The sequence below is a fragment of the Macaca mulatta genome, chromosome 5 (assembly GCF_049350105.2).
Source record: "Macaca mulatta isolate MMU2019108-1 chromosome 5, T2T-MMU8v2.0, whole genome shotgun sequence".
In the NCBI taxonomy this organism is placed as follows: Eukaryota; Metazoa; Chordata; class Mammalia; order Primates; family Cercopithecidae; genus Macaca; species Macaca mulatta.
The window spans coordinates 47,987,051-48,563,766 of NC_133410.1; the positions used below are offsets into that span (position 1 = coordinate 47,987,051).

A 576,716-nucleotide genomic window follows, 5' to 3' on the forward strand; every position below is an offset into this window, starting at 1 on the left:
CCCATAGGCATGAGCTCCGTGCCTGGCCATATTTTCTAAGTACTATGTTATCTCTCCCTTTTACATATGCTTTCCCCTGTGGGAAAAGAACACTTCACCAGTGTCACCACACCAGTGTCATCACACTGTGTCATCACACCTGGAGATTGGGCTTAATCCTAATCCTAGCGTGTTCTCATACATAGCGAGGAAGATGAGAAAGAAGGGGAGGCCAGAACACCTGTTTTCTTCACATTGACAATCACCCCATCAGCAGGAGTGACATCAGGTCTGTAGGTCCCAAGAAGCCCCCAAGATTGCAGGTGCAGCATGCGTCATGATTTACAATCCCAGCCCATCATCCCCTTCTGTTTATTTTTTCAGATGGAGTCTCAGTCTGTCACCCAGGCTGGACTGCAGTGTCACCATCTTGGCTCTCTGCAACCTCCACCTCCCAGGTTCAAGCAATTCTGCCTCAACCTCCTGAGTAGCTGGGACTACAGGTGCGCACCACCACACACAGCTAATTTTTGTCTTTTTAGTCCAGATGGGGTTTCACCATGTTGGCCAGGCTGGTCTCAAATTCCTGTCCTCAAGTGATCCGTCTGCCTCAGCCTCCCAAATTGCTGGGATTGCAGACAAGAGCCACGTGCCAGGCCCCTTTCTCTTTTCAGTCTTCGCCCATTGCACAAGTTGCCTCCCAGGTCCCTCCCTAAACCCTGAGAGGAGGTAGTTGGATGAGTTGAGTTGGTCTGCCTCTAATTACTGCTTATTTAATGTGATTGTGAATTTTAATATCATTAACACAACAAGGGGTTCTGAGGCAAATAGGAGTGGTGCCTGCACAGTTGGCTTCAGCTGTATCCCTTGCCATTTGTATTCTTGGCTTATCTCATCCTGTGGTTTCAAGACTGTGAAAGCTCAGCAGTGCCTTCCCTCCTTATCTTGTCTGTTTCTCCACACACCTTCCCTGGGGTCTACTAGCGTGAAGTCGGGTAGCATGGATCGTCGTATATCTGAATATCTTTCTTTTTACCTGCATAAGCTGACATGTAAGCTTAAAATATTTTTGGTCACAAATATATTTGTGCTGACATGTAAGCTTAAAATATTTTTGGTCCCTTAAAGCTCTACAGAGCTCACTGAAGTTTTTCTTGTTCTGGGTTTAGTGTTTCGGAAAAGTGTAAGGGTACGTTATCCTCCTAAATGCTTGTAAAAGCTCTGCCCTCATGGAATTTACAGTCCAATGAAGAAAAATAAATTATTTGTGATGAAGAGTGCAATATGCTTTGCATTTAGTCTTACTTTTCATAGTCTCTGTCATCTTTCTGAGATTTGGGGAGGAGGAAAGGCTCAGTCCACCCTTGGGTAATAGAAGTCACTCTGTGCCAGGACAGGAATTAGGGAAAAGTTCCTGGATAGAAGAATTCACTGTGTCTTGGCTCCTTGTGAAAGCAACCCTGGGCTGACTGAGCCTTGATTTCACTCTAGAAATTCCTGTTGGTTTTCACAACTAAGTGACTATCACTTTATGGTCACCCCCAGGGAGCTAGATGCCTCCTCAAGAGACCCCACCTGGTTGGTAAGCAGAGAAATTCTTTTCCTTTCTACATGCCATCTAGTGACTAACTTAAACGTTGTTGCATCTCCATTCATAAGAGCTCTGCTTTTGATTTGTTTTGGGATAAACCTGTCTCAAGCAGGGAATCTCAGCACTTTATTTCTTTTCAGTCCTTTAATCCTAATGCCAGGGCTTTACTCACAAAGCTTCGTAAATCTGTGACCACTGAAATATCCTCTCTCTACCTGCCAATACCTTCTTAAATACACATTTTTCATGGAGACTGTTATTAACCAAGCTCTTCTCTGCCCTCTTTAAGGACACATCACCGTGCAGATTCAGCCAGGTATTTGTGGGTTCGGTTGACAAGACTGACACTTCCCCGTGCCTCAGTTTCTTCGTTTGTAAAAATCGAGCTTGTAAAAATTGTATCTGTCTCACGGCTTTGCTGTAAGAATCGAATGAAATAATGCACACGCACTTGCCAAAACTCGCTATATTATTACATTCTACTTTAAGACTGAACATGAAAATCATGCAAAAAATTGTTTGCAAATTCAAGCCAGATATCGTGTCATGCTTACCAGAGAAACGATGGTATTAAGTCAAGCACCCCTTTTAGGGCTGCAGGCTATAGGAACAGTTTCTATGGTCTATGCGCGTGCATCGATGAGGTTATCCACCCACCCCCTCCACTTTGTGTGTCTGGGTCTCCAGATTTCATTATAAAGAGGCAGAGCCCATCAGAGAACTTGATCGGCAGCCAGGAACGGTTTTTTCTTGCTCCGGTCCTTTGTCAGGTCTTTGTTCCGCCCCTGGCTACACTCTAACAGAACCACTTACTGGCGATTCACAGGAGGGGACCGGGTGGCGGGGCGGGGCGGGGCCTGCGGGGCGCGGGGCCGGAACGCGGACCCTGCGCAGCGATTGGGTTCACCCGGGGGGCCGTGCTGCGCAGAGTGCCAGGCTGCGGGCGGCGGCAGACCCGGGAGCGGAGACAGGCCCGCCGTCCCCGACGCCGCCGAGCAAGTCAGCTGCGCGCAGCCGCGGCTCGGAGACCGACGGGCAGAACGACGGGCGGCGGCTGCGGCGACCGCGGGACGGAGAGAGTCACGCGGCGGAAGGGGACCGGAATCCGCAGCTCGGGCCGCGCCATGGACGGCACCGACAACGCGACCCTGCTTTTCGCCCCTCTGCTGCGGGACAACTTCACCCTGGCGCCCAACTCCAGCAGCCCGGGCCCTGGCACGGACCTCGCCCTCGCCCCTGCCTCCAGCGCCGGCCCCGGCCCCGGGCTCAGCCTCGGGCCGGGTTCGAGCCTCGGCTTCAGCCCCGGTCCCACTCCGACCCCGGAGCCCACGACCAGCGGCCTCGCGGGCGGCGCGGCGAGCCACGGCCCTTCCCCGTTCCCTCGGCCCTGGGCGCCCCACGCGCCCCCGTTCTGGGACACGCCGCTGAACCACGGGCTGAACGTGTTCGTGGGCGCCGCCCTGTGTATCACCATGCTGGGCCTGGGCTGCACGGTGGACGTAAACCACTTCGGGGCGCACGTCCGCCGGCCCGTGGGCGCGCTGCTGGCCGCGCTCTGTCAGTTCGGCCTCCTGCCGCTGCTGGCCTTCCTGCTGGCCCTCGCCTTCAAGCTGGACGAGGTGGCTGCCGTGGCGGTGCTCCTGTGTGGCTGCTGTCCCGGCGGCAATCTCTCAAATCTTATGTCCCTGCTGGTTGACGGCGACATGAACCTCAGGTACGGATCTGTCTATTCCTTGGGCATCTGTCTCATTCCAGCCCACGCGTTTACGGCCGTGGGCTCAGGACGAAGGACAGAGGCAGTGGAGGGGTTGGAATCAGGCGTGGAGGAAGGAGGAGGAAAGGAGAGGAAGATGATGACCCCCAGGCTTTAGAAGTCAAGGCCGACCCGCAGATTGTGCTGCTGGGGGAGCTAGCTAGACGGCGAGGGGCTGCTCCAAGGCCGGGATTCCATGCGCAGCGCGGCCCTTCAGCAGGGTCCCTCGCCGTCCTCTCCTAGCATCGGGCTGGCAGCGCAGGTCGTTGTCCAGTGGAAGACAAAGAGAAGGGGAAGGCTGAACTAGAACTCGCCGGCAACGTAAAAGTAAAATGGGGCTACTGGCCCGTCGGAGAAACTAATCTCACATAGAGGGCAGGATTGTTGAGTTGAGCCAAAAGTAGCAGTCAGCAGCTTTACCATGGCTTTCCTTGCCGCAGGCTTGCAAGGAAGAACGTTCCTTCCCCTCAGAATCATCCAGGCTCAATAGACTTTATAAAGCCGAGGGCAGCAGTACTGAGACAGGGGGCTTATTTCTCCCCCCTGCCTTGGGTTCATAATTCCACTGGTCTTAAACGTGCTGCTCTCTTGGCACTCTCCTTGGATGATGTAGGTTCTGCCCAGACTTCAACCCTGGGACTCCTTTCACCTTCTCAACATACAATAAAAAGGTTGGCTGGCTGTTTGACTCAAAGCTCGTTCTGATTTCTGCTCATTCCCTTTTCTGCAGCATCATCATGACCATCTCCTCCACGCTTCTGGCCCTTGTCTTGATGCCCCTGTGCCTGTGGATCTACAGCTGGGCTTGGATCAACACCCCTATCGTGCAGTTACTACCCCTAGGGACCGTGACCCTGACACTCTGTAGCACTCTCATCCCTATCGGGTTGGGCGTCTTCATTCGCTACAAATACAGCCGGGTGGCTGACTACATTGTGAAGGTAAGGCCCCTCTTCCCTTTCCATACTAGCTTGGAGAGCCCTTGATCTCTGACCCACAGCAGAAATGTGAGGAAGTTTGGAGAAGGGGGAAAGGAAGAAAAGGACTTGGAAGTAGTTGCATGGATAAAATTTTTTAAAAAAGGTTTATGCTACGAAGATAACTTCCAGTTTTGGGATTCCTAGGATAATAGCTTTAATTAAGACACAGCTTAATCAAAACCAGCATAAAAGAACTATCAGTACTCATCGGGAGGAAACAGATCATAGAGGGGTGGGGAAGATGACAGTGTAATTAAATGGCAACATATTTTCCACTAATTGTATATAATTAAAAATCAAAGCAGATTAAATATAATTACTTTAATAGAATTGGTGCACTATTTTAGAAATGCATGGCTATCTTTCAAAAATGGAACTGGAATTCTGAGAAACTCCATAGTAGGTTCCTTTAACATTTTATTAAATTTTTAAAAGTAAGTTGATACTAATAGGACAAAAGTAATGGAAAAGTGACATTGTAGTAATAGAACACACAAAATATTCACTTTAAAGCACAAAATAAAATTGGGTCCTGGATAAATAATGGAGATTATATTGCCCTCACTAAATGTGTTTCTTTTTCTTTCTCCATTGCAATATTTATGGCTTCTAAAGCTAGTGAAAAGATGGGGGATTTCTATAATTTGTGCAATATTTCTCCGAAGGCTTTGATTTTTTAAAAAATTAATGCTTTCTGTAGCAGTAGAGATTTTAGTAGTTTAGTAGTAGTTTAGTAGATTCTAGTAGTGGACTGGAGGAAAAAAAATCTTTGTAAAATTAAGCTGTCTTTGAAAATTCAAAAATAGTAGTGAAAAAGAATAAACCATGACCAGGATGCTGACTTCAGGTAATTAATCAAATAAAATACGTAACTATTACTGCAAAATGCACAGGCAAATTCGTTTGGACAAATGAAGAGAAAAAGAGCCACCTTAATGTTTCAATTATGTAGATTCAAGAAGACATAATCTTTTGTTTTACTTATTTTCTAAAGTAATCTGATTATATAGTCAGCTTTTATTAATATGAAAAGTAGAGAGTTCTTTTCTGTGCATATATCCAGCCCTGAGTAAAAGAAATCCTGCTCCATAATAAACATGTATATGTGAATGTAAAAATATATGTGTACATGTAAATACGCATATATTAATACCTGTTATGTATACTCATACTCTTGAGATGCATTAAGAACTTGTTAATCTTAATCATTAAGCTAATGCTATTAACGTGATGGCATTTACTATAAAACCTTAGGAAGTCTAAGAGAAAGTCAGTCAAATGACCTACACACCAAAAACAGAAGTATATTTAATATAAATATATTAATAAATTAATGTATTTAATATTCAAATATAATAGATCAATAAGATTAGCTACCTTTGAATTTAAGGTTAACCTCGCCCTATTCTTTAACACACTATTAAGAAACGGTTTATATAATTGTTACACCTTTGCAAATACTTCAAAATGAGCATTCAATGTCAATGCTTGCCCAAATGATTTAAAAGTTCTAAGGGATTTTGGAGCCAATATTTCAAAATGAAGAAATCAGATTGTCAATGCTTTTAATGTGACATACTTTGAAATGGTATGCTTTTACATGTAATAGCTTGGTTTCTGCCAATTGTACATCTGTAGTATCTGTACCTTATATAATAATTATTGCGGCATCCTCTAGGGTAGAATTTGTGACCAGCTGATAAATTTTAAATAACTTTTTAAGAGTGTAGAGTCATGCCAGTCCCAAAGACTGCAAAAGGGATATCACAGCTATCCAGGGAACCAGAAGCAACATTTAAACTGTTCTCTCTGGATCGAGTTTCCTTCCCCTGCCCACTCCTCATTAAAAATAATAAGTTAACTACCAATAAGAAGGAGGAGTAGGAGAGGAATTTTTAGGTTTCCACCTTACTATTCATACAGCCTGTTTTATTTGAATGAGTGAAATGTACCAGTCAGAACATCAAGATTACATGTTTTATACAGATGTCAATTGTAGTGTATCTAAAATTCATCTATTGTAATAATACCTAAGCATCATTAGAGACTTACAGATGGGAGGTTTCTCATGAACAAATGAAAAAGGGGAAAGTTGCCAAATTGCAAAGAATTCTTCACATCTTTATTTACATTTTTTTCTCTTACATAATCTAAGAATAGGTAATTGTTTCAATATTGCAAGCAATCCTCTGCAATATATTTTCAGGGTTAAAAAAATCACACACTGAGCTTCAGACATTTTAATCAAGTTTCACAAGTTTTAACTCACGTAAAATGAGAACCAATTTCTTATGGAAAACATGGGGTTCAGTTCAGGGAAAGTAAATATACACTTGTCTGCTCTAATGATCAGACCATACCTGGGGTATTAGGCTCAGTGCTAAATGCCCTGTTTTTAAGAGGCACATTCACAAACGAAACACATGTTCAGAACAGTCAGGATACCAAAACAAAGTTAGGTGATGGAGGCTTTAATCTGGGGACTATCTGCCTGGAGAAGAGTAGCCTTCCCTGATAACCGGTTTTAAAGCTTTTGAAGAGCTGTTTTTCAGAAAAGCTTTTTTTTTTTTTTAAGAGCTGGTCTTTGTTGCTCCTGACAGCCTATATCCAAGTCAATGGCTAGAGGTTATAGAAGGCAAATTGTCCCTCAACATAAGGACAGGCCTCCAAACAATCAGAGCTGCCCAATGTGGCTCTGGATGCTTCCTGAAGAGGTGGCCTGCCCGTCTTCAGAAATATTCTATCAAAGGTCCTCCATTTTGTGTTGGAGATCATACTAGATTGGTGTTTTCTTCCCTGAGCTTAGGATTCTCTCGCCTGAATTCATCTACAACCATCTCATTGTAATTTTCTATTACTAGGTTTCCCTGTGGTCTCTGCTGGTGACTCTGGTGGTACTTTTCATAATGACCGGCACTATGTTAGGACCTCAACTGTTGGCAAGTATTCCCGCAGCTGTTTATGTGATAGCAATTTTTATGCCTTTGGCAGGCTACGCCTCAGGCTATGGTTTAGCTACTCTCTTCCATCTTCCACCCAACTGCAAGAGGACTGTATGTCTGGAAACAGGTAGTCAGAATGTGCAGCTTTGTACAGCCATTCTAAAACTGGCCTTTCCGCCGCAATTCATAGGAAGCATGTACATGTTTCCTTTGCTCTATGCGCTTTTCCAGTCTGCAGAAGCAGGGATTTTTGTTTTAATCTATAAAATGTATGGAAGTGAAATGTTGCACAAGCGAGATCCTCTAGATGAAGATGAAGATACAGATATTTCTTATAAAAAACTAAAAGAAGAGGAAATGGCAGACACTTCCTATGGCACAGTGAAAGCAGAAAATATAATGATGGAAACCACTCAGACTTCTCTCTAAATGTGGAGATACACGGGAGCTTCGTCTTGCTGAAATAGTGCTTCATATTTATGGCGTGTGGTAGTGCACATGGTTAACATAAAAGATGACACTGGTTCACATCATACATGTCACAATTCTGATCTTTTCATTTTAAGGTTTGCTGGTGTATTAACCAAACGTTGTCACAAATTACAAATCAATGCTGTAATATAATTTGCACCTGGGATGGCTAACCTGAAGTCTGAATTAAATGTGCTTTTTAGTTTTTACCATCACCAATTTCTATGACTGTTGCAAATTCAGAAACTTTTAGAAAACAGAGTCTTGGAAATGTAGAATTTTGGCGCACTATCTTATGAGTAAAACCAAGCTATCTTTGTTAAGCATAATTGAGTTTAGTGTAATTGTTGTTTAAAAAAAAAAGTGTGCTTGCTCTACTTAAAATTCCTGACAATGTTGAATTTTAACCTGTATTCAGAAAAATTCCAAAACGGGTCAGTTAAATAAGGAAATATACTATTTGTCAAACCAGTATCAGAGAAAAGTTACATTAATGTATTTGATTATTTGATCTGGTATCTACTTAGTAATGAATAATCAACATTTTTTCTAGTGGACAGGCCATGTTCTTTTCGATTGGTCTTCTGCATTTATGTAAACACACCCCAAATCAATTTATCTTTTGGAGGAATGATTTGGTTGGGAAATTTTGCAGAACCACTCTGGAGCAGAGCAAAATGGTACCTCGGGTCATCACTGGGACTGGGGGAAAGGACACGCTCCAGGGGAGAAAACAATTCGCCTGGACGAAGATCCCTGGGTGGTTCTCCATGAACTCGCCGAGGGGGCTTAGTGGGTAGTCTCTCGAGCAGCTCTGAGACTAAACTATCATCTGAGTCAATGAGTAATAACAGACCCAGAACAGTTCCCAAACCTTGGCACTTTCGCTCATTTAGCCAGAGGCACCCGGCCTAGCCTTGGCTTTCTGGTGCGGGGAATGTGGGAGAGCGGGGAGCGAGGGGAAGGGGGAGCGGGGGGAGGGGGGCGGTGCGCAGGCACCTGGAACAATCAGGGCACCGGGAGTAGCCGACTCAGCTGATGCCGGTGATGAATTTCTCTCATTGAAATCCTACCCATCTCGGGCGCCTTGGTTCCCTTACGAATCAGCCCTTTCATCACAAAGAAAGCCCTCTTTCCAGATAATCTAAGGGTCATTGTGCCAACATCCGGGCGTGGAGAGTTTCCGTAGGGAGAAGGACGGAGAGGGGCCCCCTCGGCGGGGACGCGGGCCGATGGCTGGAAGGGCGTGGAGGGCGGTGCAGCGTGCGAGCCCCAGCCGAGGGCCGTCCCCGCCTCCGCTCGGCTGCCCCGGCGAGTCGCCTATTTAGGGTGCGGCGGCGGGCGGCAGCGGTGCGCCCATGGCGGCCCTGGGGGACGAGGTGCTGGACGGTTACGTGTTCCCGGCGTGCCCCCCCTGCTCGTACCCTTACCCGGCGGCCACCAAGGGCAAGGGCGCGGCGGGCGGTAACTGGCAGCACCGCGGCGGGGGCTGCCTTCCCGCCGCCTCCCCATCCTCGGTGGGCGCGGCCTCGTCGTCCTTCCCGGGCCGAGGGAGGCTGACAGCCGCCGAGTACTTCGACAGCTACCAGCGGGCGCAGCTCATGGCTCTCCTGGCGCAGGTGGGGCCGGGTCTCGGGCCGCGCGCCCGGAGGGCCGGCAGCTGCGACGTGGCGGTGCAGGTGAGCCCGCGCATCGACGCCGCGGTACAGTGCTCGCTGGGGAGGCGCACGCTGCAGCGCCGGGCCCGCGACCCCGAGTCCCCGGCCGGCCCCATGGCCGAGGGCACCACGGGCGGCGGCTCTAACTCCCAGCAGCCAGCCTGTCGAGGCCTGGAGCAGGGCGGCCCCCAGAACGGCGCCCCGCGGCCCTTGCGCTTCCCGCGCACAGTCGCCGTGTACTCGCCCGTGGCCTCGCGCCGTCTCACCACCTTCCTGGAGGGACCCGGGGCTGCGGCGGGCGAGCAGAGGTCCGGGGCGTCGAATGGAGAGCGGGGGCCGCCGCCCGCGAGGGTTCAAGACCCAGAGGAGGGGGAGGTGTGGACGAGGAAGGCGCCCCGGCGGCCGCAGTCCGATGACGACGACGACGGCGAGGCCCAGGCCGCTGTCCGAGCGAGCTGGGAGCAGCCGACCGACGGTCCCGAGCTGCCGCCGCGAGAGGCCCAGGAGGGGGAGGCGGCTCCGCGGTCGGCGCTAAGGAGCCCGGGGCAACCTCCGCCGGCAGGGAGGGCCCGAGACGGCGGCGACGGACGGGAGGCGGCCGCCGCGGGAGAGAGGCCATCGCCACGGAGCCCGGAGCCGGGCAAGGAGCGGCTGCGCTTCCAAGTAAGGCCTGGGGCGGTGAGGGCACAGGAGAGCCCGGGGATGCGGGTGTCTTCCTGGGGCCGGGCCCTGTGACTGCTTCGGGTACACTTGAAGGTGTGGCGCTTCCTTAAGCGTGGCCACTTCCGTGTTTCCGAAACAGCCAATGCCCGCGACAGGTGTCTTCCCCCACAGCAGTCTCTTGTCCCGACAGCCTGACTTACTCGCCGCGGCTGCTCCACAGGCTGGCCAGGGCAACGCCCTTGGGACATTCACAACCCTCATATTTGCACTGTAAACCTTGGGCAGTGGGCGTGTAGGCCAGTCCTGACCGCGTGGTTGGATGACCTATGAGTACGCACAACTGAACTTCAGGAGCACTTGCAGGCAGGAGAGTCGATTCCGAAGAATCCCCCTCTCCCATTTCTGCACTAGATGTGGCAAAAACCCTTCAACTGCTGAGATTCTGGTTAGCAATTCTGACTTCTCCTTTACAAGCTTCCAGGCTATTGGAAAGCTGGAGCTCCTAAAATGCCCCTTCCTAGGAATTTGCTTTGCTTTTAAAAAGCACCCCCACCTCAGAAATCCAATACTGTGAAAGCATTTGGACTGCTCAGTACTGCCGCCCAAGAGCAGCAGGCCGAACCTTTAAAGGGCTGGGGCACGCAGAGGGCAGTTGTGACCTAGCAGAAGTGGAAAGGCACAAGAGGTGGTAAGAAGCCCGAGGGAGTCCTTCGCGGTCTCTTCCACGGCCATCACAGGCTGGTATTCCTTTTGAGGGGCGGTGTTGGTGGCGGTAGGCTGATTGTGTGAGGAGTGACTCGAGAGGCCAGGGCTTTCCAGCGTGGCCATGCACGAGCTGTGTGTGATCTTAGGCCAGTCATAACCTTCCTGGACTTAACAGTCAGTCTCACAGGTGAGCAGACTGAATTAAGTGCTCCCCAGAGTTCCTTCCAATTCTAAAAGCCTAACTCTAAAAACGTGTGTATAACTGGTTACTCACTGGGAGGGAAGAAGGGAAGTTTAGATAACACTACTTTTGTTCATATTGAATATGAATTATGGCTTACGTACAATTTCGGTTCCTGGCACTACTGTTTGGGAATTAACTAGCAGCATGAAGAATGTGATCTTGGTGAACCCCTTAAAGTTCCTTGGATGTGGAGTCTTATTTTTCTTCAGCTTAATACCTTTCACGTGTGCATAGTCTAAGATCAGGCTTCATCTTAAAAGGCCTCCCCGAAGAATCCCAAACTTCAGAGAACTGTTTAACTATTATGTCCCTAATTATTCATTTATCAGCCAGCCTTGTGAACTGAGTGAATCTGGTATATGAACTTTAAGGCCCATGCTTGCTTAATTGTTTGACTAGGCTATTAGCTCACTCCATTACTGTATTGAAGAGGCATACCCAAACCTGACCCTGCTTTCTTTCCTGATCTGGAGTGAAGTTGACAGTTTCAGATATCAAGTAGATCCTTCCCAATGTCTGGAAATGAAGGATAATTCAGGTCTTATGTTGGTTAAACTGACATATCCTGTTGTTCAGTTCTTAGAGCAGAAATATGGCTATTACCACTGCAAGGACTGCAACATCCGCTGGGAGAGTGCTTATGTGTGGTGTGTACAGGGAACTAACAAGGTAAGAAATACCAGGTGACTGGCATCTTCTTGCTAAAAGTGTCAAGGCAATTTTGTTTTATTTTCTTTCTCATCACAGGTTTACTTCAAACAGTTTTGCAGAACTTGTCAGAAGTCTTATAACCCTTACCGAGTGGAGGATATCACCTGTCAAGTAAGTCAGATGTTTTGCATTTTGTCTGACCTGGGCTGTCGTAGAGGTTTTTAGTGTAGTTTGAGTATACTTCCAAAAAGAGGCCAGGTCCCCAGACCTTAGGTTTCAACTGGCTTTTGTTAGGAGTGGTAGAAACAATACTCACCTGGGAAACGGGGCCTTGGTGTTAGCTTCTTTCTGCCCTTGCAAATCTTGCTCTTGTTAACCTCTTCTAAAACTGTTAACCTCACTTGCAATATGGAAGAATACTTGCCTTACTTGCTACTTAGTCAGATATATAAGAAAATTAACAAAAACATGCTTGTCAGCTAACATGAAGTAGTCAAGGTTGACTGTTTTACCGAAATGCCTCTTAGGAAGCACAACCTCAAGGTATTGAGTCTAAGCACATGGGGTTAGTTTGTCTTGCCTGAAAGCTCACAAAGGGGGACAGTTTAAGATAAATCTAAGTTGTCTAGCTTTATGGGGAGTTGACTGTAACGGTAAGCAAGCAATATGTTAATTAAGCATTGCTTAAGTACTTGCTTGCTATTAACTGTGCTAAGGGGCTTAGGTAATCTTTAAGAGGAAAGTGTCTAAATTCGCCTCTTATCACACAGCTAATGGAGTCTGAATTGCCAATTGAGACAGGCTAATCAATACACTTGACCCACGTTGGATATTTAGAAGCATTAACACCCTGGGGTGGTGGAGAGAAACTAAGTATGGCAAGCCACTTAGAATCACTTAGATCAGGGCCGGGCATGTTTGTAAAGGGGGATGCCTTAACCACTCTGCTCTTGGTGTTCGTTGTCAAATTCATCCCTGACTTGTTCTCTACCCTTCCTCTTAAAAAGTTGCAAAAGAAACTTCACAACTCATAATTGGATCTGATGCAATATTAGCAGCACTACAGCATGGTTAAACACTCACTATTCCTAGCCCTGTCATTGCTAGGTAGGTAGGGATGTAGAGGGAAAACAAGATTACTACGGGACCTTGCTTAGAGTGCATTCAATAAGTACTTGAATGGACTAGAGAAATGTTGAAGTCCTAGGAAATCACTAAGGGTTTATCTTCTGTACGCCCTTCTGTATTTTTTTTCCCCCAGAGTTGTAAACAAACTAGATGTTCCTGCCCAGTAAAACTTCGCCACGTGGACCCTAAACGGCCCCACCGTCAAGATTTGTGTGGTAGATGCAAAGGCAAACGCCTGTCCTGTGACAGCACTTTCAGCTTCAAATACATCATTTAGGTGAAAGTCAGTGTTGCTGTGCATGCACTGATGGAGTAGATGAGTGAGCTTTTCCGTGCCTCTCCTCTCCACCTCTCCCTTCTCAAAATACTTCATGAAAGGCAGTGTATTCTGAAAAAGCCTTCAAATAAAGGTATTGCAACACAATTTATATATTGCATAAAATCTGTCTTTGAAAATAAAGTTTCAAGAGCGCTTGTCTTGTGCTAACAGTCTGGGCCTGTCACTTCACCTTTATGAATGCTTGCTGATGGCAGAGAGTGGGCCAGGCTCTGAGTTAGGCTGTGGCTACTTGGAAAACAATTTAGTGGGGGCTCGTAGACGAGGTCTACTATTTAGGCAGCTCTGGAAGACTGAAGCTTAGAAGGGAGTTAACTGAATAAAAAGCCACCTAGAGATTGTGCCACTGCATTCCAGCCTGGGCGACAGAGCGAGACTCCGTCTCAAAAAGAAAAAAAAAAGCTGCCTAGCTGTAACATTAAGGCATTCTTTTGGGAGAGGTGGAGGCAGAGCCATTTCTTGGTTGCATGAGACTGTTGGGAGGTTAACGGTAGAGTAAGAATGCTGAATGGCGGTGATGGGGTAGGTAAAGGCTTTAGTGTCCGGGTGACTTTAGGAGGTAAGCTACTAGGTAGAGGAAGGCTGGGAAAACTAACCTGACTGACTAGTCAGTTTCACAAATGTGGCAAAAGTGGGGCTTGGAACAGGGTGGCTGTGGGCAAATGGCTGCTTTAAGACACTGAATAACCCATCAAGTAGACTTTGTGTTTCTTCAAAGCTTTTTTTTTTTTTTTTTCTTAAAGTAGGCCTCCTAAATGTACTTATAAGATGTCAAGTTAGAGGCGTAGGCCTTAGCCTTTGTCTTCACTGACTTGGTGCTAGTTGGGATGCCAGACTCTTAACTGCATCTAGTAGCTTCTCATGACAACACTGAGGCCCCACTGCCAGAATGCTCCTAGTTGAGGATGGGACTGAGTTTAGAGCCTCAAGTGCATCTGATGAAATTAAAGTTGTAGTATTGGTTTAATTAGAGAAACCATATAATTGGAACCATGTGCTAATTATGCCTCCAATTGTCTAACATCCCACTTAAGTGAACTCCTTACTACCTTAGGCCATAGCACTAAGTCTTAACATTCTTGGACACTTGTTAAAAGGGGCCAAAGTGGGTTTGAGGTCTCCATAGAATCTGTATCTCGAGGGGAAAGGCCCACCTGCATCGATGTGGACGGAGATGGTGCGTGTAAAATGCAGATTACTGGATACCTGTCCTACCTACATTTAACAGGCACCCCCAGCTGTTACTAATGGAATTGAAGCATGAGAACTTGTGCTCAGCAGAGAAGAGGTGGCATCTCATGGAGCTTCTAGTACAGCAGGCAGATAGCCACTAGTTTTTACATCAATGTAAAACCGAGGTTCTGACCTGTGATAAGGACAATCTGCTAAAGTGCCTCTGCAGTAAGGGACCTGACTTAGGTCAGGGAAACCCTGCCTAAAAGAATGACACCTCAGCTGAACTCCATTTCAAATAAGTTGAATGAGGCAAAAATGGCGAGGGGAAAATTTCCAGATTAGGGCAACAATCTGCAAAAGCCCTGTGGTAGAAAACCACCAGGAGGAGGCCACAGTGGGAGAATACTCTGGAGGACATGCCAGGTGAATCTAGCAGTGCCAGACTGGAGGGGTGTTTTAGGCCTTCATTAGGAGGATGGTCTCTACTGGAGTGCAGGGGCTACTCACAGGCATTATCAGGGTACACCACAGCCTCAAGCTCCTGGGCTCAAGTGATCCATCCTCCTGGCTCAGCCTCTCAAGTGGCTGGGACTACAGGCACTTTGTCAGGCTGCACTAAAAAGTTTTAAAGGTATGCTGGAGATAGTAGGGCATGGTGACATATAGACTCACTTTAAAAAAATCACTCCAGCTATACAGTGGATACCTGTAGATAAGGAGACTTGCAGGGACCAGATAAAGTGGTGGCAAGGCTAAAGAGAAATGACAAGAACTGGTGTGGGTAAAGGCGATGTGTTTTTTACTGGTTCTAACATGTTCCTGTTGTTTGGTTGGGGGTAGGTACAGGGGTAGGAAACCCATTTGTACTGTGGCATGCAAGTGATACATAATGTGATCAATAGCATTTGCTCAATGAATGAATTACATAAAAGGTACCTGCATTGAGTCCTAAGAAATTTCCACTGGCTATTAATATGGTTACATTGTTCTTTAATATTGCTTGCTATTAATTTTCCTAACATAGCAGCTAACCCTATTTTTCAGCTGAGGAAAGTAAGGATCAGACTGTTTTACTTAGGGTGGGTGGGCATGCAGATATTCAACAAAGTGGCACAAAAACATGCCATTCAGATTATGGTGATTACATTCGAGCAATGAAAAGGCACTGCCAAACTCTTTATGTGTACAATCCAAAAACTTACAAGATGTGAATGGATTTTAAGACAGGTTGAGAGAGGTTAGAGGGAGATACTCCAGGATGTCTCTGGGTATCAAGAGAAGTAACTGTAGTTTTCTTCAAATGTCCTTTATTTTCTAAAGGAACCATGGATTACTTTGAAAAATTAGGGAAGAAAATGCTATACAATACCAATAAATGGATTTTAATACTGTCTCTCTCCTTTTGTTTAGGTTATCCTGGTGTTTTATGTGAGCAGTATTTACTCATAGGCCTGAATGAGGATCCTTACTCTTCTCTTGAGTCTTTTTCTAAGAACGCATGTAATGATTTCCTAAATGTAAGGGAGGTTATGTGTTTTGCCACACCCTCTATTTTACATCACTAAAAGTAGAAAATATATTTTAAAATAAGAAATCCTGTGGTTTTGTTTTAGAAGCAGCATGAAGAAACTGCCAGATTGCTGCTTTTACTGTTGTCTTGTAAGTATACTATTTAAAAATGATAACTGTAGTGTGCAAAAGAAAAAGGTTGTATGTAGCAAAAACTGGGCTCCAAATAGAACTAAATCAGGTAATAAATTAAGCACTGGATATATTTAATAAATACTAACTTGGGATTCAGAGGCTGAGGAGCAGAGAAGTGTAGGTTGGAGGAAAATGCTGTTGCAGAAGGCCATCCTCATGAATTTGTTTGCATCTTGATTGCTGGAGGTATATTCACTTTTATTAATAGACTTAGTTACATATAAATAAACGCAAAAAGCAAGTATCAACTGAAAGATCTGGTTGGGTAGTCAACTGATTTTGTTCTTTTTTAAGGCAATTCAACGGGGTAACATTTGAAAGGTTTCTAAATGATGCACACTCTAATCATTCATTCTTTGTTAAAATACAACACAAACCAACAGCTACAATGCTTTTTATTTTTAACAAAAAGGATGTAAGGAGGGTGAGAAAAACAGGGGAGAGTAAGATAGGATGTAAAGTGTAATGTATCTCTGGACACCATCCCTCTCTGCCTGCCCCACACCCAAAAGTTTTAAATAATTTAAAGGATACCACTTACAGTACCAGAACACCATCAAAATAATTGTCTTTATCAGGGTCCAAAAATACAGTGATTATGAATGAGCCGTGACCAGATATGGAATTTTACTGGATATGTAACTGTGGTCAGCAGTCCAATGGTGTGCACAGTGCCTTCAGTTAATGCACTTGAGCATACGTAATTACATTTCTGGCAGGGTCCACACCCCCAAGAAAAGGTAAAGCTAAGCATTTCATTTCTACATTCTAAACTCTGGAATCACAGAGCCCAGTTTAAAAGAAAAGTCACAGTGGATCACAGTGGATAAGAGATGTATATAAAAAATACAAGGTGTTTCTTTCAAATCAGGAGTTGTGGGACTACATTCTTTTTTTTTTTTTTTCTTTTCTTACAAAATGCGATTTAAAAAAGGGTAGAGACTCCAGTTCATGTTATACTACAGAGTTACACAGTGAATAAGTATACTGCATGTTTTGGTAGTCAGTCTTCAGGCTTGCTTTCATTTCCCCTAGCCCTAGGTTTCTTTCTTTAGGGTAAAACATGTGAGTCCTGAATAAACATATAAAAAATGCATTTGCAGCTCTTTTCTTGAATTCTGCAGACTTCAAAGCCTGCAAGTCATATATTTCATCATCAGTGACCACATTTTTTTCTTTAGCTTTGTACACCTATTCTTATATAACAGTGCATGGCACAAATGTACAAGAAAATACTGGTTTTAGTCTCTACAGTTTCTATATGGAGTAAAATAAGTTAACTTTTCTAATGAGAATAGCTGACAGGCAGCATACATCTTTATTTTACATTTTAAAGTCTCTGCAGGCATCTACTTTGGTTAGTTATCAACAATCGTAACATAAGCACTGATCAGAGAACTGAGCAGCATTCCAATAACGTTAACAGATATATTATTTCTTTTTGAAATACTGGGAAAGCCCAGTTTTAAAATATTATTAAAATGTTCTAACATTTACATACTATGAAGAGTTAGATCTAATAAAATAACATTTCTTCAAAAATAATCTTGCAGTGCTCTTTTAGGCATGCTCTGAGACGTTATAACCAAACATCCATACCTTGAAAATATCACATATCCACACATCCCAACTCACACACACATAATTCCTTATACAGACCAAAAAACCAAAAAAAACCCAAACCCTTATCCCACATACTGAAAAATCAATGGTTTTTGTAAATGAGTCTTGATGTGTATAGCTGACTGCATGTTCATCTGGATGATTAAGCATCAATTGCAGGTTAGGTTTTCGACTGCTAGAAATTCAAGCAGCTTTGCAGGTCTTCAGCTAAAATGAAACAGCCTTGATTTCAGCCTCATTTCACCCGCTTTTGGATGTTTCAGTATTGGAGGCCATTATTGCAAACATTCTTGGAATTCTTTTCTTTCCCCAGAAAGTAATGTATTTGTAGGCATCACTTTTAGCCCTTTTCTTTTCACGTAGGTTAAGTAATTAAAAAATTCCTTCTTCATACAGTTATTGTGGGAGATGTTGGCAGCTGTTAAAATACCAGATTTTTTTTCTTTCAGATCTTTGTTTTTGATACAGTTTGACATTAGTTAAACTAAAAAGTAGATGCTGCCAGAAAGTTATCAGTGAATGCAAGGGTCCATAAAAGGTGCTTGGTTTAATATTCTTCATCATCTTCAGTTTAGTTTCTTTCCTAAAGGCCTGAAGTGTCTCAGAATCCAGTGCTCACCATATTTCCCATTGGTTTGGGCTGTGCTAGAAGTTGGTATGATTGCACCATGCGTAGAGATTCTCTTATTTCCAGATTAAGTTCCATCAGTTTGTAGTTGGCTTCTGACATGTCCAGGTTAGAGCCTATAACTGCAAAGCTTCCTGTCTGGCCCAGCGTCTGATGATGGAAATATATATGTAACAGTGTCTGCACAGGGTCATCTTCACAACTGCCAAAGATATCACTGGGCCAGAGAGATCTGAAAATACACAATAGTTTTTCAGTTCTGAGACTTAGGCAATTATTAGTTAAGACTAACTCAATTTAAGTTAAATACCTATAACAACATTTCCTTGTGAATAACATGATCTGTTTTAATATTTGAGCAAATATTACTCAAAGTACCACCTGAAAGTGAAAAGAAATCTAAAATTGGTATCATTTCAATGGCAACTGTTAAAGATACTCATGTTTTCCTTTCATAAAGACATGATATGGAAACAGCAAATTGAAAATGAAAACCTAGTATTACTAAACTTCCTGTCTAATTTAAAGGCATCACCTTTAAATCCTGTCACGTTTTACCTGAAAGCTTTGACTTGTACTACAGCTGATATAAATTCCTTATTTTTCAAAGTTTCAATTAAAGAATGAATGGCAGTTTCTATAGTAGTTTGTGCAGCTTTGGAAATGTCAATTTCTTCATTTTCGGAAACGGACTCAGCTTCTTTGAGGATACTTTCCAGTTGGGCAAGTTCCTCTGACATGTTGATGACCTAAAACAAATACATCTTTAAGGATCTATTCGTATGTTTGGTAACAAAAACATTTAGTTGGCTACAAGAATATACCTGATGGTAGTACCATTGTTGCTCTTATTTTAAAGAGTATTTAAAAATGTTTGCCTTGGAAGAAAGGGCAGTTAATATTTCAAGTACTCCATTCTGTAGGAGCAAATAAATTCCACCAAATAGTAGTCTTGAAATTAAATGTTCTTGATAAAGCAACAAGTTGTAATAAACAGATGTCTATATTGGTTTTAATATTACTACATTTTGGATAGTAAAAGTACATTTACTGTTATGGGGGATCATGAAAACTATGTGACAGTAAAGTCTTTAGATTTTAAAAGATGATTTACCCCAGGGTATTTATATAAATATAAATATAAATATATATATATATGTTTACAGATTTAATGACTAAGAAATTAAATCATTTCCCCAGTGATAGTTTTATTACCAGCAGATGACAAGGGGGGAAAAAGACTAAAGTTAGCATCTTTGAGGCTATATTTTTTAACATGTTTATTCTTGTGTGCATTAATAAAACTATAACAATATGGGCTGGGTGTCGTGGCTTATGCCTGTAATCCCAGCACTTTGGGACGCCCGGGCAGTGGATCACCTGAGGTCAGGAGATTGAGACCAGCCTGGCCCACATGGTGAAACCCTGTCTCTACTAAAAATACAAAAAAGTTAGCTGGACGTGGTGGTGCACACTGGTAGTCCAAGCTGCCCGGGAGGCTGAGGCAGGAGAATTGCTTGAACCCAGGAGGTGGAAGTTGCAGTGAGTTGAGATCATGCCATTGCACTGTAGCCTGGGCAAAAGAGGGAGACTCTGCCTCAAAAAACAAACAAACAAACAAAAACTATAGAAATATGAACAACATGTTGGGGGAGGTGGGTTGATGATACAGTTTTATGTCTGTATTGAACTGATGTGCTTTATTTGACTATTTTGATTTTCTGAGACAGGGTCTTGCTCTGTCACCTGTGCTGGAGTGCAGTGCTACATTCACAGCTCACTGCAGCTTCTAACTCCTGGGCTCAAGTCATTGTCCCAGCTCAGCCTCCCAAGTAACTAGGACTACAGGTATGTGCCACCATCCCTGGCTTTTACTTGACTTTTGATTATAGATGATCTGTTTCTGCTATGGAAGCCTTTAAGGTCTGGAACCTTTTACAACTGCTGGGTAGCTGCTGTCTTATTTACTCATAGGTCCTGACATAGCACATCATTAAAAAACAAATTATTCCTTAACTGAAGAAAAAAAAAGACCACTCTAAGTGACTTTTGACTTAAGCTATTCTAACAACTAATAAATGTATATTTTAAAAATTTTCTAGAATCAGTTACTGATGCCTAATACAACTGAATATTTACCTCTGCTTCATTTTTTATTGTATTTACTTGGTTGATAAGTTTACAGTAGGCCTGGAACAGAAGCAGCAATTGAAAATGCAATTTGTATAATCTTCGGCAGAGCTCCAATTCCTAGAAATAAATAACATTACATTAAATTTAGGTGTTGTTTTCTAGACAGCATATTTCCAATGAAAATTTATAGTTAAAATTGTCTTGTCATTTATTTTTCTGCAGTAAGCAAGTTAATATGGTGTGAAGCTGATGAAAGGCAGGCGAAATATGCTTTAACGACTAAGATTAAAACGAAAACAAGTATCACTGCTGGTTACATAATTCAGTTTTAATGTTAAGCACATTTTCACATTCTACAAATAGACTGTTTCAGCAGGCAATTAATAGGATACTTTAAAAAGGATTCATTAGAATTTAAAACTTTAAATTCATAATTAAAATAATCTACAAATGCAAAGACTTTTGCCCTCATTGAGATGTAGATCTCACTGCATTTATCAACAAATGCTTGATAAAGCAAAGTGAAACCGGATAACCGCTTACCTAAAAAGTAAGAAAAGCTGTCTTTTAAAGTGAGATCAGTTTTCTAAAGAAAACTACTTGGTAATCTCATTGAAATGAAACTATGAAATTAACACGTGGGCTGAGCATGGTGGCTCACGCCTGTAATCCTAGCACTTTGGGAGGCCAAGGCGGGCAGATCACTTGAGCTCAGGAGTTTGAAACCAGCCTGGCCAATGTGGTGAAACCCTGTCTCGACTAAAAATACAAAAAAAATTAGCGGGGCATGGTGGTGGGTGTATGTAATCTCAGCTACTGGGGAGGCTGAGGCAGGAGAATCGCTTGAACCCAGGAGGCAGAGGTTGCAGTGAGTCAAGATCATGTCACTGCCCTCCAGCCTGGGCAACAGAGCAAGATTCCATCTCAAAAAAAAAAAAAAAGGTACTTTTTTAAAATTAAGAAATTTAAAAGGAGATATGTTTAAGAAAAAGGTGACTGCTAATTTTATGTATTTTAACATCTATTTTAATAGAACCAACATTTCATGGATTAGGGCTTTGCAAAACTGAAGCACATACTACTTGTAAAGTAGTCCATGACAAAACATTGCTAGGTCACAAATGGACAAATGGCAGATGAAAACCAGTTTGTCTGGCAAGGGTGAGTGGTCTATAAATCAAGACAGGTCACTTACTGCTAGTATTTCCATTTGCTAAGCAAGAAGGTGATCAGGTCACAAAAAATACAAAGAAAGAAAAAGACCAAGAATTAGTGTAAGAAATCATTTTAACTAGGGTCATAGATGTTCCAGGTAAACTGAAGAACATATATTTATACCCCAAAGAAAACTATATGAAGTTATGTCCAGAATAAAACTTTTTAGACATTTACTGCAACAATTCAGGGTGTTTTTAAACACTGCCAAATAATAAATTACATTTAGGCTATGACTTATTTCTGTGTAAAAGCTACAATGTATAAAACTGAACTATTGTGATCTTGGCAAATTTGGCTATCCAGGTTAAAAAAAAACAAAACAAAACCCAACTGTAATAAAACTTACATTTGTAAACTGGAAAACTTATGATTAGAAAATAAGAAACAAATTAATTACTATTACTTCTCAGAAAAGAATTGGCTTATAATCGTACATAATAAATACTTATCCATCACCATCAAAAGATTATCTCTGGGGTGGCTCATTCCAGGCTTCCTATCCTTTATGGTCTAATTAGGTCCTACTTTGCCATAATTGGTGCTGAGCCACAGGGTGAAATATCAAAAGCAGATGCGTGTTCTAAATTGCATTCCAAAGGTACTTCAGTAGGTTTCAGAAACTTAACCCGACTAGGTTTGAATCAACATAATGTATGTAAAACACAGTAAAAATTTATGAACCATCTTAAAAACTATATGAACACATGTACAGCAACTGATCTGGTCTCATTACGAGGAGAATGACTTCTAATTAAAACAGCAATTGTTATACTGTAAATGTACCTTCTAAAAGTCATTCTTAAGCCTGCTTTTCTAAATACTTTCCTGTGAAGGGCTGTTTTTCATAAAGTGTATTCCTATCAGTTTAGAAGGGATTTGCTAAATAAGCAAAGGTGAACTTTAGCTCCACGCTGCTTACCATAAATTACGTGGATGCTCATCCAGTAAACATCGGTTGAGCACAATCCAAGGTCAAGCATATTCCGTATCTAAATTTCTGAGGGTTTAGTTCATACAGTTTATTTCATATGGAAATTAACAATTTGAATTGTAAATACCTTTCCTCACTTCTATTAGCACAAATAAAGTAGAACTGATTCTACAAGCATATATGCATAGCCTCTACTTTGGGATGTAATGGAACATAAACTGCTGATAAAGTTTATGATCATAATTATAGGAAATAACACAAATGTAATGAATTTTACAGCTCTGAATTACCAGCAATTACTCTAAATATGCTAACAGGGCAGTTTTTGTGGATGAATGTGTGTGTATATATATATGCACATTTTAAAGTATATTAAAATTTGCACATTCTCTTTTATTCATCTAACAAATATTTGACTGCTTATTATGCAAAAGACAAGACTGGTACACAAGGACAGATCGAGTTGCATAAAAAGGATCTTCCACCCTCAAAAAAGTTGAATATGAAAGGTGAGCTGAAATATAAATGAAAGTGTTAAATGTTCAGTTTCCACTTAGTAGAAAATCTCAAGCTATGTTAACTGACTTGGTCTTAAGATGGATATAATTTTCTTCAAGGTAGAGGGGATATAAAAAAAATCACTTAATATAAACACCTAGTTTTTGTAGGAAAAAAGGTTGCATTACTTGCTGAAGCGATGCAGTTAAACAGTGGCAAAGACAGAATTAGAACCAAAGGATCTAATTCTGGTCTAGAATTCCTTATCTTCATTTCTTTACATAGATGACTTTGCGGTTTCTTTTTATCATTAGTGCAGGATTTGGAGTCAGCCTGCCTAGGTTTCAATCTTGGTTTCACTATTTGCTGATTTTAGATAAATCAGCTTCTCTGAGCCTCAGTTTCCTCATCTTCAAAACCGGGATAATTAAAGCAACTACTTGACTGAGTTGTAAGGATAAAGATAACGATAGAGGCTGGCAAATAGTTAACACTTAGCGAGTATACTGTTATTTTCTCAACACTGCAGTTTTTGCAAAACTTCAACTTTTTACTATAATAGTATAACCTAATAATAGTATAACCTTTACAGAGACTAGAAATCTGTAATAATATAACCAAAGGTAGAATATAAAAGACTGGAATTCTGATGTCAAATGGAAATAATTTTCAGTTGATGAATGTATTTTCCCCTATGAAGCTGCACTACCATTAGAATAATTTGTAGGCCCTAACTTATCCTCACTTCAATGTATGTGTTTTTGTATGTGCACCTTTCTAAGAAAATATAATGCTTTATTTTCACTCAGTCTTATATTAGAGAAAAACATTATAATTTATCCAAATCTAATTTTACCTTTAGTATGGATGTATTATATCACGTTATTCTTAGGGTTGCTTTCTTGACCAATTTATCTAACAGAATAGCAGAATACTAACATGGAACAAATTTTTCTTTAAGAGGCACATGCAACTAAAAGCTGACCTGGGCTTTCCAGATATCCATCAAGCTTATCTATTGAATGTTATTAAGCTTCAGTCACAACCTGGTCGTTCATTTTTATTAAAGTGAATTTTTCATTACGAAACCAGTATTTCACTGAGCTTTTACAAAGATTGTTTGATAACCAAAATGAAAAGTTTTACAAATATTCTTTATTTTTAGAAATAATCAAATAAGGATATTTGAACATATGCATTGTTTTACCTGATACAGAAATACAGCAAAAACAAGAACAAGAAACTTACTTGTGCATCTGTGTTTATCCTATACATGTCTTCTTTGGCACCAAATGTCCTCTTACAATCATCTAGCCACTAAAAATAAGTAACAGTAACATTTAATATGCACAATGAAATGGGTAATGTAACAGCCCGTCCATATACAACACCAAACTTAAAGCTAACTTGAAGTTCTAGGATTGGTTGCAGACCTAGAATTTTATCCCCATTCAAGCCAAATCATTTACATGGAACTAACAAAAGCAGGGATAGCGTTAATATAACAAGAGGCACACACTTGTGACAGCTATACTAACAAAACCCATTCCATTCTAGGGACCTGTGATGTTCCATTTCAGTAAAGGATATTCTTCATTTTGCAGGTTTTATGAAAATCTTCACAACCTTTGCCTGACCTTTGTGTAACATAAGACAGGGAAATGAAAGGTGTGCTTCCCCTCTAGTCAATATAATAAAGGCAACTTAGAATTAAGCAGGTCTGTTGCTTATGAGAAGTATAATTCTCAGAAGACTAGTGTCAGTTTTAAATTTGTGAACTGGCAATCAAGATCCATTTTAAATCTTGTTTTTCTTTTCTTTCTTTTTGGACAGTAATGAATGACAAACATGTTATTTCCAAACAATACTGGATGTAGAAGCCAAATGTGGTTTTTCCTTCTCTGGGGGTATTCCTAATGTTGATATAAAAGTACAGGCTGGGTGTGGTGGCTCCTGCCTGTAATCCCAGAGCTTTGGGAGGCTGAGCGGGGAGGACTGCTTGAGGGCAGGAGTTCAAGACCATCCTGGGCAACATAGGGAGACCCTGTCTCTAAAAAAATAGTTACAAAAAGGAATACTTTAAAAATAACTTAAAGTACATTTTCTTCAGCAAAATATAAATAAAACAATAGCACTGTGGTATAGTAGAAAAGAACGCTGGACTCTCAGAATTTCCAGGCTGAAGTAAAAGTTAAGTGTGTTCAAGGTAAGCTCCTAGCTTTGGACAGTTTGATATTATCAGTTGTTTTGACTTCTAAGTTCTTTTTTTTAATTATACTATTAAACAATACAACTAATATATATATAGATATATGAAATCATTAGGACTTTGAGAAACTCAAACTAGCTGCATTAAGCAGCTACTCTGAAAGTATTTTAGTATTCGACATTTAACATTCTCTATTGTAGCTTATATTGTACCCACAAAGAATTAAAATTAGACATTTCAGTTATTTCAAAAATGATCTCTTTGACCTTATTTTCCTTTTATTTCAGTCTCTCAGGTTTCACCGGCCCTTAGGCTATTTGCTTGACAGCATCTCTGAAGGAAAACATGTTAAGCTTTTCTAGTGAGATACAGCTGATGGCAGCCATTGTCAAAAGCTATCAGTGGATTTCTTTGTATTAGTAAAATGCAGTTGACATCTTACATGGAACCTGTGCATTAATCTTTATTCATACAAAATGTTAAAATCTTAATTATCCCTTATCTTGTCCAGTTTGTCCAAGTATACTAATAAATTTGAAAATAATAATTTCAGTTGACTAATGGCTTATTTTTGTACTGTGTACTTAATGATACAGCCTTTTGGGGGGTACTATTCAATATAATTATTGCTGATTTTTATTCTGTTAAAAGACAAACCCCAACCATATAGTCCTGTGGCTGCACAATGGCTTGAGAGATACAGGTCCACACCTTTCCAGCCAGAGCATACAAAACACGGTAGTTTGTGCACAGAGCACCCTCCAGTTCACATCTAATCAGTTTTCCTGTCACGGCATTTTCTTTATTCAAGGTTCAAACGAAGGTTAAAATTTAACTGTCGAGGTTCTACTTCTGGGTGTGATGGAGTAGCCTATATAAGAACAATCCTGCAAGGACAACTATGGAAGCTGAATCCTATCAGCGAAAACTCAAACAGTTAGAGAAAAGTACCGAAGTGAGCCCAATACCCGCCCCAGTGCTTACTCTAGGTGTATTCATATTCACGTCCCTGCGCATAGAGGCTGAACAGAAAGCAGTGGCCTAGAGTTTCTGCCCTACAGTTTCACTGGGCTGGGAAAACAGTTTTCAAAGATAGATAGTGAGATATTGAGGGCCAATATCCTGGAGAAAAGAGAACTGCAGAGAAGTGACCCCAATAGTCTCTGTGCAGTTTCCCCTTGGGACATTTGCTGTTCCTGTTTATTATCTGCAGGGGGAGAGGCTACGAAATCACACACTAGCCCCTGGGAGACTGAGAAGGTTGGCAGAGACTGCTGCTCTCTCAGTGCTGGAGAGAGAAAAATCATTCAATTCACTTGTGAGCCTTAGAAGTCTTGAAGAATAATAAAAAGAATGTATAACTCAAAAACATAGGAAAATTAAATAGGGCAGACAGTAAATATTTTAGGCTTTGCAAACCATATAGTGTTTGTTGTAACTATTGAACTATTACAGTGCAAACATAGCCATGGACAATATGTAAGTAAACCAGATAGCTGTTTTCTACTAATTTTATTTACAAAACCAGGCAGTGGGCCAGATATGACTTGATGGCTGTAGTTTGCTAACCTGTGTTCAAGAAGTTTGTATGCACTATTAGTTGTTTGAATTTCCTAAAAATTTTAGAATCAGCCTGTCAATTTCCGTTAATATGCCATCTGAGATTTTGAATGAGACTGCATTAAACCTATAGACCGTTTTGGGGGAAAATGACATCTTTACCATATTGAGTCTTCTAATTGATAAACATGGTATATAGTCCTCCATTTAGGTGGTCTTTCATTTTTTTCAATATTTGCAGTTTTCTGTATAGAGGTACAGCATATCTTTAGATATATTTGTAGGTATTTGATATTTTCCTATTATAAATTGTATCTATTGCTTTAAAACCAACCACCCTGAAACTTAATGGCTTCAAACCACCAAAATGAATCTATGTGCTGGCTGGGAGTTTTCTTCTGGCCTTGCCTAGGGTCACTCATGAGTCTATAGTCATTTGATGGCTTGACTGGGGAAGTGGCAGGGTTGAAGTTCCAAGTTGGCTTCACTCATGTCTTGCACACTGGCTGTCAACTGGAATGCCTCTGTTCTCCCCTACATGGCCTCATCTTCCAGCAGGCTAGAGGTCAAATAGTTTCCCAGAGTTTATCCCAGTTTGCACTCTGACCAGTATGATGGCAAAAGCAGAAGCCACAAAAGACCACTTCAGGACTAGTCTTGGAAGTTACACAGCATTGCTTCTGAACTTGATTGGTTAGAGCAAATCACAAGGCCATCCCAATTTAAGAGATGGTGAAATGGTGGACTCTGTCTCTTCATGGGAAGAACAGGAAAGTCACATTGCAAAGGGGTGTGGCCACAGAGAAGCATGATTCATTGGGACCAGTATTTTAACAATCTACCTTTGCTTCTAGTAGGCAATGATTTCTGAAGATACAAAAACCGTAACCATGATGGAAAAGGCCAATAACCTGGACTTATTAAAATTAAAAACTTCTGTTCATCAAAAAATGCTACTAAGATAGCAAAACTGCTAGCCACAGAGAAGGAATAATCTTTGCAATACATATATCCAAAAGAGGATATATCCATTTAGGATAAAAAGCCCCTACAAATCAATAAGAAAAACCCAACCCATTTACAAAAATGAACAACGTACTTGAAGCCACAATTCACAAAACATCTTAAATGAGATCCATTTGAAAAGGAGCTCAAACATTAGTCATCAGGGAAATGCAAAATAGTACCATGAGATACCACCACACACTTCATTTTTCATAGGCCTATACATGTCATAGATATTTACTACTTATTAATGAAAGACCCATCTCCTAGAAAAATAATTGCCTACTGTATGCAGTTTGTGTGAAAGAGAGAAACTATTTTTTGTTCTTCTGCCCCTCCCAATTGAAAACGTGCTGGATTTACTCTTAGGGAAGGAACAGAGCTACTCTGTTTTCAATGCCAGATTGGACTTGAAGAGGCCTTTCTTAGGAGGTGATTATCTAATGCTTTTTTCTCCCATTGCTTGCCCATGTACATGTACACATCATGGGAAAAAGATCATAGCTTTGTCAGAGGTTGTGGATTTCCTAGACCACAATTCTCTAATGCACTGAGAAATACTGCTTCAATTTCCCCACTTGGAATGTTGACAGCAGCAATATAGTCTCCACAGAGCTTTTTACAAAGCTATGGTTTTCCATTGTGCTGTTAGAGAGCTGATTTTTAAAAGCCAAAGGTAGGAATTCGCTGGATAGAGAGCTCAAAGAACCTGCTGCTCTCAGGAAAACCCTGAGGCAGGTGCTAAGAAGTCTTCTTTTCTGTCTGGGCTATTCTGCTGCCAGGATTACCCTTCCAGTGTCAAGAGCAAACCACTTTTCACATATGGTAAAAAGAGACTGACCTGCTCAGTGGCTTCTCTTTTGGCATTGTATGTATCCAGGTGTTCTTGCAACTCCAAAACACCAAACTTGAGGGTTTCCAGCAAACCACATGACATCAGCTGTGAAATCAGAAATATTGACCCAGGTTACCATTTCTGATTGAAATCACGAGACTCACAAAATCATGAGACTTTTCAGTTATGGAATACCTATTAGTTGGTTTTTGGATATTCTCTTACTCTACTCTGTCCCCTACTAAGAGCTGAGCTCTCACTGGAACAGAGTAGGAGTGCAGTGGGACTTCAGAAGTCTCAGGAAGGACATCCTCAAGTGTTTTCAAAGACGTCAGGCAAGACCAGTACACACCTCAACCTTGAAGATTTTTAAACCTTAGTTCTTTAAATACCTTAATATATAATCTAGAAGTGTGCTTGGAAATAAATCAGGAAATGAACCAGGAGGCCTGAGTATTTCACGGGGGGAGGTTTAGGTATCTCCTACGCATTTTTATTTAAGAATAAAAAAATTACCCATCTCTAGAGCATGACTTTTTAGCTTTCCCATCTAGGACTCTGTGGAGGGTAAGGGCAGGAAGGAGTCAGAATCAGAAATAGTCACAAGTTGCTGCATCTAATATACCAGAATTGTACTTTGCCAAATATTTATAATCCTGTTGAAAATCTGAACCTTTATACCATAAAATTCAGAATTACTTAGAAAAAAAAGACGACTTACTGAATGATGCCATTCAAATGTAGTCTTTATAATAAATGTGCATGTAAAAACTTACTGTTTCAGCATCCACAAAGACTGTTGGGCATTCTGAACATATCATCATCACTTCCAAGGAGCTTTTAAATTTGGTACCAATGCGTTGCAGACTCTCACCAAGAAAGCTGACTGCCTCATTAGTTATTTCTCCAAACTTTCTTTGAATTGTCTATGGGGAAAAGCAAAAGAGTTTGGTGTTTCATAAGAAAGCCTTTTTTTTTTTTTTTTTTTTTTTTTTTGAGATGGAGTCTTGCTCTGCCGCCCAGGCTGGAGTGCAGTGGCCGGATCTCAGCTCACTGCAAGCTCCGCCTCCCGGGTTCCCGCCATTCTCCTGCCTCAGCCTCCCGAGTAGCTGGGATTACAGGCGCCCGCCACCTCGCCCGGCTAGTTTTTTGTATTTTTTTAGTAGAGACGGGGTTTCACCGTGTCAGCCAGGATGGTCTCGATCTCCTGACCTCGTGATCCGCCCGTCTCGGCCTCCCAAAGTGCTGGGATTACAGGCTTGAGCCACCGCGCCCGGCCAGAAAGCCTTTTTTTACCTTTAAAAGTAAAGAAGCATAATAGGGTAGACTTTTATTTTAAAATTATAATGATATATAGAATTTTAACCATTGATCTGTAAATCCATATTTTTAGGTATTTCCTTAGGAAACATATTAATTTCTAAAAAGAAACAAAAATTTACAAAATAATATTACTGAAAAAATTAATGCTATATGCCAGTCATCTCCCTATTCCTGAGATTTTTTCATCAGAGGCAGACAGATGGATGCATGCTGTACATTCTTAGCAATCAAAGTCCTTGCCTGTCTTGAGGAAGTTGTTCATCAAAAGTTATTACCTGAAAGAAACTTTCAGTAAATGTAGTTTACTATTCTTGACTATGGGCTGCCATCTGGCTTAACTTTAGGTAAAGTCATAAAAAATGTATTAAGAGTAATATTTTCTCCAAGTCCAAGAATATTCATTTCCATAAAACAGACAATGCCTGACTCACAGTAAGTCAATCAATTAGACTACATTATCAGTAGTATCAATGGTTAAAGTATACCTACTTATATATGTGTTGCACTGTTAGGTGGCATTATGATTAAAATAAAAAGCATAAATCCACACTTTCAGCCATCATGAAACTTACAACATCAGTAAGAATATGAGTAGAAAAACCAAGTAGTGATGCAGTAAGTACAGAATTAAATAAGCGCTCCCGTTAATGAGTGCTAAAGAACTTCCAGGAGAGAGAGACTGGAGGTTGGAGTGGTTGGGAAAGCTTTGGTAAGAAAATGTATTTAGCTGAGTCTTCCAAGATGGGCAAAATTTGGGAGGAGAAAAGGGAGGAAAGGTAGTAGATAGTTCAGAGGATATAACTTAAATGGTGGCATTTTTCTGTACCTTAGTTTCCCTCTCCACTGAATGCTAAAAATCAAATCTACATTCGATAGTTGTGGTGTGAGAACACTTACTATAAAGCCATTTAGCACAGTGCCTAGCACGTAGTGGGTAGTCAATAAATTTTAGCTTATATTATCGTTATTGTTGGGGAGGAAGCAACCTTAACAGCTAAAACTTTTAAGGTCCTCACAGAGTCATAAAAGTGTCCATTACTTTAACCCTTGATTATAAACTGATTTATGATATATTAACTGTAAGCTCCCTGAAGGCAGAGCTTAGGCCTTTATTTCTTTGGTATCCTGATAGTGCCTAAGCATACTGCAGAAAACATATCAGATGTTGTTTTCAAGTTTTATTCTAATTGCCTTAAGGGAGAAATCTGTACCAGTCATTGTATAATGTACCAGCAGTACCACAATGTCACAGTGTCAATGTAAGTAATACTACTAGCTTAGAAAAAAAAATTATTAAAGAAAACTGGTAGGAATATTAAAATTGGAGATGCTGATTTTAGAAGAAAAACTGTAACTTGAATAGGTAACTATAATATAAATTCAGAAACCCTGAACCTCACTGACCTGAAAAAGCCTAGAAAACACATGAAAAGTAAACACTGCAGAGGACCCGTCGGTGTCAGACAGCATCTGATTGACGTGGCAGCGCCAGGCTTCCTCTTCATCCTCATATGCCACGGGCTGAAAGGCGGCTATGATGGCAGAAAGAAATGGTGATGGCAGAGGCGACGTCTGTACTTCTGGAAAACCATCTTGCTCTTCTTCGTCTTGACTGTTAACACAGATATCACAAATATCATAACACTATCTCAGAAAAAAAGAATAGGCTCAATCACGTAAGACAGCTTAAGTCATTTGACAGGTTATTTTTATTCATATATACACACTGATTTAGAAAATGTACAACCACCTAAATCTTGTAAGAAAGTGTGAATAAGTGAATTCCTGTTCTTTCTAGTTAGCATTTTTAGAATTAGAACTCTAATTTCAAGCAACTACCTTAAAATAACCCAAGTCCTATAATGTGCCACCACTATGGATTAATTTTAGTAACTTCTATGAATAATACCAATGAGAATGTTTTCATTTTCAATGGTCAATTTTGGAGGCTTTTATTTGAACAGCCTCACATTGGTGATAATATTTTTAAAGTTTTGATCATGATCTTTTGTGTTAAGGGCTATGTTAGGTGCCTTATATGGATAATTTCATTCAGTCTTTGCAACTACATGAGGATTAGGTTCTATTATTATCTTGATTTTAAAGATGAAACAAAAAGTTCAGTAAGGTTAAATAATATGTCTAGTTACTGGGTAAGAAATGACAGGGCCAGAATTTGAACCCAGGACTACGGGTCCAATTACTATTAGCCAGGAAACACATAGCTAGCTCAGTTATTTCATAAGCACATACTATGTTCCTAGCAATATGGCCAATAATAGATTGGAATCCAAAGAAACATAAGACCTGGCCATTTCCTTCAAATAATTTATAATCCCAAAAGTCAGATTATACAAACCAAAACGGAACAATGGAAAAAGATGAAGATATATTTGGGTTGGACATTCTACAACTCTCGGCCATAAATATGAAGAAATATTTGAGTCTGACACTCCATAAAAAAGACATGTGTTATTCAAGGTCTTAAGATTGAATGTTTTGCATTACAAGCTGGTTCTATAAGGCTTTATCGAAATTTTGGAGCAATGCATATGGAAGAGAGGGACCCAAGTAAAGACTGGAGAAAACCATCAAAATAAAGCAGACATCTGAAGTGAAAACAAATGAGACCTCAAAAAGGTTAATTTTAAAACTGTCACTGTGGTGACTGATTTTAACACGTATACTATAAGCTAGAGTAGATAACCTGTTTGCTTAGTAGGAATGCTCCATTCTATTTCAGCTGCAGTAGTTGGCCAAAGTCGACTGTTTGGCTTCAGCCTCTTAGAAAGCCAACTAGCTGAATAGCATCGTTTCTGGCATTCCTGAACTTGTGCATGATTAATGATTGAATGGTTGCATGGGCTACTGCCATATTCAAATCAGTAATATGAAAAAGGTGTATCACTAAGATTTATTGTTAATATCTGATTATATATTTTCAAATATAGGTAAGTATTCTTCATATGTTGACGGTAAAAAAAAATCTCCAATGTGTTGTATATGTTAAAACTCTATTATCACATGAAGTATAAAGGTGTAATTTTTATTGTAAAAGTAAAATTCTGAAATACTTGCTGATTATTAAATATTAATTTTATATAAAAACATTTATCCAGGAGCTCAAATTGTTGAATGGGGAAATAGATACACGCACAGAGTGCATGAAGTTAGATACCTTTATAAAAAACATAATATTGAACCACAAATATTTATGAAATTTAAATAGTGGATATTCTAATTCTATGTGTTACAGAATTATTTGGTATATGAGTTTCATAACAGCCACCAAAATTTCCCTTAAAAACTATAAATAATTGATTATTCAAGTTAGTCCATGAGTAAAGAAAAAGTTCCATTTGAGAATTCTCCATACTTTTTGGTAATACGTTTTTAATGTATGGAGCATAAACATTTAAAAGGAGCAATCTAGCATCTAAGAAATAATCTGCCTATAATAGAAATAAAACTTAAAAAATATGACCACTGATCATGAAACTGTAAAAACAACTTTTTGGATATATTTTAGATTTAAATTCTGGTATCACAGAAGTTCATTCCAATATTGATTTTAACATTTGGCCATCTAGCATGCCAAAATAGATATTTGGTGTGCTTCTAAATGTGGAATACCACTTACTATGCTTTGAAAATGGCCTAATTGTTTTTCTTTATGGGAATGTCCATAATCGAAGAAATATCCCATTAGAGTAAGGCATTCATTCTATCTTTAAAAATGAAGATAGTATGATTCTAGACTAAAACACACAAAGTATGATTACAGACTGAAACGCACAAAGAAATGAAAGTAAGTAAACTGGAATACAGGGGCACTCTTTGGAAGGAATGGGGGAGAGATTATCACCTCACTATGGTGTTTATGATACTGTATTCTCACCTAGACAGTCCGGAGAAATCTGCTTCTTCTTCTTCACATCTTTCATCTAGCTCTTTCAGAGCTAAGGTAACATCCTCTTCGCAGATTGACTCAGGGTAGCTTTCAGGAGCTAGAGGCTCCGGCATTTCAGTTTCTTCTAAATCAAGAATTCCTTGACACACAAGAGAATCCTGCTGTTCTTGAATTATATAGGACCCTTCATCTTCAAAGGTTGTAACATGTTCTTCCTTTAATACTGAACTTGTATCCTACAAAACAATCATATTTTTAGTGAACTATAAAAACATAAAAAAGAATTTTACAACACAATAAATAAGTATTGCCATCCATCTAAGTCTGTTTTATTAAGTGGTGTTCATTTATACAGTCTAACTATATGTATAAATACATATATGTATATGTATTTTTTTGAAACAGAGTCTTGCTCTGTCACTCCCGCTGGAGTGCAATGGCGTGATCTCGGCTCACTGCAATCTCTGCCTCTCAGGTTCAAGCGATTCTCCTGCCTCAGCCACCCAAGCAGTAAGGACTACAGGCACATGACACCACACCCAGCTAATTTTTTTTTTTGTATTTTTTAGTAGAGATAGGGTTTCACCATGTTAGCCAGGATGGTCTCGATCTCTTCACCTCATGATTCACCCGCCTTGGCCTCCCAAAGTGCTGGGATTACAGGTGTGACCCACTGTACCCGGCCACTTTTACAGTTTTTGAACCAGTTATAAACTTTTTTAACGGTCATAGGTTTAAAATATTTTGAAATTAAAATATATCACCTATTATTGTATAGAAATATTGAAGACTTTTTCTTTTCTCTTCAGTAATAGGATTTAGGTGTTTACTTAGAAATACGCACTTTGGTCCAAGATGGCCAAATAGGAACAGCTCCAGGCTACAGCTCCCAACGTGAGCGACACAGAAGATGGGTGATTTCTGCATTTCCAACTGAGGTACCGGGTTCATCTCACTAGGGTGTGTTGGACAGTGGGTGCAGGACAGTGGATACAGCCCGCCAAGTGAGAGCCGAAGCAGGGCGAGGCATTGCCTCACCCAGGAAGCACAAGGGGTAAGGGAATTCCCTTTTCCAGCCAAGGGAAACTATGATACACAGCACCTGGAAAATTGGGTCACTCCCACCCTAATACTGCACTCTTCAAGGGACTTAGCAAACGGCACACCAGGAGATTATATCCCGTGCCTGGCTCAGAGGGTCCCATGCCCATGGGGCCTCCCTCAGTGCTAGCACAGCAGTCTGAGATCTAACTGCAAGGTGGCAGCGAGGCTGGGGGAGGGGCGCCCACCATTGCTGAGGCTTGAGTAGGTAAACAAAGCAGTCTCCAAGCTCAAATGGGTGGAGCCCACTGCAGCTCAAGGAGGCCTGCCTGCCTCTGTAGACTCCACCTCTGTGGACAGGGCATACCCAAACAAAAGGCAGCAGAAACCTCTGCAGATTTAAATGTCCCTGTCTGACAGCTTTGAAGAGAGTAGTGGTTCTCCCAGCATGGAGTTTGAGATCTGAGAACGGACAGACTGCCTCCTCAAGTGGGTCCCTGACCCCCGAGTAGCCTAACCAGGAGGCACCCCCTAGTAGGCGCAGACTGACACCTCACACGGCTGGGTACCCCTCTGAGACGAAGCTTTCAGAGGAAGGATCAGGCAGCAACATTTGCTGTTCAGTAATATTCACTATTCTGCAGTCTCCCCTGCTGGATACCCAGGCAAATAGGGTCTGGAGTGGACCTCCAGCAAACTCCACCAGACCTGCAGCTGAGGGTCCTGACTGTTAGAAGGAAAACTAACAAACAGAAAGGACATCCACACCAAAACCCCATCTGTACGTCACCATCATCAAAGACCAAAGGTAGATAAAACCACAAAGATGGGAAAAAAACAGAGCAGAAAAGCTGAAAATTCTAAAAATCAGAGCACCTCTCTCCCTCCAAAGGAACACAGCTCCTCCCCGGCAATGGATCAAAGCTGGATGGAGAATGACTTTGACGAGTTGAGAGAAGAAGGCTTCAGATGATCAAACTTCTCCGAGGTAAAGAAGGAAGTTCGAACCCATCACAAAGAAGCTAAAAACCTTGAAAAAAGATTAGACGAATGGCTAACTAGAATAACCAATGTAAAGAAGTCCTTAAATGACCTGATAAGAGCTGAAAACCATGGCACAAGAACTATGTGACAAATGCACAAGCTTCAGTAACCGACATGATCAACTGGAAGAAAGGGTATCAGCGATTGAAGATCAAATGAATGAAATGAAGCGAGAAGTGTAGAGAAAAAAGAGTAAAAAGAAATGAACAAAGCCTTCAAGAAATATGGGACCATGTGAAAAGACCAAATCTACGTCTGACTGGTGTGCCTGAAAGTGACGGGGAAAATAGAACCAAGTTGGAAAACACTGTGCAGGATATCATCCAGGAGAACTTCCCCAACCTAGTAAGGCAGGCCAACATTCAAATTCAGGAAATACAGAGAACGCCACAAAGATAATCCTCGAGAAGAGCAACTCCAAGACACATAATTGTCAGATTCACCAAAGTTGAAATGAAGGAAAAAATTTTAAGGGCAGCCAGAGAGAAAGGTCGGGTTACCCACAAAGGGAAGCCCATCAGACTAACAGCAGATCTCATGGCAGAAACTCTACAAGACAGAAGAGAGTGGGGAGTCAATATTCAACATTATTAAAGAAAAGAATTTTCACCCAGAATATCATATCCAGCCAAACTAAGTTTCACAAGTGAAGGAGAAATAAAATCCTTTACAGACAAACAAATGCTTAGAGATTTTGTCACCACTAGGCCTGCCCTACAAGAGATCCTGAAGGAAGCACTAAACATGGAAAGGAACAACAGGTACCAGCCATTGCAAAAACATGTCAAAATGTAAAGTCCATTGAGGCTAGGAAGAAACTGCATCAACTAGTTAGCAAAATAACCAGCTAACATCATAATGACAGGATCAACTTCACACATAACAATATTAACCTTAAATGTAAATGGACTAAGTGGTCCAATTAAAAGACATAGACTGGCAAATTGGATAAAGAGTCAAGACCCATCAGTTTGCTGTATTCAGGAGACCCATCTCACATGCAGAGACACACATAGGCTCAAAATAAAGGGATGGCGGAAGATCTACCAAGCAAATGGGAAACAAAAAAAAGCAGGGGTTGCAATCCTAGTCTCTGATAAAACAGACTTTAAACCATCAAAGATCAAAAGAGACAAAGAAGGCCATTACATAATGGTAAAGGGATCAATTCATCAGGAAGAGCTAACTATCCTGAATATATATGCACCCAACACAGGAGCACCCAGATTCATAAAGCAAGTCCTTAGAGACTTACAAAGAGACTTCGACTCCCATACAGTAATAATGGGAAACTTTAACACCCCACTGTCAACATTAGACAGATCAATGAGACAGAAAGTTAACAAGGATGTCCAGGAATTGAACTCAACTCTGTACCACATGGACCTAATGGACATCTACAGAACTCTCCACCCCAAATCAACAGAATATACATTCTTCTCAGCACCACATCACACTTATTCCAAAATTGACCACATAGTTGGAAGTAAAGCACTCCTCAGCAAATGTAAAAGAACAGAAATTATAACCAAGTGTCTCTCTGACCACAGTGCAATCAAACTAGAACTCAGGACTAAGAAACTCAATCAAAACTGCTCAACTACATGGAAACAGAACAACCTGCTCCTGAATGACTACTGGGTACATAATGAAATGAAGGCAGAAATAAAGATGTTCTTTGAAACCAATGAGAACAAAGATACAACATACCAGAATCTCTGGGACACATTTAAAGCAGTACACACTGTGCTTTAAATGTGAGGGAAATTTATAGCACTAAATGCCCACAAGAGAAAGCAGGAAAGATCTAAAATTGACACCCTAACATCACAATTAAAAGAACTAGAGAAGCAAGAGCAAACACATTCCAAAGCTAGCAGAAAGCAAGAAATAACTAAGATCAGAGCAGAACTGAAGGAGATAGAGACACAAAAAACCCTCCAAAAAATCAATGAATCCAGGAGCTGGTTTTTTGAAAAGATCAACAAAATTGATAGACCGCTAGCAAGACTAATAAAAAAGAAAAGAGAGAAGAATGAAATAGACGCAACAAAAAATGATAAAGGGGATATCACCACCGACCCCACAGAAATACAAACTACCATCAGAGAATACTATAAACACCTCTATGCCAATAAACTAGAAAAGCTAGAAGAAATGGATAATTTCCTGGACACTTACACTCTCTCAAGATTAAACCAAGAAGAGGTTGAATCCCTGAAGAGACAAATAGGAGGGTCTGAAATTGAGGCAATAATTAATAGCCTACCCACCAAAAAGAGTTCAGGACCAGATGGATTCACAGCTGAATTCTACTGGAGGTACAAGGAGGAGCTGGTACCATTCCTTCTGAAACTATTCCCATCAATAGAAAAAGAGGGAATCCTCCCTTACTCATTATATCAGGCCAGCATCATCCTGATACCAAAGCCTGGCAGAGACACAACAAAGAAAGAGAATTTTAGACCAACATCCTTGATGAACATTAATGCAAAAATCCTCAATAAAATACTGGCAAACCGAATCCAGCAGCACATCAAAAAGCTTATCCACCATGATCAAGTGGGCTTCATCCCTGCGATGCAAGGCTGGTTCAACATATGCAAATCAATAAATGTAATCCAGCATATAAACAGAATCAAAGACAAAAACCACATGATTCTCTCAATACATGCAGAAAATGCAAATTTTGCCTTTGACAAAATTCAACAGCCCTTCATGCTAAAAACTCTCAATAAATTTGGTATTGATGGAATGTATGTCAAAATAATAAGAGCTTTTTATGACAAACCCACTGCCAATATCATACTGAATGGGCATAAATTGGAAGCATTCCCTTTGAAAACTGGCACAAGCCAGGGATGCCCTCTCTCACCACTCCTATTCAACATAGTGTTGGAAGTTCTGGCCAGAGCAATCAGGCAGGAGAAAGAAATAGAGGGTATTCAATTAGGAAAAGAGGAAGTCAAATTGTCCCTGTTTGCAATGACAGGATTGTATATTTAGAAAACCCCATTGTCTCAGCCCAAAATCTCCTTAAGCTGATAAGCAACTTCAGTAAAGTCTCAGCATAGAAAATTAATGTGCAAAAATCACAAGCATTCTTATACACCAGTAACAGACAGAGAGCCACATCATGACTGAACTTCCATTCACAACTGCTTCAAAGAGAATAAAATACCTAGGAATCCAACTTACAAGGGATGTGAAAGACCTCTTCAAGGAGCACTACAAACCACTGCTCAATGAAATAAAGGAGGACACAAACAAATGGAACAACATTCCATTCTCATGGATAGGAAGAATCAGTATCATGAAAATGGCCATACCGCCCAAGGTAATTTATAGATTCAATGCCATCCTCATTAAGCTACCAATTACTTTCTTCACAGAATTGGAAAAAACTGCTTTAAAGTTCATATGGAACCAAAAAAGAGCCCGCAGTGCCAAGACAACCCTAAGCCAAAAGAACAAAGCTGGAGGCATCACGCTAACTGACTTCAAACTATACCACAAGGCTACAGTAACCAAAACAGCATGGTACTGCTACCAAAACAGAGATATAGACCAATGGAACAGAACAGAACCCTCAGAAATAATACCACACATCTACAACCATCTGATCTTTGACAAACCTGAGAAAATCAAGAAATGGGGAAAGGATTCCCTATTTAATAAATGGTGCTGGGAAAACTGGCTAGCCACATGTAGAAAGCTGAAACTGGATCCCCTCCTTACACCTTATACAAAAATTAATTCAAGATGGATTAGAGACTTAAATGTTAAACCTAAAACCATAAAAACCCTAGAAGAAAACCTAGGCAATACCATTCAGGACATAGGTACGGGCAAGGACTTCCTGTCTAAAACACCAAAAGCAATGGCAACAGAAGCCAAAATTGACAAATGGGATCTAATCAAACTAAAGAGCTTCTGCACAGCAAAAGAAACTACCATCAGAGTGAACAGGCAACCTACAGAATGGGAGAAAATTTTTGCAATCTACTCATCTGACAAAAGGCTAATATCCAGAACCTACAAAGAACTCAAACAAATTTACAAGAAAAAAAATCAAACAACTCCATCAAAAAGTGGGCAAAGGATATGAACAGACACTTCTCAAAAGAAGACATTTATGCAGCCCACAGACACATGAAAAAATGCTCATCATCACTTGCCATCAGAGAAATGTAAATCAAAACCACAATGAGATACCATCTCACACCAGTTAGAATGGCAATCATTAAAAAGTCAGGAAACAACAGGTGTTGGAGAGGATGTGGAGAAATAGGAACACCTTTACACTGTTGGTGTGATTGTAAACTAGTTCAACCATTGTGGAAGACAGTGTGGCGATTCCTCAAGGATCTAGAACTATAAATACCATATGACCCAGCCATTCCATTACTGGGTATATACCCAAAGGGGTATAAATCATGCTGTCACAAAGATGCATGCACAGGTATGTTTCTTGTGGCACTATTCACAATAGCAAAGACTTGGAACCAACCCAAATGTCCATCAATGACAGACTGGATTAAGAAAATGTGGCACATATACATCATGGAATACAATGCAGCCATAAAAAAGGATGAGTTCATGTCCTTTGTAGGGACATCGATGCAGCTGGAAACCATCATTCTCGGCAAACTATTGCAAGAACAGAAAACTAAACACCGCATATTCTCACTCATAGGTGAGAACTGAACAATGAGAACACTTGGACACAGGAAGGGGAACCTCACACACTGGGGCCTTTTGCGGGGTGGGGTGGGGGGAGGGATAGCATTAGGAGATATACCTAATGTAAATGATGAGTTAATGGATGTAGCATGCCAACATGGCACATGTATACATATGTAACAAACCTGCACGTTGTGCACATGTACCCTAGAATTTAAAGTATAATAAAAAATAAATAAATTTAAAAAAAAAGAAGTATGTGCTTTGGTACAATATCTTCTCTCATATATGCTCTAACTCTACACAAGTAAAACGTTGTATTGTTAGTATAAATTGTCTCCTGTTTGAAATGTCATTTCTTTCATTACACTGGAACACATTATATTCTGGATATAAGTAGGGGAGATGACTCAAAGTAATTAACCCACTGGTCTGTGGGGCTGCCATACAGCAGGAATAGGTACTGACCAATCAGAAGGATGCCGAACCCAGACAACTAGGGTGGCTTTACTATAAGACCTCATTTTGGCTTTGAGTATTGATAAAGTTTCATCACTGAGCTACAGTTCAGAAGACATTAGGACATTTTAGATAATTATACTTTTGAAAATTAAACTATTACAAGCTCATTATCAAAAAAGAGTATATTCTCCTAATTTGAAGTAAACAATAACGAAAATATGTTATAAAGCATACCTGTGGTGTGCCCTTTCTATCTACTGTAATATTACTGAAACAATGTTGCTATGTGATACAGAAGTGGTAGAGGCTCAATGAGCTGCTACTATTAAAAAATGAAAACACCTTCAAAGCATATATAATGATAGTATCAACACTAGTTTTTAGTTTATTAATCAATTAGAAAATAAGTACTAATGGTCATAGTTTTAGGAATAAAGATCAGCTTCTTTTGAGTATTTGGACCTATGTTACTTCTCAGCTGTAGAGTAGCTTCTTATCTCTTTTTCATGGATAAAAATAGAATTTCCTTCCAAAATAAGAAAAGTAAGAGAAAGTCAGAGTCTATGACCCTACACTAGCCTGGGCCTTATTCATATGTAAAACTCATCTATAAAATGAAGGATTTTGACTAGATTCTGGGCTGAGTGCTCTGGTATAAATAATTCCTAACTGCAATTAGTTTATAATCTGATAACCGGGTTAGGCTAATAAGTGAATGACAATAACATATACCAGAGTAATGGTAAATGTAAGGCAAATACTATCAGCAACATACAAATGGGTGCTGGTACTCAATGATGGGAAAGCTCACATCTGGTTGAGGCAACTGAGGTGAGTCTCCTTGGAGGAAACAGCATGTTTTGACAAATATGAGGTAGGGATGGTATTGCAGGGAAAGTGATTAGAAGATATCAAAGGCATAGAAATATGCCATAAAAACACAAAGTGGTCTGGATTTAGTTAAGCATGGAAAGCAGCAAACTCTGAGTCTTTACTTTAGCATTGAATATAATATAGTACAATTATTTCTTAATTCTTCCACCAGTTTATATTCAATATACCCTAAGGTTTCCAGATGAATTTTCTAAAAAAAATTTGTCATTATTTGGGAAGATAATTTATGTGACAGTATTAGAGACACTTCTATACCTAGAATATTTATTGGCATGAATTTTTCCTTCTACATCAACACGAACATACTGTTATCTCAACCTAAACTTAGTTCGATGCCCTCACTTTTCATTAGTTCACACTTGCAGTGGATTGTCATTTTTTCTTGAATAATAATTTCAAGATGATATTTTATCTGTAGTTAGTATCATATAATATACAATGAAATTTTCTAGTAATGCCTACATCTAATGAAGAAAGTGCTTTTGGGGCTGATAAAATGGATTCCATTGTTTATATGTAGATTATGAGAAATCAAATTTTCTTGTACTTCACCTTATTAGACAATGACACATGCACACATGCTTTGTTACAGAGATTTCTTTCCTATAAGGAATAATTTGTCATCCATGAGTTGGATTCGAAGCTATCATAAATAATAAAAGAAACCCTCTGTGAGTAAATACAAGTGAAGAACTTAATCCCCTCTTGAGATCAGAGTGTAACATGTGTATATTACGGAGAAGAAAGGGACACCCAGCTCTAAAGTTTGTCATGACAAGAGATGCTTTAGTCTACTCCATTTTATCTTTCCAATATTAAAATGATTTAAGGGAAGAAATTCAAATAAACATTTTTAGGAGTGGATTTATTCCTTTAATTCACAAAACATTTCACCCATTAAAATTAATTATATTCTTTGTCTTAAGAATTTGCTTTAAAAATAATTATGGTTTTACTTAAATATCTTGGTGCTTTTCTACTTTTTTTTTTTTTTTGGTACAAGAGGCAATTTTGGGTCATTTGACACTATTTGGCAAAACAGAGAAAAACAAATTAGGCCAATATATCCAACAGATATAAGGCTGTCATATTCCCTGTGGATAGCCATTCTTTTGGTGATAATTTTAGTATCAGTAGAACTGTTTCTAAATGAAATACCATGCTTTCAAAATATCCCTTTCATTCTCATCCACTGGTGTTACGGTGTATGGTGTGATCCAAACTAGGCACTGTAGTTTGGCTTAATAACTAATAAACCTCCCAACAACTGAAAGGAATATAGTCTATTTAAAATGCATCTCTAAATTCTGTCAGTTCTCTCCTGTAAACATTTCTCATGTTTGTGCCCTTAGTCAGGCCCTGCTAAATTCTTGCTAATATTCTTCCAGCTCAGCTCCTTCATCTCCTCCAATCCACCCTCAATGCCTGTGCCTTAGAGACTTCAATAACAACAATGAGGCTGCAACCCTTCTGTGATTATCCCTAACTGCAAGCTTTATTTGTCAGGGACTAGAACCTACTTTCCATTTTTGACAAAAAAGGCCAAAGTTTTAAGAAATAATCAGATCATGTTCTTCTTCGATGGTTACCTGCTGTGTGGCCTGTGACACATGTCATGACAGCGCCTTGGCCCACCCCTCTCCTTGTTCACTGCATTCCAGCCTCATTGGCCAGTTTTCTGTACTTCAGATGTATCAGGGCCTTTTAAACTGCTGCTTCCCCTGCCTGGAACCTTCTCCCTCCAAAGCTTCAAGGGGTGGGCTGGTTTTTGTCATTTAGGTTTCACCTTAAATGCTACCCCTAACTTTCTCCTTCACTCAAGTCCACATTACTGTTAAGACTTTTTTAGTACGATGAAAAAGATAAGCACTTTCTGACATATTATTTATATTTTGTTTTACTTGCTTATTATCTGTCTCTCCTACTAGAATGAAGCTCCATAAAACCAAAAGCCTTTGTTTGTGTCACAGTTGCCATGGGCCCCATGCCTAGCCTAGTGCCTAGCACAAGGTAGCGGCTCAGTAGATATTGGTCACATAAATGAATGCTCACATGCCATGTGGGTCCATCTTGGTATCTGGTACAGTGCTTGTTACTTAATAGGTATCTCTTGAAATAATAAAAATTTGAATGTCTTTCTGTTATCTCCAGATAAAGTCTTAAGTCTTTAGTGTGGCATATAGGACTTCTCCTGTCTATTACCTCAAGATAAAGTCTAAGTCTGTAGTGTGGCATATAGGACTTCTCCTGTCTTGGATCCCATTCATTGCTCCTATTGCTCTTCCTCTTCCTCCTCCCATTTTATTCTCTGGAAATACTCAATTTCCTGCTTTTAGCTAGACATACCATGCTATTTCACACTGCCATCCCTTTCTACATTGTGTTCCTCTGCCTGGAATGTCCCAGTTGCCATGAAACCTGTCCTTTCTTACCATCACCCCCAGTGCAGAGCTGATCAGTTTTCTCTCAGTTTTCATAAAGCCTTGAACCTATTATTGAATTTTCCATACTGAAATGTAATTTCTTTTTTTCTTTTTTTTTAATTTTTGAGACGGAGTCTCATTCTGTCGCCAGGCTGGAGTGCAGTGGTGTGATCTCAGCTCACTGCAACCTCTGCCTCCCACATTCAAGCGATACAGGTGCATGCCACCATGCCCAGCTAATTTTTTGTATTTTTAGTAAAGACGGGGTTTCACCATGTTCGCCAGGATGGTCTTGATCTCTCTATTTTGTTTTTGTTTGTTTTTTTTTTTTTTTGGGACACAGTCTCGCACTGTTGCCAGGCTGGAGTGCAATGGTGACATCTCAGCTCACTGCAACCTCTGCCTTCTGGGTTCAAGCGATTTTCCTGTCTCAGTCTTCCGAGTAGCTGGGACAACAGGTACACATCACCACACCCAGCTAATTTTTGTATTTTTAGTAGAGATGGAGTTTCACCATGCTGGCCAGATGGTCTCGATCTCCTGACCTCGTGATCTACCCGCCTCGGCCTCCCAAAGTGCTGGGATTACAGGAGTGAGCCACAGTGCCTGACTTGAAATGCAATTTTTTTTAAAAGCCTTCTCTGTCTTCCTTAATAGACAGCAAGAGAATGTTCTCTGACAACAGGGCCATCCATGCCCTATTCTTTCTGGCACCTAGTTGAATGCCTGGCATCTACTGAAACCACAATTAATATCTGTTGAATTGAATTATCTAAACCTTAGCCATATGAGTATGAGCATTTTAAAGATGGCTTGCTAATAAGGAAGCCAAAATGCCTTCATTTCAAAATACGTCTGGTTACTGTTAAAGTTGAAATATGTACAAGAGTCAGCCTAACAAGAACATGACAGTGTTTTATCACCTTACAAAAATAGTAAGATGTTACCTAGATTAGATTTAATAACTACATTAATTTGATGGACAGTGACAAAATATAGCATTTCCTAATATTTACCAAGGAATAAAAAAAGCACATATGACAGAGCTATAGCAATTACATTTTTTTAAAGTATAATAATCTTAAAAAAAAAACACTAATACTTACTTATTTTTGGTCAGTCATTAGCTTCAAATCTGGCTTACTTCTCATAGGCCTTTCCAAAAAACACAATACTAGTGGTTCCAAAGTCTTTTTAAAAGATTTCATTTAACAACTGCTAACACAGCTGGCCTGAGGTTTTAATCCCAATCATAGCACCAATCACATAAACCCAACACAAAGCAGAAAGAGAAAAAAAACCCAAAGTGGTCCTTCTAAGAAAATACAGAGCAATAGATGATGCTCGCCAACCCCATAGAAGCGTCTGTACATTACCTCACCACGTTTTGCAATGCAAACTGCTCGTTAAAAACATTCAAGATTATTTTTAACCTGTAGGTCATTTCCTTCATCTATCAACTTAAGAAAAAATCAGATTTGACTATTTCATTTAAAATAACTCAACAGGTTAGAAATACTGGAAACAAATCAATTTCAAAACTCTTTTGAAAGAAAAGTGGGAGCTATAAAAGAGTGCTAAAAAGAGCCCAGATTGGCCATGCACCAGCCCGCATTTCTCCCCACCTCAGGCAGCTGGCTGTTAGCATTATCTAGAGAAGCCTCCAAAGTTGGGGTCTCATCCCTGATTTGAAGCATTTCTTCTGTTGTGATGCTGCCAATGGAATCTTGAGACTGGAGAAGTAAGTCAGGATGGTCTGGCATTGTTTCATCAGTGGCAGAATCACTGTTTAACTAAAAAGAGAAACAGTAAAGTGAGGAATTCATTTATGAGTCAGTGATGGTCACAAAAGCCACAAGAAACATTCTCTATCATAAAATATTTTAGGGGCTTCGTTATAAAGAGTTTCTGAGATTCTTAAAATCATCTTTCTTTCCTTCCAGTCTATACCAGAATGGGTGTTGTTAGGGTAAGCAGCTAACCCCTCGGTAGAACTAAGTACGCATTAATACGGGCTAAATTTTGCTACACAAAAACTATCAAAGTGGAAGAACTCTATGTAACTATGATAACCTTGAGCTGAAATTCATATTAGAGCTGAATTCAAATTCATTCATGGAGGACCAAGCTTTATGTGGAACAGTTAAGTGAATGGGCACTAGAGATAGACTGCTTGATTCAAATCTACTTACTAGCTATGTGTCCTGAGACATGTAATCTGCAGATGTGCAATAACCATACTTGCCTTGTGCTGGGAGGAGAGTTATGGTGACTAATACATGTACAATACCTTGAACAGGGCCAGGTGCATCGTAGACAGTCAGTAAGTGGTAACATATTATTGCTGCTGTTAGCAGCAGTTGGTCATTGAACACTTAAATGGGAGAGGGGCAGTTAGTGGAAAGACAAACGGGACACCAATGAGATGTAAAAAAAACGAGAGATGACTGGACGCCAACCACAAACCGACAACTTGACATTGTGCCTAAAGCAGCTCAGGCCCTGCCATTCAACATCACTGTCAGCACTTTGCCAGCAGGTCGAGTGGAACAAATGGATCTAAATTAAAGGTAGGTGGCTGAGTGCGGTGGCTCATGCCTGTGATCCCGCCACTTTGGGAGGCCGAGGCGGGAGGATCACTTGAGGCCAGGAGTTCAAGACTAACCTGGGCAACATAGCAAGACCCCATCTCTACAAAAAATTTTTAAAAATTAGCTGTGCCTATGTGGTGTGCACCTGTAGTCCTAGCTACTTGAGAAGCTGAGGCAGGAGGATCACTTGAGACCGGGAGTTTAAGAATGCAGTGAGCTATGGTTGCGCCACTGCACTCCAGCCTGGGTGATGGTGCGAGACCCTGTCCCTAAAGAATAAAAAAAGGAGGCATTCATGTAAGAGCTGTGTAACCATAGCTGGTGCCTGGTCTCCACTGGTTGCTTCCTTATTACATGTACCAGGGTAGCTATTCCATGTGCCTTCTCCTTCTTTACAGTGCCATCTTCAAGTTCCAACCCTACCCCTGGCTTTCTTGCACCCTGACTCTTCTGAAATAACAGCCTACTCTTGCAGCTTTCATTTTCCACTCACTGTTTACTTGATCTTGAAAGGGACCAAACTTGTGCTCTGTCTTTCCACACTACACTAACTAGGAAAGAAAAGCAGGCAGTGAATTAAACGGTGTTAGTGCTCACACTGATACCAAAAGTATGTTATCACTGAAGGCCTCTAATAGGGCCTAAAACAACTCACTGTGATTAGGAAAGAAGCAAGAGAAATTACGTTTTAGCAGCTAACAGGTGTGCAGTATCAACCTAGTAAGTTTAGTGCTGTCACGAATAACAACACGGTACTCCATTACTGCTGCAATCTTGTAGATTCATTTCAGTGTGTGCATTTCACCCACACTGAAATGAAAACTGGAAAATCAAGAAATAATCATTATGAAGTTGGAAGTTAAGAGGAAAATGAGACCAACTGTCACTGTAAGAAAAGTGAATTGTATACCATCTGTGTGCGTGAGAGTATCTGGCTTGCTGTAAGTGCCGCTTCTTCTTCTGAGGACTCATCCGTATCCTCCTGATTGGTGAGGTTCAGGCTGGGGGTGCTACTAGAGCACTGGTACTCTTGGAGGGATGGAGTGTCCCCTTTGTCAATACTGTCTAGTGAGCGCCTGCGAACTCCCCAGTTGAAATTGTCCATACTTTCACCCTGGAAAAGCAAGACACGATTTCTAAAACCTTAAATACATGCTTCTAAATGTACTAAATGTAATATACCAGAAAAACATATACCAAGATGAAAAATACTTAATGCATCATTAAAAGCAGAGATTCAATCAGCCCTTCAATTTCTTTAAACTGTTAACATACCATCAAATATTTATATTTAAAAAGATCAAAATTATTTGGTTGATAACGTGTTTTAACTAAATAATTTTCTTGACTTTCTATCTTGTATTACTGGGGACCAATTAAATCTACTATCTAAGTCATTTCTATTCTAATATACAAACATGAATGAGACCACAAAGAAGACAAATACATCACAGATGACAACAAATAAACAATACACAACACCAGGCTGCAACTTACCTGCAGCTCCTGGTTAGCAAAAAGGAAAACACACAGAATTAGAAAAAAACGAAGACAAACATTTAAATATACACTACACTTTCGGGGCAAACTCTTTGTGATTTCTCAAACCCAAAGACTGATTCAAGCTCTGGATTAAGCTTTGTGCAGAAAGTCAACATGTGATTCAAACCTTTTTTTATGCAAAATATGCTATGAAAAAGTCAGAGACAGACACTTAAAACAACATTTCTATGATACACTTTGGCAACACAAACTTTAAGAAAATCTTCAAGATTTACAAAGGTTTAATACTTAGTACAATGCAAAAACTGACTTCAAATACCCACATGCAGTTGACAACATACAAGGTCACAAATTATTTTAGTTGGTAGGATGGCTCTGGCTAAATTCAATGGTCATTTTTTGCTATAAAATATAATTTAAAATCAAGATCACAGCCAACAAAACATAACTGTTGCCAATTTCAAAAGGTCAAGAGGAAATATGACAAATTTCAATTTCTCCCACTTAAGGATTTATATAAGTTATGTTTCTGTTATTCTAAGCTGCTCCTCCTTTTGTAAGGATATAATCCTTACAATTTTTCTTAGGCCCTGATAAAACAAACCATATTGAGCTGGCTAGCAAAATATGTTTTTTTTTCTGTATGCCTTTACACAGGAATTGTCCAGATTAGAAGTTTTCAAATCTTTTTTTTTTTTTTTTTTTTTTTTTTAAGCAGAAGAATACTTATTTCAAATGAAATTTTAGATGGAATTCAATGGTGCAAAACTAAGAAAACCAGAGCTCCTCTGGTTGAAGTTGTACAGGAGGTTGGTCCATTGGGTCTCTGAATCCGTCCCTGCTGTTTCTGAAGATATCTTGGAAGCCCTAGGGCTCTGCATGTCAGAGTTTGAAAACCACCTTCCTTAGAACATATCATTTCAAATATTATTATGTATCAAAACACATAATGGCAATGGCCCTCAATATATATTTGGTGAGTGAACGAATATGCACTGTGGGCTTTCAAAATGAGGAGATATTTTACTATAATTTTCATTAGTGGTTAAGTTTGTTTTGTAGCAATCAAAGTATTTCCTGTTACCATGTTTTAAACAAGACTACATCCAGGTTTTAGAAAATTTGTATCACTGATTTGGCCTAATTATGGGGATACATTAGCATGCTCCACCCCAGCCCTGATTACTGTGACTTGAATTAAAGACAGAACTACAATGAACACCCTTAGTTCGTTCTGACTAAGGTTCTATTAAAAGCCTTATTTATTACCACTGACATTTTAGAGCACTGATTGAACTTGAAAGCATTTACAGTTCTCTTTAAACAAAAAAGAGGCAAACAAAAAGAAAAATAACCTTACCATTACAAAAATGTCAAGAGCCTGCCTTTAGAAATCTAAATTCTGGACTGAAAAAAGCAAAGAACTACAGAAGAGTTTAGAAGCTGCTCCTGGTCTTAGGTAGGGCAGCAGGTCTCTTTAACCTATTCCACTCTGTTACTTGGTTGTGCAAGTCTGTTCTATTTCCTACCATATATTTTTTCAAATGATGAGTGTGAAACTAATTTTAGGGTGGTAACATACACTTTTTGAAAAAAAAAAAAAGAATGGAAAGGAAGAGAATAGAAAATATCAGTATGCATAGCAGTGAGTTTGGATGCATATTCTTGAAACTTTTATTTTTTATTTTTTTTTATTTTTATTTTTTTTTTTTGAGACGGAGTCTCACGCTGTTGCCCAGGCTGGAGTGCAGTGGCGCGATCTCGGCTCACTGCAAGCTCCGCCTCCCGGGTTCCCGCCATTCTCCTGCCTCAGCCTCCTGAGTAGCTGGGACTACAGGCGCCCGCCACCGCGCCCGGCTAATTTTTTGTAATTTTAGTAGAGACGGGGTTTCACTGTGGTCTCGATCTCCTGACCTTGTGATCCGCCCGCCTCGGCCTCCCAAAGTGCTGGGATTACAGGCTTGAGCCACCGCGCCCGGCCTGAAACTTTTATTTTTAAAGATATATATACTTGGATGTGATACAAAATATATTAACTGTGGATTAGTGTCAAAAAAAGTTTAAAGGCTTCTGCTCTGAAAGGTGCTGAATAATACTTGTTCTTGAGTTCCTGTGAACCTATACAATTGTGTCTTTGGGAAAATGTAAATGGTGGAGTATTCCATAGGAGCCTACACAGCTCCTAAGCTGACATGAAGGCATTTGCATTACTTAGAGGCACCATGGTCACATCCTCACATCTGCAGGGGGTACTGAGGCATGTTGAGGAGGGGAAACTTTACTTCCTTAAACTGGTCTTCCATGGACAATGAACAGTGTGATATGGGAGAGTGCATTACATTTCATTCCTCCACCTCACCTATTACAGCCAAAGGAAACACCCCTACAAGAAGAGCTGATGAATGTGTATGAGCTGTATATGAGTTGCATATATATATATATGAGAGTAGATGAATGTGTATGAGTTGTATACGTATATGTACATGAGAGTTGATAAATGTGTATGAGCTGTATGAGTTGTATATGTATATGTACATGAGAGTTGATAAATGTGTATGAGCTGTATATGAGTTGTATATGTGTATGTATATGAGAGTTGATGATGTGTATCAGCTGTATATGAGTAGTATATGTATATGAAAGCTGAATGTATTTGAGCTATATGAATGAGTTTTGATTCTTCAGAAAAAGATACATCAATATATGGTACATAGATACTTGGTATTAAAGCATTTTGGTCTTCTTGCATACAGATATTTGTAGCAATTTTAAAATGAAGAATTTAAAAAAAAATCTATTTGATATAAAGTTTCAGGGTTAAGAGACTGTGGTTTAGGGAACTGAGCTCAGCTACAGGAATGGATCTCTAATAGCCTAAGACAATCAGGGCAATCCTATTCTACTTACCAGAGTGGTTGTTTCAGAAAGTAGCATGTGTCCTAACTTGGGCCAATGACATGTGACAAGAAGTTTGCTAAGAGCATTTACGAAAGCAACTTCTTTACTTTTCTGAGAGCATTTCTGGATGTGACCCTCACTTCCTTCAAACACTGCTGTTTGTGGGGCTAAGATTACCCAGCAATGATGACTGTTTTGCTGCTGTCTGAGGTCAAGCTCACTTGCAGAGAAGCAGAGAGCCTAGAGAACTGCAGATAAACAGCCAGAAACTTCATTGAACCATATCTATTAAATATAAGCTCTAATTCTGAACTAGTTTTGTGGGCTAATAAATCTACTTTTTGAGTTATAAATTCCATTTAGAAAGCATCCAAATTGACATAACTACCAATATAATATAATCCAGACCAATCAATTTAGAAGAGAAATGCTTTGAGTATTAAATGAAATCAGGCATTTGAGAGAGTTACCTACATCATAAAGAAGAAAGTGATTCAGAATGTCAAAGAAGGAATCTCAGTCATTTGCCAAAGGGAAGAGTTCTAGAAAGCCAAACCCTTTGTGATAGTCAATTTAGTGGTAAGTGCAACTTTCTTTAAAGTTGTCCTTAATCAATTTTCATATAAATTTTTACCATTTGGCTGCATATTAGTTTATAAGACAAATTATGCAAAACATTTAAGTCTAAGCATACCCTGAAAATGATTTTGAAGAAATCCATTTTTTAATTTTATATTTTTAAAGATAAAGATGAAAAATGGAATGTTTCTCTTTTATCTCAGACTTATTCTGCTGTTGACTAATTGTGGTAATCAAATTTAGTTCCTAATTGAGATTTTTACCTTTTTGACCTTACACTGACCTCAATAAGATCCTCTGATCAAATCCTTAATTCTCATACAACTGTTCTATAAATATTAACAGAGAAAGCCCACATCCTTACCTCTGCATCTTCCAGTTCAACATCTAAAAAGTCAAAATCCTTAAAAACACCAAACTGTTGTTCACTGCTATTATCTTCCACAGCTACTTCTTCCTCTTGAATTATGTCTTCTGTTGTAGAAATTAGGCTAGTCTGTTGGTCACCGACTTCTAAATCCTCATTAGAAGAAAATACAACCTGATGAACGATTAAAAAAAAAAAAAAAAAGTCCATCCATCAGCTTTGTCACTCTGCATATGAGATATCAGTACCCCAAAGCCACTGCAGACCTCATTTTTCAATGCATTCAGAGCTTAAATTTGGTCTTCATGTTTAACTAGTTGAACACCCAGTTAGCAACACTAGTTGCTACACTAGTTGGTTGCCAGGTGTCACAAGAGACAAGAAATCTTTTTTTCATTCTGAGTTAATACCGTAAGTAAGGTAAATTAGAAAAGGCAAGAAAGGAGACAGATCAGTTCTTCATGGAATAACATGATATTTAAGACCTTGACACAAGCCTTCAGGATTACTCACTGATGGGTTCTTTGGAAGGCCAGATTCTGGACCACAGAGAGAAAGCACATTCATTAGCTTTTCTCTTGTTCTTCGCTAAAGAAAAAAAAAATTAAAATGTTAGGACTACTGATAAAATAAGACAAATTCTCAAGTTTTCATATATATAACAAAACTGATTCTTCTATGAAGGTTCCATTTTGATATTCTTTATGTACCTGTGATAACTGTGGCCTTTTCCAACTAACAGGAACCAAGGCGTTAGAATTAGAACCAGAAGAAGTTGAGGAAGTACTCCTAGTGACAGCAATAACTTTTGGTTTCCCATTTCTTCCAGCTGCACTGTGCTGATCACCGTATTTGTTTCCAATAATTGGTGTCTACACAGAAACAAAATGTCAGTGTTTGGCTCAAATATTTCAACATAAAAGAAACTTAAAAGGGTTAACAGTGCACCTATAATATTTTTTACAAACAAAAAAACAACATGAGGAGAGAAATTACTTTGCATGAGGTAGATGTTAACAAAGATCAAAGGTAATGATATATACATTTTTAATCAAGAGGCTTTATTAGAAATAATAATTTTACACCTGAGGTTATCAGAAAGCTTATTCCTATTTTAAATATAATCTGCATTCTTTAAAAACCACCACCTCCACCTTTCCCCATCATGATTATAAAATATACCCAAGACTCAGAAAATATAAAAAAGATTTATATTTTAAATATAAAATCATCTGTTTTCTTACCACTCAGACTTAATATTTGTTAAATTTTGGCGCTTTTTCAATGCATATTGTTAAGTATGCCTCAGCAATGTGGTTTAGCAAATACTGAAGATAAGTAACAAAAGAGGAACATTTCCATGTAGATTCTTACTACAAATCTGATGTGTAATACTTCCAAAATTTATTTCAGTAAAAATTCTATGATAATCAAAAACTCATTTATATTTGACTTTGTAAAGTGTTTTAAATTTGCATTTGAAAATAAAATTCAAGTTCATCTGCATGTCATACGAGTCCCTTTATACTCAACTGATCATCCTTCTTCTCCCTAGCCTCAAATACGACCACTTCCCCCTCTCTGAACTTCACACAGCAGCAAAACTGAGCTTGCTCTTGTTTTCCAAACATACCATGCTCTTTTATAGACTCATGTTTTAGCTTATGTTGCTCCTTTGCATGGAATATCCACTAAGTAAACTTCTAATCATCTTTTAGTGATGACTCCAGACTTCTAAGGAGGCCTTCTCTTCTACCACCACCTCTGTGTAATCAAACTTGGACAGTTAACATGCTGACTGACTTCCCTACTACACATGTATCCATTGGACCATGTGTGATTGCCTCTATACCTCTGGTATATCTCCAGTGCCTATGCATGGCAGGTACCGAGGAATTTTTGATGAAACAAACTGAAATTAAGTATACAAAATGTTTTGAGAATTTGCATCACTGCTTCAAATAACATAATTAAGTTATACGATCAATTTCTGAATCAGAAGGAAAAGAAAAGCCAAGCTTCTCTATCATATTCCCATGCTATTATACATACATCTTGCTAGAAATTCTCAGATATTATTAACTAAAAAATTAGTAACAAATATGCTTTCTATATAAAAAAATAAAGTTTAGGATAAATTCTAATGCCAAGATTAAACTGCAATAAAACATTTATCTATATAATTCTAATCAACAAAAAAGTAAGTAGAGCTTCAATTTTTAATCTTTCTCAACCTTACAATACTTGATCGATAACTTCCTTCTTGAAAAGCTCCTCCCTTGGTTTCTGAAAGACCGTTTCAATGGCACCAAGGCACCAAGAGTGGGCTCAGGTGTCAGAGGGAAAAAAAATTGGGACTCTCAGCAACGATGAAAAATCTTTAAATGAGATTTTTATTAATATGCAGCATAGCCAGGCTCCAGGGTTCCTTCCAGACTGGTGGCCCCTGCTTCTGTCTAGTCCTGAAATATCCAGTTTCTCAGGTTTCCTTTAGTTGTTGCCTTCTGTTCTTTTTAGTTTTCCTTCCATGGTTTCAGCCATCCACTTACACAAGACTGAAACCCTTAATTTGTTACTTCCACCCAAGTTTTCCTCTAAAACTTCAGATCCCAAAATTTAATTGACCACCAGGCACCTCCTTTAGTATGTCTCTGGGTCACTTCTGAGTCAACATGTCCAAGACGGAACTCATTGCCCTCTCCTTCCTTGCTATAAGATCTGTTCCTGCAATTCCACTCTCTTGAATGGTGCAACATTCATCTACCTGTCAAGGCCATTCATCAAATCCTTGATACCTCTTCCCCACTTTCCCATTAAATCCCATCAGTTACTTCCTTGGTCTTTTTGTAAACCATCTCTCTTCCTTCTTCATTATCCCTGCAATTGTCTTGGGACAGTCCCACATTATCTTTTGCCCAAATTCTTCTAACAGATTCCTTACCAACTGTCCTCTCCTCCTCCCTGCTCTATTTTCTATGCTATGGCTAGAGTGATCCTCCTAAAACACAAACCCTAACATGCCAACTAAAAATCCTTTAAGAGCTCCTGCTGGTTTAGATAAAACCAGCTTGTTACTATGAAATGCAAGATCCCCATGAGCTTGCCCCTTCCTATGCCTTCAGCCTCATCTCTCATCACACTCTAGTTGCATTTTTTTGAACTCTGTGACCAAGGTATGCTGTAATACTTGGAAGTGTCCAGAACACCACTCTTTCTCATACTTACAAGCCTTCATTCACACATTCTCCATTTCTTTGCATTTAACCTACCCTCCCCAAACTGCCATAGGTGCCTGTCTAGGATTACTTGTCTTTCAACATTCAGCTCAGATGTTGACTCCTTTCTGAAACCACTCCTTTAGATGGATGCTACATATTCCCCGAGCACTTTTAATTTATTCCAGCCGAGTGTTGATCACAATGTTTAGTTGTTAAGCTAAACACTGTTGGGAAGCTAAGTTGTGACGTTTCTTTTAGATGGGGAATATACAGTCTGTTTCCCTAACAGACAGTAAGCTTTCTAACAGTAGGCCTTCCCCCAAACCCCACTTTGTTGTTCATAACAGCTATCATATTGTCTAACACTGGGTATGAGCTCAATCAATGTTTGTTAAATGAAAGAATGAATAAATAAAAGAAAATTCCTAGTAGAGTACCTTCATCAATTTCTAAGCATCTTACCTCAGATATATCAAAATGAAAATCTAAGGTCTTCCCAGGCAACTCCTTAGAAACATTATTAAAAATTTTAGTGAAGGATATTTCAGGAGAACCTGTATCTCCTCCATAGGTCTTGGGGATATCACTGGGTACGACAAGACTCGCAGAGCGTGACACCACCAGCTTTAATATGTTAAGGGCTTCCTTCCAGTAAGGACTCTGGTTTAAAAAATAATTGACACGTAAAAGTTACAAATGCACATTCAACTAATAACAATTTACTGTACACCATGAAAATATTATTTCTACAAAAATGCTTGTAAAAATTACTCATTTTTAAGATCCTTAATGAAAGGTCTGAGTTACAAAAGGAAAGAAAACACAAGTTATTATTTGTACTGTTAGATTTATCAGATACCGTACGTGTAATAATGCTACCCAACTGAAATATCTTGCTTTTCTCCCAATAAGTGCTTTGTAGTTATCATTAATTTGGACAGACTAATATAGTAACTTGGCAGTAGTAGTAAACAAAAGATTTGTATATACATCAACTTTTAGGTGAATGAAGTTTATAGCTTTGAGACTCTAAAATTTAAGTATTTTAAGACTTTGCAGATAAAAATTTTTTAACAAATACCTTCCTTTTTAGACATAAAGATATTAAAATACTAAAATACAGTTAAGACTTTTTTTCTTGATGGCCCAGGCCCCAAATACTGACAGTAGATACCATGCTAAAGTGATGTTCTCAGGGATTACTGAGTTGTGTAGGGTGAGGTTTTTTTCCCTACATATTTTGGCTATTTAAAAAAAAATTTTCTGCTTGACTTAGTTTTGTATATTCCTACCAATAAAATCTAGGGATGATCTATGAGATAGATGTACATGTAGAGAAGAGTCAATGTTGATAAAGAATTTATGGTATCTTTCTTTTACCACCCACTGAAAAGGATACATAGAAAAAACTACTTCTTATTTAGGATACCAAAAATCACATCTCAACCTTGTATTATATTATACATATTCTTTCACAGCTGATATCTGAGGAAAGAAAAATAACCATTAAGACACCAAAAAAAAGGAAGTGAAAAATCTCTGGCAGAACTGGGCTATCCAACTGAGTTCGTAACATCTTGCTATGAAGACACCTAAAACACAAAATACTTGATAATAAAAAGGTCTACATGACACTGTGACATTTTAAGAACAGCACTGTAAAAAGTAGTTTAAAGGCCAGAAGCAGTGGCTCACACCTGTAATCCCAGTACTTTGGGAGGTCAATGCGGCAGATCACCTGAGGTCAAGAGTTTGAGACCGGCCTGGCCAATGTGGTAAAACCCCATCTCCCCTAAAAATACAAAAATCAGCTAGGCATGGTGGCATGTGCCTCTAATTCCAGCTACTTGGGAGGCTAAGGCAGGACAATCCTTGAACCCAGGAGGCGGAGGTTGGAGTGAGCCAAGATCACACCTCGGCACTTTAGCCTGGGCAACAGAGTGAGACTCCATCTCAAAAAAAAAACAAAACAAAAATAAAAAAAAGTTTATATTTAACATAATCATGACCAAGTAGAAATAATGATCACTTTTTTCTGACAGAAATAATTACTATCTCTGGGCATCATGAAATGCTAAACTTTAGGATGTTTTCATAAATTATATTGCTGGTTGTGTTTAAACGTAAAAGATTATCAATAATTCAATTCTGTGAAATATTCAGTTGTTTAATAGAGCACAAGCCAGCCGCTGTGATGAGCCATCAGCTAAACATGATCTTGATTCACACATTTACAAGGAAATCTGGAAAAAAAATTAAGTCAACATTTTAAAATCAGGAGATTTTACAGAAAAATGTAGATTTCCAGCTTCTCTTAAAATGAGAAGTCTGGCCACACTGGACCCATATTCTAACATGAAAACCACCAGGGGAAGCTAAGTTGTGTTGCTTCTTTGAGATGGAGAGTGTGCAGTTCACTTAGCCACAAATCTATGCTCCTTCTGGTTACCTGCTTGTCCACTGGCAAGTTGAGCTTGTGGTTCTGAACATAATAAATGTACCTATGGTTCATAAGGTAGTAAATTCAATGTGGTATATGTTTCTATGTGAAATATAGCAAATATTTTATAAGTTTTTTTCTTTAAGGTTTAAGAAGAAAAGAAATCTGCTTTAGAAAGAGATATAATTGCTATCTGGTAAAGCCTCACTCATTGAAGCCACAAGATAAACAGGGCCACCAGAAAATCTTCCGTTTTTTGGATATCGGCCATCACTGATTTTCAAGGGAATGTTAGAGGTAATCTGGATTACATAACTGAATCACTGAAAACATTTTAATACAGTTTTATTGCTTTCAGATATGAACTAGAATAAATTCCTTGCCAGCTAAGTATATCCCATTCTAAGTTTTACTCTAGTGAATGCAAACATAACTGGAGTATAAACACAACATATTAATCTATTAAGGTTGTTAATGAGCTTGTTCTCTTTGGTGAGTTGTATCCATCCTACTGATCTGCTCAGCAATGACTTTCTTAACTGCTAGCTCAAACTGCTAGCTCAAATTTCACCTTTGAAATTCAGTTAAGACCAGGCCGACTTGTCATCATTTACATTTAAATCAAGTTTAATTTTCCACTTTTTAAATATCTGGCACTTTTTATCAGACACACAAAAAAATCTTTAAAATGCAAACTCTTCAAGGAGGTTTTCTGTTTCTAAAAGTAGTGTATACCTACTATGTAGAATCTCGTTAAAACAGAAAGGTGTGAAGAAAGAAAGAACAATGAGGCCAGGTGCAGTGGCTCATGCCTGTAATCCCAGCACTTTGGGAGGCTGAGGTGGGCAGATTACCTGAGGTCAGGAGTTCGAGACCAGCCTGGCCAACATGGCGAAGCCTATCTCTACTAAAAATACAAAAATTAGCTGGGTGTGGTGGTACACGCCTGTAATCCCAGCTACTTGGGAAGCTGAGGCAGGAGACTCGCTTGAATCCAGGAGGCAAAGGCTGCAGTGAGCCAAGACTGCGCCACTGCACTCCAGCCTGCGCAACAGAGCAAGACTCCATCTCAAAACAAAAACAAGAACAACCAATGAGTCACAGTCCTAATTGCCAGAGTTTTGACTGCTGCAATGTGAATATGCATTCCTTCCAGTCATTACAGAACATTATAGAAATTGTTAATATGAAAACTAGAAATCATACTAATTCAGATTCTGGTTTTTGTCACTTATATTGAGAACATTTTGCATACTACAAATATCCTGAAAACATTATTTATGGTTGAACCACTTCCCTATTCTTCAACACTTAAGGCATTTCTAATATTGTGTGATTATAAATCATTTTGAGATGAACAATGTTATATGTAAGTTTTGTGGTCACTCACCTGTACGTATTTGCCAATAATCTTTATGATCTCCAGATTAAACTGCTTGGCTGGGGCTGCAGACAGGTCAATATGACTCAATAGACTATAAATAATCTGTAGTAATGACTGCTGCATACTGGACAATCCTTTTTCTAATAGCTAAAAATAATATTAAAAGTAATATTAAAGTATACTTTAATCAGGTTGAATAAAAACTCAATATTTACATTTAAGAGGCAGAAAAACATAGACTTAGTCTATGAGTTTACAGTTAGGTGAATTAGAAATCTAGAGACTAATAAAGTGAAAGGCAGTGTCTATTACTGTTATTTTTCCTTGGTTCAGAAAGCAGAATTAGACCATAACTTTTCATCTAAATCATGGTGTTTTATTTCCTTAACTAATTTAATAGGTATTACTTTATTATAAACTGACAAACATTTTCAGTGACTAGGAATCTCTTGCTTTTAACTTTTTCTTTGTGCCTATCTACTTAGTAATTTACTTTTCTGGGCATAAAGATACTTCTTAGGCATCAAATAAATATTAACTTTTTGTGCTATTCTAGGGTTACTTTATCATCCATTTTTTGCTTCCTATTTTAGATAGGAAGCAAATATATCATAAAAGTTAAAACTTTTCGAGAAGAAATACTTTTGTATGCTATAATTATTATTCTAGAAAAGATTTCTAAGCTAGAACCTAATTTTGTAAAACTAAAAATTATAACCATTCTCTATGATCAGGACCACTAAAAACTCATTTTCCATTTTTAATTAGGTAAAGTGTATATTATTTTGAGTTTCATGTGACTTAAGGACAGTAAATAAGGATATAAACACTGGACATGGAAAAAAAACCCACCTTTATAAAAACTTCTTTTACACTTGAAAGTACTTACATTTTTATCTTAAAAAATTGTTAACTATATTGACTCTCAGACAATTTGAGTATCAGTTAATACCACTGCTGCTTCTGCAAATAAATCCACTTGATAAGGTGCCACAGAGTAGTTAAAAAAAATTTATATATATATATATATATATATATAGTAAATAAGAAAATATTTTAGGTAAATTTACCTCTGCAAGATAAGTCACAAGATTAAACGTTGTATCTGAGAAGGAGTCATGCAGGTATCTGCACACGACATTGATCCAGTTAGAACAGTCTCTGGAATATGTGTGTGTACTGTACAAACTCATCATGTGTGCCAGATTGACAAGTGTTGGGCATTTTTCTTCTGCACAAACCTAGAAAACAAATAAAATTATTTCATTCACCTAAAATAAAGACACAAGTTTAACTTGATTTTATGCTAAATGTATTTGCTTAATGAAATAATTTAGATGTATGTTGGTTTTAATGCATTTTACTTCAATACGTTAGAAAAGTGAAATGAGAAAAAAGCACAAGGCATTCTTCAGAGACTAGTAAGAGATAATATAGAAAGAGGATTAATGTCTTTGTGGGTACTAAATAGTATGGCCTTCTTCAGTCTGAAGATCTGTAAACTGTCTCTGGCAGAAACCATGTACGGTTTCTGTGAACTCGGGACATCATTTTGGAATTGTTTTGTCAAATCCAGGATGGATCAGTGCACAAGCACCTACACAGGCAGACACAACTAGGGAATTCTCAGGGAGGTTCCGAACTGCTGTGACTGGGAGGAAATGCTTCAGCCTCCAGCTGTGTCTGGGGTGTCTCAGTAAAGCAGTCAGTTGCAAACAGCCTCAACATGTGTGACATAGTCACAGGACATCATTGGGGCTCTGATAAAATTTGGAGTCCAGAATTTCCAATGGATGACTATCTGCATGGTGGACCCCAAACTGCTTTTCAGGAAATCACCTAAAGCTGCTCTAAGATCCTGGGTCAATCTTTTAGAGGCTACTCCAAAATGTACTGACTCTCAAGTTTGTTTGATACAATGTTAAAGAATCTGAACCAACTAATGTTTGGGGGGAATTTTACTGACCTAATGCACTTCTTAGTCTGTTTGTTTCCTGGGTTATTGGTGAGGATGTTCCCTGGCCTCTCCCAGGGGATACCTGAGCTGTGCAGAACTGGAAAAGGGCCATGCTACTCTTACATACCAATCTGTCATAAAAGGCTAGCCTCCTTGCCATTTCTGCTTTTAGTTTGCCTTCTCCTTGTTCTTCTATCTTATTGATGTTTTGTATGTGTTTTTACAACTACCTACAGCATTTGGTAAGGAAGCTGTCCTTTTAAATATATACATCTTCAACTTTCAAATGAATATCACTAATTTTGGTAATTCAGAAGATGTTTAATAGGCTTGGAGTGCCTCAAATTCATCATTTGGACACTACCATAGAACAAACACAAAATATAAAGGTTATGCAACGTCATGCATAGACTATTAACCCAGTAGTACCTGGGAAGTTATTTTATAAAATCATTAAAACCAGCTGATTTCATGCAGTAGTCTTTTACCCATAAAACAGACACCAGAAAGAAAAAGAAAAAATGGGTTAGTATTTCTTATTTGCATTTCAAAATATAATAATTTAACATATTATTAAAAATCACATAATTTTATAACTTCACAATTTGTTAAATTCTTTAAAACATAAAACACTTTCCTGAAGAATAAAACATTCTTAGAGAATTCTTATATTCTTAAATAATTGTTTTAAGGAATGAGTTTAAAAAACCTATTTTTTGAAAAGGGAGAAAATTCCTTGGAATATATACTGTGGAATTTAATAATAGAACAAGTGACAGATTTAATTTTGGAATTTTTGAAATGCCAGGTTAAAATATGATCCAAAAAGAGTGTTTTATAACTAACTTTTTTAGCATACTATTTTTGCCATAATGAATCACTAAAGAGAAAAATATTTGTCCTAAGTGTTGCCTCATTTTGAAATTCTGTGCTCTCCAAAGGCACAAACAGTAGAACTAGGGATATTTGCATAACGAAGGAGCACATAATGGCAGAAAATTACTCTTGACAGTTATAAGTGAGAGAGTAATTAAGGAACCAATTTAATTCACATCCTGCAGGTTGCTAAAAGCATACAGAGAGGGAACCTTTGTGTGCTGTCCAACAGGAAGAAAACAGACTTAAAAACAATTTATGAATCACAGAAGACCATATCTGATTTCTTAAAAACATAAAAGAAATTTGGGAATTTCCATGGCCCTACTGTGGTCATGATATCAGCAGCTCGATATTCAAGGAGCTATAACATCCTTTAGGCTAGGAGGCGACACTCCTTAGTTATCCCAGCATTTAGCAGGCAGTAATCATTTAACGCATTCCAGTTGCTACTTTTAAATGCTTCTACTTTCCTTTTTAGGGGATTTATGCCTTTTGTTTTCTTGAAACCCCCAAGTAAACCAATATACATTTCCCCCCTTATATTTGCTTTCCAACCCCTCATATAGGGCAAAAAACTTCGTTTACACAAATTTTCTAATCATGTGTCATTAAAATATTAAAATGAAAGTTTCTTTAATAAATTCTGTATTACTATTAGACTTTATTAATGCAAATACAAGCAGTTGGTTTTAGATGAGTAATCATTTCCAAAAGGCAATATTTCTAATAGTCATAATTTTCACCCTCTCTTGATATTTAATGTTCTATTGGATTAGTTTAATAAAAACCAAGAATAAAAGACAACTTTTGGCTTATTTCCTCCCACCACCATTTCTATTAAAGAAATGAAGATGTTTCCATTAGCTAAAATAATAGCTCTTCTAAAATATATGCTTTTAGAATAATTGTATTAAGAACTTTTCCCTATCTAATTTTTTTAGAAATTTAATTGGGGATGGTGTTAAGGGCATATTTTATTAAATATTTTCATATCATTTATTAAATGTTATTTATCAAGATGTGAAAAGGTTCTTACTCTTACTACTGCTAATGGGATTCACTGGGTTGCCAGTATTTTCTTTCTTTACTATGCTGGCACCTGGAGATAAATGTGCACTTAGCAGTGCTGCAACCTGGGCCATGGAAAGGTGGGGGTTTTATTTGGCTTCCTGCACGCTTGCTCTTTCTCCTTGCTGTGCTACTTGTTAATCAAATCTCAGCTTTTTTTAAAAAAATTGCTTACATAAAAAGCTTTTTCTGGGGATTTTATTTGCTTGTTCTCTTCTGTAGAAAACTTCCTTTTTTTTTTTTTTCCTCCCAGTACTTTAGCCAAGTTCTCTTACTTATCGTCCTATTCACTCACCTCCCCAAGTTCACCAGATTTCCTATTATATGTATGCTACCTGTAAATTTATATAACTCCCTCTTAGAACTGTTCGTATTTTCAGTCTGAAAAGCCTTTTTTCCTCCAGACTCAATGACTGACCGAAAAAAGTTATGAATTATATTTAAGCAAAAGGCAGGCTGTTTGAAAGTTCCTTATTGTTCTTGAGAGGGGACTACTAAAAATATAAAATGTCAAAATCACAGTCTTTTAACATTAAAGTTAAGAGCTATAATACTTTTAAGCAGATGTGAACAGATGATTTACAAAAAAAAAATAAAATGTCAAAATCACATTCTTCTAACATTAAAGTTAAGAGTCATAATACTTTTAAACAAATGTTAACAGATGATTTACAAATAGCTACATTACTGCTTCTAAAACAGCATGATTTTTGAAGGTAAAAGAGCCAAATAAGGAAGAAAAAAAGAATGGAGTAGAGAAAGATGAAGAGAAAGAGTGTTAAAAGGAAAAAAGGCAAACAAAAAGGGACAGAGAACTTCCCAAATCCTAAAATATATTATGCCCTCTTCTTCCTCAGAACCTCTGCATCTATAATTTCTTCTGCCTAGAAAACTTCAAACCCTGAACCCCACTCTTTGCCTCTCATCCAGGGATCTTACTTTGGTTATTCCTATCCATTCTTTGATAGTGATCTAAGTCAGCTTAGATATCACTTCCTCTAGCAAGACTTCTGTTTTGTGTGCTCCTTGAGTATTCTGCCCCCCATACTCCCCCCGCCCTGATAAAATACCAAATCAGACTCTCTGGTTACTGTCTACTTACTTGACTGCATTCCCCATGATAAAGTACACTATCTACTTTGTTTAACATGTATTTGTAGCATCTAACCCAGTGCTTAGTAAATATTTATTTGGTAATGAATAAACGAATGAATGAGAGACAGACAGAGAGGCAAAAGTAGGGAAAAAGAGCAGAAAAAGACTCAGACTCAGAGGAGTGTTACTCTAATTAAATAATTTTATTTACTGTCATTTGAGCAGTTGTAACTTACACCATTACTATGCAAGTCCTTTATGTGCATAAAAATAAAAATTTAAATGCAAAATTCATATGGGCAGTGACATTAAAAGGATTTTTAAGAGATTTCCCCCTTCTTTAACATAGACTACAAAATAATTTCCCTATAGTGTTATCTTTCAGCATAACATTTGCTTACCTTTGCTATTCGACTAGCTGTTTCTTTGCAAAACTGAGTTGGGCTGTCAAAATGCTGGATTAAGTGAGGCAATAAGCAAAGGATGTTAAGAGGAAAGCCTATCAAAACAAAAAAAAAGCAAACAATAACCAATTTTATTGCACATTATTTTAAAAGTTAAAGTTTTTTTTAGATGGTTCACAGAAACCATTTTCTTTTCATTTCCTGGGATACTCAATCTTCTAATTCTTTTTTGGCATTCACCAAATAATTTAAGCTACCTAGCGTATAAAAACTATGACTATTTGCAGAAAAGCAGAAATTAGTAGATTTCAAAACAAATGATTAGTTTACATTTCACTACATAAAATGCAAAGTGCTGATGCAATTATATTAACATCACCTGACAATTGGGAAGGATCCACCAATGTATGTTTGGAGACAGAAATGAGTTTACTGAGGAGGTGCACGGTCATTTCTTGTGTAGATGCTGAGGTAAAACCCTTAAGGAAGAGCTGCTGAAGTCCTGGAAAATTAGTCCATTTCAATTTGCTTTGTACATTTTCAATCTTCTCTCGACTCTCTGATTTATCCAAAGGCAAATGGATAAGCAGTTTGTTGAGAAGCCTGAGAGCCAGGAGGTATTCATATTCATAATCTGATTCTAATAAAGATGCTGCTATCCAAAAAATGGTGGCCATCAAGTTGGTAGGCTCAGTAGTGGACTGCACATCATACATTCCTTTCTCTCTTAGAGAGGAAAGGCTTCTAGTCCTTGCTAAACTACTGTTATGGTTTATCCGTCCATCCATTATATCCAGTGTGTTACTCCGCCGCCGGTCACCTCGTCGGTCACCAATCAAACTTAATCTCAAAGAGTTACTTCTTGCATTACTGTTATATCCCAAATAACTGCTATTATTAATGGGACTTGTGCTTAGATTGAGTTGTCCAGTGCTTTTCCTGTTAGCTGCATACTTGTTTCCCATTATAAGATCATGATATGAGGTTCTTAAAAAAGAAAGAAAAATAGATGAATGCATACCCAGTCACTTCTTTTGCTAAATTAATTTTACTTCTGAAAACACTGAAAAATAGTAACTGGTACCAGAAAAATCATTTTTCAGTATACCTGACTTTGTTGAATCAAATTTCAGTTTTGCCTCCAAATTCAAACAAAATGTACAACAGTACCTTTTCTCCTGTGGCTAACAGTTTCCTTTGAGGTGAGATGAGGCTCTATTTGCTGAGAAAATTCTGCTACAGAATTCAACGTTAACAACATTCAGCTCTGAGATTTAGGCATACATTAAGTTCAAAGCTGACTTCATTTGTCTTATCCTCAAACATGATGGTCCTCATGTCCCTATTTCTGTCAATGATACTCTCTTTTCAAAAGAACTAAGCTCAAAAATTTTTGATTTCTCCTCCTCCCTCACATCCAATTTTTATTAAGAAAATATTGACTGAATGCTTTTTATGTTTGCCAGCTGTACAGAAAAGGAAGGAATGTTAGACAAGTCTTTTGAAAGAGGAGATAGATATGTAAATGGATAAATTTATAGCTCGCTAATTGCTATTATTAAAATATGAAAAAATCACTGTGAGAACCCAAAGGATGGAATAATCAGCACTATCCTGAGGGAGTTAGAAATGCTTAGCTAGGAAGTGACATTTGGGACGGGACTTGAAGGACTAATCAATTCTGGGCTTGCAAGGCAGAGAAACTGGGGAGAGAGGCTGCTGCAGGGAGAAGGAACAATATGTGAAAGGTGGGAGAGCCCTAAGGCTCCCAGGCAGCTGGGGAAGCAATAGGATGCTGAATGTGGCAGGAATGAAGTGGCGCAGCAGAAAAATCTCTAACCAGCACATTAGAAGAAGAACAGCACTGCTAAAATCAGCACTTGGATTTTTCACAAGTCCTCACTGTCTGTGGCCCATCTCCCACAGAATGGTAATCCATATAATTTGGGTGGTATTGTGCTTACTAACAATATTAGAATTTAAAAAGTTAGAGCTATATGTAGTTAACTATTCAAGTTCTCTATATATTAGGTTGCCTGGTTTAAATTCTTACTGAGAAAGGGCAGAAAGAAGATCATAATGCTTCATGGTTTCAGCCAAAGTATCAATTGCAGATTCCAATGTGAGAAGAAGCTCAATCACAAATCCCTGGAGGGAAAAAGGCAGATTTTAATTAATTATGCTCTGGAATAAAGAAACTGCAATGGACTTCCTAATGGGATTTTAAAATAGAACAAACTCTATGTTACGTTACAAAATGATTAAACTCTTGACAACATGATCTTGCTGATTGATGCAAACTCATCAAATTAATAGTGTATAAATTGATTGTAATGGTGCCACAATTTACTCAAAATTGCTCAGGTCAGAAACCTAGGAACCATACTTGTTTCTTTCACATCTAAACTGAATCCTTCAGCAAGTCTTGAAAATATTACTTTTGTTTGTTTGTTTGTTATTTGAGACATAGTCGTGCTCTATTGCCCAGGCTGGAGTGCAGTGGTGCAATCTTGGCTCACTGCAACCTCTGCCTGCCGGATTCAAGTGATTCTCCTGCCTCAGCCTCCCAAGCAGCTGGGACTACAGGTATGTGCCTGCACACCTAGCTAATTTTTGTATTTTTAGTAGAGACAGGTTTCGCCATGTTGGCCAGGGTGGTCTCGAACTCTTGACCTCAGGTCCACTGGTTTCAGCCTCCCAAAGTGCTGGGATGATAGGTGTGAGCCACTGTGCCTGACCGAAAATATCACTTTTAAAATACACACTAAAAATCTGACCACTTTCCTTTACCTCCATAACTTCCCTTAATCTAAGCTACCACCATTTCAGCTGGACTCTTAACCTCCTAACCTCTCTTGCCTCCACTCTTGCCCTCCCTACAGATTTCACCCCAATGTCAGAATGAGTTTTTTAAAAAACAAATCACACCCATCACCTTCCTTCCCTCAAAATGTCTGAGTAGTTTCCCATCAATTCAGAGTGAAGTCCTGCCTCTCACCAGGGCTTACTAGGCCTTACATGATTTGAGCCTTCCTACCTCATCAATTTCCTGCTACATATCCTGCAATGTATTCTAGCGACACTGATTTTCTTGACGTTCCTCAGAAAAGCCCTACTGCTTCTGCTTCAGGGTCTTTGCACTTGTTAGTCCTATCTTCCTATGCCTGAAATGTTCTTCCCCAGATCATAACAGAAACTACTTCATTTCAGTATCTCTTCAAAAATCACCTTCTCAGATGGACTATCATATGTAAAACAATTCCTTCTCCTTTAATCTTATGATCTTACTATTTTCACAACATTATCAGTAGGATAAATTATGTTATGTATAATTGGAAGACTAAAGGTTTGTTTCCTTCAATAGAATATGAGCTCTAGAATGTCACGAACTTTGTCTCATTCATCACTGTATCCCTGATATTTATAACAGTGTTAATAAAACCATTTGTCTGTACAAACTGAAGTTCTCTAGTTCAATAGTTCACTTATCTTAAAAAATAAAATTCAATGTTCCACTTTACATTTAAATTTAACTTCCTATCATTTTTACCTTGTGATCATCCCAGGTTAATATCTGGAGGGGGGGCGCTGTGTGAGTGGGTGAGTGTAAAGCTTTTTCTGATAGGCACTAGAACAGTCGATTTAATTAGTAGGTTATTAGATATAAATTATAAAATTAGCTTTGGCTCTTAATTCTTTGCCTGCTCAACATCTGACTATAATTCTAGATGCCCATTATCTTGCTCTAGCTATAGCAATCTATATTGACAATAAATCCTTGACAACTAGTAGCTGCTCAATAACTGCTGAAAGAATATAAGGAAATACCTGTGCATCTTCTCCTGGATCCCCTACAGTTTCTACAAGTCTGGAGAGAACATCAGAAAGTGTAGTTGCAGTCAGAGGCTGCTTTAGGGCCCTGAAAATCTGAAAGGATCTCCCAGCATAGTGTCGAGAAGAACAGGAAAGTGCTGTTTGCAGAGCAACTTCACTAAGATGATGTTCCAAATGAATTGCTTCTGTGAATGCGAAGGAAACAAGTAGGTTGTTCTTGTTCTTTAGAATACTATTGGGGTTATAATCAGAAGTGAATCATTTTAAAGCTAGTAGCTAGCACACTACCTGGCAAACCAGACTGGCACTCACATTTTATAAGTCAATGCTTTTTCTTTGATTAAACTCCATTTGCATTTCAGATGACCCTTTAATCTTTACAGAAGCAATGCTTGAGACCAGGGTTTCTCAATCTTGGCACTACTGACCTTATAAGCCAGAAAATTCTTTGTTGGAAGGGCTGCCCTGAGCAGGGTATGATATTTAGCAGTGTCTCTGGCCTCAACCCACCATATACCAGTAGTAACCCCTTGCTCCTAACCCATAATTGTGACATTGTCTCTAGACATTGCCAAATGTCCCCTAGTTGAGAACCACTGCTCTAGATAAATACAATTTGACTATGATTTTCAGAATGTGTTAATTTTACATTACTGAAGACTATACCAGCACAAAATTTTTTTAAGTTTCCCATTTCTATATATGTCCGTTTAATGTAATTTTTTCATAATACACAATTGTATTGTAATTTTATGATGCCATCAAACACAAAACTAAGGAGCCCAGCATTTCATAGACTGCATTCTCATTTTTAAGTAGTAACTTAATTTTTCTTCAGTGAAAACAGATCTGTTATCATTAAAAAATTTAAAAAGAAAACTTGTCTAAAACTTTTAGACGTATCACAATATCAACTATTAACTTTTTGCAAAGCATTATCAGAAACTGGCATCACATTAAAATGTCACTAACATTAAATATTATTTAAAATATTTCTTAAAAGATACCTGAGCTCGACTGCTTAAAAACAGAAACCACATGTTTCAAAAATGTAGTTAACTGTTCAGCACTCTTTATGCTAGGATTCTTGGCAGAAACATCCTCATGGTTCCAAAGGGGCCCTCTTTTTCTGAAAACAGAGAACAGATGTAATTTCCTTGGATTTTCACTTGTGATTAACAGTTGTACTCACACTTGCCTAAATTACGCCTTCACAATTAGAAAGGATGGTAGTTGAATAAATAGGTCACAGTCTACTACTACTGCTTAGGCACATGAATATGTAATGATCTACAGCAAGGAGAGAAAGATCTCATTTCAGTGTCTACCATCACACCAGTCAAATTCTCTCAGACGTAGTAGAAAAAGAGGTCAACTTTTGCCAAGTGAGAAGCATATTGGTTACTGCTTATGTGTTCCAGGTCAAAATATAATCTGTATTTACATTGTAATGCAAAGAAAATAATTTGCTGGTGAAATGCAATGAGAATAATTTACTAGCTAAAACTATAGGGAAAGTTTAGGACAGAATAAGGTCCACTTGATACTTTCTTTAAAATGACTTTGTGTTCTCGGCCACCACCTCGGTTAAGCTCTTTATTAACACAGGCCCAAAGTGCCCTGAGAACCTGCTACACACTGCTTCTGGTTCCTTCCTCCTCTAATGCATCCTCCACACTGTTATGGGGCTGATTTTCTCCACATATTTATAAAATGCTGCCTCCCACTGTCCCCCCAGCTTAATGAGTTTCTATATAATCTACAACTTTATGGCCTGGGCTTCATGGCCCTCCAGTTTGAACTCTCCCAAGCTTTCCAGAATTGTCTAGAACAACTCTCTTTTCTCTGCATTACAGTCAGAGTGGATTCCTCACTATTTCCAAACACACGGTTTTCTTGTGCTCCTGTGATTTTGTTCTTGCAATGGAATATCATGCCCTTTCTCCCACCTATATTCCTTCTCTATTTATTGCGCCTTGCAAAGAGTAGACCATAAATAAATATTTGATGATTGAATGATAATGTAGCTAATAAAAGTTAAATATATATTCAGATAATACTGCATTCTTTTTGGGCATAAAATAGCCAGATATGATTAAAGTCCTTCTGAGGTATAACTGCACTGGCACAAAAGAAGTCTTTGATTGCATCCTAATTTTCAAAATACTGTGCAATACAAACCTGTGTATTTCACATCAATGGCATTTCAGAAAACAAAAATATGGCTCATAATACCCGACCAATGAAAGAATGACTTAACACATACACTGCTGGGATGCTAAGGGCTGCCAATGTTACCTTGAGGTAATGAATTCCATGAGGGTTTTGACTTTTCCATCCTGCTCCACTGAGATGTCAACCTCATTGAGGATAGTGGTGTGCAGATGTGAAATGGCAGCACTGTTATTTCCTAAGCTGATACTAGAAGAGGTAGAACTTGAGCTAAGCCCTGAGTCAGTCATAGGGGAGGGCTGGTAATCAGGTATAAAATCGTTAATGCCTGCTGAAAGAGAAAGATCGTCATGAATACCTAAAACATGAAAGAATCTCACAAAATACCTATAGAATTAAACTGTCATTCCTTATAGACTCTATGGGACACATGAGGAAATCTGTCAGTGCAAGGTGATATGAATCTGTGCTCCTGCTGATCCTCATAAACATCAAATTACAGCAAGTAAGTTTTCGGGCAAACATCGTTTCACAGCTTGAAAACTTAGCAATTTGGAAGTACTGTGCAGTCCTCTGCCGCCATCTGCTGAAGAAACTTGCAAGTGGCAGTTTCCTAATATTTTGGCATATTTTGTCAACATTGCTTGTCGGTTACATTTCTATAACATGAACTGATTTTTAACTTTTTATGGAAAATTTTCTAGAATTTTTGATCCATTTTCATTGCAGAAAGACTCATCTATCTGAAATACACATAGCGCGTCAATTATTTTTTAAAAAACTGTTAAAAGGTTATTACTAATGCCCATATTTACAAATTGGTAAGAGAAGCCTTAAAAACAAACAAGCTATGGAATTTTGAAGAATGGCACCTTAATATAAAAAGGCAGTAAACTTCATTCCATTTTTCTTTCAATCATAGTTTTAAAAGGCTAATAAGTTTCCTAATAACTGTTTCCTAACTATAGGATTTTAAACAAGTAACAGGGTTTTAACTAGCTTTAAAATTCATGACCCTGTATCTGATACTGTATGATTAGAACAAAAAAAGGTAGTTTTATTTCAATTTCAAAAAAAGTTTCTAGATCACCTGTCACTAGCCTGATGGTACTGATGAAAGAAATAAGTTAGAGTTACAGGATATAGGAAAATATACCTTAAAAGTAAAAAAGAAAAATTAGCATTGACAGTAAAATAAACCAAATTAAGTCTCATTAATTTGGACTTCACTACTTCAAAATGTATGTTTTTAATGCAGTAAATATAATCACGTGAATAACAAAATTTAAAATGCCTTACTTTATCAGTTTTCAGATCCTGCAAATAAGAGGAATCTAATACAAGCTCAATATCTTTTTTGTAATTCGTCCTCAATATTAAGCACTGTTTCATTATGTCTTCAACTTCATATTCATAACTTAACTCTTGTGTGATAAAGATCCTTCAAGGTAATGCAGATTCAATTATTTCAGATTTGCTCCCTTCTTTTATTAGTAAATAATTTAAATGGTACTTAAAATAATACAACTACATTTTAAAAATGTTCTCTAGTATTTCAACTTTTATGACTTTCTCTAATGCAGGATTCCAAATTAATAAAGTATAATTCTAATTTCAAATTGTACTTTTAAGGCAAATACCTGTGAAATTATAATCTAAGTGTGCAACTTGTTTGACTGTAAGCACCCTGGGCTCATTAAACTCCTTGTTCCTGAGAAGGACAGAAGCAACAGTTCGGATGTTACTTTTGGGTCCCATTACTATTAATAAGTGCAGAAGCAGACGTTTACAATGTTCATACACCTCAGGGTGGCAGTGGTCAAACCCTAAAAAGGACGGTAGAAAAACATTATCAATAAAGAGAAATAATGAGTATTCTTACTATCAAACTCACATTTTGAAGAAAAGGAAGGATTATATGAAAGATTTCAAGGAAGGTGACATATTATATGGTTTTTTATTGTGCTAGAGTTCTTATATACTTTTACAATAGCTTATTGTCTTATAGTACTAGGGAGACTCAAGATAAGTTAAATGTGTTTTCATGTCTAAAATTTAGTGATCTCCTAAAAATTATTACTGTTACATAACACAAAAAATTCATGGAAATGAAATTTTTTTAAAAGGCAGGCTTTTTTGTGTACTTAGCACGTAACAGAAAGTACATGATTAACTAAAGGAATGATGTAACACACCAACAGTAAGTGTGCACATCAGGAAAATTTATAAGGAGATGGCTATTTGGACTTGCTTCAGGAAGCCAATCCTATAAGCATCAAATGTATTATAGATATGACAGATTCCTCATGTTTGCTACAGAAGGCACGATGGAGTTTCAGCTGTAATAATCAGGCTATCCAACAATCCAATTCTTTTGGGAAATACTTAGAACCTATTTCAACTTTTCATTCACTCTGAAAGTTCCCAATCCCCAGAGGTAAGTTAATTTGACTCTTGCCACAGCCACAGAATTTTTCCTCAGTACAGTTTATGTGTGTTTGTGTGTGGGCAGGCGAGGCCATAAGATAGGAATAGGAATGGGGGGGAATAGACATGTTTGTTTGTAGTTAGAAGAGGTGCCACAAATAACTCCCCAAGAGACCAGAGGAATCATAATGAAAAGTGTCATGGAAATAATATAAAAATAACAGGAAACAGAAACACATAAAAACTGTCATAAAACCATACTGCTTTTAAATTATCATAAAAATATAAAATGAAAGAATTAGAACCAAATATTTATTACCTATAAAAATTGCATGAAGAAGAAGATGCAGGTAGCTTCCCCATTCCACCTTCACACTATGATCAATGATCAGATCAGTCAAAAGGATCACTGCTATGTTACACCTATGACAAGAGGTGTTAATAAGAGTTTCATTAACGTTTTACTAGATCTTGGTAAACCTAGAGAGAATCTGGTACAAAATTACTTGAAGATTTTAATATCACATTTCATGGAAAAATACAACTTATCCAGGAAAAAGGAGGAAAAACAAATACAGCTGAAGAAAACATTAACCATTAAGTTAAAGAGATGGAACAGAACATAAGGGCTAAGGGCTCCTTGAACTCAGGAGCCACATTTTCTTCATCTTTCAACCTTGAGACTTAGCACACTGCTTGCCACAGTAGGTGTTCAATATATGTTTGGTGCATTAATACATTTTGAAAGAATGCAGTAATTGCTCTATTGTGATTTTGCTAAGTAGAATTCAACTCGATGCAAAATAATAGTGCCTACCATAGGAAAGCCATATTTTTTAGATGTAGTAACTGGGTCCCAGAAAGGTCAAGTAACTATGCCAGACACCCAGAAAAGCAGCAGCATAATTAGATTTAATAATATTAATTTTATAAAGTTAGAACTCTGAGTTTTTCAGATTTCTTAGAACACACTGATCTACGGTGCAGTATCTCCATAAAGAAGACTGCTTTTATTCTGTGTTGTCAGATAGCACAAAGAAAGCCGAGAGTGTTCAGCAGCAACTTGGTGCATATGTAAAAGGAATGACGCTGTAGTCCACCTGTGAAGAGGTAATCCAGGTGATGACGTTTCAGGCACGTAATCCACCAGTGGTGACCAGCAGCCTCCAGCTGGTGGGAAGGGCAGTGGCTCTCCTTGGTTATGCTCCATCACTTTCAGTCGCCAATTAGAATAAAGTGGCATTGAATCACCTATCAAGATAAAATGATCTCATTTTCTACACCATCTAATTTCTGCCAATATAAGCAAACTCTAGTAAGATCCCGACTATTTATATAGTATTAGAAAGTGATAAAAAAAAAAATTTCCCACTATTTCAACATATGTTTGCTAGGAAAATCTAGGCACAAATATTATCAAATTAAGCAAACCAGGGAGAGGGAGAGAGAGAGAGATCAATTTAGGTTCCACCCTGTATGTCAAAGCAAAATTATATTAGCTCTTCATCATGATTCCATCAGTGATGTCCAAGCCAGGAGATCACATTATTGGAGAAGCTGCCTTGTAACAAAGGGCCTTCTGGTAAATTAATTCAGTTCTAAATATCCTGAGATAGGGCCAACACAGCTCCATCTTGAAAGGAACTCTGCTCTACCACAGTGGGGCTGCGGGGTGCAATAAAAAATGTCAGGAAATGTGAATTCTGTGTGACGTGGGTAAGTCACTTAACCTCTCTGGACCTCAGTTCCATCATGTGCAAAATGAGGAGATTGGACCAGATCATCTTCAGTGTCCCTTCCCAGTCTGAAAGCCTGTGCTTCTATGACACCCTACCTTAACGTTATAGTGAAACTTGGGTAGATTATTCACTTTGCAATTGCCAAGGGACAGTCTTTTTAGGAAAATGTGAATCCATGCAGAAGGAGCAATCCTGCTAAAAAAAAATCAGCCTGTTTCCAGTATTTGTTCTATGATGCTTCCTGAGAACCAGTTCTTATGTTCCTTGTGATTTATCTATAGGAAACCTGTGCTTTAAAAAAATTTTACCCAAATATGTTGCTTCTTAAAATCAAGATGTTTCAGATTATGTTGGAACACCACTAGTGGCAGTTAAATACGCTTTTTAAAAACAATTTACTGAAAAAATATATATTTATTAACGTTAATGTAATTAACAATACACCTCACCCTTATATTTATATTGAAAACGTTTGGAATTTATTACTTTTTTCTTCTTCATAAGATCCTCCAGAGCTGCTACTGTATCGGGATTCTAGTCTGTGATGTTGCCGATTCAAATGACTGTTTAGTCCACTGTAAATGTCCAGGTGCACATAGCTATGGGAATGATCACTGAAGTTAGTCACAGTTGACGGTGCAATGGTATTTATACTTTATGTTTCACTTTCCATGTTTAAAAAAGGAGGCCAGATGCCATGGTTCAAGCCTGTAATCCCAGCACTTTGGGAGGCCAAGGCAGGCAGATCACGAGGTCAGGAGATCGAGACGATCCTGGCTAACATGGTGAAAGCCCGTCTCTACTAAAATACAAAAAATTAGCCGAGCGTGGTGACGTGCGCCTGTAGTCCCAGCTACTCGGAAGGCTGAGGCAGGAGAATTGCTTGAACCTGGGAGGCAGAGGTTGAGCTGAGATCGTACCACTGCACTCCAGTCTGGCAACAGAGTGAGACTTCGTCTCAAAAAAAAAAAAAAAAAAAAGGACACAGTACACAAAATATTAACAAAAGTTTACTATGATATGTATTAATTTCCACCTTATCCAAAAGCTTAAACTTTTAATCAGCTATTTCTACCTAAAATAATATTCTGGCATATAAAACAGGTGGAGTAAATACATTCATATAGGTCTAAAACTTTAAGCAATACAAAAAGTGACTTACCATATACCACCTATTCATACATTAGAGCATATAAAAAAATCTAGCAGGATAGCATCTTTAATGTTGAAACTCTCAATGTTGAAAGTTTCCAGCATGGAATTACATTTTTTTCACTTGAATTTTAACACAGCAACATCCACATTTCAATGCAGAAAATATCATTTATTCTGATGACAACCAGTATCTGTCAAACTGAACAGCTAATAAAGAACAGAGAAGTACTTACCTCTCTTCAATATTCTCTTTAATGGGCTTATTATCAGGATTGCCATCTGTGGGAGCTACCATTGTATTGCTACTGGAAGTAGTTCCTGTAATCAAAGACAAAGCAGTACTTGTGAATCTACAAACCTGGAATAACCCAATAAGAACAAAAGATCTCAAATTATAGATATCAAAACTGAACTAAAATGAGAGCAAAGTCATTTTAAAAAAGGAATGTACTCATAATTACCAAAAGGGAAAGGAGACACGACGAACAAATTTTTGGATGCTAGAATACAAATGGACAATAAGTAATTAAGTGTTAAGAAGGCTGAATCCAAAGGTGGTGGTGGGGGAAAATCAAGAAACTGCCATATTTATACTGCTGAACTTCCGAAAGTCTCAGGGATGAGTAGCATCAAGAACCTCAGGAAACAGAGGTTAAAGGTGGTGCTAAAAAATAGGAAACCTGGCTGAAAGTCAATCTATTTTAGAAGTAACTGGTTCCCCAAATCTACTTTCTTGCCTCTTGCAGCTGGGTGGCTGTCTTTCTCTACTTCTAGAAGTCTTTTCTGATGAAAATCAGAAGATTCCTGAACTAGGGCACGCCACATACTCCTGAAAGAGGAGGCACCTTACAAAGAACAGGGGCATTAAATGAAATGAAAATGTACAGGCTAAAATTTGAGACTGCACCCCCAGCTACATCCTTCTCACCCCACTGGGCTTCCAGAAAGTTTGAAGACTATGTATATGTGTGTGTATAAATATATACAATCCAAAGGGGTGTGTGTGTATATGTTCACAGACACACCCTCTGTTGGCAAATGACTAGAAAGAATTTTCTCTGGGGAATCTGATAAATCTAGGAGAAAATACCTACAGACATTGGCTTCACTGAAATCACGGTACAACAAAGGATACAGTCAACAAGTTCCATATATGCTTATAGAACTTATTTTTTTTTTAAATATTCTACTCTTTATGAAAAGACAGATCTAGAATTGGTAGGCTTTCAAGAAAAGTTGTATCAAGACAAAAACAACAATGTAGAGAAAATGAAGACTTCTGCTGGGAGAAGAAAACTTTATAACTGTATCAGATACGAAACAACAGGCCAACCATGAAACAAGAATAGGATGCTACTTTAAAAAATTATAATTAAATGAAACTTTGGAATTAAAAACATTCTAGCAGATGTGAAAAATTCAATAGAAGCATTATTAGACATCTCCTAGAAAATAAAACAAAAGGACTAAGTGATGAAAATGGATGGTAAAAAATAAATTATAAAGAGATAATTTAAAATATTTCTAGTTTTACAATGTTGTTATTAGCATGCTGAAAACATTTAAACTGAGTAACAAAGGGTTTAATAGAAATTTCATCTACAATAGCCTTTTTACTATTTTGAATTTCATTGGAGGTTCTTCTATTAGGAACATAGTTTCTTCAAACTCAAAATACTATAATAATTTTAATATATGCACATACATATAAGTATATATATATACACACACACACACACACTCAGTTGATTGGATATGATGTATAATATATACTCAAATAATTATAATGTGAAATTACACAAATAATTTCAACATATAAGCATTTTCTAAATTTAACATGGTAATTATACCCATTAAAAAATGCATGTGTTGGACGGGCGCGGTGGCTCACGCCTGTAACCCCAGCACTTTGGGAGGCCAAAGGGGGTGGATCATGAGGTCAAGAGATTGAGACCATCCTGGCCAACATGGTGAAACCCCATCTCGACTAAAAATACAAAAATTAGCTGGGCATGGTGGCGCACACCTGTAATCCCAGCTACTTGGGAAGCTAAGGCAGGAGAATCACTTGAACCCGGGAGATGGAGGCTGCAGTGAGCCGAGATCACGCCACTGCACTCCAGCCTGGTGACAAAGCAAGACTCTGCCTCAAAAAAAAAAAGAAAAAAAAAAGAAAAAAAAGGTATATGTTATGTAGGGAATAAATTTATATTCCATCTCTGAATAAGTATGTAAATATTGCTTTTCTGTATATTAATACTTACATTGTCGAATTGCTTTCTCATGAGGATTTACAAAGTCTTATCAAATTAATTACCATACATGACTCACATTTGCTTTTGTTTTCTCAACAATAATATTTAAAGACACAATAAACTCTTGTTTAACAACTATGTTAAGCTTCTCTTTCAATACTGAGGAAGATGTGTTTTTTTCAATAAATTTTATTGCATATATCTGAGATTTGTAACAAGATGTTATGGGACACAGAGACCCTAAAATGGTTACCACAGTGAAGCATATGAAGACACCTATCATCTCACGCAGCAGTGTTAACAAATTTCTCACCTGAGGTGACAGAAGGGATTTTATAGCTGGAAGTGATGCGATAATACGGGGGATTATCCATGTGAGTGACCCCTGAACTGACAGGATCGGTCAGCTGAAGCTCACTCACCAGCTCTTCTAGCAACTGCATTGTTTTATCTCTACCTAAATATACAATGACCTTCTTTACCTGTCACAAAAGAAATCATTCAGAAAAGAAAAAGCAAAGTTTTTATCTCATTAATTTCTCCTGAGACAAATTTTATCAGAGTAAGTTCAACTTTAAGTGCTAGATGAATAAACACAATCTAAATCAAAACTGGCACTGATCAACAATAAGACATTAATCAGCTTTATCAATACTGTCCTCCCTCTAACTCTCAACATTAGATCTAATTAGGATGAACTGAACATGTTTAGTGGTTTCCACTTTATGCACTTTCTTTATTTTTGCTTTTTTTTTTTTTTAAAAAAAAAAGCAAAAAAAATACTTTTCTGTAAAAATTTCTCTTTTAATCGAAACACTTCCAGGTAATAACATCCTAAGATTTTCCTCTGATTTTTAGTTAGCCTCCAAACCCAGGGTTTATCTTTTATTCTGCCTTCCCCATTCCCTATAGTCAAACCGAGTAGTCATTAAGAGCAAGGAACTAGAACTAAACTAGAACTCAAACTACATTGCCTGGTTTGGAATGTGTATATACCACTCACTAACTCTATCATTGAGTTGAAGCTATACTTCATATAGCTGTTAGGAAGATTAAAAGAGTTAAGGTTTACAGTGCACTTTACAAATGGCTAGTAACACAGTATAAGTAAGTAGAAAAACTTTTCAGTAGTATATATTATATATATGTTTTGGTAATGTATATTACTGAAATAACTTCATAACTGACCAGCCTATCTCTTTTTCTCCCTACTTTAATCCTTACTACTCAAAATGTGATCCTAGCAAGACAGGCATCATCATCTGCAGTTTGCTAGAAATAGAAAATCTTAGGCCCACTCCACCTCCAGAATCAGAATGATTCATATTTTTACAGACATATGAAAAGCCCTGCTTTATATGACCCCTGGATTAATCTTAAAACATGATTTATTATATCCCAACTAAATTCCTTTTTTTTTTTTTTTTTTTTTTTTTTTTTGGAGATGGAGTCTCGCTCTGTCACCCAGGCTAGAGTACAATGGGGTGATCTTGGCTCACTGCAACCTCTGTCGCCCTGGTTCAAGCAATTCTCCCTGCCTCAGCCTCTCAAGTAGCTGGCATTACAGGTGCCTGCTGCCACACCCGGCTAATTTTTGTGGTTTTAGTAGAGATGGGGTTTTGTCATCTTGGCCAGGCTGGTCTCGAACTCCTGACCTCAGGTGATCCTCCTGCCTCGGCCTCCCAAAGTGCTGGGATTACAGGTGTGAGCCACAGCACCCGGCCAAAACTCTTATTATGGTTACCCAATGATACCATTCTATGTATGGCTCTTTACTCCATCCAATGGGCGCTACTTGTTAATTCTCTCTGCTTTCAGGTTTGATCTCCTCTGAGCATGCTGTGTGCATTCCTGCCTCTGTGGCTTCCTTCTGCCAAACTGGGGATCTCCGAGTTGACACTCCCAACCCTAATCCTTTCAAGTCTTCGAGCCCCATCCCCTACCTTAACTCTACTCCCTTCTCCAAGAAGCTTTTACTGACTTCACAACCAGATCTGGGTTGGAATTCTAGAACTATTAAGTGACAGAGTGAGACCTTGAGGAAATTACCATTCTCTCTGCCTTGTTTTTTCATCTGTAAAACTGCAGTGATCTCACCAAACTCATAGATTTATTCTGAGAATTAAATAATGTGGATGAAGTGCTTTTACCATGCCTAAAATAAGCACCCATAAGTGCTTAAAAAATAATAACCAATACATTATTATTATTGACATTAAAAAATGGCTCCTTTTAAATTCCTGGAAAATGGCTATTCCCCAAATTTCCATTTGGCCTCTTAAAAGTATAATCTCATGCTTTTTCTGGTTCCAGCTCTAACTCCCCCATTCATTCATCCAATTAATGGGCATCTTCTATGTGCCAGGCACTACTAAATGAGAACTTAGCGGTGAATCAAATAGACAAAAACTACCATTCTTAAGGAGCTTACAATCTACTGGTTGATGCAAAACTAAAGAGGTAAATAGGTAAAATATATCACGTGTTTGGTGATGATTAAGTGCCAGAAAGATCAATAAAGCAGGGAAAGGAAATGGAGTGTGTGTGTGGAGGTAGGGCATTTGCAGTTCTATACAGGATGGGCAGCAGAAGTCCCAGTGGGCACTGACACCTGAAGGAGGACCTGAAAGAGACGAGGAGTGAGTAACGTGGCTAACTGGGGAAAGAGAAGGCAAGTGAGTGTGAGGGCACCGAGGAGGGAATGCCTGGTGAGAGGGCTAGAAGCAAAGGGGGGCCAGTACAGCTGAAGGGTGGGAGCACCAGAGAGAATATAGGAGACACAGCCAGAGAGGTGACGTGGGGTAACGTTGTCTTGTACTATACACCTACAGTTCTCTAAGCACTCCTCAAAGGCACTACGCCTGTGGTACACCTTGGCAATGATGCTTTCAGTGACCAAGTGAACTTGGGGAACGCTGGGTAAAGCAAAGCTATTAAGTGGTTTGTTTAAAATAGAATCTGCAGAACTTTTATTTATTTATTTATTTAATTTTTTTATTTTTTATTTTTTTTTGAGATGGAGTCTCGCTCTGTCGCCCAGGCTGGAGTGCAGTGGCCAGATCTCAGCTCACTGCAACCTCTGCCTCCTGGGCTCACGCAATTCTCCTGTCTCAGCCTCCTAAGTAGCTGGGATTACAGGCATGAGCCACCACACCTGGCTAATTTTTGGATTTTTAGTAGAGATGGGGTTTTACCATGTTGGCAAGGCTGGCCTCTGACTCCTGATCTCAGGTGATCTGCCCACCTCGGCCTCCCAAGGTGCTAGGACTAAAGGCATGAGCCACCGTGCCTGGCCTGTAAGAACTTTTAGATAACGTTCTGTAGAACTAGTCTTCCGTTGACCACACTTTTGGGGGATGCTGCCACGGGATGGATATCTACATCTGCATCTAAAAAGACGTATGCACGTGTGAACATTTAACCCTCACGTTTGACAGTTTCATATCAAACGTGTCGTCTTGACTTGGGCAGATCTGGATGTTGCTTTCTCCCCTGGAAGGCAAAGATGTTATCTTCTTCGTTTCATATCTCTTACCATGCTTTCCCTTGCTTCCAGCAGCCTGAAGGGCAATCCTATAAGCACTGAGCTCTCACTCACCATCCTGTTCTCGTATCTAAATGCCAGCTCTGCCTAGCAGAAACCAGAAACATCCGCAATGTGTGGTTTCAGCTTCAATATCACTTTCTCTCAAGTGTCATCTTGAATCCTTCCAGACAGCTGTGGTTCCTAAGTTTTACTCTCAGAACTCTGCAATTTTTTAATAGCCTTTATCACACTATACTTTATTAACTTACTGATTTATTCATTAAATAAATCAGATGTAGGTTCAACAAATAAATTCTGTATTATGCATCAGATTGTAATGCCCAGAAGAGCACCTGGTCTGTCATAATGATGGAAAACATTTGCTGACTGAATCAGTGAATAAATCCATGTGCTATTTTCCTGACTGTCTTCATCCTGGCCCTTGCCTTGCCTCTCCTGGGCAACTGCTGCCCATACTCTGACATCATAAGATACTAGTAAATATATATATATATATATTTTTTAAGTTAAATGAACTTGAATACATACGTAAGGCAAGAGGCTTGGTTCGCTATTCACCCCACAAATGCTGATCAAAAAGTGCAAAATTATTTTCAGGTTTTTGGGCCAGCCATCTGCAAGTGTGGTCCACACGTTCTCCACCTCCGACCAGGCCAGTTCATCGCCATACTAGATGCAATACGCACAAAAGATACTTCAGTCATGACTGCCTATTATAAAAACCAAACTTGTCATACCATGAAATATTAAAAAACAATGTTTTCCACAGATAGCTTTAATCATTTCCACACTTTACAGAAACAATAATTTCTTTCAACAAATCTAAACATAAATATCATTAATCATATATGGTTTTAGTAAAAAAAATTCATATATCATCAGTCTTTTTTAAAGAAAGAAATTTATAATGCATTTTGCTTGGTTATCACAGGATTATGGAGCCTCTTCATCTGTTTCTAACCACATCTACTTACTCAATAATTCTGTGCAGCAATTATAAATACAAAACTCATTTTACCTTTGCTGTCATATACATCAGATTGTTCAAAACCATTGCAGTGGCTTGTGGAGATCCCCATCCTTCTCCCCGTAACCAGCGCCTACTAGTCACCATAAGTTCTCGGTCTTTCAAGGAATCATCTTCATCTTCATCATGTCGCCTTGCTGTGGGGAGAGGTTTTAAGTCCACCAGCTCGATGTTGTTCATCCATGGTAGCAGGTAGTGCAGCATCACCTGCCGTCCAGCAGGGTGAGCTGTCTGGATTCTCTGGCTTATCTCTGAAATTGAAAACAAGTCAAAGAGAACTGATGTAATTTCGGCTTCCTCTGACTGGTAATTAATTCCAACAGATTTCAGAAGCTGGATTTTATTCATTTTACTCATTACACTTAACAATTATATGTACTGTTTTTTCTTTTAGTAACTTTCACCTCAATGACATCATAATATTAACAGCTAACATAAATCACAAGACGGAGAGAGGAAGAGGGAGAGGGAGAGGAAGGGAGAAAGGGAGAGAGGGAGACGGGGAGAGGGAGAGAGACAGAGAGAGAGAGACTGTGTCTCAAAAAGAAAAAAAAGAAAAAAGGGACGGAAGGTAAGAATCTACCAAAAGAGACAGAAAAGGAATACTCAATGGTAGAAGAAAAAGCAAGAAATACTAAGTTTTTGGAAATTAAGTGAGGTTAGAGCTTAAAAATATATAAGATGGCTAACACCAATTGCTGTGGAAAGTAGCAAACAGACCGAAGACTATTAGCCAGTGACTAGACTGAGCAGTTGGAAGGTACCTGGTGAGGCTACAGAAAGGAATTTGACACTAGTGGACTGTGAAGGCCATCTGTGAAGATCTAAGGCATGCATGAAGACTGAGAATACGGAATAGTGAGTGTATACACTCGAGGCAAGGCATAGGGGTGAGGAAGGGGTTAGGAGCAGGTGTGAAGGAGGGAAAGGATGTGAGGAGCAAGAATGGGAAGGGCCTCAGAGCTGACAACATTTAAGACCACTGCATTGAATCTGGAGAAAGAAAGGATCAGGACCCTCAAATTTTAAAGTGGCAAAGTTTATGCTGATATCTGTATCTGTGCAGTAAAATTCTGAATGAATATTGTGTTTGTCTCGCCTTGGAAACAGTGAAAGTGAAAATGTAGGTTAGCTATGGAATTTGTCAGGTTGAGAGGCTATGTTTTGGTTTAGAATGAACTACCTTAAGCAAAGGAGTTAAAATTAGCTGATGCTAAGGACAAGAGTGTCTGAAGATAGAACTGAAGGAAGAATGACAAGGTGGTGGTGGTGGAGGCGTGGGCACGGTCGACACCTGTACCAGCCGACATCCTAGGCGATGACATGGCATTCTAAACAGTTACATGATCTCTGAGACCTAGCTGGACTCCCCTGCTTTCTGCGCAGAAGCCTCTAGCAGCAGCTCAGCAGCCACAAAATCTGTGTTCATGGTGGCTGCTATTTTGTGTTGATGACCACTCATATCCATCTTGGAGGGCCTGTCAGGGATGCGGGGGTTGGGAAAAAGGAAGGGGCATAATTGCTACCAACTACTAGGGCAAACCAAACAGGTCTACTGCTTTCAAGAACTAAATGTTAGGAGAATTTAAGTTGTTGTTGTTGCTTTTTTCTCCCACTCAGGTAAATTAGGGAGGGAAATAAACTATTTCTATTGCTAAAATAGGTGCTATGCAAAGATCCCAAGCAGGCTAAGGCCACTAACTCTTGAGCCCAAATGAAAGAAAGGACCCACAGCAGAACTCCACAATCTCCCAGATCCTAGTGTTGGTGCATGTCCAGTATTTACACTGGAACAAGATCTTGATGTAGGTGACAGGCAACATGTGGGAGACTAGAAAGAGTTTTGCTCAAGGCACTGTACCACCTGCTCCTATGGTTAGGGGTTTCACTCACGGAAAACTGCCTACAACTTATTCCTGCCTATTTTTATTATTAAAGATATGCCAATACACAAAATACGATGTATTCAAGAAGTTCTATGTCTACTAAGAAATACTTTTAAGTCACATATGGAAAGTCCTCCCTCTTGTATTTTTTTCTTTTTGATGGAGTAGGGAGCAAGGGAAGGTAAGGTGTAAAACCCTACAAGGACGCCGCTGATAGAAAAACCTAAATACTGTGACAGATCAGAATTAAGAGTTCTTATTGAAGAAAAAATATTCTATGTAAAGACATGTCTGGTTTTGATTTAACCTGTAATTTAATAAATTTATAATTTTCTAAAAATTGTTTTTGAAGAAATGATTGACAAAGAGAAACTACTAACCAGTTCATTGATCATACCTGAGAATATAGCGAGAGTTAGCTCAGGATACGCCCTTGCTAGTTCCTCGGACAACTGATAATATGAAACAGAATAGAGATGTGGTAGAGGAGACAGCTGGCTGAGTACTCCATCTGTTCTCTGAACCTCCAATTTGTGAGCATAGCGAAACATCTTCGGTTCCAGAATCTATAGGAATGTGATTCCATCAACTTAGGTTAAGATTTTATGGGTTCTCTAAAGTTTAACTATAATTTTATATTAAAAAAAAAACTCTTCTCCCAGGCTGAGTGGAGTGGCTTCTGCCTGTAATCTCAATACTTTGGAAGGCAGAGGTGGGAGAATCACTTGAGGCCAGGAGTTCGAGACTAGCCTGGCCAACACAGCAGGACCTCATCTCTACAAAAAATTAAAAAATTAGCCAGGTGTGGTGGTGTGTGCCTGTGGTCCCAGCTACTCAGGAGGCTGAGGTTGGAGGATCACTTGAGCTCAGGAGGTAGAGGCTGCAGTGAGCCATGACCGTGCCACTGTACTCTAGCCTGAGCGACAGAGTGAGACCCTATCTCAAAAACAAAAAGAAACAAAACAAACAAAAACCCTTTCTCACTAAAAGAACTTACATTCCTCATATTTAATGTCAATGATCCAGGTTAATAATACAGTCTGAAAATAACTCCAGCAACTTAATATACAATTACTTGAAAAAGATTTACCACTTTTCTCACTCAAAAATACGATAGTACAATATATGTATAAGTGAAAAAAAAATCCTTCAAGGAGAACCTTTTGACATTACACTATTTAGAGCTGTACTGCTGAACTTTCCTCTTAATTAACAAAGGCATTAGGGTATAATTCCTAAGATGGATCTACTGGCATCAGAACCACTTTAGAGCCTTCGAAAAAAGCATCTGCTTGAATCCTATTCTTAGCCCTTGGTTAAGATGGAAGAATCTTGCCCTATTATGAATTAAATACTGTATACTAATAATATATCCGTGTTTGCTAAGTTTCTAAGTTATTTCTCCTCAATCAAATAAAGAAAATTTACATGAGAATATGATAAAAAGAGCTAATTATTTTTCATATGGCTCTCCAAAAAAACTGGGACACACATTGTTCTCATCTGCTGAACAGAAATACTTACATGGACACATATTTTAAGTACCTTCATATACATACACACGTGTTACTATAAATAACGCTTCTACAATACACTTAGGAATAGTTTGCATTATTTATAAATTTAAATATCTATATTATCTTGGTCTTATATTTCTAATAATAATTAGGACTTAATACCATAACTTCATTATTATAAATAAAGCTAAATACTATTATCAGTGTGCTTTAATGGCAAGACTAAATTATTGGGTTTCATTAAATCCTGAGTAAAAAAATATTTAAATTCACATGTTTACAAACCTGTAAAAGTTGCATAGCAACTTCATAGATACTTCTAGAAGAATCAGCTGCTTTAAACAGTATCAGATTTAGAAGCATCACTGTGTCAAACTGATAATCCCTAGGAATAAATTTTACATATTAGGTAAATAACAATGTTTAGAGACTTTTGCACCATTTAATAAATATGATATGCAAAGGGCAAGGCTTGTAGGCACCTATCTTCTAAGTCTATGAGGGGACTTGGTTTTTTCAAGGCAATAGGTACAACAACAGATGCATGGTGATAATTGTCCTTATTTTGGTTAAATTCCATTAGAGCACAAGTGTTCAACCTTTTGGCTTCCCTGTGCCACATCAGAAGAAGAAGAATTGTCTTGTGCCACACATAAAACACACTAAAAAATGCTGATGAAAAATAAAAAATCCATGCATAATTTTTGTAATATCCACCACCACAGATAAGCAAAAAAGTCCTCACATTCAAAGGGTTAGACACAGCTGCATTAGAGCTTAAGAAAAGAAAATACAGTCAACCCTCTGTGGATCAAAAATATGTGGGAAAGGCCAGGCACAGCAGGTCATGCCTGAAATCCCAGCACTTTGGGAAGCCAAGGTGAGAGGCCAGGAGTTCAAGACCATCCTGGGCAACATACATAGTGAGACCTCGTCTCTACAAAGAATTTAAAAATTAGCCAGGCATGGTAGTGGGAGTCTACAGTCCTGGCTACTCGGGAGGTTGAGGTGTGGAGGATCGCTTGAGCCTAGGAGTTTGAGGTTACAGTGAACTATGATCATGCCACTGCACTCTAGCCTGGGTGACAGCGAGACCATGTCAAAAAAAAAAAAAAAAAGAAAGTATATGGGAGGATTTGCATAGAGTAAATACAAATTCTACAGCATTTTATATAGAAGGCTTGAGCATCCACGGATTTTGGGATCTGAGAGGGGTCCTGGAACCAATCCTCTACAGATACTGAAGGACAACTATACTGGTGTCTTCATATTTTTAAATTCAAAGAAAAACTTTTCTTTAAGCAAACAAAACAAGAAACCCGTATCTAAAGTACCTGTTCTGGAAAACATTAGCAATGGCTTTAAAGCAGCCGGCCGCCACCCTCCTGGAGCCCGTGTAGCAGCGGTCCACAGCCCAGTACATCAGGTTGCTCTGATCAGGGTTCAGCTCCAGCAACAACGTAACTGCTTCACAGCCCAGCTGGTGAACCTAGGCAAAGATTGTGAAATTGCTCAATAGACACAGAACATTACATATTTTTTGTCTGTTTCCCTACAGTTCTTACTAAGGTAATATGGTGCATATATTCATTGTAATTAATAGGAAAATTCCATCTCCTTTTGTTCACCTCCCTCTCATTTTACTCAGCCAGCAGAAAAAAACCACACAGATGAATTGAATTTGGCCTCTTGCTTTTTACACGAGCCTCTCTAGTATGATTCTGTCTTCCAACAGAGCCCTGAAGGCGGTTAATGAATATGAATAGTGATTAAGTGCTTTCAGAAAAATGAGTCATTAAGCTCTCTATTTTTATCAAGCTTTATTCTTGTTTTTGATAACCCAATACAAAAATTGTTGTGAGGGGAAAAAGATGTAAGTCCTATGTTAAATTGTGAAATCTGTAAATGTACAATATGAGAGTAAGGAAAGCAAAGGGTGTGGAGGGCAAGGAAGAATGATTAAATGGAAAGTGGTTAAAAAAAATGAAATGAAACATAGCAAATAACATATTTCTCCCATGCAGCTCAATATGTTCTATGTTAGTATTTTATTTATTGACTTAGAACCCTGTTGAGAGACATACACCACTGTATTAATCCTATAATATTAAAAGGGAAATTAAAATTATTCAAATTAGTGATACGTAAGAATTGGAACATTTTTACATTATGAGATCCTATTTAACTTTATATAATATGCTTTTTGCATATGATCCTAACCTATCTTATTTTTTAAAAAAGACTTGTTTTTAGTGCAACATACATGAACTGCTAATAATACAATGAGAATTTATTATGAACCTTTAAGGAAACTGTCATAATTACCTTTTTGTCCAGAGAATCCAAAATGTTATCCAACCATTTGTATAAATAGCCATCTGATGAAAGTCCTACATTATCTGCAACAGGGCCACAACATAGTACAGCAGACATAGCCTTCAAATAATAATATTAGAATTATATTTAACAAATTTAAGAGGTTAAATGTTGGTTGCTTAATGAGAAGAGGCAAAATACTTATCTAGTATCTAGTCACAATACTTTAATTTTTTTCTTTACAAATTATTTTTTAAAACTAAGAAATTTATTATGAGTAAGTAAATATGACACCAAATTAGACATGGAGTTTGAACAATACTGGAAAGGAAGATAAAAAGACCAAGAAAAAGTACTTAAGTAACGGAAAAAAAGGCATTCCTTTCAAGTAATACTCAGTTATTTAAGATAATAGTGATCAAATTTGAGTAGATTCTGGAAGTGTTTTTCATTGTATTTTATGTATTTAAATATAACTTTTGGTATAAATTTTGAATACGGCAGAAAAACATATATTCTAATACTCTCAGATACTGTGAAGAAATTCTTATCCTCTTTAAAATACTAGTGACTGAGAGACATAAAAATATTCATCTCTGCTCTTAAAAAAAAAGAAATCAGGTTTCTAAGTAAATACCTTTAATGCACAGTATTGATGTCTATTAATTTGCATATTTCTATCACTGTATCTGTCCAAGGGCGTAAACATGATGCTAAAAGGACCTGCCCAGTGACTGAACAGCATAAATAGACTGTGACGAAGGCTCTGCTGAGGAAAAATACTTCTTCTCTGGTGCACTGCAAATAAGAAAAGATAGAAAACATTTATTTCCATTTCTTTTTGCTTTAACTTTTATACCGACATGTTACTGAATGTGTAACAGTGTAAAAAAGAAAGCAAAATTTTTCATTTTAAACTATCAAAAACCTCCACAGTAGCAGGGATCACTTATATATATGCAAATCGCAGAAACAAAGTTGCAGTCTGTGTCACTCTGTGGCAGCATTACATGACATACAGCATCTCTGCAAGCAGAAATTCCATGACAGGCTCAATGGCACATGAAAGCTGGCACAGAGGTGGGGCCAGGAGCCCATTTCTCCCTGGGCTATCACTGGCTATATGGTGAGACTGGCCAAGATTTTAACACAGACACACCTCTGTATCTTGGTTCACTGGTAAGTAAGGGCTTTGGACAAGATACATGTTTTCAAACTTTGTACTTTTTTTTTTTCAGCAGGAAAGCTGCCTTTTCCTGCTAAAGGAAGCTTACATGTAATCTCAATACATAAAACAGATAAAAGCGGAGTTGAGGCCTAGCGTCCAAACACATTCTGCTGCTTTCTGCTGATGGCGCTGGACAACCTCAGGGCTTTGAGAAACAGCAAAGTTTGAAAACCACTGGTTTAAATGATCTCCAAGGATTTTTTCCCCCATTTTGAAATTCTACTATATAATTTCTCTATATCTTCTCTATATCTATCCTTCTTGAAGAAACTCAGCAGTATCACAATAAACCAATTTGGAAGTTGTAAAAAAGTGTTTAGTAATAGACTAAACCACATCTTTACATTAGTGAGCTTCAGATCAGAAAATTTTGAAAAAAAAATGCTCTTTTCCTTTGACAGTATCATTTTCCTTTCAAAGATGAAAACAAGGCTCCTACAGTTGAAACTGACATATGAAATTAAGTGCTTAATGACCCTGTTATAAAATACAACCCATGTTCTTCAGGCATCAACTGTCTGTATATACTGTATACTATTCAAAGCAACAATGTGACTTTAATTTTTCAGAGAGAAAAAGAAACATTTGTATTTATACTGTATGCCAAAGGCTAGAGTCACATTACTTCTTACAGTTGTCAAGAATTTAACTTTTAAAAATGTAATTGTGTATATTAATCTTCCTACTATCTAAACCAATATCTGTCAATATAGAACCTACTCAATAATTAGAACATATCTGGTAAACCAATAACATGGAATCCTTGTTACATTTTGTATTTATGGCCTATATTCTTTTCCCATTCCCATTATTCAAAAGTATCTTCTTAATTTTATTCTCAATTATCATTTGAAACACTGCACTCTGCTTATTGCATCTAAAACAAGGTTGTCTAAAGAGCTTATTCTATTGATTTCTCTAGGTTCTTGTGTCAGTATCCTGATCATTATTGAAATTCCATGCTGGGTTGCTTTTTTATTTCTAATCACTGACATGTTTTCAAAGGGAAAACAAACTCCAGCCATCCAGGTTATGCTGACATATTTTTCCAGTATGTTCATACGTTACTTTATCAACTTAGATTATTAAACCTCAAGGAAAGAAAAAATATGACGGTTCCTTAATACTCAATAATGCTTTAAGAAATTGAAAATAATACCTGGAACATTCTGAATAATATTCGCCACTAAGGCACTAAAATGGCATCGTATATCCTTCAGTGTGTCAGAGTCTTTTTCATTTTCTGCTTCCAGGAGTTGTCTAGTTAAATCTACATACTCCAATAAAGTGTTGTTGAGAAAATGTGTTTCATTATCAAGGCCACCACTTGCACTGAAAATATTGAAGAAAACAAATGATGAAGCAAATGGGACTTTAAATTATAATTTAAATAAAAAATTCTTAATACTCAAAATGAGAATAATACATGTTAATTTTGCATGCTCATGGCAGCATGCAACTTAATATATGAAAATTAAATGAATACGATTTTGCTTACTTTAATACGAAAATAGATGGTGCTTCTTAATCTAGGAACTGCTATTGCAATTTATATTATTCAACTCCATATCTAACTTAAATCAACTCAGTGCTAAATGTTGTTTCCTCTCTGTGAAACACATGGATTTCTAAACAAAGAGACAGGAGGCATATGAAATGGGGAGGATCAGTTTAGAAAAGTTGAAAAAGACTAGTTCTATTTATTCATAGCTGCCATGTCTATTCATATTATGCCTTCAGCATAATCAAATATCTATTAGTCACTTATTCTCAGTAAGATTCTGGGATAGGTATTATCAGGGATGCAAAAATCTGAGAGAATTCTGGTAAGAATAGGGTAGAGTACTGGGTTTCAAAACCTCTTTCTAGACCTGTGGAACTGCCTTTAAGAGTATCTGCAATGCACTAGGTACGGTGGCTCACACCTGTAATGCCAGCACTTTGGGAACCCAAGGTGGGTGGATCACTGAGTTCAAGAGATCGACACCAGCCTGTGCAACATGATGAAACCCCGTCTCTACAAAATACACAAAAATTTGCCAGGCATAGTGGTGCACGCCTGTAGTCCCAGCTACTCAGGAGGCTAAGGTGGGAGGATTGTTTGAGCCTTGTGATCTAGTCACTGCATTCCCGCCTCGGTGACAGAGTAAGAGCCTGTCTCAAGGAGGAAAGATATATCTGCAATGAGGTTTTCTTTCAGGCAGGGATCTATGTCTGTGCCTGGAAACCACTGACTGACTGATAGGGGAGTATTTGGTTAGAGTCAGAAGTCCTGGATTCCTGTCTTGTTTCATCAATCATTAAGCATATACCCCGTATCTACCTCAGAGTGTTTTAGAAGGATGTAAATGAACTGCTATATATGAAAAGGCCTAGCAAACAATAAGTGCTATATAAATGATTAGCTATTACATATGCATTTATTTAGGTCAGCTTTTTCTTATTATGTTTGAAAAGTACTTCTAATATATATTATTTTAAAGGTAATTTTTTTTTAATAGTTAGTAACTTTGGAATAAATATCCTAAACCTATGAAAATAAGAGTTAGGAGTTGCAATGATACTATAGTATATTGACTATATCAGTCTACAACAATAAATATGTATTGAATGAATCAATGTATGACCTTTATTCCTTAAATAAGTGTTTTTCAGGTGCTTTTCATATTTTTTCCTTTATTCCTTAAATGAGTGTTTTTCAAGCTCTGGATCATGACCTATTAGTGGATAGGAAACTGATTTAGTGGACTACAACCTGCACCAGAATAAAATCTTCATTAATCTAACAAATATTCATTATCTCCTATGTGTCAGGTACATGAAATCCACTAGGTGAACAAAACAAAGTTCCCTGTCTTCTTGGCATTCAGAACTCATTATTTTCCTTAGCCATGGAAATTTAAAAATCTAGAATAGCAATAACTTTCTATCAATAACTCTTTTTAAAAATACTTCAAAACAAAACACACAACTGGCTTCAAAGATCATTATCGCTTAATAGTCATAAGTTTTTGGTAGTTAACTTTAAATAGAGCAACATTTTGCATTCCCTAAAATAGAACCATTTAAAGGTTCTTCTACTAACGCTACAATTAAAGCAACCAAAAAAAAAGATTCAGATGTGTATCAGGTTGTTAATTTTTTGCATCAAGCCAGCAAGTTTCAATTTTACTTTTCCTAACTCTTATTTTTTGTGAAAGAAAAAAAGAGAATGGCATTTCTTTTCTTTTTTTTTGATACAGAGTTTCGCTCTTCTCACCCAGGCTGGAGTGCAATGGCACTATCTTGGCTCACAGCAACCTCTGCCTCCTGGTTTTGAACGATTCTCCTGCCTTAGCCTCCCGAGTAGCTGAGACTACAGGCATGCACCACCATGCCCAGCTAATTTTTGTATTTTTAGTAGAGATGGGGTTTCACCATGTTGGTCAGGATGGTCTCGAAGTCCTGACCTCAGGTGATCTGCCCTCCTCGGCCTCCCAAAGTGCTAGGATTACAGGTGTGAGCCACTGCACCCGGCCAATATTTCTTTATTTGCTTTTTACTAGGAAAGAAAAGTAAATCAATAGTTTAAATAATACTCTGATTAAAAATCTATTTTGAAAGCATTTGTCAAAAGCATTCAATGCTACATATGAAAGGTGTTAGGTAAAACAAATAATCGGGAGAAATGCTAAAGGAATAATGCCATGCAGTTACCATAGTTACTACACTTGTTGTATTATTAATACTTCTTTTTCTCCTTTTTGTTTCAAGACAGAGTCTCGCTCTTTTCCCAGGCTGGAGTGCAGTGGCATGGTCAAGGCTCACTGCAACCTCAATGTCCTGGGCTCAGGTGATCCTTCCACCTCAGCCTTCCAGGTATCTGGGACTATTGGTCTGCCACTATTCCCGCCTGATTGTTTGCATTTTTTATAGAGAGGGGATTTTGCTATGTTGCCTAGGCTGGTCTCCAACCCCTGGGCTCAAGCGATCCACCCGTCTCAGCCTCCCAAAATGTTGGTATTACAGGCGTAAGCCACTGCACCTGGTCCATTTTTTTTTTTTCCTTAAGATATCTTTTCAGTGACCTTTTTTGGATATGGTCAGATCTATTATTTTTCTCCTTCAATGGTCAGGTAACACCATTATCCTCCTAAGGAAATAGTTATTTTTCAACATTCGGCTGATGGAATTTTCCTCAAGGGGCTAGGCTTAGTGTGAAGATGCCTTTACTGCGGCAATATCTCCAGGTTTCATGGTTTTGTCTGTGAAGGGTGGAAAACTGTTATGAATTATAGTTGTAGATTTCATAATTTTTCCTGGCAGGATTAACAAGTTCATTGGAATAAATTTGTAAGCCTTATAATGTTTAACCTGTGAATATATTATTTTTTCAAGCTCAGAAGAAAAAATCTTTAAAATGAGGTAAAAAACAGGAAAATCTGTGAAGAAAAAGCTACTACCATCCACTTGCCAAGATAACTAGCTTCCAACAAATATCAAAATCATAGGAACATTATATCCATTTTTTGCCAGAAGCAATCCAATTCTGGTGGTAGATTTTTCAATACATTTTTAGCTATTGGTTAGTGTATCGAATATTTGTTAAATAATTTTCATAGTGATACATACAGGTTTTCTTGTTGCAATGGTGCTTTTCTGTTTTTATACATTTCATGAGTGAAAAGAGATTACGTTCTCTAGGATCATTCCAAAGTTTTAACAATCTGAATCCAATACTGACCTGTGACTAATGACACCAGCATCTGCCAGCAGTTCAAATATTCGTACCAGTTGTACTCGTAAAATGTCTCGACGCCTGCGCCGTTTCATATTCTATTCCAAAGATACAAACATATTAATTAAAATCTTGCGGGTGTAACTTGGAAAGAATAATGTGAATGTCTCAGAGAGAGGTTCTGGGCTCACTGAAGTTATTTTGCTTGTACAATGTAGACTGTAGGTACTCTGGTAGCTACTGCCTCAAAGAGATATGTGTGAACAGTCTGAAATGAATGAGTCAAATAAAGTCACATGACATCTTACATGGTGACAACCCCTGTGTGTCAGGGGAAGTAAAATACTACATTTTTAGGTTATTTGCTAATCAGACAGTTTTAGAATCGAAGTAATTAGTAAACCGTTATCATGGACTAATAAAGAATCCCTAATACCCTCCCAAAAATATGACATAAGTGTAGGGAAAACAATCCTAAAAAGAACTTAAGATTTTGCTCATGCCACAGTTTTCTACACAACGATTAATTTTGGCACAAAAAAATAAACAAATATGAGAAAAACTCCCTTACTCATTACGATATGAATAAATATGTTTGTATTATTAGGTCCAAAGAACTAGAATAATGCCTAGAATAATAGTTGTAACATTTCAACTTGATTCTGCTTCTAGCAGAAAGTCATGTAAGAGATATCGATCACCTATATCACCTTCTACTAATAATAGCTCATTATTTCATTTGTGATGTAATTTTCAAATTACAGAGCAATTAAAAACATATTTACTAGTCTTTCACTTTCTCGTCCATGACCCAATTTTTCTGCCTTCCAGGTGCGTGACATTTTACTAATGACTAATCAATTACATTTACTCTTCTCTGGGCTCTTTCTAAAGTTGACAGTAATTCATTTGGGACAGGATGATTTCTTATCAGTCTTTGAAGATTACTGCAACTCGTTTTTGCAGTTTGGTTGGCCTGTTTTCATTTTGTCTTCAGAGAAACAGTGTGAGTCTAAAGCTCTTAAACTATAACTCATATTCAAGGCACATCACCGTATGTGTTTAATAGCTTTCCTTCTGAAATTCAGAAAAATAAATACTGCTATTTCGTTTTGTTTCAAGCTTACATTTCTCTAATAAGTCATCCAGCACTGTAACCAAACTGATCATTCTGAAACAAAAATCAAATCAATGACAAAATGGGAATACTATCATGACCCTACAGTGCTGAATTAAAGGAGAGTGAGGAATTGCAGATGATGTTTCAAAGTCCCTAAACTGCAGGGATTATCACCATCTCCCTCTCCTGCTTAAATTCCTCAGGGGATCCCTGACATTAACAGCACTGATTCCTAAACAATGTTCTACAGCAGACTCATCTAAGATGCTTTACAAAAATAGACTTCTGGACCCTATTCCAGGGATTCTCATTCAATAGGCCCAGGAGTCTAAAATTTTTAGCAAGATCCCCAGGTAATTCTCAGATGCCACAGGCATAGGAACTACTGGTCTATTGGTTAAAACTAAAACTAGTAGCTTTTCATGAGATATTTCTCATCCTGCTATTCAGCCTAATATTCAATCACTTCCCCCATAATATAATTATACAGAAAAATTTGCCATTTCAAAATTCTTTGTAAAGTTTGCAAATGCTGTTCTTCACCTAGAATACTTTTCCCTTGCTTGTCCACTGGGAAACATGCTTCAAAATTCATCTCAAATATCAGCACTTCATCTATAATGCCTTCCTTACCCTGCAACCAGAGTCCCAGGCTTTTCTCTCTGTAGTTCTTAGAATCCCTTCTCTATGATTTTATTTGAGTACGTAATAAATTGCTAGAATTAAGGTTATGCAACCATCTGTCCCACTGGACCTATAGTTTCTGAAAGTTGCTCAGAACTGAAACTATAGCCCATGGGCCAAATCTGGCCCACGGCTACCTGTTACTGCAAATAAGGTTTTACTGGAAAATAGCCACACTCCTTTTTTTAATGTAGTCTATGAATGCTTTCATGCTACAAAGGCAAGGTTGAGTAGAGGCCTGTAAAGCCGAAAATATTTATCTGCAGAAAAAGTTTGCCACCTCCAACCTAGACCCTATTTTCTGCCCTTACTTAAGTTAAAGCAATTGTTCATTCATTTTACATAATGGGTTTCTGCATAAGATCTTCTGGGGGGAGGGGAAGTGTCTGCATCTTAAAAAGAATACACTAGATAATCGTCTTAATTTCTAACTTTTGATATAACATGTAAATATGGCAGAAAAATAAATGTTCACTAATAGAAGGCTGCAGAACACAGCTCACCTCCGGCCTTCTTTCGAGTGCTTCTTTAATTATGGGATGTAATTCCTCTATTAGTTCCCTAGAAGAAAAATGGTACATACTCTATTAATAGCTACACAGATATAATTTGACACATGTAAATATGTAAAGATATGATGTAAACTGACAAGTGTTAATTCGAATCCTCCGTTTTAAATGCAATGTCTATTGTTTTATTTTGTTTATAAAATAACACATTATATTATAGATTATTTGGAAACCAGGAAAAAAATGGTATAGGCCCCTTATTTTAATTTATAGAGGGAATACTACCAATACTTTTATTCAATCAGTTTGCAAGTGACATACATTTTACTTAGTTCAAACTATTTTATATAAAATGGTATCCTTTTTTCTTTTTTTGAGACAGAGTTTCACTCTCGTTGCCCAGGCTGGAGTGCAATGGCGTGATCTTGGCTCACTGCCACTTATGCCTCCCAGATTCAAGTGATTCTCCTGCCTCGGCCTCCCGAGTAACTGGGATTACAGGCATGCACCACTATGTCTGGCTAATTTTTTGTATTTTTAGTAGAGACGGGGTTTCTCCATGTTGGTCAGGCTGGTCTCAAACTCCCGACCTCAGGCGATTTGCCTGCCTCAGCCTCCCAAAGTGCTAGGATTACAGGTGTGAGCCATCGTGCCCAGCCTCCTTTTTTCTTTTCTTACACTAACATAGTTAATTTTATATGACAATAACTAATTCATGATATTCAAACACAGAGTGGGGTACCATAATTTTCCTAGACATTTTCATTTATTAATGAATCATTATATTTTATCTAATTTTCTCTTACTAAAAATATTGCCTCTGTGAACAACTTTGTATATTTATCATTGTTTTCTATCTCCTTAGGATTAATTTTACAAATTAAATTAACGGGTCAAAGGGTATGAACTTTGTAAAAATGATAAATTTATCTTTATTTATATTTTGATTTTAAATTGAAAATGTGCTTATTTTAAGATTGGGAAAATCTGAAAGTTTTTCCAAAACTTCATTTATAAGAAATGCTATCCCACACCTATAGATATATTACAATTTATTAACCTATTCTTTTTTACTTAAATGTTCCTTTCCATGGAAATCTTTAGCAAAAGGCAGAAGATTTATACAATCTGAAGATAAACCAGGGTATTAACCTATTTCCTGGTTGTACAGATTATCTTGGAGACAAAACATCAGATACCATTCTCACATTAATTGAGGAAATTCTCAAAAGAATAAATTCCATGCCCAGGAGACAACAAGGCAGAACTTCAGGCAAAACTGAAGAATTTGCTTCATTAATATAAAAAAATCACGAATGATATCAAACATCTATGTAAATACTTTTTGAAAGATATTCTAATTCTCTTGGATAAGCAGGGGGAAAACTGGATTTTTAACTACTAGACCAAGATTACACATTAAAAGAATGACTACATAAATAAATATAGTAGGAAAATATTAAATATTTATACGGCATTTCATTATTCCTAGAATACATAGATAAGTTTTAATCTGCTCAGTCAAAATGAGGAAATAAAACTTCCAATAAATGACTTGCTAAATGTTACATGGCTAGTTAATTGGTGAAAGTCAGGCCTGGTATGTGACCATCCCAATAAGCATTCTGCTTGACCCTACCACACCTTCTAAGTAGCACATTTATTCTTTTAGTGCTTAAAAAAAAAAAAAGTATGAACATAGTTACCTAAAAGCTCCTGGGTTGGTCCTGCCAAGACCTAGAACAAGGGATTCTGTGATTTCCATGCTCTCAGAGCGCATCATTGGAACTATGTGCTTAAACAAGGATGAAGGGGATGGGATGCCAATAATCTGGAAAAAAAAATACTATATTTATAACAGCCACTAATGATACTATGTCCAATTAGATAATCTGAGATTTCAGTAGTCGTAGGTCAAGGATAAATGGACAGATGAAACTTTACTATGAATGATACCTCAAATTTCACCTGTGGTGTACATAATTTAAAAGGTTAAATAACTTATCCAATGGCTTAATGCAAGCTCATTAACAAAACTTGGGGCTCCTAATTTCTTACCCTCACTCACGATCATATAATAGGCTGACTCCCTTCATCAGATACTCTGTACCTTTTGATCCATGAACATGAAGAAAACAAAATGACTTCTAAAATAGTCATCAGTGTTAAAATCAGATACTCTGGTCTTAAGTTTTGTCATTTTCATGAAAACAAAACCACTGCTCCTATCCAGTACCCTTTAGATCACTACATGATTTAGGGAAATTCTAGAAAGGCATTTAATTATGTAAATGATTCCTTTTGGGTTCTCAGAAGTGTGAGAACTACAAAAACTGGAATATGGGAAAATAGGTATGACAATTTCTTTTAAAATAACGAGTATGATAAACTGAGTGGGCATGGGTCTTTCTTTCCAATGGAAAACTATGTACGTATTATTGATTCCGACTAGGAATCCATAAAAACAATGATGGGCTTTCTTGAGGTATTTTCCTTTTTGCAAGTAAGTAATATACTTTCAACTGAGTTACTTTATTGTCCATAAAAAGAAATTTTAAAATCTTATTTTTATGGGGCCATTCAGATTTCACAGATCCAACAGTGGATCTGAGAAACTTACTTTGGAATCAATGCTATAGCCGCTATCTGGGGTAGACGCCAGCGTCTCAGGAGGAGAGCATCTCACAGAACCTGCAGATGTGGAAGATGACGATGTTGCTGCACTGCAGCAAAGGATCAGATAGTTTCTCCACAGGCCAATGTATGAGTCACTGCTTGTGGTGGTATTTACTTTCTTAGCATTGATGGGGCTACTAAGGAAAAAAAAAGAAAAATGGGCAGATATGAATAACACAACACATTTTTAAAAGTTTATTTTAACTAATGCTGTATTTCTTTCTTTCTTTTTCTGAGACAGAGTCTTTCTCTGTCACCCAGGCCAGAGTGCAAGTGGCACAATCTTGGCTCACTGCAATCTCCACCTCTTAGGCTCAAGTGACCCTCCCACCTCAGCCTCCAGAGTAGCTAGGACTATAGGTGTGCGCCACCACGCCCAGCAAATTTTTTGTATTTTTGGTAGAGATGAGGTTTCATCACGTTGCCCAGGATAGTCTCTAACTCCTGAGCTCAGATGATCCACCTGCCTCGGCTTTCCAAAGTGCTGGTGCTGGGATTACAGGGGTGAGCCACCATTCCTGGCCTAATGCTAATTAGAGAGATGGTTAGCATAAGGTTTTTATTACTAGTACTGTTTTTGTGGACTGATATCAATGAATAAAGTACTGGATTAAAAATTAAAATATATTACCAGATCATTTTAACATTATTATTCCTGTGATAAAAGTTAATATTTTATTGGGCCGTATTTTATAACTTATTATGTATCCTCAATGTAGAAAGAAAATAAAACAAAAATCAAAATCATCTTTAATCCCACATGAAAATAAACACTGCATATTCTATATATCTTTAATTCATATACATGAACCGTAAATGCATGAATACATCTTTTAATTTATACAAATTAAATGTTTATTTTATTTTGTATCAACTTTTTAGACTTATGTATTTTCACCTCTCTATGTAAATATTCTGTGACATTATTTTGATTTATCATATGCTATATAAATATAAAGTATCATATTTTATATAACCAAGCTTTTGTTGACATTTTAGCTAATAGCAATTTTTCCCTATTATACACAATACTATACATTTGAATATATGGTTAATTATTTTCTTAGGTAATTCTTGAAAATGAAATCACAGAGTCAAAGAAGATACATATTTTCAAGGTTTCTGCCAAATTTCTGTCTTGAAAGGTTACACCAATAAAATATTTTGAAACAATTCCATAAATCTTTCCAAATACCAAAATTATGTAAGAATTAAGGACTGAAAGCAAAGCGAAAGAGGAAAAATACAAATATATAATCTTTGCCTTCAACAAGTTTTGTAATATGCTAAGGTAAGTAATGCAAACACACCACTTCATTAATTCAGTAAGAGTATCATAGAACAATGTCCTAGTATGTTAACATACTAGGTATGGTAACATATCAGTTTAAAAAAACTGTCAAAAATATCACTGCCCCCATGTGGGCTATGGGAGACATACAATAAAGAAATAAATAAAACAATGTCAGATGGTGTTAAGTTTGATGAAGAAAAATAGAGCAGAAAGGGGAGATAAAGAATGCTGCTAGGAGATGGGGTTATAATTTAAAATATGGTAATTAGAGAAGGCTACTTAAGATAAGGTCATAAATGGTATGCAAGGTGGCAAATGTCAATCTTTATTAAAAAAGTAACAACTAGACCAGGTGTGGTGGCTCACAACTGTAATCCCAGCACTTTGGGAGGCTGAAGTGGGAGGACTGCTTGAGCCCAGAAGTTTGAGATTGCAATCAGCTATGATTACACCTCTGCATTCCAGCCTAAGCAACACAGCGAGACCTTGTCTCTTTAAAAAAAGAAAAAAAAGAAAGAAAAACAACACAAAACAAAAAAGAAATCCAATACACAATACCTGAGACCATATATATACAATTAGTAGAAATACTATTTCTACTAATTGTATATATATTCAAATCCAAAAGTAAGAATGACTATTCTGGGTAGGAAGTTTAAGAGATTTTAAAAAATAAGATTGAATTTGAACTATATCAGACATAGATACGCAAAAATTAAAAAAAAAAAAAAGGTATCCTATGCTCATGTGAACAAAAGCTCACAAAATGGAAACTGTCAACCACATGTAATGAACTTTGAGGGGATAATTTGGTTCCAACATTGAAGGTATTGATAGAAAGTAAGAAAAAAAGTACAGAGTGAAGTCAGATTTGAAGAGCCTTTAATGTAGGCCTCAAGTGATAGGTCAGTACAGATGCTGGGTTTGCAGGGGCAAGTTACATGCTGAGAGGACTCATTCCATTCAGTGTGATCTATGTAAGGGGAAATCAGGAACCCAAACCCAGATTCAAAAATTCTCCTCTGTATTTAAGAGCAAAAAAAAAAAAAAATTAACTAAAATTTATAATGGCCTTGGTCAACTCTCCATTTCATAATCAGTTACTCCAAAACTTTACCAACATCCTCACATCCACTACTCAGTGTGTTACTACCACTCCCCACCAGAAGGTGGCCTTCCTTATACTGTCATCAGGAAAAGTAAGGCCACTGAGCTGTTTCGCTCTGCTTCTCACCCTTTATCTACAAACTTCTGTATCTACATCCATACTCATCTTCAGATCCTTTCCTAATTTTTTCCCTTAACACAGATTCAATGGACACAACTATGTACCAAGTACAGTGTTATTAAGTAAACAATTAAAATTTGGTGAGACTGTATTACATGAAAAGGATGAAGAAGTTATGACACTATGTCCTTGACAACATTCTTCTCCCTCCTTAAGACATCAATACAGTATCACATATTATTTATGGGCCTTCCAATCTGTAATACTTTTGTATTTTTCAAATAAATACATACGAAAGCTGACAGTCTACACATTTTTAAATTTACACTAGGAAAATAACTTACTTTATATCGACCTGAGGGGACAACAACTGAAGTCTTGTGTATGCAAACATCCAAGCATAGCTCACAGCTGTAGAGCAGTGTTTAGGAAGATTTTCTTGCTTTAAAAAACTGGAGAGACTTATAATCCATGGGTCTTGGCCTTGGGTCACATGTGCAAATATCCATATGTGTGATGGACTAATCACATCAAACTGGTGGCTAATGGGAGAAGAGTTCCATTCTGCTAATGTTTGTAAATCTATCGAGCTAGGGCAATAGAGCAAAGTAGTCTATATGGAGAGGAAAAAATGGATTATTACACATTTCAATAACTTTGAAAATTTTACCATATAAATTGCTTTAAACTGAAAGTGGTCTATTAGTAGTTTCCAAAACAAGATAATATAAAGTCCATGGTAGGTTGAGGGGAGTAGAGAATTCCTCAAACTGCATGTTTGTGTATGTGCATTCATGTCTTTTTTTGGGAGAGGGATTCCACGTTTTCATTGTTCTCAAAAGGATCTATAAACCAAATACGTTCAGGACCACTATTTAAGTAACTCTTAAATAAATATCCAAATTTCATGGTATACCAAAAGCTGCTTTTTAGTTCTCTAAGAAGTGAACCATTAACTTTCATGTTGACCTGTATCTATGTATGTGTGGAACAGACCCAAAAATGAGCTCTTTGCTCCAGAGGTATATATTCTTAAATACTTGTTCAATATTTGAACTCTTCCACTAAAGAGATAAACATTTATGTTCAAAGAAAAGTATATTAAGCACTGCTTTAGGCACTAGAAACAAGTAATCCATTACTCTCTTTTTGGAATAATTCATAATTTATAGTTAATATCTAAAACAAAATGTTTTGAATTGCATAGATCCTTTCATAAAATAACCAGAAGAGAGGCTTTTAAATGTTCTTACCACAAATAAATGATAAACACATGAGATGATAGATACACTAACTAGCCTGATTGGGTCATTATACAATATAGACATGTATCGAAACATCAAATTGCACCACATAAATATGTACAATTATGTCTATTTAAAAATAAATAAAAATTAAAAATTTAATTTTTAAAAAGTTTAGCATCATGGTAGCGTCATGGGGGGGAACTGTACAGATTTCTAATAATCTCCTAGGCTTATAATATCTTATTACCTCCCTTGGCTACATAAAACTCATGAATTATAAGAATCAGGTGTTATGCAGAAAGCTCTTAATGTTATGCATTAACCTCTTGTCCATGTATTCTAAAATAGAAGGAAATAATTTTTAAATAGTAAGGTTTTATAGCTATTCTTACATCAACTTTGGAATCTTAATATATGACCTTTAACCCTGTGAAGACCAAGTAAGAAAGTTTGCATAAACTTTCTTAGTAATGTGTTTGTGGACAAAGTGTTTCTCTCCATTTTAATGAGTCAAATTACATATGACATTGGTATAAAACACTATGCACTTAACCCACTATACTTAAACTCATGTGATACACAAAAAATAGCTGCCAAAAAAGCAGGGTTTAAGTTTTTGCTTTGAGTATCACTATTTTTTTTCCCATAGCATTTTAACAAGTATTTCTATCTCAAGAATCTTATACGCCATAATGAACAGCAAACAGTAGCATAAAGTAAGATTCAATTTAACAGAAACTTCTTAGATTGGAAGGATTATAATTTTACAAACATAAAATTATTTTTATTTCTATGTGGAAGAGTACTTAACCAAGTATAAATAAATGTCACTTTTTAAGTACTATTCTTAAGCATTTTCTAATTTTCAAAAATACTTTCTAACACATTACATTGGTTAAGGAAGTTCTTTTATGTATGCATGTATACATGTACATATATGTGTGTCTGTCTTAAGTCTCAAAACAAGACTGGGTAGAATGAAGTCACTATAGTTACCTGATCAGCTCCAGTGAGATGTATGAAGCTCTCAAGAATGGATGGGCTTAGCCTGTCCATCACATCTATGGCTAATTCATCATCACCCTGTAAAAAAGACATCATATGTCTAAAAAAATTAGGAATGTTTAAGCAAAGTAGCCAAACCCAAGTAAACACCGAAAATTCACTTCAGTGCTATTTTATTTATTTATTTATTTATTTTGAGACAGAGTCTCACTCTATCACCCAGGATGGAGTGCAGTGGCGCGATCTCGGCTCACTGCAAACTCCGCCTCCTGGGTTCACGCCACTCTCCTGCCTCAGCCTCCTGAGTAGCTGGGACTACAGGCACCCGCAACCACATCTGGCTAATTTTTTTTTTTTTTTTTTTTTGTATTTTTAGTAGAGACGGGGTTTCACTGTGTTAGCCAGGATGGTCTCCATCTCCCGACCTGTGATCCGCCTGCCTCAGCCTCTCAATTGAGAACAGTAAGTTAGTTTAGACCCATGGTAGTAACCTACCTATATGGGATAAGGACGGACAAAGAGATGGTTTTTAAGTACTTTCATTAGATAACTGAATGAAATACCTAAATCTTACCTTAGGTATTTCCAAAAGTGCAAATAAAGCCCGTATTTCTCTAAGGACACTGACGGCTAGTTTCCTAGTGGCAGGTCGACTGCTACAGAGAATGACAAGTGCAAAGCCTTCGACCACATGGAATACGTTGGAATATGGGCTCCTTTCCAGAGGAGGGGGATGAGAAGCTCCATTAGCTACACCATGCTTGAAAAACAGAAGTTAAAAATAAAATAAAAAATATGTATGTACAGACATTCCAGAAAAACAATTAATAAAGAATAAAGCAAATCATAGTGATTATGACTACAGGTCTGCCTTGGCTCAAGCAACTTAAATAGTATGTAATTTATAAAAATGGAATAGTGTGCACAGTGAAAAAAGCATTTCACTGGCAGTCTAAATATGAATTCTGTATCTAACTTCTATCATTCTCTATTTTGTAACCTTGGAACTGATAATCGGTCTTCACCTAATTTCTATGTGGGAAATGAGGGGATTGTAGTGTATCTTTCACACCCGGAGTGTGGACCAGCAGCCTGGCAACACCTGAGAGCTTCTAAGAAACTCTTTCTTGGGGGGCGCAGCAAGATGTCCGAATAGGAACAGCTCCAGTCTCCAACTCCCAGCGCAAGCGACACAGAAGACTGGTGATTTCTGCATTTTCAACTGAGGTACTGGGTTCATCTCACCAGGGAGTGCCGGACAATCGGTGCTGGTCAGCTGCTGCAGCCCGACCAGCGAGAGCTGAAGCAGGGCGAGGCATTGCCTCACCTGGGAAGCGCAAGGGGGAAGGGAATCCCTTTTCCTAGCCAGGGGAACTGAGACACACAACACCTGGAAAATCCGGTAACTCCCACCCCAATACTGCGCTTTAAGCAAACGGGCACATCAGGAGATTATATCCCACACCTGGCCGGGAGGGTCCCACGCCCACGGAGCCTCCCTCATTGCTAGCACAGCAGTCTGCGATCTACCGGCAAGGCAGCAGCGAGATGGGGGGCGGGGCGCCCACCATTGCTGAGGCTTAAGTAGGTAAATAAAGCCCTGGGAAGCTTGAACTGGGTGGAGCTCATAGAAGCTCAAGGAAACCTGCCTGTCTCTGTAGACTCCACCTCTGGGGACAGGGCACAGTAAACAACAACAAAAGCAGCAGAAAACTCTGCAGACGCAAACAACTCTGTCTGACAGCTTTGAAGAGAGCAGTGGATTTCCCAACACGGAGGTTGAGATCTGAGAATGGACAGACTGCCTGCTCAAGTGGGTCCCTGACCCCTGAGTAGCCTAACTGGGAGACATCCCCCACTAGGGGCAGTCTGACACCCCACACCTCACAGGGTGGAGTACACCCCTGAGAGGAAGCTTCCAAAGCAAGAATCAGACAGGTACACTCGCTGTTCAGCAATATTCTATCTTCTGCAGCCTCTGCTGCTGATACCCAGGCAAACAGGGTCTGGAGTGGACCTCAAGCAATCTCCAACAGACCTACAGCTGAGGGTCCTGACTGTTAGAAGGAAAACTATCAAACAGGAAGGACACCTACACCAAAACCCCATCAGTACATCACCATCATCAAAGACCAGAGGCAGATAAAACCACAAAGATGGGGAAAAAGCAGGGCACAAAAGCTGGAAATTCAAAAAATAAGAGCACATCTCCCCTGGAAAACGAGCGCAGCTCATCGCGAGCAACGGATCAAAGCTGGACAGAGAATGACTTTGATGAGATGAGAGAAGAAGGCTTCAGTCCATCAAACTTCTCAGAGCTAAAGGAGGAATTACGTACCCAGCGCAAAGAAACTAAAAATCTTGAAAAAAAAGTGGAAGAATTGATAGCTAGAGTAATTAATGCAGAGAAGGTCATAAACGAAATGAAAGACATTAAAACCATGACACAAGAAATACGTGACAAACGCACAAGCTTCAGTAACCGACTCGATCAACTGGAAGAAAGAGTGTCAGCGATTGAGGATCAAATGAATGAAATGAAGCGAGAAGAGAAACCAAAAGAAAAAAGAACAAAAAGAAATGAACAAAGCCTGCAAGAAGTATGGGATTATGTAAAAAGACCAAATCTAGGTCTGATTGGGGTGCCTGAAAGTGACGGGGAAAATGGAACCAAGTTGGAAAACACTCTGCAGGATATCATCCAGGAGAACTTCCCCAACCTAGTAGGGCAGGCCAACATTCAAATCCAGGAAATACAGAGAACGCCACAAAGATACTCCTCGAGAAGAGCAACTCCAAGACACATAATTGCCAGATTCACCAAAGTTGAAATGAAGGAAAAAATCTTAAGGGCAGCCAGAGAGAAAGGTCGGGTTACCCACAAAGGGAAGCCCATCAGACTAACAGCAGATCTCTCAGCAGAAACTCTACAAGCCAGAAGAGAGTGGGGGCCAATATTCAACATTCTTAAAGAAAAGAATTTTCAACCCAGAATTTCATATCCGGCCAAACTAAGTTTCATAAGTGAAGGAGAAATAAAATCATTTACAGATAAGCAAATGCTTAGAGATTTTGTCACCACTAGGCCTGCCTTACAAGAGACCCTGAAGGAAGCACTAAACATGGAAAGGAACAACCGGTACCAGCCATTGCAAAAACATGCCAAAATGTAAAGACCATCGAGGCTAGGAAGAAACTGCATCAACTAACGAGCAAAATAACCAGTTAATATCATAATGGCAGAATCAAGTTCACACATAACAATATTAACCTTAAATGTAAATGGACTAAATGCTCCAATTAAAAGACACAGACTGGCAAACTGGATAAAGAGTCAAGACCCATCAGTCTGCTGTATTCAGGAGACACATCTCACATGCAGAGACATACATAGGCTCAAAATAAAGGGATGGAGGAAGATCTACCAAGCAAAAGGAGAACAAAAAAAAGCAGGGGTTGCAATCCTAGTCTCTGATAAAACAGACTTTAAACCATCAAAGATCAAAAGAGACAAAGAAGGCCATTACATAATGGTAAAGGGATCAATTCAACAGGAAGAGCTAACTATCCTAAATATATATGCACCCAATACAGGAGCACCCAGATTCATAAAGCAAGTCCTTAGAGACTTACAAAGAGACTTAGACTCCCATACAATAATAATGGGAGACTTCAACACTCCACTGTCAACATTAGACAGATCAACGAGAAAGAAAGTTAACAAGGATATCCAGGAATTGAACTCTGCAGCAAGCAGACCTAATAGACATCTACAGAACTCTCCACCCCAAATCAACAGAATATACATTCTTCTCAGCACCACATCGCACTTACTCCAAAATTGACCACATAATTGGAAGTAAAGCACTCCTCAGCAAATGTACAAGAACAGAAATTATAACAAACTGTCTCTCAGACCATAGTGCAATCAAACTAGAACTCAGGACTAAGAAACTCAATCAAAACCGCTCAACTACATGGAAACTGAACAACCTGCTCCTGAATGACTACTGGGTACATAACGAAATGAAGGCAGAAATAAAGATGTTCTTTGAAACCAATGAGAACAAAGATACAACATACCAGAATCTCTGGGACACATTTAAAGCAGTACACACTGTGCTTTAAATGTGAGGGAAATTTATAGCACTAAATGCCGACAAGAGAAAGCAAGAAAGATCTAAAATTGACACTCTAACATCACAATTAAAAGAACTAGAGAAGCAAGAGCAAACACATTCAAAAGCAAGCAGAAGGCAAGAAATAACTAAGATCAGAGCAGAACTGAAGGAGATAGAGACACAAAAAACCCTCCAAAAAATCAATGAATCCAGGAGTTGGTTTTTTGAAAAGATCAACAAAATTGACAGACCGCTAGCAAGACTAATAAAGAAAAAAAGAGAAAAGAATCAAATAGATGCAATAAAAAAATGATAAAGGGGATATCACCACCGACTCCACAGAAATACAAACTACCATCAGAGAATACTATAAACACCTCTACGCAAATAAACTGGAAAATCTAGAAGAAATGGATAATTTCCTGGACACTTACACTCTTCCAAGAATAAACCAGGAAGAAGTTGAATCTCTGAATAGACCAATAGCAGGCTCTGAAATTGAGGCAATAATTAATAGCCTACCAACCAAAAAAAGTCCAGGACCAGATGGATTCACAGCTGAATTCTACCAGAGGTACAAGGAGGAGCTGGTACCATTCCTTCTGAAACTATTCCCATCAATAGAAAAAGAGGAATCCTCCCTAACTCATTTTATGAGGCCAACATCATCCTGATACCAAAGCCTGGCAGAGACACAACAAAAAAAGGGAATTGTAGACCAATATCCCTGATGAACATCGATGCAAAAATCCTCAATAAAATACTGGCAAACCAGATTCAGCAGCACATCAAAAAGCTTATCCACCATGATCAAGTGGGCTTCATCCCTGGGATGCAAGGCTGGTTCAACATACGCAAATCAATAAACATAATCCAGCATATAAACAGAACGAAAGACAAAAACCACATGATTATCTCAATAGATGCAGAAAAGGCTTTTGACAAAATTCAACAGCCCTTCATGCTAAAAACGCTCAATAAATTCACTATTGACGGAACGTACCTCAAAATAATAAGAGCTATTTATGACAAACCCACAGCCAATATCATACTGAATGGGCAAAAACTGGAAAAATTCCCTTTGAAAACTGGCACAAGACAGGGATGCCCTCTCTCACCACTCCTATTCAACATAGTGTTGGAAGTTCTGGCTAGGGCAATCAGGCAAGAGAACGAAATCAAGGGTATTCAGTTAGGAAAAGAAGAAGTCAAATTGTCCCTCTTTGCAGATGACATGACTGTATATTTAGAAAACTCCATTGTCTCAGCCCAAAATCTCCTTAAGCTGATAAGCAACTTCAGCAAAGTCTCAGGATACAAAATTAATGTGCAAAAATCACAAGCATTCTTATACACCAGTAACAGACAAACAGAGAGACAAATCATGAATGAACTTCCATTCACAATTGCTTCAAAGAGAATAAAATACCTAGGAATCCAACTTACAAGGGATGTAAAGGACCTCTTCAAGGAGAACTACAAACCATTGCTCAGTGAAATAAAAGAGGACACAAACAAATGGAAGAACATACCATGCTCATGGATAGGAAGAATCAATATCGTGACAATGGCCATACTGCCCAAGGTAATTTATAGATTCAATGCCATCCCCATCAAGCTACCAACGAGTTTCTTCACAGAATTGGAAAAAACTGCTTTAAAGTTCATATGGAACCAAAAAAGAGCCCGCATGTCCAAGACAATCCTAAGTCAAAAGAACAAAGCTGGAGGCATCACGCTACCTGACTTCAAACTATACTACAAGGCTACAGTAACCAAAACAGCATGGTACTTGTACCAAAACAGAGATATAGACCAATGGAACAGAACAGAGTCCTCAGAAATAATACCACACGTCTACAACCATCTGATCTTTGACAAACCTGAGTGAAACAAGAAATGGGGAAAGGATTCCCTATTTAATAAATGGTGCTGGGAAAATTGGCTAGCCATAAGTAGAAAGCTGAAACTGGATCCTTTCCTTACTCCTTATATGAAAATTAATTCAAGATGGATTACAGACTTAAATGCTAGACCTAACATCATAAAAACCCTAGAGGAAAACCTAGGTAGTACCATTCAGGACATAGGCATGGGCAAAAACTTCATGTCTAAAACACCAAAAGCAATGGCAGCAAAAGCCAAAATTGACAAATGGGATCTCATTAAACTAAAGAGCTTCTGCACAGCAAAAGAAACTACCATCAGAGTGAACAGGCAACCTACAGAATGGGAGAACATTTTTGCAATCTACTCATCTGACAAAGGGCTAATATCCAGAACCTACAAAGAACTCAAACAAATTTACAAGAAAAAAACAAACAACCCCATCAAAAAGTGGGCAAAGGATATGAACAGACATTTCTCAAAAGAAGACATTCATACAGCCAACAGACACATGAAAAAATGCTCATCATCACTGGCCATCAGAGAAATGCAAATCAAAACCACAATGAGATACCATCTCACACCAGTTAGAATGGCGATCATTAAAAAGTCAGGAAACAACAGGTGCTGGAGACGATGTGGAGAAATAGGAACACTTTTACACTGTTGGTGGGACTGTAAACTAGTTCAACCATTATGGAAAACAGTATGGCGATTCCTCAAGGATCTAGAACTAGATGTATCATATGACCCAGCCATCCCATTACTGGGTATATACCCAAAGGATTATAAATCATGCTGCTATAAAGACACATGCACACATATGTTTATTGCGACACTATTCACAATAGCAAAGACTTGGAATCAACCCAAATGTCCATCAGTGACAGACTGGATTAAGAAAATGTGGCACATATACACCTTGGAATACTATGCAGCCATAAAAACGGATGAGTTTGTGTCCTTTGTAGGGACATGGATGCAGCTGGAAATCATCATTCTTAGCAAACTATCACAAGAACAGAAAACCAAACACCGCATGTTCTCACTCATAGGTGGGAACTGAACAATGAGATCACTTAGACTCTGGAAGGGGAACATCACACACCAGGGCCTATCACGGGGAGTGGGGAGGGATTGCATTGGGAGTTATAACTGATGTAAATGACGAGTTGATGGGTGCTGACGAGTTGATGGGTGCAGCACACCAACATGGCACAAGTATACATATGTAACAAACCTGCACGTTATGCACATGTACCCTAGAACTTAAAGTATAATAATAATAAAAAAAAAAACAAAAAAAAGAAACTCTTTCTTAGGGCCCTGCTGATTTGTATGGTCATTATAGGTTGAGAAGCTAGTTTAACTTCAATGGCTTGGGTCTAAAATTCCAAGGTTCTATGATTTATACGTTATCACAAATCAATGATTTGAGCATCTTTTATGGTTAAGGAGCACAGTTACTGTCTTACGTGAAACAGGGACTGGTGACATGGATAAAACAATCAAATGACCCAAATGGAAGACTACCAAAAATTTATTGTATTGGCTTTAAATATACTGGAAACAACCTAAAAGTGAGCTGGAATTATCTCTAATTTCCATGCTCATTAAAAACTAATTGTTACCCAAAGAAGAAGATTAGAAAAGTTAGATGCATAAACACTATATATTTACTACATGAACTATGGGAATGTTCAGTTTAAGGGATTAGGAACACATTGAGAGTGAATAGAACTAATAATAGTGTTAGTGTTTGATAAAGTAAATCTGTATTAAAATCATTATTGGTCATTTAGCACTGACCACATACAAAGGGACAATAGAAAAGAATCTGGTACCTGAGTGTCCTGGTTTTTATTATGCATTTGGGCTGCTTGTTTCCACTGATTTATTAATTGTACCAACATCTTTACGGCATTATCAAGAAGCGTGGGATGGATATCAGTCACTTCACGAACAATAAAATAAACAAATCCTGAAAGAACATCCTCCCGCCAATCTGGAAAATCAAGCATTAGTGCCTGCAGAGTATTGAAAGCCAGAGCACGCAGTTCTTCATCCATATGAATTGTGAGCCTACCAAGAACAAAATTCCATTAGCAAACTTCAATACCTTTCAATTAGTTTTATCATCTAAAACTTAAAACTATGACATTAAAATATATGTCCTCTAGTTGTTTTGTAAGAAATATGAAGATAACAACCAATGTTCACTTTTTCATGCTATATTTAACTTTATGCTAGCTTATAATCTCATTTGTTTAAATTCACATATGAATCTATTCCTATTATTGGTGTTTTTACTATAATCTGAATAAGTTTGATACAAATGACATTAGAATTCCATTTAAAATCCTTTAATCCTTAAAATACTGTATGGTTATCCTATAATCAATCAAAAATTGTATCTAATCATATGATATCTTAGCACTATCTTCACATTTATTTAATCTTTGCTATCACTGGTAAGGACACGATTTATCTCAAATCATTTTTTTTTTTTGAGACGGAGTCTCGTTCTGCCACCCAGGCTGGAGTGCAGTGGCGTGATCTCAGCTCACTGCAAGGGCTGTCTCCTGGGTTCACGTCATTCTCCTGCCTCAGCCTCCCAAGTAGCTGGGAATACAGGTGCCCGCCACCACACCCAGCTAATTTTTTGTATTTTTAGTAGAGATGGAGTTTCACTGTGTTCGCCAGGATGGTCTGGATCTCCTGACCTCATGATCTGTCCGCCTCAGCCTCCCAGAGTGCTGGGATTACAGGCATGAGCCACTGCTCAATCATTCTTTATATGCACTGAAGTTACAGTTAAATATAAGATGGCTGATTGTGAAGAAGAATATACAACAAATGAAGATGGAATCAATGTAATAGAATAATTATTGAAGGTAAGAATGAGAGTAAATTTAGGAGTAATATCATAAATGGTACATGCCTAGAAAAAAAAATAAGGCTGGGCTCAGTGACTCACACCTATAATCCCAGTACTGTGGGAGGCCGGGGCGGGTGGATCACTTGAACCCGGAAGGCAGAGGTTGCCGTGAGCCAAGATTGCACCACTGCACTCCAGCCTGGGCAACAGAGCAGGGCACTATCTCAAAAAAAAAAAAAAAAAAAAAAAAAAGGAAAAAAAAAAAAAGGGTTGACTCAGCATATAAGGTCCTAAAGAGAGTTTAAACAAATTAGGAGACGCTATATACAGTTTGCTTTTAAATACATCAAAATGGGGCTTTGAATATAATTTTAGTTAAGAAGTTTACCAGAACATAAAAGAGAATGATAAATAAGAAATTAAAAAAAAAATGGCTACAGTAGTGGGAGCCACCATTATATAATAATATTATATGAATAAAGAGTTTCTGATTTGGGTCTGAAGAGAATTATGTTAGTAATTGACTACAAAGACAGATGTATCAGAATTAGAAATAGTCTGAATGAATAAGGTAAGTACATAATATTAAATATACAATTACATGCTTGGGAAGCTGGAAAAATGGAGTTATCCAAGACAGAGGTGGAAAGTTGTGCAGTTTAGGAGAAAGGAGATATAAGTATTCACCCTGCTGAACTTAGTTCTAGTCATCACTAAGCCAACTTTCAACTGACAATGAGACTAACGAGATGTATTATAGCTAGACAGACTGAGGAGTAAGCAACAAAGCAGCAGCAGTTCCATCAGCACTTGAGAAATAAACAGGGTCAAATTAAGCATGTCTAGCCCAGTATTCTGTCTCCAATAGTGACATCAGGAGACACAATATGGGAGAAGAGAGTGACAGTCCTCAGTGATGCTGACTTTAAAGGTTATTTCAACATTCCTTAAATCCATGAATATGTAAATATCTATGTTAAACTCCTATCTGTGTGATACAGGGTATACATGTGTGACTTAACTGCTCATTGTACAGAGCAGAATAACAGTAAAGCTTGGTTAATTAAAGGCAGGGGAATTAATTAACTTTCCTTAGGGACAGGATACAGGTCTGCAAATTTACAAAGCATCTTTGTTTTGTTTGCTTGCTTCCTTTATGGTAAAGTAAGTAAGATTTAGACAGCACAATTCCAAATGATATGAAGAAAGGAGAGAACAGAACAGACCCTGGGATCTTCCTTTCCACTGAGGTAAACTATTAGTAAACAAATATCATAGGAGAAAGAAGCGAAGTGAACAGCAAAGCAAATTGTCATTCACTGTTCAGCTGTCTGCTCTTTTACTAAGCTGTCCCATCCCTGGCCCTCATAGTTGCAGTTTCATTCTCGTGGAAAAGATGGGAGATCTACTCTTGTGGATCAACACCCACAAAGATGTAGATGAGTTATGTTGAAATAGGAGGAGTAAGAGCAGAACTGAACAGTAGTTGTTTACTGCTCTCTCAAGGAATAGTGCTATACATAATTAATGTTTCTTATTTCCAATGCTGGCATGAACTCTGTAACTCTGCAATCTAATTCACAAAAAAATTAGGAGACTGTGGGAAGGGAACAAATTTATATAATGCAAAGTAACCCATTTCTTTCACAATCATCACAGGAGACATAAAATCTCTGATCACAACAGGTAATAGTTGAGGATAAGGTAGTGCCAGGGTGTGTGAAAAGCTTCGGAAGTGGAGAAAGGATTGCTGGAACAGTCTATTAATTGTTTATTTATTATGAATTTAACTTACACCGAAGTGATAAATGCCCAGCAACAAGTAAACACCTTTCAACATAGTCAAGTATCGCTGCTCTGCTATAGTCATTGTATTTGTTTTGTCCATCTAGGACAGGGGCTGGCAAACTGTGGCTCAAGGGCTAAATCCAGCCAGATGCTTATTGGAATGCAGTCATGCACACTCTATTGTCTATGGCTGCTTCTGTACTATAATGGCAGAGATGAGTATGTGTTTGCTTGTTTTACTGATACCCAATAGTTGTTCATGCTTTCGTGGTAGATGTGATAATTTAATGCATTCATATAATTTGTAAAGATCAAATAAGTGTAACGAGGATATCTATCACCATAAATACTTGTCTTCTCTTTATGTTAGAAACCTTTACTCTTTTCTAGTTATTTTGAAATGTACAACAGATTATTGTAAACTACAGTCACTGTACTGATCTACTGAACACTAGGTCTTACTTCTATCAAACTGTATAATTGGACCCAGTACAAAGATCATAATGATCTGCAAAACCCTAAAATACTATCTGGTACTTTACAGAAAAATGTGCTGATCTCTTATGTAGGGAATCCCTAACTACATCAGCAAAGCAGGTTTTCAACAGGCTATTGCCTCAACTTAGAATCAGGAGCTAGTATTTAAGTTTGGTTGTCAGGTTATGTACTCATTTTACAGAGCTATGACATGCCTAATAGAAGAGAGAGAGAAACTTGAATGCCACAGTTCTGCCATGGGGGGAAAAAAGCACAAATGAGACCTAATTACCACCAGAGATACTAAAGAAATGACTGTAAGAGTAAACACAATAATTAATTGCCTAACTGGGAATTACCATACACTGATAATGCCCATATGTTAAGGGATAATGTGTTACAGAAATCCCAGGAAAGAATACTACATGGAAAAATAGGGAACTGAAAGATAGGATTTGTGGGGGGAATCTAGAAGAACTTGAGAAGTTAAAAATTAGTGAGGAAAATGTGTTTAATAACAACAAAAAAAGACAAAATAGAAATTTAGAAAGTAAATCAGATAAAGGATTAGAAATGTCTTTATCATCGCCTTTTTAGTGATAACAGTAACAAAGGTATATTAGAAATATAAAGGAGCAGAAGACATAAAACTTAACATAGCAAACAGTAATCCTCATTTACCTTGCTAACAATTCAATGAGGTCAGTTCTGCTCATACCATCAGGAATCAACCTTGGAATTGCAGCAATACAAGTTCTAAACAAATCAATCTTGGGTTTTCTTTCCCCCCTGAAAAATACAATAGGATTTAATAAGAAACATAATACATATGCTAGACAATGAAATCAAACTTGGAAAAATAGCTACAGAAAGTGGGAGCCCTCCCCCAAAGGTTAATGTATTTAATATTAAAAAAATACATATAAATCCTGTAGATAATTATTAGTCTATATATGGACAAAAGAATACAGAAATAATTCAAAAGAAAGCCAGCAAACAAAAAGGTTTTCAGTAACTAGACAAGAAGCATTACAACCATTATTACATAACAAATAGCTAAACAGATTATTTATAATTAATCTTAATATTTAAGATGATTATTTAATATTTAGCCTCCCATAAATATTAAAATAATAAATAATAACATTGATATCATTAAATAACTAAATACTGGTTATTTTGGGGGGCCTACAAAATTAGCCACATCGTTTTTCACTTAATATCCTCCACTAACAAAGGTCTTAGAAACATTCATCTCATATATAGGTGTTTATATTGTTTGTCCTTGTCTTGCATGTGATATATACACATAAATACACATACTTAAAATTTATATGAAATAAAATAAGCCAGGTTTTTGAAAATCCTGGTACCTCTAGAGGCTTAATACAATTTAATTTTACTATATTTTCTTCTAGTTATTCAATACTTTCATTTATTTTAAATGTCTAACCTCTTAATATACTGGTTTTTATTTTGGTCTGTATTTGAAGGTGAGGCCTTTTAAATTTCTTTCATCTAAATTGTTCTTCAGTTGGCCTAATAAAATAATCCTTATGTAGAAAAGAATTTGGATATTCTCAGTGTTCTGGGTTTTATTTTATTTTATTTTATTTTTATTTTTTGAGATGGAGTTTTGCTCTTGTTGCCCAGACTGGAGTGCAACAATGGTGTGATCTCAGCTCACTGTAACCTCCGCCTCCCGGGTTCAGGCGATTCTCCTGCCTCAGCCTCCTGAGTAGCCGGGATTACAGGCACCTGCCACCACGCCCAGCTAATTTTTTGTATTTTTAGTAGAGATGGGGTTTCACCATGTTGGTCAGGCTGGTTTTGAACTCCTGACCTCAGGTGATACATCTGCCTCAGCCTCCCAAATTACTGGGATTACAGGCATGAGTCACCACACGCAGCCTTGGGTATTTGTTATAGTGGCAATGGACTCACTAATCCTTTTAGAGATTTCATATGGCCAGTCCTCTTTTTACATGGTTTCAAAATGCAAGAATTTCAGTTACCATACTTTAGGTAAATAATACCAGTCCCCAAAAAGGCAGCTGAAATTTAAGCTACCATATGTTAAGTAATGGCATAAATAAACTTTGCTTTGGCTCTTTGGTCCATAAAGCACACTGCACATCATAATCACTGTCATTTCCATCAAGGCTGTCGGTGATTGGTCAAGGTGCATCTGTTATTCAGTTCATACACAGACAGCAAAGTGTGCAATGGTGTTGCCTCCTGGTCTCCCAGGATAACTCACATGACATGTTACAAAAATAGATAATCAAAAGAGGGTATTGGCTAACAAAGAGGAAGTACCACAAAGAAAGAAAAAGTAACATCACTGTGTAGTGTGTTCTTATAATTTTATGTTGCTTTGGCACCCATTTTAAATGTTTGATTTTCTCATACCAGAAAAAGGGTGCAGTCACCCTTGAAACAGTTTCCAGTTCTACATCCCACTCCATCCCCCAGTTCTTTAATGTGGTTGATTCAGGTATCTGTCTTACACAACTTCTTCCTGGTAATCACCTCCCTATGGATACTTAGATGCAGCCTACTTGACTGGCCCCACTGACCTGCGTACCCCACATGGACTATGCAGATGTGCTCCAGTGACCACCTCTCAGGTACAGCATGACCTCCTGAACTCATGCCTGCTTGCTTTCAATCCACCAATTAGAATTACCCCTAGGTAACTGTTTGGATAACACGCTCAACCCAAAAAAGTCATCGGCCCATGGGCCTCTTTCTCTCTCTCTACATATGCTTCCTGACCTCCGTGAGCGTGGCCTCCACATGTGCAGTGTCCCCCACCCACGTGTAAGTAATAAAATCCTTATTGCTATCTTGTTTTTCTCCTAGTCACTGAGAGGGTGCTCTCTATCTCAAAGATCCTAAATTAAAGCACACTGAAATAGAAGAGAAAGTTAATGGAGTTACAGAAGAAATATGCTATATAGGTATCAGAGGAACTGGGTGAAAGCACACTAACTGACTAAATGAGGGAAGTGGTTGTGATGAAAAACAAGATTTCCCACAGGAAGTAACATTGGCAAAAAAATTCACATTAAAGAAACTCTCAGAGATATTAGCATATAGTAGTACATAATAATTGTATATTAAATAAATTTAGAGATTAAATATCAAATTTGGTATTCTAAGACCTATAATGCAAACATTAATATCCAAAAGAATCTCCTCCCTTACAGAGAATATGTAGATGTTTTCTAGCAAATAAAATAAGTTACTGCCATAACATACAGTTTCCTGAGGAGGAAGTCCCTAACAAGAAAAAAAGATGCTGAGATGACAAATAATGACAAGGCCCTAGGGGTGGGGTGGGATGAGGTACTGTTTCTAAAAAAACTACTCATGCTATTCCTCTCTATATCACCCCTTAGTTCCTAGGAGTCAAAAATAATCAGAGTTCAGATTTTCAGGATTTTTTTTTTTTTTTAACTAGGGCTTTGGCAGTAAAAGTATTTATTTGATGTAATAAACCAATCACGCCCACATACATCCGGGGTACCTAGGATTCATATTTGCTCACGGAGTAAGTGTAGGGCCTTGTCATTGACAACACACCAGACTGGGATCCAGAGTGAGTTTTGCTATCTATACCAGTTTGACAGCACTTTAAAGAATAAAACTGAGTGCATGGAAGGAATCACTGTATTGAAAACTGCAGCAGATGGAAACATGGAAGAACTCCAAAGACAAAGTAAGGAGACAGGTAAGCAAGAACCACCCGTACTGTCTTAGAAAAACTGAAATAGCAATGAAGGCAAATAATTTACTACATACGTAATCATGTCTTCAGGCTCCTTGTTAGACATCTGCACACTGGTCATACACATTGGTCTCCCAACTTCTTTGTCCAAATGTCTGAGGATGCTATCTAATGCTTTTCTTACTTGAGGATAGTAAACTGACATTCCTAGGGGAAAAAACTTCACAGTTATAAAATATCTGAAATTAGATAAAGAATACTTACTTTCTATAGTAAAAGCCTAATAATCTTTAAGTGATAGCTTACTGTTGCCACAAAACGGGTTTCAACTGTGACATATCTCCCTGATGATCAGCTTCAGCATATTTGACTAATTGGAGAAAGTATGTGAAAATTATGCAGGGGACTAAAATTAAGTTGAAGAAAGGACAGAATGCAGTGAATAGGATCCTGTGATAAAATAAAGATTTAACTGGAAAACTCTTAACATGAAGACTCATGACTATTATTAAAAAAACGTATTCACTGTGGGCTGAATGTAGTGACTCACATCTCTAATCCCAGCACTTTGGGAGGTTGAGGCAAGTGGAATCACTTGGGGTCAGAAGTTCAAGACCAGCCTGGCCAATGTGGCAAAACCCCATCTCTACTAAAAATACAAAAATTAGCCAGGCGTGGCGGTGCACGCCTGTGGTCCCAGCTATTCGGGAGGCTGAGGCATGAGAATCACTTGTACTTGGGAGGTGGAGCTTACAGTGAGCCAAGATTGTGCCAATGCCCTCCGGCCAGGGCAACACAGTGAGACTCTATCTCAAAAAAGTAAATAAACAAATAAAAGAAGTATTCATTTTGTACAGCTGTATATACTGGAAAAACTGTATTAGGCAAATTTATATACATTTTAGATTTGATCAGACTTTTATAAAAGAATATGAAACTGTATTACAAAGCAACTTATTTAACTTCAGTTAAACTAACCTATGACTTTTGCTTCTTCATCTGTCAAGGTTTTATTGAGAAAAATTTTCTTTACACGAAGAGTATTTCCTGAGGGAAGAATAACTCCTGTTGTTGGCATGGGTGGTTCGCCATCTTTCTGCTGCAAACTGTCTGCTATTACAAGGAAGACTCTGAGGCCTATGTTCATTCTCTTCAAAGGAAAAAAAATTCAAAAGGAAGAGATGAGTGTCATAAATTACCCTTTTTGCATGTTAGAAATATTTCATCAGTAACATCAGAGTGCGGGGGGCTGGAAGGAAGGAAGATAGAAGGAACACTAACCTTTCTGTCCAACATTTTTAACCAGCCGAAGCATTAGAGTTTGCTTTAATATCAAATCCCCAAATGCCACTCACTTACTTCTGAGGATAACTGGCTTCCTTACTGTCTCTAAGGCTTATAGCAATCCTCTTCCTCAACTCTCCTATCCTCTTATGGTCCCGTCCCCTCCCCTTTCTAGGAAAATGACTTGTCTTCTACTTCACGGAAAGAAAAAAAAAATCATCAACTTTCTTCAATCTCTCTTTACAAATCACACTAATTTACTTATACCTGGACCTCTTCTCCCTCCCTTTTGCTCTTGGTATAGTGAGGGAGTGACAGTCTTCCTAGTTGTTGGAATCTCATCTGTTCTTGCATGTTTGGAAACATTATAGCACCAATTACATCTTTTCTTTCTTGCATCTTCAACATTTTCCTTTCAACTGAGTATATCCCATTTCTCTTAAGTATACTTGCTATCTTAATGGAATAAACTTTCCCCAAATACTTCCCTGAAGCCATTCTCACTCATCAGTGACCATATTGCTGAAAACAGCAGGCCTATTTATAGCATGCTAGTTGATTTTCCAGCAACATGGACAAGGTCAAGTACCCATTCTCTCCTGAAACACTCCCTTCCTTTGGTATCTACGTTCCACTGCTGGCTGTGTCATCTTTATCTGCATTTCAGGTTTGGCCTCCTTTACCTGGGTATTAAATGTTAGACTGCTTCAAGGCAAGGTTCTCCTAGGCTGCCTTCTCCTATCATTATTTATTACCTCCCAAAGCAACTGCATATACTTACATGACTTCAATTACCACCCATACCAGATCACCCACAAATTCTAAGCCTGGCCTCTCTCTGAACTCAGATCCTCAGACCCATCTGACATCTCTTACTTGCATGCCTCTACCTGGATGCCTCAGATTAGACATGTTCAAACCAAATGCATGACTTTGCCCCAGATTTGATTCCTTCTCAATGTTTCTTTTCTCAGTGAATGCTCCTCTATCTGCACCACTACGATCTAAGCCCGAGCTGTCATTATCTTTGATCTACACCAGTGGTCTCTCAAGTGGGGTACACATATCCCAGTGGGTGTGCAAGGTAGCTCAATGGAATATGGGAAGAAAATAAAGCTCTTATTTATATATATTTTTTATCTAAGTAAGATTAAAATTTTAAGCTTCACTCATCTTTATATACGACATAGTACTGGTGCCCTCCCTTGGTCTAAGTATCACAAAGTCAGTCACATGTCACATAGTCAAAGATGACACCTTGAAAGCAGCAGAAAAACTCCACAATGTAGTCGAGTTGACAGAGGTAGCTTCACTTATACATTCTTTCAGTGTCTTGCAATTTGCATGTATTTGATTAAATGGGCTAATGGATAATTTTATCTATGTTTAACTAAACTAGCTCTTACAAAAGTTCTTGAAAAGAAAATACGGATTTAAGATAATCCTAACAAAGTAAACCTAATAAATAACAATCACCACGCCCACACACACAAAAAAACCCAGAACTGATTTTTTTTTTACTCCTAGTATGAGAACTTCAGTAAGAAAAAAAACTTACTTTCAGAAATAAATTTATTCAATGGGGTGAATATTTTCTTAAAATGGATGTTCAAGAAAATATCTTTTGTTTCATAATTTTTGTTGCTGGAAACCATTTTTGTTGGTAGAAACCAAAAAAATATATAAATAAAAGCTTTATTTTCTTCCCGAATTCCAGTGAACTACCTTCTACACCCACTGGGATACATGTACCCCCAACATGTTAAGTATGTCAGCTATACAAACAATTGTGTTTGCTCACTTTCAAAATCTGGAAATAGTTATTAAACTATCTTAAAAATATTACAAATGAAAAGCTGCATTATCTTTCCAACTCATTGTTAACTACATAAACACATATCTTAGGATTTGACTACACATATCTAGGATCAAGATCATAATTTAAAATAAATAAGAAAAAAGAAAACAGATAACACCTATTTTGCCTTTTTATATTCTCAAATGTAATTAGATTCCAATAAAGAATTTATGAAATATTTTGAAAAACCCTGAAAATCTAACGTCTAAAGAATGAATTAGAGTTTACTATGAATAATGAGACCATGGAAGCAGGATATAACAATCACTTTTTTAATGTTGACTTTTTTTTGGCAGGGGGGGGAACAAATTTTTGCTTTTTCTATAACACCTAGAACATTGCCTGGCACATTTCAGGTGCTCAATAAATGTTGAATGAATGAGATTTATTGAAGAACACATTAAATACAAACAATGTGAAGCAAAACAAACAAACAAACAAAAAAAACCTAAGCACGTTATAACTACCAGGAGCCAGCTGAGCTGACTAACCTGACAAAATTTTCCTTTATTTATTTTTATTTTTATTTTTTGAGACAGAGTTTTGCTCTTGTTGCCCAGGCTGGAGTGCAATGGCACAATCTTGGCTCACTGCAACCTCCACCTCCCAGCTTCAAGCGATTCTCCTGCCTCAGCCTCCCTAGTAGCTGGGATTGCAGGCATGTACCACCATGCCCGGCTAATTTTGTATTTTAGTAGAGACGGGGTTGATCAGGCTGGTCTCGAACTCCCGACCTCAGGTGATCCGCCTGTCTCGGCCTCCCAAAGTGCTGGGATTACAGGCATAAGCCACCACGTCCGGCCTCTTTATTTTCTACCACACTTAAACACTATTATTTGCACTCCAGCCTGGGCGACAAGAGCAAAACTCTGTCTCAAAAAAAAAAAAACCTATTATTAAATCATTTGGCCAGCTATTAGAAAGGTTAAGTAACTTGTCCTGAATCACAGCTACTATTAGAAGTAGAGTTGGGATTTGAATCTAAGAGTTCTGATTCCAGAAATCATGCTCTTAAAAAAAAAAAAGTATAGGATTTTACATTATTACATTATAATTTTTTTTTACCTCTGGATTAATGGTGAAAGTTTTAGTAGATTTTCCAACACTGAGAAGATCAAATATTATTTCTTTCATTGCAAAATCCAAGCGTTCCTTAAAAAAAAAAAAAAAAAAATCCTTATAACTTTCCACTATGTGTTAGGCATCACGCTAAGAATTATAAATATAACATACAATGACAACAACACAGGTTTGTGCCCTAAAAAAGTTCATACTTGAACAGAAGAAAAATACACTGAATTAAGGTCAAAATACATGATTATATTATTTAATTACCAAATAATTTGTTTAATACCCAAACCAACAGAATAAAAGTTTTAAACATTCATTCACCAAAATCATATTAAATTCAGAGTGAAAGAATTCCTAGGATGACAATGAAAGGAAGTCCCAAGACAATAGCCACGCAGCAGGCCTAGAGAGCAGTGAGTTCATATTGGGTCAGGAAGAATGGGGCTCTAGGAAGGAAATCTCCCAGGGGGTAAAAAAGTTAACTAACAAGATTAACCGATGTTTGAAAGGAGTTTTATAATTCTGGTGGAGTGCTGGAGGAAGGTAACTAATTCAAGGGAGTGGGTACAATTCTGGAAAAAAAGAACAGATGCAACCTAATGTCGCAAGTTTTCTGAACACTTGATCTAAAGCACAATTTGCTTTTATCAATCTTACTGATACTGTTATACTTATCCGATTATCATTACTTTTGTACTCTAGTAAATAACAATGTACTAATTGTTTAAATATTCTTTATTTCCTCACTGTCAAAAACAATTGTATTATGGATCATCTAGATTGCTACAGTTTCAGTTGAAAGGGAATAAAATTAATATTCTGGAATCATAGCATTTTCCCATGTTGAGGAGGTAACCTTACCTATGTTTCTCCAAGGTGGATGTCCCAAAAGGAAATGTAACCAAAACCTTGTATTGGCTCATTAACACTCATTTAATCCCCCTCTAATAATCCTTCCTTTACTGCAAAGGCTAGAAAGCTAAACTTGTACTTCTCAGGATCCCATATAACAAAAAACTTGAGGATATAATTCAAACCCTGCCAAGTGATATAATCATGTGAGTCTGTTTGGGAACTGGGATATGTAAAGAGGAGGAGGAAGACAGGGAGAAATGAATCTATTTTACTGGTGAGGACCTTAGCAGATGCTGCATGATTCTGAAGCATACCCACATGTGGTGACTTCCTTGTCTGGTGGCTGTTTCATTTTGGCCAAGGTGGCAGCTTCCTCTTTGTCGTTCAGACTAGAATTCGTTTCTTCAGCCCTACTATAAATTCTCTGAGCTATCTATATTCCTTTCAAGATCCCTTTGGGTTTAACTACCTACAGTGGATTCTATTATCAGTACCTAAGAACTGAGATTAATGTAGACTATGAAAATAGTTTTCTAAGAAATCCTTCAAGATACTCAGGAAGTAATTAGTAAATGCACTAAGATTAGGATTATGAGATATGTTGTTTATCCCTCTTCAATTAAAAGTGCTTCCACCTTGCAAGGCTGGTTCAACACACGCAAATCAATAAACGTAATCCAGCATATAAACAGAACGAAAGACAAAAACCACATGATTATCTCAATAGATGCAGAAAAGGCTTTTGACAAAATTCAACAGCCCTTCATGCTAAAAACTCTCAACAAATTCACTATTGATGGAATGCATCTCAAAATAGTAAGAGCTATTTATGACAAACCCACAGCCAATATCATACTGAATGGGCAAAAACTGGAAAAATTCCCTTTGAAAACTGGCACAAGACAGGGATGCTGTCTCTCACCATTCCTATTCAACATAGTGTTGGAAGTTCTGGCTAGGGCAATCAGGCAAGAGAACGAAATCAAGGGTATTCAGTTAGGAAAAGAAGTCAAATTGTCCCTGTTTGCAGATGACATGACTGTATATTTAGAAAACCCCATTGTCTCAGCCCAAAATCTCCTTAAGCTGATAAGCAACTTCAGCAAAGTCTCAGGATACAAAATTAATGTGCAAAAATCACAAGCATTCTTATACACCAGTAACAGACAAACACAGAGCCAAATCATGAATGAACTTCCATTCACAATTGCTTCAAACAGAATAAAATACCTAGGAATCCAACTTACAAGGGATGTAAAGGACCTCTTCAAGGAGAACTACAAACCACTGCTCAGTGAAATCAAAGAGGACACAAACAAATGGAAGAACATACCATGCTCATGGATAGGAAGAATCAATATCGTGAAAATGGCCATACTGCCCAAGGTTATTTATAGATTCAATGCCATCCCCATTAAGCTACCAATTACTTTCTTTACAGAATTGGAAAAATCTGCTTTAAAGTTCATATGGAACCAAAAAAGAGCCTGCATTGCCAAGAGAAACCTAAGTCAAAAGCACAAAGCTGGAGGCATCATGCTACCTGACTTCAAACTATACTATAAGGCTACAGTAACCAAAATAGCATGGTACTGGTATCAAAACAGAGATATAGACCAATGGAACAGAACAGAGCCCTAAGAAATAATACCACAGATCTACAGCCATCTGATCTTTGACAAACCTGAGAGAAACAAGAAATGGGGAAAGGATTCCCTATTTAATAAATGGTGCTGGGAAATTTGGCTAGCCATAAGTAGAAAGTTGAAACTGGATCCTTTCCTTACTCCTTATATGAAAATTAATTCAAGATGGATTGGTGACTTAAATGTTAGACCTAAAACCATAAAATCCCTAGAAGAAAACCTAGGTAATACCATTCAGGACATAGGCATGGGCAAGGACTTCATGTCTAAAACACCAAAAGCAATGGCAGCAAAAGCCAAAATTGACAAATGGGATCTCATTAAACTAAAGAGCTTCTGCACAGCAAAAGAAACTACCATCAGAGTGAACAGGCAACCTACAGAATGGGAGAAAATTTTTGCAATCTACTCATCTGACAAAGGGCTAATATCCAGAACCTACAAAGAACTCAAACAAATTTACAAGAAAAAAACGAACAACCCCATCAAAAAGTGGGCAAAGGATATGAACAGACATTTCTCAAAAGAAGACATTCATACAGCCAACAGACACATGAAAAAATGCTCATCGTCACTGGCCATCAGAGAAATGCAAATCAAAACCACAATGAGATACCATCTCACACCAGTTAGAATGGCGATCATTAAAAAGTCAGGAAACAACAGGTGCTGGAGAGGATGTGGAGAAATAGGAACACTTTTACACTGTTGGTGGGATTGTAAACTAGTTCAACCATTATGGAAAACAGTATGGCGATTCCTTAAGGATCTAGAACTAGAAAAACCATACGACCCAGCCATCCCATTACTGGGTATATACCCAAAGGATTATAAATCATGCTGCTATAAAGACACATGCACACATATGTTTATTGCGACACTATTCACAATAGCAAAGACTTGGAATCAACCCAAATGTCCATCAGTGACAGACTGGATTAAGAAAATGTGGCATATATACACCATGGAATACTATGCAGCCATAAAAAAGGATGAGTTCGTGTCCTTTGTAGGGACATGGATGCAGCTGGAAACCATCATTCTCAGCAAACTTTCACAAGAACAGAAAACCAAACACCGCATGTTCTCACTCATAGGTGGGAACTGAACAATGAGATCACTTAGACATGGGAAGGGGAACATCACACACCAGGGCCTATTATGGGGAGGGGGGGAGGGGGGAGGGATGGCATTGGGAGTTATACCTGATGTAAATGACGAGTTGGTGGGTGCGGCACACCAACATGGCACATGTATACGTAACAAACCTGCACGTTGTGCACATGTACCCTAGAACTTAAAGGATAATAATAAAAGAAAAAAAAAAGTGCTTCCACTTGTGGGTTTTCTTTCTATCTACAAGTGTGTAGATTAATGAAATAAACTTATTCAATGTTGTGTTATGTTTTTAGATGCACAAAAAATTTCAAAGCTCCAAGTGATTACAATAGATTACTCTAACAATTTACATACATACATACTATGAGGTGAAGCACTCACCTGAGCAATGAACTGAATAATCTTCACAAATATGTTGAGAGGTGTGTCACGAGGAACCACACTTCGTGAGCCTTTTGGAAAAAGTGCTGACACTATGCTCATAAGACGACTACAGGGAAAAAGATCTAGTCATAATGAGATCACGACATCAACAGCATATTAGCAAAAAGTTCTTCCTATTCTTCATAATATATTGACAGAATTCATATTTCACCCACAAAGTATAATGTTTACTAAAATTCCCAATAGTGTGTTTTTTTAAAAACAAGAATTTATTTTTAATGCACTTTAAAGCAAAGATGCTCACCTTTGAGTTACAGTGTTGCTTTCACATTTTATTCTAATTACATAAACCCACAATAATCTATACAAAGATTCCAGTGCAACTCGAGACATTTTAGGATCTTTATTCTGTTTGAAAACAAAAGAGAATAAAAATAAATTTATTAAAATATTTGCAATCACTTAAGAGTAAACATATTCTCTGCCAACAACTAAAAGCCCATCTTTTTTGTATTCAGTCTAAAATAGGTTTAAATACACAGGTACGTATTTGGCACAGGGTAAGTATATGGCTCGAAAGTAACCATAAATGTGGAAATTGAGTCATTTCTTATACTTTCAAAAGAAAATACTAAAATTTTATTTACTAAATTTTACTTAGTAAATAAAATTATAGTAGTATTTCTAAGAATTCTAAAATTATACACACAAACTTACTTGATGATAAACAGTTCACACTCCAATACTGACATAACGACTGAAAAAGGATCATTCATTTTTGGCATAATTCATTTGTAGCCCATATACAGTTAAAATTTGGAACACCAAATGGTATTATAGTCATTTGCATTTACGAAATAATGCAGAATATTATGAAGTGTATATCCTTACGAGTGAATAGTGAGTTAAGAGCACGAACTCTAAAACTGGGAAAAACAGGGACTAAATCCAAGCTCCATCCTTGGGCATTGTTATATTATTCGGAGTCACAATTTCCTCATCTCTAAAATGGAGAAAATAGGGTACCTACCTCAGAGGTAAAGTTAGTATCTGTAAAGCACTTGGAAGAGTACCTGGCATGTATTAAACGTTCATTGACTATTAAGTGTTATAATTTTTATTTAGAATGAGGACATTATTTAAATTATTATTATTTAGAATCAGTCATTCCATTTCAATTACAATTTGATCAGCGAACTCTTTCTTCATTCTAGCTGTTGTAAGAAATAAAGTCCTCAAATGACCAATAAAGCAATGAGATTTAATTGTAAATTTTGAAATGTAGCTAATAATCTCCTTTTGTCACAGAGAAACTATACATCCATTGATTAGTTTTAGATGTACTAATTGTTGTGAATTTACATTTTAGATTTTCACATCTATTTGGATAAAGATTTGACATAATTAAAAATGGAGAATCAGTTACTGTGCTGATTAGACTCTCAGTATCAATCCCTCTCTCCACTGCCAGATCCATAATGATCCCAAATTTCCAATATACTCCCCCAGTAATTTCCAATTATGTTTGCTACTAATGTAACTAAAGTAACATATAATGTATACTACAAATATAACAACCAAGCATTCTGTAGTAATGTCTTTAAGAAAACATAATTTTCTTTTCTATCATTTAAATCTAAGATATCACATGTCAAAATAGTTCAGCCAGGAGTTAGGAAGGTAGAGAGAAATGAATAGGCAGAGCATGAAGGATTTTTAGGGCAGCGAAAATACGCTGCATGATACTATAATGGTAGATACATGTCATTATACATTTGTCCAAACCCATAAATGTACAACACACCAAGAGCAAACTCTAATGTAAGCTGTGGGCTTTGTGTGATAAAGATGTGTCAATGTATGTTTACCAGTTTTAACAAATGTATCACTCTGAAGGGGGATGCTGCTTATGGGGGAAGCTAGGTATGAGGTGGGTAGGGAAATTTACCCACGGGAAATCTCGGTACCCTCCTCTCAATTTTTCTGTGAACCTAAAACTGCTCTAAAAAAATAAAGTCTTAAATAAGTCCCATTAGTTTTTAGGTACACATGACATAACACTTTCATACTGTTAAACTGTAATTTCAAAATATTATTAAAAATAATACATTAAAAATATTTAAGTCCTATTCTACATAAAAACTGTTACCATATGAATTATTAAATATAAAAGTATTTGGATTATCTTAAGTGATGAGGTCTCTGGCATGAAAAAACTTGATTTTCAAACAAAGCTGGCATTCACACAATGATAAAACAGCAAGGTGAGAAGTGATAAAAATCAATTATTATTTTTTCAGCTGCTACAATGCTGCTATATGTCTGAATAATAAAATCATCCTAAATTTATCTGAGCTTTAAACAAAGATATTCAATCTAATTTGAATAATTATACAAATAAAAATCTAATGAACTTAATATAAAACAAAATTTTGGTATGTCAGTAATATATAGTCTTTGACCACCATCATTTTAATGTTTCTTCCTTTTTTTCTACTGTGAACTAAAAAAATGATTTGTTTAAAACCCAAACCAGTAAAGCCACACATGGTGGTGCAAGCCTGTAGTCTCAGCTTGAACCCAGGAGTTGGGAGTGTAGCCTGGGTTAGTAAGCCTCTCTCTCTGAAAAAATTAAAACAAACAAACAAAAAAAACCCCAAATCAATAGGATAAAGTTTTAAAAATTAATTTGTCAATATTGTATTCCATTAACTTAAAGAGTATACTTGGTTTGTAACACAAAGGATAAATGCGCGAGGGGATGAATACCCATTCTCCATGATGTGCTTACTTCACATTGCATGCCTGTATCAAAACATCTCATGTATTCCATAAATATAAATACCTACTATGTACCCACAAAAATTAAAAATAAAAACAACAACAAACTACATTCAAAAATCTGAGCTACTATCCCTTAATTTCACTGGAAATTTTTAAAACATTTTCATTTATAGCAGCTAGAAAATGTTTGTTAAATAGAATATTTTAAAATTAGGAATTTTGGTGAAGAATCAGCATTCAGTATCAGTTCTATTTCTTAAATTCAACTTCTTGAGGCTACACTGATATTAAACCCTCTGAAGAATATTTCTGCTGTGTGCTACTCTTCTCTTAAAATATTAGAAGCAGGTTGGAATAAATACATTAGACATGCAATGCAACGATGGGAAAAGGAAAAACAAATGCCACGCTTAAAGGAAATAAAGCAGTATTTTACTTTGTAATGTTTACACAACTCACCTGGAGTGTTTCTATTTGTTTTCTGATACTGTTGTTAGATGGCATCTAAATAAAGCAATGTGAGACAGCAAACATAAACATGAGATGCAGCACATGCATGTTAGATGAAAATAAGCACAAAACAAGATAGCTCTTCACCAAGGTCTCTATTTAGAAGAAATTTGAAATGTCCAAGACAGTGGCCAAAAACACTAAGTAAAAAAAATTTCACGATTTGGGCATCATGTGAGATACACCTATAATATTCCAACTAAGAGAAAACAAAGTTTTAACTCCCTAATTTTTCTTAGAATTTTTCTTAAAGCACTGTATTTCAGTTCAAACAACTTTAAATTTTTAAATGAAAATAAGTATAGATTGTTGAAAAAAACTCCAAATTATTTTCCTATGATATCTACTCTTATTATTTACCTATCTCTCTTAATAATTCTCCAGAAACTTTAAACAATCACTTTTCACACAAGCACCTAAATTGATATAGATATGGGAATGGGAGACTACCAAATTCTGCTTGGGACAAAAATTAAAGATTTAACTTTTCAGTGAAAATAATGTTGACACTGTGTCACAAGCTATTTATGGGCATATAGGGATAAAGCTCATTTTTCATGGTCATCAACTTTAAAACCTGGTATGATAATTTTTTAAAACTGTGTAATATCATAAGGTGTCTTGAACTTCATCATATTTATTCTTATGATTCTAGAGAATAATGCCTTTTTAATATCCTCAAATTATTGCTAACATGTTTTCTTAAAATATTCAGTGCTTATATCCAACAACATTCCTTATACTACATTCAGAAGTAACATGGTGGACCAGAAGAGCAAGAGCTATGGAACTATGTGAATATGGACACAAATCCATGCTGGCTCCCGAAACATGGGTTACTTGTTTGTCTTCTTTCAGCCTCATGTACAGTAAAAATCAAATGAGATTCTGTACTTAGAGGATGCAGCATCCTAAAAAGTAATAAAAACCAGTCATAAGAAGTATTGGTCTAGGCTGGGCACAGTGGTTCACACCTGTAATCCTAGCACTTTGGGAGGCTGAGGCAGGGGGATAACTTGAGGTCAGGAGTTTGAGACCAGCCTGGCCAATATGGTGAAATCTCATCTCTACTAAAAATACAAAAATCAGCAGGGGGTGGTGGCAGACGCCTGTAATCCCAGCTACTCAGCAGGGTGAGGCAGGAGAATTAATTGAGTCCAGGAGGTGAAGGTTGCAGTGAGCCGAGATTATGCCACTGCACTACTGCCTGGGTAACAGAGTGAGACTTCATCTCAAAAAGAAAAAAAAAAAAAAAAGGTATAGATCTAATAAAAGGAAATTGTTTTAGGCTTTTAGTATCAAGAGATTAAATGGATCTCAAAATAATTTAGGTAACGCCTTTATCTTGGATCAATTTTCCCTATACATAAAATAAATAACTGTTACAACAGATAACTAGCATAGCTTTTCCTTCAAGGCTCAACTCCTTACCTCAACTACGCAGAGCAGCCACATTATCTAAGACTTAATAAACATGAGCCAATTCATAAAATTTCTGCTGAATAGAGCCTTAATGTAAGTTAAGGGTTAATGGCCAAGACAATTATATTCAAATCCTCATGCTAAGTGGTTCTTATCTCCTTTAGCCTGGCAGATTGACATAGCCATTAATGAAAATGAACAATATGCCAGAAATATTTAACAGGAGGTAAGGGTTCAAAGAAAACAGAGCATTTAAATGAAAGCCTTAAGACAAAAAAAGTTAAGGTACTGTGAAGTATTGCAAATATGTTAGGTGAAACGTATATATATAAAAATTCCAACAAGCAACAGAAAAGTATGAACTGTCATGAAACAAAGCAGTCTTCCAGAAACATTTTAATGTGTATCTTAAAAATATTTTAATGAATGTATGAAAAATCATACTATTCAGAAAAATGATCAATTCTCTTTTAGTCCCTATACCTGTACAAATTACCAAAACTAAGAACAGAAACAAGTATAATGTAATTAATTAAATAAAATTTATTTCCTGGTTGCATGACATAAAGAGTTTTTAATCAATTTGATTTGGCCCTGGAAATTTTCATAAATAGTCAAAGAAGGTATATAAATTCTCATCCAAACATGAGTAATATCAATGTTTATCTAGAAGGAAAATAGACAAAAACATTTCTCAAAGTAGCATATATCCCATATACCTAAGAAACTGAGGCAGTTTTGAAAATGATACATAAAATCATGAAAAAGACGTACAGGATAACATCCAGTGGATCATTCCTGAAGTATGAAAGAAGAGCCAGTCCTATTTCTACAATAGCACAACAAGCTGCATAGCCAGAGACAAATCACTTACTCTATCTGCCTTGGTTCCGTTATCTTCAAAGTATAAGGTTTTCAGTCTCAAATCTAACTTAGAGGAATGCCAGGAAATGGAATGTCATGTCTGCAATATTTCTATAACTTGCAAGCAAATACTCAAATAGGCTCATCTAAGTATATATCAAAAGAATATTCAAATCAAGCATTCACACGACATGCAGCTGAAGAATATTCCCACACTTTGTCAGAATTGTGTTCCTACCCAGAGAAGAAAAGAGGATCCTGCCAGCAGAGCATCCTGGGAAGAAAATGATCCTTCTATCTCTCACAGTTTTGTTTTCAGGACTAAGAAAGGCTGAATATGGATGTGCCAAATAATGTTAGTGACAAGTACCCTTTCATTCAAGTCAGAATCATTTCAGGAGCTTTTACATCTGTGCGGATCCAGTACCAACTTTTAGATATGGCTGGGCATATTTAAATGTGAATTTACTGATATTATCAAAGCTTTTTCTCATATCGCTCAGACTTAAACCAACATTACTGATTTTCTCAAAAGACAAAATAAGTATCTAGAAGGTTTTGTGAGATTAATACTCTATAATTCTAAAAGAATTAACAAATATTCCTAGATTTAAGATAAATATCACTAAAAAATGTACAATTTTGCATTCATTAGGACAAACTAAATTTTCAATCAAAAGTTTACTCATATCTATACACGATTCCCTACAGAAGAAATAAAGTATGTATAAGAAAAGGAATGTGGCAAAGTGTTACTATTCAAGTATACCAATAGTAACAAAAGTTTCATTATGCACTGTTTATAACCAATTTATTGCATAAACAAAATATACCAGTCAGTATTTACACATCAGAAGTGTGATTACATCTTACCTTTAAATGTGACAAACAGTTCTGTAGGAAAATATGCCAGTTATTTAAAAAAAATTGTTTCTGACTGACACATAAAAGGCAGGTAATTAGCGGATATAAAGCCTATAGGAGACAGGGAAAAGACAGAATTAACATTTTTCATCGAAAAGCACTGGACTTTTAAATTTTATATTTCATTTATTCTCATAAGCAAGGAAACAAATCTTTTAAGCAGTTTTCCAATTTGTAATAAGAAATATAATCTCATAGAATAATCTAACACAGAAAGATAAAGGGTAAATTTTCTGAGGAAAATTCCTTGACTGAGCATACCTCTCTGAGTTAGAACATGCTATTAGTTCTCCCTCAACCCATTAGTCCCTCATCCATTTTGTGGTTATGACTAGTCCCTGGGATCAGATAACAGACAGCATTAAAGGTTTAGCTTTCTGTTTGTCAAATATGTAACTTCCCGATGGCTACATTAAGTACTCTAAGCCTCACTTTCCAAACACATAAAGTGAAGGACAATAATCACAAATATTTTACAGGGTTGTGAAGCTTAAAGTAAGACAAAAAAAGTACAAAGTACTTAGTTCAATGCCTGGCACAATCCATGTTTACTATTACTGTATCTCTAGTTTAGATGGTCAAATATTTGACCAATTCTCCTAACCTTCTCCAAGCTACATAAAAGTTATGTGAAACAGACAGGTAGAAAAAAATGCCTTTACTCTCTGAATAGAAAAGATGTAAACAGACAGAAAACAGCTGCTAAAATCACTTTATGACAGTGATCCCCTGAGGTTACAACATATTTTTACTGTACCTTCGCTGTGTTTAGATACACAAATATTATTCTGTTACAACTGCCCACAATAATCAGTACAGTAACATGCTGTACAGGTTTGCAGCCTGGGAGCAATAGGCTATACCATATAACTTAGGTGTGTAGTAGGCTATACTATTTAGGTTTGTGTAAGTACATTTAACGATGTTTGCACAATGAAATAGCCTAACGACACATTTCTTAGAACATATTTCTATTATTAAGCAATGCATGACTACCTAGAAGGAAGTCTGAACAACTCAACAAACGCAGAGCTAGTAAAATTCAGAACAGAACATTTAAATAGAGCAATGCAAAAAATATGTATGTAAAACTTGCCCTTGTATTGCACTTCAGGGATTTTATAATTTCAGATTTTACCATTCTCTTTAATCTCCACTGAATTCATAAATCAATTATAAAAATCCCAATTAAATATGAAAAGGTTTGAAATGTTTCTTAATACCAATGAATGCTTCTTTCTTGAGCTCAGTTCAAAAGTAGTCTGATAAAGCATCTCCACAAAATTTTTCAAACAGGGAACATTCACTTCATTTTTAACAGTCTAGTAAAAAGATAATGCAAACAAAGAAAATGATTACAGACGTTAGATTAAACTATACAAAGATTACAAGAACTTTCTGTAAGGTTTGAAATTGGTTAATAATTCACTGAGACTCTCACTAAAGTATTACAATGTGCCAAGTGACCAAATGGTAAGTACATAAGATAAACCTGGTCCCAGCCCTGAGTGCACAAAGTGGGAATACAAGCTAAGAGGACACAGTATAACAGGTCCACTGAGGGCAAATTCTCTGCGCTCCTGGAGCACTCAAAAGGGGCCCCTATGGAAAAACTCAACAAGGAAGTAACATCTAAGCTGCATCCAACATCTCTTACCAGAAATACTGCTAAAGCCTCCCATTTAACCTTGCTGGCCTTATCTCCCACCCTCTGCCCATGTGCATGGGGACCCAGCTTTAGGAGCTTCCTTGCTGTTCCTAAAACGCAACAAAGCATTTCTTGCCTTAGGATGTCTATGCTGGGGCCTGCTGCCCGAGAAGCTCCTCCCACAGACACAGGAAGTCTTACTGTCTCATTCCTTTAGTTTTTGCTCAATTGCTACCAACTCTTTTGAGGTGGTAGTCTTTCCTAATCATACTCTTTTTAAAATTTCAACTCCCTCACCCCTTTGGCAATCCTATGCCCCCTACCCTGTTTATATTTCTTCACATTACTCTCCACAATCTGACATACTACCTATTTTATACACTAGTTTATTTTCTATTCCTGCAATATACGGTACTAGGGAGTCTTTCCTATCATATTCATTGTTGTGTTCCCTTGTGCATAGATGAAGACCTGACAAACAGAATGCACTCAATACATAAATAAGTAAAGAAAGAGAAGCCAGCTAGAGAAAGAGGGGAGGGAGGTTACCAGAGAGGCATGAATGTTCCAGGCAGGAGCTGTATGTGCAGAGGCCTAGTATTATGGGTTGAATCATATCCCCCAAAATTCATGTTGAAGTCCTAACCCCACACACATCAGAAGGTGACTTCATTAGGAAATAAGTCATTGCAGATCACATTAATTAAGTTAGGATCGGGAAGACCCTAATCCACATAACTGGTGTCCTTTTAAAAAGGGGAAATTTGAACAGAGACATACACTCAAGGAGAATGCCATGTGACAATGAAGGCAGGGAGCAGAACCATGCTTCTACAAGCCAAGAAACACAAAAGATTTTCAGTACACACGAGAGGCTAAGCGAGGGGCATGGAGCAGGTTCTTCCTCACAGCCCTTAGAAGGAACCAACCTGCTGGCACTTTGATTTCACATGCTAGCCTCCATAAATATGAGACAATATACATTTCTGTTGTTAAGCTATCCAGTTTGTAGTACTTTATTACGGCTGCCCTAGCAGGCTAATAAACCTGGACACAAAAGCAAATATGATATAAAAGAATCAGGCAACATGAAGATAATGGACCATTGTCAAGAGCCTCTCTTCCTATAACCTGCTCCTTTTGATGAACTGCCTTAAAAACTAAAACCTAATCTCAGCCATCTGGGAGAAAAAAAAAAGGATGATCAAACAAAGGAGGAAGTGCAAATGATCATTTGGAAGGAATAAGCAGTAATTCAAACAACTTACAGGAAAAGAAATCAAAGTGCATATCTAATAAAAGACTAAAACTGACATGACTTATACATGATAGCCTGTTTTCTTTTTTATAAAATGAGCCCAATTCATATGGCTAAAAACTGGGTGGGAGGAAACGGGAGCTGTGTAACTCAAATAAACCACTTGTAAACCGTTAACTTATGAGTTTTGTGTGTCACCATTTTTTAAAATCTTCAATGCAAAACAAGTTTTAAAAAAACATGTCAGTCACTCCCATTAATATTTTAAATTCTTAACTTTTAAAACAATTCTCTGTTCACCTTTTCTAAACATGCTTTAAAGGCAGGATCTGAATACTATAAACCAATTCATATAAGTCCATAGGTCACAAGTCAGTGAATTCAATGTTTAAAAGTGAAAGCCAAAACAGTTCAATTTTTCAATATGTAATACATTTCTTCATTTTTTGAGATTTTAACTAGAATAAAATCTGAACAAAACTAATGTAATTAATTTCCATTTCCAGCCAAGATGGAGTGAAGGGAGCTGGATTTCCCCTACCATCTGAAACAACCAAAAAAACAAAATACATGAAATGATATCTAAAACACTGTATGATCAACAAAAGGAAGAGACCTCTGAGCAACAGGAAGCAAATGAGATGAGTCCTCCCATGGCCATAGCTTACTGTCATGTAAGTATTTTTAGGAAAAAAATGAAAGTATGAGGTTGATAAGGTTCTTGTATAACATACAAATTGTACGAAAATAAAAAAACATACTTACAGCAGCTACAGGGATAAGAATCTCCACAAATAAACCAGCAAGTGCATGTTTTATGTCTTTATCTTTCACTTCTAAGAAATACTGAGCACATTCCTTAAAGGGAAAGAGGGTATATACTTAGATTAACAAAAGAGGAAAGGTTAAAGAATTTGTAATATCACAATAATTTTGTGAACACTCTACCATTTTACCAAAAAACTAAGGTCAATGCATCTTCAAGTCAAAAAACAAAGTTTGCCAGGCGTGGTGGCTCAAACCTGTAATCCCAGCACTTTGGGAGGCTGAGGCGGGCAGATTACCTGAGGTCAGGAGTTTGAGACCAGCCTGGCCAGTGTGGTGAAATCCCATCTCTATTTAAAAAAAAAAAAAAAAATTAGCCAGGCCTGGTGGCAGGCACCTGTAATCCCAACTACTTGGGAGGCTGAGGCAGGAGAATCGCTTCAATCAGGAAGGTGGAGGCTGCAGTAAGCCGAGATCATGCCACTGCACCCCAGCCTGAGTGACAGAGTGAGACTCTGTCTCAAGGAAAAACAAACAAAAAAAATAATTTACACTTATGACAACTTAACACATGGAATGAGACTAAAATTGATGCCATTCATTTACGTATATTTTGTTTCTTTTAAAAAGTCATGAAGAGCAAGAACTGTAGGCTTGCTCTATTTAGTGTCATTTAGAAGGTATATCACCTGCATAAATTGAAATGATGCTTCAAAATCTTCTACAGGATACATTTTTACTCGAAAAAATTTCATTCCCATTATTAAGCTGATGACACTTTGTACCACATGTGGGCTTTGTTCCTTTTGTCGCAGTTCTTTTAATTCTGTCACAAACTTCTTCCTTACAGCCTGAAACCTTTAATATACATGGAGACAGCATTTGATTTGAATTAAAAACACTAATTTCCACATGATATTTAAGGGTAAAAATCAAAAGGTATGCTACCTAAATATCATCTCCTTTCTCTACCTTCATTACAATTGCCAGAAAGGCACACAGAGGAAAATAAAAATTGCTACTATAAATTTGCTGTTCATTTATTTTAAAATTAAATTAAAAGTTCCTGAAGGAGAAATAATAGGATTTCGTTATTCCTATATTAACAATATACCACCATTACCATTTAATTAATAACCACAAAAAAAAATCAAAAAATCCACCCATAAAACATCACCATGTAAATCAGTGTCTCCAACTTTTAAGGCTCTTTTTACATAAAATCTGCAATTAGTTATATGGAGAGCATATTGAAGACTATAAAGTTTTTCACAGAGATAAGCCAATCAATCCTACAGTACTAATTATCACTTAAAATCAATACATCACTACACTGGCAAAAGGCTTTTGAAATGTGAGTATCATCCTGGATTCAAATCACAATTGTTAAAGCTAGTAAGCTTTTCTTAGCTTACATTTGAAAAGGACATCTAATAGTTTATTAATCAATAATACTTAATTATCCACCTCCCCCCTATATATTATGAAACAACTAAAGATTTTATTGATAATGTTACTTGGGGAAGCCAGTTTCTTAAAGTTAAAAAAACTTCAAAGCATGCTTTCCAATGGTCACTGACTACAGTGAGAAGAACAACAACAACAAAAAAAATTAACAAAATATGGATACATGATTGAAATATAACATCTATTTTGATTTTAATCTTGGAGACTATGATACCATTTTTCATGATTGTATTCTTTAGCACTTCATTAAGAAAATTTTTATAAAATGGATAAACTCTTTCCATTGAAATATTAGAATCTAAGGATTTTTTCCTTTTGTTAAACTACTTATAAAAATTATTAGTCACTACAAACCAAGAAAACACATACACCAAGATTCAAATACACCCCCAACCTTTATCTCCTTCTCTTCCCCACTCCCACTCAACCCCACCACCTGCCCCCTTAGGTGCTATCAGCCTAACTCAAAGTGGATCCTTTCACATTTTCTCCCATGCTTATTACACGCATGAGCAGAAAACACCTTAACATTGCTCTAAAGTGGCATTTCTCCTACCACTAGCCAGGTGAGGCTGAGTACCATTTCATACATTTATTTACTGGCTGTTTGGACTTACTATCCTTGCCATCTAGAGTTAACTTAGCCATGATGGAGTGTCTCCTGGATCCAACTTGCTAATATATTATTTAGAATTTCTGGTCTATATTCCTGAGATAGAAACTCAGTTTTGACAAAAATAAAAATAACATAAACAAACTGACATAAAGAGAAATACATCACTGCTCATATCTATGTTTTTGTGTCAATCTAATTACATGTGAGATATTAATATGATACTGTCGATGTCTAAATCATTTGAAATACTAAAACCATAAGATATTAAAAAATTATCATCTATCTCTAAATTACTTAAAATACTCAAACCATATTCTAAGTTCTATAGTATTGGCTATACAAGGGTTCCTAGTATATTAAAAAATTTAAAAATATGCTAAATAAAATATTTCACTTAATATTAAAATGCAAACTACTTAAACATTAATAATAATTTTACCTGCCTTCTTAGAATTTAGAAAGGTTGTTTGTTATATGATGATTTCAGGGCCAAAGACTCTTTAAAACACATCCAAGAAAATACCATTTGATACTTTTTTCCTTATAAATTTCCCAGTAGTAACAAAGGAAATCCAAAATCTCCCATAATTGTTACAGCAACCACAAGTTGCTAATGACAAATATATTTTACTGTTTACTAAAGTGATGGCTCAGTACAACTCAGTGTGTATAACTCCTAATGAATAACACTTTTAACTGAGTAATCTGGTATCTTTCATCTTTCCTTTTTGGTGTCTCTTTTACCAGTTCAAACTCTGTTTAGCATTAAAACAAATATGATTAGAAAACACTGCATTGCTATCTGAGGAATAAAAGTTCTCACCTGGAAAATAATTATTAGCTCTGTAAAGAGTCTCTAAAAAAAGCTTCTAACAGAATTGTTAAAAATAGGGAAAAAGACAGTGTCCTAACTATGGTTGGCAATTTCTGATTTGTTCGATTCAGACATTTATAGAAAACCCCAAATAAAATTAAAACAAGTGGTGAAATTGAGATATGACTATTAAAGAGTTTCTGAGAAACAGAGCAGTAAAGTAATAAAAGGTGGGGCTGACTTAGTGCTATGATGAAAATGGTGGATTTAGAACTATCAGTATCTACTGTATTCATTGGTAATGAAGCATTCTAAAATGCAAAGAAAATCTAAATGGGTGATTTATAAAACTTACTTTGATTGGGCAAGAACCCCTATCACCTCTGCATATAAATCCGCAATAATATGCACATTCCCAGTGTTGGTTCCTGAATATCTAAAATAATAAAAGAACAAACATAACATTTCATTAAATTTTTCTACAACCTCTCTTTCCTAATACATTTGAAAATTCATATCAGAGTGTTGCATAATTTTCTCTGAATATTCATTTATATGATAAAAGCAATACTAGTTGTATTCTACCTTCAATTTTACTTTACTATGATATTTAACCTTCTGGTTCTTACATATCCAATCTATAGTACTAAGAAATATTTTTACAAAATCTTTCTAATCAGCATTTTTTGTAGATTTAAAAGAGATGGGGGCTGGGTGCAGTGGCTCACACCTATAATCCCAGCACTTTGGGAGGCCAAGCTGGGTCGATCGCTTGGAGCCCAGGAGTTCAAGTCCAGTCTGGGCAACATGGCAAAACTCTGTTTCTACAAAAAATACAAAAATTAGCTGAGTGTGGTGGCATGCACCTGTAGTCCCAGCTACTCAGGAGGCTGAGTTGGGAGGATCACTTGAGCCCAGGAGGTCAAGGCTGTAGTGAGCCATGATCTCATCTCTGCACTCCAGGCTGGATGAAAGTGAGACCTTGTCTCAAGAAAGAAGAAAAAAAAAAAGGAAGATAATAATTGCCTTGAACTCTCAAAACAAATCATCAATAAGAATTCAAATAGCTCAGACCTGGATTGCAAAAAAAGGCAACAATCCCAAGTTAGTATTTTACTTACCCTTCCTTATGTTTAAAGTGCTTAAAAGCTAAGTTTAGAACTTCATGAACTAAGGGATCGGGTACAGGATGAACAGGAATCTAGAATTTAAAAACATTATCAAGTAAGTAAGAGTTAAATAAGTTATTGGTTTTTCATGAGTATTCTCATCAATTCAACTAATTAAATCAATAATCAATCTTACTTTTCATGGGATTATTACTAATCTGTCAATCTTTCTTCTGAGAATCTCATTTTCTCTAAGAATTTGGTTACTCATCAAATTTCACAAGTTCTAAATTTAAGAATACTAGTTTTATAATCACAAATCACTAAACTATGGACTATGCAGTGGGAAAAGCAATAGTTGTTACTGCTTAATAGTTACTGTCAGAAAGCTAAAGAGATACGTACACCTCCCTGTAACACTTACAGAAAAGCACCTTTGTAATGAGTCAGCCCTACATTTCATATAGCCCAATTTTGAACTATCATGAAAATGGCCACAAGGGACACTATCTTTTCTAACAATCTTAAACTATTTATAGACTTATTATTAAAAACCTGACATTTAAATATTCTCATTTCAACTCAAAAAAAGTATATGCTAGTTCCTATTATGTAAAACAAATTTTAAAAATTTAAACCAGTAATAAAAGCCCTACTCCTCCAACACACATAATCACTATTAACAACTTCATGTACATCCTTCCAGACTTTTTCCTACACATCCTCACACACAGGCATGCGTGCATTCCTTAGTTTTACTTAACCGAATAATGTATCTTTCCATGTCAGTATTTAGAGCTCCTCCTTATACTTTCTAACAACCACATAATATTCAATATGTATATATCACAATTTGAGAAGCCCCCTATTAATGAACATTTCAATCCAGATTTTCAATATTCAAGTAGTACTACAATAAACATCTTGTGCATTTAACATTATATACTTGTAGAGTTCCATGGGAAAGACTCCGAAAGAAGGAACTGCTGGGTTAAAGAGTTTACAAGTCATTGCTAACACATATTCTAGTTCTACACAGTTCTACATATCCTTCAGTATACATGGTGCACTGGTTCCAGGACCCCCGTGATAGCAAAATCTGCAGATGTTCAAGTTCCTGATATAAAATGGTGTAGTATTTGCATATAACCCTATGTACATCCTCCCATACACTTTAAATTATCTCTATCTAGATTACTTACAGTATGTAACCCAATGTAAATGTTACATAAGTAGTTGTTATACTGTATTTTCCATTATTTATTATTGTATTATTATTTTTATTTATATATATTGTTTTAATTTTTACTTTTTGTGGGTACCTACCAGGTGTATATATTTATGGGGCATTTTTATATTTTTGATCCAAGGTTGGCTGAATCCATGGATGTGGAACTTACAGAGATATGAAGGCCCTGACTATGTGGGTCTATTTTTGAGCTCTCCATTATGTTCTATCAATCAATTTGTATGTGTCTATACCAAAACCACACCATCTTATTAATTACTAGAGTTTAATAATAAGTTCTCATATCTAGTAGTGCAGGTCCTCTCCTTTTCTTCAGAGATGGCTTGGCTATTCTTGGCCATTATTCTTCCATATTCCATTTACAGTCACCTTTTCAAGTTCCATAAAAACTGTTAGGATTTTTATTAGAGCTGCAATGCATCTATAAAACAATTTGAAGTAACTATATTTGTATATATTTACGTGAAATAACTTTTAGTATATTTTCTAATTTTCTGGTTTTGTGCTTTGACAGAGGTGCTTGATTTCACTAACCGTAAGGAGAATGAAAATCTGCAAGACATCATTTTATACCTAATTGATGGGAAAAAAATTAAGTCTGAAAATACCAAATAGTAGAGATAACGTAAAAAAAAGTGAGGTTTTGTATATATTGTTGCAAAGGAGCATGCAATCTAGTGAAGGAGATCAGGTATGTCACCCTACAATATATAATTTGGCATGCAGATTATTTTGAGCTAAAGGCAATTGAGAAAGAGCAGATCAGGAAAAGTTTCCTCTACAATCCTTACTAAATAACTATTACATTTCATTAGTTTTCTGCATATATTTACCTTCCCACAATTTTACTGTTTCTAGAAGCCCAAACCTTTTTCCTTTGTCTTATCACTACTCTACAACTTATCACTCTTTGTTAAAATGGTATATATTCCAGTCTGTACCTGGATCTTTGAAAAAAAAAAGTGTATTAATTTTTGGATCTTCACATATTTACTACGAGGCATCCATGTGCATTCGTAATAAACCTTTTGACCCTGGTAATCCTTCTCTTGTCAGTTTAGTTTGTAGGGCCCCAGGCACTAAATCTAAGAAGGTAGAGCAAAAAGTTTTTTCTTCCCCTATACAGTAGTTCTTCTGTATCTACAGTTTTGCTTTCTGTGGCTTACCCAAGGTCAACCATGGTTTGAAAATACTGTGTGTGCATGTGTGTGTGTGTGTGTGTGTGTGTGTGTATGTGTTACCACATGCATACACTTTTATTATAGTATATTGTTATAACTGTTCTATTTTATTATTAGTTATTGTTGTAAATCTTCTACTGTGCCTGGTTTATGATTTCAACTTTATTGTGAGTATGTATGTACACAAAGAAACATAATACAGGCTTAATATCCCCTATCTGAAATGCTTGGGACCAGAAGGGTTTTGGATTTCTGATTTTCTTAAATTTTGGAATATTTACATATTCATAATGAGCTATCTTGGGGATAAGACCCAAATCTAATCACAAAATATGTTTGTTTCATATACAATTTATACACATAGCTTGAAGGTTATTTTATAAAATATGTTAAATAATTTTGTTCATGAAACCAAGTTTTGACTGTGTTTGACTGCAACCCATCACATGAGGTGAGGTGTATAATTTTCCACTTGCAGTGTCATATTGGTGCTCAAAAAGTTTTGGATTTTGGGACATTTCAGATTAGGGATGCTCAACCTGTATATACAGGGTTTGATATTATCCATAATTTCAGGCACCAACTAGGAGTGCTGGAACATATTCCCTGAGAATAAAGGGAGACTACTATATTTGCTCCAGTTATGACTGAAGTTTAACAATGACGGCCAAAGACAACACTCAGCCATGCTATGTGTTCTTTATTGCCACCCTACTACCACCATCTACACTTTCTGTGTTTATAACACTTGTAGCAGTCTTACAAGATACAGGTATACCTCCTATTTAACAGATGAGGGAAATGAAGTTAAGAGGTTGCTGTGTACTTCTCTAGAATATACTATGTCCCTAGATCCTGATATATGAAAATGCATTTGAGGCTGGGCACAGTGGCTCACACCTGTAATCTCAGCATTCTGGGAGGTCGAGGTGGGTGGATCACCTGAGGTCAGGAGTTCGAGACCAGCCTGGCCAACATGGCAAAACCTTGTCTCTACTAAAAAATATAAAAATTAGCCGCGTATGGTAGCACGTGCCTGTAATCACAGCTACTCAGAAGGCTGAGGCAGGAGAATCGTTTAAACCCAAGAGGTGGAGGTTGCAATGAGCCGAGACTGCACCACTGTACTCCTGCATGGGCGACAGAGAGTGACTCCATCCAAAAAAAAAAGAAAAAGAAAAAAGGCATTTGAATAAATAAAACAAATGAGCAAGAAAACTTTGGTCTTATCATATTACTGCCAGGAAAGAAAGAGAAACACAGAGAAGTAAAAGAAGAAATACATCTCATCTTTAATTTTAATTAAAAATACATAAGTTCTGCTGAGACAGAGTTCGAGGTGTGATAAAAAATACATAAGTTCTAAAAATTTTCCTTTAAGAATGAACATTATCAGAACACAGACATCCTGAAAGTCCCTATTTCTTCTCTTATTTTCAGTGTCACACACACAAAAAAAAATTCTCAAACTGAATCTCCTAAGAAGAAAGAGAAAAGAATCTCATTTCAGCTCACAAAGAAAAAGTTCTACTTTCACGGAGTAGTATCTCCATCTTGAGTATCAAGAATTTCTAAGATCTTGTCACTGGTGTGATTTTAGACGCAGCTCTAATTCAACTTCAACATGCAAGAAAATCTAGTAGAAACTATAGTAACAGGCTGGGTGCGATGGCTCATGCCTGTAATCCCAGCACTTTGAGAGGCCGAGGCAGGCGGATCACCTGAGGTCAGGAGTTCGAGACCAGCCTGACCAATATGGTGAAACCCTATCTCTTCTAAAAATACAAAAATTAGCCAGGTGTAGTGGCGCGCACCCGTAATCTCAGCTACTCGGGAGGTTGAGGCAAGAGAACTGCTTGAATCAGGGAAGCAGAGGTTGCAGTGAGCCAAGATCACACCATTGCACTCCAGTCTGGGCGACAGAGTGAGACTCCATCTCAAAAAAGAAACAAAGAAAGAAAGAAACTATAATAACAAATATTCAGGTTTATTCTAAGGCTATTTCCACTACCACTGCCAAAAATTTAATGCTTTTATCACATTATGAAAGTAAAGAACAAAAAAAAAGAGCTTAAGATAGTGGGAAGTTAGACTAGTCCATTCATTAGCTAAATGACCAATTCTCAGCACCAAGGAGTGTAAACAACATCACACATTAGCAGAATGACAAATCCCCTCCCATGTGTACCTTTGGGACTGCTCATCAATATCTAAAATGCTATTAAGTCTGAAAATGCAAACAATCTACTCTGTAGACATAGAAGATTGATCACCACCTTCTGACACTTCAAAATAGTATGAATAAAACCAAGAGCTTGAAAGGGCTCACAAACTACGTTTCTCAACTTCTTGTTTGTTTGAAAGAATGAACATATGACTAAAATTCAATATTAAAAAGAGTATTGCTTCAAACTTTATAAATGTGATACTGCTGTTTAAACATGCTTTTATCATGGATCTAAGTCCTTTGGTACTAACATACTACTTTTAGTTCTAACATACTACTTTTAGTTAGGCACTACCCCAAATTTATTCTAATGACTTTTTTAGAAAAGTAAAATTAGTCCTCTATTATCTGGAATTAATTCTGTTTCCAAGGTGAATTCCACTACTTAATTTCATGATATTTACATTAGCTCTTTGTCTAACTTGTTACAATAAAAACTTTCATTCAATTTTATAAAATACTGGCCATTTCCACTATTCACAATAGCAAAGACTTGGAACCAATCCAAATGTCCATCAATGATAAACTGGAGAAAGAAAATGTGGCACATACACACCATGGAATACTCTGCAGCCGTAAAAAAAGGATGAGTTCATGTCCTTTGCACGGACATGGATAAAGCTGGAAAACATCATTCTCAGCAAACTAACACAAGAACAGAAAACCAAACACTGCATGTTCTCATTCATAAATGGGAGTTGAACAATGAGAATACATGGACACAGGGAGCGGAACATCACACACTGGGGCCTGTTGGGGGGTCGGGGGCTAGGGGAGGGACAGTATTAGGAGAAATACCTAATGTAGATGACGGGTTGATGGGTGCAGCAAACCAACATGGCATGTGTATACCTATGTAACAAACCTGCATGTTCTGCACATGTACCCCAGAAATATTATTATTTTATTATAAATATAATAATATATTTAATAATATATTATTAAAGTATAATAATAATTTAAAATACTGACCATTTCAACCTAATGTATCACATATTTTACCAATGAGAATTAAGTTTATTTTTATCATTAAAGAGAGAAAATTTGGAGTAAAATAAATGAATTTGCTTTATAATCTTCAGAAAATCACTACAATTAAGAACATTTCTTCACCCGTAAAATGAAAATAACAGATAATATGTATTGAGGACTTTTCATGCATCAGACATTATTGTATTTAATTCTTATGATTCTACAAAAATGATATTATACATTTTTATAGAGGAAGGGAGAGTCAGGGATAGTAACTTGCCCCAAGTTACAAAGCAAGCAAGAGAGCTGGCATATTAATAGTACTTGCCATGGCCATCTCCCAGGGTTTATTACGATGATGAGTTGGTGCAAAGGATATAGAGTCCTTCATACATTTTGAAGAGATCCAAATGTGTGATTATTAGAGACAAAACAAATTATTCAAGAAACAAATAATTTCTAGTACATGAGGTCAAGGTCTAACCTATAAGGAATATTTACTCCTCAAGACTGAAACAACCATGTATCAACAGTTCAATCCTCTGGAGACTGTGCGCCTCATCACAATAATCCTGAACCACATTTTAATATAGGTGTATTATATGTGGCAAAAGTTAAAGTCCTATTAAATTCTAGATATATTACATTGTTTACTCTCCGGATCTATTAAACCTCACGTTATTCTGACAGAAGAAAATTGGGTTAGTCAGCGGTGATGTTTCAGAAAGCTCTATTGATTTTTACGTCATTTTCTCTAGTTTTATTAGAGAAGCTACAAAGACTTGCCTTTTACCAGGGGGAATAATCCCTATATTGGATTTCAGATGAATAAAGTGTATCTATGTTCTTGGTGAGATACATATAAACATATATATTTTTTCGATGAGTGCATTTAAATTAGCGTATGGGGATAATAGTAACAGAGGGGAAGAAGTAAGTACAAAGGATGCTATAGGTTGGAATAATATGGTGACAGATCCAAAGACAAAGTTAGCTATCAAGGCCACTGTATTTCTTTTTCACTTTGAGTCCATGTCAACCATGGGTCAGAAATGATTTTGTGCAGTGCAGTGAATGTGAACAATGTGTCCACCAAAGAAAAAAAAAATTTTTTTTTTTTTTAAGAGACAGGGTCTTGCACTATTGCCCAGGCTGGAGTACAGTGGTGCAATCATACGTCACCATAACCTCAAATCCCTAGGCTGAGGTGATCCTCCTGCCTCAGCCTCCAGAGTAGCTATGCCTATAGGCGCATACCACCACACTCGGATAATTTTTTTAAAAAATATTTTGTAGAGATGGGGTCCCGCTACTAAAAAAAAGTGTTATGTTTATAGATTTTTTTTCCCCACATGAAGACTTATCTGTACTGTGTTAAAAGAGGAGGAGGAGGGCTACAAAGGCAACAAGGAGGGGAAGAGGATAGGGAGGATGAGGGGGAAGAGACAGGAAAAATGCCTCCACAGGGTTGCCTGTGAATTGAAGTTCCGAAGCCAGTGCAATTGGGCAACTTTAGGATGAGGAGTGAGACGGACATCTAAGAAAAGGATGCCATGGGAAATGAACGAAGGAGGAAGGCACAATGGGGCCAGGTCACTGGGGTTCCTGAATGCCAGTGTAGGGAGTCTGCCATTTCTCTGGCTGGAGGAAGAAACTCTATACTGTTTAAGCAAAAAAGTACAAATACTGGTTACCAATCCACTTAAATGACCTACATTTAGCACACAAGATACACCAGGGATAAGTCGCAATGAGCAGCAGTCAGAGTCCATTGCTGGGCTGTGGCCATTTCCAGTCCTTAGCTCTTCCTACCCTAGTTACTGCTGCCTTAAAGTCTTAGTAACTCAGTTAAACCAAGAGATCACAGATGTCAAATTTGGCTTGTTAGCACAACTCCCAGAGGAGATTTCTTTCCTATCTCTACTAAAAAATTTTTATGAAATGCATACATTTAAGTGATTTAACCTTTAATTAACTCATTTGTCTATTTTACATATTTAAAATGTTTATTTGCAGATTTCAGAGTACCAAATAACTGTCTTTTCATATTCCTTATAAAAACACAAGCTAAATAAAACTGATTATACAATTCATTTATTTTTATACTATGAGAAAAATAGACTGTCAATTAATTTTATATCTTACATTTGCTGTTTGTCACATATTGCTATGATTCTGACCTTTAGGCTTCCTAACTTGTTTTAAAATAATACAGTGTTCATGCCTGGAAATATATGGATCATCCTTGAATGATATAATTTCAAAGACCATGATCTTTAAAAAAAAAAAAAAAAAAAGCTTTCAAATTCAGCACAGGCATTTATACTGATCTAGAGTAGTAAAACTACTAAGACCATACCTGACATTATATTATATATTCATATCTTTACTGTGTATCTATCCCATTGAAGTGTAAGCTCATGAGTTTAGTGCCTAAAGCAGTTCCAGCACACAGTAGGCATTCTAATATTCTTTGAATGAGTAAACATTCATAACTTATTATCTGAGGTATTCTCACTTGACTGAAAACCCTTTGCACATGACAATTCAGTACCCTTATCAAATCACCCCATTCCTCTATTAAAAGTGCACAATTATTACATGTTGGAATGCAGCCTTGGGGGCTTAGAGGAGAAATAAAGTGGAATAATGGATTGAAGTAGCTGAATGGCAGGCAAATACATTTACAGCTAAAAGCCAGTATTAACACAATTTCCATTCAGCTCCATTTTGCTAACAAGATTTTATATCTTAGATAGCATATAACAGTGAAAAAAAGAGAGGATGACAGCTAGGTACAGGGCAGGAAAGCCCCGGGCAACTGAAAGAAGTATAATTAAATTACAGGAATTTAGTTTATGTGGACTAAAATTCTAGACACAGCATCTTAAAGTAACTGAAACATGAAGGCACAGTAAGCAAAGAATAAGGAATACAGACTTAGCAGAAATAAAAGAGCTTACCTGCTTTAGAACTTCAACTAAAACTAAACAAAAAATGAAGTCTACTGCTAAGTCCCTCCTTTCAAGAAGATAATCTCTTTCACGTTGCTGTTCATCCCTGAAACAAGAACCCAAAATTAGTACTGCATTAAGATTATAACTTTAAAAATACCTATTAGTTAATAGCTCATGTTGCTTACTGTTTTCCTACTATGTAAAATGTGCTACAGCAATTGTTAATTAGAAGCTTTTTGTTTTTTATTTTTGTCTTTTTGGTTTGAGACAGGGGTCTCCTTCTGTCACCCAGGCTGGAGTGCAATGCTGCAAACATGGCCCACCGCAGTTTCAACTTCCTGAGTTCATGTGATACTCCCACCTCAAGTAGCTAGACTACAGGCAAATGCCACCATGCCCAGCTAATTTTATTTATTTTTTTTAGAGAAGGGATCTCCCTATATTGCCCAGACTGGTTTCAAATTCCTAGGCTCAAGCGATCCTCCTGCCTGAGCCTCCCAAAGCAAATTACAAGCATGAGTCACAATACCCGGCCTAAAGCTTTTTAATAATCCAACATATGCATTAACATGTTTTTATGTTCTTTCCCTTTTTATATACTGGGTGTTTATTCAAAATTCACTATTGTATCTGTTAGCATTTAAACCTAACCTAAAAGAATTAGTAAGAAGAAGAAAAGTATTTTAAATTTCATTTAGAAAACCTAGCATTGTTCCATATTTGATTACTAATTTTTTTTGTTAAGAACTGAAACAAAAGTATTAACTTTTCAACATGAAAATACAGTACAAGGTATCCTTCTCACAAATTTAAGTTGAAAAATCGCAAGTGGCATCTACTGAAGTCCAACACTAAACCATGGACAATCACCTGAACACAGGTGGCTCTTACATGCATGACAAGATTATCCTGGGAAATTTGAAGGAGGAGAAAACAAGTTCTAGGAATTGAGCTCCAAGAAGAGTATCATAGTACTATTATAACACAGGGTTTTGGCAGTCTTCCTGTATTATAATAACTGCCTCCCTTCATAAGCCATATGAACAGGAACTTCTTTGAATATTTTCTTAACTTTATGACTATTAAAAGCTCCTCACTGAACTGCTGAAATGGCACTCCTAAATAGGTTTTTGTATTACTAATTTTTGCATGATACCCAGTATGAGTACTGTACGGCTACACCTAGTTTAACTGGTACCTTCTCTTGATTTATAGTTTATGTGTGAACTATCCTTCTCCCTTACTACCATCTTTGTAACAAAAGGAATCAACGCATTTGGCTTAGCAATCAAACAATAACAACCTTCAGTTGATAACAATATCACCCCTTCATTGGAAGTGTGTTAATTTCAGGTAAAACAGTGTAAAATAAACCACTTACCCCTTAGACTTTGTGCTAGACCGAGGCCTATATTCATAAGATTCATCTTCCGTTCCATTTTGGCGTCTGTACCAGTCAAACAAGGTGCGAAGTAAGGAAGGGAGACAGTGCTCTGCTACTGAGCTCATAGAGCTTATCAACTGAAAACACAAGATATTACCAGAAAATAAAGTGTAACACTGAATGTACCACACTCTTAGTTCTATTAGCTATCATTTAGAAATGAAAAAACACAGTAACTCAATGCAATAAATGTGCTTTAAAATTAAAATAACGGTCAAGGGTTTAGCCAAGTAATAAAGTTGGCTAAGTTTCACCCACTATTAAATTTTATCCAAATCCACACGGTTTAGCTTAATGGCTTTCAACCTTTTCCCTGCCTCCATATGCCACTCACATCTGTGAAAACATGCCCATTAGTAACATCCCTGATTAAATACACAGATATCTTAGGGGGAAGCATTACAAATAACATGTACTTCCTGCCCCGGCAACTCCTATGTGTTCATGTGAACAAATGATTCTAAAATGTTGGTACTACATCCACTACATGGATGAAAAGACAGAAACAAAGACTACATTATATAAGAGCTGTGGGGAAAGCTCCAATTTACTATGCTATGACAAAGAGGAGAATTATAATTACTTTGCTATCTGCAAATTAGCATGTTAGAAACATGTAAACAAGTGTGTAAGGCTTAGACTACATAAAAGTACAACATAAATGGTAAGTGTACTGTGATGAACAAATGTTACTAAATTTGGGGCATCCTTGAAACAGTCTGAATTCTAGGTGAACATCACAGATTCATTTCATGAATGAATCCAACTTGTCTGGACAGGCTACCATCAGCAGTCCCTAAGGTCACTCTTCATCTTGAGGATCCCAAGAAAATTTTTCTCTCTTCACAAAAATTTCTGCATGTAATTCAACCCATTTCTCATAAAATTAATATTCTGAAATCAGTATACAATTAAATATGCTTCATTCTGTTAACTTATTTTAAAAAGTATGGGTTGTAGGATATTCAAGGTCTCTTTTAGTTCCATAACTACTAGAGCAGGAGTTAGTTAATGAAGAAGATAAATTGATACCTCTGTAAATTGAACATTTAATTTTCCTGTTATTTCATATTCTGCATAAAACTTCATCCAGAAAAAAACAGAAAAGAATGAAACAGTTTATCTGATTCTGTTGGCTGTTCTTATTTTCAGACTTATACTCTCCTTTAATCATCCTTTTATTGTAAATTATCATAATTTGACAGGTAAATAGTTTCTAATATAGAAAACTAAGGTAAAAACAAGGCTCTAATTTTATTTAACCATATTTTCAAAAAATCTATTATTTTATTAACAATGAACACTATCACTCAGAGGAAATCCCTTGTAATATCTAAAGAAGGAACAATAAAACCCATCAACTATCGTAAACATACACAAAACAGTTTATACCACACAGAACTTTTTACTGTGAGCACCCTTCCAAAAAAAATCAAGCTATGAGGCACAATCATTTATAGTTTATTAATCATTTACAATAAAAATGAAAATTGTACTTAAAATGTTGTTTAATCAGATTTCAAATCCTGATTATGGATTGATTAGTACATGGATTCAAGATGTGAGTAATCTAAATAACTTTTGTAGTGGCATGAGACTTGAAAAGCACTGTATAAGGTGATCTTATTATAGTCTTATTGTAACAGAGGTCTTACTGCCCTATTTATGGTTTCTTCTTAGACCAGTGGCTATTTACTAAGTGTATATATCAGAATCACTAAGGAAGCTGTTATACATACAGGGGACTACAGCACCACCCTCAGTGATTCTGCTTCAGCAGAACTGGAGTGGGATCCTGGAACACAGTATTTTGGTAAGTCTCCACCAAGTAATTCTAACCACTCTTCTTTATTTAGTCAATTAGCCTAATATGAACATTAAACTCTATTTCTGAGATATAAAATTTTGGGTCAGTGTCCTAGGAATACTATATAGTAAAGAAAGCTAATTTAAGTTACTGGTTTTTAAAAACAACAACCATATATTAAAATACTTATAACAAAACTGATCCAACATTTAATCCAAGCAAGAGGAAGAATTAACATTAGAAGATCAGCACAAAAGTTGTTAGACACTGGCATTCTACATGCAGATTGAGAGTCAAAACAGACAAATAAATAAATGTTAAAAGGTAAAATATTATTATGTAAAAAGTGTGGCAATTGATATAGAAGGAAAGACTGAGGGATGTAACTGAAAACGAAAAATATGAAAGGGCACATTAAAGAGATTAATGATGCAAAGTTGTAAAAAGCTAAATGAAGTGAAACTAATCACAGTTCATTTTACTACTTATTTTTAAAAACTATCAATTCTAGAATGAATTAAGCATACAAGGATATATAGCATCACGAAACAAAATTAAGGAATTCCTTAATATTGAATATATTTGGGTCAGACTATTAGGATGAACACTATTTCCAGGGGGAAAAAAAATTCTCCCAAAATTGGCATACCTGATCAAACTGAAGATCTTCACCCCTCTGAAGAGATCTGGACAATAGCTTCTCCTACAATTAAAAAAAAAAATTAAAAATTAAAATAAAGCACAAATATAAAATATTAGAAATCTTCTATATAATAAACAGTTTCGATTTGTGACTTTGGTTTTGCCTTTGTTTTCACTCTTGTTATTAAATTGTTTTAAAGAAAGATAAGCCTCCTCTTTGCCCAAGGTCACATGGCTAATTTAAGTGTAGCTCCAGAGGCAAGGCTCTCACTGTGATACTCTCCATACCAAAGAAAGTGGTTGTGCTCATGATCTCCTTTTGTAACAAGTTTAAGTTTGAAAGTTCTTAGACTACAAACTTAAAGTTCAACATAGGTTTTGTTTAGATTCAAGTTCAAAAGTCAACAGGATGTGTTCTTTCTTTCATTCATTCAAGAGTTTACAGAAAAGCAGCCTAGTACAAAGGTTATCACTAGCCAGAGGGCCTTGGTGTGACCTTTGGCTTGACAATCACCAAGTGAATGACCATAGACTGATGCCTTATGGTCTCTGTGCTTCAGTCTTCTTATCTGAAAAAACAAGGTGGTTGTCAAATACTGGAATCAGCAATATGCCCGTTCTGTTTAAAAGCTTATAGCTTTTAAATATCTGTTCAATACTTAACCTCACTCATTAGAGAAATATAAGTTAAAAAAAAACAAAGAAATACTTTGGGTATAATATATTGTATATACACATTCGCTAACATTGGCTAGTAATATAAAATACCTCTTATATGTGTATGTAAAAATATATTTTGTGTGTATATATAAAAGAATCACGTCTTTACCAGTAGAGAGAGAAACTTGATAGTTAGAAAAAGAGATAAAAGTTGGGGCCTGAGGATGGAAAGTTGTTACTGCACAAACTTACAGAAGCCAAGAAGAAAGAGTATTTCATTAAAAATAAATAGTATATTGCCAGTACAATACTTTCATGAGGTAACCTTCCAGTATGACTGCTTCCTATTAATTTAACTGACACCAGGAGAAGTTTCTGATTTAGTGGCATATCTTGCTTCAGCACAGAACAATCTCTCCTATCACATACCAGAATTTTTTTTTAACTTTGCATCTGTTGATTTTTTTACTGAACAAACAAATATTAAGTTCCTTCTATGGGCAAGTAACATCTACAAAACACAGAAGACTTGGTGGGACTCACTGTGGAAAGCAAAACCCTCTATCCTTCAACCACTGAGTCTAGGGGGCATAACAGATAAGTCTCTCTACCCTCTCTCATCTGCATATGTACTCATTCTTGCTTGTATGAGGAAATGCCCAAAAGGGGTTAGTCTACATCACTGTCTAAAATTAGTATAGAAAAATCACCATTGGTACATAAAGAGGCTCCCACCCAGTAGGAAACAGGAGACTGAAGAAATGGACTATGATGCTATTTTGCAATGGGTTGAGAGAAAGTGGGAGTAAAGAAAATCTTGGACAAATAAAAGTTAAGATGGATACTGGATACTGTAATGTTAATTTTACATATCAACTTGACCGGGCCATGGGGTTCCCAGATATTTGATTAAACATTATTCTGGATGTGTTTGTGAGAGTATCTGTGGATGAGATTAAAATGCGAATCAGGAGACTGAGTAAAGCAGATTGCCTTCCCCTATGTGGGTAGGTTTCATCCAGTCAGCTGAAGGCCTGAACAGAACAAAAGGGGTGACCTTCCCATGAGTAAGAGGGAATTCCTCCTGCATGACTGACTTGAGCTAGGACATCCGTCTTTCTCTGCCTACAGACTCGAAGTGAAACGTCAGTTCTTCTTGGGTTTTGAGTGTGCTGGCTTTCAGATAGAAGTTATATCATGGGCTCTCCTGGTTCTCAAGCCTTCAAATTCAGACTGGAACTCCACCATTGTTTCTCTTGGGTCCCCTGCTTGTTGACTGCAGATTTTGGGACTTCTGAGCGTCTGAAATCACATGAGCCAATTCCTTGTAATCTATAATAAATCAATCTCTCTTTCTACATACATACAAACACACACCCTATTGGTTCCACTTCTCTGGAGAACCCTAAACAATACAAACATAATTTCTAATTTAATCTCCTCTTTGACTCAAGAAAAGAACATGTCCCAGGGAAAAAATGTACACACATTTGCAAAAAAGTGTACAGAAGGACATTCACTATCAATGGAAAAAATGAGAAGCAACGTCAATGTACAACAATAAAACTTTGGGTCAATAAGTCATGGCATATTCTTAAGCAGTTGGCCTTCCATATCCTTGAGTTATGCATCCATGGATTCAACCAACCTTGGATTAAAAGCAGTAAAAAATAAAATAAAATTGCATCTGTATACTGAACATGTACAGACTTGTGTCATTATTCCCTAAACAATATAGTATAACAACTATTTCTATAGCATTTACATTGCATGATATCTTATAAGCAATCCAGAGATGATTTAAAGTATATGGGAGGATGTGCATAGGTTATATGCAAATATCATGCCATGTTATATAAGGGACTTGAGCATTCATGAATTTTGGTATCCAAGGGAGGTCTTGGCACAATCCCCCATGGACACCAACGGACAACTGTATTAGAATATTGTGTAGTCAGTTAAGTAACAGGTAGACATAAATTTATAGATTGACCAGAATGTTCTCAATATATAAATTAGAGAATAACAGATAAAAGGAAAGAAAGTATGTATCTATGGCAGTTAATACATATAAATTTAAAACTCTAGGAATATATATATCATACATTAATATGTAAAGCACAATTATAAGTCATTTTTTCATTACACCATTATTAACTTCATTTTCATTTTCTGAGTTTTCTACAAAGAACACAGATGACTTGTTCTCATCCTTAAACTCGAGGGTTGCTGCTGGTACTTGGTGGTATCCAGCAAATCCATTTAATTATAGAATACAATATAGCCACGAAAATTATGGTTACAGAATAAAAGTGTTTTAAAACATTAAAATAACAATATACCTCAACAAAAACCAGGAAGTATGGAGAAGTGAGGTGGTTTAATTTCCTCATTGTCAAATCTGTTTGTCAATAAACCTCTCTCTCTATGTGTGTGTGTGTTTTATGTATACATGTGTATATGTATGCTTATGTTTATATTTAACTTTAAAGATATCTTAAGAACTATTCGCTCTGTAATAAAAACATTATCTGAATGTAAAAATTAAATGATTTTCATTTTAGTTTTATGTTCTGTTAATTTAAACAAAATTAACAATTATAACTAAATTATATCAGCTAATTGATAAACATAATTAATCAAATTAATTAAACCATTATAATTAGTTTAACTTAAAATAGCATGTATGATGTGATTCTTTTTGTCAGTCTTTCTACCTACTTGCCTCGCTGGCTGCCCCACATAGGGTTACCTAACTTACTATATATATATTCACAAGAGATGTTTGTGATTATGTTTATAAATACATGATAGTTGGTTTTTCTGTCGAGATTTTCAGGATGATTTTCTAAACTGTCTATATCATGTATTTTAATTGAAATTTATATTAAATACATATCACAGAAAAAGTCATTCTCTGAAGTAAATATATAGAGATTTATGAAGCTTCTCTATCCAATAGTCCCCATTTTTTTCTCTCATGTATGATTAATCTTTATGAAAACAAAATCACACATGTATTTACCATTGAAACAAAAATTCCCAATCTAACTTAAGAGAATAATGTTTGATTACACCTGAAGCCACATTACCGTTACTTTTTTAATAAGGTGAGATTTGGAGAACATCTTTAGCACTTGGGCTTCTCAGGTTAAGCACATTTGGTCAGCTATCTTGTAAGACAAGACATTTATCTCTAAAATCAAACTGCACACCATTCACATGCAACATAAGGATTCTGTACAATAAACTAATATATGTTCAATTAACTAGCTCTAACACTTCAGTAAAACAGTGAGTATGTCCCATAATAAGTCCTGTAGAACACTGTTTCTAAAAGTGACTATACTGAAAAATTTGAGCTTTTTTAAAAAGGGATTTTACTGTTCTAATGTGAACTATGTATCTAAGATTGGGGGTAGGGAATACAGCAAGCAGTTTCTTTCTAACTTATTTGATTTATTTGATCCCCTTTTTTCACTATAAATATTAAGTCTAAAGAGCTTTAATATTGTGAGGACTGCCGATTCAAGTAGTTTATTACTCATGTAGCATATTTATTCAACACAGTTATAGCCAACTAGAAGAGTAAGAGAGAGTGATAAACTTTTCAGAAACACACTGTTGCCTTATATTTAACATTTATTTGTTTCATAACAAATCCATACTTTCTGAAAGATTTCTGAAGATGTGACATCCTCACAGAGCTTTTCCTGAAGCAGAAAATGGGGGTGGGTTGTTTTTTCCATAAGAACTCAGAAATGATTTTTGAATGCAAAAGGATACGTTATCATCAATTAAAAACAAACAGAAAACATGAAGAAATATACTACACTAAATATAAATTACTAATCAAAGACTTCGTATTAACTTCTTAGGTTCATTATAGTGTAGTTGAGGATGCCCTAATGCTTGCTCAAGTAGATGTAATGTCTTTCAATATGTAAGTTTTTTTTTTTTAATAAAAAAACTGTCACTTAGATTGGAGTGCAATGGCACGATCTCGGCTTACTGCAACCTCTGCCTCCTGGGTTTAAGTGATTCTTCTGCCTCACCTCCCCAGTACCCGGGATTACAGGTGCCCACTACCACGTCCAGCTAATTTTTGTATTTTTAGTAGAGATGGAGTTTCACCATGTTGGCCAGGCTGGTCTCGAACTCCTGACCTCAGGTAATCCACGCATCTCAGCCTCCCAAAGTGCTAGGGTTACAGGTGTGAGTCACCATGCCCGGCCTCAATACATTAGTATTTTTAAAAGACAAACTATTAAAAAACGTTTATTGTCTATGTAACTCATCAAAAACAACTAAAAAGTAAAATTATTCTCTACACTAACATGAATGAATGCAAAGATGTGTATACAGCAATATGTCCTACAGCATTTCTTTAAAGCAGCCTCAAACCAAAATTGCCTCTCAATAGAGACTGATTTAAAACTATATACATAATATTCGACTGTCAGAAAGAATGAGATTAATTTATATTGGCTGATATATAATAATCTCCAATTTACATTGTTAAAATAAAAATATCTGGGTATAGAAAAAATGTGTATTTTATATATATCTCCCCTTCATTTGCACGCGCGTGTGTGTGTGTGTGTTTAAAGGTGATTTCATATAAGTAAAAAAAAAAATAGAACAAAGAATACGAGAGGTTGGGAGGGGTAGGGAAAAGACAGGCACAGAGATTTGTTAAAGAATACAAAATTACGACTAGAGTGGGGGGAATAATTTCTAGTGTTCTCTACCACTGCAGGATGACTATAGTAACAATAATACACTATATAGTTTCAAATAGCTATGGTAGGAGGAGGAGGATATTGAATGTCCCAAAACAAACAAAACGATAAACACGTGAGATATGGATATGCTAATTAGCCTGGTCTGATCACCATACGTATTACCACATCCCTATGTACTCCCATGAGATCTGCAATTATTATATGTCAATTATTTTTAAGATTAAAAATTTTTAAATGTAAAGAATAAAAAGTTTTTAAAGGTGGCAGGTGCTACAGAGATGGATAAGTAATAGACATGAAAAACTGGTAGACTAAAAACTGTTGACAGTGATTAGATGTTTTTATTATATAACCTTTAAAACTATTTCTACTTTTTATAGTATTTTCATAATAATAAAAGTATTATATATTATATTATAGTTATAAAATATTATAATACTTTATAATATTATACAGTTTTATAATGTATAATATATTATCATAATATTATATTATATTATAATGTATAATATAATATTATAATATAATATTATACATTATAATAATGATTCCAAGGCTCACAATCCTGTATTTTATAATTTAATTCTACATGTAGTGCATATGTAGGATACCAACAGCAATATGTAGCTTCCAGAGAAAGCAAGATAATTTTTGGAAAAATTTTGAAACCATAACAATGACACTGAAATATTTCAGTAATCTGTAATTGGAGATGGCAGGTTGAACACTTTTATAGCCAACCTTCTATCCTAAAACAGAACAGTGAAATAATTTTTATAAGGGCTAAAACAAAAGAACAAAAAGGATGGGAGAGGAGGTGAAAAGCAGAGAAGATCATAACTAATTATCTCACAAAACAACGGTGACTCCTGAGTAAGCAAAGGGGAAAGTCGGCAGTCTGTTCATTCAGTCAGTCATTCACTCATTCATCCAAATTATTTACTGGGTTCACAGTATGCCAGACACTGTTCTAGGTTCTGGAGATATAGCCACAAACAAAACGGAAAATAACTCACGCTCTTATAGAGCTGACAGTCTAATTAGAGAGTAAAAGTAGTGTATGTTATGTTAGACAGATTTAGGATAGGAAGTAGAAATGGGGACTGAAATTTCAGATAACATGATCATAGAGAAGATGACACTTGAGGCACAACCAGAGAGTGAGTGAGCTTGCCCCACAGAGAGCAAAGGAAAGATAACCCAATTGATGCTTTAGAACTACCCAGAAGGCTCAGGAATTGGAGAACTTGGGTACTCTGAAAGTATGGCTAAAGGTGAGGATAAAAATAAGAGGACTGGTTGAAAGATTGTTTTAAAAAGGTTGTTGAGGAAAGATTTAGACCCTCCCTTTCACCTTACCTTCAGAGGAATTGCCTTTCTTAGGAAAGGACAAGATACAATGATACTGACTGGGGCATACAGTGGTTGAAGAGGTACCACACTGAAGACAGGGAGGTTAAGCAAGAATATATATATCAAGTATCAAAAACCCCAGTTAGATCTTCTGAGTCTAGTTCCCCAGAATGCTTGCAGCTAAAGCCTAAACTCTCCCATTCAGAGTACTGCAGGTACCTTATTTGGGGACTCTGACAAGTCCCCCAAAAAAGATCTGACACTGATGGTCCATTGATAGTAATACACAGAAGATCATAAGTCAAAAAGGCTCTTCTGTGTACACTGGACTGCCAATCAACTGTGCTTCATTCTTAAAAATATAACAAGTTAAAATAAACATGTGAGGAGAAGGTAAAACCAGCAGAAAAATGCAGTTTGGAGGAAACTGACCATACAGGGAGAAGAAACCCTTTAAAATACATATATACACACACACACATACACACACACACACACATATATACACATATATACATATATGCATATATATGATATATATACATATATAATATATATATAAAATACACACATATATATATACTCTTAAAAAATAGTGAAAATTTTAAGAGTTTTTAAAATGCTGGGCCTAAATCAAAACATAAGGTCTAAATCAGAAGAAGATGGGTAAATGGCTTTTCTTCTATTTCCTTTTCTAGCCCACAGCAATCTAAAAGATTAATAGATAAATTTGGATATGCCTAGGTTATTACCAAGGACTGATCCATCTCCTTTAGGAAGAAAGGACCTAAGATACTGGACTGCATAGCCTGCAAGTTGCCATTTCAATCACTGATTGCCCTTCTTGAATCTTCCTTCTAAAATGAAAATGAAATTGTGACTAAAAATCCAAATCAGCTAATCTTTGAGTCTTTTGGCTTCCTTAATCTCCTTTTATTATGGTTTCTAATATGAGAATGAAAAAGCCAATTCTCTCATTTTAGTGGTAGATTAAATTCTTTCAGCAAAAGCCATTCACATTTGTGCTTTTTTTGAAACCTACTATCTGAGTGACCATGAGCAAGGCCAGCCTCCTTGTATCTGACAAGCCCTGGATGCTATTTTCTATAAAGTGACTGTGTAAGACTTTCATTCGAGAACCCAGAGAATCATCTTAGATGGTTGTTTATTACCTAAAAGGGTACAGAATAAATTTCAAAATAAATGAAATTCCAATAAAAGCATTTGAAGCTATATTGTAAACATTGTGACAATATTAGATTACATGTTTTTCATTATCTAATCTTGAAGCTATGGATTCCCAATTTACCCAGACCTGGACATAAATAAAAACAAAGCTGGCACTCTGCTCTAGATAAGAAGAAATTATCTTGGTATATACGAGTGTAAGGGGTAAAATCTGTAAAATATGATGGTGATTTGGGGGTTTTCCTGCTGTGTCAGGAAGAGTGAGCAGCAACGTCTTCTATTTGTGATGGCAGAGTAGAAACATCTATGTTCTGATTAAATCCTCACCACTATTAATCATAATTTTATAATCTCAGATTACATAACAGATGTCTCTAAAATTAACTATTAAATAAATGAATTAGCTAATAAAATAAATGAATAGCATCAGGCTATTCTGAAAGAACTATTGGAAGCTCTGGCTAGAATAAAGACATTATTATTATTATTAGAAAAACAAAAGGCACACACCACAGCAATACTTCTTAAGGCTACATTCATTAAAATACAAATATTTAACAAAAACCCTCTACTGAGTACCCACCACCACAAGCAGTGCTGCAGATACAGAGATAAGAGAGACCTGGTTTCTGGTATCAAGTAACTCACATCAGAGAAGATAAACATGTAAGCAATTAACCATAACATGATATCATCATAATCTAAAAGTATGTACAAATTATTACAGTAAAATACATATTCATTTAGCTTAGGGGAGGATGACTAAGTTAGAGGGAATATATGGGAAGTTTGGAATGAGAATATATAATATGGCCAGAAGTGGTGGGTCTATAATCCCAGGACTTTGGGAGACCAAGGCAGATGAATCACTTGAGCCCAGGAGTTTGAGATCAGCTTGGGTGAGATCTCACCTCTACAAAAACACAAAAATTAGCCAGGTGTGGTGGCACATGCCTGTAGTCCCAGCAACTCAGGAGACTGGGATGGGAGGACTGCTTGAGCCTGGGAGGCAAAGGTTGCAGTAAGCCAACATTGCGCCACTGAACTCCAGCCTGGGAGACACAGCAAGACCCTGTCTCTCCAAAAATATATATATATATAAAATATATTATAGTATATATATTTATATATTTAAATATATTTAAATATAATATATTATATATATTTACAAATAATATATTATATAATACAATACATATTATAAATAAATATATTTTTATATATTTATATAAATATAATATAATACATATTATAAATAAATATATTTTTATATATTTATATAAATATTTTATATATATAAAATTTGAGAACTGGTAGGACTGTATCACATGATACTACTATAAAATATTTTATAAAAGAAAGTGTTTTTAAAATGTGCTGTGTGGCTTGAAAATTGCTGAGGACAGGTGATGGGTCCCAAGTGTTCATTTTATCATAATAGTTTTATATATGTTTGACATTTCCATAATAAATTCTTAGATTTTTTTAAAGTTGTTCCCTTTCTTACTGTATGCTGTTTAAATTACTAGTGTAGTAATTTATCTTGTAATTCAGAGACCACTGAAAAAGAAAACTAACACTCTGTAGCTTAAGCATATTTATAATCAAATCTTATAATCATGAACTCATGCTATAGGCTTTTGCAATCCTTACTTCTAAAACAGAACTTTATATTAATAATGTATATGCTGTCTATATATATACTATATATACATTATACAATATACACAAATATATGTACATTAGTACAAAAATAATTTGTTATGTGGAAAGCAATCATGGGATGATTTAAATTGAATATAAATATCTGCACAATTTTGAAATATACATTTGGCTATTATAATGTATTAGATCCCAGAACACATTATTTCATAGACGCTTTCCTCAGAGTAGTTTTCTCTACTTAATCAGTGGGAAGAAACTCACCTTCACAGCAATTTCAAGGCTACTTCACTAAGAAAATAAGAGCACTGACAATACCACCTTCAACTTTCTTCCTGCCCTATCTTCCCTTCTGTTGTTTCCCTCTCTCATCCTTTTAAGGAACTGTAACAGGCTGAGCAAGTATACAGGTTCTAAAGCCAATATATTATTGTGCCTAACTCCTTAGTCAGCCGTAACAAACCCTCTGAATCTCAAATTGGTGGTGAATAGCTATCCCTAATTCAGTTGTGTAAGGAGTGAGTTTCAGCTGTTACATCCTTCACCTTCCTCTTAATTACCATCATCCTACATTGAACCTACACTGTGTTCTTAGTACATCACATACTCACTTCCTTCTAGCCCAAAGAGTAACCTAAACTGTCGCTTCTATAAGGTGGCAGAGAGTTAAAGTTACTTCCTGCAGTTATATCAAGAAGGTAAAACTGTTCTGTTTTATTTCTGCTTATTTCCAAATCCAATAACCACTTCTCTCAATGTTCATTGTACTCTGCTGCTCTACATTATTGGCAATAATAATTCTATATTTTCTTTCCCTTGAAATCGTCTGCTCTTGTGGCTTCAATTTACACCCTCATATAGATGATACCAAAATTTGTAGTTCTAGTTACCAACTCTTGAGTTCTCAAAAAGAACTTCCAACTACCAATCAAGCAACTAATTCCATGTGGTGAGATTACCAGTATCTCAAGTTTAAGGTACACAAACGAAAAATTATTTTATCCACCTTTTGTACCCAAAGATATTCCTGTGTACTTTACCAAAGTAAATATATTATCAACTTTACTAACACTCCAGAACATCTTTAACCCTTAACTTTCACTCAAAATGCCCCCTATTTACTTGTCAAGTCCTATTGATTTTTACTTCTGTTAATTCTCTTTCTTCTGTAACCTTTTCTACTTTTAATACCATAGTTCAAGACCCCTTTCATTCCAGCCTGAACTATGTACAATAGCTAAATAGTCTCTGCTCTCAATGTTTTCTCCCTCTATTGTTCAACCACCATATTATCCATCACAATAGCATTCACAACTCTTCAGAAACTGACTCATATTTGTTTACAGTCTTTCTCTTCCCTCCTCCTCATCATGGGCTCTAATCAAATAGAGCTACTCACATTCTCCAAGTATGTCTCATACAATACACATGTAAAAATATGTTCTCTTCTTTATTGTAAGTTTGGCTGTGATCTTAGTGTTAACTCACAGTATATCCTAATTTTCCTTTATTTCCTATGTTTTATCTGTTTCTACAATTCCCACTGTTGAAGTTCCTTTTTGTTCTTTTGTGACCTGCAGTAACTTATCAAAGTGGATTCTAAAGTCGGTGCAGCTTTCTGTATCACCACTATCCCTTAATATTTTTTCAAGTATATTATTTCCTTTGAAAAATCTGTATTATAGTGGCTAATACAAAAGTCAAGAAAATATTTCAGATTTATAGGTCAGCTCTACTCACCAAGGGTTCAGCCATTACAACTTCAATTTTCTTTTCAGCTTGAACAGCAAATTCTGCGAAAAGGCTCTTGATGACATATTCCCCAGGTTTGACATCTGGGTCAATCGTAATGTTTGACATGATGATGTTCTTTTCTCCCCAAGTGGAATGAAAGTTGGAAGAAGCACAGTACTTATTCACTTTGCTGACTGGTGCTGAAGCTAAAAGTAAAAGAAACAAAAGAACTCCACTTTAATAATCAACTTAAGAGGCCTACTATAGCTACCCTATTTCCTTTGTAAGCTGCCTCTAACCCTCAACCAGTTCTCCTAGTCTCCTCTACTATAGTCCATTTTGTCTATTTCACTTGTCACTTTCTAACATACTAACATATTTATAATTTAATTACATATCATGTATATTATGTACTGTTTCTCTCTCCATCCTACTAATGTGAAAGTAAGAACAGGGATTCTCTTTTTGTTTTTGTTGTTGTTGTTCACGGTAAATCCCAAGTATCTAGAACAATGCCTAACATAGATTAGGTGCACAGTGTTTACTGAATGAATGAATGGATTCTAATCAGAGAGTCAAATGCAATAAAGGAAATAAAACAGATGTGAATAAATGAAACAGGAATGGGACTGGGGAACTGAAAAACAACACTACTTTGGAAAATACGCTCAGTGAAGACCTCACTGCAGAAGCTACATTTAAACTCAGGCCTAAATGATTTTTCTTTTTTCCTTTTTTTTTTTTTTTGTTTGAGACGGAGTCTCGCTTTGTCGCCCAGGCTGGAGTGCAGTGGCCGGATCTCAGCTCACTGCAAGCTCCGCCTCCCGGGTTTTCACCATTCTCCTGCCTCAGCCTCCCGAGTAGCTGGGACTACAGGCGCCCGCCACCTCGCCCGGCTAGTTTTTTGTATTTTTTAGTAGAGACGGTGTTTCACCGTGTTAGCCAGGATGGTCTCAATCTCCTGACCTCGTGATCTGCCCGTCTCGGCCCCGCAAAGTGCTGGGATTACAGGCTTAAGCCACCGCGCCCGGCCCTAAATGATTTTTAAAATGAGGGAGCAAGACAAAGCACCAGGAACAGAAAACACAAGACTAAATGTGCCTGGTTAAAAAACAGAAAGACCAGTATGGCTAGCGCTCAAGGGAAGAAGCAGAGGTGGAAGGGGATATGCGATAAGGTCAGAATCAGTAGTCAGGGAGCAAGTCACAGAAAACAATTAAGAACTTTGTAAGAAAATTAGATTTTATTCCAAATGCAATTAAAATTCAGTAGAAAGCATTCATATGGAGAGGGATAGGATCTGGCTTTCTCTTTATAAAAATCTCTCTGGCACCTCTGGAGAATGGATTGAAAGAGGAAAAATGTAGACCCAGGGAAGCCATTACAGAAATCCAGGTGAGATAATCGCAGCTTGGACTAGGAGGATGGCAACAGCACAGGAAACAAAGAAAAGTATTTAAGACTTGTCATATATTAGTGGGTTAATCAGTGAAGTGAGAGAAGGGAACTAACGATGACTCACAGCGTTTCTACTTGAATCACTCAAAGGATAGTGGTGCCATTTACTCAGATGGAGATGACACGGTGCTGGCAAATAGTAAGCTGCGTCAGGCTTGGCCCCAAAAGAAGACACACCACTGCATGCTGTGTGGCTTCACCTACTCTGTTCTTCTGACTGCCTGGGCAGCCTACTTGACTTCCTATATACAAGTTTTCCAGTCACCTCCATATCGATCCCATATGTTGATATGTTGATCCCATATCCTCTAACTTCAGCTTATGTTGCCTTTTTCAGCTTAGAATATTCATGGAGAATCTGCAAGTCTGTGCTTCTCCACCTCAACCTGAACTCCAGAGACTGCCCTTGAACCCCTTCCTTTAAAGAGGAAGCAGAACACAATTACTTAAATACTGACTTCCTGTGTTTGCGTCTATGTTTATATAACTATAGGATAATAAATTTGTTCTAAATACATAAATTCAAAACGTATTAAAAACTTTTTCTGTCAAATTAAAAAAAACCTAGTCTACCATATAGGTCAAAATACACAAATCTGTAAAAGTAATCTAGAGAATATCACAAACTGGTAATATATCTAAAATAAGTATCTTTGTATCATATCAAGTTAAAATACATTATGTACTGTATTCTAGAACTAAAATTATATAATAAAACAAAACAAAAACTCATAGTCCTCTGAACACAGTGTACATTATTTTAAACAATGACCTGTTTGTTTACTCTGTTTCATGATCCAACATTGTGTATTATCAAAGAGGGAATCTGTTAACAAATGTCATTGTGGAAAAAAAGAAGAGCTCTCAAATTTTTAAAAAATTATTTTGGATCATTAGGAGTACTATAATTTAAGGTAGTGGATACAAACTATATCTTTTCCTTTAATTAAGATTCACAAGGTTTTAACAGTTACAAAGTTTCTCTAGCTTTAACTTTACAGTAAATGTAACTAAACAAGAACCTTGTAACTAACCTAGTACTTCAATTCTAAATTTTAATGAAGTAAAAACTTTTAAAATGACACTTTAGCCTTTAAACATTTTTCCTACAAAGAAAAAAACTTTACTTAAAATGAGTTCACAAGTAACTTGCCTTTACTGTTACTTTCTTAAAAATAAAGCATAACCAAATATTCCTAGGTATCATAATTGCATACATTAAAAAATGTGCCAATAAAGCCAAAAATTTTAGGCAAACCTTTACTTACAAGTTATCTGTCAAGATAAAAATATTTCATTTGATAACTCAAATTTTTATGGAAAAAACAAATGTTTTTGATTAAATAATTTATTTAAATTTTATTTCTTCATAGATGTTTAATAAATGCTTGTTGAAATTATTAATATAAAAAAGTAATAATGAATGAATCTACTGATTGAAATTTCAAACTAAATTTCAAATTTTATTTTATTCAAAATAAATTATTTTTATAATCTAATATAAACAGAATGCTAAACAGATCTTTGAAATTACATTATCAAAAAATACCAAATGGCACAGGAAAGTGTTCAAAATACAGTATTAGGTGAGTAAAGATCCTAAGAGTATGTATATAAAACCAAAGTAAAATTAGACAGCAGGAAAAAATATGTGGGCATATAATAAACACACAGTTAATCACTTTTGTTTCTACACACAAAGCTGCGATGAAATCAACTAGCAAAACACCCATACCCCCAAACTGAAATAAGGACAAGGACATGAGCAAACAAGTTACAAACAATAAAATGGAGGAGTCTGGTAATATTTCATTTCATTAATATTCTAAACACAAATAAAAATCAGGTAACATTTTTCATCAAAGTTGTCCCCCTCAACTTTATATTTCGTCATAATGTTCAGCCTTAGTAAAGACATGTGAATTCTTTTCATTTTCTGCCAATAGGAGAGAAACAGGGATGATCACTCCAAGCAGAAGAAGAAAGGCTAGCTTCCATATAACTAGATTAACTTAAGTTACCTGACTGCTTGCATTAAATACCTTATAATGCTAAGTTGTAATATTTCTCTACATGCTAACCCAAAATTTTTAAAGATTTATGTAAGCCTATGAGAGAAGAAAGACATAACTGTTAAGTCTTAAGACTGCAATTCAAGCATTGAATTACAAACTGGAAAAACCTCATGTCGTATTAAACATACTTGGAATATAAATCTACTAAACTCTAACTGCTAATAATAAGAATAAACCAGGACCTGAATAATTAAAATTTGGGAATCTAAAAGTTAGCATTCCTGCTCTGTCTCTTAAAGCTCAAATAAAAACTAAATATCAGTATTTTTGGATGGCTTACGCTCTCCATAGCACTGTATTTAGTATATTTAATAAAACAATTGTCTTTTTCACGCTGATGAGACTCCTAAACCATTACAAAATAAATTTAAATTCAGTCAAAAAGAAGAGAAAAGTGAGAAGAGAAATAATGTATAATTCTTACAATTAGGTGTGTTTGAGTTCATTACAGCAGCAGATCTCAGCTTTTTTCTGACTCCATTATACTTTTATACACAACATTCTGAATATTAACAGCCCTCAAAATACACACTGGTTCTCAACAATTGGGGTATTTTTAAATCCCTACAGGTAGATGTGGTCTAAAATAACCACAGTGAAGACTGTGGAAGCTGCCTCTAGCTTCCTCATCCCCAAGAAGAGGTCGTTAAGGATTTAAAAAAAAAAATCTTTGGGCTACTACCTCATAGCCACAAACTTACATAGGTACATACATATTATATGCATATATTTATAAATAGATTTACATAACAGAAATTTTTACATAACATACAATTGCTTAGTATTATAATTATTATTTATACACCATATTGTCTAATAATAAAAATTTTGATGACTACCTACAAAAGAAAAAGTAGAAGGTAAAGGCTTTGGAACAAGAACAAAAGTAAAAAATATCTGTGACTTTACAATCAGATACCATCTCACGCCAGTTAGAATGGCAATCATTAAAAAGTCAGGAATCAACAGATGCTGGAGAGGGTGTGGAGAAACAGGAACGCTTTCACTGCTGGTGGGACTGTAAATTAGTTCAACCATTGTGGAAGACAGTGTGGCGATTCCTCAAGGATCTAGAACCAGAAATAACATTTGACCCAGCAATCTCATTACTGGGTATACCCAAAGGATTATAAATCATTCTACTATAAAGACACATGCACACGTATGTTTATTGTGGCACTGTCCACAATAGCAAAGACTTGGAACCAACCCAAATGTCCATCAATGATAGACTGGGTAAAGAAAATGTGGCACAAATACACCATGGAATACTATGCAGCCATAAAAAAGGATGTGTTCATGTCCTTTGCAGGGATATGGATGAAGTTGGAAAACATTCTCAGCAAACTAACACAAGAACAGAAAACCAAACACCGCATGTTCTCACTCATAAGTGGGAGTTGAACAATGAGAACAAAAGGACACGGGGAGGGGAACATCATACACTGGGGCCTGTTGCAGGGTGGGAGGCTAAGGGAGGGATAGCATTAGGAGAAATACCTAACATAGATGACGGGTTGATAGGTGCAGCAAACCAACATGGCATTTGTATACCTATGTAACAAACCTGCATGTTCTGCACGTGTATCCCAGAACTTAAAGTAAAATTAAAAAAAAAAAAAAAATCTGACTTTAAAAAGCAAACACAAAATTTTTAGTTTAGAAAGCAGCCTACCCCCCAAGTTAATTCATGTATATCAACAAACTTCTTCTGAAGCTTATATGGAAAGGCAAATAACCCAGAACAGCCAGCACAATATTGAAGCAGAAGAAAAATGTCAGAGGACTGACAGGATGTGACTTCAAGAGTAATCAAGACAGTATGGTACTGGCTAAAGAACAGACTAACCGATCAATGGTATAGAATAGAGAGCCCAGAAACAGATCCACACAAATACTATCAACTGATCTTTGACAAGGAAGCAAAGGCAATTCAATGAAGAAATGAGACCTTGCCACAAATAGTGCTGGAACAACTAGACATCCACATGTTAAAAAAGAAAAATCTAGATACAGAACTTATACCTTCCACAAAAATTAACTGAAAATGGATCACAGATCTAGATGTGAAATGCAAAACTATTAAACCCCTAGAAGATAGGAGAAAATCTAAGTGATCTTGGGTTTGACGGGTGACTTTTTAGTCAAAACCATGATCCAGGAAAAAAAAAGGTATTAAAATGAAGCTTCGAGCTCTGCAAGACACTGTTAAGGGCATGAAAAGACAAGCCACAGATTGGGAGAAAAAAATTGCAAAACACATACTTGATATAAGACTGGTATACAAAATACATAAAGTACTCTTAAAACTCAACCACCAGAAAACAAACAACACAAGTGAAAAATGGGCACCAGATTTAATACACCTTAACAGAAGAAGACATACAGATGGCAAATAAGCATATGAAAAGATGTGCAACCTCATATGTCTTCAGGGAATTGCAAATTAAAACAACAATGATACACTACTATATGCTGATTAGAATGACTAATGTCCAAAACTGACAACACCAAATGCTGGTGAGGACATGGAGCAACAAGGACTGTCATTAATTACTGATGGGAATGCAAAATAGTACAGACACTTTAAAAGATAGTTCGGTCATTTTTTTTCAAAACTAAACATATTCTTACCACACGATCCAGGAAACATGCTCCCTGGTATCTACCCACAGGAGCTGAAGACGTATGTCCACAAAAAATCTCCACATGGATGCTTACAGCAGCTTTATTCATAACTGTTAAAACTTGGAAGCAACCAAACTGTCATTCAGTAGGTGAATGAATACACTGTGATATATTCAGACAATGAAATATTACTCAGTGCTAAAAAGAAACGAGTTATCAAGTTATGTAAAGACATGAAGGAACCTTAAGTGTATATTTCTAAGTGAAAGAAGCCAATCTGCAAAGGCTACATACTGTATGACTACAACTATATGACATTCTGGAAAAGAATCAATAAAAAGATCAATGATTACCAGGGCTTGGGAGAAGGGAGGAATGAACAGGTGGAACACAGTATTTTTAGGGCAGTGAAACTCCTCTGTAGGACAGTATATGGTAGATACATGTCATTATACATCTGTCAAAACCTACAGAATGTGCAACCCAAAGAGTTAACTGGAACATAAACTTTAGTTAATAATAATGTTTCAATATTATTTCATCAATGGTAACAAACATACCACACTAAAAGGCAGAAATTGGGAGTGGAGGGAGGGTATATGAGAACTCACTATATTCTACTCAAGTTTTCTGTAAACCTGAAATTATGTTAAAAAATAAAGCTGATTAATTTACAAAATAAAAGCCAAAGAAAAGAATAACAAGCCTATCCTATCCCTGTCAGCCACAACCAAAGTGCCTGGGAAGAGTGAAAATAAACAACAGCTCAAGCTGGAGCTTAAAACAATAACATACTTGGATCACACTCAAAGACAGTTCACAGTTTATAAGTCAATTAAAATGAAAATGTCAAAAACACTGATTGGCTTATATGGTAGACAGATTACAAGTAGTAAACAAAAAAAGCAAAATCAGCATTGGGGAATAAGAGCAAATAGCAAATTTCAATTTCTGGTGAGGTCAGTTGAACTGGTGTCAGTACCAGACCTTTCAACTACCTATCCAGAGGAAAAACGTACATTTGAAAGCAACTAATGTGAAGAGGAAAAAAGGAAATATAAGTAATGTGTATGCTGTGTGTGTTGAGAGTTGTAACAGAAAATATCATTTGATGTACAGATATAGCTTATCAAGAGCAGAGAGTGGGCTTTAGAAGGCAAGGATACCTCAAAATTCCTCCATGTTAGTGAAAAGCATACCAGATGCTGTTTATTTCCAATGGGAACAAAACATAATTTAATACATAAAATATTATCTTTTTAGTCTAACAAATCTATTCTTATTTCAAGTAATATGCTGGTAAATGGCTCTCTTAAAAACAAAAGAAAACAAAAGGCAGGGGAGAGGGTCCCAATTTGTAGCTTTTGCCAATATCCCTGGTATAAATATTCACACCCCAGAGGCTCTTAAGCCATTAATAGCTTAACGACTGGGTTGTAGGAATTAGATCCAGAACATTACTCCTAGTTATAGTGTATTTATGATGAAGAAACTGACTCCAAATTAAAGCTACTGTCACGTGGGAGTGGCAGCGCTGGAACACAAACTTGGGTCCTGGTTGCTAAGAAATTTCCCATCAATAACTTCATTTCTTCCATAATCACCAAATGCGGATGGATGCTTCTCTGCTTTAAAGGTCCAAATTCTTATCACACTGTTTGCTTAAAATAAATATTTCCCAAATCTAATATTTTGGTTGTATCTTCTAATTCATTTGCATAAAAAGAGCAAAAAAGCCTCCCCATTTTGATTAACTACTTACCTATATTTTAATTCTTCTTCAGTTCGCTTTATTTGTTCCATTTAAATTTGTCATCCAGTTGTAACTTACTTGAGCTACTGATACAAAATAAAGATTTTATCTTTTTTCCTCAATATTTAATCAATTCTCTTGGGTTCATTTACTGAAATTCTGTCACTGATTTACTCACTATCATAAACTAAATCCATATTCAAATATGCTTTTCTAGGCTTTCCATTCTGCTCATTAAAAATCTGTGTTTGTGTTAGTACCAGACTTTTAATTGTTACACCTTTATAATAGGTTTTATTATTTGTGGAGACAAATATTCCTATGTATTCACCATCTTCAGCTATTGTCACTCATACTTTCAAGCTTACACATACCTTCACAAACTTATTTGAAAAAAACTTGACATCTTTATATTGTAAAACTTTTTGGCTTTTGACACACCTCCATTAACTCATCTTCTTTTGTGTACCTAGAGGAAAAAAATGTATACTTTCCTTCAGAGGAGAGATCTAACTCTTATTAATTCTATTCCTAAATACTTTATATTTCTATTTTGTGCAAATGAAATCATTTTCCCTCACTATCCAGTTCAATGTTTTTGCTTCTGGTTCCATTTCAATGGACAGAAAAATTATTACTTCTGCTTGTTCTTTGGACAGCTGTCCCTAAAACGTTTATTTATCCTGAACTATTCTCATTGAAAAGAGTTTCTAAACATAGAAGTCCTACAACATCTTTGGCATATGTCCAATGTTTTTTACTTGAAGTCTACTACAGAAGTATCACTTATTATAAAGCTCAAGAAAAATGACATACTGTCCAAATAATCCATTATTCACTCAGCTATAATTTCCTTTAGGTTATTATTTTCTTGTGCTTTTTTGGTAACCTTTGGGAGCTCAGCTAAGAAACTATTCTAAAAACCTAGAGATAATGAAATATTTTAAAAATGTGCATGGACCTGGGAGCCAGAAGACAAGGGCTCTAGATTTGACTTGGCTACTCATTATCGTTATAATCTTGGTCAAATTTAACCTCTTTTGCTTCCCTTCTAGCAAATTAACAAGCTGAATTACATTGCAACCATGAGTATGTGTAAGAACAAGAATGTTGTTTTCATTTTTGTTCTCCACTCCTCCCCCCATATAAATATTCACTGCCAGTGAAAAAGCTATTGTGGCTGCCTTTCTCCTTGAGCTGGAAATGGACCTGCGAATCAACATAAAATAGTCCTGTAAACACCAGAATCCTGCAGGACCTCATCCAGCAAACATACCTGGACCCAGGGACTGGGGGAGGTTGACAACTACATAGAGATGTGTAGCCCTTTTCTCTGACTGCTATGAAGCTGAGCAGAATCGAAAAAGATGGGATAAGTCCTCTGTAGCTCAGAGGGTGAGATGATGAGAAAAGACAAGAAGCAATGGGGCTCCCTCCTACTATCTTAACAGGCTGTTAACTGCTGCTAACTTAGGCTACTTTCCCTTCCATCACTCTTGGGATTGCTTCTTAAAAGACAGTAGCAGTCTGACCTACACTCAATTAGCAAACAAAGTAATATAACTGTACACCTAATGGTATCCAGCAGCCAGAGACAAAGAAGACAAACAAAATATTTAACAAACATCAGCAGCAAATAATATAGGCTTCAAAACAAACCTGTTTCGATTAAAAACAGAAACTAAAGTGCTGATTTTTGCCTTGCTATTCAACACCATCCTGGAGATTGTAAGTAAATGAAATAATATTAAAAAATTAAATCACTGTTACCAACATTAAAAAAGATATGAAACTTTATTAACTAGCAATAATCACCTAGAAATAGAAATTGATTTTTAAAAAAACTTTTATTCGCAAAAATAAAATCAGTAGAAATAAATTTAATAAGAAAAGCATAGGACTTTATACAGAAGAAATGACAAGCACTTCTTAATATAGAAGATACAAAGGAAGATCTGAACATGTGGAAAGACATAGTCATAGATGGAAGGATTTATCATGTGTCAATTTTCATAAAATTAATATATTAATTAGCAAAGCTCCAACTAAAAAAAAATTTTTTTTTTTTGATATGGAGTTTTGCTCTTATTGCCCAGGCTGGAGTGCAATAGCATGATCTCGGCTCACTGCAACCTCTGCCTCCCAGGATCAAGCGATTCTCCTGCCTCAGCCTCCCAAGTAGCTGGGACTACAGGCATGCACCACCATGCTGGCTAATTTTGTATTTAGTAGAGACAGGGTTTCTCCATGTTGGTCAGGCTGATCTCGAACTGCCGACCTTAGGTGATCTGCCTACCTCGGCCTCCTAAAGTGCTGTGATTACAGGTGTGAGCAACCACGCCCGGCCATCCAACTACAATTTTGATACTATTTTGTCTAGGTTTATTGGATAAATCTATATTACAGTATACATGGAGGAATAAACACTCAAGAAAAGCCGAAAAAGTTACTTTAAAAAATACAAAGAATATTTTTTGAAATTAACTATAATCAGAACATAACTATAATCAAGACATATATCAAAACATAGTATGAGTATATCAGAACACAATATAACAATAATCAACACAGTAGATACAAGTGTAGATAAATCAGATAATTTTTTTTAAAAAAAGGGAGAGAGAGAAAAGAGAACCCCCTGCATTACAGAGTAAGAATTCACATTGGCAAAATTAGAAGGGAAAAGATTATCTAGTAATAATGTTGAAACATTTGGCCATTCATCTAAAGAAAAAATAAATAACTATACTCAAAAACCGAAGTCCATCAGATTCCAAACCTGACTGGATAAAACAAACAAACAAAAAAACCAAAGTCCAGAGATGGACATGAAGTTAAAAATTCATTTTTCAAAACCTTAGAAAAAATTAGGAATCTTCTTATATAATCAAGGGGTGAAAAGACCTGTAGCCTAGAGAGCAAACCCAAAATTGTATATTTTTTAAAGATAAATGCATTTAACCAAATACAAATTTAAAATATTTAGGGTAAATGATACCATAAACAAGACAAAGTTGGAGAAATATTTATAATGTAGATGACAGAAAATATAGAACATTCAGAGTTCTTATAAAATAACAAGAAACAGACAACACAATAAAGAAAAGGTGCCAGAAGATATACATGAGCAATTCACATAACAGCAAGTCTAAAAAGGCAACAGGCATATGAAAAAAATGTTCAAACAGTGTACCCAGAAAATGTAAATTAAACTAGCAATGGGCTTTTATTTTATATATATATCAGATTGGCAAATACTAAAAAGAATACTTATATCACCTACTGCAGGTAAGGTACAGGGAAATGAAACATTTAACACAGCACTGACAAAAAGGTAATGCCCTGTGGAAAAGGTGTTCTTAAAAGGATAAATATTCTGGCCCCTAGAACAGGGCATACATTTCTTTGATCTTCAGGCTCTCTGTGCAACCTTCTGATAATAATTTAGCTTTGTATAAGCTTATCCCACAAGGAGAGCAAAGGATGGCCTGCCAACTCTAGCATTAATATCCACTTGGCATATTTCTCACTGTAAATTAGTAAATTGGCAAACATATAAGAATTTGTCTGTCATATTGTTTATGATGATTCCACCCACAGGAAATATTTCATATATACTCTCAGCATTCTGACAATGCTAAGCTTTCTGACTTGACCCAGAACTTTGCTGCCCATCTCTGGCCATACCTTAAGTCAGAATCAAAATCTTTGGAGTGGCGCCCAGGCATGTGTATGTTTTTGAAAGCTCCCCAAGCTGATTCTAATATGCAGCCAGGGTTGTGAACTATTGCTTTACCCTATTCTTCTAAAATGGAACAGTTGGCTCTACACAATAATTTTACTTAAAGTTAATTGTGATCATTAAAAGGTTTCAAGAGCACCACAAATAAGGAAACCTGTAATTATAATACCACAAATAAGAGCCATCAAGTAGTTCTATTCCAACCATATTAAAGCCCTACACATCAAATCATGGCAATACAATGCCCTTGCACTCTCTACATAAAAACACACTACTAACCTTATCTTCAACGATATTACTAAGGCTATGTTACTGGAATCATCTTTTTATTTTCTTCCATATAGTCTCCCTATAATAAAAATCTCTCATTCAGATATTGTTCCAAAATCATTTATATCATTTAAAATAATCAGCTTATTTTAAAGAGAAAAGGATCGACTTAATGTATCAAATGTAAGTCTGTATTTGTTATATTGTTACTATATTGCATGATAATGGATATTAATAATTCATTCCTCATTTTTTATGAATGCCTTGACTACTTTGTGTCATATATCAATAATGTAACTGAAAATACAGCTTATAAAACAATTTACAAGATTTTCTATGACATTTACAAGTCATTACCTCCTGGGAAGAACAGGTCTGACAATTTGGAAATTCTATTCTACAGCCTTCCCCATTCAAATGAATTTCTCTTTGATTATCTTTCTGTTAAAACCCTTAAAACTTTAATCATTTAGCAAAATTTTAAAAATTGGAAAATAGCACGCTTAATGAAAACCAACTAATAGATGTAAAATTGTCAAAAATTCCATCAAACAGGCAATGTCCTGTGGTATCACACATCAACAGACTAGGAAGAATAACCAAAAAAACACGACCTGTTCTCATCCTGCAAAAGGCTAGCAAGCTTGTTTTATCAATGTGACAATGCAACTGCAGAACAGTTACTTCCAGAAAAGAAGACTAAGAGTTTGACCAGTAGTGGAATAGGCCAGAGCCCAGTGATTTGAGACTTTGGCACAGGCTATGCCTATAATACGCAAGAGAGCTGGCAGGTATAATACTTAAAATATTAAGCCATCAGTACAGAGGGGCTATCAGAAGAGCTACAGCCAGAAAGATGCCTAATGACTGAATACCAGCATTGTTGGAGGTCATAAGGTATCTAATTATAGAGGCAGAAGATGGTACCTAGAGAATATGATAACAGATAAAAAGCACCAGGGAGGTCCAGCAGAACAGCAGATGTTATCCTAGCAAACAGATGAATAATGTAAAGTTTATGAACAGGAAATATATAGGCACACAGCTACGGAGGTAGGTTTAATCAACAAAAAGGTATGTCAGCAGAACTTCATTCTCTTCAAGATCAGAGCAGGGTTCCACATTTGAAGGAAATGGAGTACCAAAGTTTGATCAGGAAAGGTTCAGGAACGAAGAGATACCAATAATTACAGATGGAGGCTTTGACACAAGAATGGATAGCCCAGATACTACAACTGAAGAACAAAGTCAGTTCCAAATTTGTAGTGAGGTTGGGCTGATGGTAAGTCACTTGAACTAATGAACTAGGGCTGTACCAAACTCCCTATCTTAGCACAGGATAGGACCCAGGGCCTGCTATAAGACTGAGTCTATATATGAGTACTACAGCAGGTACAAACAGAGAAAGGTCATGACAGAAATGTTAATAAAATAGAGGGTCAAATGTAACAGAGATATTATTCTGGCCTGTTTGCATATTCTCAGTCACCTGACCGATTTGGATACTCTCAGTCACCTATGAATATTGTGACCACCTATGTTGGATTTTCTTGATTTTAAATCTCATTAGTAAACTATGTCTTTAATATTTATCAATAACAATTTTTAAAGCATGTTGTGAAACTCAAATACATAATGAGTCCAATAATCACACACTGTACTTCTCACAACACTAAATGTTTAGTCTCGAAAATGGAATGTTTCCTTTCTCAAATGAGGTGAACCTAGCTTAAGAAGTTAGAATTAAAAAAAAAAAAAAAAAAAAGATAAAGCAGGCCCATGACTCTAAATCCAATGACACTTGGAGCTAGAAATCCCACTTTTCAGGGACCATCATGAAAAGTTCACGTTGTTTACTAAACAGTACAATGAGCTGGCTTTCTTGTCGAGGATCTAGTTCTCAAAGCAGACACATTTATCTGAGGGATGATAAGAGTATTCTGACAATAAGCAACAGGTGACTCTTTTCCACTATGACCAACATTAACTCTCAACAGATACACTTCTGAAACTGATGTCAATGAGAATGTAAATGACCCTACAAAATTAGTTGTGCAAACAGCTAGTTAAAAATCTCCTTTACCTCCTGTACCTAACCCAAGTCCTATTTTTCCTACCTCTTAAATATTTCCCATAACTATGATGAGCTAATATTTCATAAAGTGCTTAGAAGAGTACCTACGCATGTCGTGGGTATTATATATTTGTTTGCTAAATAAATAACATTTCTTCCATTTGTTCAACCTTTATCTCACATGTGGTCTATTTCAATAGCATCCTAACTTGTCTCCTGGCACCACCCCAAAGACAGAAACTTGATGAAATCACCCCAATCACTGTCGCAAAGTCCATCAATGGTTACCCATTGATTTTAGGATTAAGACCAAAATCCCTAACAAGGTTTTTGCTATTCTACAGGGTCTAGTCCTTGCTTAACTTTCCAGCTTCATTCCCACCATGCTCTCCATAGCTCTCTGCTCCAGCCAAGACGGCCATTCCCTCCAGCCTCAGTTGATATCCCTTCTGCCCACCCACCTATCTCCCAAACTGTTAACTATTTCTTCCTTCAGATCTTGCTAAGGTATCACTTAATCAGGGAAGCCTTCAATTAAAATATGAAGCAGTAGAGAAAGTTAGCTAAAGAGTTTGAGTGTGGGATTTTCTGGGGGGTGAGGGAGGGTTCTTAGTGTTCTTTTGCTTATCTGAGCCCCAATTTACTACTCTATAAAACAGCAATTTATCAACTGAAGAATGGATAAAAAATTGTGATATATCCATACAATGGAACATTATTCAATACATGTTATGACATAAATGAACCTTGGAAATACAGTACGTGTAAGAACTCTGTCACAAAAGAACACCCATTGTATGATTCCATGTAAATGAATGTCCAGAATAGACAAATCCATAGTGACAGAAAGTAGATTAATGAGGTTTCTTTTTTAGATGAAAACGTTCTGCAGTTAGATGGTGGTGATAGTTGTACAATTTTGGAATACACTAAAAACTACCAAATTGAATACTTTATGAATTTTATAGCATGTGAATCTCACAATAAAGTTGCTATTTTGAAAAACAGCAATAACTTTCCTCTTGAGATTTTCATGCTGAAGGTTACAAGAGATTTAATGAATGTATGTGCATATAATGTGAGTATACACAGATACATGTGCAAACATTTACCACAATAACCGACCTATAAATACTTCAACAAATGGTATTATTGCAATCAAATAACACACAGATTTTAACTGAAATTTAGATGAATGTATAATGTGCTTTTTGGGGTTGGTTTTTACTATTTTTACAATCCAAAAAAAATCTGAGTATTAAAAACAATTTATGAACTTTTCTCATTGTGCAAAAATGCAAGTAATCTATGCAAATATAGTTTCTTAACATACCATATCTTATTCACATTTTAACTTATAAAATTATGGTTTAAGAAGGTCAATCCTTTTTATGTCTGTGATAAAAACTAAATTCTTTGAAACATCAGCTCTCATAAAATTATGAGTGCAAAATAAATTCTATAAATTAATATGCTTACAAGAGGTATTATATGGACAGTAAATGCATCTGTGATCTTAGCATTACACCAACAGATCTCAGTACTGAGCCTTGCTTTGTCTTATCAATTTTAGGGAACTAAGCCAATCTTTTAAATGATAACATCCTCACGACACAGCTGGTTTAACAGAATGTTCCTGATTCAGTTTTTAAAAGAAGTAATGCCTAAAACTGTTGGCACAAAGACAAAATCCTGAATTTAGGCCATATGAATGTCACTTCATTGTTGTTACTGAAAGAAATAAGCTCAACTATAATCAAACTTCAGCAGCACTGCATCAACATTCTGCCAGCTAAGCAGGCCCTGAAACCAGAGGGCCTCTAGCGACTAATATAAAAAGTATCATTTAACATTAATACAAAGCATGCAAATGTATCTTATAAATAAGAAACACTAATATAATTAATGATGAAGAACTATAATAATATACACTGCTTTTAAGTTAGGTTCGATGACAAAACCCATAGATTTTTTTCTTTTTCTTCAGGAGGGTAGGGGAGAAATTTGAAATATATAATTTATTTAATAGAAAAAACATTTTTCATTTTTTTATAAAGGCTATTAATAAATCAGGTTTTCCTCTGTTCTTTCCAAGAAATTCACTAAATAAAATGTTATGAAATTTTATTTTTTTAATCACTAAAAAATCATTTTATGCATTCCTACTTCAGGAATTGTTCCCCTGAGAGACATCAGTAGCATAATATTAATAATCAAATTATAAAAGGGGTCATGTATTTGTGCTCCTACCTTCTTTTCTATTATAAATTCATTCCGACAAAAATTATTGCAGCCCTACCCAATATCTTACTTGTGTGCACACTTATCAGAGCTTAAATAAGCATTAAATACACAAAGAACAAAAAGACAATCAACCAATACCCTCCAGAAGCTTACACTCAAGTAGCAAAGAAAGACATGAACAGGATGATGAGTATAATGATGCAATGATGTTTAAAGTGAAGAAGACAACAGATGAAGCATTATGTGGCTGACTAAAGGAATAACGGGTCTTGAAAGAGGAGTAAAAATCATTGTGATGCAGGAAGAGAGATGAGGGGGTACATTCCAGGCAAAGGTAGCAGCAAATATGAAGGCACAGAATGCTTCCAGAACTGGCAAAGCATGGTGAGAACGGAGACAGGCAAAATGAGCAGAGGCTAGATGATGAAAGGCCTCCCCCCACGGAAGACAGAAAGTCTGTTAGGTAAGGAGGGGAGGAACATGAAGAGCCAGCCTTTAAAAGGAACCCTTATCGGCAATGTGGAAGATGCAAACAGGACCAATACGGAAGCTGTGGCAATATTCCAGGTGATCATGAAGAGAGGCCTGAACTAGGGCAGTGGCTGTGGAGAGAAGGAGAGACGACGGAAATTTGAGTAGGCAGAATGGCAAGTTGCGGTCAAGGACCAAAATGGATTGGGGTAAAAGAGGCGTGTTAACCAACCTCTGGTTTCTGGTTTGGGGAGACAGTGGATATCAGTACTACCTACCATCGTGGAGAGCATCCTATCATTCAACACCAAACTCAGAAAAATCCCTTTCCCTCTTAAGTCTCCACAACCCTGTAGTTCAATGTGATTCCTTCTTATTTTTTGTGTTTCCTTCTGTCACCCAGGCTGGAGTACAGTGGCATGAACAGGGCTCCTGGGCTCAAGCAATCCTCCCACACCTCAGCCTCCTGAGTAGCTGTGACCACATGCACCACACCTGGTGTGTGTGTGTCTGTGTAGTGGTAGAAACAGGATCTCAGGATCTCACTATGTTGCCCAGGCTGGACTCAAACTCCTGGGCTCAAGTGATCCTCTCACCGCAGCCTCCCAAAGTACTAGGATTACCAATGTGAGCTCCCGTGCCCAACAGACCAATGTGATTCCTTCTATCTCTGGACTCGTTTGTTTTATTTGTAACAGTCATTTGGTAAGTCACAGTGCACATACAACATTTCTCATTTGACTTCCTTACTATAACTTTTCACATATACTTTCTCTAAGCTCCTCGAGAGAAAGGAACACGTTTTATACTTCTATCTGCCACAGCACAATAGTATACACTCTAAAAATGCTGGTGACTCAAAAGTGTTGATGTTATAAAAACATTCCTAGGAAGAACAGCTAACTACTATCCTTTTTTAGGATCTTAATATTTTAACCCCTCCCCCCATGAGTTGTATTTAACTCTTTCATACAACAAAGATAAGTGAATACAAAGAAGACATCCACAGGTAATGGTGAAATAAAAACATTCTTCCACTTTCCAGGGCTACGGCAGACAAGGACAGAGCCCTACTGAACACTGAGACTAGCAATTTCTTTCCAGTATTAACCTATTGCTTCAGAATGGTAAAAACATCTTCATGAGAAGTGTACTATGAATGCCCAAGGGCAACGGGATACCCCAGACTGACTGAATCAGTATATTACCAAGTGCTAAAAAACAAAGGCTTTACAAACATCTGGTTTTGGTTCACTATTGGATTCAAGGAGTACGATTAAACAAGATTTGGCTGTGGCTGGTTACAGAGTTCAGGCAACGACATGTAGAAATATTTAAATGGTCTCAAAACAAGATAACCACATAGTTCACAAGTACCTAAACAAAGTTTTTACAAGGCAAGCTGCTGTGCTGTGATGTAACACTGTTCTTCTATAAGAACTTGTTAATTATAGCTTTATTCTCACTATAAAACTGTCTTACTATTTTTAAAAAAGTACATGGCGAGGATGGGAGAAGCAGTGGAACCAGTACTGAGAGAAAGATTAGAAACTACAGTCCAGTTTACTTGAGCAAAAATGTATTCTACATTACTATCTCCCTTTTAACGAGAAAAAGTATTTAACTTTAATTAGTCAGTAATTACAATTCTTCCAATATTTTAACTATGTATAGTCACTTAAAAACTTTCCTAGAACTAAGATAATTTTCTGCCATCTGGCACAACAATATCTCCATATGGAAGAATTACTTACAGATCAAAAATAAAAGAAATAGATTGTAAATGCAGTATATTTGGCTGCATTTACAAACCTTCTCAAACTATATTCAATAAGACTTTATCTTAAGAGGGTTTTTGTTCTCATGTCAATATTTTCTCTTTTATATTATTTGTTTAAAAAACAAAACTACACTAAATAAATATTTTGGTAAAGAGTTAACCTGGAAAAATGTAAATTTAATTTCTGATATTTTATTCATTAGTTTGCTCAGGCACCAGCAGCACAGTTGGGAGCAAGAACAACTAGGTTCTATTCCAGTTCTTTGCCACTGTATGACCTTGGAAAAGTCACAATTTTTCTATACTTCAATTTTCTTTGACCAAAATCAAACATGATAATAGAACCTGTGTTTGCTTAATTCATGAGTTTGATATCGCATTACTATACTTTTGGCAAAAAAGTAAACAGACTATGGTAAGTGTTTTGAGATCTTAAGGGAAAAAGTGTGATTGAAATATTGAACAAAAGCAGTATTTCTGCCAAATTCATATGTTAGGAAGAGAGTTATGGACAGAATAATAGCTCAATGGCATCAGTTGTATTGACTTAACTGAACTTTGAGATCTAAGTATATCATCCTGAATGTTATTTATCAGAAAATTTACTACATATGAAAATTACACTTTATAACTTCAATTAGAAGAATGAGGGAAAGCTATTATCATTATATTATGTTTCTAGTGCCTTAAGATAGCTGATGTTGATTCAAACAACATTCTGTGCTAACAGAAGTATGGAAGAGTACTGGTATCTGATAACCCTGCAGAGATTAGAATCTGTGGTCTTCTTCCCCCATCCCACCCCCCAACCCCCATTTATGACTAATTGCGAGAAACTTTGCCAGAATAACACACATTACCAAGAAATTCAAGGCTGGTAAATTTTCATCAAAGAAAATTTAACTACTGATTTTACAACTGTCTGATGTGTGCATGTCTAGATTTTCTATCTTACTGATTACCATTCAAGAAAATATTCTTCATGCTATTTTCAACAGCTTTTAATCTATTTGGATTGGTCCGAAGAATCAGCATGCAAGGAATGGCAATGATAATAACACCTCAGCATTTTTTTTTTCATGTAGGAATATATACTTACAGCTGCTGCTCCAGGACTTTAACAAGGACTTTATGCTAATTTCAAAAAACACAGAATCCTGTAGACTCAACATAGTGTCTCAATCAGCTGCAAAAGCAGCAGCAGCAGCAGCAGCAGCAGCAGCAGCAGCAGAAGCAGAAGCAGCAGCAGCAGCGGTTTTGCCGTTCTATCTCTCCAAGCCGCTGTCCCTTCTCTTCTCACAGGCAGCAGAGTTTTGGCCCACAGTGCCTTGGCTTCATTACCATGCAGTCTTGCAGTGACGCACAACTATAGTGGAAATGCCGCTGAATGCAGATGAACTATCCAGTTGAATAAAAGCTTACGAGTTTATTATAAGTGCCCAGAAGGACACCCTCACCTTTCTTTATGCAGATATACACATGGCCAAGATTATCGTCTCTGTTTATGTTACTGTTAACCAGTTTTGAGGAGCAGTGTCTCTAGCTGTGTAATCACCACTGCTAGTATACAGACAAGGGTAAGAAGCTCTGCCCTTGGGTACCAACTTTTCTCATTAAGGGCCTTAGAATTTAAAAATAAATAAATAAATTAGGATTTAGTATAAAATCTTTAAATCTTTTCCTTTAATAGCTGATGGAAAAAAAAAAAACTGGAGGTATTTAACTGACTTCAATATCAGTTTCCTCTAGGTGACTTTAGTAGTAAATTCTCTCCACCCCTCTACACACCCAGGCAGTAAGCAGTGATTTTCTCAGCATGTTTGTGATGATGCAGAGTCCACTGTCTCACTTACCCCACTAGAGATCACGCTGGCCAATGGAATGAAAAGATGATGTAATGAACACTATGGCTGAGCCTCCATCAGCCTCTAAAACTGCTCAGCTCAGGACAAACTTTCCTCTGCTGCACGCAACTTATTCAAAAGAGATAACTCTATTATAATAATGGGATTAGTTAAAAATACAGTCTTCTATTCTTAATATAGCACATAATTCTCTTGAAAATCATATAGTCAAAATGTCAATGAACAGCGAGAAATCCTCTGGTCAAATAAAATACTAAACATTTGTAAAACTTTCTTCTATAGAAGCTGTTCTACACTGAAAGCAGACGCTGTTAAAGCCTAACTGCTCTTCAGTAGAAAACAGTAGAAAAATTTCACAACCAAAATGAACAAATAATATGTCATTATCAGAAGAAAAATGTCTTGGCCTCATATTAGTTTACTGTGACTTTGAAGGTCACATGTTTAGAGTTGTTTTTTTCCATATGTAGCAATACATTTGTACCAATCCATCTATAGCATTGTACCCTTTAAGTAACACAAAGAATAAGGAAATGCAGTGATCAAAGTAATAACTGAATAAATTTATTCACAGCCAAATGGCTAGGCACTATATTAGAAGCTAAAATAACATCCTTTCACAAAAAACTATTATACATTATGGGAAATTCATTAAGAGATATTCAGTGGTAGTGGTATTTTTTGGAAGGGGTGGGGGTCATTTGAAGGTATATTTTTTCTCAGAGCAGTCCAAGAAATATGGCCATCCCTACTCCTAAGGTGACCTAAAAAGTAAATTCAAATCAGGAAGGCAAAGGCTAACCAACACAGAACCATAATACCACAATACTGTTGTTTGGGTACATCGCGATTAGAGACATTTCAGAATTAGTTTAGATACCAGGATTTCTCCTCATATAATGGAAAACATGCCTTAAGATGCTGAATGAAAAAAGTGCATCCCACAGCTCAGAAACATTACATACTATAATACATCCCATTCTTATACATCAACAATATATGTCAACATGCAAAATATTCCATGTTTTACAGAAACTAGTATACTTTTTCTTTCTGATTAATTTATCCCCCAAAGTGATTTCATAATACAATCCTCTTTTCATCAAACAGTTGTTAACAAATTCAGGAAATAAGCCAAACTACATTAGACCCAAACTACATTGTTAAATGCCACGGCTCAGAACTGAACCATGTCAGTAAGTAGACAAGTTAGTAGGCGTAAGTCTAGATATTTTGCCATATTCTTTGTACTCCTATTGAGCTAAGCCTATTACTATCATATGAATCTTAAAAGCTACTTACTACTATTTGGCTATAATGTTCCATCAAAGTAACTGAGGTTCATTTCCAGTAAACCTTTACAAACTATAACAAGCAAAACTATTTGTCATACAGAATGTTAGAGTATGATAACTTTTGGGGGGAGGGAAGGGGTCAAATAATAGGCGATTTTCTCACAACTTTAATAAAAATGAATTGTCTTCTGCTTAAGTTTTGTCTATATGGGTCTATAAAAAAAATCAGAACCTAAAGTTTCTTGTCTATCTAATCAGTCATATATATACATATATACATTATATATAATGTATCACTATATACATTATATATAATGTATCATCATACATTATCTACACATGACTACATTATACATTCATGAAAATTTGTATATGAATATACATTCAAAATACATTTAAATATACATTATATAAATATATAATATATAATATAAATATGTTACATATAGTAAACATATATATTTTATATAATTATATATGTATCAGTCATATATACATACATACACATTATATATACATATAATGCACATACGTATAACGTATATCTTATATATAATGCACATGACTGTATATACATTATATGTATATATCCATGTATAATCATGTATAATATATAATGTATAACCATGTACATATAACGTACATGTAATCATGTATAAGTACATATGATCATACATATAATGTATATAGTCATGTGCATTATATATAATGTATATATACGTTATACATGTGTGCATTATATATATAATGTGTATGTATATATGACTGATACAGATATGTGTATATATAATGGATATATATGACTGACTGTATATATATATTTATCTCCCAGGCAAATTAATAGTTTCTTTGGAACATAAATGCAAGAAATTAATTTCAGAGCTTATTTTGGAAGTTCCATTTTACATCAGGGCTTTATCATATACACAAAGCAGGTGACTATGGCACTTCCCATTTATATGGAGATTAAGTCCATAGGCCTATGTGGGCAGAGCCTCATTCTCTCTCTGAACTCAATTCTGAAATGTAAAGAATAAAATAAATAGTTACTATTTCAACTATTAATCACAAACATCTTAGCAAAGCTTAGTGGAATAAGTATTTTCTTTCTAATCCTTCCTAAACTTTTATCATCCAGATTAGCAAAGTATTAACTAGGATGACTACATATGCATCCAACCAATCAAACCTTTTAGATGATGATGGAAGAGTCCCACTATATTCTGAATGCTTTTACAATCCTTTGATTACTAATCCTATTTTGTTTTGTTTTGATATGGGGTCTCATTCTGTTGCCCAGGCTGGAGTGCAGTGGCACGAACAAGGTCACTGCAGCCTCAAACTCCTGGGATCAAGCCATCCTCCCACCTCGGCCTTTCAAGTAGCTGGGTAGACAGGCGCACACCACCACACCCAGCTTATTTTTTCTTTCTTTTTTTTCTTTTTTCTTTTCTTTTCTTTTTTTTTTTTGTTTTTTTTTTTGTTTTGTTTTGTTTGGAGAAGTAGGTTCTTGCCATGTTGCTCCAGCTACTAATCCTGTTTTTAAATTACACAAAGAATGATACTGCTATCAATCTTCAAATGAGTTTTCTATCCTTAACCTGCCAATTAATCACAGAAACTAAGTCACAGCCTAGAGCTTACTGCAAGATTGTCAAAAGACAAACGATGCCAACTTTCGATTTTATTCTTTTTATAAATTCAGAATTCTCCAAATTGTATCACATACCTCATCACCATAAAAAGTCACAGAAATTGTTTCTTGATGGCATATCCTTGGCAAAGCAGAAAAATCTAATTTGGATAATTTCCTTCAATTATACTCCTCCCCACTTTTAGATTATATATTAAAGAAGGCTTTTTAAATGATAAGTTTTAAAACATTTTTAAGAAATTCCAAATTCAATATTATCAGCCTTTATTGAATAAGGTCCTCCTGGCATGAGCCAAATACTATTTAGTAAAAGATTTGACACAAAAGATGACCATGGAAGTTCTCTTGCCCTCAACATGTTAAAAAGTAGGTTTCCCTATTTCTTTTAATCAACTTCCACTTAACTCTATGCCCATTTAACTGGCACTTTGAGGATTCACTGAAGTAGCTACTTGCTTTACATTTTTAAGCAGAGAGTTAACAGAGGTACATTCCAATACACCAAAACCATACATACCAGGAAAAATTCTTAGTAAATCTTACAAAATATTGCTATTTAGATATGGATCTGAATAAAATGTTACTTAATATAGAATGAAGTTTGGATTTAACTAGAAATATTATGTAATTGATGAGAATTAAACAATCTGGCTAAACAAAATTCTTCAATTACTCATTCATAGGAAAAAAGTAAAAATATATGAATTATTCCTCATATTGAGAGTTTTAAGTATCTCCAAAATTATTAAACTGGTATCCAGAATTACCACAAGAAAAAAGAGAAATTGGCAAGTTTTTCTATACAGATGTCAAATACCATATCAATGCTAGAACCTTCTACAGCCCCCAGAGAGTTCAGCTTTTCAGAGTCCTCTCTTTTCTGGAGTTTAGAAAAGAGACTGAAAGGTTTTAGGTAGGCTGGGTAAGGTGGCTAACAGCTGTAATCCCAACACTTTGAGGGGCCAAGACAGAGGATTGCTGGAGCCCAGTAGTTTGAGACCAGCCTGGACAACATAGCAAAACCCCCATCTCTACAAAAAAATACAAAAAAAAAAAATTTGCTGGGTGTGGTGGCACCCGCTTGCAGTTCCAGCTACTCAGGAGGATGAAGCGGGAGGATCAACGGGGCCAGAAGTTGAGGCCGCAGTAAGACATGAATGCGCCACTGCACTCCTGCCTGAGTGACAGTGAGACCCTCTCAAATAAACAAATAAATAAGAAAATAAAGGTTTTAGGTAGAAGGAAAACTGCTTTTACGTCTATTATGTAATTACCACCACATGTGAAATATAAACAAGAATAAAAAAAGGTTATAACGATCACTTCATATTTTTCTTTGAAACCTCATTAAATACCACAACAAAATGCTAATAGTAACTACCTACAGCATTGATTAACTTTCTGATATACTTACTTCTTTCTTCTATTTTACTTATGCCTTCCTATATTTCTCAAATTTTCTTCAAAAATGTTTTAACATTTTTAAACTTTACTACAAAAAGAAAGCAGGGGCTGGGTGCAGTGGCTCACATCTGTAATCCGAACACTCTGGGAAGCCAAGGTGGGTGGATCGCTTGAGGCCAGGAGATCAAGACCAACCTAGACAACATGGCAAAACCCTGTCTCTACTGAAAATACAAAAATTAGCCAGGCATAGTGGTGTGCGCTTGTAGTCCCAGCTACTCGGAAGGCTGAGACACAAGAATTGCTGCTGGAACCCCGGAAGCGGAGGTTGCAGGGAGCCAAGATCGCACCACTGCACTCCAGTCACTGGGCAACTAAGTGAGACTCTTGTCTCCAAAAACAGAAATAAAAAAGAAGAAGGAGAAGGAGAAGGAGACGGAGACGAAGAAGAAAAAAGAAGAAGCAGGGCTCCTTGAAGAAATACTGATTCTAGGACTCGGGCAGAAAATATACAAGATAAGCCTGGAGCATCTTAGAGTATCAGAAACAAAGAAAGTAGAGAAGGTAGAGCAAGACAAGGGCTCAAAAAATAAAACAATGTGGTATGTTAGAGATACAGGGGCTGACTGAAAGAGCTCTTAATGGTCAAAGCTAAAACAAATTTGAGCAACAAAATAAACAACATAGGTTTAGAATATAATGAAAAGTAAAAAACTAAAATTTGTAAGTCCATATTGATATAAATGAATGACTGAAGAAGTAAATAAACAGGGGAGAAGAGATAAAGTTTTCATTGTATGGGAAAGGAGTTAACCTACCAGGCCTGACTGCTATCCTTTGAAAGGCCTTACAAGGTTGGCCCTTGGCTGACATCTGAAAACTTAGATTTTGGGAGGGACCCACCACTCCCAGAACTGATAAGAGTGGCTCCACTATGCCTAAACTGTTTGCATAAATAATACAATTTACATCAAACACCTGCTTTCCTCCTGGGAGTCTAAAATTTGAGTTTATGCCAGCTAAGGAGGTGTCTACACGAATAGCGCTAATAAAAACCCTGAGCACTGTCTCTAATGAGCTTCCAGGGTTGGCACCATTTCACCTGTGGTGTCACAGTTCATTCCTAGGGAAATAAATCCCAGGGAAATAAAAGCAGGGATAAAGGGGTAATTTTATTATGGAGAAACCTGACAAACACCACCTCATCCAGGAGATCAAGGTTAACATTATCATTGTAAGTCATTTTTATTTATTAAATTGACATAAGTTATTTTAATGCTACAGACTTTTGATATGATGTGATGAGAATGGCACTTAATCTATATTCTTCTTCCCAAAAACCTTTAAGCCCAGTCTAACCATTATAAAGAAAAAACATAAGACAAATCCAAATTGAGGGACAGTATACAAAATACCCAACCAATACTCCAACATTATCAAGATCATTAAAAACAAGGAAAATCTGAGAAATTGTCACAGTCTAGAGGAGCCTAAGGAAATGTGGCAACTGAATGTAAAGTGGTTTCTTGAAGCAGAAAAAGGACAATGGATAAAAATAAGAAAAATCCAAATAAAGTATGAGCTTTTGTAAATAATAATGCATCGACATTGGTTTATTAGTTGTAAACAGTGTGTGACAATAATGTAAAATAGTAACAGTAGTGGAAACTGATTGTAGAGTACACGTAAACTCTTTGTATTATCCCTGCAACTTTTCTATAAATCTAAAAGTATTCCAAAATGAATAGTTGGTTTAAAAAATTTCATTTTCAAGACTTCTACTTCTGGCCCTGATGGAGTAACTGGAATTGGGCTTATTCTCCTACCATAATAATTACAACATTGTACAAAGTATATGATCAAGGTTTTCAGACATGATAAAGGAGAATGATGACCGCTGAGAGATGAGAGACAAATAAGAAGAACACTACAAGCACCCCAACTTCTGGGCCTAGGGGCACTTTTAGGACTACAGTACAGGAAGGGATCCCATGAAGTCCCACAAATCACAGGAGATGTCCCCATTAAATACTGAGGGCATTCTGTAGATTCTCCAGAAGCTCATGCCTCATAATGGGGCTAGCAACTATCTAAGCACTCCTTAAAGTAGTTTCAAAGACTCCAAAACAATCCTCCAAACCAAGCTACAAAGGATCAAGCTGATCTGTAAGTCACTGCCTTCCAAAACAAACAACACATTTTAAAATAATGTGACAAAATCCAGCACTCAATGATGTCACAAATGGCAGCATCCAATTAAAATGTATTAAATGTGTCAAGGAGTAGGAAAATGTGTCCTATAAAACCAGTCAATAGAGTAGACCTAGAAATGACAGAGATGACAGAATTGATAGGTTCTTTAAAAGGTAAGCTTATGTAAGTTCAAGGACGTAAAGGAAAAAATAAATACAATGAAAAAAATAGAAAATAAAAGACTCAAATAAAATGGAGAAAGAAAAACACAATATCTAAAACAATAAATTCACTGTGTAGAACTAACAGAGGAGAAGACGCTGCCAAAGAAAAAAATCAGTAAACTTGGAGAAATGGATATAGAAACTCTCCAAAGTGAAGCACCAACAACTAAACATAATGAAACAAACAAACAAAAATGAACCTAGACTCAGTGATTTATGGAACAGCAGCAAATGGTCTAATATATATCGAATTGGAATCTCAGAAGGAGTGAACAGAAAATATTAATTAAGGACAGGCACAGTGGCTGACACGTGTAATCTCCAACACTTCAGAAAGCCAAGGCGGGAATGCTGCTTGAAGCCAAAAGTTCAAGGCCAGCTTGAGCAACACAGTGAGACTTTGTCTCTACAAAAAAATTTAAAAATTAGGACCTGTAGCCCTAGCTAGTCAGGAGGCTAAGGCAGGAAGACTGTTTGAGCCCAGGAGTTTGACGTTACTGTGAGCTACTGCCCTCCAGCCTGGGTAACAGAGCGAGACCCTGTCTCTAAAAAATAACAATAACAATAATATTTTTAAAATAAAGTAAATTTAGAAAATAAAATATTATTTGAAAAAATAATGATCAAAAAATTTCTAAAATTGACTGGCTAAACCCACAAATCCAAAAATCTCAAGGAAAAGCAAACGAACACCCAAAGAAAAAGCATGCTAAGGTACACCATAATCAAACTGCTGAAAACCAGTGACAGAGAAAGAATCTTAAGAGCAAGAAATTAGCCAGCACAGTGGCACATGCATGTAATCCCAGCACTTTGGGAGGCCAAGGTGGGGAGATCACTTGAGCCTGGCAGTTTGAGACCAGCCTTGGCAACATAGCAAGACCCCAGCTCTTAAAAAAAAAAAAAGGCAGGAAATTGTACAAGGCAGAAGTTAGAATGACATCAATGAAAAGCTTAAAGCATAAAACTACTGACCCAGAATTCTATATCCAGTAAAAATCTTTCAAATATAACAGAAAAGTAAAAATGTTTCCAAGAGAGACAAAAGCTAAAATACTGTCACCAACAAATCTGCACTACAAAAAATAAAAAGTAAGTTCTTCAGGTGGAAAGAAAATCATGCAAGGTGAAAACCTGAATCTATACAAATGAATGAAGAGTGTCAGAAACAGTAAATATGTAGTTAAAATACTTATTTCTCATTTTAAATGTCCTTTCAAAGTTAATTAACTATTTAAAGTAAAAGTAATTAACAATGAACAGTTGGGTTTATAATATATGTAGAAATAAAATAATTGACTACAATAGCACATAAGAGGACAAACAGAAGTATAAGGTTTCAGGTTCTCATATGTAAAATGTTATCCTACTATTTGAAAGTAGGCTGTAAAAAGCTGAAATTCATTTTATAAACCCCAGAACAGCTACTTTTTAATTAAATATATAATTAATTTAAATTAATTTAATTTATATATGCATAAAATAAGCCAAGAATAGAATAAATTAGAATACTAAAAAATACATAATTAGTCCAAAAGAAAGAAAAGGGGGTTGGGGAAGAAAACACAACAGATGGGACAAATAGGAAACAAACAGCAAGATAGATTTAAACCCAGACATGTCAGTGGTTACCTTCAATACAAGTGGTCTAAAAACTGCAAAGGATAATTGAGTAAATAAAAGAGATCCCCTTGTGCCCTTGGAGAGGTTAGAATCCAATAGTGGTATTAGAAGTGTGTGTGTGCAAGTGTTCCCACATACAAACATGTATATAAAATTACGAACTGTGATGAAGGGCTGTGAAGGCAGTGAAGGGAATACTCACAGAGGAAACCAGAGGGTGCCTGAAATAGGGTGGTCAGGGAAAGCCACTCTGTGGAAACAACATCAAACATGAAACTATTCAGCAGGTGGGTATTCTTCTGAAGAATGAACCTTTATGCTCAACCCCGAAAAGAAAAAAGGATAAAAGCAAAGTAACTCTGGCTGACCAGGGTTAAAGCACCAGAGTCCTATCCACTGGGCTCTTCCATTTACCTGAAATGATTCTCAAAAAACCTCTGAAATACCCAGAGGGTTCCAGGAAATATTAAAGTAGATACTGAAATGCCCAAAAAGGTTTTGAGAAGGAACAAGATCAGACAGGCCACTTGACTGGTTAGGTGGCGAGTGGACTTGCAGAGGACACAGTGGAAGTCAACGGGCTATTTAAATTGCTGAGGTGAAAGACAATTACTTTAAAAAAAAAAAAGTATACTGACAGTAATTAGGAAGAAGGCAGTAAGAATGAAAATAAGGAAACATTTCCAATTTTTCCTGCTAGATATTTCCTGATGTATTTGGTGACTAACAAAATGGAAAAATACAAGTAAAGTTAAAATATTCAAAGGTGACCCCCAGGCTTAGGGGACTCAGTAGGTCATGCTGAATGTGGAATAGCCCAGTATGGGTCACATAAAGAAGAGTCTAGGCTACATATTAAAAAATCTGAAACACAAAAGGATGAAAAGACTAGACAGCAGAGAAGTAGACAGATTACCAGTCCCACAAAGCTCTCAAGGCATCTTCGTTATTTATGAAGGGGAAAAGTGAATTAATTATTTTCAAGTGCTTGCTAGCCAATAATAACCACACTTAATGAATTCAGCTGAACTGAGGAAAAAGAAAGCAATAAAGAGACAATAATTCAAATATAGCACTATCAAAGGTAAACAAAATAAACCACTGAATAATGAAGAGAATCTGTTGCTGAAACAGTTGGACCAGCATTCTGCCTAGAATTCTAAATAGAAAGGTTTCAGGTCATGTCCAAATTAACTGCTTATATTTAGAAGTATAAATCAAGTTTCTAATCATAGCTATAAGTGGGTTTCTAAAAAAGGTAAGTTTATACAAATGTTACAGATTGGACCAATGCAATAATACAGTCATAAGTTAGCAACATAAAACCAGTAAGGAAGTATTTTAACTAAGCGCTATAATTTGGGGTGTGGTTACCTATGCAGCAATTACATTGCTTGTGTAGGCCATAAGGTACAATTACTGTCACGTTCCTGACACAGGTAGTCATTAATAACCCAAATTGTTCCTGGCTTTTGGTTTTAGTACTTTTTATATATTTCACACATTTAAAACACATTCCTCTGCTAGAATGAAACAGTCTAGAAGATCCTGTAATCGTAACTTTCTTCTTTGCCCGCACAAACCATACCAATTGCCTAACAAATTTGGCACAGTGCTAAGATATTATTTATTCAAAGATAAAAAATCTGCTCTTTCCAAATATATTTAAAAATCATTCTCAAGGTCCTAAGAAATAGAGACAGAAATATTTCATTGCCTGAAACAACAGTTTTTGAAGATATTGTTAATTAAAACCCAGATTTTAAAATTTCTATTCAAAAAGCTCCCTGTTACTGGATTTGTATTTTTATAACACAATGCATATTTATTTTATTGTCTTGAAGATGGAATTATTAATACCAACACAGTTTCACTGACAGTATAGTTAATACAGATGTTTAGGGAAGAAAGGGGTATCTGCCATCAAAATTGGCTAGTCCTAACGGAACAGAACGAGTAAAACTCTATGCATCCATAGTGTGAATATATAATTTGCTGCCCAAAGCAAAGCTGTTTTGAGCATGAAGTAGGTACTATTAATAATGATGCCAGAAAAGAGACATAAACTGCAACTACCCAGGGTGTACGGAGACGTCTTACAGTCACCTTCTCCATGAAGCACTCATCACAAAGTAAAGGCTCACTATTTACTGCCAAAACTTGCCTTTTTTTTGTTTCCTAAATTGTCAGTAGTAAACTACATTTTCAACCAACTATAGGTTCTTTACCATTAAAGCCACCTTTGATATCACTCTAGTTTTAAACCAGAGGAGTGAGTCAGCAAGGCTGTAATAAAGTAAAGGTCTAAACCAGGAAAGGAAGAGCCAATAAACTGCAGAGGCAACCAAATGTAAGAGCAAAAATTACTCTTAAAGAGGACCAGGCCAGGTGCAGTGGCTCACGCCTGTAATCCCAGCACTTTGGGAGGCCAAGGCGGGCAGATCACTTGAGGTCAAGAGTTCGAGACCAGCTTGACCAACATGGTGAAACTCCATTTCTACTAAAATAAAAAACCAAAAATTAGCCGGGTATGGTGGCACACACCTGTAATCCCAGCTACTCGGGAGGCCGAGGCAGGAGAATCGCTTGAACCCGGGAGGTGGAGGTTGCAGTGAGCCGAGACTGTGCCACTGCACTCCAGTCTGGATGTCACAGTGACACTCTGTCTCAAAATAATAATAATAATAAAATAAATAAATAAATAAGAATTAGAGAACCAATGGGGTTAAAAAGGAAAGATGAAAAGATCATCCAGTAAAATTAAATGGGTGAGTCCAAAACATAGATAAATGTTTATGCATGGTTAACCTTCATCAAAATGCACTGTATTCAAAGTAATTTAGAAAAAGCTAACTTCATAATCTTAATATTCTTTAAACCCCCACTCTAAAACCTAGAAAACCAGAATGCATTGTTTAATAAGATCCCTTAGGTGATTCTTAAGCACGTCCAAGTTTAAGGGCTACTTAACAGGAAATTTTGGAAGCCTAAGAAATAACAAAGAGAAATTTTCTATATTCATTACAATGAACTTTTCATAGTTTTTTTTTTTTTAAGTTTCTTCATCAAGTAGGCTAGAAATGTGTATCAGCTTATACTTCCTCTTGAGGACAGTGTAAGAGATCATCAAAGGGCCCATTTAATTTTAACTCACTCTTTAGAAACACAAAAACCCATCAAAAGTCTAAGTAAAAGAACTAAGTAAAAGAAGAATTTAGGTAAGGTGACTATAATTTACTTTGTAATAACTAAAATTATTTTGGATTGCTTATCTTTAACAGTTTAAATAAGTCAGTGATGGCATGTTTGCTTTGCTAGATATAGAATTTAGAAAAATATAATTCCAAAAGCCAAACTAATCCTCATCCTGATTGCCATCTTTCTGCAAAGAATCATCTGAGATGGTCTACGTTACCTTTACAGCTAATTTTTTTTAAAACAAAACAAAATGACTCAGAGTAATAAATTTTATTATTAAAAAAAAAAAGCAAAGTATGTATTCTACCCCCATATGTAGCAGGATGGGGTGGGACAGATGAGTGGAAGGTACGTAGGTATAACCTAGCAGACAATCCATTCCATTAAGGACAGACAGGTCATTGAGGACAGGTCCATGCAACAATATAACTAATAAAAGCAACCACTTCAGAACCGCAAATCAGGATACCGGGCACATACAGGAAATGTGTTAAGCCAATAATTGTTATCTTTAAAGAATAAAACATCTGGCCTTCCAAAAACAGTCACAGAATCACAGACTGCGCCCCCCCCCCTTTTTTTTTTTGAACTGGAAACATTTTAGCAATCATTTATCATAATCTCTTAAATTCCATGAGACAACTGAAGACCAAGGAAGATAAGCAATATAGTAGGATCTCAAATCAAATTAATATTTATTGAACACCTACTACAGATTAAACACTATTCTAAGGGTTACAAAAAATAGAACTAAGTATAATATTGGACTCTTTCTTCACAGCTTCCATTCTCTTTTTGTTTTGAGACAGATCTTGCTCTGTCTCCCAGGCTGGAGTGCAGTGGGTGCAATCTCAGCTCACTGCAACCTCTGCCTCCCAGGTTCAAGCAATTCTCTTGCCTCAGCCTCCCAAGTACCTGGGATTACAGGGCACACCACTACAGCTGGCTAATTTTTATATTTTTAGTAGAGACAGGGTTTCACCATGTTAGCCATGCTGGTCTTGAACTCCTGACCTCAGGTGATCCGCCCACCTTGGCTTCCCAAAGTGCTGGGATTACAGGCGAGAGCCACAGCGTCTGGCCAAAGCCTCCATTCTCTATTTCCCAGGTAAGTTACTTGGATATAGTTCTCTGATATTACCAATCTTCTTTTCTGTAGTCTAGCTTAGGGGTTGGAAAACTGACACCCATGGCCAAATTTGGCCCAACGGCTGTTTTTTTAAATAAAGTTGTAGTAAAACGCAGCCACACACGTTCACTTGCATATCATCTAGAGCCACTTTGGCTCTACAAAGCCAGAGCTAAGTACCTGTGACAAAGACCCGTGGCCTGCAAAGCCTAAAATATTTACTATCTGGCCCTTTACAGAAAAGGTTTACTAACTGCTGTTCTAGATTGATCATCGTTTGCTTAATTTGAGGTGGTTTTTTTGTTTTTCTTTTTTCATTTTGAAACTAAGGCTGGAGATCGCATCACTGCACTCCAGCCTGAGCGACAGAAGAACAGTCCATCTCAAAAAACTTAAAAAAAAAAAAAGAAAGAAAGAAACTAAGACTGGTTTTGCCTAGGGAACCATTGCCTACTGAGCAATGTACTAGATGGTTTTGAAGGACAAGTCAGTAAGCTAAATATGGCAACTGACAGCACTTCTTGTTAACAAGTAAAAACTTGCTCTGGTACATAAAGGCTAGAGGACTCTTAACATTTATTTAACAAACGTTTACTAACTGCTTAAGAAGTGCCTGCCACTGGGCTAAACTCTGGGGTACCCACAAAAGTCAGACCAACTCAGTCCTCAACCCACTATCTGGTAAAAAGAAACAATACTTTCATGTTAAATAGAATAATAACTGAGGTTAGGGGGTGAGGAAAACTTATTAACCCCAAGGATAGTCATACAAGAGATTTCCACTCCCCTTGCAGATTCCAGTTTCAGGAAGTCACCAGAATTTGAGGCTTATAACTATAGTTGCCTCAACCCAAAGGCCACAAGTTGTACCTGGGTGGGGTTAACCCTTGGACTGAATATTGGTTCCTGAATTCCCTTTATAGCACTTTATTTTTGTTTAACCTTTACAGTATATCCTTTAGTTACATTTTAAACTTCAACTTAGCTTTATTCTTCTTAACCTATTTTTACTCTTCTTTTTAAAACTGTATCTTTATTTTTTCAATATTTTGAGATAGACATTTTATTGTCTTACTCATCTTTTTACACCTTTATTATTTTAGTATGTTTTACTTGCTATTTATTTGTGATATATTTACTTAGCAATACATTTTTCTTATCCCTTTGGTTTCAATTATTTTACCTTAGATTCAATACTGCTTTCCTTTTGCTTCTTAAGTGAAGTATAAGCAGCTGTGATCATCAAAATAGTCATCCACCAGCAAGGTGCAGTAACTGAACAATCAGAGCAGGTGCAGCCGCAGAGTGGAGCTGAGTGCTGGGAGCCCTATGGTGTGCCTCATCCTTTAGTTGATGAAACATATGGTGGTCCTGGGATGAGGGCAGGGGTATTTGAGCATCAGGAGCAACTGGGGGAGGAGATTTAGTAGTGGCTAAATATCAACTAACATGACAAATTGTAATATTTTAACAACCAGTGTCACCATACCCATACATACTGGATATACACTAGTCTTGTGACTAGTATAATTTGCATTATAATTTATAATATTATCTTTATATATTACATATATAAAATTATATTAAAGGGATATATATAAATTTTATTTCATAAATTTTATTTAATAAATTTTATTAAATTAAATTAAATGTAGGGGCGGAGCAAGATGGCCGAATAGGAACAGCTCCAGTCTCCAGCTCCCAGCACCAGCAACACAGAAGACAGGTGATTTCTGCATTTTCAACTGAGGTACTGGGTTCATCTCACTAGGGAGTGCTAAACAATCGGTGCTGGTCAGCTGCTGCAGCCCGACCAGTGAGAGCAGAAGCAGGGCAAGGCATCGCCTCACCTGGGAAGCACAAGGGGGAAGGGAATCCCTTTTCCTAGCCAGAGGAACTGAGACACACAACACCTGGAAAATCGGGTAACTCCCACCCCAATACTGCACTTTAAGTAAACGGGCACACCACGAGATTATATCCCACACCTGGCTGGGAGGGTCCCACGCCCATGGAGCCTTCCTCATTGCTAGCACAGCAGTCTGCGATCTACCGGCAAGGCAGCAGCGAGATGGGGGGAGGGGCGCACACCATTGCTGAGGCTTAAGTAGGTAAATAAAGCCCTGGGAAGCTCGAACTCGGTGGAGCTCATAGAAGCTCAAGGAAACCTGCCTGTCTCTGTAGACTCCACCTCTGGGGACAGGGCACAGCTAAACAACAACAACAAAAGCAGCAGAAACCTCTGCAGATGCAAACGACTCTGTCTGACAGCTTTGAAGAGAGCAGTGGATCTCCCAACACGGAGGTTGAGATCTGAGAACGGACAGACTGCCTGCTCAAGTGGGTTCCTGACCCGAGTAGCCTAACTGGGAGACATCCCCCACTAGCGGCAGACCGACACCCCACACCTCACACCATGGAGTACACCCCGAGATGAAGCTTCCAAAGCAAGAATCGGACAGGTACACTCGCTATTCAGCAGTATTCTATCTTCTGCAGCCTCTACTGCTGACACCCAGGCAAACAGGGTCTGGAGTGGACCTCAAGCAATCTCCAACAGACCTACAGCTGAGGGTCCTGACTGTTAGAAGGAAAACTAACAAACAGGAAGGACACCCACACGTCACCATCATCAAAGACCAGAGGCAGATAAAACCACAAAGATGGGGAAAAAGCAGGGCAGAAAAGCTCGAAATTCAAAAAATAAGAGCGCATCTCCCCTTCCAAAGGAACGCAGCTCATCGCCAGCAACGGATCAAAGCTAGATGGAGAATGACTTTGACGCGATGAGAGAAGAAGGCTTCAGTCCATCAAACTTCTCAGAGCTAAAGGAGGAATTACGTACCCAGCGCAAAGAAACTAAAAATCTTGAAAAAAGAGTGGAAGAATTGATAACCTGAATAATTAACGCAGAGAAGGCCATAAACGAACGGACAGCGATGAAAACCATGACACGAGAAATACATGACAAATGGACAAGCTTCAGTAACCGACCCGATCAACTGGAAGAAAGAGTATCAGCGACTGAGGATCAAATGAATGAAATGAAGAGAGAAGAGAAATCTAAAGAAAAAAGAAGAAAAAGAAATGAACAAAACCTGCAAGAAGTATGGGATTATGTAAAAAGACCAAATCTACGTCTGATTGCGGTGCCTGAAAGTGACGGGGAAAATGGAACCAAGTTGGAAAACACTCTGCAGGATATCATCCAGGAGAACTTCCCCAACCTAGTAGGGCAGGCCAACATTCAAATCCAGGAAATACAGAGAACGCCACAAAGATACTCCTCGAGAAGAGCAACTCCAAGACACATAATTGCCAGATTCACCAAAGTTGAAATGAAGGAAAAAATCTTAAGGGCAGCCAGAGAGAAAGGCTGGGTTACCCACAAAGGGAAGCCCATCAGACTAACAGCAGATCTCTCGGCAGAAACTCTACAAGCCAGAAGAGAGTGGGGGCCAATATTCAACATTCTTAAAGAAAAGAATTTTCAACCCAGAATTTCATATCCAGCCAAACTAAGTTTCATAAGTGAAGGAGAAATAAAATCCTTTACAGATAAGAAAATGCTCAGAGATTTCGTCACCACCAGGCCTGCCTTACAAGAGACCCTGAGGAAGCACTAAACATGGAAAGGAACAACCGGTACCAGCCATTGCAAAAACATGCCAAAATGTAAAGACCATCGAGGCTAGGAAGAAACTGCATCAACTAACGAGCAAAATAACCAGTTAATATCATAATGGCAGGATCAAGTTCACACATAACAATATTAACCTTAAATGTAAATGGATTAAATGCTCCAATTAAAAGACAGACTGGCAAACTGGATAAAGAGTCAAGACCCATCAGTCTGCTGTATTCAGGAGACCCATCTCACATGCAGAGACATACATAGGCTCAAAATAAAGAGATGGAGGAAGATCTCCCAAGCAAATGGAGAACAAAAGAAAAGCAGGGGTTGCAATACTAGTCTCTGATAAAACAGACTTTAAACCATCAAAGATCAAAAGAGACAAAGAAGGCCATTACATAATGGTAAAGGGATCAATTCAACAGGAAGAGCTAACTATCCTAAATATATATGCACCCAATACAGGAGCACCCAGATTCATAAAGCAAGTCCTTAGAGACTTACAAAGAGACTTAGACTCCCATACAATAATAATGGGAGACTTCAACTGCCCACTGTCAACATTAGACAGATCAACGAGACAGAAAGTTAACAAGGATATCCAGGAATTGAACTCATCTCTGCAGCAAGCAGACCTAATAGACGTCTACAGAACTCTCCACCCCAAATCAACAGAATATACATTCTTCTGAGTACCACATTACACTTATTCCAAAATTGACCACATAATTGGAAGTAAAGCACTTCTCAGCAAATGTACAAGAACAGAAATTATAACAAACTGTCTCTCAGACCACAGTGCAATCAAACTAGAACTCAGGACTAAGAAACTCAATAAAAACCGCTCAACTACATGGAAACTGAATAACCTGCTCCTGAATGACTACTGGGTACATAACGAAATGAAAGCAGAAATAAAGATGTTCTTTGAAACCAATGAGAACAAAGATACAACATACCAGAATCTCTGGGACACATTTAAAGCAGTGTGTAGAGGGAAATTTATAGCACTAAATGCCCACAAGAGAAAGCTGGAAAGATCTAAAATTGACACTCTAACATCACAATTAAAAGAACTAGAGAAGCAAGAGCAAACACATTCAAAAGCAAGCCGAAGGCAAGAAATAACTAAGATCAGAGCAGAACTGAAGGCGATAGAGACATAAAAAACCCTCCAAAAAATCAATGAATCCAGGAGTTGGTTTTTTGAAAAGATCAACAAAATTGATAGACCGCTAGCAAGACTAATAAAGAAGAAAAGAGAGAAGAATCAAATAGATGCAATAAAAAATGATAAAGGGGATATCACCACCGACCCCAAATACAAACTACCATCAGAGAATACTATAAACACCTCTACACAAATAAACTAGAAAATCTAGAAGAAATGGATAATTTCCTGGACACTTACACTCTCCCAATACTAAACCAGGAATAAGCTGAATCCCTGAATAGACCAATAGCAGGCTCTGAAATTGAGGCAATAATTAATAGCCTACCAACCAAAAAGAGTCTAGGACCAGATGGATTCACAGCTGAATTCTACCAGAGGTACAAGGAGGAGCTGATACCATTCCTTCTGAAACTATTCCAATCAACAGAAAAAGAGGGAATCCCCCCAAAATCATTTTATGAGGCCAACGTCATCCTGATACCAAAGCCTGGCAGAGACACAACAAAAAAAGAGAATTTTAGACCAATATCCTTGATGAACATTAATGCAAAAATCCTCAATAAAAACCGGCAAACCGAATCCAGCAGCACATCAAAAAGCTTATCCACCATGATCAAGTGGGCTTCATCCCTGGGATGCAAGGCTGGTTCAACATACGCAAATCAATAAACGTTATCCAGCATATAAACAGAACCAAAGACAAAAACCACATGATTATCTCAATAGATGCAGAAAAGGCCTCTGACAAAATTCAACAGCCCTTCATGCTAAAAACGCTCAATAAATTCGGTATTGATGGAACGTATCTCAAAATAATAAGAGCTATTTATGACAAACCCACAGCCAATATCATAGTGAATGGGCAAAAACTGGAAAAATTCCCTTTGAAAACTGGCACAAGACAGGGATGCCCTCTCTAACCACTCCTATTCAACATAGTGTTGGAAGTTCTGGCTAGGGCAATCAGGCAAGAGAAAGAAATCAAGGGTATTCAGTTAGGAAAAGAAGAAGTCAAATTGTCCCTGTTTGCAGATGACATGACTGTATATTTAGAAAACTCCATTGTCTCAGCCCAAAATCTCCTTAAGCTGATAAGCAACTTCAGCAAAGTCTCAGGATACAAAATTAATGTGCAAAAATCACAAGCATTCTTATACACCAGTAACAGACAAACAGAGAGCCAAATCATGAATGAACTTCCATTCACAATTGCTTCAAACAGAATAAAATACCTAGGAATCCAACTTACAAGGGATGTAAAGGACCTCTTCAAGGAGAACTACAAACCACTGCTCAGTGAAATCAAAGAGGACACAAACAAATGGAAGAACATACCATGCTCATGGATAGGAAGAATCAATATCGTGAAAATGGCCATACTGCCCAAGGTAATTTATAGATTCAATGCCATCCCCATCAAGCTACCAATGAGTTTCTTCACAGAATTAGAAAAAACTGCTTTAAAGTTCATATGGAACCAAAAAAGAGCCCGCAGTGCCAAGACAATCCTAAGTCAAAAGAACAAAGCTGGAGGCATCATGCTACCTGACTTCAAACTATACTACAAGGCTACAGTAACCAAAACAGCATGGTACTGGTACCAAAACAGCGATATAGACCAATGGAACAGAACAGAGTCCTCAGAAATAATACCACACATCTATAGCCATCTGATCTTTGATAAACCTGAGAAAATCAAGAAATGGGGAAAGGATTCCCTATTTAATAAATGGTGCTGGGAAAATTGGCTAGCCATAAGTAGAAAGCTGAAACTGGATCCTTTCCTTACTCCTTATACGAAAATTAATTCAAGATGTATTAGAGACTTAAATGTTAGACCTAATACCATAAAAACCCTAGAAGAAAACCTAGGCAATACCATTCAGGACATAGGCATGGGCAAGGACTTCATGTCTAAAATACCAAAAGCAACGGCAACAAAAGCCAAAATTGACAAATGGGATCTAATTAAACTAAAGAGCTTCTGTACAGCAAAAGAAACTACCATCAGAGTGAACAGGCCACCTACAGAATGGGAGAAAATTTTTGCAATCTACTCATCTGACAAAGGGCTAATATCCAGAACCTACAAAGAACTCAAACAAATTTACAAGAAAAAAGCAACCCCATCAAAAAGTGGGCAAAGGATATGAACAGACATTTCTCAAAAGAAGACATTCATACAGCCAACAGACACATGAAAAAATGCTCATCATCACTGGCCATCAGAGAAATGCAAATCAAAACCACAATGAGATACCATCTCACACCAGTTAGAATGGCGATCATTCAAAAGTCAGGAAACAACAGGTGCTGGAGAGGATATGGAGAAATAGGAACACTTTTACACTGTTGGTGGGATTGTAAACTAGTTCAACCATTATGGAAAACAGTATGGCGATTCCTCAAGGATCTAGAACTAGAAGTACCGTATGACCTAGCCATCCCATTACTGGGTATATACCCAAAGGATTATAAATCATGCTGCTATAAAGACAGATGCACACGTATGTTTACTGCACCACTATTCACAATAGCAAAGACTTGGAATCAACCCAAATGTCCATCAGTGACAGACTGGATTAAGAAAATGTGGCACATATACACCATGGAATACTATGCAGCCATAAAAAAGGATGAGTTTGTGTCCTTTGTAGGGACATGGATGCAGCTGGAAACCATCATTCTCAGCAAACTATCACAAGAACAGAAAACCAAACACCGCATGGTCTCACTCATAGGTGGGAACTGAACAATGAGATCACTTAGACTCGGGAAGGGGAACATCACACACCAGGGCCTATCACGGGGAGTGGGGAGGGATTGCATTGGGAGTTATACCTGATGTAAATGACGAGTTGATGGGTGCAGCACACCAACATGGCACAAGTATACATATGTAACAAACCTGCACGTTATGCACATGTACCCTAGAACTTAAAGTATAATAAAAAATATATATATACATCAAAAAAAATGGGGTAATATTAATAGATCCTTCATGGTGTTATCATGAAGATTCAACAGATGAATAATTTAAAGTGCTAGCCACAAGGTCTGGCTTATATTAAATGCTCAAAGATATTAGCTGTAACTATTTATAAAATGCAGTAGTGGTGTATGGACACGGTGGTAACGCTTTTGACTGCTCAGTGATGTTTTCCTCCCACTTTCTGATTCTCAGGTTCTAGAAATATCCCAAACAGAAGCCACTGGCCACATGTGCCTGTGGAGCACTTGAAATGTGGCTAGTCCAAATCGAGGAGTTGAGCCCTAAGTGTAAAATACACACTGGACTTCAAAGACTTATTTTTTAAAAAAATGTAAAATATTCCATTAAAAAGTTCACATTGATTACATGTTACAATGACATTTTAGATATAATGGGTTAAATAAAATATATTGTTAAAAATTTAAAAATAAATAAATTAAATTAAATTTTATTTAATAAAACTTATTAAATAAAAATTATATATCATTAATTATATATCCTCTTTATATATCCCTCATATTATTACATATATATTTAATACATAAAAATTTTTAAAAGACGGAGGAGACAGATGTACGTTTACTTCAATTAAGTTTCCTGCAAATTCTTTCTAAAAGCCAAAGAAATAAAGATCCTGACCCTAACTTTAACCATCCTTAATTGCCCCGATTTTTAATAATAAACATCCATGTATCTTTGGGAGGCAGTCTAAAAAGATAGCTTTTAAAATAATTTTTTACTGTTAATTTTAATTTTTTTACATTTTTTGAAATCATTTTTTACTGTTAATTTTTATGAATACATAGTAGGTGTATTATGTACTTATGTATTATGTATTATGTACTTATGGGGTGCATGAGACATGTTCATACAAGCATGCAGTGTGTGATAATCACAGAGTAAATGGAGTACCCATCACCACAAGCATTTATCCTGTGCGTTCCAAACAATCTAATTATACCTTTTTAGTTTTCTTAAATGTACAATTAAATTATTTTTTACAATAGGCTGATGCAGTGGCTCATGTCTGTAATGCCAGCACTTTGGGAGGCTGAGGTGGGTGGATCACTTGAGGTCAGGAGTTCGAGATCAGTCTAGCCAACATGGCGAAACCCATCTGCACTAAAGATAAAAAAATTAGCGGGTCATGGTGGCGCACACCTGTAATCCCAGCTACTTGGGAGGCTGAGGCAGGAGGACTGCTTGAAACTGGGAGGAGGAGGTTGCAGTGAGCCGAGACTGCGCTACTGCTAGCCTGGGCGGCAGAGTGAGACTCCATCTTGGGATAAATATATATATATATAATTTTTTTTTACTATAGTCACCCTGCTGTGCTAGCAAATACTAGATCTTATTCATTCTATTAATATTTTTGTACCTATTAACCAACTCCACTTCCCCACTCCTAGCCTCCAATCCCACCAATGCTTTTCCTAGCCCTCTGGTAACCATCTTTCTACTCTATCTCCATGAGTTCAACTGTTTTAACTTTTAGCTCCCACAAATAAGTGAGAACATGTGAAGCTTGTCTTTTGTGCCTGGCTTATTTCACTTAACATAAAGACCTCCAGTTCCATCCGTGTTGCTGCAAGTGACAGAATCTCATCCTTTTTTATAACTGAATAGTACTCTACTGTGTGTATGTACCACATTTTCTTTATCCACTCATCTGCTGGTGGACATTTAGGTTGCTTCCAAATCTTGGCTATTATGAATAGTGCTGCAATAAACATGGAAGTGATGACATCTCTTTGATATACTGATTTCCTTTCTTTTGGGTATACACCTAGTACTGGGATTGCTGGATCCTATATAGTCGCACTATTTTTAGATTCCTGAGGAACTTCTGTACAGTTCTCCATAGTGGTTGTACTAATGTACATTCCCACCAATAGTGTATAAGGGTTCCCTTTTCTCCGCATCCTCACCAGCATTTGTTACTGCCTGTCTTTTGGATAAAAGTCATTTTTAACTGGGGTGAGATGATATCTCACTGTAGTTTTGATTTACACTTCTCTGGTCATCTGTGATGTTAAGCACCTTAAAAAGATACTTAAGAAGTGATTAGATTAACTATTAAAACACCTAGCAAAAACTACTGATACAGTACTGTTGCACGAACTTCTTTAAAAACCTTTGTATGTGAATCACACAATCATTTGGCAGTAGCTATATGGAAGACACACATTATGAACAAAGAAGGAAAGACAGGGCCAGGTGTGGTGGCTCACACCTGTAATCTCAGCACTTAAGGAGACTGAGGCAGGTGGATCACCTGAGGTCAGGAGTTCGAGACCATCTTGGCCAACATGGTGAAACGCCTTCTCTACAAAAAAACAAAATTAGCTGGGCATGGTAACACATGCCTGTAATCCCAGCTACTCAGGAGGCTGAGGCAGGAGAATTACTTGAACCCGGGAGGCGGAGGTTGTGGTGAGCCGAGATCGCGCCATTGCACTCCAGCCTAGGCAACAAGAGCAAAACTCCATCTCAAAAAAAAAAAAAAAAAAGAAAATTAGCCGGGCCTGGTGGTGCACGTCTGTAACCCCAGCTACCCAGGAGGGTGAAGAACAAGAATCGCTTGAACCTGGGAGGCAGAGGTTGCAGTGAGCCAAGATCACACCACTGTACTCCAGCCTGGGCGACAGAGCAAGACTCTGTCTCAAAAAAAAAAAAAAAGGAAAAGGTGCTCTGTTTCAAGCCCCCATTAACTGTCCTATAAGTGCTAAAATTTTCAGGAATTATGCATAATAAAAGACCTAGATCCAAATTCCTAGAATATTTTCTATGACAGAATGCTCCAAGGTTACATTTGTAATTAAATTGATTCATCTATATCCAAATAAAAATCAAAAAGTCTTTGTAATAACAATAGCCACCATTTACTGAACAATTGTCAATTTTGTTGACAATTTTTTATAATCTTGAAAACAATGCTAGAAAGATATGATTCAAATTGATAGGTGAGGTTAACTAGTCTAGAGCGATTAAGTAGCCGATTCAAGGCAAGTCACTGGTACAGTTCAGCTTAGTCTGGATGGAAGCTTCATCTCCCTCCTTTCTCAACATTTCACTGCCTGGTGCCCCATCATGACTGTAGGTATTCCCAGTATCCCTCCTTTGTCATGAGAATTCCTGGAAAATAAGAGAAGACACGAATACAACAACCCAATAAGGCTTCTCCTAAATCCTCCAATGATTACAGTCTGAAAAGTACTCTGAAGACCCTGTTAAGAAAAGGAACTTACTTCACACTATGACACTATGAAAGCCCAGTGCTTCCAAATCTTATTTGTAGCAGGAAAAAGAAGTCCTGACCTCCTTCACACACTTACATAGTAAGTGTGAGGTTCTATCTTGGTCAGGCTGAAAGTTCCATAACAAACTGATTACAATTTGGAGCTCAGGTTCTTCCTGGCATTGCGCTGCCCAGCAACCTTTTTTTTTTTTTTTTTTTATCACTTCTGAATTCCAAACAATTCTCCATCTCCTTCAGTGTATCAATATCATAAGCATTTGAAATGTCAGAAACCTCAACTCAATTTTCTCCCAGGACCTTCTCTAAACTCCTTAAGAATAGTCTGGTCTTCAATGAAGACTTAAGTCACTCATTACCCACTTTGTTCCCTTCTAAAAAGAAAGTGGCCTGTCATGTTATTCCTCTACCCAATATTAAGAGTATCAAACAAAAATATTGTAACCTGGACTTAACACAAGTTAACAACTGAGAGCAATGGTTCTACGAAAACAAAACTGAAAAGATCACTTACTAAGGAAATCCAGTTAGTAAAATAAGTGCTACATTGTGGGTTGTCCCTGCTAGTGAGCTGTGCTGAATACCTAGAGAGAGGTATACCAGTATACGATTTAAACATTTCTATATCATGAAGTCATTAACGCTTTGTAATGAAATGGAACCAATACAATATGTGTGTCTTGTTTTGTAATAGTCATGTAAAATAGTCATTTACTTAGTTTATCTTACCACAGTGCTACAAAAACTAATTATCAACTGATCATTAAAGTAAAAGACAGTTTCAAAGAGTAATGTTTAATATACACTAGAATTAAAGTTTTTTCCTATTAAAATATATCTTAATTAAAATGAAAGCACCAAAAAAGTATATGTTCTTTAATAGAATAATAAAACTTAATAGATACAGTAGTCTTTATTTTTTTAAGAGACAGAGTCTCACTATGCTGCCCAAGCTGGAATGCAGTGGCTATTCACAGGTGCCATCGTTGCATACTGCAGACTGGAACTCCTGGGTTCAGGTAGTTCTCCAGCCTCAATCTCATAAGTAGCTGGGACTACTGGTGCATGACACTGCACCCATCAGACACACTAGTCTTTTAAAAAAAATACTGTATACATATTCAAAAACATCAAACAATAATGCAATGCAACAGAGTAGAAGGAGCAAATGCCTTATTTTAAAACAGTGGCATGGCTATACCACTTAGTAATCCAAAGGCCTCAAATAATTTAAGTTTCCATGAATGTTTCAAATTCTAGATAACGACCTGTCTCACAGGGTTGTCAAGAGGACTTAGATAGATAACATTCACTCACTTTCATCAGTGAGCAACTATTATGTCCCAAGCCTTGAAACACATCAAACAAAACAAAGTTCATGCTCAGCTTATATTCTATTTGATGGGGGGAATGGAACACATATGTACTAAATAGGTAGACAAATGAGATCACTTCAGTTATTAGTAAAATAAAACAAGTTAACAGTGTCCAGAATATAGATGGTGCTCATATGTTTCTTTCATTCTTAACGGTAGTATATATCTTCTTCTGTTAAATGTATCATTGTCTCTGTTCTTGATGAATTTTATAAAAATCAATGTTAAAATAAATTGTTTTTTGTCACATTAACCCTTATCCTTGATTCCAAATGGAATGAACAACAACAATATTGATTCCATCAGAATAAAATAACCCAATCCTAGAGATAGAAGGACTTCGCAGCTGTTACCCAAAAGTCTATGGAAACACACACTGCCTGGTTTTTAGGATCTCCTCATGACTATACCTATAATTCTCTCTTCAACAGTCAGAAAACATTGTAGTACATTCTGAATCAGTAAATATCTTCCTCCCACCAACCTTTATACTTGAATATAGATATTATATGTTCCAATTCTACTAGTATTTATCAGTGTAACCTGTCTTGGATCACATGATTAGGACTTTACACACACACATACAAAAAAACAGCCTAAGGATATTTAAGCATCTCATGAATGGGATAAGATTATATCACATATAATATGATATATATGTGATCATTTTGATTTATTTTTTATTAAGTAGTAGCAGCAAATAAATGATTTATTTCTCTTAAAATCTGCAACATAGGGAGGCCGAGGTGGGCAGATCTCGAGGTCAGGAGATCGAGACCATCCAGGCTAACACGGTGAAACCCCGTCTCCACTAAAAATACAAAAAATTAGCTGGGCGTGGTGGCAGGCTCCTGTAGTCCCAGCTACTTGGGAGGCTGAGGCAGGAGAATGACGTGAACCCGGGAGGCGGAGCTTGCAGTAAGCCGAGAGATCGCTCCACCGCACTCTATCCCAAAAAAAAAAAAAAAAAAAAAAAAAAATTGCAACATACAGCAATATATAGTAGAAGCCCTTTGCTGTAAATCACAACTGTTGTCTAATTATTTAATCCAAAACTCCATTAAAGTAGAAATCAGGGGGGAAAAACAGATCAAGAGGTTCACTAAAAGTTGTATTTTAACTTAAAATATAAAATTCATGTTTATTCCCCAGCCTTTTGATATAGTGCCAAGGCCTTATCTTGCAAGGCAGATACGCTGATTACATCATTGTCTTTTTGCCCGAAACAAAACCCATGTACATCAGCTATGACTTCAAGCTTCAATTTCTTTTTTCTTTGAGACGGAATCTTGCTCTGTAGCCCAGGCTGGAGCACAGTGGCGCAATCTCAGCTCACTGCAAGCTCTGCCTCCCAGGTTCATGACATTTTCCGCCTCAGCCTCCCGAGTAGCTGGGACTACACGGGCTCCCGCCACCATGCCCGGCTAATTTTTTTGTATTTTTATTAGAGACGGGGTTTCACTGTGTTAGCCAGGATGGTCTCGATCTCCTGACCTCGTGATATGCCCACCTTGGCCTCCCAAAGTGCTGGGATTACAGGTGTGAGCCACCGCGCCCAGCCAAGTTTCAGTTTTTTTAAAGTGGCACAAGAAACTGAAGGTATCCAAGGGCAAAATCCTTCCAATCTTGTATACTTTCCTGGCCTATATGTAATTCAAATGCACATTTTTTTCGGGAATTCATCTTTATGAAGTCTAACCAAAGCATTCAACTTCGTTTACACTGAAACAACTCTTGCTTTTGAATTGCACACTTTACTGAATTATGTAATATTTAATTGAATTACATAATCACAATAATAAGTATAACTGGCATAAACAGATTTGTTTAAAAATATAACCGATTCTTGTTAAGCCCACAACTTAGCCTATTAGGAGCAGAAATGGTACCAGAGAATTTCATCAGTATGTAGTAGTGTGCTACAAGCATTTAAAAATATATTTTACAGAGGAATAGAGGATATTGGTGAAACCAAAGAGTTGTTTGAGAACTTCTAGGAAAATTTTTAAAATATTAGGCTACTTAACATTTAAAGAAAGTTAAAAAAAAATTATCAATAGCAAAGAATCTTTAAAATATCATTCCCTGCAAATTACACATATTTTTGTTAAATCATAAACATCTATAAATAATTCTGTAGTTAAAAGCTACAGGTAGATTTCTACATATTCTAAGCTAGACTTATTCACGGTTGATTCTCTCACAAATGTACAACAGATTACAATGTACAATCTGTCAATACAGATTACAATCTTATCTAAAATCTCTTAGAAAAAATAACTTTTTTTTTTTGAGACAGAGTCTCCCTCTGTTGCCCAGTTGGAATGCAATGGTGCGATCTTAGCTCACTGCAACCTCCGCCTACTGGGTTCAAGTGATTCTCCTGCCTCAGCTTCCCAAGTAGCTGGGATTACAGGTGCCTGCCACCATGCCCAGCTAATTTTTGTAGTTTTAGTAGAGACAGGGTTTTGCCATGTTGGCCAGACTGATCTCAAACTCCTTAACCTCAGGTGATCCGCCTGCTTCAGCCTCCCAAAGTGCTAGGATTACAAGCGTGAGCCACCGCACCAGCCTGAAAAAATAACTTTTTAAATATTGAATTAGTAATTAAATAAGTTGGAAACAACTGATTCAAGTATAAAGCTTTGAGATTACACGCCAGTTTTTCTCTAATAGCTCTTTCTTTGCATCTTTTTACGTGAAATCTCTCCATATCATCGATTTCTCCTTTCATTAAATGAACAAAACTGGAACACCCCTTAGGTGAACTGTACTAGTCATATTTTTATGACTTCTGGCTAAACCACTGCATTATCTCTATCCCAGAACCACCAGTAAATAGGAAGTAAGATTCACTTATGTTGAGATGCAAGTAACCTATGTGTACATTGGTATGAACGGTTGTATTTACAATTTGTATATGCAATATAAATTTAGTATCAAATCTTGAGATTCAACAGAAGGAACTGGCCGGGTGGGGTGGCTCATGCCTGTAATCCCAACACTTTGGGAGGCCGAGGCAGGCAGATCACGAGGTCAAGAGATCGAGACCATCCTGGCCAACATGGTGAAACCCTGTCTCTACTAAAAATACAAAAATTAGCTGGGTGTGGTGGCATGTGCCTGTAATCCCAGCTATTCGGGGGGGCTGAGGCAGGAGAATTGCTTGAACCTGGGAGGTGGAGGTTGCAGTCAGCCAAGATCGTGCCACTGCTCTCCAGCCTGGCACCAGAGCAAAACTCTGTCTCAAAAAAACAAAAAAACAAAAAAAAAAAAAAGAGAGAGAGAGAGAAAGAGAGAAGGAATTGATCAGTGCATTGAAATGGAAGAGCCAGACACTTTAAAACCAAATCTCTCTACATAAATTGCCAAATAAGTTCTTTAAAAATTTCAATAGTCATTTCCTAAGGTTGAATTCTATTTTTTTTTGCTTCCCCATCCTCAGGCCTGAATTTTATTTTTGAAGAGAAAAATCATGCAAGAGTTATTCCACAAAGAACCTCCAGCCTCAGAAATTTCAACAGACATCAGATTATTTGTTGTTTCATGATTATGCTTTATTTTGATCTTGATTAGTAAAAACATATATACCATGGGAAATTCTTAATCAAACAGAAACTGACTGCTAATTTGCAAATTAATACAAATTATAAAATCTAATTATTATACCTTGTAACATGTGTGCTGTATTTAAGAGTATAAGATAGTCTTTAAAAAAAAAAACAAGTTAAGAGATAAAACTAAGGAGTCATATAAACAGGCATACCATATTACATTTAAATACCAAGTTCAATGACATAGGCTGTAGTAAAGTGAAAAAAACAACTAAATGATTCAAGTAACTGCACATATTAATATACACATATTTTCACTTATGCATATACACTGTTGAACACAAAACCAAGTGCTGGCTGATTTATAAATTTTTTAATTAAAATTAGGAGGTGCCAACCCATCAGTGGCATCATTTCCACTTCTACTCAAATAAGCGAACAGTATAAAAAACTGGTATCTCCTAATACCAGTACACAGTAGACATCAATATATATTTCTTTCTAAAATGTAAAAGCTCCCTCTTTATTCTTTTACATAACTGGTATTTTTTAAAAAGAAAGTATGGTTTCTCATAAATATGATACTATTTTTTAAACTGACACGAAACGATGCTAGGGAGAATATAAGGTAATAGGAATTCTCACATCCTACCCTAAGGAGCTTAAAATCATAATGTTTTCAAAGGTAATGGCATTGTCTATCAAAACTTAAAAGGCAGTAGAACAGAAGATAGGAGAGTCCAGGAAGAGCAGGGGGAAGGTGAGGGAATAGGGAGAGATTTGTTAAAAGATACAAAATTGCAGCTAGATAGGAGAAATAAGTTCTAGTGTTCTATACCACTGTAGGATGACCATAGTAATAATATACAGTTTTAAATAGCTAGAAGGAAAATACTGAATGTTTCTAACACAAATAAATGAAAAATATCTGAGATGATAGATATGCTAATCACTCTGATAAGATCAATATACATTGTAAGTATCAAAACATCGCTATGTAACCCATGAATATGTACAATTATGATGTCAATTTTAAAAAATAAAATGTAAAACAATTTTAATATGAAATTTTATACTAATAAGTAATTATCCCAAGGTATGAAGTATCAATGAATATTACATAATTATTTTTAATAACTAAAAAGTAGTCATTCTAAATGTTCCTCTATAAGGAACTGAATAAATCATTACATTCACACAACAAAGCGCATTTCAAATGAGACAGGAAGATACCCAAGCAGTATCAGAATGACTTGGACAATAAGTCTCATTTTGTCAAATTCTGCTAATAAAAATGTGTATGTGCATGCTTACATATGTATACATATTAAAATATGCATAGAAAACAACTATAATACATATCAAACTTGCAGAAGGTTTACAGAAACTCCCTTCTACTAAACAGCACATTAATTTATAGGCACAGCTATTTACTCCCTAAAATTAAAAAAAAAAATAGAGAACATTTTAAACTGTGTTAATCAAATATCTGAAAACATGAAGCATTTTTTCATCTTTTTCCTAAGTAATTTTCCTTTCCTCTAATATTTGTTAGTTACTATATGCAAGCTGATGTTTATCCTAAAACATATTAACTATTATTCTCTCAAACTTTAAAGAACATTATATTTAACTTTGCAGGATTACACATAACAAAAATACTATGATACAAAATAATCCTTGTTCTATTCAAAGATTTAACTTTTTAATATTTCACCCCAAATATTATCTTTTAAAATAAAACAATGGAACATATTTTTAAACAAAATTTAAATGGTTTCTATAGTAACAGGTAAAATTCAGTATCTTACTTTTTGTTTGCATATCCTATAGGCATAACTAATATATTGTCAATAACGTTTCAAAAATATTTTCCAAAGATCATCAAAACTATTAAGTGCATTAAGTTTTATCTTGACTTACAGCATAAATATTTCTCCAGCTATACTTGAAGAAAAATTTTATTAAAAAAGTAGGCCAACTATATACTTCATTAAACATTTTAATATTTAAACTTGATTTTCAAAATAGTTGTGCTCACTAGAATTCATACTTGCAAAAATAGTTTTACTTTCCTAAAATACTTTTTTAAAGGATGGAAAGAAATATGTTTCTACTTTACCTAGTTGTTGGTGTTCGTATTTGTCATAATTACTATGACAGAAATTGGTTCTGCCTTGCTCATCTACCATCTTCTCAGATGAAAGCGAGCTCAGATATTTCATCTTAACTAATCTTGGGGAACTTTCCTGAGTACTAGTATCCAAAACCACATCTCCCGAAAGAATGGAAGGAACAACTCTCTTTAAAAAATCCATTTCAAGGTTCTTCTACATTACTAGACTCACAAGCACACAGAAAGGTGCTTATACCAACTTCCTCGATGAGAAGTTCAGGTACACTATTTGTGTCAAAGAGCAAATAAACGTCATGTGAATTTAGGCGGTGCTAAACCCCAGTCAATTGCCAGCTGTTTTGAAGCTGATTTTTAGGACATTTACTGTTCATGCTGATAACAAACCAAACAGCTATAGACCATGAAACTGCACTTCATGTACACCTACATGTACGATGGGTGTTAACGACAATACTGAGACCATAAAATGTTAAGCATCCAACTAGTTTAACATTTACATTTTGAAAACTTTCACTGTGATCACGTAAAGAGAAATTTACTTTGGCCTGAGGTGTGTCTTTCTTTTAAATAAGTTTAGAGTTGACGTGTAAAACAGTAACTTGTATTCAAAAGATAATTCTTATCATTTTGAAAATTCACTAACACACCTCAGGAATGTCAACTTTTATAAAACATGAAAAGGAGTCATTTAAAACTTTATTCTATATTACGAACATTCTAAGGTGACTTTTAAATGCCAAAAAAAACCTCCCTATTAAAATCAATGATACTTATCAATAGTAATGGTGAAAACTTTGGCATGAAGAACCAAAAAAAATTTGATAATTTTAAATATATGGATCTAAAAACATAAAGCTGAAGAACTGAAAGTATAAATTCTTAAATTCAAGAAACACAGTCATAACATTATATGATTTTCAAAATAATTAAGCACCCTACAAAATATTTTCAAATAGCAAAAGTAGCCAATCCTACTGCCTTAATGTAATTGAGAAGTATAACAAGAGAATCCAATAAAGAAATACCTACAAAAGACTTTGAAAACTGAAAGTTCTCTCCCTTCCTTTGCCTGCGCTCTGGTGGGGTTGTTAAGTGAGCAAGAAGGAAATGAAAACACAAAGGTAACAGGGTAAAACCCCCAAGCAATCATATCTATAACTTCGAATGACACATAATTTTAAAAATCTGATTCACTTAGTGAAATACAATACAATCTCATTCTTCCAATGCTCAACATGAAGAAAATGATTTGCACAGTATTTCAAAAGATGAAGCACAAATGGTCTACATAGAAATCAGAAAAAAATCATTGAAAAAATTAACTCTAGATGGATTAAAGACTTAAATCTAAGACCTAAAACCGTAAAAACCCTAGAAGAAAACCCAGGCAATACCATTCAGGACATAGGCATGGGCAAAGACTTCATGACTAAAACATCAAAAGCAATAGCAACAAAAGCCAAAATTGACAAATGGGATCTAATTAAACTAAAGAGATTTTGCACAGCCAAAGAAACTATCATCAGAGTGAAAAGGCAACCTACAGAATGGGAGAAAAATTTTGCAATCTATCCATCTGACAAAAGGTTAATATCCATAATCTACAAAGAACTTAAACAAATGTACAAGAAAAAAACAACCGCATCAAAAAGTGGTCAAAGGATATGAGCAGACACTTCTCAAAAGAAGACATTTATGCAGCCAACAAACATATGAAAAAAAGCTCATCTTCACTGGTCATTAGATAATGCAAATCAAAACCACATTGAGATACCACCTCATGCCAGTTAGAATGGTGATCATTAAAAAGTCAGGAAACAACAGATGCTGGAGCGGATAGAGAGAAACAGAAACACTTTTATACTGTTCATGGGAGTGTAAATTAGTTCAAAGATTGTGGAAGACAACGTGACGATTCCTCAAGGATCTAGACCTAGAAATACCATTTGACCCAGCAATCCCATTACTGGGTATCTACCCAAAGAATTATAAATCATTCTATTATAAAGAATCATGCACACATATGTGTACTGCGGCACTATTCACAATAGCAAAGATTTGGAACCAACCCAAATGCCCATCAATGATAAACTGGAGAAAGAAAATGTAGCACATATACACCATGGAATACTATGCAGCCATAAAAAAGAATGAGTTCACGTCCTTTGCATGGACATGAATGAAGCTGGAAACCATTATTCTCAGCAAATTAACACAAGAACAGAAAACCAAACACCACATGCTCTCACTCATAAGTGGGAGTTGAACAATGAGAACTCACGGACATGGGGAGGGGAACATCACACACCGGGACCTGTCGGGCAGTGGCGGGCTAGGGGAGGAATAGCATTAGGAGAAATACCTAATGTAGATGATGAGTTGATGGGTGCAGCAAGTCACCATGTTACGTGTATACCTATGTAACAAACCTGCACGTTCTGCACATGTACCCCGGAACTTAAAAGTACAATAAAAATTAGAAAAAAAAGAAAAATGAGTAAATTTCTGGTTCTGAATTACTTTGTTTTTAATCCTTATTCTCCTGCCACATTACTTATTAAGTCAACTATCCTTTTTTTATTTATGTAAAAAGCATTAATTAAAGATTCTTTCCATGTAAAGCATTAATATAGTATTAAGGTTCAGAGAAAGTTTAAGGATTTATTAATACAAATCTTGTTTCAAGAACTCCTATAGGAAAAAAACAACAAAGTCAAGTAAAAGACACAAATTTGTTGCCCTGAAGCAGATATATATTCAACAGGAAAAAAAGCACTGATTTTTAGAAGCAGATTGTCTCTTAATCTTCAAGCATAAAAGTGTCAAAATTAAGATCCAATCAGTCTATTCCCCACAAACAGAAAAAACAACTGGTTAGAATGGTAAACTGCATGCCTTAATATACCTAAAACTCATTCCTTTCTCTCTCTGTCCCTCCCTCTCTCTCTGGATATGATCCCATGTTATTTCCATTTTATGTCTGTGGTTTTCCCCAGGTCTCTCTGCAGGTCGTCCTTATCTATGAAGCCCAGAAACACAGTGGTACATAGAATGCTAATTCATGTTTGTTCATGACATGCAAGACAACCATTTGTGTCACTGTTAACCTCACCATTCTCAACTGCACTTTAAACTGGAGAGAGGAAGGGGTTAAGGTAATAGGGACAGGATTAGGTGTTATAGAAGAGCCCATAGATTTTTCTCTGATTTCCTTCATTCAACAAATATTTGTTGAATAGCTTCTCTAATGATCTGTGCAAGATACACAGGCACTGAAGATACGTCTCTCTCTACCCAAAAAGCTGGCTACTTAAAAAGGGAAATAAACTCTCACAGTTACAATATTCTGCCTAGGGTTGGCCAAACCTTTGTTAAGCCTGCACTGCAGTTCAATTTTCTATGTTTCATCAGTTTCCTAAGCCCCCTCGTTAAAGGTGTTGATTGCTAATAAACATCGAAAGGATCCACTCTGAGACATACAACAAAGGGGAAGCACTCCAGTAATGAAACTGTATTTATTATTAACAGGATCTATGAGGAGGAAATGCCACAAAGCCTTGTTTACATGTTGATACTTCTAAGTACTTTAGCTAACGATTACCACAACTTTTAACTCCTGGTATAATAGTTATAGGATCAAGAAATTATAGTAGAACCTCACAGCTAAAATACAGCATTTAAAAATCTTTTCAGACCTCAATCACTATGTAAACCTTGAGAATATTTACTATAATCTTACCGTATCACTTGAGACAGTAATTTCCTGGTGGTAACTTGGATCGTCTAATCCTATGACTCTTGAGTGGTTTCAGGAATTAAGCCTTTAGATGTTACCCATCCAAGATACCAATAAATGGCTTCAGCTCTGAAGAAAAACAAAATACATTTACACATTAGGTGTGTTTATAGTAAGTACACCTGTATGTTACTCATGTCCATCCCTACTTCTGAACACATTTTATACACCAGTGTCACCTAGTGCTGCAGATATCCTCCCCTTCAATAATGTTGCATGACATTTTTTCTAAGTTTTTTATTATGGAAAATTTCAAATTAGTGCAAAATTATTAAGAGTAGTATAATGAATCCCCCACCATTCCCAGCTTCAACAATTAACTCATGGCAAATCATGTTTCATTCATATCTTCATCCACTTCCCCCAACCTCTATCCCACCACTCTGGATTATTCTAAAGCAAATTCGAGACATTATAACATTTCATCTGTAGATAATTCATTATGCATCTCTCTAAGACAAGGATTTACTTTGTAAAAATAAGTTAATACCATTATAATATTTATATTAATAATATAATATCAACTACTAATGAGCACTCAAATTTCCCCAATTGTCTCAAGTGTCTTTTTAACAGTTTCCTCTAATCTAAATTTAAACAAAATCCATACAAGCAATTGTGACAGTATCTCTTAAATAAATTTTAATCTCTAGTTTTTCTCCTCCCTTTCTTCTGTATAGTGACAATGCTTTTACTAGTCAATGGTTAAACTAACACACAACTTAATTATTCAATAATACATTATTTTATTCACTACAATAAATATAGATTTGTAAAATAGTTCATGTATCTGCTAGGCCTGATATTTATCACATCTACAGATAACATTTGGGATGCATATTTTTCAAAGTCTACCTGCAATAACTCTGAGGGGGTCATGAACCATGAACAACAGTACCATATCTGTAATACTTGGATGGTTACTAAGAATAAAGAAAATGACCACAGGGAATTGTCTTTTTACCGTTTATAAAGATTCCACGTTATCAGGCACATTTCATGTTTCCTTGGCTTTTTTTTTTTTTTTTTTTGAGACGAAGTTTCACTCCTGTTGCCCAGGCTAGAGTGCAGTGGCACAATCTCAGCTCACGCTCACTGCAGCCTCCACCTCCCGGGTTCCAGCGATTCTCCTGCCTCAGTCTCCTGAGTAGCTAGGATTACGGGCATCCGCCACCACACCCGGCTAAGTTTTTGTAGTTTTAGTAGAGATGGGGTTTCACCATGTTGGCTAGGCTGGTATCCAACTCTTGACCTCAGGTGATCCACCCGCCTCAGCCTCCCTAAAGGCTGGGATTACAGGTGTGAACCACCACGCCTGGCGGTCTTAGCATTTTTCTATAGCTAAAATAAGACAAATTTTAAATCTGGCATTGAAACTCAAATTAGCCTTATTTTAAATAATAACCAGTTGCATATTAGTTTTTCTCTTTAATTAATTTAATCCCCAACCGAACAGAAAGGGTTAAATATCCTGAAGTATTAATTTGTACCAAAAACTCTTAATTTGAAATTCCTTTAGGCAAGTTAGAAAAACGTAATATTTCATTTACTCACAGGTGTAAACAATTAAATCATCACTAAAGCCAAATTTTCAAAGCCAAAAATCTGGGAAATATGAATAAAATACTAACTTGTTTGTGCTTGTTCACAGTATCATTCGAACTTACTGGAATTTTTTACGGCTCCAGCAAATATTTCTAAAATTTATTATCAATACAATCCTGCCATAATTCTTGATACTTTACTTATCTTAGGTTCATGGAATCACTTCTCCCTCAAACCTAAAAAAAACTAATGTGACAAACAGCATGTCATGTCTTGTGGGCATGGTCCCACTGGACAATATTTCATGAGATTTAAGCTATCCTTCATTTCATCTTCTGGGACAAATTACAAAACCAGTCACTACTGAAGTACAATGCAGTTTTAGGAATACAGCAAAAATCCTACCTAGGACCGATTTGTACCACCATGTCTAGGTATTTCATTTTGCTTTGCTTTTGCTTGCAGTCTTCAGCTCAGACATAGCAAGTGCTAATGTCACGCTTTTGTTGTATGTGTATTTCTTGTAATCACACTGTCATGGCACTATGTCACTTTAAGACTTCTCAATATTTGTCCAGAGTTTGTAACACTTCTTCAGTAGACACACAACCTTCCTATTTTCAACTTTTCACTTTTGATAAGATAAAATAAATGCATCTTTTGGTAACCCTGGAAAATATGTGGTTTATACTTCTCTGGCTTTCTTCATAGGTTATAATCACTTTTAGCAGGGCTGGCTTGGTGGGGGTGGGTCTTTCTGGGACTTTTTTGGTCTGTTTACTTGCATGACAATCACTTTTTCATCTTTTCTCCATATGTATCACTTAATATGGGATTAATTTTTATTTTCATTCCAGTTGATCAGAGAACATTTTATCTGTAAAGAAGAGTAATTTTTACTACTACTTTTACAATACTATTTTGAGACACTGAAGGTCAGAGAGGTTTGGTAATTCTACATGGTCATGCTACACAAATAATCATTGCTGTTCTTTCTTATTTAAAACAAAAAAGTTCAAATAAAAACAGACCTCAGTTGGTATTTGACAACACTGAAGAGAAGACTGTAAACAGCCCAACAGCACAAGCCTTGAAGGGCAAGACTTTTCACCCACAGAGAGAGTAATAATGTAGAAGCTTCCATGTGTAATAGTGAACAGTGGTCCAGCTCTGGTACTTGGAAGGGCCTCAGGGCAAATGAGGTCCCTCGGGGCAGGAAGCCTCATTTCACTTCAGTACAGAAAGCAAAAGAAAGCTGAATGGGTGTTCAAATAACACATGAACCTCATTCCTTTCTGAACAGAATTTCTAGAATAATAACAGAAATGCCACAAATTTATCTTAATTTTAGGAAGACATCTGATGTGTGTCGTCTCTGATATACATTAATACAGGAAACAATAATCCCAAGCAAATAGAGCAAAAATTAAGGATAAATGAATTTCAGAGATGTTCAATATAGTATTCGCAATACTTGTCTGTATGACAGGAATACTCCACAATTTGAACAGAGAAGTTATGGTGCCTGGCGTATGGTAGATTTGAGCTTGACATAAGGAACAACAACTTAAATAGTACGTAAGTAATAAAAAGACTGCTTCATAAAAGATTGGGGTCCCTGCTCAGTGAATCTTTAGGCAACAGTTGTTAGGAATGCTAACATTCTTACAGAATGCTATAAAAGTGATTACGCCACCAGGTAAAAAGATTATGGTAAATTACCTCAAAGATCCAAGCTCAAAACTCTAAATGTAACTTCAAAATGTATTTTATATTATACTTGAATACTAGAGGGTGTGGTGACTTAGAAATTCATATTTCAACTAAAGCAAGAAATCGCATTATAAGACACGGAATCTATGAGGGTCAATTCCTGCCATTCTATTAAAATTAATTCTGGCAATCTTGCAAGGCCTCTTAAAATGATGCAAAAACCAAAATGACACAAGTGTTCTGACGGCCTTTTAGAGTGAGGATGCAACAGTTTTCAAATAAATTTTAAATGATCATAGTTTCTGTAACACAAACATAATTATAGAAAACAAAATGCAGTAACTTCTTTAATCTGCCAAAGATTGTGTAAAAACAAGAAAAATTTGCTTACAAGTAATCAAATGCAGGCAGCAATTAGTCAAATATTGTTTATATCTCATTAGTAAAAATCATTTTAAAAAAGAATTTATGGTCATCCCTTTAATTACCAAAGAAATTTCATTATTTGTAAAATTAACAGTGGTTTTATCACTCTTCATTTGCTAAGTAATTCACTTTTTCTCTTGAGAAATGCTGTAATTTTTTAAATTTTTAAAAAATGAACTTGCATTTAACCTTCTCTTAGTCAATTTTTTTTTTGAGATGGAGTCTCACTCTGTCACCAGGCTGGAGTACAGTGGCACGATCTTGGCTCGCTGCAACCTCCGCCTCCCATATTCAAGTGATTCTCCTACCTCAGCTTCCCAAGTAGCTAGGATTACAGGTGTGTGCCACCATGCCTGGCTAATTTTTTGTATTTTTAGTAGAGATGGGGTTTCACCATGTTGGCCAGGCTGGTCTCAAACTTTTGACCTAAAGTGATCCACCCACCTCAGCCTTCCAAAGTGCTGGGATTACAGCGTGAGCTACCACAGCCAGCCTCTTTTTAACTTTCTCCCAAATTTCAATTTTAAAAAGTATGGAAACATACTACACTAACTAATATAATTACAGATTATATTACATGACCTGCTAAAAATGCTGTGTAATGATACTCAGCCAGAATATTTGGGCTTCACTGCAAAAATCTAAATTTCTTGCTGATAAACCAATGTTCTCTGCAGGTGAACTTGTCAACATTTTATTGACTTTACATTTTTAGCCAGAACAGCAGTTATTGTCATACTACTTGATCTAATGAAAACAAGCAGCAAATTTTCCATTCACAATTTTAAGAGGAAGTTTTCTATAAAAGTTTCATTCATTAAATCAAATGAAAACAGCATCACAGTGGTACATTTTCTTATACACTGATGAATGAATATGTATTTTTAGAATAATTTTCATACTACATTTTCATGTTGGCACAGAAAAATGGAATATAAATGAAATATAAATCTTTCCATTCTACATTTAGAGTTAAGAACCAAGAGAAAATTTTTGGACTACCACACATCAGTTTACAGAAATCATACCCTCGCCAAATATTTATTAAACAGAACTATCTGCCAGTATGACAGAAAAAAAGTGAATAAAACAAAAATCCCTATCCTTGTGGAGCTTATATTCCAGTGGGCGCTTAAGCCTTTTGGAGTTACTGCTTTAGAAATCTGAAAGAGGTGGAGATGTCATCTTCCAAAAAGCACATTTCTATAACTTTGAAGAGTTGAGCCTTCCTAATCCAACCATTAATTATGGATTAAGAGCCTCTGATAAAAATCCTCCTTATACTTATTTTCTATGCCTACCATTTATAGTAGGTTTTTTAATTTTTTTTTTTTTTCTTTGAGAGGGAGTCTTGCTCTGTCGCCCAGGCTGGAGTGCAGTAGCGCAATGTCAGCTCACTGCAAGCTCCGCCTCCCGGGTTCACGCCATTCTCCTGCCTCAGCCTCCAGAGTAGCTGGGACTACAGGCGCCCACCACCATGCCCGGCTAATTTTTTTTTTTTTTGTATTTTTAGTAGAGATGGGGTTTCACTGTGTTAGTCAGGATGATCTCGATCTCCTGACCTCGTGATCCGTCTGCCTCAGCCTCCCAAAGTCTTGGGATTACAGGCGTGAGCCACCGCGCCGGGCCAGTAGATTGTTTTACAATTTTACTATTCATAGAAAAAAGTAGTACTTCTTTTTTTCCATTAAAGCAATTACAACCTTCAACGGTCAATAGAATGTTTTCTGTTTATTCCATTTGTACTGCTCATGAATTTCTAGACTGTCAGATTACCCATTATCAACCTTGGTTTTTCTAGAATAACCAACCCTAATGTATTCAGTGGCTTCATATGGATACTTTCTTTACTGATTTCATTAATTATTCTCTGAACCCCCTTAAGTTAAAATGCTCTTCTGCCTACCACCCAAACCTAGAATTAAAGTCTGCAGAAGTTGCCTACAAAGTCTCTGGAAGATGATATGCCCAAGAGAAACACACAATAACTCTTTAACCATTTAACAGAAATTTCAATTAATTCATCCAAAAGTTTCTGTTCTTGCTTGTCAGAGGAAGGGAACATGTGACCCCTTAGAAAAATTCTTTTGAAAGATGCAACATCTAAAATGCTTTCTAGAGTCATCTGTAATCAATGTGTTAACCTTTTATATGTATAGTTTTTTAAAATTATACAATGGGACTTATTCTAGCTAATTATGACCCTAAGGTCCCATAAAATCAAACATCAGAGAAAATGTGTATAGATGATAGGTATATTTTACATGTTTTTATAAAACAATTGCAATGAAAAGGTTTCTAAGTTAATAAAAATGTTAACTAAAAGAGAAAAATGAATAAATAGCTGCTCAAGGTCATAAACCAAGTAAATGGCTACAATTTAATCTCCAAAGTTTGTCTTTCCTCTTTTTCTCTGTGTTTACTGCCTCCAGCAAGCTTAGAGAAGCCTGACTTCTATAAGAGAAACTATGAAAGCACAAATTCCCCCAGATGACTTAGATGACCCATTTCTCCCAAATTTATAGCCCCAAAACAACTTTTCGAAATTTAAGGAAGGAAGTTCATTTGTCAACTGCAATCTCACAACTTGTACCAAAAGCCTCTAAAATGTTTATGATCTTTGACCCAGTAACTCCACTTCTAAGAGTTAATTCTAGAAAGATAATCAGAAATGTATATACAAATTTATTGGGAAAGATGCTCATTGTACTATTATTCCTATGAGCAGAATATTGTAGTAGAGGCAAAGAACAAAAAGGACCAGTTGGAAAAAAAAATCATGTCACATTCCTAAGATGAAATGTTATCCATCAATATTTTAAAAATATATTGACTACTTTGCGATAATATTCAACACACATTTTTACAAAGTGAAAAAAATAATATTTATAGTATCTTCCCAACTGTTGGAAATAAAATTGGAAGCCAAGAATACACCTAGAAGGATACACTCAAATTGTCAAAGTATTCAACCTCTGTTTCCTCATCTATACAATAAGGATAATAAAATCTCTTAGGGCTATTTTCAGAACTAAGTGTAAAAGGTGAAAAGTGTTTAAAGAGTGCTTGACACACAGTAAGTACCCAATAATGGTAATAGTTATTAACTTATACAACAAAAGCTGATAAAATTTGCAACAATTTCCCAAAAAAGTAATGAAGAAATAAAAATTACTCATAATTCTAACACCTAGAGGTAGCCATTATGAATTCATTTTACCATCTGGGTTAATTTCTTTCAGGTCTTCCTATATAAATTAAACATTGTATTGCATACAACCAGAATCATATTGTACACTATCTAGTGGTTACAAAACATTATTTTATAAATAGATTATCTTCTTTTAATCATTCCACTAATATTGAGCATTAAGTTCAATTCATTTAGGCTCAGGACATGAGTAGTGCAGTGCTATTTCATGAATGTTGCTGAGCAAATATGATTCAGAAAATTATTCCTCAGAGAAGAAAATAAAGACTAGAAACTTATAATTTCACAAACAGTAGATGGGGAAATGTTGAACATAAGATACTAAAGAGAAGAAAAAAGGAGCAATTATTTTTATTAGCCATATTCATGCGGGGAGGCAACAAATTGTATTTAGCCCTGAGTTAGGATTTTTCAATCTCACTTTTGCACTATTTTTTGTGACCTGGAGCAGAGTCCCTTCTTCCCATTTCTTATTATGGGCCTAAATCGCCTTTTTGACTAGGTCAGGAAGTAGTACAGTATAATGTTTAGATTACAAAGGCTCTGGAATTAGGTTAAGTTTAGAACTCTCCTTTATGCTTATTTCCTGAGTTATCTAGGACAAGTTAGTTAAACTCAAGCTTTAGTTTCTTTTTTTTTTTTTTTTTTTTTTGAGACAGAGTCTCACTCTGTCGCCCATAGCAACCTCCACTTCCCAAGTTCAAGTGATTATCCTGCCTCAGCCTCCCGAGTAGCTGGGGCTACAGGCACGTACCACCACACCTGACTAATTTTTGTATTTTTAGTAGAGCCAAAGTTTTGCCATATTGGCCAGGTTGCTCTTAAATTCCTGACCTCAGGTGATCTGCCTGCCTTCGCCTCCCAAAGTGCTGGGAGTACAGGCATGAGCCACCGCGCCTGGCCCAAGCCTTAGTTTCTCATGTGAAAGTTGGAGGTTGTAATAAATATTGCTAATTTATTATTGTTGTTAGAGGTTTACATCATATAATTCACGTTAAGGTGTTAGCAAAATGCTTGAAATACGGGAAGTACTTAATAAATGGAAACTACCTGTACTATTATCTATAAAAATAAAAGAATGGACTAAAAGATCTCTTTAAAAAAAGGTTCAATTCCCCATTTCTGTAAGTAATATTGTAGTGAATATCTTGATTGGCAATCTTGTGCACATCTTTGATTTCTCCCTTAAGAAAAAGTCTTGAAACAGAATTGCTATTTCAAATGGTATGAAATACACTTGGCTTTACTCCCCTACTGACCTATGTGGAATGTAGACACATACTGGCGGTTATAAAATGCAAATGTCTTCCTTTTCTCCATGAGTACTTTAAAAGCTGTTAAGTGGCCTTTTCACTGTAATTTTTCTACTGTTTCTTGGTACAACTGCTTGTGGGGTATTTCTTTTTTCCACTTACTCCATTTAAACTATCTCATTTTCCTTTATATCACTCTAACATCCCATACACAAATTTAATGATCATAATTCAGTACATTCTTCAAAAAGGTTTTTAAGATTCTTCTTTATCTATCTAAAAACAGAAGTCCTTGTCTCTTATAAATGCATACTGAAGTATTTACAGGTGAAATGTTGTGACAAAGAAAATGCCTCAAAAATAACTGGGACCTGCAGAAAGGGAGTGGGTAACAGTGGTTTCATAAATGTCTGAGCTGAGGAATGGGCACCTGAGCATTTATTCTACTATTCTCCCCATTTATTTTTTAACCCCTCTCAGTGGGAGAAAATTGTTTTTAAAATACACCTTTAAAAGAAGACATAAATATTAAAATAACAATCACGGTTTAGCTTCAACCATTGATACAACAAAATAATTCAGCGATTTAAAACAAAAAAGACCAAAAATACTTAAGCCAAATTCAAAAGTGAAGGAAACAACTACAGTATTTAGAATCTCTCAATTATATTTGCCAGTAATTCCCACAGATAAAAACATACTACAATGCATTTTTCCAAACCATGGCTTTGGCATACCATGCTGATTCTCCAAAACAATATTAGTATTTATATTGTGCATTACAAGAATACAATTAGGCCTCTGTATGTGCCCACATGAGTACTTGATAAGGAGTTTTGTTATGTACTAGTATTAAATATCCAAATTCTCTTGGTGACTAAATCACATCTTGGTAACAAGATAGGCACATCATAAGCAATACTTACAGATTAGCAGAGCCACCAAAGTGTTTTATTTTTGCCCAAAGGCATGCAAGCAAGACCAGCAAAATGAAAAAACTATCTCACTGCATGTTTTTTACTATCACAGGGAAATATCACCTGGTTTCTGGGTAGAAAACACTTGACTTTGGTATCAGGCATGAGAGCAAGAGAGCACAGCAAAGAGATTAAGTAGCATATCTAGGGATGAAGAACACTGGCTGCTCCCCAGGTTTCAAGTCGGGAGTGGGAGGTGGAGGAGAAGACACATTAAAGATATGTTTTCTAAAATCTTTTCACTTCAATAAAAAAAATACATTTAAAAATGTATTTAAAAATTTATGTAACTTTTTTTTTTTTTTTTTTTTGTGACAGTCTCGCTTTGTCGCCCAGGCTGCAATGCAATGGCCCAATCTCAACTCATTACAACCTCTGCTTCCCGGGCTCAAGCAATTCTCCTGCCTCAGCCTCCTGAGTAGCTGGGATTACATGCATGCACCACCGCACCCAGCTAATTTTTGTATTTTTAGGAGAGACGGGGTTTCACCATGTTGCCCAGGCTGGTCTTGAACTCCTGACCTTAGGTGATCCACTTGCCTCGGCCTCCCAAAGTGCTGGGATTACAAGTGTGAGCCACTGCGCACAACCTATAATACATTTTTTAAAACCCAGTATATATCTACACAATATAATATGATATATTTGAAATAATCTGCAATACGCTTTGGTAGTCTCTAACCTAATTACAGGAAAAACAAGTGTTATATTCTAGTCATTTCCCACTAAAATTATTTCTTGACTTCATAATTTGTAAATCCCTGAACTAAAAAAACTGCCCCATGGTCGGACATGATGGCTTACTCCTGTAATCTCAGCACTTTGCGGGGCCCACGCAGGAGGATCACTTGAGCTCAGGAATTTGAGACCAGCCTGGGCAACAGAGTGAGACCTCATCTCTAGTAAAAGTAAAAAGAAGTCAGCTGGGCATGGTGATGCTAGCCTGTAGTCCCAGGCTAAGGTGAGAGGATCACCTGAACCTGGGAGATAGAGGCTGCAGTGAGCAGTGACTGTGCCCCTGCACTCTAGCCTGGGCAACAAAGTGAGACCCTGTTTCAAAAAAACAAACAAACAAAAAATTGGCCCACATCTCCTGCTTACTGAGCAAAGGAGAAAATGCATAAGAATCAGAGAACTACTGTTTAAACATACCCTTAAGAGAAGATAACCTCCAGAGTTTCTTCCTGTTCTAGAGCTCTGTGGTGCTGTAAGAGTTGCTTTGAGACTGTGATCCTCTAAAGGGTACATACATCATTACATCTCCCACAGAAACTAGAAAAGTGGCGTTTGGAAAAATAAGAGTACTAAATAAAAATGTACTAACTTCAACTGATAATGTGCAAACTACGCATATATATAAAGGTCTCAGTCATTTAAACGTAAGTTTCCCACATATGATTACAGGTAAAAATCAATGATACAAAATATCATTTGAAAATTCGTAAGCATTAAGACGTTAAAATATATTTACTGTAAATGTATATATATTTGTATATGGGTATAATGTGTGACAAAGCACATAAAACAAATGCCACAGAACAAATATTATTCTTGTTACTTTGTCCATAAATACAATAAACTGCAAAATTATGACATAGGCATGAGCAAAGCCTTCATGATTAAAATGCTAAGAGCAATTGCAACAAAAGCAAAAATTGACAAATGGGATCTAATCAAACTAAAGAGCTTCTCTACAGCAAAAGAAACTAACATCAGAGTGAACAGGCAACCTACAGAATGGGAGAACATTTTTGCAAGCTACCCATCTGACAAAGATCTAATATCCAGAATCTACAAGGAACTTAAATTTACAAGAAAAAAATCAAGCAACCCCATCAAAAAGTGGGCAAAGGATATAAACAGACACTTCAAAAAGGAAGATATGTATGCAGCCAACAAACATATGAAAAACAGCTCAACATCACCGATCTTTAGAGAAATGCAAATCAAAACCACAATGAAATACCATCTCATGCCAGTCACAATGGCGATTATCAAAAAGTCAAGAAACAATAGATGCTGGTGAGGCTGTGGAGAAATAGGAATGCTTTTACACTGTTGGTGGGAGTGTATATTAGTTCAACCATTGTGGAAGATAGGGTGACGATTCCTCAAGGATCTAGAACCAGAAATACCATTTGACCCAGCAATCCCATTACTGGGTATATACCCTAAGGAATATAAATCATTCTACTATAAAGATACATGCACATGTATGTTTATTGTGGCACTGTCCACAATAGCAAAGACTTGGAATCAACCCAAATGCCTGTCAATGACAGACTGGATAAAGAAAACGTGCTACATATACATCATGGAATACTATGCACCCATAAAAAAGGATGAGTTCATGTCCTTTGCAGGGACATGGATGAAGCTGGAAGCCATCATCTTCAACACACTAACACAAAAACAGAAAACCAAACACTGCATGTTCTCACTCATAAGTGGGAGGTGAACAATCAGAACATGTGGACACAGGGAGGGGAACATCACACACAGGGGTCAGTTGGGGGGTGGGGGACAAGGAGAGGGAGAACACTAGGACAAGTAGCTAATGCATGTGGGGCTTAAAACCTAGATGATGGGGGAATAGGTGCAGGAAACTACCATGGCACACATATACCTATATAACAAACCCAAATGTTCTGCATTTGCATCCCAGAACTTAGAAGTATAATAAATATATATATGTGTATATATATGTATATACTCAATCAACTCAATCAAATTAAATTACTTTTAGTTTCAATGGTATTATTTTTCTCCTGCCTGCTTAATGATACTATTATTAAGCAAGAAAATAAGAAAAAAAACAAAACATACGCCCAGTACAAAAGAAAAATAACGATAAAAGATCTATCTATCTATCTATCACTTTCACAAGTCAACCATGATCAACAGCACTCTTAAATCCATCAGGTCTCGGCTCAAATAGTCTCTGTTTTTGTCTTAAAATGAATAATTTTTCTCCAAAAAAAAAAAAAAAAGTCAATGACAAGGCTTTTTCATATATACATTAAATTTCAATAAACTATTACTTGTAATTGAAGCAGAGGTATAAGGGAAGCTACATAAAAGATTTGGAATTTTAAACCACAATAAAACCTTGTATAATAAGGATAATAAGGTCAATCCCTACATTTTTATAAAATACTATAAAATACCATATGATACAGTAAAAGACGTTTCTTATAACAGCCTGAAAATCATAATATGACTCTTAGTTTCTTTCCATTTTTACCTAAATTTTACCTAAAATTTCCATTCTTTTTAGGTTTTGACTTATTTGGAAAAAATCTAGAATTTTATCAAAATTAATATAATTTCAGATTTTTAAATAAGGGAAATGTTTACAAACTTTTATTTCAAAAAATAATGTATTTTTACAGGTGCCAATTTTAAATCTCCAGCTCTAGTTCACATTTATCACCTTTCTTGGATTTCTCAATGTTAATTATAAACTAACTAAAATGAAGCATACGTTTATTTTTATTTTTTGGGATGGATTCTCACTCTGTCCCCCAGGCTATGCAGTGTCTCAGCTTACTGCAACCTCTGCCTCCTGGGTTCAAGCTATTCTCCTGCCTCAGCCTCCTGAGTAGCTGGGATTACAGGTGCACGCCACCACGCCTGACTAATTTTGTATTTTTAGTAGAGATGGGGTTTCACCATGTTGGTCATGCTGGTCTCAAACTCCTGACCTCAGGTGATCCACCCATCTTGGCCTCCCAAAGTGTTGGATTACAGGCATGAGCCACCACGTCTGGCCCTAAAATGAAGCATACTTTTAAAAAGTACTTAGAGAAGTACTTCATAGAGAAGTATTTAAAGAAAAAAAATGAAATAGAGAATTTGCATTGGCAAAGAAGAAATAAGAATGGGAATGATGAGGATAGTACAGAATGGGAATAGCATCTCCGGAGGCTTTTCATTAACGACTTGTTAGTGATTAAGCTGAAGGATATAATTGAACCAACTGATGTTGAGGCATTTCCACAGGCACAGGGAGACCTGCATTTAACATTTACTGGGGATCAACCTAAGCTCCAGGAATCCATACTCAGTGGCACTCACACACAACTGCTACCATCAAGGAGTTTACAGACAAGCTGGAAGGGAGACATGGGCAGTGGCATGTTTCAAGGGCTTTGAGAGAAGTTACCTAAATATGTTCAAGCTGCAACCAGGTACAAAGGAGACAGTCATCAACCTGAGTGGAAGAGGGAACAGGAAAGACTTCATCAAAAAAGTGGTGCTCACAGCTCCTGTTACCAGAAGACTGACTATAGCCACAATCTTTATGCAAATGGGTTCTTGCCTCTCTTTGAGAAGCTAGCTAGCCGATGACTTGTAAAAAAGCTATATAAGTAACATATTCAGGTGTTAATAAACAAGATTTTTTTTCCTGTAAGCCTCCATGCCACAATTTCCCAAAGTGACATGACAGGCTCCAAAGTTGGATGCTATCACACACCCTCTAAGTTACACAGCAGCTTTTGGTTCTGTCCAAAAAGTGGTTATCTTGGTATTGCCTCCTCCCCATGTTTGTGAAAGAAAATACTGTGCTGGGTGAGATTTACACTGATTGACAGTTCATCTCGCTCTAGAAATGTATAAAGCATAATAAGCAGTTTATTCAGATCAACATCCTCTGTAGAGAAAATAACACATTTCCAACTCAGTAAGAAAACAACATTCCAAATCAGTTTGGTCACTATGGATGACCATATAGAACATGCCACCAAAAAGCTGAATCCTTCACATTCCAGTACACATCCCGTAACTCTGAAAAAACATGCATACAAAAGTCAGTAGGCACCACCCCCACCCCACCCCACAAATAGGCTTTATTCTCCACAGTGGTTTAGTCTAAACAAGGAACAAATATAGGAGGGTAGAATTCAGAATTGGTTCACTGCACCCTAACAAATGGTGCTCTAGAAATCCAAGTTAATTAAATACCCATAATAAAAGCAGCAACAACTAATTACTGAGGGCCTACTATGCGTGACCAACTAAGTTAGATGCTTCACATGTTACTTCATTTTAACCCAAACCAGCCCATAATTTCAGTAAATGTGCAACTTTACAGATGTGGAAACTGACAAAGCTAATAAATGAATTGAAAAATACTGTACCTCTGGATTATATTTTAAAGTATAAGCTGTTATATGGAGTTATTTGAGATAAAATTCTCAAATTAAAATGCAATTACTTCCAATGGTTGTTTGGAAAATAAAATGCAATTATGATTTCAATATGTTCTTATATTGATTCTGAACCTCAGAACCGAAAAAGCTAGACAGCTCTCAAAAAGGATAAACATAATTAACACTTAATTTGCTTTAAGTATTTCATGAAAAGATAAGAATTTGTCTTATCACAAGTAAAAAAATGGTGGGGGGTGGGGAAGAAATCAGACTGTGACCAACAAATCACAGAGATACTTACTTGAAGACTAAATTCAATTCTCTTCTGTTAATATCTTCCGATTTAAAGTTCAATGAACACCTTCATAAAGGAAAGAGACCATCCTTTGTTTCGGCCAAGATTTTTAAATCTTTTATCTAAAATATATGCTTCTCAAAGATGGATGTTAACAATTTAAACAAGGTGCTAATTCAATCAGTTGCACAATTCTGACTCAGCAGTTTCTCTATTATAGGGAAAATCTGACAAAGTAAACAAGGATCAACAGCCCTACCTGTGGTTTAAAATGAAAATTCCCTCCACTCCACATAAATCGTCCTTCTTCTCCTGGATCCCTACATGCCTCTTTTCCTTTCTCCTCCTCTATTTTGAGAGAGTATTTGGCCCCTGGATCAGTTTAGTGGTGTTCAGGGTCATCTGAATTGTATCTTTTGAATATTGTCTACGGATCCAGTTCCCAATCTAGATTTGCTACTCTTCTTAAGAATTTTAACATACATTTAAATCACATTTAGGCTAGATATTAATGCTAACTAGAAGATTTATTAGAGTAAAGCAAAAAGGCAAAAAAAAAAAAAAATTTAAGTGCTCTAGAAACCTAACACCAGGTATAGTATAATAAAGGAACAGAGTCCGACTGCCTATCAAGCACTGCACGAGGCAGTGAGGGACACGAATGATGAATAAGACACCACCTACCACCTTAAGGAATTTGTGGCGTGGTGTGACTCACCCAGCTAGCTCTGTACTGTCTCAGAAGGAGAGTGTGGTAGAAAGTTCTAATACAGTACAAATGCAGTTATTACAGAAAAATAAAAGATTTTTTTAATATATCGGGCTTCTGAATTAATGCCATGATTATATTTGAAGCTGTAATACTCATGTAGAACTTAAAATGAGAGGGGAAGTAAGACACAGGGAGGGCAAAGTGAGACATTGGGTCATTTCTCCCACCTCATCAGGTTTTTTTCACCTTCACTACTAGTTACATAAATCCTATGTGAAATGCAATATTTTACTTCTGACAATTTTATATTTTAAGCTTTTCATAGACCTGTCAAACCATGAGCTACAATGAATATTTTTGCTTTTATAGATTCTCAGTTTTAAAAATAATAACTTTCAGCTAGACATAGTGGCTCAGGCCTGTAATCCCAGTACTTGGGGAGGCTGAGGTGGGAGGATCACTTGAGCCCAGGAGTTCAAGACCAGCCTGGGCAACATAGTGAGACCCCATCTCTAAAAAAAATTAAAATATTAGCCAGGCGTGGTAGTGTGTGTTTGTAGTCCCAGTTACTTGGGAGGCTGAGGTGGGAGGATTGCTTTAGCCCAGAAGGTCAAGGCTACAGTGAGCTATGATTGCACCACTGCACTTCAGCCTTGGTGACAGAGCAAGACCCTGTCTCAAAAAAATTAAAGTAAAAAAAAAAAAACTTTCATCACTGCAAACTAAATGCATTATAATTGAAGCTTATTGTACCAAATAATTTCACTCTTACCTGTAAGTACTTGCCCTAGTTACTGTTTCAAAGTAATTTTTTAAAAAAACTTAAAATCACATTCCAGAAACTAGACTCAAGGTGCTTAATCTTAAGCAAGCTCATTTAAAATTTCCATTAAGATACTTCTACCTTAAAATAATACAACCGAAATAGTTTTCATTAGTTAACATTGCAACACCAAAACTGTTAAATGTGACTTTAGAAAACTGACTTTTAAATGGGTTTAAAAGGTTTAGTTTCTACTGTATTTCAGATAACAAAAATTCAGTATAGGACCAAAATTATTATAACCGCCCAACCCTTTTATTGCATCAATATGTATTAGGAGACAAAAACAACTATTTAATTCAAGAGGTGATCCAAAGAAACTAAAAGTTAGGTTAATATCTGTAAAGTCATATCTACAACAAATCTGTAAAAACCCCATTTCCAATGTAATTTCAGAGAAAATATTTCATATCAGAAGGCAACACAATGTATGTAGTACAGTTACACAATACTAAGCCATAGTTACCCAGACAAAGTCACTTAACCTCATTTATAGGAAGAAAAGGAGAGGAAGAAAGAAGGGAGAGAAGGAAAAACTGAGTAAGAGAGAGACAGAAGGAAACCTGTAAGGATTTTTAAAAAGAGAGTACATGAAATCATTTTGCAAGTTGTAGGCAGTAAATAATAATATTAGTACTCTTCTCTTTACAAAAGAAACATGCTGGCTGGCACTGATCTATTAACAAAATCAAATATGAGAATCAAGTAAACTAATCCTTGTCAATAGGCAGACTATTACATTTACTCTAGACAGATACACACTAAGAAGTCAGCTAAGGGGACAATGAGTTCAAAGGCATCTCAGATAAAAGCAGAGGTGCATTCAAATACTTACATATACATTATTTTATTGACCATTTTCTGATACCTGGCAATCAAATATTTAATGCCCTAAATATGCCATTACCCCCAGTAAGTCATAAGAACTCTAATATCGCCATATAAACACATTTTTGTCAACTCAATGTAGACAATATAAGCATTATTTGATGTGCACTGAACTATAAAAGCTGCTTCAAACAGCAAATAACATTTTTCTGTTTCTAAATGAGGTTACTCCCAAAAGTTCTATTCAAAATATTTATAAAATTATACTTGAGACTTCCTTCTTTTATAAGAAATTTGAATGACTGATCCACCACATGGAATGCTCCCTAATCTCATACAATTCAACATATATCTACTGGGTTCCTATCAGTTTTAAAAATAAAAAATAGGCCGGGCATAGTGGCTCATGCCTGTAATCCCAGCACTTTGGGAGGGTGAGGCAGGCGGATCACCTGAGGTCAGGAGTTTGAGACCAGCCTGGCCAACATGGTGAAACCCTGTCTCTACTAGAAATACAAAAATTAACCAAGCATGGTGGCGCAATGTCTGTAATCCCAGCTACTCAGGAGGCTGAGGCAAGAGAATCGCTTGAACCCGAGAGGCGGAGGTTGCAGTGAGCCAAGATTGTACCATTGCACTCCAGCCTGGGTGACAGGGTGATGTCTCAAATATACATATATATATAATTTCTTTGCACTCCAAATAAATACACGAATATTTCTCAACATAAACTATGATAAATCTTAGAATTGACATGGCAAAAGAAAATTGAGTATATATTGAGTTAAAAAAATTAATCTTGGGATTTAAGAAGGATCAGGGAATAGTGGGGGTTGGTGGGGAAGAGAGGTACAGATGTCATGATGGAAGATTGGAGATGAGCTAAGAAAAGAGGCAGAAAAGTACCCATCTTGGCTGCCCAAAGAAAGTTGTCTCAGGAGAGCAGATCTTGAAACCTAAAGAAAATGATAAAAGCTTCAATAACAGGTGGGACCTCATTCTTCCACAATCATAGAACCACCATAAGTTTTTGAGAAAGGAAGTGATATGAACAGACTGTTGACTCTAAAAGTTGTCTTCTGAAGCAGACTGGATGGGGAACAGGGACTAAGACAGTATGGGATCAATTTTTTAAAATCTATCCCAGTAGTCAAGAGAGGGAATGAACAAACTCCTGAATTAGAACTGAAAGAATTTTATAACTGAACAAATAGGCATCATTACCTTTCACAATTACTACAACGGTCTGCTAACCAGCTCCTGACTGACTTCTACATGACCCCCTCCAATGGATTACCCCTGCCACAGTCAGAGTGATCTCTTTACAAAGCAATCGGATATCTCAGGCCCCTCCACCCCTTCTCCCTGCATGCCAGCTAAACTGGTCTTTTCATTTCCTACAAGTCCAACTTCGTTTCTGCCTCAGGATCCTTCTACACAGTTTCCACTGCCACACTGACTTTTTTCCACCAAGCTAATCCTAAACGTCCTTCAAATCTTAGCTTAAGTGTCATTTTCTCAAAGAGGCAACTCACAACCTCTCCAGTGTAATAATGTGTCCCCACTTTTACATTCTCTCTTGGAATTCTTAACCACATATTTAGACATGGTTTGTGTATTTGTGGAACACCTACTCCCCTCTTAGACTATTCCCTGAGAGCTAGGATTATACTATTTGCCACCTAATTCCTAGCCCGTACTTGAAACCTGATAGGTACTCAACAAATACTTGTTGAATAAATAACGAATAAATAATAAATAAAGTCAAAAAGGTCACTTCAATTTTTCATCTGGGAAAATGGCAATACCATTACTTGATAAAGGGAACACAGGTTTGTGGATAAAGTCACATTCTATCTAAAGCATGTTGAACTTGAAGAAATAATGAAATAGGTCTCGCATGTACAAGTGCAGTCAAACAATCACTTATCCAGAAGAATAAACGTAACATTAATGAAAAAGAATGAGGAAACAATGAAGCCAGTTGAAAGCAGAATACAGAATACCTCTGTTTAGCTGTTAGGAAAAAGAAAACAGAGACAAGTGATTGATATTTCTAATGTGTAAAGAGCTTATAAAATAAAAAATACCAACAAACAGAAAAGGGGGCTAAAAATATGGACAATTGGAAAAATAAAAAGAAATGCAAATGCCTCTTAGCCATATAAAAAGATATTCAATATCACCCATAAGGAGGGGGAAATTAACACTACAATGAAATTCCATTTGACAAAACCCTCAAAATTTGACAACATATTCTGCTGACAAGGTTATGTATGAAAAAATAGGCACTCTCATACATTACTGATGGGAACACAAAGAGGTACAATTTCTTATGAGGATAAATCTAGCAATACCCAAAAAACACAAGGCCGGGCATGGTAGCTCACGTCTGTAATTCCAACACATTGGGAGGCTGAGGCAGGCAGATCCCTGAGGCCAGGAGTTCCACACCAGACTGGCCAACATGGCAAAACCCTGTCTCTACTAAAAAATACAAAAAATAGGCCAGGTGCAGTGGCTCAGACCTTTAATTCTAGCACTTTGGGAGGCTGAGGTGGGCAGATCACCTGAGGTCAGGAGTTCCAGACCAGCCTGGCCAACATGGCAAAACCCAGTCTCTACTAAAAGTACAAAAATTAGTAGTCTCTACTAAAAGTACAAAAAAAAAAAAATTATCGTGGCAGGCACCTGTAATCCCAGCTACTCAGGAGGCTGAGGCAGAGGAATCGCTTGAACCCGGGAGGTGGAGCTTGCAGTGAGCCAAGATTGAGCCACTACACTCCAGCCTGGGCAACAAGAGCAAGACTCCGTCTCCAAAAAAAAAAAAAAAAATTAGCCAGGCATGGTAGTGCACACCTGTCATCCCAGCTACTCGGGTGGCTGAGGAACAAGAATTGCTTGAACCTGGGAGGTGGAAATTGCAGTGAGCTGAGATCATGCCACCGCACTCCAGCCTGGGTGACAGTGAGACTGTCTTAAAACAAACAAACAAACAAACAAACACTGCATACTCATTTACCCTTTGGCCCGGCAATTCCACTTCTAAGAACTTGTCCCAAACATACAATGGCAAGATATAAAAAGATTTGTATATCCGCAAGGTTATGCATTGATATTATACCATTTATATTAGCAAAAGATTATAAGCAATCCAAGTCCCCATCAATTGGGAACTGGTTAAATAAACTATGGCACATTCACCCAATGGGTTATTATATAGCTATAAAAAGATAAGGAGTGATCCCCAGAATATATCAAGTAAAAAAAAAAAGTATATAGTATCCTATCATTTATATAAGGAGAAATATGAATATGTAGCTTGCTTATATTTTTCTCAAAAAAAAAAAGTTTCTAGAATATGATTACTTACATGGAGGAGAAAACAGAATTTGACTTTGGAACCATAAAACTATTATACATGATTATAAAACAAAATTACATTTTAGAACAGTTATTAATATGAAAGATAATGAACTTAATTGTATATCCAGTTGGTGGCATAACTATACAGAGAACAATTATTAAGACTAACTTAAACAGTATGGTAGCTCTGAGAGCAGCCCCTATGATCATACTTTCTGGTATTCATACCTGTAAGTATTCACTATTCACCCCCCCCCTTTTTTTTTTTTTTGACACAGTGTCACTCTGTCGCCCAGGCTGGAAAGCGGTGGTGTGATCTCAGCTCCCTGCAACCTCTACCTCCTGGGTTCAAGCGATTCTCCTGCCTCAGCTTCCTGAGTAGCTGGAACTATAGGCACCCGCCATCACTCCTGGCTAATTTTTGTATTTTTAGTAGAGACAGGGTTTCACCATGTTGGACAGGCTGGTCTCAAACTCCTGACCTCAGGGGACCTGCCTCAATCTCCCAAACTGCTGGAATTACAGGCATGAGCCACTGCGCCTGGCCTCACCTCCCTTTTAGTGTAGACTGAATTGAAAGGCTTGATTCTAGGAATAGAATTCAACTGAATACCTTGTTCCTAGCATCACTATTCACAACAGCCAAAATGTGGAAAGAACTCAACTATCAGTGGATGGATGGATAAACAAAATGTGGCATGTAAATACAATGGAATACTATCAGTCTTAAAAAAGAATGACGGTGGCTCATGCCTGTAATCCCAGCACTTTGGGAGGCCGAGGCAGGTGGATCACGAGGTCAGGAGATCGAGACCATCCTGGCGAACACGGTGAAACCCTGTCTCTACTGAAAATACAAAAAAATTAGCCAGGCGTGGTGGCGGGCGCCTGTAGCCCCAGCTTCTAGGGAGGCTGAGGCAGGAGAATGGCGTTAACCTGGGAGGTGGCAGAGCTTGCAGTGAGCGGAGATCGCGTCACTGCACTCCAGCCTGGGCAACAGAGCGAGACTACGTCTCAAAAAAAAAAAAAAAGAATGAAATTCTGACACATACTATAACATGAATGACCTTGAAGACATTATCCTGGGTGAAAAAAGCCAGTCACAAAAGGATAAATACTGTAACTGCATGATTCCACTTATGAGGTACCTAGAGGGGTCAAACTCTTGGGAAAGTAGAATGGTGGCTATCAGGGGCTGGGCAAAGACGACGATGGGGAGTTATTTAATGGGTATAGAGTTTCATTTTGTGAAGATGAGAAAGTTCTGGAGATAAATGATAGTGATAATTGCACAACAATGTAAATGTATGTAATGCCACTGAATTGTACACTTAAAATAGTTAAAATGTTCAGTTTACATTATGCACACTTTAGCACAATAATTTTTTTTAAAAGGATGCAGCAAGTGTGATGGGCTCTCACTCTAACAATAAGTTACAGAAAGAGCATGGTTTCCATCTGGATGCCCTCTCTCCCTTGCTCTGAACTAACAACCAGCTGCCCATGTTGTTAGCTGCCCTATGGAAGCGTCAAGGAATTGGCCTCTGGCCAACAGCCAGTAAGGACCTGAGACCTGTCAATAATCACATGAGTGAGCTTGAAAGCACCCCAGAAGGCTGCTCCTTTGTGCCTCTTTTACTTGAGTCACGGGATGAATGCAGCCCCAGAAGATACTTGGATTGCTGCTTTACAAAGGACTCTGAGCCAAAAGCACCCAGTTAAGCTGCACCCCAAAGAAACTGACTCACAGCAACTGTGAGATAATAATGTTATTGTGTTAAGCCACTAAGTTTCAGGATAGTTTGTTATACAGTAATAGATAATAATATATATAGTAATTTGACTAAACATTGCTCAGAGAATGTGCTGCTAAGTCCAAAACAATATTGCAAATTCTTTTTCATTTTTAAATTATTTTTATTCCCTTCATGATTTTTTATAATATGAACATACAGAAGTGCAAATTCTATTTCTGAGTATATACTCAAGGGAAAAAAAAGTACGCAGATATGCCCAAAGATATGTACAAGTGTGTTCATAGCAACTTTATCATTTTTTTAAAGGGTCTTAAGGATACATACTGAAATACTTACAAATAAGATACATGATGTCTAGAATTTGCTTTAAAATAACAGGAGTGGGAGAACAGTTGGTGGGGTATAGATAAACAATGTGGGTATGACTTGATAATTACTGAATCTGTGTCTGAATACAAAGTGATTGGTTATACCAGTCCGTTTATTTCTGCATATGTTTCTCATTTTCCATAATAAAAATTGTAAATAAATAAGACAAAACATTTCTTTTACAGACACAAGAAAAAAAAAATCCTGAAATAAAAAGAAGATCCTCTTTCCAAGACCTTAGAAAAGAAACTGTTCCGGGTAATAATGAGGTCTAAGGCAAGAAGGGATTGAAGTGAGAAGTAAGAGAACTTTGAGGCTCCAGTCCTGGTAAACTAGTGCTGGCCTTAACTACCTGCCAAAGAATCACAACCTTCTCCCAAATTTGTTTCAAAAAGTATCTGTATTTCTTTTTTTTTTTTTTTTTTTTTTTTGAGATCGAGTCTCACTCTGTCACCCAGGCTGGAGTGCAGTGGTACAATTTCGGTTCACTGCAACTTCCACCTCCTAGGCTCAAGCAATTCTCCTGCCTTAGCCTCCCCAGTAGCTGGGACTACAGGCACGTGACACCACATCTGGCTAATTTTTTGCATTTTTAGTAGAGAGGGGGTTTCACCGTGTTAGCCAAGATGATCTCGATTTCCTGACCTCATGATCAGCCTGCCTCGGCCTCCCAAAGTGCTGGGATTACAGGCATGAGCCACCACGCCCAGCCTGTATTTCTTTTTAAGAGACAGGGTCTTGCTCTGTCACCCTGGCTGGAATGCAGTGACGCAATCGTAGCTTACTGCAACCTCAACCTCTTGGGCTCAAGCAATCCTCCCACCTTAGCCTCCCAAGTATCTGGGACTAAAGGTGTATAACAATCACACTTGGTTGATTTTTAAATTTTCTGTAGAGATGGGGTCTTGCTATGTTGCCCAGGCTGGTCTCAAAACTCCTGGCCTCAGGTCATCATCCCACCTGGGCCTCCCAAAGCACTGGGAACACAGGCATGAGCCATCACACTTAGCTTCAAAAGGTATCTGTGTTTTTATAAAGGGTCCCAGAATTAGAATCACTGATCTAAGATGTAGTGACCCTGGAAAATTGCTAACGTGAAAATAATGGATGCTAGACACGTTAAGGAAGCATAATGAGAGCCACTAATATGACATAGGAGTGGACAGAAAGAGATTGTCTGAGTGAAATGAAGGAAAGTCCTTGAGGTCAGTAGGAGAAAAGGATAAAACTGGGCAAAGAAAGAGAATGAAAGACACCAACTTCAAAACAGAAAGATTAACTGAAAAGTGTTCTGACAGTGGAGACCTTATTCTTGCCCCACAATTCAACAAAAATAGACCTAAAGTGTCTCTATCAGATAGGTTAGGGAAGAAAGCATAACCTCAAAAAAAAAAACAAAAATCTATAAATTTGTTCATTATAGTTCATAAAGTGTTGGGATTATGAAAGCACCAAAAATCCTTACAAATCATTTAGTCTAATTCACTCAATTCAGATGAGAAAACTGGGTCTACCAAGGCTAATTAACCGGCATTCAAGAAAACTAGGCAATTAATGATTAGAACTAGAGCTAAAATGTACCCCAATTTTCACTCTATCTACCTGCCTTTCATCTTTATCTAATACCACAGTTTCCATTTGGTAACTTACTTCTTTATTATGCTAAATGTCATTATATATTTTCATTCTTAAACAGTAGGCATTGGTTGACTGGCTCAAAATGAATCTATTTCAATCATTTTCTTTTAAACGTCTTCCATTTCTGCTCAATTTTACTCTCCCCTCACCAACCAACCCTATGTGTTCTGAGTAAATCTCAGAGTTGTCTAGAAAACTTGTTGGCTAACTGACATCTATGCTTCCAAAAAAAAGTCAGCATATGAAAAGGCACACATAGTGCTATGCTATAAAAAGAAGAGCTGGCATTGCACACCTCTCTTATCATCTCCATGAATGTATACATAATTTACAATTGCCAGGAAGTAGGAGGATATTCTTCAACAAATGGGCTCAAAATCCCTAAATAGGTAAGACAGTAACAAGATAAATTATCTCAGCCTTACAATAAGGGACTACAGAGTACAAATAAGGCACATAAAGTGCACAGGCATAAAGTTGTTCACATGTGTTTATATTCTTTATAAACATGCATGTTCTGTGCACAGAATGTAATATGTAAAAAATGTTTTCAGGTCTCAAAAAATCTGATGTTTTTGCTACTTTTATATTTGATTTAGAAAAAATAGAAAAAGTGCAGGTATTAACTCATGTATAAAAAAGGACAGAAGGCCTAGAAAAGAGGAACTATACATGTCCTTACCACTTAGAAATGGTTGTTGAGGCACAGAGTTTGTAGAAAAGACACCAAGTTTGGAAAGGATCCATCTAGAAGCTTTTTCAATCTGGAGCTTGTACTTTACAGGCACTCAAGTGGGCACACTGGTGCAAAGCAGTAGTGAGTGAGTCACCGTGTGTGAAATAGAATATGGAATGTTCTAGGCTGGAAGATTGAAAAATAGGAAATATGGTTGGTTATTAGTAACAGCCATGCTTACAACATCTTAACATTTTAGTAGCTTCCATATATCACTAATCAAAAGTCTGCAAGTTCCTCAAAGGTTAAACATGACCCAGCAATTCCACACTCAGGTATATATCCCAGAGAAATGAAAACATACCCACACAAAAATACGCATACAAATGTTCATAGTAGCATTATTTGTAATGGTCAAAAGGCAGAAACAACCTAAATGTCATCAACTGATGAATGGATAAATAAAATGTGGTATATCCACAATGGAATATTACCCTGCCACAAAAAGGAATAAAGTACTGACACATGCTACGACGTGGATGAATCTTAAAAACATTATGCTAACTGAAAGAAGCCACTCACAAAAGGCCACATATTATATGATTCCATTTATATGAAATGTCCATAATAGACAAATCTAAGAAAGAGAAAACAGGTAAGTGGTTGCCTAGGGCCAGGAGACAAAAGATAGGTGTGACTATTGATGGGTAGAGGGTTTCTTTCAGAGGGTGATGAAAATGTTCTAAAAGTCTATTATAGTAATGGTTGCACAATTCTATGAATATAAAAAAGGCTCTAATTGTACACTTTATTTATTTGAAAACAGGTTTGACTCTGTCACCTAGGCTGGAGTGCAGTGGTGCAATTATAGCTCGCTGTAGCCTCAAACTCCTGTGTTCAACCAATCCTCCTGCCTCAGCCTCCAGAGTACCTAGAAGTACAGGAGCATGCCACCATGTCCGACTAATTTTTTAATTTTTTGTAGAGATAGGGTCTTGCTGTGTTGCCCAGACCAGTCTCTATTTCCTGGCCTCAAGTGTTCCTCCTCCCTCACCTTCCAAAGTACTGGGATTTCAGGCATGAGCTACCACGCATAGCCTTAAATTGCACACTTTAAATTGGTGACTTCAACAGCATGTGAATTATATCTCAATAAAGCTGCTACTTTTAAAAAACTACAGTCTATAACTTCCTAACTACTAACCAATATCTGACATATTATTCTATTTCACCTTATAACTCCATATAATGAGAAAAGCATTGAATTCAGTGATAAAACCAGATTATTGGCAATCCTAAAACCATAGTCAAGTAACAAGTTCTGAGCTTCAATTTCCTTGTAGGGGAAAGGGGAGTCCTCTTTGGTGTACCACCTCATTTTTCTCCCAATAACACAGTAGTATCCTAGAGTAAATTGTGTTTATTCTAAAATCAGCTATGTCTGTTGTATTTACTATAATTACATAGTTTAGTTGCATATTACATCAAAAATGAGTGCAAAAATAAAATGTTTTGTTGCTAAACATTAGGTTGTGTAATTTAATTACGGGAAGCCACTTTAAAAACATTTTAAAGAAAATGTCTTGGCTATGCATCACAGGACTGGTGAAATATAAGCATTCATACACTTATAAAATATTTAAGGTATGTATCTTTCTTTCTCATTTTAAACAATATTCTATTCAGCCAACCCAACTGCAGGTATATTATATAGCCAATATTGTTTAAGAGAGCTTCTACTCTATACGTTATTTGTATAAAAGACGAACGTAAGTACACTACTATTATTCCACGTCACACTCTAAAGTGTGAAAATTGACCCTATTAAATTTGAATTCTCTCTTACAGAGGTTGAAACTTGTCTACTCTTCAAGTCTCCAGGCCCACTACAGTCCCATACTCTCTACAGATATCTTCATCTGCTAAACTGAAAAAGGTTGCCCAACGTCAACCCTTCAAATTCAAGACTGCTAAAGTCCCTCCTTCTTGTGCTCATAGACTCTATGTGTGAAGGCATTTTTTTTTCAAGTATCTCTCAGAATCCTCCCTTTTCAAAGCTGATCCTACATCTGACCTACATATTCAGGTGACCATTATGCTCCCCCAACACACAAAAAAAGTGTTACTTACACTCATGCTCCATAGACTCCTCCCTTCCACTTCACTTCCACTTACATTTGTGCTTCTTCCTTCTCACCTCTCAACTTACTCCTCAACTACCAGCCATTTGCACTCTGACGCCAACTACTTCCTAATGACTGCAAAAGAATTCCAAGTGGTCACTCTAACCGATCTTTGGCCTCCCCTCTCTCACTACTCCAATGCACCTCAGATATTGCTTCCTAGCGCATAACTCTGATTACCCCAGGCTTGGTAATTCAATGGTGTATCCCAATGCCTACAGAAAATTGTTCAGGAATTCATTCACCTCATCAAGATTCTAATGGAAGAGACTAAATTGCCAGCCCATCTCCTGAATGTTATCCAGACTTCAGTCAGGCTGAACTCTTTGCTCTGTGCAAATATATCCCATGCCTTCCTACACACAGATCACACAGATCTAACGCATGCTTTATTCCATCTGGAATGCCCTCCCTTCGTTTCTATGTATTGAAATTCCTCTAAAATCATTTTTAAAGTAGAAAGTCACTCAGCACTCAGAGCCTCAGATTTCTCAACTAGAAAATGAGAATAACACCTTCAAGGCTGCTATATAAAGATGACAAACCATTATTAGTATCAAGTATTGTTAAGCATAAACTTAGAATAATTGCTGGTAGATAATACTCAACAAATGTTATTACTCTTGTTCACTAAAGACAATTAAGTGCCCAATAAATATACTATAAATTGACAAAACAAAACAATAGAAATATCTTTTCCAGCCACACTATGCTCTTTGCTCACCAATTAACAGTTTAAGGTTTGACACCTCTGGAAGTTAAGATGATAAAAATTCCTAACAACATTTTCATTTTTTGGAACTCTCACATAGATTTATGATGCAAAAACAACCACCCTCTATTTCATGATTTCGTCAGGAACAACTTGATTCACTGATATCTACCAAAATGGGAAGAGTGGAGCAAGGTAATAATTTTATCACTTACTTTATTAAAAACTGCACTAAAGGCCGGGTGTGGTGGCTCACGCCTGTAATCCCACCCAGGAGGCCAAGGTGGGCAGATCACGAGGTCAGGAGATCGAGACCATCCTGGCCAACATGGTGAAACCCCATCCCTACTAAAAATACAAAAATTAGCTGGGTGTGGTGGTGTGTACCTGTAATCCCAGCTACTCAGGAGGCTGCGGCAGGAGAATTGCTTGAACCCAGGAGGCCGAGATTGGAGTGAGCCGAGATTGCGTCACTGCACTCCAGCCTGGTGACAAAGCGAGACTCTGTCTCAAAAAAAGAAAAGAAGAAGCAGGAAAACACATATAATTTACCATCTTAACCATTTTAAAATGTACATTAAGGCTGGGCACGGTGGCTCACGCCTGTAATCCCAGCACTTTCGGAGGCCAAGGCGGGGAGATCAGGAGGTCAGAAGTTCAAGACCAGCCCGACCAACATGACAAAACCCCATCTCTACTAAAAATACAAAAAATTAGACAGGTGTGGTGGCACGCACCTGTATTCTCAGCTACTCAGGGAGTAGCTGAGGCAGGAGAACTGCTTGAACCTGGGAGGTGGAGGTTGCAGTAAGCCGAGATCACGCCACTTCACTCCAGGCCTGGGCAACAGAGCAAGACTCCATCTCAAAAAATAAAATAAATTAATTAATTAAAATGAAAAAAGTGTACATTAAATACATGCACACTGTTGGGCAACCATAACCACCATCCATCTCCAGAACTCTTTTCATCTTACAAAAGTGCAACTCTATACCCATTACGGTCAACCCCATTCTCTCTGTCAGAGTCTGATAGTCACCATTCTACTTTCTGTCTCTATCGGCCTAAGTAAAATCATACAATATTTGTTCTTTTGTAACTGGCTTATTTCACTAAGTGTGATGTCCTCAAGAGTCATCTATGTCGTTATTTACTGTTTCCGTAAGAACTCCAAAATCACACAGGGACATAGTTTAAACATACTCTAGCTAAGGTAGATTCATTCTATGGCACTACACCACAGATTTGGAAGGCTCAAATTACAGAAAGAAAGGGAAAGGGAAAATAGCATGTACTTGATAATTAGGTATGTTGCCAGTTACTCTGCTAGGTGCACTTCACACAGAACCTAATTAAGTCCAAACAACTCTAAGGAGGTAGATGATTATCATTCCCAACTGACAAATGAGAAAAAGGTTCAGAAGAACACACAATAGCAAGCAGGCCTCCCATGTCACTATCCTATTTCCATTTTGTTTTCATTATAGAACTCATCACTAATATATGCTTGGTTTTATATACTTATTTAATTCCTTATTGCCTTTCTCCCTACCTAGAACGTAAGCACCTATGGCCACTGTATCCTCTAACCAGCTCAGAATCAGAGAGGTAGAGAGTGGAGGGGCAGGAATGGGGAAGTACAAAACAAGTAATGTCATAAGGGAAATGTGCCACACGTGCACACTATATGCAGATTTTTTTTTTTTTTTTTTTAATGGTTGAGACGGGCTGGATATGGTGGCTTACACCTGTAATCCCAGTACTTTGGGAGGCCAAAGCAGGAGGATCACTTGAGCCCAAGAGTTTGAGACCAGCTTGGCAACACAGGAAGACCCCATCTCTATAAGAAATAAAATAAATTAAAAAAATAAAAGGTTGAGGTCATTATACTAGTGGAAGGGTCACATTTTTACAACAAAATTGTGTCTATGATATACACAGCTTAAAACTTGAACATCTTATCATCTCTAGCTGTTCTAAGATTCTTGCCTCCACGTGTACACTTGAGACGGAGTGTCACTCTGTCACCCAGGCTGGAGTGCTATGGCATGATCACAGCTCACTGCAACTCCTGCCTCCCTGGTTCAAGCAATTCTCTGTCTCAGCCTCTCGAGTAGCTGGGATTACAAGCACCTGCCACCACACCCAGCTAATTTATGTGTTTTAGTAGAGATGAGGTTTCACCATGTTGGCCAGGCTGGTCTTGAACTCCTGACCTCAGGTGATCCACCCACCTCAGCCTCCCAAAATGCTGGGATTACAGGTGTGAGCCACTACACCCAGCCCACATGTACGTTTCTTAGATGCTCAGAAATGGGGAGGCTTTTTTATGGCCAAAGATCCATTTTGATGGGTTTTTGTTCTGGTTTTTAGAGTGGGAAGTTGGGTAAAGGGTAGAAGATAAAATTCCTTGGTCTCCAGTGAGCCCAGATTCTATTATTATATCCTTGTCTTCTATGAATTTTTGTTGTTTTTCATCAAACTTTACCCAAGGAATTGTTCTCTGCCTTCTGGCTAAGATCAAGGGTAGTGCCCCTGAGGACTTTACTACTAAGTATGAATTAACAATGGGAAGCAGATACTAAGTTGTGATAGTCTACTTACACCATAAATATATGCTCACTAGAATAGTAACTATATTTACCAAAATACAGACTTCCTTCCTCTGCTTCAGAATAAAAGTGAATATTCCCACTACCATGCATTGCTACATTTTCTGTTAACATTTGTTAAAACGTTTTATTAAAACCCAAGAAATTAATGACTGAATACATATTACTTTCTCAAGTTATAGGAGTACTGTGTTCACAAAATAATGTTATCTTCACTGATGTAACAAAAAGTCAGTGGTTTCCTTTATGTGGTAAACAATGGGCCTTGGGAAGCACATTCCCTGTTAAATGTCTTTTACATATTTTATACACAATTGGTTCAACTTCCTAATAATCACCATTTACCAGAAATGTGAAAGAAAAAAATCATCATGATACACAATATGACTAAGTAAGCCAAAAGGAGAAAAATAAAAGAAAATTATAATGGCTCACTGAGGACAGTGGAGTAGAAAATACTTCCAGCTTACATCAATTATCACTTAATATTACCTTTTTAAACTGAGAACATCAGTTTCAAGGCGATAAAAATCTCACATCTTTTCCCTCCTCCTAAGAGATCATGCCATCAGCAAACTCAAATATCCTCCTGGACATCTAAAGGACCTCAAACCTAACTGGTTTTTTTGTTTTGCTTTGTTTTTGAGACAGGATCTTGCTTTGCCACCCAGGCTGGAGTGTAGTGGTGTGATCACAGCTCACTGCAGCCTCGACCTGATGGGCTCAAGCGATCCTCCCACCTTAGCCTCCTGAGTAGCTGCAACTAAAGGCATATGGCACCATGCCTGGCTAATTTTTGTATTTTCAGTAGAGTCAGAGTCTCACCATGTTGCCCAGGCTGGTCTCGAACACCTGGCCTCAAGCAATCCACCCAGCTCAGCCTCCCAGAGTGTGGGATTACAGTCATGAGCCACTGTTCCCAGCCTTAACTCTTAATATATCAAAATCTTTGTCTGCTTCCAGCCTTGCTCCTTACTAAACTCCTTACTAAATAATGCTATCCTTATTTTAGTTGCTAATGCCAAAAACCTAACAGTCACATGTACTTCCTTTCTTTCCTTCACACCCCCACATCTAAACCAACAAGTTCTGTCAACCCGATTTTCAAAATACCCCATATCCTAACTCAGACCACTTCTCTCCAAATCCACTGCTGCCACTCTAGACAGAACCACCATTATCTCTGCCCAAACAATTCAAGGAGACTCTTAGCTGATGATACTCCTGCATCTCCTCATTTCCCATTTCTCCACATAGTAACCAGAATGATCTTTTAAAAATATAAATAGCCAGGCATGGTAGCTCACACCTGTAATCGCAATACTTTGGGAGGCCAAGGCAGGAGGATTGTTTGAGCCCAGGAGTTTCAGACCAGCCCAGGCATAATAGCAAGACCCCAACTCTACAAATAATAATAATAATAATAACAACAAAAATTAGGTGGGCATGGTGGCACACACCTGTAATCCCAGCTACTTGGGAGGTTGAAACAGGAGGGTTGCTTGAGCCCAGGAGGTCAAGACTTTAGTGAGCCATGATCCTGCCACTGTAATCCAGCCTGGGAGACACAGCAAGACCCCATCTCAAAACATAAATTGAAATTAAAATTAAAATTTAAAAATAAATAGAATATAAATGTATTCATTCCACCAATGCTCAAAGTCCTCCACTAGTTTTACATAAAATACAGGGGAAAAAGTCCATGGTCAAATATCTCTGACTTTTCCTTTCCCCTATTCCAGCCACACTAGTTTATTTCCACATTGGGCCTGGGCAATTGCTAACCCTCCTGCCTGGAAAGCTTTTCCCCTGGGCATGGCTGCTCCCTCGCTTCATTCAGATCATTGCAAATACTACCCCCCAAAGAGGACTTCCCACATACCCTATCTAAAATAATGGACACCATCACTCTCTAAGCAAACTTAATTTCTCATCATAGAGTTTATCATCCATTATTTGTTTACTGTTTGTCTACCTGACTAAAAAACAAGCTCCAGGAGTTGGAGGGGGGAGCTGTCTTGTGGATATTTATAATCCCCAACGTCATCTCAATAAACATTTGTTGATTAAACAAACGATGCCCATGATAACAAATGACATGCATCAAAGAAAAACACCAATATGCATATTTTCAGTTTATTCAATAAAATGCATATTAACAACTTCATAAATTTCCATCGTGCTGCCTTTAGAGGACCTTAGAGTAGTGTAGAATAATAGGGAAAGGGAGGGAAACTTGTTGCCTTCAGCACATAAATCCAATATATTTGAATATCTTATTTTACATCCACGTTGAGATGGAACCTAATGTCTCAAAAAAATAACAGATTTGAAACTGTTTTTATTCCTGTTAAATACTGGAATCAAACTTTATCCAAACAAGCTTAAAAGTAGAAGCAATATTCAGATGAAAACCTAAGAATACACATTTGACTTAGTTCCCTTTTCCATTATCCCTCAAGATGATTATATCAATATGAAAGAAAAAATTCAAGCATCATTAGAAATTAGAAAGGAGTCTCACCCCTCACCTGAAACGTTTGAATTTTCACAAAGGTATTTTGAGGTAAGAGAAAAGAGAATCAATCTGCCCTTACATCAGCCATATCTGCTGTGCTATACTCTAAGAGCCTGCCTGCCAGTCTACTCCACAAAGGTGAGGCACAGAAGAAAATGGCCCACACTTAATCGCTCCCCTCCATCAAATTCTCTGCATTAAATACCGACTGCAATCTTCAACAGACTCCATCTAGCCTCCAAGAGAAAGAGAGAATACAATCTCGTGTCAAGCTGTGATACAGCCTGTGCTATTTATCAACACTAAATAAAGTGTACAGCCTTACCCCCTTATCCGGGTTTCACTTTTCAAGGTTTCAGTTAACCTCAGTCTGAAAACATTAAATGGAAAACTTCAGAAATAAACAATTCAAAAGTTTTAAATAGCACATCATTCTTAGTAGCACGATGAAATGTCACACTGTCCTGCTCCATCCTGCCCGCCCAGGACATGAATTATCCCTTTGTCCAGTGTGTCCACATCCACATTGTCTATGCTACCCACCCATTAGTCACTTAGAAGCAGTCTCAGTTATCAGATCCACTGTCACAGTATCACAGTGCTTGTGTTCAAGTAACCTTTATTTTACTTAACAACTGTCCCAAAGCACAAGAGTAGTGATGCTGGCATATTGTTATAATTGTTTTATTTTATTAATTATTGTTGTTAATCTCTTACTGCACCTAATTTAGGAATTAAACTTTATCAGAGGTATGTATGTATGGGAAAAAAAATGTAGTATATATAGGATCTGGCACTATCTGAGGTTTCAGGCTTCCACTGGGATCTTGGAACACATCCACTGAGGATAAGGGGAAACTATTATATAGGAAAAAAAAATCACCAATCTTACGACATGAATTGTCAAAGACAGAAGACTGGTGAAATTCTCAGAATTTCAGAGATAATGACCTTGAAATTCTTAACAAAGATGTGAAAGGCAAAACTACTTGCTTTTCTAAGATAGAAGTTCTTTTTGTGGCGGTAGGTGGTGAGGTGGTCAGGCTTACCAAAACAGCACCTGCAATCAGCGTTAGAGATGATAAGACACTTTCAAGAAAACACAAAGCAAGTAATCAGAAAGATCAAGATACAGAGGCCATTAACAACACTATCCATTTTCCCCTCTCCTTCTGGGCTCAATGAAGAATTTTACTTTCTTTTTCCCTCTTGAAGTTAGACACAGTCATGTGACTTTTGTTGGGTAATGAAATGTGAGTAGAAGTGACCTATAAACTTCCACAGATGCGGCTGGGCGTGGTGGCTCATGCCTGTAATCCCAGCACTTTGGGAGGCAAAGGCGGGTGGATCACTTGAGGTCAGGAGTTTGAGACTACCTGGCCAACATGGTAAAACCCTGTCTCTACTAAAAATACAAAAATTAGCCAGGCATGGTGGCGTGTGCCTGTAATCCCAGCTACTAGGGAGGCTGAGGCATAAGAATCGCTTGAACCCAGGAGGCAGAGGTTGCAGTGAGCCGAGATCATGCCACTACACTCCAGTCTGGGTGACATAGCAAGAATCCATCTCCAAAAACAAACAAACAAACAAACAAAAAACTTCCACAGATGCATTTAATTGTTTGGCTGTGAACCTCTCTCTACTGCTGTCTCAGTAATCGATGACTCATTTTTTCATCTAGAAGTGCAATGTGTGCCTTTACAGGAAAGACAACTTTCCCTGAAAGGTACAAACTTGATATACGTGAGAAATAATAATCTTTGTGTTTTAAGCGACTGATAATTGGATGATTATTTTCTTATTGCAGCATAAGCTAACATACCTTGACTAATATGTTAGTTATTTGAAAATTCCAATAAAATTATCAAAATTCAGCAAATCAAGAAAATCTGACAGGGGCTAGTAGTTTGAGAGATGGACAGAAAAACATATAACTATGACATCAATAACGAGAAATGGATTATAACTACAGAAACAAAGGTTTCTTAGTGGAATGTGCCTTTGGAATCAGTAATCTAATCTCAATGTTTAAAAATGTTTAAATAGTAGGCTACCTCTGCAAGGATGCACTAAAACTTACTAATACCATTTGCCTCCAGCAAAGAATACTGTATAGTAACTAAAAAAAAAAAAAAATGGGAAGAAGAGACTTCTGGTTTCTGATCTGACCTGAAAGAAGCTTGGAAGTCATCACTCCAAAATAAGTAAAAACCTGAACAAATTGAAAAAAAAATCAACAACTCATCTTAGCTCCTTAAAAGAAAAGAGGTCACAAGGGAAACCACTGCCCCCAAAATTGGAGGGACATACAGAAGGATACAGAGAATCACAACTTACCAACCCATGAGCAGAAGGGTTGAGGGAACCAGTGCCAGCGAAGAAAAACCTGACCTGTAATTGACAAATGGTTGGAGGATCAATGTAAGAAAGTCTGAGAGTCAAAAACTCCAGGGAACCCAGTCAGAAGGGGCCTATCGCACTTTTTCTTACTTTGACCTCCAGGAGCGAGACCTAAGTTCTCACAGTGAATATCAGAAAAATCTCCCCCTACTTCCAACAGAGAGAGAGGAAAAACAACCATTTTGAAATATACCACAACATTCGGTTTTTAACAAGGCTTGCCCTCAGGAAAAACTATCTAGCCAGAGACTATCCTGCTGAGGTTTTAACTTGGGGGTAGGGAAATACCTAATCCCAGTCAGCTTTAGCCTTCCATGTGGAGGAAAAGAAATACCTAACTCTAGCCTGTTCTAGCCTTCCATGTGGAAGACAGGAAATACCCAACTCTAGTTTACTCTAACTATACTGTCCCACCTAAGGGAGTAAGCGTACTGAAAAGCATTTGTGAAGCTGATAATCCAGAGGCACAGCCTCACTAAAAGACTGAGATCTAACCATAGGACTATAGAAGACTTCCCCTTCCTCCACACCTTACCACCACATTATAAAACCCTACATTAAACAGTTCCTTTTACACAGTACATCATGTCCAGCTACAAAGAAAAAATTACAAGGCATACTAAAAGGCAAATAACATAGTTTGAAAAGACAGAGCAAACATCGGAACCTGACTCAAATATGGCAGGACATTGGAATTATCAGATCAAGAACTGAAAACAACTCTGGTTAATATGCTAAGCTAAGAGCTCTAATCAATAAAGCAGATGACAAAGCCAAAAATATATATATATCTGAGATTGAGGATATCTCAATAATAACCTCAAAAACTGGAAAGCAAAGAGTAAAAAGAGTGGGGAAAAAAAAGAGGACAAAACACAAAACTTAAGAATTGTGGGACAATTACAAAGAGTGTAATGTGTGAAAAGGGAGTACCAGAAGGAAAGGAAAGGAACAGAAGAAATACTTAAAATAATAATGACTGAGAATTTCCCCCAAATTAATGTCAGATATCAAACCAGACATCCAGGAAGCTAAGAGAACACCAAGCACAATAAATGCTGATAAAAACAAAAAAAGCCAACAAAATACCTACACTTAGATATGCCAAATCATATTCAACTACAGCAAATCTAAGATAAAGACAAAATCCTGAAAGAAGCCAGAAGATTAAAACACCATACCTATAGAAGAACAAAGATAAGATTTACATCCCCAGAATTTTTCCCCAGAAACCATGAAAGTAAGAAGAGGGGGTCGCTTCCAAGATGGCCGAATAGGAACAGCTCCGGTCTGCAGCTCCTAGCGAGATAAAAGCAGAAGACAGGTGATTTCTACATTTCCATCTGAGGTACCTGGTACATCTCATTGGGACTGGTTGGAGAGTGGGTGCAGCCCAGGGAGGCCGAGCCGAAGCAGGGCAGCTTGTCGCCTCAACTAGGAAGTGCAAGCGGTCAGGGGATTTCCCTTTCCTAGCCAAGAGAAGCCATGAGTGACTGTACCTGGAGGAGTACACTCTTGCCCAAATACTGCACTTTTCCCATGCAGACCAGGCGATTCCCTCCCGTGCCTGGCTCAGCAGATCCCATGTCCATGGAGTCTTGATCGCTGCTAGCACAGCAGTCTGAGATCTACCTGGGACGCTGGAGCTTGGTGAAGGGAGGGGCATCTGCCACTGCTGACTCTTAAGTAGGCAGTTCTATGTTCACAGTGTAAACAAAGCAGCAGGGAAGCTCGAACTGGGTGGAGCCCACCACAGCTCAGCAAAGCCTACTGCCTCTCTAAATTCCACATCTGTGGACAGACCATATCTGAATAAAAGGCAGCAGACAGCTTCTCCAGACTTAAACATCCCTGTCTGACAGCTCTGAAGAGAGCAGTGGTTCTCCCAGCACGGTGTTCAAGCTCTGATAACGGACAGACTGCCTCCTCAAATGGGTCCCTGACCCCCGTGTAGCCTTACTAGAAGACACCTCTCAGTAGGGACCGACAGACACCTCATACAGGCGGGTGCCTCTCTGGGATGAAGCTTCCAGAAGAAGGATCAGGCAGCAATATTTGCTGTTCTGCAGCCTCCACTGGTGATACCCAGGCAAACAGGGTCTGGAGTGGACCTCCAGCAAACTCTAACAGACCTGCAGCTGAGAGGCCTATTAGAAGGAAAACTAATAAAAAGAAAAGAAGAGCATCAATATCAACAAAAAGGACATCCACACCAAAACCCCATCCGTAGGTCACCAACATCAAAGACCAAAGGTAGATAAAACCACAAAGATGGAGAGAAGCCACAGCAGAAAGGCTGAAAATTCCAAAAACAAGAATGCCTCTTCTCATCCAAAGGAACACAACTCCTCGCCACCAAGGGAACAAAACTGGACAGAGAATGAGTTTGATGAATTGACAGAGGTAGGCTTCAGAAGGTCAGTAATAACAAACTTCTCCGAGCATGTTCTAACCCATCGCAAGGAAGTTAAAAACTCTGAAAAAAGCTTAGACGAATGGCTAACTAGAAAAATCAGTGTAGAGAAGAGCTTAAATTACCTGATGGAGCTGAAAACCACAGTATGAGAACTTCATGAAGCATACACAATAACTTCAATAGCTGAGTCAATCAAGTAGAAGAAAGGGTATCAATGAATGAAGATCAAATTAATGAAATAAAGTGAGAAGACAAGATTAGAGAAAAAAAGAGTGAAAAGAAACAAACAAAACCTCCAAGAAAATATGTGACTATGTGAAAAGACCAAATCCACGTTTGATTGGTATACCTGAAAGTGATGGGGAGAATGGAACCAAGTTAGAAAACACTCTTCAGGATAATATCCAGGAGAACTTCTCCAACGTAGCAAGGCAGGCCAACATTCAAATTCAGGAAATAGAGAGAACACCACAAAGATACTCCTCTAAAAGATTAACCCAAGACACATAATTGTCAGATTTACCAAGGTTGAAACGAAGGAAAAAATGTTAAGGGCAGCCAGAGAGAAAGGTTGAGTTACCCACAAAGGGAAGCCCATCAGAATAACAGCAGATCTCTCTGCAGAAACCCTACAAGCCAGAAGAGAGTGGGGTTCAATCAACATCCTTAAAGAAAAGAATTTTCAACCCAGAATTTCATATCCAGCCAAACTAATCTTCGTAAGTGAAGGATAAATAAAATCCTTTACAGACAAGCAAATGCTGAGAGATGCTGTCACCACCAGGCCTGCCTTAGAAGAGCTCCTGAAGGAATCACTAAACACTAAATACCAGACACTGCAAAAACATGCCAAACTGTAAAGACCAACGATGCTATGAAGAAACTGCATCAATTAATGGGCCAAATAACCAACTAGCATCATAATGACAGGATCAAATTCACACATAACAATATTAACCTTAAATGTAAATGGGCTAAATGCCCCAGTGAAAAGACTCAGACTGGCAAATTGGATAAAGAGTCAAGACCCATTGGTGTGCTGTATTCAGGAGACCCACATCTCTGATAAAACAAACTTTAAACCAACAAAGATCAAAAGAGACAAAGAAGGCCATTACATAATGGCAAAGGGATCAATTCAACAAGAAGAGCTAAGTATTCTAAATATATATGTACCTAATACAGCAGCACTCAGATTCAAAATGCAAGTTCTTAGAGACTTATCAAGAGACTTAAGACTCTCACACAATAATAACAGGAAATAAGAGAAGACACAAACAAATGGAAAAACATTCCATGCTCATGAATAGGAAGAATCAATATCATGAAAATGTCCTTACTGCCCAAAGTAATTTATAGATTCAATGCTATCCCCATCAAGCTACCACAGACTTTCTTCACAGAATTGGAAAAAACTACTTTAAACTTCAGATGACACCAAAAAAGAGCCTGCCAAGCCAAGACAATCCTGCGCAAGAAGAGCAAAGCTGGAGGCATCACGCTACCTGACTTCAAACTTCACTACAAGGCTAGAGTAACCAAAACAGCATGGTTTTGGTACCAAAACAGATATATAGACCAATGGAACAGAACAGAGGCCTCAGAAGTAACACCACACATCTACCACCATCTGATCTTTGACAAACCTGACACACACAAGCAATGGGGAAAAGATTCCCTTTTTAATAAATAGTGTTGGGAAAACTGGCTAGCCATATGTAGAAAACTGAAACTGGGCCCCTTCCTTACACCTTATGCAAAAATCAACTCAAGATGGATCAAAGACTTAAACATAAGACCTAGGACCAAAAAAAATCCTACAAGAAAACCTGGGCAACACCACTCAGGACATAGGCATGGGCAAAAATTTCATGTCTAAAACTCCAAAAGCAATGGCAACAAATGCCAAAATTGACAAATGGGATCTAATCAAACTAAAGAGCTTTTGCACAGCCAAAGAAACTATCATCAGAGTAAACAGGCAACCTACAGAATGGGAAAACATTTTTGCAATCTATCCATCTGACAAAGAACTAATATCCAGAATCTACAAAGACCTTAAACAAATTTACAAGAAAAAAAGCAAACAACCCCATCAAAAAATAGGCAAAGGATATGAACAGACACTTCTCAAAAGATGACACTTATGCAGCCAACAGACATTTGAAAAAACACTCATCATCACAGGTCACTAGAGAAATGCAAATCAAAACCACAATGAGATACCATCTCATGCCAGTTAGAATGGCAATTATTAAAAAGTCAGGAAACGAGAGATGCTGGAGAGGTTGTGGAAAAACAGGAACGCTTTTACACTGTTGGTGGGAGTATAAATTAGCTCAACCATTGTGGAAGACAGGGTGGCGATTCCTCAAGGATCTAGAATTAGAAATACCATTTGATCCAGCAATCCCATTACTGGGCATATACCCAAAGGATTATAAATCATTCTATAATAAAGACACATGTACACCTATGTTTACTCCAGCACTATTCACAAGAGCAAAGACTTGGAATCAACCCAAATGTCCATCAATGATGGACTGGATAAAGAAAATGTGGCACATATACACCATGGAATACTATGCAGCCATAAAAAAGGATGAGTTCATGTCCTTTGCAGGCACATGGATGAAGCTGGAAACCATCATTCTCAGCAAACTATCAAAAGATCAGAAAATCAAACATCACATGTTCTCACTCATAAGTAGGAGCTGAACAATGAGAACACATGGACACAGGGAGGGGAACATCACACACTGGAGCCTGTGGGGGGTTGGGGGCTAGGGGAGGGATAACATGAGGAAAAATACCTAAGGTAGGTGACAGGTTGATGTATCCAGCAAACCCCCATGGCACATGTGTACCTATGTAACAAAACTGCAAGTTCTGTACATGTAACCCAGAATAAGAATAAGAATAAGAATAAGAAGGAGGAAGAAGGAGGAAGGAGGAAGGAGGAGGAGGAAGGAGGAAGGAGGAGGAGCAGAAGGAGGAGGAGGAAGGAGGAAGGAGGAGGAGCAGGAGGAGAAGGAGGAGGAGGAGGAGGAAAGAAGAAGAAAGTAAGAAGACAGTGGAATGAAATATTTAAAGTAATGAGAAAAGGCTGGATGTGGTGGCTCACACCTGTAATCCCAGCACTTTGGGAGGCCGAGGCGGGCAGATCACTTGAGGTCAGGAGTTTCGAGACCATCTGGCCAACATGGTGAAAGCCCGTCTCTACTAAAAATACAAAAATTAGCTGGGCTTGGTGGTGGGCGCCTGTAATCCCAGCCACTCGGAAGGCTAAGGAAGAAGAATCGTTTGTAGTTGGGAGGTGGAGATTGCAGTGAGCCAAGATCATGCCACTGCACTCTAGCCTGTGTGACAGAGTGAGACTCCATCTCAAGAAAAATAAAAAATAAAAAAAATGAGGGGAAAAAAAACCCCACCAGCCTAGAATTCTGTATCCTGTGAAATTATCCTTCAAAAGTAAAAAAGAAATAAAAACTTCCTCATAGAAACAAAAATTGACAGAATGTGTTGCTGGTGGACCTCCTTTGAAAGAAATGTTAAAAGTAGTTCTTTAAAAATAAAAAATAAAAAAAGGAAAAGGAAAATTACATAGCTCAGAAACTCAGATCCTCAAGGAAAAACCCTGGAGAAGGAACAAGTGAAGGTAAATAAAAACTTTTCTTTTTCTTACTCCTAATTAACTTACCAGGAAACAGTTGTTCAAAATAGCAACAGCAACAATGTATTAAATTATATATGCATACATATGTGTGTACATATATACACATATATATGTACATGCTTATGTAGAAGTGACATGTATCAGCAATGATACAAAGGAGAGGAGGGAGGAATCAAGATTATTTCGCTATAATAAGGTACTCACACTACTGATACATACTGCAAGCTTTCAAGCAACCACTTAAAAGTAACACTATACCACTAACAACTTAGAAATAATACTATACCACTAAATGTACATTGCAAACTCTCAGCAACCACTTAAAAAAGCAACAAAGAAATATAATTCATATATCAAAAAAGGAAAGAAAATGGAATCATATAAAATCCTCAACTAGTACCACAAAAGGCATAAAAAGAGTAGAAGACATAAATAGGAACAAAGAACAAGGGCAACAAATAGAAAAGAACAACAAATATTGTAGATATTAAACGAACTACATCAATAATCACTCTAAATATCAATGGTCTAAATGCACTGATTAAAAGAAAGATTGTCAGGTTTGTCAAAGATCAGATGGCTGTAGATGTGCGGTATTATTTCTGAGGGCTCTGTTCTGTTCCATTGGTCTGTATCTCTGTTTTGGTACCAGTACTATGCTGTTTTGGTTACTGTAGCCTTGTAGTATAGTTTGAAGTCAGGTAGCGTGATGCCTCCAGCTTTGTTCTTTTGACTTAGGATTGTCTTGGAAATGCGGGCTCTTTTTTGGTTCCATATGAACTTTAAAGCAATTTTTTCCAGTTCTGTGAAGAAAGTCATTGGTAGCTTGATGGGGATGGCATTGAATCTACAAACTACCTTGGGCAGTATGGCCATTTTCATGATATTGATTCTTCCTATCCATGAGCATGGTATGTTCTTCCATTTGTTTGTATCCTCTTTTATTTCACTGAGCAGTGGTTTGTAGTTCTCCTTGAAGAGGTCCTTTACATCCCTTGTAAGTTGGATTCCTAGGTATTTTATTCTCTTTGAAGCTATTGTGAATGAAAGTTCATTCATGATTTGGCTCTCTGTTTGTCTATTACTGGTGTATAAGAATGCTTGTGATTTTTGCACATTAATTTTGTATCCTGAGACTTTGCTGAAGTTGCTTATCAGCTTAAGGAGATTTTGGGCTGAGATGATGGGGTTTTCTAAATATACAATCATGTCATCTGCAAACAGGGACAATTTGACTTCTTTTCCTAACTGAATACCCTTGATTTCTTTCTCTTGCCTGATTGACCTAGCCAGAACTTCCAACACTATGTTGAATAGGAATGATGAGAGAGGGCATCCCTGTCTTGTGCCAGTTTTCAAAGGGAATTTTTCCAGGTTTTGCCCATTCAGTATGATATTGGCTGTGGGTTTGTCATAAATAGCTCTTATTATTTTGAGATATGTTCCATCAATACCGAATTTATTGAGAGTTTTTAGCATGAAGGGCTGTTGAATTTTGTCAGAGGCCTTTTCTGCATCTATTGAGATAATCATGTGGTTTTTGTCTTTGGTTCTGTTTATATGCTGGATTATGTTTATTGATTTTCATATGCTGAACCAGCCTTGCATCTCAGGGATGAAGCCCACTTGATCTTGGTGGATAAGCTTTTCGATGTGCTGCTGGATTCGGTTTGCCAGTATTTTATTGAGGATTTTTGCATCAATGTTCATCAGGGATATTGGTCTAAAATTCTCTTTTTTTGTTGTGTCTCTGCCAGGCTTTGGTATCAGGATGATGTTGGCCTCATAAAATAAGTTAGGGAGGATTCCCTCTTTTTCTATTGATTGGAGTATCTTTGACAAACCTGACAAAAACAAGAAATGGGGAAAGGATTTCCTATTTAATAAATGGTGCTGGGAAAATTGGCTAGCCATAAGTAGAAAGCTGAAACTGGATCCTTTCCTTACTCCTTATATGAAAATTAATTCAAGATGGATTACAGACTTAAATGTTAAACCTAAAACCATAAAAACCCTAGAAGAAAACCTAGGTAATACCATTCAGGACATAGGCATGGGCAAGGACTTCATGTCTAAAACACCAAAAGCAAGGCAACAAAAGCCAAAATTGACAAATGGGATCTAATTAAACTAAAGAGCTTCTGCACAGCAAAACAAACTACCATCAGAGTGAATAGGCAACCTATAGAATGGGAGAAAATTTTTGCAATCTACTTGTCTGACAAAGGGCTAATATCCAGAACCTACAAAGAACTCAAACAAATTTACGAGAAAAAAACAAACAACCCCATCAAAAAGTGGGCAAAGGATATGAACAGACATTTCTCAAAAGAAGACATGCAAACAGCCAACAGGCACATGAAAAAATGCTCATCATCACTGGCCATCAGAGAAATGCAAATCAAAACCACAATGAGATACCATCTCACGCCAGTTAGAATGGCAATCATTAAAAAGTCAGGAAACAACAGGTGCTGGAGAGGATGTGGAGAAATAGGAACACTTTTACACTGTTGGTGGGATTATAAACTGATTCAACCATTGTGGAAAACAGTATGGCGATTCCTCAAGGATCTAAAACTAGAAATACCATATGACCCAGCCATCCCATTACTGGGTATATACCCAAAGGATTATAAATCATGCTACTATAAAGACACATGCACATGAATGTTTACTGCGGCACTATTCACAATAGCAAAGACTTGGAATCAACCCAAATGTCCATCAGTGACAGACTGGATTAAGAAAATGTGGCACATATACACCATGGAATACTATGCAGACATAAAAAAGGATGAGTTTGTGTCCTTTGTAGGGACATGGATGCAGCTGGAAACCATCAGTCTCAGCAAACTTTCACAAGAACAGAAAACCAAACACCACATGTTCTCACTCATAGGTGGGAACTGAACAATGAGATCACTTGGACTCTGGAAGGGGAACATCACACACCAGGGCCTATTATGGGAAGGGAGGAGCGGGGAGGGATGGCATTGGGAGTTATACCTGATGTAAATGACGAGTTAATGGGTGCTGATGAGCTGATGGGTGCAGCACACCAACATGGCACAAGTATACATATGTAACAAACCTGCACGTTGTGCATATGCACCCTAGAACTTAAAGTATAATTTTAAAAAAAAACAGAAAAGAAAAATTGTCAAGAGTGGATAAAAAAACAAGACATAACTATGTTGTCTACAAGAAACCCACTTTAAATATAAAGACACATATAGATTACAAGTAAATGGATGAAGAAAGAGATGCCATGCTAACACTAATCAAAAGAAAGTGGGAGTAGCTATATTAATTTTAGACACAGCAGACTTCAGAGCAAGGAAAGTTCTCAAAGATAAAGATTAGCATTACATAATGATAAATGGTCAATTATCCAAAAAGACATAACAATACTTAATGTGCGTGCGTGCACGCCTAACAGAGCATCAAAATTTGTGAGTGAAAAACTGATAGAATTACATGGAAAAATAGAGGAATCCACTATTAGAGTTGTAGACTTCAACATTCCTCTATCAGAAGCAAACAGATCAGAATCAGAAGCAGGCAGAATATCAGTAAGGACATAGCTGAACTCAACAACACCATTAATCAAATGAATATAACTAACATCTATAGACTAATTCAACAACAGCAGTTTACACATTCTTCTCAAACTCACATGGAACAGTCACCAAGATAGAACACATTCTGGGCCATAAAACAAAATTAAAAGAATACAAATATACAATATCTGCTCTCAGACCACAGTGGAATTAAACTAAACATCAGTAACAGATAGACAGGTAGAAAATCCCAAAATACTTGGAGATTAAACAACACACTTCTAAATGACAGATGAACACTCAGTCATGTGATACCCTGCACCACGTTGGGACTCTTTAGAGAGTCCCCACTAGCAACAAGGTCCTCATAAGATGTGGTCCCTCAACCTTGGACTTCTCAGCCTCTACAACTGAGAAAAATATTCTTTTCTTTATAAATTACCCAGTTTCAGGTAATCTGTTAGAAGCAATAAAAAACAGACTAAAACAGACTAAGATAGCCAGACTTCATTAAAATTTTCTGCTCTGTGAAAGGCACTGTCAAGAGATTGAAAAGACAAGTCACAGATGGGAGAAAATATTTGCAAAACCTACATCTGATAAAGTAGCATCCAAAATACGTAAGGAACTCTTAAAATTCAACAATAAGAACACAATCTGTTTTTTGTTTTTCGTTTTTTTGAGACGGGGTCTCGCTCTGTCTCACAGGCTGGAATGCAGTAGCGCGATCTCTGCTCACTGCAACTTCCACCTCCCAGGTTTAAGTGATTCTCCTGCCTCAGCCTCCTGAGTAGTTGGGGCTACAGGTGCGCACCACCACACCTGGCTAATTTTTGTATTTTCAGTAGAGACGGGGTTTCACCATGTTAGCCAGGCTGGTCTCAAACTTCTGACCTCAGGTGATCTGCCCGTCTCGGCCTCCCAAAGTGCTGGGATTACAGGGGTGAGCCACCATGCCCGGTCACAACCTGCTTTTTTTAAAGGGCCAGACACATCACCAAAGATAAACAGATGGCAAATACACATGCACAGAAATACTCCATATCCTACACTATCAGGGAAATGCAAATTAAAACCACAATGAAATACCACTACACACTTAGTAGAATGGATAAAATCCAGAGCAATGACAAACCAAATGCTGGTGAGGATGTGAGAGAAGAGAAACTGGTGGGAATGCAAAATGAAACAGTCACTTTGGAAGACAGTTTGGTGGTTTTTAACAAAACTAAACATATTCTTAACTCATCCAGCACTTACTCGTCGTTATTTACTCAAAGGAGATGAAAACATATTTCCACACAAAAGCCTACATATGGATGTTTACAGCAGTATTATTCATAACTGCCAAAATTTGGAAGCAAACAAGACATTGTTCTGTCGGTGAATAGATTTGATGGAAAAAAAAAAAAAAAGCAAGCTGTGGTACATCCAGATTATGGAATATGATTTAACACTAAAAGGAAATATGCCATAAAAAGCCATGGACGCCGGGCGTAGTGACTCACGCCTGTAATCCCAGCACTTTAGGAGGCTAAGGTAGGCAGATCACTTGAGCCCAGGAGTTTGAGACCAGCATGTGCAACATGGCGAAGATTCATTCTCTATTTAAAAAATAGAAAAATGACCAGGCATGGTGGCTCATGACTGTAATCCCAGCACTTTGGGAGGCCGAGGCAGGTGGATCACAAAGTCAGGAGATCGAGACCATCCTGGCTAATACAGCGAAACCCCATCTCTACTAAAAATACAAAAAATTATCCGGGCTTGGTGGTACACACCTGGAGTCCCAGCGACTCAGGAGGCTAAGGCAAGAGAACTGCTTGAACCCGGGAGGTGGAAGTTTCAGTCAGCAGAGCTGGCACCACTGCACTCCAGCCTGGGCAGCAGAGAGAGATTCCATCTCAGAAAAAAAGGAGAGGGGAGGGAAGGGAAGGGGAGGGGAGGGAAGGGGAGGGGAGAGGGGAGGGGAGGGAAGGGGAGGGGAGAGGGGAGGGGAGGGAAGAGGAGGGGGGAGGGGAGGGGGAGGGGAGGGGGGGAGGGGGAAGGGGAGGGGAAGGGAGGGGGAGGGGGAAGGGGAGGGGAAGGGAGGGGGAGGGGAGGGGGGAGGGGAAAGGAAAGGAAAAAAGAAAAATTAGCCAGGCATGGTGGGACATGCCTGTAGTCCCAGCTACTTGGAAGCAGGAGGATCACCTGAGCCTAGGAGGTGGAGGTTGCAGTGAAACGAAATGACACCACTACACTCCATCCCAGGCGACAGAGCAAGACCCTGTCTGAAAATAATGAAGAAGAAGAAGAGGAGGAGGAGGAGGAGGAGGAGGAGGAGGGGAAGGAGGAGGAGGAGGAGGAAAGAAGAAGAAAGAAGAAAGAAGACAACATGGAAGAAACTTAAGTGCATATTACTAAGTGAAAGAAGTCAGCCTGAAAACAGACTGGATGATTTCAACTCCATGACATTCTGCAAATGGTAAAACTACAGAGAGAATTAAAACTTCAGTAGTTGCAGGGGGGATGAGGGATAAACAGGTGGAGCCCAGGGAATGTTTAAGGCAATGAAGCTACTCTGTATACTATAATAGTGGATACATGTCATTAGAAGTTTGTCCAAACCCATGGAGTGTATGACACCAAAGAGTGAGACCTAATGTAAACTATGGACTCTGGGTAAAGATGATGTATCAATATAGCTTCATCAGTTGTAGCAAATGTACCCCCCTGCAGGGGTATGTTGACAATGGAAGCTATGCATGTGTGGGAGCAGGGAGGAAATAGGAACTCTCTGTACCCTCCTCTCAATTTTGCGGTGAACCTGAAACTACTCTGAAAAGTTGTCTTTTTTTTAATGAGAAAGAAATTTTTACTTTATACCCTGTGTACCTTTTAAAGTCTGATGTTAATTTTTATTAGCATGAAGTTGTACTTAACACAATTTAGAGTCTTCATTTTACTTAACCAATCAGCACATAAAATGCTGTTGACCTTGAAACCGTTCCCTCATTTGGCATCCAGGACGCCACATTGCCTAAGTTTTCCTCCACTGGCCAGTCCTTCTCAATCTTCATTGCTAGTTCTTATTCTCCCAACTTCATCATGTTGGATGCCCCAGGACTCAGTCCCTGGACCTCCTTTCTATCTATACTCCAACTTATCCAGCCTCACAGCTCTGAATATCATCTTTATGGTATTTAAAACAGATTGATATTGTCTGTTATTCCCTACTGTAACAGACCAACTCAGGACTGCTATTCATTTTTAGTATTAGTCATGCACTAGCACAATTCAATTCAGGCATTATTCATGCCTGAACAAAATAAAGTGCTCTCAGGTACCACCACTAGCACCAAAAAAACTCCAATCATTAAAACTACATACAATACCAATTTTTACAGAAATTTCAATTTGCCAAGAATGATTTTACTTGTCCCACCCTTTTGGAGGGTAATCTGAGATTTGTTTTATTTATTTATTTAATTTATTTATTTGAGACAAGTGTTTCGCTCTTGTTGCCCAGGATGGAGTACAATGGTGCGATCTTGGCTCACTGCAACCTCCACCTCCTGGGGTCAAGTGATTCTCCTGCCTCAGCCCCCCAAGTAGCTGGGATTATAGGTGTGTGCCACCACACCTGGATAATTTTGTTTTGTTTTGTTTTGTTTTTTACTAGAGATGGAGTTTCATCATGTCAATCAGGCTGGTCTCGAACTCCTGACCTCAAGTGATCCACCTGCCTCAGCCTCCCAAAGTGCTGGAATTACAGGTGTGAGCCACCACACTCAGACAATCTGAGATGTTTAAAGGTAGAAAAGTAGAAAGAGAATTGAATTAGGGCAATGCTAATCTATTATGTATTTAAAGGCAGAAAAGTAGAAAGAATACTGAATTTACAAGTCTTTCACTAAATTCTTATCTAGGTGTTACTTTTCCTAGAAAAGCATGTCACAGCTAAAAATCTCAAATCCAGAATCAGAACCATAACAATTACAGGTGTTTAATAAGTTCAAAAGGGCTTAGAGATGACTTAGCTTGTTTTTTTCAAGCTTTTTTGTTTAAATATTAAGCTTCCATATAAGAACTCAAGAAAGGAAACCTGATCAAGATGAACCTCTTATTTAACAGATAGGGAAACCTACAGCCCAGAAATGTTTAGAGACTTGCCCATGGATAGAGCTCTCACTGGTAATACCAAGACCAGAAAGTAATTCTCCTGTTCCCTAATTCAATGCTCTTTCTACTTTTCTACCTTTAAACATTTCAGTAAATACTCATGTGATTAATTTTATGTGTCAACTTGGCTAGTCCATGGTACCCACATGTTTGGTCAAACATTATTCTAGATGTTTCTGTCCAGATATTTTTTACATGAGATTAACACTTAAATCAGTAGACTTTGAGTAAAGCAGATTACCCTCCAAAAGGGTGGGCTTCATCCAATCAGTTGAAGGCCCTGATGGAGAAAGACCTTTTCAGAAGGGGGAATTCTGCTAGCAGACTGAATTGCAACTCTTCCCTGGGTCTCCAGTCTACCCTGTAGATTTTTGACTTGTCAACCCTCCACTATCAATTGGGCCAATTCTTAAAAATTTAACAACTCTCCCTTTCCCTCTGTCTTCCCACCACCTGCATATACATGTGTTTACTAAGAATGTTAAGTCTGTGACTAAATATATAGAAATAATATGAATTAGTGGGGCAGGGGGGTGACTGCTAATAAGTAAAAAATTTATTTCTGGGGGTGATATAAATGTTCTGAAATTAGACAGTGGTGGTAGTTACACAACTCTGTAAAAATACTAAAATCCACTGGATTGTATACTTTGCAAAGGTAAATTTTATGGTATATGAATTGTAGCTTAATAAAGCTATTATATATTGTTGAAAGGAAGGAGGGGGAAGAGGGAGGAAGAAAAGAAGTAAAGAAAGCCAGTCAGCCTGTGAAACTAAGAAGCATTATAAATGACAAGGAAAAAATGTCAACTACTTCATAAATTAATATTTACTCTTTCAAAGTCATTGAGTTACACAGGGAGCCCCAAAGAAATGTTAGAGAATGGAATCAGAGAAAACCAACAAATAGTTGCAAAAGCCTGATTTTTTCCTTTTTCTTAAATCAAAGGCAGCAACGCAGTTAAATAAAAGCTGTGACATCTGAGAGATCAACTATAAACTGCATTAAGGAAAAATGTCTTAGTTAACGGTGACATGTAAAACCAAACTAGAGAACTAAAATCTTTCACTTGGAATAACTTTAACTGTTTTGAAAATCCTTCCCATACTTAGTAAAATCACAGGAATCATTTCAAACAACAAAAAGTTTCTAGTGTATTTACCATATTCACACTATTTGCAAAGATTAAAATATATTATGAAATCCTCAATATCTCCCACCCATAATATAGTGTGAACTTAAGTGATAGGTACTCAATATGAAAAACAGATTTTTTAAAAAAGGAATATGGTATGAATAGTGCTTCTATGTACAAAGAAGAAGACAAAGAGTAATAGATGTCCCAGTAAATTATGATTACATTGAGAAATTCAGCATAGCTAGAACAAATTGTGCACTTGTAGGGATTGGCAAGAAATAAAGTCAAAAAGCTAGGCTGGAATATATCAGAAAGCAAAAAATGGGAATGCACATGTCAAGGAATTTAGATAGTCCAAGAGGACTTTTAATCAGGGGAGCAAAATCATCAGAATTGAGTTTGAGAAAGATATATACAGTGGCAGATTCTAGAGGAAGAAAGACTTAAGAGAGGACAATAATTAGATGAGAAATTATAAAGGCCTGTCATAGGACAGTGACTATGAAATTGAAAAGGAAGGAAAATAGATTGAGACATTTAGAAGATGATCGATCTAAAGATGTCTAATGCAATGTAGGTACTCAGTATCTTGGAGTAGATAAAAAATATATATATGGTGGTTAAAGAGAGGGATGACTTGATTTCCATGAGTCCTGAATTAAGTACAATGTCAAAAAGAAAATTTGGAACTACTGGTAAGATATAAGTTCATTAAAAATCACTGATGAATGTTTCAAATCAATCAAGCACCTCCGTACATGAACAGCAAAGGCACGTACATTTGCATTTCCCACACGATGGGTCACTGTGGTTAGGAGTCGGCACAGCCCTCTTCTCTAACGATCTGGAATTCACTAGTACTAACTGGTCTACTTTTGACAGGTAGCAGTTGAAGAGTCAAGCAGTGGTTTTAAAACAGGTCTGCAAATTCTTCAACACTCTTTCTACCAAAAGTTGGATCCATGTCCCCTGACCCTGGGCAGTCTGTGACTGCCTCCACAAACAGAATGTGGCAGAAGTGGTGCCAGCCTCTAAGGCAGGTCAGAAAACGCCACACAGCTACTGCTATGCACGTACGGCTGCTGGGATTCTAGCTACTCTGAGGCCACACACCATGTAGAGAGACCACATTAAGAGACATTTAGAAAAGTCGCAGCTGTTTGACTCCTCCAAGGCCAGGTGTTAGACATGCGCATGAAGACCCCAGCCCAAGCCATGGTCTGACTGTAGCTTTGCAAGAGAACCCACATGAGAAATGCCTGGTGGAGCCTAGGCAACGCTCACATTTGTGAGCAAAATAAATTACTGTGTCTTTTAAAGATGACTGTTTTAGGGTAGTTTTTCACAAAGCAATATTGATACCAAGGACAAGCCAACTGCTGGAAAAAGAGCAAAACCCTTCCCTGATCCTACAATGGGCTGGGAGATTGGGGAGAAGAGATTAGTTAATGAGACAGGGAGGTTCCCTCAAACAAATATATTTCCCCTATCCCCCCCGAAAAAAAAGATTCCAAGAAGAGAAGTAACAACACTCTTGCATTTGTAATTCATATGTTGGGGACTTAAACTAAAACCTCATAAGACAGTACTTGTTGGAGATAATTTTAAAGTGAGTGATGGGGGAAAAAAATTCTCAAAGGTTATTTCCCAAGAAATAGAAAAAATCCTCAGGAGTGAGGATTGTATGGAAATGTTTTTCTCACCTAAAACAAAAACTGGTACTGTTGTAAACAGGATGCCAGTGCGAAAAAAGCAGTCATGATAGAATATTACTTTTACAATTATTTTTTCAAGTTTATATTTTACTCAGATTAAAATCAATATATGAATTCATAATCTATTTCTTGATACATCAGCAATATGGACTTTACCAAAGATCATCTCATTAACTTGAGGAAAAAGAAAATAAAACAGGATGAATTCAGTTCATAAAAGTTGTGAAGAATCCTGACAGTTTTTTTTGACAAGGTAGGGTTCTACCTCATCTGGCTCCAATTCCAGTTGTTCCCACGTATCTTTACAAATCATGTTTTCAGCTTTGGTTGCCATTAAAACAAAAGGGTGAAATTGTTGGGAAATAAAAAATAACATATGTATTGCTATATCAAAGAAATGGCCATGATCTCAACTTAAACCAGTCTTCCCATGAAAATTTACTCATAAATTCCATGCTTATAAAAAAGGGATAATAAAAGTGCTATTTTAAGAGGGTTTCATGAAGATTAAGAATGTTGCAAGCCCTCTGTAAGGATGGGCTTACTTAAAAATATTAAGCATCAGGCCAGGCATGGTGGCTCACGCCTGTAATCCCAGCACTTTGGGAGGCTGAAGTGGGCAGATCACTTAAGGTCAGGAGCTTGAGACCAGCCTGGCCAACATGGTGAAACCCTGTCTCCACCAAAACTACAAAAATTAGTGGGGTGTGGTGGTGTGTGCCTGTAGTCCCAGCTACTTGGGAGGCTGAGGCAGGGGGATCACTTGAACCTGGGAGGCAGAGGTTGCAGTGAGCCAAGACCACATCACTGTACTCCAGCCGAGGCAACAGAGCGAGACTTCGTTTCAAAAAATAATAATAATTAAATAAAAATTATATATATATATGCATCAAATTGGACTCTGACATCCGTTCCCCACTCCTGTAAAAAAACAGAACTCCAAAGTTTTAGCTATAGATATAGCTAGCCACCTGAACATTACGTTTCCCACCTTTCCTTATAATTGCTTATGGCAATATGACAATGTTCTGGCCAAGCAAAGATAAAAAGTGCAGGTTGGCATCTGGAAAGGAGCACATGTACCCTCCTGGCTGGGATCTCTTTCCTCCTTCCTCCTGACAAGACAACAACTGCCCAGACACGGAAGACACATGTTAACTACATCACTTTTCCCTCCACCTCTCCCCAGCCACAGATGGGAAGTAGATATTTACCTTGTTTAAGCCACATAAAAAGAAAAAAAATAAAAACCCAAGCATCAACTATGTGTCAGGCACTGTCCTAGGCAGTTGATATGTATCAATGAACAAAATAGATGCAAAATCCTGCCCTCATGAAGCCCCATTGCTAATAATGGCAGACAATAAGCAAGATATTATAATAAGTAGATTGTGAAGCTATCAGAAGAAAAAGTAGAGAAGAATCATGCAGTGGCAAGTGCGGGAGATGGGGCAGGGGTTGCAATTTTTAAGTAGTCAGAATACAAGTTGTCAAAAAGGTGACATTTGAGCAAAGATTGGAAGCAAGAGAGTCATCCAGGTGGACATCAGGAGTAAGAACATTCCAGCCACGGGAAGAGTCAAGGAAGGCCCGAAAGTGGAAACACATCTGGCATATTAGAGCAACAGCAAGGTGATAAGCAACATCATAACAGATGAGCAAGAAAACCGTAGGGGAAAAGGTCAGAAAGGCCGAGAGGGGCCAGATCAGGTAAGGCCTGTAGACAACTGCACTCCGAGGGAAGGAGAGAACCACTGCAGGGTGGACAGCAGGTAATGTGATCCACCATACATTTGAAAGAATCACTCTGGCTGCTGAAACCAAGCAAAGGGTAGAGAAGCACAGAAGCAGGGAGACCTCTGGATAAGAGGCTATTTGTGACTGAACTGTTAGCAAAACTCTTGTCTTTCAGCACGAGAAACTGGGTTTGGATTCAGTTTAACCCAGCTATTACCTCTGTTCCCCTGGAAACCATACAGGCAGAATGTCAGCTGTGTTACTAGGCAACACTGCTTATGGTAAAAATGACCCACTGGTAAACCGCGAAGGGACTTGGAGAACTATAAAGCACCTGGCGCTGGCCATAGCTTAGGGCTTCTCTTACTGTAAGGACTCCTGTAACTGGCCATGTGCCTTGTCAGGATCCTGGAAGCTCATGGTTGTCAAGCGAAATAATAACTTGTGGAGGATGGGGCTCCTAAGCCATGTTAGTGATATACCTACTTATGTGAGCCTCATTACTCACAGCTGGGCTTCACCCAGAAGCAGGGAGTGGCACAGAGAATGTTCTGGCTGTTCTATTTGTGGACTGCTACAAGTACTCCCACCAAAGAGAAGACCTGGAGCTTCCCTGATGGTAAGCCGTGTTTCATGTCCCATATCCTCCCAAGTGAATCTGATGTCAAATGTGGTCTGTGGCAATCCGTAGGTCTGTCTAGTTGAACCCTAAGAAACCTCTCTGGGCCAGGCACAGTGGTTCATACCTGTAATCCCAGTACTTAGGGAGGTCAAGGCAGGAGGACCACTTGAAGCCAGAAGTTCAAGAGCAGCCAAGGCAAAATAGTGATAACCTGGTCTTTATAAAAAATATTTTAAAATTAGCTAGGCATGGTAGTATGAACCTGTAATCCCAGCTACTCACGAGGCTGAGGCAGGAGGATCACTTCATCCCAATAGTTCAAGGCTATAGTAAGCTACGATCATACCACTGCACTCCAGCCTGATTGACAGAAGACAACTCCATCTATTAAAAAATAAGAAAGAGAGAGAGAGAAAAAAGAAAGAAGAAAGAAAGAAAGAAAGAAAGAAAGAAAGAAAGAAAGAAAGAAAGAAAGAAAGAAAGAAAGAAGAAAGAGAGAGAGAGAGAGAGAGAAAGAAAGAGGAAGAGGAAGAGGCTGGGCTCAGTGGCTCACACGTGTAATACTGGCACTTTGGGAGGCTGAGGTGAACAAACCGCTTGAGTCCAGGAGTTCGAGATCAGCCTTAGCAACATGGGGAAACCCCATTTCTACAAAAAATACAAAAATCTGCCAGGCGTGATGGCATGTACCTGTAGTCCCAGCTACTTGGGAGGCTGAGGCAGAAGCATTGCTTGAGCCTGGGAGGTTGAGGCTGCAGTGAGTTGAGATTACACCACTGCACTCCAGCCTGGGTGACAAAGTCAGATTCCATCTCAAAAAAAAAAAAAAAAAAAAAAAAAATGAAAATAAAAAAAGAAAGAAAAGAAAAGAAAATTAAAACTCTCTGGGTAGGCACTGCTCTATTGCAGTAACCCAAGCAAGCAATGGTAGCAGCCTGGAAGAGGATGCTAGCAGTGCAAATAATAAAGTAGTAAGACTGTAAATAAAATTAAAAGGAAGAGCCTATAGGTTCTTCTAACGAACTGAATGGGGGATGTGAGAGAAAGAGAAAAGTTATTGATAACTGCAAGATTTTTGGCCCAAGCAACTAGAAAGATGAAACAAAAAAATATGGAGAGGGAGCTGGGGATCAAGAGTTCCATTTGACAAGTTAATCTTGAGTTAAGAGTCATTCTTCATTTCACTTTCTCCCCTATGACCCAAGATGGCTACAGCAGCTCCAATTATCATGAGCTTACATTACTATATCCAAAAGGTGCATACCTTATAAATTCTAGGAAACCAGACTCCCAGCAGACTTCCCCTGTGTATCACTATACCTAAACCAATCATTGGCAAGGGGAATGGAACTGACTTCAGGCTGAGCAACACTTATAATTGCCCCCTTTGGGCTGAGAAGGAGCACGTGAAACATACAAGCACTAAATGCCTAGACAAAATTAGCAAAGGAAAGAGAAGAATTACTAACAGGTGCAATACCTGTTAGACAGGCCAAGGGTATTAGATGGACAATCCATATAGATGCTAAAATCATCCCAAAAAAAAGAAAATCAGTAATAAAATACACGTACAAAATAAGATAGGGAATCAGCTTAAAAATAAATGAGAGCAAATGACCTCCCCTCTATTCTGTGAAAAAAAAAAAAAAAATCTAGACAATTTCTATGAACTTTCACTGATGAAGATTCTAAATAATTTGAGAGGAAAAAAATATGAATTAAGAATCTGACTAAAATCAGAAACTCTCAACTGTACAAGACAGAGAGCACTGTCTGAAAAATTTCCAAAGTAAAATAATTTGGCTTAAACTTATATATCCCAAACGATTAAACAAGTGAGAAGGCAGAATGAAGACATTTCCAGGACATCATTTTCGGGAGTCCTTTAGCGAAACAAGGATGGAAACCAATGAAGTCTGACAAGAGATACAAAAGAAACAGTGGAAATAATCCAAGAGTATAATGAAAAAGAAGTCCCAGAATGGCAGCTGTGCAGCAGGAATAGACAATAATTCATCCCATTAAAACAGAAAACGAGTGAGTTCCATGAAAGGAAAAAAGGAATGGATTCTGTTCAAAAGACAGAATAATTAGCAAGCTGGCTTAATGACAGGAACGCATATTTCAATTAAAAATAAAAGACACACAACAGAAAACTGCAGCAGAATGTTGCTGGTTATATATCCACAGCCTTCCTCCCTTAGGCCTTGCTAAAGAGATTCAATTTTATTTGTTATTTATTTATTTATTTATTGGTCACTTGATTTCCTAAGCACCTGTTAGGAAAGGCAGCCTCTCCCCTAAACCCATGGGATGAATCCTACAGGTCTGAACTAATCCTGAAAATCCCACTCTCCTTTGCCAGTGATTGGTTTAAACCAATGAAACATACAGGAAAGTCATCTGGGAAGCTTCTTGAAAGACTTTCCTCAAGGATAAGATGAGAGATCTGATGGGGGGTGTGGGGGATTTGTCATAAAGAATATTATTGGGCAAACAGTGAATGTGAATATGGACTATATACTGGACAATAGTATTATATTGTAGTGGACATGGAGGTGCACCACTCGCATCCAAAAGACTCACTGGCAGGTGTGAGGAGGACGGGTAAACTGAGAGCTCTAGCTGTTAGCTTTATTTGTGTTGGCATTAGTTTTCAAGAGACTTGCACATTCTCTGGACAGCCTCCAGCTGTTTTATAACTAAGAAAGGTAGTGGTATAGACCAATTTCTGCTCAATGAGAAACTCCTCTAATGAACCATCTTGACTCCGGATCTGCCCCTGGAGCTGGTAGACAAAGTATAATCACAATCTGACAGCCTCATCTGTCCAACCCTGCTTCCACCTTTTACTTTTGTGCAATCATAATTCTGCCTTGGCATTTGCTTCAACAATTAACAATGAATGTTACATTTCCTGAATTTAATCATCGTTGCACAAATGATCACATTGATAAACTCCTTTTTCTTTGGTGATATGTGCTGAAGTATTTAAGGTAAAGAGTCATGATATCTGTAAGTCTCTCAAAAGATTCACCAAGATAAAAACTCTAGATCTACAACTAGTTATACAGGCAAAGATAAAGAAAAAAGCAACTTGATAAAATGTTTATAACTCATGAATATAGGTGAAAGCTAGATGAGTTCACATTACTATTGTCACAACGTTTCTGTAAGTTTTAAAGTTTTTCAAAAGTATGTTTACAAAAGGGGAAGATCCAGAAGCAGCAGCCCCCAACGTCTTCTATTCCCTTCTTCCTGCCTTTTAGCACAATGTGAGAAACAGATGCTGGGAGCTACAGCAGCTACTAGCAGTAAGAGAAGGTTAGGGAAATCAGATGGCACCTATCGCTGGAGAGTCTGTTAACTGCAGCCAAAAACAACCAACATGATATGGTGGTTGGGGGGTCAGGGAGAGTGGGCAGGGCAGAAGGGGAGGACGAATTATTCAAGAAAGTCATAATTCAAGTGTGGAAAAAAATATGACATGATTTTTAACAACCGAAGGATTGCAGGGAAAGAAAATCCATTGACTTTGATAATACGAGATCTTTCTTCTATTGGCACAGGGTCATGACATTAAACAAGTAAAGGATGTGCCTATAACTTACTACTCAGCTCTACAATGAGTATTTACATAAAAAATTTAGGCTCAACATAAAAATAAAGCACCAGTGACTTCAAAGTTACAGAAGTAATGTTTACAAGCTTGTCAGTATAAAAGGCACAACTGAGATAAGTTACGGGGAAAGATGGAGAAAAGAAGGATTTCAATTTGAGTCCCGTCACAAGACTAGGAATCTTCTCTGAACATATTCTAGGTGACTCATTTTTTAACTGTTGTTATTGCAATATAATTCATATACCATAAAATTCACCAATTTAATCATCATTTTAATTGGGGGTTTTAATTGGGCTATTCATCTTTTTATTACTGAGTTGTAGAGTTTTCTAGGTACAAGTCCCTTATTAGACACGATTTACAAATATTTTCTCCCATTTTCACTTTGTTGATAGTCTCCCTTTGAAACACAAAAGTTTTTAATTCTGATGAAATCCAATTTATGTCTAATATTTAATCCTTTGTTGTCTGTGCTTTTGATGTCTTAAGAAAGCTTTGCCTAACCCAAAGTCACCAAGATTTGCTCATATTTTCTAAGAACTTTATAATTTTAGCTTTCTCATTTAGGTCAATGATCCATTTTGTTAATTTTTATGTATGGTATGAGAAAAGAACCCAAATTCATTCTTTTGCATGTGGAAATCCAGTTGTCTCAGCATCGTTGGCTGAACAGATCACCCTTTTCCCCCACTGAATTGTCTTGGTGCCCCTGTCCGAAAAAAAATTCTTAATTAAAAAAATTCAAGGAACCATAAATGTAAAGACTTATTTGTAAACTCTCAATGCTATTTAATTAATCTATATGTATTGACACTTTTTAAAAACGAAGGTAAAATCCACTAACCATCTTAAAGTGTGCAATTGAGTGGCATTAAGTACACGCATTTTACAACCAACAACTCTCTCTTTCCAAAACATTTTCATCACCCCAAAAGGAAACCCCATATGCATACTAAGCAGTCATCATTCTTCCTTGTTGCTGGTAACCACACCACAAATTTGTGTCTCTATGGATTTACCTGCTCTGGATACTTCATATGAATGGCATCATACAATATGTGATTTTTTTTTTTTAAGGTTCATGCACTTTGTAACAGTTAGTACTTCATTTTTATGGCTGAATAATACTCCATCGCATGGATATACCCTATTTCAGTTACTCATTCATCAGCTGATGGACATTGGGTTGTTTCTACATTTTAGCTAACATAAATAAGGGCTGCTATAAACATTCATGTACAAGTGTTTCTTTGAATACCTGTTTTCAATTATCTGGGAGTATATACCTAGGGTAGAATATTTGAGTCATATGATAACTTCACATTTAACTGAGAAACCACCAAACTGTCTTCCACAGCAAGTGCACCACCCTCCATTCCCACAAGCAATGTGTAAGGTTCCAATTTCTCCATATCTTTGCTCACACTTGTTATTTTCTGGGTTTATTTTTATTTCTTTATTCTTTATTTTATTTTACTTTTTTTGAGACGGAGTCTCACTCTGTTGCCCAGGCTGGAGTGCATTGGTGTGATCTTGACTCACTGCAGCCTCCGCCTCAGCCTTCCAAGTCACTGGGACTACAGACGTGAGCCACCAGGCCTTGCTAATTTTTGCATTTTTAGTACAGATGGGGTTTCACCATGTTGGCCAGGCTGATTTCAAACTCCTGATCCTCAGGTGATCCACCCGCCTCGGCCTCCAAAAGTGCTGGGATTATAGGCATGAGCCACTGCCCCTGGCCCTGAATCGTTTTCAATTGTGACAACTGGAACTGAACACAATACCCTGGGTGTAGCATTGTGTACAGAATCATGTACATTGCAGAGTAATGTAAGACTAGCACTCTCCCTCTTCTCAACCTCCTCCTTCTATTAGTCTAGACTATGATTCTGTGAAGCCCTCTGGTAGTCACATTTTATATCCAAATTGAGTTTATTAATTAAAATATTAAAGTTGTTTGTATTCAGTCACATCTCCCTCACTCTTGTAACTGTGTAGTTGATTTTTTAACCCATATATGAAACTTCACATCCAGCTCCACAGTAAGTTATCCCATTAGCCACGGCCCACTATTTCACTCAGAAATACTATCTCCATTCAGTTAACCCTAGAAAATTCATTTCATCCAGAAATTTGATACACATAGCCTCAACATTTTCATTCACATCATTACAAAAAATAGTGAATTTCCACATGCCACTAGAAATTTCTCTCCAGTTGTCACCAATTCATTACTCATTGACTTTTGAGGTATGCCTCAACCAATCACACTTCCACCTAATTGTATGGTCAGCCAGCCAACATTATTCACCTGACATTATCTCCCTTGTCAGAGAGAAACTTTGCAAAATCTCCAGCTGAAATCCAGTTATACTGTATCTTATATGTTCTCCTGACCCACACTCTAATTATCCTCTCTAAAAACAAGGCTAACCTAATTGTCTTTACTTAGGCCATGTGATACTTTTCTTTAAAAATGTAATCAAAGCCAATATTTTTAGCACATAAAGCACAATAACCTTAGATTAGATCATACTAGGCTTCAAAACATACTGTGATTCTTATACCAGCATTAAAATTTAAAAAAACAGTATGTATCACTCAAGGCAACACAAGGAATTATCTCATGCATTCTACTTGAGATTATCAAGACAAATGTGTCAATTTATTGCAACTTAAGTTTATAATTTATTTAAATTCTACGAGTCTTTCCTCAACATCAAAAATTCAATAAAAAAAAAAAAAAAAAAAAAAAAAAAAAAGGCCAGGTTTGGTGGCTCATGCCATCAAATCCTAGCACTTTGGGAGGCCAAGGAAGAGAATTGCTTGAGCCCAGGAATTTGAAATCAGCCTGGGCAACACAGGGAGACCTCGTCTCTACAAAAAATGAAAAATTAGCCAGGCCTGGTGGCACATGCCTGTAGTCCCAGCTACTCAGGAGGCCGAGGAGGGAAGAGCTGCTTGAGCCTGGGAGGTCAAGGCTGCAGTGAGCCAACCCTGCACCACCACACTCCAATCTAGGCAACAGAGCAAGACTTTCTCTCAAAAAAAAAAAAAAAAAAAATTAACTGGTAAACTTTTGTTTCTAATAATGTAGATTTTATTAAAACCAATTTCCATTAATTCCTTTAAGAGCACATTCCTCACTCAAATCACTCTCACAACACTGTCAGATATTGTTCCAGTCTAAAATGACCTCTATTTTGCCCTTCCTGTGATACCTACTGTCTCTATCACTCACTCTGACACTAAGCCATCTGATGTTTGGTATTTGTTGCTTGTTAACTGTCTGATAAATTGCTAATTGTCTACAACTGGATCCTTCAGAGAAGTGACTCCTCTCATACTATTCTAACTTCACCACAACCAACATAGTGTTTATTAGAGGACATGCACTCAAATACTTACAGTAGTTTATATCACATATAATAAATCCAATAAAGAATTAAAATTGACAGGAGAAGTAGCTCATGCCTGTAATCCCAGCACTTTGAGAGGCGGAGGTGGGAAGTTTGCTTGAGCTCATTAGTTCAAGACCAGCCTAGGCAACACAGTGAGATCCTGTCTCTAAAAAAAATTTTAAAAGCCCCCAGGTGTGGTGGCACACACCTGTAGTCTAAGCTACTTGGGAAGCTGAAGTGGGAGGACTGCTCAAGCACAGGAGGTTGAGGCTACAGTGAGCCATAATTGCGCCACTGCACTCCAGCCTGGGCTGCGGAGTGAGACTCTAAGGTAAAAATCATCTGATATCTCTGAAGACATTTAAGGTTGTCTGGTTCACCTGGGTGACTGTAGTGTGGTGACTAATAGGGAAAGCAGGCTCAAGCAGAGGACTCCCCAAGACAAGGCAGCTCTGTGCATATTTCAAGGTAGTGGGAAAGAAAAAGAAACAGAAAAGAACTGAAAATGAGAGGTGAAGAAAAATGTAAAAGAAACAGCCTTCTGGGGTTCAAGTGAAAAGAAAATGGACACCTTTTTCTCTGAAAAAGGGAAACTAGATGTGTTGTAGTAGACAAGGGTTAAGGTTAGCAGGTTGTTAAGAAATAAAATGTTTATTTAGCTACCAATATGTATGTCGTAGGCACTATACCAGTTTCCCATTGCTGCTGTAACAAATTACTACAAATGTAGTGGCTTTAAACAGCACACATATATTATCTTACAGTTCTGGAGGTCGGAAGTTCAAAACAGGTCTCACAGCTAAATTCAAGATGTCAGCTAAGAATCCATTTTCTTGGCTTTAGAAGTTTAGAGGCTGCCCCACTTCCTTGACTCAGGGATGGCTGGCTCATTTTTTAAATTTATTTTTGTAAAATAAGGGCTCGCTGTGTTGCCCAGGCTGGTCTCAAACTCCTGGGCTCAAGTGATCTTCCCGCCTCGGCCTCCCAAAGTGCTGGGATTCCAGGTGTGAGCATCCCGCGTCTCGTCTTGCTGGTTCTGACTCTTCTGCTTCCACTTTTCAGGACCCCTGTGATGACATTACGCCCAGCCAGTAATCCAGACTAACCCCCCTATTACAAGGTCAGCTGATGAGCAACTTTAATTTCATATAGTGCCTTCATTCCTTTTGCCATGGAACATAACAAGCACAGGTTCCAGGGAGTAGGGTGTGGACATCTTTGGAGGGTTCTTATTCTGCCTAGCACAAGCAGTATGTTATGTGCATCCTTTACATCTTATTTGATCCTCATAACGCTAAAGGAAATTTTTTTCTCATTTTATACATGTAGAATCTAAGGCTACCCATGTTATTTTTGGACACTTTAAATAACTTGACCTGAAGTACAATAGAATCAAGATTCAGAGACTGCACCCTTCATCAGTCTATTTCTGAAGCCCTCACTTTTTTTTTTTTTTTTTTTTTTGAGACAGAATCTCACTCTGTGGCCCAGGCTGGAGTGCAGTAGTGCAATCTCAGCTCACTGCAACCCTTTGCCTCCTGGGTTCAAGAGATTCTCGTGCCTCAACCTCCCAAGTATGGCATGTGTATTAATTTTCACTTTACATTCTAATTGTTCTTTGCTATTATATAGAAATAAATTCATTTTACATTGATTTTATAATCCTGTGACCTTGCTAAATTCATTTATTCTAATCATTTTTTCTAGATTCTGAAGAATTTATTTTAGGGTTGTCTATACACACTATTACATCATCTGCAAATAAAGAGTTTTACTTCTTCTTTTCCAGTTCACATGCCTTGTATTTTTTTGTTTTGTTTTGTTTGTTTGTTTTTCTTGCCTTATTTGCAAGCACTAGAACCTCCAGGGCAATGTTGAATACTTTTAGAATAACCTTGTCTTATTCTTGACCTTAGGGGAAAATGTTGTCATTCATCATTGAGTATGATGTTAACTGCAGATTTGTTTGTTTATTTATTTATTTAGAGACAGACTCTTGCTCTGTCGCCCAGGCTGGAGTGCAATGGTGCCATCTCAGCTCACTGCAACCTCCACCTCCTGGATTCAAGTGATTCTTACGCCTCAGCCTCTCAAGTAGCTGGGACTACAGTCGTGCTGGGACTGATTACAGGCGCGAATCACCGCCCCCGGCCACCCCAGCCACCCTCACTACTCTCTATTATTACTGTGTGTGTGTGTGTGTGTGTCTAAGAGAAAATAAAAATATACAAAAAGGATCTTCTTGCTTTCTACTTCAACCAAAACCACTTTCTCCTTCTGTCTCCTGATATTTGAGATCTCTGTGCATAATTTTCTTTGAAAGAAAAATTTTACATTTCTACTTTTCACCATGCTATATTCCATGTAGGCTTTGGTGAATGAGAAGAGGCCATAAGTTAAGAAACAAGTGTAAAATTATATGAAAAGGTGACACAGATGTGACTATCCAACATATTTATATAAAATTGTGGGTGTATAATGGTGTTATATCAATGATTGATTATAATTGGTCCCACAAGATTATAATGAAGCTGAAAACTTCCAAAAGCCTAGTGACACTGTAGCCATAGTAACACTGAAGGGCAATGCACTACTCATGTGTCTGAGATGATGCTGATATAAACAAACCTCTGTATTGCCAGTCATATAAAAGTGTACAGTAATATCCTAGGCCCTCATATTCACTTCACCATCACTGACTCACCCAGAACAACTTCTAGTCCTGTAAACTCCATTCATAAGTGCCCTATGTAGGTTTTTCAATCTTTTATGCCCTATGTTTACTGTACTTTTCTTTGTTTAGATACAAGAAAGTATCTAAACATAGAAAAGTATTTAAACAAGTATCTAAACATAGAAATACTTATTTGTTACAATTGCCTACAGTGTTCAGTACAGTAACATGTCGTAAAGGTTTGTAGCCTAGGAGCAAGAGACTATATCATACAGCCTAGATGTGTAGCAAACTGTACCATCTTGGTTTTGAGTAAGTACATTCTATGATGTTCGCACAATGATAGAAATCACTAAGGACACCTTTCTCAGAATGTATGCCCATTGTTAGGCGTATGGCTACATCTCTGCCCAAAGTGATGACAGGCGGTGGGGCCTGAGGGAAGTAATTAGGTTATGAGGGTAGAGCCCTCATGAATAGGATCAGTGCCCAAATCAGGAGAGGCAAGAGAGCTCACTAGCTCTGTTTCCACCAAGTGAGGATGCACAGAGAAGTCCAAAGTCTGCAACCTGGAGGAGGGTCCTCACCAGCATCCAACCATGCTGGCATGCAGATCTCAGACTCCAGCTGCCAGAACTATAAGAAATTAATTTCTATTGTTTATGAACCATCCAGTCTATGGGATTTCGTTACTGCAGCCAGAACTGACAAAGACATTCCCCAAAGTTTAATATATTGCCCTCAAGATTACGAACATTTTAACATATCTTGACACATTGAGCCTATTGTTTTGCAGGATCCCATCAACCATATGTGAATGTATTAACATCCTTCTTAAAAAATGATTACTAGGGTAATATAACTGACTTCCAAGTGTCCCTTCTCCTCTAATAATGAACTCTTGTGTTGCTTCTTGGCCCATTCCTAAACACTTGGGTAACAATAAATTATACTTTTAATGTTCCTAAGGAAAGGTTACAGACACAGGATGGAAATCAGGGAGAGGGTATGTGACAGATGGCAGAAGCTTTGGTGTTGAAGTGATTTGGCAAATGTCTTTGATGTAACTTATGCCTCTAGAGGAGCCATTTTTAATCTTTCCTGTGTCCTGGGCCCTGCCCTGAGAATCTGATAAAAACCACAAACCTCTCACTGGAAAAATGCACATGAACACACACTAAAATTTTTCATACAACTTATTTTATTGGATTTTAAATTGATCACCATCACAGACCATATAAAACTAGTCTTTGCAAGAATTTTTGCATGTCTCATTTTTAGTTTTGTGCCAAAAGTTGCTCCATCCAGGAATAAAATCCAAAGTATACAATAAAACAAATCAAGCTTTAATTATTTTCAACAAAAATATACCAAAATAATGATGACTCTGGCTATATGACTTTTGGCACAAAAGCATGGTTCTAGGAAAAGACCCAACCTTTTATACTATTCTCCAGGGAAAGCTAGGAAAAACGCAGGTGTTAAACAGTGACAAGGCTCAGGTCCTAACAGTAAGGAAAGAATTATGTTGACTGAATTTGATGAGTGTTTCCCCAAACAACAACATTTTACATTTGTACATATTTGTTAAAAAAAAAAAAAAAAAAAAAAAAAGATACGGTTTCAGAAATTTTGGATAAATTTAAATACTTGGAGGCCAGGCAAGGTGGCTCATGCCTATAATTCCAAGCGCTTTGAGAGGCTGAGGCAGGAGGATTGCTTGAGGCCAGGAGTTTGAGACCAGGCTGGGCAGCTTACCAAGACTCTGTCTCTACAAAAAATGTAAAACTTACCTGGACATGATGACATGCAACTGCAGTCCCAGCTACTCGGGAGACTGAGGCAGGAAGATCGCTTGATCCCAGGAGTTCCAGGCTGCAGTGAGCTCTGTTCACAACCGCTGTACTCCAGCCTGGGTGACAGAGTGAGACCTTGTCTCTTAAAAAAAAAAACTTGGAAAAAAAATCATACCAGATCTATGTTCCTAACACTTAATCATTCAAAATGTATTAAATTCAAAGTGGAGTACATGTACCCCTTAAAAGTAAGATGATCAAGGCAATGAGTAAAAAGAAAATCCTAGAAGATTACATGTATTTGTTATTTTAAGTTAAAATTTGAGCTTTACTAAGGCCATATATGACAAGCTCACAGCTAAGGTCATACTAAACACTGAAAAGCTTAAAGGTTTTCCTCTAAGATCAGCCAAGAAAAGGGTACCCACTCTTACTACTTCCATTTGACACGTAGTAGAAGTCCATATAGGAAAGGCTGAAGTAAAACTGTATGTTTTTAAATTATATAATCTTATATATAGGAAACCCTAAAGATTCCACCAAAAAAAATTAAACTAACAAATGAATTCAGGCTGGACTTTGTGGCTTACACCTGTAATCCCAGCACTTTGAGAGTATGAGGCGGGTGGCTCACGTGAGGTGAGGCGTTCCAGATCGCCCTGGCCAATATGGTGAAACCCCGTCTCCACTAAAAATATAAAAATTAAGCTCGGCATGGTGGCAGGTGCCTGTAATCCCAGCTACTCAGGAGGCTGAAGCAGGCGAATAACTTGAACCCAGGAAGTGGAGGTTACAGTGAGCTGAGATTGTGCCACTTAACTCCAGCCTGGGCGACAGAGCAAGATTCCATCTCAAAAATAAATAAACAAACAAATAAACAAACAAACAAATAAATAAAATAAAATAAATTCAGTTAAGTTGCAGGATACAAAATCAACAAACACAAATTAATTGAAGCCAGGCACAGTGGCTCACACCTGTAATCCAAGGACTTTAGGAGGTCAAGGCAGGAGGATCGCTTGAATCCAGGAATTCAAGACCAGCCTGTACAACAAAGTGAGACCTTATCTCTACAAAAAATCAAAAGGTTAGCCGGGTATGATGGTGTGTGCCTATAGTCCCAGCTACATGAGAGGCTGACACAGGAGGATCACTTGAGCCCAGGAGGTCAAGGCTCCGGTGAGCCATGATCATGCCACTGTGCTACAGTCTGAACAACAGAGTGAGACCCTGTTTCAAAAAATATATATAGAAAAAAATTAACTGCATTTCTATACATTAACAATGAACTATCTGTAAAAGAAAACAATCCTGTTTACAACATCAAAAAGAATAAAATACTTAGGAATAAATTTAAACTTGGAAGGGATAGAGATGTACATGAAAGAAACTGAAGATGACACAAATACACAGAAAAATATCCCATGTTAATGAATTGAAAGAATATTATTTTGTAAAAATGTCCATACTACTAAAAGCAATCTATAGATTTGGGGTAATCCCTATTAAAATTCCAATGGCATTTTTCACAGAAATAGGAAAAACAATTTTTTTTTGTCCCCAGAGCATGATGGAGTCTTGCTCTGTTGCCCAGGCTGGAGTGCAGTGGCACCATCTCGGCTCACTGGAACCTCCACCCCCTGAGTTCAAGCAATTCTCCTGCCTCAGCTTCCCGAGTAGCTGGGATTACAGGCGCACACCACCATGCCCAGCTAATTTTTGTATTTTTTAGTAGAGACAGGGTTTCACCATGTTGGCCAAGCTGCTCTTGAACTCCTGACCTCGTGATTCCCCCCACCTCAGCCTCCCAAAGTGCTGGGATTACAGGAGTGAGCCACCATGCTCAGCCAGGAAAAGGAATTCTAAAATTCATATGGAACCACAAAGGGCCCCAAATAGCTAAAGCAATCTTGACCAAAAACAACAAAACTGAAGGTATCACACTTCCTAATTTTGAACCACATTACAAAGCTATAGCAATCAAAGCAGTATGGGATCGGCATAAAAACAGGTAGAGACCAATAGAACAAAATAGCCCAGAAATAAACCCATAAATATACAGTAAACTAATTGTCAACAAAGGTGCCAAAAATATACAAGGGGGAAAGGACAGTCTCCTCAATAATGGTTCGGGGAAACTGGATAGTTACATGCAGAAGAATGAAATTGGATCCTTATGTTATACATACACATATATCAATTCAAAATGGATTAAAGACTTAAACATAAGACCTGAAACCATAAAACTACTAGAAAAAGCATAGGGGGGAAGCTCCATGACACTGGTCTTGGCAATGATTTCTTTTTTTTTTTTTTGGATTTGACACCAAAAACAAAGGCAACAAAGCAAAACAAGTGGGACTATGTCAAACTAACAAGTTTCTGCACAACTAAGGAAACAACAAAATGAAAAGACCCCAAAATGGGAGAAAATATTTACAAACCATATATCCAAACAGAGGTTAATTTTTCGGAATATATAAGGAATTCATACAACTCAATAACAACAGTAAAAAAGCCCAATTTAAAAATGGGCAAGGTACAGAATAGGTATTTTTCCAAAGGAAGACATACAAAAACCACAATGAGGTATCTCACATCCAGAATGGCTACTATCAAAAAGACAAACTATAACAAGTGTTGGTGAGGATGTGGAGAAAAGGGAACACTTGCATACGTTGGTGGGAATGTAAATTCACACAGTCATCTTGGAAAACAGTGTGGAGGTTCCTCAAAAAATTAAAAATATAATTGCCAAATGATCCAGCAATTCCACTACTGTGTATATATCCAAAGTAAATAATATCACAATCTCAGAGAATTATCTGTACCACCATGTTCATTGTGGCATTATTCACAATAGCCATAACGTGCTGTTGTGAGTTTGGTTTGTGAGGAACTATACACAATGGCTACAACCTCTGTTCCCTGAGAAGCTGCAGGGGCTAGTCAGAGTCCATACTCCTGAGACTTTTACCTTTCTTCAGGACACAAATAAAAGAGATCAGATGATGACAGCTGTTTCGTTTCCTTAACAGCCAGGCTGTTAAAGAAAAAATCAGTGACTTTTGGGGACATGCCGGTATACTTCACTAAGTAGAATGGGCAAGCCTGTTGCCTACTCAGAGGACCTTGTACAGGGATGTGATGCAGGAGGGTTTTGAGGCTGTTGGCCTTCCCAACATCACCCACCTCCAACCAGCTCCGATATCTCAGCTAGAGCAAGGCAAAGAGCCATGGTCCACGCAGTCACAGGGGGCCTTGAATAGGAGGAACCGAGAACAGGCTCACAGGATGCATCTCAAAAACCAAGAAGATTTACCTACTCAACTGAAACAATATCACATACAATACAATTTAAATTCCTCAAAATCATCAGTGCTAGGAAGTCAGAACAAAGGCTTCACTCTTTTATCTTTTTTTTGTCAAGACATTCACCAAGTAGTACAAAGGCTTAATTCTTTACCTTTAAATACCAGTTTTCAAAGTAAGGAGTTGATTTAAGAGTCACCTTAAATGATGTCAAATGAGCATTTTCTTCTGTAGATTCATGGATTTCCATAGATTTAATGTTTTTCAATTAATTAAAATTATGTATCTGGATGTTAAAAAAAGATCAATGGATAAAGAAATCATAATATATATCTATCTATTATATATATAATATATTTTTTATATATCTCCACTGTATTAGTCTGTTCTCACACTGCTAGAAGACATACCTGAGACTGGGTAATTTACAGAGAAGAGAGATTTAAGGCTCGTAATTCTGCGAGCTGTACAGGTTTCTGCTTCCAGGTAAGCCTTAGGAAACTTACAATCACGGCAGAAGGTGAAGAGGAAGCACGCACAGCCTTCACATGGCCAGCAGCAAAGAGAGAGGGAAGGGGGATGTGCTACATACTTTCAAATGACGACAGCCAGATCTTCTGAGAACTCACTCACTATCATAAGAAGAACAAAGGGGAAATCCGACCCCACGATCCAATCACCTCAAACCAAGTCCCTCCCCCAACACTGGGGATTACAATGCGACATGAGATTTGGGTGGGGACACAGAGCCAAACCATATCATGCACACACACACAACAGATTATTATTCAGCCTTAAAAAAGAAGAACATCTTGCCATTCGCAACAACATGGATGAACCTGGAGGACATTATGCTAAGTAAAATAAATCAAACACAAAAAGACAAATACTGCATGATCTCACTAATACATGGAATCTAAAATTTAAAAAGCCAAACTCAGAGTAACAGAGTAGAATGGTGTTGCCGGAACCGGTGGGTGGGAGAAAGGGGGAAATATTTGTGAACGGGTACAAACTTTCCGTTTATAAGATGAGCAAGTTTTGAAAACCTAATGGACAGCATGGGTTTTCTCATCTTGGGTGATGGGAAGCAGTGTGGTAGTGGTGGCAGCAGTAGAGGCTTCTTCACCCAACTTCCTAATCCTGGATTGCAACTACGGGTCCATTCTCCAGTCTCTAGAGTATCCAGAGGCAAGGACAGCAACAGCACAAGCTCCAGATTCCAGCACCGCCTCTGATCGATTTGGAGTCAAATGTGGCAGTCCACCTTAAAACCTGCTGCTTGGCCCTTCTAATAATTCAGTAAGCACCTAATACCTTGCATTAAACCTCTTCTAGCTTAAAATACTCAGGGGGGTTTATTTTCCTGACAATGAATACAGTACATAAATGTTTCCTAAAGGAAAGGTGGCAGCTGCACACCCTGAGGGATGGCTTGTGATGTCCTCTCATTCGTTCCCTTCTGGTATACTGCAACACATTGCAGCTTACGGGTGCCCAACTAAGTAGATTTGCAGATCTCATTTGAATTATCACAGCACTCACAAACGGACAAATGGATCCTTAAAAGATTTTTACAAAGAAGGACATATTATGCATATTATTAATACATCAAAAATAAAGAAAAAAATACAAGCAAGCAGAACGAAAACGGCAGAGCTGGCAATTGCTCTGTTACCAATATTAGTGCTTTATCAAAAATTATAAGGTAAAAAAGTGATTATTTTGTAAAACATAAAACTTTCAGAAGAAAACAGGCGAAAATCTTCAGGACCTAGGACTGGCTGAAGAGTCCATAGACTTGACACAAAAAGTACAATTCGGTCAGTTGTAGTAGCTCACATCTGTAATCCAAGCACTTCGGGAGGCCGAGGCAGGCAGATTACAAGGTCAGGAGTTCGAGACTAGCCTGACCAACATGGTGAAACACTGTTTCTACTAAAAATACAAAAATTAGCCGGGTGTGGTGGCGGGCGCCTGTAATCCCAGCTACTCAGGAGGCTGAGGCAGGAGAATCACTTGAACCTGGGAGGCGGAGGTTGAACAAATCATTGCACTCCAGCCTGGGCGACACAGTGAGACTCTGTCTCAAAAAAAAAAAAAAAAAAAGGTACAATTCATAAAAGAAAAAAATTGATTAATGCATTACATGGCTCAGCACGGTGGCTCACACCTGTAATCACAACACTTTGGGAGGCTGAGGCAGGAAGACTGCTTGAGGCCAGGAGTTCAAGACCAGCCTGGACAACACAGCGAGGCCCTGTCTCTACCAAAAACAAAAACAAAATTAGCTGGGCATGGTGGTGGTGCAGGCCTGTAGTCTCAGCTACTCTGGAGGTTGAGGGGGGAAGATCACTTGACAGGACGTAGAGGCTGCAGTGAACCATGATTGTACCACTGCAGTCCAGCCTGAGTAACAGAGTTAGACCCTGTTTCAAAAAAAATAAGTAACAGATGACTATATGAAAATGCAAAAGTTTTGTTCTGTGAAAGATCTATTAAGAGGATAAAAAGACAAGTTTCAGATGCAGAGAAAATGTTTACACACCACATAACTGGCAAAGAACTTCTACCTAGAATATATAAAGAATCCTCAAAACTCTACACTAAAAAACAATCCCATTTGCCCCTTAGGGAAACAGTTAATTTAGGGAAAGGCATATTAAAACCACAATATTATCACTACAATACTATTAGAACCGTTAAAATATAAAATAATGATAATATGAAATGCTGGAAAGGATATAGAGAAACTTTAATACGAAATGTAACTTTCCATTTATTGCTGGTGAAAACATACAGCCACTTTGGAAAATAGTCTGGCAGTTTCTTACATAACTAAACATACACTTACAATATGACCCAGCAATTGCACTCTTGGTCATTCATCCCAGACAAATGAAAACCTAAAAACTGTACATAAATATTCCCAGCAGCTTTGTAGTTAACGGCCAAAACCTGGAAATAGCTCTTATGTTCTTCAGCAGGTGAAGAGTTAAACTATGTACTGTGCTACCTTCATACAATAAATACTACTCAGCAATAAGAAGAAATGAGCTATTGCGTGAGATAGGTTGGGTGGTTTTCTAGGACTTTATACTGAGTGAAAAAGTCAATCGCAAAAGGTTACATACAGTATGATTCCATTTATGAGACATTCTCAAAATGATAGAGTAAAAAGAAAATTAGTGGCTGCCAGTAAATAGGGAAAAGGAGGTAGGAGGGAACCTTGCGCTTCATGAGGGAGTTTCTTGGCAGTGGTGGTTCTATATCTTGACTGTGGTGATGGCAGTGATACAAATCTACCTGTACATACGCATCTAAAGGCATCTACAAAAATTTTATCAAATTGCACAGAACTGTACACACGCATATACATATAAGTGAGCGCATTAAAAACATGAAATCTGAATATTAACAATATTGTATCAGTTTCCTAGTCTAAGGTTATTAATATGGTATCTTACGTAAGATGTTACAACTGGGAGAAGCTGAATTAAGGTGACACAGGACTCCCTGTACTATTCTCACAACTTCCCATGAGTTGATAAATACTTCAGATAAAAAAAAAAAAATTTTTAAGTGGTGACATTCAATCACATTTTTCTTATTTTACAAATTACTAATATTTTAAGTGGGATCAAAAACATGGAACTAATACATTTTAAATTATTCAAAAATGTTTTTCATCCTTATCACATTGTTTTTTTGTTAATGTCTTTTTTTTTTTTGAGATGGAATTTTGCTCTTGTTGCCCAGGCTGGAGTGCAATGGTGCAATCTCAGCTGACCGCAACCTCCACCTCCCAGGTTCAAGCAATTCTCCTGCCTCAGCCTCCTGAGTAGCTGGGATTACAGGCATGTGCTACCACGTCTGGCTAATTTTGTATTTTTAGTAGAGACAGGGTTTCTCCACGTTGGTCGGGCTGGTCTCGAACTCCCAACCTCAGGTGATCTGCCCGCCTTGGCCTCCCAAAGTGCTGGAATTACAGGTGTGAGCCACCACGCCCGGGTTAATGTCTTATTATGAGCATAATTTATAGTATCTAGTTTACAATAAATAAGCATACACATACTGGGAATGAAGACTCAATTTTTTATACTGCCGAAATAAAATTTTTGCAGACCTCTGTTACAGAGGCTACAAAATTCCAAACTACTATCCATTCCTTAAAATTTTTACTTGGGGAAGAACATTAAAACAGGAAAAATGTTAGAACAAGAAAAATACTAAGAATCAAAAGCACAATTATTTTTTTTTGTTCGTTTTTTGTTATTTCCTTTCAAATCTACATCTGCAGAAAAAAAACAATTCTAAACAAGTCACAACCTCATTCTCATCTATAAAATGCAGAAATTCTACTGTATGATTCCTAAGGACATTCTAGCTCCAAAAACATTAACTCTAAGGCAGGAAAAAGTGAAACAATGAAAAAATGCATGACAAACTATAACTAGTATTTATTGAAAGTATATTAAGGGCTCAGAAGTGTCAGGAATATTACATACAAAATATGGCCTAAATTCTATCAACACAAATACAGAAAAAGGCATCTATAAAGATAATTTTACCTCAAAGAAAACAGATTAAGATCCAGTTTAAATAAAAATATTTAAGTAATAGACACATCTGGCTATTTTACATGCAATCTCATAGTGCTTTAAGACTTTTAATTTCTGCTTTTTGAATTATATTGTAACAAACAATATACCAGTACATCTAAGTATCCTGGTATACACGCTTAGGGTTTTGATGGTTCTTACAAGAAGTAGACTAGCAAGTCATTCTAACAGGAAAAACAGTTCTTCTCCATCCACTTGGTTAGATGTAACAAGACAATTTTTAAAGGTTCATTATTCAGAGGAAGTTAACCATCCACAAGGTAGTATCTACCATCCTGTTAATACCACCCTCGGCTATACAGAAGCATCACTTAGCCAAAACAGAGTCAAAAACCAGAAAAAAAGCACAAGTCCTCTAAGCAGTAAAAAACAAGTCCCTAGCACTAAAGCTCCATGCACAGGAAGTCTTTTGGTTCCTCACCCAGAGGAACATGCCGTCATTTTTATCCACCATTCAACAAGTACTGTATTGGGTTCTGTTCCCACAGTATACCGAAAAACATTGAATTAGAAAGAGGAGACTACTATGGGCAGGCATAATGAGAGCAAACAAAATGAGAGCAAAGAGATAACAGTTAACAATAAAGTAATAAGCAAATCAACCCCCAAAAGCAGACATGATTTAGAAAGGAATAGTTTCACCAACACACAAACAAAATATGATTGTCTGTATATTGCTGGCTGAGTACACTAATTGGCTGAAGTTCCTTTTGCAAATAAATTATTGTGAGTTCACTGACATCCCAGACATACGAATGTCACTATATCTACTGACTACTTAATAAGTAAGGTGATAAGTATTAATAATGGATATGTACCATCTTTTAAGATAGGAGGATGCAGGTTATATTTTGAGAATTTTCTGTAATTGTTTCCATTAACTATGCTTTATACTTTTATAGGCTAGCAAGTCTTTGTCTTTTTAAGATTATTTTGAATGACTATTTTTGATAGTCATTCACTTGATAGTCACATGAGCCCTGCTGGTAGAGGCAACAGTAAGCCGTGATTGCACCACTGCACTCCAGCCTGGGCAACAGAGCAAGACTCTATGTCAAAAAAATAAATAAACGCCTTTCTAAACTTGGATCTACATACATCAAGGGATGATGTATTTGAATCTACTCAAAGTATTTATACACATTGAGAGGGATCAAGTTACACAGGAATGTACATTTATTAAGATGTACATTCACCAAACTAATATTTTTAACCAGTATTATAGATGGCAAAACCCATCTTAAGTTCTAAAATGGAAAAATAAAATTACAAATTATCTTTCCAGCATTCTTTACTATTGAATTAAATTAAATCACATCTGAAGCTTACCCTGAAATGAAGAGACCTACCAAAAAAAAAAAAAGAAGAACAAAATGAGGAATTCCGAGAAGTGTAAATATTACACTGAAATTCGTTCAGGCAACAAAGAACATACAAATGGTTTATATCCTAAAAAGCAAGGCTGCACTGCAGTAAGTAAACAAATTAATGTTCCTTTTTCATCAACTTTCAGATGTTCTTAACAACAACACTTTAACCTTTCTGAAGCATGGACGCTGAAACAGAGGTGTATCTTACAACTACTGTCATCCAATGGCAGGACATAGTTGGTGAAAACGTTTGGGTGATTCCTCCTGGAAAGATCAGGAAAGCACCAGCATCAAAGTGTCTTAGGTTTGATCAAAAATAGTCACTCAAAATAGTCTTAAAAAAAGACAAAGAAATGATCAGAAGCCTATAAAAGTATAATCAACAGAGACAACTACAGAAATTTCTCGAAATGTAAACTGCATCCTCCTACCTTAAAAGATAGTACATATAAATTACTTATCACACTCCTTAGCAAGTAGTCAACAGATTTAGCTATTATTATAAGATGGATGATAAAGACTAGTCAAGCTGATGAAAATATCTGCTGGTCATAGTGATCAGCCAATCAATAAACACTTCTTAAGGGTCTACCAGGTCACCAGCAATACGCAAGAGTATTACAAATCCATCATGATCAATCTAAGAAGGACTATTTTTTAACCAGTAAGGGGCAAATGTCACATCACATTCATCAACGATTAGAACTAAGTACTCTTAACTTCCTTTAAAGTATTGCCCTTTATTTGAGTCCAGTCTACAGAACTTGAAACCTAAATTGTTTACTTGAAGAGAGTCATCAAATGATTATGTTAGTATAAGGAAGTGTTACCAGAATCAGTCTAATGATTTTCATAGGGAAAAAAAGAAATCTTTTCCTATTATTCTCCAGGCTTAAGTAGAATAACGATGGGTTAAATTGTCTCTTAAAACCTTTCTACGGTGGCTCATGCCTGTATTTCCAGCACTTTGGGAGGCTAAGGCAGGCAGATGGCTTCAGCCTAGGAGTTCAAGATCAGCCTAGGCAACACGGCAAGATCCTCTTTCTACAAAAAATAGCCGGGTGTGGTGGTACATGCCTGTGGTTCCAGCTACTCAGGGGACTGAGGTGAGAGGATCACTTGAGCCCAGCTGGTAGAGGCTACAGTGAGCCATGATTGTGCCACTGCACTCCAGCCTGGGAAACAGAGTGAGACACTGTATCAAATAAATACATAAATAAGTACCTTTCTAAACTTGGAGCTACCCACATCAAGGAATGATGTACTTGAATCTATTCACAATACTTATACACATTGAGAGGGAACAAGTTACACAGGAATGTACATTTAATAAAATGTTACTTTTTATTTATATAGAATGTCCAAAATAGGCAAATGTATAAACAAAGAATATAGATCAGTGGTTGCCTAGGGCTGGGGATGGGGTGGGGATGGGATGAAAAAGTTCTAAAATTAATTGAGATTATGGTACACAAATATACTAAACACCACTGAATTGTACCTTTTTAATAGGTAAATTATATGGCATATGAATTATATTTCAAAAAGCTGTCACTTTAAAATCCTAACTCTTCACAAAACTTAAATCAAAACTGCTGCATTATGGTCAAATTCCACAGGACCTACTACCCCTCTGTCAGACATTATTCCTGGCCCAGTTGACGCCATCACTGACAGTGTTACATGGTCCCTTTCTTAACACTCCAATCTTTCCCCCACAAATATAAAGATTGAATGGGGGAAGGAGGGTGGTGGGGTCTATTTTGTCAAAGTTAAACATATTTCACATTGAATTTTAATACAAATAATGTTTTTTTTTTTTTTTTGGGAGATGGACTCTTGCCCTGTCACCTAGGCTGGAGCGCAGTGGCGTGATCTTGGCTCACTGTAACTTCCGCCTCCTGGGTTCAAGCAATTATCTTGCCTTAGACTCCAGAGTACCTGGGACTACAGGTGTGTGCCACCACACCCGGCTAATTTTTTGTATTTTAGTAGAGACGGGGTTTCACTATGTTGGCCAGGCTGGTCTCGAACTCCTGAACTCAGTGATCGCCCACCTTGGTGTCCCAAAGTGCTGGGACTACAGGTGTGAGCCACCATGTCCAGCCAATGATTTTTCATAACAAAAAGCACAAATCCTGGTAAAGACATCTATTTATTATAGCATTTTGAGCTTAAAAGAATGTATTACTACTATGTCAGCAAAATATGAGTTATTTGCTAGGATACCAATGTAGTCTCACAATATTCTTTGAAATGCATGATTTCTGTAAAGCATAAGGAAAGACACAACTACGTTTGCAGAATTTCAGAAATATTTTGCCCCACAGCAACAGCAGTGTTTGCAATCCCAAAAAACAATTCTAAGCTAACAAGTTTAATTCAACAGGTTCCATGGACCTTAACCCACCTCCATGGAAGACCAGGTTTGTGTGCTAGGCTATTTTGGAAGACGCTATGCAGAACAATAAACAAATGAGTGAATAATAAGTTCACCAAAGGGTGCACTTCATCTAAGCTACCTTTAATCCACATGTTCCACTCTGCACTGGTCTATTTAAGGTTCCTGCTCAGAGGAGCTCGTAACTTGTGACAGAGACAAACTTAATCTTACCCTCAATGCCTAGCATGATACACACTATAAGTGCAGTTCTCAAAAGTCTTCTAAATGAAAGGAGATTTTTTTTTCAGCTGATTAGGCCGCCTGGCTGCTTACAGCTGGGTTTTCTATTTAGGATTCTTTGGAAACCCTTTCTGCCCTCTGGGGTAGCTTAAAGAAGCACGTGGAACAACAGACTCTTCTCACTTACTTTACCAGTCTAAACTGTAGCCCCCTTTTTATAATTAGCAACCTAACGTTTGAGTGATTCCACCATGAACAAATCTATATTTCTCCTTGGGCTAATATGAGGAGTGCCTGCTGGGAGTCTCAAAGCAATTTTTAATCCTCTCTCTCAAGAAGAAGAAGAAGAATCAAGAAATGAGAAGAAATTAAAGTGTGTATTCCAAAAATATTCTGGGGTAAACTGTTCAGGCACACAGGTTTTGATCAATTTTTGCAAAGATTATGAAGTCTACATTTTGAACACAAACATACTAGTGGCAGCCTTGTATCCTAAGAAAAGGTAAAAGGAATCGGAATTACTAGTCCTGGAGAAATTATTTTTAAAGATAAGTATATAAAAAATGATTAGTTTTCTCCACTCCCAATAAACATAATTTACTAACTAAAATTTGCAAACATGAGAGACAGTTTAAGACAGTCCTACACAGAGGTTAAAAAAAAAAAAAGAAAAAAAGAAAAGGAAAAAAAACTGAAAGAATAAACAACCATTAACAATGTTACAATGTGATAGGAGCAGTGTTATGTGACACTTTTCATTTCTTTTTCTTTTTAAAAATAGAGTCAGAGTCTCCCTATGTTGCCCAGACGGCACTTCAACTCCTGGGCCCAAGCCATCTTCCTGCCTCAGCCTCCCAAAGTGCTGGGATTACAGGTGTGAGCCACCATGCCTAGCCACTTTTAATTTTGAAATTATGCATTTCTTTCATATTAATATTTTACAACGAGCATGTGAAACTTTGATAAGGAAAAACGTTTTCTCCTTTAAACACATACACACTTTCCCCCAAATAGAACTAAATTTAAACTTCTTTACAGTAAGTGATTTTCCAGAATACTGGTGAGCTATTAAAACTGCCCAAGTACTTTAGGCAACAGTAAAAATGAAACGGCTCTAACTTCTGTTAATTTTAGCAAACTCCACAATCTAATAAAAGAAATATACACACAGCCATACTGTAAGTCAGACCATGGCTTGTACTGTAAGAGGATTTTACAGGAGTAAAAACAAAGAACAATCACTTGGGATTAAGAGAACAGAGGAAGAGCTTGCAGACAAGGTGACATCTGAGCAGGGCCAGATGGATGATCCCTGTCACTATGTAACAACAGTTGAAATTCAGAGCACATACTGTATCTCCCCAAAATATTTTATACATAAAAATAGCTCTAGTAGAGAACATAAACCCAGTCTACTCCCAAAACTGCTTTATTTAAAAATGTATTTAAAAACATATTCTAAAATCTGCTAAACCCATGAAAACTTGTCCACTTCAATCATTTCAATTACGTGAATCCTGTGTCACTGTTACTTTGTACTTGTTACTGCACTGACATACCCACTGTCTTTTTCCTAAGAATCTTAATGTTGCACCTTCTCACTAAACTGTATACATCTGATTTGCTGGCTCTGGGTCTAATTTAAAAAAAAAAAAAAAAAATATTGAGAGCAAGACTGTCATCCAGTTATACTTTATCTCCAGAAATACTCTGTCATCAGTTTCTACTTTACATAGTACTGTTTAAATAAAAGTATACTCAACAGATGTTATTGAGTATTCTACTTTACACAGTACCGTTTAAATAAAAGTATACTCAACAGATGTTATTGAGTATTCTACTTTACATAGTACTGTTTAAATAAAAGTATACTCAACAGATGTTATTGACAGATACAACCTAGTTCTGAATAATTGTGACAATGTGTTCACCATCACAAACGATGTCTGTGGAACAGATATTATAAACAAATCACAATTTTGTTCACAAAATTCTTTGTTATAAAAAAAAACAATGAACCTCTAGATTGACATATCTTCCCCCAACAGTAAGCCAATTGCTGGCCTTTAGTATAAAATCTTCTGAAAGGTGTTTATTTAAAAAATTAAATAACTGAAGCGGCCTTTACAGGACATTACCTTTTTCTGTCACAAAGACCTAAAATAACACATTTACTGGGTACTAAAAAGGTCCGAGGTGATGCAGTGAATCTGCACAGAAATGGAGGATAATCCTAGCTCCCAAAGATCTCAAGAAACAGTTCATAACTCAAGAAATGTGTTCATATAAAACAATGTGTTTAAAACAATGTAGAAAGCACAAAAGAGGAAAAAGTCTTTTTCAGAAAATACAGTCTAGATATTTCAAAGATAATTATTTCTGAATGTTTTATTTATATGTGCTCTTTTAAAAGTTGAGAAATTCTTTTATTGTTTAAATAAATTAGTAAGTAAACAAAAACAGACTTTAAAAAACTTGGTTTAACCGCCTACTTACTATGAGATGGGAAGGAAGATTATGCCTAGCTGCTTACCTGATATCCTTATCACAGAAATGGATCAAAGAAAAAAATAGAAAAGAAGGAATATTAGGTGAAACAATTCCAGATACCATCAAGATTACTACAAACGGCCAAGCACGGTGGCTCAGTCTGTAATCCCAGCAGTTTGAGAGGCCAAAGCAGAAGGATCGCTTGAGGCCAGGAGTTGGAGACTAGCCGTCTATATAAAAAATTAAAAGGTGAAACCACCATCTCTACAAAAAATAAAAATTTTAGCTAGGCGCAGTCGTGCCCACCTGTAGTCCCGGCTACTACGGAGTCTGGGGTAGGATGATCACTTGAACCCAAAGAATTTGTTTTTGTGTGTCTTCATTTCCTAAATTCTGTGAGAAGAATAGATTTTTCTTTCAAACATTATCTGATATTGGCCTTCAATTTCCCAAGTAGTTTCTCTATTGTTACTGCTGAGCCTGTGAATTTACAATGTTCCACACCACTCGGAAGCTACTAGACAGCAAATTAATCAATGAACACTTTAAAAAGTTGGATTGCTTTAATCAAAAAAAAAAAAAAAAACTGGGTCACATGTTTCAACAAAATTCCCTCTTTTAGAGAACTAATTTTACAAAATAATTCAGAGTGTAAGAAAAGACACGATGGAATGCTATTTTTGATAATGAGTAGCAGAAAAAAGACCAGAGAATAACACACCCACTGCTACTTTGTTTATACGGTTGTAACTTGCACATGTAGGTACTCGACAAAGTATTGCACAAGGAGAAACTGTCAAAAATGAATGCTTATGAAAACATTCTTCACTAAGGCCTCTAACAAGGAATGTGCTATCTCTGATTTCCTCAGCAAGTATTGACAGGTTAAGCAGAGTGATAATACTCAAGATGAAAAGACGTCTTATACTAGTTTTATCAATAGTAAAAGCTGTTGGTACGAATTATAATGCCTATAAATTCAGTAGCAGAATCAACTTTACAGACGATATCTCCTAGGCAGCACAGCATTTTATAAAACCAACCTTATTTCCATCAAAACCCCTTTCCCCCCGCAATCCGACAGACCCCGGCAACCTATTTTGCTGTGTCTTTTTTCCCCAACCCTTCCAAAAGAACGCCAGCCAGTGAATCGAGGTAGTATTTTCTGCAGTTCAAAGGTAAGGGCAAATTCAGCTCTACTAAGAACTCTTGTTCCTCACCAGCACACACCCTAACGCACCCCCCCCCCCAGCTTTTTTCTTTCCAAATCTTGGCCTAGGAAAGATTAATGCAACCATATCATTGCAAATCCATAAAAACGCGATTTCAGGTGGCGAGGAACGAAACTAGGATGGCAGGAAATACCAGCAGCAACCAATCATTTCGCCCTAGAAACCAGCCTCTCCAGAACGCAGGAAACCAGGCTATGCCCAAAGAACCTGCCGCCCGGAAGCAACAACTTCCATCAAACGGCAAAGAAAAGTTGTAAAGAGCTCAGCGCCCAGGCACCCTGCCCGGTGCCGAGACTGAGAGCAGCAGGCACTCCACAGGCCGAGTCAGCTCGCGGGCGGTGGCCGCAGGGCTGGCCCTGGCTCCGGAAAGCTCCGGGTCCCGGGGTGCGCCAACGGCCCAGGGCGGCGCGGGCACAGCGCCCGCACCCCTCCCCAGGGCCGCGAGCAGTGGGCGGAGAGACCAGAGCAAGGGAAAAGGCGGACAATGCCCGGCCGGGCTGGCGCGCTCCGCCGGTCCCCGGCAGCCCTGCCCGCCGGGGCCCACCAGCCGCCGCGCTAAGTTTGCTCCTCAGCCTTCCCTTCCCAGCCGGGGCGGTGGAGCCGGGGCAGCTGAGCCGTGGTCGCCGGTCTTCCTCCACCTTTGCAGCCGCCGCCGCCTTCCTTCCCGCGGGGCGGCTACCGCGAGTCGGTGGCTAGGCGGCGCGCGAGCAGAGCAGGACGCGCGAGAAGGCGGCGAGCAAGGGGGACCCGGGCACGCGCGAGAAGAGCCAGGCACAGAAGGGGAAGGGGACGCGCGGGAGAGCTGGGCGCGCGGCGGTCCCCGCGGAACCGCCGGAGCTCGGGCGGGCTTTCGTTTGAGGCTGGGGTTGCGCCGCGGTTTGGTGTCCGTTACGAGCGCCGGCCCGGGCCGCGCCGCTTGCCAGCCATCCTGGACCGCCTCCCCACAGCGCCCACCAGGAAGGGCAGCTGGCGAGGGCCGACCACCTCGTCTCCCGCCCAGGCTGGGCTGCCGGCGGCGGGCATCCCGGCGCCTGCCCCCGAGCTGGAAGAGAAAGTGAAATGAAGCGCCTTTCCCTAGTCAACACCTACCCGTCCCCAGTCCTAGTACAGCTGCCTCGCTCCTCCAGCGCCGCCAGTCCCCGCCCTCGGGCCCCTGGCTCCGTTCTCTTGACAATGGCGCGTCCCCTTTAAGGAATAATCCGAACGGAACCGATCTTTGGTTAAACCTCCCTCCGACTCTGATTTTAACCGGATTTCTCTCTCGCTCTCTCCCAAAGCCCGACGGCCGCCCGGCTGTGCTGCGAGCTCTTCCCACCCCTTCCCTGCCCCGCCCACCCTCTGGCCTTCCTGATTGGCGAGAGACACTACAACAGGAACACAGTCCTCCCCCTCCACTGGCCTGGCCAGCCGCCGCTCAAACTTGCTCCCACCTTCTCCCCGCCCCTTTTCCCGGGTTGGTCCTCCCTCTAATCATTCTCTGCCCTCGCCTCAAATGTCGCTTCGGAGCAGTGGCTCACCCTCCCGCCCCTGGAAAGCGAACTTTATTTTTATTGGTGAAAAGACATCTTCCTGTACACTTGATTGGGCAAGGAAAGAGCTAGTCTGCACGCCCCCTACCATTATTACTCTCCCTTTACGGGCTTGAGAAACACAGCCGCAAAGTCCTCCCCGCTTTGCCTGCTAGGAGCGACTTTCCCTTTAAATGTTGTTAGGGGTCGAGAACAAACTCATATCCTATATTGAGGAAAGCTGGAAAGGGATAAGAGAAAAATTCGAAATTTTCTCCCGATGAGTAATGTATCCAGAGCTGGCGCCCGGATCCTGCGGAACCTTATCCAATGATCCAGTGAATGGAATGATTAGAATTGAGTTAGAATACCTGAAAGTCCAGTGCTAATTCGTCCTGAGATGTACTCAACAAATTTCATCCACTGTCCGCTCTACTCATACCATTGATTGCACTGGCATTTTGCCACCCGGAAGAGCTTTAATCAAGCTATCTGCAAACCTGGAGATTTCCTTGCTTGTCTCGCAATTGTTAATTTAGAAAATCATTTCCATCACAAGTTCCGTTTAAGTCACGTCTTCTGTGACGTTCCGGCGTTTCCACGAGACCTGCTACTTTTTTGAAAAAATTAAGTAGATGGTACCCTTATGCCATCCTCAAAGTGTAGGACTTCGTTCCCCCTTGCTAGAACTGTAGGAAAAACACCCCAGGTCAGTTGAACCCAAGAGGGTACCATACGGCTGTTTCTTGAACGACTGAAGTGCTTCTCAGAAGAAAACGCGTCTCTCTAAGGGAAAGAGGGAGTCTGATACCAGAAGCTGGACCATGGAGCGGAACCTCACCCATTGAAAAGAGAAGAAATTATGGGGAAGCCTAGAGCGGGGTCTGCATTAGAGTTTCCCCAGTTTCCCATGGAAGCTGTAAGAACTAAAAGGTTTATTTCCGCTAAAATTGAGTACAGGTACAGCTTCGGTACCCATCTAAGAAAGTTAATGGAAAATGGTTATGTGTTCTCTCCCTCTTTGCAGATGAAGCTTGGAAGACTGTGTACTCCGGGGAGTTTAGTACATTTGCAGTGACACCCACAGTAGAATCTAATGATGCCAAGGAAGTGTCAGTACCCTAGAAAAGGGGCTTGATGATGACAGAGAAGCGTAAATAAACATCAGTTGGTAGTCCATAGGACTTTTCCCCAAGTACAGGTGAAAAATTTCATGAGGATTCCCAAAAATATGAAAGAGCAGGAGACAAAAGGGAACGTTGCAGGAAGGTGGTTTAGGTTTCACTAATGGGGGCAAGAGACGAAGAACCATCTGGGTTGCATTTATATGGCCTTCACAGATACACACATCCTCCCTATTAAGTCCCTGTAACTAAACCCCTATGCTTGGCCTATTCTGATTGTACTGTATATTAAAACTGCAGCCAAGCTAAACTAATACTTCTGGTTTACTCATTTACCACTCTCAAACTTTGAGACTGCTTCTGGGTTCTAATATTCTACGTTAGAATATAAGAAGAAGAAGATTCTATGTACTGATATCTAGTACGATCTTCTGGAGATAAAGATATCCAGTATTTCAGGTATATACATGCCTGCAGCTTTTGTTCAAGGTCTAGGTGATGTTTTCAGGTTCTTTCTAAAACACCTGCCCTATGATAACCAACTTGTTGCTGCCCTCTTTAGCTGCACTAGCAGACTGGGCAATTAAACTAGAGAAGGCAGTCTACAGTAACCTCTAGATTCTCTTACTTGTGTTGAACCAACTATGCTGAGATCATCACCTTTCAAATATAAATTTGTGTTATTCTTTTCTCTAAATATTTCATATTTGCCCACAATAGGATCATTTATCACTTTTTAGCCCACACATGCAACTTCCTGGTACTAATACTCCTACTGGCATTTCACAGCAAAGAAGAATTTTAAAAATCTACAAACCTGGAGCTTACAGTGTACAGGTTATTCTTAAGAATGTTCAGTGTTGATGAACACAGCCCCAGTTCTAACCCTGTAGAATTTTACAAGTTGTACTTTCTCATTGAGAGAGACTTTATCTCCCTACCTTAGTTTCCCATTCTAAGCCCAATCCCCACTCCTTAAAAAAAGAATATTTCTCAGCTGGGTGCAGTCGCTCACGCCTGTAATCCTATCACTTTGGGAGGCCAAGGCAGGTGGATCACTTGAGGCGAGGAATTCAAGACCAGCCTGGGCAACATGGTGAAACCCCGTCTCTACAAAAAATACAAAAATTAGCCAGCAGGGGTGGTCACAGGCCTGTAATCCCAGCTACTGGGGAGGCTGAGGCAGGAGAATCATTTGAACCTGAAAGATGGAGGTTGCAGTGAGCCAAGATTGCACCACTGTACTCCAGCCTGGGCGACAGAGTGTCACTCTGTCTCACACACACACACGCACACACACCCTTCTCCAATGTGCTAATGCAAATAAAGCTTTTTAAATTCTTGTATATAGATGTTTGTTAGAGTCTTCTAAATGGTGAAATACAGCCGGGCACAGTGGCTCTCACCGGGCCAGTAATCTCAGCACTTTGGGAGGCCGAGGCAGGCAGATCACCTCAGGTTCGGAGTTCAAGAACAGCCTGGCCAACATGGTGAAACCTCGCCTTTACTAAAAATACAAAAATTAGCTGGGTGTGGTGGCGCATGCCTGTAACCCCAGCTACTCGGGAGGCTGAGGCAGGGGAATGGCTTGAACCCGGGAGACAGAGGTTGCAGTGAGCTGAGACTGCACCACTGCACTCCAGCCTGGACGACATAGCGTAACTCCATGTCAAAAATAAAAAATAGAAAAAAAAAAGTGAAATATGTTATGATCACTATTCTCCCTTTTTATATGCAAACGTACCCCTCAAAGAGGTACCATAGTTTAACTAGTAATTATTTTTCCTCTGAAAAATTGTGTTACCATTCCTATTGGAAATTCTTTCCAGTTCACCACGCATTTATGTAACGACTACTATGTGTTAAGAATAGTGAGAAAATGGGGGCCAGGTACAGTGGTTCACGCCTGTATTCCCAGCACTGGGAGGCTGAGGCAGTTAAATTGAGCTCAGGAGTTTGAGACCAGCCTGGCCAACATGGTTAAAACCCCGCCTCTACTAAAAATACAAAATTAGTTGGGCGTGGTGGTGCATACCTGTAATGCCAGCTATTTGCGCCCCTGTAATCCCAGCTACTTGGGAGGCTGAGGTAGGAGAATCGCTTGAACCTGGGAGGTGGAGGTTGCAGTGAGCTGAAATGTCGCCATTGCACTCCAGCCTAGGCAACAAGAGTGAAACTCCGTCTAAAAACAAAAAGAATAGGGAGAAAATGATGAATATGTATCCATTCTACAGAGAGTATCGGTCATGAATCTCCACTTATAAGGGGCACAGTTTTTACCCTTTATTTCCTTCAAAGCTCATGTGTGGAGACTATGTATTCACCAGGGATTTTTCTATAGTAAAATTTTTTAAAATCCAGAGCATGGTGTGGTGGTGCACACCTGTAATCTCAGCTAGTGGGGAGGCTGAGATGGGAAGATTGCTTTGAGCCCAGAAGTTCAAGGCCAGCCTGGGTGACATAGCAAGATCCTGTCTTTAAAAAAAAAAAAAAAAATCCAACTAATAGAAGCTGTCAACCAAAATCACTTCACCTGTCCCATTAATATTGACAAGAATAAGTTAAAAGAAAATAAGTACACAGTAGTTTTATTTAATGAAAAAACTTCAGGAAATATTTCCTCAGTCTCCTAGGTCTCCTAGAGGAGGTCCAAGTACTTCACTCTCTAAAGTTAAATGTCTTGCTTTGTAAAATGAGAACTGATATTCATTGAGTATGTCATTATTGGGAAAAAGTTCAATTGTGTTCAGTATATGTTACCTACTGGGTAGAAAGTGGATATTAATGCATTTTTAGAAAGCTTTCCAATTATCTCTTGCTTAAAACCCTTTAGAGATTTCTCTAGGCACATTCTGAATATAAACACCACAGCAAAACATACAAGTATCTTTATAATCTGACTATGGGCTTCTTCTCAAATTTCTTCTGTGACCACTCCCTCGTTTGACACTGGAAGTGTCTGTTCTCTCAATATCAACTATCATGCTCTTTCAAGCTTCAATGCCATTCCCTTTGCGTAAAATAGCTTTCCCCTCTTTGCTCATCTGCAAGTGATCCACCCACCTCGGCCTCCCAAAACGCTGGGATTACAGGCATGAGCCACTGTATCCAGCCTCTTTGCATCTATTTTAAAGGATGATTTAGAAATTAGAATATTCCTGGTCAGATGTGTTGGCTCATGCCTGTAATCCCAGTACTTTGAGAGGCTGAGGCAGGTGGATCATTTGGGGTTAGGCATTCTAGAACAGCCTGGCCAACATGGTGAAATCTCATCTCTACTAAAAATACAAAAATTAACAGGACGTGGTGGCACAAGCCTGTAGTCCCAGCTACTCGGGACGCTGAGGCAGGAGAATCGCTTGAACCGGGGAGGCGGAGGTTGCAGTGAGCCGAGATCATGCCACTGCACTCCAGCCCAGACAACAGAGTGAGAAGTAAAAGGCACTATATAAATAAAGACACCTATTTCAGTTTAACCCCCTTTGTCTACCTATTACTAAAAATATCTTTGAATTCAGGACCCAAGAGCATATAAAGTGGTTTTCAGATTAGACTGTTTAATTATTTAGAGGAATAAACAGTTCATCTGTTACTGCTCTTTTTCTTTCTTTCTTTCTTTCTTTTTTTTTCTTTTGGCTTTGAGATAGGGACTTTCGATGTTGCCCAGGCTGATCTAAAACTCTTGGCCTCAAGTGTTCCTCCCGCCTTGGTCTCTTTGAGTAGCTGGCATTACAAACACAAGTCACTGAGCTCAGCTAGTCTGCCACTGTTTGAATGGTTATCTAGTACTACGGTGAAATCATTTTGAAACTGTCTTATAATCTATTAGATTTATGTATGCTTTGAAGTATTGCTCTAGTAAGTATGAATTTCTAACTTTAAAAGATGACAGAAAGCAGTTTTTAATCTGTTCCTAGTTTATGAGTTGACAGAAAATAGATGAAAAAAAGTAGATGCTCTATTTAAATGTATTGCCACCACCTATCAACTCATTATCCCATTTGAAAAAGAATTCATGAATTATCCAAAGAACTGGGAAATTTTTTGGTTGGGAGGTAAATCAGTTACATGAGCATACCGCTGGCAAAGGAGTATGCCATGTGACTGATCTCTGTTGGGGGGCTTCTGTCTGTTGACAGAGAAGCAGAAAAACAAAGGACAAAGGAAACCCTCATTAATTAATCTTACGAACTAAGCAAAATAAATGGACCACTTGTTTCAGCAACAGAAGCAAACTGTTGACAATTGAGAAAAGCCACCTCCAGGTGCTTTTGAATACCAACTGCCCCAGAGACCCAAAATACTATTGTCTAACACAGGGGTCAGCAAACTTTCTCTGTTAAGAGCCAGGTAGTAAATATTTTTGGCTTTGCAGGCCATATGGTCTCCGTTAAAACTACTCAACTCTGCTGCTATAGCCTGAAAGTGGTCAAAGACAATGTCTTATAAATTAATATGTAGGGTTATGTTCCAGTAAACTTTATTTATGGACACTGAAATTGAATTTCTTGTCATTTTCACGTGTCAAGAAATATCACGATTCTTTTGATTTTTTTTTTCAACCATTAAGAAATGTAGAAACCATTCTTAGCTTGCCAGCCATAGAAAAACAGATGGTGGACTGGATTTGGCCCATGAGCTGTAGTGTGAGGCCCTCTGATTTAACGTAACTCGAAATCCTTTTTAAAAAACTATTTTTTTTTTTAGTTGAGTACCTGGTATGTGTCAGCCACTATGCTAGACCTGGGACTATAATGTTTAACAAGATAGACATAGTCCCTGTCCTGATGGAGCTTATGGTGTAATAATTAGAACTATAATAAATGGCTCTGAGGGAAAAGTACAGAGGGTCTACACTATGAATTGTATCTAGACCAGACAATCTAGAAAGGCTTCCCTGAGGAATAATTCTTTGACAAGGACTGAAAAATGAGTGAAGTGAGAGATGGGAAAGAGGAAAGTATTTCAGGCAGAAGGCACAGCATGTGCAGCACTCTGGGGGCATTGAAATAAGGCGTGTGCCTGGAAAGTGCAAAGTGAAGGGGAGGGAGGAAAGCGGTGAAGTTGGAGAAATGGATAAAAGCAAAGCCTTCAGCACCTAATAGGTCTTTATTCAGAGTAGTAGAAGGTCATTGAAAGCTTAATATCAAGGCCATGACATGTTCAGATTTGCATTTTATTTTTATTTTATTTTGTTTTTCAGAAAGATGGTCTAGCTCTGTCACACAAGCTGGAGTGCAGAGGAACAATCATAGTTCACTGCAGCCTCAAACTTCTGGGCTCAAGGAATCCTCTCACCTCAGCCTCCTGAGTTAGCTCAGATTATAGACACACACCACCACACCCAGCTAATTTTAAAATTTTTTGTAAAGATGAGGTCCCACTGTGTTTCCCAGACTGCTCTTGAACTCCTAGGCTCAAATGATCCTCCTACCTCAGCCTCCCAAAGTGCTAGCTTATAGGTGTGAGCCACTGCGCCTGGTCTGCATTTTTATTTTTATTAATGTTTTTATAAGACGAAATCTCACTATATTGCCTGGGCTAGTCTCAAATTCCTGGGTTCAAGCCACCCCTCCTGCCTCAGCCTTCTGAGTAGCTGGGATTACAGGCACATGCCACACACCCAGCTCAGATTTGCATTTTTAAAAGATCACTAGCTACAATGTGAAGAATGGATTAGTGAGGAGGCAAGAGTAGTGATTACAATAGTCAAAAGCCTCTAGACCCTAGATGCTAGATCTCTAGACTCTGCACTCTAGACTCTGGGCTCTAGAGTCCAACACTAGCATTTTACCTATGCCAGTTATTGTTCTTAATGCTTTAAATATACCAATTCATTGAAAGTTCACAATTCCATAGATAGGAACTATTATCCACTACTTTACAGAGGATGAAACTTAACTACAGGCTGCCTTTCAATTTTTTTACCTTAGTATAGCCCCAGTTGCCTCTAGTTTAAAGAATTATGGGAAATAATTGCAGGAGAAAGATAAGAGTGAAGTCGAAAGACAGGCAGAAAGAAATAAAGAAGATGTATTCTACGAAACTACAGCCTTCGTTCAGATCCTAGTCTCTTTTCCAAGAAATTATATTGTTTACTGGGAAAGAGACTCAAATTCAACAAGGTAGCTGCCTTGGGTATCAGAAGACACCCTTATGAAAGTACAGATGCTCCTTGATTTATGATGTAGTTACATCCCAATAACCCATCATACATTGAAAATATCATAAATAGAAAATGCATTTAATACCTGCAATCTACCGAACACCATAGCCTAGCCTACCTTAAACATTCTCAGAGTACTTAGCCTAAATTGGGCAAAATCACCTAACACAAAGTCTACTTTATATAAAAAAAAAAAAGTGTTGAATATGTCATGTAATTTATTGACTATTATACTGAAAGCGAAAAACAGAATGGTTGTATTGGTTCTCGAAGTATAGTTTCTAGTGAATGCCTATTGCCAGTTAAGTTGAAAAGTCATAAATTGAACCATTAATATTCAAGGACTATCTGTAGTCCATGCAAAAATATACCCAATGCAATACACAGGACATAATTACCCTAAAACAGTACGCTCTGTTTATCCAAGATTCAAATTTAACTGAGTGTCCTGTATTTTATCTGGAAGTCGTAGGGAAGCACATTCCTTCCCATATTCCTAGATGCAAGCTGGAGACACCTGGCCCCTTAAGATTTAGAAAATCAGCCAGAGTGTGTACTTTAAACAACTCTAAAAGCCCTCTGGAGGATTTTTGTGAATTACCAGGGCAGGAATGTGGGACTGAGGAATTATGTTTTCACTTTTGCCTCCAGGCTCATTCTCTCTCTCCTCAGGACTCACTTCTGAGACTCTTCCAATCAATGTACAGAAACACTGTAAGTGTGGCAGATTTCACGGGAGAGTTAGGAGTTGAAGAGAGCTGTCACATCACGCATAGCCTGGAAAAAAACTCAAAGTAGGATTTATTATTTATTTATTTTATTTTATTTTTTTGAGACAGGATCTCGGTCTGTCGCCCAGACTGGAATGCAGCAACATGATCGCAGCTCACTGCAACCTCGACCTCCCAGGCTCAAGCCATCCTCCCTTCTCAGCCTCCCTAGTAGCTAGGATTACAGGAGCATGCCACCAAGCCCAGCTAATTGTTTACTTTTTTTGTAGACACGGGAGTCTCCCTTTGTTCTCAGACTGGTCTTAAACTCCTGGGCTCAAGTGATCTTCCCACCTTGGCCTCCCAAAGTGCTGGGATTACAGGCATCAGCCGCTGTTGGGGTAGGATTTAACATATTCTCTTTTTTAGAGTCCTTTTGGCCACCTAGCACCAATGGTTTCTCATGGTCCTCTGCCATAACCTCTGGGTCATGCTCACTCTGTTGACACACCCTTTTCCCTCCTCTGTCATATTCTCAACATTCTCTCAGTAGCCGAAAATGTCTCTCCTCCTAGAGAACAAATTCCTAAACTAAACAATTCTGACTTCCTCTCTCAAGTTTTGCAACCAGCTGATAGCCAAGACCCCAGGGTCTTAATCATTTATTGAGACATTCTTCCAAACAAAAACAGTTTGAAATTCTTGCTGAGAAGAATTCTGATGCCAGAAGTTAAGACAATAACATTTTTTATTAAATTATTACAATGGTATCATTTTTTTGCCAGCATGCAAGAAAAAGAAGGATCTCTCTTTCAGTTGTATCCAATGGGACCCATTTGAATTAGTTACATCATCATTCTCCTGGAGGACATTCAATTGCTTTTTGCCCTGTGACTAGGTGCAATACAAGTTCAGGAAAAACTCTAACGGGCAGCATTTTGGATTCCATTATAGATTCTGGATAAGCCTGTTTATTTGTCTTTCTGCCTTTAAATTCAGAATTAAAGCTCATTATACTTTTTAAGATAAAGAAAAAAAGTTTTGGTAAATATGCCATAATTTGGTATAGCTGAAAGCATCGCCTGATCTTTTTAGAAAAAAAAAAGAATGAAAGGTACTGTTAGGTAATTTTATGGTTTTGCTGTGTCCCTACCAAAGTTTTGTCTTGAATTGTAGCTCCTATAATTCTCACATGTTGTGGGAGAGGCTTGGTGGGAGATAATTGAATCATGGTTTCCTCCATTTTGTTTCCCTCCATACTGTTCTCATGGTAATGAATAAGTCTCATGAGATCTGATGATTTTATAAGGGGTTTCCCCTTTCACTTGGCTCTCTTCTCTCTTGACTGCCACCATGTAACACTTGCCTTTCACCTTCCACCATGATTGTGAGGCCTCCCCAGGCACATGGAACCGTGAGTCCATCAAACCTCTCTTTCTTTATAAATTTCCTAGTCTCAGGTATGTCTTTATCAGCAGCATGAGAACAGACTAATACAGGTAAACTCAGGTAACAGTGAGGTGGAAAGAGGAGGCAAGAAGATATGAAGAAGTTGGGCTCTGTGGGACCAGAGGCTTGACTCAGACCCTAGTCCATGATCTTTTCCAAGGTTTATCTTCTAAATTTAGCTTTACTCATCAGCACTTTCCAGGTAGCTCCTAGATATTGCAAAAGCCACATAAAGGTATACAGACATAGTAATCTTGCTAGCCAATTAGCATAATAACTCAACAAAGACTTATAAATAAATATATCTGTGATGTCATCTATCACAGATGTAGTGACAAAGATAATTTGGTCATCCAGATACTCCTCTTAAAAACAGCTTTACCATAATTATCTGAAAATTATTAATAATAGATTCATCCATTGAGTAGTGTTTGGGTGCTTTTTCATTTGTTCGAACCATTCAAATAAAAGCCTTAATGTTTTGCTACCTTTCTGCAAGTATAAATCTGGCCTGAATTTTAGGCCGGACTTTGGGAAAACATGTATGTATGATACTAATTTATTAATTATGTAAACGATAAGCAGATTAGTAATAAAGTAGCCAGACTGGCAAAATGATAATGGAGAAGTCATTTTTTCCTGATGTTTATCACACCAGAAATTTTTTATCTGCTACATGTAATAAAGGGCCAACATACTAAAACAAACTAAAAAAAAGAAAATCCTCTTTCAGTAAATTAGCCTTTTAACATAGAAAAAAATCCACAATAACTGAACAATAATCTAAATTGTCCTTCAAAGAGACACCTTGCCTTTAAATCTAATTCAGAATTAAAGCTGATTACACTTTTCAAGGTCAAGAAAGAAGGGTTTGGTAAACATGCCATAATTTGTTATAGCTGAAAGCATCACTTGATCTTTTTAGAAAAAAAAAAGAAGAATGAAAGGTGCTATTTGGTAAACTCAGGTAACAGTGAAGAGGAAAGAGGAGGCAGGAGGATATGTTTCTAGAGAATTTTGCTCTTTCACTCAATCAATGAAACAATATAAATCTTTATCTGTGAGGGGCCAACCCCACACAGGAAAATTGTCAGCTTTGCATGCCTCAGTATTTTGGCAGGTCACATTTTCCATAGACAAGTTTTACAAACCATATGTACATATCTGGTGGCTGTTGTGAAATCCCACTTAACACAATTTAGTATTTTGGATCTATTTATAGAAGTCCTGCTATGTGAACATTTTTAGCCTGTACAAATGTCAGCCTGGTAATTTTCATGCAAGTAAGGAAACAATTTGTTCTAGGCTCCAAAATGGTACTGACATCAAAAATGTCCTTCATATTGGGGAGCTTATGACTGAAGAATTTCCACAAAATCAGTAAAAATGGTGGCAATAGCACGTAAGTGGCAGTGCCAGTGAGACAGCAGTAACACATGGCCAAGATAGCAGAGGCAGAAGTCATTGTTGAGTGATTGTGAGAGAGAAAGTATCTGGGTTTCACGTTCATCTCTTTCTCCCTGGATATGAAAGTTTTTCTTTTTTTTTTGGAGATAAATTCATCTTGCTCTGTCACCCAGGCTGCAGTGCAATGGTGCAATCTTGGCTTACTGCAACCTCTGCCTCCCTGGTTCAAGTGATTCTCGTGTCTTAGCCTCCTGATTAGCTGGGATTACAGGTGCCTGCCACCATGCCCAGCTAATTTTTGTATTTTTAGTAGAGATGGGATTTCCCCATGTTGGCCAGTCTGATCTCAAACTCCTGAGCTCAGGTAATCCGCCCACCTTGGCCTCCCAAAGTGTTGGGATTACAGGCATGAGCCACCGTGCCCATCTATAGATGAAGGCTCTGCCAGTCTCAGAGAATCTGGGTGGTTGTTGTGATTATTGGTTTGTTTGTTTGCTTTAATGACAATTACATTACAGAACCCAAGCTGTTTTTCTAGTGCCATCTCCCACTGTTCTCTGATATTTTAATCAAACTGGCCTATATACTATTCCCGAGATTTGTTCACTGCCCTTGTCTACACCACAGAGAAAAGTCTTGGGAGACTGCCATCTAAGAAAGTTAACAGAAAATTGGAGAAAGCAAGAGTATAATATTTTATCATTGGCATTCTGGTTTGTACATCATTGTTACAAGTTTGAATAATGTCAGTCCAGTCCACTGAGAGCAGCTGGGGAGACAGAACAGTCTGGCTGTGTCCCCTACGAGTGGCCCTAAGAAACCTGTAAGTAAAGGCTGGGCGCGGTGGCTCATGCCTATAATCCCAGCACTTTTGGAGGCCAAGGCGGGTGGATCACCTGAGGCCAGAAGTTCGAGATCAGCCTGGCCAACATGGTGAAACCCTGTCTCTACCAAAAATACAAAAATTATCCGAGTGAGATGGTGGATGCCAGTATTCCCAGTTCCTCGGGATGCTGAGGCAGGATAATTGCTTGAACCCAGGAGGCGGAGGTTGCAGTGAGCCAAGATCATGCCACTGCACTCCAGTCTGGGTGACAGAGCGAGACTCTGTCTCAAAAGAAACCTGTTAATGAATCTGAGGTGGGTGAGACTAGGACAGACAACAGAGTCCTCTTAACGTATTCGGTATCTATCAATGGGCAGGCCCACAGGGGCACAAACTATTATCAGTATTTATGGACCACACATAAGCATCCTTAAGGATTCTGGAAATAAGAGAGGTCTAAAGGTCATCTTGGAATTCATTTTAAAGCCAACACATAATGAATCAGAGAAGCCCAGAATCACCATAAAAAGACAGAATGGCTCCCAACCCTACACGGCTTATCAGGAAAGGATAATATGTGCCATTGTATCTAAAAAGATATGCATGTCCATCAGAATGGGAATGGTTAGCTACAGATGTATACAAATAGGAGAGTCATAGAAAATTGCTGGCAGCCTTTATTCAAGCCCTTATGGAGAGAGGATGCCACGATTGAAGGCCTCAGTTTGTCAATCCTAGTGGTAAGAATGTTATTATTACATGTGCTTTACATGTGTTCACTTGCTGACTTCTTAAAAATATCATGTAGTGCTGTATTGGTCCGGGTTCCTTTTTTTTTTTTTTTTTTTTTTTTTGAGACAGAATCTTGTTCTGTTGCCCAGGCTGGAGTGCAGTGGCATGATCTCAGCTCACTGCAACCTCCGACTCCCAGGTTCAAGCAATTCTCATGCCTCAGCCTCCCAAACAGCTGGGATTACAGGCACACACCACCACGACTGCCTAATTTTTGTAATTTTAGTAGAGATGGGGTTTCACCGCATTGGCCAGGCTGGTCTCAAAGCCTCAAGTGATCCTCCTGCCTCGGCCTCCCTCATGCTGGGATTACAGGTGTGAGCCACCATGCCTAGCTGGTCAAGGTTCTTCTGTTGCAAATGAGAAAAGCCAACCCTGACTAGCTAAAGCAAGAAGGGGAGCATTAGGAGAGGACACACGGACTTCTTAAGATAGGGGAAGACTGCTGAGCCTCAGAAGGGCCTGGAATAGGGAGGTGGCAGGCAATACTCCAGGCTCTCTCTCCAGTGCTTATGGTCCCAGTCTCTGCTTCTCTGGGCAAGCCTGCTTCCTTCCCCTCTCCCATTTTTCTTCAGACCCAGACTCAACTAACTCTAGCCGCATGTGAACAGGCATCATTAACTCCACAGAGGCAGCCTCCAATCCCAAGTTTACATGACTTCATTCAAGCAAACAGACCAGACTGGATACAATCTCTGGGTCTAAATTGCAAATTCCTATGAAAGGAAACCTGATTGGCCCTACCTAAATAAGGAGTCCACCCCTTATTTATTTCCCTGTGAACAGTGGTGCAAGGTCACAACATAAAAATAGCGTTACTAGAGGGCCACATAGAGGGAGGAAGTGAGAAAGGGGGGGAAAGTGTTTATTATTAGAGAAGTAAACCAGGGTGTCCTGTGAAGACATCCCAAAAAGTATCTAGTACAGGTAGGGACTATTCTTTTTTTTGCGGGGGGATGGAGTCTCACTCTGTTGCCCAGGCTAGAGTGCAGTGGCACAACCTCAGCTCACTGCAGCCTCCACCTCCCAGATTCAAGTCATTCTTCTGCCTCAGCCTACCAAGTAGCCTGGACTACAGGCATGCATCATCACACCTGGCTAACTTTTATATTTTTAGTAGAGACGAGGGTTTCACCATGTTGGCCAGGCTGGTCTCCAACTCCTGACCTCAAGTGATCCGCCCACCTCGGCCTCCCAAAGTGCTGGGATTACTGGCATGAGCCACTACTCTGGTTTGCTGGGCACTATTATTATTCCCACTTTACAGATAAGAAAATGAAGGCATTCAGAAAATAAGTAACTTGCCCAAGGCCACAGAGCTAGTCAGTGGCCAACTCAGGATCTAAAAGCAAATCTGTCTGAGTCCTAATCTTTATGCTACAATGCGTCTCCAAATTTCTGCTCACCAGGAAACCTTCTTAGTTGATATGGCTTTTTATAAAGGTCTACCTACAGGCATGAACTGATTATACAGACTTCATATATTCCAATTCCTATAGTCATTATAGTTCTCATTATAAAGTAATAAATTGGCATTCCGGTTTATACACCATTATTACAAGTTTGGATAATGCCAGTCCAGTCCTAAAGAGTGGATCTCTTCTTAGAATGTTGACAACATTGGATTCCAGAGCCTGCAAGGCTACGCTAAGGCTAAAATTTAATAGTTGTAAATTTCACCATCATGGCCATGTCAAAGGTCTCGGCCTTAGCCTTACAGGAGTAATGTATGCTCCTAGGAATTTTCTTAAAGGACAGTTGCTGGACTTTCTGACATGACAATACCTTTCTTCAGGAAACATTTTGATTTCTACAAAGATGAGATCTTTTTTACTATTAGCTCCTAAGGCTGTCTGCAGCCTTAGCAATTTCCATTTTCCATTCACATGCTTATTCCACAATTATTTTTAGTGCCAAGTATATGCAAAGCAATGTGGTAGGTACTATGAAGGCAGCAAACAACACAAGCACAGTCTTTGCCCTCAGATTGTTTATTGCCTAATCTAGCTTAGATTAGGCAGGTACTGTGAATGCAGGAAACAACACAAGCACAGTCTCTGCCCTCAGGTTGTTTATTGCCTAATCTAGCTTAGAATTAGAGGCAAGTTGAATTCTCCTAACAGGTTTTGAGAGGAGAATGAGAATAAAGGGAAGAGAAAAGAAGGGGGAAAAGTGATTTGTGGGCATTTTTCCACAGGAGGAATGAAGAAAAAGGGCGCAGAGAAGAAGCAGAGCCTTGAGTTTTTTAAAAAATAACCCCGAGATAGATTTCATGAATGCTTATTAATATATTAATCATGACAGCAATATCTTCCTTCTCATATCCCACGAGAAAAAAAAAGTAGTGCATTGTGACATGAATAACCCAAATCAAGGTGGACTTGGCTAAAGAGCAACTAGTGTCAGCAACAACCAAAGTACTATATGATTATGAGTCTTCTGACATGTCCATGGAGTTCATTGTCTCATCACCTTAACAATCAATCCACAAATATATATGAGATTAGGAGTTATACCTGATGTAAATGACGAGTTGATGGGTGCAGCACAGCAACATGGCACAAGTATACATATGTAACAAACCTGCACGTTATGCACATGTACCCTACAACTTAAAGTATAATAATAATAAATAAATTAAAAAATAAATAAATAAATGCAATTTGCATCAACTGATAGATTAATTTGGGCCACAGCATGCTTAATTAACCCAAACACTGCTAAGTTTTTGTCTATCCTAAAAGCAAAATCAGATTTTTTTACAAGCCTTGTTTTTCCTCTGTGACAGGAACAAGTTTGGCATGTTCAAAGAAGAGCAGTAGAAGAGGGAGAGTTATCAGGATGAGGTCAGAGAGGTGGATCAAAACATTAGGGCCTTGTAAACATGGGTAAAGACTGGATGTGGGCTGAGTACAGTGGTTCAGACCTGTAATCCCAGCATTTTGGGAGGACAAGGCAGGAGGAACGCTTTAGTCCAGGAGTTTGAGACCAGCCTGGACAACAAAGTGAGAGCCTGTCTCTATAAAAAATAGAAAAAATTATCTAGGTGTGGTGATGTCTGCCTGTGGGCCCAGATACTCAGGAGGTTGAGGTGAGAGCATCATTCGAGCCCTAGGTGGTTGAGGGTAAAGCGAGCTATGATGATGCCGTTGTACTCCAGCCTGAGAGACAGAGCACAATCCTGTCTCAAAAAGAAAGAAAGAAGGAGAAGAAAGGAGAGAGAGAGGGAGGGAGGGAAGAAAGAAGGGAGGGAGGGAGGAAAGAAGGAAGGAAGGAAGGAAGGAAGGAAGAAAGGAAGGAAGGAAGGAATTAAGGAAAAGACAGAAGAGAAAGAAAGAAACAAAGAAACAAAGAAAGAAAGAAAGAAAGAAAGAAAAGGAAGGAAAAGAAAGAATGAAAAGACAGTCTTTAGAAGGAGTGACCAGTGAAGTAGAAAAAGCAAGAAGAATGGAGACTCTGGAAGCCAAGTAAAGATATGTTTAAGGAGGGAATTAATGATCGTCAAATCAAATACTGTTAAGAGGCCAAGCCGAATGAGAACTGACATGCCACTGCTGGATTTAGCAAGATAGAGGTCACTGGTGGAATTTTTTTTTTCTTTTCCTTTTAGAGACAGGGTCTTATTATGTTGCCCAGGTTGAGCCTCGAACCCCTGGGCTCAAGCAATCCTCTCATACTCAAGTAGCTAGGATTATAGGCATGAGCCATTGTGCCCAGCTTGCTGTTGAATCTGGACAAGGGTAGGCTTGGAGAAATAGTCCATTCCAGCTTTCTAGGGTAATGCTGGAATGGATGCTGTAATACTGGAAAAGAAGTGAATCAAGTTGAAAATGCAAGGTGACAAAGTAAAGACAGTAAAAATAGACATTTTGAATGGACTATTTCTATAAAAGGAAGTAGGAAAACGTGCCATATTTGAAGAAAGTTGTGCCACATAGTTGAAAAAAGATGAAGACACTAGAGAAAATTTATATCCTGCTGTATCCTGATGGGAGTGGTCAAGAAGAGAAGAAAAAATTGTGGATGCAGGGGATATTGAAATCGTTGGTGGGCCAAAGGGATGGGATCTAATGTGGAAATGTTGGCTTCAGATGGGAGCACTGATGGTTTATGCAAGGTAGCAGAAGGGAAGGCAAAGTGCATATCTACAGATCCTGGCAGGCTGATAGATTTAGTGAAGAAAAAATGAGGTGGTTTTTATTCTTATTGCTTCTATTTTCTCCAATTCAAAGGGTGGTCATTATCTAAAAGTTAGAAATGGAGTAAGTATGTTTGAGGTTTGAAGAAAGAAGAGAAGGTGTGAAATAATTATCTAGGAGGGTGGAAAAGGCCAGGGAAAATGTAGCAAGGTTGTTAAACAGAGTCAGGGCTGATCTGAGATGTATGGTTAAAACATTTTTGAAGGAAGACCAGTCAACATAGTTACCATTTTTTTTTTTTTTTGAGACGGAGTCTCACTCTGCAGCCCAGGCTGGAGCGCAGTGGCATGATCTCGGCTCACTGCAAGCTCCACCTCCTGGGTTCACACCATTCTCCTGCCTCAGCCTCCCGAGTAGCTGAGACTACAGGCGGCTACTACTCCCAGCTAATTTTTTTGTATTTTTAGTAGAGACGGGGTTTCACTGTGTTAGCCAGGATGGAGTTACATATTTTTTCTAGCAATGTTCAACTGCTCAGTGCTAGTGTGAAGTAGACAGAAAATTACATTTAAGACAGAGTTAGGTTTCTCCAGAAAGAAAAGAAAGTAATGTGCATGGAATGGATAGTGAAGAAGTGGTAGGTCACTGGATTGGCTACTCCAAAGGGTATGGTTGAGTGTGGTGATAAGGGTAGAGCTAGAAAGAGCTCCACCCTTTTAGAGACAGGGTCTTCTTATGTTGCCCAGGCTGAGCCTCGAACTCCTAGGCTCAAGCAATCCTCTCATACTCAAGTAGCTAGGATTATAGGCATGAGCCATTGTGCCCTGCTTGCTGTTGAATCTGGACAAGAGTAGGCTTGGAGAAATAGTCCATTCCAGTTTTCTAGGGTAATGCTGGAATGGAGTAGTTGGGACGCTGTAATACTGGAAAAGAAGTGAATCAAGTTGAAAATGCAAGGTGACAAAGACAGTAAAAATAGACATTTTGAATGGACTATTTCTATAAAAGAAAGTAGGAAAACATGCCACATTTGAAGAAAGTTGTGCCACACAGTTGAAAAAAGATGAGGACACTAGAGAGAATTTATATCCTGCTATATCCTATATCATGCTGTATGCTATATGGATATATTGCATAGTGAAGTCTGGGCTTTTAGTGTAACCATCAACCGAATAGTGTACACTGTACACATGACGTATAATTTTTCATCCCCCACTTCCTCCCACTCTTTCACCCTTCTGAATCTCCATTGTCTATTATTTCACTCTCTAGATCCATGTGAACACATTATTGATCATAAGAGTATAGGATTCTAGAAGTTAAGATTTTTGTTCTTGCCCATTAGGTCATGAACAATAAAAGAGAAAAATAAATAAACAAACAATATTTTGGGGGTGATATAGTGATATGGTAATAATAAATTCCCATTTATCAAGATATATGACCATGATGGTGTTTTGTTGAAATGGAGTGGAGGAAAATAATATTGGAAATGAGAAGACTATATGTGGTAGCTCACACCTGTAATCCCAGCACTTTCAGAGGCTGAGGCAGGAGGATTGCTTGAGCTCAGGAGTTTGAGACCAGCCTGGGCAACAAAGTGAGACTCTGTCTCTACAAAAAAATAGAAAAAATTAGCTGGGTGTGGTGGTGTACACCTGTGGCCCCAGTTACTCAGGAGGCTGAGGTAACAGGGTCACTTGAGCCCAGGAGGTCAAGGCTGCAGTAAGCTGTGATCATACCACTGTACTTCAGCCTGGGTGACAGAGCAACATCCTGTGAGAGATAGAGAGAGAGAGAGAGAGAGAAGAGAGAAAAAGGGAGAAATAAAAAGAAAGAGGGAAAGAGCAAGAGAAGGAAGGAAGAGGAAGGAAGGAAGGAAGGGAGGAAGGGAGGAAGGGAGGAAGGGAGGAAGGAAGAAAGGAAGGAGAGAGAAGATTAAGGAACTGAGAGGGTAGGGTGTTTACAAGGATTATTTTTTTGTGGATGCTAAAGTCACCAATCATAGCAGTATGGGATAGTGATGGACAGAGAGAGAGAAAACTCGGTGCTAAAATCTTTGTTGAATAAGCAAGAGTTAGTAAGTGGCTGGTAGATGACTCAATAAAGAAGAATAGTGGTCTGTTGACATGTGCTTCAAAAAAGTTAAGGGGTTTTATTTATTTTGTTTTCTTTTGTTCTATTTTTAGGGAGAGGAATCATAAAAATACCTAAAAGCAACGACAAGAAACAAGGATATCACCTCTAGGTCCTACAAAAATAGGATGTAGGAGAAAACATAGTGACCACTGAGAGAGCTGAGAATGTAGTTTCTTCAAAGGTGAGTCAAACTTCAGTTAGAGAAAGAGGAACCATGAATTCCAAAGCACACAGTGGAAGAATTTGTTTGGTTGGGGAGGAGTGGGAAATTGGCTCAGATCTATGAATATACTAAACTGTCTGAATGATAATGAATGAAGCAGCTGGTTTGGACTTCTGTTTGCTCTGAAGTTTATGACATTTGGCATAATGGGATTAATTCTGGTGGTCACCTAAGGGAAGGTGGGTATCAGTCTTCTTTTCTTAAAAAATTACAACATGTGGCCCCGTGCGGTGGCTCACAACTGTAATCCCAGCACCTTGGGAGGCCAAGGCAGGCAAATCACAAAGTCAAGAGAGCAAGACCATCCTGGAGGCTGAGGCAGAAGCATCGCTTTAACCTGGGAGATGGAGGTTGCAGTCAGCCAAGGTCATGCCATTGCACTCCAGTCTGGTGACAGAGTGAGACTATCTAAAACAAAAAAACAAAAAAAAAAAAAACATGTTTCTTCTTTGGTTCATATTACATGAGTTTACAGCCATAAAAGACAAATGTAAGCATGCTTTCTTTATTTTTAGTTTTATACAGATTAAAGGGGTACAAGTGCAGTTTTGCTATATGGATATATTGCATAGTGAAGTCTGGGCTTTTAGTGTAACCGTCACCCGAATAGTGTACACTGTACACGTTATGTAATTCTTCATCCCCCACTCCCTTCCACTCTTTCACCCTTCTGAGTCTCCATTGTCTATTATTTCACTCTCTACGTCCATGTGAACACATTATTTAGCTCTCACTTACAAGTGAGAACATGTGGTATTTGACTTTCTAAGTTATTTCACTTAAGATAATGGCCTCCAGTTCCACTTGTGTTGCTGCAAAAGATGTGAATTCAATATTTTATATGGCTGAGTAGTATTCCATGGTGTGTATGTACCCTTTTTTTTTTTTTTTTTTTTTTTTTTGAGATGGAGTCTTGCTCTGTCACCCAGGCTAGAGTGCAGTGGCACAATCTCAGCTCACTGCAACCTCTGCCTCCCAGCTTCGGGTGATTCTCCTGCCTCAGCCTCCCGAGTAGCTGGGATTACAGGTGCCCACCACCATGCCAGGCTAATTTTTTGTATTTTTAGTAGAGACAGGGTTTTACCATGTTGGCCAGTCTGGTCTCGAACTACTGACCTCAGGTGATCCACCCATCTTGGCCTCCCAAAGTGCTGGGATTACAGGCATGAGCCACTGCGCCTGGCCTAATCCTAGCATTTGGGGAGGCTGAAGCGAGGGGATTGCTTGAGGCCAGGAGTTTGAGATCAGCATAGGCAACATAGGGAGATACCCCATCTCTACAAAAAAATTTAAAAATTAGCCATGTATGGTTGCACACGCTTGCGGTCCCAGCTACACTGGAGGCTGAGGTGGGAGGATTGCTTGAGTTGAGGAGTTTGAAGCTGCAGTGTGCGATGATCACGCCACTATACTCTAGCCTGGGTGACAAAGCAAGACCCTGCCTCTAAAAAAAGAAAAAAAGAGAAAAAAATAGTTGTTGTTATTATATTATTTCCTTTTTGGCAGTTGCAATATTAATTCCTAACTGTTAAACATTTATTAACATTCACCATTTATCTGGATATTGTTTAAAAATTCAAAGCAGCTCAGAGCAAATGAAATTAGCAACGATTTAAAACAAAACCAAACCGAGTGAAAACTTACAGGCTGCTAAGTGTTTATCCAACAATGAACTGTGCTGGATAAATAGAAGGAGGACTACAGTTCAAAGAATTTAAACTCATGTCCCAACAAGCTAAAAGGTATTAAAAGTCTGAGTCTAACAGCCTTTTACCCACCCTCCAATACTCTTAACATAAATTAATGACACAGAATGATATTTGAAACAATGGGTGTTTTATTTTAACATTTCAAGTCCAAGTGTTAACGTTTATTACTGGAGTTTGGAATGCCCAGATGGCTGCACTAGGATACTGATCAAACCTCCTTGAGTCTTGTTGGAATGCTACATATGGTTAATATATATAGCCCCAGCTTTGTACCTGATTTCTTAGTCCTAAGTAGGAGAGAGGCAGGTGGCAGCCTTGCCAGCTGTGTGGCCTTCCCTTCTATCCTGCTAAAAGTGGTATGATAGTAGGAAGAGAGCTGATGTAAAATCAGTGCAGGTGGTCCAAGCAATTTTATAGTATGCTATTATTGTAGTGATTTTGAGTAAGTCTTAATGAAAGCTATATTCAAAGTATAGTGGAGAGATAGATGACAAATAAGATTTGATTAAAATGATTTAAAAACCAGAACATTTCCATAAAAGTTTGAAATAGATGGCTCTTTTGTGCTCAATCTTTTCCATCTTTATAACTTCACCTATGTGCATTGTATAGTCATTACTCCCCTTGAGAAAAGCCTTGTTTCCAGATTTTTTTCCTCCTCAAGTCCTTTCCCAAAGCAGCTGCCAAAATCAACTTCCTCTGTTGCCATTCTGACAATGTCACTCCCTTCCTAAAATTCCCTTTAATGGCCCCTGTTGGTCTTTGTGTGAGAGGCAGACTTCTTGCACTGCCTTTAGGACAAACACACTATTTATTTATTTAAGGCTCAGATTTATTTAAGGCTCCTGCCTATTTTTACAAATCCACATGTCATTTCCCTCTCTATGTAGACTGATTACCTTTCAATGCCTTGACTTCTTTATGTTCATTAATGTTTACATTGTAAATATTTTCTCCAGTTTTGGCCAATAAGAGTTCCTTATTTTACTGCTATTTTCCTTTCTCATCTCTATCCCAGCGCAAATCTACACACACTAAAAACCTCTGGAGCTATTCCAAAATTTGATTATTTTTGAAAAACTATACAAGAAATCATGCACTAAAATTTTTTTTTCTGATTAAAAACTAAACAACATCAAAAACAAAGTACTTTTAAAGGATAAAAGTAACAGTGTGGAATTTCCCTAAGGCATGAAAAGACCTTCCAAAATGAATCACACGGCTGGCTGGGTGTGGTGGCTCACGCCTGTAATCCCAGCACTTTGGGAGGCCAAGGCAGGTGGATCACCTGAAGTCAGGAGTTCAAAACCAGCCTGGCCAACATGGTGGGACCCCGTCTCTATTAAAAAAAAAATACAAAAATAAGCCGAGCGTGGTGGCAGATGCCTGTAATCCCAGCTACCTTGGGAGGCTGAGGCAGGAGAATTGCTTGAACCTGGGAGGCAGAGTTTGCAGGGAGCCAAGATTGTGCCATTGCACTCCAGCGTGGGTGACAAGAGTGAAACTTCACATCAAATAAATAAATAAGTCACAGGAAAAAATATCCAATGTTATGATCATGGGCAACTTCTAGAAAAAGGTTCTCCAGATTCTGAAACATACTAATGCTATGTTCTTTTTTTTCATCTTTTTTTTTTCTTTTCATCCTAGAAAACCTGAATTCAAGACCCACCTTTGTTATTTGCAAATTGTGTGATTTTTGTCATTTAATCTCTTCGAGCATCAGCTTCTTGTTGGTAAAGCGGAAATAACAATACCTATATGGGCTTTTTGGACAATTCAATGGCATTTGTAAAGTAAAAAGTGCTGTACGAATACAAGAGATTATTATTACTTCCTTCAAGTGTTTTCTTTTGATTGTGAACTTTCCCAGGATTTCCCTCCTCATACACTTTTATTTATTTTATTTTTTAGAGACAAAGTCTCGCTCAAAGGCTGGAGTGCAGTGGTGCTGTAATAGCTCCCTGAATCCTCAAATTCCTGGGCTCAAGTGATCCTCCTGCCTCAGCCCCTGGAGGAGCTAGGACTGCAGGTGTGCGCCACCATGCCTGACTAATTTTTTGTTTTTTATTTTATACAGGTGGGAGTCTCACTATGTTGTCCAGGCTGGTCTCGCATTCCTGGCTTCAAGTAGTCCTCTTGCTTTGGCCTCCCAAAGTCCTGAAATTAGAGGCATGAGCCACCCCACCTGGCCCCACACATTTTTATCTGGGTGTAAATCTAGTAGTGCTGTTACAGACCTACCATCTAAATGGGAAATTGTGCTAAAGTTCTCTGAGATACTGATATTATTGCTAACATTTTTTTCTCTCAACCATTATTGCATTTTATAGGAAACCAGACATACTAATTTCATTTTTTCATTATAATTTTAAAAATATAGAAAGCTTATAGGATAAAATAAAATGTATTGGTAACTTCACCATCCCTTCCCCCCACCTCCCCCCAAAAAACCAACTATTACAATTTTGGTGTATTTTTTTCATATTTTTTCCAGGCACCTTAAAGGAATTATCTAATTTATTCTTCAAAACAACCTTGTGACCTAGGTGCTATTACCATGTTCTACTTTTCACAGAAGAAAAAAAGTCAGTTCAGAGACATGAACTTGCTCAAAGTCATATAGGTCAGGTGATCAGGTTAGGAATTGAGTCCTGGCCGCCTGCTGCTATATATATGTTCAATATAAAAAAAAAGTTTAAATAAGGAAATATATAGAAAGCAAAAATCCCCTGTATGCCATTCTCCAAAGAGAAACTCCATCCACTTTCTCTCTTTCTCTCTATTTTTGAGTTGAACACTCGTAATAGTTTGGTATATATTCTTCCAGGATTATTATTTTTATTTTATTTTATTAGAAGTGTTTTTACCTTAATTTTAGGGGGTACATACTAGGTACAATTTTTAGTTTCTTTTTTGACAAAAAAATGAATTCATCTATATGTGTCTTGCATCTTGCCTTTTTGGCTTTGCTGTATTTCACAGACACCTTTTCATGTTGGTCCATGTATTAATCAGGACTCTTTATAGCAAAAATTAGACACCAGTTCAAACTACATTAGATTAAAAAAGGATTTCTTTTCTGCAAAGTCCAGAGGTATATCTGTACTCCATGTGCAGCTAGATCCAACTATTCTAAAGACAGCATCAAGAAACCTCTTTCTTCCATTCTGGTCTCTGCTTTCCTCTGTAGTGACTTCCTTCCCAGGCTCAACTAACAGTTGAGCAATCCCAGTGGAAGCAGTATGCCTTTTGCCAATACTTTCAGCTCAAATCTCAGTGTGGACAAGAGCCTAGCTTGAGTCGTGAGCCCATAGGTAGAACCAAGGGGTGGAATCAGCCTCAACATCACCACACTAACTGAAAGTGAGGAACACTTTGTTTTGCAAAAGAAAATCAAGGCATTGCTACCAAAAGAAGGAAGAGAGCCATCTGGGAAGCCGCAGCAATAAGCATTTGCTATGGTACATATCGATCTGCTTATGATGTGAGCTAGTTGTTTTTGGCAATTGGATTACAGTTTAGTTCAACTATTCTTTTTAGAGATGGGGTCTTGCTCTGCTGCTCAAGCTGGAGTACGGGGGTGTGACTGTAGCCCACTGCAAATAAATATGGAGGAAGTGACAGCGTGTGACCTCTGACACTAGGTCATAAAGGCATTGCAGCTTCCTCCTCTCTTTCTCAGATCACTCACTCTGCAGAAGCCTGATGCCTGATCATGAGGACACTCAACCAGCACTAAGGAGATGAACTGAGACCCCTGCTAGCAATCATGTTAGTAAGCTGCCTTGGAAGTGGATACTGCAGCCCCAAGAGAGCCTTCAGATGATTGTAACCCCAGCCTACATCTTGATCACAGCCTGGTAAGAGACCCTGAGCCAGAACCACACAGCTAAGCCACTCCCAAATTTCTGAGCCACAAAAACTATGAGATAATAAATGTATGTTGTTTTGAGCTGCTAAATCTTGGGATATTCTATTACACAGCAATGGATAACTAATATAGGGACTATACAGATGGTAAGCAATTTGAATCCTTGTTTGGTCAATTCTATAACTTACTTTAGATAAATGTGAAAAAAGACATAAGATTGATAATGTGGTAATAATCCCAGCTACTCAGGGGAGAATCACTTGAGCCCAGGAGTTCAAGGCTGCAGTGAACTGTGATTGTGCCATCGTACTCCAGCCTGGGTGACAGAGCAAGACTCCCATCTCTTAAAAAAAAAGAAAAAAAATTATCAGAAATCTCTCTTGTCCCTTTTATGCAAATTTTCCTTTGTATTGTATATTCCAGTCTGTTTAGTTAACAGCTGTTTAGAAAAAAAAATTGTTTAATGCTGAGCAATTTTATTTTTGTATTTTGGGGGTATATGAATTATACAGTTGTGTGCTGGCTTTATAAACTAATGATCTCTAGAAAAGATAATATTCATACTCTTGTTTTCTAAAATTAAATCCATCTCAATTTTCTTCATTCAGTTTCATGTCTGGCTTCTTTAGCATTTGTCATTTAAATTTGGAAAAACAGGCCAGGCATGGTGGTGGCTCATGCCTGTAATCCCAACACTTTGGGAGGCCGAGGCAGGCAGGTCACCTGAGGTCAGGAGTTCGAGACCAGCCTGGCCAACATGGTGAAACCCTGTCTCTACTAAAAATACAAAAATTAGCCACACGCGGTGGCAGGCGCCTGTAGTCCCAGCTACTAGGGAGGCTGAGGCAGGAGAATCGCTTGAACCCGGGAGGTGGAGGTTGCAGTGAACCGAGATCATGCCCCTGTGTTCCAGCCTGGGTGGCACTGACACTGTCTCAAAAAATAAATAAATAAATAAATAAATTTGGAAAAACATTTTAAAGAAAATATTACAGTTTTTTGCTTTATTAGAACAGTTTTTTGGACAACTTTGGAAAAGGACTTTCCATTTGTTAGTTTTCATTCTTAAATCACTTTTTTGATTTTTTTTTCTTTTTCTCTTTTCTACTCAGGAACACTCTACCGTTTTAAATTTATAAAGAATGTTTACAACTCACTTCAAATTCTGGATTTTTAAATTAGACCACAGATACACAGCATAAGATTGATTGGGCTCATCACACTCTGTTTGATAGCACAGAATTATCACTGCCCTTGCCCTTTTAAATTAACTTTTTTTCTTTTTTGTCTTTTTTTGAGACGGAGTCTCGCTCTGTTGCCAGGCTGGAGTGCAGTGGCGTGATCTTGGCTCACTGAAACGTCTGCCTCCCAGGTTCAAGAGATTCCCCTGCCTCAGCCTCCCGGGTAGCTGGGACTACAGGCGTGTGCCACCACGCCCGGCTAATTTTTTTGTATTTTTAGTAGAGATGGGGTTTCACCATCTTAGCCAGGATCGTCTCGATCTCTTGACCTCACGATCTGCCCACCTCGGCCTCCCAAAGTGCTGAGATTATGGGCCTGAGCTACTGCACCTAGCCCATTTCTTTCTTTTTTGAGGTAGGATCTTGCTCTGTTGCCCAGACTGGAATGCAGTGGTGCCATCATAGTTCACTGCAGCCTCAAACTCCTGGGCTCAAGCGACTCTCCTGCCTTAGCCTCTGGGGTAGCTGGGACCACAGGCACACACCACCAACAGGTGGCTATTTTTTTCAATTTTTTTTGTAGAGACAGGGTCTCGATATGTTACCCACACTGGTCTCAAACTTCTAGCCTCAAGTGATCCTCCCACCTCAACTTCCTGAGTAGCTGAGACTATGGTGCTTATGAATTTGTTTAAAATGCAGATTCTGATTGAGTAGGCCTGAGCGGGAGCTCAGGAGGAGTTCAGGTTTATAGTGAGCTATGATTGAGCCACTGCACTCCAGCCTGGGTGAAGAGCAAGCTCCTGTCTCCAAAAAGAAAAAGAAAAGAAAAAAATCCGAGAGGCACTGATCTAGAGCAGGGACTAGATCTAAATCCTGGATCTACCACTTATTAGCAATATGAACTACAGTAAATTATATGCCACCCTTGTATCTCAACTTCCTCATCTATAGAGTGAGGATAATACTACCAAATATCTATCAGGTTGTTATAAGGATTCATATTATATTGCTCTAAAGTGTTTAGAACAGTACCTGACTCACACTAAGTGTGTAATAAATGTTAGGCATTATTATTAATTCCCTTTCTTGCCTCTCTTTAAAAGTATGTTTCTCAATCTCTTCTTCGCATCATTTTAATCACTGGTTTCCAGTTGCAGGCTGGCCCAAGCAAAATCAACTGAGAGCACTTAAAAATTTAGATTCCTCCTTCTCATCTCTGATGATTCTGCTTCAGTAGATTTGGGGAGGGGCTCAAGAGAATCTGTATTTTAAAAACTTCCCAAGGTGATTGGATGCTCAAAGCCACTGTTTTAAACGTGGGTGTCTCCCAGGGTTCATTTTACTCTTTTGCTACTACGACATCAGCTTCATCTGTGGCCTGATGTCTGTAGCCTGGATGTTTTCCTGAGCCCCAGATCAGGCACTGTCGCTTTGTATCAGAAGAATTTTACACGTGTCATTTTATTTAGTTCTCAAAATAAGAGGTGGATACTATTAAAATACTATTTTTACAAACAAGGGGACCAAAGCACACTCAGTGTCATAAAGCTAGTAGCTCCAGACCAATACATCCAACTGTTCACTACAGCTCTTCACTTGGGTATTCTGCTATGTTTTGTGCATGCTCTCTCCAAAACCCAGGTATTGCAAATATGATGATATTAAGAGGTGAGGCTAGCTGAGGGCAGTGGCTCAAGCCTGTAAGCCCAGCACTTTGGGAGGCCAAGGCAGGAGGATCACTTGAGCCCAGGAATTCAAGACCAGACTAGACAAGTTGGTGAAACTTCATCTCTACAAAAAATACAAAAAAAATTAGCTGAGTGTGGTGGCATGCATCTGTAATCCCAGCTACTCAGGAAGCTGAGGTGGTTCAATTACCTGAGCCTGAGAGTTTGAGGCTACGGTGAATGGTGATTGCACCACTGCACTCCAGCCTGGGTGACAGGGTGAGACCTATCTCCAAAAAATAAAAAAATAAATAAATAAAAAAGAAAAAAGATGGTGCCTCAAGGGATGATCCCTTGAGGGCTGCTCCCTTATTAATGGGATTAAGGACCTTATAGAAGAGGCATCCCAGCATTTGACTGGCTTGCCCTAACCCCTTCCTCCACATGAAAACGTAGTGTTCCTTCCCTCTGAAGAATGCAGCCCTCACCATACAATTGAACCTGCTGGTGCACTGATCTTGGACTTCTCAGCCTCCTACAAGATATACATTTCTGTTTTTGGTAAATTACCCAGCCTGCGGCATTCTGTTATAGCAGCACAAAGGAACTAAGACAATTGTAAACTCAGCACATCCAACACTCAGCTGATATACTTCTCTCCCTCAATCAAATTTTTCTCCCTCTAGTATTCTCTAGGGCAGTCAGGGGTTCTACCACCCAGTGCTGTTACCAAACCTGAGAATCATTCTTGTCCTCTTCCTCTTTAACAACCCTCCTTAGTTGGTAACCACATCCTTTTGATTATATGTTTTTATTATTTCTTAAATCTGTTCACCTATCTTTATCACCACTTCAACCATCTTAGTTCAAGCCTTTTTTATTCTTTTTCCTTGTATTACTAAAACAGCCTTAATTAATATAGCTGTTCTCCTTTCCTTTAATTTAATCTGTTACCTACACAGCTCATAGTGATTTTTCTACAATTCAAATCTTATTTTTATTTATTTATTTATTTTTGAGATGGAGTAGCTGGGACTACAGGCACATGCCTCCACGCCCGGCTAATTTTTTTGTATTTTTAGTAGAGACGGGGTTTCACTGTATTAGCCAGGATGGTCTCGATCTGCTGACCTCATGATCCGCCCACCTCGGCCTCCCAAAGTGCTGGGATTACAGGCGTGAGCCACGGTGCCTGGCCCAAAGCTTATTTTATTTCCATTTCCTTGTTTAAAATCCATCTATGGCTTCCCTATTGCCTTCAAGATAAAATGTAAAGGCGAGGCGTGATGGCTCATGCCTGTAATCCCAGCACTTTGGGAGGCCAAGGTGGGCAGATCACCTGCGGTCAGGAATTCGAGACTAGCCCGGCCAACATGGCTAAACCCCATCTCTACTACAAATACAAAAAAATTAACTGGGAGCGGTGGTGGTCACCTATAATCCCAGCTACTTAGGGAGGCTGAGGTAGGGAGTATTGCTTGAACCTGGCAGGTGGAGGTTGCAGTGAGTCGATTGTGCCACTGCGCTCTAGCCTGGGTGACAGAGTGAGACTCCATCTCAAAAAATAAATAAATAAATAAATAAATAAATAAATAAATAAATGAATGAATAAATAAATAAAAATTTTAAAAGTTAAAAAAAGTTAAAGTGTAAAATCCTAATTATGACATTTGAGGCCCTTCATGATATGGCCTCTGTCTACCTTATCAGCTCTTATCATCTTCTCTCTGCCACCTTATTCTCTAGCTATTACTAATAACATTTGTAGGATGCCCAAGCACCCCACTCTTTCACCTGTTTGTGCATATGCTGCACTTTCTGCCCTAAGCACCCATTCCTTTATTCTTCCCTTGGCTAACTAACTGCAGTCCCTCAAAATCACCTCTCCCAGAAAGTTTGCCCTGCTATGTTTTCCTCTAATGACCTAGGTTCCCTTTAATCACAGTAGTGACTTTATTGTATTATAAATTGCAGACTTAAGTACTTAACCATATGGGTTCCAAAATCAGACTGTTTGGAGTTGAATGCTAGTATCACTGGTTACTAGCTCTGTGACATTGAGTGTTCTTCTTAATTTCAGTGCTTTGGTCCCCTTGTTTGTAAAATATTATTTAATAGTATCTACCTCTTATTTTGAGAACTAAATGAAATGATACATGTAAAATTCTTAGAACAGTGCCTGGTGCTTGAGAAATATTAGGTATTATTATTATCTCTGCCAAAAATATCTAGATTTTTAGGAGCAGAGTGCGTTAGCTTTTTAGGAACTGGGTGTGTGTGTGTGTGTGTTTAAGAGAGGAGATCTTACCACATTGTCTAGGCAGACCTCGAACTTCCTGGGCTCAAGGGATACTCTTATCTGTCCCTGGCATATGATATATACTCACTAATGACTATAATTTATTTATTTATTTATTTATTTAGTCTTTTAAGAAATATTAGTTGAGCACCTGAGTGTCAGGCACTGTTCTAGGCACTGGGGATGCATCAGTGAAAAAAAAATTAAAATCCTGCCTCCTGGGGTTTACCTAGAGACGGACAAGGAATAAGTAAAATGAGAGGTTAGATTGTAGTAAGTGCTACCAAAGTGGAGCAATAAAAAAAGGCAGGGAATAGAAGTGGGACAGGAAATGTCCTCAATGAGTAGTGATTGAGGATGGGAGAAAAAGAAGAGAGGAGTTGCAGTTTTCTTTTTTCTTTCTTTCTTTTTTTTTTTGAGATGGAGTCTTGCTCTGTCACTTAGGCGGGAGTGCAGTGGTGTGATCCTCCCGAGACATACCGAGATGTCCAAGGTCTATCTGAGTCCAAGTGCACCCCAAAATTTGGAAATCAGAAAGACAAGAAAGAACCAGCGAAGGAAACTGAAAAAGAGTGGTCAGTGAGATAGAGGGAAAAAAGAAAAGGGGGCCAAATTTTGGAACAAGAGAAATGTCTGCAATGGGTAGTGATTGAGGATGGGAGAAAAAGAAGAGAGGAGTTGCAGTTTTCTTTTTTCTTTCTTTCTTTTTTTTTTTTTGAGACGGAGTCTTGCTCTGTCGCTTAGGCTGGAGTGCAGTGGTGTGATCCTGCCACCTCAGCCTTACAAGTAGTTGGGACCACAGGCACACACCACCATGCCTGGCTAATTTTTTGTGTTTTTAATAGAGAGAGAGTTTTGCCATGTTGTCCAGGCTGGTCTCAAACTCTTGAGCTCAGGCCATCCACCTGCCTTGGACTCCCAAAGTGCTGGCATTGCAGGTGTGAACCACTGCACCTGGCCTGATCCCTTCTCATTAGATCTCCCACTACCACCTTGATTCACATCACCATGATCTCTTGCCTAACTTATTGCAGAAGTCCCCTAACTGGCCTCCACGTCTTGCTTCACTTTACTCTTAACACAGTAGCCAGAGTGATTTTGTTAAAAGTCAGATAGCCACTCCTTTACTCAGAATCCTCCAAATGGCTTCCATTTCTCCAATAAAAGCCAAAGTCTTTACAATAGCATAGGAGGCCCTGCAGTCTTTCTCCTCCTTTCCTCCAGACCTTATACTCCACCATTCTTTCCCTCATTAATTACACTCCAGCAGCACTGCTCTTGCATTTTCTCAGACATGCCAAGCAGGTACCCATCTTAGGCTCTGTGTAATTGCCCTCAGATATCTACATAATACAGTTCACCATTCCTGAGCCTGGGAGGTGGAGGTTCCAGTGAGCCAAGATCGTGCCACTGCACTATAGTCTGGGCAACAGAGCGAGATCCTATCTCAAAATAATGATAATAATGATGATAATAATAATAATAATGAGAAGGGATCAGATTATGGATATACTTTGAAGATAAGTCCAATAGGAGTCACAAAGAAATTTTATGTAGAGTGAGAGAGAAAGAAGAGTCAAGGATGCTTCCACAGATTTTTAGTCAAATGAAATGGAAACAGGAACAGCCTTCAAATGAGATGAAGAAGATGAAGACTGAAAAGAAGAATTTCATTTTTTTTTTTCTGTTGTGGTGTTAAAGACCAGGAATTTGGTTTGAGGTACGTAAAGTTTGAGATTCAAATTAGATACATGTAGGCAGACATATGCATCTGAAGATACATGTAGGCAGACATATGCATCTGAAGATACATGTAGGCAGACATATGCATCTGAAGATACATGTAGGCAGACATATGCATCTGAAGTTCCAGAGAGAGGTCTATACTAGAAAACTAAATTTGGGGCTGGGCACAGTGGCTCATGCCTGTAATCCCAGCACTTTGGGAGGCCAAGACAGGTGGATCATTGAGGTCAGGAGTTCAAGACGAGCCTGGCCAAGGGTGAAACCCTATCTCTACTAAAAATACAAAAAAAAAAAAAAAAAAAAATAGCCAGGCTTGGTGGCACATGCCTGTATTCCCAGCTACTTGGGAGGCTGAGGCAGGAGAATGCTTGAACCCAGGAGGCGGAGGTTGCAGTGAGCCAAAATCATGCCACTGCACTCCAGTCTGGGCAACAGAGTGAGACTTGGTCTCAAAAACAAAACAAAACAAAACAAAACAAAACTAAACTAAACTAAACTAAACTAAATTTGGCATTTATAGTATGGTATTTAAAGCCTTGAAACCAGAGGTTACCAAGAAAGTGACTACCGAGATGTCCAAGGTCTATCTGAGTCAAAGTGCACCCCAAAATTTGGAAATCAGAAAGACAAGAAAGAACCAGCGAAGGAAACTGAAAAAGAGTGGTCAGTGAGATAGAGGGAAAAAAGAAAAGGGGGCCAAATTTTGGAACAAGAAAAGAGAATAAAGGAGTGATTGACTGTGTCAAACGCTTTAGAATAGGTCACATAATACAAGGATAGAGAATTGAAAGATTGATTTAATAACACAAAGGTCATGGAGACTTTGACAAGGACATTTGCCTATGGTAAAAGTGTTTGGAGTGAGTCCAAGAGAGACTGGGAAGATAGGAATTGGACACAGGAAGTAGAGATAATTCTTTCAAGGAGTTTTGCCATAAAAGAGCAAATAAATGAGGATGTGAGGTCAGGAAAAGCTTTGGGATTTTTGTTGCTGTTAAGGGTGAGAATCATAACTCATTTGTAAGCTGATGGGAATTTTCTTATAGTGAAGAGAAATCAAGGATGGGAGACAGAATGAGTAGAACTGCTGGAGATGAGTACCTTGAGTAGGTGCTCAACCTTGAGTAGGTGAATACCTTGAGTAGGTGAGAGAGGATGGAATCTACCTCACAAGTACAGGGCTGGTCTTGGATAAGAGCACAGGCAGAAGAGCTGTGTGTGCCATGGAGGAAAAGATACTATATGGGTACAGGTGCAGAAGAATTCCACAGGCTCTTGTCATGACCTCTATCCGGCATGATGCAGGATGGGTGTCAAGTTAAGAGCCTGTGGAATTCCAATTGCATCTTTCAAGAAATATCACAACACTTTTTCTATTACATATTATAATTTTTCATTTAATGAAACATTTTCGAAAGAGCCTGGTATACGTAATACTGTTGATATGGTGGGGGGTCCCTTTACTTGTAAGAGTTGGTATTGTGGGCAAAACAGGTAAACACACAACTGTGATGTGGTAAGTGTTATCTTACAGGCATATGAAAATGCTGCAGGAACTGGTTGGGGGTGGTGGTTCACGCCTGTAATCCCAGCTCCTTGGGAGGCGGAGGTGGGTGGATCACCTGAGCCCAAGAGTTCGAAACCAGCCTGGGCAGCATGATGAAATCTCATCTCTACAAAAAATAAAAAATTAGTTGGGAGTAGTGGCATGTGCCTGTAGTCCCAGCTACTTGGGAGGCTGAGGTGGGAGGCTCACTTGAGCTGGGGAGGTGGAGGTTGCAGTGAGCCAACGATCAGCTACACTGTGCTCCAGCCTGGGTGACAGAGTGAGACCCTGTCCCAAAGCGGGAACAAACAAACAAAAACTGGCCTAAAGCTGCTAATATTTTAGCTTTGTGGCCTGGAAACTTCTAGCATTCCTATAACAGGCATCAAACTTGCTTCTATATCAGAAAGTATTTGGCTCTTGAGTCAAAGTTGTAAAAACATTTTTTTTCATGTGACACTTTTTCTTAAGAGGAGCTCGTGAATAACTATAATAACTATTTAAATGTTACAGTTGACTTTAATTTTGAACATTTGATGAGAGTTGTAAAAATATATATTTTAAACTTTCAGAGAACAAAAATTTAAGACCCACTTTCTTAGAAGTTACTATTATAAATAAATTATTTTGTAGTTCTAATCTCGTTAAACATTTTTTTTTAAGACTGAGATTGATGTGTAGGACCCAGCTGCAAAATTCAAACCAGTTACATGCAGCTGCACTCTGGTTCCCCTAATTCATCTAACAGCTCTTAGTGCATTCTATAAGTGGCAATAGAAAAGGCACAGCAGATGTGCAAGATGGCTCCTGAAATCTAAAGTGGGACAGATGGTTCTCGGTTTGATTGACAACATGAGGAGCACTGTAGTAAGGGTCCCCTCCTGTGGAGGGTTTTTTTTTTTAATCCTTGCTTCTGCCTGAAAATGAAACTGTCCAAGAAAGAGAAGTAGGGGATGGCTATTCAGAAAGCCTTTTTTTTTCCTTCAAATATTTGTTGTAGTGAATTTATAAAGTCACCTAGATGTGGAAAAAACTGTCCTTCTCTAACTTTTAACTAAGAGCTGACTCTGCATATTTATAACAAAGTAGACAGATTGGTGTTTGAATGCAATACTCAGAATACTGGAGATACAGCTGGAATTAAGGCAAAACCAAAAATAATATAATTTATACAACAGCATTGATTAGAGCTAGAATAGTGATCATTGGAAGCCCTATTTTCCCTTTAAAAATGAACTATTTGTTTTAAATTTTAATCACAAAGTTAGACAAACTATTTGCAATAGTTTACCAGGAATGGTTCTAAATTAACAGTCTAGGGTGTGTCACTTTTATGCTTACCTCTGTCTCTCTCTTTTACAAACTCCTTTCTAGTACTTTAAGTCTTCAAGAAAAACAAAAAAGAATTCACATTTTCTGCATGCAAACCAAGTCCTGGATGCTGTGTTAGGTACTTTATAACTTTATATGATTTAGTATCTCAGAGATATTAATAGATTCTTCTTGGGTTCATATAAATACTGACACACGGGCTCCATGATTTTATTGATGCTTCTCTTCATCTTCTGCCGAAAAAAGGAAAACAAGAACAAAATATACCTCAAAAGAATAGTCCATATATTCAGATACATTCTGGGAGTCCAGGATTTCTGAAGTCCTCTTAAACCATTTCTAGAAGAGGCTGGGTGTGGTGGCTCACACCTGTAATCTCAGCACTTTGGGAGGCCGAGACAGGCGGATCATGAGGTCAGGAATTCGAGACCAGTCTGGCCAACGCAGTGAAACCCCATCTCTACTAAAAATACAAAAAATTACCCGGATATGGTGGTGTGCACCTGTAATCCCAGCTACTTGGGAGGCTGAGGCAGGAGAATTGCTTGAAACCAGAAGGCGGAGGTTGCAGTGAGCTGAGATCATGCCATTGCACTCCAGTCTGGGCAACAGTGTGAGACTCCATCTCAAAAAAAAAAAAAAAAAAAAAAAAAAGCAAAGCAAAGAAAAAATTTTTTCTAGAAGAAATTCACACAGTGGCAGATGCAAGATTTCTCTCTAGACAACACTTGGGATTGACGATGTATTTGCAAGAAATATCTGGGAGGTAATTTTCTTGAAACTTCATTTGCATGAAACTATGCTTTTTTGGAATGACCTGCAAAACTTGCCAGGGAATTTACATTTCTTCGTAAGCCTGCTTTTTGGAGGGTCTTTAAGAAGTGCTGCACTTTGATAAAGAGTCTGAAAACTATAGTGGATCTTACATATGAACAAATCTTTACTTCTGTGGCTCAAGAACTAAACTAGGTTCTAACAATGTGGACAGGGCTGCCTCCGTTCTTGTAAAATTCTCAAATCTCTACTTCATTGGCTTGGAGGAAATCAAACTGTTGAACTAGCCAGCAGCTCAGAACCCCCAGGGTCCCAACATTACTTTCCCTTTCACTTCCCATTACCTCTGCTTTAATGACAACAAAGCTTTTCATGGCCAAGGCGTAAATTCATTGAATATGAAATATTTACATTCCACCATCTAGTCAACAAAATATTCTTTCAGCTTTCCCACATAGGTAATCCCACACATACCTGTTCTTTGGCATCATACTGACTACCAGATCTTCGATACTCTTAACTTTATCCCTATCTGATTATCTTCCTTTCATCCCTACTCAGCTTCACTTCCATTGCCCATAATTTCAACCATTCTCTTGCCAATATCCTCAACTACTTTGTCTTTCTATCACGAATGTATAAAGTAGCCTGTATTCTGTAACTTTCATTACCGTCTTCCTCCTAGTCACACAGGATGGGTCAGCCCTTCTCCCATTTATGTCTATTTATCCACCTGTGCATCTCTCTCTCTCTCTCTCTCTCTCTCTCTCTCTCTCTCTCTCTCTGTTTAGACATTCTATGCCAATATGTCCCAATATCTTTTATATCCTGGCACACATAGAAAAACGATAATCTTTGTGCAGTTCACTAGAATAAACTGGAGGTGATCGGGACATCTATATAGCGTTTAGTTGATATACGCTAATTGCAATTAAAAATACAAAATACAGTCAAGAGATTGAGACCATCCTGGGCAATATGGTGAAACTCCATTTCTTCTAAAAAATACAAAAAATTAGCTGGGCATGGTGGCACATGTCTGTAGTTCCACCTACTCAAGAGGCTGAGGCAGGGGAATTGCTTGAACCTGGGAGGTGGAGGTTGTAGTGAGCCGAGATCACGCCACTGCACTCCAGCCTGGCGACAGAGCAAGAGTCCATTTAAAAGAAAAGAAAAAGGAAGATAATAAAAGATAATAAATACTGGCCTTTTATGAATAAATATGGAATTTTATAAAACTTTGAAATAATATCTTTTAAAACTTGGGCTTGCTTTTCAAAATACAACTTCTTACTATTTACTATTAGGCTTAAATTTGAAATGGTGGCAGGGCACGGTGGCTCACGCCTGTAATCCCAGCACTTTGGGAGGCCGAAGCAGGAGGATCATCTGAGATCAGGAGTTTGAGACCAGCCTGACCAACACGGCAACACCCTGTCTCTACTAAAAATACAAAAATTATCTGGGCATGGTTGTGCACCTCTGTGATCCTGCTACTCGGGAGGCTGAGGCAAGATAACCACTTGAACCTGGGAGGTGGAGGTTGCAGTGAGCGGAGATTGGGCCACTGCACTCTAGACTGGGTGACAGAGCGAGACTCCCTCCTCTCCCAAAAAAGGGGTGGGAGAGGGGCCAAGATGGCTGAATAGGAACAGCTGCGGTCTGCAGCTCCCAGCAAGACCAACGCAGAAGGTAGGTGATTTCTGTATTTCCAACTGAGGCACCCAGTTCATCTCATTGGGGCTGGTTAGACAGCGGGTCCAACTAATGGAGAGTGAGCAGAAGCAGGGTGGTGTGTCGCTTCACCTGGGAAGTGCAAGGAGCCAGGAACCTCCCTACCCTAGCCAAGGCAAGCCATGAGGGACTGTAATACTCAGCTAGGTTACTACACTTTCTCCATGGTTTTTGCAATCTGCAGATCAGGAGATTCCTACCAGGGCCCTGGGTTTCAAGTACAAAACTGGGTGGCTGTTTGGGCAGACACCAAGTGAGCTGTAGAAGTATTTTTTCATACCCCAGTGGCACCTGGGACTGTGCTACCCAGCCAGGTTACTACACTTTTTCCAAGGTTTTTTCAATCTGCAGATCAGGAGATTCCCACCAGGGCCCTGGGTTTCAAGCACAAAACTGGGGGGCTGTTTGGGCAGACACCAAGCTAGCTGCAGAAGTATTTTTTGATAACCCAGTGGGGCCTGGAACACCAGCGAGACAGAACCGTTTACTTCCCTGGAAAGGGGGCTGAAGCCAGGAAGCCAAGTCTAGCTCAGTGGGTCCCACTTCCACAGAGCCCAGCAAGCTAAGAACCACTGGCTTGAAATTCTTGTTGCCAGCACAGCAGTCTGAAGTCGACTTGGGATGATCAAGCTTGGTGTGGGGAGGGGCATCCGCCATTACTGAGGTTTTAGTAGGCAGTTTTCTCATAACAGAGCTAAGGAGGCTGGGAGGTCTGGGCTGGGTGTGGCAAAGCAGCTGTGGCCAGACTGCTTCTCTAGATTTCTCCTCACTGGGCAGGGCATCTCTGAAGGAAAGGTGACAGCCCGAGTCAGGTGCTTACAGACAAAAACCCCCAGCTTCCTGGGACAGAGCACCTTGGGGAAGGGGCGGTTTTGGGTGCAGCTTTAGCGGATTTAATCATTCCTGCTTACTGGCTCTGAAGAGAGCAGCTGATCCTGACAAGAGGGATTCTCCCAGCACAGCGCACCAGCTCTTCTAAGGGACAGACTGCCTCCTCAAGTGGGTCCCCGACCTCTATGCCTCCTGACTGGGAGAAACCTCCCAACAAGGGTTGACAAACACCTCATACAGGAGAGCGCCAGCTGACATCAGGCCAGTACCCCTCTGGGACAAAACTTCCAGAGAAAGTAGCTGGCACAAATCTTTGTTGTTCTGCAGCCTCCCCTGGTGATATGCAGGTGAACAGGGTCTGGAGTGGATCTCCAGCAAAACTGCAGCAGACCTGCAGAAGAGGGGCCTGACTGCTAGAAGGAAAACTGACATCAATATCAGCATAAAGGATCCCCACATAAAGACCCCATCCAGAGGTCATCAGCCTCAAAGATCAGGTAGATAAATCCATGAAGATGAGGAAAAAACAGTGCAAAAATGCGGAAAAATCCAAAAACCAGAATGCCTATTGTCCTCCAAATGATCTTAACTCCTCTCCAGCAAGGGCACAAAACTGGACAGAGAATGAGTTTGATGAATTGACAGAAGTGGGCTTCAGAAGGTGGGTAATAACAAACTCCTCTGAACTAAAGGAGCATGTTCCAGCCCAATGCAAGGAAGCTAAGAACCTTGATAAAAGGTTATAGGAACTGCTAACTAGAATAACCAGTTTAGAGAGGAACATAACTGACCTTATGGAGCTGAAAAACACAGGAGGAGAACTTCATGAAGCATATACAAGTATCAATAGCTGAATTGATCAAGAGGAAGAAAGGATATCAGAGATTAAAGGTCAACTTAACGAAATAAGGCATGAAGACAAGATTAGAGAAAAAAGAATGAAAAGGAATGAAAAAAACCTTCAATAAATATGGGAATATGTGAAAAGACCAAACCTACAATTGATTGGTGTACCTGAAAGTGATGGGGAGAATGGAACCAAGTTGAAAAACACACTTCAAGATATTATCCAGGAGACTTCTCCAACCTAGCAAGACAGGCCAACATTCAAATTCAGGAAATACAGAGAACACCACTAAGACATTCCTAAAGAAGAGCAACCCCAAGACACATAATGGTCAGATTCTCCAAGGTGGAAATGAAGGAAAAAAATGTTAAGGGCAGCAAGAGAGAAAGGTCAGGTCACCTACAAAGGGAAGCCCATCAGACTAATAGTGAATCTCTCTGCAGAAACCCTACAAGCCAGAAGAGAGTGGGGGCCAACATTCAGCATCCTTAATATCTAGCCAAACTAAGCTTCATAAGCAAAGGAGTAATACAATCCTATACAGACAAGCAAATACTGAGGGATTTTGTCACCACCAGGTCTGCCTTACAAGAGCTCCTGAAGGAAGCACTAAATATGGAAAGAAAAAACTGGTACCAGCGACTGCAAAAACAACCCAAAATATAAAGACCAATGACACTATGAAGAAACTGCATCAACTAATATGCAAAATAGCCAGCTAACATGATGGCAGGATCAAATTCACATATAACAATGTTAGCCTTAAATGTAAATGGGATAAATGCCCCAATTAAAAGACACAGACTGGCAAATTGGATGAAGAGTCAAGATCCCTCAGTGTGCTGTATTCAGGAGACCTATCTCACATGCAAAGACACACATGGGCTCAAAATAAAGGGATGGAGGAAGATCTACCAAGCAAAAAAAAAAAAAAAAAAAAGGAGGGCTTGCAATCCTAGTCTCTGATAAACAGACTTTAAACCAACAAAGATCAAAAAAGACAAAGAAGGGCATTATACTATGAAAAAGAGATCAATGCATCAAGAAGAGCTAAGTATCCTAAATATATATGCACCCAATACAGGAGCACCCAGATTCATAAAACAAGTTCTTAGAGACCTACAAATAGACTTAGATTCCCACACAATAATAATGGGAGACTTTAACACTCCACTGTCAATATTAGACAGATCAATGAGACAGAAAATTAACAAGGACTTGAATATTCAGGACTTGAATTCAGCTCTGGACCAAGCGAACCTAACAGACATCTGCAGAACTCTCCACCCCAAATCAGCAGAATATACATTCTTCTCAGCACCACATAGCATGTATTCTAAAATCGATCACATAATTGGAAGTAAAACACTCCTCAGCAAATGCAAAGGAATGGAAATCATAACAAACAGTCTCTCAGACAACAGTGCAATCAAATTAGAACTCCGGATTAAGAAACTCACTCAAATCCGCACGACTACATGGAAATTGAACAACCTGCTCCTGAATGACTACTGAGTAAACAACAAAATTAAGGCAGAAATAAATAAGTTCTCTGAAACCAATGAGGACAAAGAAACAACATAGCAGAATCTCTGGGACACAGCTAAAGCAGTGTTAAGAGGGAAATTTATAGCACTAAATGCCCACAACAGAAAGCTGGAAAGATCTAAAACCAATACCCTAACATCACAATTAAAAGAACTAAAGAAGTAAGAGGAAACAAATTCAAAAGCTAGCAGAAAACAAGAAATAACTAAGATCAGAGCAGAACTGAAGGAGATAGAGACATGAAAAACCCTTCAAAAATTCAATGAATCCAGGAGCTGGTTTTTTGAAAAGATTAACAAAACAGATGGATTACTAGCTAGACTAATAAAGAAAAGAGAGAAGAATCAAACAGACACAATATAAATGATAAAGGTGATATCACCACTGATCCCACAGAAATACAAACTACCATTAGATAATACTATAAACACCGCTATGCAAATAAACCTAGAAAATCTAGAAGAAATGGATACATTCCTGGACACATACACACTCTCAAGACTAACCCAGGAAGAAGTAGACTCTTTGAATAGACCAATAGCAGGCTCTGAAATTGAGGCAGTAATTAATAGCCTACCAACCAAAAAAAGTCCAGGACCAGATGAATTCACAGCCGAATTCTACCAGAGGTACAAGGAGGAGTTGGTACCATTCGTTCTGAAACTATTCCAAACAATAGAAAAAGAGGGACTCCTCCCTAACTCATTTTATGAGGCCAGCATCATCCTGATATGAAAACCTGCAGAGACACAACAAAAAAAAAGAAAATTTCTGGCCAATATCCCTGATGAATATTGATGCGAAAATCCTCAATAAAATACTGGCAAACCAAATTGAGCAGCACGTTAAAAATCTTATCGGCCATGATTGAGTCAGCTTTATGCCTGGGGTGCAAGGCTAGTTCAACATACGCAAATCGATAAATGTAATCCATCACATAAACAGAACCAATTACAAAAACCACATGATTATCTCAATGGATGCAGAAAAGGCCTTTGATAAAATTCAACATCTCTTCATGTTAAAAACTCTCAATAAACTACGTGTTGATGGAACATATCTCAAAATAATAAGAGCTATTTATGACAATCCCATAGCCAATATCATACCGAATGGGCAAAAGCTGGAAGCATTTCCTTTGAAAACCAACACAAGGATGTCCTCTCTCATCACTCCTATTTAACATAGTATTGGAAGTTCTGGCCAGGGCAATCAGGCAAGATAAAGAAATAAAGTTATTCAAATAGGAAGAGAGGAAGTCAAATTGTCTCTGTTTGCAGATGACATAGTTGTATATTGAGAAACTCCATGTCTCAGCCCAAAAACTTCTTAAACTGATAAGCAACTTCAGCATAGTCTCAGGATACAAAATCAATGTGCAAAAATCATAAGCATCCCTATACACCAACAATAGATAAGCAGAGAGCTAAATCATGAGTGAACTCCCATTCACAATTGCTACAAAAAGAATAAAATACCTAGGAATACAACTTACAAGGGATGTGAAGGACCTCTTCAAGGAGAACTATGAACCACTGCTCAAGGAAATAAGAGAGGACACAAACAAATGGAAAAACATTCAATGCTCTTGGATAGGAAGAATCAATATTGTGATAATGGCCCCACTGCTCAAGGTAATTTATAGATTCAATATTGTTCCCATCAAGCTACCAGTGACTTTCTTCACAGAAATAGAAAAAACTACTTTAAATTTCATATGGAATCAAGAAAGAGCCCATATAGCCAGGACAATCCTAAGCAAAAAGAACAAAGCTGGAGGCATCATGCTACCTGACTCCAAACTATACTACAAGGATACAGTAACCAAAACAGCATGGTACTTGTACCAAAACAGATGTATAGACCAATGGAACAGAACAGAGACCTCAGAAATAACACCATGCATCACAACCATCTGATCTTCAACAAACCTGACAAAAACAAACAATGGGGAAAGGATTCCCTATTTAATAAATGGTGCTGGGAAAACTGGCTTAGCCATATGCAGAAAACAGAAACTGGACCACTTCCTTACACCTTATATAAAAATTAACTCAAGATGCATTAAAGACTTAAATGTAAAACACAAAATCATAAAAACCTTAGAAGAAAACCTAGGCAGTATCATTCAGGACACAGGCATGGGCAAAGACTTCATGACTAAGACACCAAAAGTAATTGCAACAAAAGCCAAAATTGACAAATGGGATCTAGTTAAACTAAAGAGCTTCTGCACAGCAAAGAAAACTATCATCAGAGTGAATAGGCAACCTACAGAATGGGAGAAATTTTTTGCAAGCTACCCATCTGACAAACATCTGATATCCTGAATCTATAAGGAACTTAAACAAATTTACAAGAAAAAACAACCCCATCAAAAAGTGGGCAAAGGATATGAACAGACACGTCTCAAAAGAAGACATTTATGTGGCCAATAAACATAAAAAAAAAAAAGCTCATTATCACTGGTCATTAGGGAAATGCAAATCAAAACCACAATGCGATACCATCTTACACCAGTCAGAATGGCGATTATTAAAAAGTCAGGAAACAACAGATGCTGGTGAGGCTGTGGAGAAATCAGAACGCTTTTACGCTATTGGTGGGATTGTAAATTAGTTCAACCATTGTGGAAGACAGTGTGGCAATTCCTCAAGGATCTAGAACCAGAAATATCATTTGACCCAGCAATCCCATTATTGGGTATATACCCATAGGACTATAAATCATTTTACTATGAAGACACATGCACATGTATGTTTATTGCAGCACTGTTTACAATAGCCAAGTCATGGAACCAACCCAAATGTCCACCAATGATAGACTGGATAAAGAAAATGTGGCACATATATACCATGCAATACTATGGAGCCATAAAAAGAATGAGTTCATGTCCTTTGCAGGTACATGGTTGAAGCTGGAAACCATCATTCTCAGCAAACTAACACAGGACCAGAAAACCAAACACCACATGTTCTTACTCATAAGTGGGAGTTGAACAGTGAGAACACATGGACACAGGGAGGGGAACATCACACACCAGGACCTGTTGGGGGGTAGGGAGGAAAGGGAGGGAGAGCATTAGGGCAAATACCTAATGCATGCGGGGCTTAAAACCTAGATGGCAGGTTGATAGGTGCAGCAAGCCACCATGGCACCTGTATGCCTATGTAACAAACCTGCACGTTCTCCACATGTACCTCAGAACTTAAAGTAAAATTTTTAAAAAAGACATATTATCATACTTAAAACAATTTGAAATGGCTATACAGATTTCCTTTTTTAAATGACGATCTCTTTGAATTTTCTTTTCTTTTTATTTATTTTTAATTTTTTTTAGAGAAGGTCTTGTTCTGTTGCCAAGGCTGGAGTGCAGTGGCATTATCATAGCTCACTGGAACCTTAAATCCCTGGGCATAAGTGATGCTCCTGCTTCATGCTCTCGATTATCTATGACTGCAGGGGTGCCACAATGCCTGACTTTTTTTTTTTTTTTTTTTGTAGAGATGGAGTCTTGCTATGTTGCTCAGGCTGGTATCAAACTCCTGGCCTCATGTGATCTGCTCTGGCTTCCCAAAGTATTCAGATTACAGGAGTGAGCCACTACACCTGGATTTCTTTGAATTTTTGTTTTGTTTTTAAGACAGGGCCTCACTGTTTTGCCCAGGCTGGAGTGTAGTGGCACGATCTTGGCTTACTGCAACCTCTGTCTCCCAGGCTCAAGTGATTCTCCAACCTCAGCCTCCTGAGTAGCTGGGACTACAGATGAGCACCATCATGCCTGGCTAATTTTTTGTATTTTTTGTAGAGATGGGGTTTTGCTATGTTGCCCACACTAGCCTCGAACTCCTAAGCTCAGGGTGATCCACCTGACTTGGCCTCCCAAGGTGCTGGGATTACAGGTGTGAGCCACTGCGCCTGGCCTGAATTTTTAATAGTTTCCATTAACAAGAAATTTGGAATGCTATAACCATTCAGTATTTACAATTGAAATTACATCAAAGACTCTAAAATTGTTTTTTTTTTTTTTTTTTTTCTTTTTCTTTTTTTGAGATGGGATCTCATTCTGTTGCTCAGGCTAGAGTGCACGGGCATAATCATAGCTCATTGCAACCTTGAACTCCTGGGCTCAAGTGATCCTGTCGACTCCACCTCCTGGGTAGCTAGGACTACAGGCATGCACTACCACACACAGCTTATTATTATTATTATTTTAGACATAGGGTTTTGTTTTGTTGCCCAGGCTGGTCTCAAACTCCTGGTCTCAAGCGATCCTCCTGCCTTGGCCAGGTGTGAACCGCTCACTGCACTGGCCTCTTTTCTTTCATTAAGAAATGTAACAGAAATGTCATGAATGACAATTCAGGTGAATTTTGAATTCAAATGAACTTTTTGTTTTAGACAGAGTCTTGCTCTGTTGCTCAGGCTGGAGTGCAGTGGCGCAATCATAGCTCACTGCAGCCTTGATCTCCTGGGCTGAAGCGGTCCTCCCACCTCAGCCTCCCGAGTAGCTGGGATTACAGGCTTGCACCACTGCATCTGGTTAATTTTTGTATTTTTAGTAGAGACAGGGTTTCACAATGTTGCCCAGGTGGGTCTGGAACTCCTGGGCTCAAATGATCAGCCCATCTTGGCCTCCCAAAGTACTGGGACTTACAGGTATGAGCCACCGTGCCTGGCTGGAGTTTTTAATTTCAAGAAAGTCAAAATAATGATAGAACTGTAATTTGCATTATGAGATCCCCTGCAGCTAGGTGGACACCACAAAAACGACATTTCAAACCGAAAAGTCCAGACATGCCCAATTAATATGAAGACTGAGATATGGGGTTGCTCCTTGGGGTTACTCCCTGGAGCTGCACCTGCCTGGGGACCCTATCCTGACTCCTTGTGCCCTCACTCTACTAGCTGCACCTTGGGATGCCCGCCATCCCATGCATCCAGGGTATCTAGGGTATGCATCCAGGGTATCTAGGGTATGCATCCAGGGTATCTGACACATGAATATCTCCAGCAGCCCCATAGACCCCTTGCCCATGCTGGGCAGCAACGTGCCCTTTGGCTGATTTTTCTGAGATTTAGTATGGAGAAAGAAGAGCTGAATTTTGCTTATCATTCTCATCACTTGTGGGGTACATAGGAATGCCATTAGACTTTGTTTTCCTCTAACTCACCTCAGAGGACCCCCAAAGAAGGTTGCTTATAATGCAGGAAACTGGCCCAAGGTCTCTGCCCACAGACTTCTGCAAAGACTGAATGAGTGGATCAATAGCTTGTGGCATACCTATAACACATCCTTGGGAATATTAGTTAAGAAATTCGCCCTATGCTGTTAATTATCCCTTATCGCTCTTGTATTTTATCTTTCTTTTCCTTCCTTCCTCCCTTCCTCCTTTCCTTCCTTCCTTCCCTCCCTCCCTTTCTCTCTTTTTCTTTCCTTCCTTCCTTCATTCCTTCCTTCCTCCTTCCTTCCTTCCTCTCTCTTTTCTTTTCCTTTCTTTTTTCTTCTTTTCCCTCCCTCCCTCCCTCTCTCTCTTTCTTTCTCTTTCTTTCTTTCTTTCTTTCTTTCTTTCTTTCTTTCTTTCTTTCTTTCTTTCTTTCTTTCTTTCTTTCTTTCTTTCTTTCTTTCTTTCTCTTTTCTCTCTCTCTCCTCTCCCCCCCTCCCTCCCTTCTCTCTTTCTCTTTTTCCTTCTTACAAGAGCCTTACTCTGTTGCCCAGGCTGGAGTGAAGTAGTGCAATCTTGGCTCACTGTAACCTCCACCTCCTGGGTTCAAGCAATTTTTCTGCCTCAGCCTCTCTGTAGCTGCAATTACAGACATGCACCACCACGCCTGGCTAATTTTTGTACTTTTAGGTAGAGACGGGGTTTCACCATGTTGGCCAGGCTGGTCTTGAACTCCTGACATCTCGGCCTCCCAAAGTGCTGGGATTACAGGCATGAGCTACCATGCTTGGCCTCTCTCCTATATTTTCAACTCTTCTCTTTACTGGTTCTTTCCCTTTGTGAATTACAATTAAAAGTCTATGGAATTAAAAAACAAAAACTATTGAGGTAATGTTTAAATGTATAATGTATAAATGTATAATTTATACATTATAAATTATAATGTTTAAATGTATATGTATTTTATACAATGTATAAAATTGTATACGTATTTCAAAATATCACACTGTACCCCATAAATATGTACAATTATTATGTCAATTAAAAATCATAAAAGCAAAAACCCCAAAACAAAAAATAACCTTCATCCATTTTTATTTTTTCCTCCAGCTACCACTCTGTCTTGCTTTCTCCAAACAGCTAAACTTCTAGAAAGAGTAATGTACACTTTTCCTCACATTATCTCCAATCACTCTTTTCTCAACCCATTGTAATCCAGATTTTAATAAAACTACACTTGCAAAAGTTATAAATAACCTTGTTATTACTGCATGTAATGGATAGCTCTCCATCCTTACCAGCATTTGATATAATTGACCATTTCTTCCTTCTTATAAGATTCTTTTCCTTTGGCTTCTATGACGCTACATTTTGAACAATAAATATGTGTTAAACTAGATAGTCTGGTGAACTAATAAAACACATTCTCTGCTCTAATGGAACATAGAAATATACTGAATAATAATTTATTGAATAATGATTGCTTGAATAATCACTGAATAGTTATCAGTTATGGAAGTTCAAGAGTTCATTTGAAAAGAAATTTTTTATTGACACTGAAATCAAGTAGAAATTCACTACATGATTTCGTTTGTATAATTTAATGAGTATAAATTATCCTTTTATAATTAATTTTTAAAAAGTGATGTCTAATAAGTGGAAATTTCTTACGGTACATTTCATTAGATCTTAATTCAAGGGAGGTATCATGAATTGTGTTGATTTAATTTAATCCAGGTAGATTGATTTCTGGTGATCTCACCATTCCAGATTAGAACACATTAGTTTGAGGTGGCTAATAAATCCTACAGCCCATCTCTAGCAAATATGTATCAACTTCCAGTAAGTCTTTGGATCTTGCCCAATTTATATTTGAATTCTCTGATTGTTGCATTATCCAAATTACCGAAGGACTCAATAACCTCTAAATGCCAGCACAAATGCAAAATGACAGTTTACTTGAATGTTTTAGAATCCTATTTGTTCCCACAGAAAGAGCTCATACCCTATTATCAACAGAAACCCAACTTATTGATTAATTGCTGAGAAATTAGGGGGCAGCAGAAAATAGACTTATCAATCTACCATGTGCTATGTGTTAGGCCTGGCTCAGTTAAGTATAAAGAATATGATAAAACTGGATTCTGGAATCTAGTCAGGAAGCAAAGAAAAAGACTTTGCTTTAAGGTTGGGTGCAGTGGGTCATGCCTATAACCCCAGCACTTTGGGAGGCCAAAGTGGGCAGATCACTTGAGGCCAGGAATTGGAGACCAGCCTGGTAAAGTGGTGAAACTCTGTCTCTTCTACAAATAAAAAAATTAGCTGGGTGTGGTGGTGTACACCTGTGGTCCCAGCTACTCGGGAGGCTGAGGCACAAGAATTACTTGAATCCAGGAGGCGAAGGTTGCAATGAGCAGAGATGGCACCACTGTATGGTCTGGGCAATAGACCAAGGACCTGTCCAAAAAAAAAAGACTTTGCTTTAACATAAAGCTCACCACCCAGAATGTCTTTTAATTTTCTTATTTTTGTTTCTTCTCTTATAAAAATGTGTTCAACAAATTCATTTAAGAAGTACTTGTTGACTTCATATGATCATGTGCCAGTAATTTTGATGCTAGGCAAATGCGACTCCTACTGTCATAGACCTTTTTAGTGAAGAGAGACACTACACAAACAAATCATTGTTTTAGATCATAAAAAATACTATGAAAACAATAAGCAAGGTAACATGGAGAGTGACTGGGGTGCCATGTTAATTGGGTGGTCAAGGAATGCCTCTCTGATGTGGTGACATCAATTGAAGTCTGAGGCAAGAAGCCATGTTGAACATCTGGAAGAACAGTGTTCTAGAAGAGGGAACAGCAATTGCAAAGGCCCTGGGCCTGGAAGGAACTTAGCATGTCCCAGGAACAAAATGAGTATTAGTTACTAATACTGATTATCTCAGGGATTTATTTGGTTCTACAAAGACTTACAAGCCAAGGTCTCTGCCCTAAAGGAGCTCTGTAACAGAGACAGACATACGTAAAAAAGATCACTATATAGTGCAAAAGTACACTGCAGTGACAGCAATATGGACAAGCTAAGGACTAGGAAGGAAGAGTGATTAATTCTTTGGGGTGTGTTTCAGGGAAGGCATCACAAAGGTGGTGATGCAAAAGCAGAATTTTGAAATAGCAATAGAATTGACAAAGCAGGGAGTAGAGTTGTGCTGGGGCAACAGTGCACAGAGAACACTGAGGGCAAAGACCTCCAGGCTGTTTCTTGTTAGTGAACACTGCAATAAAAGAAAGTGACGCTCAAAAGGCACAGTGGCCAGAACATGATGGGCCTTATATTCAGTGCATGACTGGAGCTATCAAGAGACTCCAAGGAAGGAAACACAGGGTTGGATTAATTTTACATGACTGTCTCTCTTAAATATGTCTTCAGGAGAGTAAATGTTAAATGATAAAATGGCAAAGGGGCTCAGAAAGAGATGAGAAACCTGAGAGGTTTGAGGGGTTAATAAAATGAGTAGGGCTGGGATTGCCCACTGTTTAGTCACTAATAACTTCCAGTACCTGGCACTAATAAATACTTAAGGAAGGAATGTATGAAAGTGAGTAAACAGTGATTGGCTGGGTGTGGCAGCACCATGTCTGATGAGCAGAAGTCATGAACCCCACATTAATAGACATTGGTAGAGCACGTAAGACCATTTTTAGATGTGTTGTTTTAATTCTAACAACCCTATACATAATTCCACTTTTCAGGTGAGAAAAACCATAGGCTCAGAGAGATCACGGTACCCTGCCAGAGGTTGTAGAACTCGTTGGAAACTTGGCTCAAGAAGGTGTGACAGATAACCAGGTATGCATGCTTAAACATTACTTTCTACAGCTTTGTTCTTTTGGCTTAGGATTGTCTTGGCAATGCGGGCTGTTTTTTGGTTCCATATGAACTTTAAAGTAGTTTTTTCCAATTATGTGAAGAAAGTCATTGGTAGCTTGATGGGGATGGCATTGAATCTATAAATTACCTTGGGCAGTATGGCCATTTTCACGATATTGATTCTTCCTATCCATGAGCATGGAATGTTCTTCCATTTGTTTGTGTCCTCTTTTATTTTGTTGAGCAGTGGTTTGATTCTCCTTGAAGAGGCCCTTCACATCCCTTGTAAGCTGTATTCCTAGGTATTTAATTCTCTTTGAAGCAATTATGAATGGGAGTTCACTCATGATTTGGCTCTCTGTCTGTTAATGGTGTATAGGAATGCTTGTGATTTTTGCACATTGATTTTGTATCCTGAGACTTTGCTGAAGTTGCTTATCAGCTTTAAGGAGATTTTGGCATCACGCTACCTGACTTTAAACTACACTACAAGGCTACAGTAACCAAAACAGCATGGTACTGGTACCAAAACAGAGATATAGACCAATGGAACAGAACAGAGGCCTCAGAAATAATATCACACATCTACAACCATCTGATCTTTGACAAACCTGACAAAAACAAGAAATGGGGAAAGGATTCCCTATTTAATAAATGGTGCTGGGAAAACTGGCTAGCCATATGTAGAAAGCTGAAACTGGATTCCTTCCTTACATCTTATACAAAAATTAACTCAAGATAGATTAAAGACTTAAATGTTAGACCTAAAACCATAAAAACCCTACAAGAAAACCTAGGCAATACCATTCAGGACATAGGCACAGGCAAGGACTTCATGACTAAAACACCAAAAGCAATGGCAACAAAAGCCAACATTGACAAATGGTATCTAATTAAACTAAAGAGCTTATGCATAGCAAAAGAAACTACCATCAGAGTGAACAGGCAATCTGCAGAATGGGAGAAAATTTTTGCAATCTACTCATCTGACAAAGGGCTAATATCCAGAATCTACAAAGAACTTAAACAAATTTACAAGAAAAAATCAACCCCATCAAAAAGTGGGCAAATGATATGAACAGACATTTCTCAAAAGAAGATATTTATGCAGCCAACAGACACATGAAAAAATGCTCATCATCACTGGCCATCAGAGAAATGCAAATCAAAACCACGAGATACCATCTCACACCAGTTAGAATGGTGATCATTAAAAGGTCAGGAGGCCCGGTGCGGTGGCTCAAGCCTGTAATCCCAGCACTTTGGGAGGCTCAGATGGGCGGATCACGAGGTCAGGAGATCGAAATCATCCTGGCTAACATGGTGAAACCCCGTCTCTACTAAAAAATAAGAAAAACTAGCTGGGCCAGGTGGCGGGTGCCCGTAGTCACAGCTACTCGGGAGGCTGAGGCAGGAGAATGGCGTAAACCCTGGAGGCAGAGCTTGAAGTGAGCAGAGATGGCGCCACTGCACTCCAGGCTGGGTGACAGAGCGAGACTCTGTCTCAAGAAAAAAAAAAAAGGGTCAAGAAACAGGTGCTGGAGAGGATGTGGAGAAATAGGAACACTTTTACATTGTTGGTGGGAGTGTAAATAAGTTCAACCATTGTGGAAGACAGTGTGGCAATTCCACAAGGATCTAGAACTAGAAATACCATTTGATCCAGCCATCCCATTACTGGGTATATACCCAAAGGATTATAAATCATGCTACTATAAAGACCCATGCACACATATGTTTATTGTGTTATTATTATTCACAATAGCAAGGACTTGGAACCAACCCAAATGTCCATCAATGATAGACTGGATTAAGAAAATGTGGCACATATATGCTATGGAATACTATGCAGCCATAAAAAAGATGTGTTCATGTCCTTTGTGGGGACATGGATGAAGCTGGAAACCATCATTCTCAGCAAACTGTTGCAAGAACAGAAAACCAAACACCGCATGTTGTCACTCATAGGTGGGAACTGAACAATGAGAACACTTGGACACAGGAAGGGGAACATCACACACCAGGGCCTGTGGTGGGGTGGGGGGATGGGGGAGGGATAGCTTTAGGAGATATACCTCATGTAAATGACCAGTTAACGGGTGCAGCACACCAACATGGCACATGTATACATATGTAACAAAACTGCACGTTGTGCACATGTACCCTAGAACTTAAAGGATAATAAAAAATAAAAAAATTACTTTCTACTACGTAGCCTCCAGGCTCGAAGAATGAAATTATCTCATAAAAGAGATAATTTATAAAGTCGCTAACTGTGAAAAAAGGGACAACAGGGGGTTCCAGAACGTCCCCGCCAGCCTGCCAGGAGAAGACCAGAGACGTGCGTCACAACAGTCCAAAGTGAAGCCTCCCCACAACGCCCTTCCCCGCCATCCAGGGAACTGGCGGGGCGCGGTTCTTGGTCCACCGCTGTCGCCTGCGCAGTCGTAATAAGGCTCGTGAGCGCCACGGCCTGAAAGAGAAGGGCGGAGGGACGAGTATACGCATGCGTCTGTACCTTGGCTGCTAGCGCTTAGACCCCGCAGTGAGGTCTGACGTCATTTCCTGCCGTAAGTAGACTGTGCCTCCGGGTCGCGGTCATTTTGAGCCCCTGTCTGGGTGACTTCTTGCGGCTGTCCGCCCCCTCCCCCTCCCCGCGGTACCTTGCACTTTTCTCTCTCCTTGCCCCCTCTGGAGTCCCCCCTCCGGGCCTTCTGTCCCTGATCGCTTGGGTTCGCCTTGCCATCGCCTGCTGCTGTGGTCGGAAGGTAGGTGAGGTGCCCCAGACAGCCCCGTTGTTGCTCTCCGTGTATCCCCTCACCACCTTCGCGGCCATCCACGACTTTCGCACCTTCCGCCATTTTCCTGCCTGTGAGGGTGGACAGATCGCTCGGGTCTCGGCCTCCTGAGTGCCCGTGACCGCAGGAAGCGACGGAGTGCTTCTGGGGGTGTGAGCCGGGGAAGTTCGTGGTCACGGATGCGTGTGGGGTTGTTGCTCAGTCTGTAACAGCAGGTGGGAGACGGACACAGTAGTGGAGGATGGAGTGCGGGAATCAGCGGTTATAGGCCGCTTAGGCTTTAATCCAGCTTTCTTTTGTGTTGAGAACTTAAAATGGTATTGTCTCAAGGGCCTTGTCAGCCCTGACAGTCTTCCTGGTGTTTCTGGGAAGGATGCTGTTATGGGAAATAAGAGGGTTTCATTTTTTCTCATACGATTGTAGGGTAAAAGTAGTTAATTCAGCAGGCTCCATCCATCCATGAATTCAGCTGACCCTTTTTATTCCTTTTCTCTTTTTAAGGGATTGGCATGTAGTAGGCCCTCATGGCTTATTGACTAAATGAATTATGGAAGAGCTCACTTGCTATCCTCATTGTGCATGCCATTCCTGTTTCCATGCAAATTGTTTTTAAAATGAGAGTAATCATGATCCGACGTAAACATTCTGTAAAATGCAGTTACTTGATCTGTTGATTTAAGTCCCAATATATGAGTTTTAAAAATCGAACCAAATAAAAAAAATGTATATTCTTGGAATTTTTGCATTTTTTTCTTAATATTCTTGGGGAGGAAGGAAATTTGGAGATACAGAATTGGCTGTTAGTTTTACATCACAGAGAGAAGGATGTGATATCCTTGTTATTCCGTAATTTTTGAGTGCCCATTTGTGGGAGAGGTTGAATGTTTCTCATTATTATTTCATTTTTTAATATGGAAGCTCACAAATGACTTGAAATTTTTTTCTCTTCTATTTTGGGGAATTATCCTAATCATTGGGCATAGATTTGAGAAACAACCAAAACATACTATGTGAAAGAACCCATTTTCAGGAGGAAAAGATACGTCTGTTATTTTATTGATATCTAGATAGTAAAAAACATTATTAACTTATAAAACGCTTATGCTTTTTCAATTAAGGGACTTAACCTGAATAGTGAGTTCCAAATTAATCAGTAAGTCTGTTATTTTTTCATCTAGCTATTTATATGTGAAGTACTTAAGATATAGTAGTGTTTAGTAAATATTTGTTGATTGGTTGCTGTATAGACTAGTAGTTTTACTATATCATACGTCTTGATTTACTTTGACCTATCTAGTGATGGTTTCTAATACTTAATATGTAATGTTTCTGATACAGGAAAAATGAATGGGAGGGCTGATTTTCGAGAGCCGAATGCAGAGGTTCCAAGACCAATTCCCCGTAACTATCTATTAAGTATTTATAATTAGAAGCACTTCCTATGTAAAGGAAATTTCACTGCCTTGAGTAACAGTGGCAGGTGGGCTGGCTTCATGGGCATGTGCAGACAGTGCCCCATACTTGGTTTCATATTCTAGTCTTGTTATCTTGAAATTTGTAATCATTTGGACAAGGAGTCCCACATTTTTATTTTGCACTGGACCCAGCACATTAGGTAGCCAGTCCTGACTAGCAGATAGTAGCATTAATTCTATTTGAAGTCAAAGTTTGTTAAAAGTGTATAAGTGGCCTGGCCTGGTGGCTCATAGTAATCCCAGCACTTTGGGAGGCCAAGGTGGGTGAATCACCTGAGGTCAGGAGTTCGAGACTAGCCTGGCCAACATGGTGAAACCCCGTGTCTACTAAAATACAAAAAATTAGCCTGGTGTGGTGATGGGTACCTGTAATCCCAGCCACTCGGGAGTCTGAGGCAGGAGAATTGCTTGAACCCAGGAGGTGGAGGTTGCAGTGAGCCGAGATCGTGCCATTGCACTCCAGCTTGGGCAACAAGAGTGAAACTTTGTCTCAAAAAAGAAAAAAGAGCATAAGCCAGTTGTTTTATTATTTGAGTTTAAAAAAAAGTGGGTGCCTCTTGTTAATATTTAGGCTAAGATAATTTTTCAGACATAGTTTTATTGTGGATAATTTAATGTTTCCTGATTTTTCTCTGGTAAAAAGACATAGGACCTGATTACATTCCAACAGAGGAAGAAAGGAGAGTCTTCGCAGAATGCAATGATGAAAGCTTCTGGTTCAGATGTGAGTTCAATTTTCTAATTAATATAATTTGATCCAAAATTTGTACCTGAAATTTTGACCTGAATTTGAACCTGAAATTATAATAACTCCGTATAGAACAAATTAGCAAACTTTTTGCATAGTGTGGTTGTTATTAAAAGAGATTGATTAAGGAAATAAAGGAATTGCACACATTTTAAAGTAATTCTTTCCAGATTTTTTGTTTAACAAAACCATGAGGTAATTTTGTTGATAATAGTAATAGTTAGCATTTACTGTATGTACATGGATTATATAAAAACAACTCAATAAGCTTGATAACTATTATTACCCACACTTTACAGGTGAAGGAATTGAGGTTTAGAGATGTTAAATGGCAACACTTAGTGTTACATCGGTGATAAATTACGATGTTTGGAGTTGAAACCAGGTCTGTCTGAAACAGATTTTACTCTTAATGCTTTTAACCATTACGTAATAACAGGTTAGTTCCCATTTTATCATTGTGAAATGTTGTTATACTACCAGCTCTTGATTTCTGACTAGGAAAACGTATATATTTTTGTGTATATCAAGATTTTATTTTTTAAATACAGAGATTGTTGGAAGCAGTACCCAAAATATACTCTCACTATTGAACAAAGAATTGGTATTGTTTTACTTGGAAACTGTAGTCCTTTCAGGTAAAAAGGAGGATGAATTTTTTTATTGTTGTTTTTTGTTTTTTTGAGGCGGAGCTTCGTTCTTTTCGCCCAGGCTGGAGTGCAATGGTGTGATCTCTGCTCACTGCAACTTCTGCCTCCTGGGTTCAAGCGATTCTCCTTCCTCAGCCTTCCGAGTAGCTGGGATTACAGGCATGTGCAGCCACGCCCAGCAAATTTTTGTACTTTTAGTAGAGGTGGGATTTCACCATGTTGGCCAGGCTGGTCTTGAACTCCTGACCTTAGGTGATCCACCTTGGCCTCCCAGAGTGCTGGGATTATAGGCATGAGCCACCGCACCCAGCAGATTTTTTTTGAAAAAGGCAACTTGGCTGGGCACGGCGCCTCATGCCTATAATCGCAGCACTTTGGGAGGCAAAGGCAGGAGGATTGCTTGAGTCCAGGAGTTCAAGACCAGCCTGGGAAACATAGAGAGGCCTTGTCTCTACCAAAAATGAAAGAAATTAGCTGGGTGTAGTGGTAGGTAGCTGTAGTTGCAACCACTTGGGAGGCTGGGACTAAGGCAGGAGGATCCCCTGAGCTGGGTAGATAGAGGCTGCTGCAGTGAGCTATGATTACATCACTGCATTCCACCCTGGGTGACAGAGCCAGACCCTGTCTCAAAGAAAAAAAGGTCAACTTAAGCCATTAAGGAGGATGTATGTTTTCATCAGTGAGCCTGATATGTATGCTTAAAATGTGCAAGGTACCTGTTGGGAAGATAAGTTTTATGAAAGACAGTCTTTGTCCTGAAGTAGTTTTCTTTATTTGTTTTTGTTTTTGAGACAGAGTCTCACTCTCTTTCCCAGGCTGAAGTGCAGTGGTGTGATCTCTGCTCATGTCAACATCCTCCTGGGTTCAAGTGATTATCCCACCACAGCGTCCCGAGTACCTGGGACAACAGGTGTGCGCCACCATACCTGGCTAATTTTTGTGTTTTTAGTAGAGATGGGGTTTCACCATGTTGGCCAGGCTGATCTCGAACTCCTGACCTCAGTTGATTCACCCGCATTGGCCTCCGAAAGTGCTGGGATTACAGGTGTGAGCCACAGTGCCCAGCCCTGAAGTAGTTTTATATGTGGTGAGACAAAACTAATATGTAAAACACTTAGACATTAAGTGTGTAACTGTAGAAGACTTTTTAAAGAGATAAATTAATTAGAATTGACTTACTGAAATTGAAAAATTTGAATAACTTTTCACATTTTAAAACTCAAAATTTTCTCAAAATTTTACCAAATTTCAATTTGGTAAAAACTGAAGCCTCTTTCAGTTTTTCAGTTGTGTTTTTCTGTAACATAAGGTAGCATACCTGAGTTGGAAAAAGACCTTTATTTGTTAAGCAAACAATACTTTAACAACTTTATAATAATACTATAGGCCAGGTATGGTGGCTGTAATCCCAGCACCTTGGTTTTCTTTTGTTTTTTATTTTTGTAGATACTAGGTTTTGCCATGTTGCCCAGGCTGATCTTGAACCCCTGAGCTCAAGCGATCTGCCTGCCTTGGCCTCTCCCTAAGGTGGAATTTCAAGCATGAGCCAGTGAACCTGGCCCTAGCACATTGGGTGACTGAGGCAGGAGGATCGCCTGAGACCAGCAGTTTGAGACCAGCCTTGGCAACATAGTGAGACCCTGTCCCTAACCCCCCTCAAAAAATTTAAAAAATATGAAAAAATTGATAGTAGAGAAGTGAAGAGGAAAGGTAGAGTAGCATTTGGATGAAAGGAGTAGTGAACAAAGGCAGAGTTTGCAATAACTTTATCTCTACTAGAGCCATGAGTCTGAATTGATTGGAACAGAGGTCTTTCATTGAGGATACAACATAAAACATAATAATGAGTTAAAGATTTGATCCATTATATCGTTTAGGTTCTTGAGCAGAGGGGGATGATGTGTAAGGTTTTTTTAAGGAAGGTTAGTTAACAGTGTGCAAGATGGGTAGAAGGGTGAGAAGTTGTACTAGGTAAAATCTGTTTTGAGCTTTTGGCAGTAACTTAGGCATATATATGTAGTCATCGATGAGATATAGTTGATTATTGTGTCATTTGGACTGGAAAAGATGAGCTGGCAACGAAAGATTTTTTTAAAGGACAAATAACAGGATTTTTTTAAAAGTTCGACTAAGGGGGAATGAAGGAATGGTAAGAGGGAGGTAATAGCTTTAAGATAACCAGCTTAGGACACTCAGTGATGATACTACTGAATAAAAGGTTCAGTTAGAAGGAGTTCTTGTTTGAAGATGAGTTTAGTTCAGACATTTTGAGTTCATGCTGCAACATTTGATTGTGGAAGATTTCTAAGCAACTAGAGATAGAAACAAAAGTATACATGAAAAATTAGTTTGTTGTGGAGTTGTGTTGGTGAATTCGCCTATAAATTAAGTGTAGAGATAAAAGTGTGAAACTGATAATAGTTTCTGCCATGTGATTAATACTTAGGATTGATAGAATAAAGGATAAAGTTTGGATAGTCATGGATAAGGGAACAAGTGATAATGAAAGAATCAACAAAGACCAAGAGCAGTTAGGAAGATATAGGAGCTCTGATAGAATCTTTGTCATTTTATCCTCCAATATTCAGAGACTTGCAGATGTTTCAAACTAGAAAGAACCTGAATAAGAATTAGGTGATGGTGTCCATCTTAATTTATGATGACTATGCATCTAAAACAGTTATTCTCAACTGGAAGCATAATTGGAACAAGTTGAGAATAATTGTTTTAGATGCATAGTTATCATACATTAAGGACTTCTATAAAATTTTCATGGCTCATAGAATGGGAATAGCTTTTTTTTTTTTGTTCCCGAGAAGGAGTCTCACTCTATTGCCCAGGCTGGAGTGCAGTGGTGTGATCTCGACTCACTGCAACCTCTGCCTTCCGAGTTCAAGCAATTCTTCTGCCTCAGCTTCCCAAGTAGCTGGGATTATAGGCGCACACCACCATGCCCAGCTAAGTTTTTGTATTTTTAGTAGAGACCGGGTTTCACCATGTTGGCCAGGCTGGTCTTGAACTCCTGACCTTGTGATCTGCCCACCTTGACCTCCCAAAGTTCTGGGATTACAGGCATGAGCCACTGTGCCTGGCCAGAATGGGAAGAATTTCTTAGAGAACGTGGCTATATACTGTAGCAACAGTTTTGTTTTGTTTTTTTTAAATCTTTGAAGATTATATGGAGTAGATAGGATAAAATGATCTATTTTCAAGTCTTGATGACACAGGATTAAGAAAAAGACAAGTCCGATAGAGGGAGTTTGGGATTATTTTAGTGTTGGGCTAATGGTTAAATAGATGCTAAGGTGGCCAGATTTATTTCTGGCTGATAAATGTATACTGTTGCACATGTTTAATATTCTAAATAACTGTGACGAGGTTATGCCAAAAATACATTAAAGGGTAGTGAACAATGTCAGAATGCTCACGTATACCAGACTCTTAATAGTGGGACATGTGGTATATGAATAGTACAAAGCTAAGTAATTTCTGTGTATTAAAACAGATAAATCACAGATTGAAAAGACGAAAAGTGGCCAGGTGCTGTGGCTCACACCTGTAATCCCAGCATTTTGGGAAGGTGAGGCGGGCAGATCACTTGAGGTCAGGAGTTCGAGACTAGCCTGACCTACATGGTGAAACCCTGTGTCTACTAAAAATACAAAAGTTAGCTGGGCATGGTGGCAGGTGCCTTTAATTCCAGCTACTCGGGAAGCTGAGACAGGAGAATTGCTTGAACGTGGGAGGCGGAGGTTGCAGCGAGCCGAGATCGTGCCACTGCACTCCAGCCTGGATGACAGAGTGAGACTCCATCTCAAAAAACAAACAAACAAAAAGACAAAAAGCATATAATAAGGACAGGCTGAAGACAGCTTGTTAATTTTATACCTTATCTACATTACTGAGAAATTACAGCAGCCAAAAAATTACTGTATTAATAGGTAGCATTTGACTCTTAGATAACCAAGGTGTTGCATATTATAGCATCAAACATTGAAATGTAGAAGCTTCATTGTAACCAGATGATAGGAAGTTCAATGTGTAATTATCAGAAGGATGATAATCATGCATTATGAAATTTTGTACTTTAACATTTGTACTTTCGAATTAGATAGTCTGTGCTGTATGTGACATATTTATGCAAACAAATAATGGCATCTGTCCTACTTTGGAGAGTATCACCTCGTGACTTGATTAGAAAAAGGTGGTAAAAGCATTTACAAATTTATAAAAAAGCACTTACTAAGGTAATTTTTTATACATTTTTTAGGTCGGTTAAATATACTTATCCTGTTTTAAAATTAGACTTGTTGATCTAGGGACCGTTCTCTTTCCTTAAGATAACTTTGTTTCTATACTGACCTACGTTCCATTAATCTGAAATACAACTATGAAGGCATCTTATTTCTAGGTGCTTAAAATCATGACCCTATGCACTGACCTAAAATCACTATGTCTGTGCCCAAACACACGGGTAGGGAAGACCCTGTACATATAAGGTCAGTTTATTGCACATTCATGTTAAAATAGTTCTCAACCGCCAGAATTACTGAAAAGATGTATCATTTCCTATTTGTATCAGCTGGAGTCTATGAATAATATTTCATACATGTGTACTATTAGTTTTCAAATGATACGGTATAAGAGTGATAAGAGTATGGGCCGGGCATGGTAGCTTAAACCTGTAATCTCAGCATTTTGAGAGGCCGAGGTGGGCGGATCACTTGAAGTCAGGAGTTCAAGACCAGCCTGGCTAACATGGTGAAACCCTGTCTGTACTAAAAATACAAAAATTAGCCAGGTGTGGTGGCACATGCCTGTAGTCGCAGCTTCTTGGGATGCTGAGGCAGGAGAATGGCTTGAACTTGGGAGGCAGAGGTTGCACTGAACCGAGATTGTAACATTGCACTCTAGCCTGGGTGACAGAGCGAGACTTCATCTCAAAAAAAATAAAAGAAAGAAAAAAGAGTATGGACTCTGGGGCCTGATTGGCTGGATTCAAATCCCAGCTCCACTTACAGTAGCTGTGAGATTTTGGGCAAGTTCCTGAGGTCTGTGTGCTACAGTTTCCTTATCTATAAAATGGGGATAACTGCCTAGCTCATGAAATTATTATAGGGATTAATGCAATTTAATTAAGTGTTGGCTATCTTTATTAAATAGCTATCAGTATTATTGTGATTAATGAAATAAAAATTTTTATTGACTACAGTTAGGAATATAGAGTAGCTTTTTGTTACTGTGAGGGGAGAAGAGTTTAAAGAATTGTAGGAATTCTTGTACATATTGAATATAGTTCGGGACTGTGGTAATAACGTGCACTAGGTTTTGGTCAGCAGTATTATTGATTTGCCTATAGAAACAGATTATTTAACAAAACAGAAATTACATAATGTAGTGGAAAAGGCCACTGACTGGGGAGTCAGGAGACTTGGGTTCTGATCTCAGCATTACCACAAACTAACCAGCTGTGTTGCTTTGAGCAAATGACGTGTCTTTTCTGGATGTCAGTGTACTCTGATTAGAATGAGGACTAGATAATCTCTGAAGCCTCTTTCAGTCTTACCATCGTCTTTTTCTGTGACATAAAGTAGAATACCTGAGTTGGAATGAGACCTTAGGTTTACTCCATTATCCCTTATAGCATGAGAAGAAGCTATGCAAAGACATTGTGGTGAATGGCAGAACTAGTACTAGAATTTCCTCGAACAGACAATTACTCTGCATTAAATGGGGAAAGCATTATCCATTGTATAATGGATACAACTAACTCATTGCCTTTTATTCTTATATGATTCTTCAGTGCTTCATGTTGCAATCCTTGAGTCAAGCTGGAGAAAAATGATTGCAAATTGTACTGGTGCTATAATTAAAAGGGATTTGTCCTTTGCAAAACTTTAAATGATAATACATGAAGGCATTCTAACCAGCCAACATTAAAGAAACCGTATTTCCAGCAAAGGTAAAATCTGTTAGTAAGTAGGATAGCATGAATTCAAACCTTAGCGTTTGTGCAATTTGTGTCTGGTGGCAAAGTTAATGCCCTATTCCAAAGCGATGGATTTTAATCATGAAATCTGTGTAATAATTCAAATGTCTTAATTACTTTGGTTCTTAAATTGTCCATGTATGGTTTAGACCAGAGTTGAACAAACTAGACCATGGACCAAATCTGTTTTTGTATGCATGAGCTAAGAATTGTTTTTACATTTTTAAATGGTTAAGAGGCTGGGTGCAGTGACTCAAGCCTGTAATCCCAGCACTTTGGGAGGCCGAGGTGGGCTGATTACTTGAACCCAGGAGATCGAGACCAGCCTGGGCAACATGGCACAACCTCATCTCTACAAAAAAAAAAAAAAAAAGACAAAAAATTAGCCGGGCATGGTGGTGCATACCTGTTGTCCCAGCCACTTGGGAGGCTGAAGCAGGAGGATCATCTGAGCCAGCAGGTTGAGGCTGCAGTGAGATGAGATTGTACCACTGCATTCCAGCCCTGGTGATAGAGTGAGACCCTGTCTAAAAAAATAAAATAAGATAAAATGGTTAAGAAATCACAGGAGAAGAATATTTCATTACCTGTGAAAATTACATGAAATTCGTATTTTTGCATCTAAAAATAAAGTTTTGTTGGAACACAGCTATGTTCATGTGTTTTTGGATTGTCTCTGGGTGCTTTTGCTTTAAAATGGCAGTTGAGTAACTGGGACAGAGATTGGCCCACGAAACCCAAAATATTTCCCATCTGGCTCTTCATAGAATGTGTTTGCCAACCTCAGGTCTGGAACAGCACCCTCCAGTGTGGCAGCCAGTAGCCACATGTAGTGATTTAACTTTAAAATAACTTACAGTGAAAGGATATAAAGCAAAATCATAAAAGGAAAGGGAGCATGGAGGGAAGTCCAGCGGAAACCAGGTCCCAAGAGTTCTCCCCCCAGGGAGAGACTTCCCAGGAAGTGTAAATTTCTCCAACAGCTAGTCATAACAATGTGTGAAGTTTTATCTACCAGGGGAACTCATTAGGGACTCAGTGCCCATGGTTTTTATTGGGGTCTGGTCACTTATGCACCCTCTGCCTAACAGGTACCAAAATTCCAGACTCCCAGAATGAAAGCAGGTGTTTGGCATGAACTGTATTTGTTCAGACAGTTTGGGCACAGTGAGCCAACACACATATCAATGGGGGGAACTGTTTATAAGTCAAGTACCAAGACCAAGTTGATCACAGGATTGGTCACTCAAAGACCAACTTTCATTATCACAAAAAATTCTGTTAGACAGTGCTGTTGTCCAGAACAGTGATTCATAGCTGTTTTTAAGTTATAATCCCCTTCAAGATTATGAGTTTTGGATTTTTCACTCTTGGTTTTAGGCATATATACAGATGTAATATTTTCATATAGTTTAAGGCGTTCACTAGTTTAGAAGAAATAACATTAGTGTTTAAAATATATGCTTTTTAATTTTTGCCCCAGCCACCGTATGATTACGGTCAAATATATTTTGTATTTTGGTTTAGACAGTGTAATACAGAGCTTAAAAGCTTGAGATCTGGTATCAGACAGATTTTATTAGAATCTGCGACCAACCATTCAACTAGTTGTTTGGCCTTGAGCAAATTACTTAACATCTCTAAGCTTCAGTTTCCTTATCTTTAAAAGGGTGGTAATAACATTATCTACCTTATAGAATATGATAAAAAGTGTAATAAATGAGATAATGCACATAAGGCGCTTAGCATGATGCACAAAATTTAGTCATTATTCAGTAGTGGTTCTTGTTTGTAACTTGTTTCTTACCTCTCCCTCATTAACTTTTTCCCCTTCTGTAACTTCAGAAGTAATTTTTAGTCATTTTTACTATGTTGTCTTAATTGATGCTGTTAATGAACAGCTGGCTATTTGGAACCTAAGCCTAGATGGTTAATGAATTATATTGTTTAATATTTTGTGATGTTTTCTTAAATTTAAAATGCTCCTTTAATTTTTCCACTATGTATGCAGTACAGCTTTTAAAAATGGAAGTCTTTTTTAAAGATCTTAGTTTTGCAGTATAATTCCTAGATGGTTTTACTGATACTCATTTATCTAATGAACTTCAGACAAAATCTTTTACTTTTGTTGACGTTAACAAGGTCTTTTTCCTCCTATAGCTGTGCCTTTGGCTGCAACAAGTATGTTGATTACTCAAGGATTAATTAGTAAAGGTAAATATTTAAAATTTGAATTTATTTAGCGTTTTGGATACCATGTTTGTTTTGTGGTATTTTCCAGATCTTTAGAAAAAGTAAAGGTAACAATGTATCATACTAAACACTATGTAGTAATTCATTGATGAATTTCTACAATATTAAATATTTTGTCTCTATGGACCCACTGGCTCAAATATCATGACTTGAGAATTTCTCCTGCACTAATAGCATCATTAACAACCTTCAAGAGCAATAAAGTAACTAAACACCAGTATTAGCAGGGCAAATCTGGTCTAGGTGGGCCAATAGCAACATTATCGCCTAGGAGCTTGTTAGAATGCACATTCATGGGGACCAGGAGTCTGTGTTTTAACAAACTCCAAGTGATTCTTATATAATGATTTAAAGATCAGTAGCTCTCTAAACCAGCTTTGTCTGACCACTTGGTGGGGATGAGTGGAGGTGAGTTAGCATTATTCAAAAAATTAGAATCTCAGGGGTCTGGCAGGTGATCTATTTTTAACAAGCCACCGAGGAGACTTTCTTGTCCTAAAGTCTATTGGCTCAAATAGTACAGTGTATTCATGTGGAATTGAGTTTAGATTGAGTATTAAATGTCTTGAGTCCTGCATTTAAAATTTAGTGGAGTAAGCAGTAGAGTTGCTTATTTCATTTACTTCGTGAACTATCCATCTGGTAATGGGAAGGTGTCCTGGAAAAGGATGGTGACCTTAGGATGACCTAGAGGCCTATTGCTTTAATTAACTGGCAACTTCAAAAATGTGACTTAATGATTGGAATATATGGCCTTTTTACATTAGGATATGATGTACGGTACTTAGTTTTGACACAATTAGTTGATAAAAGTAGTTTTGGAGGCAAATGAGAGGATTTTTTTGGGTAAAAATTTGTTTAAGGAACTTCTGAAGAACTTTATTACAATATAGTACCATGACAAAAATCTTAAACATAGAAGCAAGTCAAGATATATGCATTTATATGTCCTTAAGACTAAGCTGTTTTATAGACTGAGATTGGTTCTGTATTGTGAGAGAGAAAAAAACACTTGAATTACATTTCTTTGTAGGAAAAAGTGGCACAGGGATGAAATTACAGTGTTTATTATTGTTCTGCTTCTTTTATCTGTTTTAATCCAGTGTGTCTTTTAATAATGATTGGAGCTAGGTATGCAGAAGGTTATACAAAAGAAATTTAATAGCTGCTAGTAGTTCACTGGAGGAAACAAGTAGATGTGAACATACGTTGAAGCAAATAGAAAATTTAATTACATACTTAATACGCTACTAAATTGTATAGTAGAGACTCTAAGAGTTGTAGGTGTTCAAAGAAGAAAAATCTTTGTAGGGCTGTTGTAATCAAGGAAAGTTTCTTGAAAGAAGTAAATTTTGAAGGATGGGCAGGATTTAGATTAAAAGAGAAGAAAGAACATACCAGGAAGGAGGGACCTGATGATCAAGACAAATAGGCATGACTATTAGGAGAGGCAATCAGGACTGAACTGAAAAAACAGAATCATTCAGGGAGGAGTGAAAACTCCATTAAATAGCTGAAGTAGAGCCGGGAGAAATTATAATTTGGATTAGGTTATGAAGAGGAGAAAGTTTTTTAGAGATTTTGGGTTTAGGTGCAGTTGAAGACTTTGGGCTACTTGAAGGTATGGTAGAAGTGACATTGGGAGGCCGAGTCAGGTGCATCACGAGGTTAAGAAATCGAGACCATCCTGGCCAACATGATGAAACCCCATCTCTACTAAAAATACAAAAACATTAGCCAGGTGTGGTCACGCGTGCCTGTAGTCCCAGCTACTCAGGAGACCGAGGCAGGAGAATCGCTTGAACCCAGGAGGCGGAGGCTGCAGTGAGTCGTGATGGGGCCACTGCACTCCAGCCTGGGCAACAGAGTGATACTCTGTCTCAAAAAAAAAGGTAAAAATTGGGAGAGACTTTAAGAAAAGAATTTGGAACCCACCAAGGCATTTTGCATTTAATCATAATCCCTGACATTTTGTACAGTGGTCCTTTTGTATCTGTGTGAATTGGTTCCAGGACCCTCCAGAGGATACCAAAATCCACGATAGCTTAAGTCTCATATAAAATGGCCTAGTAAAGTTTACATGCATATCTGCCTGTATACTTTAAATCGTCTCTAGATTACTTACAATACCTAAGACTATGTAAACACTATGTAAACAGTTGTTATATTGTATTGTTTAGGGAATAATGACAAGATAAAAGTCTGTACATGCTTAGTATAGATGCAGTTTTTTTTTTCCTGAATATTTTCTATCCGCAGTTGGTTGCAGAACGTGTGCATACAGAGGGCTGCCTGTATCTCCTTTCATTCACAGTTTGTCATACTCCACGTGGTCTTAGATGTTCCCTCTGTTTCTTCCTGATCTACCAAAACCATTTAAACATGCTCAGGTCTCCTCTAACTTGAGAACATTAAAAAAAAAAAAAATCCTCCCTCATTTCTTTTTCCACCTACTCCCAACTGCCTCATATTTGAAGCCAGAGCCAGACTTCATGAATGAGCACTTCACTTTTTACTTTATTTAACCCATTGCAGTCAGTGTGAGACTATCCATATATTCTACCATTTATAAGTTCAAAAGTTCAAAAACAAACAACCTGTTTGTTGCTTACATATGATGGACAGTTTTTGTTCTTGACCAACATTATATAACTTTAACCAGTTTTTCTTGAAATAGTCTATTCTGTTGGCTTCCATGATGGCATATTCCTAAGATTTTTCTCCTACCTCAGGCGATTCCTCCATTGTTTCATGTTTTTTGAGTGTCTGATATGTACTATACATTGTTGTATAGAACTAAACAACAAAAATTCATGACCTCTTGGTGCTTACATTCTTGTATGGGTTTTTTTGTCTACTTGTTTTGGAAATGTTGGTATTATTATATTCTGGATATAATATATAATATGGATGACCCTTCTATAGGCTCCTCAAACGGAACTCATCATTTTTCACAAAACCAATTCCTCCTTTCCCTTCATGACTGAGTGGCATTAGTACTACCCAGGAGACTGGGACATTATCCTTCACATCTATCCCTTATCTGCCTTGTCCAATTAATGTCTTTTAGCTCTTAAATGTCTTTATTAACAATCTACCTTCATCTGTACTGCTACTATAATTAACACAACCATATGTCACAAAGAGTATTGCATTAACTTTCAACAAATCTGTTTGCTTCCATTCTTGCTACTTCTCCTTAGGAAAATAAGCTATTTCTAGCACCTGACAGAGGGCATACATAGTGCACATAGTACTCAAATATTTGAGGGGATGGATAGCAACTGTGACACTATTCTCTTTGTCTTAACTCTCTCTCTAGATTGTAAATTCCATGAGAGTAAAGAGTGTGTCTTGTTTCCTGTTAATATCCAATATTTAGTGCCTTTATGTTGGAAGTGGTCTATATGGTGACAGTATGAAGGAACAACTTTTTAATGTAAAAATAGAGATATATTCTTACCATCTTCCTTTTCCTGTTATCATCCCAGTGGTATAAATGAAGAAACTGAGGCTAAAGGCACAGATTAGTTGTCTGTTTTTGTACTTTAATTACATGAAATCACACACTGAAGTATTCTTTTATGTAAGTTCTTTCAACATAGTGAGATTTATTTAGTAGTGTGCTGAAACTGGTTTCTACTGGCTCCTGAGAATTGGTTGTTAAATTTTCAGGAACTTCGGCAAGCTGATTTTTAAAGTGTTGGTAGTTGGCCGGGTACAGTGGCTTATGCCTGTAATCCCAGCACTTTGGAAGGCCAAGGCAGGCGGATCATGAGGGCAGGTGATTGAGACCATCCTGGCCAACATGGTGAAACCCTGTCTCTACTAAAAATATAAAAAATCAGCTGGCATGGTGGCGCGTGCCTGTAGTCCCAGCTACTTGGGAGGCTGAAGCAGGAGAATTGCTTGAACCCAGGAGGCGGAGGTTCCTGTGAGCTGAGATGGCGCCACTGCACTCCAGCCTGGCGACAGAGCGAGACTCATCTGAAAAAAAAAAAGAATTGGTAGCTTTACACCATGGAAACTGACAAACATTAAAATTAGAGCTTTTTATAGGGAGTGCTGGTTTACCAGCACATCATTGCACTTAACCACGTTGTTGCATGTAGTTGCCATATAGTTTTCCTCTGTGTGAATACACCAGTTTATCTGTCTGAACTGTACATTGATAATCGGTAGTTTTCAGTTTTCACTGTTACAATTAGTTCTGCCAAGAATATGGTGCCTTTTGATAGACATTTTGCTGGGTCATAGCTTTTGTATATATTTATTTAGCTTTAGTAGATATTACCAAACTGTAGACCAATTTATACTCCTACATTCTCACCAACACTAGCTATTTTTATGTCTTATGTTTTAGCCGTTGTGGTAAATGAACACAAATATTGATTGCATTGTGGCTTGAATTTGTAGTTCCCTGTGACCAATTAAGTTGAAGACCTTTTCATTTGTTTATACTTCATTTCAGCATATCTGTTTTTGTGAAGTATCTGTTTAAGTCTCTTAACCATTTTTCCATTGTATTGTCTTTTTTCCTATTGGTTTTGTGAGACTTCTCTGTATATTTTAGAACTGAGTCTTTTCTCAGATATAGATATGGTGATTATTTTTTCCCCACTGTGTTTAACTGTAGTTTTCAGTGTTAATAGAGTCCAATTTATCAGGTTTCTTCTTTCTAATGAGTGCTTTTTGTTGACTCTTTAAGATCTTTGTCTACTCCAAGGACACAAAGATGGTCTCATGCTTTCTTCTGTAAAATTTTTTTAAAAAATCTTTCATATTTAAATTTTTAAGCCATCTGGATTATTGTTCGATGTAGGATCAAGGTACATTTTCCCCTGTTAATGAATATTAATTGACCCAGCACTGTATTTGAAAAAACTATGCTGCAGTGTTGTCTTTCTCATAAATCAAGTGTGCAGGTGTGGATCTGTTTCTGGACTCTTGGTTTTGGTCAGTTTACCTGTTCTTGTACTTAATACCAGACTGTCTTAATTACTACAGCTTTATCATGTAGATATTGCTATCTGGTGGTAGTCAGTTCTATAATATGATTCTTCAGTGTTGCCTTGGCCCTTTGTGTTCCACATGACTCTTAGAATAAACTCTTCAATTTTTGTGAAACTTTGATTTTAACTGGAATTGCATTGTATTTATAGGTGAAGTTATAGAGAATTGCCATCTTTAGAATATTGAGTCTTTCAATTCTCAGTAAGTTTTATAACTTTCAGTGTAGAGATCTTTCATATCTTTCATTAGATTTGTTCCTAGGCTTCGAGTGTTTTTTTTGGTGCTATAATTAATTCTGTCTTGTAAAAAACATTTGTTTTTTTGGTTTGTTGTTGTTATAAATGGTTTTTCATACACACACACACACACACACACACACACACACACACATACACATATATATTTGGTCTATTGACCTTATATCAAGTGATCTTTCTAAATTTACCTGTTCTAATACTTTGTAGAGTCTTTTGGATTTTTGTCATATTTCTGTTGGTACTGAATTCATTTGGTTTTCCCTATTAAACAGTCTAGGATTCTCTAGGGTCATGGAAGAAGCTAATGTTGTAAGATTATATTTAAAGATAGCCTTTACTGATTTTTCTTTCTCTAACAGTGTTACTAAGAAATACTTAACTCTTTTCTTTAGGAATACTTTCAAGTCATCCCAAATATGGTTCCATCCCTAAACTTATATGTAAGTATAAACAACATTGTAGTTTTCATAGCTTTTTAAAACTTAAATAAAATTATTTTATCAAATATTTTATCATGTCTTACTCATATTAGTTATGTGGTTACGTGCTGTGATAAATCAGTTTGTTAAAGCATTTCATTAAGTGGATTACTTGGATATTTCATTGTTAGCATAAAAAATCATTAGTTGAAATAGGCATTTTTTGTGTCTTTATAATGTAATAGAGCTATTAATTTAAATTTATTTTGTAAGGATAAAGTATTTGAAAATAAATTTTTGGTCTGTCTATGGGGAAAGAAAGTTGTGCACATATTCTGATTAATCAAAGTATATTTAAAATTAAGCTTAATTTTAAAAAGAAATCTCTCTAATTCACATTTTAATATGTAAATAAGCGTAACTTATTTACACATTGCAATAAAGTTAATAGAAAAAGAAGCTACATTGCTCTTCAAAAGAAGTACCTGAGGCTTTTCATGAGTCTTTGAGGTTAGCCTTTCTTTTGTATTGGAAACTCATGTGATGCAGTAATTGCCACGTTTAGGTTATGGTTAGTAATTTATTACTTTAAGGGATTTGTTGCACCTAATTTTATTTTAAAACAATCTTGTGAAAATGGCTGTGCATATGATTTTCTGTTTTATAGGAAAATAATGGCCTAAATCTTTGTGATCTAGTTCTGTTTATTTAGAACTAGAAATAAATAAATGTTTGGATGCTTTTATTTCTTATCCATTCCTCTTCTCATTATACCTTTACTAAATCTTTCCTATATATTTTACAAAGTAATTAGTATACCATATTCGATTTATTTATAGCAACTTTATTTTGGCACACTTTTTTTTGGAAACTGAATTACATCCATAGACTCTGTCTATGAACTCTGATCTGATTTAGTTTTGGTTTCCTCTACCATTATTTCAGGAAATCTCAGTCTTTCTAAACCAAAGACATATTTAGAATCACACTCAGTTTTTCTTTTAGAAAATACTTTTGTCTGAAAGGCACATTCAGTTACACTTTTTGTTTGATTTTACAAATAAGTTGCTTGTATCATGGGATACTTTGCTGGAAAACTTTCTTATGTGAAAACTTGCCAAGAGAAATTCAAGAACCTTGAAAATTCCCCCCTTGGAGAAGCTTTACGATCAGGACAAGGACGACGATCTTCACCACCTGGGTAGGCCAGATTCTGATCTTTACTTAAGATTTTTAATTTTTAAGAAACAACTAGATGTTGTTACAACTCACGGCCCAAAAACATTGCCTGAAGGACCACTGGATACTTGCCATTTGCTGTAGGCTAAAAGTAGTTTGTTTCAAAAATTGGAGCAAGACATGCCACCATTTATTTATTTATGAATGAATGAATGAATGATGAGGCCTCCTTCTGTTGCGCAGGCTGGAGTACAATGGCATTATCCTAGCTCACTGCAGCCTCGAACTCCTGGGTTCACAAGGCCCTGCTGCCTCAAGCTCCCGGAGTAGCTAGGAATACAGGCGTGAGCCCCTGCACCCAGCTAATTAAAAACAATTTTTTTTATAAAGATGGGGGTCTCACTATGTTGCCCAGGCTGGTCTTGAACTACTGGGCTCAACTGATCCTCCCGCTTCGGCTTCCCAAATTGTTGAGATTAAAGGTTTGAGCCACTGTGCCTGGGTCTTCATTTTTGTTTTGTTTGGTTTTGAGACAGTTTCACTCTGGCTCCCAGGCTGGGAGTACAGTGGTGTGATCTCGGCTCACTGTGACCTCTGCCTCCTGGGCTCAAGTGATCTTCCTCCCTCAGCCTCTGGAGTAGCTGAGACCACAGGCATACACCACCACGCCTAGCCAATTTGTTGTATTTTTTATAGAGACAGGGTTTTACTGTTTTTCCCAGGCTGATCTCAAACTCCTGCGCTCAAGCAATCTGCCCCACTTGACCTCCCAAAGTGCTGGGATTATAGGCGTAGTGAGCCACTGCATCTGGCCTTCATTGTTTTAAATATAGAGTTGTATCCTACTGGGAGTACATGTTCTAGAATAAAGGATTTTATCTTGATTCAATTTGGCAGACCTTTGGTTACTATAGTTTGGACTTTTATTTTGAATTCCCAAATCTTATCAATCCCATTCATCTCTTAACAGATTTCAACTTTTCATTTTAGTGCTTCTTAAACAGATAGGCAGGCAATGTAATCCCCATGAGAGAGAATTACTTGTATCTGCTTTAGCAAATTAGTGTTTATATAGATTCTTAGCTGTGACATTACCTTCTCAATTGACATGGGAAATGAACATGGTTATTGAAATTAGACCTGATTTAAAGTGCTTTTTCTTTCCAAGAACTTTCAAACATGTTAAAATTATCTTGAAAGGCTAATAGTTAGAAAGTTGAGTATACATTTCCTATTTTTCTATATTAACAGCGACGGCTTTTAAGATGTATAAGTGGGTCAGGACTTTTTAAAAGTATTTTGTTGGCAGAAAGACCAGACCTCATTTTACTGTTTATAAATAACTGTGTTAAAAGTTATTTTGAGGCCGGATGCGTGGCTCATGCCAGTAATCCCAGCACTTTGGGAAGTTGAGGCAGGAGGGTTGCTTGAGCCCAGGAGTTTGAGACCAGCCAGGGCAAACTGTAGTGAGTCTCAACTATAGTGAGACCTCATCTCTACAAACAACCAAGTAGTGATGCATGCCTATAGTCCCTCCTACTTGGGAAGCTGAGGTAGGAGGATCACTTGAGCCTAGGAAGTGGAGATTGCAATAAGCCAAGACTGCACCACTGCACTGTAGCCTGGGTGACAGAGTGAGACCCTGTCTCAAAAAAATAAAAAATTTATATGTATATATAGTTATGGAAATAAGATATGAAAGAAGTTATTTTAACACTTCTTTAAGATATAGGCAGTGACTCATATTTCTTAATATGATTTTCATTTACAGGCATTATTACCAGAAGTCAAAATATGACTCAAATGTGAGTGGTCAATCATTTGTGACATCCTCAGCAGCAGACAACATAGAAATGCTTCCTCATTATGAGCCAATTCCATTCAGTTCTTCTATGAATGAATCTGCGCCCACTGGTATTACTGATCATATTGTCCAAGGTAGAAACTTCTCTTGAAATGAATTTCAACATTTTATGGTCCAACGTATGTATAAACTTTATTTGATGACCTTTTCTGCTGGATATCACCTGTGTGTTCTACCATCAATCATCAACCTAACCTCAGCATGTTTGTTCATTTGTTTCTTCATTCATTCAACTTTTCTTGAGGACCAGTAGATGTTGAGGACTCTGCTAGTCGTGGAAGAAGATGAATAACGCTTGGTTCTTGTGCCTGAAAAACTCTCAGTCTGTTAGAAGATACAGAAATACAAGGATAAATTACTAGTATGTCCCAGTAATTGAAAATACTAAGGCAAGCTTAGTGGAATAGTGAAGAAGAAATGATAAATCATGTCCAGGAAGTAGAGGCTCCAGGAACGATTTAAAAAGGTTACATTTGATAGGCTGGGTTTTAAAGGCTTTCAACTTTCTTGTCTATAATATAAGAAAGAGCTGTTGTCAAGTGAGAAAATCCATGTGAAAATGTTTTGTGAAGTTTGTAAATACTAGCTTTGAAGATCACACATATAAGTGCAACAACATCAATTTTGGATTAAGGCTTGGATTTGAATCGTGATTGACATTTGCTAGCTATGTGACCTTGTAAAACTACTACTACATTATAATAATATAGTAATATTATTATAACTACTTTATAATCCTTTCAGTTTCTTGATCAGTTGAATGGAGATGATAATAACCTCTCTTAATGAACTGTTGGAATTAAATGAAATAATCAGAGGCAATGCCTGGCAAATAATAGACTCAAAAAACATTAGTTTCTTTCCTTCAGTCTAGTCTGTAGTGTAAGATGAGGAATTAGAAACAGGAAATACAGGTCTATAATTCTTTATCTAAAATCCTGAAATTCAAAAAGGTTTAAGCCAAGTTTTCTTTTTTTTTTTCTTTGAGACAGAGTCTTGCCCCGTCGCCCAGTCTGGGCTGCAGTGGTGCGATCTTGGCTCACTGCAGCCTTCGTCCCCCGGCTTCATGCCATTCTCCTGCCTCTGCTTCCTGAGTAGCTGGGACTACAGGTGCCTGCCACCACGCTCGGCTAATTTTTTGTATTTTTGGTAGAGACGGGGTTTCACCGTGTTAGCCAGGATGGTCTTGGTCTCCCAACCTCGTGATCCACCCACCTTGGCCTCCCAAAGTACTGGGATTACAGGCGTGAGCCACCGCACCCAGCCTGTTTTTGTTTTTTAATAATTAAACTGATAATAAAATCTGACCTGAATTCATTTAGCAGAATACCCTGACCTAAATTCACATAAGTTATATAAATGTAGACTTTATTTACTTTGCCAGATAAGATTTTTCCATTAATGTGTTTGCTTACTCATTTCTGTCCTAAACCTCTGAATGGATGGATATTAAGTAATATAAGGGGTATTTACTATAGTATTTTTCTAAAATCTCAAACTGAATTGTGAAACATATCGGACCCCAAGGTTTGGATAAGGGATTATGGACCTTTGTAGAGTATACTCTTTAAATTTTAAAAGATTAGAGGGAAAGAAGTTAAAGGGAGGGGAGGGTATACAGTGGAAAGGGAGAAGTTGATTATACGTCAGAGAAGGTTCTAGAGAATGCAGAAGGGGTTCTAGGTAGGTCAGAATATAGAGTAGCCACTAGCCATATGTGGCTATTTAAATTAATTAAAAATAAATGAAATTTAAAGTTCAATTTCTCAATTGCTCTGGTAGCATTTCACTTGCTCAACAGTCGTATGTGCTAGTGGCTACCATGTTAGTGCCAATATAGAACATTTTCATCATTGCAGAAAGTTATGTTGGACAGCACTACTTCAGAGCAAAAGTCGGGGCAAAGGGGTGAGTATTACCCTTGTATTAAGGAAGAGACAGGAAAGAATGGAAGTTCAGATGATTAAAGAGTTTGGATGAAAGTTACTGAGAGCTTCTTAATCCTCAACTCTGATTTTTTATTTTTTTCTTTAATGGTTGGAAGCAAAGGCATCAAATTAGTCAGAAAAGGAAGGAAGGGAATGGGCAGATTAGGAGAGAATGGCTAAAGTCACTATCTTATCTCCAAAGGCAGCTGTCCTTGTTCCTCATTGTGTCTCATTTAACCAGTCTGAAGTTCAAATCCATTATTCTTGTACAATAGTCCCCCCTTATCCATGGGGGATAAGTTCGAAGACCCCTCAGGATGCCTGAAACCTCAGATATTACCAAATCCTTTATGTTCTATGTTTTTTTAATCTAGATGGCTACCAAGTTACTAATAGGCAATGTAGTGTAGACAGTGTGGATATGCTGGACGAAGGGATGATTCAAGTCCTGGATGGACCAGAGTGGAACCTCACAAGATTTTATCACACTGCTCAGAACAGGGTGTAATTTAAAACTTATGAATTGTTTATTTCTGGAATGTTCCATTTAATATTTTCAGACTATGGTTGACTGCAGGTAACTGAAACCCTGGAAAGCAAAACCACAGATAAGGGGGCACTACTGTATTCTAGACATGCACTAACTCCTTGTAATGACTTGCATCCTTCCCACCATTTGCATTAGGAAATTCTGTTATATAGTTTCTTTTCCATACAAAAGCCAACAAACAAAAAGCCCTTTGGTATCTACCCACAGACTACTTAGCAAGGCCATGTCTTAATATTATTTTATGCCTTCCACAGCAGCCATCCATCCATCCACTGCTCTGTCTTCTGACCCACTTTTCTAGAGAAAATCAAAGTGGCTACTTTTTTACTGCTCTCCACATGGGCCAGCAGTGGCCTGCTTTTGCTTTGTCCCAGATGCTGTCCTCCCTTACCATGGCATCTTCTTTGGTTTAAGTCCTACTTTAGTTCTGCTTTTTTTTTTCCAGGAATTCAGAGAGTTATTAATCTTTTAAAATAGCAAGCACTTCTTCGTTGCTGTTAGGAGACTTAGAGTTTATTACAGTTACATTTAAATCAGTGCTACTTTACATTTTTCATTTTTTAGTCCTTCCAGTTCTTTATAACCTTCTCAAAATAGTAAATCATGTTCTCTCCACAATGTGGAAAATTCTCTTCTGTCTTCTTCTGTCTGATTTATATTTTCATTATTTGTTCCAGAATTTTATAACAGTAAAATTTTTTTATAAGAAAAAGTATTAGACCTGGAAGGAACTTCAGAGATCATCTACTCAAACTACCATATTAAACAATTGAGAAAACCAGGATTCAAAGAAGCTTAGTGATTTGCCCAAGGACATTTCCTAATTGTCAGCAGAGTGGGGTTAAGAACCCAAGGTTCCTGAAGTACCCACGATTTCCTTCAGAATTAATATAACATATATGGTTAAGGGAAATGAGTTCAGTAATTACTTATTACTGAATAAGTAATAAGTAATACTTATGCACTTATGCGAAGTGTTTTAATCCCAATATAAGGTTGCAATATTTTTCTTTACATTCTTTTTTTAGTAAGAAAAATTTAGTTTTGAACCATCATATAATAATACAAGAACTAATTAGGAGAAATTTAAATCATCTTTGCTTTATATCAGTACAGTATATATTTGTTTAGCAGAATAAAAGTTTATGGTTGAAAACGGCTGAGTGCAGTGGCTCATGCCTGTAATCCCAGCACTTTGGGAGGCCGAGGCAGGTGGATCCCCTGAGGTCAGAGTTCAAGACCAGCCTGACCAATATGGCGAAACCCCGTCTCTACTAAAAATACAAAATTAGCTGGGCATTGTGGCACATGCCTGTAATCCCAGCTACTCAGGAGGCTCAGGCAGAAGAATCACTGGAACCTAGCAGGCGGAGGTTCTGGTGAGTCAAGATCGCGCCACTGCGCTCCAGCCTAGGCAACAGAGTGAGACTCTGTCTTAAAAAGAAAAAAAAGAAAGCTTATGGTTGAAAACATTATTTAATGTATAGTTATGTTGCTTAGAAAATTCTAATTATTCACTGGAATCTTACCTTTGAGTTCTAAAAAAGTATCACAAAAATTATTTTTTAAAAAATTAATATTAAAATTATATGCCCAATTTATATGTCTCATTGAAAACATCTTTGAAAAATAGTACTTTTGGTGTGGTATGTGGTATGTAAGACTTTGTAAGTTAAATAGTTGTTCACTGAATGTTAGCAGCTTTTTTTTTTAATGTTCATATGGCCTTTGTTGCTGTTTATAAACTTTACAAACTGTGTTCACTATTTGATCCTGTCAGCCAATATTAGGAGGAACCACTGCATTATATTTACATTTGACCCTATGATAATATGTAGTATTCACATTTTGACTCTCTGGGAGAAATAAAGAATAAATTTTAATTCCCAGGCCAAAATAACAGTTGATACTTTCTTCTGCATTAATGTTGCATCTTTTAGACCAGAATGAAAACAATACATATTCTGATTAAAGGCTATGTTTTATACTTTTCAAGTAATTATTTTCAACTTTTTTTTTTTTTTTTTGGAGACAGATTTTTGCTCTTGTTGCCCAGGCTGGAGTGCAATGCCGCGATCTCGGCTCACTGCAACCTCCTCGTCTCTGGTTCAAGTGGTTCTACTGCCTCACCCTCCTTAGTCTAGGATTACAGGCGTGTGCCATGACACCCAACTAATTTTGTGTTTTTAGTAGAGATGGGGTTTTTTTCATTGGCCAGGCTGGTCTCGAACTCCTGATCTCAGGTGACCCGCCCGCCTCAGCCTCACAAAGTGCTGGGATTATAGGCGTGAGCCATTGTGCCTGGCCTGTTTTCAAGTATTTTTGTTTAAATTTCATAAAATGGTAAAATAAATGATTTTTGAAAATAGCTGGAGTTGTTTTCATAGAGTCTGTGGTTATAGGACTATTTAAGTATATATTGAGTAAAATCTGTACTATGTCAAGTGTTATTCAGTTGTCACTAGTAGAATATCTTTCTCTTTTAATTCTGTATACAGTATGACTAACTCCAGTTTAAAACACTGGTATTTTAATGAGTTTAAATTGTACGGTTATATATTATGATACCTATTTTTCTTCTGGCTGTGGTTTAGTTTTTAAAATCTTTGATGTCCATTTTAATTTTTAGAAATAAAAGCTTAAAAATATAGGCAGAAGTAGATTTCAGTTTGATAATTATCTTGGTGAAAGTATAGTACCTGTGAAATGGTGGTAATAATTTGATTCTTTATACTATTTTGATTGTAGGTAAGGAGCATTTGTAAAATTTAGTTGCTTTAGAGTTATACAAATCCTTTTATTACCATTTATTAACTGTTTGTTGTTTTAGGACCTGATCCCAACCTTGAAGAAAGTCCTAAAAGAAAAAATATTACATATGAGGAATTAAGGAATAAGAACAGAGAGTCATATGAAGTATCTTTAACACAAAAGACTGACCCCTCAGTCAGGCCTATGCATGAAAGAGTGCCAAAAAAAGAAGGTATGATAGTTTAGTCTGAATCACTTTACTGTTTAGGATTGGAAACTAAAACATTACTTTAAAACAGTACTATAAAAAATTAATTAATATGTGATTTAACTCTTCAAGCAGTTAACTAAAGTAAAATATTTTTAAAATAGTACTTTACAGTTATCTGTTCTTCCTCTTTTTTTTTTTTTTTTTTTTTTTTTTGGAGACGGAGTCTTGCTCTTGCTCTGTCCCCAGACTGGAGTGCAGTGGCACGATCTTGGCTCACTGCATCCTCTGCCTCCTGGGTTCAAATAATCCTCCTGCCTCAGCCTCCCAAATAGCTGGGACTACAGGCACCTGCCACCACGCCCAGCTAATTTTTTGTATTTTTAGTAGAGACAGGTTTTCACCATGTTGGCCAGGATGGTCTCGATCTTTTGACCTCATGATCCACCTGCCTCAACCTCTCAAAATGCTGGGATTACAGGCGTGAGCCACTGCACCTGCCAGTTCTTCCATTTTTAAGGTGTTCCAAAAGCCATTTTGTGTTAGAAAATACTGAAGTCAAGACCAGGCGCAGTGTCTCATGACTGAAATCCTAGCACTTTGGGAGGCCAAGTTAGGTGTATCACTTGAGGCCAGGAATTGGAGATCACCATGGCCAGCATGGTTGAAACGCTGTCTCTACTAAAAAAAAAAAAAAAAAAAAAATACAAAAAAAGGTATGGTGGTGCATGCCTGTAATCCTAGCTACTCGGGAGGCTGAGGCAGGAAAACTGCATGAACCCAGGAGGCAGAGGTTGCAGTGACTGACAGTACGCCACTGCGCTCCAACCTGGATGATGGAGAGAGGCTCTGTGTCCAAAAAAAAAGAAAATAATGAACTCCAAATAGTAAGACTTAAGACAGCAAGATTAGTTTTGTAACACAAGGTAGAGATTATACACTCATTTGACTGTTTTTCTCTTATAAAAAATCTCCTTGGAGATCTGATAGTCTTATTTTCCTAATGATACACCTATCACATAAGTTGCTGTAGTGACCTGAGGTTGGCATTGTGCTGTAATACCACTTGTGGCCTAACCACAGAATGATTGAGTAATGAGATTGATTTTCTTTGTACGTTTGGGTTTTTCTCTTGTTTATTTTTTTGTTCTGTGTTTTTTTGTTTGTTTGTTTTTTCTTTTTGAGATGGTTTTATTCTGTCACCCAGGCTGGAGTGCAGTGTTGTAATCATGGCTTACTGCAGCATTGACCTCCTGGGTTCAAGCAGTTCTCCTACCTCAGCTTCCCGAGTAGCTGGGACTACAGGTGTATGCCACCATCCCTGGCTGTTAAAATTTTTTTTTGGTACAGTGGGTTTTTCCCTATGTTGCCAAGGCTGGTCTTAAACTCCTGGGCTCAAGTGAGTCCTTTCACCTTGACCTTCTAGGATGCTGAGATTATAGGTGGGAGCCACTGTGCCTGACTTTTCTGGTATATTTGTGAAATTGAAAGAGTTATATACTATATACACCAGCTTCTAAGGCATTTCTTAAAGAGGAAAAAAGCAAAAAAAACTACTTTGGAAAAATAATTGTGAATTTTTAAATGCTGATTTCTTTTAAGTCTCTTTGAAATAGCTATACATCAGCCAAAGTAAATTTTTTGATATAAGTTTACCTCTAAAGGAAGAGGGCATTTGAATAGGGTTTTGTAGCTATTTCAGTATAGGATTTTATGATTTTCTCTTAAGGAATTTCAGAGTATGTGTCATTGTTTCAAGGTTTTCTATTTACTACTTTTTTTTTTTTTTGAGATGGAGTCTGGCTCTGTCGCCCAGGCTGGAGTGCAGTGGCTGGATCTCAGCTCACTGCAAGCTCTGCCTCCTGGGTTTACGCCATTCTCCTGCCTCAGCCTCCGGAGTAGCTGGGACTACAGGCGCCCGCCACCTCGCCCAGCTAGTTTTTTTGTATTTTTTAGTAGAGACGGGGTTTCACCCTGTTAGCCAGTTTGGTCTCGATCTCCCGACCTTGTGATCCGCCTGTCTCGGCCTCCCAAAGTGCTGGGATTACAGGTTTGAGCCACCGCACCCGGCTATTTACTACTTTAAAAATGGAAAGAATAGGTCTTTGGTACCTTCTTGAAGGTCATATGCCACAGATAATGCAAAAATACATGGAAGTCCTTCGTATTTGTTGTTATGATCATTTTTTAGAGCTAATTTTATTTTTAATCATTAGTGGTTGCTTCATTTGGAGTTCTGTTTTTATAACAATGGTAGATAATATCTGCATCATATTATTAATGTAAAAAAATCAACCTTTGAAATTAGGGATCTACCATACTTTTGAATGTTTGTCATCAAACAACATTTAGCATAAACTATGCATCTAGTGGCCATTGCTCTGTAATAAGTAAAGACTCGTTAGTACTTTGTTCTGCTAATTAATTTGAGGATTTAGATTGTAAGCTCTGTGAGGGCAGAAAGTAATATTTTTCTTATTTTTGTAATCTTTTCTATTATTGTCTGCATAGCATAGTACCTTACACTGTATCAGAAATTGAGTATTTTGGTTTAGGCTTCTATAGTGATAGAGGTTAAGAAAGGAAATTTTGTAGACCTTTAGTATTTGCTGGATTTTGACATTTGTGATTTTTGACTGAAGTCTTCAAGTTCTGTTACATGACACAAGAATGTGAAATGATTTTTTTTTTTTTTTTTTTGGTAAAAGGTTTTTTGTGTGCTTTATATAATTTAAAGAAAAGACTTGTTATGAAATAGTTTCAGTGATTTTCTAAAATATTATTGAAATTAGTACAGGGTAGATTCACAGGGTCAGAAAGTGTCACTTAAAGTTTTCACCTTTTGCTTATGTGGTTGATACTTATCTAATTAGAAATTAAGTCTCAGAAATTTTAAAAATTCAAGCACGTATTCTATTAACTGCCGGAGCAATGTCACCACACATCCTGTAGCTTCTAGAAAACCGTGTAACATATACTCGTGAGGGAATGAGAGCAAGGGGAAAAGGCAAAATGTGAAGGATAAGGATATATAATGTCAATATAATAATGAAATAATTTTGACTTCATGTATTCCCTGAAAAGAGTCCACACTGTGATAACTGCTGCTTTATATTGTTATGATTACTCATAGACAGAGGCTGTGTTGAAGAGGAGCAAAAAAGTAAAGGAGTAGAATAGACAGTGGAGCATGTTTCAAAATGTAAAATGTAGAGTACCTGTGAAATGTAGTAGTATTTTCTTCTTATAGTAGTATTTACAGCCCTGAGAGAGAAGATTGAATTAATTACAACTTGAACATTTGACAATTTCTACTGCTGTATTTTTTGTGAAAAACGAAAATTCAAATGTTTGTTTTATTATTTCCCACTAATTTTTTTTTTTATATGACTTAATATGTGCCACACTTACTTAGGTAGTACAGTAAAGATGTAAAAGTACCCAGGCTTTGGATCTAAACAGACCTGTACTAAAATCTCAGTTCTTGTTAGGGCTTGTACCTTGGGCAAGTTACTAATCTGTTCTCTCACCATTAAAATGAGAATTGTGTTTAGAAGTTTGTTATGAGGACTAACTATTTATGTAAAATTCTAGATACAATGCATTTGTCCAACCCCAAGTTGACAAAAGTCTTGCCATTCCCTTTTTGTAATTATAATTTGACTCTCATGTGCTTTTATTCAAATGAGAGAGAAACATAACTTTTCATCATAGCAACAAACTTGAAATAATCTTTTACTTATTATTGCTTGGAATCATCAATTATTTGTGCTTTTTTCCTAGTCAAAGTAAACAAATATGGAGATACTTGGGATGAGTGAAAAATTACATCATTGGACCTACTGAAGGAGTTTCAACATCCCGCTTCATCTAGGTGGTCATGATTACCTGCATGCTTTGAGATCAGCAGCAGTCTTCATAAACACATTTAAAACAAGATCCTGGATTTTTGTGGTTTGACTTCTCTGGCGTGTTAAAAAAAAACGCAGATTTTTAGTGTTAATATTGTGTAAATGTCCTTACCTTGGGGATTCATTTGAATGATGGTATTATACCATGACTGTATACAGTTTGTGAAATTGTTGCAAGGGCAAAGACACTCATAAAACCAGCAAGAGATTACAGTGCTCTAGAATCAGCATATATGAAAATAAATGATATCTGCATGTTGAATTGGGGTGGGTGGGGGGAGCAAGCATAATTTTTAAGTGTGAAGCTTTACATTAAGAAATTATTAAAAAGCTTTTTTCCTCCGGTATTTGCTGTATTATCTTAATGTTTATGCAAATAAAATGTAAAGGAACATGCAGCAGCCCTCATCTTCCTTGATTTTATGGTTTTATTGTTTGTAATTTATTGATTTATTTTTAAGCTAGTTATAATCATGTAGGTAAAGGAAATAAAGTCATCTATAATATTTAATAATATATGGCTGGAGGCAGTGGGCAGTGGTTGATGCCTGTAATCCCAGCACTTTGGGAGGCTGAAGTGGGAGGATTGCTTGAGTCCAGGAGTTTGAGACCAACCTGGGCAACAAAGTGAGACCCCATCTTTACAAAAAAATAAAAATTAGCTGGCGATAGTGTTGTGTGCCTGTAGTCCTAGTTACTTGAGAGACTGAGTTGGGAGGATCAGTTGAACCCAGTGGTTCTAGGTTGCAGTGAGCTGTGATCACACCACTGCACTCCAGCCTGTGCAACTGAGTGAGACCCTGTGTCTAAAAAAAGTAAAAATATAATGAATATGATTTATGTAGATAAATTGAGTAATAAGGAATTGCCTTACAAAAGCAAGTTGTCATTTTTAAAGAATTTATAAATTCTAAAACAATAAAAATTTGGTATACATAACCGAGACTAAGATGTTAAAAAGAAAAAAAATTGGTATACAATGACCCTTTGTATTTGTGGGTTCCATATCTGCAGATTCAATCAACTGCAGATTGAAAATATTTGAGGGAGAGAAATGGGTGGTTGTGTCTGTACTGAACTCTTGTTATTTCCAAACAATACATTGTAATAACTATTTACATAGCATTATTACAAGTAATCTATAAATGACTTCAAGTATACAGGAGGATGTACATAGGTTATATGTAAATACTACACTACTTTATAGTGGACATTAGGAACCTGGACCAATAGACCCCCACCTAGTCACATTTTAGAAAGAACACGTGGGATGGAAGATACCACAGCCATCTTTCAGTCTATCATTTGGCCGCTGTAATTCACATCCCTCTCCCGAGGACCTCCATTTCCTATGCCATTACAACAGCTCAAAGTCTAGGAGCTGATCATCTAATCGGGGTAAGGTATAGATGAGGCTCCTTGGGTAAAGCTTCATAAATAAAAGCGTCATGAATACCATTTCTGTCAATCTGAGGGCCTGAACTTAAGAAGTTATCTGCTTTGTTCACCTGTTAGGCATAACATCACTACTCTGGAGATTCCTGTTCAAAAAGAAAAAAGGAAAGGCTTGGCTTGCAATTCTGAAGTCTAGCCAGCCTAATGTGGCCATTCTTTGGGGTCTAGGTGTATTCCCTGGTGGTGGTTCCCTGGGGCTTTTGACCCTGCCCTCTGATTTTTCCTTTTCTATTGAGGCACTTGTGTTTGCAGCTGAGTAGGTTTTGTTGTTGTTTGTTTTGTAAAGCCTACTCCCTCACAGAATTTGGAGGTCCATAGGCCTATTTTTACTACTACCCTTGTCCAAGCTGACATATTTCTTTTTCCTGTGTATTTCTCATGTATAAATTTATAATCTATTACACAAGAGCCACTCATAAAGTCTACTGGAAATAGTCCTTTTTCTATGTTGGGCTCCCTGTGAGGCTGATGAACAACATCCTTGAGATTCTAAGCCTTGGACAGGGTCTAAAAGGCATGCTGGTAAGGCACGTGGGCCATTTACATGTCTGAAATGTCTTAAGATGGCACTGTCATCTTCCTGAGGTCTTGAGCAAAGGATCTTATTGCCCCACTTTGGATTAGGTCTTTGTCTGAGAGCCATTGAAAGGGCTATTCTGAGCCTTAATATTTCTTCCAAATTCCATTTGGGAGTGGAATAATTTGTTCTTTATACCTCTTCCTCATTTTATTTTGGATAAGTAGAAAAATCCAAATGGACCCAGATTCAACACTGCCAGGAAATCTTAGCTAGATCATTAGGCACATTTTCTATTTTTGGTGATACCACAGGTAACAGTTTTGCTAAGCTTTACTGCTTAAAAAGGGTCTCTTAGCTTTCAATAACATTTTCCTCCCTCTGACATCCTCCTTGGAAGCCCTTTGGGCTTCTGCTAACGCCCTCCTTGAGGCCCTTTAGGATTTCACTAGCAGTCTCCTCATGATCCTGGCAGTATCCATCTGCTACTTGGTCCCAAAGTGAATGCCATATTTCTTAGGTTCTTGTTATGGCAGAACCTCACTTCCAGGTACAAAATTTCTATTTTAAAATGTATTATTTTGGGGGGTACACAGGAATATATATTTATGGGTTACATGAAATATTTTGATACAGGCATCATGCAATGCGTAATCACATCAGGGTAAATGAGATATCCATCCCCTCAAGCATTTATCCTTCATGTAACAAACGATCCAGTTATACTCTTTTAGTTTTTTTAAAATGTATAATTATTTTTGACTATAGTCACTCTGTTGTGCTAGCAAATACTAGATCTTACTCTTTTTTTGTACCCATTAACCATACACCCGCTGCACCCACTACCCTTCCCAGCCTCTGGTAACCATCCTACTGTCTATTGCCATGACTTCAATTATTTTAAATTTTAGCTCCCATAAATAACTGAGAATGTGAAGATTGTCTTTCAGTGCCTGGCTTATTTAACGTAATGATTAAGTTCCATGCATGTTGTTGCAAGTGACAGAATCTCATCCTTTTTTATGACTGAATAGTACCCCGTTGAGTACATGTACCACATTTTCTTCATCTGTTCATCTGCTGTGGGACACTTAGGTTGTTTCCAAATCTTGGCTATTGTGAATAGTGTTGCAGTAAACATGAGAGTGCATACTGATTTCCTTTCTTTTGGGTATATACCTAGCAGTGGGATTGCTGGATTATATGATAGCCCTTTTTTTTTTTTTTTTTTTTTTTTTAGTTTTTCGAGGAATCTCCAAACTGTTCTCCATCATAGTTGTAATAATTTGCATTCCTACTAACAGTGTATGAAGATTCCCTTTTCTCCACGTCCTCACCAGCATTTCTTATTGCCTGTCTTTTGGATAAAAGCCATTTTAACTGACATGAGATGACATCTCATAATAGTTCTGATTTACATTTCTCTGATAATAATGTTGAGCACTTTTTCATATACCTATTTGCCATTTGTATGTCTTCTTTTGAGAAATGTCTATTCAGAGCTTTTGCCCATTTATTATAATATTATTTTCTTCTTTTTTTCTTCTTTTTATTGAAACAGGGTCTTGCGATGTTGCCCAGGCTGGTCTCAAACTCCTAAGCTCAAGTGATCTGGCCACCTTGGCCTCCTAAAATGCTTGGATTACAGATGCGGGCCACTGCACCTGGCCTATTATTTTAAATCTCAGCATCCACCAGAGGATGCCTATTTTTAAAAATTGGATTATTAGATTTTTTTCTATTGAGTTGTTTGAGTTCCTTTTATGTTCTGATTATTAATGCCTTGTCAGATGGATAGTTTGCAAATATTATCTCCCATTCTATGGGTTGTCTTTTCACTTTGTAGATTATTTTCTTTGCTATGGAGAAGCTTTTAACTTGATGCGATACCATTTGTCCATTTTTTTGTTGGTTGCCTGTGCCTATGGGATATTACTCAAGAAATCTTTACACAGTCCAATGTCCCAGAGTGTTTCTTCAATGTTTTAGTAGTTTCATAGTCTGAGATCTTAGAATTACTCTTTAATTCATATTGATTTGACTTCTGTATATGGTAAGAGATGGGTCTAGTGTCATTCTTCTGCATATGGATATCCAGTTTTCCAAGCACCATTTGTTGAAGAGACTGTCCTTTCCCCATTATATTCTTGGCACGTTCATTGAAAATTGAGTGGACTGTAGATGTATGCATTTGTTTTGGGGTTATCTGTTATGTTCCACTGGTGTATGTGTCTGTTTTTATGCCAGTACTATGCTGTTTTGGTTACTATATAGCTCTGTAGTATAACTTGAAGTCAGCCAATATGATTCTTCCAGTATTTTTTCTTTTTTTTTTTTTCCTTAGGCTAGCTTTGGCTATTCTGGGTCTTTTGTGGTTCTATATAAGCTTTAGGATTTTTATTTTCTATTTCTGTGAAGAATGTCACTGGTATTTTGATAGAGATTGCATTGAATCTGTAGATTGCTTTGGAGAGTATGGATATTTTAACAATGTTGATTTGTCTAATCCATGAACATGGAATATTTATATTTTTGTGTTGTCCTCTTCACTTTACTTTTTTTCCTTTTGTTTTTGAGACAGAGTCTTGCTCTGTCTCCCAGGCTGGAGTGCAGTGGCATGGTCTTGGCCCATTGCAACCTCCACCTCCCAGGTTCAAGTGATTCTCGTGCCTCAGCCACTTGAGTAGCTGGAATTACAGGTGTGTGTCACCAAGCCTGGCTAATGTTTGTATTTTTAGTAGAGACAAGGTTTCACCATATTGGCCAGGCTGGTCTTGAAGTCCTGCTTAAGTGATCTACCCGACTCGGCCTCCCAAAGTGCTGGGATTACAGGCATGAACCACCACACTGAGCCCTCTTCAGTTTCTTGAATTAATGTTTTCGTTGTAGAGATCTGTCGCTTTTTTTTTTTCTTTTGAGACAGCATTTCACTCTGTCATCCTGGCTGGAGTGCAGTGGCACAATCATAGTGCCCTGCAGCCTTGAACTCCAAGGCTGAAGTGATCCTCTCACCTCAGCTTCCTGAGTAGCTAGAACTACAGGTGCACATGACCATGCCCAGCTAATTTTTATTTTATTTTTTGTATTTATTTATTTATTGAGAGACGGAGTCTCACTCTGTTGCCAGGCTGGAGAGAAGTGTGATCTCGGCTCACTGCAACCTCTGTCTCCTGGGTTCAAGTGGTTCTCCTGCCTCAGCCTCCTGAGTAGCTGGCACTACAGGTACATGCCACCAAGCCTGGCTAATTTTTTTTTTTTTTGTATTGTAGTAGAGAGGGGGTTTCACCATGTTGGCCAGGATGGTCTTGATCTCCTGACTTCATGATCTGCCTGCCTTGGCCTCCCAAAGTGTTGGGATTACAGGTGTGAGCCACCACGCCTGGCTGCCCAGCTAATTTTTAAATTTTTTGCAGAGACAGGTTCTCACCATGTCGTCCAGGCTGGTCTCAAACTCCTGGCCTCAAGCAGTCCTCCTGCTTCCGTCTCCCAAAATGCTGGGATTACAGACGTGAGCCACCAAGCCTGACCGTCTTTCACGTTTTTGGTTAATTCTTAGGTATTTTGTTCTCTTTGTAGCTATTGTAAGTGGGATTACTTTCTTGATTTCTTTTTCAGATTGTTCTCTGTCAGGACATAGAAATGATACTGATTTTTGTATGTTGATTTCATATCGTACAACTTTACTGAATTCGTTTATCAACTCTAATAGTTTTTTGGTTGAGTCTCTCAATTTTTCCAAATATAAGATCATATCATCTGCAAACGAGGACAATTTGACTCCTTCTTTTCCAATTTGTATACTGTTTCTTTCTCTTGTCCAATTGCTGTAGTAAAGACTTCCAGTATAACAGTGAGTAAAAGTGATACAAGTAGACATCCTTGTCATGTTCCAGATCTTAGAGGAAAGGTTTTCAGCTTTCCCCTTTCTGTATGATACTATTTGTCTGTTGTATATTATATGGCTTTTATTATGTGGAGGTACGTTCCTTCTACACCCAGTTTTTTGAGGATTTTTGTCATGAAGGGGATGCTGAATTTTGACAAATGCTTTTTCAGCATCAGTTGAAATGATCATAAGGTTTTTGTCCTTCATTCTGTTGTTACGATGTATCACATTGATTGATTTGCATATGTTGAACTATCCTTGCATCCCTGGGATAAATCCCATTTGGTCATAATGATCTTTTTAATGTGTTGTTGAATTTGGTTTGCTAGTATTTTGTTGAGGATTTTTTCATCAATATTTGTCAGCAATATTTGCATGTAGTTCTTTTGATGTGTGTTTGTCTGTGTTTGGTATCATGGCAATACTGGCATCATAGAATGAGGAAGTATTTCCTCCTCCTCTATTTTTTGGAATATTTTGAGTAGGATGGGTATTAGTTCTTCTTTAAATGTTTGGCAGAATCCCTCAGATGTTGTCCTGTTCCACCTGACCTGCTGTTTGGGGCTGAGAGGGGAAGCCAGTGGAATAAATGTATTTCTATCTGGAAAAAAAAAAAAAAAAAAAAAGTTTGTCAAAATTCAGCAGTGAAGTCCCTGGGTCTTGGGCTTTTCTTTGCTTGGAGGTTTTTATCACAGCTTCAATCTCGTTGCTTGTTATCACTCTGTTCAGGTCTTGGATTTCTTCATGGTTCAATCTTGGTAGTTGTGTATCTGTGTAGGAATTTATCCATTTCCTCTAGATTTTCCAATTTATTGGCATATAGTTGCTCATAGTAGCCACTCATTATCATTTGAATTTCTGCAGTATTAGTTGTAATGTCTCCTTTTTCATCTCTGATTTTATTTGAGTCTTCTCTCTTTTTTTCTTAGTCTGGCTAAAGGTGTGTCAATTTTATTTATCTTTTCAACAAAATCTTTTTGTTTCATTGATCTTTTGTATTGTTTTCTTTGTTTCAATTTCATTTATCTCTGTTTCTGCTGTGATCCTTATTATTTCTTCTACTAATTTTGGGTTTGGTTTTCTCTTGCTTTTCTAGTTCTTTAAGATGAATCATTAGGTTATTATTATTATATATAAGTGTAGTTTACATATCACAGTTCCAGTACTGGGTGCATATTTTATTTATATACATATATAATTTTTTTTAATTTAGCCACTTATAGCTAAAACCTTCCCTCTTAGTGCTGCTTTTGCTGTATTTCATAGTTTCGGTGTGTTGTTTATCCATTGTCATTTGTTTCAAGAAATTTTTCAATTTCCTTCTTGATTCCTTAATTGATCCACTGATTCAGGAGCATATTGTTTAATTTTTATGTGTTTATATAGTTTGCAAAATTTCTCATTATTGATTTCTAGTTTTATTCCATTGTGGTGACAGAAGATGCTTGATATTATTTCAATTTTTAAAAAATGTTTTATGACTTATTTTGTGACCTAACATATGGTCTATGCTTGAGAATGATCCATGTGCTGAGAAAAAGAATGTGTATTTTTCAGCCGTTGGATGAAACAGCCTGTAAATATGTATTTGTTCCATTTGTTCTATAGTGCAGATTAAATCTGATGTTTCTTTGTTGATTTTCTGTCTGGAAGATCTCTCTAATCCTGAAAGTAGGGTATTGAAGTCTCCAGCTATTATGCTATTATAGTCTATCTCTTTCGTTTTAATAATATATGCTTTATATATCTGGGTGCTCCAGCATTGGTTGCATGTATATTTACAATTACTACATCCTCTTGCTGAATTGACTTCTTTATCATTATATAATGATCTTCTCTGTCTCTTTTATAGTTTTTGTCTTGAAATCTATTTTGTCTGATATAAGTATAGCTACTCCTGCTTTTTTTTGGTTTCCATTGATGTGCAATATCTTTTTCCATCCCTTTATTTTCAGTCTACATGGGTCTTCATATAAAGTATGTTTCTTGTAGGCAACAGATCATTGGGTCTTTTTAAAAAGCCATTTAGCCACTCTGTGTCTTTTGGCTGCAGTGTTTATTCCATTTATATTCAATGTTATTACTGATAAGTAAGGACTTCTGACATTTTGTAATTTGTTTTCTGTTTGTTTGTGGTTTTCTCTTCCTTCTTTCCTTCCTTCCTGTCTTCCTTTTAGTGAAGGTGATTTTCTCTGGTGACATGATTTACTTTCTTGCTTTTTATTTTTTGTGCATTCATTGTATTTTTTAAATTAACCCAGATCTTAGCAGCTTAATGTATGTTTTTTGATTTGCAGTTACTATGAAGCTTGCAAATACTATCTTATAACCCATTATTTTGAGTGAATAACAACACTCATTGCATAAACAAACTAAACATGAAAAAGAAAACTAATAAAAACTCTACACTTTAACTTCATCCCTCTGCTTTTTAAATTTTTATTGTTTTGCTGGGTACGGTGGCTTAGGCTTGTAATCGCATCACTTTGGGAGACCGAAGTGGAAGGACTGCTTGAGCCCAGGAGTTTGAGACCAGCCAGGGCAACATAGTGAGACCCCAGCTCTACAAAAAAATAGAAGAAGATTAGCTGGGCATGGTGGTGTGTGCCTGTAGTCCCAGCTACTTGGGGAATTGAGGTGGGAGTATCACTTGAGCCTGAGAGGTTGAGTCTGCAGTGAGACATTGATCACACCACTGCCCTTCAGCCTGGGCAACAAAGTGAGACTGCCTCAAATATATCTATATATGTAATATGTAATATATATATAAAATATATAATATATGATATAAATTTATATATTATATGTTATATAAAGTATATGTAATATATATGTAATACATATAAAATATATATAATATATAAAATAAGTTTTTGTTGTGTCTATTTATATTTTATTGTGCTGCCTATGTCTTGAAAAGTTGTTTCTGACTGATTCAACTTTTAGTCCGTCTACATAAGTGTAGTTTACACATCACAGTTACAGTATTATAAAATTCTGTGTTTTTCTGTGTCCTTACTATTACCAGTGAGTTTTGTACTTTCAGATGATTTCTTTTTTTTTTTTTAAATCTATGGAAATGGCTTTATTTTTTTTTCACTTTTATTTTTTTATTATACTTTAAGTTCTAGGGTACATGTACACAACATGCAGGTTTGTTGCATATGTATATGTGTGCCATGTTGGTGTGCTGCACCCATTAACTCGTCATTTACATTAGATATATCTCCTAATGCAATCCTTCCCTGCCCCCACTCCCCACAATAGGACCCGGTGTGTGATGATCCCCTTCCTGTGTCCAGGTGATCTCATTGTTCAATTCCCACCTATGACTGAGAACATGCAGTATTTGGTTTTCTGTTCTTGTGATGGTTTGCTGAGAATGATGGTTTCCAGCTGCATCCATGTCCCTACAAAGGACACGAACTCATCTTTTTTTATGGCTGCATAGTATTCTATGGTGTATATGTGCCACATTTTCTTAATCCAGTCTGTCACTGATGGACATTTGGGTTGATTCCAAGTCTTTGCTATTGTGAATAGTACTGAATAAAAATACGTGTGCATGTGTCTTTATAACAGCAAGACTTATAATCCCTTGGGTATATCCCCAGTAATGGGATGACTGGGTCAAATGGTATTTCTAGTTCTAGATCCTTGAGGAATTGCCACACTGTTTTCCACAATGGTTGAACTAGTTTACAGTCCCACCAACAGTGTAAAAGTGTTCCTATTTCTCCACATCCTCTCCGGCACATGTTGTTTCCTGACTTTTTAATGATTGCCATTCTCACTGGTGTGAGATGGTATCTCATTGTGGTTTTGATTTGCATTTCTCTGATGGCGAGTGGTGATGAGCATTTTTTCATGTGTCCGTTGGCTGTATGAATGTCTTCTTTTGAGAAGTGTCTGTTCATATCCTTTGCCCACTTTTTGATGGGGTTGTTTGTTTTTTTCTTATAAATTTGATTGAGTTCTTTATAGGTTCTGGATATTAGCCCTTTGTCTGATGAGTAGATTGCAAAAATTTTCTCCCATTCTGTAGGTTGCCTGTTCACTCTAATGGTAATTTGTTTTGCTGTGCAGAAGCTCTTTAGTTTAATTAGATCCCATTTGTCAATTTTGGCTTTTGTTACCATTGCTTTTGGTGTTTTAGACATGAAGTCCTTGCCCATGCCTATGTCCTGAATGGTATTGCCTGGGGTTTCTTCTAGGGATTTTATGGTTTTAGGTCTAACATTTAAGTCTGTAATCCATCTTGAATTAATTTTCATATAAGGAGTAAGGAAAGGATCCAGTTTCAGCTTTCTACTTGTGGCTAGCCAATTTTCCCAGCACCATTTATTCAATAGGGAATCCTTTCCCCATTTCTTGTTTTTGTCAGGTTTGTCAAAGATCAGATGGTTGTAGATGTGTGGTATTATTTCTGAGGCCTCTGTTCTGTTCCATTGGTCTATATCTCTGTTTTGGTACCAGTACCATGCTGTTTTGGTTACTGTAGCCTTGTGGTATAGTTTGAAGTCAGGTAGCATGATGCCTCCAGTTTTGTTCTTTTGGCTTAGGATTGTCTTGGCACTGCGGGCTCTTTTTTGGTTCCATATGAACTTTAAAGCAGTTTTTTCCAATTCTGTGAAGAAAGTCATTGGTAGCTTGATGGGGATGGCATTGAATCTATAAATAACCTTGGGCAGTATGGCCATTTTCACGATATTGATTCTTCCTATCCATGAGCATGGTATGTTCTTCCATTTGTTTGTGTCCTCTTTGATTTCACTGAGCAGTGGTTTGTAGTTCTCCTTGAAGAGGTCCTTTACATCCCTTGCCAAGTTGGATTCCTAGGTATTTTCTTCTCTTTGAAGCTATTGTGAATGGGAGTTCATTCATGATTTGGCTCTGTTTGTTTGTTACTGGTGTATAAGAATGCTTGTGATTTTTGCACATTGATTTTGTATCCTGAGACTTTGCTGAAGTTGCTTTTCAGCTTAAGGAGATTTTGAGCTGAGACAATGGGGTTTTCTAAATATACAATCATGTCATCTGCAAACAGGGACAATTTGACTTCTTCTTTTCCTAACTGAATACCCTTGATTTCTTTCTCTTGCCTGATTGCCCTAGCCATGTTCAACTATGTTGAATAGGAGTGGTAAGAGAGGGCATCCCTGTCTTCTGCCAGTTTTCAAGGGGAATGCTTCCAGTTTTTTCCCACTCAGTATGATATTGGCTGTGGGTTTGTCATAAATAGCTCTTACTATTTTGAGATACGTTCCATCAATAGTGAATTTGTTGAGAGTTTTTAGCATGAAGGCTGTTGAATTTTATCAAAGGCCTCTTCTGCATCTATTGAGATAATCATGGGGTTTTTGTCTTTGGTTCTGTTTATATGCTGGATTAAATTTATTGATTTGCATACGTTGAACCAGCCTTGCATCCTAGAGATGAAGCCCACTTGATCATGGTGGATAAGCTGTTGATGTGCTGCTGGATTTGGTTTGCCAGTATTTATTGAGGATTTTTGCATTGATGTTCATCAGGGATATTGGTCTATAATTCTCTTTTTTTGTTGTGTCTCTGCCAGGCTTTGGTATCAGGATGATGTTGGCCTCATAAAATGAGTTCGGGAGGATTCCCTCTTTTTCTATTGATTGGAATAGTTTCAGAAGGAATGGTACCAACTCCTCCTTGTGCCTCTGGTAGAATTCAGCTGTGAATCTGTCTGGTCCTGGACTTGTTTTGGTTGCTAACTATTAATTGTTGCCTCAATTTCAGAGCCTGCTATTGTCTATTCAGGGATTCAACTTCTTCCTGGTTTAGTCTAGGAAGAATGTAAGTGTCCAGGAAATTATCCATTTCTTCTAGGTTTTCTAGTTTATTTTTGTAGAGGTGTTTATAGTATCCTCTGATGGTAGTTTGTATTTCTGTGGGGTCAGTGGAGATATCCCCTTTATCGTTTTTTATTGCGTAATGTTAGAGTGTCAATTTTAGATCTTTCCTGCTTTATCTTGTGGGCATTTAGTGCTATAATTTCCCCTCTACACACTGCTTTAAATGTGTCCCAGAGATTCTGGTATGTTGTATCTTTGTTCTCATTGGTTTCAAAGAACATCTTTATTTCTGCCTTCATTTTGTTATGTATCCAGTAGTCATTCAGGAGCAGGCTGTTCAGTTTCCATGTAGTTGAGCAGTTTTGATTGAGTTTCTTAGTCCTAAGTTCTAGTTTGATTGCACTGTGGTCTGAGAGACAGTTTGTTATAATTTCTGTTCTTTTACATTTGCTAAGGAGGCTTTACTTCCAACTATGTGGTCAATTTTGGAATAAGTGTGATGTGGTGCTGAGAAGAATGTATATTCTGTTGATTTGTGGTGGAGAGTTCTGTAGATGTCTATTAGGTCTGCTTGGTGCAGAGTTGAGTTCAATTCCTGGATATCCTTGTTAACTTTCTGTCTTGTTGATCTGTCTAATGTTGGCAGTGGGGTGTTAAACTCTCCCATTATTATTGTATGGGAGTCCAAGTCCCTTTGTAAGTCTCTAAGGACTTGCTTTATGAATCTGGGTGCTCCTGTATTGGGTGCATATATATTCAGGATAGTTATTTCTTCCCGATGAATTGATCCCTTTACCATTATGTAATGGCCTTCTTTGTCTCTTTTGATCTTTGATGGTTTAAAGTCTGTTTTATCAGAGACTAGGATTGCAGCCCCTGCTTTTTTTTGTTTTCCATTTGCTTGGTAGATCTTCCTCCATCCCTTTATTTTGAGCCTATGTATGTCTCTGCATGTGAGATGGGTCTCCTGAATACAGCAAACTTGTGGGTCTTGACTCTTTATTCAATTTGCCAGTCTGTGTCTTTTAATTGGAGCATTTAGTCCATTTACATTTAAGGTTAATATTGTTATGTGTGAAGCTGATCCTGTCATTATGATATTAGCTGGTTATTTTGCTCGCTAGTTGATGCAGTTTCTTCCTATCCTCGATGGACTTTACATTTTGACATGTTTTTGCAATGGCTGGTATCTGTTGTTCCTTTCCATGTTTAGTGCTTCCTTCAGGGTCTCTTGTAGGGCAGGCCTGGTGGTGACAAAATCTCTAAGCATTTGCTTGTTTGTACAGAGTTTTATTTCTCCTTCACTTATGAAACTTAGTTTGGCTGGATATGAAATTCTGGGTTGAAAATTCTTTTCTTTATGAATGTTGAATATAGACCCCCACTCTCTTCTTGCTTGGAGAGTTTCTGTCAAGAGATCTACTGTTAGTCTGATGGGCTTCCCTTTGTGTGTAACCTGACCTTTCTCTCTGGCTGCCCTTAACATTTTTTCTTTCATTTCAACTTTGGTGAATCGGACAATTACGTGTCTTGGAGGTGCTCTTCTCGAGGAGTATCTGTGGCGTTCTCTGTATTTCCTGAATTTGAATGTTGGCCTGCCTTACTAGGTTGGGGAAGTTCTCCTGGATGGTATCCTGCAGAGTGTTTTCTAACTTGGTTCCATTTTCCCCGTCACTTTCAGGCACACCAGTCAGACGTAGATTTGGTCTTTTCACATAATCTCATATTTCTTGGAGGCTTTGTTCATTTCTTTTTACTCTTTTTTCTCTACACTTCTCTTCTCGCTTCATTTCATTCATTTGATCTTCAGTCGGTGATACTCTTTCTTCCAGTTGATCGAGTCAGTTACTGAAGCTTGTGCATTTGTCACATAGTTTTTGTGTTATGGTTTTCATCTCTATCAGTTCTTGTAAGGTCTTCTCTGCCTTGATTATTCTAGTTATCCATTCATCCATTCTTTTTTCAAGGTTTTTAGTTTCTTTGCACTGATTACATGGTTCCTCCTTTAGCTCTGAGAAGTTTGATCAGCCGAAGCCGCCTTCTCTCAATTCATCAAAGTCATTCTCCATCCAGCTTTGTTCCGTTGCTGTCGAAGAGCTGCGTTCCTTTGGAGGGGGAGATGCGCTCTGAATTTTTTAATTTCCAGCTTTTCTGCCCTGCTTTTTCCCCATCTTTGTGGTTTTATCTGCCTTTGGTCTTTGATGATGGTGATGTACTGATGGGGTTTTGGTGTGGGTGTCCTTTCTGTTTGTTAGTTTTCCTTCTAACAGTCAGGACCCTCAGCTGCTGGTCTGTTAGAGTTTGCTTGAGGTCCACTCCAGACCCTGTTTGCCTGGGTATCAGCAGCAGAGGCTGCAAAAGATAGAATATTGCTGAACAACGAGTGGTGCTGTCTGACTCTTGCTCTGCAAGCTTCGTCTCACGGGTGTACACTGCCATGTGAGGTGTGAGGTATCGGTCTGCAGCTAGTGGCAGATGTCTCCCATTTAGGCTACTCAGGGATCAGGGACCCACTTTAGCAGGCAGTCTGTCTGTTCTCAGATCTCAACCTCCGTGCTGGGACATCCACTGCTCTCTTCAAAGCTGTCAGACAGGGGCTTTTACCTCTGCCAAGGTTTCTGCTGCTTTTTGTTTAGCTATGTCCTGTCCCCAGAGGAGTAGTCTACAGAGGGAGGCTGGCCTCCTTGAGCTGTGGTGAGCTCCACCCAATTTGAGCTTCCCGGGGGCTTTGTTTACCTACTTAAGCTTCAGCAATGGTGGGCGCCCCTCCCCTAGCCTTGCTGCCACCTTGCAGTTAGATCTCAGACTGCTGTGCTAGCAATGAGGGAGGCTCTGTGGGCATGGGACCCTCTGGGCCAGGTGTGGGATATAATCTCCTGGTGTGCCATTGGCTAAGACCTTTGGTAAAGCACAGTATTAGGGTGGGAGTTACCCGATTTTCCAGGTGTTGTGTGTCTCAATTTCCTTTGGCTAGGAAAAGGATTTCCCTTCCCCCTTGCACTTCCCAGGTGAGGTGATGCCTCACCCTGCTTCAGCTCTTGCTGGTAGGGCTACACCTGCAGACTAGCGCCAACTGTCTGACATGCCCCAGTGAGATGAACCCGGTACCTCAGTTTAAAATGCAGAGATCACCCATCTTCTGTGTTGCTCACGCTGGGAGCTGGAGGCTGGAGCTGTTCCTATTTGACCATCTTGGGCTAATCCCCCCAGATGATTTCTTATTGCTCATTAACATCCTTTTCTTTCTGATTGAAGTACTACCTCTAACATTTCTTGTAGGGCAGGTCTGGTTTTGATGAAATACCTCAGCTTTTGTTTGTTGGGGAAAGTGTTTATTTCTTTTTAATTTTGAAGGATATTCTCACCAAACATACTAATCTAGGCTAAAATATTTTTCCTTCAGCTCTTTAAATATGTCATGCCACTGTCTCCTGGCCTGTATGTTTTACACTGAAAAGTCTGCTTCTAGACGTGTTGGAGCTTCATTGTATGTTATTTGTTTCTTTTCTCTTGCTGCTTTTAGGATCCTTTATACTTGACCCTTGAAAGTTTGATTATTAAATGCCTTGAGATAGTCTTCTTTGGGTTAAATCTGCTTGTTGTTCTATAGCCTCCTTGTACTTGGATATTGATCTCTTTCTTTAGGTTTGGGAAATTCTCTGTTATTACGTCTTCAAATAAACTTTCTACCTCTATCTTTTTCTCCCCCTCCTCTTTAAGAACAATACCTCATAGATTTGCCCTTTTGTGGCTGTTTTCTAGATCTTGTAGGCATGTTTCATTTTTTTTTTTTAAATTCTTTTTTCTTGTCTCCTTTCACTATGTGTTTTCAAATAACCTGTCTTCATGCTTACTAATTCTTCTGCTTGATTACTTCTGGTATCAGGAGACTCTGACGCGTTCTTTAGTATGTCAAAATTTGCATTTTTCACTGCCAGAATTTCTGCTTGATTCTTTTAAATTATTTTTATCTCTTTGTTAAATTTATCTGATAGAATTCTCAATTCCTTCTCTGGGTTATCTTGAATTTCATTGTGTTTCCTCAAATCAGTTATTTTGTATTATCTCTGTGAAAGATCACATATCTCTGTTTCTCCAGCATTGGTCATTAGTGCCTTATTTAGTTCATTTGGATGGTGTTGATGCTTGTGGATATTCACTGGTCTCTGGGTGTTGATGAGTTATGTATTTATTGTAGTCTTTGCAGTCTGGGTTTGTTTGTACCCGTTCTTCTTGGAAAGGCTTTCTAGGTATTCAAAAAGACTTGGGTGTTGTGATCTAAGTTGTATCTGCATTAGAGGGCACCCCAAGCCCAGTTATGCTATGGTTCTTGCAGACTCATAAAGGTATTATTTTGGTGGTCTTAGATAAGATCCTGAAGAATTCTCTGGATTACCATGTAGATACTCTTGTTCCTTCCCCTTACTTTATCCCAAACAGAGTCTCTCTATCTGTGCTGAACCTCCTGGGGCTGGGGATGAGATGATACAAGCACTCCTGTGGCCACCACCACTGAGTCTGTGGGTTATACCTAAAGCCAGCACAGCCCTAGGTGTAATCTAAGGCTTGTTGTAGTCACTACTTGGCTATTGCCTATGTTTGCTCAAGGCATTAGGACTCTACAATCATGCAGATGGTGAAGCCAGCCAGATGTGTATCCTTCCCTTCAGGGTGACAAATCCCCCGAGGCCCTAGGCAGGTCCAGAGATGCTGTCCAGGAACCAGGGACTGCAGTTAAAAATGAAAAGTCTACCTGTGTTCTACTGCAGCTGAGCTGGCCCTCAAACCATGAGACACAGTCCTTTCCACTTTTCCCTCCCATTTCCACAGGCAGAGGACCCTCACCTCACGGCCACCACCACCATGTGCACACAAAAGATACTGCCAGACTACCACCGATGGGTCTCATTCAGCTTGTGGTGAATGCTGCCTGGCCTGGGAGTCACTCTTCAGGGCAGTGGGCTCCCCTATGGCCCAGGAAAGGTCCAGAAATTTTGTCCAAGAGCCAAGTCCTGGAATTGGGGATCCCAAGAGCCTGCTCAGTACTCTTTTCCACTGTGGCCGAGCTAGTACCTAACATGCAAGACAAAGTCCCCATTACTTTTCCTTCTGCTTTCCTCAAGCAGAAGGAGTCTCTTACTGTAACCACTCTGGCTGAGAATATGGCGAGTATCACCTAAAGCCAACATGTCTCAGAGTCTCACCAAAGCCCCATGACGTAATATTTGGGTATCACTGCTGGTTATTCAGGGCCCAAGGGCTTTTTAGTCAGCAAGTGATGGATTGTGCCAGGACTGGGTCCTTCCCTTCAAGGCAATGGGTTCTCGTATGTCGCAGGGTGTGTCTAGAAATGTAGGCCAGGAGCTAGGTGTTGGAATAGGGGCCTCCTGACTCTGAGTGGTGCTCTATTCTACTGTGGCTGAGCTGGTATCCAAGATGCAAGACAAAAGTCCTCTTTACTCCTGCCTCTCCTCTCCTCAAGCAGAAGAAAGGTGTCTCTTTTGGAGCCACTAGCTGTGCTACCTGGGGTTGGGGAGAGGTAGCGTAAGCACTCTTTTAGCTGCTCTGTTGGTATCTCAGTAGTTGCACTCCCCTGACAACTGCTGGCTCCAAACACAGCCTAGCACTAAGACTTGCCTTGGAGTTGCAGTCCTTGTGGCCTATGCTGTCTTTCAAGTTTACTTACGGTTTCAGAGCACTTCAGCCCATGGTGGGAAGGCTTGCTGGAACTCCGCGGTGATGGATGATTCCCTTCTGGCTAGGGATGGTCTAAATGCTGCCTCCGTGGGCAGGCATCAGCTGAGTTCAGCCAATTCCCACTGTGACAGAACAGCTCTGAGTTTAATACAAAGTCTCACAGTTGTGCTCTCCCTCTCCCAAGCACACAGATTCTCTCTCTTTGCCACGCAGGTGGTTCAGGGGTATAGGAGAAGGGTGGCATTGGAAATTCAAGACTATCTTTCATCCTTCTTCAGTGCCTCTTTCGGTGATACGAAGTTAAAACTAGGTATTATGAGTGCTCACTTGATTTTTAGTTCTTATGGAGGTGCTTTTTTTTTGTGTAGATAGTTATTACATTTGGTGTTCCTGTGATGAGAGGATGATCAGTGGAGCCTTCTATTCTGCCATCTTGCTCTGCCCTCCTACCAAATTTTTGAATTAAGATTTTATAGAACAGCAGAACTGCTGTCAATGATATAGAGTAAGGGATTTATTACAGGGATTAGAACTTAGGCAACAGGTGATGGATCATCATTCAGGCTATTGCTTTTGTATCTAGTATTGGGCATGTTTTTCTTACAGCCATGATGGAGACAGAAATGGAAACAGAAAAGGTCTCTTTAAGCCTAAGTTTGGAACTTCAGCACACCTTCATTTTGGGCCTATATTTTGCCTAAAGTCATATCCACAAGCTGAAGGTCAAGAAGATAGGTAAGTATGCCCCTGTTCACAGTAGAAAAGTAATGCAAAATTGCATGGCAAAAGGCATGGGTATAGGAGAGATGAGTATTAATAATTAGGGCCAGTAACAATCTACTATGCAATCTTATTACATATTCTTAAATTTCATTAATAGTAGTAGTAGTAATAACTAACATCCATTGAGTGGTTACTCTGAGCCAGGCACTATTCTAAGTAATTTGTAAGTATCAGCACATTTAATTCTCGTGAGAAACATATCAGGTAAGTCTAATATTATTTCCATTTTACAGAGGAGGAAACTGAGTCCTGGAGCAGATAAATAACAACCCAAAGTCAAGTAGGTAGTAAGTGGTGAAGTCCGGATTTGAAGCACAGGGCCTGATTCAGAGCCTCTTTTGCTAACAGTTCTGGTGCCTAAAGCAAAAGTTATAATAATTCTGCCCTTTTCTGAACTGGTCAATCCATTTTTGGAGTTTTTGTGTATGAGGACACCATAGACCAAAGCTGTCCCAAGACCAGGTTGTGACAGGCCTGGAAACCCACTCCAATGGTGAATAAAATTAGGGCCCTTTAGCCAAATTCCAGGAAGCATGCTTTCCGGTATTTCAATGCTGTTTTGTAAAAGAGGAATGAGAATTGTGTTTTGTAGCCATAGGCAAATTACAGGTTTAAGTTGACAAGCATTTATGAAATGCCCATCTCTGCAAGTATGCTGCTTGAGGATTCAGAGATAAGAAAAAATGAGTATACTTTCTATCTTGGAGGAATTTCCAGTTTAGAACAGGAAGGAAGCAAACTTGGGCTCTCCGTAAGACTTTCTGAAGAATTTAACAGCTGGGCAGCGTACTGGGTTGCATTGTTGAGCAGTAGGTGTCCTTCCCTTGGAATTACATATGTGGGTCCTGAAATCTCACCTCCTGGGACAATACAGAGGAGACTACCACAGTGAGTGCTGCCGATTGTGGGGGTCGGGGTTGGGATCGGATTGGATCCCAAGCCACGAACTGGTGATGAGAATGTAAGTTCCAGGAGGATGAGATTTTGTTGGTTGTATTCACTGCTATATTCCTAGGACCTAGGACAGTTCCTAGTACAGAATAAGTGCTCAATATTTAAATATATGAAATAATGTGAATATTTTAAAAATGGGAGGTTTCACATAAAAACTTGCATTTGCTTGCATTGAATATTGAACAAGTGGAAGATTTGGCAACAGTGGGCTTATCTATTTTTGTGTATGGAAGTGAAGAATACACCTTTGTTTAATATGCACTAGCTCAGCTTCACTCAATTACATTGTCCATCTGGTCCTGTTCTTTGCAGCCTCTGAGTTAATCACTGAAATCTCTGCCAACTCCAAGTGTCAACAAAACTGAATTTTATAGTTGAAATTTGGGAGCAGAGTTCCAAAATGGAGAGGTTTTCTGTCAATTAACAGGTTGCATTGTTTGAATATCAAGAAAATTGCCTACACAACATTTACATTACATTTCGTTACTTAATCAAATCATTCAAGATACATTTTTATTACTGTTACTTAATCAAATCACTCAATATATTTTTATTACTTTCATAATGTTAAACTAGATGAACTATTCGACAGCAAAGGAAGAGAATATCTTTGTTTAAATGAGAATTTAAAAAATATAATAAGCATTATATATAGTATATGCTACATATATTATTTATACATGTAATAATATATAGTATAATATCTATAACATACGAATCTTTCTGGAAACACTGATCTATTTTGATAAGAGAAACAAACACAAAATGATTATTCCACTATTTTTTAAATTATAAAACATACATTTCATTAGAATACAGTTTATAGTAATAACTTTTGAATTCCAGGATCACACAAACTGAGGCAAAATTTAGAACAAATGATCACCATAGCTAATGGTGGGATGTTTGGTTAATGCCTTTGAAACTAAAAATATCTTGAAAGCATCCTTTCTAGTTATCCACTTGTATGTAAGCCAAGAAAGAAACACATTTCTAGGTGTCACTGGAGTGCCACAGGGGTGCATGGAATTAAGGAAATCATTTTGGTGTTTTCTGGTTGAATCTTATTTTCATTAGTGTCATTACCCTCTGTTAAAAACATTTTATTATGTTATCTAGAGGAACTACAAATGTGTTAGACAAGGTTTGCTGATTTCAGATATCAAGTTTGTCTCTTCTTATAAGTGCATCCATGGACAAAGTAATGTTACATTTTAAATTCCATTAATCAAATTCAAAATAAGGGGATGGTTTGCATTTTCTTCACTGTAGAATGTCAGTCCATATCATCCTAGGGAAAGTTTGCCAATAAAATTGGTTAGACATCCAACTTTTACTACCGTGTAGTCTCATCATTCTTTCCTTCATGTGAGTTTATCTACAATTTTATCTTGCTGTTCTTTTCCAAGGCTTTTTTGTTTTGTTTTGTTTTGTTTTATCATGAAGATACTGCTTTCATAAGCTTGTGACCAGCATTGTGATGAGTGTTGGTAATGGTGAAATGTCAAAAGGCAGGTGCTGTTCCTTTAACACAAGAAACAGACATTCTCCACCAGGTACTAGCTTTCCAATATGCACAATACATAGGCAGCTGGGCGTGGTGCCTCGTGCCTGTGAGGTCAGGAGTTGGAGACCAGCCTGGCCAACATGGTGAAACCTTGTCTCCACTAAAAATGCCAAAAATTTAGCCGGCCATGGTGGTGTGTGCTTGTAATCTCAGCTACTGAGGAGGCTGAGGCAGGAGAATCACTTGAACCTGGGAGGCAGAGGTTGCAGTGAGTCGAGATTGTGCCACTGAACTGCAGCCTGGGCGACAGAGTGAGATTCTGTTCCCCCCAGCAAAAAAAGAAACAAAACAAAACCCCACCCCAAAAATAGGCAGCAGAATAATCAAAGCCTCTTGGATGAACTTCCGGTTTTTTCCTTATTGATTTTCTTTCACTGTAAGATAGATTGCCATGATAAACTGCTTCAATGAATAACTTCTGTACGTAGGAAAAGTAGAAAGCCCAAGCAATAAACCCAATTTGATTGAGAAGAAATACGAAGATGTCAGCAGTAAAAACAATGCTCCTTTCAACAATAATAAATGTATCGGCTGGGTGCAGTGGCTCACCCCTGGATTCCCAGCACTTTGGGAGGCTGAGGTGGGTGGATCACGAGGTCAGGAGATCGAGACTATGCTGGCTAATACGATGAAACCCCATCTCTACTACAAATACAAAACATTAGCCAGGCTTGGTGGCAGGTGTCTGTAGTCCCACCTACTTGGGAGGCTGAGGTAGGAGAATGGCATGAACCCGGGAGGCAGAGCTTGCAGTGGGCCGAGATTGCACCACTGCATTCCAGCCTGGGCGACAGAGCAAGACTCCGTCTCAAAAATAAATAAATAAATAAATAAATAAATAATAAATAAAAATAAATAAAATACATGTATCTTTCCCGAGTACCTTGGAATAGATTTTTTACATTGACTTGCTGTGCTAAGCAACGTGAAATGTTCTGATCCCTGGGAAATCATTTTCTGGCAAGTAGGAAATAAATGTGCCCAATTCTGAATTTTTGCCAGTAGCTGAGATAACAAAGAGTCACCAACTGCTAGTTATCAGAGCCAAGAGTTAAACTTGCATTTAAGATGCTAGGATATTGGCTTTGCATTCCGATTTACAGAAATAAAACTTAATGGACTGAAAAAAATAGGATACGTAATATAAAAAGAGGCTTACACTTAATGTTCATGTAAAAATTAAAACTTCTGTATAATTTGAGGTTTAAAATAATTTCATGTAAACAATTAACTTTTAATAAAGTTTCTCTTTTAACTTCCAAAATACATGTTCAAGATGTATTAAGTAAAACCCAAACGTGTACATACGCACACCCCTTATATATATCCCAAACGTGTACATACACACACCCCTTATGTATATAAGTGTGTGTGTATATATATATTTATTTATTTATTTTGAGATAGAGTCTTGCTCTGTCACCCAGGCTGGAGTGCAGTGGCACTATCTCTGCTCACTGCAACTTCTGCCTCCCGGGTTCAAGCAATTCTCCTGCCTTAGCCTCCTGAGTACCTGGGACTACAGGCATGTGCCACCACACCTGGCTAATTTTTGTATTTTTAGTAGAGGTGGGGTTTCATCATGTTGGCCAGGCTGCTCTCAAACTCCTGACCTCAAGTGATCCACTTGGCCTCCCAAAGTGCTGGGGTTACAGGCGTGAGCCACTGCACCTTGCCTATATATTGATATAAATGGTGACACATGTATAAAGTATTCTTCTGAGAAGTTGCAAAGAAGCAAGAGTAGTGTTTCTGTAGGGCTCAGACAACCTGTCATACCTAAAACAAAAGGTTCCCACATGGAAGAATTTCTTTTTTTTCCTATTTTTGTTTTTTTTAGACAGTCTCACTCTGTTGCCCAGAGTGGAGTGCAGTGGCGCTATCTTGGCTCACTGCAACCTCTGCTTCTCCAATTCAAGAGATTCTCATGCCTCAGCCTCCCCAGTAGCTGGGATTACAGGCATGCACCACTACACCCGACTGATTTTTTGTATTTTTAGTAGAGACAGTGTTTTACTATGTTGGCCAGGCTGGTCTCAGACTCCTCTGGTGATCTGCCTGCCTTGCCTCCCAAAGTGTTAGGATTACAGGTGTGAGCACCATACCCTGCCGGATTTTGTTGTTGTTGTTTTCATGCAACAATCTGACAGGAGAATAGGAGTCCAACTCCTGGAGTTGCATTGGCTACCTCTGAACTCCCTAGAATTCTAAATTTATCATTCCATGTATTAATTATTCCAGTGATTCCTCCCATAAATAAGCTGTTCCTTGGGCGAAATGAGAAACAGTTTGGGAAGCTGTGTTTTTTGTTTCAGGCAACTAGTAGTATATAAAAGAACCCCATTCTTGAGGGCTGCCCACGAGCATGTGCCCATTAGCTAAGCAGATAACCTAAAGACAATGAGGCCAGGCATGGTGGTTCACACCTGTAATTCCAGCACTTTGGGAGGCAGAGGTAGGTGGGTTGCTTGAGCTCAGGAGTTCAATACCAGTCTGGGAAACATGGCAAAACCCCATCTCTACAAAACTACAAAAATAGAGGGCATGGTGGCACACACCTGTAGTCCTAGCTACTAGGGAGGCTGAGGTGGGAGGTGGCTTGAACCTGGGAGGTCGAGGCTGCAGTGAGCTATGATCATGCCACTGCACTCCAGTCTGGGTGACAGAGCAAGACCCTGTCTCAAAAAAAAAAAAAGATAACAGTCACTTCCAGACTCCACTGCTGAACCATACTGTTGAACCATAAGGTCACCTGGAGCACTGAAAGGATAGTTGATTCATATTATGACACTTTCCAATGAAACACTTTTCACTAAGTTAAAAATGTTGCTCCTACATTTTAGGAAGCACTCCTCATAGCTGTAAGACTGTCTTGACCTGTTTCTATCTCCATACACATTAATTTTCTTGGGGTCATGACTTCCTAACTTCTTCAACATTAATTCCAGTTCTCTATCAGAGAACTTAAAACACTGAAAAAAAAAAAAAAAAAAAAAAGCAGAGTAAAAGAAAGGATAGAGGCTAATCTGAGAAGACTTAATTATCTTATTTAGCTGTAAGCAAGTTGGTGGGGGGGCAATGTCATTTGTATGTGTGAGGATTTCTAACATGTTTTGCGTGTGTGCGTGTGTGCGTGTGTATGAGATGGAGTCTAGCTCTGCCACCCAGGCTGGTGTGCAGTGGCACAATCTCTGCTTACTGCAACTTCTACCTCCCAGGTTCAAGCGATTCTCCTGCCTCAGCCTCCCTCTCAGTAGCTGGGATTACAGGCATGTGCCACCACACCTGGCTAATTTTTATATTTTTAGCAGAGACAGGGTTTCACCATGTTGGCCAAGCTGGTCATGAACTCCTGACCTCAAATGATCTGTCTGCCTCGGCCTCCCATTACAGGCATGAGCCACTGCGCCATGCCCCAACATGTTCTTAAAGAGTAGAAAAACATGTAATGTTTAGTTCACTTCAGAGCCTTCCATGGAATACATTTCAGTGAGTGACAGACACGATATTTTTGTTCCATTAGAAGTATTTTATTTTAAAGTACACTTGAAATTTTAAATGTTTACAAATTCAGAGGTTTAAAAAACTTCGAAAGTCACAGACACAAAGTTTAGGAAGCTGAAGGCTGAGAGTCTCCCTTCTCACTTAATCCATGCTTTATTTTGCATTCCTCACAGGTAAGCAGGCAGTGCCTAGAAGAGAAGCAAAAATAGACAGTGGTTTGTACTTTGACACTGGAAGCTCTAGTCTTTACATAATATTATTATTCTTATTATTTTAACATAATTTAAAAAATAGAGATGGGGGAATAGTCTATCTATGTTGCCCAGGTTGGTCTCGAGGGCTCAAGGGATCCTCTCACCCACCCCTCTTAAGTAGCTGAGACTACAGGCATGAACCACTGCACCTGCCTTTAAAACAATATTAGATATATAGTCTATGCTAAAGTTCACTAGCCTTGTTTTTTCAGAAATAATAGGAGTTGTTGCTTGGTTTATGGCCCCCAATATTTCACCCCTCAAAAAGCCAATAATGAGCTTTATGTTGAAACACATGGTTGTATTTGTGGTCAGGGTCAGGCAGGGTTTGAACATCTTGATTCTTTTTGAATTCAAGTAATTTCTAACAATAGCATAAAAATTATAAACACACAGTATGTTGATCCAGGATTAAACTATATGCCTATGGAGTTAGGTTTGGACACACATGTGCACATATATATATATATATATATATACACATAATTTTTTTTTTTTTTTTTTTTTTTGAGACGGAGTCTTTGCTCTGTCACCCAGGCTGGTGTGCAGTGGCGCGAACTCGGCTCACTACAAGCTCCGCCTCCTGGGTTTACGCCATTCTCCAACCTCAGCCTCCCGAGTAGCTGGGACTACAGGCGCCCGCCACCTCGCCCGGCTAGTTTTTTTTTTGTACTTTTTAGTAGAGACGGGGTTTCACCGTGTTAGCCAGGATGGTCTCGATCTCCTGACCTTGTGATCCGCCCGTCTCGGCCTCCCAAAGTGCTGGGATTACAGGCGTGAGCCACCACGCCCGGCCCACACATAATTTTTTAAATTAAAAAAATGATACTTCCAGAATTTCTGGTTTATAGTTTGCCGAACTTGTCCCAGTTTCCTTAGGATACCAAGGAAAATGCACAGCTTCATTCTAGAATAATATTCACATTTGAATATGGAATAGATGTCGAGTCCCTTCTTGCATTAAAGTTTTATAATCTTACAAATTCAACAAACATTTACTACTATGAGGAGTTGGCAACAAGATAACTTTATGCAGGACAGTGATAGGATGTGTTTTGAATGATAGAAAACTCATTCAATCTGGCCTGGGTGGGAAGGATTACTTCGAAGGTAGCAAGGCCAGAAACTGCTACTGTAAAACCCTGAAGAGATGGATGAGGAACCCCTTTCTCTCACTTATTTCCCCCCATTGCTTTGAGAATGAAGTGAAAATCCTTAGCATGGCATAAATTCCTTCAGGAGCTGACTTCTACCTGCCTGGACTTCCAGCTTGTTCTCTGCCTTTCCCAATAGCTCTTTCTGCTCCAGCCGTAGGATGTATTTATGGTTCCCTTTAAAAATGAAAATTTCTCTTCTCTACATACTATTCCTGGCCTGGAATCCCCTTCTTCAACCCTGCTATAGCTCCTACTATAGCCATAGCTCCTGCTATAGCTCCTACTATAGCCATAGCTCCTGCTATATCTCCTCTTGTCATAGCTTCTGCTGTAGCTACTACTACTTGAATCTATTAAGATTCAAGTCAAGCATCATCACCTACTCCAAGAAGTCCTTAATGCCTATTCCTTAACCCTCCCCTCCACCTCAACTTAGTTAAGTGCCCCACTCTACTTTCCCTTAATTAAGAAATCAAATAGCTTTGTGAATTATTGCCTCTCAGATTTGCTGATAATGGCCCTTCACATAGGGCATAGCAATTGGTTATCAGCTATGAATGCAAGCCCAGAGTGGGGCTGCTGTGGCTGGCAGTGGGAAGGCAAAATGAAACCACAGAACGCAGAGCTTAAAGGAGCCCTGGAAACTAGTTACTTCAGTCACCTCCTTTCACAATGGACATTGTCTGAAAAATGTAGATTTCAGTCTTGTGTTCATAATTATTCTGAAATCCAAAGTTGGTTAATTGCAAAAGACACTCCTGAAATTGAAGAGGAAGAGGAAGCAGTCAACAAAATTCTCTCCTTTACTTGTGATACTTTTTCTTTCTTTTCCTACACAGACCAGAATCATGTGGTCAATTCCTCCTCAGCAAGCTGACTCTAAAACACAACTTAGCAAGGATGGACTGAAGTTGGTGTTGTCTGTAAAAATGGAATTAATGATTCTCTGGTGGCCTTGCTTCTGCAATGGGAAGAGTAAAGGTTTGGAAAACAGATGATCTGAGGTGAAAGACCCTTTTCCACCCACTGCTAATGATGTCACCTTCAGAAGGTCTCTACAGCTCTTTGGGTCTCATGCAGCTCATCAGAAAGAGACAGTATTGAAGGGCCCATCTATTACTACAGGACTAGGGAACATGGCTTTCCAAAGTCACATAGTTAGAAAAAGAACGTGAGTGTTTTGACTTCTAGTCCAGTTTGTTTTCATCATATTGTGCTGCTTCTCAGATAGAACCCACTGTGACCAGTGAGGGGTCTTTAGAGAAATGTGTTCCCAACACTAATCTGGTAACTACTATAGTAAAAATAGCTAATGTTTACTGAGCACTTACTGAGTGTCACGAATAATCATTTCTATTCTTTACATCTCATAAAAACTATCCTGATCACTATTTTATACAGATAAGGAAATTGAAGATCAGAGAGCTTAAGAAACTTGCAGGGTCACACAACTTAGTTAAGCGGTAGAACTGGTTTTCAACCCAAGTACTATAACAGCAGAGGTGATGCCATTAACTCCAAAGTCATATTGCCTATTTCCCCTATAGAGAATCATGATATATACAGTATTAACATAGAAAAAGCTCTGAGAAGCCCTGCAGTAAAGAAACCTGTTAAAGTTTTGTGTAACTCTGTGATGGTGGAAGCCATAACTGCTCATTGAGGAATTCTTTAGAAACTTACACAATGTTTGAACACAGTAGGTTCCCATTAAATATTTATCAAACAAATGAAATTGGTAAGTGTAGTAACAAAGTCATTGCTAAACTTGAGGATTAAAACTTTTTTAACATGTGAATTTTAAAAAGTGTGTTTAATATTATAAATAATGAATAATCTTTCATTTAATTTCTTATAATTACATTACAATCCCTCAACCAAACAGATTACAAACCTGTTATGCTGTGGACCAAAACCAGCCCCACGAAGCTGATCTTCAAAAAAATAGAATTTACTCTGGCATACTCCTATGTACGATACCTTTCCAAGGCCAAATCCCAAGAGACCAGCAACTGTAAAAGCAGGTTGGGAGAGGTCATTTAAAGGTTGAGAATCTTCTCCATTAGTTATCTTCCGGAGCTTTAAAAATTAACGCTGGTAATTTTAAAATTAAAAGGACCATGCTAAATCAATGAATGAAGACTCTGAGAAGGAAGTCTCTATTAGAAAAGAACAGGATTGGGAACTGGAGACTTCCCCATCTCAACTTTGAACTGGTGGTGGAAGGGGCAGGACAGAGCAAGCCACAGTGCTGTCCTGGAGACAGATGGCCAGAGAGGGCCCACCTGTCAAGCAAATGGTTGAGGCCACTGGGGCAGGGGAAGGTGGCTGGGTTGTGGCTATAGGCAGCTTCCAAATCACTGGGTAGAAATGCCCCTAATCTTCCTTATGGCCTTGGAGTAGTGGGGAGTTTCAGTCTCTCTTGCCTACGAGGGAGAGGGACCCTCCTATGGAAGAGATCTCAAATCTGTTCTTCCTGCTAGGAATGAATGCGGTTTCAGACTATCAACTAAAATGTGTCCTTTTTGTACATAAAACATCTGTTGATGCTAGGTGAAGGAAGATGAAACCCCAAGTTTGTGGTTACTCTATTATTAGAAATCCCCTGATTCTTAAAAATTACTGATTTTTTATATCCATTGTAGAAAACATTTTGAAAAGACTGGCCAGGGCAAAAGAGGAAGATAAAAATCCATAAAGGATCTATCATTCAGAGGCTCTGCTACTGATACTCTCATTATATATCCTTCCAGTCCTTCTTAGTCCATGCTTTAAGGATGGTCTAAGAAGAAGTCCCTACTGCTAAGCTGTATATCAGAAAGTGTTGAGTGAACTAAGAAATGCAGACTAGCAGAAAATAGAGGTTGATTTTTTAAAAAGTCAATACAGGCAGTTTAGTTAAGCTGGACATTCATATCTCCAGTTGCTAGTAATGTCTTTTTTTTTTTCAAAATTTTATTTATTATTATTTTTAAAAATAGATACAAGGTTTCACCATATTGCCCAGGCTGGTCTGGAACTCCTGGACTCAAGCAATCTACCCACCTCAGCCTCCCAAATTCCTGGGATTACAGATGTGAGCCACCACACTTGGCTTGCTTTTTTATTTCTGTGACTTACGTGCAACTTTGGGCAATGATCCAAATCTAGGATTAGCTGCCAAATAACCTAAGGAGTAATACAGAAATACATTATTACTTCATTTTATAACTTAAATTATAAGTTATTCTTAAAGTATAAAGAAGCCTCCAAAATTTAAGACATATAATTTCTTAAATGTATACATATTCTGACTTTAGAAAGATGATCTTGGCTGGGCACAGTCACTCACACCTGTAATCCAGCACTTTGGAGGCTAAGGCGGGCAGATTACCTGAGGTCAGGAGTTCGAAACCAGCCTGGCCAACATGGTGAAACCCCGTCTCCACTAAAAAAATACAAAAATTAGCCAGCCATGATGGTAGGTGCCTGTAATCCCAGCTACTTGGGAGGCTGAGGCAGGAGAATCGCTTGAACCCAGGAGGCAGAGGTTGCAGTGAGCTGAGATGGCACCAATGCACTCCAGCCTGGGTGACAGAGCGAGACTCCATCTCAAAAAAAAAAAAAAAAAGGAAAAACGAAAAAAAAAAGGATCTTAAAGGAGTTATGATTCAACTCTCAGTTGAATTTAACTGCCAGATAGTCATTTTAGGCAAATTATAAATATTAGCTGTAATGTGTAGAAAAATAATATGAAACAGACAATTCAAGACTGATTCAAAGACATCAAGCAAAGGTAGGGCTGACAACAGTGTTCAAAGAGATTAGTCATCATCCTCTTTTTTTTTTAAATTATATTTTAAGTTAGGGTACATGTGCACCCTCTTTTCTTTTTAAGTAACTCAACATAGAGAGTTTCCATTTGGAGATTCACAGTGTATATCATTATTTTACAATGCAAACAGTACAACTCATGGTAGTTAGAATAATGGCCTTTTAGAGATACCCACATCTGAATTCCTGGAAAAGGTGAATGTATTAGGTCCCAAAAGGGGGATTAAGGTAGAAAATGGAACTGATGTTGCTAATCAGACGACTTTAAAGGAGAGAGATGATCAAGGTGGGCCCAATGTGATCCTTCAGTGTGGAAGAGGAAACATGACAGGACAGAGAGATGGCAGCAAGAGAAGAACTTGGCTCAATGTTGCTGACTTTACGGTCATAGGAAGGGGCCACCGGTTAAGAAATATGCGTGGTTCTAGAAGCTGGAAAGGAAAAGGAAGCCCATGAGCCTCCAGAAGGAACACAGCTGCGGTGATGCCTTGATTTTAGCCCAGTGAGACCCATTTCAGAATTTTGATTTCCAAGAACTGTAAGATAATACATTTGTGTTGTTTTAAGTCACTCTGTTTGTGGTAATTTGTTAGAGATGTTATAGAAAACTGATATTAAACTCTGAAAAAATATGTTAGCATAGACGCAAAAAATGGTAGATGTCTTGGTCTGTTTTCTGCTCCTATAACAGAATACCACAGGCTGGATAATTTATAAAGAACAGAAGTTCACTTGGCTCACACTTCTGGAGGCTGAGAAATCCAAGAGCATAGAGCTGGCATTTATGAGGGTTATCCATGGCAAGGAAGTGTAGGAAACAGAGAGCAAGAGGAGAGGCTGAACACATCCTTTTTATCAGGAACTCACTCCCATGATAATGGTATTAATCCATTCATGAGGGTGGAGCCCTCATAACCTCTTAAAGGCTGTACCTCTTGATACTGTTACAATGGCGGATAAATTTCACCCTGAATTTTGAAGGGGACATTCACACCACAAGCAGTAGATTTGGAGTAGTTTAATACTTATAAAACATAATCTGGGCCGGGTGTGGTGGCTCTTGCCTGCAATCTCAGCACTTTGAGAGGCTGAGGTGGGCAGATCACTTGAGGTCAGGAGTTTGAGACCATCCTGCCCAACATGGTGAAACCCTGTCTCTACTAAAAATACAAAAATCAGCAGGATGTGGTAGCACAGACCTGCAATCCCAGCTACTATGGAGGCTGAGGCAGGAGAATTGCTTGAACCCAGCAGGTGGAGGTTGTAGTGAGCCCAGATCACGCCACTGCACTCCAGCCTGAGTGACAGAGTGAGACTCCGTCTCAAAAACAAACAGACAAACAAAAAACCCATAATCCCCATAGATGTCCCAGCCCCGATACTTTTATCTGTGTCAAAAATGATCTGAAAAATGCTATCTTCAAATTGTAAAAATATAATCATATTTAATACATGAGTTTATGGACAAGAATGATATTGGTCAAAGTGGGATTCTCCTAGATGTGTGACATGTGGTTTTTGAGACTCAGAAAAGAACTAGGACTTCTTCCCTCATATTTACTGGTACAAATGTTCCTTTTAAGATCCTGGTAATCAAGCCTGGGTGTGATGGCTCACGCCTGTAATCCCAGCACTTTGGGAGGCTGAGGTGGGAGGATCACTTGAGCTCAGGAGTTTGAGACCAGCCTGGGCAATATAGTGAGACACTGTCTCTGCAAAAATTAAAAAAAAAAAAAAAATTAGCTGGGTGTGGCGGCATGTGTCTATAGACCCAGCTACTTGGGAAGCTGAGATGGGAACGTCACTTGAGCCCAGGAAGTTGAGACTACAGGGAGCCATTATTATATCACTGCAGTGGATGAAGGCGAGACCCTGTCTCAAAAACAAACAAATAAACAAAAAACCCAACAAAACAAAACCCCAAGACCCCCATAAAATCCTGATAATCAGAAGCCAGGCATGGTGGCACGTGCCTATAATCCCAGGTACTCAGGAGGTCTAGAGGCGAGGATTGCTTGAGCCCAATAGTTTGAGGACAGCCTGGGCAACATAGCAAGACCTTGCCTCATTAAAAAAAAATAATAAGAATGAAGTAAAATCCTGTTAATCAACAGTGTTTGATAAAATGGGCTTAAACAGGATAAGGTGCCTTCTTGCCACCTGTGGACTAAGGAATGTCTCTGGGTTCTCTGGTCAGGTGGAGACAGGGAGGAGATGAAGAAGGAAGAACAGAGAGGAAAACAGGAAAATGTTAAGAGGCAGGGAGAGGTTATGTGGGGAGATGCAAGGCAGCTGCTGGCCCTTACGGTCTCTTGTATGGAGGAGACAGGGTGCCCTCCTCAGGCAGATGCAGCCTCTTGCCAAAAGAAATGGCATGGTGGACACAGCTTAGGGTGGATTTCAGTTTCCCCCACCTTCTCCGTGGAACATCCTTATTTGTGCAGGGAACCGTCTGTCTAACCACATACAGAGGCCCTGGGAGACACTGGACTCCGGCACAGAGAAAGGCACAGGATTGCTTCTCTGTTGTTCCTGTAAATGAAGCAAATTTATTATCTTACAGTTCTTGAGGTCAAAATGGGTCTTGCTGGATGAAAACCAAGGTTTTAACTGTGTTCCTTAAATGGGCTGCATTCCTATCTGAAGGCTCGAGGGTTTCTTACCTTTCTAGCTTCTTGAGGCTGCCCACATTCCTCCACTAATGGTCCCTTCCTCCATCTTCAAGGCTAACAATGTTGAGCTGACGCCTCACATTGCCACCTCTCTGATTCTACCTTCAGATCCTGCCTTTCACTTTTAAGGACCCTTTCAATTGCACTGGGCCCACTTGTATCACCCAGGATACTCTCCCTATTTTAAGGTCAGGTGATTAACAAGCTTAATTCCATCTGCAACTTTAATTTCCTTTTGCCATGTAACCTAATATATTCACTAATTCTGGGGATTAGGATGCTTTCTGGGGAGATAGGGACTTAGGCTGAAAATAGACAGAAGTCTGTGGAAAAACATCCTTCACCAAAAAATAAATGTCAAGAGCCAAAAAGCTTCCAGGAGGGTCACAGAAAACTGGGCTCTCTGAAATTAGATTATTTAACAAATATAGAATCTTACCTTGGTAGACTAGTCCCTGGGTGACAAGCATGCTTACAAGAGAAAAAGGCAGAGCTGTAAAGCAAAAATGTCCTTCAATATTGGTATTTTAAAAATTGGCACCTCACCGAGAAGTTAGGGAGAATTATTCTGAGTTTTTTCTCTTACCTTCCTTGGCAGTGAATTTTTGTTCATTTGTTATTTTACTTATTCAACAAATATTTATTAAGTGCAGCATGGAGAATTTTCTTGGAATCTTCCCCAGTCACTTACCCCGAGGCACAGCATTAATTTGAACCCTATTCTACTTCATGTCTAACATCCACTTGTACTGAATGCCATCATGCACAAGATTCTAAGCACTACATATAATAAAGGCATATTAGGGTATATGTACATTTACCTGTTGAATTTGGGAGTTGCCTTTAGCTATGTGTGTATTTTGAAATTTTCAATCCTACACAAATGTTAAAAAGCAATATAATAAACTCCTACATACCTTTCATCTAGATTCATTAATTGTGAACATTTTGCCAAGTTTGCTTTATCTAATTTTTCCTTTTTTGTCTGAGCCATTTGAGATTTGCAAACATTATGACTCTGTCACTAAATACTTCAGCAGGTGTCTTCTAAAAACTAGAATGTTTCCCTATGTAATTACACCACCATTAGCATGGTCAAAACATTTATATTTCTTGAACACTCGTACTCAAGAAAAATTATATTAACTTATACACAATCGTTATTCAAATCTCTCCAACTGGCCCAATAGCTGTGGGCTTTTTCCAACTCAGAAATTCAGGGATCATACATTACACATATTCTCCTATTTGATTTAGTCTAGGACAGTTCCTTGTCTTTCTTTTTCTTTTTCATGACATTTTGTCTTACAATTTGTATTTGCCTGAAGATCCAAATTAAAGATCACAAGATGACTATGTTCATGTTAAACGTGTAATGTTTAGCTATAATTTTAAAACAGAAAATTTAGCCTGGGAAAGGCAGTTTCTAGTTCTGTCCATCAATATGTGTCAAATAACTTCTTTCAAAAGCAGAGAGTAGTGATAAACATGTAGCTCTTTCTAGTTCAACCAAGACAGATCAAATAGCAACCAATTTTTCCACTCATAGCTACCCTATAGTGGGCAAATGGGTCATACTGAAGTGTTAGTCTACTAGGGCCCAATTAAATTTTCTGACAACTCATAGGTTGTCAGAAAACACATGAATTTCTAGAAGCACAGTCAGTAATCCTATAATGTATAATGAATATCAGCTTCTAGTGTTATTTCCCAAACAGGTGATACTAAATTTGAATGACTTAAGAAATCAAAATGAGTATTTCAAAGTATACATTATCCACACATCAGCAATGTTGCAAAATATCAAGACTGTATCTACAGGTTCTACTATGCCATTTTCAAATACTGAATTACACATTTTTTTAATTGGAAGAGACCTTAATGCACAGCCTGATTGTCTTATGTGAGGCAGGCTCAGAAAGAGGAAGTGACTCAGCTGAAAATGTTATTTCAGAGACAGTGTAAGAGAAGTATTAATGGAACGTGGCCATTTTTCATTCATTTGAGAAATATCGATTAGGTATTTCTATGAACAGGGCACTGTGCTAGGCTATAGAATGAAGGTCCAGATGAACTTGACATTATTTCTGAACCCTGTGAAACTTAGAGTCCAGCAGAATGTAGGAAGATCTACTCTTTGGGAATCAACAAATTCTAAATAATTGTCTTGGTACACATTCTTGGTCACATATTCTTGGTAAAGGGAAGAATTACGTGTGCATCATTTTTTGCTAAGTGAGGTAAAGTGCTCCTTAATCAGATATTATCTCTGCCTTAAAAAAGGTCTGAACTTGGATTTAAACTCTAAACATCCCTGAATATCAGAGTTCATCAGATATTTATGCAAAGTCTCTGCTCAAACGTAAGTCATTACCACAATTCTAATATGAATATTTAGGCAGTTTACTGCCACAAATACAATGTTAAGTACAATTACCTCTCTTCCAGAAACTTTCTTCCTGACATTCTCGCATAATCTTTGAGATCTCTGCTCTGTGGATGTGCAGTTTTGATTTTGGACAAAACAACAGGCTCTGTAAGGAAAGTTATATGGTGAGCTAACTGAGATCATCCGAAAATCACCCATTTGTTTTCTCCAGAAGTGAACAGGGAGGTCTCTTCACTTGTAACACAATGTGTGTTCTGTACCGGAGGCAGCCCAAAGCAATGATAAATTTCCAAGAGTGCTTTCTCACTGGGAACACTGATGGACTTAGACAGCAGAAGAATTCTAGTTGGAGAGTGGGAGTGATTCACTGACTGGCGCAGGCAGCAAATTTGTCGTCAGGTTGAATCCCTGCTGAGGCCACATTTCCTTCCCTACCTCCATGCCTCTATGTGGTTTACTGTACCTAGAATGCTGTTCACTCTCGTCACCTGACTGGTCTTAACACCCAGCTGAACATTGTCTCCTGGGTGAGGAAAGAGATTTTCCCTATAGCACACAGTATTTAGACATAGAGCATCACACTCAGAGAACCTATGTACACGAACTTCTGTATGCATTTTTAGACTGTGGACTGCTTTTTATTATTTGACATAGTTTACTTTCAGTCTGGAGGCTTTTTTTTTACACATTTATAAGTGGTGTGCACATAATTTATGGTGCAACTATCGACATGATTGACATAACTATTTTTATTAGTTCTGTAGTATTTTTTGGAATTTATTTATTAAAAAATTTTAAAATATTTTAATTGCTGTGGGTACATAGTAGGTTCTGCAGTGTTTTTTTTGTTTGTTTTTTGGACAGGGTCTCATTTGTCACCTGGGCTGGAGTGCAAGGGCGTGATCTTGGCTCACTGCAGACTCTACCTCCCAGGTTCAAGCAATCCTCTTGTCTCAGCTCCCCTAGTAGCTAGGACTATAGCGACAATGGGGTTTTGCCATGTTGCCCAGGCTGGTCTCGAACTCCTGAGCTCAAGCAATCTGCCCTCATCGGCCTCCCAAAGTGTTAGGATTACAAGCGTAAGCCACTGCGGCCAGACTTGCAGTGTTTTTTCAATCAAGTTCATATGCTATCATCTAGACCAACTCCCATCTTTTACCATTCCTTTCGCTTTGTAGGTACATAGCTTTAATCACTCGCTCTTGTCCACATTCTCCACTCCTTCCCCTCTGCCCATCACAACCATTCTGAGTGTTTAATGTTTTATTTCTGTCCATTCTTGCAAAATGTTCATTATTTTGGGTGAATATATCTTTTTAATGTAAATAGCACTGTTTTATATATTTTATTCTTAAAACATTCTCAACTCAGCTCTTTGCTTTTAAGGTCCACCCATGTTGCTGTATTCATCTAGTCTGCTGCTTCTAACTGCTACATAACTGTGCACAATGCCTCCAAGTTCCCACCACCTCATGCTCCTCTATGGACCCATGAGAGAACATTTTTCAGACATGAATCTAGAAGTAAAGCTCAGGGTGTGCATATTCTCACTGTGACAGAGTCTTGCTGACCACTCTCTTCAATGACTGCAGTCTCCACTCCTACCTGCAGGGCCTGAACATTCCCTTATGGCTATGTAGCCTGTGTAAGAGCTAGGTATGGGTAAAGAAGATTCCAAGCAAGTTAAAGAAAGAATTTTCTAACACTTGGAATTATCCAGTTTTCTAAGCTGATAGGTATAAAGTAATATTTATTATCTTGTTTGTACTTCTTTGATAATGAATGTGTTTGACTATCTCTACATATTTTTCAGCTACACTGCCCTTCTCCTCTGGTTGTCAGGCAATTCCTGTAATTGGATCTGGGTTGTAATCTTTTCTTATATATTGGCTCATTAATTTTTTTTGTGGAAAAATACATACATATATAACATTTATATATGTTATAACATATTGTAACATTTGCCGTTTTGACCATTTTATTTTTATTTTTATTTTTATTTTTTTAGAGACAGGGTCTTGCTCTGTCACCCAGACTGGAGTATAGTGGTGCCATCATAGCTCACTGCAGCCTCGAACTCCTGGGCTCAAGTTAACCTCCCACTTCAGCCTCCTGAGTAGCTGGGACTATGGGTGCACACCATCATGCCTGGCTAATTAAAAAAAAACGTTTTTTAAATAGGTTAGGGGTTCTCACTATGTTTCTCAGGCTGGTCTTGAACTCCTGGCCTCAAGTGATTGTGATTGTCTCGCTTTGGCTTCCCAAAGTGCTGGGGTTATAGGTATGAGTCACCATGCCTAGCCCCATTAATTTTTTTTTTTTAATTTAACTTGTTCCTTACTATAGAAGTCACACTTGTGTTTCCTTGTTTGTGAATTATTTATGTGGGTTATTTGCCATTTATCTCCAGGGTTTTAGTGTTTTTCTGGTTGAGGTGCAGCTCCTTAACTCTTGAAGCGTACTTTGATTGTGCTGATCTTGCCACTGTCTTTTTAGACTCTTTCTGTGAAATAGATGTCAATATACAAGATGGTCACCATTTCTTGAGCACTTTGTATGTGCCTGGTCCTGTGCCAAGCACTTTACATGCATGATGTCAATGAAAGGGGTGGAGAAACCCTCTGGCACCAGTGTCTGTGGAGCTCTACAAGCAGCCCAAGTGGGCAACCTCCCTCTTCTCTCCCTGCAATTCCCCAAGGCACAGTGCAAAGATGCTGTAAGTCACAGGGTGAGTCACAGCAGCAGGAGAAGGAGTTGCTCTCAGTCTCTACCTACCTTCCTTCCTCAGCACAGGCATGCCTCCAGATGCCCAGGGTGAATATTTGCTCTTGCTCTTGGCAGTGCCTGGGGCAGAAATAAGGACTGCCTCCCCTAAATAAACAAATGCACACACCCTGGCTATCACAATTGCTTCCAGTCCTGCAGTCAACCTGTAATCCCAGGCTTTGGGAGGCTGAGGCGGCCAGATCACTTGAGGTCAGGAGTTCAAGACCAGCCTGGCCAACATGGTGAAACTTCATCTCTACTAAAAATACAATAATTAGCTGGGCATGGTGGCAGGTTCCTGTAATCCCAGCTACTTGGGAGGCTGAGATAGGAGATTCGCTTGAACCCGGGAGGTGGAGGTTGCAGTGAGCCAAAATTGTGCCACAGCACTCCAGCCTAGATGACAGAGTGAGACTGCATCTCAAAACAAAAACAAAAACAAAAACAAAAGGAGCTCTGGTTATCATTTTCTGTATAGCCATGAATGTTTGATGACTCCCCATTTCACAGAGGCAACTCAGGTGTCCAAATAATTCTCCTTGTGACTTTCTATCATTTTTCTGTTTGCCTCGCCTAAACTTTGCTCCTTGAAAATTACTGCCTCCATACACTATTTTTAGCTTGAACATGAATGTCATTGACCCATCAAATGCTTTCTCTTTTCTTCATTGACGTATTCCTGAAATACACAGTATCCATTCCTAACAAATTGAAAAATTATTTCCATGTTAACACTTCGGTTCTCAATCTGCTAGCTAATTAGTAATTAAGGACTCTGCCACCCTGAATAAATGTAAATAAGTAAAAATGTAAAATATAAGCAAAATATCACCTGTAATCCCGGCACTTTGGGAGGCTGAGGTGGGAGGATCATTTGAGCTCAGGAGTTTGAGACCAGCCTGGGCAATATAATGGAGCCTCCATCTCTAAAAAATAAATGAATGAATAAATATAAATAAATAAGCAACATACATAATTCTGTTAGAGTCTATTAAGAGTTTTGCTCTGCTCTCAGAAACCTCTTCAGTTACTGACAGTTCATCTAAGAGTTAGTAAGGCTGGATTCCAAACAGGAAAGAGTATAGAAAGGATTTTGTAAATAAAATTTTAAATTTTAAATGTCAGCTTCTTTTCAAAGCAGCTGAAAACACACTTTCCTTCCCCATCCTGTTTTCCCTGAGCCCATCCAACACAGTGCCAGACTGAAAAAAATAAGATGACTGGTTAAAGATGAAATTTAATCAACATCCTCTATGATATATATTTTTTCAGATGGCAGGTCCTGCAATTAAAAGTATACCTGACCAGGCACGGTGGCTCACGCCTGTAATCCCAGCACTTTGGCAGGCCTAGATGGAGGATTAATTGAGGCCAGGTATTTGAGACCAGCCTGGGCAATACAGTGAGACCTCATGTCTAACCCCCCAAAAAATTAGCCAGGCATGGGGGCCTGTACCTCTCATCCCCGTTAAGTGAGAAGCTCAAGTAGGAGGATCATTTAATCCAGCAGTTCGAGACTGCAGTGAGCCATGATTGCTCTCAAGTCTGGGTGACAGTGTGAGATCGTGTCTCAATCAATGAATTGATCAATAAAGATAAAAGCATACCTGCTTGCTTGGTGGTGGCAAATGGGTATCTTTATCTTGGTTTCCACGAGTAGATGCTGAAGCCATGATGACTTTGTATTTGCTCTCCTTCCAGTAGTTTATCCTCTGCTTACTCCTTGACCCAGTGTGTAAGGAACCTAGAAGAGAATCACTATGCCATGACTGAATGTTTGTATCAAGCTTAAAAGCATCCTGAGGATCCACTGGAGTTATCTGGAAAACTCATTTTTCCTTTTGTCATTAGTCCATCTGCAAACTCAGTTTCTAGTGCTCCTCTTCCACTAGCACACACACATTCACTCACTAATGGGGACAGATCAGATTTAGAATAGAGTGAAATACCACACTGTGCACTGAGTGTCGATTATGTGCCAGGCCAGGGGATATGAAGAAGGATAAGACAAGATCACCACTGAAGGAATTCACAGTCCAAAAGGGGAGATAGACAAGTCAACAGTTACACAACATGAAAAGGGTTCCCTCGAGGTGTGCACAGGATGCTAGGGAAGAAAAAAAAGCAGGGTTCATTCCATCTAGTCAGGTCACAAAAGGAACTAGGACTCCTAAGCTTTCAGGACGATCTGTGGAGGGTAGATGGACTCTGGGGCAGGAGGATGAGGTTGGAAGGTGGTGCACTAGTGCAGGCAAGGAGTTACAGGAACCTGAACAAAGACCTTGGTGGGAATTTAGCGTCTTTGATAGAGATGCTAAATTTGGGTTTGGAAATGTTGGATTTGGGTGCCTGTGGGGGAAAACAGTGGAATTAGCCACTGTTGATATATGACAATTTGGGTCTGGAGTTCCAGAACAGGGGTAGGCTTGAGAAATGAAGTTGGGAGCTGCCATCATAGAGATGAAAGTTAAAGCAGGGAACTTGAACAAGTGTGTCTAAAAACAGTATTGGAGAATATGAACATTGAGCCCAAGGGAATATTGAAAAGAGAAGAAAGAAATATTTAAAAAAAAAAAAAAAAAGCAGGCCAAGGAAATGACTGAGAAGGAATAGCTGATATAGAGGGGAGGGAATTTCTGAAGGAGGCAGTGAATCATCAACATCATTACATGGCTTAGAAAAGTGGACCCTGGATCTGGCAATTATGGACATAATCCAGGTGGACTTTGAGCCTCCTCCTGCCCCCGGTGGCCACTGCATTCTGCAGCCCTGAACTCCACCACTACCTCTGCTTTTCTTCTGCGAAATGAACCTCTTATACACAATTCTGTTTCCTACATCAGTTACTAAACTTCCAGGCATTTGAGCCAAGGGGACCCGTACTCACACCAAGTTTCATCGCAGGTGCCTAATGTGATTACAGGGGCACCACAGTGCCCTGCATGGGAAAGTACTGGGATCAGAGAGACCAGAGTTCAAATCGCGACTCTTTCCCCCTGCCATCCCTGCGCTTTGGTGCAAATGACTTAATCCGTCTGTGCCTCAGCTTTCTCCACTGTTAAGTGGGCATAATGGACCAACAATGGTGAGGGGCCGTTGCAGGAATGAAGATGAGGATGAGGATGAGGGATGCTCCATAAAGCCCCCCGCTCAGCACCCAGCAGGCTGAGTCTGAACGCACGAAGGGGCGGCTGTCAGAGTGGCCCTGCACGCCTTCCATTTCCTGAGCATTCCCAGGAAGTCTTTGCTGACCAGGCCAAATTAGATTATCTTTGCTTAGCCATTAGGCCGCTGCCCTATATTGGGAGGCAAAGATACCTCTCAGCTTCGGTGGCCAGGTCCCCTGGCACCCACTTAGTCCTCAGTCTACACCTAAAAGCAAGCCTTCTGAGGGTCTTGTCTTGCAGGTGTAGCTCCGACCCCCCACGCCGGGGTGGTCCGGGGACCCTCTGTGTCTTCAGTGGTGGGGAAGGGACCCGTGGGTTCGTGGGTTCGTGGGTGCTGACCGGCGGACGTGCGGAGAAAAGAGCGCCGCAGCATGGGGGGCGGGGGTGCTTCTTAGTGGAGTGGGGCGCCTGCCCGGCTGGACGGCGGGCGGGCGACACCGCACTTTCTGGTCCAGTCGGGGGAGCCGGGAGTCAGCCTACTGGAGTCCGCCGCCATCCCTGGCCAGAAGTAGCCAGCGCCACCCCACGCTCTCCAGCCCCTAGCCCCCGCCGGGGTCGCCAGGGTCCGAGCAAAGGGGGAGTGGGGGGCGGCCAACGTTGCGCCGCGCCGCCTTCAAAGGACTGCCCTGCGGAGCAGCGTTCCCCCAAGGCCACTCCCTCCCGCCGTTAACACCCGCCGGGACGGGGGCTCACCTGTGTGGTCAGGGTCGCCTCTGAGGCCGAGTCCCTCGCTGCCGAGCCCTGCAGGCCTCGCTCCTCCGCGACTGCACGGCCGGCCAGCTCCAGCCTCCCGAGTACCCCACCTGTCTCCCCGGCTTCCTCCCCGTCCTTTGTGTTTTCTTCTTTTGCTCCGCCTCCTCGCCTGCCCGCTAAGCACTGAAGCTGGTGAAGTCACCCTACTGCCACCTGGCAGTCACTTTCGCTGTTGGTGGCAACCCAGGCTGGAACCTAGCTCTGGCTGGAATCCCCGCCCCGTCCTTAAGGCTTGTCCCGACACCAAGTAGGTTATAGTTCCTTTGTGCCTTCCAAATGACTCCCTTCCTGCAGCAATCACAGCAGCAACAGCCGTGTATTGCGCCCCCGCCCTGGGCCGGCGTGGGCATCACCTTTGCACTCCTTTCTGCAGCCCTGTGGGGCGCCCACTGTGACCTGCACTTCACAGACGGGTCATCTGAGTCGTGCAGGCCACTAAGGGAGCCCGGAGTCAACCCCAGGCCTGCTTGGCTCCCAGGCCTTCTCTTTCCATTGCTCTTTGTCGGTTCCCTCCTGCCTCCTGTCCCTCCCCAACTCTGACTTGTGGAGGGAAGCCGTTGACATGTGGGGGTACCTTTAATACCGACATTACTTGTTACCAGAGAGGGGTCCCGATCCAGACGCCAAGCGAGGGTTCTTGGACTTCGCGCAAGAAAGAATCTGGGGGGAGTCCCTAAAGTGAGAGCAAGTTTATTAAGGAAGTAAAGAAACAGGCCGGGGATGGTGGCTCACCCCCATAATCCCAACACTTTGGGAGGGAAAGGCAGGCAGATCACATGAGCTCAGGAGTTCAGACCAGCCTGGTCAACATGTTGAAACGCCCTCTCTACTAAAAATACCAAAAGTTAGCCAGGCGTGGTGGGGTACGCCTGTAATCCCAGCTACTCGGGAGGCTGAGGCAGGAGAATCACTTGAACCCCGGAGGCGGAGGTTGCAGTGAGCCGAGATTGCGCCATTGCACTTCAGCCTGGGTGACAAAGCCAGACTCTGTCTCAAAAAAAAAAAAAAAAAAAAAAAAAATCCCCAAAAACAAAAAACAAGAACAACAACAAAAAAGAATGGCTACTCCATTGGCAGAGCAGCTGTGTGGGCTGCTCAGCTGATTATACTTGTAGTTATTTCTTGATTATATGCTAAACAAGTGGTGGATTATTCATGAGTTTTCCAGGAAAGGGGTGGTCAATTCCCAGAACTGAGGGTTTCTTCACTTTTTAGACCATATAGGGTAACTTTCTGACGTTGCCATGGCATTTGGCATTTGTAAACTGTCATGGCCCTGGTGGGAGTGTCTTTTATCATGCTATTGCATTAAAATTAGCATTTAATGAGTAATGAGGACGACCAGAGGTCACTTTCATGACCATCTAGATTTTGGTGGGTTTTGGTTGGCCTCTTTACTGAGTCCTATTTCATCAGCAGTCTTTGTGACCTGTACCTTGTGCCAACTTCTATCTCATCCTGTGACTAAGAATGCCAAACCACCTAGGAAGGCAGCCCAGTAGGTTTCAGGTTTATTTTACTCAGTTCCTGTTCAAGATGGAGTGGCTCTGGTTCAAATACCTTTGGACACAGTTACGGCTGCCGTGGCTGACAATGTTTTCTGGCCTGAGCTGCCAGGACTGACTGAGTGTGTTGACTGGTAGAGAGGCTGTGGACCTCCACTGAAGGCCCACTTCATTTCTCACTCTTTCCTATTGCACAAATTGGTCCTTGTACCTGTGGCCCCTTCCTCCTCATGCCTCCAGGATCCACACCTCCAACTTGTTGTTCCTCACATTCACACAGCTCTTTTCCACCTGAGGCCCTCCCCTGCCTGCAGCCTCTCCCAATCCGTCCTGTCCTGGCTTTTTCCTACTCCTGATTTTTGACTGTTCCTCAGGAAAATCTTCCTTGACACCAGCCTAAGGCAGGCCTTTCTTCTTTTTCATAGCACAGGACACTATCGTTTTCCTTCATAGCACTTATCACAACTCATTATGTACTTATTAGTGTGTTCATTTTTATAAAGCCTATTTTTCCTGCTTCGGTGTAATCTTCATGAGGTTCAGAACAAGATGGTGTCAGTTTTGTTCACCGTTGTGTAGCATCTTGGATATAGAATGGGCTCAATAAATATTTGTTGAATGAATGAATAAGTGAGCCTAGGTTCAATGACTGTCAAGATACTGTTGTTTTGGAGGGTTCATTTCCCTAGCAGATCCTCCAGACCACATTCCTCCATGGATTCACTGGTTCTTCTCCCCACTAAAGTGTGTCTTATTTTGTTTTCACTCCTTTTTTCACCTCCAAATTAAAGGGAATATAATTCTATTGCTAATTCCACATTGTATTACCAGAAATCAGAAAAAATCAACTGGTCTGAACAGAACAGCTTTCTAATAGGTTTTGTGATTTAAATGAACAGCCCTCCATTACACTGAAGTCAACCTTCTAACAAATACCCTAAGTGGCATTTGTCCTTTAACATCTTGCTATGGTATAGTCCAGCCCCCTACCCTCATCTCTACTTTCCACCAAAGAGGCCGTTAACTACCTTAAATAGCAAAAAGTCATCATATGTAATGTGCATAGGTTATGACCAATTGGTATTTGTTGGGCAAATCTCATGTGTCCATGTATTGTTCTAGTACTTTCAAAGATAATAGAAAAAGAGATGAGTCTTTTCCACAAAGAAAGGATTTATCACTTCCCAAAGAATTATAATAAATATACGTTGCCATAGAAGTCTATGACCCTCAACAGTCTTTCTTTTTTTTTTTTTTTTTAATTATACTTTAAGTTCTAGGGTACATGTGGATAACGTGCAGGTTTGTTACATATGTATACCTGTGCCATGTTGGTGTGCTGCACCCATCAACTCGTCAGCACCCATCAACTCGTCATTTACATCAGGTATAACTCCCAATGTAATCCCTCCCCCCTCCCCCCCCTCCCCATGATAGGCCCTGGTGTGTGATGTTCCCCTTCCTGAGTCCAAGTGATCTCATTGTTCAGTTCCCACCTATGAGTGAGAACATGCGGTGTTTGGTTTTCTGTTCCTGCGATAGTTTGCTGAGAATGGTGGTTTCCAGCTGCATCCATGTCCCTACAAAGGACACAAACTCATCCTTTTTTATGTCTGCATAGTATTCCATGGTGTACATGTGCCACATTTTCTTAATCCAGTCTGTCACTGATGGACATTTGGGTTGATTCCAAGTCTTTGCTATTGTGAATAGTGGCGCAATAAACATCCGTGTGCATGTGTCTTTATGGTAGAATGGTTTATAATCCTTTGGGTATATACCCAGTAATGGGATGGCTGGGTCATATGGTACTTCTAGTTCTAGATCCTTGAGGAATCGCCATACTGTTTTCCATAACAGTTGAACTAGTTTAGCATCCTACAGGGCCTCCGGATCATGACCTGATCTGAAATTGGTTATCACTGGCTAATACTATGAAAGATGTGGTTGATTTAGAAAGTGCCAAACCATCCATGGCAGGTTTCAGCTTAAACTCTTTCCACAGCCCTACACCGACCTGAGGCAAGGTCTGAATTCATTAGCAGGGCCCTGAGTGATTCAGCTCCTGCCTGCCTCTCCAATGCATTTATCGGAGGCCCTCCCAGGGCCGTCTGGAGTGACTCATGTTTTCTCCTTTCATGTTTTTATGTGCACTGGGGAGTCAGCCTGAATCAGTCTTCCTCTGCTTTTCCACCTCTCTCTTACTCATTCTTGAAGATTGGGCTCTGAGGTCATCTCTTCATGGAAGCCTTGTAGACTCAAGTTTAGTTTCTCAGCTTCTGTGCTCCCATTGCACTCTGCAGTGGATACCTGTTATGCATATGTGTGTGCATATATATGTATCTATTATGCATATATATGTACATAAATGTAATATTCATAACTAATATGCATTAAATACTATGTGTCAGTTGCACTTCTGGTCTCCCATGACCTTATTTTTTTTTTCTTTTTAGAGATGGGAGTCTTGCTATGTTGCTCAGGCTGGAGTGCAGTGGCTATTCACAGGCCCAATGATGGCACACTACAGCCTGGAACTCCTGGGCTCAAGTAATCCTCCTGCCTCAGCCTCTTGAGTAGCTGAAACTGTAGGTGTGTACCACCATGCCTGGCTCTCCTTTCCTTCCTTCTCTCCCTTCCTTCCTTCCTTCCTTCCTTCCTTCCTTCCTTCCTTCCTTCCTTCCTTCCTTCCTTCCTTCCCTCCTTCCTTCCTCTCTCTCTCTTTTCCCTCCCCTCCCCTCCATTCCCTTCCTTTACCTTCCCTCCCCTCCCCTCCATTCCCTTCCTTTACCTTCCCTTCCCTTCCCTTCCCTTTCCTTCCCTTCCCTTCCCTTCCCTTCCCTTCCCTTCCCTTCCCTTCCCTTCCCATCCCTTCCCTTTCTTTTTGCAGGGTCTCTCTCTGTTGCCCAGGCTGGAGTGCAGTGATGTAATCTTGGCTCACTGCAGCTTCTACTTCCAGGCTGAAGCAATCCTCCTGCCTCAGTCTCCTATGTAGATGAGACTACCAGCATGCACCACCACACCAGCTAATTATTTATTTATTTATTTTGTAGAGACAGGGTTTTGCTATGTTGCCCAGGCTCTCATCTTTTAACTACATCTCCACAGTAGTCCCATGGGTGGTGCTAATAACTTACTCAGTCATGCAGCCAGGAAGTGACAGTAGACTTTTAACCTGGGCTCCAGAGTGATGAGCTTCAGAGCAGTGTGGCCCTGCTGTCCTTTGGCTGTTCTCACACTGTTACAACAACTGATGTCATTCATTGGCATTCTGTCTTGACTGTAAGCTCCTTGATGGTGAGGGCAGTCAAGCACTGATCTTCTTCAGTAACTGGTATATTGTATGAACTCACAAATGGCAATGATGATGAATGAATTTAATGAGGCACAAAATAAAAAGTGAGTAATACATGGTCATTTATTTCAAGAGGCTCACTGTCTTTCTTTCCCTTCTCTCCATCCCTCTTGTGCCCCTCCCTCCCTCACTTCCTTTTTCTTTTCTTTCTTTTTGTTTTTCCAGATAAAAGCGTTTAATAGGAAAGTTAAATATTAAAATGGCATTTTAAAATTTTGTTTTATTTATTTATTTATTTTTAATTTTACTTTAAGTTCTGGGATACATGTGCTGAACATGCAGATTTGTTACATAGGTGTACATGTACCATGGTGGTTTGCTGCATCTATCAACTCATCATCTAGGTTTTAAGCTCCTTATGCATTAGGTATTTATCCTAATGCTCTGCCTCCCCTTTCCCCCCACCCTCCAACAGGCCCCAGTGTGTGATGTTCCCCTTCCTGTGTGGAAGTCATTGATCTAATTAAACTAAAGATCTAATTAAACTAAAGTCAAGATCTAATTAAACTAAAGAGCTTCTGCTCAGCGAAAGAAACTATTATCAGAGTGAATAGTCAACCTACAGAATGGGAGAAAATTTCTGCAATGAATCCATCTGACAAAGGCCTAATATCCAGAATCTACAAGGAACTTAAGCAAATTTACAAGAAGAAAAAAACCCCGTCAAAAAGTGGACAAAGGATATGAACAGACATTTCTCAAAAGAAGACATTTATGAGACCAACAAACATATGAAAAAAAGCTCATTGTTGCTGGTCATTAGAGAAATGCAAATCAAAACCACAATGAGATACCATCTCATGCCAGTTATAATGGTGATAATTGGCTGGGCACAGTGGCTCATGCCTGTAATCCCAACACTTTGGGAGGCTGAGGCAGATGGATCAGAAGGTCAGGAGTTCAAGTCCAGCCTGATCAAGATGGTGAAACCCTGTCTCCACTAAAAATACAAAAGTTAGCAGGACACGGAGGTAGGAGCCTGTAATCCCAGCTACTCGGGAGGCTGAGGCAGGAGAATTGCTTGAACCCGGGTGGCAGAGGTTGCAATGAGCTGAGATCATACCACTGCACTACAGCCTGGGTGACAGAGTGAGACTCCATCTCAAAAAAAAAAAAAAAAAAAAAAAAAAGAAAGAAAAAAGTCTGGAAACAACAGATGCTGGAGAAGATGCGGAAAAATAGGAAAGCTTTTACACTGTTGGTGGGAGTGTAAATTAGTTCAACCATTGTGGGAGACAGTGTGGTGACTCCTCAAGGATCTAGAGCCAGAAATATCATTTGACCCAGCAATCCCATTACTGGGTATATACCCAAAGGATTATAAACCATTCTACCATAAAGACACATGCACACATATGTTTATTGCAGCACTATTTACAATAGCAAAGACTTGGAGCCAACCCAAATGTCCATCAATGATAGACTGGATTAAGAAAATGTGGCACATATACACCATGGAACACTATGGAGCCATAAAAAAGAATGAGTTCACATCCTTTCAGGGACATGGATGAAGCTGAAAACCATCATCCTCAGCAAACTAACACAGGAACAGAAAACCAAACACCGCATGTTCTCACTTATAAGAGGGAGCTGAACAATTTCCTTTCTTTCTTAACAGATTAGTTGTAAGGCCTTTTAAGCAACCCTAAAAATATGTACTATTATCCCAACATTATAGGTAGGAAAAATGAGGCAGAGAAAAGTTAAATAACATGGCCAAGGTCATAGCTGGAAAGGGGCACAGCCATGATTCAGACTGCAGTGGCCTGGTCCCAGAGCTCATGTTCTTAACTTCTACAATATGTTATGTCTCCAGTGCCTTATTGGGCAGAGGACACACATAGACTGATGCATAACAAGAGATAGTTACAGACACCTGGAGAGACCTGGACAAGCAGCTTCGTGGGGTAGGAGAGAGTGCTGTGCAGTGTGGTTGGCAGAATAGCAAGCCCTAGTAGGGGAGGGATGGGGATGGATTAAAAACAAGATGAGGCAGCTCATAACCTGTAATCCCAGCACCTTGGGAGGCTGAGGCGGGAGAATCATGTGGGGCCAGCAGTTCAAGACCAGTCTGGGCAACACATTCATGAGACCCTATCTGTACAAAATACTAAAAAAATTTTTAAAAATCAGCCAGCTGTATTGGCACACACCTGTAATCCCAGCTACTCAGGAGGCTGAGGCAGGAGGATTGCCCAAACCCAGGAGGTTGAGGCTGCAGTGAGTTATGATCGCTCCACTGCACTCCAGCCTGGTGACAGGGAGATCCTGTCTCAAAAAAAAAAAAAAAAAAAAAAAAAAGCAAGTGGAAATCTAGATTGATGCCTGCAGGAGCCCAGAGCTCACCCACAACCACCTCTTCCTGCTCTCTAAAAGGGGATCTGGCTGGATTCCTGATGTGGAGAGGTTTCATGTGTGTGTCGGGGGCATCTTGGGTGTTCATGGGGTAGCAAGAGCAGCCCTCGGCATCCTGCCATTCTTTTTCTTATTCCAGCTCAACTTGCCATCTGCGTACCTCTGTGAGAGGCTCTGTGAATCACAGGATCTCATGAGTCACTCATTCCCTCTCTGAGGAATAAATTATATCAAGTCTCACAAAAGCAGAGCAGTTGGGTTTAAATGAGGTGTCACACAAAGATGGACTGCAGGTTCTGCTTTCCCTTATGAACTGGCATGGCTGTTGGGCGAGGCATGTTGCCAGTTCTCAGCTTGAGCTTTTGGGCCGTCAACCCAGAGTTCTGGCTGCTTCAGCTTCATCTGGATTTGATGTTCAGAATGCCAGACTCAGCAAGAGGTGAAACAGACCCCAGTGATCATAATTTTGACTCACATGGGGAAAGGCTGAAGAATGAAGATGAGTGAATATTTGATTTGCTTGTGTCTCCAGTCTGCATTGCATCAGGCCTATCCTTTGTTATCACTTTTTTTTTGAGAAGGAGTCTCACTCTGTTGCCCAGGCTGGAGTGTAGTGGCGCAATCTTGGCTCACTGCAACCTCTGCCTCCTGGGTTCAAGCAATTCTCCAGCCCTAGCCTCCAGAGTAGCTGGGACTACAGGCGTGCACCACCACACCTGGCCAATTTTTGTATTTTTAGTAAAGACTGGAATTTCACCATATTGGCCAGGCTGGTCTCGAACTCCTGACCTCAGATGATCTGCTGGCTTAGGCCTCCCAGAGGCTATCCTTTATTTAACTCACAACTGCTGATAATAGACATTCTGAAAGTAAATTTACTACTTTAATATTCCAAAACTGCTTTCCGTAGTCCATGATATGCAAAACCTTTGAATGCAAAAAACAGAATGTTCCTGGTGTAGCAGAGAGAATATGTGGTTAAGCAGAGGCCAGTGATATTTTGTGGCAAATTTGTTCACCCCATCACAAGTGTGCATTGTCAGTTTTGTGTCCTGGTATCTGTCCTGAGCCTCTCTTTAGATACCAAGCTTCTTACCTGGCTATGGTGAGGATGGGAGAAAAGCAATTTGATTTGCTGGTGAAAATGACTCACAGCAGGATGTAAATGAGAACCACAGGTTTAGCTCCTTACAGTGCATAATTCCATTTTAGATGAGAGGCTTAGTAATCAAAATCTAATAAGCTTAGTAATCAAGATCTTGATAGAATGTTGGGGGAAGCTTTGCTTTCACAGAGGAATTTTTGAGAATCCCCTTGTTACCCAAGTCAGCCCACTTTTTCTGATTCACTTTTCTGAGCATTAGGGAAACAAACTTCAGTATCCTGGCAGTCCACTTGGGGAGGGGCCTAAGCTGCAACTCCTTCAGGCAGTTCAATTCCAGCTTCCCTCTTCATAGTGCCTCTCAGGGCATCTTCGCACTGTGTCTACCCTATACCCTCTGCCAGGCACCTACATGCTCTGCCATGGCAAGCTTATGCCTTTTCTTTGGGTCCCATTGAAGATATCCCTACAGCCTAGGAATTGAAGCAGGGACCCAGACTATCTGGGCTCAATTATAGCCCCACTCCATATCTTTATATAAATAATTGCTTGGCACAGTGCCTGGCACATAGGAAGTGTTGTTTAAGTGTTCATAACCATTTCCTCCAGGGAAACTCTCCCTCCCTGGCTCCTGAGGCAGGAATCTCTCCTGTGTGCTGTATTTTGATTACCTCTTTACTTGCCTCTATTCTAGGATGTAGATACCTGAAGGCAGGGGCTGTCTTTCTTACCTTCACTTCTGTGACTAGAAAACCACATTGAGATTTTAATTTGAGTTATGTACTCTTTCAGCAGCCTGAAAGAATGGTAAGGATTCTCTCTTCTCCATTCCAAGAAAGTCACCAAGTGTCCTTAACTTCAGGATTAATGACTTTGGCACTATAGGGATAAACAAAGAGTTCAGGGACAAAGTGTGAAACAGGGATCTGGAATGTCACCCCTATATAGAATTTTGTTGTAAAAAAGAAGCCTCAACAGAGAGAGGAAGTGGGCCAACTCTGGAGGGAAGATTGTGAAAGCTTTTTGAGAGACTGGGAGTGGGACAGAGGTGTGCAGATCCTGTGGTACTGGAGACCAGCACTTCCCTCCCACAGCTGGTCTGCAGCAGGACCTCACGGCAGAAAAGCTGCATGGTCCCCTGAGAGAGAAGGTTCACTAAATCTTTAATTTCCCAGCCATCGAAAGATCTGGGACTGGGCCACTGCTTTCAAGGTACCACGTGGATTTTGACACTGAATACGTCAACCAGTTCAGTGTGATCAGAAGAGGTCAGAGGATCTTCTAGAATGTTCCAGAGTGTGCCAGATCCCCTCACTTGACCCTAGGAATAAGGGTTCCTGCTCTCCATCCCCATCAAATTCTTGAGATTGAACTTCCTGAGTGAAAGGGGACTCTGAACAAATGTAACTTTATTTAGAGACACAAAAGAACACGGCCTTTTGGAAACCCTCAAGAAGTGAACTAAAATTCACATCTACAGCGTGTCCATGGTCCTGGCTGAGGTAGGTCACGTAGAATATTTGGTGAGTCAGTAAATAATGGAAGTACCCTGAAATTTCTCCAGACTATTTTAATAATCCCATAGCAACATTTTTTATTTGCCTACCTTTAATAAAGGTTTTCCATGGCCATTTCCTGAGCATTTAAAGCACATGCGAATGAATTGTCTTTGAACAAGGATTCAAAAGACTTTTATCACTGCAAGCTAGCAACAAACTGAATTTATATCTCCCCAGTATTACATTGCTGGTTGCTAACGTGGCTAAGCCTTGCTACTTTACACTTTGTCTATGAATAGATTGAAGTCTCCAATGAGAACTTGCATCACAAAGCCCCACCTAAAACGATAAAGCCTTGAAGGCAAAAACCCAAAATCTTATTTTGTATATTGATATCCATGTCACAAAGCTGCCGTGTATCTACAATTCCTAATTCTTGCTCAGAATGTAAGTTATTTGGGCTATTACTTTTTTTCTAGTCTCAATTACTTGTGGTTATTCATACAGGGATCACTTAAATGAATGAAATCTAGAGATAATTAAACAACATTCTTTTAGTCCTTAGTTTCTGCTCATTCTCCCCTCTAGTCTTCAGACGTTTTTTCTAGGCTGCTATACCAGCTGCAGATTCAATTTATTATCTTTTCCCCCCCACCAGAATTCTCAAGAATTCACCCTTGACTTCTTTCAGCGTTCTTTTATCTAGGTTTTGTTGTGTTTGTTTTGTTTTTGCTTTCAATAGATTTTTGTTTTAGAGCAGTCTTAGGTTCACAGAAAAATCTAGCAGAAGGTATAGAGATATCCCATAAAACCCTGCCCTAAAACATGCATAGCCTCCTGCATTATCGACATACCTCACCAGAACAGTACACTTGTGACAACTGATGGACCTAAACTGGACCTACATTGACACATTTTTGGCCAGAGTCCATAGTCTACATTAGAGTTCACTCACAGTGTTGTACTTCTATGGTTTTGGAAAAATGTATGACGTGGTTCACCATTGTAGAATCATACAGAGTAGTTTCACTGCCCTAAAAATCCCCTGTGCTCTCCCTATTTGTCCCTTCTTTCTCCCAACCCCTCGAAACCACTGATCTTTTTACTGTAGCCTTTTCCAGAATGTCATATAGTTGGAACTGTACAGTATGTAGCCTTTTGAGATTGACTTCTTTCGTTTGCTAATATGCATTTAAATTTCCTCCGTGTCTTTTCATGGCTTGATAGAGCTGATAGTGCTTTTTCATTTCTTTTTAGTGCTGAATAATATTCTCTTATCTGGTTGGACCACAGTTTATTTATCCATCCACCTATTGAAGGACATCTTGGTTGCTTCCAGGTTTTGGAAATTATAAATTAAACTGTTATAAACATCCTTGTGCGGGTTTTTGTGTGAACATAAGTTTTCACTTTTTTGGGTAAATGCCAAGGAGCGTGATTGCTGAATCATATAATAAGAGTGTCTTCAGCTTCCTAGAAAATCTCCAAACTATTTTCCAAAGTGGCCGTACTATTGTGCATTTTCATCGGCAGTGAATGAGACGTTCTGTGACTCCACATCCTCACCAGCATTTGGTGTTGTCAGTGTTCTAGATTTTGGCCATCCTAATAGGTGTATAGTGATAGCTCATTTGTTCTTTTGATTTGCAATTCCCTGAAAACATATGAAGTTCAGTATCTTTATATATATATATGTGTGTGTGTATATATGTGTGTGTGTGTATATACACACACACACAAAGATTTGTATATATATTTGTTTGTGTATATATATATATATATATACACACACATACACAAAGATGTCATCTACATATCATCTTTGGTAAGGTATCTGTTAGGGTCTTTAGTCCATTTTTTAATTGAGTTGTTTTCTTCTTGTTAAGTTTTAAGAGTTCTTTGTATATTTTTAAAGTAGTCTTTCATCAAATTGTCTTGCAAATATTTTCTCCCATTTTGTGGCTTGTCTTTTCATTTTCTTGCCAATGTCTTCTGTAGAATAGGTTGGTTTTGTTTTGTTTTGTTTTAGAGGGAGTCTTGCTCTGTTGCCAGGCTGGAGTGCAGTGGCACAATCTTGGCTCACTGAAACCTCCGACTTCCTGGTTCAAGCCATTCTCCACCTCTGCTTCACGAGTAGCTGGGATTATAGGCATGCCTCAGCATGCCTAGGTAATTTTTTTGTATTTTTTAGTAGAGACGGGGTTTCACCATGTTTGGTCAGAGTGGTCTTGATCTCCTGACCTTATGATCCACCCCCCTCAGTCTCCCAAAGTGCTGGGATTACAGGCATGAGCCACCATGCCAGGGCAGGCTTTTTTTTTGGATAAGGTCTTGCTCTGTCACCCAGGCTGATGTGCAGTATTATAGCTCACTGTAGCATCAAATTCCTGGGCTCAAGTGATCCTACTGCCTGGGCCTTCCAAAGCAGTAGGATTACAGGCAGGCATGAGTCACTGTGCCTGGCCTTGACATTTTAAATTTTAGAGAAGTTTGATTTATCGGTTTTTCATAGTTCAGAGCTTTGGTGTTGTAGATTTATTTTCTTTACCTTGTAACTATCAGAAGGGTATTTAAAAGACAGGTAATAACTGGAAAAGTAGGAACAAGCTAAACAACACCATGATTAAGCAATCAGGCAAATCCTGAAGGTGAGATATTCCACTGAACAACTGTCTTGGCCTCTTAGCAAATCAACATCATAGAAACAGTGAATTTATAGAGTAAAAGCAATTTAAGTGACCCAACCATCAGATGTATTATAACATGTGGTCCTAGGTTAGATTCCAGTTTATGCAGATTTAAATAGCTATAAAAATGATTTTGGGAAACATTATGGAAATTGGAATATGGCTTGGGTCATAAATGATATTAAAACTCATTAAGATTATTATTACGGCTCGTTAGGCATGATAGTCTTGATTTTGGTTATGGAGGATGTCCTTATTTTTTAGAGCTGCATACTAAAGTATTTAGGGATGAAATGTCATGATGTCTGTAGTTTACAGTATTTTAGCATAAAAAAATAAAGTGAATGTAAAGGAATAAAATCTGAAAGAATAGAATTATTTCACACGTTAGATCCTTATTGGCTGACCCAACCAACCCAAAGCCTGCTTTACTACAGTATACGAGTAAAGAGAGCACTTGGGTGGGGAAAGGGCATGAAATCTGGATTATGTCTTTCCCTTTGCTAGCTGTGTGATCATGGTAAAGTACTTCTCCTCTCTGTGCCTCAGTTTCTTCAACCATAAGATAGGTATATTCGTTGTATTCGTCCATTTTCATGCTGCTGATAAGGATATACCTGAGACTGGGTAATTAGTAAAGAAAAAGAGGTTTAATGGATTCACAGTTCCACGTGGCTGGAGAGGCTACACAATCATGGTGGAAGGTGACAGGCACATCTTACATGGCAGCAGACAAGAGGGAACTTGTGCAGGGAAATTCCCCCTAATAAAACCATCAGATCTTGCAAGACTTATTCACTACTACGAGAACAGTATGGGGGAAACCACCACCATGATTCAATTACCCAGTCCCTTCCAAAATATGTAGGAATTATGGGAGCTACAATTCAAGATGAGATTTGGGTAGGGATAAGCCAAATCATATCTTTAGTAGACCTACCACACAGGATGATTGTGAGGATAAATGACTTAATACACACAAGGCCATTAAATCAGTTCCTGGCACATAGTAATACATAAGACTTACCTATTATCATTGTTTTTGTTTTAGTTATTCAGGTATATGATCCTAGTAGGGTTGGCATAGACTGATAAAATCAGTGCAGCTTCTTGGGTTTTCTGGTACATTTCTAGTAGCCATGGGAACTCCTTATTTCTGGGGACTCATTTTTGAGTCTTCTCTTACACTACATTGAGAAGTGTTCCACTCCATGTTTTAGGGGCTGGTGAAGAGTGGTAAGACATAAAGGCATCTTCTCTTATTGTTTGTAATGGGGCTTTTGGCTTAGTGCTCCATCAAAAATCTAAAGTTTTAAGTGTGATTAAACAATAGGTAGTTGAAGATACCCCTAGATCTAGAATATTCTGGCAGAAGATTTAACATCTTCATTAGGAATACTGGTCTAGAATCCATCTTTTCCTTTAAAAAATCAACAAACACAGTATAAGACGTCTTTATAAATATATTCCTTCAAGCAAATCTGATACATGATGATTTAGGACTAAAATTTATCTTTGTCACCAACAAAATAGAAAGAGGGTAAATATGATTTTACAACTGTGTCTTAGGTTTTTAGTTGGAGAAATGCTGTACTCTAATTAAAATTACAAACGACTTTATCTTTTAGTGCTCCATGTAATTTTTCAATGTTAGATTTTTAGTACAGATTAATAATATTTTTTCTATTCCTTTCTTTCCCTTACATAAGCACAGGGAGTTCTTTGACCTCTAGAAGTTGCAAGCACTTTTTGGCCGGTTACAACAGCACAATTTATTATCAATTGATTTTAGAGTGAACTGAAATTTTCAAGATTAGATGGTGTGTATTAGAGCAAATTCTAAAGGGCTGAGTTAAAGTTTACAGTCATAAAAAGTTATGAGAACCATTTATCTTATACGGTCTGCAATACCAAAATCACAACTTCAGAAATTAGAACATTATCTGTTATGATGATACTACAATATAATTTCTTTCTTTCTTTTTTTTTCTGAGTTGGAGTTTTGCACTATTACCCAGGATGCAGTGCAGTGGTGTGATCTTGGCTCAATGCAATCCCTGCCTCGTGGGTTCAAGTGATTCTCCTGCCTCAGCCTCCCGAGTAGCTGGGATTACAGGCATATGCCACCATACCTGGCTGATTTTTTGTATTTTTAGTAGAGATGAGGTTTCACTATGTTGGCCAGGCTTGTCTCAAACTCCTGACCTCGTGATCCACCAGCCTCAGCCTCCCAAAGTGCTGGGATTACAGGCGTGAGTCGCTGCGCCTGGCTTACATTATAATTTTGTTAAAGCTAAACATTATTTCAAATAACATATAAATAATTTTTAAAATCTGACATTGAATGCAAGTACTGTGCTAAAGTGCTTTACATGAAATGTCTCATCTACTTCTCACAACTACCTAGGGCCTGCTCAAGCTTTCGTTTCTCTTGAGAGAACTGAAATGGACAGGACAAATGACTGGCTCAAGGTCACACTGCAGCTGTGATAAGGCGAGGTTGAAATTTAGAATCAATGATGACTTCTTCATCCCGCCAATATTTACTGAGCATTTATTAGGCAACAGGATCTGTTCTAGGTGTGGAGATAGTAATGTGAAGAAAACATCAAAATCTTTGCTCTGAATATTATGAACTACTGACACACAGTTGAGGCTAGCGGTTAGAATTGGTGAATACTTTTTCCACTATTAGGCAGTGTTTTAGCCCCTCTACTTAGAAATTTAACCCTATAAACTGATTTGTTTTTCCAGAAGAAACAAAGGTCTCAAAGCTGATCATAAGTCCCCTGGAGAGTAGAAGTTTGGCTCTAAATCTGGACTCATCCAGAAAGAAAAGCTAGTCCACATGGTGGCTCATGCCTGTAGTCCTAGCTACTGGGGAGGCTGAGGCAGGAGGATTGCTTGAGCGCAGGAGTTTGAGGTTGCAGTGATTGCACCACTGCACTCCAGCCTGGTGACAGAGTAAGACCCTGTCTCTAATAAAAAACAAACCAAAAACCCCCCACACTCTCTTTGAAGCAACCATTTCCTTAAATTCCCCCAATACACACACACACACACACACACACACACACACACACACACACACACACACACATTTCTTGATATCTTTTCGAAGCATCATTCATCCTAGGCAAACTTTATAAACATGGGGCCATACCTTTTACAATTCAGGATCACCAGGCCACTGGACTTTGTTGTTGTTGTTGTTGTTGTTGTTATAGATATGTGCAATAATTGCCACACAAAGGAACACCACAGTGCATTTCCATAATAAAATAGACTGTATTTGCTAGTGGAGCCTGTAGTTCATCAGGTAAGGCTTTTACTCCTTTAGCAACCAAATTGCTCTCTTCCCTCAGTGAATGACAGTCTCTGCAATGGTCTGACCTATTTGGCAGTTCAGAGCAAGCATACAGAGGCACCCTCATCTTCTTACATCACAGCCACGGGTACATCAAACCCTCAATTCATGGGTTGGATGTAACTTATTAAGTTACAGGCAAGAGTTCAATAAGAAATTTTAAAACAGTTGAGATTTATCTTTAGTTTCTGTATCTATGTAAACTTTCTATAATTTGAAATATATCACTAGCTTTTCATAATTGAAAAGTATGGGGATAAACAAAGAAATGAAATACCTTCAGCAGTAACCATGGATATATAAAATCAAAACCATTACTATTAGCATACTGTATAGTTCTACTGAATTCCTTATTTTAATTTTCAAACCCAGTTATTCCTGATCTTTATATTTGTGCCTTATTTTATTTTTTTGAGACACAATCTTGCTCTGTTGTCCTGGCTGAAGTGCAGTATCACCATCTTGGCTTGATGCAACCTCTGCCTCCCGGGTTCAAGCAATTCTCATGCCTCCACCTCTGGAGAAGCTGGGATTACAGGCATGTACTACCACACCTGGCTAATTTTTGTATTTTAGTAGAGACAGAGTTTCACCGTGTTGACCAGGCTGGTCTCAAACTCCTGACCTCAGGCGATCCACCCTCCTCCACCTCCCAAACTGCTGGAATTACAGGCATGAGCCACCATGCCCGGCCATTGTGCCCTATTTTAAAGCTCTTGTGCATACATATTGCATTATAGAAAGTGAAATAATCTTTTTATTTTTATTATTATTTTTTATGGAGTCTTGCTCTATCGTCCAGGCTCAAGTGCAGTGGCACAATCTCGGCTCACTGCAACCTTCGCCTCCTGGGTTCGTCTGGCTAATTTTTGTATTTTTAGTAGTAGAGATGGGGCTTCACCATGTTGGCCAGGCTGGTCTCGAACTCCTGACCTCAAGTGATCCACCCGCCTAGGCCTCCCAGAGTGCTGGGATAACAGGCATGAGCCATCGTGCCTGGCCTAGAAAGTGAAAGAATCTTGAAATAAGATTTCCCTCTCCTCTGAGATACTGAGACTAGCACTAATTTCTTCTATCATTCATTGGAAAAAAAAGCTACAATATGATTCATATGTAGGAGTTAAAAAATTGCCCAGGATGTTTGAGCTATATGTAAATAATATAACTCAAAAATCATTAGGATACTGTAGTTTATGTTTATGTAGAGAACTATCTAGTTTTCTTGACTTCAATGAAAATAAAAAGCAAGTTCTCCCAAAACAGAGAGACTTAGCTAGCTACAGCACATGAACTTAGACTGACGGGAAATTTTAGTGCAAGGTATCAAATCATGAAAAGTACAGTGAAAGCTAATGAAGCCCTTATTTTACATCATTTAGAGAAATGATTTCTGTATTCTTGAACACCTCATCTTCTTAGCGCCACCCTGTCATCTTGGCTGTGAAATAGACATGTATGCTATGTTTTTGCTTTCTGTTAGTGAAGGGTTTCCTTTTCCTCTCTTTCTTGACACTAGAGACAATTTGATAACAAGCTGAAAACAGCCATTGGATGGATAAAAGATTTGGGCTGAGAATAAACAGGGATGTAGTTCTGGTTCCGACCTGCCTAGATTTTTGTTATGGGACAAACCCTTCTGTTTTGCCATCTGCATTAAGGAGAGCAGTTGACTGATTATCTTTGAAGTTTTACCCCTAACTGTATAATGCTACAGTTTCAATACAGCTTTAGCTCTGATAACTAAGAAACAAAATGGTAATCATAAGAATCTAACTATTAGATATTTGGTGACACCACATTCATAAAGTAAAAATGTAACTTTAGTTCCTTTAGTAGTCCAACTGCCCATTTTGCTGTGAAATAAAATGCCCACTATTGACGATTCCTTTCATTTGAAGGAGTATCCGTAAGTGTGACATGCCTAGCATTGCTCTTTCTTTTTTGCTCCTCTTCTTTGTTTTTTGGGAATATGCAGTGACCTGTCTAACTAGTGAGTGCATAGGAGAAGTTGGATAGAATGGCAGCCCTTTCCTCTCAATTCCTCTTGAGAGCTGTTGACCTGAAGGTAAAATGTGTCCTCTTGAGTCCTCGTGGGAGCTGGAAACCTGTAGAAAAGATGTGTCTGCTTTTACTCCTCCATGCTGTAGATTTACAGGGTCAGGGCCCTCCCTGGGGAGGTCTGTGGCCATCCATGGGCAAGTTTGTCTAGTTTGGGGGTTTAGTGTTAGCAAACCCAGTTGGCTCTTAAATCTAAGCCATTTTCTGCAGTATCAGCTTTTTAGTAGTAAACATGATATTTTGATTTCCATGCATCTTATTTTTTGAGCCTATTTCTCAGGTGGTTCAGAACTTGAATGTGATGCTATTTTGGGAGTTCCCTGAAGTCCCAACAAACAGTACTAGACTGTGTGAATAAATGACTTTGGCCATGAACTTTCTGCTTAGATTTACACAGGTCTTCTCTCAGTTTCGATTGTCTCTGGTAAAAAAGCTTGACAACATCACTGCAAACTCTGGTAATCAGAATGCTAGAGATCGTTATCTCAACCAGCAATAACATTGCTGCATGGCACTCATGGTTATACAGTGGAAGCCAGATATTTAAACATTATCACTGTGAGCCATGAAATATTGCATCCAATTTGTTACAGAGCTCAATCAAGATGGGAAGGAAGAGGTTCTTATTTTATCAATCTGAACATTGGCTAAAAGTAGAAGAACCAATCTACTTTATAATAATTTGTTTTCTCTCTTGAATCCAGAAAGAAGAAGGGCTTCAGGACACAGAAGGTACACAGTTTAATAAATATTTGAGGGCTGAGTATGGTACCCAGACTTCTCTAGGTGCTGTGGGACACAGCAGTGGACCAAGAAGACAAAAATCTGTATCCTCAAGGAGCTTGTATTTTAGTGGAAGGAGATACACATTAATCAACACAAATAAGTAAATAAGCAAATAAATAAATAAAGTCAGTGAATGTGATAGTGCAGTGTAGTGACACAGTGTTGGAGCCAGACAGCCTGGGGTCAAAGCCTGGCACCATCACTTACAAGCTTTATGGCCTTTGAGGAAGTTCTTAACCTCTCTGTGCCTCGGTTTCCTCATCAGTAAATTTGGGTTAATAAAATCTTTTGAGATTTTTCGTGAGGATTACATTTAATCAGTGTTAAACACTTAGAACTGTGACCGGCACACTTTAAGCACAACATAAGTACTTGCTGTTATTATACTAAATGGTACGAGAACAAGAAAGGGATAAAGGAGTGCTGGATGGGTTTGTAGTTTTAAATGGGTTGTGAAAAAAACATCCAAAACAAGATCTTGATGAAAAGCTGGCATTTAAGTAAAGATCTGAAGGAGCTGAGGGAGTCAGCCACTCAGATATTTGGTGGAAAGCTTTGCCAGGCAGAAGGAATGGCAAGTGCAAAGGCCCTGAGGTTGGCACATGCCTCGCTTCTAGGACTGGCAAGTGGGCAGTGTGGCTGGGGAGGAGAATACAATAGAGAGGGATAGTAGATTGGGACTCCTTAGAAGTAGAACCTAAGACAGGAATTCAAATACCATTGATTTCCTGAGGATGTGTTCTCAGGAAAAAACGAGGGAAGAAAGGAAGAGAGAGCAGAAGAGCTAAGTAAGGATGTGGCCCCGGCAGGTACAGCCTAGCCCCAGGGGGAGCACTGGAGTGTGGACTGCACCACAGTGAGTTCCCCCTTGAGACAAATGGATTGGCTTCTTGTTTCCACACATCAGCCAGTCATTGGCAGGGGTCTCTTGGGGGAGGTGGCTCCCATTGGCCAAGGGCAGTTCTCATTAGCAGGGGCAGTTGTGAGTTACTGGCAGTAGCTGGAGGTTGCCTGGGGAAGGGAATCGGGGCAGGACATAGCAGTACACACTACAGGAGATGAAGCTGCTGCTTCTAGGGACTTGTAGACATTTCAAGTCATAGTTCCAGAAGATTCAAATCTGAATTTAATGAGTCCATCTGGCTACATTCCAGGAACAGAAGCTTAGCCATGACGAGGGCTGGAGTGTTTTCAGTCTATACTTGTGCATCTGAAAAATGTTAAAGAAAAACTACACAATGGGGGCATGCTGGTGCCTCTATAGCTTGCTAAACTCTGACTTTTATTTTTTTCTTGAGACAGAGTCTTACTCCGTTGCTCAGGCTAGAGTGCAGTGGCATGATTCTCGGCTCACTGCAACCTCTACCTGCCAGCAACCTCTGCCTTCTGGATTCAAGTGATTCTCCTGTCTCAGCCTCCCAAGTAGCTGAGATTACAGGTACCCACCACCATGCCTGGCTCATTTTTGTATTTTTAGTACAGACGGGGTTTTACCATGTTGGTCAGTCTAGTCTCGAACTCCTGACCTCAGGTGATCCACCCACCCTGGCCTCCCAAAGTGCTGGGATTACAGGTGTGAGCCACCACACCCAGCCTCTAAGTTTATTTTCTGCAAATGATTCTAGGTTTATTTCTAGCAAAGCTGAGCCCTCTGCCAGCAAAAGCAACATTGAGCTGCTGGGGGCACCTTGCTGCCTCTCCTCCACAGTCCTCAGCAATTCAGGTCTAGCTCCAAACCTGCATATTTCACCCATAGAGCCGAAGCCGTGAAGGCAGACAGCCCCACATCCTTAGAAGGAAGCGTAGTCATTGTTAATTGAAGCTGGAGCTGGAGTCTTGAATGTCTTACACTCTATCCCAAGCAGCTTATCAAAGTTGCTTTTAGCCACACTGCATTTGTCCCTGTGAGGAGCCATGGGGACTTTGTACAATGTCAAGGTAGCTAAATTGGAATTACATTTCCCAGATAACTTAGATACAGAGATACCTTGTATGGTTCAAACTTATAGTTGCCACAAGAGAAACTTGTGTGATTTTGTTTGTTTGTCACCCACGCTGGAGTGCAGTGGCATGATCTCCGCTCACTGCAACCTCCATGCCACCCAAGTAGCTGGGATTATAGGCACGCGTGCTACCACATCCAACTATTTTTTGTATTTTTAATGGAGATGGTGTTTCACCATGTTGGTCTGGCTGGCCTCGAACTCCTGGCCTCAAGCGATTTGCTTGCCTTGGCCTCCCAAGTTGCTGGGATTACAGGCCACTGGGCCTGGCCTGTTTGTTTAACATTCTAAACATGTATAATCAATTAACATGGCCTAGGATTTTAATGGTATTCACTTCAGTAACTTGAATCCACAGATCTAAGGAGTATATAACCAGAAAATTGTGTATAAACACAGATTGGACATGGCAATTTCTGTTCACAAAGGTCACATGTGTAGGTACATAAATTAGTAGCATGTATCTAGAATTTTGACCAAACTGTTTTTAAGATGCAGAAATGTAAAATCACATCTTGAAAATGTGATGAAAAAATGAAGAAGAGCTGGTCTACACACATCAAAAATCAAATGTTGCTTATAAAAGAGATGAATGACAGCTACAGGATTCAAGTGACAATATGATTTCAAGAAATTAATACTGATCAAAGAGAACAGGAATATTTTTACATTTCACTGAAAATACATTGACTACTAGAATGTAAAGATCTAGCGGAAACTCAGGGAGAAAATTACAAAATCTAAAGCTAATTACTTAGTATTTCTTATTACCTAAATAACCGCATGATATTAAAAGGAAGCTGAAAATATGGAATGCTTCATAGATTTGTGCATCACCGCATGCGGGGGCCATGCTAATGTTCTCTATATCATTCCAATTTTGAAGTGAGTGCCTTGTGTGAAATTTGAGATCAGGAATGACGCAGCAGCCATTGCACTTTGAAGGCCATGATTGGTAGGTGTGGTTAACAGTGCTTATGGGGGCCGGAAGAGGTGGCTCACGCCTGTAATCCCAGCACTTTGGGAGGCCGAGGCAAGGCGCCTGTAATCCCAGCTACTTCAGAGGCTGAGGCACTAGAATTGCTTGAACACGGGAGGCAGATGTTGCCGTGAGCCAAGATCATACCATTGCACTCCAGCCTGGTGACAAGAGCGAAACTCCGTCTCAAAACAACAACAACAATAACAACAACAAAACCAAAACAGTGCCTGTGGGTGCCACCTTGTCTTCAATTTTTCCCACTCAATGTCCAGCTCTTCCTGACTGCTGGCCCTACTGATCAGCCATGAACCAGGCCCACCATAAGATGCTCTGCTGTGAACTCACAGAGGTGGAAGCCACAAAGAGCCTTCCATAGACTTGTATGCCAGCGCCTTCATGGCTGCCCTCCAGCAGTCAGTTGGCACCTCATATCCAGCAAGCCTCGACTTGTTCACCAGCTCCAGGGTTGATTAGTGACTTTTTTCTGGTGCTTTTCAGACCTTTCTTCCTCAGCTTTTCCCCAGATTGTGGAAAGTTTAACTCCATAGTAAATAACTTACCCCATAGTGCTCGTAATGGTCTTGCTTCCCTGATTGAACTCTACCAGTACAGGAGGGAACTATAATTGCCTTCATCTTATTACGTTTCCAGGAACATTTTATCATTTCTTACAGGTCGCCACACCAGACATCTTCCTCGCTGGCTGTTCTTGAATATAATCAATATATATCAATATAATCAATGTAGCCCTGAATATAATATATTAGTCAATTCTCACACTGCTATAAAGGAATACCTGAGACTGGGTAATTTATGAAGAAAAGAAGTTTAATTGGCTCATGATCCTGCATGGCTTGAGAGGCCTCAGAAACATTACAATCTGGCAGAAGGCTAAGGGGAAGCCAGCACATCCTCATGGCTGGAGCAGGAGGAAAAGAGAGTGAAGGGGAAAGGGCTACATGCTTTTAAACAACCAGAAATTGGGGGAACTCACGATCACAAGAACAGCATAGGGGAAGCTGCCTCCATGATCCAATCACCTCCCATTAGGTCCCTCTTCCAACATTGAGGATTACAATTCGACATGAGATTTGGGCAGGGACACAAATCCAAACCATATTAATAATATCCTTGAACTTCTGGTAGAGAAGGCACGCATAACTCTTTTCAGAAGAACCTTCTAAAGGTTCTTCTATCTGAATATCTTTTTCAGTGAGACATACAGCTAGAGATACAATGGGAGGCAAACCATGACCTTTATAAATACCTTTCTATAGGTAATACACTAGCCTGGCTCAAAAATCAGACCTAGGCTGGGTGCAGGGGCTCACGCATGAAATCCCTGCACTTTGAGGGGATGAGGCGGGTGGATCACTTGAGTTCAGGAGTTCTAGATAAGCCTGGCCAACATGGTGAAACCCCATCTCTACTAAAAATACAAAAATTAGCCAGACATGGTGGAGTACACCTGTAATCCCAGCTACTCAGGAGGTTGAAATGGGAGAGTTGCTTGAACCCTGGAAGTGGAGGTTGTAGTGAGTGGAGATTGTACCACTGCACTCCAGCCTGGGCAACAGAGCAAGATTCCCTCTAAAAAAAAAAAAAAAAGAAAAAGAAAAAAGAAATTAGAGCTATATATAAGGTATGCACTGTGAAGTCTGGTCCCCAGCCCTATTTTTGTCCACTACCTTCCTGCCACCCTCACCCTACTCCTAAAGGTAACCACTTCTAGTAGTTTCTTGTATTCTTTCAATGTTTTCTTATAAATAAATATCTTTTCTTTATAATTATCTTGGAGGGAACTAAAAATCCTCATCCAGGGCTGGACCTGTTGCCTCCTGGCTTCTCCCTGTTCTTGGCTTGCATCTTTCCCCCTCATCACAGGGCACAGCATGCTGAAGGGAGGCCAGGAGGACTTAATTCGGTCATGAAATTTCTAAGTTCACTCATTCATAATCTCATGGTGTAACGGAAAGTGTGTTGGCCCGAGACTCAGACTATCTGGTTTCTGGTCCCAGTTTCCAAAAACCGTCTATGGGATTAGGCTTTCTGGCTTCAGTTTCTTTGTAATTTGTTTTGTAATGGCAACATTATTAGAATAGATTTTGCCACATACCTAAACTGTGTCTTTTGCCACATACCTAAACTGATTGCTCATGTAAAAAAGCCTCTTTAGAAACTTGCATTTCAGATACTTATTTTTTTCTTTCTTCTTACTTTATTTTATTTTTTTGGAAACAGGTTCTTGTTCTGTTGCCCAGGCTGGAGTGCAGTGGCACAATCACAGCTCACTGCAGCCTGGACCTCCCAGGCTGAAGTGATCCTCTTGCTTCTGCCTCCTGAGGAGCTGGGACTACAGGCGTGCGCCACTATGCCCAGCTATTTTTTTTTTTTTTTTTTGTAGAGATGGAGTTTCTACATGAAACCCCCATCAACATGAAAACCATGTCGCCCAGGCTGGGCTCAAACTCCTGGACTCAAGCGATCCACCTGTTTCAGCCTCCCAAACAGATGGGATTACAGGCGTGAGCCACTGCGCCTGGCCTCAGCTACTTATATTAGAGTTCTACAGAGTATGGCACATGCTTCCCAGAAGCATTATGAAAGTCAATATATGGATCGACAATGGCACCCTCCCTTTATCCAGATGTTACCTGGCTTTGTGTGGTGGTTGTACCATACACGGAGGCACCCGAGGGAGAGTGGGAGTTCCAGAAAAGATGGGTTGATGGTGGTTTCCTCACTCTTTCTTTCAGCACAGTGTGATGCATTACAGTTTATGTATGGTCAGCTATATTGTCATAACTGTTTTTTAGACAACAGTCTCTAATTTTAATTAAATTAACTCTTATAAAAACAGACAAATGACTCAAAAAGATTTCCTGCAAAGAAACCATGGATTGAGGTGAAAACAATAGCATGAGTACAAACAAATAAACAACTACAACAGCAACAACAAAAAGATAGAGCAGACAGTGCTACTCCTAGAAAAAACTCTTTGATACCCACATTGAAAGGCAAAAACAGTAAGGGTCAAATGAGATGTGAGGAAAAGTCTGACAAAATTATTTAGTCAGTCAAAATTATCAAGGAGATGGCTTGCAGGTTGTATTCACATCCATTATCATTAATGAGGAACCGCAACTTAAGGGCATATTTTGCCTTGAAATATTAATGATTGTAGCATGATGCTGCCATGATTAGAAAGATATTTAAAAATATTATTTCCTATAGTCAGTTAAGCCGATCATGTTCCTTTCCTTGTAAGGGCCCGGTGTGCCATGGCTGTGAAGAGCAGCCTTCTCAGTAGTGTGTGCACCCTGTTGCTTGTATGTTGTATGCATTGCCCTAAGGAGCCTTGGAGACAGCCCTTTCCAATGGATATTCATGTCCCTGACCTGATGATGTTTCCAGTCTAGGCTCTAGACAGGTATGCAGGGTGCCTTTGAAAGCCCCAGGGCATGGGAGGAAAGGTCCACATTGGCCAAGTCATTCATGTTCATCTGCACCAAGCTGCAGAACAAGGAGTATGTGATTAAGACCCCACACAGGACCAAGTTCAAGTTCCCTAGCTGCTAGAAGATCCATATTTCAAAGAAGCAAGGTTTTATCAAGATTAATGTGGATGAATTTGAAGACATGGTAACTGTGAAGCAGCTCATCCTAGACAGCTATCGGGTCAAACACTCCCCAGTCATGGCCCCCTGGACAAGTGGCAGGCCCTGTACTTATGGGGGCTCCCACTGGTTTGCCCCTCCTTATTCACACCCACCAATAAAACCTGCTTCCTACCCCCCCAAAATGAATAAATAATAATATTATTTATCTCACTTTTATATCATCTTTTAGTGTCTTTTTTGTGCATGTATTGTAATGCTTGTAATACATTGGTAAGTATACATAGTGGAAGTATGGGCTGAACATGTTTTGCTGATTAGAGGGGCACAATCAAAAAGCTGGTGACCACTGATTTGTACTGAGACTGACATGTCCAGAAGTCCATCCAACTTATGAAGAAGACATGTGGGTGGTGGCGCAGCTTGGATTCTGTAATTCAAGACTGTAAAACATTTCTCACTCTATGTTTTATGACCTATAACACACGATTACATGAACTAGGGAAAGGGTTGTGCTTTAGAAAGTCAGATAAATGTATTTGCATTTCCATTATCAGGAAAAACTCCCTCCATCCTCACCCCTCAACTTCTAGGAAAAACAGGACTAGATTTAACAATCTTCCAATCAAGTTTGTTTTCTTTGTTACTTTCACCTGGTTCAGCATCTAAGTAAATCAACATTGCTAACCTATTAGTTGTGTTTTTTTGTTTGTTTTGTTTTGTTTTGTTTTTTTGAGACGAAGTCTCGCTATATCGCCAGGCTGGAGTACAGTGGTGCGATCTCAGCTCACTGCAACCTCTGCCTCCTGGGTTCAAGCGATTCTCTTGCCTCAGCCTCCGGAGTAGCTGGGATTACAGGCAGGCACTACCACGCCCAGCTAATTTTTTTTTTTATTTTTAGTAGAGATGGGGTTTCACTATGTTGGCCAGGATGGTCTCCACCTCCTGACCTCGTGATCTGCCCGCCTCGGCCTCCTGAAGTGCTGGGACTACAGGCATGAGCAACTGTGCCCGGCCACCTGTTAGTTATTTTGGACCAAAGGGAATTTTTCAGAGTCAGGGAAGAATTTTGTTAGGATATTAAATGTGGGCAATATTTATTTTTAAGTCTACAGATCTAAAGTTACTTTTTTCAAGAACAAAAACACCCTTTGGTTTGCTCATAGATTGATTAGTCCTAGTATATTATTTTAAAAGTGTACTTTATTTAAAAAAGTCATACTTAATGCATAGAGTTATTGCAAAATATAAACAGGAGGCAAAAATGAAATGAGGTATAAATGTGTGCTAAATTCTGCTGTAGTAATAGACAACCTCCTAAATCTCAGTGAGTCAATGCACCCCTAATTTTTTTTTCTCACTGCATGTCTAATGCAGCTTAGCAGGTGGAGCTCTGCTCAATGAAATCTCTCAAGGATTGTTAGAACAATGACCCCCAAAGATATCCACCTCGTAATCCTGGGAACCAGTGAATATGTTTCCTTACGTGGTAAAAAGATCTTTGCTGGTGTGATTACATTAAGGATATTGAAATGAGGAGACTATCTGGATTTTCCAGGTGGACCCAATGTAATCACGAGGGTCCTTACAAGAAGGAGGGAATAAAGTCAAAGGCAGTAGCAGAAGATGTGGCCCCAGAAGCAAGAGGTTGGAGTGATGTGAGGAAGGGGCCACAAGCCAAGGAATGCAGGCAGCCTCTAAAACTGAAAAAGACAAGGAAGTGGATTGTACAAATGAAAGCCTGCATACTTTATGTCTAAGTATTCAGAGGTTGTAAATTAAACCATACCCACAATCTCTGGCTTCGTCCTGACATGGGCCACGGTGCTTCCCAGAGACTGTCCTGCAACCTAGAGGTTGAAAGAGCCACAGTCTGCTAGCTTGAGTGGAAGCACAGCTCTGCTTGGGCAGGCAGGGCAGATGGGGGTCCAGGCTCAGACAGCTGTGAGTGATTTCACCTGCCTGAGCCTGGGGCAGGGACTGACCTAGGTCAAGCTTCTCAGGGAGTTCTCAGCACTCAGTGCCTCTACCATCAAAGCAGAAGAATGTCACTGTCAAATGGCTTTGGGAAACCCTGCCTGTTAACTTCCCTGCCCACCTCCTTGGGGATTCATAACTTATATTACACTATATAGTAAAGATTCTGACAGATTGTGAGATATAAAAACCTGCTTAGCTTTGTTTAACTCAGCATTTTCCACATGGAATACATTTTTGGGAAACCATCCTTTTTTTTTCATAAGTCTTAGTAATATCCTTCTTTCATAAGTCAGAGTTCTTCAATGCACTTAAGGAACTGCTGTTTCTGTAAAGGTTTTTGGACCTAAAATGCAGAGCACTGAATGAATCATACTTCTTAGTTCCTGACACACGATTATCAGTGGTTCCTACAAGGACCCATTGTCATTCATTCATTCATTTATTCAGAGTCACATCAGGCACAGAAAGCACAGTATCTTAGGGCTCATGATACATTTAGGGGCCCAGGAAAGTGTTTTAATTTCTTGTAAGTCAGAAGTAAAAATGTACTTTTAGGGCAAAGAAATTTTTTTTTTTTAAATAGAGACAGGGTCTCACTATGTTGCCTAGGCTGGTCTTGAACTTCCAGCCTCAAGCAATCCTCCTGCCTTGGCCTCCCAAAGTGTTGTGATTACAGGTGTGAGTCACCATCCCTGGCCCAGATAAAATATTTTAATACATAATATTAATATATTTATCTTTATACCAACACAGTTGTAAAATATGATTTTTAAATACTTTTCTAATGGAGGAAAGGACCCATGAAGGCAAAAGGGACTCGGGACTATGGAAATTGGAATGCAGCCATGCATTTATTTATTTCCTTTATTTTATATCCTAGTCCCATTGTCTCCAATCAGCAATACTTTTAATGAGTATGTTTATTTCTATTTGAATGTGTCTTTGAAAAGCTTATATTACTGATTTGCCATATTGTTTGTTAAGTTATATTATATTTTATATTGTTCTGTTTCTTGTGTTTTTCACTATGTACCATATTTTAAAATCAATTTCTACTGCTCTAATTATGTCCAACTAATTGCTTCTACCCTCAGCAAAATACTCTGTGGTGTGCCTGCACCACATTTTACCCATTTACTCTCCCAGTGATGCCATCTCCTTGCCACCATCATGCTGCAATGATCCATCATGTACATTTCCCTCTTGAGCCTGCCTGGGAATGTTTCCAGGATATGTGCTCAACAGTGGAATTTCTGAGTCAGAGGGCACCTGCGTACTTAATTTGGCTATGTAATGCTAGAAGTCTCTCCAAAATAAATGTTGTTTTCATATTTTCCTTTTCTGTGCTGGTCATGTTGGGGTTTGCTGTCGTTTATTTTAGCTTTATAAAATAAATTGGGTAATTCTTTTTTAAATCCTGGAACATTTTATATTGCATTGGAATTAATTGTTCTTTGCAAGTGTGAGACTATAGGCAGTATGACTGCTTGATGCCAAAACCCATATATAGAGGCAATTCTTGAAAATATTTTCAGTTTCTTCCTTGGCTATTGGTTCGAATAAATTTTTATGGTTCTCAATCTGATGTTGGCATCTAGGCAGGAATAACTAGGTCCATGAGACACAGACACAAAGATGTGTATTTTTTGGGTTTTGTTTATGACTTTGTGACTTGCTGTAATATCTTAGGAAGGCTCTCTGTGCCCATGGGTACTCAATTGCACTATTAATGGGCTTGAAATGATTGGTCTCTAAATGTATATGGCAAGAGTTCATTCTCTGCATGTCACATAAGTCTGCTCTGGTCAACGAATAAGTCTTTCCCTCTCTTTTTATGATCTTGAATTTTTGCTTTTAAATTAACTATGATGTCTTGCACTTTTTGGCACTTAAAAATGTATACATAATATACATACATACCTTCAAGGATTTTTCTCCTCTGAAGAAGCCAAGGCTGGCAAATCACTTCTTATAAATCATGTAATACTTTTGGAGTCTGAATTATTCTGACTACCTGGAAAACATTGCTTTTTTTCTTCATAAAAGTCATTCCAAAACTGCACTTGAGTCACAGAACTGCCCTTTCCTGAATCCTGTTTCAGGAATTACTAGCTCAGAGAACATATACTCCTTTCTTCACTAATCACTGCAGCTAAGATTAGTACCTTTCCAAAAAAGAAGCTATAGGTAAGAATGATTTATGTGTTTTTCATTTCTCGAGCTCATTTGGCAAGTAATGTGATACAGATCCCTCATTTTAAATAAATCCACTGGACCTGCATTAGAACTTACAGAATTATGCAGAACGAGGCTCATGTGTCTTCTAAAGAGTTTTCAGTTGAATCTATCAAGAAATTATTCTTCCCTCCCCACTCAGAAAATGTACCACTAATTTTGGTAGTCACTGAGAGAATGAGATTTACTCTTCAGATATTAATGTTATAACTCATATTGCTGGAATATAACTATTTTGTAACAGAAAAGATATGACAGTTGGATAGTGGGATCCAAAATGACTCAGAGGCCAGTTTCTTCTTTCCCTGACATTTTCCAAAAGTAACCTAAAATCCTCATGTTTAAGGAAAGTTTCCAGATGAACTTCATATACCTAATTTGGGGGAAAAATATACAAGGTCCATTTTATTTATTATTTTTTTTCTTTTTTAAATTATTTTTTATTATTATACTTTAAGTTCTAAGGTACATGTGCATAACGTGCAGGTTTGTTACATATGTATACTTGTGCCATGTTGCTATGCTGCACCCATCAACTCGTCAGCACCCATCAACTCGTCATTTACATCAGGTATAACTCCCAGTGCAATCCCTCCCCCCTCCCCCCTCCCCATGATAGGCCCCAGTGTGTGATATTCCCCTTCCCGAGTCCAGGTGATCTCATTGTTCAGTTCCCACCTATGAGTGAGAACATGCAGTGTTTGGTTTTCTGTTCTTGTGATAGTTTGCTAAGAATGATGGTTTCCAGCTGCATCCATGTCCCTACAAAGGACACAAACTCATCCTTTTTTATGGCTGCATAGTATTCCATAGTGTATATGTGCCACATTTTCTTAATCCAGTCTGTCACTGATGGACATTTGGGTTGATTCCAAGTCTTTGCTATTGTGAATAGTGGCGCAATAAACATACGTGTGCATGTGTCTTTATAGCAGCATGATTTATAATCCTTTGGGTATATACCCAGTAATGGGATGGCTGGGTCATATGATACATCTAGTTCTAGATCCTTGAGGAATCGCCATACTGTTTTCCATAATGGTTGAACTAGTTTACAATCCCACCAACAGTGTAAAAGTGTTCCTATTTCTCCACATCCTCTCCAGCACCTGTTGTTTCCTGACTTTTTAATGATCGCCATTCTAACTGGTGTGAGATGGTATCTCATTGTGGTTTTGATTTGCATTTCTCTGATGGCCAGTGATGATGAGCATTTTTTCATGTGTCTGTTGGCTGTATGAATGTCTTCTTACAAGGTCCATTTTCTAATTTTAATTGGCTACAATGGGAGATTACCTTCCCGTTGTACTGGTGGACTGAAAAAAAAAAATTGAATTTGCTTATACCTGACTGATGGTATCTTTTCATATCATTGAGAGTTTGGTGCTTTAATCCAGTAATTTATCCAACAAGCATTTATTAGCCTTTATTCTATGCCAGAGAGACAGAGGTGAACAATAACAACCACAAAAAACAGTCTCTGCCTTCCTCAAGCTTACATCTAATGCAGGAAGTAGGCAGCAAACAAAGAAATCATCAAGGGCTATTAGGGTTCCCTGGGGTTGGTGTGTAGAGAATGGCATATAATGTGGGAGAGGAGAAGAAAGAGAAATGGCGGCTTGGATGAGGTAGCCATGGAGATGATGACAGATTGGGTATATCATTTGAGACAGAGTGACAAAGACAGATCTCCAGTAAACTCTATGTGTATGTCTTAGGTCAGGCTCCCTGGGAACAGATTGAGATGGAGATTTGGGTGTGAGGTTTCTTAAGGAGAGCCCTTGGGATGCCTGTACAGGAGCAAGGGGTGCAAGGTGGGGGAGACAAAGTTGAACTGCACGAACAGGAGAGGCCTCAGGTGATCTCAATGGAAAAGCAAAAGCTGGGATGGCCCTTCAGATATGCCCCACATTGAAGCAAGGAGAGAGTAGGTCTTGGTACCCACCGCATTGACAGTTCATTGGAAATGGGCGGCTTCCAGAGAGAGGACAAGGCTGCTCCTTTCATAGGAGGGCAACGCCTTTGGAGGGACTCACCTGGGAGCTGGAAGAGCTCATACTCTCCTTCTCCAGCTGGAGAAGCGAGTGCATAGGTCCTGATGGCATTTGGGTGGCACACCACACAGAGTGGAGATGATGCTCTGTTCTAACCCAGCCTGTGAAATGCCACTCTGAAATTCTAGGTTCTTCAATTTTCTTGAGCATCAGAATCATGTGAGAAGTTTGTGTTAGGTGCAGATTCTTAGATCCAGTCTCCCTGGAGATTGATTCAGAGGTCTGTGTTGTGACCAAAGAATCTTCATTTTTAATGCGCTATCTTCAGCTATTCTGATGGTGGAGTCTGCAGAAAACACCATGGGAAACAAGTCCTGTGGTATGCAGAATTAAGAAGCCACCAAGATCTCTCACCTGTGTTGCACAAGACCTGCATAATCCCAGGACTGTGAATTTAGTGGATTTTACCCCCATGATTAGATTATGTTAACAAGCATAATTCCTCTTAAATTAGGGAGATTATCCCAGCAAGCCTGGAGCCTGACCTAATCACATGAACCCTTCCTCCCCACTCCTTCCTTCTCCTTCCTTCCTTCCTTGCTTCTTTCCTTCCTTCTCTCTCTCCCTCTCTCTCCCCTTCCTTCCATCCTTCCTTCCTTCCTTCTTTCTCTCTCTCTCCTTCCTTCTTTCCTTCCTTCCTTCTCCTCCCTCCCTCCCTCCCTCCCTCTCTCTCTCTCTTTCTCTCTCTTTCTTTCTTTCTTTCTTTCTTTCTTTCTTTCTTTCTTTCTTTCTTTCTTTCTTTCTTTCTTTCTTTCTTTTTCTTTCTTTCTTTCTTTCTTTCTTTCTTTCTTTCTTTCTTTCTTTCTTTCTTTCTTTCTTTCTTTCTCTCTCTCTCTTTCCTCTCTCCTTCCCTTCCCTTCCTTCCTTCCTTCCTTCTCTCTCTCTTTCTTTCTCTCTCTTTTTCTTTCTTTCTCTCCCTTCCTTCCTTCCTTCCTTCCTTCCTTCCTTCCTTCCTTCCTTCCTTCCTTCCTTCCTTCCTTCCTTCTCTCTCTCTTTCTTTCTCTCTCTTTTTCTTTCTTTCTCTCCCTTCCTTCCTTCCTTCTCTCTCTCTTTCTTTCTCTCTTTTTCTTTCTTTCTCTCCCTCCCTCCCTTCCTCCCTCCCTCCCTCCCTCCCTCCCTCCCTTTCTTTCTTTCTTTCTTTCTTTCTTTCTTTCTTTCTTTCTTTCTTTCTTTCTTTCTTTCTTTCTTTCTTTCTTTTCTTTCTTTCTTTCTTTCTCTTTCTTTCTTTCTCTCTTTCTTTCTTTCTTTTTTCTTTCTTTCTCTTTCTTTTCTCCTTCCTTCCTTCCTTCCTTCCTTCCTTCCTTCCTTCCTTCCTTCCTTCCTTCCTTCCTTCCTTCCTTCCTTCTTTCCTTCTTTCCTTCTTTCTCTTTCCCTCCCTCCCTCCTTCCTTCCTTTTTTTTTTTTTTGTAGAAATGGGGGTCTGGCTGTGTTGCCCAGGTTGGTCTCAAACTCCTGGGCTCAAGCGATCCTCCTGCCTTGGCCTCTCAAACTGCTGGAATTACAGGTGGGATTCACTGTATCCAGCACATGAACTCTTTAAGAGGAGAGTGTTTTCTTTAACTGACGGCAGAAGAAGAGATCAGAGGTTAGAAGTACAAGGAAGATTCAATGTGCTGTTGCTGGCCTGAAGATGAAGGGATGACAAGGAACGTAAGCAGCATTAGGAACAGAGAGTGGCACCTGCCTGGCAGACAGCAATGAAATGGGCACCTCAGGCTACAGCTGCAAGGAACTGGATTCTACCAATGGCAAGAATAATCTTGGAAATGAATTTTCCTCAGTGTCAGCCCAGCAGATACCTTGATTTCATCAGTGGGATATCAGAGCAGAGAGCCCAGCCACTCTATGCTGGACATGTGATGGACAGAACTGCAAGCTAATAAATGAGTGTTGTTTTAAGCCACTACATTTGTGGCATTTGTCATGCATCAGTAGAAAATTAATAGAAAAATCATTGTGTTAAGCACATCTTGGAAGCAGAAGAGAGAAGAAATAAAGAGATTCAGTTCTGCCACTAGTTGGTCCAGGTGAGAGCAGACAGGAGAGGGAGCTCCCTCTCAGGTTCTCCCTGGTCATGGACATGATATGCCACCCTGCCTCCCTCATGGGTTTGTTGGGAGATTCAAATGAGGTATAAATATAAGACAGGAAGAACAGAATCTTTATGAAAATATGAGTTCAGGGACTTTTATAAGATTCTACTTTATTGTACATCCAAAGATATACAAAAAGTACTTTTCTTAAAAAAAAAAACATGTATTTTTTTTCTGTTTTAGAGACAAGGTCTCCCTATCTCATCCAGGCTGGAGTGTTGTGACGTGATCATAGCTCACTGCAGCTTGGAATTCCTGAACTCAAGGGATCTCCCTCCTCTGCCTCCCAAAGTGCTGGGATTACAGGCATGAGCCATGGTGCCAGGCCCAGAAAGTACTTCTCTATGGTAGTATTAAAAGAAACAGAGCACCACCCTACACACTGGGGCTTGCTGCTGAGTGCCCACAGAATATGGCTGGCCAATGAGGTTGGATTCAATGTAGGCCTGGAGCCTGAGGCGACTCCTCTTTTCTCCTTGTGAGCCTGGATCAATGGAACAAGGTGAGTGGGCAACAGGGAGTGTAATCTAATGTATGAGTCAGGATCTAGTCAGGAAAGCAGATACCACATTGGCTACTACAACAGAGAGAAGATAATGTGAGGTATCGGTGTTGGAGGGTTAAAGGAGCAAAGGGAACACCGGTGTGAACAGAGAAATAACCACAGGAAGTAGCTACCGCCCCACAGGGCTGTGGGAACAAAAGGAAGTTGCTGGGATTATTAGAATCTAGAAATTTCGAAGAGGAGCCTCTTGGAGCTGGGATGCAGATCCCTGGGGAGGAAGCCGTATCCGGGTGGTGCTGGCACCACTGCGAGGGTAAAATGAGGCTGGCTCCGGGTATGTTGACAAAAGCTGGAGTCTGCAACAAGTGTCCTGCTAATCTTGCAGTCTCTCTAGTGCCCCCTATTGGCAGGACCGAATAGGGTAGCAAGCAGGCCAAAGAACAGAGTTTTTTTTTTTGTTTTTTTTTTGTTTGTTTGTTTGTTTGTTTGTTTTTTGCCAAGTTCAGCCAGAGCATCGCAAAGCAGTTTATGAAAGGCAGGTTTGGAGATGAGAAACAATACTTTAATAACCAGCACAGGTGGTTTCCAGTGCAAACCAGAGAAGCCCAAGCTCATTTGAAGGGCTCTAACAGTGGCAGGAAATGGGAGGTGGGAGGGCTGGCTTATTTTAAACTCCCTCTTTGCTATACAAAAGATCTAAGATCTCAAGGCATCTGAAAGGCAGCTTTCTCACAATAGTAACCCTGGGGTGGAGATGGAGAGGTGGGCGGTGGGACTGGAGAATACCTGTTAGTATGTGTCATAAGAACCATATTCTCCGCTGAACTGGGCTCATGGTCTCAGCTTTTGCTTCTCTAGCAAGGGTACTTGTAAGGTACTTGAAAGGTGTTTAGGGAAAATATTTTCATGTTAAAAAGATGAGCCATTGTACCATCTTGGGTCCGTTGAGAGTACAGTGTTAATATGGAATGAAGTACAAAATTTATTTTTAAAGATAATATTTGAGATGTCAAAGCCAATGTATATTTGCAGCTGGCAACTTAAATAATCTCTCATCCTTCCAGAGTCCTTGAAAAAGTTTGGGAAGCATTCCTAGTCACATTATCTGTCACCTACATTCTTAAAAAATGCTCAGGGAGGGGTCTTTTTGTCAGGAAAGAACTATTTTTAGGATTTTCTTGTTTGTACTTAAAACTAAAATGTTTTAAAAAATTACAAATATTAAAACAGTATTAAAGCCTTTATGTTAAATTTAGCAATCATGTTAGACTTTTTATAAAGCGAACGAAACAAGAACAATCACCTTTAATTGGCCTCAGATTAATGTTAGAGTAACTCAACATTAACAGATTAAGTTCCCCTAAACATTGTTCCCACTTACAAGATTAATTAAATTTCCTTAAACATTTGAAACTACACTTATACATACAATTTAATTTTTGTAAGTGCTTCAAATGCCTGACAAGGAAAATTTATGACTTAACAAGCAAAAATCTTTCTAAGTACTTAGATTAACTCTTGTACATTCAATAAATCATATTTATAAAGTATAGTTACCCTTTTGTTCTCTTAAATAGTAAATGCTGTTTAAATATTTGTTCAAGATTACTTATGCTCTTTAACCTAAAATTAGAAGTCAAAGTCAATTACACTTTTCAAATGAAAGTCACAAAGCTAATCCATTGGATTTTCTAATCTGCTATATTCTCAAAAACCTTTAATTAAGCCTTTAAGTTGTCCTAATGAGTACAGACCTGATTGCTAGAGCGAACATATGCTATTAGTTTTTTAAGTTTTTGATTTGCTTCTTCATCTTTATTCAATTCTAATCTTTTCCAGACTTGAAAAGGCAGTTACACAAGTACAGGGAGCAATTGTACCATCTTGGGTTGGTCCAGAGTACAGGGTTAACTGCTCCTGACTGTGATGTCTTTGGGATATAGAACAGGGCCCAGACCTGATGGCTCTGTGCTCCCTATACCACGGATGATCGTGTTGGACCATTCTTATGACATTTGTGAGGATGCAGTTTTGCAAGTCTCTCCTGGGCTCCATTTAATAAATGTGTTTGCTGGCAGATTCAAGTCTCTATTTTTTCATTTTCTCCTCTTGTCTGACATTTTACTGACTCCTCTTGTCTGAGTCTGGTCATAATGTAAAGACCTTTTAATTTCTCATCTTCTGATCTTCCAGCAGAGCATTATACTCTTGCTAGTAGATGTGAAGGTTGATTATATAAATTGAATCATTCTTGTTATACCCAACTGTATTAGTCCATTTTCACACTGCTATAAAGAAATATCTGAGACTAAGTAATTTATAAAGGAAACAGGTTTAATTGACTCACAGCTCCTCATGGCTGGGGAGGCCTTAGGGAACTTACAATGATGGCAGAAGGGGAACCAGGCACCTTCTTCACATGGCGACAGGAGAGCAACTGTGAGCGAAGGGGAAGAGCCCCAAAAACCATCAGATCTTGTGAGAACTCTCTCACTATCACAAGAAGAGCATGAGGGAAACTGCCCCCATGATCCAGCCACCTCCCACCAGGTCTCTCCCTCGACATGTGAGGTTTACAATTCAAGATGAGATTTGGGTGGGGATGCAGAACCAAACCATATCACCAACTAAATCAGAGTTGAGGGCTGGGTGAAAAGTACTTGGATCATATAGTATCTGCTCCAATAATTAAATTTTCCACAAGCCCAGCTGATGAAATGGCCTGCTGTAACCCTGTGATCGGTTTTACCTAGTACTGCCTAAACAAAGGACACTAAGACTACTTCTGTCACTCACCAGTCAGAGCTGGCCAGCTCCCAGAAGCTTCTTCAGTGTCAGTGAGAGTTTTTTTCAAAACAGTATGTAACAGTTGTCTTTCTGATAAAACTTCCAACCTTCTCTTTGTTCTTTGGACATACTGAAGGCCCCCTGGTCTGTGTGTCTGCCCTGAATTGCAATTGTTGCTTCCCAATGAAATATTTTAGATTTAGAGATTTGTCTCTATATTTCATTTGACTCGAACAAAGTGGATAGCAGATGGAGGTCCATGCTGGAAAATATCTCCAATCCCTCCTTTGTGATACAATCTGCAGCACAAATAATCAATTCTTCCACCAGGCAAATGAGCCAATGCATTTGCTGGCGGAGCAGGGAGAAACACGAGTCAGCGTCTTTCTCCCATTCTCACTTTTCTTCCTGCAGGATATGAAATTTGTGCTAACCAGAAGGGGGCAGAAGAGAATATGGGGCTTGGGCTCTAAAAACACCTCTTGATATATCCCAGGAGGGATAAAACAGATATGAAGTTGAACCTTGCTTCCATAACTCAAGAAAAGTGTGACTGGGGAAAGGTTTCTAACCGCCAAACCCTATTTTCTCAACTTTAAAGTACCTAACTTGCAGGATAATTATCATCACAGAGATTACGTACATAAAGCAGACAGCATCCGGCCTGGCATATAGTTCATTATAACTGCCAGTTTATCGATTCATCTATATAGTATAGTCTGCATCTATCTTGTTCCATGGTGCTATCTCCATCACCAAGCACAGGGCTCAGCACCAGGATTTGTTGAATGACTCTTCCTCTCCATGACAATATCTGGGCCACTGCTCCTCAGCTGCAAGAACTGTTGATGTTAGAGGCAGCTTGTATCTGAATGATTTACCTGGGGCCGTATACGGAGCATTGGTGTTAAGTGGGTGTTGTGATTGTTTTGCATAATGTGTGTTTATGCTCTTGGATAGGAGGGTAAAGCCATAGTCATGGGTGTAAGGAGTGAGGTCATACCTGAAGGGTGAGATTATGCATGGCATCATCAACTAGGCAAGGGGCCTGTACACCAGAATTGCATGGAAAATGTGTAGGTTAGTAACATCAGGAGGATGTTCCTTTTCTGTTCTTCAGCAGAGAGAGATGAAGATGATGAAGGGAGGGGTTATGAGAAGGATGATACCCTTCATGTGGGGACAGGTTAAGAGCCGAGAAAAAAGAGATCCCAGGCTTTTGGAGCCAGGACATAGTTGTCTCAGATGGCAATTAGAATAAGGTAGGACTGGGACTCAGAAAGTGGCTCCCTAGAGTTAGGAATCATATAAACTGACCAGGGATTCTCAACCTCATCACTATTGACATAATTCTTTGTTGCAGGGGTCTATTCTGAGCATTGTTGGAGGGCTAGCAGCAGCTCTGCTGTAGGTACTATAGCAGGGAGACACGGGATGCTCTACTCACTGGAGACCAGTAGTACCTACCTAGTTGTGACTGTCAAAAATGTCTCCAGACATTGCCAAATGCCCCCTAAAGGAGCACTGGTTGAGAACTACTTACCCAAACTTTTCTTATGTTGTCTATATTTACTTCCTCTGTGTGCCCCTTGGCATTTTGCAAAGTCTTTTTGAAAGTTCTTTCCTGTCTTAAGTGTGTTAAAGGGTAAGGAAATGTCTCTTGGATATGCATAAACCAGGTCCTTAAAGAAAGAACAAGCAGGCCTTGGCAGCTGCTGGAGTTGGTGTCGTAGGAATCAAAGTGGAAGAATCTTAAAGGAAAATGAAACTCAGAGCTGTTTCCCACCTGGAGATCTCTTCAAAGAGTTTGACACTTTAAGAAGGCATGGTAGTTTTGCTTATGTTGTTCTTCCTATGAGTTTCTGGATTTTTTCCCTATAAGGCAGGTGCATATCTAAGAAGTTCTGAATAAATGCCATATCCATTTATTGAGGGCTAATTAAGGACCTAATTAAAGGCGAGTTTCATAGTGTTTAGCTGGTAAAAGTTTAACTGGGAAAGAAAATACAAAAGGTAAAATACAAAGGGTAAAGAGTAAAACTATCTAGGGTAAAAGCCCAAGAAATGGACATGCAATATACTTTATGATCTTTCCAGTTATATAAGAAATTAAGAGAGAATGACGGTGTAGTTTCCTAGGGCCTAAGCATCTGGAAATGTTTTCCCCTTGTTTTTATGGGCACCATGGTTGACTCACAAGGGACTCTCTCTCTTGGCATCTTTTACATGGAATGCTAGTTGCAACTTGTTGACGCAGATAAAACTTACAAATCTTTCTATTTCCAACACTTTCCTTCCCTTGTCTTTTGAAATAATCTATCTAGTCACCAATATGCAACCCAATGGAACAATAGAACACGGTGGCCTGCAAAGCAATTGCAAAGTTTTGGAAAACTTCCCAGTGCAGGTATCTTTGCACAAGTGACAACCCAATAAATGTATGTTCCCAGGGCTAATTTCCATTTCTGTAATGTGAGATACTGTAGGATAGGCAGGGCTGTTGCTAGGAGACAGTTCATATTAGTTCAAGAAACATGATTAAATAAGGCAAAGGAGTAGGCTAGATGCTGGACAGGGGAAGAAATCACTTTTGGGAACATACTCGTTTTTGCAAGGAAGTGAAGTCAGGCATGAATGTAACTCTGATAATGCTTTAATACTTTGTAGATGGACAAAGGCTATAGGAGGAAAGAGGAGGGAGAGACTTATTTCTGGTCCAGAAGTGTGTGGGATGGTTTCATGGAGGAGAAGTCATGAACTGAGTCCTGAAGTTTATGTAGGATTTTGACAGACGCAGATGGCTGGATGTGGAAGGGTGCTATAGCAGGGAAGAATAGAATAGTATGAGCAAAAGAACAGAGATGAGGAGTAGGGTATGTTCTGGGACTTAAGCATGGCTAGGGTTTAAGATATGTTAAAGGTAACAGTAGGAGATAAAGCTGGAAAGACACATAATAGATGTTCTATAAATAAATAACCACTACATGAATAAAGGAAAGGTAGGCTGTAGTCAAATTCAGAAGCGTTAAATGCCAACTTAAGGGGTTTGAACTTTCATCTCTAAGCAATGTGGAGAAGTTGGCATTGACAATGTTTGATCAGGAAAGCAACATCAGATTTGTATTTTAGGAAGATTAATTTAGCAAAAGAAAGTTGCATGGATTCTAGCAGGGTTTCTAAAATATGCTAAATGCAACCCTGGTGGCATAGAGGGTGATTTTACATAGGCAGTGTAGGCTGACACCCAGGCAGGAAGAGCCAACAGAGCCCTACTGCTTGTTCATGTTGCCTCCATCATTCTGGGTTGTTAAATATTTCAAATATGACCACTAGGTATACAGACACATTTTAAAATGTTGATAATTATATTCCTATGTGCATTTGAAAACTACTGTAAAGCCAGGCACAGTGGTGTGTGCCAGTAGTCCCAGCTACACAGCAGGCTGAGACAGGAGGGTCCCTTGAGTTGAGTTCAATCCAAGGACTCAAGGGTTTTTAAAATAATTTTAAAAGTTATATATTTAAAAAACAAATGCGAAAAAACTACTTTGTAATGTAAAATTTTCCTTTAAAATATTTATTTAAGAAGAAAAAGTTAGCTAATTTAGAGAAAAAAATTAAGAGAATAGGTGGATAAGCAAAAACCCTGAAGTGGGCATGTAAATGACTAAAGCTTGGGAAGCACTGGGTCAGAGGGGCAAGACAGTAGGGGACTGGTTATTGGTTAACAGCCATTTGATTCACCTCTGTGCAGGCAGCTCAAATAAGTTTGCAGGGCTCAGCTTACCCCAAACTTAATGTCTAGCCTTTTATCTTCACTGGTGCATGAAAACTTCGGTCAGAGGATTAGGGAGCAACATGGAGAAAATTTGTAGGACAAGAGAAGTCCCAAAATACCAGGACAGGCCTTTTTATTGTGGGAAGACAAATGCTACTGTTACCGGTTGAGGGTGTCCAGGTTCTTGGCATCTCGAACAAAGAACTGGACAAAATGCACAAACAAAACAAGGAAAGAACGAAACAACAGAAGCAGAGATTTATTGAAAATAAAAGCATACTCCACAGGGTGGGGGAGGGCCCGAACATAGGGGCTCAAGAACCTTGTGACAGAATTTTTTGGGGTTTAAACACCCTCTAGAGGTTACTTGGTGTGTGTATACCCTATGTAAATGAAAAGGATGAAGTAAAGTTACAAAGTCATTTACTCAGCATAGGCGCTATGTAAATGGAGAGGATATTTCCTTTCGTACTTGAAATGTTTCCATTTGAAGACCTTATGTTTCCTGGTCTCCAAACTCCATTCTACTGTCTGATTATGATCCTCTTAGAGTGAATTTGTGGGGAAGACAGGAAGCTAGGAAAAATAGTCTTTAGTCTCTTCTTTCCCGGGGTAACTGCTCACCCAGGAAACCATAACCCAAATATGGTTGGAGGTCATACGGGCTTCTATGTACATAGACTACTTCTCCAAGCACACACAAGAAGCCTATAACTGTGGTTGCCTCTGGGGCAGGGACAGTCATGGGAAAGGACTTTTTTTAAAACTGCATTTTGATTTATATCTTTTATATTCTTTATGGTATGCTTGTATTTTCTGTTTAAAATATAAATTTTTAAAAATGTAAATTAAAGTACCACAGGCTCAAATCAAAAAGTTTGTTAAAGCCTGTAATTCTATTTCTGTTCATATTTTGAGCATTTCTTTCTAGTTTTTTCTCTACTTGTACATGCATATATTTGATAAAGTGGAGATTGTGCTTTGTAAATAGTTTTGTACCTTCTTTGACCATTATGGTATAATAATATCTTCAGTGTTTTCCCATATTACATGTATTCCAAATTCTCTCAAATATTTTTTCCATTTGGAGGGATGTACCATAATTTAATCATTCCTAATATTGAATTTTAGGTTGTACCCAGTATTTTGGACAGCTAGTAACGTTGTTAGAAATACCCTCTTTATTAATAGAGGTATTTGTGTGGTGCCTTTTGTCATCTCCTGTACTGTTTAACTCTTGTATTATTTACCATTTGGCATGTGAATGAATTATCCATTATCAAAGCAGATTGTAAACTCCTTGAGAAAAGAAGTCATACTTACACCAATTGTTGTTTTTTTTTAAAGACCACCCAATGATCACTAAAGATTACCTAACAGTTCAATTAAAAACAAGTAAAAACTAGTGAAGAAATCTCTGTAGACTTTAAGCATAGTTTCTCAAGCAAAAAGGAAAAAAATCAGCCAGGAGCAATGGTGCATGCCTGTAATCTCTGTACTTTGGGAAACCAAGGAAGGAAGATCACTTGAGCCTAGGAGTTCAAGACCAGCCTGGGGAACATGGTAAAATCCCATCTCTACTATAAAAAAAAAAGAAATGCAAAAGTAATGACCTGGCATGGTATCATGCATTTGTAGTTCCATCTACTAGAGAGGTTGAGGTGGAAGGATCATTTGAGCCTGGGGAGGTCGAGGCTGTAGTGGGCCATGATCGCACCACTATACTCCAGTCTGGGTGACAGAGCAAGACACTCTCTCAAAAAACAAACAAACAAACACAAACAAACAAACAAACAAAAAACAAAAAAAAGGAAATAGTTTTTTAAAAAGCACAGCCCCTACTTATTTTTTCATTTCAAAAATGATGTTACATATCTTTTTTAAAATTATACTTTAAGTAATCAGAGAAAATTACTTATAATCTTACTACCCTGATATTTGTTTAGATTGACACTTTATTGTGTATCTAATTTTTAATATATATTTCTTTATTTAAAATAAAATGCAGATCATTCAGTACAAACTATTCATAACTTGCTCTTTGTACATGCAAGGAAACATTCCTTAATATCCTTACATATTTTAAGACTCTCATTTATAATGGTGCATATGGCCTTTTATCCTAGTGCTGCATTTTTAAAATCAATTGTAAGTGAAACTTCATTGGAATGTAGTTAATAATTTTAATTCTTCTCAAATATCTTTTCATAAAAATTGTGCCAATTTTTATGAAAAGACTGCTTTTATTACAGTGTAAGGCATCCTCATAAAGCAAGGGGAGGCGCACCCCTACCTCCCCTGTATAAGAGAGTGTTTGTTTCATCCACTTATCACCAATATTCTTTAAGCCTTTGCCAATTTGGTAGGTGAAAAATAGTACATAATTATAATTCCAAATTATTTAGCAGTTCATTTGAATTTTATCATATTTTCATACTTAATACAAATATGTTTCTCTTATGTAGAATTCAGGATTATGTTATTTGTGTATTTTTATTTATGTTTTCTTATTGATTTGTAAGAGATGTTTATATAACAAGGATATTCATATTTTGCATTCTGTAAATATTTGGAAATTTTCTTTTAGAGATGTTAAACATTATTCATTTTTACTGTAAAAAAAAGCACAGCCCCATTGAAATATAATTTACATGCCATAAAATTCACCTTAAACTTTACATTTCAGTGTTTCTTTTTTTTTTTTATTATATTCACAAAGTAGTGCGCCCATCAGCGCTAATTCTAGGATATTTTCATCACCCCCCCGAAGAAACTATATACCCATTAGCAGTATTGTCTCTATGGATGTTCCTATTCTGGCCTATTCTACATACATTTAACTTCAGTAGAATCATGCAACATGTGGCCTTTTGTGACTGGCTTCTTTCACTTAGTGTGATTTTTTTTGAGGTTTGTTCATCTTGTAGCATATATTCGGAAAGCATTTTTTCAAAAACCACTTATCTTCTTCATTTGAAAAAATACAACTTCTAGATAGCTCCCAACAGGCACAGCAACCATGCATTCCTCCCAGAAAAGTACCTTTTCTCAGCCTTGCTTTATGGGGTAAATTCTGGTTTCTTAGCTACCCTTCTGTCCTCTCCTCTCTCCTCCCCTCCCCTCCCTTTCTCTGCTCTCTCTCTCTTCTTTCGTTCTTATGGAAAATAACTATCTTCCTTTTCTTCATTGTTCTCCAGGTCTCAGTGTTACTGAAAAAGGGGTCTCATCCCAGACCTCAAGAGTGGGTTCTTAGACCTTGCGTAGGAAAGAGTTCAGGGTGAGTCACAGAACGTAGTGAAGTTAAGAGTTTTAGTAGAGACTGCTTTTATTACAGAGTAAGGCATGCTCATAAAGCAAGGAGAGGAACACCCCTACCTCAAACATAATGTTTGCTTACATAGGATATTAAGGTTAAGAATAATGTGCTTTATTATAAAGGCTTGTGATCAGCTTGTGACAGGCTATTAGGATTTTCATCTGTTGTGTCACTATTGATTTCAGCAAGAATTTATGGGTGTACTATTATTTTTAAAGCAAAAGTTATTCTTAAACTAAGAATGCTATTTATTCTTAAAAGGTCAGGACATTTCCTTAAGTTCTGGGTCTTACTTAGCGAGCATTGTTAACTCATTCCCTCAACCACAACCATCTTGTGACCAAGAGTGCCTGACTTCCTGGGAATGTCACCCAGTAGATTTGGCTTTATTTGGCCTTTATCCAGATGAAGTCATTCTGGTTAGGATACCTCTGACATTAGTACATCTTAACTATCATGTCCTTTACCTCATTCCCCGTTTTTGCTCCAGGCCTCATTTCTTCCAGGCTAATTAAAACACACACACACACACACACACACACACACACACACACAAAATCTCTTTTTTTTTTTTTTAGTAGAAAGCTTTCTCTTCTGTATCTGCTGACTAATCATAGGGATTTCCTTTTCTGCGCATGACAGTGAAGAGTTTCCTCTCTGGATAATGTTATGTGAAGGGCAGGTAAGCACTTTTAGTGCAAAAAGCCAGAATTTTCTTTTCTTTTCTTTTCCCTTTTATTTTCTTTCTTTTCTTTCTTTCTTTTCGTTCTTTTCTCCTTCCTCCTTACCCTTCCTTCCTTCCTTCCTTCCTTCCTTCCTTCCTTCCTTCCTTCCTTCCTTCCTTCCTTCCTTCTTCTTTTTTGAGACAAAGTCTCACTCTGTTGCCTAAGCTGGAGTGTAGTTGCTCAATCTTGGCTCTACCACCTGGGTTCAGGTGATCCTCCTGCCGCAGCCTCCCGAGTAGCTGGGACTATAGACATGCGCCACCACACCTGGCTATTTTTTGTAATTTTAGTAGAGATGGGGTTTTACCATGTTGGCCAGGCTGGTCTCAAATGCCTGACCTCAAGTGATCCACCCACCGTGGCCTCCCAAAGTGCAGGAATTGCAGGTGTGAGCCACTGAGTGCAGCCAAAAGCCAGAATTTCTTAAATAATCTTGAAATATGCATTTATCCAGTCATGGATCTATACAATACTCTGTGGAATATAAACATGAATAAAACCAAAGACCTGCTTTGCTGGATTATATTCTAACAAGGGATCTCAAACATTCTCACATATTTCTTCATAGCTGTTTATTAGACTACACTCCTAGATAGCAAACCCCTCAAAGGCTGGAACCATCTGTTAACCTTCCCAATGCCTACAATACTTTGCATAAAATGGCCATATTTTTTAGGATGTCCTACAGGAAGTGCACATAATCTGCTGAGGAAAGTCACAGGAGGGATGGGGTTCTTCTGGCTGGAGAAATCCAAGAAGGCTTCATGGAGAGCATGGTTTCTGTGTCAGGCTGTGAAGGATGAGTAAGATCCAGGCATGAAGAGCTGAAAAGAGAATTACAGGAAAAAAGAAAATGTACAGACACGAAATAGTGTGAGGCATGGAAAGGGAACCTTGAGTAAAGTTAATGACGAGTTTGAAATAGAGTTTGAAATAGAATGAGGAACATTGAAAAGGATCTCATCAGGTGGCCTTACCTTCTGAGTAAGGAAAGAAACAAGGTTGTCTTCAAAAAAGGAAAGGAATAGGAGTGGAATGTGGGTCTAAAGGAGTGTGGAGAAGGTTTGGCTGTAGGATGCGGGTTAGACACTCAAAGACATTAAGATATGAGGTCTTGTAGGCCTGGCGTGGTGGTTCATGCTTGTAATCCCAGCACTTTGGAAGGCCGAGGCAGGCAGATCACCTGAGGTCAGGAGTTTGAGACCTGGGGACTCGAACATGGGGAAACCTCGTCTCTACTAAAGATACAAAAATTAGCCAGGCATGATGGCAGGTGCCTGTAATTCCAGCTACTTGGAAGGCTGACGCAGGAGAATCGCTTAAACCCGGGAGGCAGAAGTTGCAGTGAGCCAAGATCATGCCACTGCACTCTAGCCTGGGCAACAAGAGTGAGACTACATTAAAAAAAAAAAAAAAAAAAAAAAAAAAAGATCTTGAGATGTTAGTTGGTCATACAAATGGAGATACCTACAAATGGTAGACATTCAGTTATAATTCAACTAATTTATTTGGTAGAGTGTTATGTACAATGTTTTACATTTTCATAATTTATATTCTATTAAAAATTAAAATATAGTATGCATTCATTTCTTCATCTTCTAGCTGACAAATCTTATTTAAATATTATTTTAAACTCTAGGGACACAACAGTGAATACAGTAGACAAGATTCCTGCATTTTTGAACATGTCCATTCTAGCCGGGGGAGACAGAAAAAAAGTAACAGAAACAGAAATGTGTGTAATAGTGGCAGAAACAAGTATAATTAAACATCATTAATGCAAAACTATTCAAAATAATACATGAACATAAATAATGACTATTTTCTAGCTAACTAGATCACCAACTGTTTTCTGACACAGATATTCAAAAATTCGAATATTCTGAATTTAAAGCCTAGCTTCTCTAGAAGAGAAGTCAAATTAATAAGGTTTTATTGTTATCAAGGTGTCAGAGGCATGTGAACCAGAACAACTCCATCTTAAATAGGAGCTGGGTAAAATGAGCCTGAAACCTATTGGGCTGCATTCCCAGGTGGTTAAGGCATTCTAAGTGACAGGATGAGATAGGAGTCAGCACAAAATACAAAACCTGATAAAACAGCACAAAATATAAAACCCGATAAAACAGGTTGCAGTAAAGGAGACAGCCAAAATCCACTAAAACCAAAATGGTGACGAGAGTGACCTCTGGTCGTCCTCACTGCTACACTCCCACCAGCCCCACGACAGTTCATAAATGCCACAGCAATGCCAGGAAGTTACCCTATATGATCTCAAAAGGGGAGACATGAATAATCCACTCCTTGTTTAGTATATCATCAAGAAACAACCATAAAAATGGGCAACCAGCTGCCCTCGGGGTTGTTCTGTCTATGGAGTAGCCATTCTTTTATTCTTTTACTTTCTTAATAAACTTGCTTTCACTTTGCACTGTGGACTCGCCCTGAATTCTTTCCTGCATGACATCCAAGAACTCTCTCTTGGGGTCTGGATCTGGACCCCTTTCCTGTAACAAAGGCAGAAAGCTATTTAGCAAAATATGAAAGGCAATTTGAAAATGTCTGGGACACTTAAACCCAAAACATATTTATAATTAATTTCCAGATAATCATGCTGGGTCAGAAAGTCTTGGTAACAATAGATAACACTGTAATTTTTTCCTCTTCAGTGTATTTATGTGCATATTTAGATGTGTAAGATGCAAAGATATATGAGACTACTGTTACTTTTTTACTTTTACTTGCAAAGAGCCTATAGGAGGAAACAGATATATCAGAAAGGTAACAAAATACACTACGTGATACTGGTTCCAACTACTGAGGAGAGTGTGTGGAGCCTTCCCTTGAGGAGAGGCTTCACCAATGTCATAAATAACTTCTGAACTTGGCTTTGAAGTGAGCTTCTTCTGCTCGGGTAAGAAAGAACTACATTGACAAAGGTGAGGAGGAAGTAGACATAGAGAAAATGAACTAATATTTGAAGCGTTCTAAACACACTATTTGGTACACAGTAGATACATATTTGTTCAGTGACTAGGCATCCTTGTTAGGAAAATGTCATTGTAGCCATTTTGCAGATGAAGAAACCGAGGCACAGAGAGATTGTCCAAAGTCACGTAGCTAGAAGTTGTGGAGTTAAATATTGACTCCTAAGTTGCCTGCCTAACAAGCTTATGTTCTTTCCCTTGTCCAGATGTGTGGTGAAAGTGCTCACATGTGGTTTAAAGTATCAGATGCCTAGGTGAGGAAGTGAAAGGGGGTTTTATGGCCAGAGGTAAACTTAGAAACACAAGTCAGAATGGACTATAGCAGTCCTTAAGATGACATTCTAGGGAACATGGAAGGTCATTTAAGGAAGCTACCAAAGATCTTAAAGTAGGGGAATGATGTCATCAGTCTGTCTTTCAGGAAGATGAGTGTAACAGGATGGAACCTGCAGACAGGGGTAGATGTGGGAGTGACAAGCGTAGGCTGTTGGAGGAGTTAGGAAACGCTATTGCTCAGAGCTAATATGGATGAATATGAGACTGAGCGAGGATAATGGCAGTGGAAATGGAGAAGAAGAGGCATAAGGGCTGAAAACATATCAGAGGAAGATACACCACCAGTCATTGACCAAATGGATTAGAGGGAAGGGAAGGGGTGCAAGATGGTGCTGGCATTGCCAGCCTCGTTGAATGATGATGCCCTTAGCTGAAACAAAGGATGAAAGAAAATGCAGTCAGTGGGCGGAAGATAATATTTTGGACATTTTGAGTGAGACATCTAAAGTGAGATGTATAATGGACAGGGGGAGCTATAAGATGAAAACATAGAAGAGCAACTGGAATAAGAGAATGCTGGGAATCATCAGCCTCTAAGGGACAGCTGAGGCCGGAAGGATGAGAGGACCAGGGAAAGGTGTAGGAGAGAAGAGAATAGGGTGGGAAAAGGAGGGGAAGGAGGGCAAGGCGTGGGTAGAGGAAAAAGAATCAGCAAATGAGACAAAGGAAGAAAGGACAGAGATGTAGGAGGAGAGCCAGAGGGAGAAGGATCATGGATGCCAAGGGAAGGGCCTAGAAGAGGTGGGTTTGGCTGACTGAAGTTTCTTGGTGGCCTCGCTGAGATCACCTTCCCAGGAGTAGAAGGGGCAGAAGCTGGGTTGAGGGCTGAAGAGACAGTGGATGATTCAGTGGTAGGGAAAGTGAATTCATTTTATTCTTTCGAAGAATTTAAGAGTCAGAAAAGTAGAGGCTCTGGATAACCTTAGGGACGAGTGGAATAAGACATCTTTATGAGATTCATGTGGAGTTGTAAAGCTGGCAGCTGTCTTGGTCAGTCACTACAAGAGAAAAGTGAGTGAAGCTGAGTTCTTTCTCCTCCAGTCTTGTACAATGAATGTAGTATTCTTAGCATGAAGGAATCAAACTTAATAGCCACATCCCTTTTATCATTGTTAGAAGACTAGAATATTGCAATATTGCTGTTATTGGGGTGCGTCCTACTGATTATTTTATAAAGATGTTCTCTTGGGAAAGAAGAAAATAGGACTGGATTTGTAGCAAAAGATATAGCATGGTGGTGAATTGCCCTAGTTCTTGAGCCTGGCTGCCTAGATCCAAAGCCCAGTTGTGTTACTTACTGTGTGACTTTAGGTAAGTTATTTAACTTATCTGTGGTCCAGTTTTCTCATCTGAAAGCAACAATAATAATAATGCCACCTCACAGGATTGAGTACTATTTTTTTTTTTTGAGATGGAGTTTCGCTCTTGTTGCCCAGGCTGGAATGCAATGGCGCAATCTCGGCTCACCGCAACCTCTGCCTCCTGGGTTCAAGTGATTTTCCTGCCTCAGCCTTCTGAGTAGCTGGGATTACAGGCATGTGCTACCATGCCTGGGTAATTTTGTATTTTTAGTAGAGACGGGGTTTCTCCATGTTGGTCAGGCTGGTCTTGAACTTCCAAACTCAGGTGATCAGCCCGCCTCGGCCTTCCAGAGAGGTGGGATTACAGGCGTAAGCCAATGCGCCCAGCCAAGTACTATTAAGGTTAATAAAATAATATGTAGAACTTGGAACTATGCCTAGTTCTACATAGCCCTACATGGCCCTATGACTGTATTCACTCTTATTACTAATAGTTACTGCAAGGATCTTGAGTATCAGCATTGGAGAGTACCCTGGGTTTAATTGATCATAATCTTTGTACCAGCCTCTGGCCCTAGTTGTTGCTATGATCACGTTGGTTGTTCTTTATCAGCATGAAATTCTTTTAGTTTTGCATGTGACAGACCCTGCAAACTAGTATTTGTTTTTCAAGATTAAAAGAGGCTCTTCACACATCTGGACTCTTTTGTATTATAGGATTTTTCTTGTTCTGAATATCTTGAGATTACAGCTGTCAAAAGCAAAAACTGCTATTGTAGATTTGTTTTCTGACATCTCTTAAGCTAAAATCACATGCAAGAATTAACTCAGCAGCTACTCATGTTGACACCTTTTAGATCTGTATAAAAGGGTGTTGTGTTGAAGCAAGTAATCAGTGAGTGCTGCATTTTGGATATTTAGTTTTATCTTTAGTTAAACACCATTCTGGTGTATTCATTTATACCATCTAATATATGACACACTGTTGTAGTATGTATAATTTTGTGATCTTTATTTCCCTCTGTATTCATTTTAAGCATCTGCATAAATTGCTGTATTGTGCTTAAAAGAAAAGAAGGGACTCTTCTTAGATGGAAAAATAATGGCTTATCCCACAGAAAAACGAGGCAGAAAACACCTTTTTGGAGTAAACTCTGAAGCATGGTTTCATGATGGTGTAAACTAGAAAGCATTAGGCAAGTCTCAACCAATTTAAAAGTGAAGTGACATCATTCATCTGAGGTAATACCTGAGGTTTGTCATCTCACACCAAGGAAATCAAGGAGGCAGACACATAAGGAGTGAGGTTAAGAGTGGAGGTTTAATAGGTGAAAGAAAACGAGGAACTTTGTCCTGCAGAGAAAGAGGTCCCAAGTCGGTTTTCTGGTCTGCAGTGAAATGTGAGGGGTTTTATAGATGAGCCTGAGGAGACAATGTCTGATTTACATAGAGCACAAAATATTGGTTGGACCAGGTGTGCCATTTGCATAAGGCACAAAAAACTGTTTAGGCCTAGGTGTGCCACTTGCACAGCACACAAAAATCTGGCTGCCCCCACCCTAATCTTGTATTTTGCACATGGGTTCTCTGCCTGGCCATGTTGCCTATTTCTTTACCGTACACACGGTGAAATAGAAAAGGGGAGATGGAGCCTCCGTGTTGAATATACCTGGCCCTTGGATAGCCCTTTTCTATTGGAACAGCTGCTGGCATTTACCTGTGCAAACTTCCACCTTGCTTTTCTATGTCTGCAGCTTTATTTTTCAGGCTGCTCTTTGTTAGAAAAGAATGATTTTGGGGCTGCTTTTTGTTAAAAGGGAAATTCCATCGAGGACTCTTTTACTCTCACTATCTGCCTAAATAATTTCTTTCTATCTCCTGTATCAGAAGTTTATTTTGCCTAGGTTAAGGATGTGCCCATGACCCAGCCTCAGGAGTCCTTGATGACATGTGCCTAAGGTGGTCAGGTTGAAGTTTCATTTTATACATTTTAGGGGGACATAAGGTATCAATCAATACATTTCAGATGTACATTGGCTTGCTCTGGAAAGATGAGACAACTGGAAGTTGGGGGGTGGGGGTGCTTTTAGGCTGATAGGTTGATTCAAAGATTTTCTGATTGGTAATTGCTTTAAAGAGTTTATCTAAATACCTAGAATCTATAGAAAAGAGTGTCTGGGTTAAGGTAAGGGGTTGTGAAGACCAAGGTTCTTATTATGCAGATGAAACTTCTAGGTAGCAGACTTCAGAGAGAATAGATTGTAAATGTTTCTTATCAGACTTAAAAAGGTAACAGAGCCTTAATTAATTCTCTCTTGGATCAGGGAAAGTACCTGGAAAGGGAAAGGGATTCTCTACAGAATGTAGATTTTCCCCATAAAATACAGCTTTGCAGGACCATTTCAAACTATGTCAAAGAAATACACATTGGGGTAAAATACTTTGATTTCTTTCAGGGCCTGCTATCTGTCATGTATGCTATAGTAGAGTCAGGCTTATTTGGAATTTGATGTCTTATTGCTACAAAAGTCTTAAGATCTCTGTTTTAATGTTAATGCTTGTCAGTTGTGCCTGAATTCTGAAGGGAAGAGGAGATAATGAGGCATGTCTGACTCCCCCTTCCATCATGACCTGAACTAGGGTTTTTTTTTTTTTTTTTTTTTTTTTTGAGATGGAGTCTAACTCTGTCACCCAGGCTGGAGTGTAGTGGTACAAGCTCAGCTCACTGCAGCCTTGACTTCACTGCAGCTCACTGCAGAGTTCAAGTGATTCTCCTGCCTCAGACTTTCCAGTCGCTGGGACTACAGGTGTGCACCACCAGGCCTGGCTAGTTTTTGCATTTTTGGTAAAGATGGAGTTTCACTTTGTTGGCTAGGTTGGTCTCGAACTCCTAACCAAGATCCCATCTTGGCCTCCCAAAGTGCCAGGATTACAGGCATGAGCGCATCTGACCCTGAACTAGTTTTTCAGGTTAACTTTGAAATGCCCTTGGCTGAGAGGAGAGGTCCCTTTAGATGAATGGGGTGGGGGGGGCACTTAGAATTTTATTTTTAGTTTACAGTAGTAAAAGCAAGTAATTAAAATATGGGTAAAGATTGATGTACTATTAAATGTAAAACTCCTTTGGTACATTTCAACTCTATAGGGAAGCTATATTTATGGTTCATGTCTTTCCTGTAACATTCTTCTAAAATAATCCAAAGCACCAAAGTGAAACATCTGGTACCAGGCAGAATACAAAAATAATCTTTTATTTTGCTGGTATTTTTGATGGCAAATGTAGGCATTATTTTGAATTGCTCTACCTCACTGCCACCTGCTGGTCATGGTGCAGTATAACTAACGTTCTGGTGGCCATACTGGTCAGCATCTGAATGAATGCCTCCTCCATGTTGCAAAAACAGGCCCCAATTTCTTCCTATTAAGTAAATACATTGCCTTTTAACTTATATCCAGAGGCAGGTCCAAGTTTTTGTGGGAACTGTAGCATATTCAATTTTAGGACTCCTTTTTAAAATGAAAAAATATAAAATTACAAACATAATATCAAGTATGGAAGAGAATATGTATTTCAGAATGAGAAACAAAATTGCAACAAGTTACAAATTTCAAAAAGGTGACAATTACCACGCACACCACAAAAGACAGAAAAATAAATGTGTTTTGTAGATTAACTGTCTCACACACATCCTTCCTTTAAACTTTAAAAAAAATCTTTGTCTTTGTCTCATCATAAAAATAATTTTGCAATTTTTTTTTTTTTTTTTTTTTTTTGAGATTGGAGTCTCGCTCTGTCACCCAGGCTGGAGTGCAGTGGCGTGATCTTGGCTCACTGCAACCTCTGCCTCCTGGGTTCAAGTGATTCTGCTTCAGCCTCTTGAGTAGCTGGGACTCCAGGTATATGCCATCACGCCAGGCTAATTTTTTTGTATTTTTAGTAGAGAAGGGGTTTCGCCATGTTGGCCAGGCTGGTCTCAAACTCCAGACCTCAAGTGATCTGCCCGCCTCAGCCTCCCAATGTGTTGGGATTACAGATGTGAGCCACCATACCCAGTCAGGCAATATTTTTTATAGTTAGAATAGAAAGACCATTTGGCTTTTCCTCTATCATGGTTCATCAAAATTTGTTTACTGTTGACAGTTGAGAAGAGTTTCCTTGAGCTTTACAATTCACAGGTAATGTCATGTACATTCTGAGGCTTGTGGTCAAATTTGGGGCACTCTCTGTAATTAGCCATAAGATTTCAGGATGTTTTCTAGTTTTCTTGTGCAGTGTCTAATATTGAATTCTGTTTGCGTTGACAGCATTCATTTCCCAGTTTGTTTTCCTATCCTCCTTGTAGTGGAATACTATGATTTCTATCTTTTAAGATGGCAGTATCATGTCAAATTAGCAAGAAATTTAAATATTTTCCCAGTGTGTTCATATTGTTTGCTCTTTTTCGTTAATGGGATTATCAAACAATCCAAAAAACTATTTATTATTTCTATTTGAAATGTATCTCCTCCTCTGTGCTATGATCTGAAATTTTTTGGTCATAATTTCCTTCTCAATGTTAGACTTTCTCTTGATTCCATTCTTTATTGTAACCACTTTTGCTTCACATTCCATTTTTTTTCCCTGAATTTTCTTCCATTTCTTTAATAAGTAGATGACAAAGTTGGGCATGGTGGCTCATACCTATAATCCTAGCACTTTGGGAGGTTGAGGCAGGAGGATTGCTTGAGGCAGGAGGATTGCTTGAGGCAGGAGGATTGCTTGAGGCAAGGAGTTTGAGACTAACCTGGGCAACACAGTGAGACCACACCTCTACAAAAATAAAAAACCAGGCGTGGTGGCACATGCCTGTAGTCCTAGCTACTTGGGAGGCTGCAGTGGGCAGGTTGTTTGAGCCCAGGAGTTTGAGGCTGCAGTGAGCTATGATTGCTGTAGTACACTCCAGCCTGGGTGACAGCAAGACCCTATCTCTAAAACAAAACAAAACAAAACAAAATTAAAAAGCCAAAAATCCAATAAATAAATAAATAAATAAATAATAAGTCAAATGATGTCTGTCACTTTTCACTTGGTTTACTGGAACTTTCCAAAGCAACTTTCCAAATTTCTTTTAAAATGGCACATTCCCCGGTCCATTTCTCCTTAGCAGGATCCCAAAACTGCTTGCAGCCATTCTAATGCCAGAGACATCAGGCAAATGTGAAAGACAGGAAGTTCTAGTGAAAGGAGACAGTTGTCTCAACCAATTGTGGTTAAAATACCTTACTTTTGAAAATTTTATGTAAACGTATGACCAGGTGAGCACATTGCTGGGACCGCTTGAAACGGTCATTAGCTCCACAGGAAATCTGCCACATCTCATTGTAATTCTTCTGTTCCCCAGGAAGTGCCAGAATTTGAGGATAATTTTGTATGACTTACTGGTTCCATTCTGCTGTTCTTGTCTGTACAAAAAAATTATTTTAATTTAGATCAGGTGGATGGAAAGTCAGTCTAAATTTAAAAAATTCAGAATTAGATTTTTTTTTTTAAAAATATACTTTTTAAGGTACAAACTAGAAAACAAAAGACTGGTCTGGTTTTGTTCCTGGAATAACTTGACCTTGGGTAAATCACATACTAATTTATAAAATCAGAGGACTAGAGTATCTACTGAAGTAAACAAGTAGATAATTTCTAAGATCCCTTCTAACTCTAAATCTTGTAAACCAAAAATAAAATTTTAAGTCACCCAGTTATTTTAATTCACCCATCGTCTTGGCCAAGAGCATTCCAAAGTTAACCTGAAAAACTAGTTCAGGCCGTGTTGGGAAGGGGAAGCCAGACATGCCTCATTATACTTGCCTCACCTTTTAGAAGTATTGATAGAACAGACTCTTTAAGTCTGGAAAGAAACATTTACAATCTATTCTCTGAAGCTTGCTACCTGGAGGCTTCCCCTTATATGATAAAACCGTGGTCTCCACAACCTCTTATCTTAACCCAGACATTCCTTTCTATCGATTCTAAGTCTTTAGACAGTAACTTAACAAATCTTTCGACAAATTGCTAATCAGAAAATGTTTGAACCTACCTGTGATCTGGAAGCCCCTCTGCTTCTAGTTGCCCTGCCTTTCCTGAACAAACCAATGTATACCTTACTTGTATTGATTTACGTCATTTGCCTCTCTAAAATGTATCAAATCAAATTGTAGCCTGATCACCTTGAACACATGTTCTCAGGAGCTCCTGAGGGCTGTGTCACGGGTCACTCATATTTGGCTCAGTATAAATCTCTTAAAATATTTTACAGAGTTTGACTTTTTTCATCAACAAACTCTATGAACTTAATATGCGTGTAGAATACACACTAGGCTGTTTCCAAGAAGACAGCACATCAAGCCTCTTTAAAATTTAAAAATGAACTTGCAGTAATTATTTGTAATTAGTGTAATTATATTTTATAAGTGTGCTACTAGGTTGGAATATTTTGGTTTTAGTAAATAGACTAAATGTTTGAACTAGTCACTATGTCATGCATATTATTAATTGGCCTAAAACCTCACATACATCTATTATACTATGCAATTTTCATATAGTCCTATTTGTGGTGATTACCACAGATTCTGTATTGTCAAATTAATAAGTGTATATGTATACATATACAGTATTTGGCAAAAGCATCCTTTGAATCAATAGACTTTCTTTTCTGTTGTTGAAAATTTGGCACCTTCTAGGAAATGTATGTTTTTAAAAATAAATAAAAGATAAAAGTCATTTGCTGTCATCTACTTTGTATTTCAAAGTTTTATTGTTTCTTGGGAAAGGTTGACGCTATTGTCACCATGGTATTGCAACCAGCCAGTTTCTAAGTTTTCGGATCTGTGAAAGCAGGTGTTGGGCCCCATTCTTTCTTTCCCCAAAGGCCCTTATGCAAATTGACACCATCCCTCCCCAGTGACCTGCTTTGCATTCCAGAGATCTCCAAGAGGAACAGTGCTGGGGTTCTTTTGTACACCTTTTATCATCCTCCAATGCCTCCTGGACAACACACTTCATAACCAAGAGGGGCTGATCAAATGATTCTTCCTGGGACAAGAAGATGTGCTGCAGCCTCCATCTGCAGGGAGTAGACCAGCTGGAATAACTGAACACCTTCTCTGAATAGGCGCCTTGTTTGAAGTTGGCCTTAGTAAGCTCCCCATTACATAGACAATGAAGCAGATGTATGGCTAGTGATGCCACACATTGGGGGAAACTCTTAGCCCCTAAGGACACTTACTAGGGTAACACTTCTGGCCTATCATACCAACTGGCTTAAGTCTCCCTCAGGAGGTATTGGTGGTTTGGGAAAAAGTTGCTGGCCTGCTTCATTCAGGCCTTTCCCCTCCTTTTCTGTTTTTGGGATTGGCCTGCCCCAGAGCACACACTCTGTTCTGCAGTAGGTTATGAAATACAGGCTCTGCACCTGTGGGTGAGACCTGTGGTTTTTCCAGGGCTGCCTGTGGCTGCTTGGGTAGTCTGCCTAATTCTCGGGTTCAGTTATCAGGACACCCATTGTTGTTGCATACCTAAGCCACATACTCCCTTTCAGCTTTTATGAGCAGTTAAGCTGCTGATTTTTACATCTTTATCTGCTTGATTCCTTTATATCTTTCAGTTTGTTCAGAGATTGAGTGGGGAAGAAGGGTGTTATGTGTATTGACACTCTCAAACCTCCACACTATGTGCTAGCCACAGGAAGCTAAATTAGCCAAGACACAGTTCTTTTGCAAGGTGAATGGACTATTTGGCAACTATGAAGACCCCAAAATGACAAACTTGCAAGGATAGCGCACACCCAAAACTGGGGAGTCACAACTCTCTACCCCTTTGTTCACCCAGCACAAGTTACTCCACCCTCTGGATGAGCCATTACACAGGACTACTTGTGGACTTAACTACATATATTGAAGCTAATGTTGAGAGTGGCATTGCAACATTTTTTTTTTTTTTTTCTGTATGTGTGTTGGAATGGGAGAGATTAGACAGGGAGGTGAGGAAAGGGGAGGAGCAAGCAGACTGGAAACACTTCAAGGCAGACTCTGGTGCTAACTGGTTGTAACCTGCCAGAGCTCAGTGGAGGGCATTATCTCATCTGCCTGGTCCTGCTCATTTAATTCAACAAATTCCGTTTGAGCATGTGCTAAATGGCAGGTACATTTCACATTCTTTGTCCTTGGTTTCAAGGTCCCTTCATTAGGCTGTACTGGCATGCTTGGTTAAGCTTCTGATTTAGACCAACTGATTAATCCTTGAACCCCAAATACAACTTTCCTTTTCTTTACTTTGTTCCTTTTCTCAGTGTCACTCTGTTCAGCTGGAATGGGCTTCTACCAATCCCTGCCCTCTGTGATCCTCTCCATCCTTCCAAGCCATCTGCCTTGATTGCCTGAGTAGATATGAGCTTTTACTTTGCAGGGACCCTTCTTCTGCTATTCTTGAATCTGTTTCTTTAATGAGCAATCTGCTGAAATTCATTTTCTTCTCCAAATTCTCTCTGGTGGGGCCCCGAATTGGTTTTTCATAGTTCTGTCATGTCAGGCATCTGATATAAAATGACTTCACAGGCACAGAAGCAATCTCATACTTCTCAAAATACACATACGTATATCTATTTGATTTATAGTTTTAGATATCTTGTTTCAACTCAGATTATACACTTTTGGAGAGATGTATGTTTTGTATCTTTTAAGATACTTAACAACTGATATTTAATTAATAGCAACAGAGAATGCACAAGTTTCCCCCCAAATTCTGGAAGACACATATCAGAGAAGTCTATTATGAACTCAAAATGCTTTATCCTAAAACTTCATATGCATTTCGCATTCTTCTCTGTAGTATATCCGTGCTTGTTTTAACATAAAAATGTTATGAATTGCTTACCCTGGGTAAACCTAATGCTGCAAGAAGATCTGCAATGTTGAATTGCTGAGTCTATACCATCTGATACACTGCCACCTACCCATGTCGTGTATTCCGGTTTCAGAAGCATGGATAGTAGATGCTCAAGAAATGTTTATTGAATGAAGAAATGAATGAGAAATCTGATAATACTAATGGAATTCTTGTATTAGGTAACTCTTTCTAGAAATTTATACTTCGAGTCACAGTTTTCCAAGGGAGCTAACTCACAGCATTATGTAAGTTGCATTTGATCTGTGGTTTCTTTCAAGTCAGACCGGTTAGTGCACTGATGCAGTCGTTCTTTAATTGACTTCAATTTGCAGGTGGGAAAATGGAGGCTCAGGAAGGTAAATGAGCACCACAATACGCCATTCATAAGTAGACCATCGCAGCTCTGCTTCTGGGGCCCCCAGGCACACTCTGTCCTCCACGCCCTCAGATCCTCAGCTCATGCCCCCAACCCCTTCCGAAGGCAGCTCTTATCCTGTTGGACTGTGATCACCTGAGCTGACTCCACTTCTGGGCCATGAGCTCCTCCTGGACTATGTCTTGCTCATCTCTATGTACTCAGGGATAATGGCAGCTCCTCACCCACAGAGGGCTCTCAGGTAATGTTCAGGGGATGACTAAGTCAAAATATATCTATCCAAGAAACTGTTGAATGATCCACACATTTTTTTTAAATGTAGATTTTTGATTTCCTAGACATGCCTTCTAAGTAAACCTTAAAAGAATCTGCTAGGATGGTGCTCTTGATGATAAGTTTAAGTGAAAGAAAACCTAATGTTCACATTAGGATATGAACTCAATGTTTCTTAAAACTTTCTTATTTTATTTTTACTACATTGAAAAATGTTCGTTCAGGCAGACCTTCTTTACTTTAGGGGCACCAAAGTGATTGATGCCCTTTAATCTCATTGAGAAACCCTCTTGGCTCTGGCCACAGGGATAAATTTTGTTGGCACTTCTGGCTCTGCTGCTACAGGAATATGGCTTGTCTGGTCCTCTGTGGGGATATTAATTGCCATCACCACTCCTTTTTTAGGAACTGTGTTTAAATCTGCTGCAGGACAAATGGCTTTTCATATTTCCACAGAGTTGTATATTTATCATCACTTTTGAAACATTTTCATCATCCCCCAAAGAAAATCCATACCCTTTTGCCATCACTCCCTAACCTCCCCTACCCTCCCATCCTCTGCCCTCATCACCCCCTGCAACACACACTTGCATAGGAAACTAGCCATGTGCACAATAAGAAAGCTCTGTTGCAAATACAATAAGCAACTTTGAATATGAATGTCAGGATTATTATTATTATTTTAATTTTTTTTTTTTTTTTTTTAGAGACAAGGTCTCACTATGTTACCCAGGCTGCTCCTGAACTCCTGGGCCCAGGCAATCCTCCAGCCTTGGCCTCCTAAATTGCTGGGATTACAGGTTTGAGCTACCACACCCGACTGCAAGGATTACTTTGTTTTCAAGTGACTGAAACCCAGACTAAATGATCTTGGATTAAAAGGGAGAATTTTCTGACTGTAATGGTTAAGTTTATTTGTCAACTGGGCCTTGGAGGGCTCAGATATTTGGTTACATATTATTTCTGGGTTTGTGTGTAAGGGTGATTTTGGATAAGATTAACATCTGAATCAGTAGACTGAGTAAAGCAGATTGCCCTCCCAAATGTGAGTAGCCCTCTTCCAACCAGTTGAAGGCCTGAATAGAACAAAAAGGCTGGCCCTCCCCCAGATAAAAAAGGGAACTTTTCCTGCCTGACCACTTTGAGCTGGCAGTCAGTCTTTTTCTGTCTTCTGACTCAAGCCAAAACATCTGGTTGTCTTGGGTCTTGAGCCTCCTGGCTCTTGGACTGGAACTATACCATTGGCTCTTCTGGGTCTCCAGCTTAGCAACTGCAGATCTTGGGGCTTCTCAGCTTCCATAATCATATGAGCCAATTTCATATAATAAATATCTCTCTCCACCCCCCTCTCCCACCACACAGACACTCACATATCACAGACACATCCTATTGGTTCTGTTGGTCTGGAGAACCCTGACTCACACATTGACTAATAGGATCCATGGAACTATTGAACAACCAAACCATGGGAAGAGCACAGATGCAGCTGGATTGTAAAACAGAATGAGGGGCTCGAATGCTGCCGAGAGTCTTCTTCCTCCCTGCTTTTCCTTTATTTTTTATTTTTATTTTTTGAGATGGGGTGTCATTTTCTCACTCAGGTTGGAGTGCAGTGGTGAAGTCTCAACTCACTGCAACCTCAGCCTCCCAGGCTCAAGTGACACTGCCACCTCAGCCTCCTGAGTAGCTGGGACCACAGGTGCATACCATGACTCCTGGCTAATTTTCTGTATTTTTGGTAGAGACAGCTGGTCTTGAATTCCTGGGATTAGGTGATCCACCTGCCTTGGTCTTCAAAGTACTGAAATTACAGGAATAAGCCACCTTGCCTGGTCCTTTATTTGTAATTGACAAGTAAAAATTGTGTATAGTTTTGGTGGTGCACCCTTGATAGTTTTTTCTCTTCTTCTTCTTCTTTTTTTTTTTTTTTGAGATGGAGTCTCACTCTGTTGTCCAGGCTGAAGTGCAGCAGTACGATCTCAGCTCACTGCAACCTCTACCTCCTGGGTTCAAGCAATTCTCCTGCCTCAACTTTCTGAGTAGCTGGGATTAAGGCACACGCCACCATGCCCAGATAATTTTTGTACTTTTAGTAGAGATGAGGTTTCACCATGTTGGACAGGCTGGTCTTGAACGCCTGACCTCAAGTGATCTGCCCGCCTTGGCCTCCCAAAGTGCTGGGATTAGAGGTGAACCACCATGCCAGGCTGATATTTTGATATATGTATACATTTTGGAATGACTAAATCAATCTAATCCAAGAAACTTCTTTCTTCTCTGCCCTTTTATTAATGTAGAATTTATTTTCTCTTGATGCAAACCACCTTACTCTGCATGGTGGGAAACACAAAATACTTCCCCTGCTTTACATTACATGACCTCCCCACCAAAAAAGATAAAAATAGTTCTGAAGCCTAAAGCTGCCAATATTGGCCAGGTGTGGTGACTTATGCCTATAATCCCAACACTTTGGGAGGCTGAGGTGGGAAAGTCACTTGAGCCCAGGAATTCCAGGTTACAGCGAGGTATGATTGCACCACTGCCTGGGCAACATAGCAAGGTCCTGATATGGTCTGACTCTGTGTCCCCACTTAGATATCATTTGAATGGTAATCCCCATGTGTCAAGGGAGGAACCTGATGGGAGGTGATTCGATCATGTGGGTGGTTTCCCCCATGTCGTTTTCATGATAGTGAGTGGATTCTCATGAGATCTGATTGTTTAAAAGTGTGGCACTTGCATCTGCTCCTCCTGCCGCCATGTAAGAGGTGCCTTGCTTTCCCTTCACCTTCCATCCTGAGGACTCCCAGCCATGCAGAACAGAACTGTGAGTCAATGAAACCTCATTTCCTTAGAAATTACCCAGTCTCAGGTAGCATCTTTCTAGCAGTGTGAAAACAGACTAATACAAACCCCATCTCTACACAAAATTTTTAAAAATTAATTGGATGTAGTGGTGTATACTAGTAGTCCTAGCTACTTGGGAGGCTGAAGTGGGAGGAACACTTGAGCCTGAGTCCAGGAGTTCAAGACTGCAGTGGGCTATAGATTGTGACACTGTACTCCAGCCTCAGTAACAAAGGGAAATCCTGTCTCTAAATACATACATACATACATACATACATACATACATAAATTACCAATATGGACAAAGTTCCCTAGGAAGACAAAAGGCTAACCTTCAAAAATTATTAATGATTTGTGGAGTGAACTTTCTTCTGGGGGAGTATGATAATATTGCATTTCAAACTTAATATAGCCTACAAAACAGAAGTAGTGGTTAGTGGCACCCAACATCTGGGTTACTAAGTGAAGATATAATAAAAATTAAGAGGCATGTTTACATCACACCATATGTTTAAAATCTAATAATAGTAATGATACAGACATATAGATACAATAAAATCTGTGGGAGGTGTCATTAAAGTAAGGTTAAACACAAGGGTAAAAGAAGGATAGACTGTTCATGCAATCAGATGAGTGCATTCTGGTCAATGGGTTGGAAGTAGAAGTCAGGTATGCAACTTTTAGGGAATGTCCCAAAAGGGTGGTCCCTGTCCTTGTCCTTCCTTTTTCTTATTCTTGTAAGTTAGACTGAGAATGTGAAGCCGGAAGCTGAAGCAGCTATCCTGAACCATGAAACAAAGGATGCCTGTTGAGAATGGTGAGCACCGGGATAGAAAGAGCTCAGGCTCCTGACGCCTGTGGAGCGAGCACAAAAGCCCTGGCAACTTCATGTGACAGAGGTAAAACCTCAATTTCGTTCAAGTCACTGTTATTTTGGAATTCCTGTCGCACTTGTCCAGACCTGGGGATGAATAATTGCAATATGGTGTTTCCTATTCTAATAATTTTTCAATCTCAATGGATTGTACTAACATGCACAGTGTAGAATTATGACATTTGCAGCCATGAAAGGCCTCAAACAACAACAACAACAACAACAACAACAACAACTTACTTCCCATGCACTGTTTTTCAGGAAGCTGCTGGAGTAAACCAGTCAAGAGGAAGACATGGGATCCTATAAAGAGGGAGTCTAGTATAGGACAGAGATGAAGCAATGTCTCCAATGAGGCTGAAGGGAAGTTCAGGACAACAGCTCTGCAGCAAACTTGGAAAGCAGATTGCCCAGACTGGAGTAGAAGAGCAGAGAACACCAGGAGTGATGACTCCAGGGAAAAAGGGAGCTGATAGAATACCTCATGGGCTTGACTGTCCTGAGGTTTTACAGGGCTGGAGGATAGTTTGGGAATGAGTTTGTGATTGTCACAGTTAAGTAAACAAACAAACAAACAAAAAATCAATTATAAACTGAAGAGAATACAATAATTAGATGAGAAATAAAATATAATAAAGCATTCTGCATGATTAGCAGTGATGCAATCTTGATATGTTAAACACATTATTGATTTAATCAAAATTTGTGAAATAGTTGATACAACTATATTGAATGGGAGAAGGGGTGTGTGTGTGTGGGGGGCATGTGTGCATGTTATGTATCTGTGTGCATGTGTTTGTAGGGGAGAAGCACTATAAGAGATTTAGCCCTTCATCTTCTACAATAAAAACAATGATGTCAAAATTTTTAAAAATCAAGAAAAAGCAATATGGAAGTAAACACTGAAAAAGTAGCTACCAAGATGTTTTCCCCTGAAGAATAGGAATTAGGGATGGGAGGGGCAGGACCAGGAGAAAGAAGTTTTGTCCTTACTGTGTGACTCTTAGAACTATTTTAATAAAATTAAAAATTTCACTGTGATAAAAATAATGAAATAAAATAAACTTTTTGACTATGTAATCTTTAAGCTCCTTGAAGTGATTGGATAGAATGCAAGAAAAAGAAATGAAGGGGAAGGGAGAATATTATTAGGAAGAACTAGTCTGCAGAACAAAAATCCCAGCTTAGAATGATTTATGCAACTTTGTCTTTGTTATCTATCAACAAGAAACAACGTTCATTCATTCACTCATTCAGTCATTCGCACCCACCAAATATCTGCTAAGCACCTGGTATATGCCATGCTCTGCTACTGATTATCAGAACATCAAAGATGAAGCCAGACACAGTGGCTCACACCTGTAAACCCAGTACTGTGGGAGGCTGAGGCATATGGATCACCTGAGGTCAGGAGTTCGAGAACTGCCTGGCTAACATGGTGAAACCCTGTGTCTACTAAAAAAAATACAAAAATTTAGCCAGGCATGGTGGAGGGCACCTGTAGTCCCAGCTACTCAGGAGGCTGAGGCAGGAGAATCACTTGAACCCAGGAGGTGGATCTTGCAGTGAGCCGAGATTGTGCAACTGCACTCCAACCTGGGTGACAGAGTGGGACTTGGTCTCAAAAAAAAAAAAAAAAAAAAAAAAAAAAAAAATCAAAGATGAATGTGGTGCAGTGCAGTACCCACCCCTCACAGAGTTTTCACTCTAATCTTGATGCTTCATACTCTGCTTACCACCAAGTAACTTTAGCACTGTTATCTTCTCAGAGCCTACTCTGGGTCAATCATGTGATGCATGACTCAAATCCTCACAACTCTGCAAAGGAGGCTTTACAGATAAGGAAATAGGCTTGGAAAGGTTAAGTAGCTTGTCTGATTTCACTGGAAGGCTGGAGCCCAGATGTGAACCCAGGAGAGATTGATGCAACAACTCATTCTCCTTCCATCACTCTCCCTGCTCCTCTCAGTGTGGTTAGTGAGGATGGCAGCTTCCATTCATCCAGCTGTCTGTTGTATGCCAGGCACAGGGCTCAGTGATTTACATCCTATAGTGGACACTCATTTGTTTTGACCTTTTCTCCTTTGGTGCTGAAAATGCCAGTCACTTGCTTTTCTAGGCTTTCTTGCAGCAAGGACACGTGGTCTAATCTCCGTCAGTTAGACTTCAACCCAGGACCTATTGATGCCAAGCTTTCCTTTGGCAGCATGGAGCTGTGCCACTCAGATATGCCTTCAAGAAAACCTGCTGTGAAGAGTGTAATTAACTGACAGCCTTTGGCATCTGCTGCAGCATTCATTCCATGAGTCTCTGTTCTATCTAGGCAGCTCCAGTCAATGAATGGGCACAGAGAGGATACTGGAGCTGGGCCATTCCTCCCCAGTGCTAGATACTCTAATAGGCTCCCTTGCTGCCTGGCAGAGATGTTTGTAGAGGTCATTACAGTCTGAGTCTCTTCTTACCCAGTCCTCTCCTTCCCCTGCTCCTTTCTACGGTGCTAGATCTGTACCACAGCTGAAGGTTATCCCTTCCAACTCCTGCTCCCTCCCTCTTTGTCTTTCATGAGCATTTCCCTCTTAATTCCTTCCACTTCTAATTCCAGCCTTAGAGTCTGGTCTGCTTCCTAAAGGACCAGTATTGACCCACCCTCTCTGGAAGTGATGACAGAAACAGTAGCTGAAAAGGCAAGGTCGAGGGGCAGTGGTGGCTTTGGTGCTGGTGGCTGGAGCAGTTTCGGGGTAGTTGAGTTCCTAGCACTGACATGGCAGTGGGGCAACTGGGGAATCTGGTGTTCAGTTCAGTCAGTGGAGATCTTTTCAGATCAGTTATGCAGCATGGTTTTTGGCCATTGTTCCTGAAAGTTAAAGCTGGGATTCAAACACAGGTTGGTTTATCTCTGAGGTCCCATTATTCATAGTTGTGTCATTTCCCCCATTTTCCAACCACGTTCACCCCCATTGAAGAACGTGGTGATTTCACATGTGATCTCTGTTTAAAAATCCAACAGAGCATTCTGGGAGTGGGAAGACTGGATCCCTGCCTGTACTGATTGCCCTGGATGGTGTTTACTGAGCAAATAATCATCTCAGGCAGCATAACAATTCCTAGAGGAGAAATTAGTTGAAACATTAAACTCCCATTTTGTAACTTGATTCTCTTTCTCTCTTTCCTGTGCCTAGAGGGGCATAGGATGAATACTCTAAGGGATTCCCTTTAATTTTTATACCCTCTTAACCCTCTGGGGGGAAAAAGGAGGCTGGGAGTGTCGCAGTCTGGGCAATGCTAGTTCTGTAATAAGTAAACCACATCATTTTGGTGGTCTAAGACAATCACACATGACAGCTCAAAGTCAGTGTTCCCAGCAAGGGCTCCCTTCCTCTTGTGGCTCAGCTTTTCCCTAGGGCCTTATTATCACAAGCAGAAGAGGAAACAATTTTAAATATTCTTCTCTGGAAATGACACAATTCAGTGACTCTGGTCACATTCAGTTGGTGAGAACTAATCACACAAGACCCTGAAGATACCAGGGGAGCTGAGAAATGCAGCCCCTGGCTGGCAGTTCCTCTCCAGGAACTACTGTATAGATGATGGAGGATAAGCATGACATTTGGTTGATAGTTAACCTCCTCTGCCATAGGGGGCTTCCACTTTCTTTCCATTCAAGGAAAGAAACCCACCTGTCTCAGTGGAGAGAGGCAGACAAAGTGCATGCCTTCTTTTCTTTACAGTTAGAATGGAAGTCTGCTAATTTTTTTCTTTTTTTTTTTAGACAGAGTCTTGCTCTGTCGCCAGGCTGGTGTGCAATGGTGCAATCTCGGCTCACTGCAACCTTCGCCTCCCAAGTTCAAGAGATTCTCCTGCCTCAGCCTCCTGAGTAGCTGGGGTTATAGGCACCCACCATCACGCCTGGCTAATTTTTGTATTTTTGGTAGAGATAGGGTTTCACCATGTTGGCCAGGCTGGTCTCGAGCTCCTGACCTTGTGATCCGCCCACCTCGGCCTGCCAAAGTGTTGGGATTACAGGCATGAGCCACCAAGCTCGGCATTTTTTTTTCTTTTTCTTTTTTTTTGAGACGGAGTCTCATTTTATCACCCAGGCTGGAGTGCTGTGGTATGTTCTCGGCTCACAGCAACCTCTGCCTCCTGGGTTCAAGCAATTCTCCTGTCCAAGCCTCCTGAGTAGCTGAGATTATACGCACATGTCACCACTCCTGGCTAATTTTTGTATGTTTAGTAGAGATGGGGGTTTCACCATGTTGGCCAGGCTGGTCTTCAAACTCTTGGCCTCAAGTGACCCGCCCAGCTCAGTCTCCCAAAGTGCTGAGATTACAGGCATAAGTAATGTAAACTCAGATAGCATTGGGTGAGTAAACTTGGACAACACCTGGGGTCTGAGTCTGCTGATCTTAAGCAAAACCCAGGGCCCTGGAGATTCTAGCTAAAATAGAGCCAAGGACCATCAGCTCCTTAGAGAATTTCACTACTTTTTGTTGGAGACACGTAAACTCTCTGTTTAAAATAAACTGTGTGACAAAAAAAAAAAAAAAAAAAAAAGTGTTCATGTTTTCTAGGTGGGGAGTCTGTTTCTTTGACTATTCCCACAAACAAAACAATCTAAATAGCCCTCAAAGTGGGAATAGTTAAGTAAATTATATAATCATGCTATGAAATAATGTTACTATTAATATTTATAAGTCACATTGCAGCCGGGTACTTTGGCTCATTCCTGTAATCCTAACACTTGAAAGCCAAGTGTTAGGAATCCTAACACCTTGGAAGCCAAGGTAGGAGGATTGCTTGAAACTAGGAATTGAGATCAATCTGGGCAAACATAGTGAGACCATGTCTCTACAAAAATTTTAAAAGCCACGCGTGGTGGTGCACACCTACTTGGATTGCTTGAGTCTAGGAGTTCAAGGCTGCAGTGAACTATGATCATGCCACTGCACTCCAGTCAAGGCAACAGAGTGAGACCCTGTGTCTAAAAAAAGTCACATTGCAGAAGAATATTTATTGACATGAGAAAATATTCTTAATGTATTAGACAAGAAGCAGGTAACAAAAGATGATCATTATTGCTTGAGCCCTGGAGGTCAAGGTTGAATTGAGCTGAGATCACACCACTCTACTCCAGCCTGGGTAACAGAGGGAGACTGTCTCAAAAAAAGAAAGAGAAAAGAAAAAGAAAAGAACCTAGCAAAAGTAATGAACTAGATATACTCAAAAAGAATAATTTCTGTTATAGCCTCATATATATCTGATCAGATATTTATAAATGGAAATCTGTGTGCTTTGTAATATGTTCTTCAGTAGAACATGAGATATAGTTTTTTAACTCAAAAAACCTCCAAAACAAAGATGATCATTAAATAACTACTAATCAATTACAAATTAACATGAAAAGAACAGAACTATACATTCTTGTTAAAAAAGAGGGCAGCAATAGATTGCATTAATTGTTCAAAACGCTTCCTGCCTCTTTTGCATAGATGCTGCCCCATTGAGGTTGTGTTGGACACCATGTTTGCTGGCTGTGAGAGAAAGAGATGTGGTCTTCTATGAGACCTGCAAGTGGAGCCTGCCCCTTCAGCCTGAGTTCTGGATCATGATGGAGTGCAGTTGCAGGGATACAAGGGAGAAATAGACCTTTGTAACTGAACTCAGCTTCGGTGGAGCTGAAGTGCCACTCCATTCCAGCCTGGGGACAGAGCGAGACTCCATGTTAAAAAAAAAGGAAAAAAAAATAAGTATGCAAATGGTAACTTGAGGTCCAAGAAGAGATTCCAACAACAATGAAAAGACAGTGGCCTTCAAAATTAAATTAGAACCAGGCAGACTGTAAATATGAAAATTGACATGGCAACAGTAAACTTGCATATAATCGATATACTCACAAGACAAGTCAAACTGAATGATGCTGTTATGTCATCGGTCATATGATAACTCATATCCTGTATGTTCTAGGTAATAATTATGTAATATCAGACTGGGCATAGTGGCTTACACCTGTAATCCCAGCACTTTAGGAGGCCAAGGGAGGCAGATCACTTGAGGTAAAGAATTCGAGATCAGCCTGGCCAACATGATGAAACCCCATCTCTACTAAAAATACAAAAATTAGCTGGGCATGGTGGCACATGCCTGTAATCCCAGCTACTTGGGAGGCTGAGCCACAGGAATTATTTGAACCCAGGAGGCAGAGGTTTTGGTGAGCCAAGATCACGCCATTGCACTCCAGCCTACTAATATATAGTATTAGTAGTTAAACAGCAGCAAAACTTATGGAGAGCAAGAAGTTTATATGAACATTCTATTCGACTTTATGAGTATCCTATTTGACTTATGATATTTAGGAATGAAATTAAAAAGCAACTTCATAATTAACCTGTTATAGGAACAATAATTCAAACTATACTTAAAAATTACATAGGAAAGTGCTAGAAATCATGACAAACTTTCCCATAATGTGCCACTGAGGGACAAACTGTCAAATCTGAACAATGATTGCAAACACAGCAGAAACATCTTGATTCCTTTGTAGAAGGGTGGGGGGTCTTTTGACGAAATTTTTCCTGGCATACTCAGTGCCATTCTTGTCTCTGCAGTTGGAAAAAAGCCAGAATGAGTTGTAGAAAGCTAGAGAAGGCAATTAAAGTGAGTGCAGGATGGAGATGCTGTTGTTATAATTACCAATTGTGTTCTGAAGACCTACCATGTGCTTGGCACAAGGCGAAACATTGGGGTGGGGGTATACTTGTAATAATATAAGTACTATTTCCTGAATACTGTGAATACCAAAGGTGCTGTGCTGAGTGCCTTAAAACTTTCTCTGGTGTGGTGGCATATATATATATGTGCTGGGCGCAGTGGCTCATGCCTACAATCCCAAGCACTTTGGGAGGCTGAGGCAGGTGGATCACCTGTGGTCAGGAGTTCAAGACCAGCCACCCCATTGTGAAACCTCACCTCTAGTAAAAATACAAAAACTAGCTGGGTGTGGTGGCAGGTGCCTGTAATCCCACCTACTCCGGAGGCTGAGGCAGGAGAATCACTTGAATCCAGGAGGTGGAGGGAGCCACTGCACTCCAGCCTGGGCAACAAGAGCAAAATCCATCTCTAAATAAATAAATAAATAAATTTCAAAACAATCCTATATATAAAGCAGTTTTTGTAGCAGAGACAGATAGCTGCTCACTAAAACTTGATTTCTTTCTTTTTCTGGGACCACAGCTAGACTGCATTTTCCAGACTTCCTTGTGGTTAACTGTGATCAAAAGGTTAATGAGGCAAAAAATAAAACCAAAAACACTAAAACCAAAAATTGAGCTCTGGGTGGAGAAGAAGGCACATCGCATCCTTAGTAGAAGTAAAGTTTTTCCTAGCACTTAGCTTTGTAAAGGAACACACTTTACAAGGCACCTGCTAGGCACACACAGCACTGAGCTAGATGCTTTCTATAGGTGCATGGAAAATAAACATAAGGGCATCAGAGAAGGAAAATGCAGTGTCTGATGTCTGTAGTCACTGAGGTCCTTCACATGTTGGGGAACACTTGACACGAAAATGACTGAAATCCCAACCAGAGCATTTGAAAACTATTTAACTAGAAAGAATTGCATTTAAAAAATAGCCTTATTGAGATATAATTCAAATAGTATTTAACATATACAACACAAAGTTTTTAAGTATTCATAGAGTTGTACAACCATTGTGCGACCATTGTCATGATCTAATTTTAGAACATTTTCATCTCCCTCTAAAAGAAACTCTGTACTCATTAGTCGCCTTTCCTATCCCACATGTCCCCACAGCCCTAAGCAACCACTAATCTACCCTCCATCACTATCAATTTGTCTGTTCCAAACATTTCATATAAACAGAATCATACAATAGGCAGTTTCTTTCACTTAGCGCAATGTTTTCAAGGTTCATCCATGTCGGCGTAATAGCAGTACTTCATCCCTCTCATTGCTGAATCATATTCGATTCCATGGATACTCCACATTTTGTTTATTCATCAATCAGTTGATGCACATTCAGGTTGCTTCCATTTTTTAGCTATTATTAATAATGCTGCTATGAACAATTGTTTCTTCCTTTAAAAATTGACATCCCATAAAACTCACCCTTTTATTGTTATTTTTGTTTATTTATTTGTTTTTGAGAGGGAGTCTAGCTCTGTCGACAAGGCTGGAGTGCAGTGGCACGATCTTGGATCACTGCAGCCTCCGCCTCCCGGGTTCAAGCGATTCTTCCGCCTCAGCCTTCTAAGTAGCTGAGATTACAGGCGCCCGCCACCAGGCCGGGCTAATTTTTTTTGTGTTTTAGTAGAGAAGGGGTTTTACTATGTTGGTCAGGCTGGTCTGGAACTCCTGACCTCAAATGATCCGCCCGCCTTGACCTCCCCAAATGCTGGGATTACAGGCGTGAGCCACCACTCCCGGGCCACCCTTTAAAGTGTAAGATAGAATGGCTTTGGCATTTTCCCAGAATGATGCATCTATCACCACAATCTAATTCCAGCACATCTCATCACTCCCAAAAAGAAACCCCTTAAGCAGTCACTTTTCATTCTGCCCTCCCCTGACCCCCTGGTGACTACCAATGCTCTTTCTGCCTCTATGGATTTACCTATTCTAGACATTTCACATAGATGGAGTGACACAACATGCAAACTTTGGTGTTTGGCCTCTTTCACTTAGCATAATGTATTCAAGATAACGTATAACATATATTCATATATTCTATATGTTATAGCATATATCAGTACTTTGCTCCTCTTTATGGCTGAATAATACTCCATTGAATGGTCATACAACATTTTGTTTATCCAGAAGGATTATTATTATTCCGAGAAGGGTTATTTCTGAGAAGGATTTTGAGGTCAACTTTGAGGGAAGCAGGGAAGAGAGCTGTGGCTGTGGGTATCTGCAAGGTGCTGGGTGAGACAGTACTGTGGGGCTTCCTGTGTGCTACAAATTTTCCAACCTGATAACAGAAGAATGATGCATTTGAGACTACGTTCAAGTGTGACTTGAGATGGCTGGCAAATGTGTAAAATTGTATACTGAGGAAAGTGGTACCTAACAGCTAGAATGTTTTCTAAGAGACCTTCAGATATGTGTAGGATCCCAAGAAGTCAGAGATATAATGGAAGGGTGGGAAGAGATGATCTGATTCTTCCTTTTTGTTTTCTCATTAAAAAAGCAATCAATGCCACCATAAATTCTAACATTTCTAAAATTACATTAAAAAATTATCCAGGGACTTCTGAACACTGGGAGACATTTTCAACAGATCAAGGGAGAATGACAAGAAAGCCCTACTTCAAATAGAGATCAAAATAAATGTGGTGGGACAGATGTGATTTAAAAATATTATCTCCTAATTCAAATAAAAACCACAATGAGATACCATCTCACACCATTTAAAATGGTGATCATTAAAAAGTCAGGAAACAACAGATGCTGGAGAGGATGTGGAGAAATAGGAACACTTTTACACTGTTGATGGGAGTGTAAATTAGTTCAACCATTGTGGAAGACAGTGGTTCAGTTTCACAAGGATCTAGAACCAGAAATACCATTTGACCCAGCAATCTCATTACTGGGTATATACCCAAAGGATTATAAATCATTCTACTATAAAGACACATGCACACGTATGTTTATTGCAACACTATTAACAATAGCAAAGACTTGGAACAACACAAATACCCATCAATGATAGACTGGATAAAGAAAATGTGGCACATACACACCATAGAATACTATGCAGCCATGAAAAAGAATGAGTTCATGTCCTTTGCAGGGACATGAATGAAGCTGGAAACCATCATTCTCAGCAAACTAACACAAGAACAGAAAACCAAACCCCCCATGTTCTCACTCATAAGAGGGTGTTGAACAATGAGAACACATGGCCACAGGGTGGGGAACATCACACACCTGGGCCTGCCGTGGTGGGGGTTGGGGGTTAGGGGAGGGATAGCATTAAAAGGGATATCTAATGTAGATGATAGGTTGATGGGTGCAGCAAACCACCATGGCACGTGTATACCTACATAACAAACCTGCACGTTCTGCATATGTATCCCAGATATTAAGGTATATTAATAATAAAAAAATCTCCCATTGTGTACATTGTCTTTTCACTTTCTTGATGGAGTCTTTTGAAGCAAAAAGCTTTTAATTTTAATGACGTCCAAGTTATCTATTATTTCTTTTGTTGCTTGTGCTTTGGTGTTTTATATATAATAGGAATCCATTGCCTAATTCAAGATCACAAAGATTTACTTTGATGTTTTCTTCCAAGAGTGTTACAGTTTTATCTCTTACATTTAGGTCTTTGATCCATTTAGAGTTCATTTTTGTGTATGGTGTGAAATATGGATCCAACTTTATTCTTTTGCATACAGATAGTAGTCATAGAATCATTTTTTGAAAAGACTCTTCCCCGTGGAATTGTCTTGGCAAGCTTGTGAAACTCATTTGACCCTAAAAGGGGGTTTATCTCCAGTCTCTCACTTCTGTTCCATTAACCTATATATCTTCCCTTGAGATTGAGAGTACTAGCTAGTAATTAACCGATTAAGAACTCTTTACTTGACCGGGCATGGTGGCTCACGCTGGTAATCCCAGCACTTTGGGCGGCCAAGGTGGGTGGATCACGAGATCAGGAGTTTGAGACCAGCCTGACCAATAAGGTGAAACTCCATCTTTACTAAAAATACAAAAATTATCTGGGCGTGGTGGTGCGTGCCTGTAGTCCCAGCTGCTCAGGAGGCTCAGGCAGGAGAATTGCTTGAACCCAGGAGGCGGAGGTTGCAATGAACCGAGATTATGCCACTGCATTCCAGCCTGGGCGACAGAGCAAGACTCCGTCTCAAACAAAACAAAACCTCTTTGCTCAATACTCCTATTTAATAGCAATGATTGCTGCTAATGTGATTCTAATACTTTTTGGGCATGCCATCATTGTTTAATTTCAGAGCAAACTTTCTGGAACTGATAAACAATAAGCTCTTCTTAAGAAACTAAAGTACATTAAAATAAATTGCTTTCAGGGGTTCTTAAACAAGTTCAAGACATCCTGGGTGTGATACATTTGAGCGAGAAACAGCTGGCCTAGTTCACTCGCCACATTAATCAGAACGTCTCCCACCTTCTCTTCAGGATAAGCACTCTCAAATATCATTACTCATAAACCGGGGGAGGGCTGGGTTTCCACTCGCGTCAGTTACTTTCTCTCCTCCTAGAAAATCTTGCAGCCGCTAGAATTTTGGGCCCCTTTGCTAGGAGGCAATTAACAAATTGCATTTTTACTATCATAGCTGAGAAAGAGTGGCCCTTGCCCTGCCGGCACGCTTCCGACGCGTCGCCCTGGCCTGAAGATGTCTACGGTCGGGTTCGCGCCCCGTGGTCACCTAAGGCTTCCAGAGCGCCGGAGCCGGTGTACAGGACCTGCTCCTCCAGGGTCCCCATCTGGGTCTCCAGCTGTCCTTCCTCTCTACTTTCTTCTCGCGGCACACCCCTCTGGGCCTCGTCTAAACGAAGGCACCGCTGGTCCGGAGTTGCACTTGTTCGCTCCCTCCTGGGCTCTGGCAGCGCTGCATCCCCGGGGCTGCTCCGGGTTCTGGCGAGATAGCAGAGTCAGAGTCGAGATGCATGTCCCCTGCGCCGGCCAAGGGTGCCGCTGGGGCTCGCGCCGAGTAGGCGAAGGCGGGGACCAGAGGCGCCCGAGGTGGCGCAACGCGCACAGGTGGCGCCCGGCCAGGCCAGGTTCGGGCAGGTGAGGCTAGGTGTGGTCGGGAAGGGGCGGGCGGACCGGCCCCACCCCGCCTCGGTTCGGCAAGTGGGCCAGCTTGTTGGGGCTCGCTTGGCAAGGGGACGCGGGGACTAGGGGCGCGGACGCAGGTACGGGAGGATGCGGCTGCGGGGACCTGGGGGCGCAGGGCTAGGGCAGCAGGCCCGGCCCGCACGGCTTTCCTGGAAAGCGCTGCCCAGCGCCGCGGCGATGCCCTCGCTGTGGAGAGAAATCTTCTTGGAGTCGCTGCTGGGTAAGCTGAAGTGCCTCGCCGCTCGTTTGCGGGTGCCAGCTCTCCGGGCCCTGTCCAGAGCCGCGGCGCTAGGCCAGGTTGGCTGAGTTCGGGTAGGAGGAAAAGGGCGCTCCGTGTCCAGAGTGGAGATGCTTATCTTCCCCTGGGAACTCTTCCTACTGAGGGGAATAAAGGAAAAGACCTAGACTGAAGTGTTCAAACTGAGTCTGCGAGGCGCCCGCAGAAGACGCCGTCGCCCGAGTTCCCAGCAGCTCTGGGATTGTGCCCAAGGAGCGCGAATTCCTCTCGTGTCGGCCTTGACCCCGCGAGGCCGGTATCGTCCCCAAAGACCCCCACCCGTGGCCTTTAAGTTTAACTTAATACAATTCAGTGCTGAACTTTAAAATTCAGAAGGAAAGGGGCACCTGTTTTCCCCAGGAGCTGTAGGTGAACACCCGGCGGCAGCTGCTGCCGTGAACTGGGCCCAGGACAAGTGGCCCTGGTGTGGGCTGCACACTTGGGCATTTGGCGAAAAGCATCGGACTCGAGTCTCATGTGCTCTCTCACCAGCTTTACAAAATCCCAAGGATAATTTTATTGGTGTAATTCTGTCGGAGCTGTGTGAGTAATAAAATGAAAGTTCCCAGACAAACATTTGGGATATTGCTGGAATCCCAGGTTCGTTACAAAACAAAGATCCCTCTGGTCTGGGTGGGGCGCCTTCCTGAGAACTTGATTTTCTGGGAGCTGGTAATTCTCAGGAGGGCTTCAGACAATTTTTTTTTTTTCTGGCTTAGCCTGTATCTATAAGTTGGGAGATGTACAGTGCCTTGCATTCAATAAGTACCTCAGGTGCTAGTACTCAGTGCATTTGATCTCACTTAATCCTCCCAACAACTCTGAAGGGGTTGAAAGTTTTGCGGACTAAGAAGCGGAGTTGGAAAGTCAGTTGGTAGAAAGTCCCCACACCTGGTAGTTAGAGGGGCTACCTTTGGACCCAGGCTGCTTAGAGTTATGGCAACTCTGACATTTGCTACTTGTGTAACCTTAGGTACTCATTTATCTTTCTGAGTCTCAGCGTTTTGCTTGTTGTTTTGTTCTTGCTTAGTTAGTTTTTGCATTTATAAGAGGTGAGTGGAAATACTACCCATCTCATAGCATAGGGGGCTGTATAAGGAATGAGACAGATGCTCCGTGTTGAACACTTAGCACCAATCCTAGTGCGTGGCAAGTGCCCATAGCGTTAATTATCATCATTGCTCAAGATTATACAGCGGTTATTGGCAGAGGTGCAACTTACTTCAGATCTGGGTATTCCACTACCCTGCACTGCCTCCTAAGGATTGGACTGAAAATGTTCTACTCAAGGGAATGACTGCTGCCTCACTCAAGTGCTTTGGGTGTAGTCTGGGGTTGTAGGAGGGAGTCCTGCTGCTTACTGCCCTTTTGGACTCTCACAATATTTTTCATTATACAGGGGACAATGTAGGTAAGAAAATTTTGTCAGTCAGCATCCTGATGGGAAGCCAAATTCAACTCAGATGTTCCAAATGAATAGGACTTAATAAAGAGATTGTCTACAGCCATATGGGCAAGGAAAAGGAACAAGCAAGGGATGCTGAGAGACTCATGGCAGCAAGAAGCCATCCTCTACCAGGGCCTGATGTGAGGGGGCGGGGCGGGGGGGAATATGTACGTTTCACCAGAAATTTCACTTCTGGGAATATATCCTACAGATATACTCAGAGTCATGCATTTCATAGTGACATTTCACTAGGAAATTGCCATCACTTTTCTGTCCATCGGTCTCTTAAGGCACAACACAGTGCAGCGAGTTCTGTGAATCTCTACACAGGTGTAGTGCTCTCGTTTTGTTTCCTGTCAGTGGAAACAACTGGAACCCAGTTCAGGCCAGAGTCATAAAGAAGAATGGCCAGCCTGAGTGGCTGGAGTGGAGGGATAGGGCTATTGTTAGAAACAATGCCGAAGTTACACTTTCTCTCTTTAACTTTTTTTTTTGTAGGATATATTTCTTGGTCTCTCTACCATGACCTGGGACCGATGATCTATTACTTTCCTTTGCAAACACTAGAACTCACTGGGCTGGAAAGTTTTAGTATAGCGTTCCTTTCTCCAATATTTCTAACAATTACTCCTTTCTGGAAATTGGTTAACAAGAAGTGGATGCTAACCCTGCTGAGGATAATCACTGTCGGTAAGATTTAAAAGAGTTTCTTTAAGTTTTTTTGTTTTAGTTAAAAATCAAGTGAGATTATGTAGACTGTTCTTTGAATGCTAAATGTTTGAATTTAAAAAAATCAAATATTTCTCTTTCCCTTACCACTACCTTAGAAGAGCTTTAGTAATTGGAAGACTAGACTGAAAGTCGATGTGTTTTACATTTACAATGTTTTTGCCAGACTAAAAAGACCTAAAAATCATTGAAATGAGTAGAGGAAAGATACCTTAAAGAACTGATCAACTCTTGAATATATTGTGTTTTTCTTTCCAACTGTGACATAACACTCAGGAGCCATTTTAAAAAGTTTGTTAAATAAAAATTCACAAGAAATGTGAAGATTATGATGACAAACACCACAATAAGCACTCAAACAAGAAACTAGGAAAAATACTTGCAACTCTTTTAGCCAAAGGGCTAATTTCTGTAATATATAGAGTTCCCACAAACCAATAATAAAAAGAGACCAACAACTCAATAGAAAAGGGGGCACAGGATCTGATCAATTCACTGGAAAGGAAATACAATTAGTTTTAAAAATGGAAGCAAATGTATAGATCATAAATTATACACATACAGATATGCTTATCTATAGTTTGACAAGTAGATCAGCAAAGAATAGTCTGACTGCACTGTGCAGTAAGAGTGGGGAAACAGGCACTCATACATTGCTGGTGTGTGTCCATTGGCACAACCTCTATGGAGAATAATTTAGTAGTATTATCAAAATTACAAATAAGCACAGTTCACCAGAAATTCTACTTCTAGAAATATATCCTGCAAATATACTCACAGTCATGTGTTGCATAGCGACATTTTACTATGACACTGCCATCGCTTTTCTGAAGGCACAACACAGTCAGTGCATTGACTTCTGTGGATCCCCACAAAGGTATAGAGCTCTTGTTTTGTTTTGTGTCAGTAAAGATGAAGTCTCGCTATGTTGCTCAGCTGGTCTCGAACTCCTGAGCTTAAGCCATTCTCCCTGGCCTCCCACAGTGCTGAGATCATAGGTGTGAGTCACTGCTCATGGCCTAGAGCTCTTGTTTTTAAAACAACTCAGACTCAGAAGGATAGTGGTAAAAACTCCTGAAAAGTGTGCCCTTTACAAAGTTGGTGTCCATAGGAATTGGAAGACGTGTCAAATGGTCTTGAAATTTTCAGCTCCAGAAATAACAAATGAAGTTTCCTATCCTGAACTGAGTATATAGTAATTGATTTCAACTGGCATTGACTTACAGTATCCTTCCATGACCCACCATAGCTCTGAGTCTTGCAAGATTCATTTTCTTATCACACTTCAGGTTGATTTTATGGGAGTGATCTCATAGGTAGTAATTTCTTGTTACCTTTGGTGCTGCCTATGTGGACTTTACCTATACATCCACAGACTGAGTGGAAACTGGGATAGTTTCCATTACTTCAATCCATTTTTGACCCAGTAACTTCTGGTGACTGTAAGGGATGTGATATAAAATAAGTTTGGGGTAGATATTCTATTTTATTTCTATGCTTCCTGTTCCCTTTTCACTTTCTTCCTCCGTGAAAACCTATCACCTTGAGCAGAAGTAGAATTATATTTGGAAATATGAAATAGGTAGGGAACATTACTCAGAGTTGAGGAGGAAGTGGCCATTCTCTGCTAAATGCTGCTCCAGGTGACCATTGAGCTTTGTTTTTGCTAAACAGAGGCTGAAGTAAGCCATGATTTGCTTTAAAACTCCCTTCAAATGCTTCTTAGGGATATGAAACAACTTTGTTTTTAGAGTCCTGAGATATTCTTATATAAATACAGAGAGGGTCTGAGCGTTACATGCCATCTCACTTCTGGCACCTCAGATATTCAAGGTTAATTACTGTGTAAGTAACCATTAAACCAGTTCATACTCCTATCAATTTAGATTATTTTTGACCCAGCAGGTTGGCTATAATCAAAAAAGACAGACAATAATAAGTGTTGGCAAGGATGTGGAGAAATTGGAACTTTCACACATTACTGGTAGAGATGTAAGAAATGTAAAATGGCACAGCTGCTTTGGCAAAGTGTGACAGAAGCAGTTATCATATGATCTAACAACTCTATTCCTTGGTATATACCCAAGAAAAATGGAAACATCTGTTCAGACATAAACTTGTACACAAATCTTCATAGCTGCATTATTCATGAGAGCCACAAAATGGAAACAACCTAAATGCCCATCAACTGACACATGGATAAACATACTGTAGTATATACATGCAATGGAATATTATGTAGCTATGAGAAGTAATGAAACACTGATACATGCTACAACCTGGATGCACCCTGAAAACATTATGGTAAGAGAAAGAAGGCAGTCACAAAAGGCCACATATTGTACAATTTAATATGAAATGTCCAGAATAGGAAAAATTCGTAGAGACAGAAAATAGATTAGTGGTTGCCAGAGGCTAGGGGATGTGGAGAGAAGGGAATGAGAAGTGACCTGCTAATGGGGATGTGGCTTCTTCTTGGGGTGATGAAATTTTTCTGGAATTTGATAGTGGTGATTGTTGCACAACTTTATGAGTATACTAAAAATCATTGAATTGTATATTTTAACATGGTGACTTTTATGATATGTGAATTGTATTTCAATACAAATTTTAAATACATATATAAAATTATACACCAACTATGTCTTCCTGAGTATAAAGATGGTATCAGATAACATTCATCAAATGCAGATTATGGAGTTCCAATCCATGCTTGCCAAAACTGCTTAGCTCTCCCTATTTTGTTTGTAGGCAGCATAGCCTCCTTCCAGGCTCCAAATGCCAAACTTCGACTGATGGTTCTTGCACTTGGGGTATCTTCCTCGCTGATAGTGCAAGCTGTGACTTGGTGGTCAGGAAGTCATTTGCAAAGGTATGGTTAATGTTTCATGTACTTATAGACAAACAAGTATAGTCAGTTACCAAAGGGAAACCTGGGGCCAGGAGTTCCAGGTTATAGTTTTTACCTTCCATATGGCCTTGTTGAAGTCTCCTTTTTTTCCTTTTCCCAAAACAAGGACATGAACACTTGCCATCAATCTCAATAAGGTTTTGAAAATTAAAGAATTATAGCAAGTTGCTTAAGTTGCTATATAGAGGCTAAGTCACGTTCATTATTGCAGATTACCAACAAGACTATTTCAGCTACTTATTCTATGAAACTGTGAAATTCATGATGGACATAGTACACTGAGTCCACATAAAAAGTGTTTAAAAATACTTTTGCACTTACAGATACCTCAGAATTTGGGGATTCGTTTTAGGACAGATTGTTCTTGTTGTTCTACGCATATGGTACACTTCACTAAACCCAATCTGGAGTTATCAGATGTCCAACAAAGTGATACTGACATTAACTGCCATAGCCACACTCGATCGTATTGGCACAGGTAATATAGTAACTTTGGAATTTTCTCTTTTGCAGAGCTTACATTTCCTGTGTGAATGTTCCACATCTTGGAAAGAAAATCTATAAAAGTAATCTTTCTGCATTATATCTATATTTCAGCTTTTTCTTCCTCTGAAATAATAATTGGTGCAACCAGTGGGCTATTTGCTAAGCAGCAGGCACATTTTCCTTGCCTGTACAGACAGAGGGTGAAAATAAAATACCGTCACTGGTTTGTAGCACCATGGCAGTGGGAGACGAGAACCAGGCCTTATACCCCAGCTCTCATTCGGCTCTGTCTTCCTCCTCCTTCCCCCTGGTCAGGGCTCTCTAGGATGGGATTCTCCATCCTCCACTTCCACACTGACCCCAGTACATCTGTAACACTAAGGAAAGTTTCTGTGACCTATAGCTGTCCCTAGAACTTCCTGTGTTTTTTTCTTCCAGAGGTCTGAAGCTCCAAATCTAAGACTTGAAAAGAAAGGAAACCTTGCATATGCATACCGACTTTCCAATCACCTGTATCTCCCAGGGGCCAGCTTTCTCTGAGACAGAAACATGCCCAGCTTGGAGTTTGTTTTATAAACCAACCCGAGACTCTTCTAAAAAGAAGGGAGAAGTGTTAGTGGATTCTAGTTAACTTGCTCCTAGCTTTTTGTGTAACTCTCAGTGAGTCACTGTTCTTCTGTAACTACAAGGTGAAATATCAAGATTAATGGAAGTTTAGAGGGTATTGGCTCACCACAAACAAAGTGCTTGTATAATTTCCCCTGTGCCCCCTAGTTTGGCATGAAATGAGAATAGAGGGAAATTATGTCAGTAAATTGACCACATGATATTAATAGTAGAAGACTTAGAACTCGGTGTGGTCCCCTAACATATGTTTTACATTCATATCTAGAGGCAGAGACTCGGGCAGCCCATTTCACAGGTACAGCCTGATAAAGATCTGAACTTCAGGGTACTGTTCACATTTCCTGACTTTTTTTCTATCTGGCCTCTGTTTTAAATGTATGTGACCCAGTTCCTGGCTGGCAGTCCCTTTCTCCATTTCTGCTCTGTGCCTTCCTTTATAAAACTGACTGTTCATCATGCACCTTCTCAGCCTATCTGAGCATATCAAGTATTTTTTGTAGTTTCCTTTGAAGATTTGTTGGGTCCTGTGTGGGGGTGGGGTCACCCACTGTCATACACTGCATTTCACTCAGCAAATTCAGTTTAGATGGCTCTTTTCCCTCAAAACTCTCTGCTGAGACCCCATGCCCCTGGTCTCCCTTCTGTCACTACCGCCCTCTCCCACTCCATCCCATCCCCACTGCTCTCAGCTCTGCCCCTCCTCCCTCTGATCCTGTTAATGTCAGAGAAGCTTTCTTGGGAAATTAGACTGCCAGCCGTACAGTCAGACCCTAAGACCTTCCTTCCATCCTGTAGAGGGCAGGATGGGGGTCACAAAGCGTCTGCCCAATAGGCTCTCTCTGTTTCTGTGAAGGAGTCCTCCTGCTGGCATCTTCTCCAGTTGTTACAGTTTTGTGTGTAAAGTCATTACTGTGATGAATTGGACCTCTTGGCTAAATAGTACCAAGGAGCTACACTGCCTAAGCTCTAATCCCAGGTTCCTAGGTTCTCTTTACTAGCTGCGTGAACTTGGAAAGGCTACCTGATCTCTCTGGGTCTGTTTTCTTGTTTTTGAGACTGAGTTTCACTCTTGTTGCCTGGGCTGGAGTGCAGTGTTGCGATCTCGGCTCACTGCAACCCCCACCTCCCAGGTTCAAGTGATTCTCCTGACTCTGCCTCCCGAGTAGCTGGGATTACAGGTGTCTGCTACTGTGCCTGGCTAACTTTTTATTTATTTATTTTTTGTGTGTTTTTAGTACAGACAGTTTTCACCATGTTGACCAGGCTGGTTTCAAACTCCTGACCTCAGGTGATCCACCCACCTCGGCCTCCCAAAGTACAGGGATTACAGGCACGAGCCACTGCATCCTGCCCTGTTTTCTAATCTGTAAAATAGGATTAATAGTAGAGCCTACTTCATGAAGTTGTTGTGAAAGTTAAATGAGTTAATATAAAGTTAATATACAGGGCTCGGAAGAGGGGTTGGTGCACAGTGGCTACTCAGTCAATGCACTGCATCCACAGAGGGTTAGATGACAACCCTGCTCTTTGGGAGGAAGCAGCCTGTGTACTGGAAATGTTCCACTCAATTTTTACATTTGTTCCCGGACACTTTTTCTGCAATGCCTTAACTTCACATGAAGCAAATAATTTTCTGCATTTTCACCTGTTGAATTCCAAAATGCGTTTTCTGCCTTAAACCATTCCTTATCTGGCCTGCATGGAATTATCTCTCCCACTAAATAGCTGTCAGCATGTTTAGCTTTGTATTTTAGTTGCATGTCTCATCTCCTCTTCTGAAGTAAGCTTCTTGAAGCCAAATGCCATTTCTTCCTTAATGTCTGCTAACTATAGAGCGCAAATTTCCATATAACTAAACTTTTTCCATATATGTATTTTTAAATTCTAGATGGTGACTGCAGTAAACGTGAAGAAAAGAAGACTGGTGAGGCAGCCACGGGGATGGCCTCTAGACCCAACTGGCTCCTGGCAGGGGCTGCCTTTGGTAGCCTTGTGTTCCTCACCCACTGGGTTTTTGGAGAAGTCTCTCTTGTTTCCAGATGGGCAGTGAGTGGGCATCCGCATCCAGGGCCAGATCCTAACCCATTTGGGTGAGTTTGGGTTTGGAAGCAATCACAAAATTGGCAGTTATGCCTGGAGAAAGCAATGCCTCCTTTGTCAGACAGCTAGGTCTGTGCTAACCAGATATTTCATACCCACTCTCCCTAGATATCAGAATATGGCATGAAATTATTGTGTGCTCTGGAGAGAAGGGCACCGGAAGGGTCTTTTCCCCTGTGCAGAAGGATTGCTGAAAAGTAGATGTGGGAGGCCCAATGGTTGCTCACAGCTAAATAAGAGGTTTCCAGAGCTTCAGCATAGGCATCCCGAGGAATGCTTGCACAGAACATTCTCAGTGGCGGGAGAGGAGCAGCACTCCCTGGCCATTTCCTCCAGACCCTCTGGTTATGGTTATGGGCATTTAGTAGGACAAGACCACAGTCCCCTGGGGAGACTAGGTTGACTGCCTGGGGCACAGATCTCTATTCTCAGCGAAGGAGGGCAGCCCCAGGAGATCCCTGCATCTTCTGGTACTTTCTTGTTCCAGCCGTGGGACACACAGGGAGTTAGTCTGGAGTCAAGTGTTGGTCCTTGTGTTTTGTCCTTATTAACCCTCTCTCTACTCTTCCTGACACATCATTTCTCTTGTAACTGGCTCCATCTCTTCTTGCAAAAAAATTGGAGAAACTCTTAAAAGATCTGCCTCTGATAACTTTTCTCTCTTGTAGTGCTCAATTCTTACAATTGAAGGCATGCAGCTGCCTACTGGATCTTTCCCCAGCAGGGATCTAGGCGTATCCCACAGGCTTGTCAACCTCAGCCTGTCCAAATCTGAACTCAGTATTTCCCAGTCCTCCATTCATGTTCTTCTTCCCCCATGCCCAGGTCCACTTTGTCTGTCCACCTCATTATCCAAACCTGAAACCAAGAGTTCGCCCAGAATTCTCCATCTTCCTCATTTTCTCCAACTCAGTTCTGTGACTTCTTTTAGATTAAACCCTTCCTCTCTATCCCTAAGCACATCTGCCTTAGTGGAGTCCTCACCATTTTTTCATTCAGGCTATTACTGTTGTCTCCTAATTGTCTCTCTTTAGCGGAATCTTCTCCACATGGCTCCAGAATGATCTCTGTAAAATGCAAATCTGATTCCACCACTCCTTTACTTATAAGCTCTCAACAGTTTGCCCCACAATACACAGGGAAAATACTGCCCCCAATTCTCCCACATGAGGCAGGATCTGGCCCCTCTACTTACCTTTCCAAATGCGTTCTAATCTTATCCTCCTGCTTCACCTGAGCCGAACCCACTTGCGGTTCTCTGGAAGTGCCAGACTGTTCCAGTCTCCCCACTGCCTGGGCTTGCTTTACTGTCTTGATGTCCTGGTAAGCCCTACTCCATTCAAAACCCAGCTCAAACATTTTCTCTGGGAATTCTTCTCTTATTATCACAGGGGATCCCTTCTTTATGCCACATACTATAATACTTTGAATCAATCAATTTTTGTATGTGTGTTATATATGTGTGTACACACATACACATATATATGTATCTGTTAGAAACTTTGTTTTTCTGTATTACAGATTTTAAAAAACGTCTTTCTTCCTGTCCAGATACTAAGCCCCTTGAGGGCAGGGAATGGGAAAATGAATGAATATTGATTGCTTACTCTGTGTCAAGTACTGAACAAGGACGTTTGAAAATATTATTTCATTTAGAGTCTGTATCTTCCTCCATATCTGGGAGGAAGGCAGAGAAGAAAGAAAGGAACAAAAGGACGGAGGGGAAGGAAGAAGTTTATTCCTACGTGTTAAAGCTTAGTTTCCAGAGTTACTTGTGAAAACAAGCATATGTTTTGTGGCAGAGTAAAGGAAGAATTTTAATTGTAAATGGTGAGTCCTGGTAGCCAGGAGAAACTCACCATTCAACTCTGGGCCAATCATGTTACATCCCTGGCCTTGCTTTTCTCACAAGAAGAATGTAACTAAACTTCAGGGGGAAACTTTCTCACATATATAAAATGAGGGTTTGCTTTTCAGACATTTCCTAATCCTGTATATTAGAGTGAGACATTGAAGATGGAAATGCAACTCACAAGACCAGCATTTCCCAAACTGTGCTGGTTTGGGAAGACACAGCGTCTTCCCTGTGAGATGCTGGTTTCTTGAGATATTAACGAGAAAAAGAAAATGCTTCTACATCAAATAGGTTGAGGAAATAGTGCATTTCAATCTTCCTTTCTTTGTACTTCACAATGCGTATCAGCATATTAGAGACATTTGGAGGTTTCCCAAAGTTATTTGAACATGGAATTATCCTTTAGAACATCTATTAATGCCTGACAGAGTAGGTGTGTTTCTCAGAACCAGCTTGAGAAATGTTGCGTTAGACCATCATCGCTCACCCTCATCATAGTAGGAATTGCTTTCTGAAATTCACCAGATTATACTTAAGGAAATGGGTCATAGGTATGTTTGATGGGGAAAAGGTGAGAGGGAGGCTCCGAAGGTGCTGAAAGGCCTTGGGAAACCAAAGGAGCAGCGTCATCTGTGGCCCTGGGAGGACAAGGGAGGACAAACTGTGTCTTGGTCACATGTTCTGGCTTCTCCTTAGCCCACGCCAACACTAGTGACCCCATCACTCTTAGTGTTCTGTAGCACTTTCTGCCTTCTGATAATCTTCATTATTATTAGGTCTCACTATTTTGTCCAGGCTGGTCTCAAACTCCTGACCTCAAACGATCCTCCCCCCTCTGCCTCCCAAAGTGCTGGTATTACCGTCATGAGTCGCTCTGCCTGGCCCTATCTGCATTATTTATTAATGGTGTTTATTATAAGTCTCCCCCACCGGAATGTGAGCTCTATGGGAGAAAGGGATCGTTGTTCATTGATGCATCCCAAACACCTAGAACAGAGCCTGGCACATGGTGGGCACTCAAAAATATTTGTTGTTGATTTGGCAGTAGAAAAATATCCACACTGTCCTTCATGGCCTCTTCTCACATCTGGTCTTCCGGAGCCCCAGAGTCATTCTTACACAGGTAGGAGCAGGTAGTAATATGGCTACAAGCCTCACCTCAGAGCCTGAGGACCATTTTAGTTTCTTAGTCCTATGTGGGCTACTGTGTTTGACCTCAAGCAGGTTACTTACGTGCTCTTTCCCCCAGTATTCTCCTCTGCAAAATGGGGATAATATTAGCATTTACCTTACAGGCGCATGAGAATTAAATGAATAATAATTACAGGGGAAAATCTTAAAATAGTGCCTAGTATATAGTGTATGTTATGTTTTTGAGCTTAATTTATGTGACAGCTACTTAAATGAGTCCTATGTTCTAGCTATTATTATTTCTGGGTTTCCTTCTAAAGTTTAGTTGAATTTCTTTTTTCCTCCTTTTGCAACTTTTTGCCAAAATAGCAAAATAATAAAATCATTTGTGGTTGTTTTAAAAGACACACAGCTATCAGTTATTTATCAAATTGACACTGGTTTTGGGAAGGCAGAGACTCTAGGCAAGAGCAGTATTGAGGTAGAGGAAAGAAAGAAAAAAAAGCAAACTAAATAGAAACCATTCCAATGAGCTTTTCTTTTTGTTCTTGGCAGAGTCATTTAAAATGTTACATGACCAACATGGACTGTACTTTAATAGTCTGAGAAAGCTTGGTTACTGCGCTTACATGATAAGTTGGCAGATATCATTGATCTCATGGCGGAGTTTTTATTCCTTCTCTGTTCTGAATGTGTATAATATTGGCTCCCAGTGGGCTCTCATGATCTCACCGGTTGTTCCACACACATTATTTCTTATATGTAACCAGAGGTGGGAGGTATATTTCTATTTTATATTCGGGACGATGAAATATTACTAACGTCACATGTCTTAGAGCATGTCCTTTTTCACAGAGGTGCAGTACTGCTGTGCTTGGCAAGTGGATTAATGCTTCCAGCTTGTTCGTGGTTTCGTGGTGCTGGTTTGATCTGGTGGGTTACAGGTATGTGGAATTTACCTGCAGATAGACCATCACTGAGCTTGGTTATCCAGTTTGTCTGCAAGCATGCACAACTCAACTGAAAGTAGATACAACCATATAAATATGTACTGTGGCCAGATGGGCTGTTGCAACCAGCAGCAGCAACTATAACGCAGATGTCACCAAGGTCACTGGTGACTACCTGCTCTGAATTCCTGCTTCCTCCTACTTCTGCCTCCCCTTCCTCCTGTGGCTGTGCTGCTTTCCTGGACTACACTGCCATAATACTACCTACTCTTAAAAATACATAAACAAGGCACATGTGTTAAGTAGCAGATTTATAAAAATTCTTGATTTTTAATTAAAAAATTTTTTATTTGTATAAATTTATGGGGTACAAGTGAGATTGATTGATTGATAACTTTTAAGTTCAGGGATACATGTGTAGGTTTGTTATATAAGTAAACTCGTGCAATGGGGGTTTGTTGTACAGATTATTTTGTTACCCAGGTAAAAAACCTAGTACCCGTTATTCTTCCTGATCTTCTCTCTCCTTCTACCCTTGTCTGGTAGACCCCAGTGTCTGTTGTTCCCCTCTTTGTGTCCATGTGTTCTCATCATTCAGCTCCCACTTAATGAGAACATGCAGCATTTGGTTTTCTGTTCCTGCATTAGTTTGCTAAGGATAATGGCCTCCAGCTCTATCCATGTTCCTGCAAAGGATATGATCTCATTCTTTTTTATGACTGCGTAGTATTCCATGGTATATATTACCACATTTTCTTTATCCAGTTTGCCATTGATGGGCATTTAGGTTGATTCCATGTCTTTGCTACTGTGAATAGCGCTGCAATGAACATATGCGTGCATGTGTCTTTATGGTAGAACAATTTATATTCCTTTGGGTACATACCCAGTAATGGGATTGCTAGGTCAAATGGTGATTCTGTTTTGGGGAATTGTCACACTGTTTTCCAAAATTGTTAGACTGATTTCCACTCTCACCAGCAGAGTATAGGTGCATAGATTGGGTAGTGGTCAAGTCAGAGTTCTTAGGCAATCCCTCACCTGATGGATAGAGTGGACCCATTAAGTAATTCTCATGAATAGCAGATTTTACCTAGAAGATGAGGGCCGTGCATTGCCATGTTGCTAGTTGCCAGACTTCTTTCACTCTTCAAGATTCCTTGCTTTTCTGTGTTTCAAAAATGCCCTTTAGAATTCCATGATGAAGCTCCATTTCCCTTTCTCCTTTACATGTAACAGGCCCAGCCTTCCACCCAGTTTTAGGGTCCATGTCTGCTTACTCAAAGACCTGACCCATCTTTTCCCAGTTACACCCTTTAAGACCCCAGAAGTATCAGTGAAGACAATCATGTTTTGGGCTGCCCAGTTCCCTCTCCCCTAGTCTTTGTGAAGAGGACGGAGCATTGTACTTATTTTCCTATAACAGAATTATGCCAGCCCTCCTCCTTTCCCTTAAAAGGCAGTATTTAATGATTATAGTCAGGTTTTCTGACTCTAAGTAAAAAAACCACTTTATTATATAGCAAATACTATATTTGGTTTATATAGCAAATACTATATTTGGTTTGAGATGTTGTTAATACATATTGATTAAGCTGGTGATTCAGAGTGGTACACTAGATGCTGTGTTTGAGAGACTGTATCAGTAATAGAAGATTTAGGATGACAACATAACAAGTGAATTTCTGTACATCATAAGCGCCATCACATTTGTCTGGAAATGTATGTGTAATCCAGATACATGGCTAAATCGATGAGGTTAGCCAGGTCCTCTTCCTCCTGGAGCTATGTGAACACACTGTTGCAGTCTTGTTGAGCTGTTTGTACTTGCTTGTGTAGTTTTTGATAGGCATTGTATTTGGAGCCTGTGGAGGTTTGTGTGTATGTGGGAGTAATCTTTTTTCTCATCACAGGGTTTATTTGTGAGATTCCTCAGGGAAAGAGCCAGGAAAATTTGTCAATGCTGAGTTTGCATTGAGCATATACAGAAGCTTCTTAATCTGCATATAAGTTGGAAAAGGAAAAAGAAATGCATTGAGCATTTGTTCAGCATTTATATCATGCCTTTTCTCATAAAGTATAAGCAAAGTGCTTATTGGGCAGGTAGTTAACAGCTTCATTTTAACCTTAAGAACACAGAGAAATAGATTGTTAGTTAAAGAACAGAAAAGCTGTGAACCTATCGTGTTATACTTATTTCCCCAGACAAGTAAGGTCATATCCTTGAGAGTCAAACCTAATCTAGTTTCGCTGTCTCTCTGCAGTATTAAATAGTAGCTTTAAAGACTCTAAGAGAAGCAGATTTAAGGCTTCTAGAAGGCTGTTTGCAGTAGAAGAAAGCAGGGCCATAATTCACCAGCTTCATTTTCCTTTCTGATCACTTACTCACTTGCAATAAGTTGGAGCTCAAGCTTAATTATCTGGAGGTGGTGCCCACTTTTCACTGTGATTCATCTCTGGAAACCACACAATAAAGCAAGCTGTGGCCAAAGGAATCCTGTTTTCCCACTGTACAGTTTAAGTTGACAATCCAACTGGAGACTCAGCATGAAATTAATTATGGCAGTGACTGAACAATTTCATACAAGCAAAGACACAGGTGCTTTAAATGTTGATAGCAGTTAAATCAGTAAAGCCAGAGTTCTATTTTTAAAAAAGGCTAGATAGAGTAAACACATTGATAGGACCCCATTGTACTGTAGTGTTCAGATAATTTTACTACATGGAAAACTTGATTTATTGAAAACTTATATGTGAGTTATTATAACTGTTATTGAAATAGTTACCATTACTTCCACTTGATGTCTTTGATGTTGTACAGGTTTGGGGGAGATTATTGGAAAGGCTCAAACAAAAGCAGTTAAGGAATACAGTTAAGTGAAAAAGGTAAAGTGACTAACAGTGCGTATCGCATGCTACCATTGGTGTACAAAAAGGAAGGGAAATGCATGCACATATATATTTCTTTGTATGTGTAGAGTATCTCTGGAAGGATGCAAAGGTAAGTGCTTACACTGGATTGGTTGCCTTCACTAAGGGGAACTAATGGGTGACGGGACAGAAAGTCCCTTTTGTAGCATTTGAATTCCAATTTTGAATTTATAACCCACTTAAACAGTACAATTTTGGCAGATTTAAGATATAGAGCCCATTTTAAAATAGAAATAAAAATGGTAACAGTCAAGATAAATTTGAGAGATGTTTTCATTCCCTCTAGATAATTCTCTGTAGTAAGACAAAGAGAACAATATTATTCTAACGTCTTTAGATTAGAATATCAAATTCAGAATCATTCTTTTAAAAACAGTCATTGTAAGCCAGTAAGTAAGAAAAATTTAACCTCACTAATAGTCAAATAAGTGCAATTTAAAATGTCATAGCATTTTTGACTTTAATTTGGTAAAGATTTTTGGCATTATTACATATATTTGGTAAATTTTTACCAAATTAAAGATGAAATTTTGGCAGGATTTAAGAGGTGTTGAGACTTGGCAGGTTTTCTACAGGAAGTAAAGACAAGTATTAGGTTTCCTGAAAGTTGCTTTCAGGAAAGCAACTGGTCACAAGTCATGACCTTAAAATACTTATGCCCCTTAACATAAGAGTTGTGTTGCTAAGAATCTGTTTTAAGGAAATAATAGGTAATGTGGCAAGGGATCATTGACAAAAAAATATGTTCATCACACTGTTGTTTTAAAAACTTGACATGGGAAGCTTCATAAATGGCCAGCAATAGGAAAATACTCATATTGGGGTGTATTTATCCAGTGAAGTATTATATGTACATTAAAATGTTTTAGAAAAAAATTATTTACACTAATAAATGTTCCTGATATAATGTTTCATAAAAAGCAGCATATATAGTCTTTAATATGTGGTACAATTCCATTTATGTAAAAATACTTCTGTATATACACAGAAGATGACTTAGAAATACACAGAAATATTGGCTGTGGTCATCTCCATCTTAGTCAATCTTAAACTGCTTCTTTTCGGTTCTGTATTTTTAAAATTTCTAAAGCAAATAGGCATTACATTTGTTTTATTTTAAAATGAAAAAATTCCATTGAGGATCTAGGTATTTGAAGATCTCCCTATGAAGTTAAACTCCATGGTTTGTAGAGGACCTTGGAATCTAGTTCTCATGCTCATCTGAGAGATGTTCTTTTTGAAGTGGGGAGAAATAGGCAGTCTGGCAGGTGGCATTGCCCTGTGATGGTGCAATGGAGTGTACTGAACTTATTGAGCTATGGGGCATTAAGATGCTGGCTGGAGCCACTTTCTGCTTCCCACTGCTTTCTGGAGTTCTTGGCCCAAGTAGTGAAGAGTAGTGAAGAGTAGCTACCCTTGAAGGGTGGGTCCCAATTACACAACATGGATTGGAATGTTTCAAAAATGCCATATTTTCTATGGAAAGGGATTATATTGATGGTCCCAAGATGGAGTGGACCCTGCAGTGCTATTTCAAAGCTGATTTCACAAGAATTGGGGGAAAGGTTATGTGACCTCAGCATTGGCTCAATAAACTAACATTTACAGAGTGCCTGCTGTGGATCAGACAGAAAGCATAGCTACCGACACCTAGCAGGCTGTTGGGTGATGAATGAACTGATTGCAGAATTGCTCAAGCAGTGAACCTACGAATGCTACCTCTTCTCTTGGGGCTGTGTGGTTGGAAAAGTCAATGTACCTCTTGTAGGATAGGTGGTAGCATTAGATGGACAGAAATTCCTTTAGAAGCCCCTTAACAGAAGTGTTCTAGAAACCACACTCTACCTGTTTTCTAATGTCCTGTATCTGATTGGTTAAATGTAATGGACATATTTTTGGTATTACAGATAATTTTAGTTTTTATTGCTGTTAGGATCTTAACAGCAACGACCTAAAAATGCCTTTTTCCCTCCTCCTGCCCTTTCTGAAGAAATAGCACTGAACTGAGATTTACTAGATTCACATTCTACCTCCAGTTGAGACAGTAACTGGCTGTGTGACATTGGGCAAATCACATTAACCTTGTCAGATCTTAGTTTTCTCATCTGTCTGGAGATTGGATCAGTATACCCCTAAGGTCTGTTCTGGTTCTAAAGGCTATAAATTGGTCATCCTCTAAGCTCAACTGCTTTCCTGTCTGATTCATTTCTCTCTCTCACAAACAGGAACAGCTTCAGCTGCGGGGCTCCTTTACCTGCACACGTGGGCAGCTGCTATGTCCGGCTGTGTCTTCGCCGTCTTTACTGCATCCATGTGGCCTCAAGCACTTGGACACCTTATTAACTCAGGGACAAACCCTGGGAAAACCATGACCATTGCCATGATATTTTATCTTCTAGAAATATTTTTCTGTGCCTGGTGCACAGCTTTTAAGTTTGTCCCAGGAGGTGTCTATGCTAGAGAAAGATCAGATGTGCTTTTAGGTGAGTAAATTTGAAAGGTCTGGATTAAAATAATTGCTCAAAAATATCCTTATGGACTGACCAGGATTTAGCACCTTATGTAACTGGTAGAAGTAAACAGGATGATCTAGCTTTCTTAATAAAATAGACTCTCTTGATTAAAACATAAAACCTGGAGGGATGTCTAAATTATAAATTAAAAACAAATGTCTTAATTTACCAGCGCATTTGAGTAATACTTATTACTACAAAGGTCTTTTAAATTAATTAGTTGTGAAAAGATTCGGTCCATACTAAAGTGTAAACAATGTAACACTTGTGTTATATGACGTGTTAGGAAAAGGTATGATCATGATACTCATGCTGCCACTTCAGTGGTTGGCTTGTAAATATACATGGGGATTGTGATTTTTTGGGGTTCCCCTGAATTTCATTTATGAATGTTTTTTTGAGATGAGGTCTTACTCTGTTTCCCAGGCTGTAGTGCAGTGGTGTGATCATAGCTCACTGTAACCTTGAGCTCCTGGCCTCAAGCGATCCTTCTACCTCTGCCTCCCAAGTAGTTGGGCCTACTAGGTGTGGGCCACCATACTCCACTAATTTAAAAAATTTTTGTAGAGACGGGGGTTTTGCTATGTTGCACAGGCTGTTCTTGAACTCCTGGCCTCAAGTGATCCTCCTGCCTTGGCTTCCCAAAGTGCTAAGATTACAGGTGTGAGCCACCACACCTAGACGCTATCATTTTTATTTAGTATATTTTTGTACCAAAAAATTCATATATCTTAGTGTAAATGATAAACCTCCAAATCATAGCACAAATATATTCACCATTTTAGTGGTTATGAATTTGCATACCAAAATTATAATTTCATAAACTTAGCTCAGTTTAATATTTTAAAAATTGATTCATATACCAAAATTATAATTTCATAAACTTAGTTCAATTTTAATATTTTAAAAATTGGCTTCTGGCAATAATAAAATTATTGGTGTATACCAGGCATACATAAATTGAATGTTGTGAATCATTTAGATTACATAATTTTAGCTTAAGTAACATGTCAAATTCTTCCACAAAATGTTTGAAAGATGAGGAGAAAAAAACATGTTAATAAGGGATAAACTCGTTCGTTTGTTCAGTTATTCATTAAGAACATTAACATGATTTCACTGGTTGTCTACATTTTGAAAAAAATATGATCATGTACCTTATGTTCCAGGAACAGTGCCAGATACTGAAGATTATTTTTTCACCTTTTTATCTGTATAAATTTGTGGGGTACAAGTGCAATTTTGTTACATGCATAAGTTGCATAGTGATTAAGTCAAGACTTTTAAAGTATCTATCACCCTAACAGGGTACATTATACCCATTAATCAATTTCTCATCACTGCCCCCTTTCCCACCCTCTCATTCTTCTGGTCTACTTTATATACCATTCCCAGCTGCTGAAATATTAAAAACACCCACTGTCCTTGCCTACCTGGAGCTTTAGTTGAATGGGGGAAACACCATATATAAAACGAGACAAATACTTAAGAAATTACAGTTGTGCGAGTGCTACTCAGGAGAAGTGAAGGCTTCTATTTGGGTTCTGTTTTTTTCTTTTTCTTTTTCTGTTGCTCCAGCTGGAGTGCAGTGGTGCAGTCATAGCTGTGTATCCTTGAGCTCCCACCTCAACCTCCCAAGTAGCTGAGTCTCCAGGCACACACGACCATGCCTGGCTGATTGTTATTTTTTGTAGAGATGGGGTCTCACTTTGTTGCCCAGGCTGGTGTCGAACTCTTGGGCTTATGCAATTCTCCTGCCTTGGCCTCCCAAGGTGCTGGGATTACATCTACCTGAGTTCTGCTACAGTTCCCCTGGTGCCCTGACAGATATCCAACTACTCTGTACATTTTCCCATATGCTTTTCTACCCCATGAGCTAGACATCTGTCAGGACAGGCTGGCTTGAAAGACATATTTTCAAATTACATGAAATATTTTTGAATTAACTTGGAGAATTTGGTATTTCTGGTAAATACTCAAGCTCTCATCTAATGAGAGAAATACATTGCTGTATTTCTTCTGTGGTAACCTTGGCTTTGTAAACTTTGTATTTCTTCTGATTTCTTTCAGGTGTGTGTACTCTCCCCTGCTTTGTTTTCTTGTCCAATGCCCTGCTTTTTTTCTTTTACAAGCTTGCTTAGGGATCTGCCATGAGAATAAAACAAATGAAAGTAAGAACTATTCCATGCATGAGTTTGTTTCTTTAGAATTTTATGAACGATGAGTTTTTTTTTTTTTAGTTTCTTCTCACTACTTATGGGATTGTAGAAACAGTGCATAATTACAACTTCATACAACTAAGAACTTTAAAGAAAAATAAGAGTGATGTTATTTGATGAGGCCACAAAAGCCAAGAAATATTAGTAATATTTAGAGTAGCTTTTAATACAACTGAGTAGAAAATAATCTTTATTATATCAGAATTTAGTTATAAATTTATTTTCTGGGTTCCTCCTGCTGTTTCCTGGAAAATTGGATACCGCTGGTTTTGCTTAGCTTTTGACTTTCACTTGACGTTTCTTAAATGCCTTAATTTCTTAATTTCCATATGGCAGCATATCTCTGTTTCCATTTTTAGTGTGTATGGTTTTAGATGAAGTAAGTAAACTTTAAGTGTAAGCTAGTTTGTTGTGCATCCCAGTTTAGCTCTACTTTATTGTCTGGCCTGTTGGCACACTGTGAGTTCCGGCATGCATCCTCTGTGCGGCCTCTGTGGCTGGAGAACTCATTTCCTGGGGCAGAATTATTGCAACAAGCACTGCCATATTAAGAGCCTACATATGCTCCATTGTGATCCTCAACCTGGTGCACGGAAGCGCTCTTACTGCATCCCTATGGGAGCTCAGAAGATTTCACTGTCCCCTGCTCAATCAACAGTCAGTCAGCAACACCTTCAGCAACCTAACAACTAGGAAATACTCAAGAAATTCAAAGAAATATGCATCAGGAAAAGGCTGGGGTCCTCTCACTTAAAGCATGATTCCTAGAACCCTACCTGATATTTTCCAGTTATCAAAGGCACTACCAAAGTAATTGCTTAGGTTCTGAGATAAATTAAATCAGTACATGAATTTCCAGGGTATGTTCCTTTAAAAGAAATCTCAGCTGCTGGAATACAACATTGGAAGGATTTTTGGATCAGAGTATAACGTATTCTTTCTTTCCCTTATAACAGGGACAATCTTGTTAATTATTGGGCTGAATATGCTATTTGGTCCTAAGAAAAACCTTGACTTGCTTCTTCAAACAAAAAACAGTTCTAAAGTGCTTTTCAGAAAGAGTGAAAAATACATGAAACTTTGTAAGTATAGTTTTACATTCTTAAAAAATTAATTATATAAAATTCTAAATGTATGAAATTAAAGAGTATAATAGTCCCTCAGGTGTCCTTCATCCAGTTTCAGCAATTCTCAACATTTTGCCATGTTGTTAACGGCTATCTTCTCTACTTTTTTTAAAAAATTATACTTTAAGTTCTAGTGCACATGTGCACAATGGGCAGGTTTGTTACATAGGTATACATGTGCCATGTTGGTTTGCTGGACCCATCAACCTCGTCATTTCCATTAGGTATTTCTCCTAATGCTATCCCTTCCCCCGGTCCCTACCCCATGGCAGGCCCCGGTATGTGATGTTCCCTGTCCTGTGTCCGTGTGTTTTCATTGTTCAATTCCCACCTATGAGTGAGAACTTGCAGTGTTTGGTTTGTTGTCCTTGTGATAGTTTGCTGAGAATGATGGTTTCCAGCTTCATTCATGCCCCTGCAAAAGACATGAACTCATTTTTTATGGCTGTGTAATATTCCATGGTGTATATATGCCACATTTTCTTAATCCAGTCTATCATTGATGGACATTTGGGTTGGTTCCAAGTCATTGCTATTGTGAATAGTGCTGTAATAAACATACGTGTGCATGTGTCTTTATAGTAACATTATTTGTAATCCTTTGGGTATGTACTCAGTAATGTGATGGCTGGGTCAAATGGTGTCTCTAGTTCTAGATCCTTGAGGAATCACCACAGTGTCTTCCACAATGGTTGAACTTATTTACACTCCCACCAACAGTGTAAAAGCATTCCTATTTCTCCACATCCTCTCCAGCACCTGTTGTTTCCTGATTTTTTTAATGATTGCCATTCTGACTGGTTTGAGATGGTATCTCATTGTGGTTTTGATTTGCATTTCTCTGGTGACCAGTGATGATGAGCATTTTTTCACATGTCTGTTGGCTGCATAAATATCTTCTTTGGAGAAGTGTCTGTTCATATACTTTGCCCACTTTTTGATGGGGTTGTTTTTTTCTTGTAAATTTGTTTAAGTTCTTTGTAGATTCTGGATATTAGCCCATTGTCAGATGGATAGATTGCAAACATTTTTTCTCATTCTGTAGGCTGCGTGTTCACTCTGATGGTAGTTTCTTTTGCTGTGCAGAAGCTCTTTAGTTTAATTAGATCCCATTTGTCAATTTTGGCATTTGTTGACATTGCTTTTGGTGTTTTATTCATGAAGTCTCTGTCTATGCCTATGTCCTGAATGTTATTGCCTAGGTTTTCTTCTAGGACTTTTATGGTTTTAGGTCCTACATTTAAGTCTTTAATCCATCCTGAATTAATTTTTGTACAAGGTGTGAGGAAGAAATCCAGTTTCAGCTTTCTATGTATGGCTAGCCAGTTTTCCCAGCACCATTTATTAAATAGGGAACCCTTTCCTCATTGCTTGTTTTTGTCAGGTTTGTGAAAGATCAGATGGTTGTAGATGTGTGGTGTTATTTCTGAGGCCTCTGTTCTGTTGCATTGGTCTATATATCTGTTTTGGTACCAGTACCATGCAGTTTTGGTTACTGTAGCCTTGTAGTGTAGTTTGAAGTCTGGTAGCATGATGCCTTCAGCTTTGTTCTTTTGGTTTAGGATTGTCTTGGCTATGCGGGCTCTTTTTTGGTTCTATATGAACTTTAAAGTAGTTTTTCCCAATTCTGTGAAGAAAGTCATTGGTGGTTTGATGGGGATGGCATTGAATCTATAAATTATCTTGAGCAGTATGGCCATTTTCATGATATTGATTCTTCCTATGCATGAGCATGGAATATTCTTCCATTTGTTTGTGTCCTCTTTTATTTTGTTGAGCAGTGGTTTGTAGTTCTCCTTGAAGAGGTCCTTCCCATCTCTATTAAGTTGGATTACTAGGTTTTTTATTCTCTTTGTAGCAATTTTGAATTGAAGTTCATTCATGATTTGGCTCTCTGTTTGTCTGTTATTGGTGTACAGGAATGCTTGTGATTTTTGCACACTGATTTTGTATCCTGAGACTTTGCTGAAGTTGCTTATCAGCTTAAGGAGATTTTGGGCTGAGACGATGGGGTTTTCTAAATATACAATTATGTCATCTGCAAATAGGGACAATTTGGCTTCCTCTTTTCCTAATTGAATACCCTTTATTCTTTCTCCTGCCTTATTGCCCTGGCCAGAACTTCCAACACTAAGTTGAATAGGAGTGATGAGGGAGGGCATCCTTGTCTTGTGCTGGTTTTCAAAGGGAATGCTTCCAGTTTTTGCCCATTCAGTATGATATTGGCTGTGGGTTTGTCATAAATAGCTCTTATTATTTTGAGATATGTTCCATCAATACCTAGTTTATTTAGGGGTTTTAGCATGAAGCGCTGTTGAATTTTGTCAAAGGCCTTTTCTGCATCTATTGAGATTATCATGTGGTTTTTGTCTTTGCTTCTGTTTATATGCTGGATTGCATTTATTGGTTTGTGTATGTTGAACCAGCCTTGCATCCTCAGGATGAAGCCAACTTGATCTTGGTGGATAAGCTTTTTGATGTGCTGCTGGATTCAGTTTGCCAGTATTTTATTGAGGATTTTCGCAGTGATGTTCATCAGGGGTATTGGTTTAAAATTCTCTTTTTCTGTTGTGTCTCTGCCAGGCTTTGGTATCAGGATGATGCTGGTCTCATAAAATGAGTTAGGGAGGATGCCCTCTTTTTCTATTGATTGGAATAGTTTTAGAAGAAATGGTACCAGCTCCTCTTTGTACCTCTGGTAGAATTTGGCTGTGAATCCCTCTGGTCCTGGACTCATTTTGGTTGGTAGGCTATTAATTATTGCCTCAATTATTGCCTCAATTATTGCCTGTTATTGGTCTAGTCAGAGATTCAACTTCTTCCTGGTTTAGTCTTGGGAGGGTGTATGTGTCCAGAAATTTATCCATTTCCTGTAAGTTTTCTAGTTTATTTGTGTAGAAGTGTTTATAGTATTCTCTGATGGTAGTTTGTGTTTCTGTGGGATTGATTGTGATATCCCCTTATCAATTTGTATTGCATCTGCTTGATTCTTCCCTCTTTTCTTCTTTATTAGTCTTGCCAGCGGTCCATAAATTTTGTTGATATTTTCAAAAAACCAGCTCCTGGGTTCATTGATTTTTTTGATGGATTTTTTGTGTCTCTATCTCCTTCAGTTCTGCTCTGATCTTAGTAATTTCTTGCCTTCTGCTAGCTTTTGAATGTGTTTGCTCTTGCTTCTCTAGTTCTTTTAATTGTGATGTTAGGGTGTCGATTTTAGATCTTTTATGCTTTCTCTTGTGGGCATGTAGTGCTATAAATTTCCCTCTTAACACTACTTTAAGTGTGTCCTAGAGATTCTGGTACATCGTGTCTTTCTTCTCATTGGTTTCAAAGAACATCTTTATTTCTGCCTTCGTTATCTCGGTGGAGATATCCCTTTTATCATTTTTTACTGCATGGTGTTAGGGTGTCAATTTTAGATCTTTCCTGCTTTCTCTTGTGGGCATTTAGTGCTATAAATTTCCCTCTACACACCGCTTTAAATGTGTCCCAGAGATTCTGGTATGTTGTATCTTTGTTCTCATTGGTTTCAAAGAACATCTTTATTTCTGCCTTCATTTCGTTATGTACCCAGTAGTCATTCAGAAGCAGGTTGTTCAGTTTCCATGTAGTTGAGTGGTTTTGATTGAGTTTCTTAATCCTGAGTTCTAGTTTGATTGCACTATGGTCTGAGAGACAGTTTGTTTTAATTTCTGTTCTTGTACATTTGCTGAGGAGTGCTTTACTTCCAATTATGTGGTCAATTCTGGAACAAATGTGATGTGCTGCTGAGAAGAATGTATATTCTGTTTATTTGGGGTGGAGAGTTCTGTAGATGTCTATTAGGTCCACTTGTTGCAGAGTTGAGTTCAATTCCTGGACATCCTTGTTAACTTTCTGTCTCGTTGATCTGTCTAATGTTGACAGTGGGGTGTTGAAGTCTCCCATTATTATTGTATGGGAGTCTAAGTCTCTTTGTAAGTCTCTAAGGACTTGTTTTATGAATCTGGGTGCCCCTGTATTGGGTGCATATATATTTAGGATAGTTAGCTCTTCCTGATGAATTAATCCCTTTACCATTATGTAATGGCCTTCTTTGTCTCTTTTGATCTTGATGGTTGAAAGTCTATTTTATCAGAGACTAGTATTGCAACCCCTGCTTTTTTTTTTTTCCATTTGCTTGGTAGATCTTCCTCCATCCCTTTGTTTTGAGCCTATGTGTGTCTCAGCATGTGAGATGGGTCTCCTGAAAACAGCAAACTGATGGGTCTTGACTCTCTAATTTGTCAGTCTGTGTCTTTTAATTGGAGCATTTAGTCCATTTACATTTAAGGTTAATATTGTTATGTGTGAACTTGATCCTGTCGTTATGATATTAGCTGGTTATTTTGTTCACTAGTTGATGCAGTTTCTTCCTAGCTTTAGTGGACTTTACATTTTGACGTGTGTTTGCAATGGCTGGTACCTGTTGTTCCTTTCCATGTTTAGTGCTTCCTTCAGGATCTCTTGTAGGGCAGGCCTGGTGGTGACAAAATCTCTAAGCATTTGCTTGTCTGTAAAGCATTTTATTTCTCCTTCACTTGTGAAACTTAGTTTGGCTGGATATGAAATTCTGGGGTGAAAATTCTTTCCTTTAAGAATGTTGAATGTAGGCCCCCACTCTCTTCTGGCTTGGAGAGTTTCTGCCATGAGATCTGCTGTTAGTCTGATGGGCTTCCCTTTGTGTGTAACCTGACCTTTCTCTCTGGCTGCCCTTAACATTTTTTCCTTCATTTCAACTTTGGTGAATGTGACAATTATGTGTCTTGGAGTTGCTCTTCTCAAGGAGTATCTTTGTGGCATTCTCTATATTTCTTGAATTTGAATGTTGGCCTGCCTTACTAGGTTGGGGAAGTTCTCCTGGATGATATCCTGCAGAGTGTTTTCCAACTTGGTTCCATTTTCCCTGTCACTTTCAGGTACACCAATCAGACGTAGATTTGGTCTTTTCACATAATCCCATATTTCTTGGAGAATTTGTTCATTTCTTTTTACTCTTTTTTCTCTACACTTCTCCTCTCGCTTCATTTCATTCATTTGGTCTTCAACCACCAATACTCTTTCTTCCAGTTGATCGAGTCGGTTAGTGAAGTTTGTGCATTTGTCACGTAGTTCTTGTGTTATGGTTTTCACCTCTATCAGTTCTTTTAAGGTCTTCTCTGCATTGATTATTCTAGTTATCCATTCATCCATTCCTTTTTCAAGGTTTTTAGTTTCTGGTTACATCTGGTTACATCATTCCTCCTTTAACTCTGAGAAGTTTGATTGAGTGAAGCCTTCTTCTCTCAACTCGTCAAAGTCATTCTCCATCCAGCTTTGTTCCGTTGCTGGTGATGAGCTGTGTTCCTTTGGAGGGGGAGATGTGCTTTGATTTTTTGAATTTCCAGCTTTTCTGCACTGCTTTTTCCCCATCTTTGTGGTTTTATCTGCCTTTGGTCTTTGATCATGGTGACGTACTGATGGGGTTTTGGTGTGGGTGTCCTTTCTGTTTGTTAGTTTTCCTTCTAACAGCCAGGACCCTCAGCTGTATGTCTGTTGGAGTTCGCTTGAGGTCCAGTCCAGACCCTGTTTGCCTGGGTATCAGCAGTGGAGGCTGCAGAAAATAGAATATTGCTGAACAGTGAGTGTTGCTGTCTGATTTTTGCTCGGGAAGCTTCGTCTCAGGGGTGAACCCCACCGTGTGAGGTGTGAGGTGTCAATCTGCAGCTAGTGGGGGATGTCTCCCAGTTAGGCTACTCAAGGGTCAGGGACCCCCTTGAGCAGGCAGTCTGTCTGTTCTCAGATCTCAACCTCCGTGCTGGGAGATCCACTGCTTTCTTCAAAGCTGTCAGACAGGGGCATTTACCTCTGCTAAGGTTTCTGCTGCATTTTGTTTAGCTATGCCCTGTCCCCAGAGGAGGAGTCTACAGAGGCGGGCTGGCCTCCTTGAGCTGTGGTGTGCTCCACCCAATTGGAGCTTCCTCGTGGCTTTGTTTACCTACTTAAGCCTCAGCAATAGTGGGCGCCCCTCCCCCAGTCTCACTGCTGCCTTGCAGTTAGATCTCAGACTGCTGTGCTAGCAATGAGGGAGGCTCTGTGAGGTGGGACCCTCTGGGCCAGGTGTGGGATGTAATCTCCTGGTGTGCCATTTGCTAAGACCCTTGGTAAAGCACAGTATTAGGGTGGGAGTTACCTGATTTTCCAGGTGTTGTGTGTCTCAATTTCCTTTGGCTAGGAAAAGGAATTCACTTCCCCCTTGCACTTCCCAGGTGAGGTGATGCCTCGCCCTGCTTCAGCTCTCACTGGTCGGGCTGCATCTTTGGACCAGCGCCAACTGTCCAACATGCCCCAGTGAGATGAACCTGGTACCTCAGTTGAAAATGCAGAAATCACCCATCTTCTGTGTTGCTCACACTGGGAGCTGGAGGCAGGAGCTGTTACTATTTGGCCATCTTGGGCACGCCCCCCCCCTTTCATATTTTTTACCTGTATGTTTTGGGCTGCCCCTTGAACTAATTCTCTGTTCAGCTTGTCTAATTCAATTGTCTTTGAATTTCTAATTTCAATTATTATAATTATCTTTTTATTTCTAGAACTCTATTTGATTTCTTTTAAAAATTTTCTGATTGTTTATTTTAGTCTCATGTTCTCTAGTCATACTTTTGAATACCCTCCTTTATTTTTGTAAATATAATAAGCATACTTGTTTTATATTCTGATTCAGAAAGTTCCAACATCTGTCTTTGTGGGCTTGATTCTGCAGAGTGTTTTTTTCCTTTGTTTCCTGCTCATGGAAACTTGTTTTCTTGTATGTTTTATGACTTATTTTTACTTTAAGCTCATAGTCCTTGGAACATTTTTAGGGAAAATTCTTGAAACCTGAGTTTAAAGAGTTGTCGATGTATACATGTCACACATGAAATTTAACCCAAGAACTACACATTTTCCCTTTGCACAAAATCATTGGCCAATAAATTCAATGATTTTATAAACCTTGTTATTTTAAAACAGATTTAGGTATTTTTTTTTTTTCCTAGTGCCATGTGTTTATTCCCTCCCATGTGAGTGGTTCACATACAGAGCCCACACAGGAGTGGGCACCATGGAATAGGGCAGCATTCCTGGCTTCTGAGGGGAGGATCTTGGCCTCACAGTGTAAGAAAGGAGAGGATGTTTTATCTCCTGCCCTCACTAGGGCCTAGGGGACCCAGGAGCAAATTCCACCCCTTCCACCTCCCAGCTAAGGAGAAGCCACCTTGGTGACATTTAGTTCCAACCATTATAGTAAGTGGAGAAGGGATTGTCCTGGTCCCAACCATTACAGGGTGAAGATATAAACAGTAAAGGAAGGTATAGTTTGGATGAGGCCACGAAAGAGGGTAGATGACACCATCAGAAGCTTGTGCAGGGGAGGGGCAATGACTCGGCTTCTGGGCTGCTTAGTCCCTGATTTGGCAGGAAGGGTATGGAAAATGGGTGGGGCTCATTGTTTGGCATTGATATCCACGAATTCAGGCTTGAGGGAAGCACCACCCAGGAAGAAGCCATCCACGTCAGGCTGGCTGGCCAGCTCCTTGCAGGTTACCCTGGTCACAGAGCCTCCATAAGTGATACGGGTGCTCTGAGCCACATCAGAGATGTTGGATTTAAGACATCCTTGGAGCTTCTTTTGTACTTCCTGGGCCTTTTGGGGTGTTGCAGTTTTGCCAGTACCAATGTCCCACACAGGCTCATAAGCCAGGATGACCTTGCTCCAGTCCTTCACCTTATCTGCGATGACCTTTGTCTGCTCGAAAACAACCTTCTTGGTGATGCCAGCTTCCCTTGCATCTAGCTTCTTCCCAATGCAGGTGATTACTCCAAGTAACTCTGCCAGAGCGTGGGCCACTTTCTGCCCAATCTGTTCATCTGACTCCCCAAAGACATGCCTTCTCTCTGAGTGCCCCAGGACCACCCATCTGGCTCTGCAGTCTTTGATTTTGCCAGGGCTGATCTCCCCAGTAAAGGCCCCATTAGTCACTTTGTAGCAGTTCTGCTCAGGCACAACAATCTTGGGATCTAGCTTCTGCTGGGTGAAGTTGATATAGGCAGTGGGGGGGAGAGCAAACCACCTCGGTGTCAACTGGCACCTTGGTCACATTCAGTGCCAGTGAGCTACCCAAGACTCTTCTTCCGCCCATTCATCTTCCAGTTCCCCCATCATGAAGAACTTTTTGGAGGGCACCACAGCACTGGAGATGAGGCACTGAAGGTCAGTGTCAGCAAATTTATTTTATTTTATTTTATTCATTTAAAAATAAATAATCATTTCTTTTTTCTGTTTAGTTCTGTGGCTGCTTGTTGGTGTGGGATTGTTGGGGTTAGGACTACGGCATAAAGCCTATGAGAGAAAGTTGGGCAAAGTGGTAAGTAATTAAAAACCTTGAAATAGAATTTTATATGGTATATATATGTGCATATATTTGTACACGTTACCATTCTGATTGAACCTGGATCTGATGACTTCAGAGCCCTGGACTCTATCTTCTAAACTCTTATGTGCCAGACTGATAAGATAGTGGGATTATTTTATGAAGTTGGGTTCTTGGAACAGGATAGGCCCGTATACTAGGGACAGATTGTTGATGATTTTGTTTTATGGAGTTATTTCTGCCATTCATGATTTAACATATCTAAACTATGTGTATTAGTTTGTTCTTGCACTGCCATAAAGAAATACTTGAGACTGGGTAATTTATAAAGAAGAATTTTAACTATCCCATGGTTCTACAGACTGTACAGGAAGCATGGAGGCATCTGCTCAGCTTCTGGGGAGGCCTCAGGAAACTTGCAATCATGGTGAAAGGCATACAGGGAGCTAATTATCTTACATGGTGGAGCAGGAACAAGAGAGAGAGGGGGTAGATGCTACACACTTTTTTTTTTGGTTTTTTTTTTGTTTGTTTGGTTTTTTTTGATGGAGTCTCACTCTGCTGCCAGGCTGGAGTGCAGTGGTGCGATCTTGGCTCACTGCAACCTCTGCCTCCCAGGTTCAAGTGATTCCCTTGCCTCATCCTCCCAAGTAGCTGGGACTACAGGCAGTGTGCCACGGCACCCAGCTAATTTTTTTTTTTTTGTATTTTAGTAGAGATGGGTTTCACCATGTTGGCCAGGATGGTCTTGATTTCCTGACCTTGTGATCTGCCCACCTCCCAAAGTGCTGGGATTACAGGTGTAAGCCACCACGCCTGGCAGGTGCTACACACTTTAAAACTACCAGATCTGATGAGAACTCACTCCTTCACTATTACAACAACACAAAAGGGGGGTGTTTTATCATTTATTTATTTATTGGAGAACAGTACCGAGGGTATGGTGCTAAACCATTCATGGGAATTCCACCCCCATGATCTGGTCACCTCCAGGCCCCAGAGATTACAATTCAACTTGAGATTTGGTAGGGACACAGATCCAAACCATGTCACTATGAGATAAGAAACTATTTTGCATTGGACTTTCTGTACTTCTTGGTAGATATTGCTGAAGATAGCAATGTGAGATTCTTTAGGAAAACTCTTACAGATAATACTATAGGTAGCTTATGCCTTGACAGGTAGTAAAACTTTTCTTGTCTCTTTCTTTCCTCTCTTGCTATCTGCAGTTTTAAATGTTTTAATATCCTTTTCTCTTTTAGAACAGTTGGCAGAAATGAGAATAAGCAATTGAATGTTGTGCTTTCTATCTGATCTGATAAAAAGTCTAGTGTATTTCATAATGCAGTCAGAGGTACAGTTTTGGTTAAAATAGAAATTGTTGAGGGTTGACTTTGAATTTTAGCAGTCTGTACTACCAGGAACATTTTTCATTTTGAATAAAAAGCTACACTGAGAACATAGACCATGTTTCTCTTCTTGATCTTTGTACGTCCAGTAACTTACAGAGTGCTTGGTAGGTATTCAGAATTAAGTAACTATTTCTTAATAAGTAGATAACAGTAGATGATCATTACATGTTCCTTTAATTGTTGGTCATTATTATTGCAACATAATGTCCATCAGAAAAGGATACCTAATGTCATCCAGGAATTCTTTTGGAAGGAGTTATTTGAATTGGATTTAATACCTGTTCTTTTGCTCATTTGCTCATTCATTCATTTGGCTAGTGATTACTGAATGTTTCTTTATTACCTGGTGCCAGGGATACAGATATAAACAAGTTGGACAAGAACCTGCCCTGCCAGAGTTTGCATTCTAGTAGGGGAGAATGATAGTATTCAGAGAACAAATAAAGAAATGATCTCATTTTAGACCAAGCTGCCATGAAGGAAACAGGATTGTAGAATGAAAGGTAACTGGGTATGGGGGATTAGAGAAAGCTGTCTGAGGAGAGGTGACATTTGAGATGAAATTTGCAAACTGAGAAAACAGTTGTGAGGGCTGGGATGTTGGCAGAAGGAACACATATAGAGGACTGAGGGAGAACCACACTTGGTGTGTTTGAGGGACATCAGGGTGACTGGCTTGGCTGAAGCTTGGTGAAGAGTAATAGATGATGTGGAGAGGCTGGGGAGGGCCATACCAGGGCCTTGTAGAACACAGAAGTGTTGCTGTTATTTTTTTCTTATTTTCATTTTATTATTAGTATTATTTTTAATGTCAATAGTTTTTTTTTTTAATTTTTTTATTTTTTAGCTGGCGTCTCACTCTGTCACCCAGGCTGGGGTGCAGTGGCATGATCTTGGTTCCCTGCAACCTCTGCCTTCTGGCTTCAAGCGATTCTCTTGCCTCAGCCTCCGGAGCAGCTGGGATTACAGGTGCACACCACCATGCCCAGCTAATTTTTGTACTTTTAGCAGAGATGGAATTTCACTGTGATGGGCAGGCTGGTCTCAAACTCCTGACCTCAAGTTATCTGCCTGCCTTCGCCTCCCAAAGTGCTGGGATTACAGGCATGAGCCACCGTCCCTGGCCATTGTCAATAGTTTTTGGGCAGGTGGTTTTTGGTTATGTGGATAAGTTCTTTAGAGGTGATTTCTGAGATTTTAGTGCACCCATCACCCAAGCAGTGTACACTGTACCAAATATGTAGTCTTTTTTTGTTATTACATTTTTTTTCAATAGGTTTTTGGGGGAACGGGTGGTGTTTGGTTATGTGAATAGGTTATTTAGTGGTGATTTCCGAGATTTTGGTGCATCCATCACCCGAGCAGTGTAATTGTAACCAATTTGTAGTCTTTTATTCCTCACTCCCTCCCACTCTTTGCCCTGAGTCTCCAAAGTTCATTGTATCATTCTTATGGCTTTGCATCCTCATAGCTTAGCTCCCACTTATGTGCAAGAACATATAATGTTTGGTTTTCCATTCCTGAGACACTTCACTTAGAATAATGGTCTCCAATTCCATCCAGGTTGTTGCAAATGCCATTATTTTATTCATTTTTATGCCTGAATAGTATTCCATTACACACACACACACATACACACACACATGCACACACACATTATCTATCTATCTATCTATCTATCTATCTATCTATCTATCTATCTATCTAATCATATTTTCTTTATCCACTTGTTGATTGATGGGCATTTGGGCTGGTTCTATATTTTTGCAATTTCAAATTGTGCTGCTGTAAACATGTATATGCAAGTATCTTTTTCATATAATGACTTCTTTTCCTCTGGGTAGATACCCAGGAGTGTGATTGCTGGATCAAATTGTAGATCTATTTTTAGTTCTTTAAGGAATCTCCACACTATTTTCCATAGTGGTTGTACAAGTTTACCTTCCCACAAACAGTGTAAAAGTGTTCCTTTTTCACTACATCCATGTCAACATTTATTAGTTTTTGATTTTTTGATTATGGCCATTCTTGCAGGAGTAAGGTGGTATCACATTGTGGTTTTGATTTGCATTTCCCTTGAACATTAGTGATGTTGAGCATTTTTCCATATGTTTTTTGGCCATTTGTATATCTTCTTTTGAGAATTGTCTTTTCATGTCCTTAGCCCACTTTTTGATGGGATTTTTTTTTCTTGCTGATTTGTTTGAGTTCCTTGTAGATTCCGGGTATTAGTCCTTTTTCAGATGTATAGATAGCAAAGATTTCCCCCTATCTTGTGAGTTGTCTGTTTAGTCTGCCAATTATTTCTTTTGCTGTGCAGAAGTTTTTTAGTTTAATTAAGCTCCATCTGTTTATCTTTGTTTTTGTTGCATTTGTTTTTGGGTTCTTGGTCATGAAGTCTCTGCCTAAGCCAATTTTAAAAGAGCTTTTCCAATGTTGTATTCTAGAATTTTTATGGTTTCAGGTGTTAGATCTAAGTCTTTGATCCATCTTGAGTTGATTTTTCTAAAAAGTGAGAGATGGGGATCCAGTTTTATTCTTCTACCTGTGGCTTGCCAGTTATCCTAGTACCATTTGTTGAATAGAATGTCCTTTTCCACTTCATGTTTTTGTTTGCTTTGTTGAAGATCAGTGGACTGTAATCATTTGGCTTTATTTCTGGGTTCTCTATTCTGTTCCATTGGTCTATATGCCTGTTTTTATACCAGTGCCATGCTGTTTTGGTGACTAGGGCCTTATAGTATATTTTGAAGTTGGGTAATGTAAGGCCTCTAATTTATTATTTTTATTTAGTCTTGCTTTGGCTATGCAGACTCTTTTTTGGTTCCATATGAATTTTAGTTTTTTTTCCAGTTCTGTGAAGAATGATGGTGGTATTTTAATGAGAATTGCATTGAATTTATAGATTGCTTTTGGCAGTATGGTTATTTTCACAATATTGATTCTACCCATCCATGAGCATGGATGTGTTCGCATTTGTTTGTGTCATCTATGATTTCTTTCAGGAGTGTTTCATAATTTTCCTTGTAGAGGTCTTTCACATCCTTGGTTAAGTATATTCCTAAACATTTTATTTTATTTATTTTTTCAGCTATTGTGAAAGGGGTTGGATTCTTGATTTGATTATCACTTTGGCCACTGTTGGTGTATAGAAGGGCTACTAATTTGTGTACACTAATTTTGTATCTTGAAACTTTGCTGAATTCATTTACCAGTTCTAGGAGCTTTTTGGTGGAGTCTTTGGGGTTTTCCAGATATACCATTATGTCATCCACAAACAATGACAGTTTGACTTCCTTTTTATCAATTTGATACCCTTTATTTCCTTCTCTTCTTGATTGTGCTGGCTAGAACTTTCAGTACTATGTTGAATAGAAGTAGTGAAAGTGGACATCCTTGTCTTGTTCCAGGTCACAGGGGAATGCTTTCAACTTTTCCCTATTCGGTATAATGTTGGCTATGGGTTTGTAATAAATGGCTTTTATTACTTTAAGGTGTGACCTTTCTATGCCGATTTTGCTGAGGGTTTTAATCATAAAGGGACGCTGGATTTTGTCAACTGCTTTTTCTGTGTCTATTGAGATGATCATGTGATTTTTGTTTTAAATTCCGTTTATGTGGTGTATCACATTTATTGACTTACAGATGTTAAACCATCCCTGCATCCCTGATATGAAACCCACTTGATCATGGTGGATTATCTTTTTGATATTCTGGTGGATTCAGTTTGCTACTATTTTGTTGAGGATTTTTGCAACTATATTCATCAGATATATTGGGCTGTAGTTTTCTTTTTTTGTTATCTCCTTTGCTAGTTTTGGTATTAGAGTGATACTGGCTTCATAGAATGATTTAGAAAGGATCCCCTCTTTCTCTATCTTTTTGAATAGTGTCAGCAGGATTGGTACCAATTCTTCTTTGAATGTCTGATGGAATTCGGCTGTGAATCTGTCTGGTCCTGGACTTTTTTTTTGTTAGCAACTTTTAAATTGCCATTTCAATCTTGCTACTTTTCATTGGTCTGTTCAGAGTTTCTATTTCTTCCTGGTTTAATCTAGGAGGGTTGTGTATTTCCAGAAATTTATCCATCTCCTCTAGATTTTCTAGTTTATGTACGTAGACATGTTCATGCTAGCATTGAATGATCTTTTGTATTTCTGTGGTATTTGTTGTAGTATCTTCTGTTTTATTTCTAATTGAACTTATTCTTTACTTGGGTTATCTCACTAATAGTCTATCAATTTTATTTATCTTTTCAAATAGTCAGCTTTTTGTTTCATTTATCTTTTGTATTTTTGTTCGTTTGTTTTTTCAAGCTCATTTAATTCGGCTCTGATTTTTGTTATTTCTTTTCTTCTGCTGGGCTTGGGTTTGGTTTGTTCTTTTTTCTCTAGTTCCTTGAGGTGTGATCTTAGGTTCTTTATTTGTGCTGTTTCAAACTTTTTGATATAGGCATTTAAGGCTATGAACTTTCTTAGTACTGCCTTTGCTGTATCGCAGAGGTTTTGATAGGTTGTTTCACTATTATCATTCAGTTCAAAGAATTTTTTAAATTTCCATCTTGATTTAATTGTGGACACAATGATCATTCAAGAGCAGGTTATTTAATTTCTATATATTTGCATGGTTTCGAAGGTTCCTTTTGAAGTTGATTTCCAATTTTTATTTTTTATTTTTTGAGATGGAGTTTTGCTCTTGTCACCCAGGCTGGAGTGCAATGGCACAATCTCAGTTCACTGCAACCTCTGTGTCCCAGATTCAATTGATCCTCCTGTCTCACCCTCCCAAGTACCTGGGATTACAGGCATGCACCACCACATCCAGTTAAATTTTGTATTTTTAGTAGAGACAGGGTTTTGCCCCATGTTGGTCAGGCTGGTCTTGAACTCCCGACCTCAGGTGATCCACCTGCCTCACCCTCTAAAAGTGCTGGGATTACAGGCATGAGCCACTGTGTCTGGCTGATTTCTAATTTTATTCCATTGTGGTCTGAGAGAGAGTACTTGCTATAATTTCATTTTCTTAAATTTGTTGAAAATTGTTTTGTGGCCTATCATATGGTCTATCTTGGAGAATGTTCCATGTGCTGATGAATAGAATGTGTATTCTGCAGTTGTTGGGTAGAATGTTCTGTAAATATCTGTTAAGTCCATTTGTTCCAGGGTATTGTTTAAGTGTTTATTTGTTGACTTTCTCTCTTGATGACCTCTCTAGTGCTGTCAGTGCAGTACTGAAGTCCCCACTGTTATTGTGTTGCTATCTCATTTCTTAGGTCTAGTAGTAATTGTTTTATAAATTGGGGAATGCCAGTGTTAGGTGCATATATATTTAGGGTTATGATATTTTCCTGTTGGACTAGTCCTTTTATCATTATATAATGTCCTTCTTTGTCTTTTTTAACTGCTGTTGTTTTAAAGTTTGTTTTGTCTGATATAAAAATAGCAACTCCTGCTCACTTTTGGTGTCCATTTGCATGGAATATCTTTTCCACCCCTTTACCTTAAGTTTATGTGAGTCCTTAGGTGTCAGGTGAGTCTTTTGAAGACAGCAGGTACTTGGCTGGTAAATTCTTACCCATTCTGCCATTCTAAGTCTTGTAAATGGACCATTTAGGGCATTTACATTTAATGTTAGTATTGAGACATGAGGTACTATTCTATTCATTGTGCTGTTTGTTGCCTGAATACCTTGGGTTTTCTTTCATTGTGTTGTTGTTTATTAGGTTCTTGAGATTTATGCTTTCTGGAGATTCTGTTTTGGTGTATTTCAAAGATTTGTTTCAAGATTTAGAGCTCCTTTTAGCAGTTCTTGTAGTGCTGGCTTGGTAGTGGCAAATTCTCTTAGCATTTGTTTCGCTGTAAAAGACTGTATCTTTCCTTCATTTATGAAAACTTAGTCTTGCTGGGTACAAAATTCTTGGCTGATAATTTTTTGGTTTAAGGGGGCTAAAGATAGGACCCTAATCTATTCTACCTTGTAGGTTTTTTGCTGAGAAATCTGCTGTTAATCTGATCGGTTTTCCTTTATAGGTTACCTGATGTTTTTGCCTCATACCTTTTAAGATTCTTTTCTTTGTCTTGACTTCAGATAACCTGATGACTATGTGCCTAGGTGGTGATCTTTTTGCAACATATTTCCCAAGTGTTTTTTGAGCTTCTTGTATTTGGATGTCTAGATCTCCAGCAAGGCTAGGGAAGTTCTCCTCAATTATTCCCTCAAATATGTTTCCAAACTTTTAGATTTATCTTCTTCCTTGGGAACACTAATTATTCATAGGTTTGTTCATTTAACATAATCCAAAACTTCTTGGAGGCTTTGTTTATTTTTTAAATTGTTTTTCCTTTGTCTTTGTCAGATTGGGTTAACTTGAAAGCCTTGTCTTCAACCTTTGTTCTATTCTTCTATTTGTTCAAGTCTATTGAACTTCTATTCAAGAAGTTCTTTCTTCTATTTGTTCAATTCTATTGGTGAGATTTTCCACTGCATTTTGCACTTCTCTAAGCGTGTCCTTCATTTCCAGAAGTTGTGATTGTTTTTTATTTATCCTACCTATTTCACCAGAAATTTTTCCATTCATGTCTTGCATCATTTTTTTTTTTTAAATTTCTTTAAGTTGGACTTTACCTTTTTCTGGTGCCTCCTTGATTGGCTTAAGAGTCAACTGTCTGAATTCTTTTTCTGGCAATTCAGTGATTTCATCTTGGTTTGGATCCATTGCTGGTGAGCTAGTGTGATCTTTTGGGGCTGTTAAAGAACCTTGTTTTGCCATGTTAATAGAATTGTCTTTCTGATTCCTTCTCATTTGTGTAGACTATGTCAGAGGGAAGATCTGGGACTCAAGGCTGCTGTTCAGATTCTTTTGTCCCACAGGGTGCTCCCTTGATGTGGTGCTCTTCCCTTTCCCCCAGGGATGGGGCTTTCTGAGAGCTGAATTGTAGTGATTATTTCTCTTCTGGATCTAGCTACCCAGCAGAGCTACTGGGTTCTGGGCTGGTACTTGGGAGTATCTGCAAAGAGTCCTGTGATGTGATCTGTCTTCAGATCTCTTGGTAATGGATACCAGCACTTGTTCCAGTGGAGGTAGCAGGGGAGTGAAGCATACTCTGTGAGGGTCCTTGATTGTATTTTTGTTAAGTGTGCTAGTTTTGTGTTAGCTGGCCTCCAGCCAGGGGGTGGCACTTTCAAGAGCACATCAGCTGTGGTAGTATATAGGCAGGATCAGGTGGTGGGTGGGGCCATGGAACTCCTACAAAAGTATGTCCTTTTTCTTCAGCTACAAGGGCCAGTAGAGAAAGACCATCAGGTGGGGACAGGGTTAGGTGCCTCTGAGCTCAGACTCTTGTTGGGCCGGGCTGGCTGTAGCTGCTGTGGGAGATGGGTGTGTGGATCCTAGGCCAATGGAGTTATATTTCCAGGGGAATCATTGCTGCCTCTGCTGTGTCACATAGGTTGCCAGGAAAGTGGGGAAAAGCTGGCAGCCACAGGCCTCACCCAGCTCCCATGCAATCCATAGCGCAAAAGGCTGGTCTCACTCTAACCGTGCCCCCACAACAGCACTGAGTTTATGTCCAGGCAGCTGGTGAGCAGGGCTAGGAACTTGCCCCAGGCTAAAAGCCTCCCAGCTGAGAAAGCAAGCCGACTGATTGTTCCTTGGCTGTCCCATGGACCCTGCAGCAGCAATCCACTTCCTTCAAAGGGTCTGTGGATTCCCTTGGCTTTCCTGGCATGTTCCTGTGGTAATTCTTGGAGCAGAAGTTCATGATGTGGGTCTCCATGCACTGCTCTCTCTGTTGAAGTGGGAGCTGCAAGTTAGTTTTGCCTCCGATTTGCCATTTTCCTGCCATCCCCAAGATGTAGTCTTTTATCCCTTACCCCGTCCAACCCATCCCTCCAAGTCCCCCAAGTTCACTGTATAACTCATGCCTTTGCATCCTCATGACTTAGTTCCCACTTATAGGTAAGAACATACAATATTTGGTTTTTAATTCCCGAGTTACCTCACTCAGAATAACGGCATTCAGCCCCATCCAAGTTGCTGCAAAAGATATTATTTTGTTCCTTTTCACGGCTGAGTAGTATTCCATGGTGTGTGTGTATACGTATGTATATGTGTGTGTGTGTGTGTGTGTGTATATATATATAACATTTTCTTTATCCAGTCATTGGTCGATGGGTGCTTAAGTTGGTTCCATATCTTTGCAATTGTGAATTGTGCTGCTGTAAACATGTGTGTCCTCTTTTTAACATAATGACTTCTTTCCTTTTGGGTAGATCCCCAGTAGTGGGATTGCTGGATCAAATGGTAGTTCTCCTTTTAGTTCTTTAAGGAATCTCTAAACTGTTTTCCATTGTGATTGTACTAATTTACATTCTCATGGTGATTTTATTTTACTTGCGATGGAAGCCACAGTAGTGTCTCAAGCAGGAGAGTGAAGAAAAATGATATATGTCAGTTTGGATGCTCTTTGAAAAATGGATTATAGGGAGATAAGAACGGATGCAAGGAGATAAGTTCTGAGGCTTCTTCAGCTGTCTAGTAGAGAGATGATGGTGATCTTTGCTGGTGTAATGGAAATAAAGTTGGAGATAAGTGGATAGACTTAGAACATATTTTGAAAGTAGAATTGATAGGATTGGCAGAGAGGGTAGATGTTGGGTGAGGAGAAGGAAGGAATCAAGGAGACTTCTATGTTTTTGGTTTGAGCAGCTGGATGAAGGGAGTGGCATTTCCTGGGAAGAATAAAGGAATAACATGTTTTGGAGTGATGATATCTAGAATTAATTACAGATGAATAGTTGCAAGAAAAAGGATAGCATGATAAATATAATATGCCTCTTGAAATCTCTATTGATGGTTCTGCTTTCTTTACTAGGTATTAATTTGATTTTTTTTCTGTTTTTACCATTCTAAAAATTATTTAATTTTTTTTGTCATTGCATAGTAGGAGTGTACATTTTTAGGGTACATGGGATGTTTTGATAAAGGCATGCATTGTAAAATAAGCACATTGTGGAGAATAGGATATCCATTCCCTTAAGCATTTGTCCTTTGGGTTACAAACAATTCAGTTACATTCTTTATTTTAAAATATACAATTAAATTATCATTGACTATAGTCACCTTATTGTTCTATCAAATAGTAGGTCTTATTCTTTTGATTTTTTTTGACCCATTAGCCATTGCCACCTCCCTCCCCGAGTCCCCTACTACCTTAGTAGGTAATCATTTGAGATGGATACTTAGGGTTGGGCAGTGCATTCTCTGGCTTACACATGACCTGAGGACCTCATAAAAGGGGCTGTGCTCCTGGACCTTGAGCTTTCCAGTACAGCAGGGGTGTAACATCATTCATAACTAGGTTAGAATAAGCTGACCACTTCTTCAATATGTTGAAGGCCCCTCTGTATCCCTCTGTGTGATTCATTTCCCATGCAAGAGTAAACACTATCCTGAGTATTGTGATTTTTTTTTTAGCACTTTCATGTGTTCCTTTCTATTGTTACCATATATGACAGATCCCTAGACAATACTGCTTTTTTTCTAAATGACATCTAATGTATGTATTTTGCAACGTACTTTTTTTTTTTAATTTAAAGTAATCTTTCTGAGATTCCTCCTTGTGGACCTATGTAGCCCTAATTCACTTATTAGGGTTGTGTAGTATTCCATTCCACATATGTAGCACCATTTGTTTATTCATTTTCCTGCTTATGGACAGCCAGGCTCTTTCTAACTTTTTATTATTATAAGCAGTGCTTATTACAAATACTCACTTTTCCAACATCCCTCCTAACTTCCAAGCTTAAGATAGAAATTTACAGAAGACTAATTTGAGAATGCTGTATAGCAAATATCTCCTTCTTTTCATGGATTAAATGTGGGAAAATGTCTAAGGAAATTCCTTTGCTGAAATAAGAATTTTGGTAGAGAGAAGTGGAGAAAAGTGGGTCACTGAAACTGCCATTGTTCACAGTTGTCCTAAATTATCATTAAAACAATTCCTCAGGCACCAGCCAAAGAGGTCTCTGCTGCTATCTGGCCTTTCAGGTTTGGATATGACAATGAAGGGTGGTCTAGTCTAGAAAGATCAGCTCACCTTCTCAATGAAACAGGTAAGTCTTTCTGGAATTAGTTCCAGGTTTTGAGAAACTATTATTGTTACTTTTATTTTCAGCAGGGTCATAAGCCATAACTTAACACAGGTATTAAATTAAATTTATGACCAGCAGATGGTCATAAACTCACCTCAAAAATGCTCTACTTTGGCAGGCAGCTGCAGGGGGACTGAGCTTCTGTAACCACATCTGTCTTTGTTTGAGAGCAATTAATTCAGGTGATTCTGAGCAATTCCTCATACTGAGTATCTGCAGGGGATTCGTGTTGTGTTGTTCTTAGGGATGCCCCTGCTAGTAGCTCCTGTCACCTAGGGACCCACTGCTGGGGACCAGAAAACTGTTGGATCAAAAGGCAGAGTGGGTTGCAGGGAAAAGAAAGAGAGATCAGACTGTTACTGTGTCTATGTAGAAAAGGAAGACATAAGAAATTCCATTTTGATTTATACTAAGAAAATTATTTTGCCTTGAGATGCTGTTAATCTGTAACTTTAGCCCCAACCCTGTGCTCGCAGAAACATGTGATGTATGGAATCAAGATTTAAGGGATCTAGGGCTGTGCAGGATATGCCTTGTTAACAATATGTTTACAGGCAGTGTGCTTGGTAAAAGTCATCGCCATTCTCCATTCTCGATTAGCCAAGGGCACAATGCACTCTGGAAAGTCACAGGGGCCTCTGCCCAAGAAAGCCTGGGTATTGTCCAAGGTTTCCTCCCACTGAGACAGCCTGAGATATGGCCTCATGGGAAGGGAAAGACTTGCCTGTCCCCCAGCCCAACACCCATAAAAGGTCAATGCTGAGGAGGATTAGTAAAAGAGGAAGGCCTCTTGCAGTTGAGATAAGAGGAAGGCCTCCATCTCCTGCGTGTCCCCGGGAACAGAATGTCTCGGTGTAAAACCCGATCATACATTCGTTCTATTCTGAGATAGGAGAAAACTGCCCTGTGGCTGGAGGTGAGATATGCTGGCAGCAATGCTGCTCTGTTACTCTTTGCTACACTGAGATGTTTGGGTGGAGAGAAGCATAAATCTGGCCTACATACACATCCGGGCACAGTACCTCCCCTTGAACTTATTTGTAACACAGATTCCTTTGCTCACATGTTTTCCTGCTGACCTTCTCCCCACTATCATCCTGTTCTCCTGCCGCATTCCCCTTGCTGAGATAGTGAAAATAGTAATCAATAAATACTCAGGGAACTCAGCGACTGGGGCCTGTGCAGGTCCTCCATATGCTGAGCACTGGTCCCCTGGGATCAGTATTCTTTCTCTATACTTTGTCTCTGTGTCTTATTTCTTTTCTCAGTCTCTCATTCCACCTTATGAAAAATGCCCACAATTGCTTCCAACAGGCCTAGGGTCAATTTGATTTTTTCAATGCTCCAGGGTGCTCATTTTTGTGTGAAGCATCTTTGAAATGTGAGAGTGTTTTTGGTTCTTAGACCAGCTACGGGTGTATGGAGCAGGATAAGTAAAGGAATAACCTGTTCTGGTTATTCTTAATGATAAGCATGCCTCCTGAGAAATGTCTTAGTATCTATATGTATATAATACCACTGAGACATTTCTTTGCCCCTTAGCCCTTTTTTAGTCTGATTGCAGGCTTCCAAGGCACTCCTGGCCAAGATCTAGAAACGCCAATCAACTTAGTTCTGGGTCAGTACCACGGAGCTATCTGTCCTGGAATAAAATGCTATGGTGCACCGTTCTCTTGTTTCTGAACATAAATTGGATATTTGAGAAATGCGTTAAGATTATTTGAAATTTTAGGAATGATGTTGAGCACATTTGAAAATTTTTATCCTTCTCGGTAGTTCCTGGAGGTGTTTCACGTTTTAATTGCATTCTAAACATGGAAAAATTCCTTTAGAGCTCAGATTTGAGCCACTTCCTTCCAGTGACTTATTAAAAATTACTTTGTTTTTGGGTTAACAGTAAAGAAAAAAAGGTTAAGGGTCAAGAATAAAATGTTGCTAATTGTTTTTTGCCTTGCTGTGATTCATCACTGTATGCTACTTTTTTTTTTTTCCCTGAACAGGTGCAGATTTCATAACAATTTTGGAGAGTGATGCTTCTAAGCCCTATATGGGGAACAATGACTTAACCATGTGGCTAGGGGAGAAGTTGGGTTTCTATACAGACTTTGGTCCAAGCACAAGGTATCACACTTGGGGGTGAGTATACACTTGAGAATTAATCCTGAAGATAGTCCTGAAAGGCTAGGCTGCATAGACTTGGAGTGGCAAGTTGATATTTTCATACCTTTGGTGAATATGCCCCAGTGATGCTTCTTGTGGGTTGAGGAGGTGCTGGAGATATGCACATTCTGTAATTTTTCAAATGGTTTTTCTATGACTGGATATTTCCAGTTCTTCACCATTATAAATCTAGGAGCTGAGGTCACAGCACCAAGCATGTCTGGCCTGGATGCTGTCCTCATGGAGCTTACTTTCCAGTGTAAGACAGAAAATCAACATGTACACACAAAAAATAAATAAGGTACTTCACAATCATAATAAGTGCTGTGTAGAAAAGAAACCACTGAGGAAGAATAACTGGGTGGGCATTGGCCGTGGGGATGCTACTATAGGCAGGGTGATCAGGAAGGTCTCTGCGAAGATGTCATTGTGAGCAGGAGCCAGGATCAGCCTTGGGAAGAGCTGAGGGAACAGTCTGGGTGAAGACTGAGGCAGGATCCATCTTGGTGTGCCTGGAGCATGGGGGGCCAAAGTGCAACTGGTAAGAAAGGAAGTCAAGGATGGGTACCCGATCATAGAGGGCTCCATTTTATCCAGTTGTGATTGGAAGCCACTGGAGGATTTTAAACAGATAGTGATCTGGAAGAACAGATTCTCCGGGACAAGAGTGGGAGCCAGGAGGCAGAAATGATAGGTGGAATAGCACAGATGAGAGATGACAATGGGAACAGCGGAGATGGTGACAAGAGGACAAACTCAGGAACTATTTTAGAATAGAGCCAACAGAACTTACAACAGTTTAGATGTCAGTGGAGGAGAAGGAAGAATCAAGGGCGATGTCTAGGTTTTTGACCTGAGTACCTGCTAAGAGATGATGCCCTTTAATGGAATGGGAACCATCAAGAAAGTTGTAGGTTTGTGTTAAGTGTGAGATACCCCAAGACAGTCAAGTCATGCCCAGTAGGCAGTTGGTTATGGCCTGGAGGGCTGAGAAGGACAGGCCAGGCTGGAGATGTACTTTCAGCTATCATCGTATAAAGACAGACCTGTCTCAGAGACTCCATGAAGGTGACAGAGAATGCATCTAGCTAGAGAAGAGAAGCCTACTAAGGACTGAGCTCTGTGGCTTAGAGTGAGGTGGAATGCCTTTTCATATGCCTATAGGACAGTTTTTCATTTCTAATTTTGTAAATTGTTACTCCATGACCTAGTTGGCAAGACTGTACCTTCCCATATGTGTTGATTAATATTATGATTGTTTACGCAAATATGTTGGCAGAGTAACTGCAAGTACAATGGGTTTTGTGTATTGTTAATGCTGCCCTTTTTGTGTGTCCATAGCTCTTATTAAAACAGAGTTGATGGTGTTTCCTTAGTGACACAGTGAGACATGCTAACTAGCAGATGAAAGGATCTGACAAGTGGACTGCCATATAAGTCTCTGCCACATTGCTTTGAATGTCTCTTGGTGGGATGTGTGCAGTGGGACACATCCCTCTTTTTTTTTTTTTTTTTACTTATTTATTTATTTATTTATTTATTTATTTATTTATTTATTATTATTATTATACTTTAAGTTCTAGGGTACATGTGCATAACGTGCAGGTTTGTTACATATGTATATTTGTGCCATGTTGGTGTGCTGCACCCATCAACTCGTCAGCACCCATCAACTCGTCATTTACATCAGGTATAACTCCCAATGCAATCCCTCCCCCCTCCCCCCTCCCCATGATAGGCCCCGGTGAGTGATGTTCCCCTTCCAGAGTCCAAGTGATCTCATTGTTCAGTTCCCACCTATGAGTGAGAACATGCGGTGTTTGGTTTTCTGTTCCTGCGATAGTTTGCTGAGAATGATGGTTTCCAGCTGCATCCATGTCCCTACAAAGGACACAAACTCATCCTTTTTTATGTCTGCATAGTATTCCATGGTGTATATGTGCCACATTTTCTTAATCCAGTCTGTCACTGATGGACATTTGGGTTGATTCCAAGTCTTTGCTATTGTGAATAGTGCCGCAATAAACATCCGTGTGCATGTGTCTTTATGGCAGCATGATTTATAATCCTTTGGGTATATACCCAGTAATGGGATGGCTGGGTCATATGATACATCTAGTTCTAGATCCTTGAGGAATCGCCATACTGTTTTCCATAATGGTTGAACTAGTTTACAATCCCACCAACAGTGTAAAAGCGTTCCTATTTCTCCACATCCTCTCCAGCACCTGTTGTTTCCTGACTTTTTAATGATCGCCATTCTAACTGGTGTGAGACGGTATCTCATTGTGGTTTTGATTTGCATTTCTCTGATGGCCAGTGATGATGAGCATTTTTTCATGTACCTGTTGGCTGTGTGAATGTCTTCTTTTGAGAAATGTCTGTTCATATCCTTTGCCCACTTTTTGATGGGGTTGTTTGTTTTTTTCTTGTAAATTTGTTTGAGTTCTTTGTAGGTTCTGGATATTAGCCCTTTGTCAGATGAGTAGATTGCAAAAATTTTCTCCCATTCTGTAGGTTGCCTGTTCACTCTGATGGTAGTTTCTTTTGCTGTGCAGAAGCTCTTTAGTTTAATGAGATCCCATTTGTCAATTTTGGCTTTTGCTGCCATTGCCTTTGGTGTTTTAGACATGAAGTCTTTGCCCATGCCTATGTCCTGAATGGTACTACCTAGGTTTTCTTCTAGGGTTTTTATGGTATTAGGTCTAACATTTAAGTCTCTAATCTATCTTGAATTAATTTTCATATGAGGAGTAAGGAAAGGATCCAGTTTCAGCTTACTACTTATTTTCCCAGCACCATTTATTAAATAGGGAATCCTTTCCCCATTTCTTGTTTCTCTCAGGTTTGTCAAAGATCAGATGGCTGTAGATGTGTGGTATTATTTCTGAGGACTCTGTTCTGTTCCATTGGTCTATATCTCTGTTTTGGTACCAGTACCATGCTGTTTTGGTTACTGTAGCCTTGTAGTATAGTTTGAAGTCAGGTAGCGTGATGCCTCCAGCTTTGTTCTTTTGACTTAGGATTGTCTTGGAGATGCGGGCTCTTTTTTGGTTCCATATGAACTTTAAAGCAGTGTTTTCCAATTCTGTGAAGAAACTCATTGGTAGCTTGATGGGGATGGCATTGAATCTATAAATTACCTTGGGCAGTATGGCCATTTTCACGATATTGATTCTTCCTATCCATGAGCATGGTATGTTCTTCCATTTGTTTGTGTCCTCTTTGATTTCACTGAGCAGTGGTTTGTAGTTCTCCTTGAAGAGGTCCTTTACATCCCTTGTAAGTTGGATTCCTAGGCATTTTATTCTCTTTGAAGCAATTGTGAATGGAAGTTCATTCCTGATTTGGCTCTCTGTTTGTCTGTTACTGGTGTATAAGAATGCTTGTGATTTTTGCACATTAATTTTCTATCCTGAGACTTTGCTGAAGTTGCTTATCAGCTTAAGGAGATTTTGGGCTGAGACAATGGGGTTTTCTAAATATACAATCATGTCATCTGCAAAGAGGGATAATTTGACTTCTTCTTTTCCTAACTGAATACCCTTGATTTCTTTCTCTTGCCTGATTGCCCTAGCCAGAACTTCCAACACTATGTTGAATAGGAGTGGTGAGAGAGGGCATCCCTGTCTTGTGCCAGTTTTCAAAGGGAATTTTTCCAGTTTTTGCCCACTCAGCATGATATTGGCTGTGGGTTTGTCATAAATAGCTCTTATTATTTGGAGGTACGTTCCATCAATACCGAATTTATTGAGCGTTTTTAGCATGAAGGGCTGTTGAATTTTGTCAAAAGCCTTTTCTGCATCTATTGAGATAATCATGTGGTTCTTGTCTTTGGTTCTGTTTATATGCTGAATTATGTTTATTGATTTGCGAATGTTGAACCAGCCTTGCATCCCAGGGATGAAGCCCACTTGATCATGGTGGATAAGCTTTTTGATGTCCTGCTGAATCCGGTTTGCCAGTATTTTATTGAGGATTTTTGCATCGATGTTCATCAGCGATATTGGTCTAAAATTCTCTTTTTTTGTTGTGTCTCTGCCAGGCTTTGGTATCAGGATGATGTTGGCCTCATAAAATGAGTTAGGGAGGATTCCCTCTTTTTCTATTGATTGGAATAGTTTCAGAAGGAATGGTACCAGCTCCTCCTTGTACCTCTGGTAGAATTCAGCTGTGAATCCATCTGGTCCTGGACATTTTTTTGTTGGTAGGCTATTAATTATTGCCTCAATTTCAGAGCCTGCTATTGGTCTATTCAGGGATTCAACTTCTTCCTGCTTTAGTCTTGGAAGAGTGTAAGTGTCCAGGAAATTATCCATTTCTTCTAGATTTTCTAATTTATTTGCGTAGAGGTTTTTATAGTATTCTCTGATGGTAGTTTGTATTTCTGTGGGGTCGGTGGTGATATCCCCTTTATCATTTTTAATTGCGTCTATTTTATTCTTCTCTCTTTTCTTCTTTATTAGTCTTGCTAGCGGTCTGTCAATTTTGTTGATTTTTTCAAAAAACCAACTCCTGGATTCATTGATTTTTTGGAGGGTTTTTTGTGTCTCTATCTCCTTCAGTTTTTCTCTGATCTTAGTTATTTCTTGCCTTCCGCTAGCTTTCGAATGTGTTTGCTCTTGCTTCTCTAATTCTTTTAATTGTGATGTTAGAGTGTCAATTTTAGATCTTTCCTGCTTTCTCTTGTGGGCATTTAGTGCTATAAATTTCCCTCTACACACTGCTTTAAATGTGTCCCAGAGATTCTGGTATGTTGTAGCTTTGTTCTCATTGGTTTCAAAGAACATCTTTATTTCTGCCTTCATTTCATTATGTACCCAGTAGTCATTCAGGAGCAGGTTGTTCAGTTTCCATGTAGTTGAGCAGTTTTGATTGAGTTTCTTAGTCCTGAGTTCTAGTTTGATTGCACTATGGTCTGAGAGACAGTTTGTTATAATTTCTGGTCTTGTACATTTGCTGAGGAGTGCTTTACTTCCAATTATGTGGTCAATTTTGGAATAAGTGCGATGTGGTGCTTAGAAGAATGTATATTCTGTTGATTTGGGGTGGAGAGTTCTATAGATGTCTATGAGGTCTGCTTGCTGCAGAGATGAGTTCAATTCCTGGATATCCTTTTTAACTTTCTGTCTCGTTGATCTGTCTAATGTTGACAGTGGAGTGTTGAAGTCTCTCATTATTATTGTATGGGAGTCTAAGTCTCTTTGTAAGTCTCTAAGGACTTGCTTTAGGAATGTGGGTGCTCCTGTATTGGGTGCATATATATTTAGGATAGTTAGCTCTTCCTGTTGAATTGATCCCTTTACCATTATGTAATGGCCTTCTTTGTCTCTTTTGATCTTTGATGGTTTAAAGTCTTTTTTATCAGAGACTAGTATTGCAACCCCTGCTTTTTTTTGTTCTCCATTTGCTTGGTAGATCTTCCTCCATCCCTTTATTTTGAGCCTATGTATGTCTCTGCATGTGAGATGTGTCTTCTGAATACAGCAGACTGATGGGTCTTGACTCTTTATGCAGTTTGCCAGTCTGTGTCTTTTAATTGGAGCATTTAGTCCATTTACATTTAAGGTTAATATTGTTATGTGTGAACTTGATGCTGCCATTATGATAACTGGTTATTTTGCTTGTTAGTTGATGCAGTTTCTTCCTAGCCTCGATGGTCTTTACATTTTGGCATGTTTTTGCAATGGCTGGTACCAGTTGTTCCTTTCCATGTTTAGTGCTTCCTTCAGGGCCTCTTGTAAGGCAGGCCTGGTGGTGACAAAATCTCTAAGCATTTCCTTATCTGTAAAGGATTTTATTTCTCCTTCACTTATGAAACTTAGTTTGGCTGGATATGAAATTCTGGTTTTAAAATTCTTTTTTTTTAAGAATGTTGAATATTGGCCCCCACTCTCTTCTGGCTTGTAGAGTTTCTGCCGAGAGATCTGCTGTTAGTCTGATGAGCTTCCCTTTGTGGGTAACCCGACCTTTCTCTCTGGCTGCCCTTAAGATTTTTTCCTTCATTTCAACTTTGGTGAATCTGGCAATTATGTGTCTTGGAGTTGCTCTTCTCAAGGAGTATCTTTGTGGCGTTCTCTGTATTTCCTGGATTTGAATGTTGGCCTGCCCTACTAGGTTGGGGAAGTTCTCCTGGATGATATCCTGAAGAGTGTTTTCCAACTTGGTTCCATTTTCCCCGTCACTTTCAGGCACCCCAATCAGATGTAGATTTGGTCTTTTTACATAATCCCATACTTCTTGCAGGCCTTGTTCATTTCTTTTTCTTCTTTTTTCTTTTGGTTTCTCTTCTCGCTTCATTTCATTCATTTGATCCTCAATCGCTGACACTCTTTCTTCCAGTTGATCGAGTCAGTTACTGAAGCTTGTGCATTTGTCACGTATTTCTCGTGTCATGGTTTTCATCTCTTTCATTTCGTTTATGACCTTCTCTGCATTAATTACTCTAGCTATCAATTCTTCCACTTTTTTTTCAAGATTTTTAGTTTCTTTGCGCTGGGTACGTAATTCTTCCTTTAGCTCTGAGAAGTTTGATGGACTGAAGACTTCTTCTCTCATCTCGTCAAAGTCATTCTCTGTCCAGCTTTGATCCATTGCTGGCGATGAGCTGCACTCCTTTGCTGGGGGAGATGCGCTCTTATTTTTTGAATTTCCAGCTTTTCTGCCCTGCTTTTTCCCCATCTTTGTGGTTTAATCTGCCTCTGGTCTTTGATGATGGTGACGTACTGATGGGGTTTGGTGTAGGTGTCCTTCCTGTTTGATAGTTTTCCTTCTAACAGTCAGGACCCTCAGCTGTAGGTCTGTTGGAGATTGCTTGAGGTCCACTCCAGACCCTGTTTGCCTGGGTATCAGCAGCACAGGCTGCAGAAGATAGAATATTGCTGAACAGCGACTATACGTGTCTGATTATTGCTTTGGAAGCTTCCTCTCAGGGGTGTACTCCACCCTGTGAGGTGTGGGGTGTCAGACTGCTCCTAGTGGGGGATGTCTCCCTGTTAGGCTACTCAGGGGTCAGGGACCCACTTGAGCAGGCAGTCTGTCCCTTCTCAGATCTCAACCTCCGTGTTGGGAGATCCACTGCTCTCTTCAAAGCTGTCAGACAGAGTCGTTTGCGTCTGCAGAGGTTTCTGCTGCTTTTGTTGTTGTTTAGCTGTGCCCTGTCCCCAGAGGTGGAGTCTACAGAGACAGGCAGGTTCCCTTGAGCTGCTGTGAGCTCCACCCAGTTCGAGCTTCCCAGCGGCTTTGTTTACCTACTTAAGCCTCAGCAATGGCGGGAGCCCCTCCCCCAGCCTCATGCTGCCTTGCCGTTAGATTGCAGACTGCTGTGCTAGCAATGAGGGAGGCTCCGTGGGCATGGGACCCTCCCGGCCAGGTGTGGGATATAATCTCCTGGTGTGCCTGTTTGCTTAAAGCGCAGTATTGGGGTGGGAGTTACCCGATTTTCCAGATGTTGTGTGTCTCAGTTCCCCTGGCTAGGAAAAGGGATTCCCTTCCCCCTTGCGCTTCCCAGGTGAGGCGATGCCTCGCCCTGCTTTAGCTCTTGCTGGTCGGGCTGCAGCAGCTGACCAGCACCGATTGTCTGGCACTCCCTAGGGAGATGAACCCAGTACCTCTGTTGAAAATGCAGAAATCACCGGTCTTCTGTGTCGCTCGCGCTGGGAGTTGGAGACTGGAGCTGTTCCTATTCAGCCATCTTGCTCTGACACATCCCTTTTTAACACATGTACATGGTAGAGTGGGACTGACAATGATGCCCATGTCTCTTTTCATTGCAATACAGGATTATGGCTTTGTCAAGATACCCAATTGTGAAATCGGAGCATCACCTTCTTCCGTCACCAGAGGGAGAGATCGCACCAGCCATCACATTGACCGTTAACATTTCGGGCAAGCCAGTGGATTTTGTCGTGACACACTTTGGGAACCACGAGTGGGTTTCTTTGGCCTACCTAATATTACACAAATGCCAAGAAATGTTATTAACAATGTACTTTGATTTCTATGAAATCACCTTTCTCATTTTCTTCTTTCTTACCTCCCAAAGTATTTCTCCCTGTGTTGCCGGTTTTTAAAATCAGACAGAAGCATTTAAGATGCAGGCAGCTGTTAGTGCTGGTGTAGGGACGGGCCGTGTTAGTCTGCATTTACTGAGCTGTATGGTCAATTCCCTGTGCAGGGACTGTCCAAAGTGCATTACTGTGTTTGATCTTCACTCTGTGCAAGGTAAGCACTATTAGAGTCCCATTTTGCAGGTCAAGAAACTAGGCTGAGAGAGGTCAGACAACCCATCCAATGAGGAGCAAGCACAGGGTCAGGGCATAGGCAGCCCCAAACCCAGGGCTGCAAGTGCTTGCAACTACACAATAAACCACACAACAGAAAAAGAAATTCCCTTTTCCTACAGGATTACTGCTACAAATGGAAGTACTGTTGGGATTTGAGTTTATTAAATGACATCTCTTCTCTCCCTCATGTTTTCACAAACAACAGATAGGCAGAGGAATCTGGAAGAGGGAGATCTAAATATCACTTTAAATACTGATAAGCCTATTTGGACAACCTGGCTTAAGTGCCCATATGGACTTGTGAATACATCCTCAAATATATATGAAAATGACTCCCCCTAAACGGTGGGCCTACCCTGCCTGCCCTGGCAAGCTCTCTCCTTGATGGAAAGAAGAGGATGGAAAACAGCTTGTTTGCAAACTGGCAGCTTCCAAGGAGAATAGAAAAGAAGGATTTGAGACAAGCACGTAAAATTAACTTCAAGATTATTGAATTAGAAAAGTCCTCCCCAAAAGTAAAGAATGGGGAGAGAGGCCAATGGTGGTTTTCTAAGGAAGTCCCTCTACAAGCAACATGAAGAGTGGGGAATGAGTTTTACCACCAAAGAATAACATTTACAACCAGTGACAGTACTGAATAAATCATGAATAATCCCAGCAATATATTGTAAAAGCAAACATAAAAGTATATAACTTATACTCTACCATACCAAACCACAATAATTTAAACATGAATGTAAAGAGTTATGTGCTATGACATTCACATGCAAGCTTTGCCTGCATTAATGACACAAGAGGCCACAGAACTTTAAAGTGACATACTTTTGGAAAACAACATTATTGTACTATGTTTTATTTAAACAAATTGATGTGTCTGCCACTCTTATTTCCCTGGTTACCTCACTGTTTCTAATACTATTATGTGAATCTGTGAAAGCATATTTGAATATTTTCTTAAATAGGTCAGATAATAAATAATATAAATAAACCTTCCAAATATAATTAATATGAACCATTCATGAACCAGACTCTTGCTTACCTCCTTAGAAATAAGAGGAGTGTTTGGAGGATGGATGATATAGATGGTTCGTATCTCTTAAAAAAGCTGTTTGAAGAAATGCTTTCTGTTCCTCCCAGTGATTTTCATGTAGGAAGTACAGACATTCAGAAATCATTCCCATGACCTTATGTTGTACTTAACATTGGGTTTATCTTTTTTTAAAAAAGGTACTTTCTTGTTTAAAGGTTGCAAGTTCTCAACCTAAGAAACAGTTGAACTCCTTCCATTTTTCCTTTGCCTTTTTCCCCCGTCCCCTTTAACTCTCTCCAATATATCCCAAAATGTGAAGAATAGGTTTGAAAAGGAAGAGAAAGCTAAAAGAGAGCCCTAGGAATGCGCTTGAAAAAGAGGAGGGAAGGATTGCCTTTTCTCACTTTCTGTTAACCACATACTTAAAGTTCTCTGGATAACACCATATCCTTTACTTGCTGTCTTGCTCATTTGATTCAATAATAATGACAACAACAATAGCAGTAACAATAATAGTGAACACATATTGAGGATACATAACTCCAGGGATGAAGGCAGTGTAGTTTAATGATTAAGAGCATGGGATTCCAGAACCTGGAATCAGACAATCCGGTTTGAATCCTAATTCTTTAACTAGTTGTGTATCCTTTGCTGAGTTACTTAACTACCTCAAGCTTTAATTTTCTCAACTGCAAATCAGGGGCAATAATCCTACCTATTTCGTGGGGTTCTTGTGCCCATAGTACCTCATACAATGTACATGAATGTAGTAAGTGCTCAATTAACATGGCCGTTACTAAACCAAATCAGACAACTATGAATATAAGGTATATTGGGCAGCTTAAAAAATAATTCATTTATCAAACATGAATCAAGCATCTGACATGTCCCACGCACATGACTAGACTTTGTCTTTGCTTTAGGAACCACTGCTCTGAGCCACCCCCCAGAATTACTGTCTAGTACACTGTAGCCTCCCCAAAAATGACATAGGAAAGTTAACACCTTGAATAATTTGTGACGCGATCACTACATGTTTTATTTGTCTTTGTTTTCTACAGTACTAAATACACAAATTCTTACTGTGAAAAAATATTTAGAGATTTCATTTTCCAGTGATTATGGCATATAAATGTGAAAATCCTATTAGGAATGAATAATTCCTAATGCTTGTGCATGTTATTAGCTGATTCAAAAGATTTTAAAAAGTACTGACTACATAAGTACATCTTTTATAACCACTAAATAGGAAATGGCAGCATTTTTTAGAAGTCACACAGGCAAACACCCTAACGAAAATTGATATTATTTTAGGTAATTAACTGAGCCACTAATCGCCATTTAAAGAAATCTATAACATGCATCATAAACAAAGAGGAGAGAACACAGAATCCATAGTCTGACACTATGTGACAAAGAACCAAAACTGTGTTCTAGGTTTCGTTCCATTGCAGGTAAACCTTGGTAAGTTCCAGTTCTCGTGTCTCTGAAAATGGGATAAAATTCCCTTTTCCAGCTTACTTTATAGGGTTATTGGACTGAAAAAATATTAACAGATAAGAAAACATAAAGCATATGTGAGCTCTGTCTCTTTCTTTCTGTCTTGCCCTCTTTCCTTATACACATATATATACTTTTAACTTTTATTACTCTCACTAGGTAAGATTTATCTCCTGAGAAAATGTAAAACCAAATTCACAGATTACTTCCAGTTAGATGTTACTAAAATATGTTGGATTGAAAACACTTCCTGTGGTTCAGTGGCTTTGGAATTTTCTAGACCTGAATTTGAATCCTAGTTGTAGGTATCAGATGGAACAGAATTCCCTGCAGACCTAATGAAAGAACTACTTAACAAGATGCTGGAGGGACCCATGGAACAAATAAGAGAGGCCGAGGCACTCAGACACCCATAACAGTGCCTGCCTTAGGGCTGAAGGAATAGGCAGAGAAAACAGTGTTCCCAGAGCCCAGTGAGACCCAGAACCAGGACAAGGGACCACCTAGCATAGAATGCAGCTACTGCCAGAGGGACTGGGGAAGGAATCCCAGAATGTTGCTTTTCTCCCACATTTTAATCTCCTGTGGTGCCTCCAATTGGCCAAACCTAACTTGAAACCAGGAGAGAAGGAAGTCCAGGAGGTGAAATCTGCAGGGGTCAGCCTCCCAGGGCATAGAGAAAGACAGAGGATGAATGTGGGCAGGGGAGATGAAGAATAACCATAGGCATATTAGCCTCATTTGAAAATAGAGCTACCACCTGCCTTCTGTTGTGAGAATTCAGTAGCAAAGGGGTTTAACAAATGGCCATTCTTTTCACTCTTTTATTTCTTGAGACATCTTTTAATAGCCCTCAGCTGTCTACGCAAATTTATCCAACTCAGTCCTGTCTTGAGATCCTAACTCAACAAGGTTTCTCCAGTCTTCTCAGTGCTTGGTGATCTTCTATTTTCTTTGTCATTTTCTCCCTTAACACTCATGTATTAGCTACCTTTCTATGTAAATACCCTGTTTGTCTACTTCCTATCTGTTCTGGGCTCCATTCCTTGCTCTTACTCTCAGCTATGCATTGCAGAGAACTGCATTTCTCACAGTCCCTTGCCTTCTGGCTTCTGGGTAGGTTTAGCCAATGGGAGGCACTAGTGCAAGGTTGGAGGGAGTAGAGAAGAGAGTGTATTTCTCTCCTTCTCTCTCTGCTTCCTCTGGTGTCTATGGGAGGAGTTGAGTCTCTTCTGTGGCTCCAGTTCTTCTCTGAATGGTCCCAGTTCCTCTGGGAAGCCTCCTCCATTGATACATCTCCCACTAGTCAGTGCTGGCTTCTGGACTCTGATAATATCACCTCCTCTTGTTTTCCCTGTAGCTGTAGAGGTGGTACTGGTTTCTTATTGTTGTTAATCTCTGATTGCATAATTGACTCCTATCTGGCTAACCAATTCCCTATATTAAATTCACTTTGTTTGAAACATCTAGGGTGTTTCTGTTTTCCTGGCTGGATCATGTAAAATATGATGTCCTATTTTCCCCCAAACAGACTGACTCTAAACTCCCCAGGAGCTAGATGTACCCACCTAAGTATCTCAGTTATAGGTTTACAGTGCTTAGCATAATAAAAGCACCATGTTTGGCCGGTGTTTGAGCAGGAGAGTTAAGAAGGCTTTCAGAAAGTGTTCAGTTGGGCTGGGCAGTGGGTCACGCCTGTAATCTCAGTATTTTGGGAAACAAGGTGGGTGGATTGCTTGAGGCCAGGAGTTCAAGACCAGCTTGCCCAACATGGAAAACCCTGTCTCTACTAAAAATACAAAAATTAAGTCGTGCATGGTGGTGTGTGCCTGTCATGCCAGCTACTCAGGAAGCTGAGGCAGGAGAATTGCATGAACCCAGGAGGTGGAGGTTCCAGTGAGCTGAGATTGTGCCATTGCACTCCAACCCATGTGACAGTGTGAGACTCCGTCTCACAAAAAAAAAAAAAAAAGTAGTGTTCAGTTGAAGGAGCTTAGGTTACATAAGCCTGATGGGCTCTGCAAATGTCAGGATTCTTCATCTTACCAGTATTCTTGGCTCTTTTTACTTTTTTAAACTACTAGTTCTTTAGCTGTAATACTGATGGTGAGTTCTCACATTATTGATTTAATTTCTTCTGATGAAAAGTTGAACAAATGCTGTATTCAGAGTTGATCTTTAAATTGACTGGACTCCAAATGATTTGTGAAGAAAGGTCATGTTCTCAGCCAAATGTCTGTCTGCCTACTCATTTGAAGCACTGTATCTATGTCTTGTTCATTTGTATAACATTAAGACATTTGCCCGAGTAGGAACGACTCTGGGCTTGTTCACTATGTGCAGATCATCTCTGAGGTAACTAAGACTTTTTAAAGATTGTTTTACAAATACTATAAAGGGTCATATTTTTACATTTTTTAGAGATGACCTCGACAGGAAACTGCAGGCTATTGCTGTTTCAAAACTACTGAAAAGTAGCTCAAATCAAGTGATATTTCTGGGATATATCACTTCAGCACCTGGCTCCAGAGATTACCTACAGCTCACTGAACATGGCAATGTGAAGGTAACATAATCTTAATAGGATTTATAATTTATTAAGTAAAATACTTCTTTTTCTTTCATGTTTTTAAAAAAATCAACCTCACCTAACAATTTAATGCGCAGTCTGAGTATCTACTGCTGCATAGAAAATCACCACAAAACATACGAGCTTAAAACAGCAGCAATCTTCTATTTGCTCATAAATCTGCAATGCGGACAGGGCTCAATGGGGGTAGCTCATCTCTGTCCCATGCAGGGTCAGCTAGGTGGCTCAACCAAGGACTAGAGGATCTACTTCACAGTAGATTTATACGTCGCAAGTTGTGCTTTAGGCTTGGGACCCTGGTTCCTCGCCATGGGCTACTTGGGCTTCCTTCCTGCATGTTGGCTGACTTTCAATAATGAGTATCCCTAGAGAACCAGAAAAAGCCTATATTGCTTTGTATGGCATAGCTTTATAAGTCATATACTGTTACTCCCGGTGTCATCACAAGTCTGATCACATTAAACTCTTGATGGGAGGAATATAAAAACCACATGATAAGCATACTAATGGGAAGTGAGATTTTATTGTAGCCATGTTTAGAAAACACAATCTGCCACATTATGAAAGTTAATTATGGGTTTGGGCATGATGGCTCATGCCTGTAATTCTAGCACTTTGGTAGGCCGAGGCGGGCGGATCACGAGGTCAGGAGATTGAGACCATCCTGGCTAACACGGTGAAACCCTGTCTCTACTAAAAATACAAAAATTAGCCAGGCGTGGTGATGGGTGCCTATAGTCCCAGCTACTCGGGAGGCTGAGGCAGAAGAATGGCATGAACCTGAGAGGTGGAGCTTGCAGTGAGCCGAGATTGCACCACTGCACTCCAGCCTGGGCGACAGAGTAAGACTCCGTCTCAAAAAAATGTAAATAAATAAATAAATAAAATAAAAAAAGAAAGTTAATTATGGCATTGAGAGTAAAAGACAAAATGAAATGTCTCATAGAGAGAATGGCTAATCAGCCAATAGGGCCACAGCAGATGACACTGAATTACTCTACATTTTCAGGTCTAAAACACTTGAATTTGTCAGTGTACCAGAATATAATAATGTTCTGGGGAACTGCCACACAAATAAATTCCCAGAAGATTGATATATATATATAATATATATATATATAATATATATATGAGATATATATATAATATATATATGAGATATAATATATATATGATATATATATAATATATATGATATATGATATATATATACACTATAATGCCAAATGAATTAATTTAGAATGCGAAATATGATTGTTATATTTAGTTATGCCCTAGGCAGATGTCTTGGTTCCTTTCATTCTGTTTTATCTCATGTCTTGAGATAATATCTGCAGAGAAAAAAGCTTATCCATCTTATGTTGATTTTACTACTTAAATCTTCTTAGGGTGTAACATTATTTACAGAGCTTGGAAGACAGGTGAAAGAGAGCATGGCATGATGAGAGTTATCTGCATGTGACAGAAAATAACAGAGATCATATTTCTTTATGTAAAAGTCTGGGCAGGTGAATCAGCACTGGAATGGCACTCTGTGGTGTTTGGAATCTGTGTTCTATCGTGTGCTTCCATTTGACAAGGCCTATATTTCCAAACAGCAGCCTTTAGGTTGTAGCTAGCAGGATAGAGGAAGGGATAAAGAAGGGGCCAAGAGCATATGCCAGTCCCTTCTAAAGGCAAAACCCAGAAACTGATCTCTAACACTTCTACTTATATTTCACTGACATAAATTTAGTCTAATGGACATACCTTGCTGTACAGAAAGTTGAGAGGTGCAATGTTTAGTCCTGATGGCCATATTCACAGCTAAAAATACTACGATTTTGGAAGAAGGGCAAGGCAGATATTAGGAAGATGATTTAGTCTCTGCATTTTTTTGGATAGGCAGAAATTAGAGTGTTAAAACAACAGCGGTCATCTATTTGCTCACGAATCTGGAGTTCGGACAGGGCTCAATGAGGATAGCTCATGTCTGCTCCATGCAGGATCAGCTAGGAGGGTCAACTAGGGACTGGAGGATCTACTCAGTAGATAATTCACAGGTGGCAAATTGGTGCTTTGGCCTGGGGACCCGGGTTCCTCACCATGGGCTACTTGGGCTTCCTCTCTTCCTTGCAGCTGGCTTCCAATAGTGAGTATCCCAAGAGAAAAATAAAAAGCCTATATTGCCTTGTATGACTTAGCCTTGGAGCCACAGGTGGATCCTTGATTTCTGACTCTGGCCAGAGGGATTATGATACTGACATTTATTTTTGTAGAGAATACAAAAGGAAGAAACGTTTTACAAAGAAGGTAAGTTCAGCTTTGGGCTGAGTTTGAGGCATCTGTGGAACATTAATAGAGATGTCCAATAGGCAGGTGCATATACAGATCTGGAATTCAGCAGGGCAGAGAGAACTAGAGTTATAGATTAAGGGGTGGCCACCATGTAGGGAAGCGTTGAAGCCGTGGAAGTGGGTGATATTGCTAGCAATTAGAGAAGTGCAAATTAGAGTGCTAGAATTAGAGAAGTGCAAAAGGAAGACCAAATAAAGCCCCAATGAAGCCACATTGAATGTGGCCATCATGGGGATGTAGGTGAAGGAAGAGAAGACCGATTATTTCAGGAAAGGGAGTAAGGAGAGTTCAGAAGAGGAAAACCTGGAAAGTGTGTACTCACAGAGACTGTATCAGTTGTTTATCACTATGTAACAAACCACCTCTATGTAACAAACCACCTCAAAACATAGTGACTTAAAACTGTAACAACTGAATATTCTCATGATTCTTTGGGTTGACTGGGTGGTTTTCTGTTCTTGCCTGGGTTCTCCTGTGTAGTCAGCTGATGGCTTACTTATGGCAGGAGGGTCTAAGATAGCCCCACACATGTGTCTGGGCCCTGGTGCTGGACCTCTCTCTCTTCTCATGGTCTGTCATTATTTATTAGCCTAGATGATGCTGCATTTACCAGCTGTGTGACCTTGGGGCAAGTTACTTAGCCTTTCTGGGCCTCAAGTTCCATATCTGAAATGTGGTGAGAGCGGTATCTGTGGAATCATAGGGTTGTTTGAGAATGAAATAGAAGATAACGTCTGCAAAGCCCTCAGACTTACATGACATATATTATGTGTGTCTGGCTGTATGTCAAAAATAAAATAAGAGAAATGTGTAAGTATATGGTCTATAAATCACAAAGGAATATTAGACAAGATGAAATTTGGCAAGTCTAAGTAAAAATTGCATCCTAATGAGGGCATTCTTACATTGTGTGTGTGCCTGTGTATGTGTGTGTGAAGGATATACATGGTGTTAAGAAGAATTTGATTTGATTTTCATCTAATCCTCTCTTGATTTCCACTGTCGTGGTCAAAAGCTGTGTCAAAATTAACGGTGGATTCTTATATTGCTTTCTTTAGGGGGAAGTTTATTAATGTGGAGAAGAGTTTTAATCATTAATGCTTGGACGAACAGATTTTTCTCTTAAAGAAATGAGTATTTAAATCCTGCAGTATTAAAACTTTACAACATCTTTATTTTTTTATTTTTTTTGCAAGACTTACAGCATCTTTAAAAAATCGAATAAACAAAATGATAGTTAAATAGATTTATTGTTTATTATTCCCCATACTACAGCTAAAGTTTTCTATTTTCCCAAGACAAACCAGAACAGTGCTTCTTTATTTTCTTCATTAACATTTTAAATTTAATTTAAAAAATTTATTATAATTTTTATGTATACAAAAGGTATATGCATGTGTGTACTCTAAACAACAATAAAGGTTGATTAATAGACATCCATGTGTCTACCACTAAGCTTAAGAAAAAAATAAAGAATTATATAATAAATGGTGGTGTATTCTTTTAGTGATTTAAAAATGTGTTTTTAATTAAATGTTAACAGTAAAATTCAGAAGTGGTGAAAAGTCAGGTATATTTTTTATATATAAGGTATTTAAAAAGAAGAAAATGGAGATTTCTTTCTTCAGAATAAATGCCTCATATTTATAGTTTCCCAACACATGATAGAAAAGAATATGTTTCTGTTCTCTTTCTTTGATGAATAATAACCCTGGTCCCAAGCTCTCAACATCAAAAAGACTCATGATTGCTCCCCAAATGTTCTTATTTCCATGATTCAATTTAACAAACACAGATGGAGCACCTGCTCAACACCAGGTTTTATGCTAAGTGCCAAGTGGCCAAAAGTGATTAAGAGTCCCTCTGTGCAGGAGTGGGAGGATGGAGACATAGAAACAGATACCTAGCATGATGGCATAGCTAGTGTGTGTAAAGTACTGTACAGGATGACCAATGAAGGTGCGGTCAGTGCTGTTGGGGATGAGAGGCTTGGAAAGCTGCCAGGAGCCAGGGTCTGTGTTGTAATCGCTGATTTACCTAAGTCACTCTCCAGACCTCCTTCCTCTTTGTTTTCTCAGCATGTAGTACAGAAGCTAGTTGGGCACATAGCAGGTGCTCAATAAATATATGTAGAATGAGCAAATAATTTGGACCAAAAAAGATCAGTAGGAGCCAGGAAGAGAAAACAGCATGTACAAAGAGATATTTATCATGTAGGTAACACATTTTTTGGCAATGTGGAATAGAGCTTTGTTTTTTATGTTTTAAACATTCTCCTCTCTGCTCTTTACTAGGATATTGACAGCACTGATCATGACAGATGGTGTGAATACATTATGTATCGAGGACTGATAAGGTGAGCACAGGGGTTTGATTTTGTTTTTAATCTATTATTGCTGTAATCTTTTGGGTCTATCTGAGAAGAAAAAACAACTTTATGGAAGCAATTAATTTTTGTTGCTTTTTATAAACATTGATTTGACTATACAGTTTAACATCTTTTTCAAGGCATAGTCTCATAATTTACAAAAGTAGAAATAGCTTAGCAAATTAAGCTTAATTGTGTAAGAGGATACTGTGTAGGCTATTAAGCAAGGTGAATATGTAACTGTCAACACATGTGAGGAATGGCACCATTTTTGAATGTATGGTTTAGTGGAAACATCATAGACCATTGGATGAGAAAGTCCTGGGCTTGAGTTCCAGGCTTGCCAGCTTCTAATCAATAATCCTGGGTAAGTTAACTAATTTGATGGGGCCATTACTATACTGTAGTGAGATCTCTAGATAAATTATATTAAAAAATCATTCCACATAAAAATATAATCCAAGTATATCATATACATGCATATGTGTGTGTATGATATACTTGGATAATATACATTTGGATACATACAGTCATGTGCTGCTTAATGATATCTTCAGTCAACAACAGACCACATCTACAATGGTAGTTTATAAGATATAATATCATACTTTTACTGTACCTTTTCTATGTTTAGATACACAAATACCATGGTATTACAGTTGTCTACAATATTCAGTACAGTCACATGCAGTACAGGTTTGTAGCCTAGGAGCAATAGGCCATACCATATAGCTTAGGTGTGTAGTAGGCTATACCATCCAGGCTGGTATAAGTGTGCTCTATGGTGTCCACACAATGATGAAACCACCTATGACACATTTCTTAGAATGTATTCTTGTTGTTAAGTGACACATGACTGTATACATACATATGTGATCCAAAATAATACAGCTGAGATTTTAAAATTCAAATATGTAACCATACAAATCAGTTTTGAAGGCAGTATTTGTATCAATAAAGCAAGGAGCAGTTTAATACCAAAAAAGAGGGACTAACCATTCATTCATTCATTCATTCATTCATTTATCCAATAAGTATTTTCTAAATCCTCTTTATGTACTGGGTATTGTTCTCAGGAGTGGGAATACAATAGGAAAAAAACAAAATCCTTGACTGTCATAGAACTTACATTGCAATGGAAGGAGACATAAAATAAGCAGACAAGAAATGACAGGCTATGACAGGTGGAGATACGCATGGTGAAAGAAAAATAATAAATCCAGGTGAGAAGGTAGGGTGTGCTGGGGGTGGCTGTGGTAGGTTATAAAGAGTGGGCAGGGTATGCTGGAGTGACTTCTGGGCAGCACCTCAAGTGGAAGGAGGGACCCCACCTGTGTATACCCTGAGGAAGAGCACTTCAGGCAGGGGAGGCAGGGAAAGTTTGAGAGGAGGATGCTGGACGTTGTGGGGCAAGATCGAGAAGGCCAGTGAGGCTGGAGTAGAGTGACAGAAGTGATGTGAGTATGGCAGGTGGTAGTAGATGATGTACACAGTGGGTCGATTCAGAGGTTCCTCTACATACAAACTTCTTCCACAGAGGGAACATGCTGGAGACCTTCCCTGAAACACTCAAGGGTTCTCCTGTTAGGACGGAATCTGTCTGGAGATATTTGATTTGAGCCCCCTAACTGCCATCCTGGGGACAATGTGGGGAGCCCTGGTGTGGGCTCCTAGGACAGACTTCTCTGACCCTTAGTCTCTTTTCCATATAGAGCAGTTCATCACCCAAAGGCATCTTGGCATCGCCTGCCTAAAGATAGGGGCCGACATTAATGGATCACTCTTTAAATAACCTTATCTTCTAAGATCTGTGGCCTACATTTATGAGAGAAAATAGTTGCTTTCTGGGATGGTATAGAATCATGGAGTCAGCTCCTCTCCCAGTGGGGATATGGCTTGTTCGGTTATAAGTTACAGTCCAGTGAAAGCAAATTGTTAGTTTCTCTTGCTCTAGACCCCATTTGCCATTCAACAAGTATTGATCTAGCAGAATGGATGCCAGGCAATAGGGATAAAGCTGTAAACAAAACAGAGAAGGATCCCTATGCTGGTGGAGGGAGGACAGACAAAAATCATGATAAATAATTCCTGGATGATCTATTTTAGAAGATGACGAGGGTAGTGGGAAAAACTAGGCAGAGGAAGGAGCTTCCAGAATATAGAGGTGGGGTGCGATTGTAAGTAGGGAACTGGGTAGGTCTTACTGAGAAGATGACATTTCAACCAAGATTGCAAAGAGGGAGCCATTTGGCCACCTGGCAGAAGATACTTCCTGGTAGAGGGCTGAGCTAGTGCAAAGACCCCAATGCAGGAGTGCTGCATGTGTTTGAGGAAAAGTGAGGCTAGTGTGGCTGGAAAGGGTTGGGTTGGAGTGGGGTGAGGGGCAGTGAGGAGGGAAGGAGAGAGTGTGTGGGCAGGCAGGGAAGAGAAAAAATCTTGTAAGGATCTGTGAATCCTTAGTAAGCACTTTGGACATTACTTAGTAAAATAGTGACCTTTGCTGGTTCTTGGACAACTCCATGGAGCCATATGCTTACTGAGGTGGGCCAAGGAGGCCCTTGAGATGCTAAGATTGTTTCGGTTATGCCACTAACTCAGAAACTCTAAAAGGCACATCACATGCCCAAATAGCTGTGGAATAGATAGCTTGACTATAATTTGGTGTTTCCAAAGTGTTACAGTAGGACTGAAGGTGCTGAAGGGTGAGTTTTGTATGGTATTTTATATCTAAGATTGAAAACACTGTTTCTGTTTAAATATTTGTTAAAGCAATTGTTTAAATGAGATATCAGAAATTCTAGAAAACGACTTTTCATATAGGCTGAAATAGGTATAATTTCAAGTTGTAAAAAATGTTGGGAACCAAGGAACAGTGGTATTTATAGTAACTGGTGCCCATAATAGCTCATTGTTGGGCTCTGAAACCTTTATTACCTCTCCTTAGGAGAATGGGATGGCAGAGTATATATATATAAAGTATATATGAAAATATGATATCATATATTATATATTTATTTATATATGAATTTAATACTCTGTGACATAACAAAATACCATAGACTGGATGGTCTAAACAACAGAAATTAATTTTCTTTCTGTTCTGTAGATTCTAAGACCAAGATTAAGGTGCCAGCAGAGTTGGCGTCTGGTGAGGACTGTCCCCTTGGGTTGCAGATAACTGTCTTCTTGCCATGTGCCCTCATGGCCTTTCCTTGGGTTGTGCCTGTAGAGAGAGAGTGAGCTCTCTGGTGTCTCTTCTTATAAAGTCATTAATCCTGTAGGATCAGGCCTCCCCACTCATGACCTCATTTCACGTTAATTATTTCCTAGGAAGACCCATCTCCAAATACAGCCACACTGGGGGTTAGAGCTTCAACAAATGAATTTTGGGGGAATACAAAATAGGAAGATGATTTAAAAAATTCCCATATTAATGAAGTTAGGAACTAGGGTTTTTCAGTTTCTCTCCACAAAACTAATTTTGTAAGCTTTCATCTCAATCACCAAGTTCAATGCCCTACATGTAGTAGGTAGTAAGAGCTTAATGAATACTTATTGGACAATAATGGGAGATCCTCTGCTTTAATGGAAGATTTGGATTGTCAGATTCCTCAGTTTCAAGACTTTTGTTGTATCTTTGAAGGCAGTGTCTGTTAAATGGGTTAGAACTTTGATCTTAGAGTTGGGAATAAATAACCTAGATTTACTAAAGACAGTAACCTAGAATTAGACAAAAGTGCACAGATTTAGGACTTGAGCCCACACAATGCATTAAGCTGCCTGACAGCTCAGAGCTTCATCTGATGTTCAGTCACAGCTCTGCTTACCTTTCCCAGTGGGCAGACTTGCTGTCTCTGCTGGTCCCGCTCTGGGTTTCCGTTTCTATTTTGCATGGAGTTACAGGCATGTGGTTATAGGCTTTGTTTTACGTGCTTCTCTTCTCCTGCCACTCAGGTCCAAGCTCCCATCATCTTTTACCTAAGTTATTGCAGTGGCTTCATAACTTGTCTCCCTGCTTTGATCCTTTCCCTGAAGGTGATTGTCTACCTGGTAGCTGTCACAGACCTCTGCTTCAAACCCTTCTGATGGATTCTCATCTCACTCTCAAAAACAACAACAACAACAACAACAACAAAAGAAATCTGAGGTCCTCATAGTGGCCTGTGAGGAAGGCTTTGCATGTTCCCTCTTATGCACATCACTCCAGTCATGGTGGAGTTGGCCCCCAAAACACCAAGCATATTTCCACCTCAGGACCTTTGCATTTGCTGTTCCCCTTCCCTAAACACCATTTCTCCAGGATCTCTATGGCTTGATCCCTCTCTTCATTGAATTTTTGCTCTAGTGTCACTTTATTGCAAAGGTATGCCCTGACCATCCACCATAAGATACCAACCTCTGCTGCTTATCACTGCCTGTTATCCTTACTCTGCATTCACCCCAATACTTACTTATCTATCACTACTTGACTGATTGTAAACATACATATGTGTTTAATGCATCCTTCCCTACTAGAATGAAAGTTCCATGAGGGCAAGACTTCATTTTATTCGTGACTTATTCCCCAACACCCAGAACAGTGCTTGCATGTGGTAGGCACTCCATATATATACATATGTGCTTCATTGAATAAATGAATGACTGAAGCTGACCTAAGTCTTTTTTCTGGAAGAGCACAATGTAATAAAATAAAATTAATTCTTTGTTGTTAATGGTTCCCCCTGTTTTCCACGTGAGCTTCTCAAATAAGAACTCTTTGTATAATGTCTACAAAGTACTTTGAATTTCCCCAGGAATTGAAAGCTCTCAGCCAAAATAGGATATGGATTTTTTTTTTCAGATATATAAAAATCTTTGATTTTAGACTTGAAATTTGGCTGAAAATATTCATGTGGCATTTGTATTTTTAAAGGTAAGAAAAAATTTAGGCAAACACCCCTGTCATTCTGAAGAATTCCTGTTATTAGCTCAAAACATGATTGTATGGGAGGCAATTTGCATGGCTAGAATATTCATTAGTATAAAAAAAGTAAAGTAAGTTGCTAAGAATAGTTAATTAAATCTATATACATATTCTTTATTCATTTATATCATATAAGCAATATTTTGCCAATATTTAGATTAACAATTTAACTTAATTCCAGTTGTGATATTCAGAGTAGATTCAGAAGTGGGAAACTGGCTTAATAACAAAGGTGGTATCACTTGGAGCTCATTAGATTTCCATGTAATAATAAAACCTTTACAAATAATTTCTGTTTCTGCTACAGGTTGGGTTATGCAAGAATCTCCCATGCTGAACTGAGTGATTCAGAAATTCAGATGGCAAAATTTAGGATCCCTGATGACCCCACTAATTTTAGAGACAATCAGAAAGTGGTCGTAGACCACAGAGAAGTTCCCAAGAAAATTCATTTTAATCCCAGGTGAGTTCCTTTATGTTGTAGTTCAGTTATAAGCTACCACATCCCTCTATGGAACCTACATATTCCCTCAAAATGAGCTAAAAATTATATCTTCTCCTAGAGGTTTATTCGGGGTAAGGGAGCCTGTGACAAAGATGATAAAATCTGGTTGGGGTTGAAGTTATGGTGCTTGCTTTCTGGAATCAAGAAATATGTTGTAACCTCAGGTTAAAAAAGCTAACATTATCATCATCACCATCATCATAACTGCCACCCCCACAATAGCTAGTATTTGAATGCTCCTATGTCCCAGACCCTATTATAGGTGCTTTTTGTGTTATCTCAATTAATCCTTATTGGCTGGTCCTCTTATTATCCCTGTTTAATAGATGAGGAAGCTCAAGCTTAAAAACATGAAGTAACTTCACTGGGGTCACATGGCCAGTCAGTGATGGAACTAATAAGTGGGGAGAAAGCCTGTTAGCATCATTGGGTTGATGGGATTCTCAACTCTGGCTGCACATTAGATTCACCTGGACAGCTTTTGAAGAATACCACTGCCTGTTGCAATCTCAGTCTCTGATAAAACAGATGTTAAACCAACAAAGTTCAAAAGAGACAAAGAAGGCCATTACATAATTGTAAAGGGATCAATTCAACAAGAAGAGATAACTATCCTAAATATGCACCCAATACAGGAGCACCCAGATTCATAAAGCAAGTCCTTGGAGACCTACAAAGAGACTTAGACTCCCACACAATAATAATTGGAGACTTTAATAGCCCACTATCAACATTAGACAGATCAACAAGACAGAAAGTTAACAAGGATATCCAGGAATTGAACTCAACTCTGCAACAAGCGGACCTAACAGACATCTACAGAACTCTCCACCCCAAATCAACAGAATATACATTCTCCTCAGCACCACATTGCACTTATTCCAAAATTGACCACATAGTTGGAAGTAAAGCACTCCTCAGCAAATGTAAAAGACCAGAAATCATAGCAAACTGTCTCTCAGATCACAGTGCAATCAAACTAGAACTCAGGATTAAGAAACTCAATCAAAACTGCTCAACTACATGGAAACTGAACAACCTGCTCCTGAATGACTACTGGCTACATAATGAAATGAAGGCAGAAATAAAGATGTTCTTTGAAACCAATGAGAACAAAGACACAACATATCAGAATCTCTGGGACACATTTAAAGCAGTGTGTAGAGGGAAACTTTTAGCACTGAAGGCCCACAAGAGAAAGCAGGAAAGATCTAAAATTGACACCCTAACATCACAATTAAAAGAACTAGAGAAGCAAGAGCAAACACATTCGAAAGCTAGCAGAAGGTAAGAAATAACTAAGATCAGAGCAGAACTGAAGGAGATAGAGACACAAAAATATCCTTCAAAAAAATCAATGAATCCAGGAGCTGGCTTTTTGAAAAGATCAACAAGATTGATAGACCAAAATGGATATCTGGAGCAAGATGGCTGAATAGGAACAGCTCCAGCCTCCAGCTCCCAATGCGAATGACACAGAAGAAGGGTGATTTCTGCATTTTCAACTGAGGTACCGGGTTCATCTCACTGAGGAGTGCTGGACAATCGGTGCTGGTCAGCTGGTGCAGCCCGACCAGCAACAGCTGAAGCAGGACAAGGCATCACCTCACCTGGGAGGTGCAAGGGGGAAGGGAATCCCTTTAGAAATGGAGACACACAACACCTGGAAAATCGGGCAACTCCCACCCTAATACTGTGCTTTACCAAAGGTCTTAGCAAATGGCACACCAGGAGATTATATACCACACCTGGCCAGGAGGGTCCCACGCCCACGGAGCCTCCCTAATTGCCAGCACAGCAGTCTGAGATCTAACTACAAGGCAGCAGCGAGGCTGGGGGAGGGGTGCCAGCCATTGCTGAGACTTAAGTAGGTAAACAAAACCTCTGGGAAGCTCGAACTGGGTGGAGCCCACTGCAAGTCAAGGAGGCCTGCCTGTCTCTGCCTGTTTCTGCCTGTCTCTGCCTGTCTCTGCCTGTCTCTGTAGACTCCACCTCTGGGGACAGGGCACAGTGAAACAAAAAGCAGCAGAAACCTCTGCAGATGTTAATGACCCTGTCTGACAGCTTTGAAGAGCAGTGGATCTCCCAGCACAGAGGTTGAGATCTGAGAACGGACAGACTGCCTGCTCAAGGGGGTCCCTGACCCCTGAGTAGCCTAACTGGGGGACATCCCCCTCTAGGTGCAGACCAACACCTCACACCTCAAAAGGTGGGGTACACCCCCGAGACTAAGCTTCCTGAGCAAGAATCAGAAAGCAGCACTCACTATTCAGCAATATTCAATCTTCTGCAGCCTCCGCTGCTGATACCCAGGCAAACAGGGTCTGGAGTGGACCTCAAGCAATCTCCAACAGACCTACAGCTGAGGGCCCTGACAAGTAGAATGAAAACTAACAAACAGTAAGGACACCCACACCAAAACACCATCACTACCTCACCATCATCAAAGACCAAAGGCAGATAAAACCACAAAGATGAGGAAAAAGCTGGAAATTCAAAAAATCAGAGCATATCTCCCCCTCCAAAGGAACGCAGCTCATCACCAGCAATGGACCAGCTGGACAGAGAATAACTTTGATGAGTTGAGAGAAGAAGGCTTCGGCTGATCAAACTTCTCAGAGCTACAGGAGGAACTACGTAACCAGTGCAAAGAAACTAAAAATCTTGAAAAAAGAATGGAAGAATGGATAACTAGAATAATCAATGCAGAGAAGGCCATAAATGAACTGACAGAGATAAAAACCATGACACGAGAAATATGTGAAAAATGCACAAGCTTCAGTAACTGACTCGATAAACTGGAAGAAAGAGTATCAATGATTGAAGATCAAATGAATGAAATGAAGTGAGGAGTCTAGAGAAAAAAAGGAAAAAGAAATGAACAAAGCCTCCAAGAAGTGTGAGATTATGTGAAAAGACCAAATCTACATCTGATTGGTGTGCCTGAAAGTGACGGGGAAAATGGAACCAAGTTGGAAAACACTCTTCAGGATATCATCCAGGAGAAATTCCCCAACCTAGTAAGGCAGGCCAACTTTCAAATTCAAGAAATACAAAGAACGTCACAAAGATAATCCTTGAGAAGAACAACTCTAAGACACGTAATTGTCACAGTCACCAAAGTTGAAATGAAGGAAAAAATGTTAAGGGCAGTCAGAGAGAAACATCGGGTTTCCCACAAAGAGAAGCCCATCAGACTAACAGCAGATCTCTCAGCAGAAACACTACAAGCCAGAAGAGAGTGGGGGCCAATATTCAACATTCTTAAAGAAAAGAATTTTAAACCCAGAATTTCATATCCAGTCAAACTAAGTTTCACAAGTGAAGGAGAAATAAAATGCTTTACAGACAAGCAAATGCTTAGAGATTTTGTCACCACCAGGCCTGCCCTACAAGAGATCCTGAAGGAAGCACTAAACATGGAAAGGAACAATCGGTACTAGCCATTACAAAAACATGCCAAAATGTAAAGACCATCGATGCTAGGAAGAAACAGCATCAATTAACGAGCAAAATAACCAGCTAATACCACAAGGACAGGATGAAGTTCACACATAAAAATATTAACCTTAAATATAAATGGACTAAATGGTACAATTAAAAGACACAGACTGGCAAATAGAATAGAGTCAAGACCCATCAGTTTGCTGCATTCAGGAGACCCATCTCACATGCAGAGACACACATAGGCTCAAAATAAAGGGATGAAGGAAGATCTACCAAGCAAATGGAGAACAAAAAAAAAAAAAAAAAAAAAAAAAGCAGGGGTTGCAATCCTAGTCTCTAATAAAACAGACTTTCAATCATCAAAGATCAAAAGAGACAAAGAAGGCCATTACATAATGGTGGTCAAGGGATCAATTCAACAGGAAGAGCTAACTATCCTAAGTATATGTGTGCCCAATACAGGAGAACCCAGATTCATAAATCAAGTCCTTAGAGACTTACAAAGACACTTAGGCTCCCATACAATTATCATGGGAGACGTCAACACCCCTGTCAACAACACTGTCAACATTCAACAGATCAACAAGACAGAAAGTTAACAAGGAAATCCAGGAATTGAACTCAACTCTGCAATAAGCGGACCTAATAGACATCTACAGAACTCTCCACCCCAAATCAACAGAATATACATTCTTCTCAGCACCACATTGCACTTATTCAAAAATTGACCACATAGTTGGAAGTAAAGCACTCCTCAGCAAATGTACAAGAACAGAAATTATAACAAACTGTCTCTCAGACCACAGTGCAATCAAACTAGAACTCAGGACTAGGAAGCTCAATCAAAACCGCTCAACTACATGGAAATTGAACAACCTGCTCCTGAATGACTACTGGGTACGTAACGAAATGAAGGCAGAAATATAGATGTTCTTTGAAACCAATGAGAACAAAGATACAACATACCAGAATCTCTGGAACACTTTAAAGCAGTGTGTAGAGGGAAACTTTTGGCACTAAACGCTCATAAGAGAAAGGAGGAGATCTAAAATTGAAACCATAACATCACAATTAAATGAACTAGAGAAGCAAGAGCAAACACATTGAAAGCTAGCAGAAGGCAAGAAATAACTAAGATCAGAGCAGAACTGAAGGAGATAGAGACAAAAAAACCCTCCAAAAAAAATCAATGAATCCAGGAGCTGGTTTTTTGAAAAGATCAACAAAATTGATAGACTGCTAGCAAGACTAATAAAGAAGAAAAGAGAGAAGAATCAAATAGACACAATAAAAAATGATAAAGGGGATATGACACCGACCCCACAGAAATACAAACTACCATCAGAGAATACTATAAACACCTCTGTGCAAATAAACTAGAAAACCTAGAAGAAATAGATAATTTCCTGGACACTTACACTCTCCCAAGACTAAACCAGGAAGAAGCTGATTCCCTGAATAGACCAATAATAGTCTCTGAAATTGAGGCAATAATAAATAGCCTACCAACCAAAAAAAATCCAGGGCCAAACGGATTCACAGCTGAATTCTACCAGAGGTACAAGGAGAAACTGGTACCATTCCTTCTGAAACTATTCCAACCAATAGTAAAAGAGGGAATCCTCCCTAACTCATTATATGAGGCCAACGTCATCCTGATACCAAAGCCTGGCAGAGACACAACAACAAAAAAAGAGAATATTAGACCAATATCCCTGATGAATATCGATACAAAAATCCTCAGTAAAATACTGGCAAACCGAATACAGCAGCATATCAAAAAGCTTATCCATCATGACCAAGTGGGCTTCATCCCTGGGATGAAGGCTGGTTCAACATATGCAAATCAATAAACATAATCCAGCATATAAACAGAACCAAAGACAAAATCCACGTGATTATCTCAATAGATGCAGAAAAGGCTTTTGACAAAATTCAACAGCCCTTTATGCTAAAAACTCTCAATAAATTTGGTATTGATGGAACATATCTCAAAATAATAAGAGCTATTTATGACAAACCCACAGCCAATATCATACGGAATGGGCAAAAACTGGAAGCATTCCCTTTGAAAACTGGCACAAGACAGGGATGCCCTCTCTCACCACTCCTATTCAACATAGTGTTGGAAGTTCTGGCTAGGGCAATCAGGCAAGAGAAAGAAATCAAGGGTATTCAATTAGGAAAAGAAGAAGTCAAATTGTCCCTGTTTGCAGATGACATGATTGTATATTTAGAAAACCCCATCATCTCAGCCCAAAATCTCCTTAAGCTAATAAGCAACGTCAACAAAGTCTCAGGATACAAAATCAATGTGCAAAAATCACAAGCATTCTTATACACCAGTAACAGACAGAGAGCGAAATCATGAATGAACTTCCATTCACAATTGCTTCAAAGAGAATAAAATACCTAGGAATCCAACTTACAAGGGATGTAAAGGACGTCTTCAAGGAGAACTACAAACCACTGCTCAGTGAAATAAAAGAGGACACAAACAAATGGAAGAACATACCATGCTCATGGATAGGAAGAATCAATATCGTGAAAATGGCCATACTGCCCAAGGTAATTTATAGATTCAATGCCATTCCCATCAAGCTACCAATGAGTTTCTTCACAGAATTGGAAAACACTGCTTTAAAGTTCATATGGAACCAAAAAAGAGTCCACATTGCCAAGACAATCCTAAGTCAAAAGAACAAAGCTGGAGGCATCATGCTACCTGAGTTCAAACTGTACTACAAGGCTACAGTAACCAAAACAGCATGGTACTGGTACCAAAACAGAGATATAGACCAATGGAACAGAACAGAGCCCTCAGAAGTAATACCACACATCTACAGCCATCTGATCTTCGACAAACCTGAGAAAATCAAGAAATGGAGAAAGGATTCACTATTTAATAAATGGTGCTGGGAAAATTGACTAGCCATAAGTCTAAAGCTGAAACTGGATGCTTTCCTTACTCCTGATATGAAAATTAATTCAAGATGGATTAGAGACTTAAATGTTAGACCTAAAACCATAAAAACCCTAGAAGAAAACCTAGGTAATACCATTCAGGACATAGGCATGGGCAAGGACTTCATGTCTAAAACACCAAAAGCAACGGCAACAAAAGCCAAAATTGACAAATGGGATCTAATTAAACTAAAGAGCTTCTGCACAGTGAAAGTAACTACCATCAGAGTGAACAGGCAACCAACAGAATGGGAGAAAACTTTTGCAATCTACTCATCTGACAAAGGGCTAATATACAGAACCTACAAAGAAGTCAATCAAATTTACAAGAAAATAGCAAACAACCCCATCAAAAATTGGGCAAAGGATATGAACAGACATTTCTCAAAAGAAGACATGCATACAGCCAACAGGTACATGAAAAGATACTCATCATCACTGGCCATCAGAGAAATGCAAATCAAAACCACAATGGGATACCATCTCACACCAGTTAGAATGGCAATCCTTAAAAGGTCAGGGAACAACAGTGCTGGAGAGGATGTGGAGAAATAGGAACACTTTTACACTGTTGGTGGGATTGTAAACTGGTTAAACCATTGTGGAAAACAGTGTGGCGATTCCTCAAGGATCTAGAACTAGAAATACCATATGACCCAGCCATCCCATTACTGGGTATATACCCAAAGGATTATAAATCATGCTGCTATAAAGACACATGCACAGGCATGTTTATTGTGGCACTATTCACAATAGTAAGGACTTGGAATCAACCCAAATGTCCATCAGTGACAGACTGGATTAAGAAAATGTGGCACATATACACCATGGAATACTATGCAGTGATAAAAAAGGATGAACTCATGTCCTTTGTAGGGACATGGATGCAGCTGGAAACCATCATTCCCAGCAAACTATCACAAGAACAGAAAACCAAACACCGCATGTTCTCACTCATAGGTGGGAATTGAACAATGAGATCACTTGGACTCTGGAAGGGGAACATCACACACTGGGGCCTATTATGGGGAGGGAGGCAGGGGGAGGGAAGGCATTAGGAGTTATACCTGATATAAATGACGAGTCGATGGGTGCTGATGAGTTGATGGGTGCAGCACACCAAATGGCACAAGTATACATATGTAACAAACCTGCACATTGTGCCCATGTACCCTAGAACTTACACTGTAATAATAAAAAAAAGATAGTAAAAAGAAATGCGAATCTTCAAAAAAAAATCTATCAAATAAAAAAAAGATTGATAGACCACTAGTAAAACTAATAAAGAAGAAAAGAGAAGAATCAAATAGATGCAATAAAAAATGATAAAGGGGATATCACAACCAATCCCACAGATATACAAACTACTATCAGAGAATACTGTAAGTACCTCTTCACAAATAAACTAGAAAATCTAGAAGAAATGGATAAATTCCTGGACACATACACCCTCCCAAGACTAAACCAGGAAGAAGTTGAATCTCTCAATAGAGTAATAACAGGCTCTGAAATTGAGGCAATAATTAATAGCCTACCAACAAAAACAGTCCAGGACCAGATGGATTCACAGCTGAATTCTACCAGAGGTACAAGGAGGAGCTGGCACCATTCCTTCTGAAATTATTCCAATCAATAGAAAAAGAGGGAATCCTCCCTAACTTATTTCATGAGGCCAGCATCATGCTGATACCAAAGCCTGGCAGAGACACAACAAAAAAAGAGAATTTTAGATCAATATCCCTGATGAACATCGATGCAAAAATCCTCAATAAAACACTGGCAAAGCGAATCCAGCAGCACATCAAAAAGCTTGTCCACCATGATCAAGTGGGCTTCATCCCTAGGATGCAAGGCTGGTTCAACATACGAAATCAATAAAAGTAATCTAGCATATAAACAGAACCAAAGACAAAAGCCACGTGATTATCTTAATAGATGCTGAAAAGGCCTTTGACAAAATTCAACAGTGCTTCATGCTGAAGACCCTCAATAAACTAGGTATTGATGGGACATATCTCAAAATGATAAGAACTATTTATAACAAACCCACAGCCAATATCATATGGAATGGGCAAAAACTGGAAGCATTCTCTTTGAAAATGGGCATAGGACAGGGATGCCCTCCCTCATTACTCCTATTCAACATAGTGTTGGAAGTTCTGGCCAGGGCAATCAGACAGGAGAAAGAAATAAACGGTATTCAATTAGGAAAAGAGGAAGTCAAATTGTCCCTGTTTGCAGATGACATGATTGTATATTTAGAAAACCCATTGTCTCAGCCCAAAATCTCCTTAAGCTAATAAGCAACTTCAGCAAAGTCTCAGGATACAAAATCAATGTGCAAAAATCACAAGCATTCTCTTACACTAATTACAGACAAACAGAGATCCAAATCATGAGTGAACTCCCATTCACGATTGCTTCAAAGAGAATAAAATGCCTAGGAATCCAACTTACAAGGGACGTGAAGGACTTCTTCAAGGAGAACTACAAACCACTGCTCAACGAAATACAGGAGGACACAAACAAATGGAAGAACATTCCATGCTCATGAATAGGAAGAGTCAATATGAAAATGGCCATACTGCCCATGGTAATTTATAGATTCAATGCTATCCCCATCAAGCCACCAATGACTTTCTTCACAGAATTGGAAAAAACTAATTTAAAGTTCATATGAAACCAAAAAAGAGCCCACATTGCCAAGACAATCCTAAGCCAAAAGAACAGAGCAGGAGGCATCACGCTACCTGACTTCAAACTATACTACAAGGCTACCCTAACCAAAACAGCATGGTACTGGTACCAACACAGACATATTGACCAAGGGAACAGAACAGAGGACTCAGAAATAATACCACACATCTACAACCATCTGATCTTTGACAAATCTGACAAAAACAAGAAATGGGGAAAGGATTCCCTATTTAATAAATGGTGCTGGGAAAACTGGTTAGCCATAAGTAGAAAGCTGAAACTGCATCGCTTCCTTACACCTTATACAAAAATTAATTCAAGATGGATTAAAGACTTAAATGTTAGCCCTAAAACCATAAAAACCATAGAAGAAAACCTAGGCAATACCATTCAGGACATAGGCATGGGCAAGGACTTCATGTCTAAAACACCAAAAGCAACAGCAACAAAAGCCAAAATTGACAAATGGGATCTAATTA

At 38.7% G+C, this 576,716-nt stretch overlaps 6 protein-coding genes, 2 non-coding genes and 2 pseudogenes across 41 annotated transcripts in view; 5 read left to right on the top strand and 5 right to left on the bottom strand.

Annotated features, from left to right (window-relative positions):
* The first annotated feature begins 2,262 nt into the window (after positions 1–2,262).
* Positions 2,263–8,188, top strand: SLC10A4 (solute carrier family 10 member 4). The gene is made up of 3 exons (XM_001103529.5): positions 2,263–3,284; positions 4,054–4,264; positions 7,165–8,188. Exons 1-3 carry the CDS (start codon positions 2,695–2,697, stop codon positions 7,672–7,674), a joined length of 1,311 nt encoding a protein of 436 aa, XP_001103529.1. The 5' UTR covers positions 2,263–2,694; the 3' UTR covers positions 7,675–8,188.
* A 231-nt stretch (positions 8,189–8,419) lies between these two features.
* On the top strand, positions 8,420–17,196 carry ZAR1 (zygote arrest 1). Of its 3 annotated transcripts, XR_001444771.3 has the most exons (6): positions 8,420–10,037; positions 11,563–11,655; positions 11,734–11,808; positions 12,899–13,175; positions 15,689–15,795; positions 15,892–17,196. XR_001444771.3 is itself a non-coding variant. In XM_001103446.5 (4 exons), the coding sequence occupies exons 1-4, from the start codon at positions 9,075–9,077 to the stop codon at positions 13,040–13,042; spliced, it is 1,275 nt and encodes a 424-aa protein (XP_001103446.1). In that variant the 5' UTR covers positions 8,420–9,074; the 3' UTR covers positions 13,043–13,254. The 3 variants fall into 3 exon arrangements, 2 of the variants coding, with proteins under 2 accessions (XP_001103446.1, XP_028704269.1); XM_001103446.5 differs by lacking the exons at positions 15,689–15,795; positions 15,892–17,196 and having other exon boundaries at positions 12,899–13,254; XM_028848436.2 differs by lacking the exons at positions 11,563–11,655; positions 15,689–15,795; positions 15,892–17,196 and having other exon boundaries at positions 12,899–13,254.
* Positions 16,362–303,124, bottom strand: FRYL (FRY like transcription coactivator). 21 transcript variants are annotated; one of them, XM_078003379.1, is made up of 66 exons: positions 302,901–303,124; positions 248,845–248,970; positions 248,495–248,611; positions 245,219–245,398; positions 220,414–220,539; positions 165,478–165,677; positions 154,137–154,190; positions 151,618–151,757; positions 150,243–150,339; positions 141,663–141,742; positions 140,897–140,977; positions 138,334–138,502; positions 137,645–137,737; positions 135,197–135,295; positions 133,923–134,024; positions 130,713–130,757; positions 127,774–127,877; positions 127,467–127,575; positions 123,460–123,546; positions 120,231–120,402; positions 119,327–119,459; positions 116,201–116,308; positions 112,221–112,458; positions 104,943–105,128; positions 104,360–104,446; positions 102,461–102,729; positions 99,539–99,731; positions 98,625–98,749; positions 96,913–96,970; positions 94,612–94,703; positions 91,048–91,220; positions 89,298–89,458; positions 88,670–88,780; positions 87,679–87,833; positions 86,630–86,729; positions 85,225–85,393; positions 82,933–83,192; positions 82,443–82,583; positions 78,681–78,849; positions 76,346–76,430; positions 75,444–75,556; positions 74,319–74,469; positions 73,538–73,641; positions 72,432–72,617; positions 70,918–71,122; positions 69,627–69,748; positions 68,614–68,804; positions 66,839–66,933; positions 65,165–65,772; positions 64,783–64,880; positions 60,453–60,623; positions 59,389–59,529; positions 56,021–56,218; positions 53,051–53,212; positions 52,854–52,928; positions 52,338–52,514; positions 47,904–48,107; positions 46,028–46,195; positions 33,844–34,091; positions 31,350–31,557; positions 29,399–29,548; positions 28,629–28,727; positions 24,262–24,330; positions 20,373–20,483; positions 18,792–18,982; positions 16,362–18,465 (listed from the first exon to the last, which is right to left on the bottom strand). In XM_078003379.1, the coding sequence occupies exons 6-66, from the start codon at positions 165,595–165,597 to the stop codon at positions 18,207–18,209; spliced, it is 9,069 nt and encodes a 3,022-aa protein (XP_077859505.1). In that variant the 5' UTR covers positions 165,598–165,677; positions 220,414–220,539; positions 245,219–245,398; positions 248,495–248,611; positions 248,845–248,970; positions 302,901–303,124; the 3' UTR covers positions 16,362–18,206. The 21 variants fall into 21 exon arrangements, 20 of the variants coding, with proteins under 20 accessions (XP_077859505.1, XP_077859506.1, XP_077859511.1 ...); XM_078003380.1 differs by lacking the exon at positions 248,845–248,970; XM_078003385.1 differs by lacking the exon at positions 130,713–130,757.
* LOC114678638 (U5 spliceosomal RNA) lies at positions 97,947–98,066 on the bottom strand. Its single transcript, XR_003730053.1, has one exon. It is a non-coding gene; the product is annotated as a U5 spliceosomal RNA (small nuclear RNA).
* A 51,862-nt stretch (positions 303,125–354,986) lies between the features above and the next one.
* Positions 354,987–384,817, top strand: OCIAD1 (OCIA domain containing 1). 6 transcript variants are annotated; one of them, XM_001103872.5, is made up of 9 exons: positions 354,987–355,439; positions 356,563–356,625; positions 357,343–357,423; positions 366,247–366,300; positions 372,002–372,049; positions 373,094–373,229; positions 374,979–375,145; positions 380,380–380,532; positions 384,292–384,817. In XM_001103872.5, the coding sequence occupies exons 2-9, from the start codon at positions 356,568–356,570 to the stop codon at positions 384,327–384,329; spliced, it is 735 nt and encodes a 244-aa protein (XP_001103872.1). In that variant the 5' UTR covers positions 354,987–355,439; positions 356,563–356,567; the 3' UTR covers positions 384,330–384,817. The 6 variants fall into 6 exon arrangements, with proteins under 6 accessions (XP_001103872.1, XP_014993840.1, XP_077859521.1 ...); XM_015138354.3 differs by having other exon boundaries at positions 354,987–355,194; XM_078003395.1 differs by lacking the exon at positions 380,380–380,532 and having other exon boundaries at positions 374,979–375,190.
* Positions 384,818–408,608: 23,791 nt separating this feature from the next.
* On the bottom strand, positions 408,609–511,794 carry OCIAD2 (OCIA domain containing 2). 3 transcript variants are annotated; one of them, XM_078001805.1, is made up of 8 exons: positions 511,790–511,794; positions 425,516–425,685; positions 423,263–423,399; positions 418,938–419,034; positions 416,940–416,993; positions 413,136–413,183; positions 411,910–412,027; positions 408,609–408,792 (listed from the first exon to the last, which is right to left on the bottom strand). In XM_078001805.1, exons 3-8 carry the CDS (start codon positions 423,326–423,328, stop codon positions 408,711–408,713), a joined length of 465 nt encoding a protein of 154 aa, XP_077857931.1. In that variant the 5' UTR covers positions 423,329–423,399; positions 425,516–425,685; positions 511,790–511,794; the 3' UTR covers positions 408,609–408,710.
* Positions 447,098–447,200, bottom strand: LOC114678533 (U6 spliceosomal RNA). Its single transcript, XR_003729971.2, has one exon. It is a non-coding gene; the product is annotated as a U6 spliceosomal RNA (small nuclear RNA).
* Positions 450,506–450,647, top strand: LOC114678565 (small nucleolar RNA SNORA70; annotated as a pseudogene).
* Positions 500,019–576,716, top strand: part of CWH43 (cell wall biogenesis 43 C-terminal homolog) — a 125,495-nt gene continuing 48,797 nt past the window's right edge. For 3 of the 5 annotated variants that reach the window (XM_078003396.1, XM_078003398.1, XM_015138362.3), the window contains exons 1-15: positions 500,019–500,336; positions 502,339–502,530; positions 505,321–505,441; positions 505,804–505,958; positions 508,482–508,683; positions 512,535–512,623; positions 517,786–518,043; positions 521,249–521,374; positions 529,742–529,821; positions 541,247–541,352; positions 543,392–543,527; positions 551,332–551,481; positions 556,788–556,932; positions 561,588–561,649; positions 566,932–567,087. In XM_078003396.1, the coding sequence (XP_077859522.1) occupies positions 500,204–500,336; positions 502,339–502,530; positions 505,321–505,441; positions 505,804–505,958; positions 508,482–508,683; positions 512,535–512,623; positions 517,786–518,043; positions 521,249–521,374; positions 529,742–529,821; positions 541,247–541,352; positions 543,392–543,527; positions 551,332–551,481; positions 556,788–556,932; positions 561,588–561,649; positions 566,932–567,087 (2,111 nt within the window). In that variant the 5' untranslated portion in view covers positions 500,019–500,203. Of the gene's footprint in view, positions 500,337–502,338; positions 502,531–505,320; positions 505,442–505,803; positions 505,959–505,993; positions 506,047–508,481; positions 508,684–512,534; positions 512,624–517,785; positions 518,044–521,248; positions 521,375–529,741; positions 529,822–541,246; positions 541,353–543,391; positions 543,528–551,331; positions 551,482–556,787; positions 556,933–561,587; positions 561,650–566,931; positions 567,088–576,716 lie in introns of all 5 variants that reach the window. The other 2 variants (XM_078003397.1, XM_078003399.1) reach the window with 1 other exon arrangement.
* LOC100426232 (triosephosphate isomerase-like) lies at positions 528,883–529,682 on the bottom strand (annotated as a pseudogene).

Bases quoted from the DNA above. Each gene is read 5' to 3' on its own strand.
- OCIAD1 (XM_001103872.5), top strand. From the start codon at position 356,568: ATGAATGGGAGGGCTGATTTTCGAGAGCCGAATGCAGAGGTTCCAAGA. The intron at 372,050-373,093 runs GTAAGTATAAAC...TTTACAAATAAG, and splicing joins TTCCATCCCTAAACTTATAT to TTGCTTGTATCATGGGATAC. The intron at 375,146-380,379 runs GTAGAAACTTCT...TTGTTGTTTTAG, and splicing joins TACTGATCATATTGTCCAAG to GACCTGATCCCAACCTTGAA.
- ZAR1 (XM_001103446.5), top strand. From the start codon at position 9,075: ATGGCGGCCCTGGGGGACGAGGTGCTGGACGGTTACGTGTTCCCGGCG. The intron at 10,038-11,562 runs GTAAGGCCTGGG...CCTGTTGTTCAG, and splicing joins AGGAGCGGCTGCGCTTCCAA to TTCTTAGAGCAGAAATATGG. The intron at 11,809-12,898 runs GTAAGTCAGATG...TTTTTCCCCCAG, and splicing joins TGGAGGATATCACCTGTCAA to AGTTGTAAACAAACTAGATG.
- SLC10A4 (XM_001103529.5), top strand. From the start codon at position 2,695: ATGGACGGCACCGACAACGCGACCCTGCTTTTCGCCCCTCTGCTGCGG. The intron at 3,285-4,053 runs GTACGGATCTGT...CCTTTTCTGCAG, and splicing joins GACGGCGACATGAACCTCAG to CATCATCATGACCATCTCCT. The intron at 4,265-7,164 runs GTAAGGCCCCTC...TTCTATTACTAG, and splicing joins TGGCTGACTACATTGTGAAG to GTTTCCCTGTGGTCTCTGCT.
- OCIAD2 (XM_078001805.1), bottom strand. From the start codon at position 423,328: ATGGCTTCAGCATCTACTCGTGGAAACCAAGATAAAGATACCCATTTG. The intron at 413,184-416,939 runs GTAAGATTCTAT...ATTACTCCTTAG, and splicing joins CCAGGGACTAGTCTACCAAG to GTTATTTGGCAGCTAATCCT. The intron at 408,793-411,909 runs GTTTGTAATCTG...CTTCTCTTCTAG, and splicing joins TTTGGTCCACAGCATAACAG to GCACTGCCTGCTTACCTGTG.
- FRYL (XM_015138342.3), bottom strand. From the start codon at position 216,855: ATGGATTTTTTAAAGAGAGTTGTTCCTTCCATTCTTTCGGGAGATGTG. The intron at 99,732-102,460 runs GTAAGTTATTTT...TTTTTTCCTTAG, and splicing joins TCCCCTCAGGTCGATATAAA to TAGCCCCATCAATGCTAAGA. The intron at 82,584-82,932 runs GTAAAATGAGTT...TATTGCATCTAG, and splicing joins TGATGTATATGACAGCAAAG to TATGGCGATGAACTGGCCTG.